General features: G+C 42.3%; 1 protein-coding gene across 1 annotated transcript; it reads left to right on the forward strand.

Annotated features, from left to right (window-relative positions):
* The first annotated feature begins 145326 nt into the window (after window positions 1-145326).
* On the forward strand, window positions 145327-432910 carry LOC126184268 (uncharacterized). The gene is made up of 2 exons (XM_049926642.1): window positions 145327-145399; window positions 430755-432910. The coding sequence occupies exons 1-2, from the start codon at window positions 145382-145384 to the stop codon at window positions 432720-432722; spliced, it is 1986 nt and encodes a 661-aa protein (XP_049782599.1). The 5' UTR covers window positions 145327-145381; the 3' UTR covers window positions 432723-432910.
* Window positions 432911-576716: the final 143806 nt, after the last annotated feature.

A 576716-nucleotide genomic window follows, 5' to 3' on the forward strand; every position in this document is an offset into this window, starting at 1 on the left:
GTCAGTTAGTGTAATTGTTGTACCTCGCTCGGAGCGGTAAGGGCAGCACTTCGTCTCTTTCCGTCCAATAATACGAGGTATTTTACATTGTACAAATTTTAATCGTGTTTCATCTGCATATGTAGATCCTGTGAGCCGTTAACCGTTAACCTCTGCCCGCATCTCGTGGTCGTGCGGTAGCGTTCTCGCTTCCCACGCCCGGGTTCCCGGGTTCGATTCCCGGCGGGGTCAGAGATTTTCTCTGCCTCGTGATGGCTGGGTGTTGTGTGCTGTCCTTAGGTTAGTTAGGTTTAAGTAGTTCTAGGGGACTGATGACCATAGATGTTAAGTCCCATTGTGCTCACAGCCATTTGAGCCATTTCGTTAACCTCTATTTCAGATAAGCCTCCTGCAACAGATTAGAGGAAATTTCAACATTTTCTTCATTAAGTCACACAGCGCATGAAAAACAAGTTCCACAGTGCTTACATGGCGACACAGTCATCTTGTGACGCTGTAAAAATAGATCCATCCAAGCTCTTCCTGTCTCTCTATTCTTAAACGAATGTTGTAGAACATTCCTTGTCGTTAACTGGTAAGCCACTCGACCTAGGCCACCAAGTGTGAAGCCATAAATATCTCTTCTGTGTGAAGTAGATAAGACAGTAGTTCCTTTTCTAATTGAGCCCCTAATACAGATTATCTTCCAATTTTCATTGAAACTGATTTTGAAGATGGAACTTCAGCGTTTCAAAATGCTTATAAAGTTTATCGTGCTACATTAAATATTTTCGCAGACTTCAGTGTCCCCATAGTTTTATCTCAGACTCCACGTATGGCCTTCGTCATACCTGTTTGATTCCAATTCACCCTCTTTCCTTAGGCGCTATATTTTGGCTTTGTTCTCGACGTTCTTGAATGAAAACAGCACAGGTTAGTCATATAGACAAAATTATCCGAAATCTGGCTATATCACAAATTTGGAGCACACATACGAGCTCGAATTTAGACCATTACTACTACGTAAATTTTAGGTTAGTTACAAAACAACGAAAAATAGTATCTATGAAAATTAAAAATATTCTAAAAGTTAGAATCGTTCTAACACAACATATTAGAGAGAAGACAACTAATAAACACAGGATCTTTACGAAAAAATAATGAGTGCATATCTGCAAAACTTTTAAGATCGCCGAAACTGAGTTTATGTCGACTACAATTGAATGTGACAATGAATTGGCGTGGTGGATCTACAGAACAACTGATGGGGCTTGAAGCGATGCTTTACATTGCTTCTGCTAGGCTACAGCATCTCCCAACACGAAACGTCTAGTTAGTCCAAATTTAGATCCTAACCGAAGTTTTGACCACTTCCTGTTCAGAATTTAAGAAATATACTGCCAAGAAAACACACAAAAAGTTAAATACGCAACTTGCGGCTCTACAAGTGTACAACAGGCGACAGATGGTGTCAAACCCTGGATGTGATGAAAAATGAAAAATAAATCCCTTAACAACATACAGGATGGTAACATGGAATACAGAAAATCTTCAATTAAAAAGTTGTAAAACATCTCGTATACATATATTTTTGTCAGTCAATAATTACCTTAATGCCTTGCTGCGGTTTATTTTCTCTCGGTTTCTGAAGATAATTTTACGATGACCTCCAAACGAAAGTTCTCTTTTTTGACGTCCTCCATTCCGATGTAATTCGCATTCTGGTACGAAAATACTGTGTAATGCTGGGATATAATTTATTGGTTTGGTGGTTCTTGCCTCTCCTTTACATACGTATGCGTATTAAAAATTTTGTAACGATTTTCCACTCCAAGCGTCCAGTCCTGCGGAAATATTGGACGACGCTGCGTCTGTAAATCCTGAACAAGCTTCAACGGAGCATGTGATTTATACCGTGGCTCTCTGCATATTTGCCACGTTGTGTATTGGCTCGACGTTAGGAAATACCCTCTCAAGTGCAGAATCCTACAGTATGTAAAGCACCTCCTAACGTTTACACATACATCGCTCTCTTATCACACATAACTGCCAATGTAAGACTGAAACACTAAAATTTTCTTGAAGCTATAAATATTTCGAAAACTATACTCCGAATACAAAAAATAAAAAGTAGAAATGTACGGTCCCGTCAGCGTCCTGGTCACTAACGGTGCAGCATTAACTCGAACTGTGCCAATAAAGTGGAAGAAATCGATTGTGGGCTTACTCGAGAAACTACCTAAGAATTCGGCTACATTTTATGGGTACCAGGGAAAACCTAAATTAGAATAGCTAGACGAGGATCTGAACAACATTGCTCTAAGAATACAAATGTAACGTCTTAATCACTTTACGACATCGCTCGGCACAGATTAACAACAAACAGTACGAGATGTGGAGGAGCCATAACAACCTCATTTCCAGAGTTTTGATGCTCGAGAATGGGTTGCAGTCAGCTTGGTCAAGTCAACGCACACGCCACTGCACGTGAATACACGGCAGACTCCCCGAGGACACAGGCAATCGGGGGAGAGTACAGTACCAAGAGAAATCGTCTTTTGGTTCAAGGAAAGTAGCTTCATACTAAAACAAATTTCCAGTATACAATTATTAGCCTTAAAAGCATTGTATGGAACCTAATGTGGGACAAACCACTCAAAATTCCCAAAATGCTCACGGGAAAGCAATCATAAGTCAATAAACAGAAACTATGACACGAAATACTTCCAATAAATATCAAAAGACAGCTACTAAGTTTTGAGGGGAATTATCATATATCATTAACCCTTTCAGACCCTCTGGCTAAAATTATGTACATTAACTTTTATTGTGTCTCAGCTGTAACGGAAATATTTGTTCCCAATGTGTACCTGAGCTACACACTTCTGAGTGTTCAGCTCTTTCATCATCCGCAAGTGCTGCCAACTATTGGCATCACAATGAAAACATCAATAAGTCAATGTAGCAGTGCGCAGCAACTCGTCACCACCAAAATACACGGTAGTGATTGGTTCGCTATATTCCACTGATAATTGAATATTGTTATTTTACATGGTAATTACTGAATGATGATTTTATTTATTATAATAGAAAATATTTTACAATCAGCTATTTTACTCCAAAAATGAAGCCAAGAGTGCAGAGTATATTTTGAAAACGGGTACATACTATTGTATAAAACTTGCATCTAAAATCATTAAAAAATCACCTAAGAGTTTTACCTCATAAAGAAAAATTTTCCTTCCTCCAGAGAAAATTCACGTCTGAAAGGGTTAAATGAACACCGTAAAGAAACTCCCCAAAAAATGATGAGGTCAAGATTAAAAGAAAAGCAGAAAAATATCGTAAGAGATTGTCACAAAAATGTTATCGCACAGTGAATACTAATATAGCGGCTGCAAAAACTAGTTATGGGTAATTACATTTGAAACCTCAAGACGTTGGTTCGTCACGACCTGGCATATGTCGACAGATATGTTAGCAACCACAGCATATTTAAGAATATAAAAACGAAGATAAGATTAGGATGTGATTTCAGGATTAAATGTTGATTTTACCGATCAATGTTCCCTTTTCCTTTCCCTTGAATAGCCTGTGAAAGGTGGTCTATCAAGAAAATGACGGAAGATTATAAATTAACGTACCATCAACGAAGAGATTATAAAAACGAGGGACAAGTTCAGAATGGACAAATGTATACAAAGAAAGAAGCCGTATTCGTCTCGCAGTTACCCTCCCAGCGTCCGCTTCAAGTAATTTATGGAAATCACAGGAAAAATAAATCCGGATGCCGACCGTGGATTTGTACCCATGAACTCCCTAACGCGAGTACCGTTCCTGAACAACAGTGCCACTTAACTCGTTATTTAATGACAAGACCATGAAACACATCTTAAACTTTCAGAAAAGTAACAGTTTTGTTATAGGAATGGTAACTACGAAGACTAATGAATGACGCAAATGATTTTTTTAGTGGGTTGTGGCATCTTAAGCAGCTCAGTCTCCTGCCTTCTAGAAGCTTTTTATTTCTTAATGTCGCTATCAGTGAGTACTTATCTCGAAATATGAATGTGCCTAAGAGATGAGACGTTTACGCCTTTTGGCCAAGTATCTACGGTCATAAACTTCAATGAAATATTAACCAAATGAGCCGGACTAGGACTTAATTACTGATCTCCACCTTTCGCAGGTATTTTTTTTTTTTACTACCAATGTTGATATGTGGACAAACGTCAGAGAACACGTTCGGTAATAGGCCGCCACTTTTTGTGTCACTAAAACAAAACAGAAGCCTGAGCTTATTTACAGAGGTCTTCTTCAGGGGACGAATCACCAGTAGCGTCCTCCCATTGCGATTAAGATACCTAAAAGTACAAAAATATTAGAAAATTAGAGTTGTTGTCACCGTCAACAACGAGCTGCCTTACCTTTTTATCGAAAAACATGTGAAAATTATCTCAATTTCGGTTCATCTGTACTATTTTTATTGCTGGACATTATATTTGTAGATGTGAGTTGTTACTCAGTTCAGCACATCAGATGTTTCCTCCATTGAATCAAAACATTCCTGACGATGTCCTTTTCCAGGCTATATCGCCAATATGTTCTCTATTTGTGTACAATATCCGGACACCTACCGCGATCCATGAACACTATAATGGATGAAACGTGGCTCGTCGGTCACATCTCGTCTGCTATCCTACTCATTAAGAAAGCGGTATTAAACGTGTCAGACTATAGTATGTACGATTTTATGATCAACCACGTGTTACTGACTTCAGCACATACCAGAGATAAGACAAGCAGAGGAATTCATTAATACACTATTCTGCGGTACACTCTGCACTCAGAAAGTATTTTATACCAGTATCAGTGAATGCTTTCGTACTACAACTTCAGTTAGCTGCAGTAACCCCTTTACTTCCAACGACATTATCGAAATCTTGTTGTTACATCACTTTATGGGACTCGCATTGCGTGCAAGGCTAAAACGTGTAACGAGGCTGTAAATAATGCTTTAGAGTAGGTCTGAACTGTAGCGACGTAACAGCAAGGGTTCTTTCTTCGTTCTACGGCTCCCTCATGTGCGATATAAAACCTTCTTGATATTGCTTTTGTAACTCTATTTTTACTGAAAACCTTTTATTTGTAAGGTAACTACAGATGCGTACCGTTTCGCGCTAGTTCTCAAAATGTAAATGTTATGTATTAACATATGTCACGATGCTATATTCTTTGATGTGTGAAGATGCTTCTGTCATTCGTTACGCATTTTCAGATGAGAATGTGCCATCAGCAACTTTCTACAGGCTGATCGCTGCTGTTACCGCCTCTCTCGTTCGTAAAAGAAGTCCGCGTTGTGTACGTAGCTCGCCGGTTACCAATTAGCAAGTCCGGGTACATGTCGATAACTCTATGTTTAGCGTGATAACATCCCGCCCGTCAGGGGCTTCATTAGCAATATTAAATGCAACCAGGTGCGAAGCGTGTAGTGGCCGCCTCGCTGCCCGCCCATCCTGTTAACGGTGAACTGTGCTAAAAGAGCGTGAAATATCGGAGTGTCGGGAAAAAACTTGCACGCGTTACAATTGTAGCGTGAAATAAAGTTACTTCCATGAATTTAACACTAACACTTCTAATGCCGGTAATGATCACAGAAAAAAGTTGCCCCTGACACTTTTAGTCAAGTTTTAATAACGTATACGTTTCTGTAATACTAGCTCAGCACCCAGCGTTGCCCTGGTATGCATTTCCTCCAGTTTTCTGTTAAGTCATCTCCTCCTTTCCCCTTTCTCTGTCCATCTCATCCTGTCCATCCCTGTGTCCATCTGCTCGTCGCCGGCCACTGTGGCAGAGCGGCTCTAGGCGTTTCTGTCCGGAACCGGGCTGCTGCTACCGTCGCCTCGGGTATGGATGTGTGTGATGTCGTTAGGTTAGGTAGGTTTAAGTAGTTCTAAGTCTAGGGGCCTTATGACCTCAGATGTTAAGTTTCATAGTGCTTAGAGCCATTTGAACCCTCTGATCGCTCCCCTCTCCTCTCCCTCTTTTGCTTCTCTTCCCTTCCTTTGTCCATTTCCTCCTCCTCCTCCTCCCACCTCTCTATGCCTGTCTCTTCCACCCCCTGTCTCTGTCCTTCTTCTCGTCTTTCCGTTCTCTGTCCATCTCTTCCTCTTTCCTCTCCCAGTCCGTCTCACCCACTTACCTCTCTCTGTCCATCTCCTCCTACCTCCTTCTCTCCTCAAGCTCACCCCAATATTAGGCTGGTGGATCTTACACAGTATTGCTTTCAAGATTGTAAGTAATAATTAATTGAACCAATTCCACTGGTTTAGGTTGATCTTTTTGCATGTAGTTCTCATAGCGTATACATATGTCAAATATATTTTACACGTATTTGGGCACATAGCAAATTTCGTCCTGTCCTTTTAATATCACACAGCTCCATGTTTATAGCGTTGTATATCCTAAACTTTGTGTCGTACAGTGACACAAATTTTCTGGCACATTCAGTGTTATATGTGAATACTCTCTGAGAAATGTGTAGTGAATTCAATTAATAATAAAGAAATAATAAATTAAAACGTTCTGCTTCATGCGGCAGTTTTACTGCATGAATAACGAAAATGTAGTAAGCTATAAACTTTCTTTCATCATTTTGTGGGGGTGGTCAAGGAGAAAATGTTTCACAAAGGTTTGAAATATGGGTAAAGTTTGTTGGATGAATGAAGTATGGGTGTTGCCCCGTCGTGAGACATTGCTTGTAGCCCAGGCCCACCACTTTGATAGAATGGTAGTTCTTACACCACAGCAATGATTTATGTACAGTAAGTGATGTGCGTAGCATGTTTAGTAGAAATTGGTCCAGTGGTTTAGGAGGAGATGTGGAACTTATATACATACATATGTACGTACATAGATTTTATATACGTACTTTAATTTTTGTAATACGTATCGATAAATGAATTAGTAATCGAGCTCATAAAGAAGATACCGATTTTTCTTTACGTCCATAGCAACAATGTGTAGTGCTTGGAAAATATGTCAAGGGTCTTAAAGAGACTAACAGAACGTTAACCGAAAAAATTACTGCTTACTCATTCCTGCACCTAAAGAAAACAGTGGAATTACATAGATTGTTATTATAAGAAGAAATGCTCTTATTTTTATTAATTAGAAAATAACAAAAAATAAGCAAATTGCATTAAATTACTGTCTGTGCTACCCAACAGTTACCGTTTGATCTGTTGTTGAATATCGAACTCAGTGCGAAATACGTAATACAACTTTATGTGGCATTGAGTTTATTCGATTCTTCTGAACATTACCTGGTAATGATAATACACTTAGCGTCGGACATATTCTAAGAAGCAATTATCTGGGAGCACGCATTAGGAGTGATTTAAAATGGAATGATCATATAAAGTTGATCGTTGGTAAAGCAGATGCCAGACTGAGATTCATTGGAAGAATCCTAAGGAAATGCAATCCGAAAACAAAGGAAGTAGGTTACAGTACGCTTGTTCGCCCACTGCTTGAATACTGCTCGGCAGTGTGGGATCCCTACCAGATAGGATTGATAGAAGAGATAGAGAAGATCCAACGGAGAGCAGCGCGCTTCGTTACAGGATCATTTAGTAATCGCGAAAGCGTTACGGAGATGATAGATAAACTCCAGTGGAAGACTCTGCAGGAGAGACGCTCAGTAACTCGGTACGGGCTTTTGTTGAAGTTTCGAGAACATACCTTCACCGAAGAGTCAAGCAGCATATTGCTCCCTCCTACGTATATCTCGCGAAGAGACCATGAGGATAAAATCAGAGAGATTACAGCCCACACAGAAGCATACCGACAATCCTTCTTTCCACGAACAATACGAGACTGGAATAGAAGGGAGAACCGATAGAGGTATTCAAAGTACCCTCCTCCACACACCGTCAGTTGGCTTGCGGAGTATGGATGTAGATGCAGATGTAGATCATATGTATTCTGCCGTTCTGGCCTGTTCCAATTTACGCAGTACTGAATATTTTCGATTGCTTTAAGCAAGTACCTTTTACAGAAAGAAGAGAATATCGAAAATATATAAATGAAAAGGAATTATTCGTGACACACTGCATTAGTTCCAACACGAAAATTTGAGGTGAGAGGCTCATAAATTAAATTTTTATAGCTATGTTTCAGGTCGGGTAGACCATAAACGTATCAGATAACATTTACAAATGTTAAAGCTTTGTGCAGTTCTGTTGCAGTGATCCTGTTTCGTATGCACAGACAGGAAATATAATTATTTTAGCAAATGACAGAGGTAACTTCAGTCTATAAAGTACAACGAAGTGACAAAAGGTATGGGATACCTGCTGATATCGTGTCGGTCCACCTTTTGCCCTGCGTAGAGCAACAACTCAACGTGGCTTGGACTCAACAAGTCGTTGGAAGTCCCCTGTAGAATATTGAGCCATGCTACCTCTACAGTCGCCCATAACTGCAAAAGTGTGGTCGCTGCAGGACGTTCTCTGCACGTACTGATTTCTCGATTATGTCCGATAAATGTTAGGTGAGATTCATGTCGGACAATGGGTTTGGCCATATCATTCGCTCGAACTTTCCAGAATGTTCTTCAAACAAATCGCGAACAGTTGTGATCCAGTGACATTACATAGTTGTTTAGGAACATGGAGTCCATGAACGGCTGCAAATGGTCTTCAAGTAACTGAACGTAATCATTTCCAGTCAACGATCGGTTCAGTCTGACCAGAGGATCCAGCACATTCCATGTAAGCACGGATCACACCATTATGAAGCCACCACCAGCGTACTGAGTTCCTTGTTGACAACTTGGATCCATGGTGTCTTACGGTGTGCACCTCTCTCGAACCCTACCATCAGCTCTTACCAACTGAAATCGGGACTCATCTGACCAGGCCACGGTTTTCCAGTCGTCTAGGGTCCAACTGACACCGTCACAAGCCCAGGAGAGGAGCTACGGGCGATGTCATGCTGTTACCAAAAGCCCTCGCGTCGGTCGCCTGCTACCATATCCCATTAGCGATAAATTTCGCCGTACTGACGTAACGGATACCTGCGCCGTAGGCTCCACATTTATTTCTGCAGTTATTTCACGCAGCATTTCTTGTCTGTTAGCACTGACACCTTTATACGAGGGCTGTTCAGAAAGTAAGCTCCGATTGATCGCGAAATGGAAACGACTATGATAATCCGATAAAGCTTTGCACAGATGTGTTGGGCAGTGTCTCTAGTATGACCCTAGATAGCATCACGTCACTCCTCTCATTTCTGAGTTCACAGTGATCGCGTAAAGTTGTCTAGAGAATAGTGTCTCCCGCCAAGTACGAGGACCTGGTGAGAAATTTCGCCTGAAGCTATACAGCCAACATTACATAACTGTCGTGCAGTTTCTTCTACAAGGCAATATTCTCAGCCGCATTCTGAAGGGGCAATGAAGATGCTCCTGCATCGTTTTCAATTGGAAATGTTTGACTACCCACAATACAGCCCGTAATTGACTCCCCCTGCGTTTCATTTCTGCTCACATGAACCGCTGGCTATGAAGACAACATTTTGGCACAGAAAACGAGCTGTAGGCCAGCGTAGAGAATTGGCGGAAAGCACTGGCGGCTGTCTTTTATGATAAGGGTATTGGAAAGTTGGTACAACGCTACGACAAATGTCTTAGTCAGAACGGCAACTACATAGACAAGTAGCTGGATGGTGTAGCTAACTGTTAAAAATAAAACATTTCTAATTTTCACTGTGGTTCCCATTTCGCGATCAATCGGAGCTTACTTTCTGAACAGCCCTCGTATAATCGCCGAGGCTCTCGGTCGTTAAGTGAAGGCCTTCGGCCACGGCGTGGTCTGTGGTGGGAGGTAATGCCTCAGGTTTGGTATTCTCGGCACACTCTTGACACTGTGTATCTCGGAATATTGACTTCCCTAACGATTTTCGAAATGGAATGTATCATGCGTCTAGCTCCTACTACCATTCAGCGTTCAAAAATTGTTAATTCATGTCGTGCGACCTTAATCACGTCGGAAACCTTTTCACATGAATCACCTGAGCACAAATGACGGCTCTGCTAATCCCTGCTCTTTTGTACCTTGTGTACGCGATACCACCGCCATCTTTATATTCGCATAACGCTATCCCATTCCTTTCGTCACCTCAGTGTAAGTTAAACGATTGTAAAACAACAGATGTTGTGCACAGTGTACTTAGTGCACCTCTTAATTACGCTTTTTTCGGGTTCATAATACATTTGTTTGGTAAAAACTCGACGTAGCTAGTCAGGACAGCCACTAATTTTGTTTGATATCGAATTGAAGTTAAGTCTAAGTGCTAGGAAGCGTGCTCTTTTAGTGCTTCCACGTCACTTTAGTTACACTTTACAGCATATCCTAAACGTATTCCTTGCTGATATGTCTGACAGGAAAATGAATGCTCTAAAACTTCGTGCTAACGATCCATTTCATGGGCAGCAGATTGTAAAGTTACGAGCGGTGTGTCCGTTGTGCAAGGTACTAAAAACTGGCTGGTTTGTTTGAGCATCATGTAGCTGGTAAGTTGTCGTGAAGCCTCTGGGTCATATATTTAAGCGAACAGTGGGGAGCGCCCTGAGTGGCTCAAAAATGGTTCAAATGGCTCTGAGCACTATGGGATTAAACATCTGTAGTCATCAGTCCCCTAGAACTTAGAACTACTTAAACCTAACTAACCTAAGGACATTACACACAGCCATGCCCGAGGCAGGATTCGAACCTGCGACCGTAGCAGTCGCGCGGTTCCGGACTGAGCGCCTAGAACCGCTAGACCACCGCGGCCGGCCTGAGTGGCTCAGCAAGCCGTGAAAGGTGGTGGGGGTTGCTCTTCGGTGGGTCGCTGTGTGGTCGCAACATGGAATTGTTGTAAGGTCTAAGTAAGATGTATCGCAGCATGCTTTTGAAAGTTGAGCAATACAGGTTCTGATTGTGCTAAGACAAAAGACTTCAAATATTCAGTAAAAACACCAAACACCTTCCATACACGCTACAGAAAATCTTTTGACAGCGTTGAAATCAGAATAAATGGATAAATTTACTAGATTATCACCATATTTATAAAGTAGGTATTAACAAATTTTTTAACATTCATAATATGTATAACTGTTTATAAAAATAATAACGAAAGCTACAGACACTCTTTATATGGGTACGACATGCAAGTGGTGCCCTGACGCCAGCTGTAAGATGACACTATTTATCTTATTATTGAATAGATACGCAAATTGTTACAAATAAATTAATTAATACCTCCGAAAATAGTTCCGAAACAAATAGTTCTCCGCACATACATTGTAGATTAGCATCAGCATGAATGGTTTCTCCATTATTTTAATTTTTTGCGTTTGTTTAATGACGATTTACTAAGTTAACGTTTTATACGATTTTATTTGAACAACGTAGTACGGCAGTGGCAAGTTGAATAAAGACATGATTTTGCTTAGCGTTTTGCCATTCCGTTTGTGATGTATAAGAAATAAATCAAAGGTGATCATTCTTCAGTGTTTGGGGTTTTATAATGTATTGACAGTCTACAAATTATCTAAAAGTGTAAAAGAAAGGAATGTTTAAAATTTCTAAATGTTGTAAAATATGTAATAGCTAGAATGGTGCTCTAGAAACAAGATGGCCATTTGACTATGCTGTTTGGACACGTGACTGAAGTTGTAAACAGAGCAGGAAACGTTTCGTGATCGTTTGATGTTCGTCTTGGTGAGTAAGCTTGCTTGGCCAGTGAGCCGCGTGAGTGTAAGTGTTAGCCGGATTATAGAATTATTTCGATGTGCACCTATTCAGGACTAGAGAATATTTCAGTGTAACTATTCGGGACTTGCAAAATAGTCTGTTGAAAAAAAAAATAGTACATCTGAAAAGACGGCGTCGATTTTGATCCGATGACGGCATATGACATTTGTGGTATAGTAGATCTACTTATGATGGTTTCAGCGTCGTCTGCCAACAGCTAGCGTTGTGGCGTAGCCACCAGGGTGCCAATTGTGTCTACCCTGTAATAGGGAATACTCACAGGCAGAAGGCTCAGTGTGGTGCAAACGTGTGAAGTAAGCAGTCAACTATGCCACGGAGTCGCACCCGTGCTTCCTACTGCCAACTGAGCGAGTTGGAAAGGGGGTCAAATTGTGGCTACCTGTGCAGGGATGATCCTTTCGGAGAATTACCACCCAAGTTGGACATGCTGCGTGAGTTGTGTAAAAAGCTGCTATCGGCGGTCACATGAACATTCTCACACCCGTAGACGAGATTCTGGACGTCCACGCAGAACAGACACCTACCAGGATCGTCGTATTGTAAGGGCAGCAGTGGTAGATCCTACAGGTACAACAGCTTAGAAGGTTCAAGTGGCTCTAAGCACTATGGAACTTAACATCTGAGGTCATCAGTCCCATAGACTTAGAACTACTTAAATAACCTAAGGACATCACACATCCATGCCTGAGGCATAGCAGCAGCAGGGTTCCGGACTGAAGCGCCTAGAACCACTCGGCCACTTCGGCCTGCCCACCGCATAGAGAAGAGCGATTATGAGCCCAGACGTGTCAACACTAACTGTTGCGAACCAATTATTAACTGTGGAATTACGGACATACACACCTCTAGCCCGTCCCCTACTCACACCACGCACGGTTCGAATGGTGCCATCAGACGATCACTTGAAAGATGGAATGACGCGCCGTAGTCTTTAGCGATGAAAGCAGATTCTGCCTGCTCGCAGGTGACAATAATTTGCGCGTACGACGTAGACCTCGTGAGCGCTGTCTCGTAGAATGCATTCGTCCTCGACATACTAGAACCACCCTAGGCCTTAAGGTCTGGGAAGTGATAAGCTACAACTCTCATTCACCTTTGGTGTTTCTGGAGGGGCGCTAATCAGCGCTAGTTACTTACAGAATGTTGTTAGACCCGTCTTACAACAGAAAGGTGTTGTTCGAACAGCCTAACGCTCACCCACACACTGCCCGTGATACTCAACGTGTACTGCAACAAGTGCAGCGACTTCCCTGGCCAGCACGATCATCGGACTTGTCTCCAGTCGAGCAAGTGAGGGATATGATGAGACGAAAAGTGACTCGTGCGACTCGTCAACCAACAACCACAGCTACGTGAATAGGTCGAGCAGGTGCGGCACAACGTATCCTTGAACGTATTCGCCATCTGTACGATCGACTAGAAGCCAGATTCAGCGCCTGAATACTGATATGGTTGTTTTAGCATGGGTAAATACCTGGTACCTTCTGATATTGTTCTGTAAATGTAATTATTTTATGTGCTTCATGTACACAGCTGCAATAATAAATCTTGAGTGAACTGGGAACCTCTAAAAGTGTGTACTAATTTTTTTCCGACAGTGTATTTTGTATTTGAGTTGTAAGTGGCAGTATAGCTATCAGTAACTGAAAATTTGCGGAGGATCATTGGGTTCTGTACACAGACTTAAATTAACTTATTGAAATTTAGGTATTTAATTCAGATTAAGGGAGTTACTTGCAGTACAGGATGACTTTGGTTGACATTACTTCCTGAGAACTCTCTGCTTACTCTGCTACGTAGTTCAGTTGATCTCTCATTACGTTACTGTGTTTATATATCAGCCTGTCTAAGGCCACCATTCCTGGTAACTCTTTGGCTGGTATGAATAAATTGATAGTGAACTTTATTCCTATGGTTAGGCTACATTATTATCCTATAGGATCATTCCTTTTAATAACACCTTGAATTATCAATATAATCATTTATATAAGTTGTTATATAAAATTTTCGTTAATTATCTTATAACTGTGCCCTGTGTAAGATCGACGCTTCTTAAGGGCTTAAAGCAACAGTGCCTGACCTAACCTTAATTAACAGATGAACTACAGAAAAATTTAAGGTCGTGTACTCGCTCTGTGGTGTTTAGGTGGCAACAGTCTGAACACAACTAGCGATTAATTTCACGTTTTTTATCATCTAACCTTTTTTAGCCTTTTCCTGTTGGGGAAGGAACGGGAAACAGTGATGTGAATGAGTAGAACAAAGTGAATTATGCTTATTCTTTAATTCAAATGTAGTTTTATCGCCTCTTTGGAAGAGTGAAACGCGTGAATTTAAAAGTTGAGGAAAAGTTTATTGTGTTAAATTACAACGGACATTTGCAAATAAAAATTGCACAATATTCAGGGCGTAGACAAGAAACTAAAGAAAAAAAGTCGAAGAAATGTGAGACGAAAGGAGACTTTCGTTAATGCCGTGTCAGATGTCGCTTCTCATTTCACTCACACGTAAGTTGACCTCATACATCAATCAGAGAGATATTTCTGTGGAACTATTGTTTGACATTGACTTCTTTGCTGCTGGCAGTGAAGTTTTGAGGCAGTAGGAAAAGGTTTCAAATTGGTTCGTTCACAAATTAAAACATTTAGCGTAATCACATTACGTAGGTGGTTTTATGATGACTTCTTTTGTTTCTGTTACTGCGCATTCCGCATGCAATATTTCCAACAATCGTCTTAAGAACTCTCTAGCTGATATAGTATCCGTATCTGATAGTTAAAAACTGTTGTGATAATTATGCAGCTCTTTATTTTTCAGTTCAGTGTATAACTTTCTGCTCTTCCAGTAGTGCCTCCTGTGGATTTCCACTGATTCTGAGCCAGGTGGATTCACTTAAGGTGAAAGCTGGGATGGTTCCATTCAAAAGAGATATTTAATACGCTTACCTGACTTCCCCATTCGTGTTAAATGCGAATTAGTGCTATGTGTTTAATAACCTTGTCTTCGATGGAACGTCAATTTCTAATGTCTTCTTTCCTTTATTTATTGACTTCCATAATAGCCACCGAAGATAGCGCTCTCAACATAAAAGTTCTGAACTATACGTTGCATGAGGTGAAATTTTTGGACTATTTCAGGGTGAATGTCAAAAGTAGATGACGCCATAATTATACTACTTGGTGGTATATACTTCAACTAAATACTTTTAATAAGATGACTTTTATTCGCTGACGCTCGGTGATTTATGTAACATGTACACAATAATAATTTAAAATATAGATGTTGCAGAGCCACAATTATTTATCCATTTGAAGCATATGAAAATTGCGATTTAGCCGAAAATACACAGGATGTTTACAAAAACGTACTCAGTTTTTCCATTTACACAAAATATATATCCATATTTAGGGATCGTGGCGGAATATAGCACTTATCTAGTGTGCCGCTAGTTTCAACTTTTGAGCCAGTGCCAAATATTGTGTACTTCGCTTCACTTGTCTTTTTTATGACAGAAATGTATATACAGAGTTTTAATAATATAGAAAATCATCTCGCAGTTCTCTAATAATTGATCGCTTATCAGCAGGTACTCTTTTTCTTTTAATTTCACACTGTCTTGTGAGGAACGGTTCACTTTTCTGACATGGTTAACATCAAACACAAGGAACAGTCAATGAAGACCGTTGCAGACACCTGTTAGACTCAAAGGGCATGTATTTCTCGGAACAAAAGCCGTGTCCCTTCAGAGGGCGGATAGAAGCCGTTTCTAGCCGGCAGTCTTTCACAGCACACCTACGTTAATTTGGAGTGGACTGCCTTTCTTTCCGATACTGGCACGGTCACCGGTGGAGCGAATTAACCTAAAAGAAAAAAAGTGATGAGACCTACACAGTTCCCTTCTGGTGTTGAGGATTATTGCCTTCTGTGCCGAGTGATATGAAAGCCGAAGAGACTAGTTATTACACTGAAGGTCAATTTTTTATTACAACCGGACATTACTTCACTAGGAGTATTTCCTAGATTATCTCAGTCATGAAGGAAATGAATAAATGTAAAAACACGGATAAGTAAATAATTTAAATTTCTACAGTATAGGTCTTCAGATTATTACTGAAATAAAGAAAAGATTGTGGATAAAACGAAGTCTTCATCGCCAATAAGTTTGTAATTCACTGCAAATTTTAGTAGGACACTCCTTCATCTTCACATGTATCACTACGAACACTTCCTTCCATTTCAGGTTAGTGAAGTGAGCAAACAACTTTTCGTAGCTTCTCACTAACCAGAAGTAGCGTTACTTTCTAAGTTTTGCACGTTATGGTGACGGTGTGAGTCAGTGATCCCATAATGCACTAACAAACAAGCCAATGACGCAAAAACATTTTCGTTGGTACGGATTTGAGTGTTAGTGGCAACTCTCTCCAAACTCCAGTATGTATATATAATGTTTCATATTTCCTTGTTAAGCACTCCACCGATTTCAAACGAACTTGGTACACGTATCATTTGCTGTCTGCAAAGAATCGTTATGGGGGCAATAATAACCCACCTATCAAAGGGTGGTGGTGGGAGTGAAAAAGCAGTGGAGGCCACGACGCGAGAATACTCATAATTTAGTCTTACTGTATTTCAGAGTGAGAGCACTTAGAGGATTGCAACAAACCTTACACGTAATTTCGAATCTTTACGAAACTTTCCCTCGCTGACGATCACGACAGAATTATCCAAGGAAAATAGTTTATGGCTTACATTTTCGCAGTTAATGCAGTAAAACTGCCACATGTAGCATGACATTTCAATTTACTAATTTTATTAGTGACACGTTTGACAGACGGTATTCACATATGGCAGTTAATGTACTAGAAACATTACATCATTACACAGGAGATGCGTACATAACTACCGCATCATCATGACGTTTTAATTTAATACTTATTTATTACTAACTCCGTTCAGAACACATTTCGCAGAAAGTAGGGACATACACGAATGGATATATCTGCGCAATTATATCATTGTCCGCCGCCCGGGGTAGCCGCCTGGACTTGGGCGCCTTGCCGTGGTTCACACGGCTTCCCTCGTCGGAGGTTCGAGTCCTCCCTCGGGCATGGGTGTGTGTATCGTCCTTAGCATAAGTTAGTTTAAGTTAGATAAAGTAGTGTGTAAGCTTAGGGACCGATGACCTCAGCAATTTGGTCCCATAAGATCTTACCACAAATTTCGAATATCATTGTCCAGCACATAACTTAAGAGATATGACGTCATAAACTTTGAGCTACGTGAAAATAAAACTGCAGGGTTAAATTCGCTAGACATACAGATGCAATGTGTCTACAAAAACGCGTGAAGGATGTTAAATACGTGTGAAATATATTTGAAACGTGCGTATGTGGGCAAAATCAAGGATAAAAAGCTCATCATAAACCCCTGGAACGATTTCCATCAAATTTGGTAAGAGAATTAATTACAGTTAGCAAAGACATACTGTAGGGGCAAGAACCACTAGCATCCTAAAATGGAGAGTGTGATAATATGGAGAGATAAGGTAGGACAGAGAATGGGGGCGAGGGGTGTCGTGGAGGTGGTGTAGATGGACAGAGAGAAGGGGAAGGAAGGGACGGACTAATAAAGGATTGGAAAACGTGAGGCACTTAGCTAGTTATCCCATATAAGTTGGTTCATACGTCTCCCACTACGAAAATTACTCGCAGAATTCTGTAACTGGCAGTGGCACTGGTTATCACACAGATACTTTTCTTTAAAATCCACCTAAAAGCTCCGTGGATATTTCTATGGTGTAGTGTATAACGAAATCCTACCGTGCCTATGCTTGATCAAACTTAAATAACAATATCTTCCAGTGTACGCTGGTTACTAGAACTACAACAATTTACTATGTGTTTCGTAATTTTTACATCTCCAACCAAGTATTACGGAATCCATATTTAATTTTTACCGCTGTTTTAGAGGTGAAACGGGGTGAGGAACTTCAATTAAAGCAAGAAGACCGAGAATTTAATGTGACATCTGAAAGTTAAACGTTTTGTTTGTTTCTTAGCATTGGTCTTGATAGTACGCTCTTGAATACCCTACAGATATAATAACTACTCAAAAGACGGTAATGTCGATCGTTCAACGATCTAATTTCAATGATTGGGAAGCATTGTTTTAAATGAAACTGAAAGATTTAAGACGTGTATGGGACGACAGCTGTCAGGTGAAAGCTGCGAACCCGCCACGAGTTGTGCTTGGGTAGCTAAGTTAGCAATAATATTGTGCATGAGAAGCAACGATCCCAGTTTTACGCCAGGTGCGGTATACTGTTTTCATCAGTCAGGAAGCTTGTAACAGAGTCCATTCAGCTGCAAAGTAGAAGTATAAGCATGCAAATTTCATATTCGTTCACTCGCCATTATTCACGGATCCTTTATGGAAAAGTCTTCTTCGTAAACACAGCCAAACAGATAGCTGATGTGTGGTGTGTGTGTGTGTGTGTGTGTGTGTGTTTGTGTTTGCGGGAATGTGCGCGGTAGGGGAAGGTATTAGAAGAATGTGTGTGCCCCTTTGAAAGGGGCAGATCTCTAATATTTCTTTTTATCCTAAAGTGTGCTTCACTTTTAAATATGTAATTAGTATAATATGTATTACGGTCCATTGAGGATGCTTGAGAAATATAGGAACCAAACGCGTCTGGAAACCAAACAGCCTTTTAATTGACTGTAGTAATCGAACATATACACCAAGCACATAGTAAAGAGTAACCTCACTTTCTTTTTTTCTGGTCGAATAACACTCGCTATGGCATTAGTATTACTACGAAAATCAATGTATACTTATGTTAAGTGATACGTGTAATCAGATGGGTGATGATACAATATATTAACAAATACCCATGGCAAAAGATAATTACTGTTGCTAAGAATGGTTTACATTGCAGTCATGGATTGTTCAAGAACTGTAAAACTGCATCTTACAGTTGACTCTTGTGGTTCCGTTTGTAGATTATTTACAGAACTCATCTCGTTATATATAATGAAATGATGTATACAAGATGTTCGTGCTCGTGGTAAGAAAGTAGAACTCCAATTTCCATATCAAGAAACGCGAAATCCGTGTTTATACTCGTGACCGATTTGCCATATTGCCGTGTTCCTACATATTATCAACCTGTGTTGGTATTGACTGGAAAGAAAAAGAATTTGACTTATGTATCCAGCCTCATTGTTGCAGAATATATTCTTGTTTTTCGAAAACTCTTTCCAACTGTTGAGATTTCAACTCCAAAATTATATCTCACTTTTGAGTTTTGTTGTGTGTCACTTAGTGCTTTCAGCCTCTAAATCTATATGAACTGTACACAAACAATTCGCCTCCAAATTGAACTATGACTATGAACGTGGGAACACAAAATGCAGATCACTTGTGTGATCCTCATGATTAAAACATTTGTCCTTAGTGCCTAATGTCATGTAAGGTCGACAAACTGTCAATAATTTGTATAGAGTGCTGGATCACTGCATTCGCAGATTACTTTCTTTTTAATGTTTTCCATTCCTCAGATTTGTCTGTTTGTATCCGTACATTAACGGTTATTCGACCTTTAACACTGTAGTTCATTTGTGTGTTAACAGTAGAAATGGAACGCAGTATGATGTCACTAGCAAAAAAAAAAAAAAAAGTTCAAATGGCTCTGAACACTATGGGACTTAACATCTGAGGTCATCAGTCCCCTAGAACTTAGAACTACTAACCTAACTAAACTAAGGACATCACACACATCCATGCCCGAGGCAGGATTCTAACCTGCGACCGTAGCGGTCGCACGGTTCCAGACTTTAGCACCTAGAATCGCTCGGCCACTCTGGCCGGCGATGTCACTAGCACTATGTGACTATTTCTTATGTTTTGTGGTGGGAACAACTGAGTTTAAATAGTATAAACATATAGTAGTTTGGTTAGACGTGGATTAGACATTGATTGTTTGTAGAAGTAGTCGTCTCCACCACTTTGTCAACTACACTCCTGGAAATGGAAAAAAGAACACATTGACACCGGTGTGTCAGACCCACCATACTTGCTCCGGACACTGCGAGAGGGCTGCACAAGCAATGATCACACGCACGGCACAGCGGACACACCAGGAACCGCAGTGTTGGCCGTCGAATGGCGCTAGCTGCGCAGCATTTGTGCACCGCCGCCGTCAGTGTCAGCCAGTTTGCCGTGGCATACGGAGCTCCATCGCAGTCTTTAACACTGGTAGCATGCCGCGACAGCGTGGACGTGAACCGTATGTGCAGTTGACGGACTTTGAGCGAGGGCGTATAGTGGGCATGCGGGAGGCCGGGTGGATGTACCGCCGAATTGCTCAACACGTGGGGCGTGAGGTCTCCACAGTACATCGATGTTGTCGCCAGTGGTCGGCGGAAGGTGCACGTGCCCGTCGACCTCGGACCGGACCGCAGCGACGCACGGATGCACGCCAAGACCGTAGGATCCTACGCAGTGCCGTAGGGGACCGCACCGCCACTTCCCAGCAAATTAGGGACACTGTTGCTCCTGGGGTATCGGCGAGGACCATTCGCAACCGTCTCCATGAAGCTGGGTTACGGTCCCGCACACCGTTAGGCCGTCTTCCGCTCACGCCCCAACATCGTGCAGCCCGCCTCCAGTGGTGTCGCGACAGGCGTGAATGGAGGGACGAATGGAGACGTGTCGTCTTCAGCGATGAGTCGCTTCTGCCTTGGTGCCAATGATGGTCGTATGCGTGTTTGGCGCCGTGCAGGTGAGCGCCACAATCAGGACTGCATACGACTGAGGCACACAGGGCCAACACCCGGCATCATGGTGTGGGGAGCGATCTCCTACACTGGCCGTACACCACTGGTGATCGTCGAGGGGACACTGAATAGTGCACGGTACATCCAAACCGTCATCGAACCCATCGTTCTACCATTCCTAGACCGGCAAGGGAACTTGCTGTTCCAACAGGACAATGCACGTCCGCATGTATCCCGAGCCACCCAACGTGCTCTAGAAGGTGTAAGTCAACTACCCTGGCCAGCAAGATCTCCGGATCTGTCCCCCATTGAGCATGTTTGGGACTGGATGAAGCGTCGTCTCACGCGGTCTGCACGTCCAGCACGAACGCTGGTCCAACTGAGGCGCCAGGTGGAAATGGCATGGCAAGCCGTTCCACAGGACTACATCCAGCATCTCTACGATCGTCTCCATGGGAGAATAGCAGCCTGCATTGCTGCGAAAGGTGGATATACACTGTACTAGTGCCGACATTGTGCATGCTCTGTTGCCTGTGTCTATGTGCCTGTGGTTCTGTCAGTGTGATCATGTGATGTATCTGACCCCAGGAATGTGTCAATAAAGTTTCCCCTTCCTGGGACAATGAATTCACGGTGTTCTTATTTCAATTTCCAGGAGTGTATTATAGTGTACATTAATACTATGTATGATTCAGATTCCGAACATAACCAGCCTGTCAATCACCGCTATGAATGAATAAAATCAGCAAACTATAAACACGCCTCGTATCGCGTACTGGAATATGTTAAACAGCATATTTATGTATGTAGAAAGAGTGCGACTAACATTTCAAAGCTGTGTATAAAAATAATTGTGAAAAGGAAGTAAGAAAAAAAGAATTCGACGAGTAACATGGATATATTACACTGAAAGTTTGATAGCGTTGTCTCAGAGAACGGTCGACTATATTATTGAATAGCTGGCTCACTCAATTACAGATTGTCGTCTGCCGTCAGGGTAACGGAATGATTTTGAATGATTAGTGCTTGTCTGAGCACATTTGAAATGGTATGACACACTACCAGTAACTTCTAAATTACGCCCCAGTGTCGTTTATGAGCTATAGACTCTCCAAAAATTACTTCCGAAGCGACAGCGCAGTGATTTCGATGACCGTTAGTTCATCTGATGGTAACGTATTATTTTTTGACGTTATGCGACGATTGATATTGTTAATATAATTTTACTTACATCTACCTTCTTATTTACACAAACGCTGCGCTACTATGCACATTTCTTCCACAAGAATCCTGTCACATGTAGCCAGATAGCTATTACAATGGATGGAAGTATTCATGTATGTATGTCGTAAACGATCTGACAAAGTAATCAGTGATGAACTACGGTCTTTGTTTGGGAGATTGGTGTGGACCATAAAAACTGTGGGTCTGAGTGAGAGTTGAACTTTTGCGACGCAGCACTATACGAAACAGGTTCCGTTACGTTTGTGTGCTATCATGGAACAACAAGTGAACAGCTCTTCCATTTAAATCCGGTGGCGCAGGAGAAATACGCCACGGCTTGGGATAAACGGGTGGCGGCGGCTACGGCTGCAGCTAGGTTTTACGACTGCCGCTGCCCGCACCCTCGCTGTGCGTCCTAAATCCCTTTCCAGAGTCACTGGCGCAGCTCGCCTTTGGCGTCTCAAAGCAGCTTCCGCTTGTCCGCCCTGTTCCAAAGATCGTCTCGTAAACTGTACGGTTCCGAGCAGTAACGGTTACTTCATCCATCAAGCATCAACAATTTTTATGGTAAACAGTGAATGTGTTCTACATTCGGTGCAATATCAACTCAGAGACAACACGCAAAGGAATATTACTTGCTCAAAAAGCAAGTTAATTCATAAATTAAGAACAATATAACTAATGAGCTATGATCGCTTCGTAAAATTACAACTACGTTTACGGAAACGGCAATACCGAGAAAGATTGACTTTTTTAAAGCCGAACAAGGAAAATGTGTAGAAGTGTGTAGCAGATATGTGTGGTATCGAATGCAAAGAGACTGCATTTACATAGGACCAGCAGCGCTCTGTCTTTTGGATCTTATACAGTGACGAGCCAAAAGATTATGACTACCTGCTTAATAGCTTGTTTGTCCGTCTCTAGAACGAAATATATCACTGATTCTGCGTATCATGGATCAGACAGTTTGTTGGTAGGTTTCTGGAGGTACGTGGCGCTAGATGCCTACGCACACGTCATGTAATTCGCGTAAATAATGGGCCGTTGATTTGCATAGGCTGTGATACCGCCCAATAGCGACCCAGATGGGCTGCATAGGATTTTCATCAGGCGCAGTTGGTCACTGAGATATCAACGGGAATTCACTATAACGCTTCTCAAACCACTATACTAACAATTATACTGCTGACAGATGGCATCGCTCTGGGGGAAGACGTCAAGTGTGAAGGGATGCAGGTGATTCGCAGTAGTTAGCATGCCTTCGATTACTTCCACAGGTACATGGAAGCGCAGGAAATTGTCTCCCATAGCACAATACTGCTCCCACCAGCCTGCGTCTGTGGCGCACTGCACATTTCGAGACGCCATTCACCTCGATGACACCGTTTGTGGAGATGACCATCGATTTAGTGTACAAATACCCAATGAGCCGACACGTTTCCACTGATCTACGATCGAATCTCTGTGGTCCCGCGGCCACTAAAATCGTAATTGACAATGTCGTAGGGTCAACGTGTGATCATGTAGGGGTTGTCTGCTGTGGAGTTCTATGTTCAACAAAGTACAACGAACGGTGTTCTCCGAAACACTTGTGCATCCACCAGCATTGTGCTCTTTCGGCAGATATATCACAGATCATCATCTATCCAGCTTTACATAGCAGGCAGGCCTCCGGACTCCATGTTCTGTGAAGAGCCGTGGACGTCCAACCATTTAGCGCCTAGTGGTAGCTTCACTGTCCTACCTCTGTCCGTAGATGCTCAAGACAATAGCACTTGAACATTCGTCGTTTTCGAGATACTCGTTTACAGGCTCTGCGTAATAATAATCTGTCCTTTGTCAATGTCGCTTATCTCAATGGATTTCCACATTTGCAACCCATATCTTCGCTAGGGTGATCCTCCGTCCATGTCCGCTCCGCTTACACACGTTTGTTACCACGTCACGTGCTCGGAACGCCACCAGGTGGCATCCAACTTCACGGTGGGCATTGGTCATAAACGTTTTGGTTTACCAGTGTATGTCAGTGTTGGGCCAAGGTCGGTTGATGAGGAGCTGGTGAAACTAACTTCTTCCATTCAGTAAGAACTACATGCGGCTCAGACTATAATGGACGATTTAACACAACCAATGGTATATTAAGTAGCAAAATGTGCTGTTGTACATCTAAATTTATGCCAATAAACAGTAAGTGTTTGGGAGGGAACACTTTCTGTTGTATCATGGATTAGGGATTCTCATTCGTATGACCGATGGAGCGTGGGGTGAATAACTGCTCGTAAACCATGCAAGAAATAAATTTTAGCCTAACTTTATCTTGACGTATCATAAGAGTCTGAAACATGGTCGTTTACTGGTGAACTATGAGATTCCGCAAGATGCGATTTTCACTAAGACTGTACGGTCAACGTCAAAGAGGGCCTGACGTACTGCCCCTTTTCTGGTTGTCCACATAAATACTTCAGTAGGACCATGCCCTTCTTAATGTTGATAATAAGGTCTACAAGAAGCCGCAATATCATTGATTACCTGACTTGCACATTCCTCTGAAATGTCGGCCATTTACCTTGTCTAGGAAATGATTTATCGGCAAATATTTATTTATATGTTATGTACTGTAATTTGCGATTGATTTTACACTAGAAACCCTTTATGATATCTGACTTTTAGTTTATATAAGCTCTGTGGCAAAGTGGTGCTTGCCGGCCGGAGTGGCCGAGCGGGTCTAGGCGCTTCAGTCTGGAACCGCGCGACCGCTACGGTCGCAGGTTCGAATCCTGCCTCGGGCATGGATGTGTGTGATGTCCTTAGGTTAGTTTGGTTTAAGTAGTTCTAAGTTCTAGGGGACTGATGACCTCAGACGTTAAGTCCCGTAGTGCTCAGAGCCATTTGAACCAAAGTGGTGCTTCATATCTCTTTGTGTATATTTCTTTAAGTTTTATTATGCATATGGATTTCTTATAGAATTTGAACCTTAATGATAAGAAATTTGAAAGAGTTTGTCATAATTCGAGCGATTAATTTTGTCACCCAGCTCGCGCGACGTGAATCCTATCGAACATGTTCAGGACATAATCGGAAGGTCCCTTCGAGCACAAACAGTGGCGACACTATCGCAATTATGGACGGCTGTAGAGGCAGTAAGGCTGCAGGGGACTTCCAAAGACTTGTTGAGTGCATGCCGCGACGAGTTGCTTCACTATGACTTGCAGAAGGACGTCCGTCACGATATTAGGAGGTATCCCATGACTTTTGTCACGTTAGTGTATTTCTCGCTCACAACGTGTTGTAAAGATCTTGAATCACGTTTGTGGAGGAACAAGCTAATTTCGAGTCGCACTACATGCGCGAAAAAATTGTGAGATATGGCGGCTGACACTTGATTGTGTACTTGACAATAGACATCTATGATATAGTTCTCAACGCGTTTAGACAAGTGAATGATAGTTACTTTAGCATCGAAATTAGTTGCTTAACTTGGTGAAAGATTTAAACATATCCGCCCGGGCATAGTGCTGTGCAGTTTGGTCGGCGAACATAGACAGTGCAAGCCTAATCGAATTAATTTGTGAGACTGAGCTCTAAAACTTTTTGGAGGTACAACTTTTAAGTGACAGTTTTGGATTTAGTGGAATTTGATGAGACAACGTACGTGTATTTAGTCATTTATGTCAGGCTAATTATTTCTTATGATAATGCAAAATGTATCGGCCTTTTCCCTTAAAAAAAAAAGAAATGCTTTCGGTGGCAGCTTTCCATAGATTTTTTGCGATTGTTAACGATATTTATGCCAACGATTGCAAAAATAAATTTTTCTTTTTCTAATCAGACGCATTATCTATCTTCTACCACGTACAAAAATTCCATTTCGGATGACCCGTAGTGGACACTTGTGTTTTTGATTTAATAGATATAGGTTTAGAATGTCTTTCCTTCATTGCTTGTATGTAACCGGTATCATGAAATAATTAAAAAGGGCTTCGTATCTAGGTCAGTGTTCCAAGTTTCAGCATAAGAGAATCATTTCACACAATTATCTCATGTTCTTATTTTGTTCCCGTAGTGTCTCTTCCATCCTAGAAACGAAGGTTCCAGCTTGGATATCCAGACTATGGTGAAAGAGTCCGTACCATCAGATCTAAACGCATGAAAATTCAGGTGCTTGTATGAGGACTGATTATGCACACTTCATCCGCACCTTAATGGAAAAAAAACGTAATCCGTCTCTCATGTAACGCCTCGTTTCGTTTCTAATGTGGCCCGTTTAAGAACATAAGGTTCGTCTCATGGGCTGACGTTTGTCGAGAGCTATTCTCGATCTACTACTGAATCAGCACAGGTGGTGCAACACTACTGTCTCTTAGTAAAATTCGAATGGCACAACTGTAAAGATAGAAATAATCTACTTGAAACTGTTTAAAAAACCTACTATCAACCGTTAATTTTGTATGTGATATAGAATATACACTTCAAATCAAGTCAATGTTTTGATCAGTAAGTCTCTACAGTAGAGGAGTTTCAGCAAGAAGAGCAACACAGAGAACAGTGGTGACAAGAGACTCAAAGGTAGTGAAGGATACTGGCACTGAGAAAACGCTTTAGAAATATCCACTTCGGCACCGTACATGGTGATCAAGTTTAATTAAAGCAACAACGTCTGTATGTGTAGATGCTTATCATAGGCGCCATCTGGTGTAATATGTTGGAATCTTCATTTCCGAATTCTTTCATATGTGTACACATGCCCACAGTCTTACTTTATTACATTTGTGTTGCTATTTCAGTTAATTTATCTGCTTTATATCGTTAACTGAACTCCAGTAAAGATAGTGTATCCCTCTGCTTTGCTGTGTTCACTTCTCATAACATTTAAAAAAGAATCTCATTAGAAGAAGAGAAATAGAGAGAAATAAACAACTGTATAAAATTTTTAGTCGCTTTTTCATCCTCACATTATACGAAAAACGATAGTATATTTTGTAAAGAAAACACAAAAATCAGACGTTAGGTTTCATTAGCTTTCCAAAGGGCGAAAGAATTAAAAAGCGGAAACTGCGGTTGTAATACATGCAGACGGACGTCGACTGTGATCTGAACAAACGCCTTCGTCCCAGTTTGCAAGAGTTTTCCTCTTGAAGTGTATATGCAACGGATTGGAATCACGGATTCTCTGGTTTCTCAGAGACTGTTTGTTTGACGGTCTGATATGTACAAACAATATTATTTTATTTTCGTATATTCGTACGAGTCGACCTAGTCTGGAAGGAATGCTCTGTCATGGGTTTTGACTTGGATTTACTTGAAAACTACAGCGTTGTGACCTGAACCCCTTTATAGCAAATGCTTTCGAGGGACTCCCGAATAGCATAGCGAACATCATCGGGATATGGAAGTTAAATTTTTTGCTCTCTCTTTGGTAGCTCATCAATTGTGTATTAAAATTTGTCATTTTTTGTTGTCGGCTAGGAGATACAATTGTTTACCTCCAGCGCCTTAAATGAGGAGTTTTCTACTCTATGCACACATAGTCATGTCTTCTCCTCAAAGAGTGAAAGAGGAGTCGTGTGTGTTACTGTCTAGTGTAGACAACAGTAATGAGTGCATGTGGTGTAGAGATACTGTAACTGAATTGTTACAATCGATTCATCCCAAATATCCACAGTAGCAGAAATGTTACTTCTTACTACGGATGCAGCCAACAGCAGGTGGTGGCTCACGTCGGTACCGATGATGTGTGTCACTTTGGATCGGAAGAGATTCTCTCTGGTTTCAAGTGGCTAAGAGAAGTGAAAGCAGAGCTGACCCTCTGCAGCATAATCGACAGGACCGATTGCGGACCTCTGGTACAGAGTCGAGTGGAGGGTCTGAATGAGAGGCTCAGACAGTTCTGCGACCGTGTAGGCTGTAGATTCCTCGATTATCGCCATAAGGTGGTTGGGTCTCGGATTCTGCTGCACAGATCAGGAGTCCACTATATGCAGGAGGTGGCTACACGGGTAGCGGAACTGTGTGGCGTGGACTGGGCGTTCTTTTAGCTTAGAGGGCCTCGGGAAAACACAAAAAGGGCTTCAATCACAAAGGATGCAGGTCGAACACTGAAAGAACGTAGATACAGGAACCATCGGTACAACAGTTGTAAACTGTCGTAGCTTGGATGGGAAACCACCAGAGCTCCAAGCGCTAATAGAAAACACTGATACTCAAATCGTTATAGGCACTGAAAGCTGCCTAAAGCCGGAGATAAGCTCGGCTGAATTGTTTGCGAAGAACCTAACGGTGTTTGGAAAGGATAGGTTAAACACGGTTAGCGGTGGCGTGTTTGTTGCTGTTAGAAGTAGTTTATCTTGTCGCAAAATTGAAGCAGACAGTTCCTGTGAGTTATTATGGGTAGAGGTCATTGTTGGCAACAAGAATAAAATAACAACTGGATTCTTTTACCCACCTCTCAATTCAGGTGTTACAGTTGCAGAAAGGTTCAAAGAAAACTTGAGTTTGATTTCAAACACATACCCGATTCATACAATTATAGTTAGCGGTGACTTTAATTTAGCTTCAATATCTTGGCGAAAATACATGTTTAATTCAGAAGGTACGCATGAAACATCATCCGAAATTGTGCTAAATGCATTCTCTGAAAATTATACGTAACAGTTAGTTCATGAGTCCACGCTAATAGTGAACGGTTGTGAAAACGCACTTCATCTTTTAGCAACAAATAATCGTAAGTTGATAACAAGCACCAAAATGTATACAAGGATTAGTGAACACAGGGTTGTCGTAGCGAGACTGCAAATTGTAGCCCCTAAATCCTCCAAAAATAAAGAAAAATATACCTATTAAAAAAAAAAACAGATTAAAATTAACTTGACGCCTTCCTGAGAGGCAATCTCCACTCCTTCCAAATTAACAATATAAGTGTAGATAAAATGTGGCTTGAATTCAAAGAAACCGTATCGGCTGCTATTGAGGGATTTATACCAAATAAATTAACAAACGACGGAGCTGGTCCTCCTAGGTACGCAAAACGGGTCAGAACACTGTTGCAGAAACAACGAAAAAAACATGCCAAATTTAAACTGACGTAAAATCTCCAAGATTGGTGATCTTTTACAGAATCTCGAAATTTAGAACGCACTTCAATGCGAGATGCTAATTGTAGTTGCCCACGACGAAACCTTATCTTGAAACCTGGCAGAAAACCCGACGAGATTCTGATCGTATGCGATGTATTCTAGTGGCAATACACAATCAATGCCTTCTCAGAGCGATATCAATGACGATACTATCGAAGACAGTGGTGCCATAGCAGAGTTACTATACACAGCCCTCCGAAATGCCTTCACATAAGAAGGCGAAGTAAATATCCCAGAAGTAGAACAGGAACAGCTGCCAACATGAGCAACGTAGAAGTAGATATCCTCTGAGTAGTGAAGCAACTAAAATCAGTTAATAAAAGCAAGTCTTCTGGTCCAGACTGTATACCAATTAGGTTCCTTTCAGGGTATGCTTATGCAATAACTCAATACTTAACTATCGTATAAAACTGTTCGCTCAACGAAAGATCCGTACCCAAAAACTGGTAAGCTGCACAGGTCACATCAGTATTCAAGAAAGGTAGCAGGAGTAATCCACTAGATTACAGGTCCATATCACGAACGTCGATATGCAGCAGGACTTTGGAACATAGAATGCGTTCGAACATTATCATTTATCTCGAATAAAACGGTGTATTGACACACAGTCAACACGGATTTAGAAAACATCGTCCTTGTGAAACACAACTAGCTCTTTACTCGAGTGAAGTGTTGCGTGCTATTGACAAGGCATGTCAAATTTATCCCATATTTCTGGATATCCGGAAGACTTTTGACACTGTACCACACAAGCGGCTTGTAGTGACATGGCGTGCTCATGGAATAGTCTCAGTTAAGTATCTGGATACGTGATTTCCTGTCAGAGAGGTCACAGTTCGTAGTAATTTACGGAAAGTCATCAAGTAAAACAGAAGTGACTTCCGGCGTTCCCCAGGGTAGTGTTACATGCTCTTTGCTGTTCCTTATCTATATAAACGATTTGGGAGACAATCTGAGCAGCCGTCTAAGGTTTTTAGCAGATGAAGCTGTCGTTTATCGACTAGTAAAGTCATCACAAGATCAAAACAAATTGCAAAACTATTTAGAAAATATATCTGTATGGTACGAAAATTGGCAATTGACCCTATATAACGAAAAGAGTGAGGTAATCCACATGAGTACTGGAAGGAGTCCGTTAACCTTCGGTTACATAATAAATTAGTCAAATCTGAAGGCCATAAATTCAACTAAATACCTAGGAATTACAATTACGAACAACTTAAATTGGAAGGAACACACAGAAATTGTTGTGGATAAGGCTAATCAAAGATTGCGTTTTATTGGCAGGACACTTAGAAAATGTGACTAAGGAGACTGCCTGCAGTACACTTGTCCGTCCTCTTTTAGAATACTGCAACGCGGTGCGGGATCCTTACCAGATAGGACTGACGAAGTACATCGAAAAAGTTCAAAGAAGGGCAGCACGTTTTGTATTATCACGAAATATGGGAGAGAGAGTCACTGAAACGATACAGGATGTGGGCGGGACATCATTAAAAGAAAGGCGTTTTTCGTTGCGACGGAATCTTCTCACGAAATTTCAATTACCAACTTTCTCCTCCGAATGATAAAATATTTTGTTGACGCCGATCTACATAGGGAGAACAATCACCTTGATAAAATAAGGGAAATCAGAGCTCTTACGGAAAGGTATAGGTGTTCGTTCTTTTCGCGCCCTACACGAGACTGGAATAATAGAGAATAGTGAAAGTGGTTCAATGAATCATCTGCCAGGTACTTAAATGAGATTTGCAGAGTATCCATGTAGATGTAGAATAAAACAGGTGCCAGTTTATACGATGGTGTTACTAACTGAACATTTCCTTGACAGGGCAACACTACAAAAGAAATATGGCAACGTAGTAACAATTGATGATCAATAACATTTATTAAGAGTATGTTACAAAACTCTACTAGATGTCCTACATCTAAAGCAATGAAACCTAAATAACTTGGCTGTCTCTTGGCATTCTGTAATACTGCATCTATGAAAGTAATTACGTAGACACTCGGTTAACTGTAACTATTTTTCCGTAAATAGTGACTGCTAAGTCGACGCTTTAGTCCTCTGAACAAAGCTTATGTAAATTTGCTCTGTAGCATAATGCACAAAATTTTAGTACGTAGTGGAAATGGCTGAGCTATAGGAACGGAACTGTGTGTGAATTTGGCGGCGCCTCAGCTTTTGTGACTATTGGCAGAAGGATTACCACCTCCCTCAGTACGAGACCAAAGCGAAATAGTCCACTGTTGACATCTCCGGTTGGTGGCTAGCAACGCTATTGGTGGACAAATACGATGCACTGATGGAATTGGTGGTGGAAGCAGGAAATGATCCAGATTAGTGAGTGTCATCTGTTGGCTGCTGTCCGGAACTGAGAGGTGCCAGGCGAGTGGTATGCCTGTGTGGTGGCGGTCTCTCGTAGTTTGTTGTGCACCTCTAGAGCAAGGCGCAAAAAGGGGAGGGGCAGGAAGCTGTTAAAGCCAGTCGGTTTCCGTTGTTGGTGGCATGCATATTTGGTGGGTGCATGTATGTTGCTCCCCTGAGTATTGCTAGTAGCATCGTAGGAAAAATCACTCAAAACCACGGTGAGTGAGTGGTCAGTGCTGATCTGAAATGTGAGATGCAATGTCCACTTCCATCCGTTTCTGTTAGCAGGCAGGGTCTGCTGCTAGAGTGCTGGCAGGGGCTGTAATATGCAGCATCTGAATGTCCCTCAGATGACTGGCTATGTACCGGTCTTCTGGTTTCAGGCCCTCAAAGTTCTGCCTATATGCATGTGAGCGCAGTGTGGCCTGACTTGTTTTTTATGGCACGTTGCTATTCCATTTGAACGGTTAACCTTATACATGACAGTGTCAAGCAGCTCCATGGCTATCCCTGGTACCCATTTCCTTTTTCCACGTGCGTACTCTGAAATGGGTACCAGATCCTTCATTTCCAAAATTTTTATTTTCAACCGTTGTAGAATCTCAGCTTGTGGATGCGCGAGTGTTTTTGAAATTGACATTACTGTTCGGTCGGTATTCCATAGAGTTTCTGTGCATGGTGTAGACTGGCAATGTACTGAGAGAGGAAGATAAATAAATTATTGTCTTTATTGTAATACTTGACGAACTTCGTCATATGTAACTTGAATGTTCGTACGAATCTTTCAGCGAATCCATTGGCCATAGGATGAGAAGACGCAGTTCGGAAGTGTGAAATTCCGTTGGTTTCACAATACAGTGTAAACTGCTGTGAAGAAATGCACAAAGTTCTCTAAAATGAAAATCAGTCTTCATTGGTATCAAAATAATTGTACTTCGAAATTCTCTACATCTGAGAAAGTATGACTGGTAAAAAGGTACCAAAAATGATGAGTCGAGTATACACCCCAGTGCAAAGCATTTCAGATTCATCAGTATCCCACTGCCGAGGTACTTGTCATTGCCTCATGAAAGATTACGTTTTCCTTTGTTTTGCAGGCCACTAGACCACATTTTAGTCGAGATCCCAAGTAAAGTTTTATTTTTTTCAAGATATGCAATTACAAGAATCCCTTTTGTACCTCATAAAATAAGCCCCCCCCCCCCCCCCCAGCTTTTGGGCAGACGATACCAACTTCACTGGTTCACTGGTTTTGGCGCTGGTCTCCAGGACTCCAGCCACTACTGTTTCCTTATCCTTTTCAGCAGCATATCGATGGACATACGTATCATACGAGAGTCCTTGTCTTCTGAGACACAATATATATGACGTAATTATCGTAGCTATTATATTATACTATTTGGTAAGAAATGTTAGAGTGACAATTTATGGGCTTTATACAAAATGAATATAACATTGGATGATTTATTCTTAGTTATGGCATTGTAGAAACAAATACACATTAGCTAATTGAGTACTGCTATAATTATATGATGAGTATAATTTTTATTAAGATGTCAGATGGAAGGTCTCTCCTGGTTAACTAATTTAATCTATTTTTATTTTCTTACTACATAGTTATTTTACCTAGAATAGTGATTGTAGAGACTCTATCGACGTAAAAGCGAAAAGTTTCACAGAAATACAAAGACCCGTCTGGTGAGATGAAACATTATAAAGCTATTTACATATCGATTATAGTTAGCCGCCAATTTAAGAATTACTTTCTTTATATTCCAAAAGTGTCACAACCTCTTCTCTGCTCGACATTTTAAGGTAAGCCATTGATCCAGTGCCTAAGTTTCCGTTGACTTCTATGTCGTGTAAAATGATAAGTTCAGTTTTTCATTCTACCGTACGATTTTATACAGTTGCACGTTATTCGGTTATCCTTTAACCAAATCGGAGATATTTGTGAATTTATGTTGTTTTGTCTATACGATTCCTGCATGCGATAAAGGATCCACACGTTCTCCCCTCAGTCTATCCACTAATCTTTTCGATTTTGATTATTCCCTTATTCCTCCCTGTTGTCCAATATACAACTCTCCTCATGCAATAATGTATGTAAAGAGGAGCTGAACACTAGATGCCACGAGAGAAACACCCGCCAATATAAAAAGAAGCGGGGGATATTGTGCTGTCAGTAGGGAATCAATAACAGCAGGAAGTGTGAGTCAGCTGAGCTCAGTGACTTCGAACGTGGACATTTCGTTGGGTGTCACTTGAGTAACAAACCTATCAGGGGGATTTCAAGCCATCTGAAGCTGCCCAAGTTGACTGTTGACGACGTGATTCTGAAATGGAATCGCGGAAGGACAAACACATCTGAACCAGGACCTCACAGACCTCATGTACTAATGGATAGGGACCGTCGAGCTTCGAAATTAGCAGAAGGAATCACTCACGAGTTCCTAATCGTTAACAGGAGCTCTGATAGCACAATGACTGTGCATAGGGTCTTAGAGAGACTGCGGTACAATGATCGAGCAGCTCCTCATAAGCGACTGATTTCTGCATGGAGGCTTGAGGTGATGTACACACCGACGCCAATCAACAGTAGATGGCTGTAGAGGGAGTGATTTGGAGTGATGATTCTCGCCATACCCTGTTCCACTGGAACGGTTTTGGTTTGCTGTATGCCTGGAGAACTTTGCCTGCCACCGAGAGCAGCGGTAACAGTGAACTATGGAGGCGGCGCTGTTATGATATGGGGGTGTTCTTTGTGGTCTTGTTGTGGACGCCTCTTGTGTACTGAATACAGGAAAGGAACTATTCGGAGATGATGATTGTATTACCGTAGCAAGGCTCCATTTCATAAAGCACCATATATGAGGCAATGGTCAGTGAACAATAACATTATTGAAATGAAACTGTTTGACCAGAGTCCTGACGTGACCATAGTCGTAAACATTTGGTCTGAAACCCCGGCATCCAACACCACTATCAGGTCTGGTTTCGGTTCTTGAGGAAGAATAGGTTGCCATTCTTCCACATACATTCATACAAGTCACTAAAAGTGTCCCAGAGAAGTTCAAGCCGTCATAAGGGTGAAGTGTGGGTACATTCCACATTAATGTCCACTAATAGGTGTCCAGATACATTTGGCCAGACAGTATATGAACACGGAGGTTTCCGTTACACACAATCAATGCAAGTAATACTGGTCATACAGAGTATCTCAAGGCGGTCCGTTGGTTAAGGCAGTGTAATATTATTCTCAAACAGTTGGATACAAATCCACGTTCAGCAACCAGTACTTAAATTCTATACAAGATTTTCGTAAATCACTTAACACGACTGCTGGACCGGTTCCTTTGAAAAGACAACGGCCTACTGTCTTCTTAATCTTTATGTATTCAGAGCTAATTCATCGTCTCTAAAACTATCGTCGCCTACAAGGTATTAAACTATAAATATCCATGTCCCTTTCATTACTACTTACAAACAGAGGTAGTATTTGTAATTCTTCGTTGGTGTATCGGGTGGAGCCAATACAAACAACAACAAATTTCTTTCAAGTATCGGCAAAAGACTGAGATTAGTTTTTTATGTTCAGGCCCAGGTGAAGTGCAGGCAGGTTTGCTGGTGCTGAAGCCCATCTCGTTGCCAGAGCCGCGCGGACACTCGTCGCACTCCACTGCTGCCACGGGCCATGTACCCGTCCTGGCGCCAGCGCCTCCGCACATCTTCCCCCCCACCTGGGTCTATTAGAAGGTGAGTTATCTACTTAATCTTTATGTTACTTAAGTAGATTTACACAGATTTCCCACGTAAATGACACATCACGTATTGATTTCATTGCTTTCAGTCATTATACGAGGGGCATTCGGTAAGTAATGAAACACATTTTTTTCTGAAAGCAGGTTGATTTTATTCAGGATTCCAACACGCCATATCATTCCTATCTCTTTTAGCTACAAAATCCTATTTTTCAACACAATCTCCGACCGAAGCGACGGCCTCACGCCACCTTACTGGGAGAGCCCCTATGCCCGCAAGGTACCACTCTACTCGTCGACGCCGTAGCCAACGACCAGCTGCATCAGCAACTTCTCCATTATCCAAGTACTGCTCCCACGGAGTGCATCGTTCATTGGGCCAAACAGATGGAAGTCGAAAAATACGAGATCCGGGCTGTAGGGTTAATGAGTAAGAACAATGCAATGAAGTTTTATGAGCTCCTCAGGTGCGCAGACGTGGATGAGGCGTTGCGTTACGTTGGCATGGAGAAGGAGAATTTCGTATTCATTTTTGTGCAACAAACGTTCTTAAGCCGTTTCCTCAGTTTCCTGAGGGTAGCACAGTGCACTTCAAAGTTGATCGTTTCACCATGAGGGAGGACATCAAACAGAATAACCCTTCAGACTCCCAGAAGACCATCGCTATGATTTTACCGGCTGAGAGCGCAATTTTCAACTTTTTCTTCGTAGGAGAGGTGGAGTGGTGACACTCTATGGTCTGTGTTTTGTTTCTCCTTCGAAGTGATGAACCCATTTTTTATCGCCTGTGGCAATGTTCCACAGCAAATTGACTCGATCAGCCTCATACCGCCCAAGCTATTCCGCATAGATGGTCCTTCACTGCTCTTTAGCCGCGCGGGGTAGCCGTGCGATCTAGGGCGTCTTGTCACGGTTCGTGCGGCTCCCTCCGGTTCGAGTGCTCCCTCGGGCATGGATGTGTGTGTTTTCCTTAGCGTACGTTAGTTTAATTAGTGTGTAAGCCTAGGGACCGATGACCTCAGCAGTTGGGTGACATAGTCCTTACCACAAATTTCCAATTTTCACAGGAACCGAGCGGGGAAACACCTGTGAGCACCCTAAGAGGTGGATGAGAGTGTTAGCACTACCAACAGAGACGTCCAGTTGAGCAACGAAGCGTTTGTGATCCGTTCATTTTTTAGAATGAGAGTGCCCGCACGTTCCAACATTACAGGAGCCACAGCTGTGTACGGCCGGCCGGCACGCGGGAGATTGGACAAGTTTGCACGATGTTGTTGCGATGACGACAGATGCTTCGGCCAACAACTCACCGTGCTTTTCTTCACTGTCAAGTCTCCACAGATATTCTGCAAACACCTATGAATATCTGCTATGCTCTGGTTTTTCGCCTAGAATTCAATGGCAGCTCTCTGCTTGGAACGAACCCCCATTAGAGACGCCATTTAGACGGCTACGTATAGCGTTGCATCCTGTCGGCACATCATGAAGCTATAGAGGCTGAAGCGGGAATATTCCATGGTGTCCAGCAACAAATTCCGCAGTTGACATCAAAAGAATTCGCAGTTGCGAATAAGGACTACCATCAGCTGTCGAATGGAATGACGACAATGAAAATTTGTGCTAGACCGGGACTCGAAGCCGGATTTCCCAACTGCCACGAGCATTCGCCTTACCATTGGGCTATCCGTGCACGACTCACGGCCACACCCAAACTTCCGTATGTCGTCAACTATGCGTCTACGACCTGTACTCGTACATCCATTATGTATATTCCTGTACAGGTCAGACGTTGTACTTGAAAGGCGCTTGCAGCATATCGGCAGATAAATACGATATTTCAGTGAGTGTCATATTCTGATTATAATGCAAAGTTCCCTTGGACATTCATGCATGTCCAAAGGAATTTTGCATCGTAATCAGAATAACACAGGCACTACAATATCGTATACGTAGTATATAATTCCGCAGTTTTCCATCCGGAATTCGCAAAGAAGGAAATGTGTTGTGTTACTTACCGAACGCCTCTTGTAATTCATTTAATGATACATATGTGTAATGTGCTTGTGTTTGTGTGTGTGTGTTTTTGTGTGTGTTTCAGTCAGGGTATAGGTAGACCGTTTCTTTGGCTTGGGTGGAGTTTTTTTAAATGAAAGAAATAATTGAGTTCTGCCACCGTCTTCCCAACCATGAGGTTAGAATGACCTCACCTAATGATCTGCAGCTCTCCGGACCGTCATAGCGTCCGGTTCTTCTTCTGATACTACAGGGGTTACGACTCTGATCGAAATTTATAGGTATACGAAGAGATCATTGGAGACTACGCTAAAAGACTCAGCAGATATATTCTCGTAAACACATTGAAATGAGAGGAAGTCTCGATACAAATAGATGGTAACTAGCCAGTTCACATTTTCGGACTACACATGCGATCCGCAGGCTTGCTGTGGGCCGAGTCGGAAGTACATGGAATGACATAAAATACGAACAAAGATAATAACTATTCCAGTCAACAGAGGGTTTTGATGATAAACTCCATGATTCTGTTAACAAGTTAAGGTAAAGAGCAATGAGCTGCGAACATACGGACGGGGGCACCAAGACAAAGACTATCGAATTAGCAATGATGAAACCGAGAGGCTGGTTTCTCGCGGTGAAAGCAGAATATTTCCATCTTAAACACGGCCAGGTTTACTATGAGCGTTCTACCACGAATGAATTGATAAAAACTGAGCGTAACTGTGCTTGTTTGCTTCTATGGCGGCAGAAAGGAACACATGAAGCGCAAAACGGCGGATACTACTTCGTGCCTGCTGGTCACGAAATAAAGTTTACAATGTACTGCCACGAACTGAACGTATTGAACACTGCAAGACACTGAGATCGAGTGGGCGTCTCTCAGTAGTTTTGTAAACTCGGGTCCTTCCACACTGTATGTTTCCTCCGAGAGTAAATGGTCCCTGCTACCAACATGAGTGGGGGCGGGAATGCCGACGGTCGGTTAGGCTTTCAGCCGAGGAGCAGTTCGGTCCGCCCACCCACTGGCTGGCGTTACTGGGGTAGCGCCAATTGCCTGGCCGCCGTGCAGGCCAGTAGTGTCCTTCCTTAATAACGTTCGCCTTGGCGTGGATTTTTGAAACCAACGACCTTGGGATCTTCTGCAGTTCTACGTCGTTTTGAGGAATTTATCAATTAACTGGTAGTTGAACCTAGAAATTTCTCCGTTCCCACCATTTTATAGTCCTGTACCTAGGAAAGTTCTCTGTGCTAACCATATGGCTTGAGAAAATTACGTTCACTGCATAACTTAGAGAATTAAGTGCACCGTATTTTTAATACGATGTGCCTACCACCTTCGAACTCCTAACTGCGTGAACAACCCGAAAGTGTTGTTGGAACAGCCACTATGGAGACTTCGACACGTGTCCTAAAAGTCTCCTGACAGTCTGTGTTAACAAAGGCATAGCGTCCCGTCCGCAATGAGAAGAGACATGGCTTGCAATTTCTGAATAGGGAAATTTAATAAGATAACACACGACAGTGTCGCATAATAAGGCAGGTATCACCTGGGTGGCGCTTGTCTGCTGAACATGTGTATTGGGGGGGGGGGGGGGGGATTTACTGAGAATATTTCAACAAGAGAGAAAATTGATTTGGAAAATTAAGTGCCAAAACAAGTCATTCACAACGAGAGAGTTAAGGTCCCACATTAATCCTTATAATATTTGACTGTAGTGAGTTATAAGTTGGAAATTAGTAATAAAAAATAACATTTGAATAACACGGTGTAGAAACGGCAGTAACAAACACAGTAAGACTTCTGACTAGTGTATATGGATTCTGGTGACGTAATGGTCTACAAAAAAAGGAAGAAAATTTCTCACTAACGGTGAATCTAATGAATGAACATTTTACTATTTGTGTAAATAATTTTCAGTGAATATAATTCAAATGTCATATGTAAATGACTCCGACCAAATATGGTTGGCCGCAGACGGACTTTTCACTAGTGTAGTTGGACACGTGACTTACTGAGCTGAGAGCATGCAGGTGTTTCGAGGCCTTTTGTCGGTGAACGCCAATCTGGAAAGGTCGTATAGGGGGTAAAGTGCATCTTGTGTATGTGTGCCGAGTAACGCATTATGGGACTCTGTTTTAAAGTTCAGATTGAGAGTATTTCGTTCAGTGGTATCAGTAGTCGGTTTTCTTCTGTCCACACTATAACGTTTTTCTTTTGATTCGCGTTTATAATTTGCCAGCAAACTGCTGTACATGCACTGGTAGATACGTGACCAACTTAATTTGTTCTTGGTATAATGTTGTTGTTGTCTTCAGTCCTGAGACTGGTTTGATGCAGCTCTCAGTAAAGCTGCATGCCCTCGGGAAAAATTACGGCTGTAGTTTCCCCTTGCTTTCAGCCGTTCGCAGTACCAGCACAGCAAGACCGTTTTGGTTAGTGTTACAAGGCCAGATCAGTCAATCATCCAGACTGTTGCCCCTGCAACTACTGAAAAGGCTGCTGCCCCTCTTCAGGAACCACACGTTTGTCTGGCATCTCAACAGATACCCCTCCGTTGTGGTTGCACCTACGGTACGGCCATCTGTATCGCTGAGGCACGCAAGCCTCCCCACCAACGGCAAGGTCCTTGGTTCATGGGGGGGGGGGGGGGGCTTGGTTTAATATCGAACAGATTCCAGCTTCTTGGCATCACCAGATGTCATCCTGCATTTTACATTTGGGTCGATGAATACTGTGTTGAGACAGCTCTCAAAATCTGAACTAATGTGAATAAAGTAAGTACTTCAAAACTGTGGTTTACATTCGTCATAATCACCCTGATTCCATCTGTTATATATGTCGCTTAATGTATTCTGTGTTTTATTCACTGACTAAATTTCACTGGCCACTGGTTGAAAGTTAAAGCGTGCTCATAAGGGCATAAATGCAGCGGAGAATACCGCTCTCCTCAATAGACTAGCCATCTTCTAACATTTAGGTTGTTCACCCGCCCCTTTTGTGGGGAAGTAGCGTTGGTTCTTCTGTCTTATTGCAATCTGGTAGGCACGATAGAAATTAATTAGCGCGCTACTCCCCCGGTACGTAGCAATATGTGTAAGGAAGTCGCACGTAATCATTTTCAATGGAACCACCCCAACGATTAAAGGAAACATCGGAAAAATTATATCTGGATAGCAGGACGGGGACGTGCACGACCGTCTTCTCGAATGCAAGCCAATGTCTAATCGCTTCGCCAACTTGGCCGATAAAGTAGATTCCGTCCCGAAAATCAAATATGGGAAGTCTGCAGAAGATCAATCTACAGATGCGCCACATTTCATTGGACGCAGTAACGTTTCTAGCTTCATAGTTTATGTGAATGGGATAGGTGGAGGTAGGAAAGAGCCAACGCTCGTCAGTAGGTTTCGTGTTATAATGATGTATAATTTTCCCTCTCCAAAGTATATTTGATGACAGGTGCATTCACATCATGATAACGGTTATTTTTCTTCCGTAATATTGACTCTTTTGCTAATTTTTCATCCTTTTCTTCGAGAAGACTAGCGTAGAATTCACTAACTGTTGTTTTAGCCCTTTCTTGGATACCGTTAAACACTGTAACAAATTGTATGAGAAGGTCTCGCGTAGGATCACGGTTTGGAGGAGGTTTTATTCGTGCTCGGTTCCTATATCAGCTAGGAACACGGGAGAAATAGTTTTCGATTTAGCCCGGACGAGAAGCCATTTGTATAGCCATTCCTATACATGTCTTATTGTAGCTATGTCACAGTAGATTAAGCAAGGTTTCAAAGACGAATCAGAGCTGGCGCCAGGCAGATTGTGCGAATCGATTAATTATTTTTGCAAGAGGCATTAGTAGGGCTGAAATTGATGCTCAGCTAATGGCACCATTTGCATATGCAACGTTCGGCCTTTATATGCAAAACCAGTCATTGTTCAAAAACTCCGAACTAGAGCGAGACTGATAGAATTAGTCTATGATATGTTTTAACCGTTTGAAAATTTTTTGAATCATTTGGATTTTACGTGAAAAGAACAAGTTTTTTGGGGGGGATTTTTAAAGCGTGCCACTTTTATACACTTGTAGGAATCGGTTAAACTTCGCACGAAGGTACAGAAGTGGATAAAGTCAATAAGAAATTTTGTATCGAATTTGCCCGTTGTCGAGATACAATGGCTTAAATTAAAGATAAACGTCGCACGTAAAATTCGTTCTTACGTGAACTGAATGCATGGAAACGGTTTAAAGTGCATCAGATAAATAAAAAATCTATTCTTATCATCAAATTGATAAGTAGATTTCAAAAATTTATCTTCATTCGAATTTTACGTGCAAAAAGCACGTTTATTGTGAGTTCTTACGAGCGCCATTTCTGTGTTGAAAACTTGCGTGAATCGCTTCAAATATATGTAATTAATGGTCGTCCTGTTTTGTGAAAGCTTTATCCGTTGCCACGATATAGCAGTCTAAGGTTGCATATAAAATGCGTTTTTACTTGAATCGCACGTACTGGGACGGTTTAAAGTTATGCAGATGAGAATGAAAAGTAGAGTCTTACCACAATAGTAATTAACGTCTTCAGAAATCCTTTATAGTTCGGATTTTACGTGCAATAAATCACGCGTTTGCACATGAAACTGTCTCTCGTAGAACTGCTTTGCATTTTAAACGCTGAATTTGGATATTATTAAAAGAACTGGTTATGACAATTATCGTTTGCTTTTTATACGTAAAAGATTTTGTTCACCAATAGCTTAAAATCAGCGAAAAGTCAGTGGACGTGCAAAACAATTTCCGTACAAGATCGGAACTATGGCCAGTCCTGTGCAAAATTATGTACTGTTTGACAGTGCATTTAAAGCTTTATCGAAGACCACGCAGAAAAATGAATTATCCAGATAATTGTTATAAAATAATGGTCAGAAAAAAGGACGCTTACTTCTAACCAAAATAAAACGTTTTACTGCGTTTATTTCTGAAACTGCTATTTATCTCGTAGAAAATATATTTTCGGACAAAACCAACTTAAGTTCGTCGATTTTCGTACAATATTGAAAAGTTAATCGAATTTTGTAATGCGTACATTGTTTCGCAGTTCTGCTTATTTCAGCCAATCATGCACATACACAGTTCGGAATGGTTTCTGCAACATTTCGCACCAAAATTATTCACATCAGTTTTTCTGTAAGTTGTTTCTTATTTTACGATGTTTATCATTGCATACTTTAAACAAACGATGACAAGAATCTTAGGAGTTAAGAACAAGGTATATGCTTTTGAATAGTTCATTATTTGTTACGCAAATCGTTCATCTTGCAACATAGTAAGCTTTTGAATACGTACATCTATGTAATACGGTCGTTTCGTAACTTTATCTATGTAATATAAACTATTTACGTACATTATCATTAACTTTGAACAGTTCAGTGTCGTATTTATGTTTGCTGTTACTTTGTGCACTATGTTAAGTATTTATGCCTATTTTCATATGTTTGTCTATTTACTCTCATGCATATATGAATAAAACGTAACTATAAAACAAAACAAAAAATTAGACATAAACACGAAAATAATTGAAGAAAATTAGAAAAATAAAAATATAACAAACTTGTAAAAAGTAAATACGGAAAAGTAAAAAATGAAAGAAAAAGCTTCCCATGGGCATGTGACCTTGATGTGGTGGTTAGGCTTGTGTGCTCTGAGGTCTGAGGACACAGTAGGCTGTAATGGACATGTTCAACTATACTAGACAGGTAACCGTAGAGGAACGAGATTCGGGGTGCCCAACTCAACCAACATGGTTCGAAAGACAATAAAAAATCTATACCATGTCTGTCGTCGCCCGAACCAACAAAAACCTAAATGGTTGCAAAGCTGTGATGGTCAAATGTCAAAACTGTGGTAGAGTAAAAGTTGGGAACCAGGGCGAAAACTGATCATATCATTGCACAAGAAAGGTGAATATGTCCTGGGCAGAGTTAGGGATGTAAAAGAAGGGAGCTAGCTTTTCGACTTATTTTGGCAGCTTGAAATATATTTAAATCAAAACATCTTGACATATTCGCGCTTTCTTGTGAGTTAAAAGTACCACGCCAGCGCAATGAGGTTTCTTAACTGCAGGGTGTTGGCACACCTGCATCATCCTGTGCCCAAAAGAGTCAATAGCCAAAGTAGACAATACAGAATTTCACATGGCTCAAGGACATACATGTAACAGCTAAATAGTGTTTTTTGGGGTATTAAAGTTTCTGAAGGAGCATTTGTTTCCAGGGGAAGGGGGGTGATTTTCACCCCGAGGGACTATTTCTCCCCACATCCACCCCCATTTATACGTATGGTGAGGTATGTAAAAACAGACAAATTTTTGTGCCTCTAGAGAGTGAGACGCATCTGCAATAGAAAGTATCAGAGAGTGGTGGTGCATCTACAACAGCAGGTATTCCGGAGTGGGAATACATGCACACTAAACTTTAATGACACGTGTCATATTGTACGGCATAGCAAATGCCATCTTCTATGACATGACGGCAGGTCATGTTAAACAATATGACATCATACATCATGTTACTTTTCATGACACGATGCATTATATTACATGACATGGAAACTAATACTGGCAAGTGGAAAAGCGCGAATACGTCAAGACGTTTTGATTTAAAAGGTTTTGAAGCTACCAGGTAAGTCGAAAAGCTAATTCCCTTCTTTTACATCTCTAACTTTGAATATTTGCCTTTTTTGTGCTATGATAGGAGCATTTTTCATTCTGGTAAATATTAAAAATCACTGTTTCATTCCAGGAAACAGTGACAGTAACTTTTTGCCAGAAAAATCGACACGCGTTTACGCGCACAAAGCCACCAGTTTACACAGATGACTTCTATTACATTTGTTGTAACAAATTATCAGATAAAACATTACCAGCGAATTAACAGCTGGAGAGCTTCCAGCATATGGGCACGAATCTCGTATAAAAGCATTCCCATCACAACTACATACATTAAAATGTACAAAGATTTCCCATTTCAGCAAACTGTGGGGTCAGCTATTTCACACACCTTTAATCACAGACTTACCAACACCACATTGTATACTTTATCAGTTTGTATCAGTGGTTGCTGTATGAGGGTGTCCTTCAAGTTAATAGATTTCAAGAGAGGTACAACTTGAGTCATAATTATTCAAAATGAAGGAATAATTTCAAAAAATAAAATATCTTTAAGAATCTTCATTTGTGATAAACAGTCTCAAATAAATAATTTTACTCCAGCTTAACTATCTGAACGAAATACTCAACTTGACTTCTCCAAAAAGCTGTGTAAACAGTGTTACTCCACAGATAATGTCTACATTGAGTTTTACGGGTACACAACGCATACGTACTTAAATGTACACTGATGAGCCAAAACATTATGACCACCTGCTTAATAGCTTGTTTGTCCGTCTTTGTAACGAAATACATCACTGATTCTGCGTGTCAGGGAGCCTACAGTTTGTGGGTAGGTTTCTGGAAGTATGTGGCATTAGATGCCTACGCACAGTCATACAGTCTCGATCTCCCCACATGTGATTTCCATATTTTTGGAGCCACTCATGGCAGTCGATTTTCTTCAGACGAAGAGATGCACCCCTTGGTACAGTCATGGTTCCGCAGGTAACAGGAACATTTTTCCACAAAGGCACTGACCGTCTTGTCTCACAGTGCGATAAATGTTTTAACGGATATGACTATTACTTTTGAAAGTAACATTAAACAAGTAACAGTAACAGTGAACAAGTATCAGTAACAGTGAAAAGTGTACTTACTTTTTTCCATATTCGTCGTTTTCATTTGATTGCCCCTTGTAAATATCGTCTGGCAGTTCATTTAAGTGTTTATAGTTAAAAGTAATGGTCCTGTTACATTTAGTAGAGGTATGACAGACTGTACATTTGGAATTTTGGTGAGAATTGGGTCCAGAGACCTAGTGTAATCAATGAAACTTAAATAATTTAGATATATGTTTGGTGGGACTTACACGATGTGACGTCGATGATTAATGATTGGCACTTAAAATACTATTGTTGCTGACTAAATCTCCCGGTTTGGTAGAAAGTTTATTCTCCATTCGATATATGTTGTGATATTTCGTCAATGACATAGCCTGAGGGGATGTAGTACTATTAAAACATAACCTCAGAGCATTTCGTACACGAGTAGTAATTCTGTAGATGGGAATAACGTTTCAGAGATAAATATTAAATATAAGTCGTATAAAAATGAAACAGAACAACAAAGACGCTATATCTATCTTAAGTAATTTCGATTCTTGATTGTCGGGCATTTTACGATATGTCGTCGACGGTTTTATGACTGGCATTTAAAACATGACCAAACGATGACACGAATAGAAATTTGTACTTACGAAGGCCTTGCTGAATGCCTGTATTACATCGTATATAGTGTTCCTGATTTGATAAATGGAATGATGTGGAGGCCCGCATGTTCATAATACAGACTCACTTCCAGCAGAAGCACGGTCTCGGCACCGGCACCGGCACCAAACAGGTATTATGTCAGCGCTAGACAACAGAAGCCAGCGCCGCAGTGTAGACTAAGCCCTGACGCCACATAAACGAGAGCCGCTCTCCTTGTTAGGGCAGGACGTGCACCTGGTAACCGCCGACGGCTGGGGGAGTGTTTCACCGCCAATCTGGGAGGCAAGGCTTAGCCACTGAGTAAACAACTTCTGACACACAAGGAAGCTTCAGCTCAGCTGCCTACCGTATTGCCACACCTTTCGAGCGCATCATGTTGTCCTCTGGTTTGGAGTCAGTATAGTGCGATAACCTGTACGTAAGCAACAAGAGACATTATTGTAAGAACATAACTAAACCAATACTTAATTGAATTCAACGCCATCAAGGGACCAAATTGAGAAAATTATTAAAATTTTCATTTTAATTTCTTTGCCATTTCGGATTCCGACCGTAAAGCGCATCTTGCGATTAACTCTGCAGCAGACGCCATAGTCTAGAAAACAAAGACAAAAATATTGTCAGATTGCTATTTTGTAACACATGTTCTTTTGCTGACTATGTATGATAAGAAGTGTCGGCAATAAATTTCGTGATCATGTGAACAACACTTTTGAAATAATAATTGAAAGTTGAATCCATAAGCAACTAAATATTTTCTTCTGTTCTGATGTTGACAATGTGAGGCAAAGACCGTTGAAAATTGCGCAGCATATCGAGAATTCATCTAGAATTAAATTAAAATTCAGCTTCAGTGAAATTCATATTCTGAGTAATAAATTCATCTTCCTGGCAGATTAAAACTGTGTGCCCGACCGAGACTCGAACTCGGGACCTTTGCCTTTCGCGGGCAAGTGCTCTACCATCTTCTTTTTTTTTGCGGATAATACAAATGTAAAAGAAACATGCTCCTGTAGCAATGAAATGAAATTCGTGTCGGGGGCGACACCTGCTCACGACCCGACGTTCGATAGAGCAAGAGAGCCATCTATCGACTCGTTCTCCAGACGTTGGTGTAAGACTGGGTCGTCTTCTCGAAATTAACTAAGGGTCCGTAAGTGTGATCGATGTCTATCTCGGCTTCTGCGTCTATCTCATCTCTCACCCGTCACACCCCATCTGGCCGGCGGGTCGGTAAATGTAAGTCGCAAGTAATTAGCGAAGTCTTGCCCATATTTCTTATGCTGTTGCAGCTTCGTGTGTCCATCCAGGAGAAAATGCCAAAAATCAATTTTGTCCTTTTCCGATTCGTTATACACGTAGTCCACCACCATTCCTCGTACCCATGTCACTGCATTGGTTTTTTGGACCGGAAAATAAGATTCTTGGGGGAACAAAAGTGTGTCTGATGAAATTATGTGAGGGGCGGAGCGTAACAGGAACGCCAATATCTGTTGTGCCAAGTGCCACACTGGAGCCGTCCCACTACATGCTAAACGATGTTCATCAGTGTCCACTGTTGCGCAGCCTAAACATAGTGGAGTGTCTGCCAAATGAATCGCGTGCCGCCGTCGATTCGTTGCGAACTTCCTATTTACCACCACATACCATGTTGAGCGTACCGACGTTGGGAGGTAAACGTTCCGTATAACGCGCCATATCTGTCACCAGTTCTTGTCTGGGTACTTCGTTTCCAGGGTATTCCTGGGACACCGGCGCAGTAAGAGTCGGTATACATCTCGCGTCGTCGGTAGTCGTGTTGTTGGGAAGGAATCTCTGACATAGCTAAGCTCCAAAAAAAAAGACTTGAAATGTGACAGCTTCGGTGAAATATGGCCCACATTGACTGGGGGCAGCACTGAAGTCGGCGCTAGTACATCGGCCAACGCACCCGAGATATTGCGAAATTGACCGCGCCACTGTCGGAAAATTGTACTGACGAATAACGCCCGTGCCTTTTCATGTACGTTCACTAGACCAAGTCCACCCTCTCCAGGTGGTAGCGTAAGCGTTGTGTATTTGATCTTAAATAGGTGTCCCACACTCACGTAGGTTCCGAAAGTTGCTTGTATCCGTGATGCCATTGTGCGCGTTAAGGGCAGGACATGCGCTACGTGAGTGAGTCTCGGTGCTAGGTATACGTTAACATAGTTCACCCTCTGAATCATATCCAACGCTCTTAATTTCTGTAACAGCACCATTGTCCGCATCAGCTTCAATATGCGTCGGTAGTTATCCGCTGCTGTCCGCTGCACATCCGTGTGGAACGTTAGGCATTTTATGGTCTTAACTAACATGAGCGCGCCTTCCTCCCCCGGTTGTAATCCTCGACCGACATTCATGCAGCGTGATTTCTATAGATTAAGCACGCTTCCTGCCGCCATCCCGTATCGCTGTATCCATGCCAACGCCGTACGTACTTCTTCGCCTGTCCGTGCCACCAGCATCACATCGTCAGCATAAGCGCGGCAATGAAAGGTCAGTTGTGGCAACGGCACTCCCTCCAACCGTCTTCGGAGACCATATAGACAGGGTTCCAAAGCCATTGCATACAAAAATATCGAAAGGGGGCAACCTTGACGAACTGACCTTGAAATAACAATGTAGTCAGTGCCCCGTCCATTCACCGAGACCCTTGATCGCACGCCGTGTAACAGTCGCTTGATCACTAGAATGAAGACCTGTGGGATTCCCAATCTGCCCATCACCGCATGCAAAAAGGTATGATCCACTCTGTCGAACGCATGATCGAAGTCAATTGCGACGAGTGCCCCACGCACTCGGCATGCCGCTGCTAATGCGATGATATCTCGGTAGTCACCGAGTGCCTTATGTACGTTACTCTTACCGCCGAGGAAAGTTTGATCTATGAGGAGTCTATCAGAAAGTGAAGACCGCAGGCGAGACCCAAGGATGCGCGCGAAAATCTTATAGTCGCAGTTCAAGAGAGTGAGTGGTCTATAATCTCCTGGCCTTCTGCCACCGCGTGGTTTGGGTATTGGGATGATGATACCCTCCGTGAATTCGGCAGGTATCTCAGTCTGCGGTAACAGGAGTTCGTTGTACATCTTGATCCAGGTCCGTCCCATGAGGGATGCAAAGGCGCGGTAAAATTCAATTGGGAATTCGTCCTGTCCTGGGGAATTGTTCGGAGCCCCCCTGGCAATTGCATCTGTCAGCTCGTCCTCCGTTATCGCTGTGATGAAAGTCTCTGCATCCAGTGGTGGTCCTCTATCTGGCATTTCCGAGATGACATCATGTAGTGTCTCGTGGTTCACTTGTACAGGTCCATATAACTGGCGGAAATAGTCAGTAAACACATGCGCAATATCACGCTGGTTCACAACTTGCTGGCCAGTTTCAGAGATTAGTTCCCTGATCAATGTCCTGCGTCGTCGTTGGCGTTCACGTACTACGTGGTGCATGGAGGGGGTTTCGGCAGCAACTGTGTCCGCCAATCTCGCCCGGACCATTATACCTTCCATTCTTAGTCTCGTCAGCTGTAATAACTTGGCTTTTATCCTGCGCATGGCCGTGTGACTTTCCGGCGATGGTTGTTGGGTCATCAGCTCCCTCAGGGCTGTAAAATAAAAATCAGCCGTCGTACGGTTCCACTGCGATTTGTCCTGCCCGTATCGTATCAACGTTCTCCGTAACGTTGGCTTTGCGCATTTAATCCACCACTGGAGAACCAAGGTGTATGCTCGTTGGCGGCGAACGCAGGTCTCCCAGGCCGCCTCTATCGTCCGGCGACATTCAGTGTCACGTAAAAGCGCACAATTCATTTTCCAGTGACCCTTACTCCGCCATATTTTCTGACGCGTTAGTGAAATCGTACAGACGTACGCCATATGATCCGTAAAAGCCGCTGGCCAGATTTCGGCATCCAGTACCTCCGTCCCTAGAGCTCGTGTCACATACACTCTATCAAGTCTACTCGCCGAATGTCCCGTTACAAACGTATAACCCGGTCTGTCGCCATGCTGCAGGTCCCAGGTATCCAGCAAGTCTACTCGCCGAATGTCCCGTTACAAACGTATAACCCGGTCTGTCGCCATGCTGCAGTTCCCAGGTATCCAGAAGCGCCATTTCGGTAATCAACGCACGCAGTTCCATGCATGGCACATAATGAGGTACTTGGTCCTTTTTGTCGACGACACAATTAAAGTCGCCGCCCACTATATAGTTATCATAGCGTCCAGCGAACAGCGGTGCTATCTCGTCAGTGTAAAAGGCCGCCCTTTCTCTTCGTTTTGTGGAGCCAGATGGCGCGTATAAATTGATGAAACGTACGCCGTTCGACAGTGATCGCTATGCCACGTGCCGAAGGGAGGGACATGACGTCCTCCAGTCCTATTCCTTCCCTGGTGAGGATCGCCACACCGCATCCACTTTCATCGTGCACTGAATAATGTGCCTCGTAGCCGTAGAACTCTGGCGGCGACGTGAAACGCACTTCTTGTAGGAGTACAATATCCACGTCCGCAGCGCGTAACATATCTTTCAGAATTTGAATTTTAAGCGGTGTCCGAATGCCATTAAGGTTTATCGTGGCAATGCGGTACGCCTGGCGTGTGTTCATCAGTTGTAGGGCGGTGTCATTAAGCGTCTATCTGCACTCCCGGCGCCCCTCTCCAAACTAAGTTGTTTAACATTTCCCGACCCCTCCCGGCCTCTGGCCAGGACTATCCTCAATCGGCACGTTCGTATTTTCATTCTGTTCCCGTTGGTCCATTTCTTGCGCCCAGTCCCCCAGCATATTTCCGGAACTGGCCGAAGGATGGGAGGCAACGTCGTCACCGCTCTGATGTTGGACAGTTGTCATCACCACTTCCGCCTTCCGGTCACCAGAAGGAGAGTTCAAGTGATCGTCGCTGTGTAATTCGTGCATCGTCATCTCGGTATCTGTTGAATCCACTGGTCTCAAGTCGATACTGTCGTTGTCGTCCACTGTCCCCTCGGGACTACGGCTATCGTCAGCAGAAGTCAGTCGACGCTTCTTTCTTCTCTTCGGCGAACGCTGTTTCCGTTGCCTTGCTTCCGCATCGGCTGTTTGGGTTTCGTATCCTCCGTCTTGGTCCTGGCCTATCACGCTCTCGGTGGAAGCACTGGCAGCCACCACGGATGAGCCTGGAGCGGTCGTCAGCTGCATCTCTTGTGTGGTGTCCTGTGTCTGCTGTGTTGGAACCGGTGGTCGGAGTTCCAGTCCGTTGGTGTCCATGTTCTCTACAGAGGGCAGCTGCTGGTGCCCATCGGAAATCTCCCTCACATCGCCTCTCAGGGCTTCCACAAAGGTCAACGGTAAGACAGTCATCTGTTGTGGCGCCTGAACGTCATCATGTGGAGTTTGTACTAAACGTCGCTGGAGGCATTCCGAGAGGACGTGACCTTCTTTCCCGCACCCCGAGCAAGTGCGAGGTTGCCCATCATAGATTATAATCGCGCGACAACCTCCTATGTACAAATAAGAGGGACGTGCTTTCGCAGTTCTATCCGTATTTGTCTCGCCCCATTTAAAACAGGGTACGTGGTAAAACTCGTCCATTTTTCGGCCACATGGGATAGAACTGTACCGTATGGTCGAAAGGCGTCGGTAACAAGTTCAGACGGGACCTCAAACGGAAGTTCGAAGACTCGTATAGTGCGGATCCCCATTCCCGCGTGATCGACTGTAACCGCACCAACATTCCCGTCGGCATGACAGAAACGATACCCGTTCGGTGATCGTTGTAGAAGTCTTTCGCAAGCCGCCTCGTCAACAAGCTTGACCTAGACGACGCTAGAAACGATCGATAAATTGATTCCCACGATTTCCTGTGGATCGATTTTTACCTCTTCTCTTAAGAAACGTTCACTCTCGTGTGCCTTTGGTCGTGTGTAGTCGTTCGCAAAACTGAACTTCAAAGCCGTTTTTCTGTACGAGTGTGCCATCTCGTTCTAGACTCACAACACCGCACACGCGAAGCTGCTCCGGCGTAAACAAACCGGCGCGCGCACCACAGCGCGGCCGGCAGGCAACACGGTCCGCACTGTGTCACTGCCGAAGGCAGACTGTGCCATCTGAGCTACAGAAGCACGACTCACGCCCGGTACTCACAGCTCTACATCTGCCAGTATCTCGTCTCCTACCTTCCAAACTTTACAGAAGCTCTCCTGCGAACCTTTCAGAACTAGCACTCCTGAAAGAAAGGATATTGCGGAGACATGGCTTAGCCACAGCCTGGGGGATGTTTCCAGAATGAGATTTTCACTCTGCGGCGGAGTGTGCACTGATATAAAACTTCCTGGCAGATTAAAACTGTGTGCCCGACCGAGACTCGAACTCGGGACCTTTGACTTTCGCGGGCAAGTGCTCTACCATCATTTTTTTTGCTTTTTTTTCGGGTCTCCTTCCTCCCCTTCAACCCGTCCTTAACGCTCGCCAAGTGTTGCCTTCTCGGCCCGGCTTCTCCGCCTTTAAGAATGAATGTAACTTGATAATGTGGAAACACGCTTCTTCTGAACGACTAACGAAGTATGCCCCTTCTGTTGCCTTTGTTTGAAACATGGCTTGAATAAAAATAAATGTAAATTCCATTGAGAAGGCAGTCACATAGTTGTTATGGAAATGTAACTGCATCTGTAAATTTCGTTCTCCGTGCGTGGAAAAACGGAAAGAAGCAAACTCATTATTGCTGATAAGTAAAATTTCATTTTTCAGAAGGGAATGAAATAAAATAGGCTTCTTCTGCTTGATTTCACACTTAATTAACAGAAATGTGTCTTCTTGTGAAAACAAAAGGAAAGAAAGACAGAAACTAAATAAAGGGTGTATACCAGTTTCATCAGTGTGCTTCCCCGAAAACAAAGTAATAGATACACATAGGCTTAACTGATCTATACTGATGATCTTCTCTGATTACTTTCTGTTGGAAATCCTCCTCCTGCTACGTGAAGTACAAACTTTAACCAAAAATCATTCACCTAATATACGAAATGCTTGGATGTGTAATGTAAATTACGCATTTCTATTGTTTACAGGATTGTTTTAGTTAAAAAATTTGCGTAATTTTCTTTGTATTTTTTTAGTACACATCAACTTATGGTGCTCAGTTGTAAGGTATACCCAGAAGTCCTCCCTATTGCTTGATTCTTTTGTTAGGACGTAATGCATCGTTTGGCCTTTCAACCAGTTAATTGCATTTCGTTTTGTTTTAGGGTAAGGTATACCGTCAGGGTTTAAAAATTCAGCAGTCGCAACGGCATTTGGCGTAGTTCTGCTGACGCTCGCTATCTTTTGTCATATGTAGAGCCATATTTCTTTTACCCTGTCACACAGCAATCTATGCTCTTCGGTATCTGGTATTTTACATAATGTACACAGCGGTGACTCGGCCAGTCGAATAGAGTGAAGTTTAGAGTTCGTCGTAATTTTTCTGTTCACAGCAAAGTACCAGGTCGATTTGACATACGTTGGCAGGTTCCGGCAGTGAATATTTTCCCATATTGTTTCCCAGTTATAACAAGGATACTTTAGTTCCACGTCGTTTCTGGGTTTATCTTTCATCAAGTTATTATAAAGTTCTTTTACTTTCATGATGTCTTTTTCAGGAATCCTTGACTGTATGCAGCTGTATTCTACGAAAAAGTATTTCAAGTGGTATAGTCCGTTGGGTATGTGTTGGACATTTATAGGTGCACTGACGTCAGCAGGAGCTATTTCGTTTACCAAATGTGCAGCAAGGGTACCACTTGGCTCTTTCCATTGTTTGTATGTGGTAGCAAGGTATAAGGCTTGGGCTTTTTTGCTGACATCGGTAAGATTTAACCCACCACATTTCGTAGGGATCATCAGAATATCATATTTGACTTTGAAAATACGTCCGCGGCTCACAAAGTGTCCTAGTGCAGATGCGATGCTTTACAACAAAGTCGCAGGTGGTGGCAGAACTTGAGCTACATAATTAATTTTGGATGTGATGTATACATTTGCCACTGTTACTTTTTGAAGTTCATCGAGTTTCCTAATACTATGTGCTTGTACAGAGGCGCGTATGCTGTTAAGTAATTTTCGATAATTAGCAGCAATAGTGTGCTTGATATTTCTTTAAAAATCTATGCCGAGACATTTCATGGTTACAAGCTCGCGTAACAGATCCTGCGTTTGCGTCCCAATTCCACGGCCGATGTTGAAAATCCCCGACTTTGTTCTATTACGTTTTGCACCAGATGCCTGTTCATATTTTGTTACTATTCGTAGTGCGCTCTGTACTTCAGCGCCATTCACGGCTAGGAAGCCAACATCATCAGCGTATGCCTTGCACACGATCTGTTCTCCATGTATTTGTAGCCCTTGTAGATGTTTCATAAGGGAGGCAAGCAGGGGCTCGATGGCGATGGCGAAGAGTGCCATTGACATTGGACACCCTTGCCTAATGGAGCTGGTGACGTCAATCGGGCGGCTAATGTGTCCATTGATGACAAATCTGGCCCATTTGTTTGTTAATGTATTTCTTACTACCGCAATGAATCGAGATGGGAAGCCCATTGCGCCCATGGTGCGAAGGAGAAAACTATGATTAACTCTGTCGAAGGCTTTATCAAAGTCGAGTGAGATGAGTGCACATTTTATTTTGCAGACGTCGGCCGTTGAGATTAGGTCCCTGTAATCACAGAGGGTCTGGAGAATTCTTCTGTCTTTGCCCACACTTGTTTGATAAGGGCCAGTGACGCTGGTCTTTGTGGTTTTCAGCCTGTGAGCGAGGATGCGGCCAAAGATTTTGTAATCGCTGTTTAAAAGCTTAATTGGCCTCAGAGCGCTTACAGATTTCGTGTTGGTAGTTTTTGGCACTAACACTAAGAGTCCCTCACGAAATTGTTTCGGTATGTCATTTTCAGGGTTTAGCAGTTCGTTGCATATGAGAGTAAACTTGCCTTTTACGAGGCCACTGAATCTGCGATAAAATTCTGCCGGAATTCCATCTGCCCCTGGAGCCTTATTTTTCGTGCTTCCATATATAGCTTCTTCGACGTCTTCTTCAGTCACTTCCGAGATGAGAGTTTGTGCTTCCGCGTGGCATACTTTGCCCTGGAGGTTGATCATTAAGTCGTCTTGAAGCTGCTCGTCAACCGGTTGACTAGACATTAAGGATTCAAAATGCTGTACGATTGCCTCGTTAATCTCTCTTTGCTTCGTCAGCTTCATTCCATCATCAGTTGTTATTCCAGATAATATCTTGCGAGACGCCCTCTTGCTTTCACGAATGACATGATAAATGGAAGTGACCTCGTGCTGGGCTATGTTCTGGGCACGCGACCTTATTTGGTAGCCTTCCAGTTGTTTACGCCGTAGTGCTAAAATTTTTGCTTTAATTTTGTTAATTCTTTCGTAGTTGTCCACAACTGTTGCATCGGACTTGTACAAATCCCTTAGACACTGAAAGTGAAATTCTATAGTTGATTTGTACCAAAAGTTTTTGTCTTTGGAGTAGTTTATGAAAAACCTCCGGATTTTAGGTTTGGCATGTTTCAGCCACCAGTCAGTGCCAGAGTTGTACGAGCTAAATTTGCTTTCACACTCTCTCCATAGCTTGTAAAATGCCTCCTGACAAGCATGGTCTTCAAGATGTGACACACTGAGCTTCCATGTGCCTCTACCTCGGAAGGTCCCTTGTTTTATCAGATTGATTGTGCATATGTATGCAGCACCATCTGAGCTATCGAAGCACGACTCACGCCCGGTACTCACAGCTCTACATCTGCCAGTACCTCGTCTCCTACCTTCCAATCTTTACAGAAGCTCTCCTGCGAACCTTGCAGAACTAGCACTCCTGAAAGAAAGGGTATTGCGGAGACATGGCTTAGTCACAGCCTGGGGGATGTTTCCAGAATGAGATTTTCACTCTGCAGCGGAGTGTGCGCTGATATGAAACTTCCTGGCAGATTAAAAGCGGGCGTGAGTCGTGCTTCGGTAGCTCAGATGGTAGAGCACTTGCCCGCGAAAGGCAAAGGTCCCGAGTTCGAGTCTCGGTCGGGCACACAGTTTTAATCTGCCAGGAAGTTTCATATCAGCGCACACTCCGCTGCAGAGTGAAAATCTCACTCTGGAAACATCCCCCAGGCTGTGGCTAAGCCATGTCTCCGCAATATCCTTTCTTTCAGGAGTGCTAGTTCTGCAAGGTTCGCAGGAGAGCTTCTGTAAAGGTTGGAAGGAAGGAGACGAGATACTGGCAGAAGTAGAGCTGAGAGTACCGGGCGTGAGTCGTGCTTCGGTAGCGCAGATGGTAGAGCACTTGCTCGCGAAAGGCAAAGGTCCCGAGTTCGAGTCTCGGTCGGGCACACAGTTTTAATCTGCCAGGAAGTTTCATATCAGCGCACACTCCGCTGCAGAGTGAAAATCTCATTCTGAATAAATTCATCATTTTTAGATGCAAAATAATTTCAAATTCAAACGAATGATTTAACATCCTGACAATAACTATTTTCCTATTTATGTTTCTGAATATTAAACAGTGTTACTGGCCAGTGGGTGAAGTTGACATACACACTGCTCAACCAATTAAAGGATCTTTTTCTCGAAAGCCCGTAATTGTTTCTCATTCTGACGCTTAAGTTTGAAATCTGTCTGAAAGTTGCCTACCACCATAAATGAACTCAGATGCGGGTAAATAACCTTTAGGTTATATGTGTTTTTATCGATAAAAGCATGAATGTTCTTCGATATTCCATTTCCGTGATGTCCATGCTTGCCCCTATTATACATGGGAATCTGGTTTGCCCATAATATTATTTTAAACGAAAGATTTGGCATAAATTTGAAATACAGAAAGATCTTGATTGCACAGTTTTTATTAAGCGTTGTAAAATATCGTTGTCAGACTGAAGCAATGGAAAAAAGTGTACAAGAAAATTTACGATAGCAAAATGTACATAATAACTTAAGTATGCATCTTAGTATTCAATATACAGAAATTTCAATTACTATCGTACTTACATTTAAATCAAACTTTAATACAAAGCTCACGAAAGTGAGCACATAAACTAAATGTAATACAGATCTGCCGGCCGGTGTGGCCGTGCGGTTCTAAGTGCGTCAGTTTGGAACCGCGTGACCGCTACGGTCGCAGGTTCGAATCCTGCCTCGGGCATGGATGTGTGTGATGTCCTTAGGTTAGTTAGGTTTAATTAGTTCTAAGTTCTAGGGGACTGATGACCTCAGTAGTTAAGTCCCATAGTGCTCAGAACCAATACAGATCTCATCTTATGTAGGCATATATGACAGTACCGTTGTCTATTCGAAGGGAATCAGTCCCAAACTGTGGTGCCGATTGAATTATCAAAAACGTAAACGAAGGCCAGTAGGTGGCGCAAACATTAATCATAAAAAAGGAAGTGACAGAGTAACTTGACAAACAACCGTGCATTGCGATTAACTGCATGTCAGAACCTCGTGAACAACTTGACAAACATTTGTGCTACCTATATAGAGGAGAAACTCATATAGTGACAGCGTGAAATGTGCGTCCTTAGGAAGTATTGCAAACAACGTTACAGAAATGGTCGTTAGCCAATAATCAAAACACAGGACATTTGCAACCAGTAACTGGTGTGTTAAAAAATGAAAATAACACCGATGTAGATAAGAAACAAAATCTAAGTTGTGACAGAATAAGTTTACAACAATCACTAAATAAAACATTTCATAAGTATCACCAAATGTGGTCATATCACAAAAGACGGACATGTAATAAATAACATACAACAGAATGATTTAGGTGAGCCTAGATTAGAGGTAACAACTTGAAAAAAATATGAACCATTACACAATTAAGGGATTTCTCTAATTGTTTAAAACTTAATGGTGTAGTCCTGGATTGTATAAAAGTATCCAGTCTAAAACCATTACAAAATATGATTTCAATTCAATAGAAGTACGACAAAAATTTAAATTTTTGTGTATTGAATATTAAGCTGCATACTTTCGTTATTATGAACATATTTGCTATTGTCAGTTTATTTGTACACATTATTTCACAGCTTCACCCTGATGATGAAATTTTGAAGCGGGTAATTCCTAACAAAGAACTATGCGATCAAGACCTTTCTATATTTCAAAGATGTGCAAAATCTGTATGGTCCTTTCCTCTAGATTGGAGGTTTCTCTCCATCAAATGATGGAACCGAAAGATTCCTATATCCTTTATATAGTACACACTACTAAATGCAGTTTTAGACACAATTATGCGTTCATTGACTTTCATTACATGATACACAACAATGATATATTTTTAAAGTGGTGTTTCTCTTTGAGATCGCCTCCGTAATGATGATTTTAGATCAATCAACCCTATTAAGATTGTGTCCTTCTCATTTTTACGAAGTTCATCAGGCAAAGTTTTCAAGAAACGTTACTTGTCATCTACACTTAATCTTTCAGTACATTCATGTTTACAAGAGCAAACATCACTATTATTTGTCTTAGACGGTATATACTCGTATACTCGTCGCCACAAAGCGTTTCCTTTTCTGCACTTCATAACTATGTTTCTGCTTGACGAATACCTTTCTTCATTTTTACTGTCGTAGAGTCAACATCACATTCAGAGGTGGATGAAGACGTAGAAGCAATAACCTGGAGACCAAACAAATGAAATGAATAACTAAATTCAGACGTCATACATTAAACACAAAACAATACTGTGATGCACTACGAACACAAAGTTTTAAGCGATACGAACACCAACCGCTGGCGCGACCAAAATGTTGAGGGTGGACGAACTCGAAACTAACAAATATTTCAGAGTGTGATTAAGCAGACACATGAGTGGTTTTCGTTCCCTTTTTATAGCTTACAATCTGCAACTACATGCTAACACACGTTCGGTGAAAAAATTAAATTTGTTGTTTGTTGCTTATTCCCTTCAGACTACCTATTGCATAACGTTATTGTTATTTGAAATTACTGGTAACTGTAAAAATTATGTCTGTTTTCAAAAAGGGAAGGTAACTATTCAAAGCAATACCATGATGTTAGTTGAACGGTTTGCAGTTGTAAATGCAATGGAATGTACGCGGTTCCTCGTTACTGTGTTTACCTAGCCAATCACGCAGCCTCTCAAATCGCTGGCATTTCAAATTTAACAAATATCATGGATACAACAAAACCACACGCATCACTGCAATGTTAAATATCATACTGAATTGTTTTATGCAATAATATAAGACTTTCTTTTTGTGCATTATTTATTTACTGTGATAGACACGCGAAATAAAGTGATACATGCAGATAAAAGTGGAAGAATATTTTTCTTTCCGCCATTAGCAGTGTCTTGAAAGATTTCGAAGAACGTTAAAAAGTTTATCTGTATTCAGGTTTCAAAAGGACAAACCTCTGTAGTAGCTAAGATAATTTATACGGCGGCTTTTCCACAGAAACATCTACACGTCATTAGTAGATAAGCTCGTTTTCAGTATATAGTTATTTATATACTTATCGAAGGAAACCGGTTTATTCATACTCCGGAATATATGCATACTTCATCATTTGATCTAATCAAAAAGATGTGAATGATTTTCAAACAGTGTAGTGCGTTGTACGAAATATGATTGTTGATGATTGGTTGTGCAGTGTTTGGTTTTCTTTCTTTTATTATGACTGATTATGGGAGAGGAACGGAGCTCTGTATATACGCGTAGCTTTTTCTCTTGAATAGCACTAGGGGCTACTGATTTGCTGATACACTGATGATGATTATATCCTCTACCACCAAGATTCCAACCGTTCACTTCTTGGTCTAATGCCACTACAGTAGCGATCGTTATGTCTTAACCACCGTAGAGCGTTATAATTTCTATCCCGTTCACTGGTTGCTAAGGTAAAACATCGTTTGAATAGTACTTAACTTCCAGTTTTTTTAATATCGATACTCTATGCTTAAAACTCAAACAAAAAATAATCTACAGATTATAAGTGAAAGTGAATCCGTTTCGCAGGGTGTTCAGAAAGTACGAGGGTGAGTCAAATGAAAACCATAAATTTGTAATAACAAATCGAAATTTCGCGCCGTTATCCTGTAAGTTTGTAAGCGTGTTACAAACAGCGTGCAGAATGGCCTGTAGGTGGCAGCATAGTGCAGATGCACACATACTGTCGCAGTATCAGTATGAAGATGGTCGCCCCACTTGCGACTTGCACCAGGGAAGTACAGCGTTCTGTTACTCGGTTTTTGCGTAGTGATGGTGTGAAATCTATTGAAATTCATCGACGAATGAAGGTTCAGTACGGTGATGCATGTTTGTCACAGCAGCATGTCTACGAATGTAGTAGGAAGTTCGCAAATGGTGTGACTTCAGTGGAAGATGCTCCTCGTCCACGTCAGGCACAACGAGTTGTGACTCCACAGAACATTGCAGCAGTTGAAGCCATAGAGACGGAAAACCGCCGAATGACACTGAACGACACTGCAGCATGTTTACAGATAAGTCATGGGTCAGCACACCACATTGGGCATGATGTGCTCCAGTTTCATAAAGTGTCTGCAAGATGGGTGCCACGGCAGCTGACTTCTGAAATGAAAGAACGACGTGTTGATGCTTGTGAAGAACTTCTTCGGCGCTTTGAACGAGAAGGTGATGGCTTCCTTGCATAAATTCCTTTGGAAAAAAATTTCTGGGGACGAAACCTGGGTTCACTTCCGCCAACCTGCATTTTGAGAGTTTTCCTCATCCACCATACTCACCAGACCTTGCCCCAAGTGATTTCCATATGTTTGGACCACTCACAGAAGCAATGGGAGGAAAGAAGTTCCGTTCTGATGAAGAGGTACGCCATGTGGTGCATGAGTGGTTGCGCAGACTACCAAAGGAATATTTTTCGACAGGAATTTATGTACTTTGTAAGCTCTGGAGGACTTGCATTGAGCGTGGGGGAGATTATGTTGAAAAGTGACACATCTTTGTACCTCTTCTGCTCAGTAAATAATATTTAAAAAATATTTGTTTTCATTTGACTCACCCTCGTAGTAACCGTTGAGGTGCGTTTGTATCAGTGCGACTTTCCGTACGCACTAGGCGCATGCCGCCATTGCACGAATAGGCAAGGAGCCGCATGCATCTGTGCAAAGTCACTCATGCCTCTGAATTGTGTGCACGTGGTGCAGGGGCCTCCCCATATCAGTCGAGGTGACACGTACTTCCACTCGCGTGTAGAGCAAGCAAAGCCGCACGGCGCCCAGCCACAAGGGCACAGGTGTGGACGCACCTTTAGAATACTCTTTGGCTACTAAGCAAGTATCGTAATATTTGACCTTAATTTGAGGATAAACGTGAACAGCCGGCCGAAGTGGCCGTGCGGTTAAAGGCGCTGCAGTCTGGAACCGCAAGACCGCTACGGTCGCAGGTTCGAATCCTGCCTCGGGCATGGATGTTTGTGATGTCTTTAGGTTAGTTAGGTTTAACTAGTTCTAAGTTCTAGGGGACTAATGACCTCAGCAGTTGAGTCCCATAGTGCTCAGAGCCATTTGAACCATTTAGCCATAAACGTGAACAATGTGAAAATACTGAACATGCCACTATCACTTGTCTACATTGAACCATGATGTTGGAAAATTGACACTCAAACAACTTATCGAAATACAGTATGCTTAAAATGGCTTTAGTAATAAGAACTGCAATTACAGACATTTAAATGATATCCGAATTGTGGGACTCACTAACAAGCTGCCGCCTTTGAACCTAAACTAGACCTCAGTCAGTGCTACAAATCATTTCATCACAACTAAGGTTTCATTCTTGGAGATGTACGCCATCTTTGCAACAATGAAGAACAGTGGCTTATAATAGATTGTTTTATGTGTATAATAATTACGCTGTATAATTATTACAGTTAAGTTACTATATTATAGTTGTTTGATGGTGTATTATTGTCAGATAGGAAACAAATTACACTGATCAGCCAGAACGTTAGGAAAACCGACCTACTAGCGATATAAACCCGTCCAGGCGATAGTAGCGTCACCTGGTGAGGAATGACTGCCAGTCAGATACACATACAGTATATCAGTGAACGTGATGTCCGTGTGTACACATGGGAACCGCGCAATTTATCTGAGTTTGACCGAGGGCAGGTTTTGATGGCCCGGGGCCTCGGCACGAGCATTTATGAACTTTTCGGGTGTTCGGAGAGTGCAGTGCCGTGATAAGTGTGTTCAAAACGTGGCGAACTCAAGGTGAAACCACATCCAGACGTCTCGGGGTTTGGCGGTCATACGTCGTTACAGACGTCGGACGTCACAGGCTGGGCAGCTTTTACTTGTAGCTCTCCTGGCAAAGCCAATTACAACTTATATTTAGATTTTGAATATCTCTCTTAAGAATGGTTACGTCTGAATAAAGCTCAAGAACGAACTGAGGAATCTTATTACTCCATATGTTCTATTGCTCTGATGCAGCGGATCTAGAACTCATAATCACCACAATAACAACCGGTATCGTAAACTTTCACAACAGCGGTACATCGGATTTGATGCAGGATAAGCTTCTCTTGGATATCATATTAACCATTCAAGTATATTTGGCCGTTAAAGGGTACTGAATGGATATGAAATTAATCTAAATACACTATTTATTGACATTAGACTTCGTAAAGTGGTTCTTAAAATCTTTTTATAGGAGGCGACATGTTTCGTTTGAGGTCAGAACTGTTCTGCCCTAAGAAATACATACTTCGGTCTGCATCTCATCAAACGCTGTCGAAGGAATGCTGTAGATAGCACATCTGCAGTAATGGTCCATAGCCTTTTTTTTCAATGCTCAAGGTTGAGTTCTGTCATGCAGTCATGTCAGTATCGCCCGATTTCACACTGGGCGATGTAATACTAGGTTAACCTCTCATCAATTTTTCGTCAGCCTACGAATTATACACGTGTTTCTTAGGAGACTGGATGCAGATTCACTATAAAATAAACCATAGCCTCAGATGCCCACCATACGGACGACCTCAGCATCTGTAGCTTGATCATGCAGGATATGTGGTATAGTGTTCTCTCAATCTACATTTACCGCTGCCAGACACCAGCTGAGACGGTTCGCCATGGTAGCCGCTCTCGGTCTAAGATAATAGTTGTGCATGTCACGTGTCTTACTTTCACGTGTTCTGTATCTTCCATTTACATTTTCATTTCCCAGTACTGAAAGTTTCACGAATAGTAAAGTATCTTCTGTGTCAGCTTCTACAGCTCGCTCAGCAGTCTCTCACGTATATGTTGGAAACTGAATTATGACAGTTATAGATTCTTTTGTGTTCATACCCTGCACTGAGTCCTCTTCTTTTGTTACACTGTACAGATTTATAAATGTGAAAATATGAAACAAACGAGGCGATGCAATATTTACTATATGTTTCTTCTGTCGTAACTGTAAGAGAGTAGGAACGTATGTCGACTACTGACAGAATTTTCCAATATCTGCTTCCACCATATGAAACGTAGCAGGCGCAACAGCTCTCCAAGCTCTTCCGCGAACAATAACCTATTTTGAGCTCTGTTCCGAGAAGCCATCAAAGGTGACTCCGCTCATGGTATGTCAATAACGGAGGTAGAGTTTCCGCCTCGCAATACGATTATTTCCAGTCAATGTCACTTCCCGCTGATCCCTTTCCACGTGTAACACAGAAGAGCGGTACATGCTGATATTATACAGGTACTAAAGGAACAAGGGAGAAGTAATAACTTCCCTGCAGTCATAAAAATATAAAAAGAATCACTTTGATAAGTAAATATATCCCCTCTTTGCTTGAGTGATAATCGGCTGAATAGCTCCACGATTATTATAATGGTCCTAGATTATGACAAAATTCTAGACTGATTAGCGATTTAGAAAATCACTAATACGCTATTATCACTTGCGATTGTGTGCTTTGGCAACAACTCTAGATGAAAATTCATATGTATTGCATGGGAAAGTTAAAACACTGTATTTGTGCTCACACACTAGTAGATATTTTCGTAACTATACAATATTTTAGTCTTTTCCGCTACACAAGATGAAACAATGAGGATCCAAGTTTTGAGCCCCCTTACGATACGAATTTTTATTTGTAGTTTTCCATATAACTGTTCAGTTTACGATAGCAAAATTTATGGGAGGAAGTTGCTTCGGGGAGTAATATAATACGTCAACGGTAATCTAAATTGCATTCACTAGTGTACTATCAATCCTGCTGTACAACACGCATCACGAATCAACGACTATAAAAGTCTCCTTCGTGACATATGCGTCTGATTACTGTACCCACGTAAAGTGTAGGATGATTTACGCTACCGTTCGATTCAAGATAAGAAGATGGTCTGGCGGTAAGCTGAAATGGGACTACCAGTTCGAATAACAGACAAAACCCGAATAATAAGATTTCGTTCGTGTAGCTTCGGAAGCATAGTACTAAAAGTTATCTACAGGCTTGAATGAACCTAATGATTAATCAGTTTATATTGGGCAGTCAGGCAGAGACATAGCAACTGTACGTGAAATATATTTGCAGTTGCGAATATGGACAACCATCAGCTGTATAATGGATTGACGACAATGAAAATCTGTCTCGGGCAGTGACTTGAACCCGAATTTCCCGTTCTATTTTTGTGATCTCATTTTCTTCGTTTTCGTTCGTTCTATTTGTTCGGGGCAGACGTCCCATGACGCTTGTTCAAATTCATCGTTGAGCGATTAACTCAGTTTTTTTTTTACTACACAGGGCGTCTAATGCTCTGACCGAACGCGCTGACCTAACCGTGCCGGCGTATCATTCGGCTATCCGAGCACGACCCACGGCAAGACCCAAACTTCCATATGACGTGAACCGTGTGTCTACATCTTGTACTCGTATATATTCCCGTACAGGGGAGATATTTTACTTAAATTCGCTTGCCCGGTGTCGGCGGATATACACGATATTGCAGAGCCTCTGTTATTCCGACTTACGTGTAATGTTCCTTCGGACATACATGCATGTCCGAAGGAACTTTGCATCGTAATTGGGAATAACACAGGCACTGCATAACGTAAATAGCAAATGGGTTGGCTGAACATGAATGCAACTTTTTTGCTGAGCATGTACTGAATGACAGCCACAGCTACGGGGCACAGTCCCGTGTTAATCACTTAGTAAACAAAGGCCAAAACCTCACCTGTTGGAGCCATGGAAATCAACAAACATAAAGCCTACAGTTCTGATTTAATCATATGTGATCAATCACAGCTTAATATGTCCCCTTTTCCTAATTTCACATTATCTTCTTGGTTGTCCATCACTTACCACATTGTCTCTAATTTACCACTCCTCCATTTTCTTGATTTTTTTCTTTTTATTTTACTGTGATTGCCTAAATTATCCATACATTCTCTTGTTAAAGCTGGTAATTCTTTCTTTTGGTTCGTTTCAGTACCACTTTCCATGTGTAATACCTTTTGAAGTAGTGTTGTTAAGTACTAATTTTACTTTTTCCTTTGTTTATTTAATGGAAGCTGTTATCTGGACACTGATTTTAGTGTTTAGTGTTAATGTATTTCCTGTTTGCTCTCTTTATATTTACTTATTTTCTAACTTTTTGCATTACAGCATCCTCAAACGTGATATTTACTTTGTATTTGTGCCTTAGTCTAGATAAGTAATATCTTTTCCTGTGTAGCAAACATCGTAACTTCTTTGACGACGCCACTTATAGTCTAATGAAAGCTTTGTAAACAGAAAATCGCTTAACATGAAAAAAAGAACAATCCTGTGAAATATACACAATGTACTTCTTTTCATTTATTAACTGAAATATAATCAGGAAAGTATGCTTTCACGTTTCATGTGGAAGACCTTGAATTTCGAACAAAAGGAAAGAAGATTAGGCTCAACTTCACGTCGACGAGAATATCGTCAGAGGTTGAACCCAAAGACGAATAGGACTAGTATCCGTCTCAGTGGATCTATGAAGACCACGAAAATAAAATAAATTAGGATAGCCGGACAGGGATTTGAAACCCATTTCTCCCGGATAGGGGTCCAGAATCTTATGTAGGTTACTGCACCAAATCGTTTGCTGTTATTTATATAATTTTATTCGACCGTGTGTGTTTGCCATTCACGACCGTGTTATATTTCTGCTCTATCCGATCGAGAATGCAACGAACTCAGATATAGTGTCATGTACTTAATGACTGTATTCTGTTATTCTGTCGAGCCCTTTTTTTTAAAATACGTAACACTGGAAACATTATCGAAGATTCTAAAACAAATCGATTTGTTTTTATGTAGTAGTGGAATGTGGTATGTAGTAGTTTTCAGGGAAAATAGTTTTATACAGGAAATATAGTGTTTAGCATGAACGTGTACTTCTTCAGAGTACGTAAAGAAACATTACTGAATAACTTCGAATGAAACATGATTTAGAAGCCCATAATATCGGAAAATTTTTTATGCAGGTTTTATAGGGAAGTGGTGGATGCATGAAGCTAACCGTCGGAGAATGTCGAATCCTTAAGCAAACTCAAGAAAACAACCGCCCGACACCCTTCTCAACCAGCACAGACAACTTCTTTTGCAGCCGAGATGAGACCGCATTTCATATTTATAACCGTGTTTCTTCCCATATGCCAATGATGCGATCAAATACTTTGTGCACTGGTTAATAAAACTGTCACATTAGAAATTAACTGCCAGCAAGACTCGGTGAATATTCGAGGTCAGCGCATGAACATTAATTAACACAGGTGACTATGAAAATATTTTGACAGCAGCAGACACAGCTGGCAATCGGGCATTCTAGTGTCATCATTACGAGTTTTCTGTTGTTAAAGGAACACTGCAATGTAATTAGAAAAAAAATCTAGTTTATTTTCTATACTGACACAATCAAACAAAATCATGTTGAACGTTTAAGAGATGTAGGGGAGTATATTGTACCATGGTAAGCTATTCAGGCTTCAGTCTCCAGATAGTAGACTGAAATTTGAAAGCACTGGGATCAAGAAAATCATGTCAGTAATGTATTCAATAGTCAATTTTTCTGTTGTTATTCTCCTACACACAAATGACCAGTAAGAGAACTCAAATTAAACAGAAGTCTTGTCAAAAACGAGATAAGAGTTAAATACAGTTTGAAATAGAATCTACTGAAAAGTAACACGAATTTCCTTTCTCAAGACGGGTAAATCGGTTATGGCATTAAAAAAAACTCAGTTCATTTGCAAGTACCACATGTTCCATGGTATAAACGCTTTTTCTGAATCGAGATGTAAGATGATGGAAGGCCGAGAAAGTATGGAGTCCACATGTTATATAAATAGTTCTAAAATGTATAGCGTTTTACTCATATTATTTTCTGAACGAGAATAATTAATAATATATTCCAAATAGCATTACTACATATTGTGCAACAAAACTGAAGGGCTAGTTTTTGAAACCCCATCACTTTCTCCTTTTGCGATGCAGAGGTTCGAAATTTGCGTCGAAGATATCTACAACCTTCCTCTTTCAGGCCCAAGAGCGTGGAGTCCTGTAATGTCTCCATCGGACTCGGCGGCGCTTGAAACAGAAAGGTGTCGAACAAAGGCTAGAACTCAGAAGTCCATGTAAACCATAATTTGGTTTAATGGTATCACATTGGCACCAAATTTCACTAAAAATCGGACCAAACTGTCACACCATGGGAAGATCGTCACAAACTCCTCTTACCCACATCTCATCCCTTCTTTTCACGCTAATGTGCCTACCGTTGCAATTACGCTGTTTTTTTTTTATGGGTGACCGAAGAAAACATTTCGGACACACGACTGCTCATTATCGACACGTAAAACCGTCACGATGTGTCATGAAGGGCGTAAATGAAACAATGCCTTCTCTTGGGGTGTCCATTTTAACACATTTCGAAGTCGAAAACGACCGTTTGCAGTGTGATGTACTACAGGATAGAGCTCTTTACAACCCTTGACACTGTTGACACCTCCTGGACCATTCAACAAATTTCTAAGGACATCATGTGGCTGGAACCCAAATGAACGTGGTCTCAAACATTTGGAGTGCAACGCCACCACAGTTTTCCTCTGATATCCAGTGTGGAACCATTACGGACTTTTCAAACGCCTTGGCGGAATCTGAAAGTGATCTGAAGCAAAGTGTACTTATGATTCTTTATTCCTCCTGTTTTGTATTCTACTGTGACGTGTGGACGACGGAATGCGATATTGAATAAAATGGAAAATAGTCTTTTTAAGACTCCAGTTAGGCAACACCCTCGATGTTTGTTGTTTAATAATGTTTCTGTACAGTGACACCCGTCAACCGAGGCCTAACCGCTAGCAGGATAGTCAACCATTTTGAAACCCGTCAGATTTCGCACGCAGCCAGCAACCGCTAGCGTCCAGAGTGTTGCTGTCCCACTAGCGGGTAGGTATCGGCAGACGGGTTTGTTTACGTTTAGATTTCGCCGAATTGTTTTGAACTATCTCTAATAGCTCCACCCTACATAAAAGATAAAAAAAATTCGGTCGCACAACACTTCAAAGGGGTGGGATTACATTCATTCCTTGATGTAATTAGAGAAGAGCTGAATCGTCTAGGGGTGTCAACAGCGTCAAATATTCCCAACAGCCTGTTGGATACTGTTCAGGAAAAAGTCGCTTCGACCACAAAAATTGTGAATATGAACGCCCCCGGGACATGGGTGCCTTCATACGCCCACTTTTTCGTGTGTGTTCTGAGCAGCGCCGTGTCTGAAATGTATTCCTCGGACACCCGTACGAAAACTGCAATATTTAAACGCTGGGAGTCGCAGTCCTCACCCCTGTCGCAGAGATGTCAAGAGAAGGGTGGAAATTGGGTAAGGGGAGATGCGACGACCATCCGTGTCTCTATCGGAGAAAATGATGGAGTGTATAAAAAAGTCGACCTTTATTTTCGTGGATCAGTGTGTTATACAGCACTTTAATGTGTAGAACGCAAAATATTTACAAATATTGAGTAAAATTCAGCGTCATGTCTAACAACAACAAAACCTGGGAAAATGGCGGAAACTGCTAATGGCGGTCTGCAGCGTGAATTCCTTCGCGTGATTCTAAAATCAAATCATAGGATGAAGTATCTGCTAAAAATCGAGTGTTCCAATGCACAGTATCCTTTAAGCACAACACTCACCCAATTAAAGCTTAGGCTGCGTTACAGATCAGTTTGTCCAAACAGCCGCAAGTTATATTCACCATGCTTGAGGAAGAGTAGAAAAAAATCTATTTAATTTTTTCGAGTCATAGTAAAAGTCTCTCCCGAAAGTTGAATTCTGTGAGAATAGCGAAATTTTGTCCTACACCATATTAGTAATGTATGTCGTATTTGTGGACTGGATAAATCATTTGGTTACATCTGTGGAACAAGTTACTTTAAATCACTTTTTAAATATTTTCTGTCGGGTATTTGCAAAAGTCTCTGAGGACGATCTTCATAACCAGGTAAATTAAAGGTCCGCTGCATACTACTGGACGCCCCTGTCTCCTCAGTTTCGAGGCAGCAGCTTCCGTGATCCGAAGTATTCATTAATGTGTCAGACTGTTTTTGATTTATCCTCTTTTTCTCTAGAATTCTGCGTATGTTTTCAGCTTACATGGGCTTACGTTTTTCCAAGTTGTACACTTAAACTTGGAGGAGGAAATGGGAGAGCGGTATGTATCTCGGAATGAAATGAACTGTTATTTGAGACTTCAAATTCCGACCTTTTGCTGAAACGATGACGACGAGTAACTGTCGAACAAGCTCTCAGATAGCTACACTGGAGGTAAAGCTCCAAGTAACCCCAAGAAATCTAAAGTTGGCTACTTCATTAACTGTTAATCTGTATGCGGCACTCTGTCTGCAGTTGCCTCCTACATGTAGTCCGATGAGAGTATTCTTCATCTTCGCCCTACACAAGAGATCACAGTCATTGACATTTGCTTAGTGTATCGTTAAATATTGATAGATCCAGTTACTTGCTTCCTTTACATCACAACGATGCAATTAAATTGTAGCTGTTGCATCAGAGTGTAGCTGCTTCGCCACCGTGATAGAAGCACTGTGTCCGCGTTAATCACTCAGTGCCACGTAATGAATATTCACTCGCTGCGCATTTGCAGCTTACCAGTGACTGGCAATGACGCTCATTAGACTGTGACACAAGCAAACACACTACATAATTTTGAGAAAACATAATCAACACCGTACGTTCTGAAGTTGTAACCTACCACAGAATGGAATTTTTGGATATAGGACAAGAAAATCCTGAATGTGAAAACACGTGAGACAGTAGACCTCATAGATCTTTCATGTATTTGGTGATGCACATGCACATATCACAGTAAGAAAAAACAGAGCTACCGTACTCGTCTAAATCAGTATAAACAAAAAGTGCACTATTGTTGCAATTATGAAGTTTCAATTGTACCTCTCTGCCACGCTTCATATCGTTTACCACAAGTACAAAAAACGACAGATCGTGCGACCCAATGATTCAGACGAGATTCAGCGTATCTCTCTGGTGAAGGGAACAGGAGGGAGACACGATGTTATTGTGTGCATGGCACATGTCGGAATTAACCAAGGGGAGGAATGAATTCATCAACATGGACAAAAGTTTGCTATACAGAGAATAATGAGCGGGAAGTACATGCGTGGAGTAAAGGGGTTTTCATCTTTTTTGGTTGTTACAGAGGATCCCTCTGCTGTTTATGCATGATGAGTACAATTCGATGCACTATGAATGCGAACCGTGAGAAGATTTGTGTAAGTACGCCCGTGACTCACTCACACACACACACACACCAACCATTGTAGATAGGCACTGGTGTGCAAAACTTAAGAACAAAAGTATCTTTCCAAAAGCTCCTCCACGTGCGCTGTTCGATGCGGTCGCACATTGCCATCCATAAAAATGAGGTGAAATTCAAACACACACCTAAAAAGACGCACAAGGGGATGGAGTAAAGTGTCTAAATAACATTGACGGCTGAGTGTACCGTGTTCAAAGATTTGGAGATCAGTACACACATGCAACGTTATGCCTTCCCATTTCACAACACTTGGACCACCAAAACGATCATACTGTGTGAATTACGTCACGACCGTTATCTCACTGCTGTGCTTCCTTGATGTCTTCTGTTGTCACACCAGACTGGTCGACGAGTGACTCAATAAAAGCTTTCAATTCGCTTAGAGGTTTTACGTAGAGTCAGAATTTTCTTTGCTTCACAGCAAGGTCTTTCGCTAAGGTATGACGGTGGACGTTGTATATATCGATGGAGATATAGCAATGGTGACCTTCCAAGTATAGAATTTGTTGAACAAACACATAAAGTTTGTATTTTGTATGTGTATCAGACAGAAAACAGAACGTCAGTTTAATATTTTGAGAAACATAGTCTCACAGATACTAGCAATGATATCGAGTCACCAAAGCTATCAAGCAACGTCATATTTCAGATCAACTTTACACTGTATACAAAATACAATTTTATTACTTGTCCTACAGGTCACCGAAATAAATTTAATATAATTGAAACTGAACCCTACAACAATGGCTGTCATCCATCAAAAGTTGAAAAATGGCACCCCAGGATAAAAAGACAAACGAAAGAAATAAGAACCCTCACGTCATTCATTCATAGATAGAAGCCAAGCCAATAGATGCTATGAACCCGCACACAGGCCACTTGTAACGAAGTAACTGACATTTTTAAGAGGAATATACGTGAACAAATATAAAAATTTCATTGGTTCCTTGAGTGAATTAGGAACATGTAGGCTTATGTATGATTAATGCCTGAAGTTCTACATCGATCAAGATGCAAGCCTTGAGAGGAAATATAGAAAACCTTTTCCATGTTTTAAGACTTTAAAACATAAAGAAATCCAGATGATTAAAATATCCAGTCAGAAATTCTGTTCATAACGTGAAGACCTCACACATAACCTAAAAGGGGACCATCTGTTATGAGACATAGAGATCCATAGATTGGCACATGCACACACACACACACACACACACATACGCACACACACACACACACACACACACACACACACACACAAACACACACACAGCCTTGCTTGACCGTATCCACAATGAGCAGGGAAAGTTTTCTGATATTTCTTTTCTTAAAAGAAAACTTCCATATGGTTCTCTGCATATTGCAACTAAATATATAATAAGTACTTGTGAAGTACTGTCGACAGTGGTCTTCACATAACCATTGCGTATTTATATAATCTCTTAAAACGCACTAAATTCTGTGCTATTTGAAAACAAATTTTAACTGAGTCATAAATATGTTTATACTTTCAAATGCCCGATGTTTACGCTGAATCATACCTTTAGATGAAATTGAGCAGTGATACACACGTCCATTTCTTGACATGCCACATATTTGTACTGCAGTAATGTATCTCGCCATTTTTGAAGCTCAGATGCAAAGCAATTACTTTGTTCTTATAAGTCTTAGTTAAAGGAGTTTTTATTTTGCGTAGCGCCCTTGCTGCAATCAAACTAAATGAAATAGTTATGGATACAAAGCATTTTGAAGTTGACTGAAATCAGACGTAAACCCGAAGCGTGTCTAGGCATATTTAAAGGGTGCAGTAATTTAATAGTTAACAACTTTATGGGTAACAAAGAAACTCACAAACTGCTGACGTATTCGCACGCCAATATACAGGAATAATTTCTAGAGTGGATGACCCTCCTCCTTTAACGTCATGATAAATGACTAATGTTCTGCACTCTAATACAGTAATGGTGGACATTTGTACATCTAAGTGTCATGTTTTAAACAAATGTTTAATACAGCCGTGGTATGCCACCAAACTAATCTTATAACTATGTTTTGATACTGCATGTTAGTCCTTCTTCTTCCTCATTTTTTCATATTTTGATATATGATAGTACATGAACGCATGTATATTATAAGATCTGATAGTACATAAAACATTGGGCTCTGCTGACTGACGACAAAAAAACGAAATACTTGTATGTTAATACTGTTAATAGCCAATTATACAGAAAATATAAAAATTATTTTAGTGTCTATAAATTAAAGAAAAGTTAATGTGATATCTACTGTTGAAAACTCGATGCTAAATAATTTATATTAGGTGCATACTTTTTAACATTGAGCGGCATGCAAGCCGAAATCGAGTCGTCTGACTAACGGCGTCTAGGCCTATCTTTAATGTTATTCATTTCAGAAGATGACGGACAGGCACAGGTAGACGAAAATATTATCAAGATGGCAAACGCCATCTTCTTTAGACAGATATATGTGTCTGGAATTGAATTACAAGTTTCCTTAATTTTAATGTCGGCATGTCGCAGCTTGTGAAACTTTTGTTTGTATTACGTGATTCTTTTTTAATTACTTCCAATTTTTGAGTCCATATTGAACTGTAATGGAAATCAATCAGCTGCATTTAAATTTCTTCAATGTTCAACCGACCAGGTTTAGACATGTTCAGTTTATCCAGTGAAGTCCCGTCTGGATACATAATAAATTTTAGTGTTTGCTACAACTCTTCGAACTGACAAAATCTCGATGAAAATTCTTTGATACAAATTTGTGTAACCGAAGAAAATGCCTCAGTGACTCTTTCTTGGCCTGGATTTTTGTTTAAATCAAAATCGCTTGTCATTATTTTTTCGTATATGGCAAATACCTGTGGTTTTGGGAAACAATGTCATAATTAAATACTTGCAATTCAGCCTCAAAGCCGCGAACAAGATCTACCAAAGGTAACGGTGCTGTTTGTACCTGGAACCTTTACGTTTAAATCATTGAAATACCGGCACATGTACGTAAGAAACATTAATTTTGTGTGCTGCGTAACGTCTATTAACTGTGCAAATTGCGTAATTTTTCCATCATTTTGTATAGAAAGTCTTATTTCTTCAAAGCGATCAAAAGATCTCTTCAGTATGTTGCCATGGCTCAACCAGTGAACGTTGTTACACATCAATAAGACTTCTACCCCGAGTTCATCAAACAACACTGTGAACTTCCTTTTAATAAAAACTTGTAACGATATAAGGTACACTATTTCTGTGTCTACGCCCATCACATTATCAAGGGAAGCGAAACCACTCTTTTGACGTATGATGCAGTGGAATTGGAGATTAGAAAGTCCATCGTATGCTTGGAGTAAACTAATGAAACCATTTTTGCCCATCTTATTGGTAGCACCGTCAGTCGCTATGTAAATAATTTTGCTTACATCTATTTCTTTTTCAGTAAGCGAATTCTTAACAGCCATACAAAAATCTGTGTCCTTATTAGTTGCTGGCAACGAGATTATCGCAAACAGTTCTTCTTTGATGCCATTTACAACATAGTATTGAGAGAACACACCTAAACGTGCAGATTTAGTTACATCTGTACTCTAGTCATGGTACAGCGAAATATAAGGAGAGGATCTGTTATAATTTTTTTTTTGTTCTCTTACAAGTGCCGCCATTTTTATGATTCTGTCTTTTATTGTGTGTCTAGATAATGAAGTACCTTTGACGCGCTCAGTTATCATAGCCTTATTTTCAAAATCTTCAAAAACTAATGGGGCATATGCTAACCAGGCTTCCTTCGAAAATTTCCTGTCACTAATTGTTTACCACGCAGAGTAATGACATATGCTGCCGAGAAACTTGCTGCACTGATATGACAGTTCTTCCTAATAGTTAATCATAGATGTCGACTTCCGATTCCTGTCTTTAATAGCAGATACAATGAATTATTTATGCTCTGGTTCGCTTTTTTGACAAAGAGATTTGTGATTTGCTTCATAGTGTCGTTTTACACACTGTGTTCTACATACCACCGTTCCGGAACGTAAAGCACACAACTTATTTCATTCATTAATCATGCCATATATCTCAGTCCAAAAAGTTTGAAACACAATATGACTCTTATCTTGAACTTCCTGTTTCTTAGCCGAACAAGCAATGTTGAATAATACAACTTTAAAAATGGTACTAACTTTTTGTAATTGCAGCATACAACATATGCGCGCAACTAATAAAAACAGACAAGTGAACACTGTTTAGCTGCGAAAATTTTGCAGTACATTTACATTTATACTCCGCAAGCCACCCAACTGTTCCAGTCGGGTATGGTTCGCGGGAAGAACGACTGCCGGAAAGTCTCCGTGCGCCCTCGAATCTCTCTAATTTTACATTCGTGATCTCCTCTGGAGGTACAAGTAGGGGAAGCAATATATTCGATATCTCATCCAGAAACGCACCCTCTCGAAACCTGGACAGCAAGCTACACCGCGATGCAGAGCGCCTCTCTTGCAGAATCAGCCGCTTGAGGTTGCTAAACACCTCCGTAACGCTATCAAGCTTACCAAATAACCCTGTGACGAAACTCGTCGCTCTTCTTTGGATCTTCTCTATCTCCTCTGTCAACCCGAGCTGGTACGGATCCCACACTGATGAGCAATCCTCAAGTATAGGTCGAACGAGTGTTTTGTAAGCTACCTCCTTTGTTGATGGACTACATTTTCTAAGGACTTTCCCAACGAATCTCAACCTGGTACCTGCCTTACCATCAATTAATTTTATATGATCATTACACTTGAAATCGTTCCGTACGCATATTCCCAGATATTTTACAGAAGTAACTGCTACCAGTGTTTGTTCCGCTATGGTATAATCATACAATAAAGGAGTCTTCTTTCTATGCATTCGCAATACATTACATTTGTCTATGTTAAGGGTCAGTTGCCACTCCCTGCACCAAGTTCCTATCCGCCGCAGATCGTCCTGCATTTCGCTGCAATTTTCTAATGCTGCAACTTCTCTATATACTACAGCATCATCCGCGACAAGCCACATGGAACTTCCGACACTATCTACTAGGTCATTTACATACATTGTGAAAAGCAATGGTCCCATAACACTCCCCTGTGGCACGTCAGAGGGAACTTTAACGTTTGTAGACGTCTCTCCATTGAGAACAACATGCTGTGTCCTGTTTGCTAAAAATTCTTCAATCCAGCCACACAGTTGGTCTGATATTCCGTAGGCTCTTACTTTGTTTATCAGGCGACAGTGTGAAACTGTATCGAACGCCTTCCGGAAGTCAAGGAAAATGGCATATACCTGGGAGCCTGTATCTAATATTTTCTTGGTCTCATGAGCAAATAAAGCGAGTTTGGTCTCACACGATTGCTGTTTCCGGAATCCATGTTGATTCCTACAGAGTAGATTCTGGGATTCCAGAAATGACACGATACGCGAGCAAAAAACATGTTCTAAAATTCTACAACAGATCGATGTCAGGGATATAGGCCTATAGTTTTGCGCATCTGCTCGACGCCCCTTCTTGAAAACTGGAACTACCTGTGCTCTTTTCCAATCATTCGGAACCTTCAGTTCCTCTAGAGACTTGTGGTACACGGCTTTTAGAAGGGGGCAAGTTCTTTCGCGTACTCTGTGTAGAATTGAACTGGTATCCCGTCAGGTCTAGTGGACTTTCCTCTGTTGATTGATTTCAGTTGCTTTTCTATTCCTCGGACACTTATTTAGGTGTCAGCCATTTTTTCGTTCGTGCGAGGATTTATAGAAGGAACTGCAGTGCGGTCTTCCACTGTGAAACAGCTTTGGAAAAAGGTGTTTAGTATTTCATCTTTGCGCATGTCATCCTCTGTTTCAATGCCGCTATCATTACAGAGTGTCTAGATATGCTGTTTCGATCCACTTACTGATTTAACGTAAGACCAGAGCTTCCTAGGAATTTCTGTCAAGTCGGTACATAGAATTTTACTTTCGAATTCACTGAACGCTTCACGCATAGCCCTCCTTACGCTAACTTTGACATCGTTTAGCTTATGTTTCTCTGAGAGGTTTTGACTGCGTTTAAATTTTCAGTTAAGCTCTCTTTGCTTTCGCAGTAGTTTCCGAACTTTGTTGTTGAACCTAGGTGGGTTTTTCCCGTCCCTCACAGTTTTATTCGCCACGTACCTGTCTAAGACGCATTGCTTGTCAGCAGATGTCGGAAGTCGTCGTTGTTGGAACAGCTGCTATCCTATGCAATCTAATAGTAGATGACAATATATTATAACTAATGCATTTTAGTACACTTTTACTCACAATGAGCATGAGCGATAATCTGTCTAAAACATTTATGTCGTATTGGCGTCGATAGTCCGTTCACGTTGAACTTTGGTGCTATGACCTCAGATGCAGACGAACAAATGAGCTATTTCTACCAGAAAGGCGTACCTAAGTTCTTCATTTAATGCTTGGTCCAAATTATCTGGTCGTGTGCCACTAATGTAACGCATGCCATTAGTTTACCATCCCTGTTCTAGAATGATATAAAACTCCACCTCTTATTACAATTTCTTTGAATCTGTTCGAAAATAAATAAGACGAGAAACGTCTAAGTGTGACTCCTCACATTCTAGTTAAGGAAATGTGTAACATTCAGGTTGTTACCAATTTAGGTTACCCCCCGTAACTATGAGTCATCAGAAAATATGATCAAGTGTTATAGACAACTTTTACTTGATTTCAGTTTTACAATAGGATAGTAGGTTGCATGGCATTTCCCGTTAGAGGTACACTAAATGAAGAATTCCTGAAGTTGTTTTATGGTATACATGCATAGCTGTAATATTTTATTGTAGCTGCTCGATTGTAAACGTGGTAGCATAGCTCTCGCTCCCAAGTGTCACATTTATGCTAGAATTGGTCAGTTTGCAATCCTTTTTGAATATGGCAGTTAAACTGATTTTAAAACAGCATCCGATAGGCTTTGTTTTCCATCACGCTTTTTTTCCGATTTTTGACGATTTAGAGAATGATCAAGCTCTATGCAGGTTTTTCATTGTATTGAGTTGCTACATTATTTATCAATCACTTGTCCCTTTCTCAGTACCTTCTTTCCAAGTTTTGGGCTTAGCAGAATTTTTTATTTCTGTTGTATTATTCTAAATTTCATTCGAGTATTAGTTTCCTTTTGGATGAAATCCTATATGAATATTACTTCTTACGGGAAAGTAAGTATAAGTTCCTAGAAGGTATAGTACAACATCGAACTCTGTCATACTAATTTCCTTACGTTTCTGCTTGTTCTCTCGTAAACTTCTATAACTCTACTCGCATACTGTGTGTGATATGACTCGATGAACAGGTACATCAAATTCAACAGGCCTTCTTAAGAGAAAGTGATAATTGTTTATACATGCAAATAATTTGCAGGCGTATAGTCAGCCAGTTTGCTATTACTTTCATTGAATATGAAATTTAATCCCGATATTCTCGTCTTGATAGTTGGCGAGACTACGATTACAAGTTATTTTGATGTCAGAATAGGAACTTGCTCAATGAAAACAGCCTTTGCGGTAATTGGAGTGGACGGGTAGGGCAGCGCAGGCGGTTGGCATTCCGTGTGAGAAAGTGGACGGCGCAGTCGAAGCAGGTACTCACAAGTGTGTCACCGGGCATTTGCACGCCGCTCGCTCGTCCTGCGTCTGCGTGAAGGACTGCAGCAAACTCTACTGCGCTTATTCGGTGACACCACTCACACGACGGACTAGAATGCATTCGCGGCACATACGGCGAGCTCAAAATTGTGATTAAAATACATATTCGTTCTTCCACGAGGACGAGCTTATTACCTCAGTGGTTAAGAAACATTTGGTTTTTGGCAGGAGCAGTAGGAAATGCCAAACACAGATACCAAAGCTTGGATTTTGTGTGGTTGTAGTAAGTCCCTTCAAGTAAGGGCAGCTATACTAGGCTTAAGGAATAAAGCGCCTCACATTATCTTTTCAACAAATAAAAAGAACTAGAGCAGTCTACCTTGTTACAGTGCCTCGTTGTCAACTAAGTCTCATCCTTGAAAGATGAAACTGAGCCGTGCGGGATTAGCCGAGCGGTCTGAGGCGCTGTAGTCATGGACTGTGCAGCTGGTCTCGGCGGAGGTTCGAGTCCTCCCTCGGGCAAGGGTGTGTGTGTTTGTCCTTAGGATAATTTATGTTCAGCAGTGTGTAAGCTTAGGGGCTGATGACCCTAGCAGCTAAGTCCCTTAAGATTTCACACACATTTGAACATTAAATTCAAATTTTGAATATTTTTTTTTTAAACTGAGTGACATATGGATAGTAGCTCCGCAAATCGCTAGATAGTTTTATCTTTGGCAAGGTGACAATCGATAGTTAAGTTTTATCTCTGACAAGGATTATCTCTGCTCATCACGTGTTACTTTTACCACGTCCTCTTCCCTACAGTATTTATGTCGCTCTCGGAAATCTGACTGGTCAGTCGGCAAGACTCAGTGGAGGAGCGCCTCTGAGGATGTCCAGCGCAGTCCTGGACGAAACGTCAGGAACAGAAGAGTTTCTTGGATCACGACCTCATATCCCGGAAGGTTGACCAGCAGCAATAAACACTTTGTTTGGAATAGTCACCAGCCTCAGTTGATTTTTGTTACTATTTTCATTAACAAATTACCTTGAATTTTGAATAGCAACGCTCAAAAAAATTTTTTTTTTCATTTTACAATATAGCATACTCTTTTGCTATATCTAAACTGAGAGTATAAACAGGCATACAAGTGCGCTGTCTACATCTGTAACAGCTTCCTCACATATTTTTAGTGCACGTTTTTCTACATTATAAATGCACACGATTAATATCATGCCAAGTGAGCTATAGCCTCCGCAGAAACCATAGAAATTTTATAAAATAGGTTCGTAGCCACTTTCGTCCCTCATCCTGTACCAACTGTGTGGGACCACCGTATTCAGTAACGTTAGTACCGACAGAACGTAACAAACTAAAAGTTTTTCGCATCATCTCACTCAGGAAAATGTTTTTCTTCTCACCTGTATACATTTTCAAATCATATTTCCCGTGTAGTGTAGGTCGCTAACTTGCTGAATTCCAATTTAATAATTCAAACACTGTGAAATACTCCAAGTGGAGTGAGATACTGTTGATCACAACGGACTCGCAATCTGGAGTAAAAGTGTTCGAATCCCCGCCCGCCAGTTCAGAGTTAGTTTGGTGCAATAATTAGAGAACATTATTTTCTGTAGCCTCATTTATGTCATTCATTACACGCAATAGTCATTCTCTGTGCCACTCTTTGTCTGCAGCATTCTCTCTTAGTTGTCATTTCTCTTTGAACTTAACCCAGTCTGCCATTCGCATATTCCATCTTAGTGGTACTGTTAGTTGTATTTCCGCTGCGGGTGTACATAAATTAATTAAGATAGATATGTGTCCCGGGCCTAAGTTTAAACAGTTACCTCCCATCAGTCTTGGTGGGCAAGGCGTGCTTGTTACTGCAACTGACAGTGTCTCTACAGCTCTTCGTACTGTTGTAGCAGACCCGTAGTTTAGTATGGTCATAGTTTCTTCTATTAAAAATTCTACGTTGTCTTCCTCTAATCTGTCATTATTCCTGCAATCCCACAGTGTACGCTGTGCGCTTAAATTGCCTAATGGTAATGAAGAGTTTCTCATTCGATGCCATAATTTCTCCAAGTGACTTTTCGCAAATTTTACTGTGAGATGTTGGTACGTTTATAGTGTATCTAACTCTGTTCCTTTATATTTTGCTGAAACTGCCACAGCCTAGACGTTTAAATTCCTAAGGCCTTGTTCAGTGGAAGTATATTCAACGCGGTGGTTTACAAGTGTATCTCCTCTACCGTATTCGTCGTTGAGGAAGTTCTACATTATATAGCAATCTGAATCGGTAAAAGTGTCTGTATGCTTCTGCCATGTTACACAGTAGCGCACAATGAAACTTATTTCAAATAACTAAACTGTATCAATCTCTCGTCCTCGGAATTTATATCTCATGCATCCCATTGTAATATGTTACTGACCATCGTTGTTTGAGCATTGTATCATATATAGTATGTTATATTTTAAAGTGCATATCCTACTAGAAGCCAATGTCGTAGTCCTCTGTGGGTTGTCTGGTGATAAAAAGAAAGATTCGAATGGAATTTTTGACTGGGAGACCTCGCAGGGTAAGTTCAGCCGCCTAATCGTAAAGGATTTTCTTTCTATGTCGACCCTGGAGTCACTGCTCATGGATGATGGGAGTTGTGTCTTGTATAAACCTACTGAGTGTAATAGATGTGTGTATAGTGTGATGTTTGGGTTGTATGATGACGAGGGAAGGAACCGTGTGAAGCCAGGTAGTGACAAACAACGCACTCATCTCGAATACCAACAACGGAACCGCCGAGAATAACGTCCCCACACGACGGGCGTGTCACCATCAAGTCGTTAAATGGTCCCACTGCACGAGACGATGCAGAGATTTGAAATTTAATCCAGGGCACAGGGGCAAAGTGTGTTGATAATGAACATTACGTCAGTGCCTCTCCTGCCCTGACAGCGAAAATTTATTCCAGCGTCAGGATTCGCAACGGCTACCGCAGTGTCGAGCGCTACCGCACTCACGTACATTAGCGATCTCAAATACGATGGTGGGTCGTGCCCTGTAAGTTCTTTCAAAATCATCGCAGCTATACCATACATTCAGAAAAAACAGAACGCCTTGAACGACAAGACATAGATCGTTCATATTCACAGGACATGTACGTTGGTGTTCTGCAGAAGTGATTAGCATTTGAAACATGTCGGCACCCGGGTTCAAGGTCAACATCGGTATCGCGGCGCAACAAAACCTACGGGTAAAATGTGCCTGCGGCTCTCGTTGTCGCCATAAACTGAAAGTAATGGATCAGTGTGACTTGAGCAGACATGCAGGATGCCTCACATACGTATGCGTGAACCGTATCGTCAAATCAGTGTCTCAAAGAGGGCTTATTATTGGCACGATAGAATGTGATGCATACATCCGTGAAGTTGCTTCCCGTGTCGGATGAAGTGTTTCGGCAGTCCATGGTTCACGGAAGGCTGTAGAACACGACGAGATGGGTCAGGTCCCACCAACCAGACCCTCGGCCCCCCCCCCTCCCCTGAAGATCGACACTTTACTGGTCTGCGGCCTTCTCGGTTCTGGTGCAATAATGGAACATTGTAACACATCGTACACTATTAGGGGTGTTAGTCCATCGCCGTTTATTACTGCGTGCGCGTCGTCCACGTCTCCGCCTACCTTTGAAGAATGTGCAGAAACATGCTAGACGCCAGTGGTGTATGGTAAACGACATCACTGGGGACAGGGATAGCATCAGATAGTGTTTTCGGGCGAATCCAGCTTCAGTTGCTCGAAAATGATAGACACATTTTGGTTCGCAGCAGAAAGGGGGAATGACATCACAGTGACTGCATTCGCACAAGACACACAGCGCCAACTCAACGCCGTGTGGTGTGGTTACAACCACAAACCACGGTTGATGCCTGTCCAGGGCATTGTGAGCAGTGTGACCTAAGTAGTGGCGTCCTTCTACCTGTAGCCATTCCCTTTCTGCGCAAGACCCCAGACGCCATTTCTCAGCCAGTCAATGCAGGACCACATGTTGCTGCACGAACACGTGCCTTCTTGGTGTCACAGGGTGTCAGCCTTTTGCCCTTACCCGCTATATCCCCATATTTGCCGCCAATCGAAAATTTGTTTGATATGGTGCGACGACGGGTGCAGCGCTGCGACCAGATGCCAACCATCACAGATGAACTTTGGAACTAGGTGGATGCAATATTGATGGCTATACCACAGGACGCCATTCGCGCCTTATACGCGTCGATGCCATCAGACATGGATCAAGTTATCAGAACCTTCTAGACAACATGGGGCACACTGAACAGAGGTGACTGAAATACTAATCATTTCTGCAGAACATACTAATGTACATGTCCTGTGAATATGAATCTCCTATCTATCGTCGTTCAAGGTGTTCTGTTTTTTTTCTGAACATGCGTATAGTTAGGTATTTATTGGAACTTCGTGTTTGTCAGTGATGACACGTTAGTGGATTAAGACTGCTGCTAACTCCACTGAATGTAAATGTATTATCAGTAGCTCTGATATCGTGATCGAACCCGTGACCAGTAACTGCGATGACAGGCTTATTATCACTGTGTCTTGCTTGATTATTTGAACTTGATTGAGCTGCTGTGATTTGGTAGTTGTCCTGTGATATGCTTTGTTATATTTCTTGTCTGATGTGTAATCACTGGACTGAATTTTTGTGACTTAATTTCATGTTTGGTTGCTGTGTTACTGTTGCCGATTCTGTCAGCGTACGCTAGCGTCGGTTGTTGTAGAAACTCTTCGTCTTTCGTTTAACACAGTGGGTGAGCTACAGACACGATTGCTAACCTCTTAATCTCATATAAATTCTTGCTTTCCGGTATGTCACTCTGTTGTAAATCATCCCGCACGTCGTTTATTTTTGCGTTAAAAATGCCAGTGCGTAGCTGACACACCTCTGTGCGCCTAGTGGGTATTGCGTAGAACTGGTCCGTACCTACACCTTTGGATGAACTCTCCATTATTACACAGTGTATATGTATAGTACGGAGCTATAAGACGTGGGAAGACTATTAGAATTTAATGGCCAATTGGCTACGAAAATATTGACTGTACGAAATCGACCTAATGCACTTCCAGGGGCACAATCTCACCATTTACGATTTAGGGAAACTATAGGATATCTAAATCTGGAAGGCTGTATGGGATTTCAACTGCTGTCGTCATGAATGCGATTTCAGAGTCTTACCATTGTATCATTTCAGCAGTATCACATGACGTATGATATTTCTACGAGAGATATTCCTCCCTAAACAGCTACACTAACTAGTAAAATTTGTTTCTTTTCAATAATGGTACAAACCGGCGGCTCGTAGCATTCACATTTTCTGTTAAATTTTGGTAAATCGTCTTACTTTCGCAACGTGCATTGGATATTCCATTAAGGCTATTATTTTATCTCGTAACAGCGCAACATATGTATTGCACTTCTAGAGTTTTCCCCGTGATATGGGTATTTCATGAGATTTCAGGATTTCAGGGGGATGATGTTTACCTGGTCCTATCTTGTAAATCAGGGTAGTGGCCTTCGACTGGATATGGCGGGGGATCTGGTCGCATCTTAACCTAAGCGTAGAGCCATATCGAACGACTCCTTTTATCTATCCGTTCCTCTTTGGATTCTGAGTATGCTTACAGAAATTAGCCTTGACTGAAATGTTCTCTTATAATATGAAGTTTTGGCCCACTACATATTATGTAACGCTATCTGATTATATTTTTAAGAACAGATTCACAAGAAGAAAATTTTCAAGATCGTTGTGATCGGGATCATAAGAGTATATCGCATAAGTTTCAGCCATTTGATGTGCACATCCATCTTGAAATCTTCGGCTGGGTTTTGGTCAGCTGGTGACGGTGAAAATATAGTAAAAAGAGCCTTTTGGGAGTTTTCTCAGGGACCGCTCATGAACTAATGGCGACTCCATAAGTTCCATCAAGTCTATCGTAGACCACATGAAACACCAAAACAAATAACTGACTGGCTCCATTTGCCTAAGGAGAAGGAATTGTGTAATGTTCATACTTTGACCCTGTACTGTAAGAGAGTGACACTAAGACTATCCCTCTGTTGGGTTTACAAATGGTCCCTGGCCCAAACGCTATCCAAAACACTTGACCCTATCTCTTTATCACCAATAGAAACCGAGGCATCAGCACCGGGAAATATGGTTTTTATGTCCGGTGTTTTGGAACATATTAGGTACACATGTTTCGCACGCATGCCGATAGAAGTAACAACTCTTTACTACGGCTGAAGGTAATTTATCTGTGAACGGTCCGGGACACGATCACTAAGCCTAAAACATATATTTTCTTTCTTAGATGAATGAAATGGCTTCCATTACTCCAACACTTTCCTTATTTAGCAATCAACAATACTTATTTCGCTGTTAAAGCTTACAAATTAAATTATTTTCACCATATGCTCTGTTAACACTCAACACGTCAATGAACATACACTAATTTGTAGTATTGTTTGTTGCAAAGTACTAAATTATCGTTTGTTTCAGGTTCCACGTGCTGTCGCCGCATAACGGATGATTCCTTCATCAATTCACCCATTGTAACTGACGAAAATCCGTTGACTGTTATTGATATCACAGCGTCATTCATTTCTGTGATTAGACTTGTAGTTTCATATACACTGATTATCTTATACAGGAGCATGGACTCCGTGTTCGACTGAAAAAAAGCATAACAAATACATTTCGTACATATTTGGTGTATTTACAATTGTATGATACTATTAACTGTTTGAGGCATTAGAGTTTATTAGGCACGCGTGACTGTAGAAAAAAAAGTATTTAGACGTATCTATGACAGTTTGTTCGATCGAATGCTAAATGTTGTTGACGTTCTATCTTCTCTTTTCGACCTAATCAAGTGTAGTCATTTGTGAAGTTCTTTTCCGGCTCTTTTTCAATTCACGACAAGCAAGTTTCCGAAACGGGTAATAAACAACGCTGAAGTTTTAGTTCAGTAACATGCATATTAATAAATGGAATGACTGAAAGTAAAAGTTCTTGCCAGTTAGGCAAGTATACGCACAGCGGTTAATGCATGCCAGTATTTATTCTCGAACTGATAGGTTATAGACAATAATTTGCATATCTCTGTACTACGTAGAACCACTATCCCAATCAATGTAACACACATTAAGATTTATTGTTGCTATTAAAGTAAATACTAGCGATTTTTGTATATAATGTTATCTAGATACTAAGTATCGTCGTACAATGTACTAATTTGTATTTACATAACTTTTGTAATAAAAATTTTAATAAAATAAACTTGAAATACTTTAATGATTCTTCCAAATATTCAACACTGACGTTCATAATGGGTAAGACGTTTAACATCCGATAATGCAATGGTTTCGTTCGGAGGAGATGAATATTTCTTACTGAAAACATTATTTGAAGTAATTGTAACCTATTTTAAGCACTAATTCACAAAAAAGGAAATGATTAAATGAGTTAATCTTCACAGAAAGTTGATGGAATATTGGACAATTGGGTTATTTACTCTTGAGGAAAGTCTTCCACGTTTCATATTACTTACGTTGATTGTTTAAAGAAAAATATATGCGAACAACTAAGGAAACTATACAGAGTACTGAACCTAATGGGAGCTGGAACCGATCAAATATTTATCTGCAAAAAGATCCCGAATTTAGTAGCTTCCAACGATATAATCAACATCCAAACACTTCAGTTTCTTAACGTGATAACAAATATGCGTTGTAATTGCAAATATAGCTGTAAACACCTACGTGGCAAACGCTGCTGCCTTTGATATCACTGATTTTGCCCACAATCGTTCTGATTACGGGAATCTGACTTACAGTGCTCACTTGGCTTCTTTTGCACACCTGTTTGTTTACTAGTGTCCATTTCCTGTACCCATGCTGTACGTGTGATGCCTCCGTGACACTTTTATCCTTCTCGTGCTTTCATAATGTCCAGAAGCCTCTTTAATTGACTACTTGTTCCTGGATGGAGTTAACACGTATGAAATACAATCATTAAGATGTTTAAAATACTGGTCGTTTATTCTGAAAGCAAGCTATTCTGTTCTTCCAGCAGTGTTAAAAATTCATGAATTTTCACTCGAGACTGTCAGCGAATCTACCGGTCATGATCAGATAAATTTATTTTGTGGTGTGACGTGAACTTTAGGTGATGGTCAAACATGTATTTTATGCAAAATAAATTTATCTGTTTCTATACGACGCTGCGCTCATGCTAATACCGTTTAAGTAGTATATACATTTAAAATAAGCTTTTTCAACTTCATGTCCTTACACGTTGTACACATGCAGCAATGTTCGCCAGATTCCGCCCGATTTCGTGACTGAACTGCAGCTCTCCTCCAAGCAATTTCAGTCCCTGCGCACACTCTCCGCAGCAATAATGCTATCAATATATTGGCGATACTGCGTTTGCTTCGATTGCTAACGAGATAAATCAGCATGAGACAGTAAACAATGCTTCCTTAACTTTGGTGCCTACACCAAAAGTGGAGATATGGCTGAGTTTATGGACTGACTGTATCAAGAGTGAATCTAGAAATGAGAGCAACATTAGCATTCTTCTCAGAAACTCTACATGGAAATTGAGTTTAAAGACTGTTTCACAAGTAAGTTAATTCTTTCTTCATTAGCAAAGAGTTCACGCATATTGAATTCACACACTTAATATATCACTCTCTCTTGTTGTTTAGAATGTATTTTTCCGATTTTCTTCAGACGCTCTCACCACTTTTACTACATTATTTTTTGTTCCGAAAGTCTCAGTTTTTGTTACATCGGTTATAGGTTCAATATACATGATTACCTACTAATTTACTATGCGAGAATCCTTTTAGTCCACAGAACGAGCGAGAATGATCCAGGCTAGTTTTATTGTATCATTTTCTGTTAGGTTAACTTCGATCTGGCTGCTGAAAATGTTGCGGCATACTAGTAGATGAGGACATTTGATTTGGTTGCAGTACTTCTATCTACGGATGAGCCACTTCTTCCTCTATAGTTGTCACCGTGGATTCCCATTCGGAAGGACGACGATTAAAATCCCATTCGGGTCATTAAGATTTAGGTTTTTCTCTATTTCCATAAATTGCTCAAGAAAAATGACGGGATGGTTCCTTTGAAAGGGCAAGGCCGATTTCCTTCCTCCTCCTTCCCTAATCCGAGATTGTACTCCGTCTCTAATGACCTGGAAGTCGAAAGGAAAGTTAAACTCTAATCTTCCTTCCTTCTTTCCCCCTTTCTCTAGGTGCATTATTTGTCTATGTAATTGAGGCTGCAGTCTACTAAACGTCAGTTAGAACAGATGTCGACACCATTTTTTTCTTTATTTCATCCAGAGCCTCCTCAATAAGCGACAGAACATCATCACTCACCGATTGTTCTACAGGTAAATATCGCTTCAGCCTGTTTATGTTGTCACTAGAGGGTTTCAGTCTAGGGTAATTGATTTCATACAAACACAGAGCTTGTGAGATACAGCCGCACCAGCTAAGCAGGGCGCCGCCAGTGGCAAAGGCACGAGCTAATAATGTGGCTGACAGTTCTTGGCCGGCAACCATTGCACTACGATGAGTGGCAGATTAACGACTTTATAATCGAGTCACAGTGATCTCACCCGAACGTAGGGGATTTTTCTAACTTTAAAATAACATAACTGCCTGGCGAAAGGTTACCTTGTGTGTTCGTTCATAACGCTCCTTGGCGTCTGCCATTACGAGCGACTATGAGCTTTAGTTATTCGCTTACATAACTCAGTAATTTTCCCCTGTGCTGTAGTCATATTTCGTACTATTCAGGAATGAAACGCTTCAGTTTTCAACTCACATTGACATCTGCTTATACTGACTACTGTATCCGAAAAGTCAGTGATTTCAAGTTTTTGTAATTTTTGTTATGCTTAAACGACAAAATAAATTAACTCGAAGGAAAACGGTAACGTTTTCATTCACGCAACCCTCGACAACCTTCCTTTGACGATTCCTACCGAAAACTCATAAAAATGGCTATTGAGTATAACAGTAAGACGTAGGAAAATTTCAACTTATAGGTCTATATGGCTCACGCCAGTCGCCTGTAAAATTATGGAACACGTTTTATGTTTCTCTCTAGCTGAATCATCCTTTTAGTCTGGTATTCGGAGCCTTCCTGAAAGCTACATCACACTAATGGCATCTGCCAAACTCACGCACTCTCGACGATGTGCACCGCGAGCGAGATTTGCTGGGAAACGTTTATTGTTGAACCCTGATTACTTCTGAGCACTGCTACACTTACGTATAAAAGCAATCTAAAAAAGAGTCGCCTTCCTCACTATAGACTGCCAGGCAGGTTTAAAATGGCCACTACTAAAATGCCACTAATATACACTCCTGGAAATTGAAATAAGAACACCGTGAATTCATTGTCCCAGGAAGGGGAAACTTTATTGACACATTCCTGGGGTCAGATACATCACATGATCACACTGACAGAACCACAGGCACATAGCCACAGGCAACAGAGCATGCACAATTTCGGCACTAGTACAGTGTATATCCACCTTTCGCAGCAATGCAGGCTGCTATTCTCCCATGGAGACGATCGTAGAGATGCTGGATGTAGTCCTGTGGAACGGCTTGCCATGCCACTTCCACCTGGCGCCTCAGTTGGATCAGCGTTCGTGCTGGACGTGCAGACCGCGTGAGACGACGCTTCATCCAGTCCCAAACATGCTCAATGGGGGACAGATCCGGAGATCTTGCTGGCCAGTGTAGTTGACTTACACCTTCTAGACCACGTTGGGTGGCACGGGATACATGCGGACGTGCATTGTCCTGTTGGAACAGCAAGTTCCCTTGCCGATCTAGGAATGGTAGAACGATGGGTTCGACGACGGTTTGGATGTACCGTGCACTATTCAGTGTCCCCTCGACGATCACCAGTGGTGTACGGCCAAAGTAGGAGATTGCTCCCCACACCATGATGCCGGGTGTTGGCCCTGTGTGCCTCGGTCGTATGCAGTCCTGATTGTGGCGCTCACCTGCACGGCGCCAAACACGCATACGACCATCATTGGCACCAAGGCAGAAGCGACTCTCATCGCTGAAGACGACACGTCTCCATTCGTCCCTCCATTCACGCCTGTCGCGACACCACTGGAGGCGGGCTGCACGATGTTGGGGCGTGAGCGGAAGACGGCCTAACGGTGTGTGGGACCGTAGCCCAGCTTCATGGAGACGGTTGCGAATGGTCCTCGCCGATACCCCAGGAGCAACAGTGTCCCTAATTTGCTGGGAAGTGGCGGTGCGGTCCCCTACGGCACTGCGTAGGATCCTACGGTCTTGGCGTGCATCCGTGCGTCGCAGCGGTCCGGTCCCAGGTCGACGGGCACGTGCACCTTCCGCCGACCACTGGCGACAACATCGATGTACTGTGGAGACCTCACGCCCCACGTGTTGAGCAATTCGGCGGTACGTCCACCCGGCCTCCCGCATGCCCACTATACGCCCTCGCTCAAAGTCCGTCAACTGCACATACGGTTCACGTCCACGCTGTCGCGGCATGCTACCAGTGTTAAAGACTGCGATGGAGCTCCGTATGCCACGGCAAACTGGCTGACACTGACGGCGGCGGTGCACAAATGCTGCGCAGCTAGCGCCATTCGACGGCCAACACCGCGGTTCCTGGTGTGTCCGCTGTGCCGTGCATGTGATCATTGCTTGTACAGCCCTCTCGCAGTGTCCGGAGCAAGTATGGTGGGTCTGACACACCGGTGTCAATGTGTTCTTTTTTCCATTTCCGGGAGTGTAAAAGCCCTGCAGCAGTCTTAACTATTATCAGATAGATTTCGCAATCCGAGCACAGGACAGCATCTCTAATAGTTCATACTCCGCCTCCTTCTGGTTATTGGCAACTTCTGCCGCTAAGCTCCACCAAAAGGAAGAACTGGGATACATTTAAGTCAAATATTCAAAGGACCAAAAAATAGACCGCACTTTAAATTTCTACGAGAGCTAATGCAATTATTGGTTCAATTAGACCACTCCAAGCCTGTTTGTGACATCAAGAAATTAAGAACCTTTCCACGGCGCGCTCGGAAACGTACTTACGAGCTCGTGGAACAAGCGAGAGAAGCACTGCCCATTAGCAGACACGAGTCGGCGACGTGCATGCCAACATTAAAAACTTCGTCACTCTACAGTATCACATCGCATGTCCGAATACTTGAAAACAGAAAAACTATAAAATTAATTTTTAACGTCGAGAAGTATTCTGAAAGTGTCCTTTTATCACTAAAGTTAGTTTTTACCTTATGTTTTAGGTTCGTTTACAGTGGTTACGGCAGCCATCATAACCACAGAATTAAACTGTTTACATGTATGGGATCCATATCAACTAGTACGGTGTGTGCTTACAAAAAATGGTGAAATGATTGATCGGTTGTATTTAACGCAATAAACACGAATTAGCATTCGGTCCAGTACAGTGGTCCAATATGTAGTGAAAGACGGCTTATAAAATATCACACTCGATTTTTTTCATACCAGGTTTACAAACATGCTTCACTCCTACACATATTAATTCCGCAAGGTCGGTATCTATAAAACCATAGCACTTGGCCAACGATACATACACAATCATTCACCTGCCATATATTATTTCACTGATTCAAAATGTGTAGCTGTACATCCACGTATCTCGTTCATATGGTCCTTTTTTAATTCAGGAAACTACCTTTGGTAAAAGTTCATGCCTAATGAAATGTTATGAGAGGAAAATGGGAGGCCTCCAGTACAATTGTGTGTGTGTTCCAGTTTCTCCGAGGACGTGCTGAATATTAATGCCTTCCAATTTTTATGTGAAAAATCTTACAGATTTTTAAATAAAACAACTGTTATTAGCATTCTACATCGTTATTCTCCAGCCGGCCGGGGTGGCCGAGCGGTTCTAAGCGCTTCAGTCTGGAACCGCGCGACCGCTACGGTCGCAGGTTCGAATCCTGCCTCGGGCATGGATGTGTGTGATGTCCTTACGTTAGTTAGGTTTAAGTAGTTCTAAGTTCTAGGGGACTAATGACCTCAGATGTTAAGTCCCATAGTGCTCAGAGCCATTTGAACCATTTTTTATTCTCCATGTCTACACCTTTGCAGCTGTCTGCCGCTAGACGGCCCCGAATTGTAGCATGTAACATGGCGGTGTGTAAAGTAACTGTGTCGGTGCGTGAGAGCGTGCTTTAATAGTGTTTCGAAATCGAGGGTTTCGGCCAGACATGTACCCTCTCCTTCATCATGACAATGCCAGACGAGGCACGGGTGCTGAGACATCTGTTACAATCCGACCCCTTGGGTTCGCTGTCATCGACAATCCTCCATGGATCCCCGACTTCCATCTGTTTCCATAACTTAAAGAACATCTTCGAGGACTTCAGTTTGATAATGATGAAGTTGTGCTAGCTGATGTGAGGTTGTGGCTCCGTCAACAGAGTCAAACATTCTACAATGGTGACATCAACAAACCGGTCTCTCTGTGGGAGAATCGTGTTCGTCGGCAGGGTGACAATGTTGTGAAACAAACACGTAGATATGAAGAATAAAGATGTGGAATGCTAATAACGTTTATTTCATTTAGAAAACTGTAGGAGCTATCACATAAAACATTCGGAAGCATAACTTTCCAGCAGGCTCTCGTACTACGTTGCTGTAGACCCTTCAGCACCACATCTACAGGTTTCCCGTCCTTGCTGTGTTAATGGGAGTATGTCCAAAAATGGCTCTGAGCACCATGGGACTTAACATCTATGGGCATCAGTCCCCTAGAACTTAGAACTACTTAAACCTAACTAACCTAAGGACATCACACAACACCCAGCCATCACGAGGCAGAGAAAATCCCTGACCCCGCCGGGAATCGAACCCGGGAACCCGGGCGCGGGAAGCGAGAACGCTACCGCACGACCACGAACTGCGGGCGGAGTATGTCCGCTGGACCTACGAATAAGTTAAGAACTCCCACCTACTGGCTGAAGAAAAAACAGTAAGAAAAACTTACGATATTATGGAAACAGCAAAAAATTCTTTACTAATAAGGAACTTAATATTTAGAAAATGGCAGCACAGACAGAATTCTCTATTCACTGGACGGAGAACGTTAAAATTTCTTCCTTATGTAGCCAAAAGCTTTAGGTAACTTACCGACAGCCGTTTAGATAAGTGGTCCATTGCATTACCGGACGTGGGCCATATCTTACGTATCTGAATAGAACTGGTAAAATGGTAACGAGCAGGTGTGACTGTGGAGAAATCGGCACGCCAAATCATAACCCATTTCATGAATTTCCCCCTTTTAAAAATATAACAAGGATTGATAAATAGGGCAAAAGAGTTAAAACTGTTTCAACATGATCTGAGTAAAATGATACTTACATACGCTAAACCTTCTAGCTAATGCCGCCTGAGGGAGGGCAGTGAATAACTATAGCCAACAGACACCACAGTACAAAAGAGTAAGGCCCTTAGACGTTCCCAGGGAACGAGAACGAAGCACGACATCTCTTTAGCACCATCACTGTTTCTTGGCACCAGTCAATACAATAACGACACGGCCACAGTTAATGCAAAAGGCGGTGGAAGCAGGTCAGACAGGAGACGACCTAACAGAGTTAGGTTACAGAGTTCCCCTGATGTACAGGAAACTGCCACCACGTCATTAGGCAACTACCACATCCCTGGGATAGCTGAAGGACAAGCGTCGTAATAATGACACAAGAGAAAGACAGAGCAGAGCCTTTGGGGTACTGTGGTCTGTAGGCACTGTTTGGGGCTACGTGGGAATCGGTGTCTTCGCAAAACAAGTATGCACCAAGCTCATAAAAGCACTCCTCATAATTAGATAGAAGCATGCTGACAGACAGGGCTAAGCTTCGAGGAGAATTTCACGCTGATCCAAGAGTCGGCATGATTCTACAAGCTGTCATCACGAGCTTGGCCTCAACTAACCGCTCGCCTACTGTTAACACTGAGTCTGATGTTGTGGACTTAACAATCTTCCAGATGATGGTCCACCTGCGGGCATACACTGATCAACTTCCGGCCTTCTGTCCCGAAGAGTTCTGTTCGAGACGGGGGACAGGCAGCTATTCAGCCATCTTTGGCTGTGCGGGCATACTGTCTACACCTTCGTCTGCGAGTGCAGGTGCCTCTGCTGAGAGCCGTTTTCCTCAGTGGGATACACGGTATGAGTCCGCACCTTGTGCTGCGACCTGCCCTCGGCTGCGAAACTGCGTCCATTCGGCATACTCAGTGACACACTTCTCGCTTCAGCGTTCCTGCTGAGAAGTATGATGTCCCAGAGGCCGCTGGAGGCCGCAGGTCGGATGCTTACCCTACCGCCTCCACATCCGCCGTCTTTAGTGAACGTCCCGGAGGACGTTGGTGCCACAGAGCTTCGTAATGATTGTTGTAGTTTGTTCAAGAATAAAATGTATGTTCAAGCAATGATGTTTTCTTGATGGCATTAACGCCTGTTACCAGAAAGTCATTCATCACCACACTGCTACTACCGGCTCCTGACACTACATGCCCAATTCTACTACCAGCCGTAATGGGCATCCATTCCTGGTCATTAGAGCTCTATGATCGCTTAGATTAGTAGTGAATGGAAGTGGCCATAAGCGTAAGTAGTAAGGACGAATAGAAACACTAAAAGTAAGTGATGCACTCTGCCTTGTCGCTATACTGTCTGGAGGCAGTAAAATATTGCTGGACGTAACAGCTTGGTAGATCCTGTACGAAACGCACCAAAAAGCTAGCTGTAATCCAGCGGTTGTAAACTGTGTCTGTGTGTTTGTGTATGTGTATGTGTATGTGTGTGTGTGTGTGTGTGTGTGTGTGTGTGTGTGTGTGTGCTCGTGTTCATCTAATACTAAAATGGATAGTTAGTACAACTACAGAATGCAATATGCTATTTAACTGTTCTTCGATGTCCAGTCACCTGCCTCGAGATGATGGGTGTTTTTGTTGTCCTCATCATTTCTTCATCATTCATGAAAGTGGCATGATTGGGCCGAACAAATGTTGGGAATTTCTGATAATCGCGCAGTTGAGCGCCCCACAAACCAAACATCATCATCATCATCGATGTTCTGCGACCCTCACATCATCATAAGCGATAGTAGAAGGAATATTAGAATTAGGATTAGTAACACAATTAACAGTAGCTGTAGCCGCTTGTGAAAAATTAAACCAATGGGAGTAGGTTCTTATACTTGCAGTAATTGTATTGTTCATTACTGTTGCAGCAAAATACGCTATTGTAACAGTACTGACAGCAGTGGTTGATAAAGATAACGCCGGCCGGTGCGGCCGAGCGGTTCTAGGCGCTACAGTGTGGAACCGCGCGAGCGGTACGGTCGCAGGTTGGAATCCTGCCTCGGGCATGGATGTTTGTGATGTCCTTAGGTTAGTTAGGTTTAAGTAGTTCTAAGTTCTAGGAGACTGATGACCTCAGAAGTTAAGTCCCATAGTGCTCAGAGCCATTTGAAAAAAAATGGTTCAAATGGCTCTGAGCACTATGGGACTCAACTGCTGTGGTCATAAGTCCCCTAGAACTTAGAACTACTTAAACCTAACTAACCTAAGGACAGCACATAACACCCAGCCATCACGAGGCAGAGAAAATCCCTGACCCCGCCGGGAATCGAACCCGGGAACCCGGGCGTGGGAAGCGAGAACGCTACCGCACGACCACGAGATGCGGGCAGAGCCATTTGATAAAGATAACTGTAAAAGTAGGCAAAATGTCAGAAGCAAGGAAAAGGCTGTGGCTCTCTCCCTGTCACATTAAAGAATCGCCGTAATGAGAATGAAAAGAATGCCATGGGAAAGACATACACTATGTGATCAAAAGTACCAGGACAACCTCAAAAACATTTTCATATTAGGTGCACTGTTCTGCCACCTACTGCCACGTACTCCATATCAGCGACCTCGGTAGGCATTAGACACCGTGAAAGAGCAGAACGGGGCGCTCCGTGGAACTCACGGACTTCGAACGTGGTCAGATGATTGGGTGTCAGTTGTGTTATACGTCTGTTCGCGAGATTTTCACACTCCTAAACATCCCTAGGTCCACTGTTTCCGATGTGATAGTGAAATGGAAATGTGAAATGACATGTCCAACACAAACGCGTACAGCCGACCTCGTCTTTTGACTCACTGCGACCGTCGACATTTGAAAAAGAGTCATAATGTGTAATAGGCAGACATCTATCCAGACTATCACACAGGTATTCCAAACTGCATCAGAATCCACTGCTAGTACTATGACAGTTAGGCGGAAGGTGAGAACACTTGGATTTCATTGTCGAGCGGCTGCTCATAAGCCACATATCACGCCGGTAAATGCCAAACGACGCCTCGCTTGATGTAAGGAGCGTAAACATTGGACGATTGAACAGGGGTAAAACGTTGTGTGGAGTGACGAACCACGGTACACAATGCGGCGATCCGATGGCAGGGTGTGGGTGTGGCGAATGCCCGGTGAACGTCATCTGCCAACGTGTGTAGTGACTACAGTAAAATTCGGAGGCACTGATCTTATGGTGCGGTGATGTTTCTCATGGAGGGGGCTTGCACCCCTTTTTGTTTTGCGTGGCACTGTCACAGCACAGGCCTACATTGATGTTTCAAGCACCTTCTTGCTTCCCACTTTCGAAGAACAATTCGGGGATGGCGACTGCATATTTAAACAAGTTCAAGCACATGTTCATAATGCACGGCCTGTGGCGGAGTGGTTACATGACAGTAACATCCCTGTAATGGACTGGCCTACACAGAGTTCTGACCTGAATCCTACAGAACACCTTTGGGATGCTTGGGAACGCCGACATCGTGCCAGGCCTCACCGAACGACATTTATACCTCTCCTCAGTGCACCACTCCGTGAAGAATGGGCTGCCATTCCACAAGAAAACTTCCAGCACCTGATTGATCGTATGTCCATGGGAGTGGAAGCTTTCATCAAGGCTAAGGGTGTGCCAACTCCATACAGAATTCCAGCATTACCGATGGAGGGCGCCACGAACTTGTAAGTCACTTTCAGCCAGGTTTCCGGATGATTTTGGTCACATAGGGTACGTAGAATAGCGGATAGGTTGTCATCAAAAGCGAGAGCAACAGAAAGTAATAAAGATAAGGGAAATCTGTATGGTACACACTATAAATTTAATTCACGTATGAAATCCACCAAAAATAACTGCAAACTATAAATGTTTAAAAAAGCTAATTAATATTTGCTTGATGCCTACCAAAGATATAGTCCCCATTTCTTCCAAACTATCTATATAAGCATATACCAAATATGGCTTACTTTCAAAGAAGTAGTGCTGACAGCAGTCTAGAATTTCATACCAAATAAATTAATAAGGAACGGAGCTGAGGCAACATGGTACAAAAAAAGCTCACGATACTGTTCCATAAGAAAACGAAACATGTACGCCAGATTTAAACGAACACACAATCTCCAGAATTGGCGATGTTTCACAGACGTTTGAAGTTTAGTGGGAACGTCAGTGACAGAGACCTATTATACTCGTGCAGTAATCAACCAGAACATTATGGCAACATACCCAACAGTTGGTATGACAACCTTTGGCAGGGATGACAGCGAAGACGCCTCGTGGCATGGAAGCAAAGAGTCCTTGGTAAGTCGCTGGAGAGAGTTGACACCACATGTGCACACACAAGTCACCTGATTACCGTAAATTCCGGGGAGGGGCAGGGGGACAATGAGCTCTGACGCCAAGTTCAGTCATATCCTAAATGTGATTGATCGAGTTCAGACATGGTGGGTTGGGAGGCCAGAACATCAACTGGGGCTAGCCACTGTTTCGCGATCCACGCTGTCACACACCTGGCCTTGACACATGGCACACTACCTTCTTGAACAATGCCACTTCCACGGGAAACATGATCGTCATGAAGGAATGTACGCGGTCTGCAACCAGTGTACGATACCCCTTGACTGTCATGGTGCCTTCCACGAGCTCCACTGGATCCATGGATGTCTACTTGAGTGTTTCCCAGAGCATAGAGCACAATGTCTCCGTCAAGCAGTACAGTTGCCAAGGGGCTGTAACTCTGGAAGACGACGGATTTGATCCGTCCCATCGGTATAATGGAGAAGGTATCGAAATACATCAGACCACGCAAGGCTCTGCCACTGTGCCAATGTCCAGTGCCGATGGTCAAGTGCCCATTTCAGTCGTAGTTGCCGATGCCGCGGTATTAACATTACTACACGCAATGGTCGTCGTCAGCGGAGGCCCATCTCTACAAGTGTTCGGTGCACTGTGTGTTCGCACACACATGTACTCTGTCCAGCATTAAAGTCTGATGTTAGTTCTGACACAGTTCGTCACCTCTCTTACCAGTATGTCCAGCCTACGACGTCCGACATCTGTAATGAGGGGTAGCTGCGAGCTTCACGACGTGTGGACGGTGTTTCACCTTGGTTTCGCCACGTTTTGAAGACACTAACCACAGCACTCCTCGAACAGCCGACAAGTCGTGCATTTTCCGAAATGCTCGTGCCGAACCTCTGGGCCTTCACAATCTGCCCTCGGTCAACTTCCTCATTCTACAAAAGGACAGCATTCTGATACTACGCGCACCATGCTGTCATTCCTCGCCAGGTGAGACCGCTATCGCCTGCTCGCGTTTATATCAATAGTAGGTGATAATGTTCTCACTGATCAGTGTGGTTTCAACAACAAACTCAACAAGAAAATCCAAAGATATGCAGATCGTTTGCAATGCGAAAACAGCGGCACTTCGTAATGGGGAAACTGCGGCACGAAAGTACCCCCACTGTGAAGTAGCAATCGTAATGTTGTCAAAGAGACTGCCATTAAACTTCAGTTACTAGACACAGTTTTCCGAAATTCCTTCACAAAAGAAGAAAATACACAGATGCAATAAGTGCTCCATAATTTGAATCAGGTTCAGCAGCCAACATGAATTAGTTAGAAATAGATATCCTTGACGTTGGTTAGCAAGTTAAGTCACTTAATAAATGCAAATTTCTGTTACAATTCTTATAACCATCAAGTTCCTTTCGGTATGCGATGAAACAGCACCATTTTTAGTAGTCACATAAAAAATTAAAGAGACCTTTGCAGAAAAGATGCTGTGTGTATCTCAAAATTTCAGACGGCAAACCAATACCAAGCAAAGAAGGGAAAACTGAAAGCTATAAGGAGTAAGTAGAGGGTATATACAAGGGAGACAAACTTGAATGCGAGGGAAGAGGGTGCAGATGAAGATGAGGTAGATAATATGATACCGCTGGAAGAGTTTGACAGAGCACTGAAATACCTAAGTAGAAACAAGGAGCCTGGAGTAGACGGCATTCCGTCAGCATAACTGATAGCTTTTGAAGAGCCAGCCATGGCAAAACTATTCCATCTGATGTGCGAGAAGTATGAGACAGAAAAAAAGACCAGAAAAAACAAACCTCAGGCTTCATGAAGACTTCAAATGCTGCGATTCCAGAGAAAGCTGTAGCGGACAGGTGGGGATACCAAACTATCCGTTTCATTAATCATACTTTCAAAATACTAACACGAATTCCTCACAGAGGAATGAAAACCTGGTAGAAGCCGACCTCAGGGAAGATCAGTTTGGATTCCGGAGAAATATGAGTTCACGGGAGGCTAGAATGACCTACGGCTTCTCTTAGAAGACTGGTGAAGGAAACTAAAACCTACTTTTATAGCATTTGTAGACTTAGAGAAGGCTTTTGACGATGTTGACTGGAATACACTCTTTGAGATTCTGAAAGTAGCACGGGTAAAAGGCCGCGACCTGAAGGCTATTTACAACTTGTACAGAAACCAGATGGAGTCGAGGGGCATCAAACTGAAGTGATGATTGAAAATTGAGTGAGAAATGTTATAGGCTATCCCACATGCTATTCAATCTGTACAGTCTGTAAGCAGTAAAGGAACGCAAATAAAAATTTAGAGTTAGAAGTAAAATTCAGGAAAGAGAGAGAGGAATTATCAGGTTTACCGATGACGTTGTTATTCCGTCAGACAGTAAACGACTTGGAAGAACAGGTGAACAGAATGGACAGTGTCTTCAAAGGAAGATATAAGATGGAGATCAAGAAAAGCAAAACAAAAATAATGGAATGCAGTCGAATTAAATGAGGTGATACTGAGGGAATTAGATCAGGAAACTACACACTATAAGTAGTAAATGAGTTTTGCTATTTGGGCAGCAAAATACACGGTTCAGCAAGAATATTGTGACAATTGACCTATTATTGATGTAAACCCGTCCAGGCGACAGCATCGTCTCCTGGCGAGGAATGACTGCTACTCAGAAAAACGCACGTTGCATGTAGAGCCAGTGAGCGTGCAGTCCATGTATAGGATGGGAAAGGCGCGCGATCTATCTGCGTTACATCGAGGGCAGATTGTGATGGCCGGGAGGCTCGGCTCGAGAACTTCGGAAACTGCACCACTTGGCGGGTGTTCAAGCAGAACTATGACGAGTGTCTTCAACATGTGGTGCAACCTGGGTGACAGACGTCCACTCATTACAGCTGGTGGACGTAGTAGGTTCAGAGACTGGTAAAACAGGACAGGCGGCGAACTGTGGTGTAACTTGCATCAGAATCTAATGCTGGACAGAGTAAAAGTGAGTCTGAACGCACAGGGCAACGAACACGCCTAAAACTGGGCCTCTGCGGCCGACGACCCATGCGTGTGCCAATGTTAACGACACGACAGCGGTAACTACGACTGAAGCGCATTTGACCATCGGTACTCTACACTGACGAAGTGGCGGAGATCTGCATGTTCTGATGAATCCCAATACCTTCTTCATCATACCAATGGGAGGGTGCGAATCCTTCGTCTTTCAGGGAGATAGCTCCTTGACACCTATACGATGGGACGGAGATAAGCTGGCGGTGGCTCCATTATGCTTTGGGGAGCATTCGCGTCGGTATACATTGGTCCAGACGAACTCGTGCAAGGCACCATGACGGCCAAGGGGTATCGTACAGTGGTTGCAGACCACGGAAACCCTTTCATGACCATCACGTTTCCCGACAGCAGTGGCATTGTTCAACAAGGTAATGCCCAATGTCTCAAAGCCAGGACTATGATCGAATGGGCCGGGTGGTGTGGCCGAGCGGTTCTAGCCACTTCAGTCTGGAACCGCGCTATCGTTACGGTCGCAGGTTCGAATCCTGCCTCGGGCATGGATGTGTGTGATAACCTTAGGTAAGTTAGGTTTAAGTAGTTGTAAGTTCTAGGGGACTGATGACCTCAGATGCTAAGTCGCGTAGTGATCAGAGTGATTTGAACCATTTTTTTATGATTGAATATTTCGAGGAACACATTGTCGTGTTTCAGTTGATGCGCTGGCCCCCCAGCTCACCAGATCTAAACCCTATAGAACACATCTGAGACATGGTTCAAAGTGGTGTCAGAGGTCATTGCCCCCTCCCCAGAATTAACGAAAATGAGTGTGTGCAGGTGTGGTGTGAACTCCCTCCCGCGACCTACCAAGGCCTTATTGCCTCTATGCCACGACGCGTCGCCGCTGTTATCCGTGCCAAAGGTGAACATACCGACTATTAGGTTGGTGGTCAGTGTAACTGATAATGGCCAAAGTAAAAAGGACAGTAGCAAGAAAAGCGTTTCTGAAGAAGAGAAATCTGTTAACATCGGATATAGATATATAGAAGATATTTGTCCGGACTGTAGTCCATTATGCAAGTGAAAATAGACGATAGCCAGTTTACAAAAGAAGAGAACAGAGGCTTTAGAAATGTGTAGCTACAGATGAACGCTGAAGGTTAGATTGGTAGATACCATAACTAATGTGGATGTTCTGAACAGGAACGCAGAGACAAAAATTTTTGGCACAGTCTGACTAAAAGAAGGGGTCGGTTGATAAGACACATTCTGAGACATCGAGGGATCACCAGTTTTGTATTGGAGGAAGCGTGACAGATAAAAATAGTTGACAGAAACCGAAAGATGAATACAGTAATCAGATTCAGACGCATGTAGGTTGCAGTATTTATTCAGAGATGAAGATGCTTGCATAGGTTAGAGTAGCATGGAGAGCACTATCAAACCTAGCAAACCTTGAAGACCACAACAACATGCTACTGCTCGCTCAACAAAAGACACGTACTTCACCTAAGGACTGGAAACTTGCACAGGTCATAGTAACATGCATGATACGAAATTGAAGTAATCCGCTGAAATATAGACCCATACCACCAATATAGATTTGGGTTAGTATCTCGGAACAACTTACAACTTCGTTTGGGGATTATGAAATCCCTCGTTGAAAACAATCTATCGATGCATAGCAAGCACAGATTCAGAAAAAACAGCTCTTGTGAAACACGGCTGGCTCTTTGTTATCACGAAGCAAGAGGGGATTTCAAATTCATTCCACATTTCTAGGCTTCTAGAAGGCTTTTGACATCGTTTCTCACATCCGTCCTCTGAAGCAAATTAGCAACCTATATAATATCGTCCTAGTTGTGGGACTGGATTCGTGATTTCCCCCGTTACAATCGTCACAGGCTGCAGAAACTGATAGAATATCATCTAGTGAGACAGATATGGTACCAATGTTCCTCAAAGACGGGTTATAGACCCTCTCCTGTTGCTAATTGAAACTACGCTACAATAACAAAAGGATCACTTCTTCCAATCACCATCGTGTTCTACCATTGCGCCCCAAATGTTCTAAAAGTGAGTCGTTGGTGCCTCTTCAATCGTCCTCCGCCCTGTGGCAATTTGGGTCGAAGGTGCCCCTTATACCATCCTCCGCACTGTGGCGTCAACCTCGGGCTCATCATCATCTCTAAACTTGACACTTACGCATTAGAGGTCAAAACCGTGACACTCAGGGTTCAAATCATGCAGTTTTGTTTCGCCAACATGGTAGGCGAGCAATATACGGACCGTTTTTATCCATAATGGGGAATAAATCGAGTCAGAGATCGGATGGACAGTGAAGAGGGAGGAGTGTTTATAGCGATAAAAAGTGCAATAGTATCGAAGGAAATTGACGGAGATCCGAAATGTGAAATAATTTGGGTGAAGGTCACGGTTAAAGCAGGCTTAAACATGGTTATTGGATGTCTCTATAGGCCCCCTGGCTCAGCAGCTGTTATGGCAGAGCACCTGAATGAAAATTTGGAAAATATTTCGAATAGATTTCCCGACCATGTTATAGTTCTGGGTGAGGATTTTAATTTGTCGGATATAGACTGGGAGACTCAAACGTTTATAACGGGTGGCAGGGACAAAGAATCCAGTGAATATTTTTAAGTGCATTATCTGAAAACTACCTTTAGCAGTTAAACAGAGAACCGACTCGTAGTGATAACATATTAGTCCTTCTGGTGACAAACAGAACCGAACTATTTGAAACAAATGACGCAGAACAGGGAATCAGCGATCATAGAGCGGTTACTGCATCGATGATTTAATAGAAATATTAAATAGAAATATTAAAAAAGGGAGGAAGATTTTTTCTGTTTATCAGAAGTGACAAAAAGCAGATTACAGAGTACCTGACGGCTCAACACAAAAAAGTTTTGTCTCAAGTACAGATAGTGTTAAGGATCAGTGGACAAAGTTCAAAACCATCGTACACTAGAGATGGGAAAGAGCCACCGTGGTACAACAACCGAGTTAGAAAACTGCTGCGGAAACAAAGGGAACTTCACACCAAACACAAACATAGCCAAAGCCTTGCAGACAAGCAAAAATTTCGCGAAGCGAAATGTAGTGTGATGAGGGCTATGCGAGAGGCGTTCAATGAATTCTATGTACTGACTTGGGAGAAAATCCTAAGAAATCTTGGTATTATGTCAAAGTGGTAGTTGGATCAAAACAAAATGTCCAGACATTCTGTGACCAAAATGGTACTGAACAGAGGATGACAGACTAAAGGCCGAAATACTAAATGTTTTTTTCCAAAGCTGTTTCACAGAGGAAGACTGCACTGTAGTTCCTTCTCTAGATTGTCGCAAAGATGACAGAATGGTAGATATCGAAATAGATGACAGAGGGATAGAAAAACAATTAAAATCGCTCAAAAGAGAAAAGACCGCTGGACCTGATGCGATACCAGTTCGATTTTACACAGAGTGCGCGAAGGAACTTGCCTCCCTTCTTGCAGCGGTATACCGTAGGTCTCTAGAAGAGCGTAGGGTTCTAAAAGACTGGAAAAGGGCACAGGTCTTCCCCGTTTTCAAGAAGGGACGTCGAACAGATGTGCAGAACTATAGACCTATATCTCTAACGACAATCAGTTGTAGAATTTTGGAACACGTATTATGTTCGTAATGACTTTTCTGGCGACTAGAAATCTACTCTGTAGGAATCAGCATGGATTTCGAAAAAGACGGTCGTGTGAAACCCACCTCGAGCTATTCGTCCACGAGACTCAGAGGGCCATAGGCACGGGTTCCCAGGTAGATGCCGTGTTTCTTGACTTCCGCAAGGCGTTCGATACAGTTCCCCGCAGTCGTTTAATGAACAAAGTAAGATCATCTGGACTATCAGACCAATTGTGTGATTGGATTGAAGAATTCCTAGATAACAGAACGCAGCATGTCATTCTCAATGGAGAGAAGTCTTTCGAAGTAAGAGTGATTTCAGGTGTGCCGCAGGGGAGTGTCGTAGGGCCGTTGCTGTTCACAATATACATAAATGACCTTGTGGATAACATCGGAGGTTCACTGAGGCTTTTTGCGGATGATGCTATGGTATATCGAGAGGTTGTAACAATGGAAAATTGTACTGAAAAGCAAGAGGATATGCAACGAATTGACGCATGGTGCATTGAATGGCAATTGAGTCTCAATGTAGACATGTGTAATGTGCTGCGAATACATAGAAAGAAAGATCCCTTATCATTTACCTACAATATAACAAGTCAGCAACTGGAAGCAGTTAATTCCATAAATTATCTGGGAGTAGGCATTAGGAGTGATTTAAAATGGAATGATCATATAAAGTTGATCGTCGGTAAGGCAGATGCCAGACTGAGATTCATTGGAAGAATCCTAAGGACATGCAATCCGAAAACAAAGGAAGTAGGTTACAGTACACTTGTTCTCCCACTGCTTGAATATTGATCACCAGTGTGGGATCCGTACCAGATATGGTTAATAGAAGAGATAGAGAAGATCCAACGGAGAGCAGCGCGCTTCGTTACAGGATCATTTTGTAATCGCGAAAGCGTTACGGAGATGATAGACAAACTCCAGTGGAAGACTCTGCAGGAGAGACGCTCAGTAGCTCGGTACGGGCTTTTGTTGAAGTTTCGAGAACATAGCTTCACCAAGGAGTCAAGCAGTATATTGTTCCCTCCTACGTATATCTCGCGAAGAGATCATGAGGATAAAATCAGACAGATTAGAGCCCACACAGAGGTATACCGACAATCTTTCTTTCCACGAACAATACGAGACTGGAATGGAAGGGAGAACCGATAGAGGTACTCAAAGTACCCTCCGCCACACACCGTCACGTGGCTTGCTGAGTATGGATGTAGATGTAGATGTAGAGATGAGGTACAGTAAAATGGTTTAGAGTTTCAGATAAAAGTTACAGGTGGCGAATAGGATCACGCAATGCTACTAATGGCCGTGACCTTGAACATGGTTTGTAAAGTGATTTGGAGGTTAAAGTGGTTTTCTAAATATCAGTCCTAATATTTGGTTTAAGATTTGAAAAGGGCGGCAAATTTTACCTATAATACGATACACCATTCAAGGTCATGGCAAGGTTCAATGAAGGTCAAATAAGCAAGTATGTTTTTAGTTCTAGCAAGGATTAGCATAGAAAAGAGGAGGTGTACAGCAAAACAAAATGTTAGATACAAATTGGAAGGAGTATCCCGAGGAATGTGAGGCGAGCGGAGTAACTCAGCAACTTGTAAATCAGTGATCAACGTTTTATTTATCATGTATTTGAAACGTTTCTATTTTCTAAAGTAAATTATTCTCGGGAACTGTACTTGCTGCTTTAATAATGTATTGTCGTGTGCGTTACACTGTGGCTAAATTATAACACGATCACAACATTAAGTTTTGAGTTCAGTGATGTCACTGATTTGTCATTCATCTAGGGAATCCAATATAACTCGAGAGAAGTTATATTCAGATATCACAATTGTTGATGTCAAGGGAAGCAACAGGATTCTACTGGTTTAGGTTCCATGGACTTCACTTAATGCTGAGCCAGAACAATACTTGACGTTTTTAAACATATATGCCGCTAGCTGTTACATTCGGTAAATTTTGGCAAGGCCTATACAACATTATTGTACTTAGTGGCAACTCAAAGGTTATAAAATGTTTATTAATCATCTGCTCGTAAGTAAAAAGAACAGTCGCTGCAAAGATGTATTTGTGGCAAGGTGGTCTCCCGTCTGGAGCGCAGACACTCAGGAAATCTATTTATTCGGTGTAACTTCGTTTGAAGAGCTCATCTGCCGACATAAAGAATTTATGAAAAAATCCTTATAGCATTTTCTTCAGTGTTACTGGAGAAGAAGCGTTCGTAATTCTTTCGCAGGGACAGTTTTTACGTTGCTAAAAAGAGTTTTAATCTGTTTCGTGAAAAGGCATCCGACTGACACAGGGATGCTATTACTCCGCTTCTCAGACCAAGTAAAATTTGTAGAAGAGGTTTGAACGCAACTTTGACCGGCTGAGGACAAACCGGTTTTCAAAGACATATTAATGGTTCGTTTCATTCAGACACTTGAAGGAGTGTGAATAGTAGATGATTTATTATTTCTGCCAAGAAATCGGAAAACATTTATTTTACCCCAGGCGACTTTCTTTGTTTCTTTCTTAATGTGATATGCAATGACTAACTTGGGATACATCCACTTTGAATTATAATTTCTTGAGTTCCAGTATCGACTTCGAGCCACCTTCAGAATCACGTACAGTGAATATTACTTACAGTGAGGCGACAAAAAGGCACGGGATAGTGATAAGCACACATACGAAGAGCGGTAGTATCGTGTACCCAACGTACATAAAATCATTGCATTGGCGAGGCTGTCATTTGTACTCAGGTGATTGATGTGAAAAGGTCTCAGATGTGACTATGGACTCACGATGGGAATTAACAGACTTTGAACACGGAATGATAGTTGAAGCTAGACACATGGGACATTCCGTTTCAGAAATTGTTTGAGAATTCAATATTCCGAGATCCACATTGTCAAGAGTGTGCTAAGAATACCAAATTCTAGACGTTAGCTCTCACCATGGATAACGCAGTTGCTGAAGGCCTTCACTTAACGACCGTGAGTAGCGGTGTTTGCCTAGAGTTGCCAGTGCCAACAGTCAAGCAACACTGTGTGAAATAACTACAGGAATCAACGTGGGACGTACGACGCATGTATCCGTTAGGACAGAGCGGCGAAATTTGGGGTTAATGGCAGCAGACCTCCGACGCGAGTGCCTTTGCTAACAGCACAACATTGCCTGCAGCGCCTCTCCCAGACACTTGATCATGTCGGTTGGATCCTATACGACTGGACGACTGCGTCCTTGTCAAATGAGTACCGGTTTCCGTTGGTAAGAGTTGATGGTAGTGTTCGAGTGTGGCACAGACCACAAAAAGCCACTGGCGTAAGTTGTCAAGAAGGCACTGTTCTAGCTACTGATGGCTCCATAATGGTGTGGACTGTGTTTAAATGGAATGGGTTGGGTACTCTGGTCAAGCTGAACCGATAATTGACTGGAACTAGTTTTCGGCTACTTGGAGACCAAACAACGGTGGAATTTGTATCGATGACAACGTGCAAAATTGTTCGCGATTGGTTGGAAGAACATTCTGGACTATTCGCGCTAATGATTTGGCCACCCAGATCACGCGACATGTATCCCATCAAACATTTATGGGACGTAATCGAGAGGTCAGTTCGTGCACAAAATCCTGCACCGGCAACACTTTCGCAGTTACGAACGACTAGAGAGGCAGCATTAAAACTTCCAACGGCATGTTGACTCCATGCCACGTCGAGTTGCTGCACTACGCTGGGAAAAATGAGATCCGAAATTATATTTGGAGGTGCCCCATGACTCTTGTCAGCTCAGTGTATGTACTTTAAGTAGCACAAATCTTGTAAGTCTACAAACTCTCAGCAACTGTGAACATAAGGACATATTATTCGGTTCAGCAGTATTATTCTGCGATGGTTTAATACAGAACAAGACCATCAGTTTAATGATCCAAATCAACCTCAGCCTAAGGTGCATTATTGGAGATATCTGGCCAATCATAGTGCAGTATTAAAAATCCAGTATGATGGACAAAACAAACTGTGCTTTATACCCCCACGTCCCATCCTGCACATCCCAAACCAAAAAGAGTGTAATATTTAAATAATGTGTAGAAATAGTGTCAAATTACATTATTTCTAAAGTAAACATCTTGTCACGTCCATGTCTCCCAGTCACACTCCTTATCTGTAGCTCATCATAGCGCAGTATTAATTAATGCAAGATGGTGGAAAACAACTAACTGTGTGCTTTATATCTTGAGAGGGTATATACACGTACCTGTAATTAGAAATATTATAACAGACACGGCTGTGTGCGCACATTGTTGTGACGTTAGTAGCAGGTACAGCCGGAGTGGCAACTGTTTTGACCTATAGGAGGGTGGGTTTGCCCAAGCCGGGCAGAGCTCAGAAGTCGCACGAGAACCGCGGCTTCGTCAATAGATGGCGGCACCCTTTGAGGTTCAGTGATTGGCGGACACTCTGAGTGTGAGAATTACCCAGACTGCAAGACAACAGAAAGCAGGTAGACCCATGATCTGGCCGTGTGTTCAGGAAAACACTGGCGTCCGGCCGTTGGTATGAAACATGCAGGGGTAGCTGCTATGGTTGAACTGAGTGTCCAGAATAATTGTCAAATGAGACTAAATCCAACAGACACTATACCGTTACAAAGAAAAAATGAAGACGCATGCGTGGCTTAAAAAACGGCCTTCAGAAACCTCTTTTAACGTTACTTTTGTTTAATATTTTATTTATAAAATGCATTTCACAATTGATATCTCAAGAACGCCGTAAGCGATTTTCAAAAACGAAGAGGCTACAGACAGGGCTCACTGAAAACTTAAAAGCTATCATAGCATATTACAGATTATTTATTTATTTATTTATTTACACGTCAAGTTACGTTAGACAAAACTGAGGAGCAAATTTCCAAGGTCACGGAACGTGTCAGTAAATGAAATTACAACATAAAAGTAATAATAGATAAAAATGAAATGTTTATGAACCTGAAAAAAGTCGAGCCGTAAGTTTAAGTAAATGCAATTAACAATACAACAAGAATCAGCTTAATTTTTCAAGGAACTCCTCGACAGAACAGATGAGTAACCCATGAGGAAACTCTTCAGTTTCGATTTGAAAGCACCTGGGTTACTGCTAAGATTTCTGAATTCTAGTGGTAACTTACTGAAAATGGATGCAGTATACTGCACATCTTTCTGAGCAAGAGTTACGGAAGTCCGATCCAAATGCAGGTTTGATTTCTGCCGTGTATTAACTGAGTGAAAGCTCCTTATTTTTGGGAATAAGCTAATATTGTTAACAAGAAATGACAGCAAGGAATATATGTATTGATAGGCCAATGTTAAAATACCCAGACTCGTGAACAGGGGTTAACAAGTGGTTCTTGAAATTACACCACTTATTGCCCGAACTTCCCATTTCTGAGCCAAAAATATCATTGTAGAATGGGAAGAGTTACACCAAAACATAATACCATACGACATAAGCGCATGAAAATAATCAAAGTAAACTAATTTTAGTGTAGAAAGATCATTTACATCAGGTACCGTTCGAATAGTAAAAATGGCAACATTAAGTCTTTCAACAAGATCCTGAGCTTGGACTTTCCACGACAGTTTACTATCCATCTGAACACCTATAGATTTCAACTGCTCAGTTCTACTAATCATAAGCCCATTCTCTGAAACTAAAACGTCAGGTTTTGTTGAATTGTTTGTTAGAAACTTTAAAAACTGAGTCTTACAGTGATTTAGCGTTAGTTTATTTTCTACAAACCATGAACTTATGTCACGAACAGCACTATTTGAAACAGAGCCAATGTTCCACACAACATCCTTTACTACCAAGCTAGTGTCATCAGTAAACAGATATATTTTAGAGTTACCCATAATACTAGAGGGCATATCATTTATATTAACAATGAACAAGAGTGGACCCCAACACAGCCACTCTCAACACTACGAATAATGACCTTTTTGCTGTCTGTTGCTAAAGTAAGAAGTGATACAATTGTGAGCTACTCCTCGTATTCCGCAATGGACCAAATTCTGGAGCAATATTTTGTAATCAACACCAGCAAACGCCTTAGTTAAATAAAAAAAAATATGCCTAGCGTTCAAAACCTTTTGTTTAACCCATCCAGTACCTCACAGAGAAAAGAGAACATAGCATATTCATTTGTTAAACAACTTTTAAAGCCGAACTGTACATTTGATAGCAAGTCGTGTGATATAGAATGATCAACTATCCTTACATACAAAGCCTTTTCAGTATCTTTAGCAAACAGAGATGGCATAGAAATAGGTTTAAAATTCTCTACATTATCCCTTTCTCCCTTTTTCTAAAGCGGCTTTACTAATGAGTACTTTAATCGTTCAGGAAACTGACCATTCTTAAAGGAAATTTATAAATATGGCTAAGTACAAGGCTAACATGTGCAGCACAGTACATTAATATTCTGCTAGGCACTTCACCATATCCATGAGAGTCCTTAGTCTTTATTGATTTAATTATAGACTCAATGTTCCCGTTGTGTGCATCACAGAGGAGTATTGCAGACATCAATCTCGGAAAGGCATTTGCCAAGAGAGTTATATGATTCCCAGTTGAAACAAAATTTTTATTTGATTCACCAGCAATGCTCAGTCACTAATTTTCTCCTCCTATTACGAAAACATTCTGTTGGCACCCACCTACATAGAGGGAAATGATCATCACGATAAAATAAGAGAAATCAGGGCGCGCACAGAAAAATTTTTAGTGCTCGTTTTTCCCGCGCGCCGTTCGAGAGTGGAACTGTAGAGAGACAGCTTGAAGGTGGTTCATTGAACCCTTTTCCAGGCACGTTATTGTGAATAGCAGAGTAATCACGTATGTGTAGATGTTAAATACTGTACATATATCTGCTCTACCATTAACAGAAATATTTTTACTGCGAACTGACTTTACATCGTCGACCTTGTGCTGCTGACCAGACACTTCCTTCACAACTGACCATACCGTTTTAATTTTTTCCTGTGAATAAACTGTTCCGTTTGAATACCACATACTCTTTGAATAACAAATTCAAGCACTTTGCAGTACTGTTTGTAATGGGCTACTGTAGCTTGATTGTGACTACTTCTAACATTTTGATATAATTCCCGCTTTGCTCTAGATGATATCCTTATCCCACTAGACAGCCACTTGGGCTGCCTTTTACTGCTTTGACCTCGTTTAGAACGTTCTAATGGCAAATTACTCTCAAAGAGCATGAGAAATTCTTTAAGGAAAGCATTATTTTTGTCATCTATGTTATCAGCACTATAAACATCCTGCCATTCTTGTTTCTTGACAGGGTTTAAAAAACTCTCTGTTGCCGTTAGATTAACTTTCCTACATAGTTTGTAATTATATGTTACATTTGTTTGAGTACAAAAGCGTTTTAGTGTTGAAATCTGTGCATCATGGTCCGAGGGGCCATTCACACTTTTACTAACAGAATGTCCACCTAGTAACGGAGAATGAATAGAAATATGGCTGTGCTACTGTTCCCCTGCACCCTAGTTGGAAAAAACACAGTCTGCATCAGATCATATGAATTTAGGAGATTTACGAACACCTTTTTTCTTGCACAATCATATACAATATCAATAGTGTAGTCACCACAGACAACAAATTTTTGGTATTTCCTATAAAGTGCATCGAGAACCCTCTCTAGCTTGAGTAGAAATGCTCTGAAGTCAGAGTTAGGGAACCTATAAACAACAACAATTGGAAGTTTAGTTTCACTAAATAAAACTGCCCCTGCACAACATTCAAAAATCTGTTCAATGCAGTGCCGTGATACGTCTATGGACTCAAATGGCATACTGTTTTTTACGTACATGGTCACTCCCCCACCCCGCAAGAAACTCCTTGAAGATCTGAAATGTGCATTCCGTGTGTAAAAACCTGAATTGTCACGTAAATAATAAGCGAAACGTTTAAAATAGCGACAGCATTAGGAAGTAGACGTCGATAAGGACATATGAATTTATCTATCCTTAATTGTTTATATTTGACAGTAACATTAGAACATAAAATTTTGTTCACCTTGACAAAATCATTATTTATAAACAAACTATTTAACGAAGAGGAAATCTAAGAACACCAACAGAAAGATGAAACAATTTACATGCAGTTATATGTTTGATAAATGTGTATAACATTAAACGTATAGTTCTTAAGAATTTTGCTGAGAAGTGTGTGCACCTACTTCACGTCGAGGCAAGAGCTCGAAGAGCGGCAGCCGTCTTGCGCAATGTTCTTTTGGTTTGGATGCATTTCAGTTGGGTTTCAGACCTTGTACAGACAGTACGTGTGTAAGGCGCTGGGTTGCGTTTCCAGTGAGTAAAAATATTTGAGTCATGGACCTGAGATACTCGCATGTGTCGTTAGTGGATATTCTGAAACATTTTTAGCATGTACACTTTGAATAATTTGCATTAGTCTATATAGTCTGAACTCTGTTTAGTTTGCAATTGCGGAACTTTAATGTTAAACTTGCGTTAAATTAACTTTCAGTATTTTCCGGAATTTTTCCAGGAGTTTAACCTGACGTGAGATAGTGTTCCGTATCGTTTAAGCCCTGAGACAGACATTAATCAGTTTTACAGTACACAGATATTAACTAGTGATGAGTGTTAGAGTGATCGAATAAACTCAGCTTCTTTAAAAATTTAAAGTGCTGTGAGCAGCGAACATTGTTTCTTACCGTAAATTCTTGCCATTCCATTTATTCAACTTAGCCACTGAATTTTCTTAAGGGCTAATGCAAAAGAATGCGTTTGTTGGCCCTTAGACTGTAGCACAGGCAACTTTTATAAAACCATTCAGAAACCCTATAAAATGTAACTTTATAAACTTGCAGTTTACAATTTGTGCGTATGTACACGGGGGCTGACAAGATGGAAGTTTACTGAACAACTATTTTGTCGAATGAACAGATTAGCAAACACGTTTTTTCTGTCTCGTCGAGTGTGTGGACTTGGGTCCGGGATACTTCACAGTGAACTGACTCGGTAGGCAGTTTGGACTGCGTGTGAAGCCAGATCACATTCCGCTACAAACGTGTCGGATCGGGCAGCAGTAGTTAGTCAGCCAGGGATGGCAGCAGCTGCCGCCCCTGCGCGAAGTCGTACCCACACCGCATCACACCGCAGTTTGCTGGCACATGACAAACTGCCAATGGTACCAGTCTGCAGCATTTTCATCGAAGAAGTACAGATGAAGGGGCGCACTCACAACAAAACAAATTTAAGTATTTGTCGCCGGTGTGTTATTTTTTGCGATTTTCAGTTCCCTTTTTAGCTACAGTAGCAGAGCATGAAATCAAAGAGTCGCCAAGCGATTACGAATCAACAGCTCGTTGAAGTCAGCCTGAGACTCTACAGAGGGATGAAGAAGTAGCCAAAATCATGGTGAGTGATATACTTTCAGCCGGCCGGTGTGGCCGAGCGGTTCTAGGCGCTTCAGTCTGGAACCGCGCGACCGCTGCGGTCGCAGGTTCGAACCCTTCCTCGGGCATGAACATGTGTGATGTCCTTAAGTTAGTTAGGTTTAAGTAGTTCTAAGTTCTAGGGGACTGATGGCCTCAGACATTAGGTCCCATAGTGATCAGAGCCATTTTGATATACTTTCATTTTTGAACTAATTACGTGTCACATTAAAGAGACGTTATGATAAAATGCTATGCATGGTATAATCAATAAAGTGGAAACGTGTGGGGACAACTGAAGAAGTGGTTTAAGAAATGAAACTGGGAGTACAATTACTAAATCAGGGGATTTAACTGCAGACGAGGCAGCAGTTTATGCAGTCCTGTCTGACTTCATTTCAGATTACTGTAAGTATGAGCAAGCACTGGGTGCTGCATCAAATTTTTTCAGCAGTGGTATTCGATTAGCTAAAGTGGATCAGCTTCAGTGGAAATCAGTAATAACTATATGCACGCACTAGGACCTCAATTTGTTGTTTTTGTGGGTGGAGACATACAACAAGTTGCATGCGACGGCAGTTCGAGTATGGCTAAGATTAATTATGTGCAAGCAGTGGTTCCCGTACCAGGTACTTTTAGTAGTGAAGCAGTGGATTACATATCACATGTTTTTGGGTCTGAGTAGGCTATAGATCCTGTATCAGACGGTTTTGTTGATAGTGGTTATGATGCACACAACAGAGCTGGTGATAATATTTGTGTGAGTGTTTATGAGGGTGGAGATGTACAGCAAGGTATACGCTGCAGTGATGTACGTGAGCAGGCAGTGGTTCTTGCATCACATGGGTTATCTGATGGTGGTCGTAATGAACAGAATTGAACTGCAAATATTGTTTTTGTAGTAGAAGCTGTGAGTGATACAGCAAATATTAATAAGGTAAGTGTTGTTGCTAATAATAGTGAAGTTATGCAAATGAACAGTAGAATAAATAATTCACAATTAAGAAGTACTTCTGAAACGCGGGGTGGACTGCGCTGCAGACATACTATGGGAAATAGTTCACTGATGTAAGCGAATGCCATGCAGTAAAGTTTCATGATGCATGCATGGATTGTTTTGTGCAAGGTATGAAGGAGGAATTTAAACTGAAGTTTATGGAGGGATTGATGGAGGGTTTCTGATCAGATCTGGAAAAATGTAAGTCCATATCACATGTGGGACAATTTTGGGAAATGCTTGCGAACTGATTGGCGACAGTTTAAACAAATCAGATTTCATTATGAAGCTCATAATGAACCGGAGTGAAGGAGAAAAAGATTCACAATCAGGGGTTTTTGACAGGAATGATTGTGAAAACTCGTTTGAAAAGGCCATGTAAGTTAGAAATAAGGAGGAACTGCTAGACAGAACTTAGAAGACAGGAATTTCTTGCACCTGGGATGTTAAATGGGGTATTGATTCAGGAAATAAATAGGACTAAAAGATAGACTAAGTTAGGCAGAGTAATGATAGGAGGGAGGTAACTAAGGGAACATGTTATAAGGAATGAGATAGCGAAGAGAAGAAATTAACACTGCAGTCCAATGAAACAACATGTTTGCCGTTACCAATCACTGTTTATCTCCACGACGTGTTTCAAAGGTTTAAATCACCATTATCAGTTGGATTTATATTTTTTAGTATGACACATGTGTGTGTTATGTTACGATTTTTGTAGGAACTTGTGGGACTGTCTACGAGGTGGAACCATAAAACACCAGAGGCTGGATGGCATCATTATCTATAAAACACTCTGACTTAACTTGCCCTGTGGTAATCAACATTTTTATTGTTACCTCACCTCTCAAAATTCTAAAGTTTAGTTACAATAGCTTAAGAAGTTCAGATACCGAAAAAGCGCATTGCAGGGGCATCTGGACAGTAAACCAGAAATCGCTGTAATTAATTCTGTGTCTTACTGTATATTATTTTAAAAAATCGTTAATCTTCTGACTAGTCTGATTCGGCACGTCACGAATTCCTCTCCTGTGCCAACCTCTTCATCTCAGAGATTCAGTTGCAGCGTTCGTCCTCAATTATTTGCTGGATATATTCCAATCTCTGTCTTCCTCTACAGTTTTTGCCGTTCACAGCTCCCTCTAGTACCATGGAAATCATTCCCCGATATCTTAACGGATGTCCTATCGTCCTGTCCCTTCTCCTAGTCAGTGTTTTCCGCATATTCTTTTCCTCTCGAATTCCGTGCAGAACCTCCTCATGCCTGACCTTTTCTGCCACCTAATTTGCAACATTCGTCTGTAGAACCACATTTCATATCCTTCCATTCTCTACTGTTTATGTTTTCCCACAGCCCATACTCCACTACCATACAATGATGTGCTCCAAACGCACATTCTCATAAATTTCTCCCAAAAATTAAGGCCTATGTTTGATACTAGTGGACTTCTCTTGGCCAGGAATGCCGTTTTTGCCAGTGCTAGTCTGCTTTTGATGTCCTTCTTGCTCCTTCCGTCATTGGTTATTTTGCTGCTTAGGTAGTAGAAGTCCTTAACCTCATCTACTTCATGACCGTCAATCCTTATCTTAAGTTTGTCACTGTTCTCATTTGTTCTATTTCTCATTACTTTCGTCTTTCTGCGATTTACTCTCAATCCATATTCTGTACTTATTAGCCGGTTCATTCCATTCAGCAGTTTATATAATTCTTCTTCACTTTCACTCAGGATAGCAATGCCATCAGCTAATCGTATCATTAATATCCTTGCACCTTGAATTTTAATTCCATTCCTGAACCTTTCTTTTATTTCCGACATTGCTTCTCCGATGTACAGATTGTACAGACTTCGTTCTTGGTCGTCCACTCTTATTACTGCCTCTTAGCTCTTGTACCGGGTGATCAAAAGGTCAGTATAAATCTGAAAACTTAATAAACCACGGAATAATGTAGATAGAGAGGTAAAAATTGACACACATGCTTGGAAAGACATGGGGTTTATTAGAACAAAAACAAAATTCCCTAAATGTACGACAGATGGCGCTGGACAGCAAAACGTCAGTGACGGGTGAGAGGTACGCCGCTATGTTACAGAATCGCATCGTCCCCAACCTAGCTGATAAACACCCGCTGGAACGTACGATGTTTATGCAGGATGGCGCTCCACCCCATATTGCTAGACGCGTGAAAGATCTCTTGCGCTCGTCGTTTGGTGATGAACGTGTTCTCAGCCACCCCTTTCGTCATGCTTGGCCTCCCAGGTCCCCAGACCCCAGTCCGTGCGATTATTGGCTTTGGGGTTACCTGAAGTCGCAAGTGTATCGTGATCGACCGACATCTCTAGGGATGCTGAAAGACAACAACCGACGCCAATGCCTTACCATAGCTCCGGACATGCTTTACACTGCTGCTCACAACATTACTCCTAGACTACAGCTATTGTTGTGGAGTGATGGTGGACATATTGATCATTTCCTGTAAAGAACATCATCTTTGCTTTTCATTCAAAAAGGAAGTACGTTGAAGGTTGTTCGACAGAGAGCGAAAAGGTAAAAAGCTGAGGGTGCAAGATCAGTTGAATAAGGGTGCGAAATGAATTATATATATCACAGAATTTTAAATAAAATAAGGAGATCTGTGTGTGTGTTACACACACACACACACACACACACACACATCTCCTTATTTAATTTCAGATGTTCTGATCCTTTTTTTTTTTCATTTGTTCTCTCCCTGTCTCTCCCTCTCCCGGCCCCCTCACTCTCTCTCGCTCTCTCTCTTTCTCAGCCGGACGGGGTGACCGAGCGGTTCTAGGCGCTACAGTCTGGAACCGCGCGACCGCTACGGTCGCAGGTTCGAATCCTGCCTCGGGCATGGATGTGTGTGATGTCCTCTATCTCTCTCTCCCTCTCTCTCTCTCTCAGACACACACACGCACACACAGATATATCTATATTCCATACATCACATTCTGTAGTCCTTGCAAACATATGATCTTTCTTTACATGTTACATCAGGAATACTGTTCACACCTATGATCTTTCTGTCGAGCAAAGTAGTCATTCTCTCTCACATTGTGTTTCTATTTTTCGCTCTCTGCTTCTCACATAAACTATTGGATGAGGGTAAAGATAGTTATTTTACAGGGCTAGGTGGTCACGATTCCCCTATTGGTGGCCGCCATTCCCCTTTAGGGTGCCCACTATTCCTCCTTTGGGTGGACACCATTCACTCTTTCCGTGGTCACCATTCCCCCTAGTTGACCACCATTCCCCTACTAGGTGGCTGCCATTCGTTTACTACGTGGCTACCATTCGCCTAAAGGACAACTGCCATTGTCCTTTGGGAGGCCACCATTCTCCTTTTGAGTGGCCACCATCCCCCAATGTGACCACCATTCACCTACTGGGTTCTCACCGTTATCCCTTTGGGTTGGCTCCTTTCTCCATTTGCGTGGTCACCGTTCCTCGACTAGGTATCAGATCATTCCCCCAAGGTTTCCAACCAGTAACACCTCATAGCTAACAGCTAATGCCTAATCCCTAACGCCTAATGGCTACTGGCTAATACCTAACAGCTAATGGATAAAGGCACCTAAGGTTGCGCGGAGTGGTATAAATTGAGACGTTTACTTTTAAGCGATTCAGCTGTGATTGACTACTGAAGCTGTCAGCATGTCTCTCAGTTCGATTGGACGGAAGAGTAGTCTTAAGAGAGTCAGATTATTCAGCTCCTAGGTGTCCGCCATTACCCCTAAGTGCTCACCATTCCCCCTATGTTTCCACCCGGTAATGGTTAATTCATTTCGTCTAATGATGAGGTTCTGATACTTAATCACTAGTGCCTAATAACTAATGGCTAAAGGGTAACAGCTAATGGATAACACATAGTGGGCTAATGGACAACACCGAATTCCTGACGGCTAACGCATAACGGTGAACGCTTAACGTATACAGGCAACAACAGTATTATAACATATTACAGGAAGAGTTCAGTTTGTCCCCTCCAGTAGGTCATATATATCTTGTGTCAGCATACTATTTAAGATCCAGTGACACCTAATGCCTAACGCTGTGGGGAGTGGTATAGATTGAGAAGATTGCTTGTAATGGCTTCAGATGTGACTATGCAGTTGTAAACATACAGAGGGGTCCAAAAAAATGTATCCACTGTTTAAAAGTTCATAACTTGCAAACTAATTGACGAAGTTGTCTCACTTTTTGTGAGAGTGTAGCTTAAAGTCCAACTTAAAGATATCACTGTAGGTGTTTGAAATGGTCACCATTAACAGCCACACACAAACGATGACGACGAACTGCAGCACGAACTACTGACTCCAACGTGTTCGTTTGGATATTTGCACATGAATATACGATGGATTCTCGAAGTTCATCCAATGTGCGAGGCTTTTGTCGATAAACGACGTCCTTTAGTGTTCCCCACAGGAAGACCAGAGGAGTTAGGTCTGGGGAACGTTGTGGATACTCCACAGCACCTCTATGGCCTATCCATCTTCCTGGTAGATTTTCGTCGAGATACGCCCTAACACGATTTTGGTAATGGGCTGGGGCACCATCTTGTTGAAAGTAAACTCTTCGGTCTCCATACAAGTCTCGGATGGCAGGTAAAATGGCTGTCTGAAACTCCTGAAGGTACACCTTACCGGTAACTGTACCGTCAAAGAAAAATGGCCCAATCAAGACCCGGTAAGACAACCCACAGCACACATTTACTACTGGCAAATTCACGGCTTTGTCTACATGGACGTTCGGATTTTCGGCGGCCCAGTAGATGCAATTGTGGTGATTTACTGTACCATTGAGTTTGAACTGTGCCTCATCAGACCACAGCCTTGCGCTAGCCATGTTTACTTGAGTAAGTAGGTGCAACTAGGAACAAAACACTGACACTCTGCCGACTGTCAGCTGACAAAACAAAACAAACCAATACAACGCTTGTGTGGCGATTCCCGGAACTACAAACTATTACACTACCAAATATGAGACAACTCCGTCAATTAGTTTGCCAGTTATGGACTTTTAAACAGTGGATACATTTTTTTGGATCCCTCTGTATTTCTGAATTCGATGGGGCGGAAAAGTAGTTTTAAGAGGCAGGCACTGAAATATCGATGAAATACTCTGACGGAAAAAAATCATAACACCAAAATATAATTAATGTGGAGTAATGAAATTTCGAGAATACATTTGTGTAGGTAACACAATTAAGAAATTAATATTATGAGATCACCGATGAATGTAAGAGCGAGATAAGTCATTGCAGTTTTGAAACGTGCAGGCATTGTGTTCTACAGGTGCAAGATGTCAGTTTGTTCGATGGAATTCCATACCTACTGCTCTTGGTCGGTCAATGCAGGGACGATTAATGCAGGTTGTCGATGACGCTCGAGTTATCGTCCGATGATGCCTCACTTATCTTTGTCTCTCGATCCCTGCGACAGATATACGTTGATAGCGAGCATGACTGCCGCACATACACCTGCAAACAAAGGATTGCTGTTATATTTCAACAAAGTTTTACCTTGAATGTTTGGGCTGAAATTGTGAATAATCATCTCTTAGTGTGTCATGTTGTTTTATTGGGGCAGATTACAACTAGTTTCAGCATACGCAACCACAGTTGGACACAGTGCCTGTCGTGGACTGCAGCAACTTAGGATTCCAGTCTAGCGAGGCGCCGCCATGTTCCATTGCAGATGTAAATGTTTGCCGGCCGGTGTGGCCGAGCGGTTCTAGGCGCTTCAGTCTGGAACCGCGCGGCCGCTACGGTCGCAGGTTCGAATCCTGCTTCGGGCATGGATGTGTGTGATCTCCTTAGGTTAGTTAGGTCTAAGTAGTTCTAAGTTCTAGGGGACTGATGAACTCAGCTGCTAAGTCCCATAGTGCTCAGAGCCATTTGAACCATTTGTAAATGTTTAGGTAACTATCCACTTTAGGTAACAATGATTGATCGGGCAGGACCAAATATATTAGCAGTGAGTTCGGCTTATCTAGCATCCCTTTATTATTTTTCTGTATATGCAGAGTGAACGTACAATCACTCTAATCCTCACCAGAGCTGAGCAGATCGTACACATCAGTTAGGCGTTTAACCAGGTGAAATACGCTGACGGAGAAATCGCAAAACCAAGATGGAGTTGTGTGACATAAACGAAAGTTGGTAGCGTGTTTCTACAGCTGAAAGATGATGTCTGGTCATATTTCGAGCCAATCGCACAATAGTGGTGCTAGTAGCTTCGCTATGAGGACTGAAATCGGGTTGGTCTTAGATACATGCTGCTGTAACATTGTGAGCATTAGTTACCTTTGAGATTGTACGTAATGAGCTGACGTTAGTCAGGGCAACAAAAACCCATTATCAGCGCCTCACTGAGCTTGAACGTGGTCCTGCCATAGGGCTGCAAGAAGCCGTATGTTCCTTCTGCGGTATTGCTGAAAAATCTGAGAGGGATGTAGCACCTGCAAATGGTTGTTGGCAGCGGTGGTCATGAGAATGCACGGATGCAAGAAGACGGGGTTCCGGACGGCCACGTGGCACTGTCATAAGCGAAGTCCATCGTGTGCAGCGCATGGATCTGGTGCAACGTAACTGCATCTGCAGCAACAATTTGAGCAACAGTGGGCACCGCAGTGACACAGCGAACTGTTAAAAATCAATTACTTCAAGGACAGCTCCGAGATAGACGCCCTCTAGTGTGCTCTTCACTGACCTCAAACGACCGCTGTTTTCGATTTCAGTAGTGTCAAACGAGAGCTCACTGGAGGGCAGCGTGGAAGCATGTTGTGGTTTCCGATAAAGCCGGTTCAGTCTTGGTGCTAGTGTTGGCTGCGTGTAGGTCAGAAGGAGGCAGTTGAGAGCCTACAGCTAACCTGTCTGCAGCTTAGACACCCTGGAACTACACCGGGAGCTACGGTACGATGTGCGATTTCGTTCGACAGCAGGAGCACTCTTTGGCTATCCCACGCACCTAGACTGAAAAAATGTACGTCAGTGTGGTGATTCGACCTTTTATGCTACCAGTCATGAACAGCATTCAGGGGGAGTTTTCCAACTGGATAACGCTCTGCCACATACCGTTGTTGTAAAGGAACATGCTCTAAAGAGTGTCGACATGACGCCTTGCCCTGGTCGATCATCAGATGTGTCTCCAGTTGAGCACATATGGGACATCAACGGACGGCAACTCCTACGTCATCTACAACCAACATTAACCATCCCTGTAATGACCGACCAAGTGCAACAAGCGTCCGGACTCGATCCCGTAAACTGACACGCGGCACCTGTACAACACAATGCATGCTTGCATTCAGCATTATGGCAAATACTCTGTTTATGAATGTATCAAGGTTTCACATTTTCAGTGGCTTATTTCACGCTTAATTTAACGTGTAATCTTGCAATGTTAATCAGTTAAATGTGTTACCTAGACGGATGTATTCCCGAAGGTTCATTACTCTACATAATATTTTTTTGGTGTTGCGATTTTTTTCTGTCACTGTACATTCCTGCTTACAGAACTGAACAATCGTTGCTGCGAGAACATTAAGCATGTACAGAGTTTCGCGATGGACAGTTTGAAAAACCAGAACTGTGTTCTGGCCCTTAAGTTCTCTTCAGTAAGGACTGGCCATGGTGTCATTTTCTGCGATTGGCGTAATGAGGATGACGTATAGAGGGGATTGGGATCAGAACACCGCTCTTCAACCACTGTCAACTTCCCAGACATTGGAGCCGCTACTTATCACTCACATAGCTCCGTAAGTGGCACTAAGACGCGAATACTGGCTGCAACTTTATTCGAGCGTGGCTTTAATATAACAGAATTTGTGGACGACTATTGTTGCTCATTCTCTCCGTCTTACAAACAATTTGCTTTCATAACACGTGAAAGAAAGGTTTAAAGGAACGTGTCCCGTAAAAAAATGATATGTGACCTATCGGGTTTTATAGTCTGGCACTGAGGTCGTGAAATACACAGTAAGCCTTTTAGCAGGTGGGATTTGTAGTGAGGTAACAAAAAGATTCGCCAGGAATGGCAACTAGACATTTTAGAATTACTTATGCTGAAATATGCCAATACCATCTTCGTCTCCTAGTGTTTTGCATTCTTACTTCCAAGGAGAATAATGTTATCAAAACTGGTTGTAAACGAGCAAAAAAAAAAAAAAACTCTAATTTTTGTTTTTGCTCGAAGGCTCCTCTGTCCGAACACGATCATACCATAATTAATTTCACAACCCAAAAAAGAGGAAGCGAAACAATACTTCTGTATTCAAAAAGCTGATATACCACTACACTAAGGGATTAACATCAGGTCGATGTACTTTGAGGCAAAACCTTTCCGCAGTTTACCACATCACAGGCCAGAATTGTCAATGTGCATTTTTTTTTTTCAAGACAAATTTTTAGACCATACACTCCCAACGACTTTGACAGAATTTAGACTCCCTCATAAGGATTTACGATGATGGAAGGAATATTAGGGTTTAACGTCTCAACGTCGTTGGAAACGGAGCATAATCATGTATTGGTGATGAATGGAGAAGGCAATGTGCCGTGTCCTTTCGAACCAACCATACGGACATTTGCTGTAATAGAGTTAAGAAAACTATGGAAATCCTAAATGTGGATGGTCGGACAGTGAATTGAGCCGCCTCGTTTCCAGTGAGGTTCTACTGCCTCACCACTGCGAAAACTCCCTCGATAAGGCTTTAAGATAATGGAAAAGGCTGCAAGCTGTTCTAGGACTCATGGGCCTCATACAGAGCGTAAAATGTCAGTTCAAAAATTAACAGCTTAACTTTTTGGTTTGGTGGTAAGGTTATGTTTCTATCTTCAGGCCATCAGTAAGTGTAGCTTTAAAAAATCATCCAACAAATTTGTAATTTGTAGTTTAGTTCATTGTGATATAACTGCAAGTAGTTCACGGTATACAATGTAGCACAAATATCATTACAGTGTTCAATAATTCTCTCACTTACTAGCGTTTAATGTCCATGTAATCTCATCAGTACAGTTACACTATTCAGCGCATTAGGTAGAAACGGGTTGCCAAAGCATTGGCTGTTAAGTTTTCCTTGGTGCAGTTCGCAGATCCATTAATTTGTTTTAATCGACTGATGCGGCACTGGAGTGGAGACTCGATTATCTGGACCTCAGTTACAGGGATTCGCGATTATCCGGATTGTCAACTGCGGGCAAATATCTTCGTAGTGCTGTTCGTGCGTGCACGGACATGTCGCACTGGCACCACCAGTCCGCGCCCCAAGCGTTTCATTATAGTTTGATTTAGACAGCGAGTGTTTCATTACAGTTCGAGCTGGAAAGAGAGCGTTTCATTATTGTTTGAGTCAGACAGTTACCAATCGCTGTCTCGTATCATGTCTCCGCTTAAAAGTCTCAAAGCGCAAGAGGGCGGTGTTATCACTCAATGATAAAATAAACATTACCGATTAATTAAAAAAGGCGAAACTCTTCGAAAGTTAGCGGTTAAGTACAACGCAGTACTTCTACGATAAGCGATATAAGGAAGAATATCGATTCAGATTTGAAGTACACCTGCAATCCTGGTAATGAAGATGGGAGTAAACACTGAACTCGAAAACTGAACTTTTGGAATAAGCTTTTTGTTGTTGATTTTTACAAAAACGGTCAAACTCGCAACCAATTTCCGGTCCTTTGCTCTGTGAGAAGGTACTGCAGTAAAAAAATAGATGGCGATGAATGGATTATGGTAAGCAATGGATGGTTGCACATATTTAAATCTCGTCATGGAATCTGGAATTGAAAATACAAGGTGATGTCAGTTAGTGTAGATGCAGCAATTTCTTTTAAAGATGGTTAAAAAATTGGATGAAAATGACTATGACATGAACTTTATTTAAAATGCTAATGATCTCAGGTTACGTTGAAAATCTTTACCGTTAAAATCCTTAGTTTCTCGACAAGAAAGTTCAACTCCGGGATATAAAACTAGTAAAGTGCGAGTAACAATATTACTTTGCGCAAACGCTACTGGGATTGTGGTTTCCTTAATTCATAAAAATAAAAATTGCATGGATGAACACCGAAATATTCATTGACTGGTATGACAACACTGTTATACCTGAAGTTCCGGAACGAAACTGGTGAACAAGTTAAAGTCCCACTTTTACTGGATAAGGCGCCGACCTATCCTTTGGCTCAAGTATTAGAGAGAGAAAATGGAATGCCTGCAGCAAAATGTTTGGCTCCAAATGAGACATCCTTGATACAACCAATGGATCAAAGTGTCAATGAAACATTGAAAATACATTTATGTAGATTGTTATCTGTTGAAAATGTTGTCAATTCTGAAGCAAATGAAATTAAAGGAATGTTGTTATATGGCTGTAGATGAGTGGAATTTTATTGGAAGGAAGAATACGAAAACGGGAGCACGAAAATTCAATAACAGATACGGATGACTCTTGGAGGATACAAATGACTGTCCTATGTGAGTACTGTTAAATATTTCAAGATTAAAACTTCACAGTTTTAAACAGTAACTTTAAGAAGATACGCAAGTAAAAATGAAAATGCCTCTCATCTCTTAATAAACAACGGTTTTAGCTGACTTTAATAAGTTTAAAAGACTGGTTGCAGTAATTTCAAGAAACTTTTAATGTGTTTAATTTGTCTTTGTTGTTTTGAATAAATACCTAGCGTTATATATTAACTCTAGAGAGAGAACAATATGAAAATGTAGCTAGAAGATAATAATACACGTGCGACGTGGGTTACCATTCTAGAGTGAATAATAGAAAAATCGTCTTCCTTCGTATATTCGATTATCCGGATTTTCGATTATCCCAATGATTTATGACAACAATCAGTCCGGTTAATTGAATATTCACTGCACCTCAATATTCACGCTTTCTGAAATCGAAATGTAAAAATAATGCGTGAACCACGGTAGTACAAGACACGGTACTTATCACATACTCTGTCAGCATTATTCACATAATCTCTTCATAAACTGTACACTTACGGCCATCAGATTGTCGTCAGTCGCTTCGACATGTAATGATGTAAGTCGAGACCATATTTGCTTGTTACATGGCCAACGTAGTGGACAGTCATTTGAAGAAGGCTAAATTTGCTTCTTTAGGTTTTGAAACCACTGTTCAAATGTTTATCAAGTTTACTATGTATCATGGGGTTCAAATAAATTTATAATATTGCGAGAGCACTCTTTATCCCCAAACAGCGACTTCTTATCGGGTCTAACCCGACTTGCAATGGAATCGACCTAAGGTTGCATGACTCATACATTCCTCATCAACGTGCCTCAAAACTAGGCGAGACCTCATCAATCACAAGGGCTCTCGGGTGGTGGCGTGCTAGACCCTCAGCTACACATGACCAAATACATTCAGTAGGTGAGAGATTAGAAGAATATGCTGGTTGGGGTAACGGTCCAGTATACTTACAATCTTTGCATGACACTGACAGCAATGGCAGCATGTGGTCTTACGTTACCTTGTTGAAAGACAACATCGTGAAGAATACGAAGGTATGGCAAATCTACCAGCTGTAAACACGCCAGACATTTAACGTCAGCTGTTCAAACTACCGGCTACGGAGCCATAGTAGATAGTGTTCTATCTTATCATTATAGCAGGTGCAGGGTCCGTATGACGATGAAGAATTCAATCTAGCAACGATCTTCTGAACCGCCAAACTCCATACAAAGAATCTTACTCTGATCAGCCAGAACATTATGACCACCTACCTAATAGATGGTATATCCACCTTTGGCACGGATAACAGAGGCGACGCATCGTGGCATGGAAACAATGAGGCCTTGGTCTGTCACTGGAGAGATTTGGCACCACATATGCACAAACAAGCCACCTAATTCTCGTAAATTCCGGGGAGGGGTGCGATGAGCTGTGACGTCACATTCAGTCAGATCCCAGATGTGTTCAATCGGGTTCCGATCCTGTGAGTTGCGGGGTCAGCACGTCAATTGAAGGTCGTCACCGTGTTCGTTAAACCACTCCATCACACTCCTGGCTTTGTGATATGGCGCACTATCTTGTTGAAATATGCCACTGCCGTCGGTAAACATGATCGGCATGAACGTCTTCTGTAACTATTGTACGACGCACCTTGGCAGTCAAAGTGCCCTGCAGGACCTCCAATGGACCAACGGATACCAAAGTGAGTGTTCCCAGAGCATAACGGAGCCACCCACATTGTGTTATCTTCCCACCGCACAGGTGTCAAGGAGCTGTTCCCCCAGAACATACTGCATTCGTGCCCTCCCATCGACATGGTGAAGAAAGCATCGGTTGGTTGTTTGGTTGGTTTGGGGAAGGAGACCAGACAGCGTGGTCATCGGTCTCATCGGATTAGGGAAGGATTGGGAAGGAAGTCGGCCGTGCCCTTTCAGAGGAACCATCCCGGCATTTGCCTGGAGTGATTTAGGGAAATCACGGAAAACCTAAATCAGGATGGCCGGACGCGGGATTGAACCGTCGTCCTCCCGAATGAGAAAGCATCGGGATTCTCAACAGACCATGCAACACTCTACCACTGCGCCAAAGTCCAGTGCCGATAGTCACGTGCCCATTTCAATCGTAGTTGCCGAGTGGCGGGGTTGACATAGGTACATGCATTGGTCGTCGGCTGCAGAGGACTATCTTTAGAAGTGTTCGGTGCACTGTGTTTTCAGACACACTTGTACTGTGCCCGAAATTAATGTCTGATGTTATTTCCCCGCAGTTCGCTGCCTGTCCTGTCTTACCAGTCTGCCCAGCCTACGTCGTCCGACATCAGTAATGAGGGTTGGCCGCCCAACCCCACGACGTCTGGGCGTGGTTTCACCTTGGTTCCGCCTCGTGTTGAAGACACTCACCACAACACTCCACGAACACGTGCCAAGTCGCGGAGTTTCAGAAATGCTCGTGTCGAGCCTCCGAGGCATCACAATTTGTCGTAGGTCAAACTCCGATGGTTCGCGTGCCTTCCCCATTCTACGCGCTCACTGATACTTCATGCACCGTGTGTGTGTGACTAGCAGTCATTCCTCGTCACGTGGCGCTGCTATCGCCTCGACGGACTTACATCGATAGTAGGTCGGCGGCCATATTGTCCAGGCTGATATGGCACGAATAAGCAACCCATGTATATGTCCTCTCGGGTACTCGCTGCGTGGTGTTGGGTATGGTCTAACTGAACTCAGCGAGTCCAGATTTGCATGACATGCGAGGGATACCAAACAACGCGAGCTACAATATCGTGGATTAATAAAGCACAATCTCTATTGACCAAGATCCTGACGATGTCGAATTTTGACATATGCTAATAGACGTTTCGACCTTTTAAACGAGGCATGAGACGATCGTCTTACAAACAACCAACATTCCAATGCGATTTTTGAATTAGAGAAATGATGTATAATCTTTCTTTATTTACAGAATACAGATGGTGTTGTTCTACATATTATGTGCCGTTATACTGCAATCAAATCATTGGCACACCGAAGTGTGTAACGCCAGTTTGACATCTGTTGGATGCCAGCTTCATGCGGTTTTATTTGTATTACCAGCAGAGTACATAAATTTTTGATGGTGATCATATATGTGCAAAGTAATAAAAATTTTTAGCTGAACACAAAAATTTTAAAATGAAATTGTGGAAAGAGGATAACGTTAATTTCTATCAAGGAACTGTATGGTCCGTTTAGCCTTAGTAAATGCAAATTACCCGTAGGTCAAGTGACAAGTGAGCATGATAAGAGCTTAGAAAGAAAGATGAACTTGCTGATGTTGAATATGCGTAACTACTCACCTTTTTTTACACCAGAATGAAACAATTATTAGAAAGAATTAACGAACCGTTGTTAATCAATATTATTGTTTATGGTAAGAGATATTATGTATAAAATGTATCCAACCAAAATTCATCTCAACAAATAAATAGTATTAACATTTGCCAGAACACTGTAGCCAAACCGGATGTTAACTTGTTACAGTAGAGTAATTGTCATCCTCACAATGGAGTAAAGTGAAACATGTACGTATTTATAGAAAACGGTTGAGTAGTGGCCAAAGAAGTCTCCATCATTGGGTACGAACCGCGTTATCCGTCGATATGGGGCCCTGAAGTGTTGTTTCGATTGTATACAGCGAACTAACCTTACTGGAATCTAAGGAAATGGAGAGCATACATTAGAAAATAGAGTACAATTAGAGGAGCCAGGGGCATGGCTAAAACTCGTAAAACATGCATCCGTATCACAATAATTAATGACTTGTATGTGTGTTGGTGATGGTTGTTGATGTAAGTGTTGTAAACCTTTCGTTCCCACATGATGAAAATAAGTATTATCTTATTTCAGGACATACAGCTTTTTATTGTGGGACCCAGTTGACAACAGTATGCCAAGTCTAGTTCCTTGGAAGTATATTTTTCTTTGACGAGCTTTTTAGAAACATATGAAATGGGCGAATACAAAGGTGCATAAATGTCAGTGTTGCTTTTTGTTATACTATAAAGCTAATAACACATACATTTGTGCATTCCACATGTTTTACTCACCACGCATATGTTATGGAAGCCGTGTACTTCAAACAGTTTAGAACTGTACTTGAGAAATGGAAACTACATACTGGATGAATGTTGTCTAAAGTACAGTACGCGGCTCAGAAGAATACCTGCTACGCATGTTGCGGGAGCTGAAAGACTAGCCTTCCGCTGGCAGCCTATGTTATTAGCTGTCCAAAAAATATAGGCTTACTAGTAGATTTCATTGTCGGCCTACTTGTGTTTCGTGGTTCATAGTACATGGAATCCTATTTTCCTCGGTGGCAAAGGGAAAAATTCTAGTAAAATGTGCATGCCAACACCGCATCCCATAGCAGAGTGAAGACACAGACGTGGAAACCCTACCGTTGGTGACTGTATAAGAAACGTGTATTGCGACAAAGAACATGCCTTCCAATAGTTTCGTACAAATTAGGAGAGCTGCTAGCGATACCCTGCACAAGAAAGGTAGGAACTTGACCGATGTTACACAAAAAGTATCAATAGCTGAAGACATAAGACGATAAATCTACTCATGTTGCTCTAACCTCATCAAATAAGTCACGGTTACGATGCTGACATAGTTGTTTTAATAAAAATGATTTTAGAATAGTTAATCGTGAAAGACACGTTTACGATATATGAGGTAATACATGTCTATTCACCACAACGTCAGTCATGTATATCTACTGACAATGAGTCGCTGAGAACACGACATAGCTCAAATTAAGTTTTTGTGGAACTTTTAACCTTGTGACTCTTCAATATAAAAACTATGCCATTCAATAATATCCTAAATATGTAAAAGTCTTGAATGATTGCTAGATACACTGGAAAATAGACGAAAGTGAGAAACAGATACAGTTGATCGATCTTTTGGCTCCTGCATCCTGTAGGTTAACATATAAAACAATTTAGCTTTGTGGTAGTTGTTTCTTACAGTAAGTTCTGGCCAAGAATTCAGTGATATACAAAATAATTTAACTGTATTACATTTCTGTACCTATTAGTTGAAAACGCATGTTTATAGTATCTATTATTTTTTCTCTTGCATTATATAATATGTAGTGCAATATATTGTTTTTGCAAGCTATAATACTTTCCTGCAAAGACTCTGCTTTAGACAAAATCACTATTAATCTGCATACAAGTCTTCGATATTCTCGCTGAAAGTCTTCAAAAAAAAAAAAATGGTTCAAATGGTTCAGAGCACTATGGGACTTAACATCAATGGTCATCAGTCCCCGAGAACTTAGAACTACTTAAACCTAACTAACCTAAGGACATCACACAACACCCAGTCATCACGAGGCAGAGAAAATCCCTAACCCCGCCGGGAATCGAACCCGGGAACCTGGGCGTGGGAAGCGAGAACGCTACCGCACGACCACGAGCTGCGGACGCTGAAAGTCTTCACTAATTATTATCCATTATAGTGTAGCAGAAGTCAACATTTTAACAATAACACGCGATAGTAATTAACATATTATTCTTCTTCTGTCCTCACGGACTCACTGAACTACTTCAAACGTTTGCTGTTCATATTGTTCAGTAAGTTATCTTTCCGAGCTACCCACCAGCTTTTCATCCGTTGTGATCTTTTTTACATTTTCTTATCTGCAAGTATCCTTTTTATTGTACGGAGTCTATCTATTTTTATGTTTAAATCTTATTTTTATGTTTTTCAGTTTCGTTTTGCAACTCGTCCAGGGTTCATTCTAGCATTGTCGTATTCTTCATGATTTTCTTTATTCATCCCACTTGTTGCTTCATGTTCTGAAGTTACCCTATAATTTTTTTGGCATTCTGGTTTCTGGTGTCCTCATAATGTGACCAAGGAAAGATATCAATTTCTCCCGTACAGTGTCTGTAATGGGCTCCAGTTCGCGGTACACCACTTCATTTGGCACTATCCGCCGTTGTCCATCTTTTTTACGTTTCTCGAGTATACATGTTCTAGCTGTTCTGCTCTTTCTGTTTAGGATTTTTTCTATTCTGTTTTCCAGAGCGACAATGAAAAGAGTTTCATTTCCGTATGTCATCTCTGATTGAACCACTTTCTTGTAAGGTTCTAATTTCGTTTTGATTGATAGACTTTGTATTGTCTGTAGACCATATCAAATTTTAAGCTTTTATCATTCTGTTAGTTCTCTCTTGCCATACACGTTTCTCGTTCAAGTTCTATGTTATAAACTCTCCCAGATATTTAAATAGTTTCACTGTTTTTAATTTGCTTTTATTTACTGGTACGTGGTTGATTACTAGTAATCTGCTACCATTATCTCAGTCTTTTAGAATGATATTTGGAGTCTTACTTTTATACTATATTTTGTAGGTTTATTATTTGATTTCCGGGTTCTTGAATGTCCCTGGCAATTTATATTTATTTGTTCTTCCTTGGTCTCAATTATTATGGGTTTTCCTTATACGATTCCCTCAACACTTTATTGCACAGCTGAAAACTAATGGCGAAAATCCATCCCCATGTATTAGCCCTGTTTTTATCGTCAATGGCTCAGATATACCTCCTCCCAACTTTACATTCGGTTTTTGTTATAGCTAATTTTATTATTGTTATTAGTTTGGGATGGGGTCCTAAACTCCGTAATATCTTCGTCATTCTATGTCTTTGGGTACAATCATAAGCCTTTTTGAAGTCTAAAATCGTTATGAATTCTGTTTTTGTCTTCTTTTGTAGCAATCAATTAACAAATTCTAAGTGATTATCTCTTATGGGCAGCTTCTTCAGGGCCTAAATCCTCCTTGGCATTCTCGAATTTCCAGTTCAAGCTGACCTTTTCAACAACCATATAGAGTCTTTGACATTACTTGACAAATGATTTTCTGAAGGGAAAATCCTCTATAGCTTTCGGGAATTGATTTGTCTCCTTTTTTGCGTAATCGATGGATTTTAGCTGTAGTTAATTGTTCACAAAGTTCTTTTTTGTACGTGATTTTCAGTATGCATTCGTGTAATGATATCTTCACAGGTTCTGCTGCATACTTGCAACGCTCCGCTAATATTAGATCTCCTCGACTTACAATATAGTTTTTGACCTCTTTCAAAGCTATGTAGACTTGGTGGATTTCAAGTGTGTTTATAGTTTACGCTGTTGTTTTAATACGGGGATCTACTGTATATTTATCTGAAGTAGTTATGAGGGATATTCGAAATTTAGTATTATGTTAAATGGTTCTGCTATTTTTTGTATTATTTTCTATTTGTTATGGGCCATTTAACTATTTCTATCCTTTAACACTGATGTTGAATGATCATATCTTTGCAGTTGTCTGCTAAATTCATTGCAGTAATCCCCTTAATTGTCTTTCTCGCTATTTGTTTCTATCATTACGAGTATATCATTTTGGTATGTTTAACCCTTCTTATAATTTTTTGGCGTTATCCTCCTTTGTCCTGTGAGATCCTACCGTGATTCCTCTGCTTTATGATCCTGATACCTTAAACAGTCTTGGTGTCTATGTACCACCGTTTTATCGCAATCATAGTTCTGACATTCGTGTGTTTTCCTAGGATTTATGGTGGCTACTTGTTCAATTGTTTCTTTCAGCTGGGGAATTATTTCCTCTGAATCCTCTGTCCTTTTTATATTATTTGTTTGTTCCTGGTATTGATTGGCATTTATCAATTTATGAGGGTCGTAGCCTTTCTTATTTCTGGGGTGGGAGTTTTTGTTTGTTAGTGGGAAGAATTTAATTTTTATTTTTAATATGCACTGATCTGATCCAGTATTCGACCCTCTCAGAACTTTCAGACTGTAGATTTCCCAGTGGTAATTTTTATCCATCCACACATCAAACAGCTGAAAATCTGAATTTTCTAGTCTGCATGTTTCCCAGTTTCGAGTTTCCATGCCCCTCTTGTTTGTTCTTAATTGTGCTGGCTATTTATCACCTATATCTCTAAATCATCTTTCCCTTCCTAACTGGTCATTAAACTCTCCTATTAAGATTTATTGTGACTTTCATGTTTGCTGTCGTATGTCTGATCTAAAAGCTCTCAATATCCATCCACATCTTCTCTTGTTCGTTAACGTATTATTGTAAGATATAAAGTACTAGAAAACTAAATAATTGGTCTGAAGTGAATTTCGTGTTATCAAGAAACTACACGTTGAGCCGCCTAACTGTGCAACGTAGCTATAACAATCAACACTTCTGCTAAAAGAATCGAATGTTCTTTTATTGCTGTTGTATGTATCTATGATTTGGGGATTACAGTTTATTTTTAATATATTCGCTGTTGCCGGTATTTTTGATAGTCAGAACCTCGATAACTTCCTGCAATTATGCAGCGGACGCCGATTGGAACAATTAAAATTTAAATATGCACCCTCTAAGTCTTGCTACTTCCCAAGTGCACAAATACTCGACTTTTCCGAGACATTTGTAGTACTTCACTCTTTAACATTAACGTGAAAACACGAGTAATGATATTTGTGTAAGTCAACTAAATGATTTTCCCTAGTGTGACTGGTGCAACTCAATATTGTGGTCATGAAGAATTTTGCATGATGTTTGCGTTTTTTACAAGAGGAAAGAAAAAACTTTGTCCTTTACAGGATTGTAGGTAGATGTGTTCTGTAACCTGGGTACATGCATTTAAAATGTCTCATCACTTTTCCGTAAGGAACTTCTGGTAACTTTTCGCTTGTATATACTGATTCCAGACAGTATTGATATTTTTGTCCCTCAGTCATGTAAGCTTTCGATGACGTTGCAATTAATGTTCTGAAAGCAGATTCCAGTTTTGTTGCTGTTAATTTAAGAAGCACGTCGATTTGCGGGTAAACGAATTTCCAGCTGATGTTTATGCTCCTCCATCTTTGTCGCACTGAGGTAGGGGCTTGAGCTTCAAAGGCGACTCTGCAGAGTGCTGTAGTACAGCGGAATGCCGGTTGATATTAAAATTCCTTCCTTAGGCGGTACCCACAATCATTAACCACAACACTGCTTAAAGTGAGCTACCACATCGCCTCGCGAAACTACCATGCTGCATACACAAATTTCTGCTCGTTTAGTGTATACTCGTGTACTTCACAAACTGGGCTTTCAACCAAATATTTAGTTTGGTAGATGTATAGTTTCCGCCACAAATCATTATTTTATGGACTACCTATAATTTCTAAAAACATAATTCACTATGTCCAAAGATAGTGGACATGAATCAAATTACGCAATCACACAACGCTCCTTTCTTACTACATAGCGGAATGTAAAGAAATTTTTACTTACAAAAACGTTAGTGTGACAGGGGATGTGATAAGCACGCAAACAACCGTTTAAGAACTGTACGTCGTTATTTTCTGAAAATACTTAAATTTTAAAAGGAACTTCACATTCGAAGGGGAATAAATTGTAGTTTAAGAGAAAATGATTTCTTCAAATTGTTCTTGGCAATTACAGCAGCGTGTCAGTTCTTTTCAAAGTGTAGCACAGGATGACACATTATGCACTGCTTCCCGTTTTGTCACAGATCTCTGCGCTTATGTTCTACATTATTTCGTATACGAGTATTTCCAGCATAAACATCCATGTCTCTTGAACAAAATTTGCCCTGATGAATTTAATTACCAACATCCAACTACAAGTGTGAATAGCTCCATGTAACACCTATGACGGTGACGACGGGTTGTGGCACAATCTCCACAACACAGCTGTTCTGTTGAGGAGTCATTCCGCTCCGTGGCCGTTTCATCGTCCACCACATTTCGTTGACGATGGCCGAATCTGTGTCCACGGAGCGTATACGTCACGCGAAGGCGTCCCAGATGCGCTCAACAGGATTGAGGTCAGGCGATGTGCCGGCACTCACAAGCTCTTTCATGTCTGTGGAGTGTTATCTAAAACATCTGCACACGATTCGTAAGTTATGAAGTTACTGGTCGTCTCCCATTAGTAAGAAAAGCAGATGAATACGTTCGGATTGTGTGTTCCTGCATAGGTTGATCATTACAGATGATAGTGAAGTTTTAAGGGCTCTTTCTACTCCATGTGCATATCCCCCATATTCTATTAACTGCATAAATGTTGTCCGGTTAGCAGGCGGTCTCTGCACCCTTCAGACATGCTTGTGTCTAGCACCGAAGTGTATGACGTTATAAAGTATGAGTATGCTAAGAAACAGTGAACTACGCCCATAAGTACTAGTAATAGTTAAGTCGTCAACCTTTCAGCTGTACGATAAATATAAATCTCATGCTCCAGGAAACAATTTTGAAATGCAATCTAGACCATTATGTTTAATATAAATAGTCACACACAAAAACACACACACACACACCCACACCCAAACCCACACACACACACACACACACACACACACACACACACACACACACACACACACACACACACACACAGAGAGAGAGAGAGAGAGAGAGAGAGAGAGAGAGAGAGAGCGAGAGTTAAATTTTCTAGCTCAGCTGAAAATGGGCTTAGGAAAGCTAACATTTCGAAATGTGTGTGTGAGTTCCTAAGGGACCAAACTGCTGATGTCATCGGTCCTACACTTACACACTACTGAAACTGACTTATGTTATGAACAACACACACACCCATGCCCGAGGGAGGACTCGAACCTCCGGCGGGAGGGGCCGCGCAATCAGTGACATGGCGCCTCTAACCGCGTGGCCACTTCACGCTGCCAGCTAACGGTTGAATATTGTGCAGCAAATAATGATGCACCATGAAAGTGATCCAAACCTGAACATGTCTTAGCTTTCTGCATACAGAGTCTAGTCGTGCGAATGAGAATTTTCCTAAGTTCTGTAATCGAAGATAACGAGTGTACGACAATGTAAGGCAATTTAGGATTTTATTGGTGGATCACTGCCACCTAACTGAAATAGATTGTTAGTGCTCTAGGATTACGCATCATTTAAGGCTGGAGGAACGTAATGTATCGAGAAGATAGGGCGTCTGCTGCCCAGAAACAGAAGATACACTATTTTTGCCCAGCATTTCTGACTGAGACAGACGTGACCAGGCTGTCGTAAAAAGTCAGGAATCTGAAGAAAGACGGAGGTCAAACTGATAAAGTGTCTCTTGTCCCTTGATATGACCAGCTGTAGGGATGCAGATAATTTGCTGAAAAAAAGCCGCTTTTAGAAGACAGAACTGACAGATGGACACGCCCACCTGAGAACCTAGTTGCAGCTGTAGAAGGAAAAATGCACTGCCATTATAGAACAAAATTTCTTCGTAACTGTATGCTGCTCCTTTTAGGATGGCCAAAGAGGTCTACAAATGGGATTGTAAGACAATTTAATTGTCTAACAGAACAACCTGAACTGATAAATGACACGTACATAAACGACAACTGGGAACTTTGCATATCATTAGGAGGGAAACACTGCTAGCGAGTACTTCACTGAGAGGTTTAGGTGTCAGAGTTCATGAGAGATATCGCGTTGCTATAACCACGAGGTGCTAAGTTGATTAGACCTTGACAGATGTTCATTAATATAATGGGCATTACTGTCGTAGTAGTGGAAATACGCTTATCAAAATAGTGAAGAACCCACAAGAGGAAGAAAATAGTATGAAACTTCACTAGTCTGGGGACCTCGCTGGCCACCGTACGATCTCAACATGACACACATAGTTCATAGAGACACGTCCGATGGGCGAGCATCGTTCTGTTGAAAAGTTACCACAATACCATCGCATTGGTGTTAACTCATGAGGACCCAGGATTTCCGTGACATATTGTTATGTCATCATAGTTCCCTTCAGTCAGTACCACGCGAGACTGAAGACATACTCGATGACTCCCCACACTATGACACCGGGAGTAACACTGCTGTGACTCTCCAAATCATTGGAAAACACTGTAAAGATAGACCCTCCACCCAGGTCGCCTCCACACTTGCCTACGATGATTATCTGGTGTACAACCGTAATTCATCGCTGAACACCGTGTAATGTCATTCATAATCAGTCCATGTTTCCAGGTCATGGCACCATTCCAAATGAAACTCTTTGTGTTAACGGCAGACTATGCACAGTGAGGGTAAATCCCAAGTACGGCTGCTGCTAGGCTCAGACCAATAGTGTGGGATCACGCAGTATGTTGTAGGGAGCCCGTTATCTGTTTTCGGATGACAGACACAGATATGAAGGGGTTACGATATGCTCGGCACTCGATACGGCGATCTTAATTTGTGGTGTTTAGACGTTGTCGATATGAGCCATGACAACTTGTATACCTGCCCTCGCTTTCCCAAGCAGTCTGACTTTGAGCCGCTGTAGTATTCGAATGCCACATTAATCTGTATATTGCCCATTTCTACCAGCTGTCCAAATAGAGACCCACAATAAGATCTCTTGTAAAATCTACCAGATGCTGATAATGCTATCTCACATGTACGAGGTATCTCTGTGTTCCTCACAGTGAGCACTCACCATCAAAGACTGTTCATGCCCCTTACATACTTTACCAGGCAAGGTAGCAACACTAAAAGCGAACAACACAAATTGAGTCAGGCCCCAGGTGTCGCCTGTTACTCGCTGATGGCCGTTCTACCTGTCACAGAGAACTGAAGCTCTAATCATTCACATACCCACCGATGCTAGGGTACTTTAAGAAATCAAGCATATTAAGAAATTAAATCAATTATACTGTACTTTATTTGCAGTCATGCAACTGGAGTACATTGTTTCCTCATTTATTATTAATGCGAATGCCGTACTCAAGCAGAAGTATCTTATTATAAATAAATTTAATCGCCTTTAATTAAATCACCAAAGTGAAACCTTAACATAGCGAAAATACATCACTATATAACTGTCACCAAACAAGAAACAGGATTTGTTATTGCATGCCCAGGCCAAGATTTCTTATTAAATGCCCATCTTGGCTCGATTCATTACTATAGGTCCATATTTTGTATGCCATATTCCAACCATTACCGTCTTTATCCACAACCACTTGTTAGCACTGATTCATGTGTCAAAGTTCGTATAGGCCTATGCAAAGGGAAATAACACATTTAGGCTTTGTGGATCGCACGTAGTACTTCAGTTTTGTCATTACAGCTGATCTTCAGTAAACATTAGTAAATATTTGTAAAGAAACTGAAACAGTAAATTAAGGTGATATTATTCTTTTGTTTCGAAACAGAAAAGATGTACACATGAATTAAGATATCCTTCTCCTTTCGAATTACAATGTCAAACTTTGCATTGCCTACATTTATACTTTCCAAAATAGTTAAAGTAAAGGCCGATATTAAAATGTACTTTAAGAAATTCAGCCCTCCTTTTGGAACACCAATGTGTCATTCATTTTCTTCTGGTCGTATATCATCCCTAGTAATTTGCTTATCTTTATCTATCTTTATTCCCTAGTTTACAAAGAACATTATCACTACTTGTGAAGCACAGTGAAGGCTTTAGTGACAGTTTTGGATTATTGACACAACCACCTTGTTTTAAACTTGTGTTCGGTAAAGGGATTGAAGCTTTAAACCGTAAGCACTTGCTCAGAGGATGTTATTGTAAAGAAGATGAACGGGGTTACAGATTCAACAAGAAAACTAAAGCGTCACTGTCAGTGAGAAATGATGTTCCAGAATACTTGAAAGAGGTAGTGGGCAATACATTCTAAAGGTTTAATGTTATAAGGATTGAAATGTAATACTTCAAACCACTTGAACACCAAATACTGCACATGAAAACACAACGGAAGACATCCCGTACACAGTGTCCTCTTGATGCTTTTCAAGAAAGCAGAGTCTATAACGCTGTTTTATGAACAGTCAGTGAGTGCAATACTGGATTCAGGAGGTCTAATCTAAGGTCCCCATTTCTAGGGAAAGACAAGTTGTGCTTCCAATGTAAGTCATTCAAGCCAACTTCTTGTTAAAGAGAAGCACCTGAAATATAAGTAAAATTATTTGCTTCCTGTTCTTCATCTCGTCATCAGCTACTTTTTATATAAATCTGCTTCTTTGAGAGGCAATCTAAGAAGTTTGTCAAAGCCAATAGCAGTGTCCGTAGTTTAATATGATGTTAAATTTCACAAATTTTGAGACATAGTCGCAGACAGGAGGGTAGTTGTTTCAGAGCTGGAAAGTTTTCAATCTTTTGTTCTTTGTGAATATATAAAAACATTACGTACTTAATTCAGTTATATTATCTTACTACAACTTAGACTGCAGCAGTCAAAGGAGTCTTGATCAACATTCTATTAAGACTCCCGTGAGCATGGGAAAAGTGGCATACATTCTAAATACAGGTATTTCAACTTTGAAATATGTAATGAGTGCCTAGGTTATGCGGAAGCCGCATTAAGTATGAGATTAAATATAGCAAAAGAGAGTGCCACGAACTCATGAAGCTTCATTTCTTTTAGAGTATCTGCATAAGCAATTTGTTTCAGTAATAGGATCGTAGACTCTGAGTTTGTTGTTTGATTTAAGGCATTTCCTTTCTTAACAACCATTATCAAACTTCAGTCATAGAATAAATGAAGAGATACTGTAGTCAATTTCAGTATAGTTTCTATGATAAGCCCGGTGTTATTTAACATTCAGTAAAAATCTAAACTAAATGATTATGTTGGCTTGTGCTTTACGTCGTCCGCCTTAATATAGCGATTAGGGTTGCTGGCTGGTGACGTGCCGGTCGTTGCTTGGCTTCCTGCCACTTGTAATTGATTGTCATTTACATTTCTGATTTCTAGAAGATTCTGGTACTTACTTATGGAGTATTGTAAGCTGCTAAGTTTTCCATGTATGTATAATAAAGACCACTGCGTGCAGAGACAGCCGGTTCATCTCTGTATGTACTTTCGTGTGTATCAATAAACGTGCTTCCAGTGTCATTTCTTAGTTCCTTGTTTACGGCTCTACTCGCGTAACAGGCAGTTTATTCTGGATAATACGTGTCAATATACAACTGTTTGTTTAAAATTTTCAGAAACATCTGCTAGTAATTAAAGTTTTTAAATGTAAGTGCATATATTCTTTAAGATTCTATCGCGTATTTTTTCTTGTAATTTTTTTAGTAATTAGTGCCTTTTTTCAGGTATCTAATATCCGTTTATTTCACTGTAAAACATATTACTTTTTCCTCGGTTCGCAAAATTTTACGAATAACTACGCGTAATATCCTGTATGATTCTCATATTTCTACCAAATGATGGATTCTTCGGTCTGAGATAATATTCATCGCAGACTGATGCTATGAAGTTTGTAGTTAAATGGACATTATTTATCAACAAACTTACCTTGGCGACGAAAACGTTTCTCCAAACGAGATACCAGTTTGTTGATTCAATCGTTGTAGAATGACTAACTTTATTAATCGAGCCACAACCTCACCTACGTTTGAACCCATTTCATCATTATCAAACTGAAGTCCTCAAAGCGGTTCTTTAAGTTTTGTAAACTGACAAAAATGGGATGGGGCCAAGTCGGTACTCTATGGAGGAAGATCGATGACAGTGAATCCAAGGCGACAGACTGTTGCAGATGTCGTGTGTGGCCTGACATTGTCATGCTAATGGAGAATGTGCTGGATGCATAGACAGACTCTTGTGATTCGTGCTTGAAGTTACCTGAGGGTCTCGCAGTATCTTGCATAGTTTATAGTGGTGCCGTTAGGTCTGAATTCCAAATGCCCCATTGTGAGCATGACTGTCTCCTGTTGGAGTAATCTTCAGTTTTTCTTACGTCGGTGATCCTTTGTAGTGGGACTCCGTCGATGCTAATATTGTGATATCTTTAGAAAATATCGTAATCTGATCTGGTACTTTATATTTTATTATTTAAAAAAGTAACTATTGTTTTTAGTGATTTCTTATTCCACATTCTGTATCTGCTTCAAATTTTTCAGTAAAAGGTAGACCAAAAATTTAAGTCCTAATAGTGAATGGGATTTTTCGCAACATATGTCGTACTCATATTTTCTGTTCCGGGACCCTCCTTACACATACATAACTTTAAGATAGTATGTTGTGAATGAAAATCAACGACAGTTAACAAATTTTACATACTTTTTTTAAAAAATTTCTCGTACTGTTCATGAAGCATCCTCCACTCGATGTAAACATCATGGAAAACGCGTTGGAGTTGCTAAGATTGTGCTAAAAGATATTTTCAGGTTCTGCACCCTACTTCCACTATGTGATCAACAGTATCCGGACACACTAAAAACATATGTTTTTCATATTAGGTGCATTGTGTTGCCACCTACTGCCTGGTTCTCCATATCAGCGACCTCAGTAGTCATTAGACACCGTGAGAGAGCAGAATGGGGCACTCCGTGGGACTCACGGACTTCGAACATGGTCAGGTGATTGGGTGTCACTTGTGTCATACGTGTCTACGCGAGATTCCCACGCACCTAAACATCCCTAGGTCCACTGTTTCCGATATGATACTGAAGTGGAAACGTGAAGGGACACGTACAGTACAAAAGCGTACAGGCCGACCTCGTCTCCCCCGTCGGAGGTTCGAGTCCTCCTTCGGGCATGGGTGTGTGTGTTGTCTTTAGCATGTTGTTGTTGTGGTCCTCAGTCCTGAGACTGGTTTGATGCAGCTCTCCATGCTACTCTATCCTGTGCAAGCTTCTTCATCTCCCAGTATCTACTGCAACCTACATCCTTCTGAATCTGCTTAGTGTATTCATCTCTTGGTCTCCCTCTACGATTGTTACCCTCCACACTGCCCTCCAATGCTAAATTTGTGATCCCTTGATGCCTCAAAACATGTCCTACCAACCGATCCCTTCTTCTAGTCAAGTTGTGCCACAAACTTCTCTTCTCCCCAATCCTATTCAATACCTCCTCATTAGTTACGTGATCTACCCACCTTATCTTCAGCATTCTTCTGTAGCACCACATTTCGAAAGCTTCTATTCTCTTCTTGTCCAAACTAGTTATCGTCCATGTTTCACTTCCATACATGGCTACACTCCATACAAATACTTTCAGAAACGACTTCCTGACACTTAAATCTATACTCGATGTTAACAAATTCCTCTTCTTGAGAAACGCTTTCCTTGCCATTGCCAGTCTACATTTTATATCCTCTCTACTTCGACCATCATCGGTTATTTTACTCCCTAAATAGCAAAACTCCTTTACTACTTTAAGTGTCTCATTTCCTGATCTAATTCCCTCAGCATCACCCGTCTTAATTTGACTACATTCCATTATCCTCGTTTTGCTTTTGTTGATGTTCATCTTATATCCTCCTTTCAAGACACTGTCCATTCCGTTCAACTGCTCTTCCAAGTCCTTTGCTGTCTCTGACAGAATTACAATGTCATCGGCGAACCTCAAAGTTTTTACTTCTTCTCCATGAATTTTAATACCTACTCCGAATTTTTCTTTTGTTTCCTTTACTGCTTGCTCAATATACAGATTGAATAACATCGGGGAGAGGCTACAACCCTGTCTTACTCCTTTCCCAACCACTGCTTCCCTTTCATGCCCCTCGACTCTTATAACTGCCATCTGGTTTCTGTACAAACTGTAAATAGCCTTTCGTTCCCTGTATTTTACCCCTGCCACCTTCAGAATTTGAAAGAGAGTATTCCAGTTAACATTGTCAAAAGCTTTCTCTAAGTCTACAAATGCTAGAAACGTAGGTTTGCCTTTTCTTAATCTTTCTTCTAAGATAAGTCGTAAGGTCAGTATTGCCTCACGTGTTCCAACATTTCTACGGAATCCAAACTGATCTTCCCCGAGGTCGGCTTCTACCAGTTTTTCCATTCGTCTGTAAATAATTCGCGTTAGTATTTTGCAGCTGTGACTTATTAAACTGATAGTTCGGTAATTTTCACATCTGTCAACACCTGCTTTCTTTGGGATTGGAATTATTATATTCTTCTTGAAGTCTGAGGGTATTTCGCCTGTCTCATACATCGTGCTCACCAGATGGTAGAGTTTTGTCATGACTGGCTCTCCCGAGGCCATCAGTAGTTCAAATGGAATGTTGTCTACTCCCGGGGCCTTGTTTCGACTCAGGTCTTTCAGTGCTCTGTCAAACTCTTCACGCAGTATCTTATCTCCCATTTCGTCTTCATCTACATCCTCTTCCATTTCCATAATATTGTCCTCAAGTACATCGCCCTTGTATAAACCCTCTATATACTCCTTCCACCTTTCTGCCTTCCCTTCTTTGCTTAGAACTGGGTTGCCATCTGAGCTCTTGATATTCATACAAGTGGTTCTCTTCTCTCCAAAGGTCTCTTTAATTTTCCTGTAGGCAGTATCTATCTTACCCCTAGTGAGATAAGCCTCTACATCCTTACATTTGTCCTCTAGCCATCCCTGCTTAGCCATTTTGCACTTCCTGTCGATATCATTTTTGAGACGTCTGTATTCCTTTTTGCCTGCTTCATTTACTGCATTTTTGTATTTTCTCCTTTCATCAATTAAATTCAATATTTCTTCTGTTACCCAAGGATTTCTATTAGCCCTCGTCTTTTTACCTACTTGATCCTCTGCTGCCTTCACAACTTTATCCCTCAGAGCTACCCATTCTTCTTCTACTGTATTTCTTTCCCCCAATCCTGTCAATTGTTCCCTTATGCTCTCCCTGAAACTCTCTACAACCTCTGGTTTTTTCAGTTTATCCAGGTCCCATCTCCTTAAATTCCCACCTTTTTGCAGTTTCTTCAGTTTCAATCTGCAGTTCATAACCAATAGATTGTGGTCAGAATCCACATCTGCCCCAGGAAATGTCTTACAATTTAAAACCTGGTTCCTAAATCTCTGTCTTACCATTATATAATCTATCTGATACCTACTAGTATCTCCAGGATTCTTCCAGGTATACAACCTTCTTTTATGATTCTTGAACCAAGTGTTGGCTATGATTAAGTTATGCTCTGTGCAAAATTCTACAAGGCGGCTTCCTCTTTCATTCCTTCCCCCCAATCCATATTCACCTACTATGTTTCCTTCTCTCCCTTTTCCTACTGACGAATTCTTTAGCATAAGTTAGTTTAAGTTAGATTAAGTACTGCGTAAGCTTAAAGACCGATGACCGCAGCAGTTTGGTCGCATAAGACCTTACCACAGATTTCCAATTTCGACCTCGTCTGTTGACTGACAGAGACGGCCAACAGTTGAAAAGGGTCGTAATGTGTAGTAAGAGTAAGCAGACTTCAATCCAGACCATCACACAAGAAGTCCAAACTGCATTAGGATCCACTGCTAGTTCTATGACAGTTAGTCGGGAGGTGAGAAAAATTGTATTTCATGGTCGAGCGACTGCTCATAAGCCACACATGACGCCGGAAAATGCCAAACGACGCCTCACTTGGTGTAGGGAGCATAAACATTGGACGATGGAACAGTGGAAACACGTTGTGTGGAGTGACGAATCACGGTACACAATGTGGCGATCCGATGCCAGGGTGTGGGTATAGCGAATGCCCAGTGAACATCATCTGGCAGCATGTGTAGTGCCAACAGTAAAATTCTGTGGCGGTGTTGTTATGGTGTGGTCGAGTATTTCATGTTGTTTTGCGTGGCACTGTCACAGCACAGGCCTACAATGATGTTTTAAGCACCTTCCTGCTTCCCACTGTCGAAGAGCAATTCGGGGATGGGAACTGCATCTTTCAACAGGATCGAGCACCTGTTCATAATGCACGGCCTGTGGCTTAGTGGTTACACGACAATAACATCCCTGTAATGGACTGGCCTTCACAGAGTCTTGACGTGAATCCTAAAGAACACCTTTGGGATGTTTTGGAGCGCCGACTTCGCGCCACGCCTCACCGATAGCGATCCATACCTCTCCTCAGTGCAGTACTCCGTGAAGAGTGGTCTGCCATTCCCCAAGAAACCTTCCAGCACCTTATTTAATGTATGCCTGCGAGAGTGGAAGCTGTCATAGCTGTCATCAACGCTAATGGTGGGCCAACACCATACTGAATTCCATCATTACCGATGGAGGGCGCCACGATCATTTTCAGCCAGGTGTCCAGATACCTTTGATCACATAGTGTACATCTTCACGTACTGAAAAACTATATAGTTAATAGAAATCAAACATATTTAACGGAATTTATTTGTTTTTTAGTTTTTATTTTGGTGAGGACGGAGTACCGCTCCCTTCCCCGCTGTTTATACTACACGTTATCGAAAATGCATTGATGTTTGGGGGGGGGGGGGGGGCTCTGAGCACTACAGGATTTATCATCTGAGGTCATCAGTCCGCTATAACTTAGAACTACTTAGACCTAACTAACCTAACGACATCACACACATCCACGCCCGAGGCAGGATTCGAAGCTGCGGCCGTAGCGGTCGCGCGGTTCCAGACTGAAGCGCCTAGAACCGCTCGGCCGCACTGGCCGGCACGACGCTTAGGTTAGACAGATATTAATACTACGGTTGGTTACAGCGTGTTTTAATGTAGATATTATAACAGCTGAAAAATTGGTTGCACTATATATGATTTACGTTACCACATTATAAGGTAAAAAAATCCTATGTTTTATTTGTTAGTCCGAATGTGTGCCGCTCAAAACGAAATATCATTAAAAAAATCATTCAGACTCGCTGTAGGTAAGATCTACTTCAGCGGAATACTTAGACCCGATAGTACAGGCGGAACTGTACTGATTCCTTTCTGGTTGGTCAGACATTTTTACTTGGGACGGAAAGAGGTGACATACGGGCGTAACGACGGCTGGGATCTGGTACGAAGCGTCGTTCACGCCGGGGCCTCGGCCACTGAGAATAAGCAGAGGAGAGCGGAGTTTTTAGGAGGGGCGCTGGCGTTGGGGGGACTTCCGCGAGCTAGCGGATGTCCGTGACCCGGCGCGCCATTGGCCGGATCCGGCGGCGCGCGCGCTATAAGGCGGCGCGGCTGACCTAATTGCGTACAAGTGGCCGCTGCTCTGTCGCAGGCTGCCAGCTCTCGACCGCCGCCGCCGCCACTGCCACTGCCACTGCCATGGACGTCGCGCTCAAGGTAACGCCACCTCAAGGTCGTAGCTGCGCGCTCCGGCAAGCAAAATGCTACGGCGGCATCTAACTTCTTCAGACGGGCGCTCACTGCGGAGGATAGCTAATTTTAGAGAGGAGCAGCAGAGTCGGAAGACAGACCGTCAAAAGTGGAATGAAATGAAGTAATAAAACTATAGTGTAATATGCATCACCGCAGCGTAGTAATACGTTATGGATCTATTGTCATGATTCTTATCACTGTAACACCCACGGAGCATATCTCATACTTTCATTGATTATCACAACTGATTACCTTTCACCGAAGAAAAACGCAGATAAACAAAACTGAGAAGTCAGTTTTTCTTTCAGTATGCAAAACTCTGTAAAACGAAATGCTATCCTTACTAATGTATATTAAGCGTTGTAAAATACGCAGTAATCGTTTACTCACGGTAGGTCCAGGTGAGGATTAATGGAATAACAGTTCATTTTACAGTCCAACAATTAACAGTCATGTAAGTTGTGTCTATTCTATTGAAAATTAGAATATAAATAAAAAAAACGTAAATATATAATGTGCCAGTAAAAACCACTTGTGTCACAGTTACGTGTCTCATATGCTACCTACGTGAATGAAAATGAAATTTAGACAGTTCAGCTTAAATCACGAACTGCTTAAATTTCGAATGCATATCACTCGAAATGCACAGTAAATGTACTAGTGTAAGATCTGTGTGTTGACAGTGACTAAAACTTAAATTGGTAAGAGAATGATGGTTTTACTATCCACTTCGTGGAACGGCTGTTTATTCGACTGTCTTCACTCATACTTTAACTAAGTTAAGTTTCACATTCCTCAAACGCACGATATACATAAATTATGTTTTAATCCATTGTACTGATATAAAAGATTGTTACTCATGAACTAAATCCGAAGACAGAGCTTTTTATCTCGTTGGCAGTATTCACTAATAGATTGTTCTCAGCAATCACAAAAAAAAAACAAATATACTCTCTATAAGGTATTATGCCGTTTGATTCAATTTCTTAAGTTCGCTTCCGTATAATAAGATTTTAGGACCTGAAGTTCGAAGTCTTTTGACGGGACGAGTCTTAAATTACTATATACAATTTCTGATTAATCATGACGATCTTGCTCACAAATTCTTCAAAATTTTTAATTCTAAATTAAATTGAGAGTTTGGTATCGATGAACTGCAGGAAACTGATTATGCATATCCCTGCTTACATCGATGCGTTCTAACTCTCTAAAACAAGAACAGTTTCTCCGTAATGTCACTCTTAGTACTGAGTCCTTCTCGGGGTTGAAGGAGAACTTGCATCTGACAATTTTTGAAATGTATCAAACAGAATTACTATCTTTTTAACTGATAAAAAGCCTAGCGAATACATTCTGACAAAAACTAGTGTCTCCGGTTTGTTAAGACCTAGCCCACTCGACATTAAAACCTAAGACGGCGTTGTAGATTTTTATTCTTGATATTATAAATATTGCATTCCTGTCAGATGTTACGCGAAACCCAATAATCTGCAAAGGCTACATGAGTCAGAGTGCCTACGACGAACTTTGAATGTACTGAAAACATATTTCAATTACGAGTCAACCCAGTACGGCACAAAATCTGTTTTAGTTCTTGTTTTTGCTTCAACGAGAATACTGCCCATAGTCTTTATATTAATGGAACATTGGTTAGAATTCTTCTTTGCCATTCGCTCCTAGACTAACACTTATAGAATCCATAACTATCAGCAGACAGATACAACGTCAGTTTATAAATCAACTAATCTAGTATCTGACTTACAAGTAATATCGTTGACACATTTTCTCCCCTTGAAAATCAGTTTCCATAAGTCTGAAGGCAATAGGGATTATTAGATACTACATCTCACATTTACCCTAAAATTCGATCCTAAATTGATGGAAAACCTGGTTCAAAGAAAGAAAGAAAATCAGGGTTTAACATCCATCAACAAGGTCATTCAAATGTGCCAAAAACTCGTCTGATGCAAGGTTATGAGAGGAAATCGACAGTACTCTTTTCAAAGGTACAGTTGCAGATTTTCTGTTTACAGGTTTAGGATAACCAGGATAAATTTAAATCGCTAAGCCTGGGCTGTGTCTTGACCTCATTCTTTACAAAAGACAGTCTAGTGTCTTTACCACCGCACGACCTCACTCGATTGAGAATGACAGATTCAAAATAAATCTACGTATATTATAGCCTGTAACAACTTTTTAACAGAAAATTAGTAGAATTAAGGTACTACTGCAAGGAACAATGGTGTACGTTATACACAGTGTGGTTATAATTAAACTTTCCCCACTTCATGCAGTGTAGACTCACAGCTATTTACCGTATGGGTACATAACTTGACAGGAATGATGTTCAGACTTCCGCTGCAGGATTTGCGTTGCTAGTACTGTTAGAGTCGTCGCCGGGCGCTGGTATTGGTATGGCGACGTTGGATTGAAAGACAATCATCACTGTGCATTACGTTTGGAGGCAGTTAACATGGATCTGGACAAGGTGAGGAGAGCCATTTTATCAAAACAGCAGCAATAGCGTTGCTCTCTTTACGATTGTCGACGCGTTAAAGGAATACGGAGAGCTCCTCTTTCAGAATCGAGGTAGAAGAACGTGATTCGGAGGTTTGAATCAACTGACGGTTTGTGAAGTGTTCATGGGAGAGGCTGACGGTCAGTTGCACCACAAATATCTGAGGACGTTACTGTAGGCATGGCTGAGAATGCTGGACGCAATGTGTGATCTTTAAACACTGCATGGTCCGTGTCATGCAGTTAAACATTTCATGGTACACAGTCCGAAAAGTGCTGCGAACAACTGCGATATCCTATCCTTAGTGCGGTTGGAGGCTGTCGTTGATGCAGATGGTGGTCACACTGTGTAACATTTTTAATCTGATACAAAACTAATAAATGTGCTTCCCTCTCATGTGAAGGTTAAAAGCTGTTACTTTCAATGGTTTATTCGTTATTTCTCATTGTCGGATTTCCTTTTGCCTGGCCTAGTGCAGGAGCTCGATGTGGCATAGACTCGACGTTGGAAGTCCGCTGCAGAAATATTGAGCTATGCTGCCTCTATACCCATCTATAATTGCGAAATGGTTTCTGGTGCAGCATTTTGTGCACAAAATTACCTCTAGATTATGTTTAATTAATGTTCGATAGGATTCATGTCGAGTCGGAGGATCTGGGCAACCGAATGGTTCACTCCAGTTGTCTAGAATGTTCTTTAACCTAGTCGCGAAGAATTCTGGCCCGGTGACATGGTGCATTGTCATAAAATAAAAATCCATCGTTGTTTGGGAACATGAAGTTCATGAATGGCTGCGAATAGTCTCTAAGTAGCCGAACATAAAACTTTTCAGTCAATGATCGGTTCAATTGGACCAGGGAACCCAATCCATTCCAAGTAATTACAGCCCACAACATTACGGAGTCATCATCAGCTTGAACAGTACCTTGTTGACATCTTGGGTCCATGGTTCTTGGTGTTTAATTCAACCTCGAACCATACCATAAGCTCTTATCGAGTGAAATTGGGACTCATCTGACCAGGCCACAGTTTACTAGTAGTTAAGCGTCCAAGCGACACTGTCACGAGCGTAAGAGAAGCGCAACAGGCAACGTCGTACTATTAGCAAACGCACTCGCGTCGATCGTCTACTGCCATAGCCTGTTAACACCTAATTTCACCACACTGTCCTAACGGATACGTTGTTCGTACGTCCTACGTTGATTTCTGTGGTTATTTCACGCAGTGTTGTCTGTCTGTTAGCACTGAGCGTGAATGCCGTCGTCCACTGCGTTGTCGGTGGTGAGAGGTAATGAATGAAATTTGGTATTATCGTCAAAGTCTTGACACTGTGGATCTCGGAATATAGACTTTCCTAACGATTTCCCAAATGGAATATCCCGTGCGTCTATCTCCAACTGCCATTTGGCGTTCAAAATCAGTTAATTCCCGCCGTGCGGCCATAATCACGTCGTACGCCTTTTCACATGAATCAGCTGAGTGCAAATGACAGCGCCACCAATCCACTACCCTTTTAAACCTTGTATTCCCGATACCACCACCATCAGTATAAGTACATCTCGCTATTACGTGACTTCTTTTGTCTCAATGTGTATTTCAGTAACTATCGGAAGTTCCATGTCATCATGTTTAATTGATAGTAAGGCTCTACCTGAATCTCTGTGCGCCTTTAATTTACGCAGATACTTGTTACTCACAGCATCACTACTACCCCCCTGAAACTGAGTAATTTAGTAATAGCAACAATGCTAGTACACGCAGAAGGTGAGCTATGCTACATTGCTTTCTAACAGTTATTAGTTTTCAGCACACATTTCCTCTGTATTGAATTATCAATCTGGCTGAAATATCGAATGTCAAGAAGAGTTTGTGAATACACTTATAGTACAGCACCTCCCTGAGTGGAACACCCTGTAGACGTCCAACATAAGGAAGAACAATTTAGGGGACAGCGTAGACTGTTTAAAAGAGTAAACAAGACTACTGCGTTGCTGCCTGTCTCTGCAACAGAGACAGCGCTAAAAGCAAAGCTCATAACCAGTGTCTAGCTTCACGTCCTTCCCGTGGCTGTGTGCCTGGCAACGTTCCAACAAGAAACATGGCCTGCACTGTGGCTGCGGCTGTTTTAGGTGACAGCGCTAAACTACTACTACTACAGGATGTCGAGAAGGCCATTTCAGTTACGTGAAAGTCAACATTTATTATTTTATGCCGTGAACCAGCATTCAAGAATGTGAAACGTACAGTTCGATGTGCAACGGTTTTCAAATGTAATCATCTCTCTTTCCCTTGGCGTTGTTCCGTCTTGCACACGGTCTCTTTCTTCAGGTTTTGTCAAACTATATGTTTAAATTTATCTTCGTGGGTGGGCCCCCTTTTTGATCTCACAGTCGTCTAGGTAAAATAAGTGCGGGAAGTCATGTGCACAGTCTGTCTCTGAACCGTTCATACTGCGTTCAGCGTGTTATTGTATTTACACTGTTTGTGTAGTCTATGAGACAGAATTTGGGAATGCCTATGCGACCGTGGGAAACTGCTTAAAAACCACCCTCAATCTGGCCGGTCATTAATCCACCGAGAAGGTTCGATCTGAGTCTGGCTGACATTCCTGTCTCGCAAGCTAGATCACTGCGTGTTACGTTACAGTAGCATGCTATTTTGCATCTGTAGCGTCTCCTGTAAGTAGTTTAAACTTTCAGATTTGATTGGCAATGAATACCATTCCCCTGCGGTGGAAGGATTTTCGTTACAATACAATAGTAATACTAAAAGTACAAAGATCCTTCATGCTTAAGAACTAAACCGTTTTGAATTGGACTCCTTGTAAGGAATTTCGCACGTTGCGCTCACATACTTATTGTCCCTAAGTATATGACACTTGATCATTGATAAACTCTTTTATTTTTGTCAAGAGTAAACTGGTTACTTTATGCATTTATTATCTTTATTCCAAGCAGTCAATGTGAATCTAATAATATAATATTTAAACTGAATTGCCTCTGCATTCTAGATATAAAATTGTCGCATTTGTCCTGAACCATTTCTCGTAAGCCTATATTTAAGGAAGCATTTTCTTTCACTGATCTTATCTTACGGGACACCGCATCATTTTCTACTATTATAGATTTATTCCAGTACAGTTAGAGTCCGTAAATCTAACCTACATGAGTAAACTAATCAAATACTGGGTGATCAAGAAGTCAGTATAAAATTGAAAACTGAATACATCACAAAATATTGTAGACAGAGAGGTACATATTGACACACATGCTTGGAATGACATGGGGTTTTATTAGAACCAAAAAAATACAAACGTTCAAAAAATGTCCGACAGATGGTGCTTCATCTGATCAAAATAGCAATAATTAGCATAACAAAGTAAGACAAAGAAAAGATGATGTTCTTTACAGGAAATTCTCAATATGTCCACCATCATTCCTCAACAATAGCTGTAGTCGAGGAATAATGTTGTGAACAGCACTGTAAAGCATGTCTGGAGTTATGGTGAGGCATTGGCGTCGGATGTTGTCTTTCAGCATCCCTAGAGATGTCGGTCGATCACGATACACTTGCGACTTCAGGTAACCCCAAAGCCAATAATCGCACGGACTGAGGTCTGGGGACCTAGGAGAGACCAAGCATGACGGAAGTGGCGGCTAGGCACACGATCATCACCAAACGACACGCGCAAGTTATCTTTCACGCGTCTGGCGATATGGGTTTTTTTTTTTTTGGTTCTAATAAAACCCCATGTCATTGCAAGCATGTGTGTCAATTCTTACCTCTCTATCTACATTATTCCGTGGTTTATTAAGTTTCCAAATTTATACTGACTTTTTGATACCCCGGTATATTTTTATGAACTATTCATAATGGACATCTACGTGCATATTGATTAATTTTAGGAAGGTGTCATTTACAGGCGGCATTTACGCGGTGGTCTGAGCATTGCAGTAAATCTGCCTAAACACATAAAAGCATAGCCTTCTACCACAAAGCTATTCCTTAAAAATTATGTTATATGATGACTACACAATGTAAGAGCTATACAGTGAGGTATACTTGCGTTCAAGATTATGAGATTATTAATAGTTTCGTAAATATATCCCTTACACTCAAAAAGTTAATCATTCATTATTATTGGCTTTTCATTTATTAGAAGTGTGTTCTTCTCTTGTATTTCCTTTCTTATATGTTCTGGCTATAACCATATTTGCTTGTCTCTACAGCGGCGTTCTGCCAAGTTGATGCCAAGGATTCCTTAACCAGTGTAGTTATAATACAATAAATAGTGACCAAGTAGATCAAATATGGGGAGTGGTATTAGGTGTAAACGAAATTTTATCACACAATGCTGCTTCCTAATTTCTCATTTTACATCACGTGATTTTCTTTTGACTTTTGGTATGGCTTTATTATTCGTCTGTAATGAGTAATTTGCGTTGTAGGGTGAAGTTGTTAGACGTAATAACCATGGTGTTGGTAACAATGGCAAAATCATGTTTCATAAAGGAGATCAAATATGTCTGAACGGTATTTCCATCACTGCTATATGTCAGGTGGTTCTTGAAAACGTGTTAAAGATTATGAGTACATTTACGTTCGTAAAATCAAAGATTCGTAATCTAGCATTAGTGTACTTTCTGTAACTTAGGAATCTGTGACATTGCCGTCCCTCTTACGTGCTAGCCATATACTTATTATGATTCCGCTAATTATTAACAGAGCTTCAGGATAGGCAGATAGTTTCGTGTCAAGCTATCACAGAACCAAGCCTTCGTCTTTTGTCCAAGTCGTATTTGTCAAACGTAGACAAAGGACACTTACTTCAGCTAATGTCGGCATGACCTTAAGTTTCTCCCATGTTCAGTTAATCTGCTAAAGACGTATAGACGTTTGGGGTCATCAGCCAATTTACGTATGGGCCAACTTAGATTTTCAGTGTCGAAATTAGCGATTCCATGTGGCTGTAACTACTTTGCAGTTTTAATGGCTATACAGCCGGCCGCGGTGGCCGTGTGGTTCTGGCGCTGTAGTCCGGAACCGCGAGGTTGCTACGGTCGCAGGTTCGAGTCCTGCCTCAGGCATGGGTGTGTGTGATGTCCTTAGGTTAGTTAGGTTTAAGTAATTCTAAGTTCTAGGGGACTTATGACCAAAGATGTTGAGTCCCATAGTGTTCAGAGCCATTTAATGGCTATAGAGCTGAACCTTTAGTAATAGCCTACTCTCCGCGTGGTTTGAGTGAATCCACCTTGTGTCGCTTACTAGGGATGGCCTAGCATTTGACAGCCCTCATAGATTAGTAATCCCATCCTTTTTGATTGGTACCAATTTCTCGAAACAAAATTACTGATAAAGTTGTTGCCTCTAGTATATCTTCATCATCCTTTGATTTGTGTAACAGAAAATGTTGGTAATCGATCCTAGCGTGGAAAATAGTTATTACTTGATGCGATTCCAGTTATAATTCCACTTCAGAGCAACCATAATCCGCCTAAAGGATCACACCTGCCCACAGTCTTTGTCTCCTCTATCGGTGTAGCTTTATTCCGCCTCCCTACACTCGAAATGACGATAATGGGCGTACAGGTGGTTAATTATTGTGTTTCATACTTTCCTAACGCCCATTCCACGATGATCCAGACTCCGCTTTATCTCGTAGCTAAGCTTTACGTTATTTTTGCGACCGAAACTTTTTACTTGTCGCTACACCATTACTAAACTTAAAGCGGGATAGAAACTTGGGTACACCATCCGCGTGTGATTCGTTTACATTTTAGTCTGTGTATTTTCCAGTTTTGACGGTTTGTCTGTTGTTTCAGAGGTGAGATGGGAAGTAGCCTGCTGTTTACATATGCAGGTGTGGTTCTGATCAGATTCTGCTGCTCTATATACGGGCCTATAACTGTAAATCCCGAGAACGAACTCGTTCTGCTGTGGAAAATTCCTGTGCCTTCTTTGCTAGCCCGTTACGCATTACGTACGCATTGTGAACAGGTAAAGGGCTACGATTTTACACAATGTGAGGAATGCAGTTGGCGTCGGTGATTCTCTTTACAAAGAACCAACGTACGGTGCTAGGGAAAAATCAGACATTCGTAGGACACTATATTGTCTGTTCTTATTGTGTAGCTGAGGACATTACCCCTGAGGATATTTAATGGTTAAATTAGTTGCTGCGACACATTACGTTAGGGCTGCTACATTACGTTTGCCCTAACGCCTATGTTTCAGGGAGAGAGACGATCTTATTCCAAAAGACCCGGATGTTGGTTTTTCTTTTATCATATGAAATAAAGAGACGTGATGGTATAAAGATGCTTTTTTGCTTAAGGAAGTAGCCACGGTAAATAGGTATTGCTTGTGTTAGTAGATACTCGACGACTTCAGCACGTAAGCGACGTTTCCGAAACGATGTGTTGTAATCTCTAAACATGGTTTCGGCTTAAATGGCAGTAGTCAGAAGCTCTCTGTCCGCAGTGTGTCTAGCACTGAAGTGATAAAGTCCCTAATACGAATAATGTCATGATTAACAAAATTTTCTTGCGTCTTCTTCGAAGAACGTGGCTGCACGTCAATTTATCCTGCAGCCCATTTCGTGATCGCCAAGTGTCGACAGGCCACCCAAATACAAGAGGCATCATAAACTACGCAAAATGAAGTATCTGAACGCCTCGTAATATGGAGCGAAAGAGTCCGATCGCACCGGAGATCCTAGTTAAAATTCAAAAGCGCGTTATAATTTGCTTACAGTTAAACAGTACGCTCCTAGTATTTCCTGTATCCTAAGACATTTCTCCTATCATATTCCTTGCGTAACTGTTAAAGCTGTGATTGAGAGTTTAATTATGTGTGGTGGAGTCTCTCACACTCCAACCAAATGTCTTGTATGTCTGTTCTGAATCCTGTTGTAACATTTCAGCATTTTTTGTAAACATCAATCTACGTTCCAAAATCACACACATTTTCAGTACAGAAGCAAATCATAATACACTGATAAGCCCAAAAGTTATTACCATCTATTTAATAGCGTGTTGATCCACTTCTGGAATGCAGAACACCAGCAAGGCCACGCCTTTCCAGAGCTGGCGACCAATAGCGTCCCAGGCGTTGTTCCGTACTGTTCATATCGGACGAATATGGTGGCTATAACATCAGCGTGAATTCTCTATCATATTCCTCATACCACGGTCATTTATCTTGCTGAAAGATGCCGTCGCCATCGGGAAAGGCATCAATCATGAACGCATGCATGTGGTCTGCAGTAATGCTTACGTAGTCCACAGCTGTCATGGTACATTGGATTACTAGCATATCGTAATACGGTCCGCACCCGCTTGATTCCCAGTGCTGGAGCAGGTTGAATGACGGCATGGCCGTACAAGAGCATCGACCTGCCGTTGCCAGAAACGTGATCTATCCGACCACATGACACGTTTCCATTGATCCAATGGTCAAGTTCGATAATCAAGATCCCACTAAAATCGTACCTGATGAAGACGTTGGGTCAACATGGGAACAATCAGAGGCCATCTGCTGCGGAACCTCATGTTCAAAATTTTGCACCAAACGCGGTGCCCCCAGACACTCGTACCTGCACCAGAATTGTGCTGCGTCGGAAGACTTGCTACAGCCAGCCGCCTACTCTATTTTACAGAGCGACGAGGCCTCCGACCTCCATGTTCTGGGATACGGCGTGAACGTCCAGCACATTGTAGCCTACTCGTGGTTTTTCCGTCCCTCAACCACTTTGGCCGGCCGGGGTGACCGTGCGGTTCTAGGCGCTACAGTCTGGAACCGCATGACCGCTACGGTCGCACGTTCGAATCCTGCCTCGAGCATGGATGTGTGTAGTCTTTAGGTTAGTTAGGTTTAAGTAGTTCTAAGTTCTAGTGAATGAGACAGGGTTGTAGCCTCTCCCCGATTTTATTCAATCTGTATATTGAGCAAGCAATAAAGGAAACAAAAGGTAAGTTCGGAGTAGGTATTAAAATCCATGGAGAAGAAATAAAAACTTTGAGGTTCGCCGATGACATTGTAATTCTGTCAGAGACAGCAAAGGACTTGGAAGAGCAGTTGAACGGAATGGACAGTGTCGTCAAAGGAGGGTATAAGATGAACATCAACAAAAGAAAAACGAGGATAATGGAATGTAGTCGAATTAAGTCGGGTGATGCTGAGGGAATTAGATTAGAAATGAGACACTTAAAGTAGTAAAGGAGTTTTGCTATATGGGGAGCAAAATAATTGATAATGGTCGAAGTAGAGAGGATATAAAATGTAGACTGGCAATGGCAAGGAAAGCGTTTCTGAATAAGGAAAATTTCTTAACATCGAGTATAGATTTAAATGTCAGGAAGTCGTTTCTGAAAGTATTTGTATGGAGTGTAGCCGTGTATGGAAGTGAAACGAGGACGATAAATTGCTTAGACAAGAAGAGAATAGAAGCTTTCGAAATGTGGTGCTACAGAAGAATGCTGAAGATTAGATGGGTAGATCACATAACTAATGAGGAGGTATTGAATAGAATTGGGGAGAAGAGGAGGTTGTGCCACAACTTGACTAGAAGAAGGTATCGGTTGGTAGGACATGTTCTGAGACATCGAAGGATCACCAATTTAGTATATGAGGGCCACGAGGATGGTAAAAATCGTAGAGGGAGGCCAAGAGATGAATATACTAAGCAGATTCAGAAGGATGTAGGCTGCAGTAGGTACTGGGAGATGAAGAAGCTTGCACAGGCTAGAGTAGCGTGGAGAACTGCATCAAACCAGTCTCAGGACTGAAGACCACAACAACAACAAGTTCTAGGGGACTGATGACCTTAGAAGTTAATTCCCATAGTGCTCAGAGCCATTTGAACCAAATCATCCACTTTGCAAAGATTCTCCCGACGGTGGAAAATATGCACCTGACCAGTTTCACCATTCGAAAGAAGCTCGTTTCCACACTCTAGGTCATAACTGTCTCCCTTTTGTTAATGTCATTTATGTCAGTGTATACCCCAATTGGCGGACCGTATTGTGGCTTGAATGATTCCCCAGTCGTCTCTAATTCAGTTATGTACTTTTCTGAGTGCATTACGTGCGTGGAACGGCAGCAGGCTGGATTCTGTCTCACGGTGTACGGTGATCATAATTCTTTGAGTCACCAGTGTATATTCTCGTTGTAAAGGTATGTTTATATCTAGGATCTCTATCGGCGTAAGTATGAGCAACATATGTACGAATCTCCAGGACATGTATCGCGTGTTGTAGAATCTTGCAAGTCATACATGTGTGATGGCGCGTTTGCGTCTGGTGATTTGTATCAGTGCGTCCGGTGATGAAAAGCTGTTCGGAATTCGCGATAGCTTCCCAATACTTTACTTTTTTATGTGCTGGTGCGCTTGCCATTTTGGATGAAGAGAGGAAAACCCAATAAACACAACGAATACAACAATGGATTCCATAGAACACTCAAGATCAAGTAGACTTTTTGAAACAAACGTGGTGACACGGCGCCTAGGATTGTACTGCGCATGCGTAACTTCTGTGAATTGTCGAGCATATGGCTCAAACGTTGTATACAAAATTCATGTGCGCCTTGTATACGAGGGAAGCTCAGCATGCAGGTTGGATGAACTTTCGTATGAGATGGGTATCGCGATATGTCAAGCTGACATTTCGCTCATACATGTTGCGATACATGTATCCCAGTGTAAACGTAGCACAACAGTGTGTATCCTGTCCGTTGACTGTATAAGGTAATGCGGAATAGTTGAAAATATCTTTCACTCAGTTATGCCCATGCGCCAAACCTAAGTTACTCTACGTCTGACAAGCTTTCTACAGTCTGATAGTTAAGTTTTGACAGCTAACTGTAAAGTAATCATCAAATTATTGAAACCATTTCTGCTTTTTTTCTCGTAGCTTTTAAGATTCCCTTTACATGACATCCACTTCATCTTCAAATCGACATGTAGTCATAAAGTGCATTGTGTTGAAAATGAAGTGACTGCGAACATTTTTTGTAGAATGTTCATACTGAGTGTTCGTAATAATTTTAAGCAATTAAAGTTCCTTTCCTGGGCATGAGCAGAATCCAACAAAAGCAAAACTTAGTTTGTTGATTTCATACTTGACAACTATATGTTAACAGTACATTTCAGCAATTATCGCTCCAATTCTTGGCGTATTTGGTGTACCAGTAACCAGTTACAGAAGTATTAAGTTTGTATACAGTGCCTGGTTAAGTCGTTTTATTACGTACTTCTGCTCGACAGTGATCAGTAGCTATTTATTTAGTGTCTTTGTTGAGAAGCACTTTATAATTTCTCTAATTGTTAAAGTAGCGTTATCAGGCTTGGTGACGTAGTTTTACGCAGCTAGACCGCCGTAGTCACTTGACCCAATTTGAATTACTGCTATTTCTAATGGTAAAGCTCCAGAACTTGACAAGTGAGTGAAAACAAGGAGTAGCGTCGCAGCAGTATTTAGACTGAATCGAGGGAGTTGTTTGATAGTAACATACTTATCGCTGTGGTGCTGAACGCTGATTAAAGTGGACAGGTAGTGTGCCTGATGCCTACAGATGCAGGGGAATTGGCCACTGTCCAGAAACAGTAGAGAGCGGTGTTAGCCACGGTCGGCAGACTTCAGGCAGCTGTCCCGGGCTGCGGTGGCTTTGAAGCACTTGCAGCGAAAGCTGTGGCACCTTTGATGCTTCTAGCGTCGCCTGGGATCTCTGTTGTCGCAGCGCATTCCACTACGCCTGACCTGGCCCGTTCATAGTCATCCGAGAGTGAATAGTGAACACTGGCGGAGTTGTGAATCCCTTGGATGATAATAATTTAGAATGATTCAGTTGTACTAATTAGCATAACTATTAGTACAACTAAAGCGGATTTCTAAATTAATTATCATGCTTCTTAGTTCAGGGCGTCCTACATACCAAACCTTGTGCTCTTGGATGAAGGTGAAAGTGTCCGCTGGCAGCAAGGCAGTTAACTTACGCCTGAGACTGTTTTGGCTATCGCTGAAAGTACTTGCGAACAAGCATTGGACGCTTCATCTGTTAATACTGGGGACAATCTCTCTGAAATGCACGGACAAATTCAGAGGTTGATTCGCTGGCTGATGGGAGCTTCGAAGATAGGTGGGTGATGAAGCGCCTCAGGGAAACATCAGAGCAGTCAGGAAGGAAGGCAAAAGTCCGCTAGGTACGTTTGTCAGTGGTCGCATAATGTGGAAGACGTTCACCCGGAAAGCGTGAAGTTGTGTGCAGATCGTGGCTACTGCCAGCGCGAATGACGGCTGCCGCCCCATGAGTTCAAATGGCTCTGAGCTCCATGGGACTTAACAGCTGAGGTCATCAGTCCCCTAGAACTTAGATCTACTTAAACCTAATTAACCTAAAGACATCACACACATTCATGCCCGAGGCAGGATTCGAACCTGCGACCGTAGCGATCGCGCGGTTCCAGACTGAAGCGCCTAGAACCCCTCGGCCACTCCGGCCGGCGCCCCATAAGTAGCCGTCTGAACTCATACGCGGGATGGGTCACGAGCTATCAGCATCGCTGCTAGGACCGGTAAGTGGTCTGTTTTTGTTTGGAGCCAAGTGCAGGACTTAAACCAGAGACTTAAACGATTTTGTAAAAATATTAAATGCGGAATTCTCGAATAACGCAATTCTATAGAGAAATGTAGTATCCTCTCAGTAGTCGAGGAACCACCTACACGAAGGAAGCAATTACTAGGGTTGCAGAGCACGTATGGCGTGCTCATGTGAGTTTTTCTTGGACAGAAAAACTCATCTACAGTCCTTGTAATGAAGTGTACAGATTTAGGGGAAAGGAGAATGTCAGCCCACTTTACAGAGTCATTACAAATTGGAGAGAGAAGATGTCAAAATAGTGTTCAAAAACTGGTTCAAATGGCTCTGAGCACTATGGGACTTAACATCTGTGGTCATCAGTCCCCTAGAACTTAGAACTACTTAAACCTAACTAGCCTAAGGACATTATACACATCCATGCCCGAGGCAGGATTCGAACCTGCGACCGGAGCGGTCACGCGGTTCCAGACTGAAGGGCCTTTAACCCTTCGGCCACACCGGCCGTAAAAATAGTGTTCGTTAACTTGAGAAGTGTCCTTGGAAAGCCCAAGACATAATCTCCTTTATAAACGGTATTAATATCCACATGGTACCACGAACAGATAGCTGGCTGAAACCAGAAGTGAAAATCAACGGAACTTTTAATTCCGACTAGAATATACATCGCGATGATAGGCAGAAGACTGCGGACTGTAACGTTTCGGAGGTCCTCGTAACAAATATGCCAGAATATACCGATTCAGTCAACGGAGAACAAAGAATTAATGATCTAACCAGTTGTTTCATCACTGACTGCAGCTGTTAATAAAATATATTAAGAAATGACAGAAGATATTTCTGCTCGGAAAGTGCGGAAAGATATAGATGTAGATTATCTGAACAGTCATCATTCATTTCTTAAGACTGAAATTGTTGAGAATAAATGGACCACATTCAAGAGTATTGCACTATATGCGTTACTCAGGTATGTATCGAGGAAAGTTGTGATGGATGGGAAGCACCAAGTGTGATTGAACAGCCAGATTAAAATAGATGATCAGGAAGCAAACAGAGCTTCACAAATTTTAACGTATGCAAAGTCTTTTGGAAATCAGCTAACTCAAGGAGCTCAAACTGAGGTTAAATCGAAATATGCATGAAGCAACCAACGAATGAGAAAGTGAAATCGTATCTACCGATCTTAAAAAGTTTCCAAAGAAATTTCAGTCTTACCTTATATTAGTAACCGGATTGAAGTCATTTAGTCAGTCATAATGGAACCGAAATGGAAGCTAACAGGAGGAATACCGAACTAAATGTAGTATCCAGAAATTGTTTCGCTGAGGAACGTGGCATTAAGATTCTTCCTGCCAAACTTCACACAAATGTGGAAATGTCACATACTGAGAAAATCAGCTACGTGATGGAAAACCAACTAATAGAAAGATCTTGTTCTTCTTTTATAGGAGCTCTATCGTAGGCCGCTAGAAAATGAAGCGTTCCAATTTATTGTAGAAATACACAGATCATTACCGTTTTCTAGCAGGGTCGCTAAACAGATGCACACTACTATAGGTCTATGCAGCTAACGTTAAAATTTTATAGATTTTGCAACACGTTTTATACTTGCTTACCATGACGTTTGCCGGCCGCGGTGGCCGAACGGTTCAGTCCGGAACCGCGCGACTGCTACGATCGCTGGTTCGAATCCTGCCTCGGGCACGGATGTGTGTGATGTCCTTAGGTTTGTTAGGTTTAAGTAGTTCTAAGTTCTATGGGACTGACGACCTCAGATGTTAAGTCCCATAGTGCTCAGAGCCATTTGAACCATTTTTGAACCATGACGTTTGTGGAGAGAAGATATCAGTAAGAAGCAACAGGGATTCCACAAACAACAGTCTTGTGAAATCCACCAAGATTTGTACTTCCACGATACCCAGTAGGCAGTTGATACCGACACTCATAATAATTCCATGTTACTTGACTTCCACTAAGTGTTAGTGAAAGTTCACCACAATTTCGTACTGAAGAAACAACGAATGTTCGGAATTTCAGGCCAGCACAGTAATACGATTCAGAGATATTACTGAACAGGTTGCAGGTTGTACTTTTTATCAGAGAGAATTCTTCAGACCTTCGTCACTTTGGGCGTACACCTAGGGAGTGTCATAGGACTATTTTTGTTCACGATAAATACAGGGTGAGCATTAATAAAATCGACAAACTGCAGAGACGGATTCTTGACTGGAAATAAAGCAAGAAAGGTCTTGCTAACATGTGCCCGGAAATGCATAGTTCCATGGTAGATGGCGCAGACGAATGAAAGTTACTCTTACCACGTGCTGTGTATTCCCTGTGTGTTGCAGGCTCTGTGGTTGACGTAGCGTACTGTAAGCAGCAGAATGGTCACATATTCACATCGGAAACAAGCCGAGATGGTGTTTGTAAACGACCAAGGAGATGGAAACGGTCGAAAGGCAGCACGGCTACCCTCACAGACCCCAGTCACATCACACAACAATCAAGCCCTTTTAGGGCGTTTGTGTGACCAGAGATCCTTTCAGACAGACGAACGTGGTGGGAGGCGGCGGACTGTGCGTCCACCAGATTTGAAGGACCGGGTTCCACAGGACATTGAGACGAACCATAGTACAAGCTCCAGGCAAGTGGCTTGCCAACATGGTGTAAGCCAGAGTACGATTATGTGTGTCCTGCGTGACAAACGACACTATCCCTACTACCTGCAACGAGTACAACTATTATCAGCAATGGATTTCCCTCTGCGGGAAGGATTTTGTCAATGGGTTTTGCATCAGACGATCACAATTATCTGTTTTCTGTCATCTGTCCTCTTTATCGACAAAGCAACAGTTACCAGAAATGGCACCATCCCACGGCGGCCACTTTGAATATCCGTTGCGATGTGGATGCGATGTAGCTCTGTACTGTGTTCCGGGACGATTTGTTGTCGTTACAACAAACGTCTACAGAAACTTCTTCTTATATTTACGGTCAGGAATCCGTCCCTGTAGTTTGTCGGTTTTATTAATGTTCACCCTGCATAAACAGTCTAACCCAGTGGATAATATGGGATGCTTCATTCATGATTCTGTTCGCGGATGATGCTATTGTATGTGGAGAAGTAGCAACGCTAAGAAATTGTAGCCAAATTCAGGAAGAACTGCAGTGAATCGACCGTTCGTGTAGGTATTGACAGTTGACCCTCAGCATAACCAAATGTAACTCATTTAAAAAATGTAGACGGTGAGACCCGTAATTGCCTGATTACACGATTGTCGAACAATCACTGTAAACAGTAACATTGATTATATACCTGACATTATGTATACCGAGTAATTTAAAGTGTAACGAGCATATAAAACATATCTAACTAAAGATAGACTATAGACTGAGATTCTCTGGAAGAATCCGGGGAAAGTGTAGTCCACGCACGACGGAGGTAGCTTAAAAATCTCCTTCCACCTATATGTGAGTAGCGCCGTTCAATATTGAACCTTCGCGGAAAAAGAAAATCCTAAGCCGAGTAACAGGTATTTTGTTGAGTTCTTCAATTAAGTAGGAAAGCGTCATGGAGACTGTCACCCACCTCTAGTGGCAGACGTTACAATAGAATCGTTGTCCATTACGGGGTGATTTACTATTAAAATTCGGAGAGCGTACTTTCCTGGAAGAGTTAGTCAATATACTGATTCCTGCCACATATATCTCGAGAAAAGACCACGGAGGTAGAATTAGAGAGATTCAAACTCTTACAGAGGCTTACTAAGAATCATTCAATCTTGTGTGTGTTACGACAGGAACAGGAACGATGGGAGTGTTTGTATCCTTGGTCACACATCGTAATATTGTTTGCACAGTATGTACACTGAGGTGGCAAAATTTATGGACTACCACCTAATATCATTTCGGATTTTCTTTTGCCCGTCGCAGTTGAGCAACTCGACGTGGCATGTACTCTCTGCAGAAATATTAAGCCATGCTGCCTCTATAGCCGCCCATAACTGCGAAACTGTTGCCTTGCAGAATTTTTTGCACGAACTGACGTCTTGATTATGTCCCATAAATGTTCGATGGGTAACCAAACCAATCGCTCCAACGGTCCAAAATGTTCTTCAGACGAATTAAGAACAATTGTGGCCCAGTGATATGGTGCAACGTCATCAACGAAAATTCCAACGTTGTTCGGTTCAAATTCATCAAATGGCTCTGAGCACTATGGGACTTAACAGCTGAGGTCATCAGTCCCCTAGAACTGAGAACTACTTAAACCTAACTAACCTAAGGACATCACACACATCCATGCCCGAGGCAGGATTCAAACCTGCGGCCGTAGCAGCAGTGCGGTTCCGGACTGAAGCGCCTAGAGCCGCTCGGCTACAACGGCCGGATCGTGGTTCGGGAGCATGAAGTCTATGAATGACTGCAAGTCGTCTCCATCAGGCCGAACATAACTATTTCCAGTTAATGATCGGTTCAGTGGTTTTCCAGTCACCTAGGGTCCAACCGATATTGTCACTAGCCCAGGAGAGGCGCTGCAGGCGATGTCGTGCTGTTAGGAAATGTACTCGTGTCAGTCGTCTGCTGCCATAGCCCATTAAGGCCAAATTTCTTCGCATTGACCTAGCGAATGTGTTCGTCGTGAGGCTCACATGAGTTCTGTAGTTATTTCACGCCATTTTACATGTCTGTTAACATTGGCAACTGAACACTACTGCTCTTGGTCGTTTCGTGAAGGCCGTCGACCACTGCGTTTTCCGTGGTGAGAGGTAGTGCCTGAAATCTGGTACTCTCGGTACACTCTCGACATTTAGGATCTCAGAAAACTGAATTCCCTTACGGTCTCCGAGATGGAATGTCCTATTCGGCTAGCCTCAACTACCATTTCAAGTTCAAAGTCTGTTAAATCCCGTCATGCAGCCATAATCACGTTTTATGCCTTTTCATATGAATCACCTAGGTACAAATGAATCTCCGCCAATACACTGCCCTTTTATACTCGGAGTACGTGACACCACCGCCATCTGTGTATGTGCATACTGCTATCCTATGACTTCTGTTACTTCAGTTTAGATAGTTTTACAGAAGAATGTTTTAAATTGTTTCGTTACTTACTAACGAGTTTATTATTTTAAAATATCCGCTGGGGCATAACGCTCTCGCTACTCTGGACCTTTTTGCTGCAGTGTTCTTGTGTTGAATTACTCAGTGCAAGATGAAATCCTGAATTAGACATTTATTAACAGAGTTATGAATATACATATAGAAATCGTTGATACTGGATCTTGTAGTTTTCCTTGTGCAGCTTACTATTTCCTCTGTGATCAACTGATCTACGACGATATACTCTGAGATAAAACACTCACCAGTTACTAGTGCTGTCTTCTTTACCGGGACTGATGACCATAGATGTTAAGTCCCATAGTGCTCAGAGCCATTTGTCTTCTTTACTCTTCTAAAATTAGTGTACCATCCTTTTGCCATCAAGAACATCAGTTTTAAGATAGGGTAAATTTCGTGTATCTCTACAAACATAACCTCTAAATCTTCTCCAGTATTCCCAGTTTGGACCTGGAAGCCGTCCACTCTCCCTGAAGCCTTCAAAGCCAGCAAGTCATTTGTTTAACGCTGCGGGCGTCACGTCGCTGCGGAGGACGTATTGACTTAACGCTCTGGCCAGACGAGCCACTCGCCGGAAACCACTCGATATCACCAGCAGCCCCCGTCATTTCCCCAAACCAACACTCAGAATACAAAAAAACACAAGTGGTTAAATTTTCAATGTAACAGGTCAGACTTTAGGATTGTATATAGAGAATGCCTTCAATTTTCAACTGTACGCCGATTCATATTTGTCTGATCATTGCGTTGAAAAATAAATCATTTTGCTACAGCCTTGTGCGTAATTTTAATTTTGAGAAATCAGAATTTTAGATGTTTGTATGGATTGTAGAGGGGAAGGGAGCTTCAAATTCCTATACTGACTCAGTTTTTCCATTGTTTCCTTACAACACCTCAAGAAAGTACGAAAATGAGTAATACTTAACGATTCGACATATTCATTTCATCACTCATGTCCGACTGTGAAGTCTAGAGTACCTTACGATATCGATGCTGACCCAGCAGTAGTAATGGTTTATAGGACAAACCAAGAGAGTTTTCTGTTTCTTCCTTCGATGGCAGAATACTAGAAGATGACAACGATCGTCTTGCGGGCGAATTTCTTCAAGAGTAAACAAGTAACAGTATGCACAGTCAAGCTCTGTCTTGAAACTATAAACTCAAAGGGCATGTTTGAGTTGCTCGTGTATCTTGTTTCACGTCTTTCTACACAGACTCCTTAATGCGCTGAGAGCGCAAGTGCGCGCATCCTATGAATTTTAGGGTACACTCTGGCAGCATTCATCATTACATGCGCTTTATTGCTGCTGACGTTGTATGTGGTATTCAGTATTAGCATGTAGTTCTTTTTACAATTCAAACACCACTATACTCGAAGACTAAGTCTATTTTGGTAATGTACTCCTTCGTTATTACTAATCACATGTTTTTTACTTGTAATGAGTTCTATGAAATTCAGTAGAAATATTTTTGAGATTCCCTTATTTTACCAATTTTTCTTAATTTATGGAAACTAGAATAATAATCGCACGCCATTGTGTATGTACTCCTCACGTTATGTGCAAAATTACTGCAGTTAAAAACAAAAGTACACAGTATTAATATTCTACAGTAATATTTATTTTATATTTTGTTGTGAACCGACTTTTGGCTTTCTCGGCCATCATTAGACAACTAAAACTGAACAAACAATCTAAACAACAGAGTAAGCTTCTCGCTGCACAAAGAAACTTATTTCCAAACATACGTAACATTTAAAGATACCACAAACACAAAAGTGCAATGCTTCGAATTTGTATTTTTCGTATAGATCCATAATACCTAAATGTTACATGTCTTTGGAAATAACAGAGGTAGACGATCTCGCTGATGCTGTGTGGCCGTTTTTCCAGTCTAAATTTGTCCGATGATAGCTTAGAAATCTGAAAGCCGGTTCACAATAAAATATAAAATTAATATTATTGTGGAACATTAATAACGAGTGTTTCGGTTTTTAATGTTTTCCACTAAGTACCGACTGAATATTGAATAAATGTTACGTTATGACAACCGTAAGGAAGCGAGACTAGGATGTAAAGTTCCGTAGACGACAAAGGGATGAGTGAGGAGTAAAACTCTGATTGCACATTAAAGGAAAAGGCTGTTATCTTTTGAAGTCTCAAATACCTAGGTCATGATTACTTGGCGGAGGGTGAAAATTGCAGTTCTCCTATGACATTCCGGTATTCATGTACATTTACGTAATTAGATTTCGTACATTTTTTCTCAATAATCATAAAAAAGAATACCCTGAAAAATACTACAAAGACAGATCTGAAAATTAATATTGATGTCCATTATCAAAGCTGTCGCAGAATATCAGAACGTTATTAAAAAAAAATTGTCAGTCATTTTATGTTTGGACTACCCGAATCAATGTAGAAACTGCTACCCATGATGACAGGACAGTGACGGAGGCGTTAAAGCAATTCTTGTACTTATAACTATGTTTCTCAGTCAGGTATTACTTTCACTGTACACTCTTTAAAGTGACACCCGATGACGTTCTTTATCGTACAAAGACACTACATCTAAAAATACGAATATGGTACGATAAGACGCATGGACAGATGTAAGTTTATAGGATGTGATTTAACTGAGCTACTACTTGCAGCATACATGTTCTTCAGTAAAATAAATTTTATACGAGCACGTGAGTGCTACTCGTGGGTCGGTTAAAAGAATTTTATTTAATGTACGTTTCTTAATCTCCGAATGAAGAAACGAACAAGTAGCAAATAGCTCAAAAGAGCAATTGCAATACTAATCTCACTGAAATGTGCAATTTTCTCAGCAATACATAAGGCTGCATGTGAAACCGCTGTGGATTTGTCCTACATAAAACAAAAGAGCTCAAAATAGTGGAAGACGAGAAGGCATCGTTTCTCTTTTGTGTGCAAAAGTTTGAGAGCTCTGCAGTCCCATAAATTTGTACTTATACTTCAAATAAATCTGTCATTCTCCGTGTGATGTCGTCTGAAGAACGAGGTCCCATGTCAAAGCTGGTACCTCACGACGGAGCCACAAGTAAGGATAGTCGCTGCGTGATTCAATAACGAATGAGAGACGACGGCGAAGACACGTTCTCCAGAGATTCCATACGGCAGCGCTGCCGGGAGATAATTTACGTCAGAACGCAGCGCCACTCAACCCAGTCTGCAATAATCACGTATGACGACAGCATTGTCGTACTTCATATCAAGCAGTGCGATTTGTAGTAGAAGTCAGAACTATATCGAAGTTTATAGTCAACTGTACATTCAGAGATGAGGCTCTCTTTCAGTATTAAATCAAGTCATTAGTTTTAATGTTCAGTGACAGTACAAAGTTATAGTCATTCCTATGAACACAGATTATTTCCAGGTTAAGTATTTTATAATTTTCAAACGTTAATAAAGTAATTTAATATTTTGTGTGTGTTGTAATATCACTCGACTTCCTCCAGAAGTAAACCTAGGATTGCTAGGACACACTAGAGGGCCGATGCGAAAGCCTTCAGTTGAAGGTAATTTGAGTAAGTGCCGTTTCTAAGCACCGGCAAATTGCATACCTCTCGAAAATCCATCGTTAATTGTACGACTTTTTGTAATAATATGACGGGAAACGTCATGTTTGCAGTTAAAGAATTAGTATAACTAGCGTATTATGAAAGTATGCTGTTTCAAGGCAACGTCAGTTTGAGAATTCATCAGAAATGCTATGTTCTTGGTACAATTTCTGATTGTAACTCATTTATGGTTGATGTAGTGTAATGGGCGAAGCCGCAGACTTATAAAATAACATGTCACGTGTGGCTGCTTCGCGTCTCACTGGATCCCAAATTGTTTTATCAACCATCGCGTTTTCTAACAGATTTTGATGCTTTCTTATTAGTTTAGTGTAAGTATATTCTATAATATTCAATGTTACATAAATACAAGTGCGTTCTTTCTAAATAGTGATTGGCTTTATCCACGAGACAGCTTGCATTACTTACAGTATGATATTTCGCACTTCTTGATTCAACTTTTGTATTTGACATGTTGTAAACAATCAGCTACTGAATAGAAACAGCTGTCAAACAAGAATGGCATGAAGATATTACTAAAAAGTGAGAACGATCAAATTTTAGCTTATGTGGACAACTATTATAAATTTGTATTTCACTAATTGTAACGGAACTTTTATAAGCCGATGTCCTCATTGACTGGACATATAACTTCCCGTTTTGCCTTATAACAGGTTCATAGATATGTATATTTTAACAGGCAGAACAACAAGACTACCATATGATTAAGGGAGGAAATGAGCGTTTTAGTACAGCTATCTTTGGGATTTTACTCCCGTCAATTTCGCAAAAGGAGTGATTTGCGAGTGAGATGCAACTGACAACTGCCGCTGGAGCGCGCTGTGGTCACGTGTGCCACGTTGAGGCATACGTAACGTATGCACAAGCCGCATCGTTTCTGAGCATTAAGCAGCTCATTCAACTCAGCTCGCTCAACGCTGAAGTTCTAAAGCACGGTCGGTGTGCCGACGTCTTAACGTCCAAGTTCTGTGACGTGGCGTGAACGTCCAACACCTTGTCATCTACTCGTGGTTTCACCGTCCCTCATTTTCTTGCTATAGATGCTGACGATATTAGCAAGCGAACAGCAGAGCAGCTTCTTTCTACCTTCCTTCTCTGCCTTTGATCAACTCCTACGCCTCACTCATCTTCTCTCCCTCCAGCTTAACTCCCGTCGCTCCGCCATTTTTGTCTCCCTTGATCTCGAAAAGGCCTACGGCCGTGTCTGTAATCTCGGTCTCCTGTTTAGACCTACGCCCTTCCTGTCAACTACGTTCGTCTGATTGCCTCCTTCCTCTCCCAAAGCCCCTCCTACGTTACCATCCATAACGCCGATTCCCGCACCTTATACCTCTCTGTAGGTGTGCCCCAGGGCTCTGTTCTCTCCCCTCTCCTCTACCTCCTGTACAGGGCAGATATGACCCAACACCCCTCCCGCCTCCAGTACACCTCCTGCAGTATGCCGATGACACCGCATTCCTTGCCCTCGCTTCTACCCTCCAACGGTCTCAACGACTTCTTCAGAATCACCTTGACATTTTGCCACATAGTGTAACCAGTGTCTCCTGAAAATCAATCCTTCCAAGACCCAGGCAATCATTGTAGGTCGTACCACTTCCTTCTCTCCCCTGAGTCCTTTTGAATTTCCCTCCTCTGCCTTTCCCCATTCCCTCTCGCCTTTCCACTGACCCCCCCCCCCCCCTTATGACTCCTCTTCCTCTGTCAGTCCCCCACCCCTCCCCAATTCGTTTTTCCTCTCCACCCCCTTTTATTTCCTCTCACCTGTCCAGGAGCCCACCATCTGCCCTTGGCTATGGTGTGTCATCTTCGTGCCAACTTTTTTAGTGCTGCGTTTCCAGTGAGTGTTCAGAGTTGTGCGCCTTTTCCGAAGTGTTGCGAACAGAAATCATACTGTCGCTGGGTGTGATTTTTACACTACTGGCCATTAAAATTGCTACACCAAGAAGAAATGCAGATGATAAACGGGTATTCATTGGGCAGATATATTATACTAGAACTGACATGTGATTACATTTTCACGCAGATTGGGTGCATATATCCTGATAAATCAGTACCCAGAACAACCACCTCTGGGCGTAATAACGGCCTTGATACACCTGGGCATTGAGTCAAACACAGCTTGCATGGCGTGTGCAGGTACAGCTGCCCATGCAGCTTCAACACAATACCACAGTTCATCAAGAGTAGTGACTGGCGTACTGAGACGAGCCAGTTGCTCGGGCAACATTGACCAGACGTTTCCAATTGGTGAGAGATCTGGAGAATGTGCTGGCCAGGGCAGCAGTCGAATATTTTCTGTATCCAAAAAGGCCCGTACAGGACCTGCAACATGCGGTCGTGCATTATACTGCTGAAAAGTAGGGTTCGCAGGGATCGAATAAAGGGTAGATAGCTCATATGCCTCTGAGCACTATGGGACTTAACATGTGTGGTCATCAGTCCCCTGGAACTTAGAACTACTTAAACCTAACTAACCTAAGGACATCACATACACACATCCCCGAGGCAGGATTCGAACCTGCGACCGTAGCGGTCACGCGTTTCCAGACTGAAGCGCCTAGAACCGCACGGTCTGAAAGGTAGAGCCACGGGTCTTAACACATCTGAAATGTAACTTCCACTGTTCAAAGTGCGGTCAATGCGAACAAGAGGTGACCGAGACGTGTAACCAACGGCACCCCATACCATCACGCCGGGTGATACGCCAGTATGGCAATGTCGAATACACGCTTCCAATGTGCGTTCACGGCGACGACGCCAAACACGGATGCGACCATCATGATGCTGTAAACAGAACCTTGGATTCATCAGAAACAATGACGTTTTGTTCATTCGTGCACGCAGGTTCGTCGTTGAGTACACCATCGCAGGCACTCCTGTCTGTGTTGCAGCGTCAAGGGTAACCACAGCCATGGTCTCCGAGCTGATAGTCCATGCTGCTGCAAACGTCGTCGAACTGTTCGTGCAGATGGTGGTTGTCTTGCAAACGTCCCCATCTGTTGAGTCAGTGACCGAGATGTGGCTGCACGATCCGTTACAGCCATGTGGATAAGATGCCTGTCATCTCGACTGCTAGAGATACGAGGCCGTTGGGATCCAGCATGGTGTTCCGTATTACCCTCCTGAACCCACCGATTCCATATTCAGTCATTGGATCTCGACCAACGTGAGCAGCAATGTCGCGATACGATAAACCGCAATCGCGATAGGCTACAATCCGACTTTTATCAAAGTCGGAAGCGTGATGGTACGCATTTCTCCTCCTTACACGAGGCATCACAACAACGTTTCACCAGGCAACACCGGTCAACTGCTGTTTGTGTATGATAAATCGGTTGGAAACTTTCCTCATGTCGGCACGTTGTAGATGTTGCCACCGGCGCCAACCTTGTGTGAATGCTCTGAAAAGCTAATCATTTGCTTATCACAGCCTTTTCTTCCTGTCGGCTAAATTCCGCGTCTGTTGCACGTCATCTTCGTGGTGTAGCAATTTTAATGGCCAGTAGTGTACATCTCTTGCGAACAGAAACCAGACTGTCACCGTGATTTTTAATTGTCTGTCTACTATTTTACCTGTCTGCTTCCTCTGTGTTTTACTAGCATCGACAACCCTTTGTTTGATGTTTCAACTTTCCACAATTTTTCACCATTTTACAATTTAAGTCACCGTCTTATCGTCTGCTTTTATTGTTTCTTACCTTCTTCTTAAGTTTTAAAAATCCTGTAGGCTGAAAAGCAGTGTACTAAGCTGCTGACAGCCCGCCCCCTTCGGCGGGAATCGAAATTCAACAAAGGAAAAAAGATAAAGAGCAGAGCAGCTCCGTTATTTACGAGATAGTCCTACACGTTTTCGGGTGTCTAAACAATATGCCCTTTGTTGATGTTGCCTATGAAGTCAATTTCCCCATTTGCAACCCATGTCGTCACTACAATGATTCCTCATTCCTCCGTAATTCACTTACGAATTTTCGTTAGAAATCTGTGAAACTGTAAAAGATAGAGAAAGAGCCCTAAGGATGAAACTGAATTGGTCGCTAGTCATAGCCTAGACAACACTGGTGAATCTCGTAAGCCGCCACTGATCCACAGCCATGAGTGTCCAACTCTAAAATGTTTGAAGTACGCCCAAGTGATGTTGCATATATATTTCCTAAAACGGAAAAAATTAGTGTCCTCCGGTCATACAGTCAACTTAACAGTGTACTGGAAGTATTGGTTATTTGCAGTACATATTATATATTAATCTAAATTGTTTCAATGTGTTTTCGCTCTAATATCGTGCACCTTTGTCCGACATTCGTTTAATAATTAAAATGAAGAACACGTAAATTTCTTAAATTTAAAATTCATATTTGTGTCCAAAGTAGGTCTCGAATCCACAACCTTTGCTTCGTGAGGCAATGACAATACCTTGAGGCCATCGAAGCCAGAAAAGTAGCTTCTAGTCTTCATGATTTTGCGAATTAAGCCTAAATAATCCTCTAAGTACACTGTAGGGTCTCTGCCAGGTCTGTGAGATACCAGGATGGTAAATCACATTTGTTTTGTAATGTCATTTACGGTACCTAACAGCTAAAATTGGGGATTAGCTCCACCTTCTAGTAATACAGACGATCAGAACGCGTCTCGAGAAAAAATTGCATCTCGCTTGAACGGCACGGAAAAATATAATCTCACTAAATTAGAAGGACAATATTTCACTAACACGACAGAGATTGAGCAATTTTAGCATCTTCCATACGTGTAACAGCTCGTCCAGAATATTTTTCCTTTAACCAACTGACTTTTACACACCAAATGTCCGACCCTATAATTTAAATAAAACAGAGATACAGAGACATGTTTAGGAAACTTGATGGTATGTCTATATTTTTGCTGTTGTTTTGATGCTGTTGTTGATTTTTATTGAAATACCGGGACCCACTCTTCAAGAATAGACAACCGACTCTCGCCTTTATGTTGCCTGGCAGGATCTCAAAGCTCCCTCAATTTCACGGTGCTCCGCTTCCCATTATCTGTCCTAGCCTGGAAGAGATGCTCTAAACTTCTGCGACACATAAAAAAATTTAAGTTCTAATGCATCTAAAGTCATAGTAGATCGATCAGCATTACGTACTTGTACTACAGGACATTTAGTAATGAGCCACAGTTTTTGTTTTAATAAAAAATTAGAATGCTACACGCATTATAGTGTCGAAGCATCTTTAGAAAATTTACCAAGGAAACTCTGTTCTGTACAGCAGCTACAGCCCAAGACGACTTCCAAAAATTTTCAACCGTGGTAAGTTCTCGCCAAAGTAAGGCTGGTGTTGTTTTGTACAAAAATAAATGAAGTCAAAACACCTGCTTTGCGCTGTCCAATATCTGATGTAGCTGAGAATAAACTCTTGAGAGAGAAACAGCGATACACTTGAAACAGAGCAAAGAACCGTAACTCCAAAGCACAAACTCAGGAAAATAATTGAGATTTACATCACAGTTGTCGTTTAACAATTGTTTCAGTTTGTCATAGAATGTTCTTATACGCGAACAATTTGTTGACGAGCCATAGCAGAAGCAGGTCTGAAACCTTACTTCGTTTAGTGTATGGCCAATAACGCTCTGTTAAAACTAGTTACTATTAAAATAATTCTCAGCAGTCATTTGATTTTGTAGGCAGTATAATAATGAAGTGAATCATTTAACAAGTACGATGTATGGCCGGCTATGTACAAGGAAGTTGTAAGTGATCTACGTAATATGATTCTCTTCCAAACTGCAGACCGATTTCTTATCAAGCAACATACTGGCGAGTGATTATGAGGTCTGTACACTTAGAGAAAGTATACATGAAAAAAAGAACACCAGGCTAGTTAGGCTTCTCTGGTAATCGAGAAATGATACATGGAAGCTTTCAGAATGAGTAGTTCTATACGGAAATAATAGCATAACGGAAGCCACTGTTACGCCAGATGCGACTGGAGAAATAAGTGTTTGTCTTCAGTCTAGAAGGAATATTTGTGGCATTTCTACAGTCGCTGATTTGCACATAGGATAACTGGTAATTACAGAGCGAGATGACATTGTCGTTGAGACAGTGTACCCACATATGTCAGCAGCGGGATTCAAATCTCGGCCGGCCATTCAATTTAGTCTCGTACGATCTGTGCCATTATCACGACAAACAACCTGCTCAAGACTGGCAATGTGATTGTTTGTCCGTGCAATACGTATCGTTCTGTCAATGACCCCTTCAGAGGTTTTAGGAGCATAAACGGGTCGCTGTCTCCTTTGTTATATTTTTCGCAAAGGAATTCAGTTTCGTCTTCTGAGCCCATATTCCAGTAAATGTTATACTGATTTCATTGTAATGCTTGATAGACATCTAGCAGCTCTCTTGTATTGAACTGTGTTGCCTCGTTCGATGGTCTGATATGATGTGGCACTACGAAAAATTCTACATGAAATATTTACAGTTACGATTACGGACTGCCATCACCTGTATAATGGAATGTCGACAATGAAAATTTTTGTCGGACCAGGATTCGAAGTCGGATTTCCCGCTTAACGTCAGCTGTCGCCTTACAATTTGGCTGTCGCAGCACGACTAACGGCCACACTCAAACTTAAAAAAAATGGTTCAAATGGCTCTGAGCATTATGGGACTTAACATATGAGGTCATCAGTCCCCTAAAACCTAGAACTTAGAACTACTTAAACCTAACTAACCTAAGGACATCACAAACATCCATGCCCGATGCAGGATTCGAACCTGCGACCGTAGCGGTCGCGCGGTTCCAGACTGAAGCGCCTGGAACCGCTCGGCCACACCTGCCAGCATTCAAACTTCCATACGTCGTGAACCATGGGTCTACAATCTGTACTCGTACATCCATTATGTGTACTCCCGAACAGAGGAGACATTTCACTTGAAAGTTCCTTGCCCGGTGTCGGCGGATAAATAAGATATTGCAGTGCCTGTGTTATTTCGATGTAAGGAGACCGCTCGCGATAAGAGGGAAATCCGGGTTCGATTCCCGGTCCGGTACTAACTTTCATCCCATTATACAACTGATGGTTGTTCATATTCGCAACTTCGAGTACATTTCATGTACTTGTTGACGGCTGTAGTCGCCGCAGTGTCTGTTCTTTGGAATACGAATGTACGTCCGAAGTAACTTTACATCGTAATTTGGAATAACACAGGCACTGCAGTATCGTACGAACAGTTCTTGTTACTCTTTGTCGGTCCATGTTATGAATTATCTGTAATCAACTAACATACTGGCTATGGTGTGTACATCATGCTTTCAGTGCTACGTTAGTACTACGAAAGCTGCCCTGTGTCACAGGGAAGTTCATTACTGGTTCGAGTTCGCAGAAGGTTTGCAGAATCCTTTGTCATGTTTTGTTCAGATCCGTAAAATTCTCGTCATCTATCTTCAACCTGTTAAACAACAGTAACAGGAGTGCGTACTAACAAGTCGTAGTACAACGTGCAGTTGTAGGGACACTATTTCCTCTGCCACAACAGTTTTATTTGCCAGTGCCTGATGGCGGGATTTCAGGAGGGTTGTTCACTGATTGCCAAGACTAAGTTTAACTACACTTTGTTGTTGATCCACTGTTCTGAATGAAAAGAGAAGGATCAACCTCTCGTATATGAGGGGTGGTTATATAGAAATAGTAGCAGTTAAGGAAACGATCATAAAGTGGGTCTGCGACCAATTAATATGGTGATCGTCTACTATTAATTCATTTTCATACATTACAACTTTTAATATTACGTATATATGTTTGTTCTCACTGCGGTTATTTCTGGAAGAAAAATGAATATTCATCTAGTTTAGAATTACATGTGGCAAAAAGAAAATAAAAACCACTAAAGATGGTCATTCGATGCCCGCATCTCGTGGTCGTGCGGTAGCGTTCTCGCTTCCCACGCCCGGGTTCCCGGGTTCGATTCCCGGTGGGGTCAGGGATTTTCTCTGCCTCGTGATGGCTGGGTGTTGTGTGCTGTCCTTAGGTTAGTTAGGTTTAAGTAGTTCTAAGTTCTAGGGGACTGATGACCATAGATGTTAAGTCCCATAGTGCTCAGAGCCATTTGAACCATTTTTGGTCATTCGATCGTGTTGCAGCAGCTTACACGATTGACGCAGACATTTCAAGATGACCGTGAGCCATATCCAAAGATAGTGGCGGAAGACATTTTCGCGTTGTTACAGATCATCGGAGGATACGAATAAATTCACTGTAGTGTTTTAATCTGCACTCTACAGCTTGGCAGAAGGGACAAGCTTTCCTGAAATTAACTCAGGAGTACTTACGTGACGTTCCATGTTCCGTGTGAGTCATTGGAGATGTGCAGTTGTGTGGCGGGGAGGAGGTAGAGCAGCCCCTTACCGTTAGCATACCTTTTTGTCCCTGTAGAGCAGTGGTTCCCAACAAGAGAGTAATTACGTCCAGAGGGGTAAAATGTTATTTTCTGGATTGTAAAAACATGAAAGCTTCGGTTACGGTTCAGTCACGAGACAATTTTTTTTTTTTTAGCCATATCACTGTCACGTTGGAGCTAATAATTTTAAGTAGGCAACTTAGTCTGAAACTGTCGAATATGAGCATTAACGTAAAACGGGACGCAGTGTATGCCACAGTGTATGTATTTGCAACATTACATGAGATTCACCCACAGTCGGGGATGACAACTAGCCGCTGTCGTCCGCTTGCTGTGTGCAACACGTTCGTTATTGGCTCCCCGAGTTATCGGCTCGCTCATGATTTTTGTTTCGTCAATAGTTCGCTCACCAACCGAGTCGACAGGCACATGAAGTAACATCATTTTTGGTACTTCCCATTTCACTAACTTCTCACTGTCTCTCGGATTGTTAGACGAGAAGCAGAAGCAGGTCAGTGAAATTTTTCCTACTTAAGAGCCAATTATTGGGCCACGAATACTAAGTTACAAAGATATGATTAGTGTCTAACATCCCGCGATGTTAATTTACAGTACTGCCTTTCGTTTACTATTGGACACGAGTACTTGTGTTGACAAGAAGTAAGTAGTCTCATTCTTATTTGCAGTTGTGGTGCCACTGAGTAGCAATCATAAAAATATCGCGATAAATTAATTACATAGTTACAAGATAAAAGATTTTTCGCAGTAAGGACAGAAGTGGATTCCGCATTTGCTTCAACCCGGCTTTTTCACTGTAGAATAAAAGTTGCACACAAAAATCTATGCTCCCAAACATGGGCATAACCACTGTTCATGTTTGTAAAGTCGAGGAAATTTAGGGTGAAGAAAATGCTTGCAGTCATAATAGGGGCTCCAGATGACGAAAACTGACAACGATTGGGAGAAGGGTGTGCTGACCACATGCCGTTCCATCTGCGTCCAATGATGCCATTGACAAACAATGACACGGCGGTCTGTCGGTCGTTACCGATATGAATACCACGCCCCGTGGACGGGGTTTGCATCACATGCCTCGAAAGAGAACCCATAGTTTGCGCTACAAATTATTGACTGTCCCCCTTTTATCACAACGGTCGTGCTCACCAACCCGACTTCTGAACATAGCTGATCTAGTCGTGTTGCTTGAGTCATTTGTCTTCTTGAATAGCTTACAACAGTGCGCAGCGATTCATTGTGAATATTCATTGCCGCAATTCTTTTTCGTGGATTGCTCGTGGCAAATTTTGTCGTCTTGCCACGCAAAGAATCGTGTCTGCATCTAGGTTTGATATAAGAAAACCAGAAATCGAAAAGTAGAGTTACTTGCAGAAAAAAATATGTAAACGAAGAAAATCTGCATGCCTTGCTGAAATATTTTGTTCGGAAATTCTTTTAAGTTCCGCATAAAAGATTGAAACCTATAGGTTTTGGATTTGCATGGTTTGTCGCTATGCAGTGGTTCTCAAACGATTACAAGGATACTCTTCTCGAAAATTACGTACTAGATTCTTTCGTATCTGATACTCTCATATCGCGGCTCGATGATGAAATGGCTGTCTTTTCGATATTTGTCATATTCACTACGATGCTTCGAAGTTAAGTAACTCACTATCCGTTGTTCGAAGAATTAACAGTGAATTATGATTGCGAAGTGCGGTTGCTGATCGGAGGGCAACAGAAACTGACAGCCTAAAAATGCCGGACTTCTTCGAAACGCGTCCGCCAGGCACCTCTAGAAGTATTTCGAAATCTTAAGTAGCCACCTAAAAGGAATTTCTGAATCACATTCCATCCTCAGTTTTTAAGATGTCAAGAAGATCGAGCCTAGGCCTCTGCCCTTTTTTAACAGTGTTGATAATATCGTCGTTGAGCGCCCCTAATCCACACACACCTACCAACCCACCCACCCATGCTCACTCAGACACACACACACACACACACACACACACACACACACAAACACACTTCTTATTTAACAAGTCCACGAATCCACCAACGTTTACGAACAAAGCTGTCACTTTTCAGTTGGTGCACTTTAGAGTGTACTGTACGAAATGTACCTAACATTGCGAAAAAAAAAAAATATGATCATAAGAGATCTTTCTCTCTTTCTAGTCAGAGAAGATTCATTAAACACAGTTATAGGTAATTTTAGGGCGTCAAAATAGATTATATCTGAATACATTTATAAGCAACCACGCTGTGGGCACTGCACCGAATACGTTCCTCCTGCTGTCAGTACGTGAAAGGAAATGGAGCTTCCGTGTGCGTTCCATTTGGACGGGACAGCGCAGCGCGGAGCTTTGCTGAGATGCGAAGCGTCGCATTGCCCTGCGCTGCACGTAGCGGTTCCAGCTGGAGAGCATTCGGTGTTGCACCTGGAGCAAGTCAAGACTGGAAGTGCTGCTTTTATTGTGCCGTTACACCACCTAATGAAGAGAAAAAGCCGTCTTCAGTGGATAACACCAGTGTTAAAATGTAGGTCAATGTACGGGGGAAATAATATTTTCAATGAAGTGTTTGCTGTCAAGAATGGACAGTACGAAAATTTCTATCGAATGTCATTCGAAATCTTCGAACACCTGTTTGTTGCATCTGAACAACGAACAATGTGCACAAATTCTGCAGCCGGCCGGTGTGGCCGTGCGGTTCTAGGCGCTCCAATCTGGAACCGCGTGGCCGCTACGGTCGCAGATTCGAATCCTGCCTCGGGCATGGTTGTGTGTGGTGTCCTTAGGTTAGTTTGGTTTAAGTAGTTCTAAGTTCTAGGGGACTGGTGACCTCAGATGTTAAGTCCCATAGTGCTCAGAGCCATATGAACCATTTTTTAACAAATTTTGCAACTGCAGTATATAACAAATAGTGTGGCAAATATTTTGCACTTTCTGGCAACTGGAGATTACTGTAAGAGTTTGATGTATGCATAGTGTTCTTCGCTTCATCGATTTCGCAGCTGACACCACTCGCGACATATCGCCAGTCATCATTTTTTGTTTCTATGTGATATTCATTCTCACTCGAATCCCACAACTCCCGCTTTTGTATACAAAAATCTATAAGTCGTTCAGTTTCATTACGGTTTCAGTACACATGTAATGAGAACACACTGCCACAACGTGAATACAGGCAGCCACTGCGTTACCGCTCCTGCGAACGGAAAGTCATTTATAAAATTTCATTACTCCACGAAGTATTCGTGTAATACATGATTGTATGTTCAAGGATGTATAACGGGTGGAAAACTTCTGGGCTGGAACAAAGCAGGGACAAGGACGTCCTTATTGATCACTGAAAATGAGAATACAATAACTAAACACAGATTGCTGCGTAAATAAACATGCTTAAGCATTCAGAAGTAGAGATAAGTAATGTATAACGCAAAATAAGTATTCGTCTACAGTACTGAAAATAACACTTTGAACATAGAATGTTCCTGATGTTTCTGTCAACTAAATGCCACAAACTCTCGGTAGGATTAGTGTCTGGGGATTGGGTGACGTCTGCATCCAGTGGGGCGTATTACACAACAGCCACATCTTTGTATCTAGAGCCGTATGTTTTTGATCATTACCTTGTCTGAAAATATAATCCCCATGGATTCACCTTACTAGATATTTACGTAGATCTTGTGGTCTATAATGCCATCAATAAAACACAAATCCCCTAAACCATGTGCACTCATGCACCCCCACACAAGTACTGAACCTCCTCCATGTTTAACTAAGAGTGTTATATTTCTCTCTTCAAGTTCATCCCGTTTTCCTTTAGACTTAAACAGCTCAAATCGACTCTCGTCAGTAAATACAACCTTCTTCCAGAAATCAAACCCATCTGATTTATGTTCTCTTGCAAAAGCAAGTCGCTTTCTTATGTTGATTTTACTGATGTACGGTTTTCTGCGGGCTGTTCGGCCTCCATACCCAGCTTCATCAAGCATATTTCTTACAGTCTGTGCTAAAATAGACCTTCCTGTACGAATATGAAAAGCAGCAGCAAGGTGTGGAGCGCTCAGTTTCGGATTTTTGATGACTTCTCGAAGTAGCTGTCGTTTCTCCATCTTGGACAGAGCTGCAGGGCTACCGCTTCGTGATTTGTTTTCGTACTTTTTGCTCTGATTAACCCTGTATATAATACTCTTCACTGTACTGGCACGTCTACCGACGTTGTTCCCGATTTCTTGAAAACATTTTTCTTGTCGAAACAACCTGACGCAGATTTTTCTCTCTTCCTTTGTAGTTTCGCAACGTTTTCGACCCATATTACGTAAATATCAGCCAACGGCTTTCAGACCGGCCCAGTACGACAGATATTGCTTACTAGACGAATACTTGTTTGGCGCCCATTGCGGCGTGATTTTACATAGTGGTTATTTGACCGCAAATTAAACAACGTATGAACCATAAAGAGCGTTTTATTTCCAAGTGCAGAAATCAACCAACGTACGGAAATAGTTATTTTTCATTTCATAGCTATATTTGTATGACTGTGCGTATTACAGTTTGCGCGCCACGGTAGGACGAATACTTCGCGGAGTCACTGTACGTGAGGTGTTATGACTTGTCAGGCTGTATTGTGCACGGTGGCGCAGTGCGACATTCACTTGTTTGTCGCTGACTCACGTCCGCACCGGCAGTGTTCCGCAACATTGCGTCACAGAATCATGTGAAGGGGAGGATTCAAACCGCCTGCGAAATAGTATCCCGCAAGACCCAGTTTCAGGATGCAATGTCATGGACAGAAGGGAGAATGTGGCGGACTCATCTGAGTTGCAGTCCAGACGCAGCTCTGTGACAACGAATCGCAGCTACACGTCCCAGTGTGCACTAGGCTTACGACTACTGCCACGTACAACTTTATAATCTCCGTTTCTCTCTTTCTCGTACGTAAGCACGGTGCTGCTACTTTTGTCCGTTTTCTCTTTCCTTTGAGAGGTAATACATAACGCAGTGTTGATAACCGTGATAGTTGATAAGGTTAACGAAAAGCCCGAGTGTGTTCTGTGTAGCAAAGTGCTAAAAGCAGTGGGTAACAGACCCCAGTAAATTAAAAGATAACTTCGAAAGAAGTCAAGCTGAGTTCGTTGGAAGGTACGATGAATTCTTCAAACATGAATAAGTTCCACTGAAAAGTTCACGCATGGGTACAAAAATGGCTCTGAGCACTATGAGACTCAACTGCTGAGGTCATTAGTCCCCTAGAACTTAGAACTAGTTAAACCTAACTAACCTAAGGACATCACAAACACCCATGCCCGAGGCAGGATTCGAACCTGCGACCGTAGCGGTCTTGCGGTTCCAGACTGCAGCGCCTTTAACCGCACGGCCACTTCGGCCGGCACGCATGGGTACATCAGGCTACTTTTTCTAGTCAACAGAAGTTAATCTAACACAATCAAGGTCTTATCGAGGAGATGTGTCTAAGTATTCCGGACACAGTACTCAACGAAATAATATGCACTCATTTCTCTGCACTGCAATTGGGTGAATCTATTGACATTGCATCTTCTTCCCAGTTAATTGTCTATGCCCAACATAAAAATGACGGTTTGAAACAAGAGTTCTTCTTCTCGGACTCACTGCATACCACACCGCGCGGCGAATATGTTTTCGGATCAGTGAAGAGTTTTATTGAGGGAATTGAGGTGCACTGGTGAATTTTGTAGGTTTATGTATAGACGAAGCAACTTCTATTTTGGGCATTCGCTTTGGGGTTCACACATTAGCTACGGAAGTGGCTCCAAATGCAGTGTTTGGCCACTGCGATATACATCGTTGTGGTTCAAATGGCTCTGAGCACTATGGGACTTAACATCTATGGTCATCAGTCCCCTAGAACTTAGAACTACTTAAACCTAACTAACCTAAGGACATCACACAACACCCAATCATCACGAGGCAGGGAAAATCCCTGACCCCGCCGGGAATCGAACCCGGGAACCCGGGCGTGGGAAGCGAGAACGCTACCGCACGACCACGAGCTGCGGACATACATCGTTATGCTTCGGCAGTGGAAACACTTCTACCTGATAGCCGGCCGAGGTGGCCGAGCGGTTCTAGGCGCTACAGTCTGGAACCGCGCGACCGCTACGGTCGTAGGTTCGAATACTGCCTCGGGCATGGATGTGTGTAATGTCCTTAGGTTAGTTAGGTTTAGGTAGTTCTATGTTCTAGGGGACTGATGACCTCAGCAGTTAAGTCCCACAGTGCTCAGAGCCATTTGAACGATTCTACCTGATATTTTGAATTTACTCACTCAGATAGTGAAAACCATAAATTTAATCCGAGAAAATGCAACATGTGTATGAGTTCGCTAAGATCTGTGCAAAGAATGTGCCAAGAAGTTGAGCCCAGTTTGATGTGTTATTGTTCAAAAAAAAAAATTCAAATGTGTGTAAAATCTTATGGGACTTAAGTGCTAAGGTCATCATCAGTCCCTAATTTTACACACTACTTAAACTAAATTATCCTAAGGACAAACACACACACCCACGGCCGAGGGAGGACTCGAACCTCCGCCGAGACCAGCCGAACAGTCCATGACTGCTGCGCCTTAGACTGCTCGGCTGTTCCAAACAGAAGTACGATGGCTATCAAATGGCAAGATGCTGCATAGATCTTTCGAGATTAGACAAGAAATTGCTTTGTTGCTTTAAAGGCCAAGGACGGAGAAAGAGAACGATTTACATGCCCAAATAACAGATAGTACATTTATTTCCAAAGTGGTATAGCTTGCGGATTTCAATGCAGAAACAAATAAGCTTAATATCGTCTTGAAACGAAATGTGATGAATATTTTTACCAGCGTATGGCTGAAATTCATTTCGATGTTTCCATAACTGATAGTGATGCTCTATGCCAACAGTAAAAAATATTCGTTCTTACATTAAATAAATCAGCACATATCATAACTAATTAATTCCATCAGTAGCTGTTTCCCTGCAATGGAGAATCAACAATAAGATTCCTGCGTTTTAAGACCATTACTGAATTTACTCACTATCTTTCATATAGTGAAGTTGAGACCAAAACAGAATTTATTAGACTACGTGAGTCAACCCACTAATCATAGATTTCCTTAAAATGGATCTAGCAACATTCTGGAGGAAGGTTGGCGACGAGTATCCATTATTATCAAAACTAGCCTTAAGAATACTGATTCCATTCGCCACGGCTTACAGGTGTGATGGTGGAGTGTGGCAATGAAAACGAAACGAAGGAACCAGTTGAAATTGGAACACGAATTACGATGTCCATTGCCCGAGACCAAACCGAATAGGAAAGAGACGGTTAGAAATATGTAACACCAACCGTCTCATTGAGTTTCATTATTTGTTGGTTTAATTTAACGCCTACTAAAAATTTCAGTTTTACTTGTAGAACGATAGTGAAATATTATATATTTTCCTGTAATTTTAAAAATAGGAATGTTCATACATTTATTTCAAACTAAACTTTAGTTATATACTAAACTGTCTTGGTACAATTGGTTTCTGTATTATCTCATTTAGGGGCTATAGTCTCAGAAAGTTTGGGATCTACTACTACAGAGTATTTTTTTTCTCAAAATGATAGAACTATAGAGCGGATAACACTTTTGTAAAATTCACGTCATTTTCGCCAAACTGTGCTTGCTTTTTTGTGGTTCGGGAATATTTTCTCACAAGAGCAAGAATCGGGCGCTGATAACCACGCAGTTGAGCGCCCCACAAACCAAACATCATCATCATCACAAGAGCAAGAAATTAGACCGAAAGACTACAACCACTTCCGATTTGGTCATGTGTATGCTAATATTAGAAAAGAAATGGAACGCCTCATCGTAAATATCTATACACATGTGGAATAGTATGATATTCTAATACGAACATCACCTTGTCCGCCTTTGAAAGCTTTCTGTAGAGAAATGTTAGAGAACAGTGTGGCTGAAGCGGTCAGAATCATAAGAAGGTCGGTGTCCTCCCCAACGACGAAAACAACAGTGTCAGCTAAGCAATGTCAATATCAGTAGCTAGAATGTTAAAGTATCAGCATCATCAGCAACTTTCTTAGAAATAAAATGCTCACCCTCAAGTTGTGCAGCCAGTAAAGAAATGAGGCACTCTTTATTTTATACGTTCGACAGAAAAAATCTTTTAGAATGCTTACTGATGTTTCATTAAATGTCACAGTTGGTGCAGTACGTCTATTGGCTCTGCGTAGGGGCTCAGCTGATTTTGTGCTCTTGTCAGTGGCCACTTCACAGTATCCATCAAATACAGTCGTGCCATTTCTGCCATACCCACACTTGAATATAATCTACATACTTTGAATTATGGATAAAATGGTTCTATGGCCTCCCATGATACACTATGCAATAGAAATGCTCCATCTACCACGTACTCTGCCTTTTCAATGTCAACTGGGTCATTAGAGATATCAAACAACTTGCAAAACACAGCTTTTTGCTTTTTCCGCACACTTACATCGTCAAACATAGACAGAAGTTATGGGGCCAGGTAGTATTTAAAATAATTCTGAAGCTTTTCAATGGATTTTTAGTGAAACGCGATGCTACGAAACATCGTTTCACCATTGACAGGAATGACCTAGTCATGCACTGTGATTTTAGATGTCACACCAGAGATAGGACGCCATTTCTGTTCTTTCAAATATCACACTGTCAATGTTTCTACCAGTAATCCCTGAAATGCTTAAATTGATAAGATCATCGGCTTTGTGGCAACTGATCTTTTCATCGCCTACTGTCCCAGTGCTAATGGGCATTAAACGAGCGTGAACCGGAAGAGGATCGTGTGACGAAGACCAGTCATACAACTTCTTGATATCTGCTTAATTTCTTTGTGACCTTGCATTTCAGGCATGCAAATGTTGCTCTGTAGTTGGGAATGAAACCCCACAAAAATGTTCAACTTGATTCATTATGTCAACTGCTGCAGGCATCGAAGCAGTCCATCTGGCCTGAGTCTATCTACCAATCCTCTACCATTTTTTAAATCACCACTTCTTTGATTATAAGCGTTAAAGCTTTTTCAGTTGTCCTGCCAGAAAGGACTCTAGAGTTGTGAACTATCTCTTAGGTAGGATAAGCTCACATTCTTGCCCACTTAGTGTCGTTTCCAGTTCAGTCACGTCGTGTTGAATTGCATTACTTAAACGTAGTTTTGTATAATCATATGCAGCTCAATTTATTGTTAACTGAATTACATTTCTTCATTCCTAATAAAAAATAATAGACAATTCATATTTCTTTACACTAATTCTCTTGTAACCAATTTTTTGTCCTTCATATAATGTTATAGTGCAAATTTCACACTTTAAAACTATAATATTGATAACGTGTAGCTCAGAGATTATGTGCCAGTAAAAAAATAAAGCAATGAATATTGGAAAAAATTACTGAACAGGAAACAGAGCGCTGATGTTGGTGGTTAACCATGTGATTTACATGTAATTGCTTAATTGCAGTATTTACTTACCCCCTACGTTCTTGCCACATTTTTTGACGGTTTGAAAACACACTTAGATGCTTCAGAACTATTCTCCTTTCTCCTATAAAATTTAGCGACATATTAGCAAGTTATCAGATACTGCAAGTCTTAAAGCGATGAAAAGAGTGTTTTCCGAAAATCGTGAACGGTTACCGTTGTCCGATGTAGCATTTCTGAAGGAAATTTAATCAAACTGAAATATTCTGCTACTCAATAGAAGCAGAATTTAATGGTTCAAATAGCTATGAGCACTATGGACTCAACTGCTGTGGTCATAAGTCCCCTAGAACTTAGAACTATTTAAACCTAACGACAGCACACACAACACCCAGCCATCACGAGGCAGAGAAAATCCCTGACCCCGCCGGGAATCGAACCCGGGAACCCGGGCGTGGGAAGCGAGAACGCTACCGCACGACCACGAGATGCGGGCGCAGAATTTAATGGTCTACATTTTAGTTTCCTTGGCTGTTCCGGTTAAACGCTTAGTTTCAAAGTAATTAAAAAACTGAGAAAGTCCGAAATGATTTTTTTTCTTCTCGGCTAAAATTCTACTCAAAAATAGGGGCATTTATATCAGAGACATATGATTACAACGGTTTCAGGATTTCACTAATCCCACTAGTGATTAAAAGGCAACTCCTTTCTTGGAGCTAATTTCACTTGTCTATTGTGCCTGCACCTGCATAGAACTCTGTCGTCAGAGCTGCTACAGAGCGGGCAAGCCTCCGATGTCCGCGTCCTGCGAAGAGGCGAGGACGTTCTATACCTTGTCGCCTACTCGTGGTTTCACCGTCGTTCAACCACTTTCCACAGACACTCACAACAGTATAACGCTAACAGCCGATTAGTTTTGTCGTTACCGAAATGTAGTTCCGAGTCACAGGGCCGTAGCAATATGCCCTTTTTCCATTCGCTTATGACAGCGGATTTCTCCAATTGCAGTTCGTTCTCGCATTGTGCAGGGTCCATAGTATTTCCATTTATCACTGTACTTCATAGTGGGAAATGGACACTTTAGTGATGGCAGTCCTCTCTTCGTTTCCGGTCTCTCTTTTCGCTGGCGCCTGCTGCGCACCTACTTTGTACACGATTGTGACTTTCAAGATTTGGGATGGCGACCTCTCCTTAAAAGAAATTTGTTTATCATAGCTCCAGTTCAAATGTTGCTTCCCCTTGGAAAAGAACGGTCTAGCCAGGGCTTAGAAAAAAATATGAACTATCTCCTCCTTCGCAACCCTCTCCATATTACGCACACAACGAAAAGCTATTAAAGCGTTAGAACTCGGATATAAAATAACTATAGTAACACTAAAATAATTTTCGCACACTGTTAAGTGCAATGGTGAAATAGCACACGATTACAAAAAAAAAAAAAAAGGTTCAAATGGCTCTGAGCACTATGGGAATTAACTTCTCAGGTCATCAGTCCCTTAGAACTTAGAACTACTTAAACCTAACTAACCTAAGGACATCACACACATCCATGCCCGAGGCAAGATTCGAACCTGCGATCGTAGCGGTCGTGCGGTTCCAGATTGTAGCGCCTAGAACCTCTCGGCCACTACGGCCGGCACAGGATTACCATTAAAAATGCATAAGGCTGTCTTTGTACTTCCTGTTGTAGATATTTAATTCTTCCACCACTGTTCGGTGGAACAACTTCATATTTATAAACGAAAAGCAAAAAAAGAAAGGATGTTTTACGGTTTAAGTTGATTCAATTAAACAATATTGCCTGATGATGACATTCTAACCCGAAAACTAATGAACTAATTAAATTAATACCTAACAACAATTTTCTTTTTACTTTTAATTTATAAATTATAGATGTCTGTTTATTCCCTTTCTACTGAATAATTTTTCTGAAACACGCGATCATCACAAACACCGGTATGAGATTTCGATTGACATACGTTGCCTGTAGTATATGACTGCTCAAAGCAGCTTAATGGTAACAATAACCACATTGATATCTACTTAAAAGTTAATATACTGATGATTTAGTACGGCAACGGCTAATTACGCTCTCAGTTATGACAGAAAAATACTACTGGGGCAGAAACGGATTAAATATGTCCTGAAATAGGGTTCTGAATCTCATTCATGGAAGTATTTTAGTAAAAGGTAAAAGACGATTTAATTCACTTGTATTTATCGGCAAGTGAAGCTAACTAAATTTAGTACTTTGGACCAGTCAGTTGTGTGTGCAACGTGAGCGAGAGAACGCAAGGCAGAGCAGAGCTGATGAGGATTATGTGCTACCGGGGAATTAGCCTACCTCGGCAGGGGTGCCGAGCGAAATATTGTTGGTCTCGCACAGCGGGAGCGGGCAATTTTTTTCTCTATGGCACGGGAGATTGGACGGATAGTTCCGCCAGTTCGTGACTCAGGTGAGAGATTAGAAGCCCGCCATGTCCCCCAATTAGCGTAACTCAGCGACGTTACTGCTGGAAAGGATCTTTCAAGAGCAGCTACCCTTTCCCTGCGCTTGCCTACGGCCTGTACGACATGCGTCTATTTATTCCTTTACCAGATAATATACTAGATGTGTTCCCTGACGTTACAATAAACGATGTTGTTGCTTCTTCTTGACACCACAATACGATTTCCCACATTCCTTTACACACATCCTCTTTCCTTTAACACCTATAAAAAAGTAACTACCGAGGTATAGTGGACAAGACGCTTGATTTGTATTTGGGACGGATAGGTTCTGATCCCACCCTTATTTAGATTTTCTTTAGTTGCCAAAATCATGAAGACGGGCTCGTACACTCCATAAATCGCTAATTATTTTAATACCCTCTACGTGTCCAGCTAAATCTGTGTTCAGTCTCCAACAATTTCGATGGCAGAGGTGTAGTAGCATCATTTGACAGTCCTCAACGTTTATTCGACTGTAACAACAGTACTGAGGAATATGAGTAGGAACTTACGTATGGATCAACAATACACATGTTAATTTTCAATTTCCCTCACCGAATCTCCTTCCTAATACACCTCAACATTTCACACCTTCGCATGATCTATAACATTGTACTAAATGATTTAATTCGTTCTCATTGTGTTCATACGGGCCCTGTGCTACATATTTAACACTGATGTATCAACTTATAAGAAAATTAGCACTTCACGACATTTCAGCTTCTTTTGTTTATAATTGTGCACTTCTAGCGAGTTAATAGCCCGTTAGCAATGCGTAATTACGAGTATACGAGACCATGGGATGGACTCTGTTTGTTGTTAATCCGTTAAGTGTTTTCATAGAAATGTATTAATGGCTAAAGTATATGGACAGTTCACTATAGTAGAGGTCATCGGCTTTATGTGTACCCATAAGCCATAAAATACAAAAATATTTATAAATTTATTTTTAATTCAAATGTTTCCATGTCTTAAATAAAACACACACACACACACACACACACACACACACGCGCGCGCGCGCGCGCGCGCGCGCGTGCGCGCGCACACGCACACACACACACACACAGACGCATGCAAGTATGCCTACGCAAGCACAGACATAACCATACAACTCTACCCTCTACATTGTTTGTCCATTCCTAGCCACTCTTACACGGGATACTCCCCATCGCACCCGCACCAGATTTAGTGGTAAGAGGGCCCAATGGACAGACCGTAAAAAAAAACTGAACACAGATCAAGAATGAAAACAGGAAGAAGGTGAACTGAACTGTGAAAAAAAAAAAGCAAAAGAGAAATAGTGAACTGCCCAAGCTCAGCAACTGTAGCATTGAGCGACGGAAAGAACGAACGGTGTCGTGGTTAAGTGGTCACGGTGTTGTAGTGCAGCGCGGACGAGCCGTGTTCGAAGTTCCCTCATACGTCTAATTTCTTTTTTCGCTGTTTGCTGTATTCAAATTTTTGCCTTTGTCGTGGTGTAACTTCCGCTTGCAACATCGAGGTGTAATGAAGCTATCTATAATGAAAGTTGATTCTGCACAGTCACTCTATTAACAGCCGAAAAGAAGCGGTTTTCGAATGGGAACCGCAAACCTTTGATAAGGCGACAAGTCAAACGAATCCTCCACTGGGAATCACGCCTGGTGTTGCATATATAGCGCTAGTGACAGTAGGTGTGTCATACGACACGAACCTAATTTGTACGCCTGGTGAATGAGTGAGATATGCTTCCATGCCCAGTTTAGGTGTTACTATGAATATGAATGTAATCACTTTTAAGGAAATGATGAAAACATAATAGTTTGTCCCATAAGCTGCAACAAATGAACGCAGTGGTTTCACATTCACACTGTTTCTCTGTGCTCTGTCAAAACATGTGTGTTTCATGTTTTTGAAGTTGCGTTCCGTTTTAGAAGTTTTGACTCTTGAATTCCTTTGTTCTAACATACTTCACATCCGTTTGTTTGTTGTTTTCATTTCTGTGAGGCGTCTATGTGGTATCTCGCCTACTGTCACTATTCATCATATTTACTTGCGACGGTAATGTATTCTTACCCCATGACTCATATTCCATAACCAATGTATAATATGACAACTGACAAGACTACAGAAAGAAAACAAACATTTCAATGAACAGATGGACAGTCATAAAGTTGTGAAAGAAAAGAATAAATAACATGAGTGGGTTTAGAATCCTGCTGGCCCACCATGCAATCCAACATCTTAACAATACAGCCACGACGCCATGACTGTTACACGCTACTCAGTCTTCCACTTGTTGAGCTTGAACCGTTCACTGTTTCTATTTTGCTTTTTATTCACAGTTCAGTACACCTTTCTGTTTTCATGCTTGATCTGTGTTCAGTTTTTGACGAGGTATCCACTGGCCCATATTACCACTAAATCTGAAGGGGGCGCGATGGAGAGGATCCGTTGTTAGGAGGCAAATAATACGTACGCCGTCGCTCAAAAATATGCGAGACAAATTTATTCCTGGCGTATAAGTGATGTCAGTGCAGTGACTACGACGTGAACTGATAACGTAAACAACTGATATGCATTAGACCAATCGGTTGTGGGCAGGCAGTGTTAAGTAATGGCAATGCGGCCGTTGGCCGGCCGGGGTGGTCGAGCGGTTCTAGGCACTACAGTCTGGAAGCGCACGACCGCTACGGTCGCAGGTTCGAATCCTCCCTCGGGCATGGATGTGTGTGATGTCCTTAGGTTAGTTAGGTTTAAGGAGTTCTAAGTTATAGGGGACTGATGACATCCAAAGTTAAGTCCCATAGTGCTCAGAGCCATTTGCGGCCGTTGTGTGTCGACGCTGTAGCGTCAAACAACGCAATGGAGCAACGAACTGAAGACATCTAAATCAAGTGTTCAACATACTATCGCAAACATTTTCATGAAGAGATAAATGTGTGTAACGTATGTCCCGCACATTTCGACTCCCGAACAGAAACATCGGTGCGTGGACGCCTACCGCGACTTAATTGGCATGCGAAAGGTGGAGAAGTTTTACTCAGAAAAGTCATCGCGGTTGTCGACAGACGGTGTTATAAACAGAAACCTACCACGAAAGTACAAAGTGCAGAAATTCACATGAACGCTCAGCGCCTTGACCACATAACCTAAATTCAAGCCAGTGTGACGCTCTAGTTGTACAAAATTGCAAAGAAGGCCTTTTCTGACAGTTTCACATGCTTTTATCTACATCTCCATCTACAGGGATACTCTGCAAATCACATTTAAGTGCCTGGCAGTGGGTTCATCGAACCACCTTCACAATTCTCTATTATTCCAACTTCGTATAGCGCGCGGAAAGAATGAACACCTATATCTTTCCATACGAGCTCTGATTTTCCTTATTTTATCATGGTGATCGTTCCTCCCTACGTAGGTTGGTGTCAACAAAATATTTTGGCATTCGGAGGATAAAGTTGGTGATTGCGTAGCAGTATTCTAAAAGAGGACGGACAAGCGTAGTGTAGGCAGTCTCCTTAGTAGATCTGTTACATTTTCTAAGTGTCCTGGCAATAAAACGTAGTATTTGGTTAGGCTTGCCCAGAACATTTGCCGGCCGAAGTGGCCGAGCGGTTCTAGGCGCTTCAGTCTGGAACCGCGCGACCGCTACGGTCGCAGGTTCGAATCCTGCCTCGGGCTTGGATGTGTGTTATGTCCCTCGGTTAGTTAGGTTTAAGTAGTTCTAAGTTCTAGGGGACTGATGACCTCAGATGTTGAGTCCCATAGTGCTCAGAGCCATTTGAACCAGAACATTTTCTATGTGTTCCTTCCAATTTAAGTTGTTCGTAATTGTAATACCTAGGTATTTACTTGAATTTACGGTTTTTAGATTAGACTGATTTATCGTGAAACCTAAGTTTAACGAGGTCCTTTTAGCACTCATGTGGATGACCTCACACTTTTCGTTATTTAGGGTCAACTGCCCCTTTTCGGACCATTCCGATAATTCTTCTAAATCGTTCTGTAGTTTGTTTTGATCTTCTGATGACTTTATTATGTGATAAATGACAGCATCATCTGAAAACTACCGAAGACGGTTGTTAAGGTTGTCTCCCAAATCGTTTATATAGATAAGGAACAGCAAAAGGCCTATAACACTGCCTTCGGGAACGCAAGAAATCACTTTTGTTTTACTCGATTACTTTCCGTCAATGACCTTTGTTGCGTTGTACTGATGTTGTGCACTGTATTTCTTTGTATATTAACCAGAAGCCTAGAAACGACGGAGAGGCTCTGTACCCGCCGCAGCCACAGTGTCTCACAACCCCACGACGACTACCGCAGTCCACTTCAGCCCTCCACCGCCCCACACCGAACCATTCTTTCATAGTTAATGTGCGAGTGGAGCACTAGTTTGCGCAGCAACCGCCGACATAGTGTACCTGAGGCGGAATAAGGGGAAGCAGCCCGCGTTAGGCGAGGCAGATGGAAAACTGTCTAAAAACCATTCACAGACTAGCCGGCTCACCGGACCTTTACCCAAGTCCGCCGGGAGGATTCGGGCCGGGGACGAGGCGCTCCCTCCCAGTCCGGGAAGCCGTGCGTTGGATCGCACTACTAACCGGGCGGGCTATGTTGTGCACACTATGTGCAACACCTGAATCATTAAAACTATCATCTCCACTTCCCTCTATTTTTTATAAATCCAATATCGAACCTTTTTAGACTGACAAGGTACACTCTTTGACATAAAACTTGACCGGCGGCCGGCCGCTTCAGAGGCTAAGTCCGCGCCGATCGCGACATGGGACAAAGAAACTGGCCAACTCGCTAATTCTCTAAGTCCGGTTATCTGCAAAATCTGGCAACACTGTAGACTGCGGCACTTCCTGGAGGAAAACTTGTCCCAAGATAGAGAAACTCCAGGCTGATTACGCCTGTGGTCTAGCGGTAGTGTGCGTTGTTTCTGTTCATAATGTCAGTGGATCGAGAGCAGCTGGCATAAAATATTTTTATAGCCTCTTCTGTCTGAATGCTGAAGACGTGAATGTAATGGTAGCGCAGATTCAATCTATTTCGCTTTGTGACACACCGATATCAAAATTTGATCTAGTAACGATTTTGCGGCAGATTTCCTGCAGACTGTCCTCCTCTGGACGCCGTATGCGGCAAAGCTCCGGGATCCATTTGCTGGCTACTGGCAGCGGCCGTGGCGACAGCAGCGGCGCTGCACTCCCCCGTTCTTTATCGAAAGCGCCTGCTACCGCTCATCGCTTTTGATGATTTGAAACGCTTTATTATTAAATGTTGCTCCACAGAAAATTTCTACAATTTCCATTCACGCTCAAAAGCATAGGAGACAGACGCCCTGATTAGTAGGCGGGTAATCGGCAAGAGCTGAGTATGGCCCGAAATTAATTTTATAGACTGGGACGAAATTAAACCACCTCACTACATTCGATGAATTTATAAATGCTTCATACCTCGTTTCTTTTCCTTTCAAACTTAATTATTTGTGCAACTTTTGGTCAATGATTGGATGTTTTCGTCAAGCCAGAGTGAGCGTCTGTGGTGTAAAATGTATTACAGTTCTTGTTTCATTCCTTATGGTAAGTCTATGCGATAAACTGTGTGAATACCTTGCAATGCATGCTCTGTAGCAGTGCAGGCACACTGCACATTTGGAGTTCCATGTATGGGTTCATGAAGTATTTATTGTTGATCGGAAGTGATAGTTAAGGTCATCAGATTTAATCCAGATAAATTTGTCGTTTTGAAGGTTTCAGAGAACGGAAAGGAATTGCTAACGCCGGTGTTAGAAAACGTCTACAGTTAAACGCTATTGCAAAAATTTAGAAGATGTGAACTATATTAATGAACATGTGCACTTCATAAACAACCTTCTGACATGTTAGACCTATATGACGAACAAAGCTCAAATTTATATCGTTGACAGTCGGTTTGAGTCTTTTCAGGACCTATTTTACAGTGAAGAACCTTGGAATTTGCAAAACAGAAATCCATGATATTAACTTAATTTACTAAGTCGAAATCGGACGAAGATTGATGTTTAAAGGCATTCTTCAGATTTCGCATAAGAAATGTTTACTAGCAGTTTGCAACTCCATTAATTAAAATGGAAAATAAAATGTTTTAGTCAGCGGCTTCTACCGTGATTCGAACTTATAGTACAAGCACTGCAACGCACAAGGGAACCTCTGAGCTAACGACACACTGGCGGCCAGAGGCGGACTATAGTCACTGCGATGTTGCCTGAGCCTCAAAACGCAACCTTAAACACAGAAACAGAGGAGGTGGAGATTACTGTTTTAACGTCCCGTCGACAACGATGTCATTACAGACGGATCACAAGCTCGGATTAGGGAAGGATGGGGAAGGAAATCGGCCGTGCCCTTCCTAAGGAACCATCCCGGCATTTGCCTGAAGCGATTTAGGGAAATCATTGAAAACCTAAATCAGGATGGCCGGGCGCGGGATTGCACCATCGTCCTCCCGAATGCACACAAACAGGTGTTACTTATGTGAAGAACGCCGTTCTTGGAGTCCAGAAATTAAATATACTTTCTAATTGTGTCATCTTGCAGCGGATTATATCGTACGAGTCTTCGATGTGGAAAACGAATGTTAAGTGAATTTAGCGAGGTAACGCCGACCTACACCCGGAAGTAAATGCACTATCAGAGTGTTGACAAATACTTGCTACGACGCTGCCATTTCTCGGCTCTCTGACGAGGCAGCTCTTCAGCGAAATGCTTGCCGTGATTCTCCGATACGGTTCTTCAGAGTGGAGACGCGCGCGCACGTTTGGTTTTTATGCGGCGTTCTCCCCTGGTGGTTTCTGACGTCGCCTTGTGGGCTATGTATACATATGAGACATTCAATTATCATTAATCCAGAATGATACAAGTTTCAGCTTCCGGCGTGGAAGAAGGCTGTTGACGCCGACATTATATCATTTCAACGTAGGGAAAGCAAAACTGATCATTCAATGTTTCTCATTCAACATAAAGCATGTGAGATAAATTTCCGTAACGTTCATAATCATCTAAAAATACAAACGAAGTAAAAATACACCGGAATCTTATTCGAATTGAATATAATGTAAGATACCAAACGCTTTGCACCTCGATGTCGAATTTGTCCACTTGCAATCGTTTGCAGCATGCACATAGATTGTCATGATTACCACGAGAATGAAGAAATATGTTGGTAAGGATGGAAGCAAGAAGAGACGCAGTCAACAAATATTCTATTCCTCATGGCATTCATTTCATTTGACACGTAAGATGAGGTAAAGCGGGAATTTACTTTCGTTAACACGAAAGATATGCCGCACATATTGATAACGAGGAAGTCTGCGTCTTCATACGTTTCCTCCTTGAAATCTGTATGCTCTATTATATACTAAGTAGCCCGATCATTGTTTCAGTAATGTGACCCTCTTGTTTGACCCCGTAACGATGAACAGATTCCAAATGCATGTCTCTGCGTGAAAGTAGCTGTTCGAACCCTTCCTGGGTTGTTTTTTGTGTTTTATTGCTTGGAATTCCTGAAGCAGACCACTGTGCCTTCCCCCCTCGTGGGTTAGGTCTCAAAACTAAACCGCTTTGTGTCCAATGGCATAATTTATTCATACAGCAACAGCATAAGACTCTTGCGAGTGAGAGAATGACAATAACAATCGTAACAAGAACAAGCAAATAATGAATGATGTTTATTCCAACGCAGAACAAGAATGGCTTTAAATATAAAAATCTATATCTATATCCATATCTATTGATCTTTGAGTTGGCACAATGAAAATATATTCTTAGCATTTAGTTACTGAATTTAGTTCTGGATGTTTGCAGAGAAAAGGAAAAGTCGGTACTTCTCGCTAGTGTAATATAATGTGAACCAGCAACTACCCTTTCCTTAGAACACGACTCAAGCAGGTCCTCAAGTAGGCACTGCTGCACTCTGTTCCCTGACATTGCTCTGGTGACGGTTAATGCAGATAGTTCCGATTATGAAATACAAAACGTATTGCAGGTTAGTTCCTAGGATAGTAACATTAAATTTGCGTTGTAGACGGCACATGAACGTGACGACTATCCATATTACTCATCAATATAAAAAGACAATATTTTGGGAATTTAACAGGATTACTCAAAATGAATTCTGAAATTGGGTGACTGACCGCACAGGTGCTAAACGTCGTCAAGAGTATACGATGTCCTAATCGCATTAGGAATATGAAGATCGTCTTCGACAGCTCGCAACTTTCACATTGCTATCCCCACCCTACTCCAGACAGCTCTCGGTGGAGTTGCACTACGTTGCCGATGTTATGGAAGGCCTTCAAACCGACAACAGACCACATATTGAAAAATACAAGCGAATTCTCTTGCAGCGTAAGCTCATTGTAACTAATCTAAAAATTATTGGAGAGGAACATTGTCCTATTCAAAAAAGTAAAATGTTACACACTGTTGACGTCAAACGGACATTATCTATGTCCTGTCTTGTGTCCTACTCATCTATAATATCAAGTGTACTATGAAAATGATTATATATAATGGATTATAAGGTAATGCATTGATACCTGATGGTGGGGGCCGGCCGATGTGGCCGTGCGGTTCTAGGCGCTTCAGTCTGGAACCACGTGACCGCTACGGTCGCAGGTTCGAATCCTGCCTCGGGCATGGATGTGTGTGATGTCCTTAGGTTAGTTAGGTTTAAGTAGTTCTAAGTTCTAGGGGACTGATGACCTTAGAAGTTAAGTCCCATGGTGCTCAGAGCCATTTGATCTATTTACCACAAAATGACATTAAAAATTTAAGTTATTCACGAGCAGCTAGTTGAGAATATGTATGAACATTAAATGACACGACGAACCGTCATGTTCTGCATATGGATTCAAACCCAGCTCATGCAGACTAAGCAAAGATTTCGTGACTGACGGAAACTAACAGTCATTCCTGATTAGGCATACAGAGAGTGATATACCTCGATTTTAGACAGTATCAGTTAGCAAATATCAACTTTAAATTGCATAACGCAAACATTTTTAACAGACGCGAATTCCTACCCAGCATCTATTGTCCCTGTTAACGAACTACGAGAGATGTTAAATATTGCTTCTTCACAAGTAACTTACTTGAAATGCCGTGAGGTAAAGCTGTGTGTTGGACACGGATTCGAACCCGGAACCTAATCGGATTGCTATCGAAGCACAGTCAAATGTGACATATCGGAATTTCGCGGCAGTAACTAGATGTTATAACTGAAATGACGAGACGAAAAATTAATTTTTTCCTTCCCAGGACTCCAACCCGGCACCTATCGCTGTTATATTCTAGAGAAAACTAACGTTAAATATGGGTTTGTTGCACCAGCAGTGACATGTGAGCATGTTTGAACTGAAATAATATGACGAAGAGTTCAGCGCTCACTGGGAATAGAGCCCCACACATATCGTTGTTGACTACACACAAAGAGACGTCAGCTACCGAATTTTTCTCCACCAGCTGCTCAGAATAGCATCTTGAACTTACAGTCATCTCGCAAATAGTTCTGTGTCTCACTGGGAGTTAAAAACGTCAGATATCGTTAGTGTGACAGCGAATGAAAATACATTAAAAATCAAAATTATTATCCACCAGCAGACAGGTGTTCTCATGCTAGAGCTTGATAATACATAATTAAATCTTTAGTGCCGGGCCAGGATTCGATCCCATTCACGCATAATATGTGAAGGTGTTGAGGAATCTGCAGTTTTGGACAAACAACAAATTGTAGCCGAGCTGTATTGCCACGAAGGGACCAAATTCCGCGTTAAGGGCGGTCTGAGTTGCATTCCCAGTTCAGAACCAATTTTATCGACATACAGAAGCTCAAATAAAAGATGGAATAAGTGTCCTGTGACCATACATAGCGTTTGTGTCGTCACTTGAAATAAATAACTAGTATAAGAAAGGTTACTGGTGGTAGAGTTTCTACATGTCGCCACTCCAGACTTTATTGTGGTTCAACCTACCGTCTACTTGGTAAAGAAGGAATATCATCTTTAATGTGAATTTTCTGACCACGCAGCCATTATATCTCCTTCACTTGGTGTAGCCAGGAGAGAATGGAATCTGTCTCTCCCTATCTAAAATCATTGACAGAAGTGGGAATCGAACCCAGACCATAGGTATAACAACCTACCATCCGTCCAACAGACCACGAAATCCTCTTCTCTGCGAGTCATTTTTCTATCGTAACGCAGTTGTGCCACACTGGATGAGAATTCTGACACACAGGCTCCCTGTAGTAATTTGCAGCATGTTCAGTAAATTCATTTACTTGGTTGACCGAATCACCATGAACTAGCTGCCTCGGCTACCCAGTGCATACATTCGACTATTTTGTAATCACAGAAATAAAATCACGTTACTGCCACCTACACACAACTGCCAACATTGTAGGATGCAGAAGTTTAAATAAGAAGTGTTCCTTTTCACTTGAGCTATTCTATTGCGCTATCTGTTACTAGAAAACGTCGTTCAGTCCAAAAGAAAAGCTGTAACTGTTTGTCTCTCAGAAGTCAAGACATGGCCATATGCATAATCTCACAGTGCTGTGGAATCCAAAAGTTCTGAAGGAATAGTTGCCGAGCTCTGGAGCTGTTGTAGTTCCGTGTCAGCTTGTAGCATAGATAAGATGTCGCGAGTTCGAATACATTCAGTGCTACATTTTTTAAAACGCAATTCTGCTCTCTGCTGAAGTTATCAATCTAATGGAACTTTGAACAAATTCCCTTCACTTCTCAACCCAAAGTAGTCGCATGTGGAAAAAGGACTAACTACTGTGACATTTTGTCCTATTCAGGTTTAATAGACAGCAGGCAGCAGATGCATCTCGAAGATGAGCAGGGAGAGCGCATCGTGCCATAATATGTCAGAAAAGTATTTTCTACATTAGCCGTCGTGTGGTAGTGATATTTTATTCTTCTTCAAACTTTGATTGACAGCTTTAACTCAGAACAAATTTTCTACATGCATGTAATCAATAAACTGCATGTGCATTGTCAGACTGTCATAGGTAACATCAGAGAATTCGCATATATCGTTGATGATTAATTTCTCTCTCATGTTTACTATTGTTTTAACAACACTAAAGGAAACCTTACGAAAATTGTGCACTGTATTATAAGAAATGAAATAAAACTAACGATGATAACCTTACGACGAAAGTATCTGTACACAAGCATGCCTCTATCGACACGAATTAGTAAAATACTACTCACTTAGATGTTGATAGGGTCTGTGTTTAATTGGTATGCTGTGTCATACTCAAGAGGTATGCAAATGTGGCATTTCATAAATATAGTTACGTATTCCTAGAAACCCAAAATTCGCTTGTCAGCAGCGGAAAGAGGCGTTACCTGTTGTGTAGCATTGTAAGTTTTTCAACATTGCACTATGAGCTGAAAGCATTTTCTTGCGATTTCCGTATTGATGTTTGATCTGACTGCTTGTAGCTCTTTCACAGAAGGGATAAAAACGTTTCAGTCAGTGAGACTGGAACTGCGAACCGTAACAGACGCTGTTTCACAGGTCAGCACGTTACCACAGAGCTGGCGAGGGGGTATGGGTCTCAGCTTCCTATTACGACGGCAATAGTAACTAGAACTCGTAAACCGCTATTTAAAGGTCGAGATTAGTTGCGATTTCCACCTGCAACGACTTTGTTGGGCTGAAAACCGTAAATTTTCAATCTTTTGTTACCCTTCAAGCTATAATAACTCAGATTATTCAATGGAAATGACAGGTAAAATCAAGTGAACTTTGAGGCTTAATTCCGTGCACACCAGGAAGTAACTCGTCGATCACAGAGTTGCCAAACATACGTTGCCTTGTTGCCAAATCTCAGTTACAGTACCAGCAGGAAGAAGACGAACCGATGTGATCCTACAGCGGTCTGGGAAGTGACCATAGCTGGTGTCTCCAAGTCGCGGCTGCTACGGCCTGGAATACGTAATGCGTCTGATTCGCTTTCTGTAACTAGGTTTAGGGACTGGAGCGTAGTTACTAATAATACTCAGAACTGACTGCAAACTGAGCATCATAAATCAGTAACTCTCATTGTTGTTTTTATATTTCTTTCGTAAGTGCACTCAAAACTAAGAAAGTCATTCACAGGCGTTTTCCTGCCTCGCCGATAGTCGAGCAGAACATACAAATAAAAATAAAAAAGAATGTGTGTGTGTGTGTGTGTGTGTGTGTGTGTGTGTGTGTGTGTGTGTGAGAGAGAGAGAGAGAGAGAGAGAGAGAGAGAGAGAGAGAGAGAGAGAGAGAGAGAGAAATAAAAAGCAATGAGAGAGTGTGTAAAAAATTGTTGTAAAGAAATTGAATCATGGTATTTAAAGAAATCTTTCATTAAAATGACACGTTCCACATCATTACGAAATGTCGTATTCATGATCTATGGAACAAGAGTTAATCTAATGTAATGTAATCTAATCTAATCACATCATATTGATTATTAGCCATGAAGAGTCATGAACTACCGAAAGTTTTGCCAATACCAGTAACCAAATCTAAACTTGAAAATAAAAGACGACAATTTTTGTAATAAACCGTGACTCCTATCAAGACCCTTTCATCCCTGTTATCTAACCACGAAAGATGTCTGATATACCTCCATTCTGAAGTAACAAAGTGTGCATGCTTTTAAAGATGAAGTGCATGATGTGAAGTTCTGTGACGGAGATACGAACCCAACACGTAATCCGATTGTTAACTAAGAAAAATCAAATGTTACGTATCGGTTTTTCTTACGAGCCGCTAGGTGTCTGAATCTAAAATAAGGATACAAACTTTTGTGCCTAAGCGACAATCGAACTGCACACCTACCGCGCATCCACGAATATAGCTTAAGTATCAGTTGCTTACTCATGAACAGTAAGATGTGTGCGTGTTTGACCAGAAATAACGACACCTGTTGCGATTGTTGGCAACACATGAACAGACATTGAAATTGCGCGTTAATTTTCACTAGCAGGTGGGTGTGCACTTGATAACTTCACACTTCACAGTGGATTTTCTCGAACTAAGAAATTTGCTGGATTTGTGAAAAATCAAAATGGCTTCACATCCAGCCTATGATGCCTAGAAGAGTCTTTACATCCTGCTGACATGAGAATAGCATAATCTCTGCGTCTGAAGCTTGCTTCTACTTGACCATTTAATAGACTCGCATTTTTTCCACCGTGACTAATTTTGTAAGCTAAGCACATCATCCGTTACAGCACACTCCTGGGGCTGGGTAATGTGGCCACAATGGTCTGGTGGAACGAGCTATCACAGATGCAATGCGTGGGTTCAGGCATTTACTTTTAAGAGGCACAAACAGATTTATTTTACCTCTGGTAACCTCAAGAGAAAGACGTTATAATCCAGAATCCGCATTAAACATCACGTTCCTTCATAACCAACTGAGCAGAGCCAGTTTTCGTTGGGAAATGACAAAGCGGAAGTCATGGTAAACAGAAATAAAGTCGCCAGTAAACTTACTTTCATTAGAAAATTTTATTTTATTTGATGAACCGATAGCCATTTAAAGGGACAGGGCTCTTATTTTACTTGTATTTGATTGAACTAGAGACGTTTAAAAATTTGGTGCTGGACTGTGATTCGAATTCGTATCTCCTCTTTCGAGGATCTGAATCTCTCGGAACAGTATAGTTCAGTCATTTCGTTCCTTTTCCCAAGACTGCAATCTTCTCTAGCTCTCTTCCAAAGGTAAGTATGTGGGTCTGAAACCTGATCCAGTACAAAAATATTCATAATTTCATTTCTAGCTTTATCAAGTGCACACCCACCTGCTAGTGAAAATTAACGCGCAATTTCAATGTCTGTTCATGTGTTGCCAACAATCGCAACAGGTGTCGTTGTTTCTGGTCAAACACGCACACATCTTACTGTTCATGAGTAAGCAACTGATACTTAAGCTATATTCGTGGATGCGCGGTAGGTGTGCAGTTCGATTGTCGCTTAGGCACAAAAGTTTGTATCCTTATTTTAGATTCAGACACCTAGCGGCTCGTAAGAAAAACCGATACGTAACATTTGATTTTTCTTAGTTAACAATCGGATTACGTGTTGGGTTCGTATCTCCGTCACAGAACTTCACATCATGCACTTCATCTTTAAAAGCATGCACACTTTGTTACTTCAGAATGGAGGTATATCAGACATCTTTCGTGGTTAGATAACAGGGATGAAAGGGTCTTGATAGGAGTCACGGTTTATTACAAAAATTGTCGTCTTTTATTTTCAAGTTTAGATTTGGTTACTGGTATTGGCAAAACTTTCGGTAGTTCATGACTCTTCATGGCTAATAATCAATATGATGTGATTAGATTAGATTACATTACATTAGATTAACTCTTGTTCCATAGATCATGAATACGACATTTCGTAATGATGTGGAACGTGTCATTTTAATGAAAGATTTCTTTAAATACCATGATTCAATTTCTTTACAACAATTTTTTACACACTCTCTCATTGCTTTTTATTTCTCTCTCTCTCTCTCTCTCTCTCTCTCTCTCTCTCTCTCTCACACACACACACACACACACACACACACACATTCTTTTTTATTTTTATTTGTATGTTCTGCTCGACTATCGGCGAGGCAGGAAAACGCCTGTGAATGACTTTCTTAGTTTTGAGTGCACTTACGAAAGAAATATAAAAACAACAATGAGAGTTACTGATTTATGATGCTCAGTTTGCAGTCAGTTCTGAGTATTATTAGTAACTACGCTCCAGTCCCTAAACCTAGTTACAGAAAGCGAATCAGACGCATTACGTATTCCAGGCCGTAGCAGCCGCGACTTGGAGACACCAGCTATGGTCACTTCCCAGACCGCTGTAGGATCACATCGGTTCGTCTTCTTCCTGCTGGTACTGTAACTGAGATTTGGCAACAAGGCAACGTATGTTTGGCAACTCTGTGATCGACGAGTTACTTCCTGGTGTGCACGGAATTAAGCCTCAAAGTTCACTTGATTTTACCTGTCATTTCCATTGAATAATCTGAGTTATTATAGCTTGAAGGGTAACAAAAGATTGAAAATTTACGGTTTTCAGCCCAACAAAGTCGTTGCAGGTGGAAATCGCAACTAATCTCGACCTTTAAATAGCGGTTTACGAGTTCTAGTTACTATTGCCGTCGTAATAGGAAGCTGAGACCCATACCCCCTCGCCAGCTCTGTGGTAACGTGCTGACCTGTGAAACAGCGTCTGTTACGGTTCGCAGTTCCAGTCTCACTGACTGAAACGTTTTTATCCCTTCTGTGAAAGAGCTACAAGCAGTCAGATCAAACATCAATACGGAAATCGCAAGAAAATGCTTTCAGCTCATAGTGCAATGTTGAAAAACTTACAATGCTACACAACAGGTAACGCCTCTTTCCGCTGCTGACAAGCGAATTTTGGGTTTCTAGGAATACGTAACTATATTTATGAAATGCCACATTTGCATACCTCTTGAGTATGACACAGCATACCAATTAAACACAGACCCTATCAACATCTAAGTGAGTAGTATTTTACTAATTCGTGTCGATAGAGGCATGCTTGTGTACAGATACTTTCGTCGTAAGGTTATCATCGTTAGTTTTATTTCATTTCTTATAATACAGTGCACAATTTTCGTAAGGTTTCCTTTAGTGTTGTTAAAACAATAGTAAACATGAGAGAGAAATTAATCATCAACGATATATGCGAATTCTCTGATGTTACCTATGACAGTCTGACAATGCACATGCAGTTTATTGATTACATGCATGTAGAAAATTTGTTCTGAGTTAAAGCTGTCAATCAAAGTTTGAAGAAGAATAAAATATCACTACCACACGACGGCTAATGTAGAAAATACTTTTCTGACATATTATGGCACGATGCGCTCTCCCTGCTCATCTTCGAGATGCATCTGCTGCCTGCTGTCTATTAAACCTGAATAGGACAAAATGTCACAGTAGTTAGTCCTTTTTCCACATGCGACTACTTTGGGTTGAGAAGTGAAGGGAATTTGTTCAAAGTTCCATTAGATTGATAACTTCAGCAGAGAGCAGAATTGCGTTTTAAAAAATGTAGCACTGAATGTATTCGAACTCGCGACATCTTATCTATGCTACAAGCTGACACGGAACTACAACAGCTCCAGAGCTCGGCAACTATTCCTTCAGAACTTTTGGATTCCACAGCACTGTGAGATTATGCATATGGCCATGTCTTGACTTCTGAGAGACAAACAGTTACAGCTTTTCTTTTGGACTGAACGACGTTTTCTAGTAACAGATAGCGCAATAGAATAGCTCAAGTGAAAAGGAACACTTCTTATTTAAACTTCTGCATCCTACAATGTTGGCAGTTGTGTGTAGGTGGCAGTAACGTGATTTTATTTCTGTGATTACAAAATAGTCGAATGTATGCACTGGGTAGCCGAGGCAGCTAGTTCATGGTGATTCGGTCAACCAAGTAAATGAATTTACTGAACATGCTGCAAATTACTACAGGGAGCCTGTGTGTCAGAATTCTCATCCAGTGTGGCACAACTGCGTTACGATAGAAAAATGACTCGCAGAGAAGAGGATTTCGTGGTCTGTTGGACGGATGGTAGGTTGTTATACCTATGGTCTGGGTTCGATTCCCACTTCTGTCAATGATTTTAGATAGGGAGAGACAGATTCCATTCTCTCCTGGCTACACCAAGTGAAGGAGATATAATGGCTGCGTGGTCAGAAAATTCACATTAAAGATGATATTCCTTCTTTACCAAGTAGACGGTAGGTTGAACCACAATAAAGTCTGGAGTGGCGACATGTAGAAACTCTACCACCAGTAACCTTTCTTATACTAGTTATTTATTTCAAGTGACGACACAAACGCTATGTATGGTCACAGGACACTTATTCCATCTTTTATTTGAGCTTCTGTATGTCGATAAAATTGGTTCTGAACTGGGAATGCAACTCAGACCGCCCTTAACGCGGAATTTGGTCCCTTCGTGGCAATACAGCTCGGCTACAATTTGTTGTTTGTCCAAAACTGCAGATTCCTCAACACCTTCACATATTATGCGTGAATGGGATCGAATCCTGGCCCGGCACTAAAGATTTAATTATGTATTATCAAGCTCTAGCATGAGAACACCTGTCTGCTGGTGGATAATAATTTTGATTTTTAATGTATTTTCATTCGCTGTCACACTAACGATATCTGACGTTTTTAACTCCCAGTGAGACACAGAACTATTTGCGAGATGACTGTAAGTTCAAGATGCTATTCTGAGCAGCTGGTGGAGAAAAATTCGGTAGCTGACGTCTCTTTGTGTGTAGTCAACAACGATATGTGTGGGGCTCTATTCCCAGTGAGCGCTGAACTCTTCGTCATATTATTTCAGTTCAAACATGCTCACATGTCACTGCTGGTGCAACAAACCCATATTTAACGTTAGTTTTCTCTAGAATATAACAGCGATAGGTGCCGGGTTGGAGTCCTGGGAAGGAAAAAATTAATTTTTCGTCTCGTCATTTCAGTTATAACATCTAGTTACTGCCGCGAAATTCCGATATGTCACATTTGACTGTGCTTCGATAGCAATCCGATTAGGTTCCGGGTTCGAATCCGTGTCCAACACACAGCTTTACCTCACGGCATTTCAAGTAAGTTACTTGTGAAGAAGCAATATTTAACATCTCTCGTAGTTCGTTAACAGGGACAATAGATGCTGGGTAGGAATTCGCGTCTGTTAAAAATGTTTGCGTTATGCAATTTAAAGTTGATATTTGCTAACTGATACTGTCTAAAATCGAGGTATATCACTCTCTGTATGCCTAATCAGGAATGACTGTTAGTTTCCGTCAGTCACGAAATCTTTGCTTAGTCTGCATGAGCTGGGTTTGAATCCATATGCAGAACATGACGGTTCGTCGTGTCATTTAATGTTCATACATATTCTCAACTAGCTGCTCGTGAATAACTTAAATTTTTAATGTCATTTTGTGGTAAATAGATCAAATGGCTCTGAGCACCATGGGACTTAACTTCTAAGGTCATCAGTCCCCTAGAACTTAGAACTACTTAAACCTAACTAACCTAAGGACATCACACACATCCATGCCCGAGGCAGGATTCGAACCTGCGACCGTAGCGGTCACGTGGTTCCAGACTGAAGCGCCTAGAACCGCACGGCCACATCGGCCGGCCCCCACCATCACGTATCAATGCATTACCTTATAATCCATTATATATAATCATTTTCATAGTACACTTGATATTATAGATGAGTAGGACACAAGACAGGACATAGATAATGTCCGTTTGACGTCAACAGTGTGTAACATTTTACTTTTTTGAATAGGACAATGTTCCTCTCCAATAATTTTTAGATTAGTTACAATGAGCTTACGCTGCAAGAGAATTCGCTTGTATTTTTCAATATGTGGTCTGTTGTCGGTTTGAAGGCCTTCCATAACATCGGCAACGTAGTGCAACTCCACCGAGAGCTGTCTGGAGTAGGGTGGGGATAGCAATGTGAAAGTTGCGAGCTGTCGAAGACGATCTTCATATTCCTAATGCGATTAGGACATCGTATACTCTTGACGACGTTTAGCACCTGTGCGGTCAGTCACCCAATTTCAGAATTCATTTTGAGTAATCCTGTTAAATTCCCAAAATATTGTCTTTTTATATTGATGAGTAATATGGATAGTCGTCACGTTCATGTGCCGTCTACAACGCAAATTTAATGTTACTATCCTAGGAACTAACCTGCAATACGTTTTGTATTTCATAATCGGAACTATCTGCATTAACCGTCATCAGAGCAATGTCAGGGAACAGAGTGCAGCAGTGCCTACTTGAGGACCTGCTTGAGTCGTGTTCTAAGGAAAGGGTAGTTGCTGGTTCACATTATATTACACTAGCGAGAAGTACCGACTTTTCCTTTTCTCTGCAAACATCCAGAACTAAATTCAGTAACTAAATGCTAAGAATATATTTTCATTGTGCCAACTCAAAGATCAATAGATATGGATATAGATATAGATTTTTATATTTAAAGCCATTCTCGTTCTGCGTTGGAATAAACATCATTCATTATTTGCTTGTTCTTGTTACGATTGTTATTGTCATTCTCTCACTCGCAAGAGTCTTATGCTGTTGCTGTATGAATAAATTATGCCATTGGACACAAAGCGGTTTAGTTTTGAGACCTAACCCACGAGGGGGGAAGGCACAGTGGTCTGCTTCAGGAATTCCAAGCAATAAAACACAAAAAACAACCCAGGAAGGGTTCGAACAGCTACTTTCACGCAGAGACATGCATTTGGAATCTGTTCATCGTTACGGGGTCAAACAAGAGGGTCACATTTCTGAAACAATGATCGGGCTACTTAGTATATAATAGAGCATACAGATTTCAAGGAGGAAACGTATGAAGACGCAGACTTCCTCGTTATCAATATGTGCGGCATATCTTTCGTGTTAACGAAAGTAAATTCCCGCTTTACCTCATCTTACGTGTCAAATGAAATGAATGCCATGAGGAATAGAATATTTGTTGACTGCGTCTCTTCTTGCTTCCATCCTTACCAACATATTTCTTCATTCTCGTGGTAATCATGACAATCTATGTGCATGCTGCAAACGATTGCAAGTGGACAAATTCGACATCGAGGTGCAAAGCGTTTGGTATCTTACATTATATTCAATTCGAATAAGATTCCGGTGTATTTTTACTTCGTTTGTATTTTTAGATGATTATGAACGTTACGGAAATTTATCTCACATGCTTTATGTTGAATGAGAAACATTGAATGATCAGTTTTGCTTTCCCTACGTTGAAATGATATAATGTCGGCGTCAACAGCCTTCTTCCACGCCGGAAGCTGAAACTTGTATCATTCTGGATTAATGATAATTGAATGTCTCATATGTATACATAGCCCACAAGGCGACGTCAGAAACCACCAGGGGAGAACGCCGCATAAAAACCAAACGTGCGCGCGCGTCTCCACTCTGAAGAACCGTATCGGAGAATCACGGCAAGCATTTCGCTGAAGAGCTGCCTCGTCAGAGAGCCGAGAAATGGCAGCGTCGTAGCAAGTATTTGTCAACACTCTGATAGTGCATTTACTTCCGGGTGTAGGTCGGCGTTACCTCGCTAAATTCACTTAACATTCGTTTTCCACATCGAAGACTCGTACGATATAATCCGCTGCAAGATGACACAATTAGAAAGTATATTTAATTTCTGGACTCCAAGAACGGCGTTCTTCACATAAGTAACACCTGTTTGTGTGTGCATTCGGGAGGACGATGGTGCAATCCCGCGCCCGGCCATCCTGATTTAGGTTTTCAATGATTTCCCTAAATCGCTTCAGGCAAATGCCGGGATGGTTCCTTAGGAAGGGCACGGCCGATTTCCTTCCCCATCCTTCCCTAATCCGAGCTTGTGATCCGTCTGTAATGACATCGTTGTCGACGGGACGTTAAAACAGTAATCTCCACCTCCTCTGTTTCTGTGTTTAAGGTTGCGTTTTGAGGCTTAGGCAACATCGCAGTGACTATAGTCCGCCTCTGGCCGCCAGTGTGTCGTTAGCTCAGAGGTTCCCTTGTGGGTTGCAGTGCGTGTACTATAAGTTCGAATCACGGTAGAAGCCGCTGACTAAAACATTTTATTTTCCATTTTAATTAATGGAGTTGCAAACTGCTAGTAAACATTTCTTATGCGAAATCTGAAGAATGCCTTTAAACATCAATCTTCGTCCGATTTCGACTTAGTAAATTAAGTTAATATCATGGATTTCTGCTTTGCAAATTCCAAGGTGCTTCACTGTAAAATTGGTCCTGAAAAGATTCAAACCGACTGTCAACGATATAAATTTGAGCTTTGTTCGTCAATAGGTCTAACATGTCAGAAGGTTGTTTATGAAGTGCACATGTTCATTAATATAGTTCACATCTTCTAAATTTTTGCAATAGCATTTAACTGTAGACGTTTTCTAACACCGGCGTTAGCAATTCCTTTCCGTTCTCTGAAACCTTCAAAACGACAAATTTATCTGGATTAAATCTGATGACCTTAACTATCACTTCCGATCAACAATAAATACTTCATGAACCCATACATGGAACTCCAAATGTGCAGTGTGCCTGCACTGCTACAGAGCATGCATTGCAAGGTATTCACACAGTTTATCGCATAGACTTACCATAAGGAATGAAACAAGAACTGTAATACATTTTACACCACAGACGCTCACTCTGGCTTGACGAAAACATCCAATCATTGACCAAAAGTTGCACAAATAATTAAGTTTGAAAGGAAAAGAAACGAGGTATGAAGCATTTATAAATTCATCGAATGTAGTGAGGTGGTTTAATTTCGTCCCAGTCTATAAAATTAATTTCGGGCCATACTCAGCTCTTGCCGATTACCCGCCTACTAATCAGGGCGTCTGTCTCCTATGCTTTTGAGCGTGAATGGAAATTGTAGAAATTTTCTGTGGAGCAACATTTAATAATAAAGCGTTTCAAATCATCAAAAGCGATGAGCGGTAGCAGGCGCTTTCGATAAAGAACGGGGGAGTGCAGCGCCGCTGCTGTCGCCACGGCCGCTGCCAGTAGCCAGCAAATGGATCCCGGAGCTTTGCCGCATACGGCGTCCAGAGGAGGACAGTCTGCAGGAAATCTGCCGCAAAATCGTTACTAGATCAAATTTTGATATCGGTGTGTCACAAAGCGAAATAGATTGAATCTGCGCTACCATTACATTCACGTCTTCAGCATTCAGACAGAAGAGGCTATAAAAATATTTTATGCCAGCTGCTCTCGATCCACTGACATTATGAACAGAAACAACGCACGCTACCGCTAGACCACAGGCGTAATCAGCCTGGAGTCTCTCTATCTTGGGACAAGTTTTCCTCCAGGAAGTGCCGCAGTCTACAGTGTTGCCAGATTGTGCAGATAACCGGACTTAGAGAATTAGCGAGTTGGCCAGTTTCTTTGTCCAATGTCGCGATCGGCGCGGATTTAGCCTCTGAAGCGGCCGGCCGCCGGTCAAGTTTTATGTCAAAGAGTGTACATTATTCATCACTAATAGCTATGTCTGCCCCGCTAGCTGAGTGGTCAGCGCGACGGACTGTCATGCCAAGGGGCTCAGGTTCGATTCGCTGCTGGGTCGGACGTTTTCTCCACTCAAGGACGGGGTGTTGTATTGCCATCATGATCATCTCATCCCCATCGACACGCAAGTCGCCAAAGTGGCATCAACTCAAAAGACTTGCACCAGGCGAACGGTCTACCCCATGGGAGGCCTTAGCAACACGACATTTCATTTCATTTCATTTCACTAAGAGGTATGGGTAACACATTTAAATTGCGCAGAATTGTTATGCATTACAACCTGCTCCATGTCACAGAGAATAAAAAAACTCGCTTGCAAGATGTTTTATTTCTTCACATAAATATGAAAAGCCATTTATTTGTGTAAGGAAAGTGAGGAGTGTACTGCTTTGGTGTTTCAGAAAGCTTGGTAGAACCACGGGCTAGCATTCAAAAATAAAATGTCGTATTCACTTAATAATACCCTTAGAATTCACTAGGGAGAATTGTTGGAAGGAACTTATAGGCCGTTCTGATGGGGATCCCTAGGAGAATATTATACCAGACATTCAGTATTGCTACGCTGACACATTCAGTAAGTGATATTTTTTGCCTATGGGTTAATTTAGCTGTAAGAAGACGAACCTGTTTGACGTTGCATCTCATGTGCACTCGCAAGGTCAAGGAAAAGAACGTCACAATGCAAATTAATACACACACAAAGGACTCCCGTGGTCGCACGTTGCTAATATTTCATTTTAAGCACTGGCTGTAGAGTTAAATGTGTGTAGTTCCGCAAGTTCATCTGTTTGTTGCATCTGATTTCCGAACACAACAATTACAAGAGATTTTGGGTCACTTCCATAGGTTGTTCATTTTGTTTCATTACTAAACGTTGGAGGTACGAGTGTGACTTTTCAATACTTTTCACTTATAAGACAGTGAATGGTAACTTAAAATTCAGGAAAGTACTCACAAATTTTTAGCTGGATATTCGGTAGCGAGTAACGATCCCTGTGCGGTTCCAAACGCTCGCACACGTTGTAGCGCCAGATTTGTGAGCAGCTGAAGTGAAGTGGACAATTTTAGGACTGACGTTACTGGGATGTTGGCTGAGCTTGCACTGGCCGTCAACATGACAGGCGATTGCTGGAAGCCGACCGGAGTGGCCGTGCGGTTCTAGGCGCCACAGTCTCGAGCCGAGCGACCGCTACGATCGCAGGTTAGAATCCTGCCTCTGGCGTAGATGTGTGTGATGTCCTTAGGTTAGTTAGGTTTAATAAGTTCTAAGTTCTAGGCGACTGATGACCTCAGAAGTTAAGTCGCATAGTGCTCAGAGCCATTTTTAATTGCTGGAATCACGGGGGTGAGATTCATATAGGGACTTATGATCCCACACCCTTGGTTTACTGCCGCGTTACTTGGAGCGTAGTGTATAAATCCATCATCTCGCTTTCTTATTGCCTGAATTTCTGTCTTCCACCTTTGTTTTCGTTTCGTAGTTGACGTAAGTTGATTTCATCATAGCGTGCATCCGATTACGAGTTCTCGTGTGTATTGCACTCTTTTAATCGAGTTGAAAATGTTACTCGTCTTCTAAACGGTTCAAATGGCTCTAAGCATTATGGGAGTTAACATCTGAGCTCATCAGTCCCCTGGACTTAGAACTACTTAAACCTAACCTAACATAAGGACATCACACACATCCATGCCCAAGGCAGGATTCGAACCTGTGACCGTAGCAGCAGCGCGGTTCCGGACAGAAGCGCCTAAGACCGCTCGGCCACAGCGGGTGGCACTTGTGTTCTAATTGCTTTCTTCTGGCATCCGTAATACCGGGTGGGGTAAATGATTCCAGGCTTGTTTTTGTTTCATGCGGTTTCATTCATGGTGTTCTTCGGACTTCATGTGTATCTGTCATTTCTTACGAATCTGATTATGAACCGCTTGTATTCTATTTTATTTTGTTTGCATTCGTTTTCCGTACTTCCTCGCATTTAATGAAAAACTCCATGATAGCAGGTTTACACAGTGTTAGTATTCAACTTTATTATATCTTGTCACGGAATGAGTATGTTGTGGTTGTTTCTTACCACTGAGTGCCATACATTTCTCAGTGTGTTGCAAAGTATGATCGTAGATGTAGATGAGCAGGCCCTATAGTTAGTAGTCTCGGTGACTAGAGCATTGTTCCTTGCAAATGCTAAAACCAGTAGCCACGCAAATGTTTTCACACCTTATTAACAGATACTACATACAGTACATTTTAGCAGAGGTCAATGAAAATTTCGGTGGCAACCATTAAATACGAGAGTACGAGAAACGGATGGTAAGCCGGGCGGGATTAGCCCAACGGTCTAGGGCGCTGCAGTCATGGAGTCTGCAGCTGGTCCCGGCGGAGGTTCGAGTCCTCCCTCGGGCATGGGTGTGTGTGTGTTTGTCCTTAGGATAATTTAGGTTAAGTAGTGTGTAAGCTCAGCAGTTAAGTCCCATAAGATTTCACACACATTTGAACATTTTTTGAACGGATGGTAACAAAAATAACTTAGAATACATGTAATATACTTATACTGCACTTCAATCGAGCAGTTCACACACGGATTGTAAGCAGTAACAAATAGGCATGAGTCCACAGAATACCATGTCACGAAACCAGTTTCTATTTCATATGAATCAAAAACAAATATGGAATCATGTGCTCCATTCAATATTACGGATGAGCTCAAAAATGTATCAGAATACGAACAACATATTTACGTTGCAATTCACGGAGTGCATTACACACAAGAAAATCATTATCAGGAACGTCATTTCCACTTGGTAATTGCCACACGGTCGAAAGTTCAATATTGTGTTTAACAAATAAATACACTTTACCATTGGACTACCAGACCCACCCACACAATATACATGAAAATATTGTCATCTAATACTCGTATATCGTAAAGCAATAATACGGATTTCTGCGCCTTATTTCTTGCACTCAAAAATCACTGCCACGCCCCTTGGAGCGTTGCTGTCGTTCTGTTTCCGTATCTTAAGACGGGCCTTTCACTTCTGATACTTTGATGTTCAGGGGCGGGAAGGGCAAGAAGTGCAAAACGAGCGCATTCCACATCGGGAAATTTATGGGCTGATGCCGCAAAAGCGTCCCATCCAAAAGGTCGTGAAGGCAACTGGCTATTGGCCTGCAGTTGTGTCATGGATGTACAGTAAGTACCTCGGTTCGAAAAAAGCCGGCATCACCGAATTCGGGAGAGGAGAAACATGTCGATAAGAGACATCGCTGACGATCAACTCGAATTGCAACATCAGAAAGGTGGACCATAGTGTACCAAGCTCATTGTTGGACAACCAAGACCAGTGTATTTCAGTATAGTACGGAACTACTTTCTCGCTGTTTGATACAGATGCCACCACTCCCTACATGTCCCTCTCCTCATACCATCTCACAGGGCACAGAATTAAGCGTGGACGCTGGAACATCGCCACCAGACACTCAAGGCATGTAACAGAGATCACGTGGAGTAATGAGTCACGGTACGCGTTGACACAGGATTATAGGATGGTATCAGTGCGTCGAAAACCACTTGAAACGACGCATTCCTACTGACACAAAGCACCGTTAAGGCTGGTGTTATTCTCATGGAGGGATGTCTGGAAGCTTACATTGGTTGAAATGAATCACCCGATAGGTCTATCGCCGTCTCTGGCCAGTGTACGATACAGAAACAAACTTCCCCATCATATGAATCCTTTTATTCGTCTGCACCATCCCGTCAGAAAAGCTGTACTCTGAACGAAGCAATGTGTAACCGCACGGCCGCAGTGGCCGTGCGGTTCTAGGTTCTACAGTCTGGAGCCGAGCGACCGCTACGGTCGCAGGTTCGAATCCTGCCTCGGGCATGGATGTGTGTGATGTCCTTAGGTTAGTTAGGTTTAATTAGTTCTAAGTTCTAGGCGACTGATGACCTTAGAAGTTAAGTCGCACAGTGCTCAGAGCCATTTGAACCATTTTGTAACCGCACGGATCCAGAGTAGAACCAAAGTGATTTGAGGAACACTGTACGGACATGATTCGCGTGTGGCCGCCAAGGTCACCTGCCCTCAATCCTTTGCAGCATATTCGAGTGAAACGAGCGTGCATTGCACTAAACTTTAATTAATCTGCGTGGGCTACGGGCGGTGTCTGAGTACTCATGGATCAAGATGGCTTTCCAACACGAAAGTGGTGCAAGATGCCGCTACGTATGGGTCTAATTCAGTCGTTAATGAGTATACGAATTCCTGGGGCACTAAGCAGCGGTAGGCGTTCTACGCTCTACCACTCGATCGGCAAGATATGTTCACAAACATTAAGTCACAGTTAAATAACTGGCTCAGAAGACTTTCACTATAGACACTAATACCCTATGAAATTTAAAGGGACAGTTAATGTTCTCAAAATTAAAAAAAACTGTCTATCAAATAGAGTAAGTTATATTAATTACAAGAATGTATGCCAGTAAATATGGACTTAGTATTCTGATTTCGTGTCCCGACCGACTGCTCTATCAATGAGAATAAACACAAGATAATGCAGTACACAACAGAAAAATCATAGTATCAGCTACAAGCATAGTGGTAATCTGTAGCACACTATCTGTAAGCATCTTCGGTCTTTCACACTGAGTAAGTATCTAGTAGTAATATTACGATTACTTGAATTAAATAACTGTGTAGGTTTATGAATAGCTTCAATTCGTTTGGAGGATTCTGCGAAAGTGCAGGGCATCCATTGAGGAAATTAGACACATAATAATAGAAGGATCTATTCTAGAGTATATTTCCAGAATTTTCTAGTTTTTATCCACTGTGCCTTACAGCATGTGTACAATAAATTGAAAGACGTGTAGTCATGATCGTAATAGGCGAGTATGGTGCACTCTTAAGTGTAATAGAGATGGTAACGGAAAAAAGGGCACAGCCATGTCGAAAGTGCTACTTGATAAATTTAGAGAGTTAACATTCAAGGGTGTGCAATAATTCTACTGCCTCCATCGTGCATCTCACGAAGGAATCAAACGAAAACTGTAGGTGTTGAGTACATAAGTGACTGTAGACACAGACTGTAGCCCAAAGTTTATAGATAGCGATTGTACGAAATGTTCTGCGACCAAACTATGAAATGCTTGAACATATTATTTGTTGAAGTTGTGGGATGAATATAAATGAAATTTGTTATGCAAAGTGTTTAAAGAAATTTTACTGAAGCTGACGCATAAATTCACAGAAAGATAATTATGAACGGTGCATTCGGGTATGGGCTGGTGAATCATTTGATCTTCGCCTTAAGAAACATTCACCTCACGCTGTTTAAGGAAGTATATAAAAAATCCAGCTCGAATGATATGCTATTCACCTGCCTTTCGTACTGTGCTAGTTACTGATATGTGTACTCAATTTTTTTGTCTGTGCTCTTCTAATCATATAATATTTCTTTGGCATACCTAAGTTTAATTAATATTGTACTTCACTAATTTGCACTTCGCCGACGCTCTAAGTGTCTCATGTGGAGCATGTGAGAATTTTTGTATCTATAAGAAAGTGGCTTGCTTCAAAGATTTCGGCAAACTCGTACCGAATATGATACTTTTCGTAGATTCCTATGATACCAACTGGTTTAGTTACAGATGGAGAATCGGTAATATTTTCGATAATAATTCGCTTAAATTGCAGTTTTATATGTAAACGGGGAACAATTTTTCTAATCTAAGGTGTTATTATGGCTTTTTCAAATTGTGCATAGCCTATGTCGCTATAATAGTTAAGTCGTAGAACTTGTTCATACGTTCGTGATTCATTGAGTGATGAACATAACAATCATCATAGACCTCAGCTATGAATCATCTCCACATCACCTACGGTTTCCTTCAGCTACGTCACTGGATATGGAGTTTGAGCAAGTTGTTAAGGCTTCGGAGACCCAAGTGGAGGAAGTTCGATTGGCACTCCCAATGAAATCCAAGTGTGACGTTATATGTCCTGTGGGATAACAGCCATACTGCTGCAAGTTTCCTCACGGGAGGACCGTTGGTCTGAGTCGCTGCTGCCATCTCGCTTGAGAAACGTATTTCGCGAAGTTTTTGGCACAGTTCCGCGTGTCCTTAGTCCTGTATTTTATTGTATTCCGTAACGGCACCTTGCACATCACCAATACGTGTCACGCAGCCACATTCAGGAACTTCCCGCAGAAAACTCTTAAGAACTCGATGCTTCCAAACTTAGATCAATGGAATAAAATTTCACACTTTATAGCATCAGAACTGCCTTAGATCTACAAACAGAATATATTTCACGATGTAGATCGTTTTCGACATGAAATAACACGATTTATAAGCTGACTAAGGTACAAGATACCGACGCTACCATGTGTTAGTCCTGATCTAACGCGTTTCACATTCACAAAACTATTTCATAACATCAGTTTAAGCACGCTATTGTTCTTAGACGAAACCATCACTAAACCTATTTGTCGAAGTTGACTTTAACATGTTGACAAACATGATATTCCTTTTATATCTTAATCTGTAACTTGATGTTACCGAAAGAGAAAAATAATGATTAATCTTTATATGACATTCCTTTCCTTTCGCTGTCACGGATGGAGCATGTGAAGAATTATTGCTTACATGTATTTGTGAGAACATTATTAGTTTAGTCTTGTTTTCGTAATTTCTACAGGAATGGTTTGAACCAGGCTGCAAGAATTTCCTAAAATGCTCTCAGAAACCGGATACCTGAAATTATAAAAACATTTTTTCTTTCTGTGCTACGTGTATGTAGCTAATGTTTCTGTTGACGTTTTCCTAAAAAGAAGCCACGTGGAATCTAAAGCAGCATTTCTCAACCGGGAGCTGAACTCCAAATAGACGTGTCATATGATGCATCACCAGAGTACAAAGCGCGATAAAATTTGTTGGAACTACTGCCTTCTTCGCGTTAAAACGAAGCATCCTGATGATAAGTGATGTGTTAGAAAGAGTAACGATGAAAATGTCAAGAAATGCTGTTGTACTGTATATTCCTGTATTACGCAGGATTGATCTGTAAGGAGTCAGAAACATAACATTTTGGGGCAACATTTTTTCTAGAAAAACGATGCTTAATACACAAAACACTTGCAGATACACTCCGTGAAAAACGTTTGTGCTAGAAAACGATAGCGTACAGTCCTGAATCTGTTTGGGTCTCGACGAAAATGTGAAGACGTTCCCAACGAGTTTGTCATCACTGGTTAGTAAACATTTGACGGCAACTGAATAATGTACAGACTACGAAAGGGGTGGATTCGAAATCGATACAAGCCGAGGATGAAGTTATTTCCATCCTGTTTTCAACAGATAGTTTCTACACGACATCGAGACGAACTCTTTGATTGTTCTCTTACAAAGTGTGCGGCTGATTACATTCACATACTTCGAATAAAAGCTTGTCCCAAAAACTGATGATCTAGCTTCAGATGCGACATTTAATTCGAAAAATAAACAACATAAGAGATCCAGGAGTTTTACCTTTAAACTAAAATGACAATATCGTACTTTGCTAATTGAAGTACACCTACCTCCCAGGTCCCTATGAATTTCATACAACTATTTTTCTGTTTCGTTTCGGATTGAAGTCCAGTCTGCGACCTGATCCTTAGAGGGAACAGCAGAAAACCGAGATTAAGACACGCAAACCATTGTTTGAAAATAGTTCCACGTGAATTCATTTGGCATTTTCTGTCGATACATCGAGTTTCTCTGTAGTGACTGCTATGTTCGATCAAGAGGATAACGATGAACATCTTTAAATGTAAGCTAAAACGGTAAATTAGAATAATCTGTATCGACTGACGAATAAAGCCTAGAGGTACTATAGAGAAATGCTACTGCTGATAGTGTACACTACATGACACAAATCCGTATATGCTTATACTCGAGATCATTTTATACGACCGGTGAAGTGGTGACCTTAGCCTGGAGTCTTGTGTAGGAACAGTTTATTACACTGATAATTTCTTATCCATTTGTCCATACAGTACAGTGTTACTGGAATTCCCGCGAATCTGTCAGTTCGGTCAATCGTTTACCGCTCAATGACGAAAAGTAATCATTTAATCTGAGCACGCAAAAAACTGAGAATTAATAGGTAAAATGTTTAGAGTTTAAACATCTCGTCAACAACGATTTGATTAGAAACAGAAACCAAGTATGAAGACGAGTAGGTAGAAAAAATCGGGCATGGACTTGCTGAAGAATAAATCCCAACATTCACTTGTAGTTATTTAGGTGGAATGTGAAACCTAACTGAGAGGAAACACACCGTGATATCTGTAACTATAGTATCTCACCTATTGCTTCCTTAGACAATGAACAATTCATCTCATGAGCACCGAAACACTGTGTTAAATGCATTCCGTCATCATGAATACTGGAATGTGTGGCGCGCAGACTCAGTTAAACTGATAGAAAGACTCGAGAAAATGTTGAAGATACTTCTCAGAAATATAAAGGACTCATGCTTACTCATGACAGAAGGTGGTAGTAAATTGTGACCGAAATATGATATAATAGGCCTCAAAGTATGTTCTTTTCTCGTCACCGTATCCACTTAGGAAATTTCTGCAAAATTAAAATTCATGTACGCCAGAGTCTGTAAAATTACAAAAAATAAAAAGAAACAGCTAAGATTATCTTTTTATTACAATTCATATAACTGACAGAATAAAATAAATTAGGATTACTGATCTCTGAAGCTGACAAAATTGGCATGACGTGAAGCCCCCAAGTGCTACAGTGTAGGTCCATAAACGTTACGTCACAGAATCAAAGAGCAATCTCTCAACACGAGAATTAATACGTGTTCTCGAAGTATCAATTGTAGTATACAAAATGGTAACAGATCAGTTTCCGACCCACACTATCTCTAACGCGTTGCAGTAGTGACATGAGAGGAAAGACGTAGTAGCCGCGGATTTCGAACAACGGTTGTAACTTTGTCGTCATATGTGGCCACTCATTGTCCTGCTGAAGCACAGGATCTAGAGTTACATTCTCTTTAAATCTCTCCGTATTAGTGGATACAGCTCAAACTGCCTTTAATACGTAGGTGTTGAGGCTGTATACTGCGTCCAATGGAAATCCTAACTACCGCTGCAGATGCCAATGAGCTTAGTCTGTCAATAATGAGCATTGTGCTCAATGCGGAAGGATGTAATATGTCTTCGTCCAGCACTGTGTGACAGGTTGAGGTTGGGCTCATTTGAAATCACTAGTCAGCCACTCAGGGCATCAGTAACGTAGAACGCTTATCCATTGTAGTTTTGAGGTGTTTATGGTTTCTGGATAATGGAAGCCAATACAATAGCGTGCAGGCCACTGGTTTATCTCTCAGCAAATGGCGTCGAACCGTCAACAGGGACAAATGCAATTCAGCTGCAGTGTACCGACGTCGAACTAACACTGATCGAATCGTAACACTCTGTTATGGCCCTTTGGCCAAGTAGGATGTATCTCTCACATTGTTCACTCTTCGTGTTGCAGTACCCACTCGTCGCTACGTGCAATCATTTCCTATCCACTGGATTCAGCCACATATTTCTTTAGTTATACCTAAAACACTAAAAAGAGGAAAATGTTACACTGATATTAAACCACCGTAAAGTTTACTACTCCACATTCTATCCAAAGCATGACATAATTTATGAGTAAAGCATTAGTTAATTAAAATTATTAGATCTGAAGTGGTATGTTACATACCAAATGAAGTAAAAAATGTCCTGTTTTACATCCTACGGCAATCGTAAGTTTTACGGGGTTCAGTAATCTACGGTACGAGTCGAAAATTCATGCTATGAGAAAACTCGTTTACCCGAGACCGACAATTCTAACTTATCAGAAGTTCATCTAATTCTGACGTATGATATATTTATTATTATTATTATTATTATTGTTATTACTATTATTGTTATTACTATTATCGTTATTATTGTTATCGTTTTCAGAATTATTTAGGATGTAACACTTCATAATTCTATGTTTCCATATTCTGTTTTCAATTCTGGTAATCATTCCCGTATATGTTACGTATTCTGCAACATGTGATGCCAACACATGTTCGACTGAATAATCTGCAACTAAATAAATTAAATGAAGAAATGTAATGTCTTCAAGTACACTAGTGCATGCATTCATGATTTTTCTCCCTTTGATGGGTCCATCCAGCGTAGAACTGGGGGGACGACACGGGAGCGGGGGGGGGGGGGGCTGAAGACACCCGATATAGGGGATGGGGGAAGGTCATCTGAGCTAATGAGCAGCTGATATCAATGTTGTCTTATCGTGTTATTATTTATGGCATTCTGTTGCACTGCCTTCGCGTTTCAATTCACTGGGGCCACTCATTTTTTAACTACACAAAAAATGAAGGGACTTGACGCAAAGATCGATCAGTCACGTCCACTAAGACTACACATGGATAGCATTGCAGCCCATTCATTTCCCCTTATTTTTCTACAGGCAAAGAAAGTCTTTACTTCGTATTACACTTAGTGCTATGACTGGTTAAGAAGGTGTATAACATAACCTCCTGTATTTAACCTTTCTCTAATTCCATATTTTGCGTTGAAATTAATGCGAAGAAATGGCGATTAGTTTTTGTGAAAGATATGTTATCTTAAATGTGGATATTTCACTGGACTCTGCTGGAGTTATTCAATTCCGTGATTTCCTTTTTAATTCGAGATACTACTATAGAAAGCAACCCTTTGTCTTTATATGATTGTGGAAAAAAAAAGCGGATTCGCGATGAATCTTCATAAATGACCGTTATTCGCATAGCATGCAGCCGGTTCTTATGCCCGATTTGCTTGTCGTTGACATACGCTTTGCAGCATCATGGTTGTGAGGTACAGCTGAGGCAGGGCGTATACTTCTCTCTAGACGAAATTTCTGGGCAGTTGGTGCAGTGGAAGCGAGGTGCATCAATCAAGACGTGACGGCTGTGAGGCGACGGGGAAGGGAGGGAGACAAATGAGGAGCTCACGCACGAAACAGAGGAAAAGAGATAGATGCCAGATTCGTGCTTTGCGAGTATCGCCTTTTGCTCTACCGCAGGATTTTTCTCTAAGTAACAGTGTTTTCAGTTTACTTTATTCAAAGTGTCTAATCGACTCATATTCATGAGGTAGGATTGTGCCCTACAGTGAAATCTTCTATCTAGAAGGTACTAAATCACTCACAGAAAGATTCAACCTTAATGTTCCAGTTATGTGCCATACTTCTATATTTGAATATAAAAATCCGTTAGTAAACCTTACCGGAGCAACACATTCACATCAAAGGAAGGTACACTATCCTATGTTCCTATGCCTACATGTACCCTCACAACCGAAGTAGATGCATACTCGAGGAATCAGGTTGTATTACCATTTCGCAGCCTTCCTCCTTCATACCGGAAACGTCACCTCGAAGCACAAAGACTTGCACAAAAACTTTTTCACGAACATCTTGTCAATTACACATGGTGATCCAGCCGCAGTTTATAATCTCTCACATATTCGAGTTTTTATTACTCATACTGTCGCATATTCCTCCGAGTTATCAATATTTCGAAAGTTAAGCTCTGTAGACTGCCGTGAAAAAGAGCTGATAAATTTTGATCTTACGTAAAGTCAGTAAATGGATAAACTCTATCTATCAGGTCATACAGTAAGTACAGTGGCACCTAAACAGAGATTAAAAGAGAGAAGGCCGCAATAATAAATTCCGTTTTCCGAAGTTGTTTGTCTTCCTCATCGCACAAATACCAGAATTATAGATACTGATATAGGGATAGGAAACCATGTAAATTTGCTGAACGGAAGGAAGGTGACTTATCTGACGAGATTCTAACACAGTTCCACATTGAGTACGCAAAAGAACATGCTCGTCTTCTAGAAGCTGTCTATACTAGCACGCAGGGTTGCTAAAGCACTCCAAGAGATTGGAAAATTCTACAAATCATTCTCGTTTTAAAGATGGTTCTCCAAACATATGCACACAATTATAGACGAGTATTACGTCGTCCAACTGTTGCAGAATTTTGGAACACATTTTACGCTTGTGTGTCAATATCTTTCTGGAGTCCGGAAAACTTCAGTTTCGAGAGTGATTCCGCAAGTAACAATTCCACGAGAAGGAGAAGGCAATAAACACAGCCTTCTAGTCCTGTGACGTATTCCTTAACTTCAGGAATGCGTGCTACTCTGTTTCACTCTGTCACTTAATGAGCAGTCAGACCAGTTTTATGATTGTACTGAATATTTCGTAGCTTTTGAATTCGTTCTTAATGGAAAGAAATCTTGTTATGTAAAAGTATCTTGGGGTGTATCTCGTCAACGTGTTGTACGACCAGTAAGTACTGTTCACAGCACACATGGTAGATGAAGAAAATTTACAACGTTAGACAACTTTATCGAAATTTAGGAATATCTGCACAGGATCTGCGCTCAGTGCCGCAACTGGATGTTTCCGTCTATTTATGCACAAAACTTTGTATTTTTGCCTGATGAGTGAAAAGTGCTGTTATTATTTGATCACACATTTGACGAAACATTACTGGAAAGAGTCACGTCCATTAAATATCTGCTGGTATGCGTGCGGAGCTATTTATTCAAAATCAGAGGAACATCCAAATAAATCTAACCATATAAATATCGATGACAAATTAAATTTCATTGGGGAAATCGTCACGATGTGTAGATCAAGTACGAAGGAAGTCGCTTGCTAAACCCTTGTTCGACCAATATATAAGTACTATCTCTCCGTTTGCGACCCTTAGCAGGTAATGTTGAGAGAAGAAATACAAGAGATACGAAGAAGAGGAGTGGGTTACATAAAGGCTTCATTTACTAAATGCGGAAGCACCACGGAGATACTCATCCAAATTCAAGTTGCAGACGTTTCAGCAGAGGCCTTGTGCAGCACAAAGGGCATTGCGTTGATATTTCTAAGCGCACATGCTCGTAGAAAAGACAACTAATATTTCGCTTCCTCCTGCACAGACTTCGTGGAAAGACCATGGTGGTAAATTTAAAGACATCGAGTTAATACAGAGGCTTACCAACTTCCTGCCCTTCATTCGCCACTGGAACAAGAAATGAGAGAAATGACAGAGGTATATGGAGAACCCTTCGACCCACACTGTTAGGTGATTGTTGAACTGTAGGTGTAGATGCTGCACGAGCGCACCGTCCCAAATACACGAACAACTTCCCCCACGAGACAAGAATTAACCGACTCGAATAGCCCGAGCTATTTGCTTGCTAGAATAATTTGAGAATCCATGGGAGAAGTAGAAATTCTCCCTGCAACGCCGCAGATATCTTCCTCATACACTGGAAACTCCAGGAGGGCAGCTGTCACGTCATAGGCAGCTTTCCGAGGAGCATGCAAGGACGTTATAACACACAGGGTGGGGTAATGCGGATTAGCATGGTACTCAGGGAGGAGTTTGATTTTAAAGATTTGCAAGAAGGTGCACTGTTGAATAGCTTTCCGTTTATTTTTTTAGTTGTTCTGTTTTTATTTCACAGTAAATTAACAGTTCTTGGTTTAGTGATGTTCATTCTTTCAACCCATAATCCGTTTCACGCTAATGCAACTCACATTCACGGTTATGCAATTGGTGTAAAACAGTCTTTGACCACAATAGTCGCTGTTGAGGGTTCGGTCTTTGTCTGATCTCTTCCAGTTCATCTGTGATTGCTGCGAGATTATATACACATCAAAAAAAGTTTTGCATCACCCCAGTTTCCAGAAATCCTGGAGATAGACGTTGACTGTGGGTACTGTATCACAGACACAGTCCCTTTGACTGTTCAGAGAAGTCACCAAACCCGCCCAAATATGTAAACAACCACGCATGAGCAGCGCCTACTAGACGGAGGGGGTCCGACAGACGATCAGTTCCAGTCATTCCACCAGGAAGGAGGTACACGGCTAGTGTTGTCTGTAGTTCAACCATGCCTAAGTAGTCAATACCGCGGTTCGATCTCCTCCGCATTGTTACTTTGTGCCAGGAACGTCTGTCAACAAAAGAAGTGTTGAGGCGTCTCGGAGTGAACCAAAGCGATGTTGTTAGGGCATGGAGGAGATACTGAGAGACAGGAACTGTCGATGACATGCCTCGCTAAGGCCGCCCAAGGGCTATTACTGCAGTGGATGACATCTACCTACGGATTATGGCCAGGAGGGACCCTGACAGCAACGCCACCATGCTGAATAATGCTTTTCGTGCAGCCACAGGACTTCGTGTTACGACTCAAACTGTGCGCAATAGGCTGCATGATGCGCAACTTCACTCCCGACGTCCATGGCGAGGTCCACCTTTGCTACCACGATACCATGCAACGCGTTACAGATGGGCCCAACAACATGCCGAATGGACCGCTCAGGATTGGCATTACTTTCTCTTCACCGGTAAGTGTAGCATATGCCTCTAACCAGACAATCGTCGGAGCCGTTTTTGGAGGCAACCCGGTGAGGCTGAACGCCTTAGACACACTATCCTGCGAGTGCAGCAAGGTGGAGGTTGGTTCAAATGGCTCTGAGCACTATGGGACTTAACATCTGCGGTCATCAGTCCCCTAGAACTTAGAACTACTTAAACCTAACTAACCTAAGGACATCACACACATCCATGCCCGAGGCAGGATTCGAACCTGCGACCGTAGCGGTCGCGCGGTTGCAGACTGAAGCGCCTAGAACCGCTCGGCCAGCAGAAGCCGGCCAAGGAGGAGGTTCCCTGCTGTTTTGGGGAGGTGTTATATGAGGCGACGTACGCCGCTGGTGGTTATTGAAGGCACCAAAATGGCTGTACGATACGTGAATGCCATCCTCCGACCGATAAAGCAACCATATCGGCAGCATACTGGCGAGGCATTCGTCTTCATTGACGACAATTCGCGCCCCCATCGTGCACATCTTGTGAATGACTTCCTTCAGGATAACGACATCGCTCGACTAGAGTGGCCAGCATATTCTCCGGATAAGAACCCTATCGAACACGCCTGACATTGATTGAAAAGGGCTGTTTATGGACGACGTGATCCACCAGCCATTCTGAAGCATCTACGCCGAATCGCCGATGAGGAGTGGGATAATCTGGACCGACAGTGCCTTGATGAACTTGTGGGTAGTATGCCACGACGAATACAGGTATGCATCAATGCAACAGGACGTGCTACTGGGTATTAGAGATACCGGTGTGTACAGCAATCTTGACCACCACCTCCGATTGTCTCGCTGTATAGTGGTACAACCTGCAATGTGTGGTTTTTATGAGCAATAAGAAGGGCGGAAATGTTTTTGTTGATCTGTATCCCAATTTTCTGTACAGTTACCGGAACTCTCGGAACCGAGGTGATGCCAAACTTTTTTCGATGTGTGTATTTTCTTTGCACTATACATTTCAGTAATGGCCAAGTCATGGATGTAAAGTATTGGTTATCATTGTATCATTGCAGCAGAAGCACTATAATAACGACGAAGATCGCGTCCATTCCGATGTAATGGTAGTAGAGCAGTCTTGCATTGCTATGATAATATTCCTGGCCGAGCGGTTCTAGGCGCTTCAGTCTGGAACCGCGCGACCGCTACGGTTGCAGGTTCGAATCCTGCCTCGGGTATGGATGTGTGTGGTGTGTGATGTGTGATGTCCTTAGGTTACTTAGGTTTAATTAGTTCTAAGTCTAGGGAACTGATGACCTCAGATGTTAAGTCCTATAGTGCTTAGAGGCATTTGAACCATTTTTATGATGATATTCCACAAGTAAACTACTTGAATTGCCAAAGAGTTTCTAGGTTGATACAATGAAAGTAGCTGGGCCAGATCGATGAGGTATTTGAGGAAGATGGGTGCTACGCACAGTAGCGACTCGGAAGCAGTACTTTCGTAGTCAATAGGAGGCGGAACAGACAGCACCCTTTAACGACGTGAGACTGTACAATAGTAAGCGTGCATTTGTGGACTGTGAATATAATCGGTATTCATATCGTCGTTATTTCTAGAACTTACACCGTAGAGGCCTGATCGTCTCCTATGCAGATAAGAATGTTAATGAGTCGTGTATCGATGCAAAATGAATGTCACTTCTACACTGAATAACCTTGCCTGCTTCTGTGAGATTGCCGCAAGCTGTTTTATGATATGCTTTGATTCAGTAAATTGTTATACGTCTTTTGGTGACGCTTAGCTACTTAACCTTTATCCCTGGATTGGGTGTAACCAAGTATAGTATGGTTCTGACAATCATGGACACAAAGAAGGGCAGATCTGTAAAAATAAAATGAATCTGCCTCGCAAGACTTCAAAGGAATTTCCCTACTTTATTAGTGTTTAGGTGAGATTGCTTTCAATTTAATAACGTGGATTCACTGTCTGATACGATAACTGACGAGGTGAAAACAGAGATTTTCTTACAATACATGTCTTCCTTAGTTACAAAATGCTGTTCAGTAGACCTGGGTGTGAACATGTAGCATTCTTATTCCATACCTTTACAGTGCGTTGCTCTTCATCTTTAACACTTCGTCTATAACACAATCTTACGATGTTGCGGTTTTGTGCCAACATGGGATGACATTAGGTAGAACAATATTATAAATTTTATTTACTTATCTGTGAAAGTTTAATTACTACGGCAATTACTTTACGACATGATTTTTGAGTGTGCGTTTAGATTTGTGTACCACAGTTTGGGCCATTTTTTTTATTTCCCCATTTGTTTCCTTTTGGATGACTCATTGACATCCGACTTAGTAATAGTATCAGAACCAGTTGTCCACAGCAGGTTCCACGTATTTTCAATAGTTAATACTGTCACTACTTTTCAACTGAGCGAGGCTTATCTCAAAATGCACAGAATTGTGTAATACCACACATCTTACAGTTTGGAGTGCATTGATTTCATTGTTGATGGTAATTCTTAAGAAAATAATGATTACAGGAAACAAATTTCTGTTGTTTCCTTAGATATGCTGCATACTGACAGCAGCCATGTACAGTGAGAGTTACATTACACACATGATGCCCCAGATAATGGCACCGAAACCTAAACATACATTCAAAATTCATCTTGTAGACAAATATCTTCAGTAATTAAACATCTATAGATAAATAAATACAATACTGCCTTACCTAATGTGATTCAGTGTTGATATAAAACCGCAACTGCAAAATATTAAGTATTACAGATCAAGAGTAACGCAATCTGAAAGTATGGGAGGAAAATGTTACCTGTCCACGTTCAGGTCTCCTTACACTTTTTACTGACTGGTACGAGCAAGACACGACATGACGTGGAATTTCTAGGCGGTTGCTTTTCTAGAACGTCACAGTATCCAGAAGTGGAGTTCAAAGAAGTAAGAAGAAAGTTTGGGATTTAACGTCCGATCGGAGGCGATGTCCTTAGAGATGAATCAGAAGCTGTAATTAACAAAAGACGTGGTAAGACAATGCCCTTTTCAATTTAAAACGAGAATTTCCGTCATTTGTCTTTAGATATGAACGAAAACCATAGACAATCCTTACCAGGATGACCAGACGACGACGGGAACCCAATTGTGCTCGAATGAGTGCCCACCTCTATGGTGTGAGGTTCTAATGTCCGAATGGCTGTCCAGAATCAGATTTTTGCGTGTTCCCTGAGTAATTCTACGTAAATGTTTATCAATTATGGATACTATAGAACACAGAGACTGTATATTAAATTAAATATTAGAAGATGATCCTGAAATGCCTAGTTTATGGCAATAAAGTAATATTTCATATGTGACTGTTCGAAGGTACCTATTGCTGAGTTTTACCTGATACTCTTTACTTCCATTCTTCCATTGGGTTGAAAATTTCCGTTATAATGTGAGAGTTAATTTATACATAGCCGCAGTATTATTGTTATTTCGAAAGGCTTCTGTAATTTCGTACTGGGTTATCACTTAGGTAAAACTTAAGGAAGCTGTAACTAAATTACTTTGTGTAGTGCAGAGGCATTCAGCGAACCACAAGCAGTAGCGATGTTTATTTGACGTAACCTGATATACGTTATCGACGAACACGAATGCTTTCTTCAGAAGTATAAACAGTACGTGACCTCATTCCGTAGTAGAAAGCGTCTTCATTCCCTCGGAAAAGGTATAAGCACCATCAGCGACCGATTAGTATTCTTTTCCGAAGTGTGCTGCTGCGCTTTGCCAAGTGTGTCAAAGTCAGCCGATAGCGGGATTGGTAGCAATGTATCCGGATATTACTGTACACTTCTGTATTTTGAGACAACGCTTCGAACCCATACTGCAGTGTCCAACTATTCACTTCACGTATGGAAAAAATATTTGTTTCAGCAGTCAAAGTACAATCACATATTAAAAGTGAGATAGTAGTGGAAATTCAGTTAGCGTTCAGTAACTCAATTAGAATCGTAGTTTCCATTCCGTTTTTAAACACGAGGCAGTTACCCTACCGTACAATCTTACGTTATATCGAAGGTTGTATGTCGAAAGATAATAAAGATGGTAGGGGTAACCACAGAACCGAGATTATGCATTGTTTTCTATGGTTACTGTATGTGGCAAACAAAGCGTACAAACGTGTTGCGTCTTCCTCAATTGTAGGAATGTCGCTCAGGGTGTTTATCGGGTGACTGTATAATTATAACTCAAAGACACAAAATTAAAACGAGCTCCTTGTGTAGTTCACTTGCCAGGAGCAAGGAGATGTGTCAAAGCTGTACCATTTTTTTTATTTGTTTAGTTTTGGATGACTCATTGACATCCTACTTAGTAATAGTATCAGAACCAGTTGTCCACAGCAGGTTCCATGTATCTTCAATAGTTAATACTGTCACTATTTTTCAAAACAAAGCCACTCATGAATAATCTACTACAATAGACTACGGTAAAGACAAGTAGAGATTCAATTATATTTATTAAAATACTACTTAGATTCTATTGGAACTGTCGTGTATGCACGTTATAGCCGGATATTTCCCGATCCAACTAAAATAGAATTCAGAAATTTTTCTTTGCTTGATAATTTTTTATTTGTTTTACTCACCAGTCTTATATTTATTTTTTAACTATGACCGTATATTTATTCGCATTAAATTACTTACAAATCCTAAAACATAATCTAAGGACACACTTTTTTTATTATTTCCGTCATAGTTAGTGAGGTGTCACCGCCAGACACCACACTTGCTAGGTGGTAGCCTTTAAATCGGCCGCGGTCTGTTAGTATACGTCGGACCCGCGTGTCGCCACTATCAGTGATTGCAGACCGAGCGCCGCCACACGGCAGGTCTAGAGAGACTTCCTAGCACTCGCCCCAGTTGTACAACCGACTTGGCTAGCGATGGTTCACTGACAAAATACGCTCTCATTTGCCGAGACGATAGTTAGCATAGTCTTCAGCTACGTCAATTGCTACAACCTAGCAAGGCGCCATTACCAGTTACTATTGATGCTGTAAAACATGTACCGTCAAGAGCGATGTTCACAATTTATGGATTAAAGTTAAGTATTCCACAGCTACGTCCTCTTTTGCTAGTCTAAATTCCTTGACTTGTTCCAGACCTCACGCCAACCTGCGTGAGCTAAAACGCGTGCCTTTCGGCTTCCTCTCATAGTGGGTTGGCTGTCTTGCCAATCCACAACAGTTGGAACGTTTGTAAGAACAGGCAGGTTGTTTAACTGAAATAACACCTTAGAATGTACTAAACACTCAGTTTAGAATGCAAATAGTTACTGTGCAATTATTATCTCCTCATTGTATTTCAAAAGTGTAAAAATTAACTCTTGCGGGAAATTTTTCGAAACGAGGGAAGGGATATTAGAGTTCGATGTCCCACAGACACCCAAATGATTATAGGTGGAGCACAATCTGGAAGAAACCGAAAGGAAATCGGCCATGTGTTTTTTCTCTTTTAGCTCTCTTGTCTCTTATTTTCTCTTCGAATTTCTGTAAAAAAATACGCTTGTGTTTTAAATTGGATGTGTCTTGTTTTCTGTTGGCGGCGATCTTTGGTGGGGGCACTTCAATGAAACTACGACCAATTGCTGCCGAAAATACGGTACATTTTTTTTTCATTGAGTTTCATCCCTATCTTTATTCCCAATTGATTTACAAGTTTACAGATCATCAGCTGCAAATGCAGACATTTTGACTTATTTACATGAATGTTTTCATTCATTCATTTCTCCTCTGCTGGTTTCTTCTTGAGTAATCTGGTAACTCATCAAACTTTGTTCCAATAGTGTGTCGAGGTTAGAATTCGTGTACGGGAGTATCATAATTAATAGTAACAACAGATACGAAAAACAGATATGAATAACGATTACTTTCGTACTCCACTCACTTATCCTCAGTGTCGCGCCGTCGTTGTCCTTAACCGGCCTGTCTGTTTCCCTCCGGTTGACAGGAGAAAATATTGTTTGCGGGTGGTTATTGTGACGTAGAATCCCGTTTCGTAAATGCCTCACACATCCTGACCAGCTACTTTTTCACTGTTTCGTACTTTCTTTATTGAAAACAACGTAGAAACTCCTCGAGAAATTCAAGGAATTTACTTATGGAATATTCACAGTAATTAAAGGCAGCTCTACTACTACTGCATCACAAACGATTCAATACAGAGTTAAGTATGAAATAATGGGTACTTAACCGAAAAGTTTACATACAAAAAACAATTGTATTAATTATGACAATTCTTCATAATGAAGAGAGTTATCTCGTTACAGACTCGTTTCCAGACCCATGCTGACCAGAATTTTTATGCTTCCATTACCTAACACTTCCACCCGTGCCAATTTTCACCATTAATAAAAATATATCATGTGCTTTGTTTGCACTTGAGGCCGCTGCTATAAGTTGAGAATTGTTGCTCGACTCTGGCTTTAATACGTCACAAACAATAGCAGGTGATTTTAATTCTACAGCTACATCTACAGTTACAAATTGCAGTCTGTAATCCACTGTGTAGCGCCCGGGGGGTGGGGTAACTCCAGGTTATACCATTCCATTCATGTATATTTTGCAGGAAGAATGATGTCTTAAATGCCTCTGTACACATCGTAACTAGCTGAAACTTGTCTGCGTGACCCATACGAGTGTGATACGTAGGAGCTATGGTATATTACTAAATTACTTGCATAATGCTGGTTCTTATAGTATGTTTCTAGATTAAGCGCATAATACCGGTTCTTCAAACTTCGTAAGCAGATTTTCAGGGTATTGTTTGTGTCTGCAAGTTCAGTTTTTCCAAAAGCTCTGAGACGCTCCACAATGGGTCACACAACCCTTGGACTACTCGAGTTGGCCTTTTTTCACTACATTCAATATCGCTTGCTAGTTGTATTAGGTTCGGGTCACAGAAACGTCTCCAATATTCTACAATGTGTATCGACACGTACCTATGCCACTATCCAGTGTCGTAGACAAGGCGCAGAGTTCCGGGCACTGCCCACACGCCATTCTAGCAGCAGCAGGTGCCCCTGCGCCCCAACTTCCTTCCAAGACACAACGACCTCTCAGGACGGTGAGAATCTCTTCAGGAATCTTCCAAATTAACAAGAGAGTTAGTGCGACGGTGTAATGAGGCAGTGGTATCCGTTCCACATAGTCAGCCACCAAACAGCCATCCTTATACTTCCCCATTCCCACCTCCCTCATGCCAGCCAGTCATCATCGGGACAGCTGGACTTGGCTATGGCGTCCACCCTATATCAGTCGCTCCCATGAAGACAACGTCTTCAACAACCTCAGTGGGCTTGTAACCACAGACTGCTGCCTGAATGACGTTGGCCGGCCGGAATGGCCGTGCGGTTCTCGGCGCTACAGTCTGGAACCGAGCGACCGCTACGGTCGCTGGTTCGAATCCTGCCTCGGGCATGGATGTGTGTGATGTCCTTAGGTTACTTAGGTTTAATTAGTTCTAAGTTCTAGGCGACTGATGACCTCAGAAGTTAAGTCGCATAGTGCTCAGAGCCATTTGAACCATTTTGAACTGACGTTCGCAGCTCTGGACTCTGACGGCACAGCGAGTCAGTGTCGCCGGGGTCCAGGACCTTACACAGTCTTCTATGGCAATCTATCCCCTGGTATAGTACCAATGATCATAATAACTGCATTTAGACGCCTAACATTCTGTACACCGACGAAACTCCATCGAAAAAGTATGCTGCGTCTTGCCTTCCAAGACGATAACGAACTTATGTTTGATCCCCATACAGGATTTTTTCATATGTAGCAAAAGAATACGGACACCTGGCTGAAAATGACGTACAAGTTAGTGGCAGCCCTCCTTCGGTAATGCTGGATTCAATATGGTGATAGACCACCCTTAGGCTTGATGATAGCTTCCACTCTCGGAGGCATACGTTCAGTCAGGTGCGGGAGGGTTCCTTGTGGAATGGCAGACCATTAGTCACGGAGTGCTGCACTGAAGAGAGGTATCGATGTCGATCGGTGAGGCCCGGCACGAAGTCGGCGTTCCAAAACATCCCAAATGTGTTCTATACCATTCAGGTGAGGACTCTGTCCAGGCCAGTCCGTTACAGGAATGTCATAGTCGTGTAAACACTCCGCCACAGGCCGTGCATTACGATCGTGTTGAAAGATGCAGTCGCCATTTCCGAATTTCTCTTCAACAGTGGGAACAAAGAAAGGGCTTATAACATCAATGTAGGCCTGCGTTGTGATAGTGCCACTCAAAACAACCAAGGGTGCAAGCCCTCCGCATAAAAAACACGACAATACCGTAACAGCACCGCCTCCGAATTTTACTGTTGGCACTACACACGCAGGCAAATGACGTTCACCGGGCATTAGCCATACCCACACCTTGCCATTGGATCGCCACGTTTTTTACCGTGATTCATCACTCCACAGAACGTTTTTCCACTGTTCAATCGTCCAGTGTTTACGATCCTTACACTAAGCGAGGCATCGTTTGGCATTTATCGGCGTGATGTGTGGCTTACGAGCAGCCGCTCGACCATGAAATTCAAGTTTTCTCACCTCCCGCCTAACTGTCATTGTACATGCAGTGGATCCTGATGCAGTTTGGAATTCCTGTGTGATGGTCTGGATAGATGTCTGCCTATTACACATTGTGGCCCTCTTCAATTGTCGGCGGTCTCTGTCAGGCAGCAGACGAGGTCGGCCTGTATGCTTTTGTGCTGTACGTGTCCTTTCACGTTTCCACTTCACTAACAAATCGGAAACAGTGGACCGAGAGATGTATACATACAGACGTATGACACAAGTGACACCAAATCACATGACCGCGTTCGAAGTCCGTGAGTTCCGCGGAGCGCCCTATTCTGGTCTCTTCCGATGTCTAATGACTACTGAGATAGCTGATAGGAGAAGCTGGCAGTAGGTGGCAGCACTGATGCACCTGATACGAAAAACGTATATTTTTGGGCGTGTACGGACACTTTTGATCACATAGTGTATTTGCTGCCTTGATCAACGGCTTTAAGGATGTCGTGTGAGAAAAGTGTTAATTGGGTTTCGCAAGACCAATGTTTTAGGAATCTAAACTGGTTGGCACGGAGGAGGTCATTCTGTTCGAGATACCCCATTACGTTTGAGCTTGGAATATGTTCTAAGACTACAACAGATGGGAGTCAAAGATATTAGGCAGCAGTTTTGTGAATCTCTTCTGCTAATATAAACACTTGCTGTTAAACGGTCAAACAATATGACTATTAGTCGCCATAATGGTCAGAATATAGACAGACTCACCCATTAGAAAATAAATTGTCGAAATACACTTGCTGTGGCCGAGCGGTTCTAGGCGCTTCAGTCCGGAACCGCGCTGCTGCTACGGTCGCCGATTCGAATCCTGCCTTGGGCATGGATGTGTGTGATGTCCTTAGATTAGTTAGGTTTAAGTAGTTTTTAATCTAGAGGACTGATGACCTCAGATGTTAAGTCCCATAGTGCTTATAGCCATTTGAACTATCAAAATGCACTTATTGCCTTTATGCTACAATAGTTCACTTGACTACCTTATTTTATGTGTTTATTTCTATTCTACTGTGAGGATTACTTTCCTGGAAGCTTCCTGAAAGATGGCACTGTCATCTCTTCCTTAGATGCAGCATGGTTCTTCGATGGCGTTTCGTCGATATACAGAATATTAGGTGTCTAAGTGCAGATATTATGATCATTGTTACCTCAATACGTACCTGCTTCATTATGATAGTTGTGTTTTCTCTACATCTAACAGTCTTCCCACCAACATGTCACATAACTTACTATCTGAAATTTCTGCGTGATCATTTATTAGTCCCCCGGTAAACATCGTTAGATGGATCCATACGATAAGACATCACAATCACTATAAAAAAGCTAACTAATTTTAAACAACACACCAAACACAGATGCAGTTCACGTGACTTTGAGCGGTAAACAAAATACTGGCGTGGATGTCTAGCAACAATCCTCTGCTATTCTCCAACCAAAAATACTGCAATCATGACCGCCAAACACCTCATTTTTAACTATGAACGAAGTACACATGTGTAACTCCGACCTACATATATTGGAAAAAAATGCGTTCCTAGTTTGGAGTGTTAAACGAAAATCAACGTGAACAAGGTATTTCATAACTAAAAGCGAAGAGTGACACGGACGACAGTATACGATAACAGACACAAAAACTTTTCACTAAGCACATTTTGCAGCTCATGCAAGACGAAATATAACGCACCAGTACAGTCCAAGGTGATAGGACGAGCGAGGCGTATACCTTGACCTAGATCACGTGACCTCGCGCAAATTGTTTCTGTTTCGGATCATCTGTAACATCAATTGCAAAACATTCCAATTGTTACGGCTGAAGGACTGGACTAGCCAGTTTCACAAGCATATGAAGCTTCATGAGATGACACGTGGGTGTTTCACGAGTGGGGCATTACATCGAATTTCACGACAATACAGTAAAATGTTACAAGTAATGTGATGAAATACTATTGTATATGTTTTTAAAGTAGGCTAGTGATGGAATTTGAGCCCAGTTAAATTGGAGACCAAAATTTCAAACAGATTAGTGCTAAATGAATATGTGATACTGAGGTCAATGGCTGCTCGTGAACACACATTTGCACTTTTTCCGCAAACTCCTCGTTTGTTGACCCATGTTTACCGGAACGTCTTTGCTTGAATTATCTTGTATGTTCACCCGCGTCAGTTTTTGGTACTAGTTGTGAGACACCCTTATATTAGTAGGTGCACGGGCTCAGATGTGTCACAGAGAAGTACAACTCCTAATTTTGTATTTACAATTCCAGTTTCAATTGTAGCTAATGATAATCAGAAAATTGTGTTTTTGTTTGTTTGCAACATGTTCCATTACAAATTTGTGTAATTCTACATGTATGTACTTTTTGCGCGTGTATAGTGTTTGTATTGTATGATGATGCTGATGATGATGATGAAAGAATGGAGAGGGTGAAACCCGAGGCATCTAGCCTACTCCTTGCAAATAGCACCAGGGGGGCCTCAGAGCATAACGTTCCCATCCGACGGACGGATCACCATCGACATTGTCACATACCCTGACTTCATTAGACACTGCGGAGAGGTTTGGTTTAAAAACAGGGGCACTTGCGCAAAGTCTGGTAATCGTGAAATTCACGCCACCACCTCTCCTCCCCTTTTCGTTCAAACGCTGGTAGTGAAAATTTTTCTGTCACCAAGATTTGGAACCGGCTTACTCGCGGGTCGAGCACCACCGCACGAATGTGCGTTAAGCGACCTGGAACACAGGCGGGTGAGAAAATCGTGTGTGGCGCCTTCTAAATATTGGCCTGCAGCAAACTGCCTTTGTCATCGATTCGAATAATTCTCATTTTTATTCTCAGTCTGATTAATTTAGTTTCCTGATTAAAACGTACAAAATAATGCAGTAAAAAATTGAAATAGTGGATGAAAGAGGATACGAGAGAATTCAAGCACATTAAGTACTAAAATTTTATTGTAGTATACCTGATTTGTTACTGGTTTTATTTTAAATTAGAATTCGTAAGCAAATTCATTTAGTTATGAACCAGATAACAGGTTATAACAGTAGTTTACCAATGTAGTGAAACTAACGTAAATATGAAATAATAATAAAAACTCTTTGACATTAAAGTATCAATGTTTCCAAAAAATATCGATGTTGCTAACGAAATGGTAAGTTATTTTATCACGTTGCTTTCCTTTAACTGTTCAATTGTAACAATAAAACAGTAATTGTTTATTATTACATATTTGGTAGTCATTCAACCTGGCACGTTTTTGAATTACACCAAGCCAAAAAATGAGTGATACAGTACATAGACCTTATCGAAAGTAAACACAATAGATTAATAATATGTAGGTCAATGAAACTGCCGAATTAATATTACACTGTAAACTATATAAGTAACGGTATCAGACATTAGTGTAATAATTTATTTGATGTTAGAAACATTAATAATGAGGAACGATTGGCGAAGATATGAGTCTATGAGTAGTTAAAACCTCTATCAATTTTTTAGAAGTTTGTAAGAACCGAATATGGTCGACTGTATTAGGAAAAACTGTGGAGGTGCACCTAACCTCCATGTTCGTTAAACACTAATAAATCCTCTTTTTCTTTCAAACTCCCCCATGCATCTAAGTGACTTACAATCATAATTGACATGATCAATATAGTCTATATTTCCATATAGTCCAATAAACTGATATCTCTATTACACACTTCAGTGTACCTGATATAGCAGTACAAACGGGAAAGCCTTCACCTGGGCTTGAATTCTTGTTGAATATCACGGCCACCAGAGTTTCTGGATGCCAGTTAAGAAATGTATTCCTGAGTTGGTTACACACTTTTTTTAAACTATAGCTAAGGCTGAGCTCACAAAACTAAGATCTATTCTGAGTTTTGTGTTCACTGAAATTTCACGTGTAGGTAATTGGTAAGTGCGCGTTTAATAGAGTGTCGTGTTTGCGTTATCACTGAAGATGAAAGGGAAAGACGAAGGGGAAACTCAATGCTGACCAATCGCACAAATGTGGCCATTAAGTGTAATGTGCCATCTGATAAACAGATCACCTTCAACAGAGGTATATATTCTGACTCTGTGAGACACTGCAGAAAGCTTTGAATGTTACCCAAGGCTTCTGGAATTTTGTGGCACAACCTCTCGCCCCACAGCCGGCCAAATACTAGTGATCTGGTTTCTTATACGACTAACAGGATTCGAAAGTGTCATTTGCAAGTCGAGTATCAAAACAGAAGGTTAAGTCACAGATCTAGATCAAAGACGTAAATATAAGAGAACCGATCTACCCTGACATCAACGTAACTGTGTATTCAGCACATATATCGCTTTCAGGACAGAAGAGTCCTTCTTCCTGCGATGGGTTACCCATAACAGTACTCCATACAAAATCGAGCAACGAATGTATACAAAACAAAAAAATCATTGTATGATTGGTGCTGATTGTGGAAAACAACCTAGTGATACAAGTATCTCCACTGAGCGTCTCCAGGAGGTCGTGAGTACGTGCCTTCTACCAGTAGTTCCAGAAAATTGGTGTCCTGTGCTTCATAAATCGATACACCAGAGTAAAACAGTACAATGTCAGCGAGTACAGAGTCGCATGACGGAAAAGGGATACACTGCACTTTACCGCAGCACACTGCTAATCAATATTTGTATGATATTCATTTATTATGTGTGTATCCCAAAAGCGTTGAAATTTGTTCTTTGTTATTTTATTTTTCCTCGATTTTTATTGAACGTTAAATTAAGGGTGCTTTTCGTTCTGGATCATCTAGGCACTGACAAGAATGCTACCAAAGTTTTCAATATACTTTTTATATCGGAACTCACTTTTTGTATTTAAAATATTACCTGTATATCGCGAGATATGTTGTTATAGCTCCCCTTTCCTGCTCTGCGAAGAATGGAAAGATTACTGCATAGGCCTGCTGCAGACTGTATTTTTTCTGTAAGATGTATACTAAATGTGGAGAGTTATTTTTCGCTTTTGTTTGTCCTTTGTTTGCATGGCTCAAATGGTTCAAATGGCTCTGAGCACTTTGGGACTTAACTACTGAGGTCATCAGTCCCCTAGAACTTAGAACTACTTAAACCTAACTAACCTAAGGACATCACACACATCCATGCCCCAGGCAGGATTCGAACCTGCGACCGTAGCGGTCACGCAGTTCCAGACTGAAGCGCCTAGAACCGCACGGCCAGGCCGGCCGGCTTTGTTTGCATCTTCTAATAGATTTCCGTGCAGTTCATCCGCTTAGAAACATGTCACAGGCATTTGATTTAATATATTCCTGACATGTCGTATTTTTGAGTTATGTCTATTCTGTGTATTATATTCATTCGTAGTTTGTTTTCAGTTCAAAAGGTAATTATGAGATCTGCATTGTGAAATGTACATCTTATATTTTGGAAATATTCCCCAGGGATAGTTATGTAACAAGAATTTCGGCTTGAAAATGAGTCACGCTCTAAAATAGTAGCGGAAAAATAAAATAACATATAAAAAATATCCCATATCTAGCTGATATACATAAAAATGCATTTTACAAAATTTATTGAAAGTGTGAAAATGCACAAAAAGAAATTTAAAACACGTTCAACCAGCATCTACTTCTCTTTCGAATTCGATTTACAGTAATATCATTGTGACAGCTCAGGTTGTATCAATTCCAAAGTAAACAGCGTTCGAGTCATATGTTACGTTACAAGTCGTAAATTTATATCAATAAAAGGAGCAGCATTAATAATTAACGTCAGAAGGAGAAGTTTCCTTCCGTAATATCTTCTTTAACATTACGAAAGCTCATATACCATTAGTGCACCACGGATTTGCGAAGTTCGGCGACGAGGCTGTAGTGTTCCGAAAGGGCAGCGGTGTCAAGACGGGTGGCGGCCACGTTCATTACTGGAGCTAATGAACGGTCGGCAAATGGCGAGAATCTGAGAGGCCGGCTTCCGCGACCGCCATTACCGGTGGCAAATATTTGCGGAGGTGCGCTGAGGCGTGTGGCCGCCTCGCAACAGGTGGCGCCTACCTGCGGCCTGCGGCTGCGGTTCACCGGGCTCACCTTCCCAACTCCCGGCTTCTGCTGCACCTGGTACAGCCCAGCCGATATACCAGTCCGCAATGCCAAAGGTATTCCAGTTTTCTCCGCACTTTTCAGCGCCTTTCCTTTAGACCAATAGTTATTTCAAAAAGAGGAAGCATTTCATGACATACCGAAAGATTTACATATTGTAAACATTATAGTTTCACAGCATTTTAAATATCACATTTCATTGTAGCGAAGACAGTGAACGTTGATTATATTTGGTAACATATTATTAATGTACACGGAAGGGCATTGCAACCATATTGCGGTGAAACAAACGTTAGGGGGAAAACATTTTTAAGGAATTTCCACCATGATGAATAGAAAATGTACACACCCTTTACTCTAAATTGATGCAGAAGGATGGACTCATGTAACTGAATAGAATGTTATGTCGTTGGTTAGACAAATCACATGGCACTGGTGGGGAATTCAATAATGAAATATGGTACTGGCAGGAAATTAACAAGTGCAAGATTACACAGGTGGGAATCTTAAAAATACGAGATGGTGGAGGTGGGATATTCAAAAATGAAAGTGTGCTGGCGAGACAGAAATTAAAAAGGGTTTAAAGGAACTAAAAAGTCATAATCTTATACAAAATATGAGATGGTTGAACAACAGAACAATCTCACTTTTCATGCGACCACTATGGTGTAATATTCTAAAGTATCCGAACGATTTGAACATTGTCCCATGACCAAAATAACCAAGCAATGCGAATTTTTTGCACCATCGTCAAAAGTATCCCAAAGATCGGAAATTTGCACCATTTTCAGAAGTATCCGAATGAGCTGAATTACGTTCAAAAGAGTATCGATCTCAATTTTTTACGCAGTAATCAAAATTATTCATCAAAAAATATGTTAAGGGTGCTGCATGCGGCATTTCCACATCTGAAATACTTAAGTTTTATTGACAGCAAACACACATACACACACAAACACACACACACACATAGCTTTAATGCCATGAACACAGAGTTTAAGTGACAGTTGTGAAAGCCATATATTGAGCTCTGTACCACACTTAAATTGTTGTACAAAACACATGATACTTGTCAAGTGTCACAATGTTAATTCACTGTCTATAATTTTAAAATGTAAAAATACGTCCGAAACACAAAAATTCAATGCTTTAAGTCTAGTACCATAATGTCATTTCTAAAGACACACCCATATGTCAAAATGTAGGTCTAAAACGTGACTGTGAACTCCCAAAGAAAGTGCCCTCGTGGTATTTAGACATGTAAGTTGTTACAGAATATACGTGGCTATAAAACAAAATCCTACTCAAGTAGTGATTATTCCACTTTTTGGCTTAAATGCGGCAATGTAGCAAAACGAACCTGACCAATCTTACAACTACATGAAGCACATGCTCGCAAAAGCACTATGCTACGCAGGCTTGTATACAAACAGGCAGTCTGAATTACTGTCAGTTTCTGGAAAAACGCAGTGTATGGCATCTAAAGCGTGACTGTGAATTCTCAAATTGACTGCCGCATTGCTAATTCCACATGAAAACTAGTCTATGATGTACAAAATATATGTAGCATGTACACAGGCAGTTTTATCTTAGACCTAAAAGATAGTATGATAGGTAACGTTGTAGGGGAGAAGAAAATAACTGATGTTAGGAGTGCAGTGCCTTGATAAAATAGTGGCAAAGCAAGAAAAGAGTATTTGTGTGTTAGAATATGCGAGATATTTATCTGTTACAGAAGTGGAGAGTGCACTGAGAAAGACGTATCGAAAAGAACCGCAATGTAAACAGAGCATAGTGCGTTGGTAACTACAATTTAAGGACACTGGATATGTGTGTAAACAGAAAAGTACTGGTTGCCCAAGTGCGCTAGATTTGAACGGTCCGTGCAAGTCTCGAACTTTGTGTACCGCAGCATACTTTGTGGAAGATTTTGTGACAGTGGTTACATTTCGTACAGTTCTGTGTGCAACTCTTCACAAATTAAAACTGACCGGTTGTGGTTTGCCCCTTCAATTTCGCATTACAATTTAGAAAGCTACTATGTCATTGATTGTCACTGCTGCAATCTCTTCTCACTGTCGCAACCTCTCTTGCTTGCTGTCATTGTCATCGGCTCTGTCTCTCATTATCACTGGCTGTCACTCTTCCAGTTTCTTCATCTCTTTATTCATCTCCAACTAGCACGGTCCCCTTCACTCTCAACATAAAAAAGAGCGAATGTGTTCGCATGTCAAAAACTTCTGGAAAAACTGTAAAATTGCTAAGGAAGGTATAATGAGGCAGCTTGTACTCTACTTTACAGTCAGAGTCTTTTCAAAAACAGGAGCATATTCGCCTTTTATGGGCTGGTTCCCTTCTCTTCCCAGCTACTGCAAGGCATGCCACTCATCAGAAAAGGACTTTATGGGTCAGTATAGTTTTAATAGTTTAATTAGATGAAATTGGATTTACGCAAAACTATATAATTTTACATCTCAGGCCGGATTTTATGCGCATGAAAATTTTGCACTTGCTTCATTACCATAAAAACATGGGGTTCCCAGAAATCTTCTGATGATAAATGAGACACCTTATAGCATATTACTCCATGCTACGCCACTTTAAAAAAAACTAGATTTTCGTCTCATACCGGATTTTAAGTGCGTATTTACATATACAAGTAGGGTAAGTCTGAATCTCTGAATTTTATATGAAAGTAGTTCCACAACTTAGGAATATGTAGTAAAAGTTTCAACCACTTTCTGTCAATAACCGTCTTGGAATCCGTGGCTCGGTTTCGCTGCCAAAGAACTGAATTTTTAGAGTTTTCTTGGGAGCCACCCATGAACTAAATAGTGACTGCATAAGTTAATTAAGGCGTACGGAGAGCCAACCGATTTGCTCCATTTGTCTAAGATGAAGAATTTCTGTAATATTCAAACTTTGACCCTGTAATGTAGGAGAGTTACAGTAAGACGATCCTTGTTCGGTATAGAAATGGCCCCTAGCCTAAGAGTTATCCAAAAGCACTTGACCCTATGTTTCTATCACCAATAGAACACTACGTATAAACCGCGGAAAAAAACACTTTTTATGGGCGGAGTGTTGGAACATATTAGGTAGCGCATTCTGTCGCGTGCATACCGACATCATTAAGATCTTCGTCTCCGATGCGATGGTATGCATTGATACACTATGTGATCAAAAGTAACCGGACACTCCCAAAAACATACGTTTTTCACATCAGGTGCATTGTGCTGCCACCTACCGCCAGGTACTCCATATCAGCTACCTCAGTAGTCATTAGACACGTGAGAGACCAGAATGGGGCGCCCCGCGGAACTCAAGGACATCGAACATCTACATCTACATCTACATCCATACTCCGCAAGCCACCTGACGGTGTGTGGCGGAGGGTACCTTGAGTACCTCTATCGGTTCTCACTTCTATTCCAGTCTCGTATTGTTCGTGGAAAGAAGGATTGTCGGTATGCCTCTGTGTGGGCTCTAATCTCTCTGATTTTATCCTCATGGTCTCTTCGCGAGATATACATAGGAGGGAGCAATATACTGCTTGACTATTCGGTGAAGGTGTTCTCGAAACTTTGACAAAAGCCCGTACCGAGCTACTGAGCGTCTCTCCTGCAGAGTCTACCACTGGAGTTTATCAATCATCTCCGTAACGCTTTCGCAATTACTAAATGCTCCTGTAACGAAGCGCGCTGCTCTCCGTTGGATCTTCTCTATATCTTCTATCAATCCTATCTGGTACGGATCCCACACTGCTGAGCAGTATTCAAGCAGTGGGCGAACAAGCGTACTGTAACCTACTTCCTTTGTTTTCGGATTGCATTTCCTTAGGATTCTTCCAATGAATCTCAGTCTGGCATCTGCTTTACCGACGATCAACATTATATGATCATTCCATTTTAAATCACTCCTAATGCGTACTGCCAGATAATTTATCGTATTAACTGCTTCCAGTTGCTGACCTGCTATTTTGTAGCTAAATGATAAAGGATCTATCTTTCTGTGTATTCGCAGCACATTACACTTGTCTACATTAAGATTCAATTGCCATTCCCTGCACCATGCGTTAATTCGCTGCAGATCCTCCTGCATTTCAGTACAATTTTCCATTGTTACAACCTCTCGATACACCACAGCATCATCTGCAAAAAGCCTCAGTGAACTTCCGATGTCATCCACCAGGTCATTTATGTATATTGTGAATAGCAACGGTCCTATGACACTCCCCTGCGGCACACCTGAAATCACTCTTACTTCGGAAGACTTCTCTCCATTGAGAATGACATGCTGCGTCCTGTTATCTAGGAACTCCTCAACCCAATCACACAATAGGTCTAATAGTCCATATGCTCTTACTTCGTTCATTAAACGACTGTGGGGAACTGTATTGAACGCCTTGCGGAAGTCAAGAAACACGGCATCTACTGTGAACCCTTGTCTATGGCCCTCTGAGTCTCGTGGACGAATAGCGCGAGCTGGGTTTCACATGACCGTCTTTTTCGAAACCCATGCTGATTCCTACAGAGTAGATTTCTAGTCTCCAGAAAAGTCATTATACTCGAACACAATACGTGTTCCAAAATTCTACAACTGATCGACGTTAGAGATATAGGTCTATAGTTCTGCACATCTGTTCGACGTCCGTTCTTGAAAACGGGGATGACCTGTGCCCTTTTCCAATCCTTTGGAACGCTACGCTCTTCTAGAGAGCTACGATACACCGCTGCAACAAGGGGGGGCAAGTTCATTCGCGTACTCTGTGTAAAATTAAACTGGTATACCAACAGGTCCAGAGGCCTTTCCTCTTTAGAGCGATTTTAATTGTTTCTCTATCCCTCTGTCGTCTATTTCGATATCTACCAATCTGTCATCTGTGCGACAATCTAGAGAAGGAACTACAGTGCAATCTTCCTCTGTGAAACAACTTTCGAAAAAGACATTTAGTATTTCGGCCTTTAGTCTGTCATCCTCTGTTTCAGTACCATTTTGGTCACTGCCAAGTCAGTACATAGAACTTTACTTTCGAATTCATTGAACGCCTCTCGCATAGCCCTCCTCACTCTAAATTTCGATTCGCGTAATTTTTGTTTGTCTACAAGGCTTTGGCTATGTTTATGTTTGCTGTGAAGTTCCCTTTGCTTCCGCAGCAGTATTCTAACTCGGTTGTTGTACCACGGTGGCTCTTTTCCATCTCTTACGATCTTGCTTGGCACATACTCATCTAACGCATAATGTACGACGGTTTTGAACTTTGTCCACTGATCCTCAACACTATCTGTACTTGAGACAAAACTTTTGTGTTGAGCCAACAGGTACTCTGAAATCTGCTTTTTGTCACTTTTACTAAACAGAAAAATCTTCCTACCCTTTTTAATATTCCTATTACGGCTGAAATCATCGATGCCGTAACCGCTTTATGATCGCTGATTCCCTGTTCTGCGTTAACTTTTTCAAATAGTTCGGGTCTGTTTGTCACCAGAAGGTCTAATATGTTATCGCCACGAGTTGGTTCTCTGTTTAACTGCTCAAGGTAGTTTTCATATAAAGCACTTAACAAAATTTCACTGGATTCTTTGTCCCTGCCACCCGTTATGAACGTTTGAGTCTCCCAGTCTATATCCGGAAAATTAAAATCTCCACCCAGAACTATAACATGGTGGGGAAATCTACTCGAAATATTTTCCAAATTATCCTTCAGGTGCTCAGCCACAACAGCTGCTGAGCCAGGAGGCCTATAGAGACATCCAATTACCATGTCTGAGCCTGCTTTAACCGTGACCTTCACCCAAATCATTTCACATTTCGGATCTCCGTCAATTTCCTTCGATACTATTGCACTTCTTATCGCTATAAACACGGCTCCCCCTTCACTGTCCAGCCTGTCTCTGCGGTATACATTCCAATCTGAGTTTAGGATTTCATTACTGTTTACGTCTGGTTTCAGCCAACATTCTGTCGCTATTACTATATGGGCGTTGTGACCGTTTATTAATGAGAGCAGTTCTGGGACCTTTCTATAGACGCTCCTGCAGTTTACTATTAACACATTAATATTGTTATTCCCTGTTGCATTTTGCCTACTCCTACCTTGGCGCGTCTCAGGAGGCGTCTTGTCGGGCCTAGGGAGGGGATTCTCTAACCTAAAAAACCCCCATGTGCACTCCACACGTACTCCGCTACCCTTTAGCCGCTTCCGGCGTGTAGTGCACGCCTGACCTATTCAGGGGGCCCTACATTTCTCCACCCGATAGCGGAGGTCGAGAAATTTGCACCCCAGATCTCCGCAGAATCGTCTGAGCCTCTGGTTTAAGCCTTCCACTCGGCTCCAAACCAGAGGACCGCGATCGGTTCTGGGAACGATACTACAAATAGTTAGCTCTGATTCTACCCCGCGAGCGAGGCTTTCCGCCTTCACCAATTCCGTCAACCGCGTGTACGAACTGAGGATGACCTCTGAACCCAGACGGCAGGAGTCATTGGTGCCGACATGAGCAACAATTTGCAGTCGGGTGCACCCAGTGCTCTCTATCGCTGCCGTTAGGGCCTCCTCCACATCTCGGATGAGACCCCCCGGCAAGCAGACAGAGTGAACACTGGTCTTCTTCCCCGACCTTCCCGCTATATCCCTAAGGGGCTCCATCACCCGCCTAACGTTGGAGCTCCCAACAACTAATAAACCCCTCCCCCCGTGTGCCTGCTCGGACCTTGCTGAAGGAGCAGCCACATGTCCACTCAAAGGCAGAGCGGGCGATGCCACACGGCCAGCCTCCACATTGACCCTCCGCCTCGTGCGCCGCGAACGCCGCTGAACCCGCCACTCCCCTTGGGGAGAGGGTGGCCCAATCGCGCCCGGTACCCGCGAAGATGTTTCGACAGCAGGGACAGTGGGTGAAGCATGTAACACCTGGGGTGTACCTTGCGACGCACCAGACTCCCCACTGCCGCTACACTCCGAGGCAGCAGCCTGAAGACGGCTGACCGCGGCCATCAACACGCTCAGCTGTTCGCGAACAGTGGCCAGCTCCTCCTGCCTCCGTACACAGCAGTCACACATCCTATCCATCCTAAGGAATCAATTTACTGAAGAGAGTTAATCAACCTTTAACTAGACTGCTAATTCACTAAAGGCGGCTGTTTATTCACTAAACTGTGGTTGCTAGCCACTTCTTGTAGAAAACAATGAAAATAGCACTACCTGTCTCTGGACTGTATTGAAAACAAACACTAGCACTACTGCACTATGGTTGACTAAAGGGACTCTCTCTGACTGTATTCAAAACAAACACGAAATCTATGGAACACTATTAATAGCACCCGACATTTAAAGCTTCCTAAAAGCAAATACACACGGAAGAAGAAGTGACAAGTAAGAAAAATACAGTTAATACTTAAATTATGGTAGCTCGCTGCACAGCAGACGTGAAGCAGACGGCAGTTACGACGACACTGAACGTGGTCAGGTGATCGGGTATCACTTGTGTCGTACGTCTGTACGCGAGAGTTCTACACTCCTAAACGTCTCTAGATCCATTGTTTCCGATTTGATAGTGAAGTGGAAACGTGAAGGGAGACGTGCAGCACAAAAGCACACAGGCCGACCTCGTCTGTCGATTGACAGAGACCGCCGACAGTTGAAGAGGGTCGTAATGTGTAATAGGCAGACATCTATCCAGACCATCACACAGGAATTCCAGACAGCATCAGGCTTCTCTGCAATTCCTATGACAGTTAGGAGGGACATGATTAAACTTGGATTCAATGGTCGAGCGGCTGCTCATAAGCCACACATTATGCTGGTAAATGCCAAACGAAGCCTCGCTTAGTGCAAGGAGAGTAAACACTGGACGATTAAACAGTGGAAAAACATTGTTTGGAGTGACGAATCACGGTACACAAAGTGGCGATCCGATGGCAAGGTGTGGTTATGGTGAATGCCTGGTGAATGCCCGGTGAACTTTATCTGTCGACATGTGGAGTGCCAACAGTAAAATTCGGAGTCGGTGGTGTTATGGTGTGGTCGTGTTTTTCAGGAGGGGGCTTGTACCCCTTTTTGTTTTGCGTGGCACTATCACAGCACAGCCCCACATAGATGTTTTAAGCACCTTCTTGCTTCCCACTGTTGAAGAGCAATTCGGCGATGGCGGTTGCATCTTTCAACACGATCGAGCACTTGTTAATAATGCACGGCCTGTGACGGAGTGCTTACACGACAATAGCATCCCTGTAATGGACTGGCCTGCACAGAGTCATGACATGGATGGTATAGAACACCTTTGGGATGTTTTTGAACGCCGACTTCGTGCCAGGCCTCACCGACCGACATCCATACCTCTCCTCAGTGCAGCACTCCGTGAATAATGGGCTGCCATTCCCCAACGAACCTACAAGCACCTGACTGAACGTATGCCAGCGAGAGTGGAAGCTATCACCAAGACCAATGGTGCTACAACACCACATTGAATTCCAGCATTACTGATGGATGGCGCCACGAACTCTTAAGTCATTTGTAGCCACTTTTGATCACAGTGTATCTACATACAAGGAGCAATAAAAAGTTTCCTTTCCAAGGCCTTTAAGTCCAGAATAGGTATGGCAATCAGCCGAAATCCCCGATACCATTGAGGAAATCAACTCACCGTCGCAAAAGGTTGAAGATATCAGTTTCGTAAGAGAGCGTGTCCTACTGCTTGAAGAAGTCTGACACTGCTTGCTGTACATTCTCGTCCGACAGGAACTGTCCACCCTCCATGACATTTTTAAGGTACCGAAGGTACGATAATCTCATGGAGTGAGATCAGGACTATAGGACAGGTCCTCGTGTGTCTCAAACTTTATTGTGCGTAACTTCTGCGTAATTCCCAGATCCACCGTAGCCTTGTGTCGCGTCGCGAGCAGCATGTAAATGGCGTACTATTTCACAACGGAGGTTTTCTACAGGTATGCTGCCTCATGTACATTCTTCATTCTGCGATAGATGTTTACGGCTGTTGGTTCTTGGGCAGTCCAGAAAAATACAACTGATAGTTGGCCATGTTTGGACAATTTTGTTAATAACGTCACAGCTCACGATTTACCATTTACCGCACCCACTTCGGAAAGACACAAATGCAACACTAAACACTTGCCTACTTGTCGATGCTTATATACCCGCATCGGAGTCGTGCTACCTTGCATATACGTTGCAGCAACGCCCTCGAACGGAAACTTTTGACTGCTCCTTGCAGTAACATCAGACGTAAAGTGGCATAGAACCAGTACTGGATGGGGATAAGGCTGATCTAATGCCCGCCAGTTTGGATATCCTTTACTCATACGCGAACTTTTGATAGTGACAGGGAGTTTTCACTACTCGTAAAAGGCAACTGACTATGATTTTCCTGCCGGCCGCGGTGGTCTAGCGGTTCTAGGCGCTCAGTCCGGAGCCGCGCGACTGCTACGGTCGCAGGTTCGAATCCTGCCTCGGGCATGGATGTGTGTGATGTCCTTAGGTTAGTTAGGTTTAAGTAGTTCTAGGTTCTAGGGGACTGATGACCATAGATGTTAAGTCCCATAGTCCTCAGAACCATTTGAACCATTTTTTTTGATGATTTTCTTGCTCTGCAAGCATCTCTGTTTGCAAACAGCAAAGAGTCAGACATCCGCAATCCGCTTTAACATGGTAGTTTAAGTGTTAAACGTCTCGTCGAAAACGAGGTGATTACAGCCGGAGTACAAGCTCGGATGAGGATTGGAATTGGCGGCGTAATTTTCAAACGAAAAAATGGCTCTGAGCACTATGCGACTTAACTTCTGAGGTCATCAGTCACCTAGAACATAGAACTAATTAAACCTAACTAACCTAAGGACATCACACACATCCATGCCCGAGGCAGAATTCGAACCTGCGACCGTAGCGGTCGCTCTGCTCCAGACTGTAGCGCCTAGAACCGCACGGCCACTCCGGCCGACTTTGAAACGAAAACTTCCATCATTTCCCTTAAATGATTTAGGGTAATTAAGGTAGGTCTAAATCTCGATGACCTAGTGAGATTTTGAAACATTGTCTTTCGAAATACGAGTTCAATGTCTTACAATTGTCTCACACCACTCAGTCCGGTTTCCGACGAAGAGGCGACATCGGCACTGTGGTGTATGCAGAGCTAAACCCTGCAAAATTCGGCCACTAGATTAAAGTGTATGCTCCGCGGGCCAAGGACGGCCCCTGCCTCATCATGGGCGCTGTTTGTAAATGGAAAGTCGTGGCACTGTACACAGTCGAGCCGCAAGCAGTGGCCTGATCGTCCGGGGTCGGCATCCTCGCCGACAGGTAGCGGGCCTGTCACGGTAGATAGCGCTGTAAACAGGGCAATACTTCCCTGCGCTACATCACGTGCCCTTGCAGCGCCACGAGTGTATCTTCTGTTTGGAGACTACGCCGCCGCTGGCGGAGCATGTCGGAGCAGTTACGTTCCAGGCTTTCACGCCGGCCGCACCCATACGGGGTCATCGCCCTCGTCACGAGCACTTGTGGGTGACCCTACACACGACCACCATCTGTCACTCCCAGGTGCCACGCGACGCTGCACGTCGTTCAACCGGCAGCTATCGTCGTTAGGGGCATCGCCTCAGATAGCCGACGCCCGACTTCTCGGAAGTACCGGCGTCACCATGACATACTCCGAGAACCAGGTTGGATCTTAACGCCGATCATCCTCGACTGCCCCCGCTCCGCCGCCTCCCACGGCTCGTGGGCTTCGTAGTGTAGGCACATCCCAGGCAACGCCTAGGACACATCTTTCTAGAATGAGATTTTCACTCTGCAGCGGAGGTGCGCTGATATGAAACTTCCTGGCAAATTAAAACTGTGCGCCGGACCGAGACTCAAACTCGGGACTTTGCCTTTCGCTGGCAAGTGCTCTACCAACTGGGAACAAGCACAACTCACGCCCCGTCCTGACAGCTTTACTTCTCCCAGTAGGAGACGAGGGAGATAGGAGACAAGGTACTGACAGAAGTACAGCTGTGAGGACGGCGCCTGAGTTGTGCTTGGGTAGTCAGTTGGTAGAGCACTTGCCCGCTAAGGAAAAGTCCCGAGTTCGAGTCTCAGTCTGGCAAACAGTTTTAATTTGCCAGGAAGTTTCACAGATATTTCTGTTAATACGTGAGTTGTGTGGAGATTCATCCACAGGTATTTATTTGAGTTCTGTTTCCTATATCGATAGTAAATATTGTTATTACAAAGTGTCTTTCATCACTCTTCTATATGGGGATACTTCAAGTGTCACCAAGCGCTGAAGACTACTATCATGAGTGCCCAAATATCCAATCATATATTACCAGATTTACTTGCTATAGTATGAAGACACATTGGGAATATTTAAATAATGGTGGCCGTGGTGTTATCTTTCGTACACGTGTTATTACTGATAGAAAAACAGTAGTTTATGTCTGCGTTTAGTGGTAGCCGCTAATATGCAAGACAAATGCAGACGCAAGTATGCATTCCGTGGCCAGTGTAGAAAATCAGATTCATTCAGATTACTTGCATCCTATATCAGGTGATGAGCAGCATGATTATTTTTAGTGCTCCTTGTTGCAAATACTGCGAAACATAACACTTCCAAGGGAACACAATGTTACGTAAGTGCAGACCACATGTTATTAATTAACGGTTGCAATACAAACACGAAGTATTGGTCCGCGGTAACCATGCTTCAAAACGCTTAACGCATCAGTACATCCGACTGTTTGGTGAGCTATTTCTGTATTAATATACACCTTCTGTTATTTGAGTGACGTTAGTTTGCTTAGTAGTAAATGAACGAGTTCCTGAATAAATACCGACTTAATTCAATTACTATATAGTGGACATCGCAGTCCATCGGAGGAAACTTGATGAACAATCCTTTTAATCTCCTAGGTGAAGTCCCCCGTACCAGGCGTATTTTGAAAGTAAGGTTCGATCGGTCGCGAAATGGAAACCACAGTGAAAATCCGATAAAGCTTTGCATAGGTGAGTTGGACAGTGTTTCTATTATGCCCGCTGGTCGCGTCATGTCTCCCTTTTCAGTTATGAGCGCACAGTCAGCACGTAAGGATGCCTATAAAATAGTGTCTCCCACCAAGTATGAGTGCCCATGAGAGATTTCACGTGATGTGATGCAGCACACACAACATAACTGTCATGCATATCCTTCTTCATAACAGTTCTCGGCTGCACTCTGCAGGGACAATGAGAACACACCTGCAGCGCTGTCGATAGGAAGTGTTTGATCGCCCTCCATACAGACTGTACTTTGCTCCCTCCGATTTTCATCTCTGTTGACCTGAACCGCTGTCTATGAAGTGAATGTTTCGTCACAGTCAACGCACTGCAGATCAGCGTAGAGAGTCGGCGAAAAGTGCAGGTGGCTGCCTTCTATGACGAGGATATTGGAAAGTTGGTAGAATGCTACGGCAAATGTCTCAGACGGAGCGACAACTATGTACAGACGTTGCGGAAGGTGTGGCTAACTACTGCAAATAAGATACTTTTGACTTTCACTGTGGTTTCCATTTCGCGACCGATCAGACCTAAATTTCGGAATACGCCTCGTATATAGAGACTCCAAATAAAAAGAAAATATTGACGTAGCAAAGGCTTTCATTCTTCTCCTCATAGGCGGAAAGTTTCGGAATATTACGCAGGTAGCTTGGTCTCACATTCTAACGGACTATATACAATGATTCACATAACAAAACTACTTCGTACACAAAATACAGTTCATATTACCATACTTTGGCTACTGGAGGCGTTGGTTTCATAAAAGAGCCAGTTTCATTTATTGCAATACTGAATTCGCATAAGGACCCAAGCAACTAAAACAAATATCCAGACGCTATACGTGCTGTGGTTGAGTGTGGTTGAATTTATATCTGCATAAATATTGCAGAAAGTAGCGTGTTACTCGAAAAATACGAATGTGGAGCCGACCGTAGCAGGAATTTAGCTTGACTGCATGACAAGGAGACTGATGACAAACTGCTCTTCGACTATAAAACCAAATGACGAAGTACCAAAAGCTACTGGTTTATTACACAAAAGTGCATTTACTCAAAACAAGGTGAAAAAGTCCTGGCAATGAGAAAATAAGACGCGGTGTCTCCGACCAACAGTTCCACTCAACGCTTAATTATTGTTTCTTCTCCAACTTTAAAAATAATTATATTTCGCAATAAGATGTATAAAATCAAATATCAGCAGCATAATCAAAACTGAAATGCGGAAGAACTTATCAGAAGCGATCAAGAAGTTTTCGTTTGAGGGTGTTGCTGCAGCATATTTGCAACGTAGCGCGTCCTCGCGCGGGTATACATGCCTCGACCTGTAGGCAAGCGATTAGTGAGGCATTCGGGTCTTTTTCACGTGTGTGCGGTAAATGCGGGAACGTGTACTTGGTCGATATTATTACCAAATGCGCTCAAACAGGACAATCGTGTTATTCTTTTGTCGGCTGCCGAAGGACGAACTGCGTTAGACATCAAACGGTGAATGAAGAATGTGTATGGAGCACTAAGTCTGTCAAAAACCACAGATGTAGAATAGTGCGCCGAGTTCCGTGCTGGTCACGATTCGACAGAGAATGCGTTCTGGGAGTTGCGCAGAAGTTACGGACCTCGGCGCGCGAGTAACGGCCTGATTACGACGAGTGGTTTCCAGCGGATTCTGTAGTGGTCCGGTGGCATGGCTGTTTACGGTCGCTGATTCAAGCATCTGCCTGGGGCTCCAACGATGCGTTATAAATAATGCCCCGGTGACTGGCTGTCTCGCGGCGAATGAATGCAGTGCTGGCTGGCACACTACTGCGTCGACGACTAGTTACGAGTCAAACAAAATGTGCGACCTTCTGAGGAGAAGAGTTAGCCGTACCAATCAAGGCTAAAGACAGCTATATGGTTACAGCCTAACAGAGAAATCTTTTGAGCAGCAGAAAAAACACTTCTGTTTCTCTCCATTTGGTGATTATTTGTCGTCAATAGTGAGACTGTGCATCACTTAAAGTAATTTCATGGCGAAAGTGGTTTGTACACTTAGACTGGTGAAATAAATCAAACAAGTCGAAACTCTGAGGGTGTGTAGAACAGTGTACCAGAAATAAGTGATTAATAATGCAGGAAACCCGCGTATATATTGTCACGTAGAAGAAGATGTAATTAAATTAATGACGAAAACTAACTTCACTTAACGAAGGTATATTCAGCACTTGCACATACAAGAGTGCGAAGCGAACTGTCTCCGGCCAGAACACATACGGTGTATATACAATTACAGAACATTCCAGTACAATGATTCTTAACATTTGTGGATACTTGTAGAATGTACTCGAACCGAATATATAAATTGAAAATTTACAGTTCAGGTGAGTTTAGGGCTCACGACCCTCCATGCAACAGTCTAGTATCATAACCACTACACCACGGTGACTATGTTACTCAGCTTCTTCTGCAACACTGCTCCCTCCTTAAGAGACTAGCGTCTCGGTGCTACGTCCTCCTAGTCCGGGAACGAGTCATAGGTCCTGCATATTCCGACACCCGATGACTGATGTTCGCCCTGGCGGTGGTCGTCTTAGAACTTCCTTTGCCGCTACGCTTTTCGTCACCTTTCCGCTTCTTGCCTGTCACTTGAGCTCCGAATTTACCATGGGTTGCAGGATCCTTACAGGGATTCGTTGGAAGGATGTGGACCGTATCTCTGATCTTTCGTCGTCTTGGGTCGGGGTCGAAATCTTCAACTTCATAAGTAACGTCAGACAACTGTCTTATAACCTTATAAGATCCAAAGTAGGGCCTGAGGAGCTTCTCAGACTGACCAACCTTCCGAACAGGAGTGAAGATCCAGATGAGGTCACTAGGCTGGTAGCTAACAGGGCGGTGGCTCGCGTCATACCTTCGGCGATCGTTTTCTTGAGCCTGCAGCGTGCGGAGTCGAGCTAACTGCCGAGCTTACTCAGCTCTGGTTATCACCTGGCCGATGTAGTCGTCGTCCATGTCATCAGGATGTAATGGAAACACTGTGTCCATCGTCGTAGTCGCCTCACCACCATGCACCAGGAAAAACGGCGTATATCCTGTGGTGTCTTGTTTAGCGGTGTTGTAGGCAAACGTCACGAAAGTTAGCATCTCATCTCAGTTGATCTGTTCAACATTGACGAACATTGATAGCATGTCGGCCAAGGTCTTATTAAGGCGTTCAATAAGCCCATTAGGCTCTGTCACAAGATTCGACTGAAAAACTTTCTCTCGATCCGTAATTAACGACCTTGGGGCACCGTGTTTTAATACAATGTCTTCCACGACGAATTCGGCTATCTGGAATGCTTCAGCTGTTTTCATGACCTTTGTAATGGCATAGCGTGTCAAATAATCAGTTCAAACTATAATCCATCTATTGCCACTAGTAGACGTTGTAAATTGTCCGAGGAGGTGAATCCGATCACGCTAAAAAGGCGTTTCGGCTGGTGGAATTGGTGTGAGTCGGCCAGGTGGTTTCTGAGGAACTGCCTTTCTCCTCTGGCACTCTCGACAGTGCGGCGCATAGTAACGGACACTCCTAAATAAACCTGGCCAGAAAAACCTCTTTCCGATCCTATCGTATGTCTTAATAGATCCTCGATGTCCGGCCTCAGGTGTGTCACGGAATTTGTTTAGAACATCTAAGCTCATGTGTTTAGGAATCACTGGTAGTCACCTCTTTCGAAACGGATCAAAGTTTTTCTTGCAAAGAAATTCATTAACTACCTTAAATTGTCCTTCCACACACTCTGACCGATTTAAGGCAAGGATAATTTGAGATATCTTGGCGTCCCTCTTCTGCTCAGCCGAGAGATCCTGGAGTGCAGCGAGACAGTCACTATCTTCATGAAAGCCTTGATGGTCTTGCACAGGGTTTCTTGAGAGACAGTCTGTATCTTGATGATTTCTTCCATTTTTGTACACTATGGTAATGTCATACTCTTGAAGACGTAGTACCCACCTGTCGAGTCATCCTGTTGGATCCTTAAGACTGGTCAACCAAGAGAGTGAATGATGGTCTGTAACAACTGTGAATGGCCTTCCATTGAGACACTGTCAAAATCTGAACATGGCTCAGATCACAGCAAGATATTCTCTTTCTGTGGTTGAGTAGTTTCTCTCGGCTTTTGTAAGTGTCCTAGAAGCACAGGCTATAACCTCATTTCCATCCTAAGTTTGCACCAGAACATCACCGATCCCATTCGCACTGGCATCTGTGTGTAGTTCTGTAGATGCTCTCTCATCATACAGACCAAGTAGACGGTCAGTCGTCAGAGCTTTTCGCAGAACATTGAAAGAATCGTGTTGAGTACCACCCCACATAAATTTAGCATCGACTTTTAATAACGCTTGGAGTGGCCTGGCTTTGATACAAAAGACTTTGATTAAACGACGAGGAAGCTTCTCACATAGCTAATACTTTTAGGAATAGGAAATTCCGTTGGTCTGGCCATACATCTTCGTTTGACACGAGGTGTTCAAGTATTTTGATTTCTTTTGCTCCAAAGAGACACTTTCTTGGATTAAGTTTCAGTTCGCCTTGTTGGAGACACTTAAGAACGGCACCCAGTGTTCATAAAATGTCTCTCAGAACACTATAATGTCATCTAAATAACAAAGATACATCGCCCACGTCAGGTGAGTTAGAAGATTATCCATCATCCATTCAAAAGTTGCTGGTGAATTACACAAACTAAACGGCATTACTGAAAGTCATACAGACCCTCAGAGGTGATGAATGCAGTTTTCTCGATGAGCCTCATCTACTTCAATTTGCCAGTATCCCGAGTACATGTCCATGCTTGAGAAAAACTTAGCCCCCTTCAGACAATCTAGTGTATCGTCAATTCGTGGGAGAGGGTAAACGTTCTTTTTAGTTATCTTATTAAGCTTTCTGTAATGAACAAAAAAGAGCCAACTGCCATCCTCCTTCCTGAAGAGAACCACTGGTGACGACCATGGTCTCTGCAAAGGCCGAATGATGTCATTCTTCATGATTATCTCTACCTCGTCGCGAATTATTAGACGTTCCATTGCTGACACACGGGTTGCTCTCTGGCTTATTGGCTGATGGTCTCCAGTGCTAATCCGGTGCTTCACCATCGATTTGTCTAACTTGCTCTTCACCTGTGGATTGAAGCGTTCAGAGAACTCTTCAAGAATGGCACGTAGCTTCATCTGTTGCTGCTTATTGAGATCTGGTGATAGTCGAGCTAGAAGATCTTGTCTCGTAGTGGTAGCGCTAATTTCGCGCACAGACTCCGCATGGCTGGTTTCAATGATGCTCAGCTGTTCTGCAATTAACAGCTCAGCGTCTGCTACGCACATGCGTCATGGAAAGATCTGCGGTTCTCGGCGACAGTTAACTATCAACAATTCACCGAATCCGTTATTAAACGAGACGACAGAGCCTGGGATGACCAAGTTATTCTTAAGTGGTATGCTTCTCTTACATTCCACTACAAGATCCATGGGTTGATGCATGGCATGACGAATGACAGCTATCTTTCTACCGCTGACGGCAGGAATGATCACTTCATCCAGCACACATAGTCTCCACACACTCGGATGCGCGTCTTCCTGTCCACAGTATCTCATCTCGTCTAGCATAATCTTCGAGCGACCACTGCCTGAGAGCTTTCAAAAAGTCCCATCCGAGAATGACGTCATGACTACACTCGTGTAATCGATGAATTCTAAGGGCTGTGTATGGCCACTTAAACCCACATGAATGACATATTCCTGTAGGTTTTACACATTTCCCATTAGCCACCTTCAACAGAGACATTTTGCTGTCGACGAATACGGTTTTTTTGCGACTGGCCACGGTTCCTCTCCGAAATGACTGAATATGATGCTCCAGAGTCCACAGGAGCTTGGGCTGGTCTGCCATCCATCAGGATATCGATGTAGTTTCTGATCATTTTTGTAGTGATCGACGGCGGAGGAGTTTTCTCTTCGGTGGCCCTACCTCCAAGGAAGTTTTCCAGGTTGCGCCGGCTAGGTGATCGGCAGGAGCTTCTAAACGGCTATGGAGACCTTCATCGGTGTTTTGGGGAGCGTCCTCTCCAGCGGCTAGCTTGCGGCGATGCTGACCTACGTTGTCCTGCATCCACATCTTTTTGTTCATCTTCGTCGTCCCTGAGTTGGCGTCTGCTGAGATCAGTCTGTTGTCTTATGGCACGGGAGTCATCAAACATCCGCCGCCTCTCTCGACAATAGCGCAGCACATGTCCCGGTCGTCCGCAGTGGAAACGTACTGGTTGGTTATCCTGGGTCCTCCAGACGTCAGTCTTCCTTGGTGCCAAAACAGGTTTCGCGTGCGGCATTGTAGGAACGTAACTCCGCCTGGGTCTAGACTTTTTCACCGTTTTAAAGGGAACCCAGAGATTGGGTTCAATGTCTGTTCCACTTCCTCACTTATGATCTCTTGAAGCGTCTCGGTTTTATGCTCGCCGTGCAATCCAAGTGCCTTCTGAACTTTCTCTCTCACTATCTGACGAGGAACACTTGTGAAGTCAGTTTCTTTCTCCATCACAGACATCGATAGGACGTTTGGAAGCCATTCAAATGTCTTGCGTGTAATTCTGCTTTGATGCATTGGCTCGATATACTGGCCCCATTTTATGAAGTCATCTACTGTCGAAACCTCCTTCAGGAGTAGGGCTTGATACATGGCCTCAGCAACGCCCTTCATGAGATGTACAACCTTATTTTCCTCCTTCATTCTAGGATCCACTATTTTACACAGTTCCAAGACGTCTTGAATGTAAGATGCTGTAGTTTCTCCTGGACGCTGTGCCCTGCACTTTAATTTATCTTCAGCCTTGCACTTCTGTCGTTGTGTATCGCCGAAATACTTGAGCAGTTCCACCTGAAATACTTCCCGGGTTGTGAACTTCTCCTCATTGTTCTCAAACCATTGCTTGGTAGTGGCCCCCCGCCCCCCCCCCCCTCCCAAGTAGAAAAATACGTTAGCCAAACACTCATACACCTTCAGCCACTTGTTTGGATCTTGGCCATCGTCACCAGAGAATCCGGAAGGATGTCTGATGTGGTGGCACACAGTTGCTGTCATCGTAACGTCCTCTTCTTCTTCTGTCTCCGATTGATTACGACCTGTTGAATATGGCTCGAACTCGTGTTTCTATCCACGTAAACGGCGGTTCTGTCGTGGCCTGATGGGAGCCACTGTGTCGTCGATAATGTGCGCTGTCACAAGTTACAATTCGTCCCCACCAGAATTATTTCACGTAGAAGAAGGTGTAATTAGATGAATGACGAACACTAACTTCACTTAACGAAGGTTTATTCAGCACTTGCACATATAAGAGCGCTGAGCGAACTGTCTCATGCCAGAACACATACGGTATATATACAGTTACAGAAGATTCCAGTACAATGATTCTTGACATTTGTGGATGCTTCCAGAATGTACTCGAATTGAATTTAGAAATTAAAATTTTCCGTTTCGGTTTAGTTTTGAATTCAGGACCCTCCAAGCAACAGTCTAGTATCATAACCACTACACTATGGTCACTATGCTATTCAGCTTCTTATGCGACAATATAAGCTCAGTAGGGAGCTCATTTGTGCGTCCAGAAGTCTTGCAATACCTTTGCCAGAGACTTGAGTGAACCACAAGCTCCTTGGAGTCATAGATGAAAAACGTGAGGGAGGCAACATGCAGGATCCATTGGGACCCCAAAGCATCATTATATAATCTGGCTGAATGGATGGCCACTCAGAATATACTGTAGCCCGCTAGTATCACCAGTGCTGAGAAAAAGCAACCCTGAGCGTTTCAGTAACATATTGGACAACTGACTGGTTTTCTTTTTGTAATCATGGTGTGTGATGGTATTATACAGTCTCATAATGGTTTCTTGCAATGTGAAACTGTAACTAAGTAGTCATAGTCCAAAGACAGATACAGTGTGTGAAAATAAAAGTAATTGCAATGTGCACTGTTTACATTGTTGTAGCTGGCACACTTTCTCTTTTTATTTGTTATAAAATTTACTTGAAACACTCAAATGCAATTATTTCTTGCTTAATAAACGCGAACAACAATAATAACTACAGATGTGTTGTCATATCAAATTTATCATTGAATGGTTAATGTTACATTCTTTAAGTGAAGAATCATCTTATAAAAATGGCAAGTTACCAACTATTATCAGCATGTCTCCTCGTTATCAAAGTGTGCAGTATCGGTACATGCGTAAGTTAGAATGGCGCAGATAAATCCGTCTCTACGGACGGAATTTCATCGCATGCAGTGAAGAGCTAGTACTTGACCATACAATGCACCCACAGCTTCTGATAAATAACTGATGGTCCATCTTTCAGTGTCAGGCAGCTAGGTCCACAGATTTTATGGAGCTCTAGAATAGACGAGGACTTTTAGCGTTTACAGCTGGACGCCGTCTGCTGGGAGGCTCTAATCGTTGGACACCTAAACCAATACCGCATTTCAGTACATGGGCTCATGCACGCCGCAGTGAATGGTGAATCTTCTACCTACCCTGCTGTGTTGGCCGCATGCATGACAGACGCTACAGTGGTGTGCGCAATCTGACAGCATACGTTAAGGGGGGCAAAGCCAATAAATGCCAAATGTGTTGGCTTCAGTCGTCATTAAATTCAATGAATCGTACGTACTGAGTGCACACAGAACACTGGATTCTACATCCGGCAAATTTTGGAGTCTTAGACAGTGTCCCTGTAAACAGGACTTACCGATATGCGACGACAAAAGTAGAGCCCTTCTTTCTCAAACAACAGGCGTAGCACCTACATTAGCCTGCACGTCTGCCTCGCCAGTTTCCCATAGAAAGTGTCTGGGTTATAATCGATCGCCAAGGCGGTCGAACACTTCTACAGCAACCACTGATGATGGTTTGTGGGCTCACATACATACTGCATGGGTAGACTGTGTACAGATAATGAAAGAGAAATATAGAAAATATAGCTCTTAGCCAAATACAGTGAATATCACACCTGTATAACACAAATACTCAACCACGAAATCATAACACATCTAAAGAAAAATAGAAATAAGCAGAGGATACAAACATCACAAAACTCCAAAACAATACGCACTACAGTACACAAAAATACATAGAACACGAAAGGCTATGACATAACTAACAAAAAGTAATGCTGCATTTTAACACACGAACACAAATTAGCACCCAAATAGCCGGTACACTGAAAAAACAGAATTGCACGTATTCTACTGCACAAGAATCACGCTCCACTGACATTTACAAACTTTCTTTTAATTAATGAGGCAAAGAACATGGGCCAACAAAGTACGAAACATGATATTTGCAACGACTGGTGCAGCCTTATGATACAATACCATTTTCGAACGAAGTTCAAATTTACATCCACATGTATTTCTGGACTATTTTAATCACGCGTTGAACGTAGAAACAGCAAAGTTCAATGAATATTGCATATGTTGCTTTTCCCTAAAGCATTAATGTCCAATATTACTTTCTGAGGACTACTAATGTGAAGATCAGTTGCTACATTGAAACCTGTAAGTAGGCTTGTGTGGGCAGATTTCGTTCTCCTCATTGCGGAAAAAAAGTTTCTCGCACATACGTATATGTAGGTCGAAAGTTCGACATAACTGTAGCTTCAAACTTCTGCAGTTGTGGAAATTTATGTCAAAGAAAATTTTTATATGAGTCTAAAGACTTATTTTGTTACGAAACTTATCACTCAGCTGCCTGTCAGATTTCAGGTCTAAAAGTTTGAAAGTAGCAAGACATCTTGCACTGACCTCTTACAAATTGATATTGTTGCATCCAACCTCTTCTTTAAAGATCATAAGCCTGCCACAATGCTGATTTTCGTCGATTTTGAAAGAGCTAATGTCCATTTAAAGCACTGCTTCAACAATAATATAGGCATGAGTTTAAAACTATGACGAACGTATTGTCATTGCTCTGCCGTAGATGAAAGCACAGGAGACTGCTCAGCCTTTATTTCGGGTTCGTTCCTTACCACCGTCCCATATCAAGTTTTTGTATCGCTCCTTGGTGCTGTTTTAGGAGACCAAACGAAACACACATTTGGCGACACTGTTTCTGGCAGGCCGTTTGAATTTACGCTCGCAACGTCCTGATTGTCGCACTTCGCCGGCCGCGGTGGTCTCGCGGTTCTAGGCGCTCAGTCCGGAACCGCGCGACTGCTACGGTCGCAGGTTCGAATCCTGCCTCGGGCATGGATGTGTGTGATGTCCTTAGGTTAGTTAGGTTTAAGTAGTTCTAAGTTCTAGGGGACTGATGACCTAAGATGTTAAGTCCCATAGTGCTCAGAGCCATTTTGTCACACTTCAATGCTGATTAGCTCGACAATGGCTCAATGTATCGAATTTATTTCTTAACAATTATTTCTGAGCACAGCCTACCCTGCAACACCCTCAAAAGCTTTTAAGACTGTTTCTGACCACCCTGTATACGCATTTAACACACACAACCGACACATTGAGAATGTGAGGTGTCCTACTGAAATGTGTTCGAAAACGTCGGAAATCGTAAATCCAGGCATACGCAGCTGAAGTATGTACAACTTCCGGACGATACATATGGCGTAATAAGATCACAATACCGTAAGTAGAACCTAACAATGATTTAACCTTACGGAATTTGTGCTCCAAGAAGTTGTTTCTTACCTAAGCGTAAGCGTATAAATAAAATGTTATATAGTAACTTATCTGCAATCATTATACAACAAAAATGTTGTATACATAAAAGAAACGTGTTATAGGCCACTGAAGATGCTTTATAAATAAAAAGATACGAAAAAATATGTCACGTAACAAACAGCTTTTCATTTAGTTGCATAGACGGACCTTATCTGCAAGAAAATTAATCACATAGCTCAATTATACTCTTTGGTCTCTGTAACTTTGGTAGCATCTGTTAAGTGTTTGATGTTTGTGAACTTGTCTCGTCGCAATAATCCTCCAGTCATTTCAATAACGATGTTCAACTTTTTTTCAGGAAGTTCTTAGATATGTCTATTTAGCAACTGTGTTGCTGTCCACATATATTTACTCATGAATGCGGCTCCTCTGAAAACCGAATAAACCAGAAAAAAAATATTTTCTGAAGATTCCTCGCTCACAATGGAGTTTAGTTGAGAGCAGCAAAATCCCTGAAGTCGTTGCAGAATTAATATGTGCTTGCGTAGTTCAAAATCTCGCATAAATTGGTGTTTAAACATATAGCTAATGGAGTGCTTATTGAGAGGGCGGTGATTCTTCGCTGGTAATTAAATCCCCTCGCCCACACCCCCTACCCCCAACGCGTAAGTCATGTTTCTCTTTCCATAGCCTGCGCTGTGTAATGGAACTATGTTAATATTTTGCAGTTATATTCTGCCAAATTTTCCGCTAGCACGGCTGCAGTCCTTCTCCGTGCACATGAAGAAATATTACCTATTACAGTTTCCATTTTGTACTACGAAATAGCAACGTTCACTGATTTCAGTTGAAATAAAAGGTTTTACATCTATCACTCACCAACCTGTACCACAAAGTAAAAATCTTCTCAGTTTTCGGTTGAAACGCAATCCAGCTATACTACGCGGTGAACTACAATTGTCTTTGGTGGAGTAACGTGAGTATGTACTCTGTTCATCGTCCTGACAAACCTATGAAATATGAATTTTTACAGCAATATACACTGCAAACGTTATCCACAAGGCGTCACTGTAATTACCTTATTGAATTATGTAACAGATTACGGAGTCTAAATCACCAGTTTAAGATGTGTTTCTTTTTTAAATATTATCTTATCTAACGGAGAGATCATATACAGTAGCAGCACAACGAACACCGAAATGTAATGTAAATGTAATGTAATTTGCCACTTAGGATGTTATCCAAATCAGATAACGGCAGCCTGCCCTTAGCTGTTATCTTACCAGCATTACTTAGTCTGTTACCCATGAGACGGCAATCGTAGTTGAAAGAAACAATGTTTTGTAGGATATAATATTTAGGGAATGAGAGATTAGTTTTAGAAAATTTGTTGTAGTCAGATAGACTTCATTTCTGAGTACCCAAGAGATTTCTGCAACGTATCTAAGAATAGCCTGTTTTATTGCCTCAATGGTCAGTGTTGTAGTAGAGGTATTTCTCGAGATACTGCGTAGGACAACTTAATGTGTTCCAAGTCGAGTGTTTTTGAATAGTTGGCGGAAAGAAAAACAGTATCACTCCTGTAAATCCAAATAACAACTGAGGTTACGCGGCTAAGCGTTTATCGAACAGCTTGTGACGTAAGTCACTTATTATGTTTACATTCGAGTTACAATTTGAATTTCTATGTTCACTTTGATATCAGTAACGTCACAATAGCATCAATTATTCGTGTTTCCTTGCACGAAATGTTCGTTCAGCAAGCTGCAACGGCGTTACATTCATAGGATTATCGAGAATTTGAATAATTCCAGAGTACCCTGAAAAAAAATGTCATAATGAATAATTCGTGGTAGGTTTCGCCGGAAATGCGTATGAATTATGCAACACTTGCCATCACAGCGTGTTGATCTAGCGGAAGGCATACTTGACATTTGCTGTAACTGGCCCTCCACTAGGCACATTCTGTGGCGGAAAAATGACGCCCGTATCACCTTTCCTTCGGTTAGTTGAGATATTATTACTGTAACTATATGAAACAACAGAAATCTTGATCGAAGCGGGCATATTACTGTCTGTTTCAGCGGATAATATAGTTTCGATGCTGCCAAAATATTACAGAGCCTATCAGATGCTGTAAATACAAATACCTATCACGTGTATTATTCGCATTATGTTTGTAAACGCTTTTACATGTACAGCACATAAAACGATAATAAACAATATACAACAGATAAAGAGTCATCTCCACGTTTAAACATCAAATGAACAAAATTTACGTGTTGTACGCCAACAAAATTTTGTTCTCAATAAGTCCCTTAATCTGCTTAGTGCCCTGTACAATTTACATTTATCTGTAATTTTAGGAATTATAGTGAACAAAAAGAGTTTTACAAAAACTGTGGATGGAAGTCATAATTTTCTCAGTGTAATAACCCTTGTTTTTCGGAGCCAGTACTGAGTTACTGAGAGGATGGAATGCAGTGACAAGGCATGCAACAAATTAATTCCACCGTCACGCTCTCGACAAATGGCTCTGAGCACTATGGGACTTCACATCTGAGGTCATCAGTCCCCTAGAACTTAGAACTACTTAAACCTGACTAACCTAAGGACATCACACACATCCATGCCCGAGGCAGGATTCCAACCTGGACCGTAGCAGTCGTGCGGTTCCGGACTGAAGCGCCTAGAGCCGCTCGGCCACCGCGGCCGGTCACTCTCTCGAGAAATTTGTCTACTAATCTTCTGTATTATGAGGAACAAGCGGTACGCATTTATGCAGACGTCTGAAAAAGTTGAAAATGAGTCGGTGAACAGTATTAATAAAGCGGTCTTGTGTAGCAAAAGCTCAATCTGTTGTTATGATTTGCTTTCTGTTATCTATGAATGAAACAGGAGAAGGATCATAACGTGCATGCTATTGTCTCTGAACCAAAATAACATGAATTAAGCAAATAAAGATAATCTACAGCGGCTAAGAAAAACAACATACAAGTAATTGTTGGAAAAAGTAGAAAGGAGTTAGAGTGACGAGACCAATGACGGTACGTAGCTCAGTCCCTCATAGCCTTCGTCCTATTATTCTAATGGCACAGAAAGTCGAAAGCTGAATATTATTAATGAGCTTCCATATCATTATTCACATTAGTTATCTCCATACATAGTGAACTTGGAAAGACGTTTCAGCACCCACACACTACTCTACTTTTAGGCATGAGATCGACCACTGGGTAACTTATCGAAGGTTATTGCAGCAGACTGTATCAAAGACAGATCGTATTTCCTTGTGAAATTGATGTCCTTTGACAAAATAGTACAATCAAATAGTACAATCAAGTATCAGTGTTCGTTAATAAGCGAGCAACAACATTACGCCCAATTTTGTAATTTCATATTCTAATGCTCTTAAAACTCTTGCAACGGACGAAAGGCTGATATAAAGTTATTGAGAATTTGTGACTTTAAAGAAAGATAAATAGGATGCATACATACAACATTTAACTAAATTACGAATTCATCGCATTTTCTATAAATTTTGTTTTTAGATCAGGTTTACAATTAATGTTATCAGTATATGTCCATAGCAGTTTAGAGAAATAGAAAATGGCAGAAAAAGGATCCTGGAACACTCATGAACTCCAAACAACTACGACTCTAACGGCTTAACCACGGCAATAAGTTTGGTTTGTAGGGTATATTCAGTACCTTCTTCTTCGTCTTTTGTTTTATGCTTGACACCAGAGAGCAACCACTTACAGTTCGACCATAACAGACGCTGTCACGCAATGTACTGGCGAGCATCAGTTGCTGTGAGTGGTGCGGGAGAAGATGTTGCCGAATGTGTCGCAGTCCTTTTTCATGAAGCAACTATTACAGTCAAGTTGCCTGCGGTAGTTGCCCTCGTGTGAAAGCAGCCACTGTTCACTGCAGTAAATATATTTTCATTCATTGTGTATAGAGGGTGACTCACGTACAAGAAAGCGTTTGCCCGCATCTCGTGGTCGTGCGGTAGCGTTCTCGCTTCCCACGCCCGGGTTCCCGGGTTCGATTCCCGGCGGGGTCAGGGATTTTCTCTGCCTCGTGATGGCTGGGTGTTGTGTGCTGTCCTTAGGTTAGTTAGGTTTAAGTAGTTCTAAGTTCTAGGGGACTTATGACCACAGCCGTTGAGTCCCATAGTGCTCAGAGCCACAAGAAAGCGTTGTGCCAGACGTTGCGCTATCAGTATAGAAAGGCAGAATCCTAACGCTGCGTACGCTACGGCCCGTGTCTCGAACTCTGGCGACAGGGGCACTGGGTTTAGCCGAGCTAGCCGACTTAAGAGCGGGCTTAGAAAGAATTCCGAGAGAATCGTTGCGACATTCAATACTTTCGACTGGTGTGTCAGTAGTTTCTGCACGAAGCGCTGTACGCAAAACAATTGCAGTGAAACTGCTGCACCAGGTTGTTACAGTCTGTGTGTGATGGGGAGCTGATACTGAATTGTTCTGTTTCCCGTTGAAACACGGTTACATTTATCAGGGAAAGCGGACAAGAAAACAATCCACTTTGCAGTTCTTAAAATCTTGCCTGTATCAAGAGCCTCTGCAACATGTGGAAATACTATACGATTGCAGCGTAAAATTGATGCAACACGAATTATTGAAACGACTTCCATCCACCAAACCCGTAACTTCTCATTGGTACGAGAACTATATCAAGCATCCTTTTTTCCAGATAATGAATAGTCAACGAAAATATCTCTGTGTATTCCATGCTGGACAATGGCAGAATGCACACAGCTGGTGCGTCTATGTCTGTATTACAGAGAGTTTTTATGGCAGGAACTATCCTCATAACAGCTTCACCCAGAAGGGGAAGAAGAAACATATTCACACTTCACAGGCCTATGAATGATATGAAATGCTACTTTAGGTGCTACAAAATTAAGTCAGTTTTACAAAGAACTTGGCAGTATGAGCCCACGACGTTGCACATGTTAGCGGCTAGATACATGCACCGACTCGATTGCGAAGGGTGTCATAAAACTGTTGCCCTCTCTCCTGAGGCAATCTGGCCCACAACTCTCGTAACTAGTCCTTGATATCCGAGATACTGGCATTGGGACGGATTTGACGTTCGTGCTGGTTCCACACATATTCTATACGTAGCAGATCTGGGGTTCAAAAAATGGTCCAAATTGCTCTGAGCACTATGGGACCTAACTGCTGTGGTCATCAGTCCCCTTGAACTTAGAACTAATTGAACCCAACTAACCTAAGGACATCACACACATAAATGCCCGAGGCAGGATTCGAACCTGCGGCCGTAGCGATCGCGAGGTTCCAGACAGTAGCGCCTAGAACCGCTCGGCCAATTCTGCCGGCGCAGATCTGGGGATTTTGCTGGCCACAGGAGTGTCTCAACATCACACAGACTGTTCACAGTCACGTGCCATGTGTCGATGAGCATTGTCCTGTTGAAAAATGGCACTACGATACTGCGGCAATACACATATGGGGGAAGCAGAATGTTTGCGACGATACAGTTCTGCCGTCCGAGTGGTCTCAATCTCTACTAGCCAAGGCCTGAAGTCATACCCGATGGGTCCGCACACTATGACGCCAAGATTAACACATCTGCTCCCTTCCAAAACATAGGACGACTGTGACCTTCCCAGGTCGCCGCCATCTTTGCTGATAATGGTCATCCGAGGTAGTGTCATGGCTGAACACAATGCAGTGCCATTCATTAGCAGTCCATGCTTCCCGGTCGCGCCACTACTAAATGGTTCAAATGGCTTTGAGCACTATGGGACTCAATTACTCAGGTCATCAGTCCCCTAGAACTTAGAACTACTTAAACCTAACTAACCTAAGGACATCACACACATCCATGCCCGAGGCAGGATTCGAACCTGCGACCGTAGCGGTCACGCGGTTCCAAACTGAAGCGCTTAGAACCGCACGGCCACACCGGCCGGCGTGCCACTACTAACTTAGCCGTTTGTGTTGTAGTGTTAACAGCAGTCTCCGTATGAAACGGCAATTCCCTAGTCCATCTGCTGCTAGCCTCCGACCAGTGTTGTGGAATTACAGAGAATATTCCAGAGAGTCTTAATCTCCAATGGCAGACGACGTGTAAAGGGGTTACGATGTTACCTTCTCGTGATCAGATGTGGTCAAACGGAAACTTACCTATTAGTACGTCTGCCCTCACTTCCTCATACAGCCCAACAACGTGCTATTGTCATTTCAGAATGCCCCACAAAGAGGCAACTTTCAAACTCTGTCACCTGCTGATAACGCTTTCTCACAGGAATACACTACATTGCCGTGTGAGTCGTAGTGATCACTCTACATCCGACGCTGTTCGCGCCCCTTATATTCACTACCAGGCCTGGTAACAACACTAAATACAAACAACTCTTATGCAGTCTATGGCCGTTCTACCTGTCACAGATAACTGCAGCTGTAATCATTACCTATCACAGGTAACTGCAGCTCCAAACATCAACATACCCGCTGATAGTGTGTACGATGTTACGTTGATATCAAATCGTGTCTTCTGGGTGGTTCAATTTTTTTGTCAGGCAGTGCTCCATTGTAAATGAATTGGTGGTCTATGCTTCCGCAACATTCAGCACAATATGACTGTTGGTTTTCGGGTTAGTTGTTAGTTCTGATAAAAGTGGAAATAAATTCTTCTCATACTCTTCCGAAGAAATAGCTATGTGACTGATAAGGATTTAAACAACTCCAACGTCAATTGCGCTGTGAGTACAGATTCACTGATAAACGCTGCCATGTTTCATCAGAAAAAACAGCATTTCACGTTCAAACTCTCCGTAAAGCAACTTTTGCTGTGACTGAATATGAAGGAAAGGGACAGAAACTAAACTTATCTAATTTTAAAAGACATGAATCTGAAAAACAACGTTAAAATCTGCACTCTTCTGGGCCTGCTACGTAATAAATTACTTTCAAGGACTTAAAACATTTACATAACCAGTTACACCTCTATGAATAATATTTTTACTTGATTTATGTGCTATTTCGGCTATACAGCCATCATCAGGCTATCTGTAATATAACATCTTATAATTTTTTTTATTACATATAAGTTACATACGAATATTTTACATAGATTTTCGAATCCTATTACTCATACGTAATTTCCGTGTAATGCCACAAACGTATCAAAATTTGTATGATGGTCCTTTAAACATTACCTGATAATTGGCGCATAGCCGAAATAAGCCTATAATTCAAATAAAAATTATACTCATAGCTGCGTAACTAGTTATATAAATATATGTCCTTCTACGTCAAAATTATCACGACGAAAGCCTTAATTTTTGTATAGGACACTTTTTTAGATTCGAAGCAAATTGATAATGATCCAAAAAATTCAGTAACGCTTTCAGTTAAGTTGATAACGATTCTTCTAATTATTTTACTGTTAGTGAGGAATAAGGAACTAAGTTTTCTAACGTGAAATTCGTTTACTTAGTTGCATTTGAACAGTTGGTCATGGGTAAATAGTCTTATTCCGTGTCATACAGCACCTCTGCAACTGTTAAATTATCTGGAATCAAAGATCTGGAAGTTCCGTCTCCGATATATGAGTCAGTGCTAAGTATTTCTTATGAGTCTTATCTTGTAGTGTGATCTTTAATCTAAATTTATATTCGGGTGTCTGATGTTTATCGAGTGTGTATTACCCAACATAAGAACTAAAACATTTCACAATAAAGCAGGTGATTCCGATATACTGGTAAATATACTTACATACTGTCTTTTATGATACAAGTCGTATCCATGAAAATCTAAACCTAGTATCATAATAGTTCCGAGACACTTTACGCGAATCGGAGATAGATTTATTTTTGATTTTTCTGTTCGCTCAAAACTGATGAAACGTTATTGATGGTACCCCAAGTATTTTTCTTAAATTTTTCGTGATAAGTTAGTGATATGTATGGGCCAATAGTAGTGACCACTTTAGGTGCTATTCACCTGCAATATCTAGTTACTGTGAACATGTTAAACACAATTCGAAAAATTCATGGTAATCATGGATTTCTGAACAATTTTAACCACTTGTTTCTTACTCTGAAGCATATTATCAGGCAAGAGCTTAGATCATGAAAGCTGTAAATTACACTAAAAACGTGTAACCAGACTATTTTCATTCGTCAGCATACAACAGCAATTGTGCTTATTTCGGTGTCTATACCCCGTCAGTCCAAAAATTTTCATGACAATTGAATCTGCCGTCAGTTTTGGGTACAACAACATCATAATAAATGAAAAGCGGAATTTGCTGTTGCTCTGCAGTATTACTTTTATTGTGTTAACCAGTTTGCGGCTACAAGACTATCTTCATACATTTACTTACTATTGTAGCCAAAGAAATTATAATGTTTGTGAACGACATTGGAAAAGAAGTTATACATCTAGATTGAAGCAGAAAGGTACAGAAAATAACATCTTTGACATCAAGATATGTAACTTCTTTTCCAATGTATTTTACAAACATTGTAACTTCTTAGGCGACAATAGTCAGTAAACGTCTGAAGATGGCGTTGTCAGCCGAAAACCGATTACAATAATAGAAGTAATACTGTAGAACGAAACCAAAAATATTCGTGACTTCGTTACTAAAAACTAGAGAAAAGTTAAGATAGAGGTGTCAGTGCCTGAGGTGTTTTACATAACATACCCTCTTTTGAGTACAACGCACAGAACTTTCATACAACCATCTGAAAGTAGCACAAATTTCCTTCTTTAGGGCTGTTCAACTCGGGCGTCACATTGGCTTGAATGTCAGATATATCTTCAAAGTATTGTCCCTTCATACGAATTGCTGCACTTTGTCGTTTTATGGTAGAAACGTATTGGTAACACCAAATTTCATCACCCGTGACGATTTTTTTCCACACAAGAATTTCCCGTGTTTTGAATTTCAATCAAGTTGTGGCATGCAATCTCGCGTTGTTGGATTTGTTCGAGAGTCAAAGTATCCAGCATAAACCTTGCACGCACTTTTCTCATCTTCAAACCATTCCGGAGAATGCTATGAAAACTTGATTGAGATATGTAGCCTCATTGCGATTTGTTACAACAACGCTGACACACTGCTGTAGCACGTCCACTACTTTACGCTGCCCTCATCTCGTGGTCGTGCGGTAGCGTTCTCGCTTCCCACGCCCGGGTTCCCGGGTTCGATTCCCGGCGGGGTCAGGGATTTTCTCTGCCTCGTGATGGCTGGGTGTTGTGTGCTGTCCTTAGGTTAGTTAGGTTTAGGTAGTTCTAAGTTATGACCACAGCAGTTGAGTCCCATAGTGCTCAGAGCCATTTGAACTTAACGCTGCCTACTCACAATTGACTAGTTGAATGCACATTGGCTGGTTATAGTTGTTAGCTCGAGTTGCCACCGTAGTTATTGTACGTACGTCGGTTATTCGCCAGGAATAAAATGAGTCTCTGAACTTTCGGGATGGATGGTGTATGCACCGGAAATTTTGCTTATTTCCTTTCCATAGTAATTCATACTTATTACCAATGCTCGCATTCAGAGAAATGCGAAAAAAATACCATTTGGATTTATTGTGAATAGAGTATCCTGTATACGTTCTTAGGTCTGTTACATATCTCACCACCCGCCCTGTGTGCGTACGGAACTAGTTCGTTGGCATTAGTTTGTTCGTCATTAGATAGTTTTCCCGGGACGTAAACAAATATTTAAGAAACGAATCCCGAGGTCACAGGGAGGTTTTGACTTTGTGTGACACGAGAGAGTGAGCCACCATGGCGCCCCTGTCGCCTGATATTTATCGCTTTGGTAGGAGAATAACAGAATCAGAAAATTCCTATACTGTTGTCGCAAGGTTGAAGATGAAAGAAATTCGAGATACCAAAGCAGTTAGTTGCACACCTCATGGAAAACAAATCATATACTGCACGTGCAAAATACCGCATAGTGCTACGCAGATATGCCCTCTCTATCCTGTCTGCCACAAACCGCTTGCGTTACAATAAAGCCATTGTCAACTTGTAATGGCGTTACTGCTTCCAACACAAAGAACAACGCCTATTCCAAATTGCAAGCCACTGTAGCTTGCATTTGCTATTGTGATCTACCAAACTCGACTAGTTCATGTCTCTGTTGTAATGCAGTTGTTCCATTCTTCTAACGTAGCGCTGTATTCTCTGTATGCACCACTTACAAAACACTTTCACAGAAACTTTTCGTTAACTGTGCCGTGTGGTTTCTCCATACGCTTTCAATCATCGCATATTTTAAAATATGAACAGTGTGCTAGGTGATGCTTTTCCTTGCACTGTGGCTCACTTTACAAGATTATAAAGCGTGGTTACTTCACGCGACCACTTCTGCTCCACATAATGTTAAGGTCTGTAATTTCGCTGAAAACTAACTCATTAAAGCGTCAAAACGGTGGTGAAAAAAATTCAGCCATGGCAAAAACTTTAGTTTCAGAATATGAAGGGATTCGCGAGAAAATAAGTACGGATAATAGATAGACATGTTGAAGGTAGTTCTTTCTGGGTAACAGGTAAATGGGTCTCTGAATCTTCAAATATCATATTAGAAGGTCACACAGTTTTCTTGTTAACACTATTTTAATATTACAGAATTAATGAATAACCTCCCAGATGTTCTTTTTTTAAATCATGTTAACAGTTTACTTACACTGTGGACAAAGGTATTCCGAGACCACATTGAAATAAATGTTGTATTAGAAATGACAGCCGTCACATGTTTTGCAAGAGCCTGTTTATTTGAATCATGATGGTTCAAATGGTTCTGAGCACTACAGGACTTAACACATTAGGTCATCAGTCTCCTAGAACTTAGAGCTACTTAAACCTAACTAACCTAAGGACACCACACACATCCATGCCCGAGGCAGGATTCGAACCTGCGACCGTAGCCGTCGCGTTTAAGTCATGAATAGTTCCTGGAATTTCCTACCTATATTCTGGCAGTTTCATTTCACGCCGATAACGCAAAGTTGAGTTGTTACACGCTCGATTAACTTTGTACACTGTTCTCTTTCTACACTGAAGGCACATCTGAGTAGGAACTATATTCCATTAGAAAACAGTTATAACTGAGAAAGGTGCACTTCTCATCTACCACGCTCCACTTCCTGTTTCGACACCTCTTATGGCGAATTTGCCTTTAGTAGTATTAGTAGCACATCCACGCGTGCATTAAATGTGTATAAACACCTACATCTACACAGATACTCCGCAAACTACAATACGGTGCGTGGCGGAACGTACCCTGTACCTTACTAGTCATTTCCTTTCTTGTTCCACTTGCAAATAGAGCGATGGAAAAACGACTATTTATATGCCTCCGTATGAGCGCTGACTTCTCGTATCTTGTCTTCGTGGTCCTCGCGCACAATGTATGTTGGCGGCAGTAGAAGTGTGGTAGTCAGCTTAAAATGCTGGTTCTCTAAATTGGCTGAATAGTGTTTCTCGAAAAGAGCGTCGCCTTCCCTCCAGGGATACCCATCTGAGTTCCCGAAGCACCTCCGTTATACTTACGTGTTGTTACAACCTACCGGTAACAGACCTAGCAACGCGCCTCTGAATTACTTCGATTTCTTTCTTCAATCTGACCTGGTACGAATTCCAAACACTCGAGCAGTACGCAAGAATAGGTCGCACCAGCGTCCTTATATGCAGCCTCCTCTACAGGTGAAATACTCTTTCCTCCTCCCAATAAACCGAAGTCGACTATTCGCCTTCCCCACTACAGTCCTTATAAGCTTTTTCTATTTCATGTCGCCTTACAACATGACTCCCACATATTTAAACGACTTGACGCGAAAAAAAAAGAAAGAAAGAAAAGTTCAAATGGCTCTGAGCACTATGGGACTTAACATCTGAGGTCATGAGTCCCCTAGAATTTAGAACTACTTAAACTTAACTAACCTAAGGACATCACACACATCCATGCCCGAGGTAGGATTTGAACCTGCGACCGTAGCAGTGGCGCGGTTCTGGACTGAAGCGTCTATAACAGCTCGGTCACCACGGCCGGCTTGTCACTGTCAATCAGGACACTAGTAGTACTATATACGAACATTAAAGGTTTGTACCTCCTACTCATTCCCATTATCTTACGTTTTTCCACATTTAGAGCCAGCTGCCACTCACCATACCAACTAGAAATTTTTTCTATGTCTTCTCGCTTCGTCTTACAGCCAGTCAACTTCGACACCATGTCGTACACCACAGCATCATCAGCAAACTACCGAAGTTAGCTGCCCACCCGGTCCGCCAAATCATTTATGTATACAGAGAACAACAGCTGTCCTATCACACTTCCCTGGGGCACTCCTGGCGAAACCCTAGTCTCAGATGAATACCCGCTGTCGAGGACAACATACTGGGTTTTATTACTTAAGAAGTCTTCGAGCCTTTCACAAATTAGTGAACCTATTCCATATGCTCATATCTTCGTTAACAGCCTACAATGGGGTACAGTGTCAAATGATTTCCGGAAATCTAGAATTATGGAAATGCCTGTTACCCTTCATATTTAATACCAACGGCGTAGTCTAAAGTAGAATGTATATGATGGCGGCATGTGGTACGGATAATGACCTTGACGCTCTCGCGTTATGTGAGCCGACGTCCGTCCGCCGAGCTTCGTCGCACCGCCGCGGCTGTCTCGTCCGGTTGGACTTTCTCCCGGCGTCCCGGTAGCCCAGTTGTCCGCTCCACTGACCTCTTCCCGCACATTTACCGGCCCACAGTTCATTGCACCGTACAGAAGGAGCTCACCATTATTGTGTATTCAGCTGCCTACTCCCAACGCCACTGAAGCAGCTCGAATTGTTCGCTAGCCGGAAGGAAAGCGCTGCCGCGCTCTCCATTAACAAAAACCTATACGAAGCTATACAGTTGGCAAGCGGTAGCAGTGGATTGGAACTTTCATTCTTGTTAATGGAATGTTCTATCGCTTCGTGGTAGAAACATTTAAAATTTAAGAATGAAAAGCACAGAAGTTGAGTTTCGATGTACCGGTATTTCAATGTTAGGTCTTATCCCCGTCAGTAGGTTAAAACCATTCTGTTTAGCGTATAGGTAATCATTTTCTCTCTTATGCTGAAAATTGATCTCCGTATGCAGATTCAGATCTAGATTACAGGAAATCTGATGTGTGTACAAAAATTTAGTGTCCAGACATCCGATATCATTATTTACGTTTGCTGGTAGCTTGTCTATATTCTCTGAACACTGAAGTAGGTATACACCACTAAATACTAATTACATATAAAACTAATTAAAGATAGCAAAATATATGTATATACAGGGGTTCAAAAAGAAGTGTACAAAATTTGAGAGGTGATACTACGCATCGAAACTAAAAAATAAGTACAATAAACATGGGTCCGGGAATGTTACTTTCTCAGATAAACACGTGTTTACAGGAAGGGCCGCGAGACGCTTGGTTGTAGTTATTAGCACAATCGTTGCATTGTGGCTGCGTTAAATGTGTCGGCATGGTATTATGATGTCTTACAGTACTCTACCTACCATTAGGTGGTAGGTGGTCTGCAGCCGCCGGCCGGAGTGGCCGAGCGGTTCTAGGCGCTACAGTCTGGAAACACGCGACCGCTACGGTCACAGGCTCGAATCCTGCTTCGGGCATGGATGTGTGTGATGTCCTTAGGTTAGTTAGGTTTAAGTAGTTCTAAGTTGTAGGGGACTGATGACCTCAGCAGGTAAGTCCCATAGTGCTCAGAGCCATTTGAACCATTTGGTCTGCAGCCAGTTGTGTGGTTCGAGTCGTGTTGTATGCTATGTTAGTTTTCGTCGTGTTTGTGTGCCTTATTGTACAGTACTGTCAACTCTGTATGTATCATAGTGTTCTATCTTCTTCCAAGCGCGGATTCACTGACGTGTTTACTGTTATTGCGCGGTTTGCAAGTACAAATGGTTTAGTGCATTTACATTTTCTCTCTCCCATCACTTGTTAACAATGGAAACCTACTACTCGACAAATTAAATGGCGAATATAATTTTCTGCTATAGTTTAGTAAACGGAGCCAGTGTCCTATACGCAGACTAATATACACAGCGCGGAGTGCCCTCTGACACGCTGTTTGGCTTTCTAGCGTCTGAGAGACTAAGGTACCCTTGCACCTCGGAAAACTGACTGTGGAAAGCCCTACACAGACCGCACGCCTGACATGGAGGAGCGTGTGCTACGTTCTTTGGAAGAAAGCCCTGGGGCCAGTGGTCGACGATTAGCTGCAGCAGAAGGCGTGTCTGCCTCTCTTATCTAGGGAGTATTTCATGAGCAACTGCAACAGCGCGTTCAGGTCCTAAGGCAACTAAATCATCATGGCAGACGGCGGTTCTGCCAATGATTGTTGCAGAAGTGTGCCACCGATCCATTGTTCACATCCAAGATTTCATTTACCAATGAGGCGGGGTTCACAAGAGGTGGTGTTGTGAATTTCCTTAACCAGCATGTATGGGCAAATGTACATCCCCAAGCAATTCAGGAAAGAGGGCATCAACGCCGATTCTCGATCAACGTATAGGCAAGTGTACTTGGGAATAGATTAATAGAGTCGTACGTCCTACCACAAAGGTTAACTGAGGCACATTATCTGAATTAGTCTATTGCCTACATTTATGGAGACTGTGCCATTGCAACAACGAATACAAATGTGGTTCATGCATGATCGAGCACCAGCACACTTTCTTCACAATTTTCGCGAACACCTGACGCAGACATATCAGGACCACTGTATTTGTCGCAGGGGGAAGGGGGGACGGGGGTTCACACCTCGGCCTACACGTTCCCGGGTCCTCAGTCCCCTAAGCTTTTGGTTATGACACTTGAAGGAATTGGTCTACGCCAAGCCAATCAACGAATTGAGGACACTACAGGGTCGCGTCTTTAATGCGCGCCAGCAGGCACAACAGTAATCGGGTACACTTCAGGGAGTGCGTAATTTCTTAGGCCGGAGAGCAGAGGGATGCATTGTCATGAATGGTCGCCAAGTTGAGCACCTCCTGTAAACACTTTTTTATCGCAGAAAGTATGTATTTCCGCATCCATGTTTACTGTACTTATCCCAAAAAGTATGAATTTCCGGACCCATGTTTATTGGACTTCTTTTTAGTTTCGATGAGTTGAGTACAACATCCTCTCAAAGTATTCAACACTTTTTTAGACACCTTGTATAATGACCAAGATATTTTTAGCTTTCAGAGTTTGATTTCCTACTCAGTGGCATCTTGAAGAAATACCAGTGAAAAAAGAAACACATTTTATAGGTCTTAAAATAGAGATGAAATTTAACAGAGAAATCCTCCGTGATATATGTCACGCTAAATGCTCTACAGGATAACATGCTCTAAGTTGTGACTATTTAGAAACGCGTGAGGTTGATGTTCTCCAGAATACCACAACGAGATATGGATTCATTATTATGCCGTTTCTTGACAAGAGCGATTTAAGTTCCAACAGTCAGATGCGCCATGTTGTTAACACGTTCTTCTGAATAACGTGGTACTATGTTCCTTAAGCACTGTTACGAAGATCGCGTAGAGGCTGGCTTCTAGAATGTCATATGGGAAGTGAATGTGACGTCAGTGAAGTCCTACGTTGTTGACTGGAAAAGTAATTTCACATTTCGAAATGAAATTGGGGAACTGCTGCGTAGAGTGTGTGTTAAACGTAAATGTTTACTTATAATTATTGGATTTGCAGATTGTGATGTGATGAATGACTTTGTTAAAAAGAACATAATGTTGGTTATTCGGATACTTAACTTCCGCTTAGCATAAGCAATTAATAAAGCTAAATAACTTGCATGAAATAAATGATTGTGACAAAGATTTGTCTGACAGCGTGGGGCGAAAAGCATTCAAACATATGGAAACTCTAATCCGGAAAGTTGGGTTATTATTGATGTGTGTTCTGCTTTGGAGTCATTAAACTAACGCGAAGAAACTGTTTAGGAGCACCTGCAAAATATGTTCTGATATTAACACTTTTAGGATTTGAAAATCATTTGAGACTAAGATAGATGAACACATCTAACTGCATAAAGTTAATTTATTGTAAGCATGTGTAACTTTGAATAAAGAAAACAATAAAGACTGCTTGCAGTATGTGAAAATCTGAAAAAGGACTATTTGGATAAGAGTATACCTTTCCGTTGCCACCAAAGTAATTAAGGAAGAAGACCACATACTCCAGATATAAAATGAATGGTCTTCTGGGAGAAACTATCCTCAAATAATATCCAGTTATCATGGAACATAGGCAGTTTTGGTTGGCGTAATTTGCTGTTATTCAATGGTTCTAAGGGCTTCTGTCACTCCGTTAGCGGTTTTTATGACACTATAAAAACTGAGGAGCTGTAGTCAGCGATTTAAATAATTATTTATTTGAATTTCAGTGTCTCCACTGTCATCCCTTTGTGATAATCCGTCATAGATGCGTATCTCAAATCTCGTTTATCTGAACTGTTGTGTCGTCTAGCATGAGAGTCTTAGGATGACAATTAACTTCTGAGTTGAATTTGAATTGCTAGACTAAGCAATTGAGTTTTTCGGAGCTTCTTTCTACAACCTCAATATTGCTGCAGTGGCTGTGTGTTTCCCAAATAAAGAATCTTTAGAATCTTTTTTCTGCTACTGTGCGTAGGCGTGAGTTTAGTACGCGAACGTACTTAACACTGCGTGCACTTTTCTTTTTTATGATAGCAAAATTCGTTCATAACCGAACGACTGTTTCTTTATATTAGTAAGATGCCAAGATGCTAGATTACGTTTCGTAAGGTTAAATTATTGTTATATTGTAGTTTAGATATGCCTTATAGTAGTGCATAGTATTTGTGAGAAGCCTGATTCGTTTCACTTCAGTTACATATTCTGCCCTCCTAGTTAAATGAACTTAATCTTCTGGTCTGCAAGCATTCCGTACTATGCATGACCCATAAAGAAAATAATGAAGGCTGAAGAATGAAGGCTTTTATTTGATGTTAACGTCGGCAATATAATATACTTTAGCATTATATTTGTTTCTAGACTTCAGCTTAACAATTTATTTTGGAAAAATGCCAAAAGAGACAAAACAAATGTGATGAATACACAGATATCATAGAGTATTTATCTGCTTTGTTATACATTGCGTTTTTATTATGTTTGTTTTCATAAGCAATGAACACCGCAGCATATAAAACGTCTAGTTCCTCTATTTGTTAAAGCAACGGTTAGTCGCTTGAGAATTATCCCTTTGCATGTTATACTATATGCCTTTTTGGTATCCGTAGCTCCGCAGTGACCGATATGAAACAGTCACAATAAAATTCATAGATTCCACTCTGGCAAGTGGTTAAATGCACTTTACACTCTGATCAGCTAGAACACTACGACCACAGACCCTCTTGAAACCGAATACCACATTCATGCGTTGCGGCCACGTGACACGATAAGGAAAGTGCATAAGAGGAGTAAAGACGAATGGGGATTCATTCCAGCGACGATACCGTAAATACGGAATGTACTGAGGACAGTGACATTGGAAAATGGCAAAATGTTATAGCTCTCCACCGCAGAACGCGCATCTCGGTAACGAAAAATCTGGTTGGCAGTCCGCGTGCAACTGTCATCAGCATATACTCAAAATCACATACGAAATGTTTTCGCAGATGAGAATGACGACAATGAAAATTCGAGCAGGACCGGAACTCGAAGTCAGTTTTCCCGCTTTACGCGAGCAGTCGCTTTAAACGCTTATTTTTTCTTTGTTAGAATGGTTTTCTAGCATAACAAAACGCAGTATGTCTGTTAGGAATGCTGATAATAAAACATTTATTTTGAACATAATAAACATATTTCTTACATGAAACAACACTTAGTCTAAAATTTTCCATTTATACATTGACTAAAAATTACGGAATATGGATCCTCAAGGAAACAATTTTATATGGGTCTTTCTTAGTTAAACAGTATAAAAATAATAACAGGAAACACCTTTATTTAACACAAGAGACAAGAAAGAAATAACCCAAAGCTGCTCCTGGTGTGCGAAAACGAATCGGCAACCGCTCGTTTTGAAGAGATGGTTGGGGATATTCCTTCGGAAAGCGAACGCAGAGCCCTTGATGATCGCGAGAGCATGGCTTCCCCCTTCAGTCCCGCTCACCGGGGAGGCTCCAACTGCGCGTCAGGTTGGAAAAAGTGTTCCCTAGATAGGTTTTTGACATGTCGTCCCATTACGTGGTGTCGTGCTAGCAAAAGCTTCCAAAAATCGATCATGTTCTTGAGTCAATTGCCAAAGAGATAAAGGACAGCCACACCCTCTATCCAGAGGACTCCATGCCTATTTAGTTGTGGCAAACACTTCTCGTCCTGACGAAAGAGCATACTCGAGATAATCATGAGCGTTTGCACCCAGAGATGAAGGACTAGGGCCAGAAGGAACCATACGCGAGACTCCGCACCACAGGTGAGATGGTGTCTGTACGTATCGTTCAAAAAAATGTTCAAATGACTCTGAGCACTATGGGACTTACCTTCTCAGGTCATCAGTCCCCTAGAACTTAGAACTACTTAAACCTAACTAACCTAAGGACATCACATACATCCATGCCCGAGGCAGGATTCGAACCTGCGACCGTAGCGGTCGCGCGGTTCCAGGCTGAAGCGCCTAGAACCGCTCGGCCACCGCGGCCGGCCGCCGTGGTAATACCTACAACTAATCATGGCCTTGTCGTTCCACAAATCGACGCTGAAATTTATTTTTCGTTAACGAATCTGCTCGACCGAAGGCTTACGAGATAGAACGTTATTTACGGGACGAGGAAAAAATCGAAGCTGACGTTCTAGTGGGAATACACCTATCTACAGTCAGCAGTGTAGTCTATGTCAAGCTCATTAATGAAGCGGCATGTGACGAGCTACTACTCCGACACCGACAAGGACTTCGTGTGACCAGTACTGATAAAATAACCGAAGGCCGCTTGGATGCGATGCGCCATCACTGTAGAGAGAGGTAAAATTTGTGCGATTTGTATTATGCTGGAAGCCATATAAATGTTACTAACCTGCACCTTTTTTAACATGTCCATTGCTCGCAGTAACTGACTTCAAACGCCCGTTCAGATGTTCTGAAGAAGACGGTGGAAATTGGTCGCCGTGGTGCGACGGATATCTAGAGTAAAAACTATTACTAGAGAGCATAGTGTCTCCATTGTCCTGAAGGGAGCCACACTTTCATCAGGGAGTCCCCTTCCAATTGGTCATCGCGCAGGGTTTGGCTACGTTCAAATGGCTGCTGTATTGGTCGATCCATCATGTTGTCTCTTGAACCTCCTCGTTAGTATGTACGATGAAGACGAGGTCGTTTGCATAAGCGAATGTGTGTCCTCGCAGGGAAATCCCTGATAAACGACGTTGCAGGCCTCAGAGAAGCGGCTCTAGAGCGATGGCGTACATGACGTTGAAAGAAGACAGCCCTGCGATCGATATTGGTGTCGTCATCCGTCCATTGACCATCACCCTCGACGAAGCGTCACGAGGCAACCGCATGATTACGAGTACAACGCAGGTGGAAAAGCCATCTGCTCCAATACCTTCGGGAGGAAGTTATGGTTCACGTTATCGAATGCCTGATCTACATCGACGGAAATCACGACTCCCTGCAGTCGACAGACTGTTTCAATGGTGGTGACGTCTCTTTAATCACATTATATTGTAGTATCTCTGCCTAATGTCATCTATGCAGGCGACAGGACTTGTTGCAGGACTAGACTGAGACGCATCGCGAGGGGGCGCTTAAAAATCTTAACAACGGCATTGAGTGAGGCGATTGGCGGATAGCTGTCACGTCTGTTGCCTTCAGAAAGTTTGGATATCGGAATAATTAGACCGTCCAGGAGTTCGGGTGGTGGCGTGACTGTAGGGGACATTAGTGGCTGGTACATTTCCCTTCATTGCTGCAACATTAAATCCTTGAAGGTCCTATGAAATTCTAACAGCAGGCCGGTTTGTCTTTGCGATCGATTGAGTGTCCCCTACGCGAGCGCATCAGTGATGTCTTCCATAGAGATGTTTGGTACAATTGACCGTCTGTAGTATTTCTGTAAGTACCTCATAGTTAAGTCTTCTTCACGATAGAAGTGACAATTGTGAGCTTCGAAAGCTGTTGCCAAGTCCGCCTGTGATACCAAGCGTCGGTCGTCAGGCAATTCTAAAGAACGTATCAGGATTTTTCGACGGCGTCTGAGATGTAAGACGGCATGAAGCACTGAGGGAGTTCCTCCATCGCGCTTGGACAACTACGCCTTCCAAAAGGTGCCGAATACGTGCCAATACCTTAACCTTGATGCGTTGAACCTCGACCTCCATTCCGGGAACGGCGGGTGCTCCGTAAAGTCCTGCAGGATCATGTAGTAAAATTCTGTCGTGTCTCAGTGCCACTGCATTGGTTGCTTGCCATACTGAACCAGCGAGCGTCGTAGAGCTGGCCTTACACATTGTAATCACAGCAGAAGTAGGGACAAGTACTGTGTGAAGCGTCTTTCGCTGGATTCCCATGTGGTCGTGACCATTCATCGACATTCCGGTTCCTGTAAGCAGGCAACGTTAAATTTCTCACGTCTCACAGCATAATAAAACGATATGATATTGACGAGATAGTCATAATTTAGTGGCCAAAACGGAACTGCCACTGGTCTCGTGCATCTCCGACTAGCTCTAGTAATGACAGTGTTTCCGTTCCATTCATTTCTCGTAGTTTACTCAGTTGTATATCATTCTCATCGTGAAGTTTTTACTAACGATCTAAGTATAGTATTAATTAGAATAAGACCAGTAAGAGGAATATATTAAAAAATGAAACTTCTTCCCAGATATTAAGTAGCATAATTAGCCAATATAGTTTGTGATCGGCACTTACATTCACAGAAGAATATTTTCTCTAAGGGGCATCATAGTGACGTATCACATAAGAACAGCACAATAGGTTCATCATGATAAGAAAGTTTCATTTTTAGAACTGAATACATTTGTTAACATGGAATCTTCACTCGTTTTTAATCCATAATTTTTTCTGTAATATGTTCGTTTGTCCCTTGGAAGGAAACACTTGTCGAAAGAAAAACTTCTTTTGTTTCGCCCTTGACTGTGCTACACACTTGCCCCAACGCAGTTATATGCTCTTACAAAAGTTAAAGTGCGCCTGTATTCTGTGATCACCTTTGCTGCTGGTGAATAGTTTCAGTTTAAGAGCACTGTTATGTCATTTCACAGAAAACTGTGCAGTTATATTCAGTATTTCGTATTTGCGTCCGCATCTCGTGGTCTCGCGGTCGCGTTCTCGCTTCCCGAGCGGGCTCCCGGGTTCGATTCCCGGCGGGGTCAGGGATTTTCACCTGCCTCGAGATGACTGAGTGTTTGTGTTGTCCTCATCATTCATCAAAGGGGCGAGTTTGGACTGAGAAAAGGGTGGGAATTTTTACGGGTGCTGATAACCGCGCGGTTGAGCGCCCCACGAACCAAACATCACCATCATCATCTACATCATCATTCAAATTTGCAATGGCTGACGTCGCGCTTAGATACTCCTGTGATATTGCAGTGTTAATGACCTACATATGTTATATAGACAAATATTTTCCCGAAATTTCATTACTCTATATTAATTATTTTTTGCCTTTGTCTTCTTGGCACGAACCGTTACCTAAGGGAAAAATGTGCTTAAACAAAATAGAACCGAGGTGCGCTGCTGTTCAAATCGATCTCACGGATGACAAAAGCTCACATGCTTCGCTGTCTTGCTCACTGCTTCCGATAACAAACAGAGTGTAATGTTATCCTACTTGCAGAAATGAGTCAAGAAGCAACTTTAAATATTTATTAATCGAAGATGATCGTGGTAATGAAGGTGAACAGGAAGGGCAGTATCACAGTCATAAAAATGGTAAGAGCCCATATTCGACGCCTTAATTGCTATATATTCTGCATTCAAGATTTACAAAGCGACAGAAGACGACTATGAAGCACTTAAATCTAGAGGGAAGAGTGCTCAGATGTTACCAAGTATCAAATCAAATAAAAGTTAGAAAAATATAATTAATGAAGCACTCATAAGGCTGAAACGAGGGAGAGAGGAAAATATTGTCAGTGAATAGCAACAGTGGAGCATGACAGTGCGTTACTTATCCTGTAGTCAGTAGGACCTCGCCAGTTGTACTAGCGGCAGGTGACTGTTGTCTATGAGGTCCTCTTTTATGAATGCAGACCTTTGACTTCTCCAGAATAACTATGAAAGTGAGGCTAACTGACGCTGCTGAGTCCTATTTAAAAACCCTGTCCCAGCACGAAAACATTAGACTATCAGGGTAAGCATTACTTTCAATCGGCACACCAAGAAGCCATTCCTGCAAAATGCTATCTGTGTCTGTGCTACCAGCAAGTTATGAGTCAGCTCTCGCGATCTGTTAAGTTATCATTACCTGACTGGTCCTAACCGCCAACTACTTCCCAGGAATTTGTCCTTGCACTCCTAGCGTCCATCTGCAAACCAAGGAGCTCCTTTTAACGGTGACCACCATCTTGGTGATTTATAATAATCAGACTTTGATAGGCATTTCCATAAAACGGACTTGGCCAGAATTACTCCTGTACACAGGAAATTATGTTAAGTAATTTCCGTCTCATTCTGCACTCGGGAACAAGCAGAATTTCATGAAACAGTGTTTCCTTGTTTTAATCAATAATTTATTATGTCTATAAGGGCATGGCAAACCCAACCCAGATATAGGGAACACCAGCTGACTGAAAAGTAATGTGCCAGAAAATTCGTACAGTATTCGTACACGGTGACAGTTGCACTGGCTCTCTAAGGCTTCTCTGAAGTTGAAATGCATTTTTGTCCATTTACTAAAATAAACCTATAAAACGATGGATTAACTTTCGTTGATAACTAGAGCGTAATTTCTTGAAAGTGATAAATTTTTTTATTTCTTATTTTAAGTATTTGCGTATCTATATCGTTTCTGATCAAATCTATATAAGTCTTAGATCATAAAATCAATTCTATAAGCAAATAGCCTTCCTTTCCGCCTTTATTTTTTAACGTTCCATCGACAGCGCACCATTAGAGACGGAGCACAAGCTCGGATAGATAAAAATAGAGAAGGAAATCAGCAGTGCAATTTCAAAGGAAACATCCCGGCATTTGCATTAAGCGATACACGGAAATCACTAGAAACCTGTATCAGTATGGCTGGGCGCAGGTTTGAACAGTCGTCCTCCAGAATACGAGTCCAGTGTGCTACCACGGAGCTCGCTCGGTTTCCCACGTGGAGACACTGCGATGCGACACACTTACATAGTGCAGACGGTTTTCTTTGAAACTAATAACCCTCTTAAAAGTACTAACAAACTCGACACATAAAGGTGGCAGCGGCCTACGTTTGCCCGCTGGCATTCTTCGGAGACCAGCGGCACATCTGTCGTTTAGCGCGAAGCACCCACTAACGGTCCGCATCGTCTCTTTAGGAGAACTTTCTCTCCCTTTCATATTTCTTTTGTCCATAGCTGCACCTGTGCACTAACCGCCGCCGACCCAGATAGTATCATGGCCGAAAGCCCGCCCTAAGCTGAAAGTTGGCATACTCCTGCTTCAGTAACACTCTCGCGAAAATCGATCACTGGAGGCGCGCTCACTCACTTGTTTGTTTCAAAAGTATGACGTCGCAGCTTCGTATAATGTTACGCAAACTCTTGCCTTCTATATCGTTTGCAATATATAGTCTCATAAAAAACTCTATACTTCAAAAACAAGTAACAGGGCCATGTGACAAATTTTCCAACTGGCAGTGGAATCCTGTATTTACAGGTCAAACATGTCAATTTTCTACGTAGTCCATTTTTACGCCAACGCATTTTGTACAATGATAAGCCGGTAGGCAGGTTATGAGTTATCTGCTGTTCAGTAAGATTACAGACGAACTATTTACATTACATTTTCATTATGTGGGGGAATAAATTGACCTCGGAGAGTGGCAATGTGATACATGGAGTATGAGTTCTATAAACTCTTCGTACATAATTTCGGTGGTCCATATCTTAAACAGTATTTGTGAGTCAGATCGTTTTCCTGATTAAAGATGATAATTTTTTATTAGTTATACTCTTTGCAAAGTAAGCAATAAGAACAATACATTTGCACCCCAACAACACACGTCATATACTATGCGGAAGGTAACTTAATCCTCAGCAAATAAGGAGGATCATGCGGATACAGGTTTTAGTGACTACAAAGTTGTTGTAGAGGGACTGAATTTGATAACATGCAAACGCACCAAAAATAAGCATATAAAAATTGGCTTGACACCTTCCTAAGGGATACTCTTCACTCCTTTCATTCTGGACATTTAAGTATAGACCAGACATGGTTTGAATTCGAAATATAAAGAGATATACACCAAATATACTAATATGAGATGGTACTAATCCCCCCATTGTACACAAAACTGTTACAGAAGCATAGAAAAATGCATCCTGAATCTGAAAGAGCACCAAATCTCCAAGAGCGGCGAAGTTTTACAAAAGCTCGAAATTCAGCGTGAACTTTAATGCGAGATGCTTTTAACAGTTTCCACAACGAAACTCTGTCTAGATATCTGGTAGAAACCCCAAAGATTTTCTGATCGTATGTCAACTGCACCAGTGGCAAAGCGCAAGGAACACTTTCACCGCGCTATAAGAATGATGATGTTACTGGAGACAGTGTCACTAAAACAGACTTACTAAAGAAGGGCTTCCGATATTCCTTCACCAACAAGGAGGAAGTAAATATTCCAGAACGAAAGCAACAGCAAACATAAGTAACTTAAAAACAGATATCGTCTATCTAGCGAAGCACCTTAAATCACTAAATAAAGCCAAGGCCTACAGTCCAGATAGTAATCCAGATAGGTTCCTTACAGAGTACGCTGATGCAGTAGCTCCCTACTTCGCAATCATATACAATCGAGGGATCGGTACCCGAAGACTTGAAAGCTGACAAGCCACACAAATACCCAAGAAAGAAAACGTAAGTAATCCACTGAATTACAGACACATGTAACTAACATCAATTTCCGGTAGGATTTTGGACATATACTGTGTTCGAACATGACGTATTACCTCTAGGAAAACGATTTGAAATAAGATTGTCAACACGGATTCAGAAAATATCGTTCTCTAACTTTTTATTCGCACGAAGTAATGAGTTCTATCGACAGGGGATTTCGAATTGATTCTATATTATTAGATTTCCAGATTACTTTTGACACCGTTCCTCGCAAGCGACTCCTAATCTGATACCGTGGGTATGGAGTGTAGTCAAGGTTGTGTGACTGCATTAAAGACTTCCTGCCAGAAAGGTCTCAGTACGTAGTAACTGACGGAAACACATCGATTAAAACGGAAGTAATATCTGGCGTTCCCGAAGTGTTATAGGCCCTCTGCTGTTCCTAACCTACATAAATGATTTAGAAGGCAACCTTAGCAGTCCTCTTAAATTGTTTGCTGATCATGCTGTCATTTACATTCTTGTAAAGTCATAAGATGATGGAAACAGATTGCAAAATGATATTTGTATGGTGCGAAAAGTGGCAGTTTACTGTAAATAATGAGAAGTGTGAAGCCATCCACATGAGAACTAAAAGTAATCCGTTAAATTTCGTTTACACGATAAATCAGTCAACTCTGATGGCTGTAAATTCAATTAATTACAAAGGGATCGCAATTACGAATAACAAACTGGAACGATCACATGCAAATCAAAGACTGGGAATTACTGGCAGAATACTTAGGAATTAAACGGGTATACTAAAGAGACTGCTTACACTATACTTGTGCGCCATCTTCTGGAGTATTGCTGTGCGGTGTGGTATCCGCATCACATAGGATTCACGGAGGACATCGAAAAAGCTCAAAGAAGAGCAGCTCGTTTTACATTATCGTGAAATAGGGGAAAGAGTGCCATGGATGTGATATGCGAATTAGGGTGGAAATCATTAAGACAAATGCGTTTTTCGTCGCGGTAGTATAACACCATCCTACCGTGACATAAGATAAATGTTTGAGTTTTGACTGTGCGTGTCTCTACTGGATGAAGGTATCGGACTATAATTTTGAATAGAGTGGAATTAAACTAAACAGGCTTTAACTTTGGCGTTAATGAAAGTAGTAAAATTCATATACGAATGAGAAATCGAACGGTCGCCAGCCCAATTTGGAAATACATGTTTAAGGAATTTGAGTATTAGTTACTGAAGTGACCTTCATTAAAATTTCCCTTTGAATAGCACATAGAATACAAACTGACACAGGGCACTGTGGCCGTCTGTAGCAGTGGTCACCAATAATGTACATACGAGTAATCATAGAAAGCAAAATCCTACCAAACTCACACTAATAAGAGCTACACTCAATATTGTTGCTTGGATCAGTACTGAAAAGTTCCTGCAAGAAGTGAAAACTAAAATTGGCCAGGATGGGCTTCTTACTTAACTTACATGTAAAAACCATAATTAAAATAAATACCACAATCACACAGTTTATACTCCAATTTGTAGAAATATATCAGATTTCCTTAGTAGTAATAATAGTCCATTTATCTTTTTAATACGTGAAGAATATGATGGGGACCCATAAACTAGTATGGTGTCATTAGTCAAGCTCTAAGATTACTTTAGTAGCAAAGACTAATTCAAATAAAATTAACTCTTAACTTCACTTGGAATAGTATATATTTTTACTTTTCATGGCAAATTATTCAACGCTGACTGCAATTAATTTCAAAAATTCGTTCATGATAGTAGTCAAAGCTAAATTAAGTTTCAGATGAGTATAACTTATTTGCCTTATTTCATCACCTATGAAGCAGGTATTTTAGATAGTAACATTTACACAATCTGCCACTAAATTTTTGCAAAACGATACTTTTCAATAAGCTGAGAGTACTTTACTAAAATTCTAACTAGCTTCACTTTTACTAATTCTTGCGCATCTGACAAGCATACATAAACAATAATAGTGGATTTGAAACAGAATACTCGGTTTAATATACACTTAGGAGGGGATCCTGCATAGGTTCATCATCAGGATGGAAGATAAGGTTCCCAAAACTGATTTATAGCATTTGGATTATTATTAAAATCACTCACACAAATTAACTGGTCCATGCTCTGATACATATCTGTGTGCATGAAGTTGGTGGAGCAGTGGGGAAGTTACGGTGGCAAGCGACGTGGCGACTAACCGTAATCACGGCTCTTGTTGTTTGGATATTCTATAAAATTTCTTCTTGGCGACGGATTTTTAACGTGTTAGAGCCATTCCTAATTGCTGAGAGTACCAAGCAACAGCCACATCCACATCCGAGGCAAATTTCCTTGCAAAACGGCTTCCAATTGCCTCCCTCAGCACCGTCGATGTGTACCGTGCAACGACCAGCCACTGACTGCCTATCGTTCCCATCAAGCAACCGCCCAGTTCGACCGCCAAAACCAACTTTTACATAGCACCGAGCCACTTTCGTTGCGGAGGGACTTCCCTACGTCTTTTACATATTACAAACTTAAATGCCCTAAGCATGAACCAGTTTCCAATAACATTATTTTCTTTATAAATATACTCATATTATAAAATTTCATAATTCAAACAATCATTTATCTTTTTCCGTATATACATTAAAATACGTAAAATTTCCTGTCACAAATCAATTACCTTGACTAACTAAGAATAAACACTCTATAATTGTAGATACACAGATACATAAAATAAATCTACTTCTAATCGATATAAGTGTTACAGTAGGATCTTTTCATGTAATTTCGATCACGAACTTTCTTCTCAGAGTGTGAAAACATTTTATTGGCGCCCACATACATAGCGAGAAATGATTACTATAACAATGTAAGAGAAGTCGAAGCTCGTTTCTCCCGCTCCCTGTTCGAGAATGGAAAGTAGAGAAATACCTTGAAGGTGGTTCGATGAAACCTCTCCCAGGCACTTAATTGTGATTTGCAGAGAAATCATGTAGATGAAAGATGACATTGGTTGCGCTCTTTTTCTGGCATAGTCAGCGACTTCCATGCACTTCTTTGATGTGTATTACTTTTTTCTGCAGTGAATCCATATCTCATCCACAGTGTCAGAAATTGCACTTAATCAGTTAGATTATGTTTTAAATTGGATCCTACATCGGTGAGAAACGGGTTTTCACATTTGTTTTTGACTGGACTAAACAACCATTCTCCGTAGCTTAGGCCGAGTGTACACTGAAGTGTGTTGCCATTCGATCTAGGAATCAAGTCTCTTCAAATTTTACTGGAAGATATTTTTATCATCTGTATCAGTTCAGAAATGATAAAACCTGTGGAAATGTAATGCTTTGGATCAGCGAACTATCCGTCGGTTCCCAGGACTTAAATTTCTCACTATTTATATTAAAGTTAAGGGAGGTAGCTGATCGTAATCCGTCTGTTGAATAGAAACTATAAGGTAGTAAGCTCCATTCGAGCTATTTGAGACGAGTAAACTTTGTGTTATCATCGATTAACGCTCCACTACACATGGGTTTGTAAATAATTTTTATGTTGTCTAGAGAAATTATTGTTCGTTTTTAATGCAATTAACAAATAAATTTATATGAAAATAAGAATATTGGAGTACTTCGATTACTTTCATTTCAGAATGGCAAATAAGACACTTTTTGGGGTAACTGATCACCCAAAGTTGAAATTTTCCCTGTCCGGAAGCATGTAACACGATTTATATGTGGTGTGAACGTCTCGCACAGGCCTGTTCAAGGAACTTAGGATACTACCTCCTGCTTTTCAGTATATTTATTCCTTCGTAAAATTTGTGTTAAGCGTGTGTCTCTTGGTTAGTTGGTTGGTTTGGAGGAGGGGAAAAACAGCAAGGTCGTCGGTCCCATCGGATCAGGGAAGGATGGCGAAGGAAGTCGGACATGTCCTTTGAAAGGAACTATACCGCCGTTTTCCTGAAGAGTTTCCAATGGTTCCAATGGCTCTGAGCACTATGGGATTCAACTTCTGAGGTCATTAGTCCCCTAGAACTTAGAACTAGTTAAACCTAACTAACCTAAGGACATCACAAACATCCATGCCCGAGGCAGGATTCGAACCTGCGACCGTAGCGGTCTTGCGGTTCCAGACTGCAGCGCCTTTAACCGCACGGCCACTTCGGCCGGCTTTTCCTGAAGAGATTTCGGGAAATCGTAGAAAACCTAAATCAAGATGAACGGTCGCGAGTTTGAACTGTCGTCCTCCCGAATGCGAGTAAAGTGTGCTAATAACTGCGCCACCTCGCTCGGTAATACATCTCTTAACATTAAATGAATTTTCGGTCCGTGCTTCGTAGAAACTTATAATAAATTTGAACATGAAAATACTTCCTAATGTTGCTTCAGTAAATCCATTCAGGATGATGAAATGAAACTGTAATCTATATTGGCAATTTATTTGGGAATAAACATGCAACTAGTCGTTTTTTATTTTTCATGCGATTTATTGTAAGCCAACCATAAACATGTGTTCGAGCCACTGGCGCCTCGTCGTCAGATGACAGCGTTACAGGAACATTATATCATGGACCAAAAGTATCTAGAGTTGCTGTAACACCTCTAGCGTCTAGCCACACTCAACCCACGGTATAATGTTCCTCTAAGATCTTCATTTGATGGTGCGCTTGCAGTGCCCCGGAACATATTAATGGCGCAATAAGCCGTATAAAAATTTTTAAAAAAAGTGCTCCTGTTCCGTGTTTATTCCCAGAAAAATCGCCAACTTCCTAAAGTTCAAAGAAAAGTTTTGCACGAATTTCCAGAAAATTTTCTTTTTATGAGAATAACATCCTCCATGACTACCATGTTTCTGTCCCCTCATGGAATTTTTGCATGGCAATTACTATACGACTATGTTATGAAGAAAGCCTTAGCCCTCTCCTTCTATATACGCACGAATGAATTTTGCAAAAAACATCGTCCTAAACCGTTATCAAGAGCTGTATCACATTAAAATTCATTTGAATAACTCTGGAAATCCTTTATAAAGCAGCTATGAAGAACACATACAAAACCAGAGGCGCTAAAATATCCTGGCCGATGAAAAAATTAAGCATATTAATCATCTAGAAAAACAAATATATCGGAAAACGATCTGTAATTGGAAACAGAATTAATACGAATCACGTTGAGCTCAGAATGCTAGAACGTTACCTGCTTCTCTTTATATGCGCGTTCGCTGCGGCATTACTGCTACATCGTCGACAGTCTGTTTTGCCGCTCCAGTAGACGTGAGCAGTAAATCGGTTTACACCGCGCCGCTGCTGCCATGAGGAATCAAACACGACATAGAGCAGTAAACATGAGGCTGCACGCTATCGGTAACTGCATCGATGCAGTTATTCCTGGCACGCAGGATATTAGCTACTTCCGCCAACATTGGCTAGTGACTGCGCAACCGAGGGGCGACCGGTAATCAGGATTACTTGGGAAGCCCTGTCCTTTGAGGTGGTACTTAAACAACGGATCCGTTTAGGCTATGCAAAGTGGACACGTAGTCTGTATCAACGCTCCAACAAAGCGTCAAGGAGGTACATTTCAGATAGTTACACATGACATATCAGGTTTTGCAGCGACGTACATTGGATACTCCCAAACGTTACATGGCGGTATCATTATTACGGTAAGTGATGAGTACATATTTCTTTGGGTAAATATGAATCTAGAGCCACCATACCGTGTGGCATAAAAACGCGTTATCTAAGGATATCAGATACACGTCGAACACTCATCGCAGTGCAGTGGTTCAATTCTGAGGTTGCCTGAAACATGTTACGAAAGCTACAGTGTCACATATCAATAGAAACTTTCCAGTTCTGCCAATATTCCATGGCACATTTAAGAAATGACAAGGAATCGAAAGTAAATAATGGTCATAAAGACAAAACATTTCCAAATAAATATATTAACTGTTTGAAAATTTCCTAAATGATAGTGATAGGTGGAGTTGCACTCTACCAAAACAACTATTCTGTAGTTTTGGTATACCACATAAATAGTGGTACTGGTAGCATCGATGAGAAAGAAACACAAATAAGTGCGTGAGTGAAAGAGGGAGCCGACTACTTCTTTACGTTTTTGGTTTGTTTGTTTGTTTGTCTTGCACTAATTCAAAACTCATATAGTTCAGTGATAGTCTATAGTGTATTTGATATCCCTACAAAATATAAATTGTATATTACAGACAATAAAAATTAGTTGATCGCGTAACTTGGGAAGAATTTCCTGTTTTTATTGGTAAGTGCATCAGTTATTTGCAAATAACGGATCGAGCAATGAAGCGATTTCTGATAAGTTTTTGTTTTGCTGTGTGTGTTTTTTTGTTTGGTTTTTTTTAGAGCACTGCATTTTCTAGAGCTATATGATAAATGGGTGTTTTTTATTTTTACTACAACATCCCTCTGTTTGACGTAATAGATCAGCAGTTTTCGAATAAAACCCTAACTAAACGTTGGTAGTTTCAATTTTACTATAAATACTGAATATTTTTAATTAACAGACAGGAAGATAATTACGTAGAACAAAAATGTTACGTAAGTTACATGGACCTTTGCACATCCTAACTCAGTCCTAGGCGGTACGCTGCTTCCGGTTTCTAGGAGAAATCGCACAGGCAAACAGAGAGATCGAAAAGAGGTAACGTCCGAAAGGTATGCAAAATACATCACTCACAGATAATGCTGTTAAAATATTACTGACCGAGACTACTAGGAAAACTACCGAAGTCTACCCTTACTTACGGTAGTCTACGGAAGTCTACGGTAATTTAGGTTATAGGTAACATTTGCTTATCGTCGCTTATAATGCGTAAATCAATATTAGGGTTTAACATTTCGTTGACGACGAGGCTGTTAGGTTTTTACAGGAACCATTACTAGTTGACGTTAAGCAGTAAGGGAAATGAAGGAAATCCTAAATATTAATGGCGTGCCGGAATTTGAACCCATCTGGTCCATCACTGGAAGTCATACAAAAATTGTCACGTTAACTCAGAGTATTACACAGGTACCTAGAGCGAATTTTAAGAGACGTCGCATGCGAATCTCGTTACGTCTTCTGTATAAAACTGGTTATCATTCATCGCTACGGCAGTGCTACACATGCTTTGGGGTGAAAGAACTCCTAAATGTTCCTTGAGTAGCGCCAGCAACTCATCTATCGTTATGATCTATCCTTATGATCTATTATCACGATGTATAGTCACGATTCTATGAAGGAAATGTCACGCTGGGTAGCCGCGCGGTATGAGGCGTCTTGTTCAAATGGCTCTGAGCACTATGGGACATAACATCTCAGGCCATCAGTCCCCTAGAACTTAGAACTACTTAAACCTAACTAACTTAAGGACATCACACACATCCCTGACCGAGGCAGGATCGAACCTGCGACCGTAGCGGTCGCGCAGTTCCAGACTGTAGCGCCTAGAACCACCCGGGCACTGCGGCCGGCTGAGGCGTCTTGTCACGGTTCGCGCGGCTCCTCTCGTCGGAGATCCGAGTCCTCCCTCGGGCATGGGTGTGTGTTTCGTCCTTAGCGTAAGTTAGTTTAAATTAGATTAAATTTGATTAAGTAGTGCGTTAGCTTCGGGACCGATGACCAGAGCAGTTTGGTCCCATAAGACCTTACCACAAATTTCCAATTTCCCTTTTGTGTTATAAACAGGCTGACTAATTAAATGAATTAGACTGTTCACTTTGCAAGTCAGAACTGGTGTTGATGAACAAATACGCCTTACTGGCTTTGATATCACATGAGAAAAGATGCGTAAATGTCAATTCGACCATTGGAGCAGTAGTCAATGCCTGTGAGCTGTTAATTGAGAGACTGTTTGTCAACGAATATAAAATGAAACAAGGAAAATGTTTTTTTTTTTATTCTACAGAACGACAGACTAAAGCTCGCATTGCAGCTCCTGACAGCTTTACAAAGAAACTGTTAATAAAAGTAACGAGAAAAGCTTAGGAATTCACGTTCCATCGACAATCAGGACAGTGAAGACGGAGAGAAAATTAGGATTGTATTATGATCCGGAAGGATATCAGCTGTGGTCATTCCAAAGAAACCTTTCGCTATTTGCCCCATCAGTTTAGGAGAGTCCCGGTAAAGATTAGAGCACTGCTATATCCGAATACGAATCCAATGCAAGTCGAATGCGTCATATTGTTCGCTAAATGCTTTAGTGTCATTTACAGTAAGGCGTTTGTAAAAGGTGAAGTCGTCTATTTATATCCTAATAAAGGCACAGTTCCTATAAGGGACAGTCAAATGAAACCGAGACAGATAGAAAACATGGACTGAACTATTAATTATTTCGAAAGTGAACGCCATAACTCTTAAAACATCTATCCTACTATGACACAAGGCGGTATTTGCCTTCATGGAAAAAGGCTTGCGTGTCCGCTTATATGTTGCCGAGCTTGTTTCGAGTACGCTCCAGAAGTTTCTGGGAAGCCCTTACACATCCTCAATACAGGTTCGGTCTCTCCCCATACGATTTCCATGTTTTTGGAAGCATGAAGAAAAACATTCGTGCCCGTCGATTTGCTTCGGATGAAGAGACACACGTCTCGGCACCATCATGGTTTCGTAGGAATCCTCAAATATTTTCCCTGAAGGCATTGACCGTCATGTCCTACAGTGAGATAAATGTGTGAACATTTATGGCGATTGAAATTTTCACTCTGTAGTGGCATGTGCCCTGATACGAAACTTTCTGGCCGATTAAAACTGTGTGCCGGACGGAGACTCAAAGTCGGGACCTTTGATTTTCGTGGGCAACTGCTCTAACAACATTTTTTCTTAAACCGGGATCTCCTGCTTACATGGCAGACGCTCTATTTTTTCTTTTTTAAAGGAAGCTAGGAGAAACACAAACATTTATTATTCACAAAACCATAATACGTCTTTATACTTATAACTGTCCTGGAAGCAACTTCGCTGCCGCCCTACCACGCAGCATGAAATGACAACAAAGTCAAAGTGGGGCCATCTGATCACTTTACTTTTTCGGTTTCACAACGACAGCACCGCCGCTTATCTATGCGTACTCGGCACACCCCAAGTATATGGCGGGTCCACAAAAACAGTTCATAGGAAATTGGCATACCAGTCCTTGGACTTTCATAGGCGTAACAGTTTTGTGTATCCATCTTGCAATTATTGACAGTAATCCAGTACGTTAAGACGTGTGTCTCTATATATGTAATGGACCGTCATACCTGTGATCCACGCCACTGCGTTCGTCTTATAACGCGGAAAATCCCTTTCCTCTTGGAAAGTACTATGTCGGAAGATATTGTAGCATGTAGCGCGCCGCATGAACGCTATTATCGTCCTCGCTAGAGTCCAGACAGCCAACGCATCACCGCAGACCAGCCCGTGGTCGTCGGTATCCACCATGACGCATTGCTGACACATGGGCGAATCCGCCAAATGTATTTGGTAGCTTTTGTCATTCATTGAGTATTTCTGGTTCACTACAATGTACCATGTTGACCTGACTGTTGTAGGTAGGAGGGGGTGGTATACCTTGCGCCACACCACGTGCCAATTAACGGCTGGATGTTTCCGTTCCAACCTGTTTCGGGCGATCTGTCAAAGAAGAGATCGTACACGTCCTTCCATGTCGACTGTCGAGGCGTCGGTAAACGCTCTCGAACGAAACTGTGTTCAACGGTGAACGAGCATACATACGTTAACAGGGGTGATATATGCCCGACTGCCCGACACTAACCGGGGAAGATGCGATTTTGGTACTGTTCTTCGATTGTCGTCCCCGTAAGCGAGTGATTCCAGTTGCTCCACGGTTTCAGCTTAGTACTAATATATATGGCAAGCGCCTCCTCGTGCACGTTCACTAAACCAACGCCTTTTCTCGCGGACGCTGAGCAAAAAAAAAAAAAAAAAAAAAAAGGTTCAAATGGCTCTCAGCACTATGGGACTTCACTTCTGAGATCATCAGTCCCCTATAACTTAGAACTACTTAAACCTAACTAACCTAAGGACATCACACACATCCATGCCCTAGGCAGGATTCGAACCTGCGACCGGAGCGGTCGCGTGATTCCAGACTGTAGCCCCTAGAACCGTTCGGCCACCCCGGCCAGCTCTGAGCAACAGCCGACGGTAGTTGTCCGCAGTCCTTCCCGCTGACTACTTACGAAACGTGATACCCAAACATCGAAGAGTTTGCACCACAGATAAGGGTCCTTTCGTTCCTGCTTCTAGTCCACGCCCCACATGCATGAATTGTGATTTTCGGAAGTTGACCTCGCTGCCAGCAACCATCCCATATGTCTGTAGCCAATACAGTGCTGATTGAGTCATCACCTCATACCGGACGAGGAACACAATATCATCCGCATATGCTCTACATTAAAATCATACATGCCGCAGGGAGATCCCGATAAGACGGATGCGGAGGCCTGCGAGGCACGGTTCTAAGGCGATCGCATACAGGAGGATCTACAAGGGACAACCCTGTCAGACTGATCTTAAGCTCTTAAAAAACTCTGTTCATCCTCCGTTGATCACCATCGCTGATGTGGCGCCGTGCAATAGCCGCATTACTGCAGTGGTCAATAATGGCGAGACACGCATCCTATTCACCACCGCCGCGAGGTACACATTATCCACTTGATCAAAAGCATTATCGAAATCTACAGCAACGAGTGCCCCCCTGGAGGTGGTATGCAGCCGCGAGAGAGACGACTTAACGATAGTCTCCCAAGGCTGTGTGGATATTACTGATGCCGCCAAGACAAGTCTGATCGGCATGTATTCGATGCGCCATCGACGTTTTGATACGGCTGCCCAGTATGGGTGTAAAGATCTTGTAGTCACTATTAAGAAGGGTCAAGGGGCGATAATCACAACGCCGTTTGCCACCACGGGGCTTGGGTATCGGGATCATGTGCCCTTCCGTGAATTTAATGGGAGCCGGTAATTCTTGTCACAGAAGCTCATTAAACATGCATAACCACATCGGTATCATAATGGTCACAAAAGCACGGTATAATTCCAACGGGAATCCGTCTGGTCCTGGGGACTTGTTAGAGGCACCTCGTGTAATCGCTTCCTCCGGTTCCACACACGTAATTTCAAATAACACGTTGGCTTTCCCGTTCACACGCGTCGTGTGTGGGATCTCTTCCAGGACGTTCCCCAGCTCCCCCTCTGGCCTGCCCGTCGCTAGCGTTGAATCTGTTAAAATGATCCGTGGACGCCTGTGCTATGTCCCTTTGTGCTGAAAAACGACGGCCATCGCCGAGATCGATCTCATGAATTAACGTCGTTCGTCTTCTTATTTCCTTTATCACATAATGTATCAAGGGAACATCTTTGGGCAGGCAATCCTGCGACCTCGCGCGTATCATCGTACCTGTCATCCTTAGCGCCGCAAGTTGTGCCAGCTTCGCCTTGACTCGCTGGACGGCCGTCTGGCGTTCTGGTGTAGGTGGCTGAGCGCAAAGTTCCCGAGCGCCGTAAAGTAAAAGTCAGTTGTCGTGCGCTGCCATTGAGAAACCTCCTTCACATAACCTATTAACGTTCTCCGTAAAACTGGCTTCGCGCACTCGATCCACCGCTGTAGTACGTAACCGTAAGAATTCCGTCGACGGATTCAGCCATGCCACGCGTCCTCCACTATGCGGCAGCATTCTGCTTGACGCATGTAGGAGACGTTCATCTTCCAATTACCCCTTCGTCTCCATACCTGCTGTCTATCGAGGTTAACCGTACAAACATATGCCTCATGGTCTGTATACGCGGTAGGCCAGATTTCTGCGTCCACCGTCGACATCGCTAACGCCCTCGAAACGTAGATCAGATCCAAAAAGCTCGCGGAGGGGCTCGGATACCAAGTATCGACTAATTCCATCCCGTTCACCAGCTCCCGAAGTTCTAGGCTAGGAGTATAGTTAGGATGTTGGTCTCTTCTGTCGAGCACACAATTAAAATCTCTGCCGTGTATGCAAGCATCATATCGTCCCTGGAACAACGGTGTAGCCTCATGGGCGTAAAAATCAGCTCTGTCCCTTCTCTTATCCAAGCCTGACGGTGCGTGTATATTGAACAAACTTATTCCACCTATGGTCACGGACGTACCTCGGCCAGAAGGCAAATACTCTACTTCGTCTGCACGTATCCCTTCCTTCAATAGTATCGCAGTGGCAACGCCTCTCTCGTCACAGGGGGAGCAGTAAATATCGTAACCGTAAAGGTCTGAGGGGAGAAGCATCCGAACGACCTGTAATAGCGCTATGTCTAAATCTGCAGCCTTTATCATGTCACTGAGCATCTTGATTTTTACCGGCGTCCCAGTGATATTGATGTGAACAGACCCAATCTGATAAGCTTGTTGCATGGCTTTCAACGTAGATAGGGCACCTTAAGGTCGCTAATTCTTCGGTACAAAGCCTGCTTTCTTTCTAACGCCCCCCCCCCCCCCCCGCCGTCCTCTCATATGGTCTGCCGTTGTTCCGTGCACTCTTCTGGTCTTACACCGGGAGAGTATGTGGGAACAGCTCCTCCAGCATCATCTGCTCCCCACGGGGGAGGGACTTCTGATCAGTCCCCTAGCATCGCATCGTTGTGCGTTGTAGGCGCCGTAGCCTTCTCACTAGACTGTTGCCGTCGATCGAATTCCTCCGCTGTTTCTGGGGCATCGTCATCGGAAGGTCGTGTTGCCGTCCCGCTGGCCGCCCTTGCATCCACGCTAGGCAGTTCTTCTGTATCCATGGTCGTCTGCTCTGTACCCGAAAACGCCTCAGAAGAGCCTGCTGGATCAGATTGGTCGTTCTCCACCGTGAGGCGGTACTTCTTCCGGCGTCTTGGTGATCGCTATTTACGTTGCTGAGCCTCGAAATCAGAGGTCAACATGGCCTCTGGTTCTTCGTGGGGGACGTCACAAACGTGCGCCGTCGAATTATCGATGTCTGTAAGTGCCTTATTTGAAGGGGCTGCAAGCGGCACCGAAGAGGGGGCGTCCTGTGATTGCTGCAGGCGGTCTAGCGCAACGTCGTCCTTCCGTAGCTCGCCACCATCTGCCTCTGTCTGTACGTTTCTGTCTCGCGGCCTACGTCACCGCGTAATGCGGCGACATAGGTCATTGGGAGCACAGTTGGGTGCGGTGTGAGTGGTGGATCATGCCGTGGCAGCTGTAACAATCTTCGGTGAGTACACTCAGAACATACGTGTCCCCCCTTCCCACACTCAGAGCACGTCCTCGGTTGTCCGTCGTAGATAAGAATCGACATACAACGTGCGATTCTGGCGCTGCAGTCCAGACCCGCGGGACTGCTACGGTCGCAGGTTCGAATCCTGCCACGGGCATGGGTGTGTGTGATGTCCTTAGGTTAGTTAGGTTTAAGTAGTTCTAAGTTCTAGGGGACTTATGACCTAAGATGCTGAGTCCCATAGTGCTCAGAGCCATTTGAACCATTTTTTACAACGTGCGATGTACAAGTATGACGGAACATGTTTTCGGAGTTCGATACGTAATTGTCTGACGCCATTGAGGGCAGGATCCGTTTTGAAACTCGCCCATTTTTTAGCCACATGGGATAGGACCGCTCCGTAAGGACGCAGGGCGTCTATCACAAATTCTTCTGGCACTTCGAATGGAAGCTCAAAGACGCGGGTCATTCGTAGTCCCATGGCAGCGTGTTCAACTGTAACCGCTCCAACGATCCGGTCCGAATGACGGAAACGAAGTCCTTGTCGGTGTCGGAGTAGTAGCTCGTCACATGCCGCTTCATTAATGAGCTTGACATAGACTACACTGCTGACTGTATATAGGTGTATTCCCACTAGAACGTCAGCTTCGATTTTTTCCTCGTCCCGTAAATAACGTTCTATCTCGTAAGCCTTCGGTCGAGCAGATTCGTTAACGAAAAATAAATTTCAGCGTCGATTTGTGGAACGACAAGGCCATGATTAGTTGTAGGTACTACCACGGTGGCCGGCCGCGGTGGCCGTGCGGTTCTAGGCGCTTCAGCCTGGAACCGCGCGACCGCTACGGTCGCAGGTTCGAATCCTGCCTCGGGCATGGATGTGTGTGATGTCCTTAGGTTAGTTAGGTTTAAGTAGTTCTAAGTTCTAGGGGACTCATGACCTCAGATGTTAAGTCCCTTAGTGCTCAGAGCCATTTGAACCATTTTTTTTATTACCACGGCACACCGCTACACGCTTACCGTAAACACCTCTCGCGCACACGTTCGGCAGGGACGTTAACACCGTCCGAGCCGCTGCGCCGCTGAAGGCTAACTGCTACCCAAGCACGACTCACGACTCGTCCTCACAGTTTTACTTCCGCCAGTACCTCGTCTCCCACCTTCCGAACTTCACGGAAGCTCTCCTGCGAAACTTGCGCGTCTAGCACTTCTGGAGGAAACAGTAGCGCTTTCGTACTTGGGTAGCTCAGTTGGTAGAGCACTTGGCTGCGAAACACAAAGGTCACGAGTTCGAGTTTCAGTCCGGCACACAGTTTTAATCTGCTACGAAGTTTCATTTTTGGCGATTACTTTTGAAATAATAAACAGTTTACTCACATTTTTCCATCTGTCTACTTTTCATTTGACTGCCCCTTATAAATGTAATCCATTTCTACAACTTCCAGCAAATTGCTGTTATTTCTTTCCGGAAGTAGAGGAATAATTTAGAGACATGATACTTTTTTTTCTATAAATGCCAAACACGTTGTCTAAGTGATAAATCTAATAACCTGCAAATAATTTACAGTTGCAGTTTTTACAATAGCTCGTTTTAGCGACTTTCCTCTTTTTTCAGTTCCGCTGGATATATGGGAGGTATTATGTGACATAAGCATGAAAAAGGAACGATTTCATCACATGTGCAACGTCCCTATAATGTGCGCTGTGTTAAATGAGACGTCGGTACGCAGTTAAAGTTATCAAATTTCCAAATGTACGTGCTAACAACGGCACTTACGTCGCAAAAGACCAACACGGTGGGACCAGTGTAATTTATAGCGGCCAATGCCAGGGTCATTAGTTTAACGACGCAGCGGCATCCGCTGTAATCTGGCTCCCGGGCTGTATGTCCGATGCGCGCCTTCCCGGAACGCACCGCTCCCTGAAACATCTGCGGTCGCCGATTTGTGGAGGCGTCTCTGCTTCGGTGTCACTCGCGGCTGGCTGCCGAGAGTGAGGAACTTTCAAAGCAGTTATCCTTGCGGTACGCCATTTACTTCTACAAAGTTCTGCGATCTCTAAAATGATTTATCTCTGCATCACTTACCTCAACTGGCATTAATTGCTTGATATTTCTGTAATGCTTCATAAATTAACTATTTTTCTTCTTCTCCTTAGTCTTCTGTTAAAAAGTTAACCTTTTTGTCTGTTTTGGCTTCCTTGATTACAGTTACCGCTATTTCCGTCCTTTCAATACGTCTCCTTTGTAACACGGAACAACTGCTCCCAGTGTGCTGAACACTGCGCAACCTACGCCACCTCACATTTCATATTAGAGATAGACTAGTTCTGCGTGTGCAAAAGCCCGCAAGTGTGGCCGACCGGTTCTAGGCGCTTCAGTCTGGAACAGCGCGACCGCTACGGTCGCAGGTTCAAATCCTGCCTCGGGCATGGATGTGTGTGATGTCGTTAGGTCCTAGGGGACTGATGATCTCAGATGTTAAGTCCCATAGTGCTCAGAGCTATTTGAACCATTTCGTGCTCGAAAGATGAACTGTCGTGATATCATTTGACCACTCACTCGACAAACAGCAACAGGAATCATCGACAGCCGGCAGGTATCACGAAGTGTCCATATGTATTGATTTACAGTACACTGCCTGATGAAGAAAAGTGAAGTACAGAGACGAAGAGGAGGAAAGGAAACGAAACTTCAAGGTTTGAGATGCCGTATGATGTCAATATTTTTATTAAAATTCGAGTCAAATTTACGTAGACGATGGCAGGATAACACCACTTATCGGTGTGAAGTTGTGCACTCTTTGACCTTGAAGTGCACTGATTCTCTTGATAAGGGTGTCATAAAGACGTCGTATCATCATCTGAGGCAAGATGGTGCCCAACTGTTGTAACCACCCTTGATATTCCGAATACTGCCTGTGGGAAGACATCATGTCCGAGCAGGTCCCAAACATTTTCTATCGGGGATAGATTTGAGACTATTGACGGCCACAAGAGAACCTCAAAATCACGCAGACATTTCACAGAGTCCTGTACCATTTGTGAATGATCGTTGCCATGTTGAGGAAAGGCACCACGGAACTGTCACATGAGAAGCAACACGTGAGGACGAAGGATGTCTGTGACATACAGTAGTGCCGCCAGATTTCCCTCAATCATTACTAACTATAACCTGAATTCACACCAGATAACCTGCTACACCATGAAGCCATAAGTACGAGCGGACTTTTCCCATCCGATTTTCATCTGTTTGCATAACTTAAATAACATCTTCGACGACTGACGGCATCGATAAACAAGTCTTTCGTTAGGAGAAATGTCTTCGTCGTCAGGATGACTATGTTGAGAAATGAAGAAGAAAGATGTAGAATATTATTAAACTTGTTTTATTTAAAAATCTGTAAGAGTTTGCATATTAAAAATTCGGAGGCATTTCTTTTCAGCGCAGCCGGTAATATCCCCGTGCTTTTCAAAAGCGTTGGAATATGGGACCTCTCCCATGATCACCGCCATCCTCGCCGACGACGGTCAGCCGAGATTGTGCAGTGCCGCAATTCATCGTTGACATAATGTGACATCATTCATCAGAACTCTATACTTACCGGTGACGGAGAAACTCAAAACGCAGCCCTTTGTGTTGCTCATGTTAAAGTGAGCTTACTCATGTGACGGTAATTCTCTAGCGCAGTCTCTGTTACTCTTCAACCAACGGTGCAGGATCACAGAATGCTGCAGGGATTCTATTACTTGTCTTCGGATGGCAGGCGGAGATGTGATGTCCTTGGTGCTCCATACGGCGGTCCTCCTTTGTAACATGGTAAAGCATGGTCGACTGGAGCCTTGCTAACGAGTGTGTCTGCCCTCACGTTCCGATACAGTCCAAAATTGGACCACTGTTACATCCAAATGCTCCACAAATCTGGATATTGAGTTATTCGACCAGCCGGCCAAATGGAGGTCCACAATGAGACAACTTTGAAATTCTGTCAGGTGCTGAGAACACTATGTCACATAAACACACGGAATCTCCGTGCTATTCGTAGTAGTTACTCGACATCTGCCGGTGTGCTCACCTGTTACATAACCTAATAGGCCTGGTAAAAGCAATAAACGCAAACAATACTAATGCTGTCCTGTCACAGAGGATTGCAACTCTAATTACATACATATCTGCTGATGCTGTGTACCAGCACGTAATTATACTGACATTCTACCAAGTTTTCTGGGTGATACACTTTTTTTGGCAGCCGCTGTAGAATAACCAGAAAAATAGGCCTGTCGAAGTCAGATACCAGACTGTGATTTAGTGTAAGAATTCCAAAGAAGCGGAATGGTACTTGAGAATGAGACTGTGTGGTGGTATTACTACACACGTCTAATTTATACCGCTTTCGTAAATTTTAATATTTTCGGTCACATTCTTCAGGTGCGACACACTTACTGTTTTCGTGTTATGTGATACTTTTACATCAACAACTACATTCATAATCTGTCTGTCACTGTACGGCGCGTGGAGTGTGGTACTTTGTGCCATAGTTAATAATTTCTTTCCTGTTCCATTTGCAAATGAAGGTAGAGTAAAGCCATATCTGTACACCTCTATGATCCTTAATCTCCCTTCGATCTCGCTTCCCGCGCCCGGGTTCCCGGGTTCAATTCCCAGCGGGGTCAAGGATTTTCTCTGCCTCGTGATGACTGGGTGTTGTGTGATGTCCTTATGTTAGTTAGGTTTAAGTAGTTCTAAGTTCTAGGGGACTGATGACCATAGATGTTAAGTCCCATAGTGCTCAGAGCTTTAATCTCCCTTACTGCCGCTCGGGATAAGCCGAGCGATCTGAAGCGCTTCAGTCATGGACTGTGCGGCTGGTCCCGGCGGAGGTTCGAGTCCTCCCTCGAGCATGGTGTGTGTGTTTGTCCTTAGGATAATTTAGGTTAATTAGTGTGTAAGCTTAGGGACCGATGACCTTAGCAGTTAAGTCCCATAATATTTCACACACATCTGAACATTTTTTTAAATCTCCCTTACTCTGTCCTTACACGAACTGATGGCAGTGGCTTCGTTCTTTAGTCAGTCGCTAATGTTTGGTCTATAAATTTTATCGACAGAGTTTCAAGAAATGCTAGTCTTCTTCACTCGAAAGATTCTCATCTAAGCTCGCCGACATTTCAGTAACACTCTCGTACTGATCGAACCCATTAGTCGAGCAGCAGCTACCTTGTGTGCTTCGATCTGTTCCATTAATCTGACCAAGTGAAAATCCCAACAGTTTAGCAGTACTCAAGAATGAATCTCACAAGTTTTCTACACGCGGTCTCTTTCATAGATGTGCTACCCTAGTATAGAGCTCAGTCAGTAGATAGTGCTCAGCAATTCGCCGTCCCGACAAGTTATCTTAGGTGCTCGTTCCACTTAATGTCGTTTCGTAGCGTTATGTCCTAGATATTTAATCGATACCATTAATAATACGTTCGAATATTGAAGGAATGTTTCTCTTAGCCATTTTCATTGGCTCACATTTATTCACATTTAAAACAAGCTGCCATTCATCACGCCAAATAGGAATTCTATACTTGATCCTCCTACAATCGTTCAAAGACGACACTGTCCAACACACAACAGCGCACCAGCGAGCTGTCAGTCCTGATGTTCCCTTGGGCCCTAATGAGAACTTGCCGTTCTATTAACCAAAATCTTTTCGAGGCACTGACACATTTGAGAACCTATTCTGTGTGCTCGGACTTGTTAACAATTTGCGATGTTAAACGCTTTCGAGAAAACTGCAGTATAGAATCTATCTGTACGTTATCATCCGCGATGCGTCACGATTTAGCATTTGAAAGGGACGCCTTTCTGTCTCCAGGATATTCATTAGATACGAGCTTGTAATATGTCCATACTTTCTGCTGCAGACTGACATCCTTTGGTCTCCGTTACATACGGAAGTGACCCACTCTTTTTTCCAGTAGCCTGGGGCTGTTCACTGCACGAAAGTTTGACGATAAATGTGACCTGCGAAAGAATGTTGCACGTAAAATCGAACAGAAATTGAAACAGGGCATTATGCCTTATTCGTTGTCAGTTGGTTCCGTTGACCTTTAACACCAGACCTCCTTCTATGACCTCCATTAGAGAATTTTTGTGGCTGTCAAACGATGGTAATTCTGTACGATTTTCCTGCGTGAGCTATTTTTTAAATTGTGACACTCGAGAAACATCCAGGAACTATTAAATCGGTTCGTGAAGAATGGCTACTGTACTGGGTTCCAGAGGTGATCATAAATAATTTGGCTCATCCGTGTAGTCTGACTGTCTGCCACATAGTGGGGTCGACGTTATTTACTCATGAACTATTTCACTTGCTAACGTAACGCGTTTCTTGGCTTGGCTTCCACTGAAGCTGTCAATACATTACAGAAACGCAAGTTTTTCTCTTAAATTACTGTAGCTCTTAATATGGTAATGCAAACTTAATAAAATATCTGCTCTCCTAACTTTAGGACTGTGTGAGTAAAAATACTGACACATTCCACTCCCCCAATGGTTGTTGGTAACAAACACAAAAGGTAGTTACTTTGCAGCTGTTGCTGAGGTCAGGTGTTATGCATCGCAGGCTCTGTAAGTAGTGTCACCTAAACCACGCTCTTTTCCCTTTATTCAATAATGCTTTCAGAACGACTTTCTTGTAGAACAGTACGTACATAAAATCAAGCACATACATAGACATAGCAGTTCAAAATTTGTTGTTACTATTTATGTCAAGCGGATTTGATTTCCTTAACCAGGAATTAACAATTTTTTTTAACTGAATGCACTGCCTGAAAGTAAAAACAAGATACACATTTATCAGTTAAGCTTTGAATGAACTTACTTTCATGTTGGCTGCCATCCTGTTACAGGACTTGAGAAACACGTTAAATTGTATCTCAAGAGTTTTCAACTGGATACAGATTCTTGAAAAATCTACATGTTTTAAATACTATACGAACTTGTTGTTTTATTACATGAAGTTGGCACTAATGTGTTAAATGATACTGTTGCTCATAGTTCGAAATCATTGCTCATAGGCATCAAAGGCAGCAATTTATTTTATCTGTAGGGCATGCTACAGTGGTGAACGTGCTTTGAAACTCATTCTGATCCAGAATCTGGGTGTGTTTAGTTAGGAGAAACTAGTATACTTAGGGCTTTACTATCATGTTATATAAGGGACACGAGGTTGCAAGTACTTTGGATAAAAGCAACCATTCAAAGAAAACAGTTTGATATATTATTTCACTTTATGAATGAAGCAAGGGATAGCTTTACTTAGCTTTCAGTTTCTGTTGTCGGTGCAAGCTTTTCATTGTCAGAAGTGGACTAATGTACAAGTTCACTCAGAGACGGTTTAAAACCAGAGCGACACAAGCTGTCGCATGGGGCACCAAGCTGAGAGGGACACCAGTGCTGACCAAATGCAAAATTTTCGTACAGGGTGTACCAGAATTAATAGGGAAAACTAACATTGGTGAAAGTGTACGAGACAGAAGAAGGGGGGGGGGGGGGCGGAGGCCAAGTGAAGTGTCACTTATGTGGAAAAATGGCCTGAAACCGTCACTGGGTACAGTCCTTATGTTGGCTGCAACAATCAGTGGACTGGTACTTGCAATGACGGTTTTTTCTGCCGTCCGCATCGTCTCCAATTGTAACAGCAATAAGCACATGATAGGCTAGTCGTGTCATTGACTCTTACGCAGCTTAATGACTATTTAAATGTATTTCGAAGATAATTTAGGACATTATAGTGATTGTAATTTATTTTTCTTTGGTAGTCTTACGTATAAAGGTCAATCAAATGAAAACGAGACCCATGCAAACAAATAAGTAAATTGTTTATTATTCCAAAAATAATCGCCAGAAATTTTAATACATTAATCCCACTGGGAGCTCATACGGTCAATGCCTTCACTGAAAAATAGCTACAGCTGTCTACCGAACCGTAACTGAACCAATAATCACACGGAAAGAGATCGGGAGTGTGTGGAGGATGTGTAAGGGTATCCCACCGAAAATTTGCAGCGTAGTTCATGAACAGTTACGCCAGTTCCCGGAAAGTAATGAAGACATTTTTCCTTAACCGCAAGGGTCCACTGCTCATAGATGTTTTGAAACACGGCTCCCCTATTAACGCAAAGCGGATACTTTGCAAAAACTGAAGCGCGTCATCAAATCGAAACGCCCACTAACGTTGACAAACGGCATCATTCTGCTGCAGGATAATGCAGGCCTACATGTTGCCAAGGTAGTTTCACCTAGGCTGCAGAAGTTAAGCTGGGAAACCCTTACACATTCTCCATACAATCCAGAACACTACCAGTGGATCACCATATTTTTTGTGCCCTGAAGAAAGGTATTCGTGGCCATCGATTTGCTTCTAACGAATCGATGCACTCCTGGCTAGAATTATGGTTCCCTAGGATACCGCAAACATTTTTCCATGAAGGCAGTGACCGTCTTGTCTCAAAGTGGGATAGATGTATTAAAAGTTTATTACTGTTGAAACAATAAACAGTTTATTTATTTCCTTCCGTCTGTCCAGTATATATTTCACTGAGCGCTATAAGTTCATTCCCCTTTTAAATTAATGAAAAAAGCTGAATCAATCTTTATTATGTCATTCTAAAACAAAGCCTTTCTGGTTTCAGGTAATCATTGTTCTTCATGGTACTTGCGTCTCCCCGTGTGTTGCTGCTGATTTAAACAAACAACTAAAGGTAAAAACGTCTACAACTAAATATATACTCTGCAAGCAATTGTACTGGTTCTAGCGGACGTTTCTTCGTACTAATATTAACAACTTTCTGTTCTCTTCTGTATGCGCCCGCATCACGTGGTCGTGCGGTAGCGTTCTCGCTTCCCACGCCCGGGTTCCCGGGTTCGATTCCCGGTGGGGTCAGGGATTTTCTCTGCCTCGTGCTGGCTGGGTGTTGTGTGCTGTCCTTAGGTTAGTTAGGTTTAAGTAGTTCTAAGTTCTAGGGGACTAATGACCATAGATGTTAAGTCCCATAGTGCTCAGAGCCATTTGAACCATTTTTTTCTTCTGTATGCGTACACGTCTCTGAAAGTGCTCGAGTGTCTCTTATCGTGTTCTCATAATCTCTACGCTAAATATATGATGGTATCAGCATAATGGTCAGTCTTCCTCGAACATAGCGTCTCTAAATTTACCCATCTGGGTTTCGCGAACACTATACCGTATTTCCTCCAAACATTCCAAGTGAAGTTCCCAAACGTCTGTAATATTCTGCTAGAGGCTCACACATGGTCTAGCAGTCGACACTGTGATAGTGTCCAATGCCTTTTGGACATTTAGTATGACGCTATCCTCCTTCTTATCTGTGTGATATGTTTGGAAGTTACCTTGTACGAATAAAGCTAACTGTAGCCGACACGAAACGTTTTTCGTTTTTCCCGAAATCATACTGATTCTTAGGATAAACTTGTTTTGATCCAGCAAAGTCATAATGTTTGAGCTTAGAATATCCTTTGGTATCCTGTTGGAATGATATGACAAGGGTTAAAACGTCAAGGAATAACTGCCATGGTACTTGAGGGAGCTGTACCAAAGCAGTGAGAGGAATGATGTCATAAGGAAAGCGTCCTGCAACAGACAGACAGCGATACGGTCTTTAATTCTGTGCATCCGTTCTTTTAGCCTTCTTGTAATCAGGGGTGACCTACGCTGTTTTCCAGTGCTATGGAACTATTCGCTGAACAAGAGATTATATCGATAAGCAGGAGTAGGCGAAGGACTAAATCGACTACTTATTTAGAGTAGAGTAATATTTGAGGGATTCTTTCAGGGCCTGATGTCTTGTTCGCTTTGAACCGATTCCTTTTTTTTTTTTTTTGTGACGGCTGCACATTTATAAAACTAATTTGAGAGTCTATACGGCGGTCCAAAACTGTTGCCGGCCGCGGTGGTCTAGCGGTTCTAGGCGCGCAGTCCGGAACCGCGCGACTGCTACGGTCGCAGGTTCGAATCCTGCCTCGGGCATGGATGTGTGTGATGTCCTTAGGTTAGTTAGGTTTAAGTAGTTCTACGTTCTAGGGGACTGATGACCACAGATGTTAAGTCCCATAGTGCTCAGAGCTATTTGAACCATTTGAACCCAAAAGCTACGAAACAGTTTACGAAGCTCTCGTTCGCTAAATTCTTGAGGGATTTATTGTCGATTTGGGACTCTAAGATGGATTAGTGAAATAAATAAGGAACATTCAATGGAATCCGTCGCAGATTTGTTTAGTTAGTGCGAAAGTGTCTTATAATTTCTTAAAAAACAGCAATGCTCACATTCCAGTACGAGTGCGAAAGTGTCTCATAATTTCTTTAAAATGTCATCAACTTGACATAAGAAAGGCAATAGGCATCCTGGAAATTCTCAAAATTCAGAATGCTCACATTCCAGTACAAGTAAAAATTTGTTTTAATGGAAAAATGAAAAACTCGCGTAAAGACTACGAGAGGAAAGATAGAAACAATGGAGTTTATAAGAAGGTTACACTCTAACTTTCGTGTAGTAGCTGGGAATGGAATCGGTACAGAGAGGGGCTGGGGAGGTGATGCAGTTGTTGTTGAAACAATTCGAGGTTACGATGGAGAGCACTAGAAATAGAATCAAGTTAAATGAACAGGCTGCAAGCGATGAAAATAAATTTAAAAATTTGTGCACCTGTCCAGTATAACTGCAATGTTTTCAGATACTTTAACTGACAGTTTTATTAGGACAGTGTGTAATACCTATAGTACCTACATCAACACTTGTCCTGTGGCCGACCTGCAACCTTTGAGACTAAATGTCCGTTTGTTCTTTCCCGAGACCCTCTAACCCAAAATCCCGCCCAACCTACTCTACATAGCCCCACTACACGCATTGCCGGTTCCTTTGTGTAGTGGAGCCCTGACCTATTAATTGGGAGTCAATACCCCACCACCCTATCGTGCAAATCAAGGAATCTACAGACTACAGCGTCACAGAACCACATGAGCCTCTGATTCAGACTCTCTTCTCGGCTGTGTATCAAATGACTGTAATCGGTCCTGCCAACGATGCTACTGATGGTGAACTCTATCTTCATCTCGTAAGCAAGACTGACTATTTTTGCCAATTCAGCTAGCAGATGGAAACCACAGAGAATATCTTCTGACCCAAAACGGCACACATAATTAGTCGCGACATGAACCACCAGGTGCAGTAGGCTGTATCCTGTATTCTTCACGGCATCCGGAAGGACAAGTCCCACATCTTGGATGACGCCGCCTGTTATTCATACATAGTGCCCACAGAATTTCTTCCTCTCCATGGCAGCTATATGCCACAGGGGCCCCGTTACATGCTTAACACTGGAGCTCCCAACTGCCAATAATCCCACCCTCTGTGACTGATGGATCTTGCAGGCTGAGAGGCTTCCTCTAAAACAGGAAAAAAGACTACGTCTCTTTCAGCCACACGTGGCTTCTTAAACTGGTATGACATATGAATCAGAAAGGCCTTTCGATGAGCCCCCCAGAAAGTCTTTCGCTGCCTGCCAGACCTTGGAATGACTTTGCACTTCAGCATTGTTGCTGGCTATTTTTGGCTATTTTTGCGTGAACGAATTCAGTACCGCATTTAGCGGTGAGCGAAGGGTCACCAATATCACACTGAACACCGCTATCGCTGGCCCTGTCCATACTAAAGACTGCAAAACTCTACACAACAGAGTTATTAAAATACTAGACTGTGCCTCATAAGCACAAAAACATGCAATAAATTAAAAAAAATTAAACGAGTAATCAGTCAGGTAACTGAAAAAATGTCGTTTCTATGGGAGCTTGTGAAAATAGTTCACAGACGACCGTTGTACTCGTCTGTGGTGTTGCAGAAACGGAAGGAGATGCCTCACTGACGGTGCGACAGACGACGAACTCTTCTAAGCAAGACAAACGAACAAAGGCCTTTAGCGATACATGTGTCGATACAGTTGGAGGTACTTAACACTACTTTGCTATTAAAACGCAAGCCTGTGAGTAGTAAGCACTTAAACACCCAAGTGATTTAAAATGTCTAGTTGTCATTTAGATAACTGGAAATAAGTCTCTCCTGACTGGAGCTCATAAACCTGTTCTGCTGCAGAAAAAGGAAGGAACTGCCTCATTGGCGCTCTTACTGACACGGTTTCCAAGAAACGCAGATAACTCTGCTATGATAATTCTGACAATCAAGGCATCTACCTTCTGGCAGGGTAAAAACGAATCCTATACGGTGTGGTTAGTTGAGCATATACAGTATTTCAACTTTCATATTTATCACAACCATGCTCTCATATACTTAAGTGATAAAATCGAAGTACACTTTTCACCTTTTGACACACATATTTGCGCTTTACGTATTCCTTTGTTTCCCAGTAGGACTAAAGTACTATACATGAATGGTTGAATGGGAAGAACACAACCGAATTACCGAAAATTTTTATTCATTGAAAGGTTGTGTTCCTTACAGTAAAGTGATCCCGAAACAAACCATGTTTCTCATTTCTATCTCTAGATTTGGCTCTCTTGGTGTGTATATATTGTGCTAAACATGGAGCAGGAATTAAAGAATGAATGTGTCAATAACAATAATAAAGTTTGATCATAATTTCATTGGCATATCTGCAAATCTCCTTATGCATCAACTTCTTCCTATAACTGGAATAAATTTACATCCTGGACAAGGGTAATGACTGACCATAAACTTTGTTATACGTTCAGTAAACATATTCTAGTCAAACATCAGCTGACAAATTTTACATTATGTATCAAATGGGTCGAAATTGGTACGCAGTAATCAAACGGTCATCCACACGTGACGGGAACATAAATGAGAAAGCAATTTTGAAAACTGAATTTGAAATGCATACATTTGAGAACTGTGATTAGTTACATGTAGCAAATAAAAACTGACGATATCCCAAAAATACTGATACACTGGGAACATTTCCCAAGAACCTGACAAATTCTGTTTCTGCACTTACCGAAAAATCACAGCGTCAAAATAATTAACGTAGAGTAATGAAATTTCCAGAGTACATTTGTCTAAGTAGCACATTTAAATGATAAACACTGAAAGATCACAGAATAATAAAAGCGCGAAATAAGCTATTGTCAATGTGAAATGCTGGTATATTAATAACCACTGTAACCGCCAGGATGTTGAATGAAAACATGCAAAAGTTCATGCATTGTATTGTACAGTTGTCGGATGTCAGTTTTTGGGACGGAATTCCAGGCCTGTTGGACTCGGTAGGTTGATACAGGGATGGTTAATGCTGTTTGTGGATGACGAAAAAAAAAAAAATTCGTCATCGGCGATCACGATGGTCTTCCCTCTCGGTAGTGCCACATGGCTGTCCGGAGCCCTGTCTTCTTGGGACCGTAGAAACTCGTGACCACCGCTGCCAGCAATCATATACATTGCTTACATTCCTATCAAGTCTTTCTGCAATATATCAGAAAGAACATTCAGCTTCTCGTAGCCCTATTACAAAGCCGCGTTCAAACTCAGTGACGTGTTGATAATGGTGAATTTGTCGCCTTGAAGGCATTGTTGACTAACATCAATTCCCCACGTCCAATGTCAAACGCAAGTAACGCTCACGAGCGTTACAGCGTAATGTAAACCTGATTTGCGTCTGTAGCGGCAATACTGGTGCCACTCTAATGCGACAGGCGAGAAATTTGAATAGACATCATCATTTATATGCAGAAATACGCCTACGAACTTTCGTTTATGCCGCACAACTCCTTTTTGGTGTTGAGACTTTCCGTCAATGTATAGTTAAAATTTGTGAGGCACACGCTGAAATTGTAAACCACATGAAGTGAATCTTCATTTATTCGTCAACAAACTTAGAATGTAGATGATTTGTTGGATTGGCGATTATATTACAACAGTTAGTACTAACAACAAAAATAATGATTATAATGATTACAATAATAATAGCAATCATTAAATTATTGTGTTTGAATTATAACATTGTTTCGTTTCCATAACCAATCGTAAGACAGTAAACTCTTTCATCAGTTCTCTGTAGTAACCATGGACACACGCTCTGCCTATATCAGTTCTTGTCAACTGAACCTACTTTATGCTGTAAAAAACATCGATATCACAAAACTGTTATCTTGAGATGTGTATCTTCATTAGTAAGGTTGTTGGAAATGAAATTGATTTTCAAATTGGCTTTTCGTAATATTTGCAATTACTTGTGATTATTACAAATACGAGTTACAGCCTTCGAAAGATTCATCAGTACAGCAGCTTTACATGATTTGTCATTTCATTTGTTTAACCCATTTGTGTAAACTATCGCATTTTGAAGTACAAAAGCTTTAACAATAGATTATCGCTATGTCCTATTCTGTCTGAACTATCGAACTTATCTCTATGAAAACTCATATAGGGTAGTGACAATTTATGACCGAGAAAAGTATTAAGTGCCGTTGTTTATTAATTACTGGGCTGAAGTTGTTACGGATCGGTAAGTACCTAATTCTTTGCGCTGTTTTCTTTCCTTTGAAGAACCAGTCTCACGAGAACAGGCAGTGTTACCAAAATTACGGTAATGATTTTTTTAGCTCGTGTTGAAAACATTAAGCATTATGATATTTACTTACTTATACGGATTTTCAAGATGACGCAAAAGAACTGTCGTAAAAGAAAATAATTTCATCATTACTGTTTAACCGCAAGCAGGATGATAAATGGTGACGTAACCATCAGACTGTGCCCCAAAGTATTTGTTTAAGTGAAACATTCTAAGGTCTCTTAGGGAATGAGATCCATTGGTGGCATACAGGATGAGTCCCTATTTCCTATCGCACAGTTTCATCCTCTCCCACCTTCCATTTATAATTAAAGGGAAAAACAAAACAGTACTTCATTCATCATTACTACTCATAGCTGCCTACGTGATACACTTACCTATATGGCACCTCATATACAGAGAGAGAGAGAAAAAATAAAGAAACAGTGATTAACGTATTCTACTGGATCTTTTCATCAAACGAATACGAGATCCCATGTTTTCGCCACGCTCAGTAATGAATACAAAGATTTATCCAGTCTTCTGTTATCTAATGGTATTGCGCTCCATTATCACCCTGGTCCGTATCATACGTTTTATTCGATCCCATGAACTTCAGTGCGTATTCTGTCCCTACAGATAATTTTATTTGCTGATAAATCTTCGAGGTAAAATGTAAAGGATTCTTTTTCGTGAGAAAAATCATTCAAAGTGGCACAACTGGTCGCTAGAACTACACTACTGGACATTAAAATTGCTACACCACGAAGATGACTTGCTACAGACGTGAAATTTAACAGACAGGAAGCTGCTGTGATATGCAAATCATTAGCTTTTCAGAACATTCACACAACGATGGCGCCGGTGACGACACCTACAACGTGCTGACATGAGGAAAGTTTCCAACCGATTTCTCATACAAAAACAGCAGTTGACACGCGTTTACTGGTGAAACGTTGTTGTGATGCCTCGTGTAAGGAGGAGAAATGCGTGCCATCACGTTTCCGACTTTGATAAAGGTCGGATTGTAGCCTATCGCGAATGCGGTTTATCGTATCGCGACATTGCTGCTCGCGTTGGTCGAGATCCAATGACTGTTTGCAGAATATGGAATCGGTGGGTTCAGGAGGGTAATACGGAACACCGCGCTGGATCCCAACGGCATCGTATCACTAGCAGTCGAGATGAGAGGCATCTTATCCGCATGTCTGTAACGGATCGTGCAGCCACGTCTCGATCCCTGAGTCAACAGATGGGGACGTTGGCAAGACAACAACCATCTGAACGAACAGTTCGACGACGTTTGTAGCAGCATGGACTATCAGCTTGGAAACGGTGGCTGAGGTTACCCTTGACGCTGTATCACAGACAGGAGCGCCAGCGATGGTGTACTCAACGACGAACATGGGTGCACGAATGGCAAAACGTCATTGTTTCTGATGAATCCAGGTTCTGTTTACAGCATCATGATTGTCGCATCCGTGTTTGGTGACATCGCGGTGAACGCACAGTGGAAGCGTGTATTCGTCATCGCCATACTGGCGTATCACTCGGCATGATGTTATGGGGTGCCATTGGTTACACGTCTCAGTCACCTGTTCGCATTGACGGCACTTTGAACAATGGACGTTACATTGCAGATGTATTACTACCCGTGGCTCTACCCTTCATTCGATCCCTGCGATACCCTACCTTTCAGCATGATAATGCACGACCGCGTGTTGCAGGTCCTGTACGGGCCTTTCTCGATACAGAAAATGTTCGGCTGCTGCCCTGGAAAGCACATTCTCCAGATCTCTCACCAATTGCAAACGTCTGGTCAATGGTGGCCGAGCAACTGGCTCGTCACAATACGCCAGTCACTACTCTTGATGAACTGTGGTAACGTGTTGAAGCTGCATGGGCAGCTGTGCCTGTACACGCCATCCAAGCTCTGTTTGACTCAATGCCAAGGCGTATCAGGGCCGTTATTACGGCCAGAGGTGGTTGTTCTGGGTACTGATTTCTCAGGATCTCTGCACGCAAATTGCGTGAAAATGTAATCACATGTCAGTTCTAGAATAATATAGTTGTACAATGAATACCCGTTTATCATCAGCATTTCTTCTTGGTTCTAGGCGCTACAGTCTGGAACCGAGCGACCGCTACGGTCGCAGGTTCGAATCCTGCCTCGGGCATGGTTGTGTGTGATGTTAGGTTAGTTAGGTTTAATTAGTTCTAAGTTCTAGGCTACTGATGACCTCAGAAGTTAAGTAGGATAGTGCTCAGAGCCATTTGAACCATTCTTCTTGGTGTAGCAATTTTAATGGCCAATGGTGTAAGTTCGACTTCGTTGTTGACTCGACAGAAGGTCGTTTCGAGAATATATTTTGGTGTGTTGTTTACCGTTAGGATTCTTCCAGAACGCCCAAGAACCCAAACGCGTTGGAACAGGGCGTCCAGCACAATTCTACAGGAGTACGCTCCATGGAATTCAGTATGAACGGCATTATGTAGTTCCCGATTTCCTCCAAGTATTGGCCTTTTAAGATTTCTACACGTGAGCACCCATTATCGCCTTAAAGAGTGATTTCTTGCCGTCGATTTTTGTGAATTCTCTAATATGAAAGTCCAAGATTTCATCTCCACACTTATGAGCTGTCTTGGTGACTTGCGTAGCACAGGCGTACACCTGTAAGGTACTTTTAACGGTATTGGAACTGTTGTCAGAGTTTTCCCTGTTTTTTTCGGGTTAGAGCTAATTCTTTGTCATTTTGAGGACCACAGCTAAACTGACATTAATTTAAATGATTAATGAATCAGTCATTAGAAACGGAGGGAAGGGAACACTTCCGTTGTGATTGTCCATTACAATTGTTCCGATGGTATGTGGAAGATTCAGATAAGCAAATGAGACGATATAAGTTCAAATGGTTCAAATGGCTCTGAGCACTATGGGACTCAACTGCTGTGGTCATAAGTCTTAGAACTACTTAAACCTAACTAACCTAAGGACAGCACACAACACCCAGCCATCACGATATAAGTATAATGACTATAATGGTGAGTGTTTATTTAATTTCTTTCGTAGGTATTCATGCCCAAATATCGGTTATCGCCGTTCGGAATTAATCATAGTCTATTCCAACCTTAAATGTATTACGCTCTCTCTGTTAACTACAAAGTCTTCTGTAAGTTAGAGACCACATTTCGCAAATTCCTGTGAAAATCCACCGTTCTTTACTCTTTTTCCATCCACCCAATTGCACATTACCGTAGTTCATGGGGCGAACATGTCCTACTAACCACAGCGAATTTTTGAATCACTATCACTACATACATGCATGTAGGCATAACTCTCATGTTGCTCTGAATATCCTGGCATGCCGTGTCACGTAGGGCTCCTACAAATACCGTGTGATAGTTCTTAGAAATATATTCATAATTTTATAGTATTTTTAAACTTTATTACTATTTTTCACACATTTTTATTTCCTTAAAAATCCTATTGCTCCATCATTTATGGCGACTCTCAGTGTAAAAACTAGGTTCAAGTGAACCGTCCGCCTGCTTAGCTGAGTGGTAACGTGTTTGTCTACCCTGCAGCGGGCTCGGGTTGGATTCCCGATCGGGTTGGATATTTCTCCGCTAATGGCCTGGGTGTTGTATTATCCTCATCATCACAGACGTGCAGGTCACCTAATGTGTCGCCACCTGCAATAAGACTTGCAACCCGGAGACAAAACTTCCCCAGAAGGGGCCTTCCGGTCATCAATGCCACAAGATAATTTCATTTTTAAACTGAACCATCACATGCTGACTTTCTATTGTGACTATCATTGTTACTCGATATTTGTTGAACCAGTAGCTATTCCAGAAAAAGAAACTGCTACAAAGCTAGGCAACCGTTGTCAGTATATCTCTTTCCACGATCTTATACTTGGGAGTGTGTCCAGTAGGAAATTAATATACGTACCCTTCACGTAAGTGACAAAGACCTTTTGGGAACACAGTTCATAAGCAGTCGAGTAACAAAATTTTTGCAAGAGATACCCTCCAAGATCTTTAGCAACATAGAATTGAAACGCAGACAAAGTGCGTGTTGTGGTGGAAAACGACGGAGGTCCGAGAGACGCCAGAAATTGCATTTGTTAGCAGCGAGAGGCGAGGAATTGCGTAAAGTGCTCCCGAGGGCCTCGCTTGCCATTTCCACGTACTGGCGGTATCTATTCACGTCTAGCGTCCCGGTGCATTGAATAGTGCAAATGGGCTCCGTAATGAGGCACCAGCTACAGCCAGCTGGTGGACAGTTTGCCGATGCCGAATAGTGAAGCAATTCTCCTTTCCTCGTTAGGAGGCATGCGCTTTCAATATAGAACAGAAGGCTTGTTTTTAATGTATGAAGTTAGTAAAAATACTTCGTGTTCTGTCCATTGCTGTCAGACGAGCTTACCATCCGATCGTTTTACGAAACACAAATATTCGTTTTAGTATTGCATAAATTTTTTTCCTGTGTTAATTGTGCATATTTTAACAGAGCTCTTCGTACTGTCGTTTACCTAGTTTGCGAAAAATGTATTGTTGAAAGAGAAATAAAATAATTTAAATTCACCTTCGGATGTGGCATCTCTTGCAGCACACATTTGTTACTGCTGCAGAAACTCTGAAAGGTAACGGTAACTTAGCAAAGCACCTCCTCACTTTACTTGTATTCCGAATGGATGAAGTCAGAAAAATAGACTGCGAATTACATAAAATCTTAAAAGAAGGAATCTGTTTTATCATTTACATCCGGATAACAAAGAGTGATCGTCAGACAGAAACACTGGATTTGCTGGAAAGAAGTATTATAACTGTAATAACTTCTGCATTAACGTTACACTACACACGAAAAATTATGCTAAAGCTATTCTAGCATTATATACACAATTAAATGCGTCTGAAAGTATTGGATATTATTTAGTCTAATAACGTCATTATTTTTAATGCTTGCAGTAATTTAGGTGTGTTGAAGTTTAATACGATGCTCTGCGACACTGTATCTCTAACAGACTAAGCATCAGAATACATCTCCTACAGGCAGGAGTAGTTTTTTCAGGATACAAACTGAACACAGATCAAGCATGAATACTGGAAGAAGGTGTAATGATCTGTGAAAAACGAAGGAAAATATAAACAAGGAACGTTCCAAGCATAAGATTCACAACTTCGAGAACGTTGCAGGAACAATGGCGTTGTGGTTACTTGGTCATGCTGCTGGTATACGAAGCAAGATATCCGTGTTCAAATCATCTTCATGTCCTCCTTTTTTTTTTTTTACAAATTTATGAACTGTTCTTCCGGTCATTGACGTATCTGTTCTCCTTCTGTAGTCCTGGCAATGTCATACTATACACTGGTTGTAGAATGTGGTGAGAATATATTACCGTTGCACGTAAATATAATGAATATTGAGAGCAGGCGAGATGCCGCTTTGCCCTCTTACATAAATGAAAACAACAAATAAACGGGTGTGAACTATGTTACAACAAAGGATTAACGAATCAAAACTTCCGAAACGGAACGAAAGGCATAACATGTGGTATATGTGTGGAACAAATACGAGATACGTATGTGTGGAGGTCCCATCCTTACACTTCGCTGTTGTAAATGTTACATCACGACACATACACAAATTTGAATACGCGAAGAGGCCCGTCAGTCACCACACGGACAGTTCATACGATTGTGGAAAAAAAGAGAGAGGAAGAGAAAGATTTAAACACGGATCTCGCGCTTCTCAGTCCAACATGGCTACCACGTAACCACGGCGCCATGATTATTCAAATTTGCTCGATGTTACACATCTTCAGCTTGGACTGTTCACTGTTCATATTTTGCTTCATTTTTCACAGTTTAGTAGGACTTCTTCCTATTTTCATGATTGATCCGTGTTCAGTTGTTGACGGAAGATCCTTTGGGACATCTTACCACTAAATCTGAGGATGGGTGCGATGAGGAGTATCTCATGTTAGAATCCATACTGGTTTCTCTAGCAAGACACACACACACACAATTTTGCTCATCGTGAGAAACGTAACAACTTGCCAAGCACCGGATATCAGATTGGCAGACTAAGAGACTAAGGTACAAATATAAACGTATGTAAGTCATCTAAGATTTTGCAACTGCCAAAATCTGGTATCGTAACCATCATTAAAATCACCTGGAAGTATGTCTGCCTTGTAATGGTTAGGTTACGAAAAGAAACAAACTAGAACTGTAAATAACTTGGGACTTGGGTCCAGTTAGGGGCACAAGACTTCATATGAGAACCACCAAAGGTCACTTGTCCAAGTGGAGAGAAATACTCGTGGATCAGACATTACTAGGACTGTTGGCTGTGTCACGATTCGCTGCAGTGCATCTGGCTCCATCAGATTGGTATCTTGCGACAGTCAGTAGTATTAGACGCGCACAGTCGTCTGTAAGACTATAAACTGTGTTTATCATGTGTTCCGCGATGATTCAAAGTAGACTATACTGGGATTCGATGGACCGATAGGAAGAGCGCACTCTTTGTTGAGTTTCTCGACTCTTCCATAGTCCCAGCGCTAAAATAACAACCAGGAATGTTTTTGTCGACGAATGTCGTAGAAAAACGTTGTTTGGAGCCATGCCGAGTAAAAGAGTTTTAATTTATTTGCGGATTGCTATTCGACTGAAGTTAAAAAAAATGGTTCAAATGGATCTGAGCACTATGGGACTTAACATCTTAGGTCATCAGTCCCCTAGTACTTAGAACTACTTAAACCTAACTAACCTAAGGACATCACACACATCCATGTCCGAGGCAGGATTCGAACCTGCGACCGTAGCGGTCGCGCGGTTCCAGACTGTAGCGCCTAGAACCGCTCGGCCACCACAGCCGGCTAAGTGACTTCGGCAAAGAGCGGATTATAATTACGCAGAGCTTCTGAACGACTATCTCGAAAACGGCGGAGCGGGTCAAGTGTTCACGTGCTACTCTCATTAACATCTACGGAAAGAGCTAGATGGACTGTGAAACTACCACTAGGCGGAAAATGGTTGGCCGTTCACAACTCTTTACAGAACGTGTATTTAGAAGGTTGTCTGTTCTGTAAAGCAGGGTAGATGGTCATCTGTGGCATCTCTGCCGAAAGAGCGCAATACTGTTGCACGCACAAGTGTTTCGTAGTACACCGTTCACTGCACATTGTTGACCATGGAGCTGCGTAGCGGACCATCACTATATATTCACATGTTGACACAACTACGTAGTCAATTACGGCTGCAGTGAGCACGGGACTGTCGGGATTCGACCGTCGATCAATGGAAATGTGTCTGCTCTTCGGGTGAATCACATTTTAGCTAAACTAGGTCGATGGTCGTCTCCACAAACGCCGTTATCGAGGTGACGTACCAGATAGGGTTGATAGAAGAGATAGAGAAGATCCAAAGGAGTACAGGATCATTTAGTAATCGTGAAAGCGTTATGGAAATGATAGATAATCTCCAGTGGAAGACTCTGCAGGAGAGACGCTCAGTAGCTCGGTACGGGCTTTTGTTGAAGTTTCGAGAACATACCTTCACCGAAGAGTCAAGCACTATATTGCTCCCTCCTACGTATATCTCGCGAAGAGACCATGAGGATAAAATCAGAGAGATTAGAGTCCATACAGAAGCATACCGACAATCTTTCTTTTCACAAACAGCACGAGACTGGAATTGAAGGGAGCACCGTTAGAGGTACTCAAAGTACCCTCCGCTACACACCGTCAGGTGGCTTGCGGAGTATGGATGTAGATGTAGATGTAGAAAGGGGGGCTTGAAACGTGCAGCACGCGAAAGACGCACGCTAATGGGTTTACTATTATGTTATTGTCCCTGCACCTGCACAGGACCTGTGGTAGTGATCGAAGACACGCTGATAGCTGCGAACCACCTGCATCCCTTCATGCTTGATGTCAACGACGTCATCTTTCATCAGTGTAACTGTCCGTGTCTCGGAGCCAAAACCGTGCTACAGTGGTTTGAGGAGAATTACAAGGAACTCACGTTGAGTCTTGGTTACCGAATTCGCCTTATTTAAACCCTATGAAACCCAATGGGGTCAGTATCAGGTGCCATCACCGCTTGCACAAATCGGTGGCACATTATTTACGCGTATTACGTGACCTGTGCGTAGACATCTAATGCCACATACCTCTACAAACCTACTAACAAATTGTCGGATCCTTGACACGCAGAATCAGTTATGTGTTTCTTTCCAAAGACGGACAAACAAGCTATTAAGTAGGTGATCATAATATTTTGGCTCGTCATTGTACAGTTATCAATATTGTAAGCAGAAACAGAACGCACTGACTAGAGAGAGTTAAACTCTGTGGACTGGAGGTGCGTTTGTACAAAAACTGAAAATAATTGTGTCAGGGATAGAAAATACATCTTCGAACACTCATGTTAGAATGTAACTCTCATTTTAACTACTTTCCCGGCAAAGGGAGCATATATATGCTCGAAATCATTTACTACGAAGATCTGGAGGACTTGATTGAAATATCCAAGGGGTTACTGCGGCATGCAAGACAAAACACAGCAGTGGGATGCAAATACCTCCAGCCTTATTTGGGAATAATGTAGTTAAAAAAAAGAAAAACTGAAACTACTTGATCAAAAGTATCCAAAGATCAACTAATCGACGATTATATAAAGTGTGTCCATCCTATACCTTTATGACGGCTTGAGGTCTGCTGGTGACACTTTCAATGAGGTTTCTGAATGTCTGTGGAGAAATGACAGCCCATTCATCCTTAACAGGCGAAAGCAAGAAACTTAGTGGTGGTGGACGCTGGTACTGAAGCTCAGTCGACGTCCTGTCTCATCCCAAAAGTGTTCCTCCGCGCAGGCCAGTCCATTGCAGGAATAATAGTGTATACAAACCATTACATCACAGACGCTGCTCTATGACAGGGTTCATTGTGAGCTGGTACAAATAATCATCGTCTCCGAACTGTTCCTATAGTGTACGCAGTACACAAAGCTATCAAAAGTGTTCATATCCTTACGCATTAAGTGTTTTCTTAGGAACAATAAGGGGACCTGCGATAACCACAGAACACCAGTACACGGTAATACCTCCACCTCCGTACTTCACTGTGGGCACTATACCTTATGGCAGAGAACGTTCTCACGATATGCATTAAACCCAAATCCTTCTACTGAATTGCCACAGGGTATAGCGTGATTCATCCCTCCAAATCACTCATTTCGAGGCATCCACTATCCAATAGCTCCTCTGATTAAACCGTCTCAGTCGTCGTCTAGTACTTGACTACAGGAATACGTGGCTTATGACGATCTGCTCGACCTTTGCACGTTAAAATTTTTAACGCTCTAAGCACAATCATAACGATAGTTGCACTGCTGTTAACACTTTGTACGTCACGAGTGATTCCTTCCGCTGAATTCACGCTAACCTTTGCAGATACCTTCCGCAATGCTCAGTGGTCCCTGTGTGTACGATAGGTCTGCCCGTTAGATGTAGTTGCTCCTTCACGTTTCCACTTCAGTCACATCACTAACGGTCGACTTGAACAGCATTTCAAGGGTTGAAATGAGCCTGATGGATCTGTTACTCAGGTTACATCCAATGACTATTCCACTTCCGAAGTCACTGATCTCTCCTGACCGACCCATTCTGCTGCTAGTTCTTCTCGACTAGCAACACAATACTCCCCGCATCTTTTATATTGACGGGTCCGCCCTTCACGACATCTAGTGGTCAGCTCTGTATTACATAGGGGTTTCTAGCTACTTTTTATCAGACAGCAGTTGTTACTGGAGACAGAAATCTTACAACGAAGGAAGTGAAACCTTTTGTGAGGCACATTGAATGTTATTACAGCAGCATTATGAATTTATCAGAATTACGCAGAAAAACAGGAAAGGCGTTTTTACCGGTTTCTACACTCAATTCACATGAAAAAAATTGCGTTTTGAGATGCAAAATCTATGGGAAAATATAAGGAACAAATTCTGAGGATGAAAGAAATAAAACTTGGCTTCACTGCAGATTAGAATGTTGCTAACGTAAGTGAGAAGGAAGCTTCATGTGAAAGTTGACTCGATTTCGAGAATACTTGAGAAAACAATGTCACGTCTGTGTTCACAGCGGTTATTATGTCGTGTGACTACGGCGTCCCGTCGGGTAGACCGTTCGCCGTTTACAAGTGTTTCTATTTGATGCCACTTCGGCGACTTGCGCGTCGATTGGTATGACATGATGATGATTAGGACAACACAACACCCAGTGCCTGAGCAGAGAAAATCTCCGTGCCAGCCGGGTATCGAATGCGGGTCCTTATGATTGACATGCTGTCGCGCTGACCACTCAGCTATTGGAGGCGGGCCGGTTTTTAATATCACAGTACATTATTTCGTAGGGCTTCAACCTACATACGTTCATCGGCTGTTGGCCTGGATGAGGTGAATAAGAGATCGAGCAACTGGATGTGAGTGATGGAGTCTGCGCTAGTGTCAGAGCGCTGCCTTCCTGTGCATATTGACGCCGGTGCACACCAGATATCTACATATTTTGTACAACAGACCAACTTCATTAATAATTACAATTTTCTCATTAAATGTAAACTGCGTGTAATCCATTCGACTCTGAAGTCCCTTGCCTGTATTACATTTTGACTGTCACATTTTCTAGTATATTTATAGTTTCAAATAAAAATAAAAAACAATTAAAAATAAGTGTGCATCAAGAACATCGAGCTCGTCTAATCTGTCCTATAAGAATACAGATGACAGAGTATATTCCAGAGGTCAATGATAGACACATTTTCTAGTATGTTTTTATTTTAGAGTATTGTATTTTATTTATGCGGTTAGTGAACAATGGTAAAACAGCTCACGACTATCCCTAAGAATGAACAGAGATGTAGCTCCGTGAATGCGAAGAGTGTGTCGAACATTAAAATACAAATTATGCCCAAAACAAAAAGGAGACTACAGTTATATGTAAAGTAATTTTAATAACAACGTTACAATTACTGTTCATGTGGAACTGTAGAACTACACATAACTGGCATTGATGTTCATACACACATCCCAGCGCGTAGGACGAGACTGGATGGCTTAAATGTAGAAACTCCTACATCGCTGGCGGAACCAGTTTTTCACAGTGTCTTACAATTCCATGTCACGGCTGAACCTCTGACATTTCAGAGATTGTTAAGATATGCGCGTCACACGGAAAGATATCGGGACTGTAAGGAGGGTGTTGCCGGAGCTCTAGCGTCTTCTTGGTCACACGTTCCGCATCATAACGCAGAGACCACCGGAATACTGTGCACTGAGCGAGACGCTGCTCTTCGTACACTTCTTTCACATTGCGATGAATTTGTGAAGCGTGCTCCCCTCCTGCGCAACGAAACTGGATAGCCGCTCTTTGTACTGACCGGTAGGAATCTTTCATGCATCTCTTCCGAGATCAGGAAATTGCTAGAATGGTCAGCGCGACAGAATGTCAATCCTTAGGTCCCGGGTTCGATTCCCTACTGGGTCGGAGATTTTCTGGGACTGGGTGTTGTGTTATCCTAATCATCATCATTTCATCCCCATCGATGGGCAAGTCGCCGAAGTGGCGTCAAATCGAAAGACTTGCACCCGGTGAACGGTCTACCTGTCGTAAGGCCGTAGTCAGACGACATTTACATTTAGGAAATCACACTCCGCAAGCCACCTAATGGTGTGTGGCGGAGGGTACTTCCAATACCACTATCTGATCCCTCCAACCCTGTTACACTCGCGAATACTGCGTAGGAAGAATGATTGCCAGTAAGCCTCTATACTGGCTCTAATTTCTCGAATTTTCTCTTCGTGGTCAATACGGGAGATGTATGTGGGGGGAAGTAATATTTTGCCCGACTCCTCCTGAAGAGTGCTGCCCCGAAATTTCAATAGCAAATCTCTCCGTGATGCACAACGGCTCTCTTGTAACGTCTGCGAGTGAAGCTTGCTTAGAATCTCCGTAACGCTCTCTCGACAGCTAAATGATCCCGTGACGAAACGCGACATTCTTCGTTTGATCTTCCTTGTCTCCTCCATCAGTCCTACCTGATAGGGATCCAAGATAAATGAATAATACACAAGAATCGGGCGAACAAGCGCCTCATAAGCCACTTCTTTCGTGGATGAGTTACATTTCCTTAAGATTCTTCCGATGAATCTGTGTGTGGTATCCGTCTCTCGGTAAAAACATTCACCCACTGGGATTACAGACAACGCCATTACCGCCAAGGTCTTCTTTTGAATCGGGCATACCTTATACATAAAGAAAAATTCTTTTGTAGGCATTCAGATAAAATTATTAAGTAGGCAACTGTAGTCCACTACTCTAAAAAAAGGTGTGGAGCACCCAGGAGAAATGGTCAGATGTCATTGTAACTTCATGATTAGAACTGCAGTTCTCTTTCAGAGTTTGAACGACCACCAGAGTGCACAACTGATGTTAGTGTTTGGTATAATTAGCAGACATGGTAGGGTTTTTGAGATACGTGAACAGATTCAGATGGAGAGTGATCAGTGTCAATGACACGGTGACACCACGTGCGCCTATGATACAGTGTTATCAGCACCCGACGAAATTTGTAACGGACCTCATTGTGGGGGTCTATTTAGCCACCTGATATTCTTGTTTGAGGGACGTTCGTATGTGATAGTGCCCTGATGTCGGACTGCATAAAAAAGTGAATGAATCATCGTCATCAAGGTTCCGGTCGACTATGTCTGATCATCAGAAGAGATGATCGCCGTATTGTGCACCAATAACCTATTAGCCTTTTACATCTGGTTGTGCCATCTGAGAAGAAGTAATAGATTTCCTGTAACTTTCTGTGATAGCTAATGCCATTTGTTGGAAATGAGCAATCGCCGGACTAGGGAATTACCATCCTACGCCTTGATTGCCATTAACACCACAGCACAAACGGCCTCGTTTTGAAAGGTAACGTGACCGTGAAGCATCGAATACCGATGAATGGCGTCGCACTATTTTCAGTGGTGACTTGCGGTTCTGCATTATCCGATGAGCGTCGTCGGTGGGTATATAGGTGACGTGAGAGCAGGTTCCCTACTTTCAATGTCTTGAAGCGGCACATCCATGTTACTTTTGGCGTCATAGTTTTGGGAGCTATCGGGTATAACTTCAGGTCACGGTTGGTCGCGACAGAGGTAATTCTGACGGTGAGCGTTACGTCACGGACGTCCTGCGCCCTCGCGTGTTACCACCTCCCATGCCACTGAATGGTAGAGCCATTTTTCAGTAGGGCAATGTTGGTCTACATGTAGCACGTGTCTCTATGAAATGTCTGCGTGGGGGTCGTCAGATCTGTTCCTGTTAGGACATGTGTGGGACCAGTTCGAATGTCAACTCGGTCCCTGTTCCAGTGTATCAAGGGTAGGATAGAAGGGCTTTATGGCACCCTTCCCAACGGAATCATTCCAGGCATCCAGGCGATAGGGGAGGCAAACGTGAAATTGATATGCGGGCTCATAGTGCTAAGTGATTTGTAAATTTGACTAGGTTTTTATGATCTTCGAAATAACATCAAATATCCTCTCAACAGGTAAATTAGTTTCGTTTTGTTTCCTCCTCCCCTTCTGCACGCTTCACTTTGTCAAGCAGTGTAAATTCCAATAAATAATTAAGTTATTATCTCCTAATGAAAATTTTAGGCCTATTTGTCACTTCGTTGGAGATGCAGCACAGTTTATTCACAGATTGAAGTAGAGTTTTTGATAATTAGTTTACGATAATCCTCGTATTGTACTTCTCAGTTTGAAATGGCTGTAAACAACTCGTATTGCGACGTATCGGTAAAACTTCAGGGTTAACGGATAATAATTTTTATGATTAACAAGAACACGGCTAGTTACATTCGCATTTCTTCTCGAGATTAGGTGCTCACATGTGATTTTCGGGAACTATAAGGACGTTTCAATATCTAGCGGTAGTCTTACCTAACGATATGAAATAGAACGAACAGGTGATATCAGTAGCTGCGAAGACGTATAGAGGATACAGGTCTGGTCAGAGAAGCCCTGGAAAATGTCTTGCACCTGTTACCATAAACGTAGACAAGACGCTTGTATGCCTGCTTTAAGGTACTGCTTCAGTAGTTGCAATCCTTATGAAGTTGGAATATAGTGGAGGAATATGGATGTCTCTACGGTCGTCACGTGTATCCCATACGAAGTGGAGTAAGGACGCTCGTGAAATGTAAATAACAATATTTGGTACAAGATTTAGATACAGGTGTAAACGTAAATGGTGTTACAGAAGTACTAGAATGACTTCACTGATACAAACGTTTTAAGGCCCTAAATACTCTGCGGAAGGACTTTTTAGAAAACCCTAGCAGCACAACTTGAATTAGCAAAATTATATTCATTTCATCCAAACCAGGTATAGCATACCCGTATTAACTAACGTCTACTAAGGCAACAAAGTACGAAACAGAGTCTTGACGGCTTTAAATAAACTCCGCATTGCTAATCCTATACGAAGAAGACTTCATAAAAAGCAACAGCCGTGTAGACGGAAATGTGGAGCTTTCACGCTCTAAAAAGAACTGAGGCACGGTGGACAAGTCACTCTTTTGTAACGAAGGGCGGCGGAAAATAGTACGAAGCTCGGCTGCTTCTCGGAAGTTCGCGTCAGCTGGTCGATGTAGTGGCAGCGGCAGCGGCAGTGGCAGTGGCTACTTTCTCTGCAGGCACGCATCGCGTCCCTCCCGTCACGTCCCACTTCTTGCCTGTTGGCTTTTTAGAGCCCTTACGTCCCAGCGGGCAATCGCCGGTAGCCACTGCCCTGGGGATAGGCATTCCCATACGCACGCAGCTACCGGGAAATGAATTGAAACCACGTATCTGTAGATTATTCTTCGAAAGGCCCTGTGGGAAATTTCTTTCTCTGCTAGGCTGGTTCACATACAGGTGAGGAATGCTTGAATTATGTCACACATATAACACAATGTATAGTACGTGACGTACTTACCGTGATATTGCGATTGCTCAAAGCCATTTCTTTGACATACAGTGGATCGGATTTTCGCTAAATATTTAAGTACTTTGCAGACATTTTTTTGGGAACAGATGAACGTAGATTATGACGAAAATCACCCGCTTTATTATGTCGTTGCACTTACGGCTATCATACCATTTAGCAATAGCAATTCGTATGGTTTCTATTTCAACCGTTTCCATTACATGTTCCTATAGAGAGGTTATGCAATTTTCAAGTCTCTAATTGCTTCTTCTTCTTTAAGCTACGTAGTGGACACACTCGCACACACTCGTGCAGATTTCGTGTCGCTAGTGGCCTAACCGTTGCTTTAGTCTTGCGATGACATTCTGCTGCTATGTACTATGACTGACACCTTCGAAACAAATTGGCTGAGGGTACGTCTTTGTAAAACGTCATGCTGAAGTCCTGTCACTGTTGTAACAGACTAATTAGATTGAAATTCAATAATGACCTAACATTTCACATTGCTTGCTCCAAAATTTTTATCAACTACAACTATTTCTACACCATACATATATGCTCCGGAAGCCACTGTGCGGTGCATGGCGGAGGGTACCCAGTATCAAATATGGTTCAAATGGCTCTGGGCACTATGGGACTTAACATCTGAGGTCATCAGTCCCCTAGAACTTCGAGCTACTTAAACCTAACTAACCTAAGGACATCACATACATCCATGCCCGAGGCAGGATTCGAACCTGCGACCGTAGCGGTCACGCGGTTCTAGACTGAAGCGCCTAGAACCCCTCGGCTACCACGGCCGGCTTACCCAGTATCACTGCTACTCATTTCCTTTCCTGTTCTGATCGAAAATAGAGAAAGGGGAAAACGACTATCTATACAGGGTGGTCCATTGATAGTGACCGGGCCAAATATCTCACGAAATAAGTATCAAACGAAAAAACTACGAAGAACGAAACTCGTCCAGCTTGAAGGGGGAAACTAGATGGCGCTATGGTTGGCCCGCTAGATGGCGCTGCCATAGGTCAAACGGATATCAACTGCGTTTTTTTAAATAGGAACCCCATTTTTATTACATATTCGTGCAGTGCGTAAAGAAATATGAATGTTTTATTTGGACCATTTTTTAGGCTTCGTTATATATGGCGCTGTAATAGTCACAAACCTGTAAGTACGTGGTATCACGTAACATTCTGCCAGTGTGGGCGGTATTTGCTTCGGAATGCATTACCTGTGTTGATGATGATGAGCGTTTGGCGTCATTGGCCGGGAGGCCCCTCGCGGGGCAGGTCCGGCCGCCTTGGCGCAGGTCTTATTACATTCGGCGCCACATTGGGCGACCTGCACGCCGGATGGGGATGAAATGATGATGAACACAACACAACACCCAGTCCCTGAGCGGAGAAAATCTCCGACCCAGCCGGGAATCGAACCCGGGCCCGGAGGACGGCAATCCGTCACGCTGACCACTCAGCTACTGGGGCGGACATTACCTGTGTTAAAATGGGCCGTTTACCAATTGCGGATGTATGGCTATTGTGATCAAAATGCCCAAGGGGCGTTTGGTATGTAGTTACGTTATTTAAGGAAACAGGAAGTGTACAGCCACATGTGAAACGTCAACCAAGGCCTGCAACAAATGACGATGCCCAAGTAGGTGTTTTAGCTGCTGTCACGGCTAATCCGCACATCAGTAGCAGACAAACTGCGCAAGAATCGGGAATCTCAAAAACGTCGGTGTTGAGAATGCTACATCAACATCGATTCCACCCGTATCATATTTCTATGCACCAGGAATTGCATGGCGACGACTTTGAATGTCGTGTACAGTTCTGCCACTGGGCACAATAGAAATTACGGGACGATGACAGATATTTTGCATGCGTTCTATTTAGCGACGAAGCGTCATTCACCAACAGCGGTAACGTAAACCGGCATAATATGCACTATTGGGCAACGGAAATTCCACGATGGCTGCGACAAGTGGAACATCAGCGACCTTGGCGGGTTAATGTACCGTGCGGCATTATGGTAGGAAGGATAATTGGCCCCCATTTTATCGATGGCAATCGAAATGGTGCAATGTATGCTTATTTCCTACGTAATGTTCTACCGATGTTGCTGTAAGATGTTTCTTTGCATGACAGACTGGCGATGTACTTCCAACAAGATGGATGTCCGGCACATAGCTCGCGTACGGTTGAAGCGGTATTGGATAGCATATTTCATGTCATGTGAATTCGTCGTCGAAGCACCATACCATGGCCCGCACGTTCACCGGATCTGACGTCCCCGGATTTCTTTCTATGGGGAAAGTTGAAGGATATTTGCTATCGTGATCCATCGAAAACGCCTGACAACATGCGTCAACGCATTGTCAGTGCATGTGCGAACATTACGGAAGGCGAACTACTCGCTGTTGAGAGGAATGTCGTTACACTTATTGCCAAATGCATTGAGGTTGACGGACATCATTTTCAGCATTTATTGCATTAATGTAGTATTTACAGGTAATCACGCTGTAACAGCATGCGTTCTCAGAAATGATAAGTTCACAAAGGTACATGTATCACATTGGATCAACCGAAATAAAATGTTCAAACGTATCTACATTCTGTATTTTAATTTAAAAAACCTACCTGTTACCAACTGTTCGTCTAAAATTGTGAGCCATATGTTTGTGACTATTACAGCGCCATCTATCACAAAGCGAAAAAAGTGGTCCAAATAAAACATTCATATTTCTTTACGTAGTATATGTAATAAAATGGGGGTTCCCATTTTAAAAAAAAATCTGTTGATATTCGTTTGACTTTTAGCAGCGCCATCTAGCGGGCCAACCATAGCGCCATCTCGTTTCCCCCTTCAAGCTAGAAAAGTTTCGTTCTTTGAAGTTTTCTCGTTTGACGCTTATTACGTGAGATATTTGGCCCGGTCACGATCAATGGACCACCCTGTATGGCTCCGTATGCGCGCCAGTTCCTCGTACCTTATCTTCGTTGTCCTTACGTGAAATGTACGTTGTCGGCAGTGGAGTCTTTCTGCACTCAGCGTCAAATGCCTTTTCTGTAAATTTACTCAACAGTCACTTTCCCTACAGGTATTATCGTTTGAGTTCCCGAAGCACCTGCGTAATACTTGTGTGTTACTCGAACCTTGCGGTAACAAATGTAGCATCCCGCCTCCCCATTGTTTCGATATCGTTCTTTAATCCGACGTCGTATGGATCCTAAACACTCGAGCAATACTTAAGAAAAGGTCGAAATAGCGTCCTATATGCGGTCTGCTTTACAGGTTAACCACACTTACAAGCTGGCCGGTGTGGCCGAGCGGTTCTAGGCGCTTCAGTCTGGAACCGCGCGACCCCAACGGTCGCAGGTTCGAATCCTGCCTCGGGCATGGATGTGTGTGATGTCCTTAGGTTAGTTAGGTTTAAGTAGTCCTACGTTCCAGGGAACTGATGACCTCAGAAGTTAAGTCCCATAGTGCTCAGAGCCATTTGAACACTTACAAGAAATTCTCCCAACAAACCGAAGTCGACCATTCGCCTTACCTATCGCAATCCTCATATGCGCGCTCCATTTCATATCGATTTGCAAGGTTACGCCCAGATATTTAAACGACGACAGTGTGCCAAGTAGTCCACTACCAATGCTGTATTCGAACATCACGGATTTGGTTTTCATTCTCATCTGCAATAACTTATATTTTTCCACATTTAGAGCTAGCTGCCATTCATCACACCAATTAGAAATTTTGCGTAAGTCATCTTTTATCCTCATAATGTCACTCAACGACGACACCTTCACGTACACCACAGCATCATCACCCGCAGATTGCTGCCTACTCTGCCAAATCATGTATAAATGTAGAAAATAGTAGCGGTACTATCACATCTCCCAGGGGCACTCCTGACGATACCCTCGTCTCTATTGAAGACTCGAAGTCGAGGACAACGGGCTGTGTTCTGTTACTTAAGAAGTCTTCTAGCCGCTCACATATCTGCGAACCTATTCCATATGCTCATAACTTTGTTAGCTATCTGCCGCGTGCCACCGTGTCAAATGCTTTTCGGAAATCCAAAAACGTCAAATCTGCCTGTTGCACTTCATCCAAAGTTCGCAGTACATCAAGTGCGAAAAGGGCAAGCTGAGTTTCGTACTAGCGATGGTTTCTAAAACCGTACTGATTTGTCGACATAAGCTTCTGTATATCAGAGGAGATAATTATATTCGTACTCTACATACGTTCAAGAATCCTGCAGCAAACCAATGCTAATGATATCCCACTGTGAGGCAAGACGATCAATGCCTTCATGTAAAAATGTTTGCGGATGCCTACGAAAGCATGATTGCCTGGAGTGCACCTCTTCTTCCGAACATCGGGGGTATATGGAGGATGTGTAAGGCCTTCCAGCGAAGCTTCTGCAAAATAATCGAAAGATGTGAGCTGGCCCACGTGTTGCCAAGGACGTTTCGACTACGCTGCAGAAGTTTCGCTGGGAATCCCCTGCACATCCTCCATTAAGTCCCGATCTCTCCCCATGTGATATCCATATTTTTGAAGCCTTGAGGGAAGATATTCGTAGGCGTCGATTTGCTTCGGACGAACAAGTGCACGTCTGGGTACAATCGTGGTTTCATAGAGATACGTAAAGATTTTTTCATGACGGCACTGACTGAGTGGGGAAAACTTATTAACAGCTATGGCGATTACTTTAGAAAAAATAAACAGCCTATTTACTTTTTTTCTAGCTGTGTCGTTTTCATTTGAGTACTGCTTGTATTAGGACTCCAGGGCACTTTTAAGAATTCAGACAGCTGCTTCAGGCACATAGAATTGCAATACATTTTTGAGTTTACAAATTGGAGTATTTTTCCACGGTTCGCGAAGAGGTGTGTCTGGAAAACTTTTGACGCAAGCGTTTACTCTCTTAAATACCACAAACTTCGGAAACTACCATTCATTTCAGCTCGTTTTGTATTATCACGTAGTAGTGGAGAGAGTGTGGCAGATATGATACGCGAATTGGGATGGAAGTCATTACAGCAAAGACGTTTTTCGTCGCGGCGAGATCTATTTGCGAAATTTCAGTCACCAACTTTCTCTTCCGAATGCGAAAATATTTTGTTGAAACCCAACCTACATAGGTAGGAATGATCATCAAAATAAAATAAGAGAAATCAGAGATCGAACAGAAAGGTTTAGGTGTTCGTTTTTCCCGCGCGCTATTCGGGAGTTGAATGGTAGGGAGATAGTATGATTGTGATCCGATGAACCCTCTGCCAAGCACTTAAATGTGAATTGCAGAGTAATCATGTAGATGTAGATGTCATTATAGGGCACACATATGGTCTCTTATTCAACAGTTATTTAGTCACATATTCCATAGGTTATTTCTACGGTATTTATATATAATATGAAAGATTCCAAGTAGCTCCAAGGTTTTCAGTCCACATTAAAGTGAGGGTTTCATCATAAATACCTGGGACAATGCGCTCAAAGAAAGGTGCAACGAAAGGTAAGCCGCATGCAATAAGAGACGATTAGTAAGGTACTGTGATGTTCGTACAAACCTTCCGATTGAACATAGCTTTCCCTTTCTTCATCCTAGAAAATTGAAGAACAAGTCATTTTCAGGCATTTCAACGAAATTAATTTTAAGTTCTCTGTGCATAACGCTCATTAACGGATCGGCTTATTTAATAGTTAAATTGAATATAGTATTGTTCTTCTACATAATAAATTGAAGGTATTTTGAATGTCCACTTAAGAAACAAATGTTTTTATTACAGTACTGTTCACTTCATTTGATCCGTCGTCAGCAAAACGGTATATATTGTTCACTTTTGGTGACTATTAACGTTATTGTCACTTTAGAGGTGTGATGAATTATTTGCAGCAAATATCGTTGGTGAATAGTGATATACCCTGAGGCTGTAGTTAATTTACTACATCCGAAATAAAACGCAGTGGGGGTGATGCGTAAGCAGCGAAAATCACTGTTAGTGAATACTGTATTGCAACGTAACGTTGGTTCCAGAACAAGAGGTATCTCATTATATTAAGTTTCAAGGGCTAGACAAACTAACAAACAAAATATGTTAGCTTATTCATTTTTCCCCTAGTTTTCCTATTTACTGTTATTATATTATTTGTTCTATCGATTACTTTTTTATAAATAAGAAGGGATTTTAGAATATATTGCATTATTCTTCCTTTTGAGAGTTCCCTTTGCTGTCGAATCTGAGAGAGCATTATAATATGAATGAGGTCGTAAACTGCGATGCCTCGATTTCAGACTTATGGCAAGTTGCCTCTGACGTAAGGCCTTAGAACTACTGTATGACTCATTGGAATTGGGAAGCGCTATAACCTCAGGTTATGGTTTTACAGCTCCATTAAGTGCTCGTTTGATTCTCAGTAAAGTGCAGTAAAGCGAAATGAACAGTTCTGGAGTCAAAATGTTGTCTCCCGAGACTCAGGTTCTATAACTCATTGTTTATAGCTCTAGTTCACATTTCTTACACATTATCACATCTTCCCTTCAAGTGCACACTTTACGCTGAATGGAGTAGGTTATTACCATTCGACTTGCTTACATGTGACCATCTGTTCATCCACGCAGTTCATTGCTAGCTGTAAATCAGTTGCTTTAGAATTAGAATTACGATCATTTTACCATCATTATCTGATGGAGGAATTTCGAGGGTCAAATATAGCTCTTTAAGAAAACTAACTCTGTCTCTCTCTCTCTCTCTCTCTCTCTCTCTCTCTCTCTCTCTCTCTCTCACACACACACACACACACACACACACACTCACACACACAGACACTTTTTCTCTTTTTTCTTTTACAGCGTTTGTTCTTTCGTACGTGATCCACTCCTTTCATGACGTGAAAATTTTTTTTTAAATTTCATTTCTTGTCGTATGCCCTTCTCGTCGGAACACTATTACCCTAACGGAGGGAACGAGTGTGGCATTTATCTGTGATTCATAATAACTTTATTCTATGTAATAGCGTTTTAAGCTAAGCTACACGAACAGTGTTCATGATAGGAGTAAAACAGACTTGTAAATTAAAACGATAAGGTATGTTGCTAAGCCCTTCACGAAATATGAACTTGTTATTTCAGAATTTCACTTAATCTGTCAAAATATTTTAGAATACGTATTGATCCGTTAGCATCAAAGTCAACAAGCACCTTCGGACATGGAAAGACAGAACCAAAATTGAAAACATAAAATCTTTAGAATTTGTGTCCTAAGTGAGACCAAGTTCGTCACCACCTCCAAGAAAAGAGGGCAAACAGCTGCAAATAAACTGCATAAAAAATCTGCGAAGAGAGAGGCACTTACTGTGTTCTAGGACACGCAGGATTACGATTTAAATGATTCAGCACTTGAAGTACTGACGAGTGAACCACTTGGTACCATAAATGTTACATCCTGCATGCTGCATTTCCCTCTGAGATGAACTGATAAAAGAAAGTGAACTAAAGATCTCGCAGGTAACCGTCTTCCATTTCACCAAGAGATATAAATCAATAAGCTAATTCGTTATAACCATGAGCTAAATAGCGTGTTTATCCACTTTTGGAACAAAATATAGCAGCGATTCTGCGTGGTATGGATTTGATAAGTGCTTGTTAGGTTTCTAGAGGTATGTGGCAGCATGTGTCTACGTACAAGTCGCGCAGTTCCTGTAGACTACATCCCTGTTGTTTGTGACCGTGGAAGTAGCACTTGTGAAGGAAGTGGAGGAGGAGATTGGTGTTTAACGTCCCGTCGACAACGAGGCCATTAGAGACGGAGCATAAGCTCGGATTACGGAAGGGTGGAGAAGGAAGTCGACCGTGCACTTTCACAGGAACTATCCTGGTATTTGCCGGAAGCGATTTAAGGAAATCTCGAAAAACCTAAATCTGGATGGCCTGACACAGGTTAGAACCTACGTCCTCCAGAATGCCAGTCCGATGTTAACCACTGCGTCACTGGCACCTGATAGCATCCCAGATGTATATAGTGATTATAAAAGAACTTTAAAACCTCACTTGAGTACAGAATTTTATTGAGACGACTTAGACACGTCGTTAAGGTGCCATTTTGTAGCAAAAAGTTTCATTGGATTATTGTAGTAGTACAGAATTCCGCCCCTAGGAGCGACAGAAAATTGAAAATCATCTGATTAAGCCGTCATCTTGTAGCAACATTTGCATTCACTTACTGTTGCAGTTCCGAATTCCTGCCACTAGGAACGACAAAGAGTTGAAAATCAAAGTGACAGGAGTGACGGCACATATGCTGAATAAAGTGTGCCAAGAAACAATCAGATGGGGCGTTAGATGTATGACCAACAGCAGTCACATTTGGCCAAAGTGAAAGGCAAAAGGAATGTATAAACTGACACTCGCAATATTTTGCTACATTATGACACCACTACTACCTGTATAAGCCCTCTCAATAAAATTCTGAAAGTAAGTAAAGTTCTAAGGTCCTTTTAAAATCACCCTGTTTATTATCAAAGTGAGATGAGGCGAATTAGATAGCTAAGACTTCAATATGATTTCACTATCAACTACCGAAGCCATAGTAGCATCATTTAGGCAATATGACCCGAACAGTTATCCTGATGCCATCGCCGTTGGGGAAGAAATCAAGTAGAAAGGAATGCAGGTGGTCCGCAGTGATGTTAATATAATCCACAGCTGTCAGGGTGCCTTCGATTATACCATAGGACCTATGGAAGCCCATTTGAATTTCCCCAATCACATTAAAGTCCCATCAGCCGCGTCCTTAGCCTGGATGGCGGAGTATCCGGACACGACAACGTTCTTATAGATACACGGTCCAATCTTGATGAATACGTGCCCACTGCAGTTATAACTGACAATATCGTTTCTTTAACTTTAGAACACGTGCAACGCATCTCCTGCGGAGCCCCATGTTAAACACTTGTGCCTGTACCACCACTGCAGTCTCTCGTCAGATTCGCCTCGGATCGCCGCGTATGCTGCTTCGCAGAACGGGTAAGTGTCCAACCTCCACGTTCTGTGTAGACACTTGGACGTCCAACACCTCGTCGCGTACTCGTCCTTTTACCGTCCTTTAAACACTTTCCATAGATGCTCACAACATTAGCACGAAAACAACCGTCCATCTTCGCCGTTTCCAAGAGGCTCGTTCTCAGGCGCCCTGCCGTAAGACTCGACCCTTATGTAAGAGTCGCTTACGTCAGTAGATTTCTTCATTTGCGACCCTTATCGTAACTAATACGATTTCACATTGTCATTGTGTGTGTGTGTGTGTGTGTGTGTGTGTGTGTGTGTGTTGTGTTCATCGTCTCCTAATCACCTCCACTTCATTGTAGCGTGTAAGAAAACTTTAGGATCTTTCTTTATGTCACTGTAGTGAAGGCCGAATTGACGCTTCTAATCCTATTACTTGCATTGTTGTGCTAGAATTCAGGCTTTATTCATAAGTGTCCTCGGAACTTTATATCTGTGCCGGGGTCGAGATTCGCTGATATCGATATGTTCTAGTCACCTAACCGTCCCGTGGGCCTGTTAGATCTTGTGATGAAGAGTTGTAGAACGTCCTTGGATTGCGTCTTCCAGGTTCTCTATGTGGATTTTCTCCTGGGAAACCTTTATTCGGGAGTATCGCTCCACCGTAGACATTTGTTTTGGTAACGTCAATGTCGTGTAGGCGAGTTTCGCAGGCTAAGCCCCAGGGAGTTGTTCTGTAGGTGATTTTTAAACCACGGTACTCTTATAAAAGTCTTAATTTCGTGACCGTATTTAATTTATTTAATTCGCTCGTAGTAAAGAATGGGTAAGTTTCTTTACCATTCCTAGGATTTGAACTGTAAATACTATACATGCTTGTGAAATAATATTTCTCTGTCGAGAGTCACTACCAAACACCGGACCGCTGTACTCCAATGTATGTTTCTGCCGTTTAATTTAAGTTTCTGGCAGAAATCTTGCATTTTTATGATAAAATAGATTTCCATCGTCGAGTAGTGGTTTACTTTGACCTCATTTTTCCTACAACAGTTTATCGTGATGTATAACTGACTTTGGAGTCGTTGAACATTGGTGAAATAATTTCTTTCTATCGTAAATAACGCTGTGTCGTCAGCAAACTGAGCTATCTGGACATGCGACGAATTGAGGATAACACCGTTGTACATCGTAAACAGGGCAGGCAAAATACCACCCTTGCGGCAGTCCACCTGTTGGTATCTTGATATTTGAACATTTACTTTTGACGTGCAATGTTATTCGTCTATTATGGAGAAAGTTGGTGATAAGACGGTTTAAACAATGCGGGTAGCTTCTATGGTCTTAAATTTTTCAGATGAGATTCACCCACCAAACTCCGTAGTACACAAGTCATATGTCTAAAAAGACATGAGCCATCAGTGTGTAATAATGAAGTTGCTCGTCACATGTTCAGTATGCCTAAGAAGTTGAAGTTCCGATGACGCATTTGGTTGAAACCCTAAATATGTGGCACGGCTCATTTCATGCAGACTAACTGGCTCTTCAATCCGCTTCTTAATCAGACGTTCAAAAAGTTTGTACAAACTGCTAAGTGAGCTGACGGGGAACGTTGCTTACTTGCTTTTTGAGCTGCCTGGCTTTGTTCGGGACTGATATCGCATTAATCTCTTCTCAGATGTCCGGGAAGTAGTTGTATACAAAGAAGGCATTGCATATCTGGGTTAGTTATACTAGTGGTTTCCTATGGAGGTTCTTTAATTGTACATTTGTGATACTGTACTGGTCAGGCGCCTTTGGATTATTCAACCTGCGAAGGCTAACTCTCACCTCCGATAGCACTGTGAATTTCAGCTATGCCCGAATTTCATTGATCCCAATGCGCTCTTCGAATTAGTTGGTAGTGAACTTGTATTCTTGTTCCGTTAAATTCAGAAGTTCTTGAAGTAAGGGTGGTTGTGCATCAGAAGTCACGGCGAAGGTTTGCGCTTAGTACAAGGAATGCGTAGAGATGCCTTTAGGTGTAATCAAAGTATTCTTATTAGTCTTCTTTGCTCCTGACTTTGTTAATAGCCTCAATTTGTCCTTGTATGCATTGAAAACATCCCCATTTGGTCTTCCGATGAGTCAGTCTTTTATTGAAGGAGGCGTATTCGTAGATTCCTTTGTAGGTGGTGCCTTCTCCGACGGCTTCTTGGATTTCTCGTTTCGTGCAACTTCCTCCTATATCCCCGTACCAGTCCATTCGGATTTTTAGCTCTTCAAGCAATGGCGTCAAGAGATCTTGGTAGACTGCATTGAGAACGATAATCATGAACTCTAGTTTTTCTGCGGTCTTGATTCCGGTTGTAAGGTAATTAACGGTCTCTTCTGTAGTGCTGACGGGGAGTGTGAGCCTCGTGTTGTTGTTGAAATATCACCGAAATTGATCCCAGTTAGTTTTCTTGCATGTCCATCGCCTTGGTACCATAGCAACTCGAAGGAGTTTGTCCAAGACCGGGTTGTGGTCCTGTGTAATTTCAGAAATCGATCACGATTCCGGGTCTCTTCCCATGTTCTTCGTTACAGCAATATTCGAAACGTCGGGACGCTGGTCGCCCACTGTTGGTATATGCGTCGGTTCCTCAAAACCCCAAATCTATATCTGGTGTTCGAAAGCTGTCCCTGGTAGTTTAGTCTTACGCATGCACATGGATAGTGATTGGCATTGATATCTCCGTCCAACAAGGTTTCGTGGAAGCTATTTGGAATTTGACGAAAATCCCTTATTCCAATTGGGCATTAGGTCGCAATAGCAGTAATATGACCCATTCTGGTTCAAATTGTCATCGCTGTAGCTTCCAACTGTCGCAAACGAGAAAGCTGTTCGACTCGGTAGAAGCAAGCGGTGCATCGGAAGAAAGTGTTTCTTCTTTTTCTTGTCGTCAGTACCCTACCATACTGCGTGGGTAAAACTCTTCATTGGGCCTGCAGTGAGTCTCCGTGAGCAGCAGACTATCAGTTTGTTGCTGCAGTATGAAATGTTGAACTTCTTCCTTCATATTTCGCACTCGTTTCGCATTTCATATACAGAGTCATAAGTCTCCCATGTATAGGTTTGCAAGCGTACCTTAATCTGCTAAAAATTCGAGTGCTTCTATCAGCCTGATGAGTTTTGTGAATGTGTTTCCGGCTTATTTAATTATCTTGTCAGTAGGTATGAGAGTGCCTAGTATGTTACCATTTTTATTGTGCGGATGAGTGAAGTTATTTTACCAAAGTTATGACTGACGCTAAGAACCGTCGCATAACGCGTTTGCTCTCTGTGAGTCCTAGTTGCTGCCACATCTGCAGCAGATGCTTTGTATTGCTGTAATTGGTCTGTCCTCCTGTGATGGGACTTCTTGGAGAGGACCGGAAGTCGAAGCAGGTCTCCTGTCGTTTGGGCAAAGTCCTTCGACGTCGGTAAGGTACCCTGTCTGAGGAAATTTTTGGGAATATTTTTTGGAATTGCTCATGAGCCCGGTATGAAGCCGGGTGAGTTTGTGCGCAGTTTATGCTTTTAGGAGCTTCTCGTGGTGCTGGACAGTCTCTGCGGTTATGGCCCTATTCACATTTCACTTATTTAATTGAAAACCAACAAATATTTACGGTATGCGCCTATCGTTGGCAACGTTTCCACTGAACTGACTCGGTGCGTGGGATGTAGTAGCACCAGTCGCACTTTATAATACCGTACGTAATGAAAATGTCGCGTGACTAGGGCCTGTCGTCGGGTAGACCGTTCGCCGGGTGCAAGTCTTTCGATTTGACGCCACTTCGGCGACTTGCGCGTCGATGGGGATGAAATGATGATGATTAGGACAACACAACACTCAGTCCCTGAGCGGAGAAAATCTCCGACTCAGCCGGGAATCGAACCCGGGCCTTTAGGATTAACATTCTGTCCCGCTGACCACTCAGCTACCGTGGGCGGACACCGTATGTAATTAACGTCATAAATAGCGACAGAAGCTGTGGTATTTGACAAGATGATAGCAAAGACAGTTTCAGATCTGAATAGCCCTGTCACCGTATTCTTCTGCTTAAGGTAGTGGACGTATAGCACTCTACCACGTTCGTATGTTGTCCCTATAAATATTTCTTAACTTCTTGTTCCGTTGCCTCAGATGATAGATCTTTCACGAAAAACTTTTCGACCTCCTTATGTCAGTTTTGACACCTGCGAGTTTTTTTCAGTATTTAAACGTCTTGTCAAGATCTTACACGGCATCCACATGGAATTTGATACAGACTCTGTGAGAAATAGCACGTAGGCTTTCGCTGATTACATTTTTAATGTCTCTAGTCGTCTTCATTGGATTCACAACATGGTATAGAATAAGAGGAGCTACAGTGGAAGGTACAGGCTGAGCTTTTACTTAATACCGCGCTGTGTTGTCCGCTTCTTCACCCGACTGTCTTACTTATTTTGGGTTTCGATTTGATTCGACACTCTTGTATTCATAGTCGCTCTGCTGGCTTCTTGGGAAAGATCTTCTTGTTCTAACTTTTGGAAACGTTGCTCATTGCCATCTGTTATTTTATTCTGGTAATCTATCTTCGTGTGCAGTGTCTTGAATGGTCAAATTTCAAAATGCTTTAGACAGGAAATCTGTATGGCACAGAATCGACTCTACATAATAAAAAGTGTGAGGTAATCCATACGAATACTGAAGGGAATCCGTTAAATTTCGAGTCCATCAGAAACCACACAAATCAAAATGCTTCCTATTCAATGCAATATGAGGTGGTTTCAATTAAAGTGCAGCTATTCACGGAGGTCCAGCGTGCACTGTAATTATCGCACGGCAGCGAAACTTGGTAGATATGCTAATGCGTTAATGAGGAACCGGTATACGATGGAAAACAAATTAATTCCAATTGTGGCCACCCGGTGCAAATCTGGCGGTGTGTACTGTTTGTGTGGCATCCACACTGTGGTCTGGCAGGTGATAACGTGAGTGAACAGTATGGCTATCTCGAAGAGAGTCCGCGCATTGTTAGCGAAACCGTTTTATGTGAACGGCAGCAATTACAGTACTGCATTGAGGGAGTATCGCCGAGTGAAACGTCTGAACAGGGGCCCGTTGTCATTAAATGGTTTAAAGAGGATGATACCGAAATTCCATAACACGGGTGAGCTTGGTCTGGTACCTTGAAGAGGAAGGCGCCCTATACCGATGGAAGTTATTGATGAGCTTACTGTTGCTGTGACTGACAATGCAGCACGTGCCCCAGGTAGTGCTAGTGCTCGTGCAGTGCTACTAGAGCAGTCCATCCCATGGTTAACAGTACGGAAAGTTATGCGGTCCGTTTTGCACTGATGCCTGTACAAGATCCAGACGCTGCAGCAACTGAAACGTCATGATCCACAGCAGCGTAATGAATTTTCTCTCCAGTTTCTGCCTCGGATCGAAGTTGATGAAATGTGACTGTGCAATATTCTATGGAGTGACGACGCATATTTTACACTGCAGGGTGTGGTGAATAAACAGAAGTGCCGAATTTGTGGTACTGTTAAACTGCGTGTTGGTCACGAAGAGTCATTGCACTCTCTGTATGTGACTGTGTGGTGTGGTTCACAAGCATCTTTATTCTCAATCCGTTCTTCTTTGAAAAGAATACACCCAGAGGGCCTGTCAGGTGTAGCGTGATGTCTTCACGTTATCGAGACCTCCTTGTATATCATGTCATCCCTGATTTGGAATAGCGCAACTGTGTAGAATTCACGGTTTTCATGTAAAAGGGGGTAACACCTCGTGTCACCTTCGCAGTGAAGCATGTGTTTAATACAGCCACCCACGTACGTGTTATGTCCAGAGGTTTTCCAGACTCAGGGCCTGCAAGATCACTTGATCTGAATCCGTGTGACTTATGGCTCTGGGGATATCTAAAAGAACGCGTTTACCAGGGACAATTTCTGTGTCTACCTGATCTGAAGGCAAGTATACAGGAACATGTTGCTCAGATTCCACTCGAAATGCTGCGAGCAACCGTTCATCGCGTTATTTTACAGATGCAGCATCTTGTCGACGTCTCCGGTGCTCATATGGAATAAATTGTGTAAGCGACGGATAATAATAAAATCAACATTCGGCGTTTCTCACTTGTTTGACCTTTTTTGACCAAGTCCCGTTCCTAATCCATTACATATGGAAACATTTCTATAATCTTTCTTGCATTCACAGTGCCAGATTTGCACTGGCGGCCAACTTCGGAAATATTTTTTTTCCGACGTGAATCGCTTCCACATTAATACATTAGAATATCTACCACGTTTCATTGCCTTATGGTAATTACAGCCCACACTGGACTTCTGTGAGTAGTTGAACCAGTTTAAACTCGATCATAGAGTTAATTATGTGGGAAAGGCGAACCAAAGACTGAGTGTTATTGGTAGAACCTTTAGAAGGTGCAGGGAATCTACTAGAGAGACGGCCTACACTACGCTTGTCCGTCTTATACTAGAGTATTGCTGTGCGGTATGGGATCCTTAGCAGAGAGAGTCGACGAAGGACATCGAGGACGGGCAACTCGCTTTGTACTATCGCGAAATAGCGGAGAGAGTGCCACGGATATTATATGGGTGGGAAATCATGGAAACAAAGACGTTTCTCGTCGCAGCAAGATCTTTTCGAGAAATCTTAATCTTCATCTTTCTCCTCTGAATGCGAAAATATTTTATTGACGACTACGAACTCACGGAAAATTAATCATCGTAATAAGAGAAATCAGAGCTCGCATGGAGAGATTTAAGTGTTGTCCAAGAGTGGAACGGTAGAGAAATAGTGTGAAAGTGGTTCGATGAACCGTCGGCCAGGAACTCAAGTGTGGATTGCAGAGTAGTTATGTAGATGTAGATGTAGAAGTAGATATAGACTGCATTCCGATCCGCCTGTTTAGTTGACGTTGACGCTCTCTGAATCGGAAGATGAGTTGGAATCATGGCGCCCCGTATAGTAATGTAGGACTGGTCTTTGTTTTAATTCCGTGCTTCCTGGGGCGTTCTCGTTCATTTCGGGATTGCGCTCGTCTTTTGGGCTTTCTATCTTCGTTAGGCGTAGGCTAGCTCTACTAAAAGTATAGTTCGTGGTCCTGTGTAGTCCTTTGACTAGATTCCACATCGTCATCCATGTTTGCAACTGGATGCACGTGACCCGTTCGCGATGGAAAGGCACTCTAGACCTGAAGTTAAGTGTGAATGAGGTCCCTGCATCCAGCTAGTCTGGATATGTCATCCGTTTTCAATCTAATATCCTAGTGTGTTTAGCGCTCAAACTGATGCAGGCTGATCATGGAGGAGCTGAAACAGATTCAGGTGTAAAAATTCGTCATCTGATCTGATTCAATAAGATCTTTGCAGACCATTCAGCAGTTGTGTTTAGTTGTAGTAGCTGATAGAGCAGCCAATGGGGAGTGCGGTGTTCATAATATATATCAATGTATCATCCTTTTGAAGCTATAGTCTCAGTATCGGATATCGTTTTTATGTCAGTGGAAAACTATGTAGCCTTATATAATAATCGCAATTGTTGTAACATATTGCTCTAGCTTCCTGGTCAAACACGAAATTGTTATATGCTCTAATAAACCACCGGATCAATCAGTCGCGTGTAGCACAGACATACAATGGTGGAAATAAGTATAAAGGCACGTGATTATTTGTGAAAAGAAGTTTTATTTACGTACTGTTACAGTACGCATTTTCCGTACAGTTTACATCAAAGCAAATGAAAATACATTTTCATCTCAACATTAAAATTAGGCCAAGTACTTAGAAACCGAAAAAAGTTTGTCTTTCGGCTAGGAATGGATGAATGTTGGTATAAAGGCAGGTCCGGTAGATGAAATGCACAATAGTGAATGTCAACAATTCGTTACAGTTGCAGTATGGACGTGTGTCTGCTATCGTCGTACGGCAGTTATAATGGTAATGCCGCGTGGAAAGCCCCTATCGGGTGAAGAGCAAGCAAGTCTTCATGAGTACAAAGAAATGGGTCTGTCTAGTCACCAGACTGCCAAGAAATTATGGTGTTCCAGTTGTGTTATTGATAATTTAGTCAAACTTGGTGCACAGTATAGCAAATATGGCAAATATGGCCGGACGCGTAAACTATCATCATCATCATATACGCATTTGATTCTGTAATAAAGCAAAAGTCAACGGCTTGTGTTCCTCTCAAATCGTGGCTAATTTGCGGTTATCAGTCACTTCCAGACGCGTTAGACAAATTGTGGCCCAAGAAGCGAATCTGGCAGTCAAAACCGGCTCCATAAGCCACATTTAAACAACGAGCATAAGGACGCTCGACTGAAGTTTGCCGAAGAGCTTACGTCGTGGACCGTAGAATGTAACAAACTAACTTTCAGTGATGAGAATAAGTCTAATTTGGATAGGCCAGATGGTTTTCAGTATTACTGGCATGATCTCCATAAAGAAGAGCACGTTTGGATGAGTAGAAATTCTGGCAGTGGCAGTGTTATGAACTGGGCAGCATTTTGTGCTAAAGGCAAGTCCAACACAGCATGACAGGAAGTCCGATGATTCTACAGGAATGATGGGAATATAAATGGTTCCTATGTATGAGCAATTTGACGATGATAGTTTACTATTACAAAACCATATCGCCGGGATTAAATGGTCTGCAAGGCAAAGACGTGGTTCCAAGATAAAGGAATTAGAGTTCTGAACTGGCCATAGAGAAGTCGTGGAGAATCGATGTCTTTATCACAATCCACGGCGTTTGAGACTGTGGAAAAGTTAAAAACTGAAATTAGAATAGAGTGGACTCCAATCTCCTAAGAAGAAATCACTGCCCTTATAAAATCATTGCCTATGAGGATTTTCGTAGTTATTAAGAACAATGGAGGTTTTACCAAATACTTGGGCATAGTTATGATCTATTTACTGTATGCGGTATGTTATTCTGACAAAAATTCATAAGTGCCTATATATCAATTTCCGCCCCTAAGTTTGCCTTGTTCCCTTAAATTTCTTCAGTACCGATGTTAATAGTAAAAAGGGAGTGCATGTTTTTCTGCTTCGTTGTAAACTGTACGGGAAAAACGGGTGAATACTAAATATGTAAATAAACATGTTTTTCCCACAAATAACCACATGCGTTTATACTAATTTCCACCAGGGCAGAGATGTAAATATAACTATTGGACTACAGGTTAAGAGTGATATATGAATGTGAAATTTCCTGTTGTTGAAACGAAGGATACTATAGCAAGCCGAATTTTAGGTTTAAATAAATTGACGCCATTTCAAACAAGAGAACGGATGCTATTTTATGTTATTATAGCGCACGAATTTTGAAGTAAAGAAATTATTTGTATTCATATTTATTTCATACAGTTATATATTTGCCGTGTAGAGGTTTTCTTCTGAATTATGCTAAAGATATTTAGAGAGAATAAACTGGTCGAATATTGCTGCGAGTAACTGCTCTATTTGTTTCACGATCGCGATGTGTGCTACATAGAGAACGTTTAGAAAGAAGAAGTTCTGATTGTAGACATCCATTTCCTCTTTATTGAGGTTGTCTGCACATATATGGCAAGAAGACGCTAGATAGCACGACTCGCGGGGACCCGCTGTGCGTTGCGTTGCGTCGCATCGGGCAGAGTCAGGCAGGCCAGATAGCCTCTGTGGCGACATCGATCCGAACTACTGGCTGCAAGCCGACGGCTGCCGCTGCTTCGTCTCCCACAAAAATTCTTCTTCGCCAGTCGTGTCGTCATTTAGGCTGCTGTGGATGTGCGTAACATCTCCTCACTGACGACCGTACGGAAACAGGAATTGAGCCTTGTAATTAAAAGATATTTCTCCGCCGCTGGTTTGCAGTTCTACGAAATATTTTTAACATCATGTCGCAACTGTGGAAAAATTGGTATATAACAAGACAACGGGAACACACTGTCATAATCTTATCAGGGTCTAGGGTACACATTGGTCTACAGTTTCCCAGATCTCGAGAAAATATTAATGTTCGCTCAACAAGGTTTCGACAGTAATGAACTGGACCACACAATATTAAAATTTATATCGTATAAATCCTAATTAATGAATTGAATCTACGAAAAAGTAGCTAAAATAAGCCTTTGAAAAATCTTTATATGCAATTTTTCCTCAGTTTCGATCTAATTGCTTATGAATATATGTAACTACATCTTCTGGCTGGAGTATGGGACTACGACTGGTCAGTATCCAATAAAACAATACCAATCGCCGTTATTACGATACCAGTTAAAAGTGCTGTTATATTTTGTAACACGAAGGTTACTCGATTGAAGCAGGCCTGAAGATGACGTAGTGTATCGTCGAAATTTGTAGCCTAGAAATAAACCTAAATAACGGCGATTGGTATTGTTTCATTGGATAATTGCTTATCGATCGCTGGTGCGGAAATTTTTATTATTATTTCATTTGCAACCGAAATATGTTGTTTTCATTATACGAACAAGTTTCATCGTGTTCCGTCAAGCATCTTCACGGATGTCCCACAACTACCTGAACAAAGTATCCGAACTGTAAATAACAGTAAATTAATATCTTACAACACTGGTGCAGTAGTAACATTTTCTATCAAACAACACGGTAGGTATGTGATCGTTAAACCCTAACTAGCAATGGGGGAGGTTACTTTGCCCCACCTTTTAAAAATATCGTAATTTAGTCCGTACTTTATATTATTAAATTTTGAAAAATTTATCGCTTTTAATGATTTCTTGTATCAGATTCCATAAGTGTTTCAAATTTCTCAGTGAAACTTAACCAAAAATTTAAGTGTTATTAGTGAATGTGACTTTTCGCTGTAAATGTCACTTTCATATTTTCATATTTACACATCTATATAACTATAAAAGGTATGGCGTGAATGAAAAATCAACAACAACTTACCAAACTTGTAGTTTTTAAAATTGTTTGTAGTGGTCATAAAGTACTCCTCCACTCGGTGCATAGATTACATAAAATGTATCGGTGTCCTAAGATTATGCTAAAAGATATTAATACATCAACACCTATACAAAACACATGTTTTTAATAAAGGTCAAACACATTCAACGAAAGTTTTAGTGGTGGGCACAAGAGTACTCACCTCCCCCCCCCCTCCCCCCCAAACCCCCACCCCTTTCGTTGGGGAAAATGCGCTAGCTGTTTATGCCACATTGTTATTATTGTGATTACTATTGTTATAGATTCATTGCATCAACTGTGTTCGTGTGTTGGAGTTTCTGTGCAATACGTTCTGAGACAAACAGCTTAACACTTTTAAGCCTAACATAGCTGCTAATTCTACTTCCGCAATACGTTTCGTATCCATTGTTAAAATTTTGTAAACTGATTATCTAAATGTGCTTATCTCAGGTTCATTAAATTTATGCAAACACATTAGCTGCTCGTGACACATTTATTTCCCTGTCTTGGAGTAGTTCGTAATTTTAGTGGTCCCACCTTTTCTGTACAACTACACCTAAGTTGTTTTAGTCCGTAAAAGGAAGTGAGATTAAGAGTAGAAGTAATAGACCTATTACCTCATATTACAAGACAAATATTTTACAATATCAACCGCTTGGGTCACAACAGGTTTGTGATTCTACGAACCCTTCGTTAATTCAAACACTGATCTGATGTTTCTGGTGGCTCAAGAGCGAAGAAGAACGGTTGATTTCTAAAACTTCACTCCTCTAACTCCTTACAAGCCGTGGTGGCAATGTAGAAATTAACTTACAACTACGTTGCTGCAATACAGTTTCCCTTACTGGAAGTTGAAAGGAAGAACATTCTGTAGGTACAGGAGAAAATGTACTTGGTTCTCGAAACACTGAAGGTTCATACTCACACGTTGCTCGGATAAGTGACTGTATAAACCTATGCAACAGTATTAAACTTTTTGACGGCGGTGAAAGCAAAGAATTCAAGTTAATGTGCGTCATACTTTTATTTTTAAAATCTGATACCAACAACAGTAGCACATACGTTACGTGAGACATACCCAATATCATGTGTATTACTCTCTGCGTCGTCAACATGCTGTTTCACGTCAGTAGGTTCCGAAAGAGAAATAAAGATCACAGGAGGAATATTAACTAATATCCATTCCATAGCCATAATAACTATTTGGCATTTCTTGGTGGAGGTTTTTGGTCAGAGCACATCTGTCTGGCACTTTTGTTTCACCCGCCTTACAGTATCTTCACTGAGCTATCATTTTAAAAGCGTATGAATATTACTGACACATAAACTGCACTTTTCAGATTTTTGTTTATATATGACAGTGGCCATTACTCGTAGAAATGCGGCTATGACCATTATACTGAATATGAGCGAACTACGTAAATTCGGAGTGGGAACGAGGAATTCTTAGCAGTGAAGTAATACACAGGTCTGAGATGTAAGATTGAATCATTTAGAGAGCACTAAGAACATTATGAAGTGTTTCCAGTTTTTGATCTAAAGACGGACATGTAATTATAGGCAGTGTGAAGACGGATTGTGGGATCCAAGATTACAATACAGGGAGGAAGGACTGCATTTATGTAATGAACAAGAATGAACCAAGATTACTCAGTGCGATAAGTATCTAAAGTTAGTTTATCAGTTATGTGCTTATTTCGAAAAATAATATTGTAGCCGAGTTTCATGACCTGAAATACACTTATGTGACAAAGAATGTGGGATACCTCGTAACATCTTGTCGGACCTCCTTCTGCCCGGCATAGTGCAGCAACTCGACTTGGCATGGACAACAACTCGTTGCAAGGCCCCTGGAAAAATACTGAGACATGTTGCCTCTATAGCCGTCCATAGTTGCAAAACTGTTGCTGGTGCAAGAACACACCTCTCGATTGTTGTTGTTGCTGTGGTCTTCAGTCCTGAGACTGGTTTGATGCAGCTCTCCATGCTACTCTATCCTGTGCAAGCTTCTTCATCTCCCAGTACCTACTGCAACCTACATCCTTCAGAATCTGCTTAGTGTATTCATCTCTTGGTCTCTCCCTACGATTTTTACCCTCCACGCTGCCCTCCAATACTAAATTGGTGATCCCTTGATGCCTCAGAACATGTCCTACCAACCGATCCCTTCTTCTGGTCAAGGTGTGCCACAAACTTCTCTTCTCCCCAACCCTATTCAATACTTCCTCATTAGTTATGTGATCTACCCGTCTAATCTTCAGCATTCTTCTGTAGCACCACATTTCGAAAGCTTCTATTCTCTTCTTGTCCAGACTATTTACCGTCCATGTTTCACTTCCATACATGGCTACACTCCATACAAATACTTTCAGAAATGACTTCCTGATACTTAAATCCATACTCGATGTTAACAAATTTTTCTTCTTCAGAAACGCTTTCCTTGCCATTGCCAGTCTACATTTTATATCCTCTCTACTTCGACCATCATCAGTTATTTTGCTCCCCAAATAGCAAAACTCCTTTACTACTTCAAGTGTCTCATTTCCTAATCTAATTCCCTCAGCATCACCCGACTTAATTTGACTACATTCCATTATCCTCGTTTTGCTTTTGTTGATGTTCATCTTATATCCCCCCTTCAAGATACCATCCATTCCGTTCAACTGCTCTTCTAAGTCCTTTGCTGTCTCTGACAGAATTACAATGTCATCGGCGAACCTCAAAGTTTTTATTTCTTCTCCATAGATTTTAATACCTACTCCGAATTTTTCTTTTGTTTCCTTTACTGCTTGCTCAATATACAGATTGAATAACATCGGGGAGAGGCTACAACCCTGCCTTACTCCCTTCCCAACCACTGCTTCCCTTTCATGTCCCTCGACTCTTGTAACTGCCATCTGGTTTCTGTACAAATTGTAAATAGCTTTTCGCTCCCTGTATTTTACCCCTGCCACCTTTAGAATTTGAAAGAGAGTATTCCAGTCAACATTGTCAAAAGCTTTCTCTAAGTCTACAAATGCTAGAAACGTAGGTTTGCCTTTCCTTAATCTTTCTTCTAAGATAAGTCGTAAGGTCAGTATTGCCTCACGTGTTCCAGTTCGTCTGTAAAGAATTCGTGTTAGTATTTTGCAACTGTGGCTTATTAAACTGATTGTTCGGTAATTTTCACATCTGTCAACACCTGCTTTCTTTGGGATTGGAATTATTATATTCTTCTTGAAGTCTGAGGGTATTTCACCTGTCTCATACATCTTGCTCACCAGATGGTAGAGTTTTGTCAGAACTGGCTCTCCCACGGCCGTCAGAAGTTCCAGTGGAATGTTGTCTACTCCGGAGGCCTTGTTTCGACTCAGGTCTTTCAGTGCTCTGTCAGACTCTTCACGCAGTATCGTATCTCCCATTTCATCTTCATCTACATCCTGTTCCATTTCCATAATATTGTCCTCAAGTACATCGCCCTTGTATAGACCCTCTATATACTCCTTCCACCTTTCTGCTTTCCCTTCTTTGCTTAGAACTGGGTTTCCATCTGAGCTCTTGATGTTCATACAAGTGGTTCTCTTATCTCCAAAGGTCTCTCTAATTTTCCTGTAGGCAGTATCTATCTTACCCATAGTGAGATAAGCCTCTACATCCTTGCATTTGTCCTCTAGCCATGCCTGCTTAGCCATTTTGCACTTCCTGTCGATCTCATTTTTGAGACGTTTGTATTCCTTTTTGCCTGCTTCATTTACTGCGTTTTTATATTTTCTCCTTTCATCAATTAAATTCAATATTTCTTCTGTTACCCAAGGATTTCTACTAGCCCTCGTCTTTTTACCTACTTGATCCTCTGCTGCCTTCACTACTTCATCCCTCAAAGCTACCCATTCTTCTTCTACTGTATTTTTTACCCCATTCCTGTCAATTGTTCCCTTATGCTCTCCCTGAAACTCTGTACAACCTCTGGTTCTTTCAGTTTATCCATTTACTTAAATTGCCACCTTTTTGCAGTTTCTTCAGTTTTAATCTACAGGTCATAACCAATAGATTGTGGTCAGAGTCCACATCTGCCCCTGGAAATGTCTTACAATTTAAAACCTGGTTCCTAAATCTCTGTCTTACCATTATATAATCTATCTGATACCTTTTAGTATCTCCAGGGTTCTTCCATGTATACAACCTTCTGTCATGATTCTTAAACCAAGTGTTAGCTATGATTAAGTTGTGCTCTGTGCAAAATTCTACCAGGCGGCTTCCTCTTTCATTTCGTAGCCCCAATCCATATTCACCTACTACACTTCCTTCTCTCCCTTTTCCTACACTCGAATTCCAGTCACCCATGACTATTAAATTTTCGTCTCCCTTCACTATCTGAATAATTTCTTTTATCTCATCATACATTTCATCAATTTCTTCGTCATCTGCAGAGCTAGTTGGCATATAAACTTGTACTACTGTAGTAGGTGTGGGCTTCGTATCTATCTTGGCCACAATAATGCGTTCACTATGCTGTTTGTAGTAGCTTACCCGCATTCCTATTTTCCTATTCATTATTGAACCTACTCCTGCATTACCCCTATTTGACTTTGTGTTTATAACCCTGTAGTCACCTGACCAGAAGTCTTGTTCCTCCTGCCACCGAACTTCACTAATTCCCACTATATCTAACTTTAACCTATCCATTTCCCTTTTTAAATTTTCTAACCTACCTGCCCGATTAAGGGATCTGACATTCCACGCTCCGATCCGTAGAACGCCAGTTTTCTTTCTCCTGATAACGACATCCTCTTGAGTAGTCCCCGCCCGGAGATCCGAATGGGGGACTATTTTACCTCCGGAATATTTTACCCAAGAGGACGCCATCATCGTTTAATCATACAGTAAAGCTGCATGTCCTCGGGAAAAATTACGGCCGTAGTTTCCCCTTGCTTTCAGCCGTTCGCAGTACCAGCACAGCAAGGCCGTTTTGGTTATTATTACAAGGCCAGATCAGTCAATCATCCAGACTGTTGCCCTTGCAACTACGGAAAAGGCTGCTGCCCCTCTTCAGGAACCACACGTTTGTCTGGCCTCTCAACAGATATCCCTCCGTTGTGGTTGCACCTACGGTACGGCTATCTGTATCGCTGAGGCACGCAAGCCTCCCCACCAACGGTAAGGTCCATGGTTCATGGGGAGGGGGACCTCTCGATTATGTCCCATAAATGTTCGATGGGATTTATGTCGGGCGATGCGTTGGCCAGATGCGTCTCTGGAATTCTCCCAAATGTTCTTCAAACCAATAGCGAATACTTGTGGCCCGATGACATGTTTGGTAACATGAAGTCCATGAATGACTGCAGATGGTCTCCTAGTACCCAAACAATCATTTCCATTCAATGATCGGTTTAGTTGGACCAGAGGTCCCAGTTCATTTCGTGTAAACCCCACTGTGTAGGCAACTAAAGCTCGCACAGTGTCTTGTTGACAAATTATGTCCATGTCTTGGTGGGTCTGAACCACCCGAACCCTACCATCATCTCTTACCAGCTGAATTGTGACTCAGCTGACCAGGCTTCAATTTTTCAGTCGTCTAGGATCCAACCGATGTTGTCCCGATACCAGGACAAACGCTGCAGGTGATGTGCTGCTAGCAAAGGCATTCGCGTCAGTAGTCTGCTGCCATAACTCATTAACGCCGAATTTCACCGCTCTGTGCTAACTGATACGTTCGTCGTACGTTCCACATTGATTTCTGTTATTTCACGTAATTTTGCTTGTTTGCTATCACGGACAACTCTACATAAAAAACCGCTTCTCTCTGTCGTTAAGTGGAGGCCGTTGGCCACTGTGTTGTACGTGGAGAGAGGTAATACCTGAAACCTGGTATTCTCAGCACACTTTTAACACTGTCGATCTCGGAATATGAATTCTCTATAGTTATCCGAAACGGAATGTCCCATGCGTCAAGATTCAACTACCATTCTGCGTTCGTAGTCCGTTAATTCCCGTCGTGCGGCCATAATCACGTCGGAAACCCTTTCTCGTGGACCACCTAAGTACAAATGACAGCTCTGCTACTGCACCTCCCTTTTATACTTTGTGTTCACGATACTACCACCATCTGTATGTGTTCATGTCGCTATGATATGAGTTATGTCACCTCATCGTATTGTATATATTTAGTGGTTCTGGTCATTTTACTATTAATGGTGTTATTGTACATAGATCTACGGACAATTATTTTCCAATATAATATCATGCTCGAAAGTACCCAAACTACCTGAATCGCGTACCGCCTGATATGTATGCAACCCACATAACGTAGCTTCCTTGCACGTCCTCTAACCCCTTCCCGGTAGAGGATTTTGACTGTAGAAAATTTTTACTACAAGAGACCATTTGAGAACACTGCTCTGCAGGGCAATTAGTCTAGAAACATATTAATACCTCGATTGTGGAAATACCAGGAAACGCGATACAGAAGTGAAACATGCATTATCGTTTGAAAACTCACATTTATTACAATAAATGACATTTGAAAAACGAAGTCTCAGCTTGAAATTACCTGACGAAAATATTTGCCCCGGAGCAACACTCGGAGTTTCTATCCAGCAACTAATATCGCTGCTAACTAATCACGAAGATCGTAAATATGGTTTCATTCAGAAATATCAAAAGGCGTGCATGTTTAAACTTGAAGTAATGTGGCGTACATTTGTGCGTTGGACGGTGATTCTAACCCAGCACCTAATCAATTGTTAACCAAGCATAATTAAATATCAGGTACAGAAATTTTTCATCAGTATCGAGTAGACTGAAACTGAAATTATGAGACGAAATAGTGTACCTCTTCCGGGATTCGAACGCAGTGCATATAGCCGTCGTCTTTTAACCACATATAGACGTTAAATATATGTTTATTTCATCAGTAGCGAGATATGTGTATATTTGAAATTGGAATACCGGAAGAAACGTTCTGTGCAATCTAACACAACGCATATCATCGTGGCTGAGCCCACACGAAGAGAAATTAACTATCGTATTGTTTTCACAAGTAGCAAGGAGTGGCATGTTTGAACTTGAAATGGTGTGATGGAAAATTCAAAGTCTGAGTAGGGATCGACACAGGCGCTTATCGCTATTGTTGACAACGCATGAAGAGACGATAAAAACAATAAGATTTTCCACCCATAGTTTGGAGTTCGTATGCTACTGCTGGAAATAACATCTGAAAATTGTTATGCTGCAGCATGATTTGAACCCAGACATGCACCTTATGTGGGGACCTTAAAGGGATTGGAATTGTGAAACAAAGAAACTTTGAACCTGTGTCATACTGAAGAGGTCCAATCTAGCCGAAATGGCAAAACTGAAAGCACAGATATTTTCAACATCTCAAGCTCATATACAATGAGAAGTAAGTTTACTTTTACTTTCCATTCTGATAGGATCATTAAAAATTAAAATTAATAAATTAATAAAAATTTCTGCTCTAAGAAAAGCAACTGTTCACAGAATTTCTAACTGTCGCGACTTCTGTCTCTATCGTGGCCCACACCGAATTTCTTCGAGGTGGTAGCTAAGGGATATCACGTTTAATGTTGATGTGTAAATATAGTACAACCCTACGTCGTTCAGCTGGCGTTACCAGAGATGAATAGGGCCTGTTCGCGTGTCTGAAGAGTGGTTGTCTAAAGTGTGAATGTAGCTCGAACCCTAAACATACAAAACTAGAATCGTTCCAACGGCTCACAAAATCACACGTATGGCCGGGTCACGACTTCATCGCAACGAAGAATGCCCGCACTGGGTGAGAATTCTGACTGCCTGGAAGTGAATTACAGTCTGTGCGAAACATTCATTTCTTTGTGTGCCCACATCGCCATTGACTAGCTGCCTTGGATACCCATTGATATCTTTCGACTTGCATTTGTTATCACTAAAATACAGTCACATAACGGGCATCTGCTCAAATTGGCAGCACGGTAGGCTGCAGAAATCTATACAGGAATTACTGCTTTCCGTTTGATCTGGTATGTTGTTGTATGTATTAGTTGTCTAGAGCCACAAGAGGTGCAAGGTTAACGCAAAACCGAAATATGGAGCCCATTCATATCTTTACACCTCATTTCGTTTGATATAACCGTGTAGGAAACAGCGCTGTGACCATTGCTCATGCAGTATATGACATGGAGAGTATTAAAGTACGTAAATTCCATCTACGTACATACTCTGAAAATCACCATATGGCGTTTGGCAGAGGGATACCATTTATACAAATGGCTCAAATGGCTCTGAGTACTATGGGACTCAACTTCTAAGGTCATCAGTCCCCTAGAACTTAGAACTACTTAAACCTAACTAACCTAAGGACATCACACACATCCATGCCCGAGGCAGGATTCCAACCTGCGACCGTAGCGGTCACGCGGTTCCAGACTGTAGCGCCTTTGACCGCTTGGCCACACCGGCCGGCCGATACCATTTATTCCAAACGTCATTTCCTGTATGCCTTCGTACGAGCTTAATGTCTCATATCTTCATGGTCATTATGGGAAATGTACTTTTGCGGGGCAGAAATGCGGTCAGCTGCAAATGCCTTCCTCAACAATGTATCGCGGGAAGAACGTCGTCTCCCTCCAAGGATTCCTCGTCGAGTTGACGAAGCATCTCCGTAACACTCGTGCATTGATCGTACGTACTGGTAACAGATCTAGCAGAAAGTTTTTGAATTGCGTGGAAGTCTTCCTTTAATCTGAATTGCTAGGGATCCCAAGCACTCCACCAGTATTCCAGAATAGGTGGCACTTGTGTTTTATACGCTGTCTCCTACGTAGAAAACCAGCACTTCCTACAATATTCCCAATAAACTGAAGTCACTCACCTTCGATGCAACGTTCTATACATTCTAGTCCCATTTCACATCGTTTTATAACGTTACATCCGATAATTAATCGGCATGACTGTGTCAAGCGGAGCATCACTATTATTACATTCGAACATTATTGTACAGTTTTTCCCAATTACTTGAATTAATTTACATTGTTCAATATTTAGAGAAAGCTGTCGTTCATCAGACCAATCAGAAACTCTGTCTTTCATTCTATATATTTCTACAGTCACTCAACGACGGTACTTTACCGTATACTACAGCGTCATCAGCAAACAGTCACACATTGCTGTTCACCCTATCCGTCCGATCATTTATGTTGATACAGAACAAAAGCAGTCCTATCACACTTCCATGCGACACTCCTGTGATGAACACTCTCCATCGACGACAACGTATTGCTTTCTATTACTAAAGAAGTTTTCGAGCCACTCCCATATCTGGGAACCCCTTCCGTATCTCGGATCTTCGTTCACATCTGCAGTGGGACAACTTGTCAGGCGCTACCATTGCTGTAAAAAATTTTCCGTTGCTGCATTTCTTAGTGGCGATTTAGTCTAGTGTGTTGACGAACAGGCTGCCATGAGCATATTGATCCATCGTCATTTTTTTTGTTGAAGGTTCTGTAATTCTTTTTACGATGACTTATTAAATGTGTCATGATAGAAGATTTTGAGAAACGTTAGTGTTAGCAAAAGGAGCGTGAAATGCACAAAAATCTAACGTTAGTGACATTTTGATATTTTTCGATTTAAAAGAGGGTCTCATGCAGTGGAGGCACCTGGAAACATGTGCATCGAAAGAATCACGTCTGAAGGTATTGTCGATTTAAGTATGCTGTTTTCGACGTGAATGATTCGCCACTTTCACAAGACCAACGAGATTTGATGGAGTATATCTTTATAGTTTACCACTGTGGTATACCAAATTATTGGCAGTGTAACATTCTTGAAACACAGGCATTCAGGGGACAATGTTGGGGAAAATGCAAGAAAGGTCATGACGTCATTAGAGCCGATCTAGAAGTTAGGATTGGGAAAGCTGGGAAAGACAATCGACTGTGACCTTTAAAATGGGAAGATCCCAGCATTTGCCTTAATCTGTTTAGGGAAATAACGGGAAACCTCTATATTACACCCTACAGGGCTAAAGGAGTGCACAAGTGCTAAAACTTGCATTTTTCTGCTTATATCGACATAACATACGGGTTTCGTGATGATGAAGTGATTGATTTATGTGTGACATTGATAATTTAAACTGGGTTTCATTTTGGGTCTCCTCTCATTGCCAGATTTACATATTTCCGTGATAGCCGCTAAATGCTTCTTATTTAGGACACAGGACTTCACGTACACCAGACATATCGAGATCAAAAGTGCGTAATATTTTAGTAATGCGTGAGGTTTTTGGCAGAATTATTAAGAATACTTTTTGTTTCGCTATCTAGAGTTTCGCCGTAAGGTTATCATTTCAAAATAAAATTGATTTTCATTCAAGCAGTGCATATTTTATACCGATTTCGTTGGTTGTTGATAACAACGGAAGAAGGTAAGAGAGAAATTAATCATCAGCAATATATTCACTCACATTATCTGAAACAGCATGATATTGCTCATGCAGATTTTGGTTTCCACTCCTGTAGAAAACTACTGGTTCGGACATAGAGATATCGTAGTCCCATTTTAAAGTTCGTTTTTGTGCACAAAAAACATTCGTGGTAGTTTTCCTGTAAGGAGCAATAAAGGTGCACGTTTGAGGGCATAATATGAGAAGGATAAGTACGGTACCGTTTAAGTTCCAATCACGGTCCTGGATAGGTTCTCAGCAGAGTGGAAACGAGCGTTGTCCTACAGTAGCAACACCTGATGCAGTTTTGTTGGTCGCTTTTACTATATGGCGACCGCAAGGCGTCACAGTTGTTGGCGCTAGATGCAGCGACGGACATAACACTGGGATGCAGTTTGTAACACCTTCTTTTTGGTAACAGCTTCCTCAAACTACTTTTTCGTGTTTCCCACTAGCCTCTGCTTCAGATAGTGTTTGATAGGGCCGATCATTAATTTCTTTTTATGTAGTTAACACACCCCGGTTCAAATGCCCGTCTGACCATACTGATTGACGTTTTCCTCTAATTCATGAAATCGATTAAGGCAACTGCTGGGACATTTCAATAAAAGGCGACAGCCGATTTCCTTACCCATCGTTCCCAATGATATCTTCTACTTCGTCTCTAATGACCTCATCGTCGCTGTGATTTTTAACCCCAGTCTTCTTTTCTTTCTTTTTTCCCCAACATTGTCCGTTGAATACAACTGTCTCACGACGGTTACATGGTCGCATTTCTTCATGTTTGCCAGTAATCTGATGGACTATTGTGGTAAAACACAAAAATGTTCTCCTTCAAAGTCCGTTGGTATTCTTGAAAGTAGCAAATAACTCACGTCGAATAGATCATACCAGAAACGAGAATATTTTATGACGTGATTTTTTCGGTCCACTTACTCCATACACGGCACGAACTTTTCAGCTGCCTTTGCTGTGAACACCCCTTTATAAAATGCAAAGAGGAAAAAATGTCACAAACGTTGGACTTTTGACCGTTTCACACTCTGTTTGTTAAAGTTCAAACAACGTTCCTTATCACTTTCAACTATGCCACGTTAATTAAGTCAGCAGAAGAATAAGTCTAGAACCTCAAATAAAAAAAATTATGATTAGTGCATACTCATAACGACCTGTGTGATAACACACCAAACAAGATCTCCATAAAAGTATTCACCAATCCACTTGGTTGAAGATAATTTGCCTGTGGTTGTAGGTTACCTACTTCAGTGTTCTTAACATCATAAGTTGCATGAGCAATGGCCACGACGCTGTTGTCTATGCTATGATATCAGACGAAATGAGGTTTACAACGTATTTAATGAATGCTCTCCTATTAAGGCTTTGTGTTTAACCTGCGCCACGCTGTCCATCCACTAAGATACACAGCACCACGGCATCTCAAGTGGGAAGCAATAGTTCCTGTAGAACTTTCCATATCCTACTGTGCTGCCAGTTCATGCAGCCGGTCGTTATGTGATTTTATTTCAGTGATTAAAAAGTTAATTCTAATGTTCACATTGGGAATGAAATCCTTCTCCAAGCAGACAGATATTCATCCAGTGTGGCTCACCCTTCGTTACGACAAAACCATTACCCAGACATGTGTATAGTATTGTTGGGATGCTTCTAGAATTGTATACTTAGCGTGGGCTTCCGATTCACATTTCAGGCAACCATTTATGAGAAGGATGAACAAATCTCCTTCATTTCTGGTAGCATCAGACGAACAACGTAGGGTTGCACAGTGGGTAATCCACATAGAACTCTATGAACATCAACTACCAACTAGAGGAATGAGGTATAGACTGGGCAATGACAGAAACTCTGTCATTATTAGGTTTCCTTTCATTGGGAAGTCTTATACTGTTAATTAACCAATCGTACTTCAAATTCGCAATATGCTTATGTCTCATTGTACATTGACTTGTGTTGTTGAAATTATTGGAGCTGGATTGCGATTCCCTCACAGATCTCCACTTTCGTAGATTTACCTAATTTATGACGATATAGTTCCATAGTTTCGTTGTTTCCAGAGAGTCCAAACTGCTCAAGGTCTCCGTGAAATGCGTGTGCTTGGGTTATAAAGCTGTTCAAGCACAAAAGTTTTCTTCATGCCATTTCAAGCTGTAGCATGTGCACACAAAACAATAGGTTGAAAATAATTATGACAATAAAAACGATAAGTGTTTGTTTCGACTCTCACTCAGACATAGAACATTTTGTCACATCGTATCAGGTTCAGACATGCCACACCTATCTACTGGTGAATCAGAATTCGATAGTTAACGTCTCTTTGCGTGTAATCAACTACGATGATATGTGCAGGATACGGCTCCTAGTCAGTACAAAATTTTTCGTCGCGTAATTACCATTTCAGACAATCGCAAATTCGGCTACTCGTGAAATAAACCGATATTTAGCACCTATTCGCAGCTTGAAAACGACTGCGCTAGGCTTTGGTTTCGAATTACGATAAGGTATGATTTCTTTGTTCTAATCCCAGTCCAACACAAAATTTTATGCCACGTTATTTAAAGTTTAAACATTTCCAGAGCTTGTTATTTGTGAATGGAGCCATATTTTAGATCTTTTGTGGGCCGTTATAAAGGATAGTAGTTGCTGACTTGGAGACACAGGTTCAGGTCCAGAACAAAAAAACTTTTTAATATAATTTCAAGCTAAAACTGTCTTATTGCAATGCATTTATTGTAATAATTTTGAGTTTACAAACGTTGAAGAGTGCGCCATCCCTAATAACGTGTTCCCTGATATTTGCTTTATCGTGGTATTAATATGCATCTGGACTGTGTGCCCTGCTGAAGAGCGTTCTCTAGTGGTCTGTTGAAGTAACCGTTTTGTATAATGGAACGTTTGTACCGAAAAGAGAGCAGGGGACTTGCAAGACAGTTACCTTATGTATGTTGCATACAGATCAGGCGAAACGCCATCCAAGTCGTTCACATACTTCTGAGCACGATAATAAGTAAAGGAACCAGGAAAATTACATGCATAACTATTTTGTGTTTATGCGAAGTTCCACGATGAGTACTGAAACATATTCACGGGAATTTAGGGAAGCTGACCTCATTATCCAAATAGTTATGCACAGCTGTTTGTGAATAAGGTTCTCAATTAAAAAATTATGACAAGTTAACGCGCCGACAGTATGCTTGACATGATTTTGATAACCAAATCCTTGTTACTAGTGCTACAAGCACTTTAATTAATAGTGTATTACTTGGTAGTGTAAATACAGCTTCAAAGAGTGGCTTTGGCTGTCATTTTTACCTGAGTCGTTGAATGTGGGGTCATCGAGGATCAAACGTCACTATGAAGTGTCATTAATCCATCATGCTGAGTAAGTGTTGTTGGAGGAAGAGTTCTGGACGCGGTTTCTCCTTTCGACGCTATGAAAAGTCCATCACGTTAACTTTATGCAGAAGAGCCATAGAAATGGACTTTCCTTATGACACCCTGAAGTCGATATTCAGTGACATTCACAGTTGATGGACCGTTATAAGTAAATCGTTTATCAACATTTAAAGAGGACTGTTTCAACCTTCTTTCATGTAATTGCCATTTGTACTTCCTAGCGTACTATATGAGGTGTCTGCTACTTTTATTATTATATGTCTACGCTGGGAGAGGAATTGCGAACGAACCCATTTTTATTGATTTTCTTATGTTTCACATCAGCAATTTTTTATCCTTCTTCCGTAATGTCCACGATGAATAAGCCCAGTGTACGGGTACTAAACGTGCACATGTACCATTAATGATCAAGATATATTTCTTACTTCTTTGTGCAGAGTCTAGGGAACTTTCCGTTACAACATGGCTTGTGAACTGATATGGTCGAGGAGGAGAGAGGTCCTGCCTTGTTTTTTTTTTTTTTTTTTTTTTTTTTTAAGTTTGCTATTGACTAAACAAGCCAGTGCGTGAAGTCAAGGGAATATTCCACTAATCTCCGTTAAAAATTTTGTCATGTAAACTGGTGTGGGAGCAGAACAACGACCTCCTGCCTTTTTTAGCGTCCTTCCGATTGGGCAGCCGCCTGGGGCCACGTTGCCGGTTTTTGCTATTGGTCCGCTGTCTCGTAATGTGTAAAGATCCGCCCGACAACCGCAGCTAACGACAGTATGTAGAAAGTTTACACAAGCTGTTCCTGGAGGCGGCGTGGTGAGTGGATCGTTTCCTCCAAAACACACTTCGTATAAGCTCCAATTTTTTTGGGAATCCGTTAAACGTTCGCTGTTTGCTGCATGAAGTCCTCGCATTTACGTGAATTATCAACCAAGAGAATTAATGCTCTGTGGTGTTATGTGAAGCGAATATTCATATAGATTCGTTATTACCTTTTTTTCGAACCGTGAGTACGACCTCTGCAGCAAATTATCATTCTGATAATCAACAGATGCTTTCCTTGCTGAGCGGAAAGAATAACTGGATATAAATTCAAATCTGCGTGTGCGGAATTCTTGCAGTTGTAACCTATTTTTGATGACCGGACTTCGAAGTTAACGCCTACTGATAATAGGCCCATACAATCTTATCCTACTCAATTTTCTGATTGCAGCGAATACTCACGAGTCAATGAAGTGTTAGTAGGTTGGGATTTATTGGAATTATTGTACCTTTTGTCAGTATGGTGGACATAGCCTCTTGTTTCCATTGATATCCGTCGTTAATGATAGTTTATGCTGGTACGAATATCCTGCAAACTACCTTCCCTAATTTTTGATATATACGAGTGCTTTATGTTGTGATGTTCAGAGATTGTTGCGTTCCCATGAGTACCCATATTCTATCATCTTTGAGAAGAGATCTAATATGAAATGCAAAGAATGTTCAAGGGAAATTCCCTCCCCTCTTGAGGAACCATACTAACAACATTGTTCTTGCCATACGATATGTGAGTTGAGAGTGAAGGTCTACTTAATAAATGTTAGCTTCATGGAATATACTCGTAATTCACTCTTCGCTCTCACACTACTTAGATTCCGCCCTTTTACTAAATCCTCTGTGAAGTCGCCGATACAAGATGCACTGCTTCAGAAATGAATAACGTATATTTCCTAAAAAGCATAGCCCAGATCGTCATTCTGAATTCTCAGTATTACTTTCCGTGTCGCTTCCCAAATAAGTCATTGACTCAAATATAAGTATCCTTTCACAGTAACTTCACATGACATTGAACATGTTTCAAATGGGATATTCAGGTAATAACTTTTTCCGTGGTTTTGAAAGGACTCATAATTTTCAAAATTTCGTAGCTTGTATCAGAAAGTGTTATCAGATAAACAAGAAATGAGACATGAATAAGAATCAGGAACCGAAGCAGGAGGATTTTGGAAGACATACAGAAACCTATTAACATATGGGTGTCAAGTCAACTTTCTTGAAAGTCCATCAACTTGAAGGTCCAGTCGTGTGGTGAACTGATAAAGATAAGAAGATTGAAAAGTGACAAGCATTACACAAATCTTAGTTATCTCTCCAAGACATGTCAGAATGGAGACTAGACCTGCAGACCGAAAGGCCTGTAACAATGTGTGTTCCATAAGCCGGGATATCATGTGTGGGAGCGCCATTTTACACAACATATACGGCAGTAGCTGAAATCAGTTGCTATACTAGATTGCCTCAACCTATTTGGTTCCACCCCATAAAAGACAGTGTGCATTAAAATAACCCAACGAAACTGTTGCTGCGGTGACTGGGTGATCAGGAAAGATACTATGCAATTTGTTACTTCTCGATGAAGTTGAAGGTAAATGCTACTAATATTAACATTTATAAACGTTCATAATCACACAGCTATAACGACCAATGTGGTGTTCATAAACTTTTATTCGCTAAACATTTTGTCAAGTACAAACATGCTCATTCTTCTTGATGCTCATTGAGAGCCAGTTCAGTAATTAAAATATGGTCAACGTTTACGTAAAGTTGGTGTGAAGGTTTTAGGAACACGCCTTTCCTGTAGCGCTACGCAAATCACTGGACAAACGGGTACTAGCCTTTGAAGTTCCGCTAATCTGTGGAAGTAACCTTTACACTGGCACTGGAGAATTTCTGTTGACGACACTAAGGTGACGTAGGGTGAGCTCACCTTATAAGGGAAGTAGCGTCATTTTGCATAGTTCCAGCAGCAATGATGAGAGGAAGACTAGGGGGATTTTGGCATGGGGAAAGGAGGAATTTCACAATGGTTTTGAGGCTCCGTGTTTCCTACCAATGCGCTCCAGAAGTTTCGCGAGTGCCCTGGGGGAATGTCTAACGTGAAAAGTGGCGGAGAATACTTTAAGTCTTAAGCAAGCGTAATGGGGTGTTTTATAGAGGTAACTGGGCTGACTGTAACAATTCCGTTACAAATCTACGTATTTCTTTCAGCTGTTCCAGAATATACCAACTACTGTTTTAAAGCTCCAAAACGCATATCAAGCAATGTATGGCTATTTTTTGCATTCAGCTGTGAAACTGGGAGAGTCTTCCACTTGCTCATCTCGTGGACGCTAATAAATCCCACCCTGCCTTATTTGACATATGTCAGATAGATGTTGTAATAAACAACAATATCTTACTAGTGTGACCTGACAACAGCTTTAAACCCTAACAGTGGTTATCTCTCGGGGTAGTGATGCCTCACTTCGCTGTTGTATTACGGATGTACAAGCGACACTGTGGATGAGATGATACTCTTTTGAATACTGGTTTGGAGTCTCATCCTTTTTGCACAATTTAAAATGCCCCACTATAGTTGATATTGTCCTGCAATAAGTAGTACAATACACTTTCGCAAGATACCTATAAACAACTAGATCTGTATATGAATGCACAAGCCGTTAAATGATGACTGCATTAGTAAAACCACTTTACGCAAACGGTCCATAAAATTTACTGTTTCGCTGTATTTTCATATAAAAAAAGGAGCAACTTCTAAGATCTTTTCCCGTAGTAATACAGTTTCACCAAAAGTAACATGTATCGAGCATATTTAAAATGGGTGGATAATGGTGAAGAGATTATAAACTGTCTTCTATTAACATAGCCACCAAACAGTCAAAAAACAACATTTTAGCGAAAATGATGTGACACGTTGGTTTAGAATTTACAATATCGCAGAGATGCAACTAGATGGGAATCTGATGACCTATAAAGTGTACTGATGGCTCCCAGTGAGATCAAGTGTAATGAGAAAGCAAAGTCACGTGACGGATAACTAAATGCGATCTGAATTAAACAGGGAAGGTCTAGTTGAATGTGATATTTGTATACTAAAACTCTCATAGAAATACTGATAAAAGTTTCCATCAAGCCACTAAATGAAACTAAAAGTCAGTATAAAAACCCGATTAGCTGTTGGATACATTTATATTCTTCTAATCACTGGATGAACAATACAAATAACTGCAAAAGGGCACAAGAAATTAAAGACATGCACGAAAGAACTTGGCACAAGGTGGGTGGGTTTCAGACAGAATGATACAAAAATGTTGTCCACGAAGATGCAGAAAGGTATGAACATGTACATGTTCTCCTGCATAAATACGTGTTGAGTGCAGATTTTGGAAGAACTGCCCGTAACAATGAGTAACATTAACTTAGAATCTACCGTTCATTTTGAAACTCTGATCACGAACTAACTTAAAGACGGGTAGAATTCGACCTTGAAGTATTAATATCTTTCCTGAATGACGGCCGGGAAAACATCTGCCAAATTTAACAGAGGTTATGCATCATCCAGAACGATCCCTGAGGACCTCGAAATACCTGAGCGAACGACGAAATTGTTTGGTTCCAGACGAAAAGTTGTTCTAAAGTGATACTACTCTTCACTAACCGAAGAACTGAAGAATGCTACTCGGTCTAAAGGTCCATAATTTCAAGAGAGAAATGTTCTTTCCCGTCGTGACAACACACCATTGCTATTTTCTCAACTATTTAGTTCCAAACTGTGTTACTTCTTCTCGAACTGATGGTACGCAAATTTTATTTGCCGGAGTCGGCTCTCAGTGATTACTTATTTCATCTCTGAACTTGAACTAGTAGCTAGGCGGATGTAGCTGCATATGAAAGGAGTGGTTTGTGCAGACAGGAACATTTAATGTGCTCAGCCGGGCATTGCTAATTTTACCGACCATGTGAAAGCGTTAGAAAATCAATGTCATAAACGTATGATATGACGAGCTTACTAAGTTAAAAAACAATATTTGATAAAGTACATGAATCATTGTCTTGTTAGCTGGTGTAATAGAGATTTGATCAGTATAGTACATCGTGAGCGAACAACAGATTCCCGTTCTTGTTGGATGAGCAGACCGCACTTCTGCCACGGCGACGGTATTGGAGAGAGGAATGGTGACCTCCTCAGGGAAGGGCTGGAGTTGCTAATCGCTTCTCCGTGACTTATTGGCCGGTCGTGGGATCACCTGGGAACAGTGAGGACGCCTGTTCGTGGAGAAGACAATCGAACCCGCACTGTTCCTTCTCCACAATACGGTCGGCTCTCTTTTCACACGCACAACATTTTTATTTGTATTGGAATGCATAGTGTAGGCCTGTTCTTAAATTAGAAAGATATTTTTTTATTGTTTTGCATCTTTTCTGTCTTCTTGTTAACTTTCACTCAAGCTTTGTGAGCCATTTACGGCGTTTAAAAGGCATTTTTCACGGTGTACACGGGATAAGTGGTTTAGTATGTTTTGCAATGATTTCTCGCAACTTTGTGTTCATTGTAAGTATTTTGCTTCAAAACAAGTCTTATATTCTTTATTTCTCTAGAATTCGCGAAAGAAAATATACAGCAGATAAGTTTACGAAACTCTTTCGGTACGTTATTTCTCTTTCATAAACTTTGTTCGAAATTGACTGTTATGCTCAATACATCACTATGCAGCTGTTGAAGATAAGATACTCATGTACTTTTTCAGTGTGTATACGTGTGTATGAGTTCACAGTGATAACAAACAGCTGGCAACCTCCATCTCCGTGGATAACACTTATTCTGTGGGTGATCCACATAGCATCTTAAGTATGTTTCAGCTGCACCATGTAATATCTGATACGAATAATCTACAACAGGCATGTTGCTATCAATAATTTCTTCGCCTCCTTTTAAGTATTATAGTTATACATTTAACTATGTTCTGATCACTTTGGAGAGTTTTTTTCGAAAGATGTCAGCACTGACTCCTAAATTGTGAAAATCTTAATATTTTTACTTTCAGTAAAGGAAAAGTTGTTCCATAGCACTTATAATTTGCGTATTAAGTAATTACACAGTAACAGTTACATATCAGGTACCACATCGTTCGGCCACATTCTGACTCTGTACATTCCCAAAAAAAATGATTGTGTTTGGAAGACTCTTTTAGATAACTATATCTTGCTATTTCACTAATGAAGTACTTTACTTTGGTTTCTTTCCTTTACGTATAGTTAGGTAATGAGTAAGAATACTGTCTGCACGCAAAATGTTAATTTCTCACGCTAAAAGAAACATCTAAGAATTTAGGAAAGTAATACTACCTGAGCGTCCTGTTGCGCTTAATTGGTACGAGGCAGTACTTAGTTTGGATGACGATGCTACCAATGCCGATTCTAGGAAGGATGGCATCATTACTCTAAACTGATGGACTAAACTAACGAAAACCTAAAACAGAATACCCAGACGGTGTTCTGAGCCACTTCACTCGAAGCAACGTCTGTATATGTATCTAGTAGTTCGTTAAATTTAATAATGCCATTCCTGTTACTTTATCACCCCCAAAGAGATGCACAAAACCATTTAATGTAGTTGGATATTTTCTCGTTCCCTAATTTTATCACAATCGCATTGGGAGGAATAGATATTTCGTGACTTAGATACACCGAACCAGCATTTGCTTTGAAACCTTCTGCGTTGAGCCAGTGACATTTAATTAAACGTGACGTGTGATACGACGCGCTTCTGCACCCCACGTGTTTTTAATTTCTCGTGGCGCTGTGTCGGTCCATAAAATGATCTGTCAGAAATAACTCTTTTAACTACACGTGAGCGACCTGCGTTTATTTTCAGTTTATCTGGGGACACAGAAATTCTGCCATGTGAACAGTAGAGATATACCAAAGTACTTGAGTTTTATTCGCCTGATTCCTAAATGTTACTCAAGCCCGGTTTAAATTCAATAGTTAGATATTGTATTTGTCAAACAAAGAGGTACAGGTCTTAACTTCGAAACAGTCTGTTCAGCTTCCTAAACAATATTTTTACACTGGTGTGCCAAACGTAAGGACGGAAATAAGTTTGACATCGTGTGTCACTGCCAAGTAACATAACTCGAAGAAACTTGGACGACAAACAATAAAAATGGATATCGTATAGCACAGAAGATAACTGAGAAAAATATGCAATGAAAAGAACACAAATGATACTTTTATTTTGAGATATTAATTATACTGAAGTGACCGCGACTTATGATTGGTAAAGAGGTTGGTAACGAGTTCTTGTTATAAGTATTTTCATTCCTCCACCAGAGCTATTGACAACTGCGGCATGGTCGTTGGTGCATGTGGACGTGCTACAAAACATCTCCTCCACGCATCTCACACGTGCTTGATGGGATTTAAGTCGGGAGATCGGGCAGGCCAGTCCCTTCTCGCAATATGCTCTCGTTGCAAGATCCCTTCCACCCGTGCTGATCTTTGCGGTTGCGCACTGTCATCTGTAAAAACGAAGTCCGGTCCTAACGTAAGCATGTAAAGATGCACTTGGGGAAGGAGGACAGCATCACAATAATATCGACCGATGAGTGGAGCTCAGTAGGCCCATGAAACTTCGTGCCTCCCCACACAATAAGTCCAGAATCACTATTCTGACTGAATCTGCTCTCATCCGAGAAGAGCACTCGTCGCCATTCCTGGTTGGTGCAGCCCCTATGCTGTTGACACCACGGTAAAACGTGCCGCCGATGTTTGGGTGTCAACGGAACACAACGTAATGATCACGGGGAAAAGAAACCAACCCCATTCAGTCGCCGTGCCACTGTGGAGCGTGAGGTTGCATCTTTTGCTGCCTCGTTAAATATAGTTGCAATTGCACCCGCTGCTTGACATGGGTCCTTTCTTGCCTTTTGCACAATTCAGCGGTCATCTGCCGCTGTCGGTAATCGTGGTCGACCACCGCCTCTCCTTCGTGCAGCAGTGGCTGAGGTTCGGAACGCTTCCCATGAACGTGGAAACAATACTGTGAGTAGTACCATACTCCTAGGCTACAATCGTTACGTTTCTTCTTTCTTCCAATTCTTAATGATCCTGTCCCGTGTTAAGTCATCCTGATGTAGCTTCCGGGCCATGTTGTAGTGAAGAACACCACAAAGGCTCACGGTAACTGCTAGCTGATTAACATACACAGTCTTATCCCGTTCGTTCAACTACCTCGTGTTACGGATCCAGTCCAGTTTAGCACTGTTTTCACGGTTACCTCAAGTCATGTGCCGTCCAGCTTTCTGTGCACGACTGAGTGACCTCTGGCAACATGCTCGTGCTCTTTGATTGATTTCCAGCGAGCAGTTAATATTTTATTTTACTTCAGTTGTCTCTTCCTTATCTTTTCCAGAACAGTGTATATTTATATGCAGCAAGAGGAGGCCGCGTGCAAGGAAGATCACGACATTCACCGTTTCTACTGATGTGAAAAGACTGAGTCCGTTCATAGAGTTTCAGCAGTGCTAGGGGAGTGTTACATCCAAAACCTCATTATGTATGAGGGGCGTTCAATATGCAAGGCAACACTGTTTTTATCGCTCAGTTTAAAAAATCCAGAATTGATTGTGGGACATCGTGGGATATTCCCACTGCAGCCCCAAAAGTTTCGTGAAATTCCGATAGGTGGCGGCGCTATACGTATACTTCAGAATGGCATCTGTAATAGAGGTACATTCCAAGCAGAGAGTTGTCATTTACATTCTTCTAGCGAAAAGCCAGAAAATCGCAGATATTCATAGGCGCTTGCAGAATGTCTATGGAGACGTAGCAGTGAACAAAAGCGCGGAGAGTCGTTGGTCGAGGCATGTGTCATCATCGCAACAAGGTCTCCCAAACCTGTATGATCTGCCGCATGCCGGCCGACCGTTCACAACTGTGACTCCTGCAATGTAGGAATGTGCGTACACTCTGGTTAGAGGTGATCGAGGGATAATACTCAAACACCTCGCTACACAAGTGGACGTCTCTGCTGGTAGCTGACACGCTCGCCCGCCATTTGCGATCCTCAAAGGTGTGCGACCGCTAGGTTCCTCGTCGCCTAACAGAAGACCATAAAGAGCAACGAAGGATTATCTATGCAGAGCTGCTGGCACAGCACGAGACTGATCGTGGCAATTTTTGTCGAACAACGTCACATGTGATGAAACATGGGATCATCACTTCGAACCGTAAATAGAACGGCAAACCATGGAGTGGAGCCACGCCACATCTCCTCCGAAGATAAAGTTCAAAGCTACATCCCCAACTGATAAAGTCATGGTGACGTTTTTTGAAAGCAGCCGAGCTCCAACTCACCACGAGGCAACTTTACTAGCAGCCAAATTCTTCCTTTCGTTCTCACTTATTCGATGAAAGGATGAAAGTAATACATCAGAAGCCCATTACCGCAAAGCACTTCAATACCAGAAATTTCACTAGTTACACATAAAGTGATGAGTGTATGATACCCCTAAATTTTATCAAGTGTTCTTCAAATTTGGTGTATATATATTGATACACGGGGTGGAAATAAAATCATAAGAAAATCACACCTTTGGAATAATGAAACATGCTAATTCTCCGTCATAAATTTCGACCCCCATTTTTTCGGAACGGAAGTTAATTTCTAATGTCCCCAGGCTAGTATACCGTAGGTCATAGAACTCGGTGTTCGTCGATGAGTGGAATAGACAAGGTTCTCACCTCGAATATAAGAGCTACATGTAAAAAGAAGGAAAAAAGTCATAAAAATAAATATTACAGAGCAATCGCTGAAATCAATAACACAAGTATACTGGAAGATTCATCTCGATTGTCACTAGTGACACAAAGGCCGAGTTTTTGCCTCTAGCAACGAAAAGATTCGTTCATGTGCTAGATTAAAACCTCTAAATCAGACACTCTTGTCTCCTTGGCATCAAGGACAGCTCTCTATTCGACGCGCGGGCGGTTCATTTATAGCTACTGCAAATAGCTACCAAGCGGGTGTGCTTGGCCGTGATGTTTCAAAACTTTACGAATGTCCGGATATGGTTTACTGGATTTGGCTTGTTCTCATCACAGCCGGCCGCGGTGGTCTTGCGGTTCTAGGCGCTCAGTCCGGAGCCGCGCGACTGCTTCGGTCGCAGGTTCGAATCCTGCCTCGGGCATGGATGTGTGTGATGTCCTTAGGTTAGTTAGGTTTAAGTAGTTCTAAGTTCAAGGGACTGATGACCACAGATGTTATGTCCCATAGTGCTCAGAGCCATTTGAACCATTTGTTCTCATTACACCCAGAAACTAATACTGATGTGAGTGCTTGAAGAGTGGTGTGGCATACCATCAAATGATCCTGACATCGATATTTTTCGGACTTTCCAAAGTCGGGGGGCTTCACTTAACAAGAAGTCACACATGACAGTGCTGCGTGAAGGAAGTCCGGTTCAAGTCTTTATAGAAGAACAACGAGTGAAAACGGTTAACTACATCTGAAATGTCCTGAAATATGGAAGTCATCCAAGACGATATTACGAAGAGTTTCTAGAATTCTCACTCCTGTACCTATGAGTCATCCAAGACGATATTACGAAGTGATTCTACAGTTCTCACTCCTGTACCTAGGAGACTGGTCTAAAAACGACTCCAATTTCATTATCCTAGGGGTTCTACATCAGGGTAGGTGGATGACAAAGGCATTATAGGCACTTAAAATTCTCCTCTTCAGTAAACAGCTGATTATTCCTCAACGAGAGTTGAAAGGAATGAAACAGTTTGCACCTTCCTTCAGCCTGATGTATGTTTGCTTTTGTCACGAAGCAGCTGTAAGTCGAAGAATTCCAAGAATGATTTGGTTAAGCTACAGCTTCTGGGCGCATACCCAAAAGCATACGTCAAAGAAACTGCAACCACAGTTGCTAAGAGATGCCTTTGTTTTTTTTGTGGTTTTAGGGCGCACAACTTCAATGGTCATTAGCGCCCTGACTACTCTAAGAATGCACCGCGAGGCACAAGTGGACAACAACAACTAAAAGGGAAAACACGATAAAAGACAGACTGACAGGCATAGGATTAAAAAACAGCATCATCAAATGTCCTGAGAGAGGTTTGTCAAATTGATAAAACGAAGAACACGAGCAACTGCTCGTGGGTCATCCGCTAAAATGGCATCGAAAGTACTTGGCAGGTTAAGATCTAGACGCAGTGTGTTAAAATATGGACAGGACATTAAAATGTGTCGAACCGTCAGCAAGTGCCCACATGGGCAGAACGGCGCTGGCGCAGCCGTCAGCAGATGGCGATGGCTGAACCGGCAGTGTCCAATTCTTAACCGGGCCAAAACTACCTCCTCCCGCCGAGAAGGGCGTGAGGAGGACGTCCAAGCCACGGGAAGAGGTTTTAAGGCCCGAAGCTTGTTGTCTGTAAGTGCAGCCCAATCGGCATGCCACAGCGACACAATGCGCCGACAAATGACCCTGCTAAAATCGGACGAAGGGACACAACAAGAAGCTGTCCGAGGCTGGAGGACCGCAGCCTTGGCCGCGGCATCTGCAGCTTCGTTCCCAGGGATACCGACATGGCCAGGAACCCACATAAAGCTAACCGGAGAACCGACGTCCACCAGCTGCTGAAGAGAGCGTTGGATCCGGTGTACGAAAGGGTGAACCGGGTACGGATCACTGAGGCTCTGGATGGCGCTCAGGGAGTCGGAGCAGATGACATAAGCAGAATGTCGGTGGCGGCAGATGTAAAGAACAGCCTGGTAGAGGGCAAAGAGCTCAGCTGTGAAGACCGAACAATGGCCATGGAGCCGGTATTTGAAACTTTGTACCCCGACAATAAAGGAACACCCGACCCCGTCATTGGTCTTAGAGCCATCTGTATAAATGAAAGTCATGTTGATGAACTTCGAACGAAGTTCCGAAAAACGGGAGTGGTAGACCGAACCGGGGGTAACCTCTTTTGGGAGCGAGCTGAGGTCAAGGTGAACGCGGACCTGAGCCTGGAGCCAAGGTGGCGTGTGGCTCTCGCCCACTCGAAAGGTTGCAGGGAGTGAAAAATTAAGGTGTTGAAGGAGGCGACGAAAGCGAACTCCAGGGGGTAGCAGGGCAGAGACATACAACCCGTATTGACGGTCGAGAGAGTCGTCAAAAAAGGAACGATAAGACGGATGGTCGGGCATTGACAGTAGCCGACAGGCATACCGACAAAGCAGTATATCGCGCCGGTAGGTGAGTGGCAATTCGCCAGCGTCAGCATGAAGACTCTCTACGGGACTAGTATAAAATGCTCCGATCGCAAGTCGTAAACCCCGATGTTGTATGGAGTTGAGGCGGCGTAAGATGGATGGCCGTGCAGAGGAGTATACGAAGCTCCCATAATCCAGCTTGGAGCGGACGATCGACCGATATAGACGAAGTAGGACAGTTCGATCCGCTCCCCACGACATACCACTGAGAACACGGAGGACATTTAAAGAACGGGTACAACGGGCGGCCAAATATGACACATGTGGAGGCCAGCTAAGTTTCCTGTCAAATGTAAGGCCTAAAAATTTGGTTGTCTCCACGATTGGGAGAGCAACGGGACCGAGTCGTAAGGACGGTGGGAGAAACTCTTTGTAGCGCCAGAAGTTAATACAGACCGTCTTCTCGGCAGAAAAACGGAAGCCATTGGCGACACTCCAGGAGTAAAGACGGTCAGAAGTTAATACAGACCGTCTTCTCGGCAGAAAAACGGAAGCCATTGGCGACACTCCAGGAGTAAAGACGGTCAAGAGAACGCTGAAGACAGCGCTCCAGGACACGTGTACAATGCGCGCTGCAATAGATGGTAAAATCGTCCACAAAAAGGGAGCCTGACACATCAGCTGGGAGGCAATCCATTATTGGATTGATCGCGATGGCGAAGAGAGCGACGCTCAAAACTGAGCCCTGTGGCACCCCATTCTCCTGGCGAAAGGTGTCGGACAGGACAGAACCCACACGTACCCTGAACTGTCGATCCATTAAAAAGGAACGAATAAAAAGAGGGAGGCGAACGCGATGGCCCCATGTATGCATGGTGCGGAGAATGCCCGCCCTCCAACAGGTGTCGTAAGCCTTCTCCAAATCAAAGAACACAGCCGCGGTCGGGCGCTTCCGCAAGAAGTTATTCATAATGAAGGTCGACAAGGTAACCAGATGGTCAACAGCCGAGCGGCGCCTACGAAATACACATTGTACATTGGTAAGTAGGCGTCGAGACTCGAGCAGCCAAACCAATCGAGAGTTAACCATTCGCTCCATCACTTTACAGACACAGCTGGTAAGTGAGATAGGTCGATAACTGGAAGGCAAGTGCTTGTCCTTCCCCGGCTTAGGAATCGGGACAACAATAGACTCGCGCCAGCATGCGGGAACATGTCCCTCAATCCAGATGCGATTGTATGTACGAAGAAGAAAAACTTTACCCGCAGGAGAAAGGTTCTTCAGCATCTGAATATGAATAGAATCAGGCCCTGGAGCGGAGGACCGTGATCGGCCAAGTGCGTTTTCGAGTTCCCGCATGGTGAATGGGGCATTATAACTTTCACAATTCGAGGAGCGGAAGTCAGGTGGCCTAGCCTCCTCTGCCTGTTTGCGGGGGAGGAAGGCAGGGTGGTAATGAGCGGAGCTCGAAACCACTGCGAAAAAGCGGCCGAAGGCATTGGAGACAGCCTCAGGGGCCACAAGGACGTCATTCGCGACCTTCAAGCCAGAAACTGGGGAGTGGACCTTAGTGCCAGATAGCCGGCGCAGGCTACCCCAGACAACAGAAGAAGGAGTAAAACTGTTGAAGGTGCTTGTGAAAGCAGCCCAGCTGGCTTTCTTGCTTTCTTCAATAATACGACGACACTGAGCACGTAATCGTTTATAATTAATACAATTCGCCACTGTAGGGTGGCGTTTAAAGGTGCGTAAAGCACGTCGACGAGCACGTAAAGCGTCTCTACATGCTGCGGTCCACCAGGCGACCGGTACGCGACGTGGAGAAGAAGTAGGGTGAGGGATGGAATATTCAGCAGCAGCGAGAATGACTTCCGTGAGGTGTGCGACCTGACGATCGCAGCTTGTGAAGGTTTGATCCTGAAAGGTCGCCCTGGAAGAGAAGAGCCCCCAGTCTGCCTTGGAGATGGTCCAACTAGAGGAGCACGGAGAGGGAGTATGCTGCAGGAGATGGATAACACACGGGAAGTGGTCGCTCGAATATGTATCAGCAAGTGCATACCACTCAAACCGGCGTGCAAGTTGGGGAGTACATATAGAGAGGTCTAAATGGGAATAGGTGTGAGATGTGTCCGAAAGAAAAGTAGGGGCGCCAGTATTGAGGCAGACAAGATTGAGCTGGTTGAAAAGGTCTGCTAACAAGGAGCCCCTTGGGCAGGATGCTGGAGAGCCCCAAAGGGGATGGTTGTCATTGAAGTCTCCAGTTAACAAAAATGGTGCAGGTAGCTGAGCAATAAGTTGCATCATGTCTGCCCTGGTAACGGCAGATGACGATGGAGTGTAAACGGTACAAAACGAAAACGTAAAAGTGGGGAGAGTAATGCGGATGGCAGCTGCCTGCAGGCCGGTGTGCAACGTGATGGGATCGTAGTAAATATCATCCCGGACCAGCAACATAACCCATCCATGAGCTGGGACACCTACCACAGGGGGTAGGTCAAAACGCACAGAGGTGTAGTGTGCCAAGGCAATTTGATCGCATGAGCGTAGCTTCGTTTCCTGGAGGGCTACGACGAGCGGACGGTGCAAGCGGAGCAGCAACTTCAAGTCCTCTTGGTTGGAGCGAATGCTGCGAATATTCCAGTGAATAAGTGCCATCGTAAGAAAAGGAAGATGAAAAAAGGGGTCACCTCGAAGGCCGCTGAGGGCATGGGTTCGAGCGAGCACCGCCGCCGCTATCAGTAGGCGGACAGTCATCGTCCATTGGGTCCATAGGTTCATCGGCCATCTCGGGAGGATGGCCGGGAGGGGGAGCTTCCTCCGCCGGTGAACGGCCAGATGTACGGCTACCAGCGGTGCGGCCAGGCGAAACGGATGACGGCCTGGGGCGGCAACCGCTGGGTGGCGCAGGAGAAGAAATGCGCCGTGGCGGAGAAGGAGAACTGTGCTTCCCATGAGTCTTTTTGGAAGGACGTTTGGTGGAAGTACCGGTCAAAGGCTGGGAGGTCGAGGAACGTAGGAAGTCTGCACGGGATGGTTCCTTCTTGAAGGCCCGTGCATCTGACTTCGGGGTCTTCGTCTTAGCAGAAGCTGATGAAGGGGCTGGTGTCTGTGGGGTGATGGGAGGAAGAGGAGACGTCGACCGCGCGAACTTAGCACTGGCCGAACGGACGACCATGGTGCTGAAGGTCAGATCGCATGTCTGGGTTGCTACCTCCCTGGTAGTCCGAGGAGAGGCGAGGACAGTACTGTATTTCCCCGCTGGGAGCAGCGCGGGCTTCCTACTAGCCAATAGCTTGCGAGCAGCCGAGGTGGACACTTTCTCTTTAACCCGAATTTCTTGGATACAGCGTTCTTCCTTATAGACAGGACAGTCGCGGGAGGATGCGGCATGGTCACCCTGACAGTTCACACAACGAGGAGACGGAGGTGGACAGTCACCCTCATGGGCATCCCTGCCACAAGTGACACATTTAGCCGCATTGGAACAAGACTGTCGAGTGTGATTGAAACGCTGACACTGGTAGCAGCGCGTAGGTGTCGGGACATAGGGGCGAACAGAAATAACCTCGTAGCCCGCCTTGATGCGCGATGGCAGCTTAACACTATCGAAGGTCAAGAAAAGTGTCCGGGTCGGTACAAGGTCATTGTTGACCTTTTTCATGACCCTATGGACAGCCGTCACGCCCTGCTCAGCGAGGAAAGATTGAATCTCCTCGTCAGTCAATCCGTCGAGGGAGCTAGTATAGACTACACCACGAGACGAATTCAAAGTTCGGTGGGCCTCCACCCGGACAGGGAACGTGTACAGGAGTGTGGCCCGAAGCAGTTTTTGTGCCTGAAAGGCACTCTCAGTTTCTAGTAATAAGGTACCGTTACGCAACCTGGTACAAGATTTGAGAGATCCGGCTATGGCATCTACGCCCTTCTGGATAACGAAAGGGTTGACAGAGGAAAAATCCTTTCCGTCCTCAGATCGAGAAACGACGAGGAACTGTGGGGCAGGCGGTAGTACTTTTGTCACTGGTGGCTGGTCACGTTTCCGTTTTTGGGCAGAAGTCGAAAGCGATGGAGTAGAATCCATTGCGGAGGAATCTCCCATGATTGCCAGCGTCTCCGATGGCGCGCTCCTTCCTTGTGGGGACCCTCTCAGAGGGCACTCCCGCCTTAGGTGAATGTTTACACCTCAGGTCACACCTCCCGAGAAACAGACGGAGGGACCAATCGGCATGGTCAGAAGGTATCAGCTCAGGCAATCACCCCTCCCCGGGCCTGGCCTTTACCAGGGGGTACGCGCGTGCCTTACATGTCTACCCAGGGCGGGGACTTACGCGTTACCCCGTCACCGGCTACGCGTGCGAACGCGTGGGTCGGCCTTCAGGCACGCACAGGGAGGAAGGAAGAAGAGGAAAAAGAAGAGAGAGAGGGAGAAAGAGGACAGACTGTCTCAAACGCTGAGGCGGAGACCAGAGAAGGCAAGGAGAAGAAGGCAATGAGAAGGCAAGGAGAAGAAGGCAATGAGAAGGCAAGGAGAAAAAGGCAATGAGAAGGCAAGGAGAAAAAGGCAATGAGAAGGCAAGGAGAATTCAAGGGAAAGAGTAAGGAAGACAGTGAGGTGGAGAAGAGCAAAGAAAGGAACCAACAAAAGGAAGGAAGAAACGAGAAGTGAAAAACCAGAAAGACCACAATTATAGGTCGTGGAACCGTCCGTCTCCGGACGCAGGCGCTAACTACCCCCGTGAGGAGGATGGACTCCTTTTAGTCGCCTCTTACGACAGGCAGGAATACCTCGGGCCTATTCTAATCCCCGGACCCGCAGGGGGGAGATGCCTTTGGTATCTGTCAGAAAAAAAACTTATAATTGACTTTTATGGACGAAAGTGTTACTCTGGTTGTTAAGGAAAATGTGAATAAAAATTTAGAATACAAATCCACAAAGAAAACGAATATGAAGCAGTTACACAATGAAAACCAAGTTTTTGAAGAACATGACCTGAACCACTTCGTTACCAATAAACCAAAGACATTCCTTGAACTGTATGGGATCCTCGATGTGACTGTTTGTGGCAGTGATTCACTTATAACACATGTCAATGCTCTTAAAGTAGTCAGTGATACTGCAGAAGGAGGAATAACTCTGATAATAAAGCTTCACGAATAGATCAGGGACGAACCACAAAAATAATTCTGGTTGAGGGTTGTCCAGAAACACAAAAAGGTTTTTACCAAGTGAAGCGAACGAAAGAAGGGATTGCATCGTTCGAAGTTGATTAATACAACGAGTATTTGCCTATCATACTACCTGTAATTAATCCTAGTAATAATCACCGAAAGCCCGTGTTTTCTGCCTACTTTAACAAAACGTATCAAAGTGAGCAATCTCCATTACCCAAGCTTCTTGAAATTTCAGTTATATGTATTCTACATCATTGAGACACTGCCTTACAAAATGAAACACATTTCTGAGAATTCTTTCGGACGAGGTATAATAGTTACAACTCTGAAAAATCGAATAATTACCGCTTTCAATCTGTTTTAGATGTTCCAGTACGTGAGATGCACAGTTCATGTTAAATCAGAGAGTGCTCTAGTGGTGTACGGCTTCCTTTCAGATCACAATCAACGTTTGTGTACTGCAGCAGAAATGTGTCTGCAGGAAACGCGGAACATGTACTCTCTTCTGACAATGCGACACTCTTGTTGCTCAGTGGTCCTATCGTGGAAGGACATGTGTAACTTACATCCCCAAGTCCCTACGTATATACAGCTTGCAGGAAAATAGCTTCCATCCAATATGTTTCGAGCATAGAGATTTTCTGCTTCACTCCTACGATAAAAGCCATCCGACGCACAGTAAAGGTTTACCAGTTCAAGAGCAAGTTAATCAGTCTTAGTGAAACAGAAAGAGAGAGGGATATTCCAGCAATAATTGCATAGTGCTTGCGGACATATTTTCATCTTCGAGTTCTCTATAAACGAATAGTGTATTTTTGTATTTTATTTTTTAGGGAAAAAAAAGCCACAGAAAAATGTAGACTTTATAGAGGAACAAAATGGAGCATACTTCTTCCATATGTTCACAACAAATACATTTTATTTTGAGTAATGATATATAAGCTCCGGGAAAGCTTTCATTCTATTTAAGAAGAGTACATAATACTATAACAAGATTTTCCTCAGAGCCAGCGGTACGGCAGTTGATTCAATATACACCAATGTCTTTCTTAGGCACTTGCTCCCTGATCGGCAGCCTTTCCCTCCACGCAATACACATTGTCTTGTACCGTCTCGTTTCTGCTTCGTTTGCTATGCACTTGGTAATGAAGGACTATTGGGACCAAAGTTTTCTAACGAAAACCGACTTCTCGTTTCTTCATGTTCTACGAATAATGTTCTTCCTGTCAAATTATGAAAAAGTAATTCTTATATTGCCCGCCTGGCTAGCCGGGTGATCTAACACGCTGCTTCCCGAGCGGGAAGGCGTGCCGTTCCCCTGCACTAGTCTGCCCGGCGGATGTGTGTCGAGGTAATGTACGCCGGACAGCCTGTGGATGGTTTTTAAGGCGGTTTTCCATCTGCTTGCCGAATGCGGGCTGGTTCTCCTTATTCCGCCTCAGTTACACTATGTCGGTGGTTGCTGCTGTCTCCACGTACGCGTACATCATAATTACTCAACTACGTAAACATTGGGATTACACTTGTGTGGTATTAGACATTCCCCAGGGGAGTGCACTGATGGCCGAACCGCACAATGACCCTGGGTTCGGTGTGGGGCGGCGGTGAGGTGGGTGGACTGCTGTGGCCTGTTGTGGAGTTGTGAACCACTGAGGGCTACGGCGGGACGAAGCCTCTCCGTCGTTTCTAGGTTCCCTATTCAATACACAATACAAATTCTTATATTTGATAAGCGAAACCCATTTATCATGAAAACTGAAACAAAGAAACACAACAGGGCGACTCCACCTAGCAAAACAAACAGGAAACGATATCATGGAACTGACGGGATGAAAATAATGCTTCTAGGAAAGTCGTTCATCTTTACGGAGGATGAGAGCTCGTGGTCCGTACATAGATCATCCTTACCGTCACCGATGGCAGTTCACATCGATAGAAGTGGCGTTTAAGAGGGATAACAGAATCTTCTGAACTAAGACAAGGAACTAAAAGTGTGGTAATTGGCTAACTACAAGAATACGTGACGAAGGCGCGGTCAGTGAATAAAAGGCAAGGGTAAGAATATGGTAGGGATGGGGCTGGATCTATTCAGGGTAGGTATCAAGTGACACAGAGGAGGACGCGGCACAGATGCGAATAATTCACCCGCAGACCACAGGCGCGTCGTCTCTATTTGTTTCGAGGCGTGATAGGTATTTTGTCCAGTCTAGAAATAACTAAAATTTAGAATACTTTGAGAATTATTCTGCCAGAAGCACTGAAGCATAACGCATTACAGGTAGAAAATAAGTCCAGTGCGATCGGAAAAGAAAAGAATCGACAGTATTTAAAATCATGTTCACCCGAGACTAGCAACACTGTAATTCAGTGTCCAGTCACATTAATGTGATCACCTGTCGAAAGCCTCAATAAGCACCTTCTCGAGCACGGACCGCTGCGAGACATGCAGGAAGAGAGTCAACGAGGTTCTGGAAGGTACCGGCATGGATGTGAAGCCAAGCCAACTACAGTGCCTTGGAGAGCTGCGCTACGTGTCTCGGTGAGGGTCCATGGTGCGAACAGGCCAGTCGAGGTGATCCAACAGATTCTCGATTAGGTTTAAATCCGGAGATCTTGGTGACTAGGGGAGTACAATAAACTCGTCCTGGTGCTCTTAGAGCAACACACTTACAGTGTGCGAGCTACATGACAGTTTGAGTTGTCCTGCTGGTGGGTGACATTGTGCCAAGAAAAAAACAAACTGCATGTAGGGGCGCACGTGTTCACCAAGATTACAAACATACTTGTTTTGATCCACTGTGCCTTCCAGAATGACGAGGTTACGAAGGGAATGCCATGAAAACATGCCCCAGACCGTGAAGCTCACTCCTCCGGCCTGGACCTTTCCGACAATTATAGCAGGATGTTTGCTTTCGATGCGATGAAGAATAAAACGTGATTCATCTGGAAAGGCTACCTGTCGCAACTCCGTGGACATCCAGTTGCGGTATTAGCGTGCAAAATCCAGCTTTCGTCGCCGATGAACAGCAGTCAGAATGGGTGCGAGATCCAGGAGGCTGTTATGGAGGCCCTTGCGCAGCAACGATGAATCAATGGTCGTCGAGTAGAAACGGTTGGTAGCCACTTGGTCGTTCTGAACTGACAGTTACTCACCAATGGCATGTCTGTTAGCCCGTACATATTTTTGCAACTGTCTTTCACCCCTGTCAGCTATGGTCTGCGGTGCACCATAGTTGTTTTGGGGGAGGGAACCAAACACCTAGATCATCGGTCCCGTTTGATTAGGGAAGGATGGGGAAGAAATACGACCGTGTCCTTTTGCAGGCATCACCCCAGCATTTGCCTGATGCGATTTAGGGAAATCACGGGAAATCTAAATCAGGTTGACCGGACGTGAGTTCGAACCGTCGTCCTCCCGAGTGCGAGTCCAGTGTGCTGATCACTGCGCCACCTCGCTCGGTACGGTGAACCATAGTTTCCTCGGCGCCGATTTTGGATAGTGCCATTTTTCCATAGACGGTGTAGATTAACCACAGCAGCATGCGACCAGTTTACAGACTTCGCCGTTTCGGAAATGCTTCCACCCTTGGCCCGATAGTCAATGATCATGCCCTTATGGACGTCAGACAAATTGTTGCGTGTCCACATTACAACTTCTGAACCGTTTCCCCCGTTCCTTCGACATGCTTTGTGTACCTCCAACTCGTAGTGCTGCCACCGGACGTCTGTGAGTGATTATTTTACATTTCCATCGAGCATAGACGCTGGTCACTGGTCCCATTGATAAGACTGGACCGTGTAGGTACACTGCACAGAAGTAGAAAGAATACTGTGAAACGTGTTAATCGATATCAGAAAAAAATATGTAGTTTGTGTTGCGTAAAATGACGGGGTGCAGTGGTGATTACCGCAACATAGTGGTATGTATAAGGGTCATGGGATGGCGGAGCTTCGCTTTTCCGCAATAATTAAAATCGCAAAAAAAACATGGCGATGTATCTCAAAGTAAGTGACTCATCATTAAGACTGATGGGCAGTGTGTGAGAACCAGACAAAATTTTGTAACAGAGGTTTTTAAAGCTACCAGCCTGATCAACGGCACAGAGTTCGTGCGCCTAAGGTAGAAAATACATTGAAAATAGTAAAGTAGTACTTCTTATGGCTTACTCTGCCTATAATGCAATGGTTAGCTGAGGAGGAGAAGAGCACATGAAAAATAATGTGATGTCATGTGTAGCAATATATCTCCTAAGCGATTCTTAGTGTGACATTGTGGGATACCAAGCGGAAAGCTGTTAGGAGGTGTAGTCTCATAAATATGCAAATATTGACGAAGACACTCCTGAAAGCGGTACAGGCGTCTCACGAGATGATTTCGAATTGCAAAATTTTTGTGTGATGTTATCTAGTCTCAATATAAAGTTTAGAAATTGTTGAGTTTTGCACACGCCTAGGTGTTCGTGTGTCTGTACGATAGGCAGCCAGACCTACTGAAAACCGTGTGGTGTTTTTCTAGTCGGTAGGCTATGCCCGACTTTGAGAATGGAGGACATACCACTTCTACGCTACAGAAAGGGGGAGGCGGGGGGGGGGGGGGGGGAATAAGAAGATTTTCTAGTCTCCCCACCCCCACCACTCCAAAATCTGGAACACAGAATTTTTTATTTATTCATTACAGAATTCTCATACACTTCAGTTCTCTGAAATATTAATAAGTTTTTGTGTCACCTATAATTTTATAATTTCTATGGCATGACGCGTCTCGCAGTTTACCAACTTATTTATATAATAAATGTCACTTTAGAGTTTTAAACCGCACCTCCTCCTGCTCCGTCGATAAATTTACGGGAAGCTATGGCCATAGTGGTGTTGGCTTGCCGCGCTAAATCAAGGAAATTTCTGTGATGAGCGAACACGTTCGTTATCGGTCTACCTCGGATGGCGTTAAAATGATAAACACCCAAAACGTCGGACAAAATTGTCTTCAATTTATTTTTGAAAATTTGTACATGCAACTTATTATCTGGGTTAAGCAGCGAGACTGGACATAGGTTTTTTTTCGTGCTAGCTGCCATAATTATGAAAATACAACTTCTGACATCTTGGGAGACTCGTATAGGATTTTTTCCATCCGGAGAAAGCCTTTGAGAATCATTGTGAGTTGCTCGCAGAAAATAGGCGTCCGTCGATATAAAATTCCATATGGAATTCATCTGCAATCTGTGACTGGTTTCACGGAGTCAGTTTCATACTGAAGTGTATTCATCTCATGTGAACGAGGGCTATTAAAGGAAGACTGTATTTATCGCGAATGGAACTGAAGAAATTAGAACTTGGAACCTTGGTAGGATACGATTTTTATCCACAGTTCCTTCAGCATACAAAGAACGTATAATTGTCGACGACTTGATGATTGATATAAGATTGCGTCTGTAGATGGCGCCCGAATAGTCATTGAAGGTGTCAGTCAGGCGCTTCAGGTATTATATCTTCTGATACATTGTATGTTGAGTAAGGTCATGACCGCCATAGAATGACTAATGGATTCAGGCAGATGCGGTTAGTACTGACACAAATTTTCACTGATTTGTAGATGTGTTAGGTGATGCATATTCTTGGCGCAGGCAAAGCAATACTCCTTTATTCACTTTGTCCAAAGTGCCTGATTGACAGCGTAAGATTATAGAAAACTCGTCAATTTGAATTTCGCAGCGTATGTTCCCTAATGAATGTATTAAGGAAATCTCCATAACGATGCGAGACATAAGAACCACAACTGATATATTTGAGCACTGACAGCGGTCATATCCAAAATTCGGCTTTTACCAATCTACAGCCCGCATTTTGCCCTCGACATTTCAAGGCAATGTGAAATGCAAGACGATCATGGATGTGTGCTGAAAATTAGTCACGGATGGGCAAAGGGAGAGCTGAATATAGAAACGGTCCAGACTGCTGACCGGGGCCGTTGCGACTTCAGTATATAAATCTGTATTAGGATACCTAGTTCCCATACATGCATGAGATGTAATTTCTGAACGAGGTTCTGCAGGTGCTCAGAAAAATTTATCCCAGTGCTTAGTTCATGGGCGAGTGCGTATTTAGAAACTCGTCTTAAAAGTGCCGACATGCGAAGTCTAATGTACAAGTTTTTGGTACAGGACGGGCGTTGAGAGACAGACAGTGCACATATTAACAAGAAAAAGGAGGTAAAATTTTGTGACGACGTCTTCCTCCAATGGGATGATAGCATGGGGAAAGCAGGGTTTTCCCTATTTAAACATAATTTAACTCCACACATCGGATAAAAAATTGAAAAATGTATCATATACATACAATTTAGTAGAACTGTGTGAAAACACTTCCTCACGAAAAGTAATGTCTACGACGGCTGCATGGAAGTAGTGATCAAAATGTAGCCTCCTGTCATCGGAAGACACTAGGTTGTGGTTGAACGTGACGATAAACTAATTTAGAATGACGTAGTCTGTACGTTAATCCTCCTCATCAGCCAACACTGTGTGTGTGGATTGGAAAATATCGGCTACATGCCCTAGGGGGGAAAGACATTCGTTGTGTATGTTGTATGAAGTATTGATGCAGCACTAAAAAAGTTGATCCCGGCGAGAAAACATTCGATTCGGTGTACCCTTGCTCACGCATCGCATCGGTCGTTACCTTTGGGGTAGTTTGCGTTGAGAATTTGGTGCTATGTGGGAGTATCTTTCAAAGTTCCAGTGACTGATAACTGACACTGAATGGCCTTAGAGAGTGCTCGTAAAATTGTACGGATGCTGTTGGCACGGATAATGCGTCTTTGGAAATGCGTAGTGCTATTTCCATCGGTAAGAATAATTCTTGCATGTACGTAGCTAGTAGTTGCGGACAATTAGTTCGTGACTGAGACGCCCCATTAAAATTCTGAGTATGGGTAACTGTGGACGTAAGGGAGGAGGGGGGGGGTTGAGCATCCTTTGAGCATTAGGCCTGTCATTGAGTTCGAGGAGAAATATTTGGGAGCGCTGGTGGTCTGAGACACGACAGTTTGTTCTAGTTTATGGGTGTCCCTCGTGCGTTGATGATGACTTAAGGCTGTCCACGTTGGCATATAGCGGTATACACAAGGTCCAGTCACATTAATGTGGCCACTGGCTGTGTTCGATGTCAACGTTCAATAACGACCCATAGACGGCCAATGACAGCAACAGCAGTGGATGGTACACACATCCTGTCGGGGGGAGGCGAGAAAACAGTGCAGTGGTCGTTGTAATGCGAATACGAAGCGATTTACCTGACGTCCAATAGGGTATGATCTTTGGATTTTGTGACGAAAATTGAAGGATTTCAGAAACGCCTAATTTGGGAACAGTTCGCATGCTGACGTTGTTAAAGTATCCGTGCATGGGAAAATGGCACTGTCCAAAACCGGGACTGACGCAGATGTTGTACACCACTGTCCATTGATGACAAGGGTGAAAGACGGCTCCGGGGACGTGTACGGCAACTAGATGTGCAACTGTTGAGAAACTGGCCACCCAGATGGACCAAAGGTCTACCAACATTGGCTCCTCAATGACCGTTTAGCGAACGTTGCTGGGTATGAGCCTCCGCAGCAGTCTCCTCGATTATGCACCCATGCTGACTGCTATTCATCGTCGACGGAAGCTGGAATTTGCACGCCAAACCAAAAATCGACGTCTACTGATTGGAAGCAGGTGCCCTTTCCAAATGAATCACATTTTATTCTATAACAGACAGAAATCAAACATCCTGCAACCATCGTCGGAAGGATCCAGGTCGGAGGAGGGAGCGTAATGGTCTGTTGAATGTCGTCGTGGCATTCGCTTGGTGATCTCGTCATTCTGGTAGGCACAATAGATCAATATAAGTATGTATCTATCCTTGGGGACCATGTTCATCCCCAAATGCAGCTTGCTTTTCCCTGACACGATGACATCTACCAGCACGACAACGCAACACGTCACACAGCTCGAACTGTACGTGCTTGGATCGAACAGCGCCACGATGAGTCTACCGTACTCCACTGGTCATCAAACCCTCCGGAATTTAAGCCAGTCGAGAATCTGTGGGACAACTTAGACTGCGCTGCTCGCGCCATGGATCCTCAACGGAGAAATCTAGCGCACTTACCCACGGCAACGGTGTCGGCAGGGCACCACAGCCCTGTCGGTACGTTTCAGAACCTCACTTATTCTCTTCCTGTACGTATCACAGCGGCGGTCGCGCTGAAAAAACTGGTTATTCAGGTTTTTGACAGGTGACTGGATAGTATACCTCTCCAAGTAGATGTACGAGGGCAATTCGGAAATTAAGGAACGACAGGTCGCGAAGTGGAAACCACATTCAAAAACAAAACTGTTTTGTTTGCAACAGTTAGCTACTTATCTCCATAGTCACCAATCCGACTCAGATGTTTGTCGTAGCGTTGTACCAACTTTCGAATACCCTCTTTATAGAAGGCAGCCGCCAGTGCTTTCAGCCAATTTTCTGCGCTGGCCTACAGCTCGTTGTCTGTGCCAAAATGTTGTCTTCACAGCCAGCGATTCATGTGAGCAGAGATGAAACACCGAGAGAGACAATTACGGGCTGTATTGTGGGTAATCGAACATTTCCAATTGAAAACGATGCAGGAGCATCTTCTTTGCCCTTGCAGAATGTGGCTGAGAATTTTCTTGAAGAAAAAAACGTACAACAGTTATGTAATGTTTGCTGCATAGCTTCGGGCGGAATTTCTCACCAGGCCCTCGTACTTGGCAGGAGACACTATTGTTCTAGGTATCTTTATGTGCTCTTTGTGTGCTCAGAACTAAAAATCGACGTAACGCGATCGACAGGCATACTAGAGACACTGCCCAACACACCTGTACAAAGCTTTATCGGATTTTCACTGTGGTTTCCATTTCGTGACCGATCGTTCCTTGCTTTCCGGGTAACCCCCGTATAAGATACAAATGCTCTTACCGACAATGAATTTAACGCTGAAATGCCACTTTTTCTGATTTATCTGACCTGCTGAATCATAGACATGGAACACAGAGCGTTTTTACTATGGCGTTGGGGATCTCAAAGGCCATAATATACACTCCTGGAAATTGAAATAAGAACACCGTGAATTCATTGTCCCAGGAAGGTGAAACTTTATTGACACATTCCTGGGGTCAGATACATCACATGATCACACTGACAGAACCACAGGCACATAGACACAGGCAACAGAGCATGCACAATGTCGGCACTAGTACAGTGTATATCCACATTTCGCAGCAATGCAGGCTGCTATTCTCCCATGGAGACGATCGTAGAGATGCTGGATGTAGTCCTGTGGAACGGTTTGCCATGCCATTTCCACCTGGCGCCTCAGTTGGACCAGCGTTCGTGCTGGACATGCAGACCGCGTGAGACGACGCTTCATCCAGTCCCAAACATGCTCAATGGGGGACAGATCCGGAGATCTTGCTGGCCAGGGTAGTTGACTTACACCTTCTAGAGCACGTTGGGTGGCACGGGATACATGCGGACATGCATTGTCCTGTTGGAACAGCGAGTTCCCTTGCCGGTCTAGGAATGGTAGAACGATGGGTTCGATGATGGTTTGGATGTACCGTGCACTATTCAGTGTCCCCTCGACGATCACCAGTGGTGTACGGCCAGTGTAGGAGATCGCTCCCCACACCATGATGCCGGGTGTTGGCCCTGTGTGCCTCGGTCGTATGCAGTCCTGATTGTGGCGCTCACCTGCACGGCGCCAAACACGCATGCGACCATCATTGGCACCAAGGCAGAAGCGACTCTCATCGCTGAAGACGACACGTCTCCATTCGTCCCTCCATTCACGCCTGTCGCGACACCACTGGAGGCGGGCTGCACGATGTTGGGGCGTGAGCGGAAGACGGCCTAACGGTGTGCGGGACCGTAGCCCAGCTTCATGGAGACGGTTGCGAATGGTCCGCGCCGATACCCCAGGAGCAACAGTGTCCCTAATTTGCTGGGAAGTGGCGGTGCGGTCCCCTACGGCACTGCGCAGGATCCTATGGTCTTGGCGTGCATCCGTGCGTCGCTGCGGTCCGGTCCCAGGTCGACGGGCACGTGCACCTTCCGCCGACCACTGGCGACAACATCGATGTACTGTGGAGACCTCACGCCCCACGTGTTGAGCAATTCGGCGGTACGTCCACCCGGCCTCCCGCATGCCCACTATACGCCCTCGCTCAAAGTCCGTCAACTGCACATACGGTTCACGTCCACGCTGTCGCGGCATGCTACCAGTGTTAAAGACTGCGATGGAGCTCCGTATGCCACGGCAAACTGGCTGACACTGACGGCGGCGGTGCACAAATGCTGCGCAGCTAGCGCCATTCGACGGCCAACACCGCGGTTCCTGGTGTGTCCGCTGTGCCGTGCGTGTGATCATTGCTTGTACAGCCCTCTCGCAGTGTCCGGAGCAAGTATGGTGGGTCTGACACACCGGTTTCAATGTGTTCTTTTTTCCATTTCTAGGAGTGTATATTCACACTTTGCGTGACCGAAACTCTGTAAAAATCATCAGTGGGGGTGGTACCATCCAATTAACCGTGAACCTGTAAAACTACACAAGTAAGTGCTTCGTCAATAAGTAGCAGAATGAAACTCTTATTCTCAAGGTATTCGTGTTGACGTACTACTACTTAGTGTACTTCAGGAACAATGACGTTTTCTAGCAAGTGATGAAACGTTGGAACACTTACATATCCTATGTGCTGAGGGAAAAGCAAAGCGGAGGCTATTTATTCTAGCTGACGAATCTTAAATAGGGGGTACACTGTACTTACAGTTCTAAACGCCGCTCCCACCCGTTCCTCAGGAAACACAGAGAAAAGCTTGTGATGACGGAGCCCTTAGGGCTGTGACTGTAAGCGGAATGTCACCAGCTGGCCATCGATCCTTTTGGCAAGGCTCTTTGCTCGTGCAGTGTTGTTGTTGTTGTGGTCTTCAGTCCTGAGACTGGTTTGATGCAGCTCTCCATGCTACTCTATCCTGTGCAAGCTTCTTCATCTCCCAGTATCTACTGCAACCTACATCCTTCTGAATCTGCTTAGTGTATTCATCTCTTGGTCTTCCTCTACGATTTTTACCCTCCACGCTGCCCTCCAATGCTAAATTTGTGATCCCTTGATGCCTCAAAACATGTCCTACCAACCGATCCCTTCTTCTAGTCAAGTTGTGCCACAAACTTCTCTTCTCCCCAATCCTATTCAATACCTCCTCATTAGTTACGTGATCTACCCACCTTATCTTCAGCATTCTTCTGTAGCACCACATTTCGAAAGCTTCTATTCTCTTCTTGTCCAAACTAGTTATCGTCCATGTTTCACTTCCATACATGGCTACACTCCATACAAATACTTTCAGAAACGACTTCCTGACACTTAAATCTATACTCGATGTTAACAAATTCCTCTTCTTGAGAAACGCTTTCCTTGCCATTGCCAGTCTACATTTTATATCCCCTCTACTTCGACCATCATCGGTTATTTTACTCCCTAAATAGCAAAACTCCTTTACTACTTTAAGTGTCTCATTTCCTAATCTAATTCCCTCAGCATCACCCGACTTAATTTGACTACATTCCATTATCCTCGTTTTGCTTTTGTTGATGTTCATCTTATATCCTCCTTTCAAGACACTGTCCATTCCGTTCAACTGCTCTTCCAAGTCCTTTGCTGTCTCTAACAGAATTACAATGTCATCGGCGAACCTCAAAGTTTTTACTTCTTCTCCATGAATTTTAATACCTACTCCGAATTTTTCTTTTGTTTCCTTTACTGCTTGCTCAATATACAGATTGAATAACATCGGGGAGAGGCTACAACCCTGTCTTACTCCTTTCCCAACCACTGCTTCTCTTTCATGCCCCTCGACTCTTATAACTGCCATCTGGTTTCTGTACAAACTGTAAATAGCCTTTCGCTCCCTGTATTTTATCCCTGCCACCTTCAGAATTTGAAAGAGAGTATTCCAGTTAACATTGTCAAAAGCTTTCTCTAAGTCTACAAATGCCAGAAACGTAGGTTTGCCTTTTCTTAATCTTTCTTCTAAGATAAGTCGTAAGGTCAGTATTGCCTCACGTGTTCCAACATTTCTACGGAATCCAAACTGATCTTCCCCGAGGTCAGCTTCTACCAGTTTTTCCATTCGTCTGTATAGAATTCGCGTTAGTATTTTGCAGCTGTGACTTATTAAACTGATAGCTCGGTAATTTTCACATCTGTCAACACCTGCTTTCTTTGGGATTGGAATTATTATATTCTTCTTGAAGTCTGAGGGTATTTCGCCTGTCTCATACATCGTGCTCACCAGATGGTAGAGTTTTGTCATGACTGGCTCTCCCGAGGCCATCAGTAGTTCAAATGGAATGTTGTCTACTCCCGGGGCCTTGTTTCGACTCAGGTCTTTCAGTGCTCTGTCAAACTCTTCACGCAGTATCTTATCTCCCATTTCGTCTTCATCTACATCCTCTTCCATTTCCATAATATTATCCTCAAGTACATCGCCCTTGTATAAACCCTCTATATACTCATTCCACCTTTCTGCCTTCCCTTCTTTGCTTAGAACTGGGTTGCCATCTGAGCTCTTGATATTCATACAAGTGGTTCTCCTCTCTCCAAAGGTCTCTTTAATTTTCCTGTAAGTTGTATCTATCTTACCCCTAGCGAGACAAGCCTCTACATCCTTACATTTGTCCTCTAGCCATCCCTGCTTAGCCATTTTGCACTTCCTGTCGATATCATTTTTGAGACGTCTGTATTCCTTTTTGCCTGCTTCATTTACTGCATTTTTGTATTTTCTCCTTTCATCAATTAAATTCAATATTTCTTCTGTTACCCAAGGATTTCTATTAGCCCTCGTCTTTTTACCTACTTGATCCTCTGCTGCCTTCACTACTTCATCCCTCAGAGCTACCCATTCTTCTTCTACTGTGTTTCTTTCCCCCATTCCTGTCAATTGTTCCCTTATGCTCTCCCTGAAACTCTCTACAACCTCTGGTTCTTTCAGTTTATCCAGGTCCCATCTCCTTAAATTCCCACCTTTTTGCAGTTTCTTCAGTTTCAATCTGCAGTTCATAACCAATAGATTGTGGTCAGAATCCACATCTGCCCCAGGAAATGTCTTACAATTTAAAACCTGGTTCCTAAATCTCTGTCTTACCATTATATAATCTATCTGATACCAACTAGTATCTCCAGGATTCTTCCAGGTATACAACCTTCTTTTATGATTCTTGAACCAAGTGTTGTCTATGATTAAGTTATGCTCTGTGCAAAATTCTACAAGGCGGCTTCCTCTTTCATTCCTTCCCCCCAATCCATATTCACCTACTATGTTTCCTTCTCTCCCTTTTCCTACTGACGAATTCCAGTCACCCATGACTATTAAATTTTCGTCTCCTTTCACTACCTGAATAATTTCTTTTATCTCGTCATACATTTCATCTATTTCTTCATCATCTGCAGAGGTAGTTGGCATATAAACTTGTACTACTGTAGTAGGCATGGGCTTTGTGTCTATCTTGGCCACAATAATGCGTTCACTATGCTGTTTGTAGTAGCTAACCCGCACTCCTATTTTTTTATTCATTATTAAACCTACTCCTGCATTACCCCTATTTGATTTTGTATTTATAACCCTGTAATCACCTGACCAAAAGTCTTGTTCCTCCTGCCACCGAACTTCACTAATTCCCACTATATCTAACTTTAACCTATCCATTTCCCTTTTTAAATTTTCTAACCTACCTGCCCGATTAAGGGATCTGACATTCCACGCTCCGATCCGTAGAACGCCAGTTTTCTGTCTCCTGATAACGACGTCCTCCTGAGCAGTCCCCGCCCGGAGATCCGAATGGGGGACTATTTTACCTCCGGAATATTTTACCCAAGAGGACGCCATCATCATTTAATCATACAGTAGAGCTGCATGTCCTCGGGAAAAATTACGGCTGTAGATTCCCCTTGCTTTCAGCCGTTCGCAGTACCAGCACAGCAAGGCCGTTTTAGTTAATGTTACAAGGCCAGATCAGTCAATCATCCAGACTGTTGCCCCTGCAACTACTGAAAAGGCTGCTGCCCCTCTTCAGGAACCACATGTTTGTCTGGCCTCTCAACAGATACCCCTCCGTTGTGGTTGCACCTACGGTACGGCCATCTGTATCGCTGAGGCACGCAAGCCTCCCCACCAGCGGCAAGGTCCATGGTTCATGGGGGGTCGTGCAGTGTATACGCAACAATTTCGGGCATGAAGATTGTGAACAAATGAAGTTCTCTTATTTATGTTTGTGGCGATTCCACATGTTTCAAAACGAATATTATGCCGTGACTGTCGACACCAACGGTTTCGAAAACTCCTTCTAAAGGTCTTGCTTTCGAGTGGTCCCCGATTAGTATGCCGAATCGCAACGAAATCGGTGGGCAGCTGAGTGTAGTCGCTCTTGGATTTCTTTTTCTGTTTCACTAAACACGAACAACTACACCTTTACCTTGTGATCTTCTTTCTTTGTTCACGTCCTTATTGAATGTAATTTGAAGAACAATTTGACTGACATTCCTTCTTCACAGGAACTCAAAGTTTTAAATGTGGTAACTAAAATCTGCAGGTAACAAATTAGCCATGGACATCACTACTAATACTCTTCTGATAGACGAATGTTCAAAATGATACTAGCCTTTAAGTTGTTTTTGAAGATAACACTTACCAATATGCAACGTTCTCCTATGGATAATTAATATGAGGAAGCACATATCTATGCCACAGAACTACTGCCAACAGTTTTGAACTGAACACTATGTATGTCAGTGGTGCAACAAATAACACCCTCCATGCAACGTACGTTGACTTGCAGAGTATAGAGGTAAAGTGAGAGTTTTATGATGCATAACTAAGTACCTAACAAAGTATATGAAGTGATAGATTTGAGCTTCTGTGACAGTGCTAGGAAAGTAATTGTCTTGTATACTCAGGTCGCGGAAGCTATACCATACAATTTGGGCATACATCTTTCTAGTGGCAATCTCTATTGATCTAAATCTTCATTTTCGCCGGTGAATAACGCCACAGTAATTATTGTGTTATCCATGCTAGCTACCTTTACGTAGTTGCGACAAACAGATCGTGTTGCTATACGGCACTGCTCATATGGTTAAATAATAAAATATTTGATGACATAAGCCAAGCAGATCCTGTTGTTAAGTACTAACGGCAAAACGTTTTTAATTAGTTAGGTAACTGAACACAATACCTTGCCCAGCTGTTTTTCGTGCCTAAGTCAGATCAACGTATTTTTATGTAGGACATCGAATGTTCTTCCAGGTCAGCGTGCAATACAGTGACTATGTTTAAGTGTGTGATACGAAGAGGCGGATAACGTATGACAGATTTGTCACTTACTTACAGTGCATCCTAATAAGCATTTACTTTAGTTATTTTAGTCTGCGACAATACAGTCGTTGGGTCAAGTACTGGTGTAAATGAATACTTGTTGCAGATGCTTTCTTACGAAATCGCGTTTTTCACTTTCTTTGGTTCCAATAGTATGTTCTTCTGCAGAGGGCAGAGTCTGCCTTACTGCACTTACAACATCAGGTACTGCTGAACTATTCCGTCTGAATCACTCATTTTTCTTCATTAGCCTCCAAACAAGTAAGTTCATTGCCTCTACTTGTCCCTAAGAGAACGTGGTGAACTTTCAGTAATAAACGTGCTAAATTAATAGAATACACATAATTTATCTCAGCACAATGTTAGACTGAAATTACGTGTAACACACTGGTGTGCAAAATTTAAGGACGACAGTAACTTTAGAATTATGTGTCTCTACGAAGTAACATAGTTCGGTGAAACTTGTACCACACATAGAAAGAACCTTACAGTGTAGTACATAAGGGGACTTAAAAAGAAATTCGCAATGGGATGAAGGGAGGTGACACTTTTTTTTCAAAGACAACAATTGCACTGATGTCACTGCGATTCATGGTGGTCCATCGAACACTAAAAAAGGCAGGTCATGGTTTTTAATAGCGTGTGTGATCACCACGGACGACAACGTATGCTGTGCAACGTGCTACTATGCTGGCCATAAGGTTGATAAGGAATTTTTGGGGTAGAGCGTACCATTCCTCCGTCAGGTCGGTTGGCAGCTGCTGCATGGACGTTGGTACGTGTGGACGTGCTGCAATATGTCTCTTCATTGCATCTCACATGAGCTCGATGGGATTTACGTAAGTCCCAAGAGCTCCTCAACATGCACTGCTCGATGCGGTCGCGCATTGTCATCCATAAAAATGATGTCAGGGCCGAATGCAGCACAGAAAATGCGCACATTGGGGAGGCGTACAGTGTCACAATAACATTGACCAACGAGTGTACCGTGTTCGCAGATTTGGAGGGCTGTAAGCCCATAAAACATAATTTTTCCCCACATCACAGCCCATGGACCACAGGAACTATCAAGTTCGACACTGTTCGTGGGTGCATTACAAGCTCCCTCCTCTCGCCAGGTCAGGTTACGTCCAACATTGTCAAACAGTATTGTTTTATTCATCCACTAGTTATCTTGTGGGGAGGCACAAAGTTGTATGTTCGTGCTGATATCCAAAACTTTGCACACAATACACTCGCTAGTCAACATTGAATGTGCTTGAATACAGGGGTGCATTGGGCACTGACTTCATTTCCAAGGATTACAATGCGCGACCGTACCTAACAGCGAGCGTGGAGGAGGAGCTTTAGGAACGAGAGAATATTCGGCGAATGGACTCACCTACACGTTCCTCCGACTTAAATTCCGTCGAGCACGTGTTCCATACATTAGAGAAATATATTGCAGCACGTCCACATGCACCAACGACTATCCAGCAGTTGTCATCTTCGCTGATGGGGAAATGGTACGCCCTACCTCAAGTACGCCTTACCAACTCCGTGGCCAGCAAGGGAGCAGTTGGCAGAGCATATGCTGCCGTCCGTGGAGCCCACTCTCTATTAAGAACGATGTTCCACCTTATGTAATGTCTAGAGGATCACCATGAAATGCCGTGGTTTCAGTGTAATTACAGTGGAACGTGGCTTAACGAGCATCTCCCACAAAAAAACTGTAAATAAGTGACTGGCTTAACGAGTGATGTTTCGCATAACGAGTGACGACTATTTAGTGTGACATCACCAGCCGTTCACACGCTGCGCAGGAAACGTTTAACAATATGAACGCCTTTCATTGTCGGCTGCGGCATATGAACAATGTCTTTAGTACGCACTGCAGTCTGGGTTTAGCGCTCTTTCTGCTACCATATTCGTACAGCTCGTGATCACACACTTTTCTAAATTTGTGTTCACACAGTGGTTTTTGTGTGCAAATTTTAATAACCTTCGTAGAAATGTCGCCGGAGATAAAGCCGCAAGAAGACGACCATGAGAGTAAGAATATGATCTTAGAAATGAAATGTAAAACCACTGAAAAACGTCAGGGTGGTGTGAGCGTTGCTGATTTATCGTGCACATACAATCGGTCAACATGAAGTCTTTGCAGTATCCTGAAGAACAAGGACAAGATTAAGGAGACAGATGTTTCACAGGGAGTGCAAGAGTATCTAAACAACGGTGTTGTATGCTGAACGACATCGAGAGGTTCCTCTTTATATGACCAAATGGAAAGTAATTTCAAGGCAACAATATTAAAGAGAATAACATTTTCGAGAAGGCGAGAATGATTTTCGGCAACCTCGTTAAGAATACACGAGGATCATCAGCGGCTGAAGATGTGTTTAAGGGAAGTCGTGGGTGGTTCGAGAAGTTTAAGAGAAGAACCGGCATCCACAGTGTTATGAGGCACGGCGAAGCAGCCAGCTCCGACAAAAAGGCAGCAGAAAACGTCATCAACAACTTCAAGATGCTCGTAGATGCTGACGGTTATCTACCACAACAGGTTTTTGATTGAGACGAAACTGGTGTATTCTGGAGAAAGATGCCGAAGCGTACCGTTATGAAATCAGAGGAGAATGCATTTCCCGGTCACAAGCCAATGGAAGACCGTCTCACACTGCTTTCCTGTGCCAATGCAAGAGCCGATTTGAAAATTAAACCGCTGCTTGTTTACCATTCAGAAACTCCACAAGCCTTCAAGTCAAGAAGTCTGAAGTCCAGGAGAGGCGGTTAAATGTGATGTGGGGATCCGACACCAAGGTTTGGGTGACACGTGATCTTTTTTGTGATTGGTCGATGGAGTGTTTGGTCTTTCGGTGCAAAAAATACTTGCTTGAGATGAATCTGTTACGGACAACACTACTGCCTATTCTCCAGGTCTGCAAGACAACCTTCTTGAAGAATTTCAATTCATCAAGGTCCAGTTTCTGACTCCCAACACCACTCAGTTACTTCAGCCTATGGACCAGCAAATTATATTTAACTTTAAGAAGCTCTGCGCCAAAGCACTTTTCAAGCACTGCTTTGAGTTGACTGAAGTTACCAATTTCATTCTCAGAAAGTTTTGAAAATATCACTTCAATATCGTTGCCTGCGACAAGATGATTGAAAAGGCGTGGGAAGGGATTACCATGAGAACTCTCACTTCTGCTTCGAAGCTTTGGTAGGAATGCGTTGTTGAATGTGACTCTGAGGCATTTGAGTCAGTACCTGTGGAGCCTGCTGTCAACGAGATTGCGTCTTTGGCTAAGAGCATGGGACTAGAAGTGGATAACAATGATTTCAATGAGCTTGGGGAAGAACACTGCCAAGAAATGACCACTGAAGAGCTTAGGGAGTTGCATTGTGTTTCACAGCAGGAAATTGTGGAGAGGAGTTCCTCAGAGGCGGAGGAGGTGGCGGTAACAGCAAAACAGCAATCTTCTGTCGTAATAAGAGATATGCTGAAAGCATGGAAATTGGGTGAATCGTACATTGAAAATCATCACCCTAATAAAGCAGTGGCTATGCGCGCTACACATTTATTTGACGCTAATGGTTCGTCGCATTTTCGCCAAGAGTTGTGTCAGCTGAAACAAATGACAATACGTAAAGTCCTAGTGAAAAGAATTAGTTATTTATGGTGAATAGTAAAGTGCGTAATACTGTATGTATACTTTTCTTTGAATAAATGGCATCAATAACATAAAACTTTTAGCACTTTTTTGTGCATAGAACGCATTATCGTATTTTACATTAATTTATTATAGGATAAATTGTTTCACTTAACGATTGTTTCGCGCTACGAGTAAGATTCTGGAAAGATTTATGCCCGCTATGTGGGGTTCCACTGTATTGTCCTTGAATAAGAGTTTCATTTCTATTCGTCTCAATCCTTATTTGTTTCAGGTTAATTCTACGTACGATCCAAGTTTCATCGAGCTATGTACGAGGAACTCGGCAGTGACATCATGCTAAAGCTACTTTAGTCCTTACGTTTTGCACACCAGTGTAAACGTTTAAATTACCAGTGTTAACTGTAGTCTGAAAACGGATACTCTGAGATGTAGAACGATTAAGTTTTACAACTGCAGTACATCATCTAGGCCGTAAAGATGGCAACATGCTGACCAGTTATATGGTTACTTAGTGTTTCCTATTTTACGTGCATATAGTGATTTCTTCCTGACTATGTTTAATTGTTTATTTTCTTTCGCTCCCTCTCTTAAGAGCACACGCACACACACACACACACACACACACACACACACACACACACACACACACACACAAAGTCATATTATTCCACAGTCAGAAATTCTTATCTGGACTGTATACATTTGTTGAGTTTGTGTTTGAACTTAGTTTGACCACCCTGTAAATGTTTTACATCGTTGGGTAAATAGTCAAACGTTTTTGTAGCTGCACTGGTGTCTGTGCTCTGTGCCAGTTTAGGACTGGCTGAGTGACAGTATAAATCATTTCTCCTTCTAGTAGAACATTTATACTAATGTTGACATAGAATAAGATCACCCTCGAAAGAAAATAATGTGATATAGCTCTCAAAAAAAGAGGATAGTTGTCAATCGCTATACAAAAAGTCCCACAAACAAAGACAGATTGCTTCAGCGAAATTATTACTGTTTTTTTTTTATTTCGCTTCATATGCTACTGAGAAGCTATCATTTTATTGAGATTCGATCTAAGCTCTACACTATACTAAAGAAGAAAATGTAGCCCAGTAAATAATTCATCGTTGCTGTACAATTACTCCAAAAATAAACTATTTAAAAAATGGCGCACCCATGGCAAAGTCACTGCAGATTTCATACCTATTTCACTTCCGAGCAAGGTCTACTATTTCTTCGATATTAGCTAGCCGTACATCAACTGAGGCGAAGTAACTCCGTGTCAACTGTGACGTTCATCAAGTTATGGAAAGTTTCAGAGATTAATTCCTGTTGGAAAAAATCCCTTAACGACATCTCAGCGCTGCTGTGTGGCCTATAGAACAAAGTCAGTCAGCGTGAAGCCTGTTGTAGGGAACACACCACTGTCCAACAATGACTTACACAGAGTTCAACAGTTTCTGTAACAAACATTGTTCTCCTCGCTATTTCTGTACTGTGTCTTCTCATTAAATTTATGTTTGACACCACCATGTATCACAATGAAGATAATCGTAAGAACCCAATACGATAATTAATTTGTGAATAGAAGAAGTGTGAAGAACTAATGTTAAACAACGTAACCAAAAAGTATTCACGAAGAAGATATCTTAACAGTTAAGCCTTTAAAGGAAGAAAAAACAGACTGAAAAAAAGCAAACGTGTGAAGATAAATAATAAGTGACTACAGACGTTTTGTTAAGTCATAGTCTTAAAAAAATCATTATGTTGCTATTTACAACATGCACACAGTTATGTAGAAATTAAAACTGCATGTCAAGAAAGTGAAAAAGTCAGACTGATTCACGGAAGAGAAGAGACAGGAATTCTGCATTCTAGTAGTGAAATGGAGTCTAAAAGCACTGACATGCTAGAAACATTAAATAAATCAAAGTGATGACTTTTGGGATGACAATTCTTAGTTCGAATGCCTGTAACGAAGTTAACACACCAGTTCTAATTGCAAAAACGGTTATTAGTATTGAGCAACTGTTATCACAAATTAGAGAAAATGCTGATAAATTTGGCAGTCTAGGACGTCTTTGTTTACTGCTAAGAGATTAATTGCTTAGCAAAAGTTAATTTGGGGTCTGATTGCATTATTGAATTTTTATGTGCTCGACAGTGAATGACAGATGGGTTACTAATATTTTCATGTCAGAAGTTTTTTTTTCCATCACCGTACCTGACATTACATTTCACAGACAGAGGTACGTCTATTTCTACACTCCATAAGTCCCTTAAAGTGTGCAGCAAAGGTCACGTCATGGAACAGCTATCAATCCCTCCCATCCCTGTTCAGTTCAGGTACAATGCGATGTGAACGGCTATCTGAAAGCCTCCGTACGAGTTCTAACTTTCCTGATTTTCTCGTCATCGTGTTTTGTCAAGGCGTATGTCGGATAAAGTATTGAATTGCTGCATATCTCTTGCAACGCACACACTCGGAATTTCAAAGGTAAACCTCTCCGTGAATCATAACGCTTCCCTTATATTTTTGGCCTCTGGAGTTTGTTGAGCATCTCTGCAACATTCTGACGCTTACTAAACGATGCTGAAGCCGGCCGGTGTGGCCGAGCGGTTCTAGGTGCTTCAGTGTGGAACCGAGCGACCGCTACGGTCGCAGATTCGAATCCGGCCTCGGGCATGGATGTGTGTGATGTCCTTAGGTTAGTTAGGTTTAAGTAGTTCTAAGTTCTAGGGGACTGATGATCTCAGATATTGACTCCCATAGTGCTCAGAGCCTTTTGAGCCATTTTTGATGCTGAAGAATCAGTTGAACAAATGTTTTGCAAGGTGCTTCTTTCGTGAATGAGTTTCATTTGCCTAAGATTCTTCCTGTGAGTATCAGCTTGGAGTGTCCTTGCCTACAGCTAGATTTATGCGGTCATTCTGCTTTAAGTTGTTGTCGTTCTGGGATAATTACTTACTGCTATTTTATCGTTGTCATTGGTTCCAATGATAAATCACATATATTGTAGTCGGACATTAACAGACCACTTCGCCTGTTTGTGCACAGTACATCACGTTTATTCATGATCAGGGTCAAATGACACTTCCTCCACCAATCCTCAATCCTGTGAAGGTACACCTGCATTTAGCTTCACTCTCCTGGCCTCTCTACTAGATCATTTAATTTATACTGATGAAATGGAAATGAGCGTTTGGCGTCATTGGCCGAGAAGCCTCTTACGGGGCAGGTCCGGCCGCCTTGGTGCAGGTCTTATTACATTCGACGCCACATTGCGTGACCTGTGCGCCGGATGGGGATGAAATGATGATGAAGACAACACAACACCCAGTCCCTGAGCGGAGAAAATCCGCGACCCAGCCGGGAATCGAACCCGGGCCCGTAGGACGGCTATCCGTCACGCTGACAACTCAGCTATCGGGGCGTACATTTATACTGATTATAATCACTAATGACTCCATTTGTGTATCCTCAAAGATAAATTTACATTTTTGGATTAGGACCCGTTAAGAGCGACTGGTTGTGTTCCGTCTGCAAACAATTCCTGAATTTAATACAAAATCTGTTCCGATACCCGACAGACTAGCATATTTTTTCACTGAACGACAAAGAAATACTGTCTATTTCCTTCTGAAATCGTCAGACTCACGGCATCAACCTCCCGTTGGCTACGGAGCTCTCAACCTCTAGGACGAACAGAGCGAGCTGAATTTTGGAATGTTTCCACATTGCATTACGTTAGTCGTATTCTATGGATCCTGAGAAGAGTGGCCTCTGTGATATGAAAAGAAGTCGAGGGTGTGTATTTAATTTAAATTAAGTGCCATTACAGTGAAATGGCGTTACGTTACTCAATTACAGTGCTAATTCTAACTATGCAGGGTGTCCATCGAAGGAGTCATTCATTTCCAAAATTAAATATTTCGATACCTAAGATCGGTAGACGAGTGCTACACAAGGCATATTTGTTGAGAAATTTTGTACAGAAGTTTCAATATAGTTCGAAAAGCCGCTAACAGATGGCGCTGTAATCGCAATAAGTAGTCCCTTTAAATGGTGCTCCGCAGCTCAGAGCAATTCGTTACATCGTTGAAACGTGAAAGAAAGTCAGCGTATGGAACGAAAAGGCTGAGATCATGTATTCAATTGAGCAACATGTTATACCACAGGTTACAACCCAGTCCTCCGACTGCAAAACACATTTTTAAACATTATTTAATGTAAAGGACCAGAGGCGAAAACTAGGCAACATCTTCGCCAAATTTCAACGGACAGACAGCGTAGGGGTGAACGCTAGCCCCAGACTAACTGTAGTTACTGCTGAACATATCGCCACGGTTTCTGGAACTATTCAGCCAAATACCAGGAGATACGTCCGAGAAATTGCAGCAGAGACTGGTTAGAAGCATTCCAGTATGCCGGAAATACTGAGGCGAAGCCTATTCATGTATCCGTTCAAAATCCAATGACACCAGGCCATTCCTGTACGACATGTGAGACAGAAGTATGACTCTTGTAACCAGATTCTCTCAATGACTGTTAATGGAGGATTTGATGTTGGCTACATCTGGTTCCAACTAAATGGAGTCGTGAATAAACTAAACTGGTGATTTTGAGATTCCGGAAATCTCCATTAGTGTGAAGCGAAACCACAGTATTCTCCCAAAGTTAGTATTTGGCCTACGGTATGCAGCAGAGGCATTATTGTCCCTTTCTTCATGCGAGAAGCTTTGCAGTTTTGGAAAACTTTTTCACCATACAAATAACATTGGGGGATCGACCAGACACCGAATGGTTCAAGCAAGATGGGGTCAGATCATAGCGTACCGAACAGGTGTGTCGCTTTCCTTGTGAATACTTTGAGAATAGAGTCCCTGCATTGCATCATTGCAAATTTACTGGCGTAGTGATGGACTGGTTTCCACATTCGCACGATCTGACTCCTTGCGACTACTTTTTGTCAGGTGCATTAAAAGACACTGTCTACTGAACCATACCACCACGATGGACGAGTTGAATTGGCGATCTGTATGGCATCTGAATCCATTTATGTTGAGACACTACAGTATCTGATGGCACATATGATTGTTCGTTTGCACTGCCTCCACGCAGCGAGTGTTGGACATTTCGAACAGATTGTGATGTGACTGGAAGGAATGCATGTTGACCATTTAATTAAGCACGGTAATACTGTACGAGCGGCACAGCGCACAGCGCCATTTTCGAACAATTTCGAAACTTCTATATAACTTCTGTATAAAATCATTACAGCTTTCACAATGAACATACCTTTTGTTGCAGTCGTGGATCTTAGTTTTCGAGATAATTAATTTTGAAAACAGAGTCTCCTTCCCTAGACATCGTTTACATTAACCTGAAACATTAAGCTTAAGATTTTCTGTGAAGATCCTCTTCCATGGCATGGGAGGGGTTACCAAATAGATAATTCTTTGATTCATTTTCGATCTCCACTAAATTATCTAAATGACATTTGATGTACTCTGGCAAGCAATTGAATACATTTGTATCCACGTATATGATGAATTTTTGTACTAATTTTAGCCCTTTGAGGACTTTATGAGAGTTGCTTTTGGTCCTAATGTTGTATTCACGGACGTCAATATTTTGTGTACAGAATAACGTTACAGTGACAAAGGATATCAATGAATGTATGTATGTATTACGAAGTAGTTGTCAAAATACCCAGTGTCTGAAGAAGTCTCTGTGCTGTGTACGTGTATGAACACCAGTCTGGAACACGAATTTACCCACCAAATGATACAGTAACTCGTTAGTGAATGTAAAAACGCAGAATAAACTATTTTCTTCAGTTTATGTCGACTATAGCAGTAATCAAGAGCGCTGGAAATATAGTTGAACGGAGGCGCTTCATTGATTCAAGACTGTGGCGTTTCCAACTGAGGCAATGATCTATCTATAGTCGCAAAACTTAACACTTCCTACTTATTGCATTTAATTGCTTGAGAAACTTATTTTTATAGCTTTGGGAGTTATATGAGAAGTACTGAACTGTGTTTATTGAATCTTCTCAAAAGATCAAAATTTGCATTTCCTAAATCTGCAAGTAGAAGTATTTACACATATCAGAAACAAAAGAGTATCCAATGTTTGACTTTGTAGTACACTGTTTTCAATGGCTTTAAATCATAGCTGCCTATCGTTATGTAACTGACACGGAACTGATGCACATTACTCTCTGTCATTTTCATAAGACAAAAATCATGAGACTGCCGAGCCATTTATCCGTAAAATCTTAACTTTAGCGTTAGGATATTACGACTCACACACTCAAGAGCCTTAGCCAAGCCACAAATTTTCCCAGTGGTAGTTATGTCTGATCTACTGATTCTAGTATATCATCTGTCAAGGTAAATATAGTCGGTTCAATTGACACGCAATTTTGAAATCCAAGCTCTTTTCCACTGAGTGTGTTTTCTTGTAGTAAGTGTGTTTAACATCTATTGTACACTATCATCCCGAACATTTTTGAAAACATTGGCAGTATCGAGGAGGGTCGTTAATTCTTTACTGAAGTTTCGCATCCTTTTTGTGCAATGGCTTGACGACAACATGTTTCAGCCTCCGTTGGTATCTCACTATGACATTCCAGTCCCGATGCATCTATAAAAGTAGTAAATGACGCAACCAGCTACAATACATTTTAATATCTTCTATTTTAGTGCCATAACTACTTTCGGGCTACGATGCCTATCTTGAGATGGCTAATGTTTCCTGTTACATAGATGTTCCGATCAACAACATGTCGTCATCTCCTGGACTGCACAAGAATGTTTGAATATTATGTGGCACTTAGTAAGTTGCCTTATTAATATGATGATGATGATGATGTTTAGTTTGTGGGGCGCTCAACTGCGTGGTTATAAGCGCCCGTACAATTTCCCAACCTTTGCTCAGTCAAATTTCGCCACTTTCCTGGATGATGATGAAATGATGAGGACAACACAAAACACCCAGTCATCTCGAGGCAGGTGAAAATCCCTGACCCCGCCGGGAATCGAACCCGGGACCCCGTGCTCGGGAAGCGAGAACGGTACCGCGAGACCACGAGCGGCGGACTGCCTTATTAATAAAAATCCGGGTAAGTACGAGTAAGATTCGTGCAACAAGCGTTCCATACAAACTTTGTAATGTGTAGAGACAGTTCATTCATACCGACAATAGAAAATTTCGACGATTTATGACTGTTTTTGACATCCATATAGGCAAGATATTAAAATATGTTACATAAATGGCCGCATCTTACGACAGCATTTACTTGGAAGCTTAAAATTTTTATACCACCAAGGGACCGTAGGCTTGTATGTGACATAATTTCAACTTGATACGTCTACCCGTTCCTAAGAGGAAGTTGTCTGAACAGACGAAGAGACTATCGGATGGCATAAAAAAATTTTGGAGCTTTTCCTTTATTTGTACTGTAAAATCATGATACTTGCCAAATTTCGTGATTCTAGGTCAACAAGAAGTACGCTATAGGTTTTGATGAGAGAGCTTGCCAGTATCAAAATGTATAGCATAAATGGCTGTACTTTTCTATTTCATTGATACAGAAGCTTGTATTTTTTGCATCGCCAAGGGACCATAGACGTTAGTATACAGTCGGAATGAGCGACAGACAGACGGAAGGAAAGGAAAGTGATTCTATTAGGGTTCCGTTTTTACCGACTGAGGTACGGAACACTGAAAACACGCTAAAGTGCTTGCGTTTATTTAGCTGCAACGTGAAATAGTTGTATTCACTTACAAAAAAATGGTTAAAATGGCTCTGAGCACTATGGGACTTAACATCTGTCGTCATCAGTCCCCTCGAACTTAGAACTACTCAAACCTAACTAACCTAAGGACATCACACACATCCATGCCCGAGGAAGGATTCGAACCTGTGACCGATTCACTTACATTTCAAGCAGAAGGTGATTTGTTTTGTTATGATATATATGGTTTCCCAATTTGATGTATATTTTGTTGAATTGAAAACAGCACACATATTGTAGATAAATTACTGTGGCACAGTTTATACTATTGTTGATGTCAGCACTGAGAGTCACACATGTGCTATACACTAAATGTTTTTGTTTACAATGCAAAGATTACCCTCTTCGCAAAATACCGCGAAATCATTAACTTCTTGTTGAGCAAGGGTGTAAATAGAGCTAAGATGATGTGTGAATGTGCAAAATACAACATGCTTTTAAGAGAAAAATTTTATAACTCTAAGAGTGGATTATTATTAAAGGACTATAGATACGTTGTTCTCAGACTTTACGTACGTAACTGACAGCGGAAATTTTGAGGATATATTTGAAAACTAATACAATGCATATTATAAATAATTATACACATATGTTCATACATTTACATATATACAGACATTTAATCATCATTACAACTTATAAATGAAAATGAATCTCTTAGTGGGAATAGAAATATTTATTCACACCCTCAGTTCACCTCAATACATTCTAAATGAGCAGCTGGAGCTAACCAATAAAAGATTTCAAAATGAGTGCATTGGGCTGTCCACAGAAATTAAACATTAACTTACTCCTGACAGTCAAAACTCTGCACAAAAAACAAAATTATTTCATGTACTTATATAAATTGGTATAAGTATGAACTGTGGCGGTGAACAAATATGTTGCTCTCATCCAGCATTCCACCTTTGTAATTTTATATCTCCCTCAACTCACTTATAAATTCCAATCATAATTAAAAATCTGTATGTATAAATCTGTGAACATGTATGTCTAATTTATAGTATGCAATCAGCTGCCTTTTAAATATTTCATCAAAACTTCCGCTGGCAGTTACAATAATAAAATTGCTGAAAATCATTTTCCTTTCAGTCCTTTAATAATAAGACAATTGTTAGAATGCAAACATTTTTCTATTATTATCATGTTGCATTTTGCACATTCCACATACCATCCTTGCTCTGTTTACGTCCGTGCTCAATACTAAATGAATGATATCTTTCTATTTTTAGTTAATGGATGAACCTTGCATTGTAATGAAAACGCCAGTTATATAGCACATACGTGACGCTCAGCTCTGAAATTAAGAATATTGTGAAGTGTGCCACAGTAATTTATTTACAATATGTGTGCTGCTTGCAATATAACATCATAAACATCTTGGGAAAATTTGATGAATTTTCTTCAGTATTATATAGTTGCAGACCTACCATTCCAATGTAGCATTCCTCGTTTGAGCAAATACATCGACCTGGGAAATCATATAACACAACAAAACAAGTCATCATCTCATGGAACTTATGTAAGGGAATTCTAATATTTCACATTAAATGTTAATAAATGCAAGCAATTTAGCGTTTTTTTAATTAATGAAACAACTTATAAAGTGCGACGAAATATTCAAATGTTCTTGTGCAATGCAGCAGCAGACGACATGCTGTTTACCAAAACACCTTCATAACTGGAAATATTACTTGTCTGAAGATGAGCGTGGTAGCCCGAAACCCATTATGGCAGTAGATTAAAATATTTTAAAAAGTTTTGTGGCTTGTTGCATCATTAACCAACTGTCACTAATTACTGCAGAGTTCACAAGATCCCACATGTAGGAACTAACATCTATACAACTGTTGTCAACAGCACTGATTATGGTCCTCACAACTCTTGCTGCAAATTGTACGAAGGGAGGCTGTAACTCCAGAATTGGTATGCTCAAAAATTTTTAAATTAAAATGGCCACTTAATATCATCTGAATTTGCTTCTGAGTTCAATACTACACCTAGTTCATTCAAAGATAATTCAAAATTATGAAATAGAGCCCTGTGAATGTAATTAATGTTATTGACTTTTCCGTATTTCGACAACGACTGCACTGCTTTCCACGTAGCTCCGACACGCTTTTTGTACCTTCCACTGCTAGTGGTGCTACCAGCCATCTGCGAGTGGTTATTTGCACGTTGATGTCAAACATAAATGGATGACAAGAAGGACAGGAATCCTGTCCAGGTCAGTACAGGGTTATCAACACAAAGCCCAATAATGGTAATGCAGATAGGTCCCAAAAGTAAATAGTAGGAAATGGAAAAAAAGGAAAACATGCAGGAAAACATGGATAGGGATTCTTTTTTTTGGGGGGGGGGGGGGGAAGGGGAGCCTTCTGGTTGAATTTTGTAAAGACCATAATTTAATCGTCGTTAACGCGTCATTTCTGAAAAATGTAAAAAAATGTTGTATATGTGGAAGCGACCTGTAGTCACCGGAAAGTTTCAGATTGATTACATAGCGGTACGGTAATTATAGGGGCAGATGTGGAGTCTCATTCAGTCGATGATTGCTTACGTGAAGACCATGGATAGGCAAGTGGCGGCTCGCGGGCCCAATCCGGCTCGCTATTGGTATCAATACGTCCCACGGAAGACATTCATCAGAGACCGAGCGCGTGAAGGTCTTCTTCCACTCTCAATATTATTGTCAATACGTTTATATAATGACCGTCTGAGGGCGAGTATTGTCGTATTGTCGAGAATAAAAATGTTGACGGCGAGTATTGGTGGTGACCAAAATATTCTCAGTATTGAGATAAAAGTTTGCAGCTCCGTTATAAGTTGCATTGGCAATTTTTTTTGTTTTTTTTTTGTTGGTGACTAGTTTCGGATACTTGTGCCCATTTTCAAACCATCTTTATCGTAAATTACAGTACAGGCGATAACCTATCCACAACAACTGCCCCTGCTGTGATGATCAAAGCGACACTACGGACGACTCAACAGAAGTAGACAGACCACACAGGACGGAGATTATGAGTTATCTAATGTCTCGTAATGCTCATCCTATGTGGTCTATTTTCTGTTGTTGAGTCGGCCATTGTGCCCCTTTGATCCGTCCTATGTGGTCTATTTGTTGTTGTTGAATCGGCCATAGTGCCACTTTGATCCATCCTATGTGGTCTATTTTCTGTTGGTGAGTCGGCCATTGTGCCCCTTTGATCCGTCCTATGTGGTCTATTTGTTGTTGTTGAATCGGCCATAGTGCCACTTTGATCCATCCTATGTGGTCTATTTTCTGTTGGTGAGTCGGCCATAGTGCCACTTTGTTCAACACTGCAGGTGAAGTTTTAGTACATAGGCTATCGCCTGCACGTAGGCTATCGTCTGTACGGATGGTTTGAAAATGCCCAGAGCTCTCCGAAACTAGTCACAATCAAGAAATAAAGAAATAAGGTAAAGAGACTTCTCAATGTTACTTATTTCAATTACAAAACAAGTTTTGGACCTATTTTGCTTTCATAGGCGTTTATTTTTCCATGATAACACTTCAAGGTGTCTGACATCCAATCTTCAAACGTTTATCGTTATTTACGTGTCGTGCACACTGCTTCTTTGCTTCTTTAAGAGGGCTATTGTAAAACGTCGTTAAGTAAGGAGACTTTTCACGACGCTAAATACATGTAAACATCTGAAAATGGGTTAAACATAAAACGGATATGCTCTAAAAACTTGTGTTTTGAGGCATAATTTTATGACGAGGTGTATAGAGAAAGGGATGCTATTCATATCTGTACGTTATCCCATTAACATTAACGTCACGGACGTTAAGATTTGACTCTTTGCTATAGGAGCACTGCTGTCGTGTCACGCGACCGGCCAGCTCGCGGTATTAAGTATGTGAATTATGCCCGCGGCTCACGAGAGGTTGGCGATGTATAATCTAGACTGTTTGTACTTCATGGACTTAATTATGAATGAATGTGTCAAGTGTTGTCACAGATGTTCTTACAGTATTTCTTGATGTAACGGTATCAACTTTTACATTATACTGACCTCACGTCCCCCAATAACTACAGTTACTAATAAATTGTTGCCAAATTGATATAATACGCTCACCACACATAATATAAGGTACCCCCTTAAAAGCGAACACTGGGTGTGTGTGTGTGGGCGATGTGGATGCTACGTTACTGATATAAGGTGACCACGTGACCCTCCATCTTTAACGTAATCCTGGCAATGAAATGATGTGTACGTTCCAGACGGTTGCATGGGTGCGCAACGAGGAGACGTAACACAAATCCAGAGAAAACTACCGTGTTTGGATGTGCCCATGACGTCACCGTGAATAAAAGTGCCAGATTTTTAAATACTTCAAAGCTGACTAACCAAGGAGTCTACGAAGATCGGTAGACTATCCACTGCCATGTATCTAATAGAAGAACTGTCATCGTAAAGGGAACTTAACCGAGAGGGATTGGAAGTGCGTTACTCTACGTCAATGACAATCGGTTTCAAACCCTCTTCGATTGCTTGCTTGCTCCTTGTGAATGCAAATCCCTTTCAGCCAGTCTCAGAGCAAGCATTTCGAAGAGAAGTGCATGCAGTGGACATTTGGTGTGGGATATCTCACCAAAGCGGCTCAAGAAGTAGCAAGTCCTCAGGTCAACGTATAAACTGGTCGACACCTGAATGGAGTGTAGTAGACAAGTCGCAGTTTTACTGCCCCTTTTCAAATGCTGGAAGGCGTCGAGTGTACCGACGTTTTGGGGGTGCATACCTGTAGTATGTGGAGGGTGTAGAAAAGAGTGGAGACGGTGACACGTTATTTTAGTGGTATTTTTCGCCCACTCAATTGGGACCACTCATTTATTTATCGAGAATATGAACTGTGATGTTTATTTCAACAATCTTCGTGCCCCTTGTTGCCCTCTTTTCTACATCATGATGAGTATGCTGTGAACATTCCCGTCCTTCAAAATAACAACAGCCAAGTTCTCAGGCCTGCAGGTGTATGTTCCTCGTTTCACGAACATTCGAGCACATTATAACACTTCACCTGGCCCGCAAATTCACTTAATTTTATTTCTGTGTCTGTGACTGTATTGAGTAGCTGGTGCTGCAATTTGGTTGCTCGGCGAGATCTAATCATCAATGGGTCGCCTCAAGTGGCTGTGGTGTACCTGAAGAAAATGGTAGTCTCAGTTCTTTGCCGAATGGAGGCGACTATTAAGGCTAGAGGCGGTGTTACATAGCGTTAGTGCAGCGATGGGATTCGTGATAACCTGTCAGGGGCAATCATCAGGTGAAACACATTATTTCCCGAAGCAAGTTTTATGGTCTTTCTGCTGTTATTAATGTATATAAACGGTTAAGGAGACCATCTGAGCAGCTGTATTAGACTGTTTGCTTATGGTGGTGTTGCTTATCATCTACTGAGTACCTGGCGTTGCCCAGGTAAGTATTTATCCCTGTCTTCCATTATTTAGTCTCTTCCTTCCCCCCTTTTCTATCTCCTCCTCCTCACTCTCCCACTCTGTTCACCTCTCCCAACCCCCACTCTCTATCTCCCTCTGACCCTCTCTTTGTCTGTCTGCTATTCCCCTCCTTATCTCTGTCCATCTGCTCCTTCTCCCCCCTCCCCCCTCCGTGTATATCTGCTCCTTCCCACCTGTTTCCATCTGTTCCTCTTCTCTAAGTCCATCTCCATCGCTCCTCCTTCCCCCTCCTCCTCCTTCTGCCCACTTCTAAGTCCATCTCTTCCGCAACCCCCGGCCCAATCTCTCTATCCATTTCTTTCTGCACATGTCTCTGTCCATCTGCTTCTCCTCCATTCTCTCTCCATCTTCTCCTCCATCTCTCATCCCATCTGCTCCTCACTCCTCTGCCCATCTGCTCCTTTCCCTTCTGTTCTCCTCTACCTCCACCTCTACCTCACCTCCTCTAAGAGCATCTCCTCATCCCCACCTTTCTGTCCGTCTTCTCCTCCCGCTCTCCCTGTCCACCTCCCTCTCTCCTTATCTCTGTCAGTTTCCTCCTCCTCCCCGCCATGTGCATCTCCTCATCCCCTTCCCTCAGCCTATATTCTAATCTGTCCTTTCTGCATTCAACTCCTGTTCTCCCTTCTCTCTGTGCGTCTCCTCCTCTCCGATTTTTTGTCAATTTTTTCCTCCCCTGTTTCAGTCCATCATCTCATTCCCCTATCTGCGACCTTCCCCCTCTCTGTCTGTCCGTTTCCTCCTCTCTCTCTCTCTCTCTCTTACGCCACATTATCACCCCAAAGGTGGCTGGTTCTTAACCCCAAAGTATTTATTTACACATAGTAAGATAAATCACAAAATTTAAAGGTTGTCGATTCGTCTAAGTATTTAGGGGTTACAATTCCGAACATCTGAAATTTGGACAATCATATAGAAAATGACTTGGGAAGACGAACAAAACACTGTGTTTTATTCATAGAACGATGAAAAGATGCAACTAATCTACTAAAGAGATTGTCTACACCACACTTGTCCGTCGTCTTCAGTAGTAATGCCACGTGATGTCGAACCTTTATCAGTTAGGATTAAAGTTCAAAGAGCGGCAGCTTGAATTGTATTACCACTAAATAAGGAGGAGAGTGTCACGAGTATGATAGGCGAGTTTATTAACACAAAGGCATCTTTCATTGCGATGAGATCCTTTTAGTAAATAACAAACACCATATTTTTCCTTAGGATACCAAATCAGTTTTTTGACTCCTGCCTACTTACGAAAATTGACAGTCGCGATAAAATAAGAGAAACTAGAGCTCGCGTGGACAGATATAGATATTCATTTTCCCCGTTTACTTTTCTAAAGAGAAGTCGGTGTAGGAAAGGACCTGAAGCATCCAAATATGGCCACATTGATTGCTGAATAAATGTTAAATAACCGTGGTTCATCATAACCGAACATTTGATAATCTTGCTACACCAAGAAAAACATGTTCTTATGTGGACCCAAGACAGATGGGAATGGCCGATGAAATACGTAAAGTGTTTGGCTCATAATAATGAATGACATTTCGTAGAGATCAATATCTGTTGGTACTTATCCGTAGGGAACATTGCTCTTGACCTCAAAAACAACTTGTCTCGGCCTCTGATTGGATAATGACAGTATACAGTAGTGGTTTGTAAAGTTCCACATATCATTTTGTCTGTTGAAAATTATTAGTATGGAAGGTGCTTTTGACTTCAAAATCACCCTTTCACTTCCTCCCGTTCGAAATTGGTAATCTACATATCGTATCCGTGCGAGCACTTCGTTCCCATCATCGCCAGGGGAAGACGCTTGTAATGGCCTAGGAGCCGATGGGAAGGGCATCCACTCAGTCGTAAAGAAAACATCGCGATCGTAGGAGACGACATGCAATATCATGTGTGAGAGTGTGGCGCCGTAATAGAAGTAAACAAATGTATCCAACTACAACAGTGTGTTGGATGCAGGAATATGTCAGTACACTGCCCGACTTGGTGACGTGAAATCGAATGACGCTCAACTTCATAACTGGTTAGCAGTTGAAATCGGTCTACAAAGTGTTGAGGTACTGCATCACGCAAATGATGTTCTAGTTCTGAGAATAGAGTTGAGGAGGCATGTGCCCGTTTACGTTGATGGAAAGAAATGCAAGACCGTCAAGGACTGTGTTCAGTTGCACCACGATATACTACGTGCTTACTGTGGGATTATGGTGTAAGTTATTCATTTGTCATGCTCATCTGCGATCCGAAGCCTCTGTATTCACTGTCTGTGTTGACTCTGCAGTCAGTAAATGTGCTGAGTTTAGAGCTGAACAGTGTTTGCAAATTATTCTAGGGTACAACCACGCCAGACGGAGGAGTGCATACTCCTCTTCAACAGCTTCTTTCATTTTAGCGTGGTCGCATTGTGGGTATGGGGGATGCCGGGTGTACTTAACGACGGACTGCTGCACATGTTGGGCACAATTTATTGATGGTGTATAGCTGTTTTCAACAGTGATCGGTGGTACATTCCCAAGCCTGTATTACAGGATCTGGATGTCTGTTTATAACAGACACACTTCAAGATTGACGCACCGTGGGAGTAGCGGTGGCCGACCGAACATCATCCAGGGACATAACTGCGGCACATGGTGCACCTGCTGTGGAAGCGTCTGCATACAGCAAGATTAAGATGACTTGTGGCTCTGCCTGAGATGCCACTGACACAACGACACCGCCAAGCACGGATATTCTGATATCGTGAAATACGTGACTGGAGAGTGAAAGGGTGCTCTGTTTTCATCAATGACGAAAGTAGGTTTCGTCTGTACGTGACTGACTGACTTGAAGTTGCACGACGTAGACATGGTGAGCGGCCTATTCCGCAGTCTATTTGCCCATGACACGCAGGTCCCATCCCAGGCTTCATAGAGTGGAGCCATAAGTTACAACTGACTTTCAAATTTTGAGTTTCTGGAGCGTAAATTTACCAGTTCCCGCAACTTTGCACAGGTTTTTATCCCGGTGTTAGTGTCATTTCTTCGGCAGGAAGCTTTTTCATCAAGACAATGCACGTCTAAATGGCTGGTTCAAATGGCTCTGAGCACTATGCGACTTAACTTCTGAGGTCATCAGTCGCCTAGAACTTAGAACTAATTAAACCTAACTAACCTAAGGACATCACACACATCCATGCCCGAGGCAGGATTCGAACCTGCGACCGTAGCGGTCGCTCGGCTCCAGACTGTACTGCCTAGAACCGCACGGCCACTCCGGCCGGCTAATGCACGTCTACAACGGCCCAACGTGCTCTTCGAGGTGTACGGCAATTTCTCATGCCAGCAAGATCACCAGATCTATTGTTCATCAAATACGTATGGGAAATGGTGAAGGGTGAAATCACTCGCTCTCCAGGTCCTTTAAGAACCACTGTCGGATTGCAACAAAGGCGCAATGTACTTGAGATAATCTCCCGCAGGTTGCCACTCTGCAATTTTGTTAATCGTTTGCGTGCTAGAATACACACCTGCGTTGACGCTTGAGGGGGCACGCAATATATTGATGCGAGTGTCTAGACACAATTTATTGTGTTTCATTTGGTCTGAATGTGTTATCGTACGCTCCTACAAAGATGAACTATCTGTCACCTCACTTGCCAATAAAATAATCTTCTCCTTGAGAGTGTTTCATTTTTTTTATCAGTGTATGCTGTATTGATACAGACTGGTCAATGACTCTGGCCCTATACGACGGAAAGCCCAAGGCGTATGGTGTACGGTGGCACGAATCATTTACGGGAACAGTTCCTGAGAGCCTGACAAGTGAAGTGGGAACAATGAGATGAAATTCTTAAAGTGGGCAAGAGGAGCGATTCAACCCTCAGTTACACCAAAGAAATATCTATGTTTGATCACGTATTTCAATATTTGTGAAACGTTAGTAGTAACACTATTGTTGACACCAATTTGGAGTCTTGAGTAAGCCAATAATGCCTTCTAACACAACAGCAGCCGAGAAGCTCCCTATCGGCCTCATATTCTCTGTCAGGAGACAAAGTCGATAACACAATACCCAACGAATCACAACCGTGCATAGTACTGAGAAGGTAAATACAGGAAGTGCGTTGAAAATTCATTGGCACGTAACTAATGTTAAAAAAACGGTTATAGAAGTCGACTAATTGTTAGAAACTCGTCTGTCCATCAAAATTAACAACAACGCTAGATACAAAAAGGAACTGTCCTTAGTGCGAATAATTCTACACCGGGGTGCGTCGTAGACGGTATTTATCCTCCCAATTAGAGCAGGATGAGCAACTTAATTAAATAACATGAACAATATAAATGAAGAAACGAAATCGGAAGGACAATAAAATCTTAATAGCACAGAACAAGCAGTGGACACCAGTGCGCGAGCAACAGGTGTCTTCATTGGCTCACCGCTCAATAAACTGATTCTGCCTCCTCATGGCTGTCAAGATACTGGCCGACGATAGCTGCTCAGTTGAATACGTTAAAAATAGACAAATATCCAAAAATTCATACCACATACCATATCTTCAATAAATATTCACAGAGTAATAGCAGAGTTATAGACTTGAAACTCTGATCTTTATGAATGTGAAATAGATATTACAATATTGGTGGTGATAATCATCCCAAACCATATAAAGATTAACTGTTTTGACTGCACGAAGGAACGACAGTCTTTTAGAATATGGAATTAGGACGGGCCTGGTGAGATGTCATGCCTTCCAGGCGTGTAATCTGCCATGTAGAATAATATACTTTAGTTAAACATTTACACCAACGTCGGTAACCTATAGAAACGTAGGACACAAATATTTTTCCTAAAGTTGCTTATTAGCCTTGGCATCCACGACATAGTAGCAGGAGATCTATTTTGTGTATTGTCCCTAAAGATTCAAACTTAGGATTTTTATCCAGAACTAAAAGTAATAGACAGAAATGTTCACTTTCTTGGTTTTTCAGGATTCAGACCCTCACGATGTGTCTTTCACCTAGGTGTCCAACAACGTAGCTTGAAGTTTGGATCACATTTCCTGACGAGTTGTTTTAGCTTCCATAATCTTGGCAAGGAAACACCACCACAAGACCTCCTCCAGCCTTGCTTCTGTCCAGATTTTTCTGAAACAGGAGGAAGATCCTTTATACTACAGACGGGGTCTTTAGCGTTTTAATGAAACATACCTACAGCACTAGAAATGACAACAGAATGTAGTCTAGTTACAGTTTAATTCACGGGTCGACACTAGATGTTAAATAATATTGGTTACATTTGTGAACTGTAAGGAAATTCCACTTAATTGCAGCACTCGTATTTGTTAATAAAGAAAGGGGACAGCTGTGTCAACTACAGGATACCACGCGGAGGGCATTACAATCGTTTTATTTCTACAAAATATTCTTTTTCGATGTCGGCTAATAACGTTCAGTTACCTTTTGCAAAACGAAATTAAAAAACAATTTGTTGCGTGTCACCGCACACTTATTCAGTTTGGGCGAGGAAGGACTGGGCGAGCGGAGATTTAACATTATTCGTTACGAGAACAACTCTAAAGTTAGTTTACTTAAAAATGTAAATTCTCTTCAAACATACAAACACGCGATGATTCAGGACAATAAATTTTTGGCTAAAGAGGACAGCAGCTACACTCCTGGAAATGGAAAAAAAGAACACATTGACACCGGTGTGTCAGACCCACCATACTTGCTCCGGACACTGCGAGAGGGCTGTACAAGCAATGATCACACGCACGGCACAGCGGACACACCAGGAACCGCGGTGTTGGCCGTCGAATGGCGCTAGCTGCGCAGCATTTGTGCACCGCCGCCGTCAGTGTCAGCCAGTTTGCCGTGGCATACGGAGCTCCATCGCAGTCTTTAACACTGGTAGCATGCCGCGACAGCGTGGACGTGAACCGTATGTGCAGTTGACGGACTTTGAGCGAGGGCGTATAGTGGGCATGCGGGAGGCCGGGTGGACGTACCGCCGAATTGCTCAACACGTGGGGCGTGAGGTCTCCACAGTACATCGACGACGTCGCCAGTGGTCGGCGGAAGGTGCACGTGCCCGTCGACCTGGGACCGGACCGCAGCGACGCACGGATGCACGCCAAGACCGTAGGATCCTACGCAGTGCCGTAGGGGACCGCACCGCCACTTCCCAGCAAATTAGGGACACTGTTGCTCCTGGGGTATCGGCGAGGACCATTCGCAACCGTCTCCATGAAGCTGGGCTACGGTCCCGCACACCGTTAGGCCGTCTTCCGCTCACGCCCCAACATCGTGCAGCCCGCCTCCAGTGGTGTCGCGACAGGCGTGAATGGAGGGACGAATGGAGACGTGTCGTCTTCAGCGATGAGAGTCGCTTCTGCCTTGGTGCCAATGATGGTCGTATGCGTGTTTGGCGCCGTGCACGTGAGCGCCACAATCAGGACTGCATACGACCGAGGCACACAGAGCCAACACCCGGCATCATGGTGTGGGAAGCGATCTCCTACACTGGCCGTACACCACTGGTGATCGTCGAGGGGACACTGAATAGTGCACGGTACATCCAAACCGTCATCGAACCCATCGTTCTACCATTCCTAGACCGGCAAGGGAACTTGCTGTTACAACAGGACAATACAAGTCCGCATGTATCCCGTGCCACCAAACGTGCTCTAGAAGGTGTAAGTCAACTACCCTGGCCAGCAAGATCTCCGGATCTGTCCCCCATTGAGCATGTTTCGGACTGGATGAAGCGTCGTCTCACGCGGTCTGCACGTCCAGCACGAACGCTGGTCCAACTGAGGCGCCAGGTGGAAATGGCATGGCAAGCCGTTCCACAGGACTACATCCAGCATCTCTACGATCGTCTCCATGGGAGAATAGCAGCCTGCATTGCTGCGAAAGGTGGATATACACTGTACTAGTGCCGACACTGTGCATGCTCTGTTGCCTGTGTCTATGTGCCTGTGGTTCTGTCAGTGTGATCATGTGATGTATCTGACCCCAGGAATGTGTCAATAAAGTTTCCCCTTCCTGGGACAATGAATTCACGGTGTTCTTATTTCAATTTCCAGGAGTGTATTTTAATTAAAACAGTAAGATTGTAGTAGCAGCAAGTTCGTTTAAACTGAACAGAAAATCTCAAGAGGAGCAAAGCCTTAATAATAAATTAGTTAATCTCGGCAAGACGCTAAGTAAATTAAACAAGACTTAATAGTAAATACTTAGAATGAAGCATCAAATCTCGAGGGTAGTAGATGTAAGATGAGCATTAAATTCCTACAGCAGCTCCGCAAGCGGACGAGCCTAAACAACATAGACTCTGACGTCTCCGCGAACTGGGACGCCTCATAATATACTGCTCGAGCAACTCACAAGGGGAGGCCATGACGTAGGGATCACAGATTTAGTTCAAACGGTAACTCAGCGTAGTCGGTCAGAGAGCTGGCTGCTCTCTGTAACCAAAAAACTAAGTGAAGGGATCAACAACGAACTACAACGAACTACAACGCATATCACGCGGCGTCCGCTACGACCAGACACGATGAACGGTTAGGAATAAAATAAAAAAAAAGCATTTTCGATCAGGCGGTTGGCTGCCCCTTAATAAAAAAAAACTGAGTGAATGGATCAACGATGACGTTGAACGGGTGTCATGGAACGTCTGCTCCGAACAAATGTAACGAGTGATAAGGAACAAAAGTAGATTAAAAAAAAGAGTGCATAACCCTCGAGCTACGTAAGACGAACGAGTATGAGGCGATGGGTCGACTCCCACTGAACCTTGATTTTTAATGTACATTTTTTCATCTCTGCTTCTATTATTTTATTTATATGACGTTTAAGTGGTAATGTAATTGAAAAAAGCACGTGTATTTGCACGAAGTTTTAGTGAATCTGGTGTTATTTGACTACTTAACTATTTTTAATTAAATTTAATTATTAGAAGAGTCATATTTATAACTATCTACAAGTAAATGAAGAAACGCGTGGAGTTCTCCTGAAAACGTATGTCTGTCATGATTTGCGAAGTCCTTTATACATGCAGCCGGCCTAAGTGGCCGAGCGGTTCTAGGCGCTTCAGTCTGGAACCGCGCTATTGCTACGGTCGCAGGTTCGAATCCTGCCTCGGGAATGGATGTGTGTGATGTCCTTAGGTTAGTTAGGTTTAAGTAGTTCTAAGTTCAAGGGGACTGATGAACCTCAGATGTTAAGTCACATAGTGCTCAGAGCCATTTGAACCTTATACATGTAATCTGGTAAGGTACCCTGAACTACACTCCTGGAAATTGAAATAAGATCACCGTGAATTCATTGTCCCAGGAAGGGGAAACTTTATTGACACATTCCTGGGGTCAGATACATCACATGATCACACTGACAGAACCACAGGCACATAGACACTGGCAACAGAGCATGCACAATGTCGGCACTAGTACAGTGTATATCCACCTTTCGCAGCAATGCAGGCTGCTATTCTCCCATGGAGACGATCGTAGAGATGCTGGATGTAGTCCTGTGGAACGGCTTGCCATGCCATTTCCACCTGGCGCCTCAGTTGGACCAGCGTTCGTGCAGGACGTGCAGACCGCGTGAGACGACGCTTCATCCAGTCCCAAACATGCTCAATGGGGGACAGATCCGGAGATCTTGCTGGCCAGGGTAGTTGACTTACACCTTCTAGAGCACGTTGGGTGGCACGGGATACATGCGGACGTGCATTGTCCTGTTGGAACAGCAAGTTCCCTTGCCGGTCTAGGAATGGTAGAACGATGGGTTCGATGACGGTTTGGATGTACCGTGCACTATTCAGTGTCCCCTCGACGATCACCAGTGGTGTACGGCCAGTGTAGGAGATCGCTCCCCACACCATGATGCCGGGTGTTGGCCCTGTGTGCCTCGGTCGTATGCAGTCCTGATTGTGGCGCTCACGTGCACGGCGCCAAACACGCATACGACCATCATTGGCACCAAGGCAGAAGCGACTCTCATCGCTGAAGACGACACGTCTCCATTCGTCCCTCCATTCACGCCTGTCGCGACACCACTGGAGGCGAGCTGCACGATGTTGGGGCGTGAGCGGAAGACGGCCTAACGGTGTGCGGGACCGTAGCCCAGCTTCATGGAGACGGTTGCGAATGGTCCTCGCCGATACCCCAGGAGCAACAGTGCCCCTAATTTGCTGGGAAGTGGCGGTGCGGTCCCCTACGGCACTGCGTAGGATCCTACGGTCTTGGCGTGCATCCGTGCGTCGCTGCGATCCGGTCCAAGGTCGACGGGCACGTGCACCTTCCGCCGACCACTGGCGACAACATCGATGTACTGTGGAGACCTCACGCCCCACGTGTTGAGCAATTCGGCGGTACGTCCACCCGGCCTCCCGCATGCCCACTATACGCCCTCGCTCAAAGTCCGTCAACTGCACATACGGTTCACGTCCACGCTGTCGCGGCATGCTACCAGTGTTAAAGACTGCGATGGAGCTCCGTATGCCACGGCAAACTGGCTGACACTGACGGCGGCGGTGCACAAATGCTGCGCAGCTAGCGCCATTCGACGGCCAACACCGCGGTTCCTGGTGTGTCCGCTGTGCCGTGCGTGTGATCATTGCTTGTACAGCCCTCTCGCAGTGTCCGGAGCAAGTATGGTGGGTCTGACACACCGGTGTCAATGTGTTCTTTTTTCCATTTCCAGGAGTGTACATTGCATCTCGACGCTTTGAGCTGCAGATACTACGGCAGGCCCCATTTGGTAGTTAACTTGTGTAGCTGTTTGACGTTGCAAGTGTAACAAGAACGGATAGTGCAGATGCAATATTTTGGAATACCACAGAATTTACACTTGTACAACAAAAATGAAAGTTTAAGTGGGAGTCGAAGCGTCGCGTTATACACGTACGTCTTACAAGTTCGAAAGCTAACCACTTTCTTTATCTATTGTTGTTGGTTGCATTTGTTCAGGGTGGACGTCCCATAACTTTCGGTCAAGTTCATCGTTGATCCATTCACTCAGTGCTTTTTATTTTATTTTATTTATTTCAGGGGGTAACTAACCCTCTGGCCGAACACGCTGAGCTACCGTGCCGGCACCACTTGACCATCATGAACTGTAACGTCCAGCACCTACGGATAGATACATTACTACTCGCACATAATGTTGTTTTAATCGCCTGCTATAGGTGTACGAAGTTTCAAGTAAATCCGTGATTCGAACGTCGTGGCCTCCCCTTGTCAGTGTATCTGTCTTTAAAACAGATATAAAATACAATTTTAAAACAAGATTAAAGATACCCATAATCATCCAGAGACAATACGCCAACTCCAGTTTCCCCAGGTTAGGTAAAGGAATCTATCTCTCCCAATGATAATTCAAGAAAGGGGAACCAGTTTGTATACTAAATAACATTCACAAGCAGAAACACTACACGGATATTGCTAATTACTTAGTAAACAGTTCGTGCACGAAGGCCGACAATAATACACAAATTTATAAAGCACGAAGAACGTTAATATACATATCAAGATGAAGACATTAAATAAACAACAAGTAGTTACACCAGAAGGACGTTCCACATGGCAGACTGAATACATCCGAAACGGGGCTACAGGCTACAATCGGAACAGTGACAGTTTGGCGGCAGAAACTTTCACTCGCCAAACGCGATGACCTAGCAAGAACGTTCTTGGCAAACGCACAGGCGAAACTGCACGACATGAAAGCATCGACTGCAAGATGTCAACCGCTGTAAGCCATGGAACTGGAGCTCCACTGCAGAATGCACCCCTAAGGCCGCAGGTGTCCGCCTACTGTCAACGGTCGTTTCCCGGCTGCACACAGTCTAGCCAGACTTAGCCTTTAACTCGCTCTCCTCCAGCTTCCGCCAAAGAAAACGCCCCGCGTACCCATCGGACCAGCACAATGTCAGGACTCCGAAAGCGGCCAACATCATCCCGTATCACAAATCAGTCCCGGGGCTCACGGAGCCGCTTGCTTCCTGCTACCACCACCTTACTTCTTACCGGTTCGAGTCCAAGAAAGGCCCTGGAGCCTCATTTCACCACGTGCGCGCCCCCTCTAGCCAAAGATGTCCCGACTCGGAAGCCGCACGCCACCTAGCGACTCGCACCACGGCTCACAATTGACATATCTCATTATTGTAATTGAGGAAAGTGATCGTGCAGCATGCACCAGTTCGGATAGCCGTGTGTTTTAAAGATCCACTTTCAGGAGAGAGGTGTCCTTGCCCCGGATCGAATTTTCGCGGTAGATTAACAACCACGGTCGGAACGTCGGCAAGCCCGAACGTGGTTTCAGACAATCCCCCTCATCTTGTCAGGTTAATACCGGGCTGGTACCCAAGTTCCGCCTCAGTCACACGATTCATAAAATTTTAGAAAAACTTTAACTCACTCTCACATGAGTACCACGACACGCAGGCAGTTAGGGCAGACATGTTCCGCCCCAGAGTGTAACGGGGTGGCGGCAGGAAGGATATCCGGCCGCATCGTCAAACTTATTATATCAAATCCGCTAATCACCATGCCGACACTACGCCGATGCGGGAGAAAAGCACAAGGAAATGAAGATACTATAATATGCCTATTATGCCCATTAAAATCTCTTAGACGTTATTACAGGTCATAATTGCTATTATTCTGCGATAAAATAGAGCATTGACAGGTAGATAAAAATAGCAGCGCTTAATTACATGTGGGTGCCAGGTAATGTTCATTTCACCCGCATCGTCAGGTGACAGTGTGTGGGAGTTGGTCGACATGCCGGCCAGCTGTGTGAAGGGTACAGACGGTAAATGTCTTGCGGCTGCGGCCAGAGGTGGATGGCAACAGTCGTCTGCTGGCTGTTACCTGCTGATGATCCCTGTAAATGGAACCAAGCTAGAGAGCTGTCTCTGAGCTCCCGCGGACAAAATGCGTTACTACTATAAAAATGTTGTACTTTGTTCTTACACCTCATTGCTGCTCTTCATCATACGTAAGATAGGGTTATCCCAATATTGAACTCTAGAAACGGACAGAGGTTAGATAGGATCGTTCTAGGTCCACTGTTCTTATGCTGCGACACATTCCTGCGAGTGGTACACTTCCCCTTGTAGACAGACAGATCGCGTTAATAAACCAGCAGATCGAGCTACTTAATTCACAGTGTGGACGTGGGCACGTCAAAACTCGATAGCTCCTTTATTCCATTCTGTGACGTCTTCACTTCGACCTAACTTACTGCTCTGATTTCATATAACCAACTAGCCCATACACACCGCTTCACTGCTATGAATTATTCATCGATAGGTTGCATGACTGCCTGCTTCCATTTCACTCACTCTCTGCAGCCCTCCAAAGGAACCGGTGCGCTCTTTTAAAGGGGATAACTAATATTTTGTCAGGTGAGCTTGAATTAAACCTTTATGACATCAGTCTGGGAATACAGCGCTCCGTCAACTTCGAACACTGAGATAAAACTAACAGGTAATTGTGACAGTAAAAACTATCGGTTCCTCTTGAAAGTGCATCCAAGGATGCGGAGAGAGACTTCCCACAGCTACAACGACATGTTTCCCAGGATGAAAGCTGTCAACAATAGCCGCTAATATGCTCTCAGTAGCTCAGACGAGAACACAAAAAGAAAGTATTTATTCACGACAAAATTGACAACACTGGAATAGCCGAGAAGCATTTAGATTCACCCACCGACAACTACAGTAAAAACAATACAAAGACTATATCTAGACAAAACTGACGGTATCACAGAACAACTACTTTGAAGTAACAAAACTTATCAAAGATTTATTCAAGTCACAAATGTTTTTATTGGCTTTTCTGCAGTTTTAAGAAAAATACGATTTCACCGGAAGGTGTTACGAGTGAATCTCTTCGAAGTGCCATGCCATTTGTACGACGTTACCCTGGGGAAACTCTAGGAATTTACATTATTCTATTATCCATTTCTTTATTTTATTTATTTTCACGCGTTATGACGTTTCTTCAAGCTACTGTTTACTGCGTCCAGCTGATCGCCCTAACCCACTTTTTGTCTGCAAGAATTTCAACGTCATATTCAGATCTTAAGGACTATATTTTATTCCTTGGACTTTGTTCCTTCTCCAAAGATTCCACCGTTTCACTTTAACGCTCCCTGTGTGCACTGACTGAATAACTATAGGGACAGGCTGATAACCTGTCTCACTTTCTTTCCGATTACAGTTTGTCTGTTATATCCACCATCTCTTATAATCTGGAAAAGTTTTATGTAGCCTTTCGCCACATTTAGTTTTGTCTGATAACTTCAGAATTTCAAAGAACGCATAATAATCAACACTTCCAAATGTTTGTATTTAATTTAGTCACAATTACATAATATAGTAATATTTATAACTAATTTCGCCAACGACGTTGCTGCAGTAGTAAGACCGGTTCCCGTCAGATCAACGAAGGTAAGCGCTGTTGGATTTGGATGGGTCACCGTCCGGATCTGCCGAGTGCTGTTGACAAGCAGGGAGCACTCAGTCCTTGTGAGTTCAATTGAGGAGCTACCTGATGGAGAAGTAGTGTCTTCGGTGACCAAAAATTGATAAGCACCGGAAGAGTAATGCACTGATCACATGCACCCCAAATCCACATCCAGTGACACCTATAGACTGAGGATGACTCGGCGGCCAGTCAGTAGAGTTGGACCTTACGAGGCGTGTTCGGACTGAGTTTCATAACTAGTTTCGGCTGTGTATAGGTACAACGTTGTTTTTTAATTAAAATTTTCAAAACATTTACATAAACCTACAGATGCTATAAATATAGAGTAGCCACTATTCAGCCTATATTCTCAGATAAGCTTTAGGGTCAACATTGCCTTTCGTGTTTCTACATTCCTCCGAATAGCAATCATATATTCCCCAGGTCGGCTTCAGTCATCCCAGCCTTATGCAGATAAGTCGTGTTGTTATTTTTGAACCATGATTATTGAGCTGTAATTCCGTAATTCTCTGTTTAGTACATATCTTGTTTGGTAAAGTGATTATTACGTATTCCGAGAAGTCTGAGATCATTTCGCTTGTTCCACACCTTCCACACACAGAGTGAAACTATTTTCTTATGGTTAGGTGTCGAACGATATTAATAATTCTGCCAAGGAAACATCACCAACTTCGCCACATATTTTAAGGAGAAAAGAGCACACTTGCGAGACATCAGGCCTTGCAATCGATTCCGCCTTGAAAAGTTGGATCTTAGTTCCGACAGCAAGCAATTATGACCTTCTCAGACATCAGTTTTTTAACTTTCACATCCACTGGTTGTTTGTCACCCGCTCAACCGCAGTGTAGCCGCCTAATGCCCCAGGGCAAAATAGCATACAGTGGGACGAATAACAGGTTGTGACCTACTGTTTTGAAATTGGTAACATACTGGTACTGTTTAAGTGAGTATATTTGCAAGAGATGCATTAATCTTCAACGAAAATCGTAGAATTTAAATATAATTCTGAAGTAATTAATCTTATTTCATAATAATTCCTCAGCTGCTTAGGTTAAATAATTTTGATTTTGAGGTTTTGAACATAGCTGCAAAATATCAATGCAAAGATATGGTTAAAGTAATATTCAACGTGTAGATGTGTGAGGTTGACATATTACGTACTCATAGCCGGCCGCGGTGGCCGAACGGTTTTAGGAGCTTCAGTCCGGAACCGTGCGTCTGCTACGGTAGCAGGTTCGAATCCTGCCTAGGGCATGGATGTGTGTGATATCCTTAGGTTAGCTAGGTTTAAGTAGTTCTAAGTTCTAGGGGACAGATGACCTCAGAAGTTAACTCCCATAGTGCTCAGATCCATATGAACGTACTGATATTACTTACTATTTTTCGCGAAGAATTACCTGTTCTCGAACAAGATTTCAAAACATAATAGGCAAAGGTGTCCATCTCCTACCTCATCTTCCCTTTCCATCAACTTCACACGAATGACAGTGCTTTGGTTGTCATTCTGCTGTACACTACTTCGCGATCGCTCGTGAAGGGGCTGCGGTGGGGCGAAACGAAAAAAAAAAAAAAAAAAAAGGTGCGCCCGAAAGTTTGAAGTCTGTACATTCAGATGTTCATAACTGCGTACTATCATACTTTTTAACATAATTTTCACACAGGATCGATTGTTTGGACTAATATCCCGCATGTGTGCTTCTTCGCATGAATTTGTGACGTCTGGCTGTTGAATTAAATATTTGCCAAGACTGAGACAATGTAAGTTCAAACAAACAAAAAATTAATTACCAAACTTTATGTTTTCGAAATTATAATTAAAACTTAGTGATTACTCATAGGTACAAAGTGGCACGCATAAAGCCCAGTGCTAGCACGACTTGATGGAGTGTCTCTTGCGTAAGATGTTCACGATTGGCTGCCATCAAATGTGCTGTAATTCCTCTTCCTGTCCACCCTGGCCTCGTCACACAAAACCCAATATTAAGTCTGACGTGACATGCTAAACTGTTTCATTTGTGCAGCATCAGCGGCTTTCTGCTTCCAACACAGCAGCTATCGCTAATTCAGTTTATCATTAGTTTATACGCTATGGCTACCGTAATATGAGTCGATATTGGCAAGTCGAACACAAAAACCCATGAAGACACACACAAAAGAACTCATTCTGCTAGTTCGGATGCACGGACGAGTAATCAAAATTCACAGCTAGTATTATTACTGTCAGAAACGAAATTTGTAGAAATCCTAGTCACAGAAAAAGGGGAAAATAGAAAACCGTGCATTTGCGAATCGTTTTCCGATTTCGTTTCAGTTGATAATATACCACTCAATACATTCTCATGAAAGAATTTGTGAAGAAGATTGTCAGTTATTTTCATCAGTGCTAGGAACCGCCCACTTCACCACAACAGCAGGTTGGTCAGACAAAATCATCCGCGTCCATACGGAGAAGAAATTTCCACATGCTCGGCACTGGTTAGCCGCGGATTTATTGCATTAGCTCGACATCAGTCTATTTTCGAATACTGCATATCTGACCGCTTATGTTGTATTCGACAGCATCTTTCTTTCTCTCATAGCAATATCATTATCTATACATGTGTGTGTGGTGTCTGTTCTTTCGGACATGTCCGAATGAACATTAACCGTTTTGATACAGCAACCATTATGAATTCAGACACAAAGGAATTACAGACACTGGCTGTGAGCAGGTATTGATTGAAATCAATGGAGAAAGCTGAAAGTTTGTGCCGAACTGGGATTCGAACCCGAGTCTCCTGCTTACTAGGGAGATGCGCTGACCACTGCGCCATCCGGGCACAGAGATGATCGCAACTGCACCTAGTACCGTAGCATGCCTACTGTCAGATCCTAATTCTCAAATTATTCAGACACTAGTAATGTAGGGCCCCTTGCACATTACCCTCATTAATCGCGGCATTTCGCCGATTCTTGTAAGAGTTCCAGTTAGGTGTGTATCAACATAGAGGAGGTGACTGGCAGTCCTCACCTTAATTATATATACGTGTTTGGGACATGTCCGAAAGAACAGACACCATATATATACTTAAGGCGAGGACGAGCGATTGATCACTTGACTGCGGACTCGAACGCTTATGATGAGGGTGGATAAACTGAGACTCTACCTCGTACGCAGGAGACCAGATTTTGAATTCCAGTACGGCACAAATTTTCATCGATCCTCATTGATATCAATCAATATCCGCTTGCAACCAGTGTCTATGATTTCTTTGTGTCATTGTCTTTTTAATGCATAAACTAGTTGACAAACATGACTGAATCGTTATTGTTCTAACGAAATGGTGTATATGTTTGTTTGTGCAGACGGTTTTACTTTTGGTGACGGCAACGGTGACATTCGGGAAGGCGGAATACCGGCTGGCAGTGCGTCCACACTACAAGTGGAGCGGAGCCGGCACGGCCACGGCCAGCGCCGCAGGTCCGCGCATCGCGCTGCTTCGCGGGCCGCCGCTGTCTGCCCGCCCGCCCCCGCATCAGCACGTGCACGCGCCGCTGCCGCTGTCTCTGCCGCACCACCACCACCACCAACACCACCACCACCAACTGCAGCACCAGCACCACGTGCATGCCCCCGCCGCGCTGCCCCCAGCCAGGCTGCGGCGCCCCGTCGCGGCGTCAGACGTCGCCCACGGCTCGCCGCCTCGGCTGGCGCTACGCCCCCCACCCCACGTCGAACTCTCCGCCTCCACGTGGGACGACACCGCCTTCCGTGCTCCGCTGCATATGGAGCCCTTCAACCCGTCGCCACCTCCTGCGCCGCAACGCCCACCCGTCGTCACAACCAGCTCCGACGACGACAAAGGTCCAATACACACGATACCTGCCCCAAATCTGAGCCTCGACAAGCCGCACAGGCTGCCGGCGGCTACCGTCTACGGTAAAGCGCCGGAGCACAGCTTACCACCATTGAAGCCGACTTTCCCTTCAGTGTTCCACAGCGGGTTGCATCTTCCGACGTCACACTCCCACTTCGGAGCGACTACTGTTAGTGTCCAGCCCAGTCACGGCTACGAAGTCCACGAACCTACAAACGATCAGGCGGGATACAATGTGGAAGGCTTGCCCACATACTTTGCTCCGGATCCCGACCCGAGCCTGCCGAGTCCCAAAGTTCCGGCGGCTCTCGAGCCGCACAATGTTCCGACAAATAACGTTCCTCTGCCGGAGCTTTTAGGTACTGCCTATAACAATCACGAACCGGATGTACAGAATGCTCTAACATCGCAAGACTTATTCCAGCTGCTCAATGGAATCGCACCACAGGGACAGCAGCAGCCTTTGGTCGACAGCTACGGCGTGCCCATCGGTCAGCAACCGCAACTCGTTTACCAAACAGCTTTGCCTCAGCAACAGGGAGTGGATGCACTGTCTAGTTTCCATACCACTCCCGATAACGGCCTTCTCCTTCAGGGTGATTTACAGTCACCTTTCCATACCTACAACTATCCACATCAGTTTCACACGGTGGATTCTAACGCAGACCATTTCGCAAACTCTCAGTCGTACTACAGTGAGCAAGAAGCTTCAGATAGTATCCCCAGGGTGACAGTGCTTCGCAAGACACCTGAGTCACATGGAAAGCCCTTAGATGAGCACTCTTCAAACGGGGCTCAAGACGACTCGCTATCAGAGCAAGACAGCGCGGAGACGAGTTATTACAGTGGAAAAGTGGAGTCAGTTCCGGCTAGGACAGATGACTCGGAGACAAGGACTGGCAATGGAACTCCCTCCTTCTACTCGCAAATCGGTAGCGGTGGAAGCGGTGTAGTATCCACCTCCTTTTACACAACACTACCGAGCAAAGAAGTAGCCGACAGTTTGGCTAGTCTTCAAGCGGCAGGCAGCTTAAATACCAACACCGTCAACAACAAAAAGAGCACCCCGGCACCTAACAGGAACAGCATCCACACCGCTGATCAGATAGTGCACGTTGGGGACAAGGTTCCAGAAGGTCAGGAGACGAAGGACGCAAACCCTCCCGCTGACAACGAAACCAAAGCTGAAAACTCTCAGGATTATGAAGAGCATGTCGAGTATGTGGAATATGAGGACGACCCTCCCACAACCGATAACAAGGACGAAAATGATGATTCATATAGCAATCATCACACACAGGATACGTCTGGTCATCTTCATAGCAACAAACAGCAGTATTCTGATTATTATCAGCCCAGCTACGACGACAACAGTCCAGACGAAAGTGAAGACGCCGCAGAACCATCATTGGAATTCGGCGCCAGGATACGACCGAAACGGAGTTCGATGATTTGATGTCCGTACTGAAATGAAACACGTTTGCGCAGATGCAACCAACAAAACCACGTTCGCTGCCAGCAGAGTGTTTACAGGGCGTCAGAACTATGGAACTCGTTTGGAAATATGGACTCCTGACAGCCTCTATTTAAAAGACTGTTCAATCCAAGTTTATTTATTTTAAAAGACTGTCCTTTATGGTTTATATTTATGTGTTATTTAATTTGTTTGTATTTACAATAAATTGTTAAAAAAGATTACGGTAACGAGTAACCACACTTAATACGTGAATTAACAGATTTCGCACATCCATGTGGTATGTTATTTTTTAAGTGTGATTTATTTGTGTAGGGACCTTATAAAACTAATATCTCCTCCTGTTGAATTTTCTAATTGAGACATAAACTGAAAGGTGGATCTTCCCATTTCTGTAAGGAATTATTATCTACACCGAATATGTGTTAGTGATATCAAAGACGAGTTTCATAAAGTTAACAGCTGATGTTTGCTAACTGTCGCATAGTGGTAGCAAGAGTAAACGTTAAAATAAAAATTAAAGACCTAAGGTAGGTGGCCGGTACACCGTCAACCTTGGGTTATGGCATTAAACGTATCATTACTTAAGGAAGTGCTTCGGGTGTAAGGTAAGGGCGAAGTTGCATCGTAGATGGATATCCTCATAAACAGACAAATATCCTCATACCTGTGAGGTGAACAGATTCACAAATCGTAAGAAGGCAAGTGCATGCTATTTCTAATAAGACCATGCGTAGTGAAGCACGTTTTCTTCAATCAGCCATTGGGATGGTGACTTCTTAATATGTTTCTTGAAAGGTAGTCGCATAGCTTAAGGAACTGCTTCAGTAGTGATGACAGAGTGATATATCTAATAAAAATAGATGCCATTTCGGAAAATGAAGTAGTCTTGTACAATCTCGAATGTACGGTATAATATAGAAAAAGCTTATTAGGAAATGTACAGTAGCTTGCCTGAAGTCAGTGGAAAAGTTTGAGAGGGATGAAATTACATAAATACAGCGGGAGTAAGAACAGCAAAATACATTCGTAGCAGTCCGTTACTGACTGCACTTTATATATTTTCGTGAGCATGCATGGAACTACATTAACGACTGGAAAAAGGATCAACCTTTGAATATAGGAAAAGTGGTAAGTATGGTCACAAATGCAGTCATGTAACATGCGTTAGCCGTGTAGGAAAGATAGAATTGCTATAAGTTTGATGAAAGGAATTCTCAAATTTAGGCATCAAAAATTATCTCCTGAAAGCGTCTGAGCAACAGTGTTTCGGATAGCAGCAACGTGAGATCATGACTAAAACGTGAGTGGGTATTTCTTCTCTTACGATACTTAGCAATTGTGCACAGGAATGTTCGATTACGCCCGAGTGTAGTTGCTGCTCTTTTTTCCTCAATCACCGACTGTACAAGATATGGAATACGGTACGGCTTCTAAGTTGTGTCCGTGTGTCACCCATCAGCATTTCGTATGTTTCAGGTTTCTGGTAAGTAAGTACTGCCTACCCTCAAACAACTAAGAGCGCTTCCGCACCAAAAAATGGAACAGATTCTCACATAAAGGTGTCTTCGTAGGTGGCGTAACTGCGTTTGGTACAAAAAATGTCCTATATTACAGAAAGAGAAGAAAATCCCGTATATAAAAGTTACACAACGATTGCATATTCTGAGGCGAAGAAGATGTTTAAGGCTACGCAGCCAAATTCTTTCGTGATTTCACTCTCATCTTCATTGAAACAGAGTTTGCAAAAGACTACTATTAGCAGCCGGATATAAACAGCTGAACAGAGCACAACAACGTACAACTGCTAATGTCCCGCTAACCCCGCGTCATCGCTGAAACAATCAGGTTTTCCTACAACTGAAATGATGATGGCAGCGGATGGCGCCATCGCGAAGAATTACACAGGCTGCCGGCAGAAAGAAAAATTGCATAAATAAATTTTCTATTAAAATATTATTACCACCGCCCCCAACATTCCTATGTGGCACCGGAAAATAACAGCCAAATGATCAGGTCCTAATGAATTAGAGCATGCGACATTGGTGCCGTCTGGTGGAGCAGACGATGACCATACTATCTATGTTATGGATGTCAAGGGAAAGGCAGAGAAAAATCTCATCAATAAGATTGCTCCCAAGTGGAACAACGTCTGCCACCCCTGAGAACACTAATCTCTATGTGTATCTAGGAGACTCACTTTAAACTACATGACGCCACTTACCTACGTCACTACATACTCCACAAAATGGACAACCGAAGTAAGAAGAGACTAAAGGAGGAAGAAGGAAACAATTTAAAAAATAACTAATGTTTGCGGTAATATTACCTTATGCATAAATACTGCAACACTGTTCACTTTTATTACATCTCTCGTCACTATACTTCTGATACTTTAGTGAACTCTTCGTGTTGTCCTCGTGGGCCGTTGAACTGATGAAAGAACTGAATCAGCATCTTACTCTATCTTCTTTTCTATTGTAGTTCTGCGTTTGTATCGCTTCAGGTGACAATCAATATTAACTTCTCAAAATTTTCTGTTTTCTGTTCATCCACACTTAATTTCACAGACCTGTTTATCGCTGTAGGCAGGAATTCTGGCTATTTGTATTCAATACGTTCAGCATGTTTATTGTGTGATGACCAACTATAAGTATCCTATAGGGTTTCATTTGCTTTCGGTACCAGGAGCTCTGAAGTTTTTTTCACAATTACTATGTTGCTGTCATTAGCAGAAAAAAAAAGAAATTATCCCCCCCCCCCCCCATGCTTAACATTGTCTGGACAGCCACTGATGCAATCAAAAAATTTTACTTGTAAGAAGTTGCCCTCACCTCAGGGACGCTACGTTAATGTACTTGGGGTCTGATAAATGTTTTGGCAAAATGTTTGCGGTATTTATAGCCTCTCATACGTTTACCCTTTGTACTTTTCTTTGAAGAAATGGGCCGAGTGGTCTAAGGCACTGCAGTCTTGGACTGTGCGGCTGGTCCCGCCGGAGGTTCGAGTCCTCCCTCGGACATGGGTGGGTGTGTTTGTCCTTGGGATAATTTAGGTTAAGTAGTGTGTAAGCTTAGGGACTGATAACCTTAGCAGTTAAGTCCCATAAGATTTCACACACATTTGAACCTTATTGAAGAAATGGTCGCCGTAATCAGTCATTTGCAGTTCCTCTTATTCTGAATGATTCTAGCGTTTCCAGTAGAGTTTTAAAGTGAACAGTATCAAAAGACTTTGACAGATCACAAAACTTACGTGTGGTACACTTTTCCTTGTTTAGTGTATGTACTTCTACTACTCCAAAAACTAAGCTGTGCTTCACTGAAGTTGTTGGACGTATTCTAGTAAGTCATTAGTCTGTCTTCCATAATGGATTCTATTTGTTTTAGGATGATGACGGCAGAAAAGTGGCCTGTAATTTCCTATATCTCCTACATCACTTTTGTCTGGCAGTGGGACAATGCATGCCTGTTTCAAATACTCCAGAAAGTTACCTGAGCCAAAATAATGATTTATTTTGTCAGCTGATGGGGCCGGTATTGTGCCTACACACTGTTTAAGAATGCGGACTGGCACATTCATCTAAGCATTCTGACATCTCTTTATTAAATGTTTGTCGTGTTTCCCTGAATTCCTACTCTGTGACAGGTAACGACATCATTGTACTTGCCGCATAATTTTTTACTTGGACAACATTTGACTTTTGGAATATTTATTTCATCATCTGTGATGACTTTCTTATACTTACTGTAGTCCACTTGTTTAGGTTGGACATTGCTTTGAATTTGGATGATTTTAGAAATGAATGCTCAGAGTTTAATTTAATATTCTACAGAAAATACAGAATTAGAAATCTACATTGTTTTGTGTAGTCATTTCATGCCTTCAAGATCTCTTTACATCTCATAGTCACGAAAGAGTCCATTGCAACACGTTACGCTACTCCCCAGGGCGAAGCAAATATCCACCCCGCCTATTTTAATAACTTCCTTTTGGCGTCAGGACACTTGCCTGATTCCCAGACAGAAGCCTTTTTTGTTCTGGTCTTAAAACTAGGAAGGACCGTAACTGCTTGAGTAGTTGCTGCAGAGTCGTCCTCACTAGCTGAGTGGGGAAGACTTTGGCACAAATGGTCTACTGGCGGCTTGTAGTGGATTCAGGATGTTTCCCTCCGCTTTCGATAACCTGGTCAAAAATGTTTCCGGCATCGTTTAATTCGTATCTTTTTTGTCAATGAGACGGCCTACGATACTACTTGAAGGCCCTGTATTCCAGCGATGTTCCATTCATGGGGTTTCGAAGGTGTCTCCCGTCGGTCGGAAAACAGATGTTTCAATTTCTCAACTAAGAGGTCTGGATGTATACTTTTTAGCCCTTGACGTTCTCAATTTAACTCTAGTGAGTTATGTATGGGGAGGCCCTGTTCTCAAGTTAAATGAAACGGGGGGAGTAGTATAGTCCGCCGCTCGTGGTCTCGCGGTAGCGTTCTCGCTTCCCGAGCACGGGGTCCCGGGTTCGATTCCCGGCGGGGTCAGGGATTTTCACCTGCCTCGAGATGACTGGGTGTTTGTGTTGACCTCATCATTTCATCATCATCCAGGAAAGTGGCGCAATTGGACTGAGTAAAGATTGGGTAATTGTACGGGCGCTGATAACCACGCTGTTGAGCGCCCCACAAACCAAACATCATCATCATCATCATCGGGAGTAGTATATCCATGGGCCTACACCGCATAGCTGCACTTTCTCCCGCTAGTCGGCACCACAGTCAAGGCGCTGCAGTCGCTTTTGGGTAGAAATTCAGAACTCCGAGATACCAGACAGCGTCATATTCAAACAGAACAGTTTCTCTATGTATAAAATGACGGGAAATTTTAAAAAATGTGGGAAATTAAAAAAGTCGAAGATGGTGTTTGTGGGAAATTTAAAAACTCGCTGGAAAAAGAAACAACTACACCAGTGGCGCTTTCTACCCCTTCATTCTCCACTCTCCCAGTCCACCTTTCTTCCTTCCCCTCCCCTTCACTCCCTCTTATTGCTAAGCAATCACAGCGAAGTAATGAAACTGAAAGCGACAGTCAAACAATCCGAAGTTGTGGAACTTGTCAATTTTTTAGCTGGAAATTTAAAATATCCTTGTTCTCCAACCAATCAGAGCATACAGTTTAAATGGTGTGTGAAAAATGTGTCAGATTACATTATTTCTGAAATTACATATCGAGCCACAGCCCTTCAACCCTCCTCCCCTACTCTAGTCTCTGTTGAAACCAATCATAACTTACCACTAACATGAGGCTTAGAAACGGCGCCAGATGTGGAGCAAAAAATTACGAAACCCCTATTTGAAAGTCATAGACGTGACTTAGTTACGTGAAAGTCAAAGGTATCCATTATTTCCGAAAAATATCTTACATTAGTCCGTATTTAATCAGCGTGATATTATTATTATTATTATTATTATTATTATGCATAAACATCGTATCAAGTTACGTTATTTTCTGTGAAATTCAAAGATGATAGTGTACATAAACACACCTCTTTCATTGTATTGAAATGAATCCAAAGTCAATTATCTGCATTGTACAGATTAAATGACGCACACACTTGATGTTTCTATATTTCATACATGAAATTCTGTACTGCATAGACACACATGTGACCGCTCTCATTCAAAGCAATCGTTTCACTGTCTATTTCCTACGTCCAATTTTTTACTCTTTATTAACAAATGATCTCTCTGCATTTCATATGGCAAATACTACATTCCCTACACGCACATGTTGTCTCTCAGTCTCTCTCTCTCTCTCTCTCTTTCGCCCTCTCTCTCTCTCTCTCTCTCTCTCTCTCGCTCTCTCGCTCTCTCTCTTTCTCTCTCACAGACACACACACGCACACCCACACCCACACCCACACACACACACACACACACACACATTGCATAATGTACAATTGACCATTACTGTCCATTGACCATCATTGATCACTGACCATCACTGTCCATTGACCATTACTGATCACTGACCACCACTGTTCACTGAATGTATCAAATTCCATAAAAGGACTTGATGTTTCTATATTTCATAGATGAAATGCTGTACTGTTTAGACACACATGTGACCTCTCTCATTCAGAGCAATCATTTAACTGTGTATTTCATACGTCAAAAGTATTACCCTTCCTTAAACACACATGTGATCTCTCTCATGCAAAGTAACCATTTATTTTCCGTATTTCATTAATCAGTCACCGTACTCCTTAAACACAGTTATAATCTATCATACAAAATAATCAATTCTTGTCATTTCTTCCATAAATTGCGTCAAACTGCTGTGAAACTGTAACAAATTAACTGAAATGGACCACTGTACTACCTGGTCATTTACATTAAAATATTTTCTCATTAAATCTCATCTCAAATATGTGTCTCTCTACTTCTTTCCATCTACTCGTGTATCTCGCCATTAAATGTCACCTCCTGCAACTTTTTGCGGAAGGGTATAAATACTCTGCTATACACATATTATGGAGCGTCAGTGCATGTATTCACTTGCTGCTGTGAGGCTTAGAGAGAGAGATCCACTGCAGAAAGAGGGAGATACATCTATCTGATAAGATATAGCCAACCTGAGAAACGGAGACACTCAATATCGTTATGTGTTATGAAGGTTTCAAACTACACAGGTATACAGGAGGCGCAAATTTCATTGTACACTGGGCACTGATTTAAACAAAAGATGAAATTTGTGCTTCAGTACAAATACAAACAATACTTACAATTATTGTCCGCAGCTCGTGGTCGTGCGGTAGCGTTCTCGCTTCCCACGCCCGGGTTCACGGGTTCGATTCCCGGCGGGGTCAGGGATTTTCTCTGCCTCGTGATGACTGGGTGTTGTGTGATGTCCTTAGGTTAGTTAGGTTTAAGTAGTTCTAAGTTCTAGGGGACTGATGACCATAGCTGTTAAGTCCCATAGTGTTCAGAGCCATTTGAACCTTACAATTATTGTTTATATTCCAACTCTTTACTGTATTCATTAACCCATCGTTGAAGTCTTTTTGGAAAACTGTTGCATACTCTATGGCATATTGTGGCATCACTGTCCAAGTCATGAAATGCGTCGCGTAAGTAGTCTTTTAGTTCAGCAATGATTTGAGGCATTTGGGCATGAACAGAGTCCTGGACAACACTCCATAGGAAAAAATACACGGCCATGATATCTCGTGAACGTGGATGCGTTTCAGTATCTGCCCTTCGACCAATGGCTTTTCTTTGGTTGGTTGGTTAGTTGAGTTGAGGGAGGGGACCAAACAGCGAACTTATCGGTGCCATAAGATGAGGGAAGGATGGGGAAAGAATTCCGTCGTTAGTGGCATAACATGGTAGAGCGCCCATCGTGTTGAAAGAAATTTCTTGAAACATTTCAGCACACGCCGTAAGTCCTGGTACAACGTGATTCTGAGGTATATCCAAATAGTTATCTCCTGTCAATATTCCTTCAAAAAAATATGGTCCAAGTACGCTATATGACGATATTTTCCCCCCAAACTCTCACACCAGGTTGATTTAGTGGTTGCCCCAACAAAATATTTTGATTGACGGTGTACCGGTTAGTTCAGTAATGTCACTTAACTTTTCCGCTTAACTTAAAATTGGCCTCACGGGACAAAACAGTTTTATTGAATAGGTTAGGATCATGTTTCTCTTGGGCAAGTATCAATTCACAAAACTGGAGACGTTGATCAGGATCAACTTCAAGTAACCCATGCCGTAAATACGAAATGTAAAATTTAAACTTCTGTTTGTGTAACATTCTTTGCGCTGACCTTCGTGATGAACCCAGCTAAGTTGTTAATCATCTGGTTGATTTTCGTGGACTTTGGGTCACATCTAAACATATCCGCAATTCATTTTTCTCAGTCATGACTGTTGTTGGGCCGCCAAAACACGGTGCATCCTTAACAAATCCATGTTATTCAAATCTGTCTCGTATGTTGTACACTGTTATTTAGACGATGCTTTTGATCTAAAGTGACTTCCCCATTTATTAAAAGCTGCAGTAGGACCAGTTTTATGAAATGTTTTTAAAGTGAAAACCCTCTCTCCTTACGTTAACAACGCGACAATTCGGAAAACTACAGCTGTAAACATGACTCACAGGTCAAGCTTCCCATAATTCACTAGTTTGATTATTGTGTTTGTTTTGTTTGTCATTGCATTGTATACCAACCTGACAAGGCGTAATTATCACCATTTGGTAATGACAACATAACGGGTTAAACTTCCACCTGTGCTTTGTCTTCCTGCTACTTTCTTTTTTTTTAAAAGAACTGTTCAGGGACGTTTGCGCCACCCTGTATAGAGGAAGTAAGAATAAGGAAAAACACTACATATAAAGTTTATTTAAGAAAATTGTTTTTATACAATTTCTTTGCCTACAATGTATTTCACTTCCCCATATTATTCACATTTTATATGATTATACACTAGTCACGATACATTTGTTACACCTTCATTCTACTATTTACATTTTTCTCTTTTGTCTTACAGTAAAAATCAGTTAGGTATATATATTATATACAATCATAATTTTTTAGATATTTATTTTATTTATTTTTGACAAAAGTGAATCAAGTACATACATTACTTAAAAATCATCATTTTTGAAGCGGTAATGTCCCCAAGCAAGTGTATTTAGTTATTGGGAAGTATATGTCATTTGTCATCCTGTGCAGATAACGAAAATTAGTGTTGTTTAATAGTTGAACTAACATGCTTCTTTGACTGTATGATAAACTGCTATGTGGTTCTTTTTTTTGAGAACACGTGAAAAACAGTACCACATGGCGAAACATTAGATGTTGCTAGATCCGATATGTGTCCCATTGATGTAGAGATCGGTGGACTTAGATTAATAATCGGATGCTTTCACTGACAATAAGATTCAGATGCAACAGTGGCAGAGTAATTCGAAACACATCATCATGGAAACACCAGGAGTGTACGTTAGTAGCAGATACTGATGGTAACTTACGTAGTACTGACCAGGAGAACTGTTCAAGGTTATATTATTTAATTAGAATACACTCCATTGACCATATATTTCTGTTTTTCATGGTAATCTCATAAAATCGTTTGAAGATACCATTCATTCCGTCCAACTGATCTCCAAGTTCTTTGTATTTTCTCATAGAATTACATTGTCAGACGAGAACTTGAACTTTCAATTTCTTCTTCGTGAACTTTAATTTCCTTTCAAAATGCCTCATTGGTTTCATTCACTATTTGCTCAATGTACAGACTGAATAACTTCATGGAAAGGCTATAACCGTATCTCACTCATTTCTCAAATACTGCCTTCGTCTCACGCCCTTAGTCCCACACAGTTGCTGTAAGCTTCCTACTCAAGTTTAGATTGCCTTCAGTCCCCTTATTTTATGTTCGGTTACTTATTGTTTTCGAACAGCGTATTCCAGATGACATTATCAAAGTCGTTTCCTGTATTTACGAATGCTATAAATGTGAGTTAGCCATACTTCAATCAATCTTCTAAGATAAATTTCGTCTTCATACACTTCCGCTAACCTTTTTGTAATATAGTCTTCAAGTCTCAATCATACATATACCAGTTACTGAGAGAAAGATTTAAACTGAGCCTTGTCATTCCTCTGTAGGCACCCCGATGGTCCCGGTCGCCTACGGTGGAATGGAAGCCGAGCGGTGACCTCTCCAGTTGCCAGGATGCTAGGAAATGACTGTGGACACGTCAGAAACGCCAAAGAAACATTATTAATTCATGACACCTTTATTCCTGCCGAGTACAATGTGGCCCGCGTAACACAGGCTGGCTCAGCTTGGTGATATCAACTACCTTCCCCGAGTCCTCGCTCAGAACGATGACACCATCTCCGGGCCGCACCAGTCTTGCTAGCGCAGCGCCACGTGTTGTGAGGTAGCGATGGAATGCCCTTACTTCGGCCGCGCGTGGCTGGCGGCACCCGGCTGGCCGGCCGGCGGCGGACAGCAAGTCGATGCGCGTAGGAGGCTCCGGGTTGGAGTCCCGGCGCTGTCGGCACGAAAAGCGTTCTCGTAGTGCGCAGTGTACTCTATCCCACCCCGTCTTCTTCCTTGCACCTCCTGGTGGCTCGTCCGCGGTGGACGGGCGGAACCGGCTGCAGTCCCCCAGGGTCGTCGGCTCACCCGGTTGTGACGGCGGATGCACAGGGCCTAGGCCGCGCAACATTTCTACGACGGCGCACTGATGTGGTCAGCATTGGCGGCGAGCGAGTCTGCCGCGATATGTGCTGCCGGATGGGCCACCCTTACTGCAACATCTACTTAATAAAGATTAACATGTCGATCACCAAGCTGAGCGCTACACAGCGACCCAGTACACATCTAACTGCAAGTATAACTGCGAGTGCCTTGTTGCTATCAAAGCTGGCATATTTAAAGGAAGCACGAGCGACGTCCTGACCTCATGCTCGTTTGTAATGAACGCATTCGTTCCACTTATACTGCTGATTTATCTGTCGTACTCGCCTCTTAGGTGTTATAGTGACAGAGTTACGTGTTGTTGCGGCAGACTTACGCGAAGTTATGAAATGCAGTACAGCTGACGCTATACCTCTGTCTTACACTCTACAGAAGTCTCCGTCTAACACAAACCCGCATGCTAAGCAATTTTCTCTCGCCTGTTGTGTGTAACCAGGCCACTGCCCCCTGCGGGACGACACATTCCAATACATGTGCAATCCTCTTACCTCTTGGCTAACCTACTGCCTCTGGCTCTCGACATAGGCAACGAAACTTTGACAATATTCCACGTTTCCAACACTTTACTACTCTGCTACACTACACCTCTACCGCCTTTGCCATTTCATCCATAAAACCCACTGATCCAATACATCCTTTGTATTTCTTTCACCTATTTCAAGCCATTTCCTAATGATACCATAGAAATTCTCAACTACCGTTAGTTGTTTGGACGCAACTTCTTCCCCAGTTGACATGTCATAACAAATGAAGGGTTGGCGGATCCACATTCACATTTTCTCCTGAAAATGTTTCGCAATTTAATATGTATTTTCCTAACCTGGAGTGAATCATTATACAATCTATTTGAAACCTTCCGGTTTCACTAGTTCTCTTTCACACATATACAGCCTTCTTTCCTGATTCATAAAAAAAGTATAAGTAGTAAGATTAAATCGTCCTGTGTGCAAAATTCTACAAGACTGCTTCCCCTTTCAATTTCTTCCCCCGTCCACGCTCTCTTACAATTATTCTTTCTCTTAATTTTCCTGCTACCGATTGCTAGTCCACAGTATCAATTAAATTATCGCATTCCTTAACGTGGTGAATAATTTAATTTATCTCATCATTACTTTATCAATCTGCTCATCTGCTGCGATAATACGGATGTCTCGTAATTCTACTGCTTTCTTGAGTTATTATTTTATATCTGTAGTAGTATATATATTATTTTTTTATTTCAGTTAAGCATTTTCTTCATCTGGCAAAACGAGGGCTTGCGGTCGTCTCTTACAGCTAACTAGACGCTATGAACCAGACAACAACAGCAGATGAACATTGCATAACAATATTAATAAAAATATATTAAATAATGATTATATACAGCAATAATTGTGATAGTTATCGTCCATCACTACGATAAGTGCCTTAATTTAAATGGCAACTATGTAGAAAAGTAGTATTTGAGTGTGCCTTTCATATGTATATAATGAAAAAAATTTCCAATACTTTCTTTATTTTTAATTCCAAAACGTAATGTACTTTGTGGATAGCCCTCGTATTGTCGCACATGCGATGTGAAATTTCACAGTTCATTATTTGCCACCCACCGGATGTACCACATGCCCTTAACGACGTCACTCTGTTTTATTGATTCTGTAGCAAGGGCCACCACCTTCCGATTCTTATTTTGACATTTACTAATGATATGAGCCAATTTTACTGTTGAAGATGCCAGGTTAAAGTGTCGAAACCGAGACAGTGAACCAAATAAAGGTTTTCTTGTGCATCTGACGACTGAGATTTTATCATTATTGAAACAGCGTGCAGCTAATGAACTACAGCTATGAGCAAAATCATAATTTCAGACTTATTATTTTTCCATTACATACTTGTCGAATATGTGTACTGGCATCTAACGGAAATACGGGGTGTGTATAATCACATTTTCGCTACTTTAGAGGGCTCCCACGAAAAAGGAGTGATCACAGAACAATGAAACTTTGTGGAAATATTTGTAAGGACATGCGGAAGGAAAGTGAGAAGTAAACCATTACAACAAACACATTTTAATGTCCACATGAGAGGGTTCGGATCTGGTGACTCTGGTGGATACGCATTTTGGAACTATCGGCCAATGATTAGGTTCTCCGAATGTGTTACGTAGTAACCGAGTGGCCTCGCAAGCAACATGAAGTTTAGATCTATCGTGCATAAAAACAGCTGATTTCAAAACACATCTCTGCCGCAGAGCAGTGATCACATGTTAGCGAAACAGATCACGCTAACGTGTGCCGTTCACGCTGCTTGTCCTTGGTCCTTGGCATCCGATTTCCTCAAAGAAAAATAGACAAATCATGAACCGTGCCTTTACGCCACATACAGTAACGCGTTCACAAGGAAGGGAAATTAATGAACGCTCTTTGGAGGTGACGATCCCCGAATGTGATAACTGTGTCACTGTTCCAGTGAGCGTGAAATATGTTTGACCACTCCACGTAATGTGTCAGGGTCACATGTTCTCAACTTCAACCCTTGCAATAAAAGCAGAAAAGCAGAATCTACTCGAATGTATACGTCACGTGGCAAAATTTGGTGAATAATGAGAAGTTTCTACGGATACCATTTCAAAATCGTTCGCAGCACATTTTCGAGAGGTGGGTCATGGAATGTTCAGCTGTCGTGACAAAGCTCTTTCACGGTTTGAAGATCGCGCTTTGCGCCCAGCAACAGTGACTTCTTCTGCATTTGGTGGGGCAACTGGCCGTCTGCATTTCCCAGGAGCGAAGCGAGTCATTGGTCGATCGTTTCTAAACCAACAAGATCGCCACATTTGAACCCATTAATGTGGATATGAAATTGTATTTGTTTCAATGATTTTTCATTCCTTATCTTCCATATGGCCTTACAAATGTCTCAACGAAGTTTCAGTTACCTGCGATCACTCGTTTCCCGTTGGGGCTTTCTCATGCAGCGAAAGTTTAATTATAACTACCCTGTATATGACAGCTGTACAGAATGAATTAAATGACGAGAACAATGGTGGGAGGAATAGAGAGAAACAACAGGATAAAGTTACCAGATATAATTAAAGTAAGATACCAAAAATAGATTTTTCTAGGAAAACATGGGCGAGTGTTGATAATGCGACGAGGATGTAGGTTCACTGTTGGGCAGAAGTAAAATCTCTGGGAAATGGCGAGAAGGAAGCTATGTGGACGGTAACACATAAAACATTTATCTCATCTAGAACGCACAGCGGTTCAGGGTAAGGCGTAAGTTGCCTAAAAGATTTTTGCCGAGTCGTTTGGTTGTAATGGACGAGGAAGTGAATTATAATTTAGTGTTGCGTGTAGGTACACCTAAGGTGCTGTACGTTTCTGATTTTATACTGCAGTTTTGTAATGATAATACTTATTGAGGAGAGGTATTAAGGACACCAGTGAGCCGGCCGGTGTGGCCGTGCGGTCTAGGCGCTTCAGTCTGGAACCGCGTGACCGCTCCGGTCACAGGTTCGAATCCTGCCTCGGGCATGGATGTGTGTGATGTCCTTAGGTTAGTTAGGTTTAAGTAGTTCTAAGTTCTAGGGGACTGATGACCACAGATGTTAAGTCCCATAGTGCTCAGAGCCATTTGAACCATTTTTTGACACCAGTGACTAAAGATAGCAAAAGAAAGCAAGTGTAGACCATTCGTCACCGGTCTGGTCGCATCCGCCCTAACTCAGCGTAGGAAGGACAAACAATCAAGTGTCACACACATAACTTACGCAAGCTTCCACGGCTTCCTCGAGTGGTCAAGATTTTTTACTATTTACCCCGTGTTGAACTACGTCACATTAGTAAATAATTCAAATGCTTCAAATGGCTCTAATCACTATGGGACTTAACATCTGAGGTCTTAAACTTAGAACTACTTAAACCTAACTAACCTAAGGACGTCACACACATTCATGCCCGAGGCAGGATTCGAACCTGCGACCGTAGCAGCAGCGCGATTCCGGACTGAAGCGCCTAGAACAGCTTGGCCACAGCGGCCGGCAGTACATAATTGACAAGAAGATAGAGGATACTACTATTTAGTATTAGTACACAACAGACTCCAGCAGGGGAGAAGGAAATTCAGAACTGATAGAGAAGGCAGCAGAAGAGGTTCCATATTCGTAACTCGTCTCAGCAACTTGTGAGGTAACGGGCGAGTTGTGCCGCCCTGAAAATATTCTACGTTCGGCGTTGGCGTTGTCAAAATGGCTCTGAGCACTATGGGACTTAACTTCTGAGGTCACCAGTCCCCTAGACCTTAGAACTACTTAAACCTAAGGACATCACACACATCCATGCCCGAGGCAGGATTCGAACCTGCGACCGTAGCGGTCGCGCGGTTCCAGAATGTAGCGCCTAGAACCGCTCGGCCACTCTGGTCGGTCGTTGGCGTTGTCGCACGGGGTGCTCGGTAAGCCGGGGCTCGTCAGCAACCACGTGGTGCCGAATATTAGCCGGAGCAAGAAGCGTAGTCCCAGTGCGTGGTCCAGGCGTGGCTGGGAATTCCACGTTGACGCTGCTTTGTGTCGATGAAGGAGATTTGTATGCTGGGAGTGCCAAACATGGCGTACTTTGTGAAACTATAATGGCAGGCATTTCACAGTTCATGTAGAAAGTAATAATAGCCAGAGGAATCATGATACCTTTAAAATAAACATTTACGTTGCCATTATTTGCACGACGATTCTGATGGAGTAATCAGATTTGCAATATCTTTATCTTAAGTTTAGTATCTGACTGTAAGTTATACAAGTGATAGCCAGCAACGAATTTCCAAAATCTAAACAGTTTATCCAATTTCGTCGATCGACATGTCTTTAGAAATCTATCAGTGTAAACCTAAACTGGTATGAATTACTGCCATTTAACTTGCCAGGTAAAATAAATGCATAAATAAATAATTAAACAGTACATGAGTTACTGGAGGTCAAAGTGGCTAATTACTATTGATCGCATCCGGCCATAAGTACTCCACTGTTACACGAAAAAACCGTAGCAGCATGCTTATAAATATATTTATTCGTCTATGTCTTTGTTTCTATCCGATGTATAATATTCATGACGAAATTGGTCAAATATTTACTGTGTTTTAGAAAGCACAGAGACATAAGGCTACTGGCCTATTTTTGTTTCCATTCCTTTGATATACGTTTATTTGATTTGTTTATGTCTTTAATAATGTGTGTTAGAGCGTGTTTATGGTCCAGCTGTAGGAATATTTATTTAATTCCAAGTTATTTAAATGTAAATCCAGTATTTCGTATGTGTTTCAAAATGTTTGTGAGTGTGCGTTGGCGTGGAGACATGGCGGGAGCGCTCTAGCCAATCACAGCGCTCGTTACTACAGTAAGCGACTACCGAAGTCTATGTAGAGACCCGATGGAAGTGGGGGAGGAGCATAGGGTCGCACGGGAGAGAGGAGTGCTGGACGGGAAGGTGCGACGGACAGTCGCAGAAATACTTGGAGAGCATTGCGCGTGTTTGCGGGAGATAGACATATTTCGTAGTGCCGACTTGTGCACTCGTGAGATTTCCGTGTCTTCTGCAGTGAAGACGTGGTATGCATTTAGAAGTGAATATCTCACGAGCTATGTTGTTGTTCATAACTAATTAGATGAAGTAAGAATATATTGTTTCCCTGTTATTCAACTTATATTTTATTTAATTGCTGGACCATCGATACCAATAAGGGTTTTGCAGTAATAAACGGAATTCTTAAAGGTACTTCTGCTATCATACTCATTATTTAAATTCGTTAAAAATAGTACCTGCACATTTTATTTAATTGCAATCTCTTGTAACCTCCCCGCAATAATGTTATAATGTCAATGATATTAAAAATGTACCAGAATGTTAGTTCCCCACAAAATTAACGCTAAAATGAACCTGATAAATTTTATAAGGGCAGCTGCGCTGACCTACGGCCCTGTGCAATAATTAAACCTGAATAGAGAAACCGAAATTCTTACCTCAGTAAATCTGTATCACTATCTGCTCTTGTTTTTCGGCACAGCTCCGTGCAATGCTGGCCCATGTTTAATTTTGATTCTTGGAGGGAATGCATGGGAAATATTATTTAACTTGAAATGAATCTTTTTGTTTAAAACAGTTACTTTAAAAAAATTATTATTGGGGCAATTCTTGAACAAATTAATTACAATTAAAAGTTGTTATTAGCTGAGCGCAATGCTGCTTCATTACCTTCGGTAACAATATACCTCGTCCAGAACCGTGACCAGTGACCCATGTAGACGCCCGCCGACTCCTCACACACAACTACTGTTCCTGCCGGCTCGCTACACGCAACTCTGTCGTCTCGCGCGCGCTACTACTACCGTCTCGCGCGGTCAAGCGCAGACTAGCAACGATAAATAACTCTCTGGTCAGAGATTCTGTCATGCCTCGCCATCGCTGGTAATGAATACATATGAAACGTACGCATTTCACTCTCATTTATAAATTTCTATGTTACATTCATAATTCACAATTGCTGTGTGATGGGAACTTTCGACCGTTCGATTCAAGTGTATATTTATATTGTATACTGTAGACTCAGCAGTATTTGGCTTGTAATGTGGCAACTACGTATCCCAGCCCCTAGACAACGAAACCAGACAAAACTTTTAATATTTCAACTCTGAGTCTGACGGTACGAGGTTGAGGGCCACCATATTTTTTTAAAAGCTCGCAAGCTGCAGAAGAAATATACTGATCCTTGAACTGGGAAACGGAAGAAGGATTACTTATTAAGGCAGCGTACGAGATCAACACTTATTCTGCTGATAACGCCGTCCTGTGCCCTCTGGCGCACATAAACCTCAACAAAAATCGATGACTGAGTGAGAGTAAATTAAAAAACAGGTGTGAAAATCGATAATGAAAGTTGTGTTGAAAATTACCAACAAATAAAAAAGAACAATTTGTACAATTTAACAACGTACTGCATGTGTTCAGTCCATTTGACAGCGAGAGATTGGTTATCAAACAAATAATCATAAAATTAATAATAATTTGGTGTGTGTTTGATAATCTAAATAAAGTTTTCAGTGCAACCGCTGCGGGTTCTAATAAACCTCGATATTACTAACGTTCGACATCCGGCATGGATTGATATGAAAACGACTGAAAAAGTGAAAGTTGCGTAGCAAAGAATGGAGATATGCATGATAGTAGTTACTGAAACTGACAGGAAAACAACAAATGGGAATCAAATGGAAGTGTGAGGCACAAGCAACCAAACGGACTGATAGTGGATGAACCAAGGACGCTCCTTCCCGCATTCGAGGAGGCAGGAACAGCCAAGACCACGATATCGTGGAAGATGTTTTGGGGGAATAAGAAACATGTGGGAGTGACAAAGATTCTTATCACGGAAGTCAATGTAGTATAGAAAATTTTGGAGGAAGAAGAGAGGGAAGAATTGGATTTAATGTCCCTCATGCCAGGACATCAATAGAGACAGAGCACATGCTCCAGTTTGACAAGGATATGAAAACAAACTGGCCATGTTTTTTTTACCGGGGATATATCCAAAATCTGCCTCAAGTGACTCGGGGAAAACACGGAAATTCTGAATCAGGATGGACACATAGAGATTTGAGGCTCTCTATACGTGAAGGGGAGTCTACTGTGCTGTCCAACGTGTGACCGCGCTCGATAAGTGTGGAGCTGTCCTAAAATTCAATACAAATTTTTTTCAAGATACGTTTCTTGTATTCGAGAATGGTCGTTCAGTACGTATTCTTGTAATGTTAGTCTGATATATTGACACAGATGCGAGAAATAATGTGCTTTCACAGCCCTTATAGGACACCAAAGATAAGGAATTATGAGAAAAATAATCATACTAGCCACAGTAGTTTCTATTTAGAGACGCATGAAATAAGAGTGAATACACATCAGATGCTCTCGTAGCACAAATAAGTACTGTCGTAACTATTTACTTGTACGCACTAGTCTACTCAAATCGAACCAAGCGCCATCATATGTGAAATGTGTACTTCCTGTGTAGTAATTAATTTTAGTCTAATATTCTGATACTTTAGCCAAATGATGTGCAGCATTTACTTATGGCGCGTAGTATTGCTAACCAGAAGAAAAGATTTGTTTTGTGTATGGTATCCACATTTAACCGGGCAGGAACTGGTCTAAAATGTTATTATCTTATGTGGCGAAACGTTGCAATGCATACCTCCATCCATCTTCCGTTCTTTCGTGAGATACATCTGCTTTTTGGCAGCCGGAGAAAAGTTTGAGCAAGTCGCTTCTCCGAAAGGAAACCGAAGTTATAATTGGAAAAGTCTGTTATCATTTTCGCGAATACTCTGTTTCCGGAAGTGAACTTCCGAACACAACAGTGAGTATAAATTCGTACCTTATGATACATAATCTGTCACAAGAACTACCTATGTAAACTGTGTTGTGTTATGCATTTGGAAAAGAAACATGAAAATCTCAGCAGAGGTTGGTACAATTTAAGAGAATATCGTGTGTGAAGTGGTTGCAGTAAAACCAGAAGGAATGGAAGTACCAGGAATCGATTTAGTGAGAGCTTCCATGGTGAATGGACAGATTTACAAGGTCGATGGAGTGACACAAAAGTTACTTAATCTCCTTTCGAAAATATACATACAAATTTCACAGGCAATGTGTTTTCAGATAACCGGCGAGATGCAGTGGCCTCTCTCTAGCAGATGAGTAGACTTCTCTACGGGTATCTGACGCCGTATTACGAATGGCTTTTAGAGGCTTAAGTATCTTAGAAATACGCTGTCAGTAGGGACACTGTGAGTCTCATTAACCTCTAATCACTGAAGTCTCTAAAAGTAACATTATCTACGAGATCCCGTGGATTTTGTCTGCTTAGGAGCGATATAACTGCCAAGACACGTGACCACTCCGTAAAAAAATAGAAAATAATTAAAAAAATGCGTTTCACACTAAGGAATTGCGGAAAATTCTGAATATGAGGAAACCGTTTGTACAAGTACGCAATCGTCTGAAATATACACAAATATTACAAAGAATAGTAAGGTACTGGAAAATCGTAACATGTAAATGTAAAGTAGTTTCTTGTTGTGTAGTATTTAGAAGATTAACATCAGCGAGTAAAGGTATACTAGAGTCAATGAAATCTAGATGAGTACATTTCAGATTGACGAATATCTTACTTTCGTTGAGCAACTATAGTATTTTCTAGTGCCTCTTAGAGACACGTTAGCAACACTTCTTTCTATGTTGCATGTTTTCTAAGGCAGCTGACTTCAATTTTTCGCCTTTGTAGTCAACAAGTTGAAACTCTTAGTAAAAATGTTATGGGTCGGTCATACGTTCTTCTTGCATCCTATAAATTCGCCTGGGAAGGACGGAAATGTAGCAGTTGAGTGGTAGCATTTTCCCCAAGTAAAATGCCAGTAACGACGTCGATCGGGTAATGTATTTCATATGTCCACTAAGCAGTTGTCAACATCATTCCCTGAGGCAGCCTTCAAGACCATAAACCATACTATTTACGGGCAAAAATTCAAGCCGTCTATAATATTTATCATCGAAAGTAATTTTCAGGGTTATCTGGTGACATATTCATTGCATTACAAAAGTGCGTTAAGAAGACGTTAACTATTTGGATCATGGGGTGGTAGGGTCATATCTTTGTACAAAAGGGACCCTGATGTCTTGACACAATAGGGTTTCGACGACGAGTGTGTCGATGCAATCTCTCACCGGTTTCACGAAATATTATCCAAACACCCTACCCTCCATTGCAGACAATGGGGTTCAACGTTTCGTGCTGGACTCTGGAATTAAATAACAGGTAGTCATATTCATACCAAAGGGCTGGACGTTATTATTGAAGCGCATTGCAAAATAGCTATAAACATTGTTTCTCATTAATGATTGCAACTGAGAATTTAGGTATAAATACATGATATAGACTGGGATCTACAGGTCACGGACCGTTAGGTAGCAACAGTATCGTTCACATTGCGGTTTTCTTTCAGACGTGTGTAAAGTGACAAAAAACTGAAACAGAGCTTTATAGTTGTTGAATCTGAACTACTACATAGAAAGCGGTTTCTAACTAGTATTTTACTGGCTCTCTAAGTGAGGAATTGAAGCAGGCAATTCGCTGCTTCTTCAGCTACAAAGCCATGACTATGATCGACTGCAGCTATTCTTGCTGTCACTCGAGCTTGTACGAAGTCATATGACAATTCCTTCTGTCAGGGAGCTTGTGATGCGATGTGCGCGGTGATAAAGTAAGAGCATTTCACTATGTGCCAGGTTCTACAGTGTGTGATATTAGTGAAACCTTTTTTATGCTTTTGGCTTTAAACAGAGTATATCCAAGCAGCGTTAGTATAACATGTTGCTTTATTTTCTGATGACGTTCCGAGGACAGAGGTACAGTACAGTAGTATATTTCCATAAGCACTAAATAGCCACTTTCCATAAAGTCAAATGAGGCATTAAATAACGATTTTATGAGATCAGAATAACTAAGTGATGTTATATGAGAGAATAAACACCTAATTTTCTACTGGGTGTTCAAAAATAGTGTTGAATACTTTGAGAGGTGATAGTATTCATCAAAACAAGAAAAACAAGTCTAATAAACATGGGACCGGAAGTGCATACTTTCTGAGACAAATCCAATAAACACAGGCCCAGAAACGAATACTACCTGCGATAAACACATGTTTACAAGAGGCGTTCCACGTAGGGTCCATTCCTGACTATGCATCCCTCTCCATCCGACTAAGGAATGGCGCACCATTTGAAATTCATTCGGTTGTTGTACCTGCTGGCACGCACTGAAGATTCAACCCTGTGGTGTCCGCAAATCGTTGATTGGCGTGGCGTAGACCAATTCCTTCAAGTGTCCCCATAACCAAAAGTCTAGAGGATTGGGGGTCAGGGGAACGAGCAGGAAAACCGACCCGATGGTTAAGCGGGTCAGTGTCAGACTAGAAACATAAAGTTCCGGATTTCGATCTTGGCAATGTCTTAGAATATTTTCAAACTACTTACCGCTTCTTTCACGCCTGTAAAATGTGTGTATATGTGAAAAACACCAGTTTGCACTTCGGTCTGGAACCTTTCTAGGTTCTCCTGTACGGCAGTTGCCCCAGATACGCCAGTTCAAATACAAGGATGTACAGGTTCTAATAGTACCACACCTAATTCAGAATTTTAGAGATCTATCTAATCTTAGGATTACGAACAGTCTATCTTTCATTCTAATTGGAGATTTAGTTGCTTTTATGACTTCTATAAATTTATTTATGTCACATAGTATCCCTGTCTAGTAAATGATGCCATAATGGCTGTTGTTGCCTTCACTCTGAAGACTGGTCTGACGCACCTTGCCGCATTAGTCTACTCTGTGCAAGTCTGTTCATCTCTGCCTAGCTACACTCCTGGAAATTGAAATAAGAACACCGTGAATTCATTGTCCCAGGAAGGGGAAACTTTATTGACACATTCCTGGGGTCAGATACATCACATGATCACACTTACAGAACCACAGGCACATAGACACAGGCAACAGAGCATGCACAATGTCGGCACTAGTACAGTGTATATCCATCTTTCGCAGCAATGCAGGCTGCTATTCTCCCATGGAGACGATCGTAGAGATGCTGGATGTAGTCCTGTGGAACGGCTTGCCATGCCATTTCCACCTGGCGCCTAAGTTGGACCAGCGTTCGTGCTGGACGTGCAGACCGCGTGAGACGACGCTTCATCCAGTCCCAAACATGCTCAATGGGGGATAGATCCGGAGATCTTGCTGGCCAGGGTAGTTGACTTACACCTTCTAGAGCACGTTGGGTGGCACGGGATACATGCGGACGTGCATTGTCCTGTTGGAACAGCAAGTTCCCTTGCCGGTCTAGGAATGGTAGAACGATGGGTTCGATGACGGTTTGGATGTACCGTGCACTATTCAGTGTCCCCTCGACGATCACCAGTGGTGTACGGCCAGTGTAGGTGACCGCTCCCCACACCATGATGCCGGGTGTTGGCCCTGTGTGCCTCGGTCGTATGCAGTCCTGATTGTGGCGCTCACCTGCACGGCGCCAAACACGCATACGACCATCATGGGCACCAAGGCAGAAGCGACTCTCATCGCTGAAGACGACACGTCTCCATTCGTCCCTCCATTCACGCCTGTCGCGATACCACTGGAGGCGGGCTGCACGATGTTGGGGCGTGAGCGGAAGACGGCCTAACGGTGTGCAGGACCGTAGCCCAGCTTCATGGAGACGGTTGCGAATGGTCCTCGCCGATAACGCAGGAGCAACAGTGTCCCTAATTTGCTGGGAAGTGGCGGCGCGGTCCCCTACGGCACTGCGTAGGCTCCTACGGTCTTGGCGTGCATCCGTGCGTCGCTGCGGTCCGGTCCCAGGTCGACGGGCACGTGCACCTTCCGCCGACCACTGGCGACAACATCGATGTACTGTGGAGACACGCCCCACGTGTTGAGCAATTCGGCGGTACGTCCACCCGGCCTCCCGCATGCCCACTATACGCCCTCGCTCAAAGTCCGTCAACTGCACATAAGGTTCACGTCCACGCTGTCGCGGCATGCTACCAGTGTTAAAGACTGCGATGGAGCTCCGTATGCCACGGTAAACTGGCTGACACTGACGGCGGCGGTGCACAAATGCTGCGCAGCTAGCGCCATTCGACGGCCAACACCGCGGTTCCTGGTGTGTCCGCTGTGCCGTGCGTGTGATCATTGCTTGTACAGCCCTCTCGCAGTGTCCGGAGCAAATATGGTGGGTCTGACACACCGGTGTCAATGTGTTCTTTTTTCCATTTCCAGGAGTGTACTACAATCTACATTCATTTTATCCCTCTTACTGTAGTCATGCCTTGTTCTTACGCTATATTTTTACCACTGCTTCCTCTGACCACACATACACATCCCCCCATTACAACCTGCTTGATGCTTCAGACTGTGTCCTTTCGATAGGTCCCTTGTTTTAGGCAAGTCGTGGCATGAACGTTTTTCTCCGGAATTCGATTCAGTATCGTTTAATTTTTTATCCAATTTACTCGTCTAATCTTCAGCATTCTCCTGTAGTTTCACGCTTCAAAAGGTTCTGTTCTCTTTGTGACTGAACTGTTTATCGTCCATGATTGAGTTCCATTAAAGGCTACGCTCAAATAGTTTCTTTTATCTCATCTTACATTGTTATTTTCTTTATGATTTGCAGGACAGTGGGCTTTTGTTCAATTGAGGTGGGTCTTCGCATGTGTCTATCTTGTCTTCGACAGTATGTGCATTATACTACTCATATTATTTCTCCCACATCCCTGTCTTTTTTAAATTTTGGTTTGACATGCTTCTACACTACCTCTACATACTTTCGTGGTAGTAATACAGTACTCGTATTTCCAAACATCTTTTTCTTTCCTGCAATGCACTTCACTTACTCCCACAATATCTGATTTCCATTCTCTCTCCTAATCCTCTAACGTACCTACAAAATCAAGGATTCTAACATTCCACGGTGTGACCCATAGGTAGGCAAATCTGTTTTTCTTTTTTGTCTCGTGACATTGTCCTCCTGAGTAGTCTCCACCCGGGATTATTGTACTTCTGGGGTATATCTCCAAGCAGACGTCATCATCATTAAGCCATACATTAGGTCTGTATATCTTCGGGAAAGTTTCACCCTGCTTTCAGTTGTTCGCAACACCAACATAACAAGTCCACAATAACTAATACTAGAATAACTGTTGATCAGCCTATCATCCAAGCTATTACCCCTGTAACTACAGAAATAGTTTCTGCCCATCTGCCCCAATGTTACGGCGATAGAATGCCACTGGACTTCTGCTTTCGTTGTTTCTCAGATTGAAACCAAATGAAATATTACATTGAGGAAATATTAAAAACACAAAGCGGTCATGAACAGGCGGATCATATGCTCCTTTGTGGCTTCAAGTAAACTTATAATTCAGTTGATCTCGAATTCATTTTTTCGTCCTAGAAAATCAAGGACTCGATACAAAAAACCTAAATCATATCAAATGCACTCCAACACGAAGTCCAAAGTAAAATTCATAGGTAGGTGTCAGAACCATTTCTGGTCAATACCGACGTTCGGAAGGGCAGCGATCTGTCTGCTGTTCTCCTTAGTATGGTTTTGGATCAAGTCATCCAAGAGTGGTAAAAAGAACTTAAAACCACAGCTACTGGTAATCCACACGACTTGAAAAACCAAAAAAATACATCCAAAGTTCTTTCCTAGTTTTCGGAAGTGTTCTGATAACACTAGCGGACGACTAGATGACAGCAATTAAACGAATAGAAGTACTCAAGAAATGTGCTGAAAGAGTTGGTCTCCAAAAACCCTACCAAAAAACGAAGTACGGATGCCCAAAACATCCTACTGAAAACCTGATCACAAAATAAGGACAAATAGTTCAGATGCCTAGACGAAAGACTTGAAACTACAGGAGGAAGGGGGAAAGGGAAAAATGGCACAGAAAATTCGGATGCATAAACTTAGGAGAGCTAACGCCAAAATTTACATCTACAGCAAAAAATGTATGTCAATGCACACGAGAATAAGGCATATTAACAAATTTATTAAGCCTGAAGTCTTGAGCGCAGATGAAACGCCTACATTCGAAAGAATAGGGAATTTGGAAAATATCCTAAAAAAAGAAAGCAAGAAGCTAAGAAAGACACGCTGCACAAAAAAATAAATAAATAAAAACAAAAGAAGAAAGAAAACCGAACGACACAGACTACAACCCTGAAAAACAACCGAAAATGAGTATTATAATTTTATGGGAAAATCAACAGTCTCACAACAACAAGATAAACGCACAAGATTACTACGTCCATTGTACAAATCGAAGTCATACCCTGAACTGAGCTGGCCAATAACGATTTAGAAAAGATTCATAGAAGTCCATTAGAGAAATGCAACAGAAACGTACACCAACAAAAAATCTGGAAATGGGAAGAATTGACAGAGAATGAAGTCACCATTAGATCACTGACAAAGCGGACAGAAGAAAGAAAAAATTCCACGGGGGATAAATGGGAGCTGCCTGCTCGAAAGCCGACTCAGTGGCCACACGGTTTAGGCGCTGCAGTCCGGAACCGCGCGACTACTACGGTCGCAGGTTCGAATCCTGCCTCGGGCATGGATGTGTGTGATGTCCTTAGGTTAGTTAGGTTTAAGTAGTTCGAAGTTCTAGGGGACTGATAACCTCAGATGTTAAGTCCCATAGTGGTCAGAGCCATTTCAACCATTTGAACCTGCTCGAAACACAAACAGCTTTGTGTAATCCGATAGGGCCAATCAAACCTAATAATAACAGCACAGAGTGTTGCACAAAATGTAAATACGTAAGTAATTTCCTGGTGGTGCGTCATTGCCAACTATTACAGTTGGGTGAACGTTGGATATACATAGAGCAGTCACAGTACCGTACCGACAGTAACTGAAAGAAATGCGCAGAGAGACGAACAGAAATGATACTTCTATTCAAGAACAACGATTACACTGAAAACAACCCGATTCATAATGGTCACCTGGACGTTAAGAACTGCTGTGCATGGTTCTTAACATTACCAGGGTCCAGACCAAGACCCCTATGGTAGACAGGACTGAACTGAGAAAGATCTGTTCATACTCAAGAGCGTCAGGAAAATACCATTCGTAAAAAGCCCTTGTTAATCAGAAGTACAGGACTGTTCTCCTCAGGCACTGTCAGATCCTGCAGAGTGCGCACTTCGTCGTCAAACGAAAGCGCGTCGCCAGCGGTCCTGTGGCGTCGCGGGAGGCTCGTGTGGCGGCCGTTACGTCATGGCTCTGTTAGTGGCCTCCAGGCTCCAGCAAGCACGGTCCTCACTGGACAGCAGTAGACAGCAGAGTCTGCGGGCCCGTCTCCGTAGTGCTTTTGTTGAGGACGTGTGGCCAGAAGACTCGACCTCCAGCCCAGCCTGAAGTATTCGTTATCGTTTAGCGTCCGACTGCGGCTTCCAGTTAGGAGACAGAGACCGGCAGCTTCAGTGTCAGCTGCAGAAGCGGGCGAGCAGCAACTTCTGAAGCCTCCAGTAGGCCAGCAGACTCATGGCGATCTCTGCACCCCACCTGTCATGACCCGGAACGGGGCGCTGCAGCCTATAGTGGCAAAGTCTTTCCAACGGGACTTCTAACTCCACAGATAATCGTAGACGATCAGGCGCGCACAGAATCGACTGACATAGCATCCCTCTACCACGAAACTGCTGCCACTCAGAGTGAGATCAAGAAATTGTTGTATTTATAACTGGTGCTTTCCGTGCGCTATCCAACGGTGGGGATAGCAGTGATATCATGTGTATACACTATGTGTTCAAAAGCATCCGGACACCTGCCTGAAAATGAGTTACAAGTTCGTGGCACCCTCCATCGGTACGGTGTTGTCCCACCCTTAGCCTTGATGACAGTTTCCACTCTCGCATTCAAACGTTCAATCGGGTCGTGGAAGCTTTCTTGGGGAATGACAGCCCATTCTTCACGCAGTGCTGCACTGAGGAGAGGTATTGATGTCGGTCGGTGAGGCCTGGCATGAAGTCGGAGTTCCAAAACAGCCCAAAGGTGTTCTATAGGATTCTGATCAGGACTCTGTGCAGGCCAGTCCATTATAGAGATGTTATTGTCGTGTAACCACTCCGCCACAGGCTGTGCATTATGAACAGGTGCTCGATCGTGTTGAAAGATGCAACAGCTATCCCCGAACTTTTCTTCAACAGTGGAAGCAAGAAAGTGCTTCAAATATCAATGTAGACGTGTGATGTGATAGGGCCACGCAGAACAACAAGGCGTGCAAACACGCTCCATGAAAAACACAACCACACCAGAACACCACCGCCTCCGAATCTTACTGTTGGCGCTACGCACGCTGGCAACTGATGTTTACCGGGCATTCGCCATATCCGTACCCTGCCATCGGATCGCCACATTGTGTACTGTGATTCGTCACTCCACACAACGTCTGTCCACTGTTCAATCGTCCAATGTTTACGCTCCTTATACCAGGCGAGGCGTGATTTGTGGCTTATAAGCAGCCGCTCGACCATGAAATTCAAGTTTTCTCACCTCCCGCCTAACTGTCATAGTTGTTGCGTTACAACTGGGCTTTCTTGTATGACTGCTACGTCAGCAGTATGACAATATCTGTGCATTGTCATGATGTCACTGTGCTTCACTTAAGGACTGGGACTCTCAGCAAGTCCCGAGTGTCGCAACTGCTTCCTTGTTCACCTCGGCCTGTGAAGCATTTCCTCTTAGTTCGCAGTTGGCCTTTCTTTGACTCAAGCGGATTTACTTCTGGTGTCGCCAGTGATGGATTTTTAAGAAAGTCTTAGTGTTAGCCTGCTATACTATTCCGGGTTGGAGCAATATGGTATGTGATCGCGACAGACGGCAATGAATGCTCTTCAACGTGCTCCCATGTCGACGCCAAGGTTGGTAAGGGATTATTTTGTTAGGATGTTCCGCTCTTCTAATTGCGCGGTCAACAACTACTAGATTGAAGTTGGTGCATCTACACGTGCTTCAAATCGTGTCTACAGCGCATACCACACGTGTCCGATGTGATTTAATTTGGGGAAGGGACAGGCCTATTCAGTTCGCCGAATATCCTCTAGTTGCAAGAGCTCCTCTATCTGCGCTGATCCATGCGGTCGTGCACTGCCGTCTATAAAAATGTCGAGGGCGAATTCCCCACTGAAAGTCGCACAAGGGGTGGAGTATAGTGTGCCAATAACGTTGACCAGAGAATGACCGTATTGAATGATTTGGAGGTCACTACGGACATAAAGAACTGTGCGACCCCTCACAATATCACCTGGACCTTTGAAATGTTCATGTTCGATAGTGAAGGACGTACCAACACAAGGTGAGAAGTGGGAAGACGTGATTCACCCAGGAACATTGAGCAACATAATCGTCTTGATGGTCCAGATTTTTTCAGCAAAAAAGTGAACACTGACCAAACTGTACCTTGCCACAAAATATTGTTCAGCAACGTAAAACAGCTATCAAATAACACTGGAATCACTCTCTCTCTCTCTCTCTCACACACACACACCCACACGCACACACACATAAGTACCACACAAAAAGAATGAAAACAAATGGCTCTGAGCACTATGGGACTTAACAGCTGAGGTCATCAGTCCCCTAGAACTTAGAACTACTTAAACCTAACTAACCTAAGGACATCACAAACATCCATGCCCGAGGCAGGATTCGAACCTGCGACAGTAGTGGTCGCGCGGTTCCAGACTGAAGAGAATGAAAACAGACGGAAAAAATTCAGATTTGGAGCCCATTACTCCAAAGTAGATCAGTGAAACAAGCGACTGTCAAAAGCGCATCAAACAATGTAAATTGTGCAGTGACATTTGTCCAAGACATAGCAACATAACAAGACCCAGGATTCACAAATGACCAGGAGTAACCGTGAGGAAACGCTATTTAAATCCGAACATTATCCATAAATAACAAACCACACCAAATATATCTCAATACCAAAGCCTCACAGTTTTTATCGGCGTCCACATAAACACACAAACGACAGAAAAAAACTGGTTTCGCAGACAAGTAAAAACCAGCCGCAAGGCAGTAAAATCCAAGCACAGCATTGGTACGCCTTAAAAAAGAGGCATGGGTCCTATTTTATTTGAGTGTTTTTTTTGAAGGTTGTAGCCCAAATGAAAATTCAATTCAGACGATGTCCTCACATTCCTATGTAGTAATTTAGATTTGATGTTGATTTTGGTTGGCAGGCACAGAACACACACAGAGCAAATGAAAGGTAAGTACTTTGGCAATTTAAAGAACAACAACATCGGATGTAACATATTTTGTAATGTAATTGAAGTCTGTATGCATTTGTATCAGTAAAAATAAAAGGAAAGAAAAACCAGTGGAACTATCAAAATTGTGGTGATACATAATTGGGTAGAAAAGCAAAACAGTGTCTGTGTACTTGCAAGAAGTGGGATCCCCTTTAATTCATTTTTCCACTAGCACGTGAACAAGGCTTAAAGACCGAGCGAGGTGGCGCAGTGGTTAGACACTGGACTCGCATTCGGGAGGACGACGGTTCAATCCCGCGTCCGGCCATCATGGTTTAGGTTTTCTGTGATTTCCCTAAATCACTCCAGGCAAATGCCGGGATGGTTCCTCTGAAAGGGAACGGCCGACTTCCTTCCCCATCCGTCCCTATTTCGGAGAGACCGATGACCATGCTGTCTGGTCTCCTTCCCCAAACAACCAAACCAAGGCTTAAAATCCCAGAATTATAGCTTTCTATAAGTCTACAAATGCTATAATCATAGGTTTGCCTTTCCATTACCTACCTTGCAAGAGAGGTTATAGGGTCAGTATTGCCTTTTATGTTCTTATGTTGCAGAGGATCCAACTTGATCTTGCCTGAGGTGAACGTCTACCAGTGTTCTTATTCTTCTGTAAATAATTCATAACAGTATTTTGCAGTTATCAGTCATTCAAATGATAATACGTTAATAATGACATCTCAGATCCTGCTTTCCTTCTAATTCTAAAACTTACATTCATCTTGAAGTCTGAAAGTATTTCGTCTGTCTCATATACGTTGAAGAGGCAAAGAAACAGGTGCACCAGCCTAATACGAGGTGCATTCAAGTTCTAAGGCCTCCGATTTTATTTCTCCGGACTTTAAAGAGATAGAAACATGCGCATTGTTTTAAAATGAGGCCTCGTTCATTGTCAATACGTCCCAGAGATGGCAGCACCGTACGGCATATGCAATTTTACCGCCAGCGGCGAGAATGAGAACTGTTTGAACTACTTAAAATTGCGACGTTTTCCTTACTTGAACAGCGTGCAATCATTCGTTTTCTGAATTTCCGTGGTGTGAAACCAATTGAAATTCATCGACAGTTGAAGGAGACATGTGGTGATGGAGTTATGGATGTGTCGAAAGTGCGTTCGTGGGTGCGACAGTTTAATGAAGGCAGAACATCGTGTGACAACAAACCGAAACAACCTCGCGCTCGCACAAGCCGGTCTGACGACATGATCAAGAAAGTGCAGAGAATTGTTTTGAGGGATCGCCGAATGACTGTTGAACAGATCGCCTCCAGAGTTGGCATTTCTGTGGGTTCTGTGCACACAATCCTGCGTCACGACCTGAAAATGCGAAAAGTGTCATCCAGGTGGGTGCCACGAATGCTGCCGGCCGGGGTGGCCGTGCGGTTCTTGGCGCTACAGTCTGGAGCCGAGCGACCGCTACGGTCGCAGGTTCGAATCTTGCCTCGGGCATGGATGTGTGTGATGTCCTTAGGTTAGTTAGGTTTAATTAGTTGTAAGTTCTAGGCGACTGATGACCTCAGAAGTTTAGTCGCATAGTGCTCAGAGCCATTTGAACCATTTGAACCACGAATGCTGACAGACGACCACATGGCTGCCCGTGTGGCATGTGGCCAAGCAATGTTGACGCGCAACGACAGCATGAATGGGACTTCCTTTTCGTCAGTTGTGACAATGGATGAGACGTGGTTGCCATTTTTCAATCCAGAAACAAAGCGCCAGTCAGCTCCATGGAAGCACACAGATTAACCGCCACCCAAAAAATTTCGGGTAACCGCCAGTGCTGAAAAAATGATGGTGTCCATGTTCCGGGACAGCGAGGGCGTAATCCTTACCCATTGCGTTCCAAAGGGCACTACGGTAACAGGTGCATCCTCCGAAAATGTTTTGAAGAACAAATTCCTTCCTGCACTGCAACAAAAACGTCCGGGAAGGGCTGCGCGTGTGCTGTTTCACCAAGACAACGCACCCACACATCGAGCTAACGTTACGCAACAGTTTCTTCGTGATAACTTTGAAGTGATTCCTCATGCTCCCTACTCACATGACCTGGCTCCTAGTCACTTTTGGCTTTTTCCAACAATGAAAGACACTCTCCGTGGCCGCACATTCACCAGCTGTGCTGCTATTGCCTCAGCGATTTTCCAGTGGTCAAAACAGACCCCTAAAGAAGCCTTCGTCGCTGCCATGGAATCATGGCGTCAGCGTTGTGAAAAATTTGTACGTCTGCAGGGCGATTACGTCGAGAAGTAACGCCAGTTTCATCGATTTCGGGTGAGTAGTTAATTACAAAAAAAAAAAAAAAAATCGTTGGCCTTAGAACTTGAATGCACCTCGTACAGTGTAGGGCACCCACTAGCACGCAAGAAGTGCCGCAACCCGACCTGGTATGAACTCGAGTAATGGAGGGAACTGACACCATGAATCTTGCAGGACTGACCATAAATCCGTAAAAATCCGATGAGGGGGAGATCGCTTCTGAACAGCACTTTGGAAGGCATCCCAGATATGCTCAGTAATGTTCATATCTGGGGAGTTTGGTGGCCAACGGAAGTGTTTAAACTCAGAGGGGCGTTCCTGGAGCCACTCTGTAATAATTCTGGACGTGTGGGGCATCTCATTGTCCCGCTGGGATTGCAGTAGACATGAATGGATTCAGTTGATTAATCAGGATGCTTACCTACGTGTCATCTGTGAGAGCCGTATCTAGACGTATCGGAGATCCTATATCACTCCAAATACACACGCCCCACACCATTACAGAGTATCCACCAGCTTGAACAGTCCCCCGCTAACATGCAGGTTCCACTGATTCGTGAGGTTTGTTTGCATACCCGTACACGCCCATTCGCTCGATACAATTTGATACGAGACTCCTCCGATCAGGCAACATGTTTCCAATTAGCAGCAGTACAATGTCGGTGTTGACGGGCCCAGGCGAGGCGTAAAGTTTTGTGTTGTGCGGTCATCAAGGGTACACGAGTGGGCCTTCGGCACCGAAACCACAGATCGATGATATTTCATTGATTGGTTCACACGCTGTCACTCGTTAATGGCCGAGCACTGAAATCTGCAGCAATTTCCGGAAGGGTTGCACTTCTGCCTCGTTGAGCCATTCTCTTCAGTCGTCGTTGGTCGTTGGTCCGTTCTTGCCGGATCTTTTTCCGGCCGCAGCGATGTCGGATATTTGTTGTTTCACCGGATTCCTGATATTCACGGTGCATTCGTGAAATGGTCGTACGGGAAAATCTTCACTTCTTCGCTACCTCAGAGCTGCTGTGTCCCATCACTCGTGCGTCGACTAAAACAACACGTTAAAACTCACATAAATCTTGATAACCCGGCAGTATAGCAGCTGTAACCGATCTAACAACTGTGCCAGACGCTGCCGACCGCAGCGCCGTATGCTCCTTGTTTACATATCTTTGTATTTGAATCTGCATGCCTATGCCAGTTTCTTTGGCCTTTTAACGTATCTCGAACACCAGATGCAACAGTTTTGTCATAGCTAATTGTACCAGGTATGAGGTATCAGTAGTTCATGGGGGAAGTCGTCTATTCTCCAGACTGCTCTGACTCAGGGTTTTCAGCGCTCTGTCAAATTCTTCTCGCAGTATGATATCTCCCATCTCATCTTCATTCACTTCCTCTTTCCTGTTTAACGCTGCATTTAAGGTCATCTCCCTTGTATAGTTCAATTATATATACCCTTCAACTTTCACTTCTTTTCATAGTACGGGTTTCCATCCGAGCTCTTAATAATTCTACAGAAGCTTCTCTTTTCTCGATAGGCCTCTTTAATTTAGCTATAGTCGATATCTATTTTTCCTCGTGTTGCTGAAGCCTTGCGTTTGTCCCTAGCCATTCTTGTCTCGCCATTTTGCTGTTTTTGTCTGTCACACTAATTAGAAACACGTATTTCTTTTTGCCTGTTCATTTTATGCATTTTTATATCTAACCCTTTCATCAGTTAAATTAAGTACCTTCTGTGACATCCAAGTATTTCTTCTAGGCCTTGCCTTGTCTTCTCTGCGCCTTCATTACCCCATCTATTAAATCTAACCAGTCGTCTTCTACTGTATTCCCTTCTACTGCTTCAGTCAATCGCTGCATAATGCTCTGTTTGAAACTCTTAACAACCCTTGTATCTTTCAACTTGTCCAGGTCCCAGCTACTTATTTTGCTAGCTTTTTGCAGTTTCTTTATATTTAATCTACAGCTCATAATAAATAAATTACAGAAAGAGTCCACATCCTCGCATGGAATTGTCTTAGAGATTAAAATCTGGATTCGAGGTCTCTTTTATCATTATATAATCAATATGAAATAATCGTGTGTCCAGGGCTCATCCACGCATACAAATTTCTTTTATGATTCTTAAACAAAGTGATAGCAATCATTAAAATACGCTCTGTGCAAAATTCTATCAGGCGGATTACTCTTTCATTACTTTTCCCCAGTTCATATTCTCCTACCATATTTACATCTCAACGTTTTCCTACTATCGAATTCCCGTCCCCCAAAACATTTAAATTATACGGTAGTTACATACGGACATCAATAACGCCCACCCAAAAATGCACATCATCCTTAAAACTGGAACAACCAAAGAGATACATTTACTAGACACAAAAAGTGCAAACTCCAGTTCCCATTATACGTAAAATCTCCACTACACAGTACAACAATTCTGAACAGTTCATATCATCTGACAGCCGCGAAACAGGGCAGCCTCAGACACATCCCACACAGACTGACCAGAATTCCAATAGAGACAGACGTCTGAACACAACGACTAAACTTGATCAGACAGAGAGCCATAGGAAGCGGTTACAAAGTAAACACGGTAGATGCATTGTACCATAAAATAAAATAACACGGACAACAGCAGTACAGCACAACACATCACATGGCTCACAGAGCACATAAGAGAAACTACAACCAAACCGAAACAGTGGCACACAATGATACCTGATAACAAAATGACGCATAAGATAATAAGCATTATGAGAAAAAGAGGAATACATGTGGCGAATAGAACAAGTAATACACTGCAGAAATAATTTAAAATTCCGAAAACCATACCAGATAAATTCAACAAAGCTGGTATGTAACAGCTAACCTGTAAAGAGTGTGATTCAGTATACACTGAGGTGGCTAAACTCATGGAATTACGATATGCACATACAAAGGTGGCGTTAGTATCGCGCACCCAAATTATAAAAGCGCAGTACACTGTCAGAGCTGTCATTTGTACTTAGGTGAGCCTTGTGAAAAGGTTCCGACGTGATTATGGACGTACTAAGAGAATTAACAGACTTCGAACGCAGAATGGTAGTTTGAACTAGACGCATGGGACATCCAATGTCGAAAATCGTTAGGGAATTTAGTATTCCATGACCCGCAGTGTCAAGAGTGTGCCGAGAATACCGAATTTCATCACGGACACAGCAGTGGCCGGTGGCCCTCAGGTAACAACTGAAAGTATTGGAGTTTGCGTAGAGTTGTCAGTGCTGACAGACAAGCAACAATGCGTGATGTAACTGCAAAAATCAATGTGGACCGTTCAATTAACTTATCCGTTAGGACAGTGGGGTGAAATTTGGCGTTAGTGGGGTATGGCAACAGACGATCAACGCCAGTGTCTCTGCTAACAGCACACAGCGCCTCAGCTGTCGTTGGACCCTAGACGACTGGAAACAGTGGCCTGTTGAGGCAAGTCACGCTTTCAGTGAGTAAAAGCTGACGGTAGAGTTCATGTGTGACACGGACGCCAGGAAGCCATTGACCCAAGTTGTCAACATGGGACTGTGCAAGCTGGTGGTGGCTCCATAATGGTGTGGGCTGTGTTTTCATGCAATGGACTGGGTCCCGCGGTCCAACTGAACCGATCATTGAATGGAGATCGTTATGTTAGGCTACTTGGTGTTCGTAAGACGTCATTCATGGGCTTGATGTTCCAAAACAAAGACGGCATTTTTGTGGATAATAATGCATCATGTCACCAGACCACAATTGTTCGTGATTGGTTTGAAGAACATTCTGGACACGTCGAATAGGTTGGCCACCCAGATCGCTCGACATGAATCCCATCGAAAATTTATGGGACATAATCGAGACGTCAGTTCGTACACAAACTTCTGCATCGGCTACCGTTTCTCAATTATGGGCGGATATGACGTAGCTTGGCTCAATATTTCTGCAGGGGCTTCCAACGACTCGTTGAGTCCATGCGATAAGTCAGCACAGACCAAAGTACTCTGCAACCAAACCTTATGCACCACTCTAAGCGAACAATCAACCAAAAAGCAATAAAACGCAAACACACATACATACACGCACCACACAAATCGAATTAAAATAGACGGATCAAATTCAAACTTCGCGGTCGTCAGTCCAAGGTAGAACAATGAAACAAGTGACTGTCAAAAGCTCATAAAAAACGTAAGCTGTAGAGTTGTACAGCAGCGTAATGAGGCCCAGAATTCACCAGCGAGCAGGAAAAACCGTGAGTAAGCGCTATTGAAAAGATGAAACATAATCCATAGACACCAAACCACGTCAAATAGTTTCCGATACCAAAGCCTCACAATTTTTTGTCGCTGTTTACACGTCATTATAAACACACAGGTAGACGGAGTTAAACACAGAGAGCAATAGGTTATTGACAGCTTGTACAGAAAGAAGACGGTGGTTATAAAAGTTCTAGGGGACGGAATAAATACTTTCAAGCGATAGGTTATTGACAGCTTGTACACAAAGAAGACGGTGGTTATAAAAGTTCTAGGGGACGGAATAAATACTTTCAAGTTTGCCGATGGCATTGTGCTTCTGTAAGAGACAGAAATGGACTAGGAACAGCTGTTGAACATGATGGACGGGGTTTTGAAAGGAAGAAATAAGATGAACATTAACAATAGCAAACCAAGTGTGACGGAATGTAGTCAAATTACGTCAGGTGACGCAGGGTAAATTAGATTAGGAAATGTAACACTAAAAGTAATAGAAGAGTTTTGCTATTTGGGCAGCAAAACAACAGATGATGGCCGAATTAGAGACGTTTTTAATTTAGACTGGCAATGGCACGAAAAAAGTTTATAAAGGTGAGAAGTCTGTTAATGTCGAATATAAATGTATGTGCTAGAATGTCTATTTTGAAGATCTGGTGCGTAGACTTCCCTGGAAGCGAAACGTGGACGATAAGCTGTTCAGATAAGAAGAGAATAATAGAAGAATTAAAAATGTGGTGCTACAGAAGAACGCAGGAAATCTGATAGGTAGGGGGCTTATTTAATGAAAAGGTACGGAATAAAACTGGGAAAAAGATGTTCATGGTAAAAGTTAACTAAGACAAGGGATCGGTTGATAGGGTACATTCTGAGACATCAAAGATCATCAACTTAGTATTGGAGAGGCGTGCGAGGGTAAAAATTCTAGAGGAAAACCAATAGATAAATACAGCTAGTAAGTTAAAATGGATGTAGAATGCACTAGTTACTCTGAGATGAAGAGGCTTATACAGGATAGAATGGCAAGGAGAGCTGCTTCAAACAAGTCTTCGGACTGAATACAATAACAAAGACCACAACAACAATAATATCTTTCTGAATCATTAATCGATTTTACTGTAGCCTCTCTCTCTATCACCTTTTAATCGTAGCTTAAGACAGTTACGAGTACTTAATGGGGCATCTATTAATCTGCCTTGCTGAGTATTACTCCTTGCGATGGATGAAACCGCTTTTTGTGGTACGCTCTTTTAGCCAACCCTTCATTCGCCGAACCCTGTAGACGACCCTACGGTACGCCTAAACGGGAGTAATTTTAGTTACATCTGAAGAATGTCTGTTGTTTCGAAAGCAGGCTAATGTATTTCTTTCTGAAAGTAGGTTGCAGCACATGTCAACCTGCAGGAAGCCATTACGGTACGTTCCCCTCCACTCTTGGTTACGTCTATGTCCAATCATTAACAGCTGGATATGCCGGACATCCATCATGTTGGGAGTACATCGCCATTCTGTCATGCAGTGAAACATCTTGTAGTAACATCAGTAGAACATTACGTAGGAAATCAGCACACATTGCACCATATAGATTGCCATCAATAAAATGGGGGCCAATTATCCAATGACGCACCATACATTAACCCGCATAGGTCGCTGATATTCCACTTGTCGCAGCCATCGCGGATTTTCCGTTGCCCAATAGTGAATATTATGCCCGTTTACGTTACCGCTGTTGGTCAATGACGCTTCGTCACTAAATAGAACGCGTGCAAAAAATCTATCATCGTCCCATAATTTCTAAATGGTTCAAATGGCTCTGAGTACTATGCGAGTTAACTTCTGAGGTCATCAGTCGCCTGGAACTTAGAACTAATTAAACCTAACTAACCAATGGACATCAGACACATCCATGCCTGAGGCAGGATTCGAACCTGCGACCGTAGAGGTCGCTCGGTTCCAGATTGTAGCGCCAAGAACCGCACGGCCACTCCGGCCGGCCCGTAATTTCTCTTGTGCCCAGTGACAGAACTGTACACGACGTTCAAAGTCATCGCCATTCAATTCCTGGTGCATAGAAATATGGCACGGGTGGAATCGATGTTGATGTAGCATTCTCAACACCGACGTTTTTGAGATTCCCGATTCTCGCGCAGTTTGTCTGCTACTAATGCGCGGATTATCTGCGACAGCAGCTGAAACACCTACTTGGGCATCATCATTTGTTGCAGGTCGTGGTTGACGTTTCACATGTGGCTGAACACTTCCTGTTTCCTTAAATGACGTAACTATCCCGCGAACGTTCCGGACTTGGATGATGTCGTCCAGGATACCGAGCAGCATACATAGTACACTCCCGTTGGGCATTTTAATCACAATGGCCATACATACACACGATGTCGACCTTTTCCGCAATTGGTAAACAGTCCATTTTAAGACGGGTATTGTATCACGAAGCAAATACCGTCCGCACTGGTGGAATGTTACGTGATACCACGTACTTATACGTTTGTGACTCTTACAGCGCCATCTGTCACAAAGCGAAAAAAGTGGTCCAACTAAAAGCTTCATATTCCGTTAGGTACTGCACGAATATCTATTTAAAAATGGGGGTTCCTATTTAAAAAAAAAACGCAGTTAATATCCGTTTGACCTGTGGCAGCGCCATCTAGCGGGCTTAACAGAGCGCCATCTGGTTTCCCCCTTCAAGCTAGACGAGTTTCGTTCTTTGTAGTTTTTTGTTTGATGCTTATTTCGTGAGATATTTGGCCCGGTCACTGTCAATGGACCAACCTGTATACATTTTTAACTGTTATATTTGTTTTACTGTGTTAATTTTTTAACATGTACTTCTTGATGAGAAGATGTCACCGCTTTAAATTTTTAAGTTCAGACAATAATTGTGTAAAGTTTTGAAAATAAGACTTGGTTGCCGGTGTAAACCATTAGGTAGGAGGAGGTGTTAAACGTTTAACATCCCGTCGACAACGAGGTTGTTAGAGACGGAGCACACGCTCGCGTTAGGGAAGGAAAGCGGCAGTGCACTTTCGAAGGAATCATCACGGCATTTGCCTTAATCGATGCAGGGAATTCACTGAAAACCTAAATCAGGATGAGCGGACGAGGGTTTAAACCGTCGTTGTTTCGTAATATAAATTAACACACAGATACCACTTATGCATCAATGTAAACAACTGACCTTTTGAGCAACAATAGCCATCACACTGCACTTTGAATACCGTCTCGGGACGTCATTAGCGTCAACCACATTTTGGATCAGTAGCAGGAAAACGGTGCACCAGTGACAGATTTGTCACAAAAGAAAAGCGTTTCATTGCATCTCCTATGAACAATCTAAACTTTTGTGTAGGTAATTTTTTCAAAAATGGTTCCAATGGCTCTGAGCACTATGGGACTTAACATCTATGGTCATCAGTCCCCTAGAACTTACAACTACTTAAACCTAACTAACCTCAGGACATCACACAACACCCAGTCTTCACGAGGCCGAGAAAATCCCTTACCCCGCCGGGAATCGAACCCGGGAACCCGGGCGCGGGAAGCGAGAACGCTACCGCAGGACCACGAGCTGCGGACAGGTAATTTTTTACACCCCGTATAGAAACATAAAACATACATGTGAGAACTTGAGAAATCGGTAGTTGCTGAACACAGTCTTACAAGTAAACACAGAATAATGTCTAATGTGGCCAGAATCTTGTCCCTCGATTCTACATACTACGATTCTGTTTTTAAGGAAGCAGTAGAGACGGAAAGGCGCGATAGCAAATTCACACGGGACACTGCTATTATCTTAGTAGGTCGTAGAAGCTCCTGAAGCTGATCAGGTAAAGATAAATGCGCTGAATAATTTACGTTCCTGTGAGAGCGCAGTCACAGCCATTGCCGAGATGGACGCAATCTTGGCAGCATGACATTATGATAACGCACGTTGATTAATCCAAAGCCATCCGTTGGCTACAAATCGTCTCGACAACAGCATCCATGATAGTCAATTGTTCATGACGAAGACGATGGAGGATTTCGTCGAAAACTGGAGATTTAGGCGACAAGTTTTTTTCCTTTATTGTATTTCAATTCCCCATCGGGGCGTGCTGGCAGCAGCATATGCGCTACTCTTCAGCCGAAAGACATAGAACCAACAATAGAAGAAATTTAAAAATATACAAAGGAGAAAACATGGTGAACATAGATATAAAAAAGGGGGAACATCATGGAAGGCAATAGACAAAAAACGGGGCGACTGTAAAATGGAGATAAAAACCGTAAGAAAGTAGCGCACACAAAAAAACCACACACTGGGACAATTAAAAGAACGCAAGGCACAGTATGACCGGAGCATAAAAGTATCGACTGAAGGCATAGCACATAACAAAACACTGACAGAGACACTAAGTACAAGGCCAGCACACAATTAAAATCACACCTCTTAACGCACAGGAGAAACAGCACTAAACACAACACTGACGTGTCACACTGACGATGATCAAAATGGAGGCTCTGCCAGGCGCAAGGAGATGAGGGAGTCTGGAAGAAGGAAGGGAGGGATGGAGGGAGGGGAAGAGAGGAGGAGATGGGCGAGGGGCGCGCTGAAGAGGGCCAGGTAGGGAGGGATGTGGGAAGGAAAGAGGCAAGGACGGGGTGCAGGGTCTCGGGGGGAGGGGAAGGAGGAAAATCCGCTCTGAAAGAAGGAGGGGAGAGGAAAAAGGGGGCCCTGGGGAGGGGGGAACAAGGCCAGGTTATAGTTGGAAGGAGGGGAGGTGACATGGTGAAGTTCATCATCCGGGATGGGGAGACGCTGGAAATTGCCCTGATGAGGGAGATGGAGGGTGTGGACGTGGAGAGAGGGAGGGATACTGCGATAGAGGTGCGGAAACGGGCGGGGTGTGGAGAGGAAGGAGGAAACCAGAGGGTGGGGGGGATCAAGCCTGCAGACAATGTAAAGGATGCGGAGATGTTGGAGGAACAGGAGGAGGTGGGGGAAGGGGATGAGTTCATACTGGAGCCATGTGGGGGAAGGGAGGCGGATACGGAAGGCAAGGAGTTCGAGGATTTGGAGGGACTTCTAAAAGTGGGTGGGTGAGGAGATCCAGGCAACGCTGGCATAACAGAGGATAGGACAGATGAGGGACTTGTAGGTGTGGAGGATGGTAGAAGGATGCAATCCCCATGTCCGGCCAGACAGGGGTTTCAGAAAGCGGAGACGGGAATGGACTTTTTGCTGGATGGTCTGGAGGTGAGGGGTTCGGGTGACGTGTTGGTCGAGGGTGAGGCCAAGGTATCTCAGGGTGGGGGTGAGTTGGATGGGACGACTATAAATGGTGGGGTAGAAGTCATGGACTCGAAAGGAGCGTGTGGCCTATGATGATTGCCTAGGTTTTGGAGGGGTTGGAACCACTGGTTACACCAAGTGGGGAACTGGTTAAGGTGGGTTTGGAGAGTACATTGGGACCGTTGAAGGGTAGGATAGAGAGCCAGGAAGGCGGTGTCATCAGCATACTGGAGAAGGTGGACAGGTGGGGGTGGCTTGGGCATATCACAGGTCAGTGTAGAAGCCGGTAGAGAGGATGACATTATAGAGATGGGCGAGGACAGTTAGGAAGGAATAGGGTGGTGGTAGGTGACACAGTCGTGACCAGGGGTCGTGTTGCGTTTGGACCGGAGGATAAGGTTAATGTCTTGTGCTGTGGTGGGAGTGTTTATGTCGGAGGGGGGCAACTGCCCCAAGTACAGGAGACTAGGTAAAAGTGGAGCGACCGAGGTATCGGCACGTTCCATGACGGTGGGGAAAAGAAAATAATCAAAGTGGGGATCTTCTGGGATGGAGAAGACCTCAGAAACGTGGGAAGTGAAGTGGTTGGCCTCACTGAGGTTCTCAGGAAGGGGGCGATCGTTACGGAGAATGGTGTAGTGGGGAGTGGAAAGGGAACCAGTAAGGCGATGTAAGGCGGACCAGTACTTGGAAGAGTTGATAGGGAAGGTGGCGTTGAGTCGTGTGCAGGTCTGGCGCCAGTCTCGGCGTTTAGTTGCTGTAATAAGGTTCCGTATGTGTCGCAGTATTTGCCGGTGGCGTTGGAGTGTATCCCTGTCACGAGTGCGCAGGAAGGAGCGATAGAGGCGGCGAGATTCACGGAGGAGGAGGACAACCTGTGAAGGGAGAGTGGGACAGGAGGGGGGGTGGATGGTTTTAGTAGGAACATGGGCCTCCACGGCGTCAGTAATTACCTTCTGAAGGAAGGACGAGGCGTGGATGATGTCGTCAGGATGGCGATAGGTAAGAGGGTGGCTTTCGACCTGGGTGGTGATGGACTCCCGGTAGGCATCCCAGTTGGCATTTTGGTAATCATGGACGATCTTGGGAGGGGGTGCAGAGTGGGGAGCCGGAGGGGGGCGGTGAGCAGACGTTATGGTGTGAAGGACGGGGAGGTGATCGCTACCTGTGGGGTCAAGGATGGCGACGTCGACACGCCCAAGGAGATTGGCAGAGGCAATGACAATATCTGTGGTGGTGTCACTTTTGGGTCGGGTGTTCTGGGGAAGGGGAACAAGGTCACCTTGGATCGTGGAGAGAAACTGATGCCACCGCCGAAGGGCGGCAGGAGTGTGGCTATGTACGTTGAGGTGGAGAAGGTGCGGTTAATGTGCGAGATGAAGTCACAAGGAAGAGGAGCAGTGGAGCGGACATAGATGGTGGCACAGGTAATGGCGAGGGAGGGGAAGAAGACGCTGAGGATAAGGTGTTCAGTGGGGTCATTGAGGAGAGGTTGTGGCCGGACAGGGATATATTGAAGGTGGCCCAATCGCTACTCCACCCTGCGCACGAGGACCAGGAGCGTAAGTGCGTTGGAGGATATAGGGAGAGGTGCGGATAGAATGCTGGGGCTGGAGAAAGGTTTCGTTCACGAGGAAAGTGTCGACCTGGTGGTGGGAGAGTGTGTGCATGAGTAGGTATTTGTTGGAGCGGAAGGAGCGAATGTTCTGGAAAAGAGGCAACAAGTAATCCGCGAGTGTTTTATACATCTCCTTACGTGCAAGTTTGTGTGGGATGGGATATACTGGCAACTAACCTGACAAGTACTGTGACATTTATTTATAGGGGAATCGCAAAGGAGAAGGTTTGTCCTTAAATGGGAGTGTGTGTGTGTGTGTGTGTGTGTGTGTGTGTGTGTGTGTGCGTGTGGGTGTGAGAGAGATAGAGAGAGATCATCTTGATTTTGTGTGCCGTGGGTTTATTGGCTGCCAGTGGCTTGCCACATAATTGTGATGTCTGTACTGAGGAATGTGAAGTTATGTTTAAAGGTATCTTCTCCTAACAAAAATGTACAATTACCCTGGACCTCCATGGATTCATGAACTTAAATGTTCGCAAGTTTTCTAACCGATATTATGTGCTTAAGTTGTTAATGCAAGACTGCACAGTTCTTTCAGATGTTATGGACATATAGCTTACATAAATTTCTGAAGTGGTAAGATGCTATACTTATATGCTCTGTCATTCTACCATCTTTTACGCTCCCATTAATCCCCCGCCCGTGTTGCTTGTGTAGTAGGTTAGCAATGCTTTACTTACAGAACTTCATCGACTCACGTTGCACGTTGCCATCTCTCATCACGAAAGCAACGTTTCAGTCTTATATGGTCATGTCTAACAACGTATTTGCCAGCCATTCTTTATTTAACAATCCTACTTTAAGAAGAATTCTGTAACTACTGTAGGTATTTTAATGTATGTGTTTAGTTTTGTTTTCTTACGGTCAGTAAATAATTTGCATTCAAATTCTTTTATTTATGGCTCATTTGGTCTTAGGCCCTATCTTGGGTTAGGTAGTAATAAGTACTTCTGCACAAACCAGTGGTCTAATCATCTAAAACTTCCACCGCAAATATTGTTGAACTGGAAAGTGCTATTGATGCGCGGTCTTCACGTAATTGATTGGTAGTCAGGGGCTCCAACCCTTAACCAATAAGCAGACAGTAATAATACTTACAAAGTGAATTTTTTGTGCAAACACACACTTTTCTAAAAGTAAAACGTCTATTGATGTTAACAAACTAAAGGCAGGATGAATTTGTGTTTGCTGCAGGAGACTATTGAGAGTCTATACGAGATATCGTATTTTGAAAAGTTTCTACATCGACACTTGTTTGTGCGATTCAGCCTGTTCTTTTGTTTGCTTAATATGCTTGTGTGTTCGTTAAGTGCATTGCGACTTGCCAGTCGATCAGTGTGTGACCGTCCAAGCAATATGTCCTGAGTGGACGACGGGATTTGCCAGTGCAGAAAAATCCGACAAGCTCATAGTGTACGGAGAGTGTAGGTATAATACAGTTATTTTTTGTACGATGTATGTGGAAAGATATCCCAATAAACGTCAACAATCTCGCCAATTATTTACCGACCTCTTCAACCAGTTACATGAAACTGATAATGTAACTCCTAGACAACGTAACAGGAGGAACGAAGTGACGACAGTAGAGGGAAAAATCAATGTTCTTCCTGTTGTTGCAGTTGGCCCGCACATTAAATCCCTTGCAACCGCACGAGAAAGCGGCATGAGTCAAGAAAGCGTCCTACGCATTCTGCTTGGACACAGGTTCCACCCCTATCACATCCTCCTCCATAAGGAGCTACATGGAAACGATTATGAGAATCGTATTCACTTCTGTACACGGGCATTAAGACAGATACTCAAGATTTATCATGTACCTTGTTTAGTGATGAAGCCACATTTACCAGTCATGGACAGGTAAACGGTCCAGACATGCACTATTGATCTGCTGACAATTCCTGGTGGGTTCGTCAGGTGGAACATAAGCCTCTACGGAGTATAATGGCGCGTTTACACCTGTGCGCCTCGTGGCTAGTTGTCTTGCGGTAATGCTTGCCCCACACACAAGTAGAGGCACGTATCTCGCCGTCTAGTATGAGAAGGCTACTGCGCCCCCGTGCGCAGAATTCAGAGGCATGGGCGACTTTGCACCGGTGTATGCGTCTCCTTGCCTCTTCGTGCAATAGCTGCATGCACCTAGTGCGTACGAAAAGTCTCACAGGTGTAAACGCATCTTAAACATGTGATGTGGGTAGTGAACGATCAGCTCATAGGCTCGTTTTCCATAGACGGAACACTGTACGCGCACAAGTATCGCAGCGTCCTAACAGACCATCTTCAAAGAAGGTAGAGGACGTTCCTCTGCCGACTAAGAGGAACCTGTGTTTCCAACATGATGGCTGTGTAGCCATAATGCACAAAGTACTAAAGCATGTCTTCACAAATTGTTCCCAAATCGTTGGGTGGGACGCAGCGGACATGTAACTTGGGTGGCCTGTTTTCCGGGTTTGGCGTCTGTAGCCTTTTGCCAGTGGGGAAAGATGAAAGACGCTGTCTACAGGGACATAACAAGTACACCCGATGATATGCAACGACGTATTACTGCAGCCTGCTCGGAATTCTCTGCTGAAATACTATCACGTGTGCAGAAGTCGTTCCATGCCAGGTTGGAAGCGTGCACTGCCGCTGACGGTGGTCATTTCGAACACAACTTGTGATGGTCAGTTATCTCGTTACTGATCAGAATCCAGATAAATAGTGTATGCACTTGTGTTGGTCTTTAGTGCGTGCTATCACAAGTATTGTAGAAGTGTGGGAACTTCTCAAAATAAGACGTCTCGTAAACGAGTCGCACTTGAATCCTGCAACAAACACAACTGACATTCTAATTTACCCTATTTTTAGTTTTTCAGTGTCAATAGGCAATGTCCCATTCAAAAAGTATCTGTTTGCACAAAAAATAAACTTTATAACTAATATTACAATCTGTTGATTGGCAAACAATACTACCCCATGACCAACAATCAATTACGTGAATGCCGCACGTCAACAGCACTTGCCATTTCCGCAATATCTGCGGTGCAAGTTTTAGGTGATTATATATACTTCGGCTTATAAGTCCTTCATGTACCCATTGCAAGTTTTTAGTTGCTCACTACGTATTTGTGTTTACTATTGGGTCTCTCCAGATATTTGGAGCTGTACATAGTGAGGTGTGTCTAATCAAACCCAGATGAAATGTTGAAATTGTCATCGTATTAATACTCAGTTACTTTACAAATGCCCTACATCTGGCGACCCTGTCTGCCAGGATTCTACTGAGCATTGGTTTAAGGAAATTTTTTGTTCCGATTACAATAATGTTTGATTTTTCAAAGTTCCTCAAATTTTTCATCATAACTAAAAGAAGTGTCGATGTAAACTTTACTGTTATAGCCAGAATATCCTTACAAGCGCTTGTGTGGTTATTAGGTGAAACATATGAAAATTACCAGATGAAGAGTAAAACAAATAATAAGACGAAATCAGTTATTGACTTATTAATCACAAGTCGAGTTTATAGTAATTGTGGTAAGGATATTATTAGTGTTCTAGGGCTAAAGGTTTTGAGCACTAGTAACAAATTCGCCTACTAGCGATAAAGACTTGGCAAATGGCTTGACCGATGCCAGCTCTGAGTACCCCTAGCTGATAAGTCGGGCAAAAGAAAGATACTATAAATAGCAGTGAGAAGAGAGAACCATTAGGAAGTACTTGCAAGGAGAAAGCATATGAAGAATACCTTCACCAATGTTTTTCACAGCGAGACTCATTAACATATAGACCCATCGAACCACGTGCTTCCACAAGCTGCATGTCAACTACCCTTAGATTCGACTTGGAAACACAGCGTCAGGTGATAACAAATTGTCGAATGTACATACTTTTCCCACGTTAACCCTCGAGCAGTAGTGCCTGTTCATAAAGTGCACCAACCACAAATAACATTGCCTTGTCAGTTTTGCTGTTGTTTGGTATCTATTCCTTCATTATGTTAACACAGTGGTAAGTTGCGTTGTCTTACGTCCAAGCGAGCAGCAGTAATACAAAACAAACAGTGAGCCAGCTGAGAAAGCATTTACGATCCGCGCAAGAAAATGACCCAGATTCCGAACTAGCCGCACAGCCCCACAATGAGACGATTGTCTACTACATAACAAGTAATCAGACGATCGTTTTGTTGGGACCTGACGCAAATGCCCTATTTATTGTTTCGCTTCGGTCATTACTGTGGGATAACGCTTGTAAGCGCCAAGAGAGTGATTCTATTATTGTTCAATTAAACATATCATATATCAGAAATTGATTTTATCGTCGTTTTATTAAACTGAAACTACACTGTGATTTTGCTCATAGATATTTACCCTGGGAGCGTAAGGTCAATAATTCTTTGAAGGTGTATAAAATACGCCACGCGCCCGGTCGTGTTAAGAAAATCGTCTATCCTGCTTGAGGGTTAAGGGAAGATTAATGGGGATTTCTAAAATTAATTAGTTACTGGAAATTATTTTCACAAACTGATTATGGAAGAGAAATTGGAATTACACAACTTAGATAAAATAATATGTAGAAATAGTGATTTACTGCTACATTGGCCGGCCGGGGTTGCCGAACGGTTCTAGGCGCTACAGTCTGGAAACACGCGACCGCTACGGTCACAGTTTCAAATCCTGCCTCGGGCATGGATGTGTGTGATGTCCTTAGGTTAGTTATGTTTAAGTATTTCTAAGTTCTAGGTGACTGACGACCTCAGAAGTTAAGTCTCATAGTGCTCAGAGCCATTTGAACCATTTTTGAACTGCTACTATAATTCGAAAAGACTGACCTAGAGATAAAGAAAAATCTCAGGCCAACATTAGTGCTTAAAAGGAAGGATGAGGAGTAACAAAGAGAAGGTCAAGTCATTACAACCAAAGACAATTTGACTTGACTCCGAATCTTAGGCAGTAATGAGGGAAGTGTTGTATATGTAATCAAATGTTGAGTTTCTCATTTTAGACGACAATGTTGGCTTAATGGAAAAATCCTTGAGACAACTGTGCTTACAACTTATAGGATAAGTCGAAAGTTTGCTTGGAAGTACTCAAGAACAAGTAATAGACTTCTAACTAATGCAGGCTGAACTATAGAAATCTAAAGAAGATATTAAAGCATTAGCTAGAGTTGAATACGAAACGAGCAGATAGGAATGATGAGCAATACTGACTTTACAAGAGAACCACGTGGGGTACTGCCAAGAACAGAAAAGGAATCAAACCATAAAGCCATGAGCCGTTAGAGGTCCAATACCTATTGACGTTCAGGATGTAGGCCATCAGATGATGACTGATTCTGTGGGTAACTGTGGAATGAACAATTTTCGTCTTGGAAACACAAGTAGAAGTGAGGCACGTATCGAGGAAACATGTTGTGTGGACAATAATGAATGTCCAACAGTAAAAAAATTTCAACCATTTAGGAATACACCAAAATAACATGGACCGAACTCTTTATTATCACCCTCCGACTTGGCCATCTTGCTTAAAAGTTATCAGTTATGTGCGTACTAAAAGGTGAAAAGCATTAATTCGAACCTGGGTAACCTTTGAAGAGTACAAACAGTTATTCCTGTAAGCATGTTAGTCTGAAACTGCACATGATAGTGTCACATACGGAATATTAATGATGAGACATTTCAATAGTTCTGGGTTTGACAGCTGACTCCATTTTTTTGAATCTATGTTGCAGAGGAATCAATTTCTATACTGCCCTATCTGTCCTGGTAAGTTACTCCTCATCCACTCGATGAAACTACCCAGACCATTATGGCAGATCATTCTTGCCGGTAGAGAGAAAAATTACATAGAAGCTTTTGAATACATTTTCCAAGAGTTACTGTCTGACATATGGGAACAAGAACAATATAATTTGGTGTGTATGATAATAATAATAATACAAGTTTATGGTCCTACGAAAGGAAGAGTAGAGACAAAAGGAAAAGCAGTACACAGGATCATACACTAATGGCCATTAAAATTGCTTAACCAATAAGATGACGTGTTACAGACACGAAATTTAACCGACAGGAAGAATATTCTGTGATAAGCAAATGATTAGCTTTTCAGAGCAGTCACACAAGGCTGGCGCCAGTGGCGACACCTACAACGTGCTGACATGAAGAAAGTTTCCAACCGATTTCTCATACACAAACAGCAGTTGACCTGCGTCGCCTGGTGAAACGTTGTGATGCCTCGTGTACGGAGGAGAAATGCGTACCATCGCGTTTCCGACTTTGACAAAGGTCGGATTGTAGCCCATCGCGATTGCGGTTTATCGTATCGTGACATTGCTGCTCGCGTTTGTCGAGATCCAATGACTTTTAGCAGAATATGGAATCGGTGGGATCAGGAGGGTAATACGGAAAGCCGTGCTGGATCCCAACGGCCTCGTGTCACTAGCAGTCGAGATGACAGACATCGTATACGCATGGCTGTAACGGATCGTGCAGCCACGTCTCGATCCCTGAGTCAACAGATAGGGACGTTTGCAAGACAAAAACCATCTGCACGAACAGTTCGACGACGTTTGCAGCATCATCGACTATCAGCTCGGAGACCATGGCTGCGGTTACCCTTGACGCTGCGTCACAGACAGGAGCGCCTGCGATGGTGTACTCAACGACGAACCTGGGTGCACGAATGGCAAAACGTAATTTTTTCGGATGAATCCACGTTCTGTTTACAGCATCATGATGGTCGCATCCGTCCTTGGTGGCATCGCGGTGAACGCTCATTGGAAGCGTGTATTCGTCATCGCGATACTGGCGTATCACCCGGCGTGAGGGTATGGGGTACCATTGGTTACACGTCTCGGTCACCTCTTGTTCGCATTGACGGCACTTTGAACAGTGGACTTTACATTTCAGATGTGTTACGACCCGTGGCTCTACCCTTCATTCGATCCCGGCGAAAACCTACATTTCAGCAGGATACTGCACGACCGCGTGTTGCAGGTCCTGTACGGGCCTTTCTGGATACAGAACATGTTCGACTGCTGCCGTGGCCAGCACATTCTCCAGATCTATCACCAACCGAAAACGTGTGGTCAATGGTAGCCGAGCAACTGGCTCGTCACAATATGCCAGTCACTACTCTTGATGAACTGTGGTATCGTGTTGAAGCCGCATGGGCAGCTGTGCCTCTAGACGCCATCCATTCTCTGTTTGACTGAATGCTCAGGCGTGTCAAGGCCGTTATTATGGCCAGAGGTGGTTGTTGTAGGTACTGATTTCTCAGGATCTATGCACCCAAATTGCGTGAAAATGTAATCACATGTCAGTTCAAGTATAATATATTTATCCAATGAATACCAGTTTATCATCTGCATTCCTTCTTGATATAGCATATCTAATGTCCATTAGTGTATTTCTGCAAAAGAGCAGGACGTCGATGGATAATAAATATACGAGGTGCATTCAAGTTCTAGGGCCTCCGCTTTTTTTTCTAATTAACTACTCACCCGAAATCGATGAAACTGGCGTTACTTCTCGACGTAATCGCCCTGCAGACGTACACATTTTTCACAACGCTGACGCCATTATTCCATGGCAGCGGCGAAGGCTTCTTTAGGAGTCTGTTTTGACCACTGGAAAATCGCTGAGGCAATAGCAGCACAGCTGGTGAATGTGCGGCCACGGAGAGTGTCTTCCATAGTTGGCAAAAGCCAAAAGTGACTAGGAGACAGGTCATGTGAGTAGGGAGCATGAGGAATCACTTCAAAGTTGTTGTCACGAAGAAACTGTTGCGTAACGTTAGCTCGATGTGCGGGTACGTTGTCTTGGTGAAACAGCACACGCGCAGCCCTTCCCGGACGTTTTTGTTGCAGTGCAGGAAGGAATTTGTTCTGCAAAACATTTTCGTAGGATGCACCTGTTACCGTAGTGCCATTTGGAACGCAATGATGGACACCATCATTTTTTCAGCACTGGCGGTTACCCGAAATTTTTTGGGTGGCTGTGAATCTGTGTGCTTCCATTGAGCTGTCTGGCGCTTTGCTTCTGGATTGAAAAATGGCATCCACGTCTCATCCATTGTCACAACCGACGAAAAGAAAGTCCCATTCATGCTGTCGTTGCGCGTCAACATTGCTTGGCAACATGCCACACGGGCAGCCACGTGGTCGTCTGTCAGCATTCGTGGTTCAAATGGTTCAAATGGCTCTGAGCACTATGCGACTAAACTTCTGAGGTCATCAGTAGCCTAGAACTTACAACTAATTAAACCTAACTAACCTAAGGACATCACACACATCCATGCCCGAGGCAGGATTCGAACCTGCGACCGTAGCGGTCGCTCGGCTCCAGACTGTAGCGCCAAGAACCGCACGGCCACCCCGGCCGGCAGCATTCGTGGCACCCACCTGGATGACACTTTTCGCATTTTCAGGTCGTCATGCAGGATTGTGTGCACCGAACCCACAGAAATGCCAACTCTGGAGGCGATCTGTTCAACAGTCATTCGGCGATCCCCCTAAACAATACTCTCCACTTTCTCGATCATGTCGTCAGACCGGCTTGTGCGAGCCCGAGGTTGTTTCGGTTTGTTGTCACACGATGTTCTGCCTTCATTAAACTGTCGCACCCACGAACGCACTTTCGACACATCCATAACTCCATCACCACATGTCTCCTTCAACTGTCGATGAATTTCAATTGGTTTCACACCACGCAAGTTCAGAAAACGAATGATTGCACGCTGTTCAAGTGGGGAAAACGTCGCCATTTTAAGTATTTGAAACAGTTCTCATTCTCGCCGCTGGCGGTAAAATTGCATATGCCGTACGGTTCTGCCATCTCTGGGACGTATTGACAATGAGCGCGGCCTCATTTTAAAACAATGCGCATGTTTCTATCTCTTTCCAGTCCGGAGAAAAAAAAAATCGGAGTCCTAAGAACTTAAATGCACCTCATAGTATTAATAAAGACGATAAAGATAGAAGTAGGAATGACTTGAATAGGAAACCAAATTTTAAATGTAATGCAGTAAATGGTGCTGGGAACCTTATTCGTGAAATGCCAATTACAGAAATGATTCTTGGGAACTGAATAAAGGTCAACACATAAGGTACCAGGCTGATGAAGGTTTAAGGGAGAGGAATTACTGGGACAGGAGGCGTTTAATAAACTGGGTTCAGACACTGAAAATTCATCAGGACCCTGGAGAACTCCAACCAAAGGTCCGGAAGTTGTAAAAGTTAGAGCTACTGACACCAGGAATAATAATGAGAAAAGGACTTACGAATTCAAATGTGTACCCTGTGATTCACTTAGACTTTAATTGTGTTATTACACAGTCAAGTCACACTAATGTGATCATAACCTATGATCAATGTCAATGTGAATTACCCACTCACAGCACTAGGAGTGGAGGGTATGTAAAGTGTGTTGGGGGAAGCAAAGCAGTACAGTCAGTGTCATAATGTGGAAATTGAGTGATGTACCCGACATTCAAAAGGGCATGATTACTGGCGTTTAGGTCAAAGATGGAAGCGTTTCCGAAGTGGTTAAGTTTGTAAAGAGTTCGCTTGCCGCATTTAGAGTATACTGTGCATGGCGGAATGTCGCTATCGAAAAGTGGCACTGTAGAACACCACAGGTCACAGAACACAGGGATGAAGGACGGCTGCAGAGATGTGTACAGACGAAAAGACGTGCAACTCTTGAGCAACCACTGCTTAGATGAATATCGACCATTCAATAGCATTGCTGCGTATGGCTCTGAAGTAGGTGCCTGGTTCATGCACACATGCTGACTGCGGTTCATAGCTGACAAAGGCTGGAATTTGTACGCTAATACTGCAACTACACGTCCACTTAGATGACAGAGGGCTGCATGTACAGAGTGGAACCTATAAAAGTAAACACTTTGACACAGCCATCGGATGCGCACAGGCTGGAGGATGGAGCGTAATGGCATAAGAAATGTTTTCATGGCAGTCCCTAAGTGATCCAAGCTATAATCCGTGGGACAAACTCGATTGCGTTGTTCATGCTATAGATGCTCAACCTGGAAGCCTAGCACACCTGGCTATGGTAGTGAAGTCGTAATGGCATCATATCCTTGTCAACACCTTCCAGAATGTCGGTGACACTCTTCCTTCATGTCCTGCAGCAATCTATGTTGAAATATTTGATATTGACAAATGGTCACAGAAATGTGTGTAATATCTATACAGGTACTCAAGTGTTGCTGAAGAGAGAATCAGCGCTTGGTAAGTGTAGTAGAGGAGGGTCATGGCCAACTCTTCCTTTGCAAAGAACGAAAATCGAGGGAGCTTTTCCAGGAACAGTGTCGAAGTAAGAAAATATGAGTATACAGAATTCTGATGTCAGGGTAGGCAGTTCTTAGGAAGCTCTGCAATTATTCTGAATTTGGTGCAGGATTCCATCTTGGGAACAGATTTTTTGTCTCATCATAAAGCACTGATGGACTTTGGTAATGGGAAAGTAATTCTGGAGGATCATGGGTCAATTGTCAAGTTTTCATTTCATGAATAAGCTATTACAGAACAGAAAATATCTGATGGTCTTAAATGTCTAGCTATATTAAAAACATTATTCGAATATACAGAAAAGAGCCAAAGAAAATGTTAACACGCAGAGGTGGAGTAACACGACGTGCAATGGAGTCGACTAGTGTTTGAAGTAGTGTTGGAGGGAACTGACACCATGAATCCAACAGGGCTATCCATAAATCCGTAAGAGTACGAGAGGTTGGATATACCTTCTGAACAGTACGTCGCAAGGCATCCATATGGTTCAAATGGCTCTGAGCACTGTGGGACTTAACATCTGTGGTCATCAGTCCCCTAGAACTTAGAACTACTTAAACCTAACTAACCTAAGGACATCACACACATCCATGCCCGAGGCATGATACGAACCTGCGACCGTAGCAGTCGCGCGGTTCCGAACTGAGCGCGTAGAACCGCGAGACCACCGCGGCCGGCACAAGGCATCCCAGAGATGCTCAATAACATTCATGTTTGGGGAGTTTGTGGCCAGCGGAAGTGTTTAAACTCTGAAAAGTGCTCCTGTAGGCACTCTGTAGCAATTCTGGATGTTTGGGGCGTCACACTGTCCTGCTGGAACTGAGCAAATTCCGTCGGAATGCACAATGGACATGAATCGATACATGTGATCAGACAGGATGCTTACGTACGTGCCATCGGTCAGAGTCGTATCTAGACGTATCAGGGGTCCTATATAACTCCAGCTGAACACGCCCACACAATTACAGAGCTTCCACCAGCTTTAAAAGTCCCCTGCTGACATGCAGGGTTCATGGATTCATGAGTTTGTCTCCATACCCGTACACGCCCATCCACTCGATACAATTGGAAACGAGACTCGTCCGACCAGGCAACATGTTTCCAATCATCAACAATCCAATGTCGGTGTTGACGGGCCCAGGCGGGGTGTAAAGCTTTGTGTCGTGCAGTCATCAAGGGTACACGAGTCGCCTTCGGCTCCTAAAGCCCATGTCGATGATATTTCGTTGAATGGTTCGCATTCTGACACTTGTTGATGGCCTAGCATTGAAATTGGCAACCATTTGCGTAAGGGTTGCACATCTGTTACGTTGAATGATTATCTTCAGTCGTCGTTGGTTCCGTTCTTGTAGGATCTTTCTCCGGTCGCAGCGATGTCGCAGTTTCGTGTTTTACCGTATTCTTGTTATTCACGGTACATTCGTGAGCATCCCCACTTCATCGCTACCTCTGAAATGCTGTGTCCCTGCGCTCGTGCGCCGACTATAACACCACGTACAAACTCACTTAAATCCTGATGACCTGGCGTTGTACAGCAGTAACCGATGTAACAACTGCGCGAGACACTTGTACTATACAAGATCTGCCGACCGCTGCGCCGTATTCTGTGTATCTACATCCCTGTACCAGTTCCTTGGCGCTTCAGTGTGGGTAGATGGGAGCTATGATATGTGGAGTTACATTCTGTTATTGCACAGCAGTAAGAATTATGGCACTGAACAATAAATTTGGAATAAAGTCGACTCCATAGAAAAGACTGATGTTATGAAAACAGATTTATGTGAAATTCTGTGTCATCAATCCATAGTATATTCTGGCTGTCTTGGAACTATTAAAGGATTTTTATATAAAATCACGGTAAAGGAACACAAATACCGTTGTTAAACATATATATATATATATATATATATATATATATATATATGTATATATATATATATATATATGTTTAACAACTAACCTAACTACTGGTTTTATCATGTTTTGTTGTATCTTTTTCTTATGTCAGCTTCCATTTTATATATATATATATATATATATATATATATATATATATATAAAATGGAAGCTGACATTGTTGTATCTTTTTCTTATGTCAGCTTCCATTTTATATATATATATATATATATATATTATATATATATATATATATAAAATGGAAGCTGACATAAGAAAAAGATACAACAAAACATGATAAAACCAGTAGTTACTTCTTACAAAAATCGATTACTGACTGTACTAAAAAGTATGGTGATATTCTCTTAGTACTGCACTCGAGACAGATCAGTTTAATAATTATCCCTCAGGCTAACAAATTGCTAGGACTGGATTAATTTTTAAATATTTCGGTGGTGTGAGATATCGACGGCGATAGATTTAAGAGTCAGTTAACAGCAAATAAAATTACATCCATTTTCTACGTCTACTTCTACATCTACGTGGATACTCTGCAAATCACATTTAAGTACCTGCCAGAGGGTTCATCGAGCCAACTTCACAATTCTCTATCATTCCAATCTCGTTCAGCGCGCGGAAAAAAGGAACACCTATATCTCTCCGTACGAGCTCTGATTTCCCTTATTTTATTATGCCGATCGTTTCTCCCTATGTAGGTAGGAGAAAGTTGGTGACTGGATTTTCGTGAGAAGATTCCACCTCAACGAAAAACGTCTTTCTTTTAAGATGCCTACCCCAAATCCTGTATCATTTCAGTGAAACTCTCTCCCATATTTCGCGATAATACAAAATGTGCAGTCCTTCTTTGAACTTTTACGATGTACTCCGTCAGTCCTACCTGGTAAGGATCGCACAAAGTGCAGCAGTATTCTAAAAGAGGACGGACAAGCGTAGTGTAGGCAGTCTCCTTAGTACATCTGTTACATTTTCTAAGTGTCCTGCCAATAAAATGCAGTCTTTGGTTAGCATTTCCACAACATTTTCTAGGTGTTTCTTCCAATTTAAGTTCTCCGTAATTGTAACTCCTAGATATTTAGTTGAATATACAGCCTTTAGGTTTCACTGATTTATCCTGTAACCGAAGTTCAACGGATTCCTTTTAGCACTCATGTGGAGCACCTCACAATTTTCGTTATTTAGGGTCAACTGCCAATTTTCGTACCATACAGATATTCTTTCTAAACCGTTTACCAACTTATTTTGATCTTCTGATGACTTTATTAGTCGATAAACGACAGCGTCATCTGCTAACAACCTACGAAGGCTGTTCAGATTGTCTCCGAAGTCGTTTATATAGATAAGGGACAGCAAAGGACCGAGCCAGGTGGCGCAGTGGCTAGCACACTGGACTCGCATTAGGCAGGCGACGGTTCAATCCCACGTCCGGCCATCCTGATTTACGTTTTCCGTAATTTCCGTAAATCGCTTCAGGCAAATGCTGGGATGGTTCCTTTGAAAGGACACGGCCGACTTTCTTCTCCATCCTTCCCTAACCCGATGGGACCGACGACTTAGCTGTTTGGTCCTCTTCCCCAAGCACAAGCAACCAACCAACAGCAAATTTCCTGTAACACTATTTTTGGAAACCCCAGAAATCAATTCTGTTTTACTCGATGACTTTCCGTCAATTGCTACGAACTTTCACCTCTCTGACAGGAAATCACGAATCTAGTCACATAACTGAGACGACATTCCATAAGGACGCAATTTCACTACAAGCTGCTTGTGTGGTAAAGTGTCAAAAGCCTTCCGGAAATCAAGAGGTACGGAGTCAATCTGATATCCCTTGTCAGTAGCACTCAACAATTCATGACGGTAAATAGTTAGTTGTGTTTCACAGGAACGATGTGTGTCAATAGGCCGTTATCTTGGAAATAATTCATAATGTTCGAACACAATATATGTTCCAAAATCATGCGGCATATCGACTTTAGTGATATGAGCCTGTAATTTAGTAAATTACTCCTACTACCTTTCTTGAGTATTGGTGTGACCTGAGCAACTTTCCAGCCTTTGGGCAGGATGATAGGTTGTATATGATTGTTGAATAAGAAGCTATTGCATCAGCTTCCTCTGAAAGGAACCTAATTGGTGTACAGTCTGAACCAGAAGACTTGCGTTTATTAAGTGATTTAAGTTGCTTCACTACACCGAGGATACTTACTTCTACCTTAATCATGTTGGCAGCTGTTCTTGATTCGAATTCTGGGATATTTACTTCGTCTTCTTATGTGTAGGCATTTCGGATGGATGTGTTTAGTAACTCTGCTTTGGCACCACTGTCTTCGATAGTATCTCCACTGCTATCGCGCAGAGAAGGCATTGATTGTGTCTTGCCGCTAGCATACTACGAATACGACCAGAATCTCTTTGGATTTTCTGCCAGGTTTCGAGACAAAGGTTAGATGTGGGAAATATAACAAGCATGTCGCATTGAAGTCTGCCCTAAATTTTCTACCTTCTGTAAAAGATGGGCATTTTGCATCTTTTTAAATGTGGCCGGTTTGTTTCGTTGTTTCTGCAACAGCGTTCTGACCTGTTTTGTTTACCAATGAGGCTCAGCTCCGTCATTTGTTTATCTACTTGTTACAGATCTCTCAATTCCTGCCGACCGATACTATTTCTCTGAATTCAAGTCACATCTGGTCTACACTTATGTTGTTAATTTGGAAGGAGTGGAGATGGTCTCTCACGAAGGCGCCAAGTGAATTTTTATGTGCTTTTTTGAATAGGTGAATTTTTCGTTTACTTTCGGAGGATTTGGGCGTTACAATATTCAGTCTCATTGGGACAACCCTATGTTCACTAATCCCTGTGTCCGTTTTGATGCTCGTTGTTAACTCAGGATTATTTGTTGCTAAGATGTCAAGTGTGTTTTCACTACCGTTTACCATTCGTGTGGGCTCATGAAGTGACTGCTCGAAATAGTTTTTAGAGAATGCGTTTAGTACTATTCTTTGATGATGTTTTATGCGTACCTATGGAATTAAACATCCGTTTTCGCCAACATATCGAGGGTAAATTAATGTTTCCACCAACAATAATCGTATGAGCCCGGTTACGTTGAAAGGAGTCTACTGGGGCGCAGTTGTACGTGGCACGAGAATAAGATAAGAATATTAATAAATTAGGTACTATACTATAAACGATGAGTTTCTCTGATGGGCTTGATAATGCGGATCGCTGACTGTGCGCGACCGCAGAACCAAAGATACTGCTTCTGGTCTGAGACTGTAGTGTTGGAGTAAGAGAGCGCTGGGCTCACAGTTGTAGGTTGCTGTCTGTGAGGGAAAGACGATGGAGTAGGCAGTTTATGTGGTGTGCTGTGTGAAGTCACCAAGTTTGGATTAATTTAGATACGTGAATATTGTTGAACTTGGAAGCAGAAGTCTTCATGCAAGCTAGGTAGAGATTTAAATAATTATGATTTCTGTTTTTGCCAGCGCGTTAGTATAGACGAGTTTCTGATAATTTGTAACTGTTGAGTAATCCCAGAATGTACGTAACCGTTTTCACAAAAAGGCTAGTTAGGTATTTCGCTTTTGTAATGTTTTTTTTTTAAGATTTGTTAACAGAGCTATGCGTAACTTGATCATTAGCATTATTTTGGATTAGTGAACTTAGATAACATATGCTGTTTAAATCTCATAGTTTGTGAATAATTTGTGAGTAATGTAACTTCAACTGTCAGATGTTTTTGATAAGACAAACTTAACTTGCAATATAATTTCGCTAAACAAACTCAGTGTTAGTAATTCACCACAGTCAGTACCGCCTCCCTGTCCTGTTTTTCAGAGAAGTTGCATTTTTCATAAATGTTTTCATTTACCAGCCAAAACAATTTCATGTACATTTCAAAGTATTACAGCCAGCATTGAACACCGCTGAGACTGTAGGTAGCATTTATATTTTTTTATGAGAGACCATAGTATGTTGTGTTCCACCGTTGCTGCTCTAGAGGTAAGACAATTTAATTTATAGGTTATGTGCAAAGGGACCAAAGTTATCAGTTTTGAACAGGGCCAGATGATTCAGTGCCTAATGGGCTGAGTGTATTTTGCAGTGACTATTTCTTTTTTGGTATTGGGAGCTGAATAGCTCTATCAATTCGCGTAAAGTTTTGCTAACAATAACACAGAGTAAGCACACCACTTGCCCTTACAACACGCAACACGACAATTAAAGTTCAAAACTCATTCCACAGATCAGACATTCATTCAACGTAGTCGTAAAGCTTATTATTTCATTTTTTAAAAGAACTTCACGTGTTTGAAATCAGACCCAAGTTTTCTTTAAACCTTTCAGCAATTGTAACATCTGAATTGGCAGGTCGGTAAAAGTATCCAATTATTATCTTATTCCGGTTGCCAACAATGACCTCTGCCCACATTAACTCACAGAGACTATGTACTTGAATTGGTAATCTACTCCTAAAAGCGCCATCGCCAACTGTTTTTAGCCTATCCTTTCGGAACACCATTAGGTTCTTAACTAAAATTTCGGCTGATCTTATCTCCGGACTTAGCTAGCTTTCAGTGCATATAACGATTTGAGCATCAGTGCTTTCTATTAGCGCTTGGAGCTCTGATACTTTCCCAATACAGCCACGACAGCTTAAAACTGTTATACCGATGGTTCCTGTATCTGCATTCTTCCTGTGTTCGGCCTGCACCCTTTGTGACTGAAGCCCTTTTTGAGTTTTTCTGAGACACTCTAACCTAAGATAACTCCCAGTCCACGCCACATCCCCCCTGCTACCCGCGTAGCCGTCTCCTGCGTATAGTTGACTCCTGACCTATTCAGCGGAACCCGATATCCAACCACCCTTTGGCGCAAGTTGAGGAATCTGTAGCCTACACGGTCGCAGAACCGTCTGAGTCTCTGATTCAGACCCTCCACTCTGTACGAGAGGTCCGCAGTCGGTCCTGTCGACTACGCTGCAAATGGTCAGCTCTTCTTTCATCTCGCAATCAAGACTGGCAGTCTTTACCACTTCAGTTAGCCACTCGAAGCCAGAGAGAATCTCTTCTGATCCAAAGCGACGCACATCATTAATACCGACCTGAGCCCCCACCTGCAGCTGGCTGCACGCTGTGCTCTTCATGGCATCTGGAAGGACCACTTCCACGTCTGGAATGACTCCTCCCGGTACGCACACGGAGTGCACATTGACTTTCTTCCCCTTCTTGGCAGCCATGTCTCTAAGGGGCCCCAAAACGCGCCTAACATTGGAGCTCCCAACTATCTACAATCTCACCCTCTGTGATTGTCTGGATCTCGCACGCTGAGAGGTTTCGTCTGAAACAGGATATGCGATGGCATCTGGCTCAGCTACAGTGTCAGACACAGACAGCACCTGGAACCTGTTTGTCAGACAAAGCGGGGAAGCCTAGCTTGGGGCCACCTCGGAAGTCTTTCGCCACCTGCTTCGCCCTGGGCCGACCTCCGACTCGGCCGTAGGTAAGGGGTCAAACTCAGTGCGAGCGGTAACTGGGCTCACCACCAGTGAAGACCAATCGGCGGAGTTGGACGTGCTGGATGTCCATTGGGTATACACGGCTGGCCCCCAACAGTGGTGCCCATCCACTGTAGCCTCAAGCTGTGTAACCAAAGCCATCACAACCTGGAGCTGAGAGCGAAGTGTCACCAACTCGGCTCTCATCCGCACACATCAGTCACAGTTCCTATCCATACTAAAGTCCATGGAAAACTGAACTACCCATATAAACGGAGTATCAGCACGTACTGAGGAACTCTTCTGTAGGCACTGACGAGAACACGGGATCTGTGTCTAATAAATTAGATTAATACGCAAAGATTCAAAAACCTAATTACCGAAGAACTCTGGTGAAACTAAATAATTTGGCTTGATTAGGAGCATACAATATGTCACATTATCGGTTTACTTTCCGACGCAAAAGAAAACGCGAGAACTGTGTCTACTAGATATTAAATAAACACACAGAAACTCAAGAAAAATTAAAGCACACAGATGATATTATAAAATTCGCTCCTGGCTAGGAACTCGTAAAAGTCACAAAATCGGTAAGTTCCTGTTGCTCCGTCTGTCTCAGCCGGCTGCTGTTGCCATTTTGAAGGAAGTATAAAGCATTCATGTGTTTCAGCTGTTGTTATCAGTTCTGTAATAAATATAAGAATTTGGGAAAAAGTGTGAAATATTTTGCTATTAAATTACAACAACATGGATTTGACCCCATCCAGAAATGATTGACACTAATAAAAGATTCTCAATACCCAAAACAATAAAAGGATTCTGTGGGTTCCTGGAATTAGTCAGTTTCAGAAAATGTTGGTAAATAAAATTATTTTCGCTACCCCTTGCTTGTGTGCACTCAAAGGTACAAGCACCAGGTAGATCTGGAATGAATAAGTACAAGCCGAATTTGAAACAATAAAAAAGGCTCTACCAACGTAGCTCAAATGGCTGTGAGCACTATGGGACTTAACTTCTGAGGTCATCAGTCCACTAGAACTTAGAACTATTTAAATCTAACTAACCTAAGGACATCACACACATCCATGCCCAAGGTAGGATTCGAACCTATGACCATAGCGGTCACGTGGTTCCAGACTATAGCGCCTAGAAGCACTCATCCACCCCTGCCAGCCCCTGGCTCACAACTTCTGCTTGTGTTCAGACAGTTCTGAAGTAGCATTAGTGCTCTTTCAGGACTTTGGAAAAAATGAAATAAAGAAAAACTATATGATAGACCAACAATTTTAGTGCTGTGTAACTGAATAAAAGTTAAACATCGCAATTTTATCATACCACACCAGAAAATATAACAAAGTAACAGGAGGAAGACCCAATATGAAAGAAGTCAAGGAGAAATGGACTGACCCAAATATCGTCACTGTTCATTAATATTACTTGCTAAAGATAATAGTGTGTTCAGAACCAAAAATGGAGATCGTATTCTTCCAGTGGTATGCATTTCAGATGAATTAATTAACAAGTAAATTATGTATACCCATTTAAATTACGGACATTATGGCCCAAGGAAGTGTTTCCACGAACTAGGTGACACATCCTGTCTCTTCAATGCAAGAAAACTTATTCGTAAGATTTTGGAGACATGTGTAGTGTGTCAGAAATCCAAACCATCAGCAGTTTCGCATTTTGCACCTCTCATTCCCATTAAACCCTCTCAACCAGAAGAATTTACAGCAGTTGATTTATGTGGTCTGTTATTAAAAACTAATAGGAACTTTTATTGCCTTTTTATTGCAGTAGAGTTAACATCTAAAATCGTTTTAGGAGAAATGCACTAACAGGCCATAGTACAGGCTTTATTTGATCACTTTATAGCTTAGCTTAGACACGTATGCAAGGTCTTGTCAGATAATGGTCCTCAGATTTGTGGAAACATGCCCTGTCAAGATATAAAATTCAACCGGTCTTCATTTCACATTACTACCCAGCATTTAATCCTTCAGAATGAGTAACGAAAAGCTATGAAGTTATGTAGACTCTACTGTTGAAAATCCCACAAATCATGGTACATCTACATCAAGAAATTAAAAGATAATTTGAATGAGTTTTCTAATCATCCAACTCCCTCAACCATCAATACTAGTAATAAAACCTCAACATCCAAGACATTTGGTTAGGGAAACGATACCATTTCCTCCCATTAATAAATTGTGACACAGTGGAGAGATACAATTGGCACCTAACAATAGTAGGAAGCCACAGAATGGCGAATGTAGTGTGTTAATAATTGGTAGGCCGACAAGGCAGAAGGTACCAATAAAGTCCCACAAGATATCCAGTAAAAGACGTTCTTTGATCTATAAATCACTTTACAGTGTACCTTGGTTCATATGGAGTAAGGCATCAACTATACTAAAATTCGTTAGAAGTTGAGACCTTAAATAGAGAAAAGCGTCATGTGATTCACTATATGTGTAAAATAGCTTTGTTTAAGAACTAGACAATACTTCCTATCGGGAAATTGATAACTGGATAATAATATCTCACTGACACAAGAGGATGATGATATGACACGGTGTTGACCTGATGTGATATGTTAGTAATGTGTAATTATCATCTGAAATAGTGGAATTATGGGAAGATGCAATAATGAAATCATAATGATATCCTGATAGTATTACTATATCTACCATGATTAATTAGAAATAAGACATGATAGTTATTGATTTTTTAATTACAGAATACTTTCAAATTAATAGTTGTTTGCTTAAGCTCTAAATCTGCGTTCTGTAGACATTCTTGATATATGTCTCGGAACAACAAGAAGAGAAAACCACAAAAAACGACAAAATCAGAAGTGCTCTAAGTAAATGGAGTAACAAAGATTACATGTGACATCTGTGTAAGGACTATATATTTTTAGGAGTTGGGAGTGATGTTATAATATTAAATGACGTTTTCTGAATTATGTATGTAATCTCTTTTACAAGTTACCTAAATTACTTATGAACTGGGGAATAAACCCTGCATGAAGAGTTTGAGAAATTACAACTGCTATAATAAAACTTCATTGTTATAGCGTTTTCTTGTGTCTATTAACAGTAAACCTTAAGGTGGCACACACACAGCAGACTAGATATTCAGATACCTTAAATAATACGTTGTTTGACTAATGAAATCTGATATGTGTAATATAATTAATCTATAAATCAGTACTCAATCTTGTACAGATAATACAAGGAGATAGAGTTATATGTTTGTAACGATATTGGAGAAGGTAGGCGCTAAGAATAACGGTCTCGTTGGTGGCCAAAAGAATAACTCGTATACAGAAATACCAGAATGCATTCAACGCAAACAAATTGCTTCGTAGAGTCTATTAAGTATATCCCTTAAAAATGTGTCAGACTTTGTACTCATTGGTGCTACAACACGGCTATAATCAGTTTTTGATTTACAATTTTTATTGTTCTTAAGTAATTTTTGAGGAAAAACTTTCTAAATAACATTAACGAAATGATGAAAGGCTATGGCTAATTAACCTAGTAACAGATTGTGTTATCATAATGGAAAATATTGCAGTTCCTTTCCATGTTAGATCCAATAGGATTATGTTGTGTCTAAAGTATTTATGCAGTGATTTATTGTTTCTCAACAGCATGAATCTTATTAATCAGTGATGAAGTTATAACAGGATGAATTTTATGGAACTTATTATTTTCGTGTTAGTTATTCCTTTGGTGATTTGTGAGGGTATGTACTTAATAATAGATGTCTTTCCAATAAATACGTATGCTTAAAGGATATTTCACATATGAATAGAGACATATTTAATTACCTTGATGTATATATTTTTTATCTGAAGGTGTATGTAATGCTACGTTCTTTTCATTAACTATGTGGCCCATGTGGGTAACTTTACACATGAGGATATTTACTGAATTTATTTGTTGGTGAGTGAATGCTAACTGAGATCTTCTGGGAGTGTCTCCTGTTGTATAAATAAACATAAAACTTTCCAAACGTGATCTTTCATTTCAGAGGACGGTATGAAAAATACCTGCTGGGGTGAGACACCCACCTTTCCATGTCCTAGGAATAAGTCTTATATAGGGAATGTGCCAAAATCCTTCCTCTGTGAGCATCAGGTTCTATATATTCTCGTTTATAAGGTTTTTTCCTATATGACAGACGATGTCTTGGTTGTCTTCTTCTAACCAGTCACTGTGCGAGTCGGGGGGGGGGGGGGGGGTGAGAGGGTGGGGGGAAGGGCATGGCGTACCCATGAAGATAACAAGTTGTTTGGGACATGCAATGGTATGGGTGGGGCCATAGTTAGAAAGAACGATGGAACGGCCAGTACCGTGTATGCCCAGAGGCATATGGTCTGTATATTGATGTAAGTTGCTGTCTGGAAGGAGCAACAATGACGCTATTTGGTAACGCCCACGTAATAGCCTGTTAATTCTGTTGCCACCATATAAAAAAAAAAACAGCTACTGATGTTTCTGTAGCTGGTGTTTTGAGCGCCCATTTAAAAATTCTAAGAAGCATTTCTGATTTACGGAATGTTTATTCAGGTGACTGCTTCAGTCTTGTCCCGTATGTACATCTGCCCCAGTATTATATTAAGTCTAATCACGGAGTAAGCGAATTGTTAAGTTGTGCCTTTGTGTCTGAACTTAATGATATTTTATTTTGAGTTTCGTTCATTTACCAACTAATGTAAGGTAATCTTCGTAAGTAATACTAGTATCTAATGACATTTTTCAGCTGTGTCAAGAGGTTGTCACCTTATCTGAGGGGATCCCTCTATGACCAGAAATCTCTGTTCTAAATCAGTTACACTCCTGGAAATGGAAAAAAGAACACATTGACACCGGTGTGTCAGACCCACCATACTTGCTCCGGACATTGCGAGAGGGCTGTACAAGCAATGATCACACGCACGGCACAGCGGACACACCAGGAACCGCGGTGTTGGCCGTCGAATGGCGCTAGCTGCGCAGCATTTGTGCACCGCCGCCGTCAGTGTCAGCCAGTTTGCCGTGGCATACGGAGCTCCATCGCAGTCTTTAACACTGGTAGCATGCCGCGACAGCGTGGACGTGAACCGTATGTGCAGTAGACGGACTTTGAGCGAGGGCGTATAGTGGACATGCGGGAGGCCGGGTGGACGTACCGCCGAATTGCTCAACACGTGGGGCGTGAGGTCTCCACAGTACATCGATGTTGTCGCCAGTGGTCGGCGGAAGGTGCACGTGCCCGTCGACCTGGGACCGGACCGCAGCGACGCACGGATGCACGCCAAGACCGTAGGATCCTACGCAGTGCCGTAGGGGACCGCACCGCCACTTCCCAGCAAATTAGGGACACTGTTGCTCCTGGGGTATCAGCGAGGACCATTCGCAACCGTCTCCATGAAGATGGGCTACGGTCCCGCACACCGTTAGGCCGTCTTCCGCTCACGCCCCAACATCGTGCAGCCCGCCTCCAGTGGTGTGGCGATAGGCGTGAATGGAGGGACGAATGGAGACGTGTCGTCTTCAGCGATGAGAGTCGCTTCTGCCTTGGTGCCAATGGTGGTCGTATGCGTGTTTGGCGCCTTGCACGTGAGCGCCATAATCAGGACTGCATACGACCGAGGCACACAGGGCCAACACCCGGCATCATGGTGTGGGGAGCGATCTCTTACACTGGCCGTACACCACTGGTGATCGTCGAGGGGACACTGAATAGTGCACGGTACATCCAAACCGTCATCGAACCCATCGAACTACCATTCCTAGACCCGCAAGGGAACTTGCTGTTCCAACAGGACAATGCACGTCCGCATGTATCCTGTGCCACCCAACGTGCTCTAGAAGGTGTAAGTCAACTACCCTGGCCAGCAAGATCTCCGGATCTGTCCCCCATTGAGCATGTTTGGGACTGGATGAAGCGTCGTCTCACGCGGTCTGCACGTCCGGCACGAACGCTGGTCCAACTGAGGCGCCAGGTGGAAATGGCATGGCAAGCCGTTCCACAGGACTACATCCAGCATCTCTACGATCGTCTCCATGGGAGAATAGCAGCCTGCATTGCTGCGAAAGGTGGATATACACTGTACTAGTGCCGACATTGTGCATGCTCTGTTGCCTGTGTCTATGTGCCTGTGGTTCTGTCAGTGTGATCATGTGATGTATCTGACCCCAGGAATGTATCAATAAAGTTTCCCCTTCCTGGGACAATGAATTCACGGTGTTCTTATTTCAATTTCCAGGAGTGTATATAGGGAGTGGAGAGCAGTGCTTGGTTCAAATGTGATTGAAGCTTGATTTCAGTCATGTGAGATACTTTGCAACGTTTTCTCACGGTCAAGAAATAGTCTGCATTCGAATTCTATATATAAACATTGGTGGGTTATAATTCATTTATCTATCACATGTCTTTGAGTTCCAGACTATATTTTGGCACATTGCCCAAAGTGGATACTTTGTTAGGTATAATATTTGATCACTCTGGAAGTTTCGAGTTGTATTTAGTGAGGTCTGGCTAACTGATCCAGGAATAAATGTTGAAACTGTCATCATATTAATAGTCAATAACGATACAGACGACCTGTAACCGTATCAGACAGGTATGAACAAGGAACAAAACTGAGCGTGGTATCTCAATTGCTGTGTACAGATATCACAGAGCTTATTGAAAAAGTAATTCTTACCGCACAACTATCGGGTTAGTACGTCATCGAAGTACGTTAGAGCTGAGTTCTCAGTTTCCGAAGAGAAGTAAAGTGATCCTTACAAGAACACTACTCCGTCTTGAAATCCTGGTCATTTTTAATAATTACACTTTTCCAACTTCAACGCAGAACGCCATACTTAAAGGTAGAAGCACGTGTGGATAGGGTTATTTTAATTAATAATAGCTTTGCTCCTAAAAGACAACTACATAAATCGGATGTTGGTTGTAAGGATAGCTGAGAACATATCCTTGTGGTAGACTAATGTGTTTGTAAACCTGGGAATTTCCACTATGAGGCCTTAGCAGCTGTGTCGTCCATCCCTTACATTGGAAAGAGTACTTAATTTTTCGATTATTAATATTTCCAGACGCAGAATTATACAGGAGGCAAAATAACAAGTCCAATGATAGCAATCACAACCGATTGCGTGACAGTTTAACAGGTCGGAAAATTTAATATGTGAATTTATATTAAAACATTAATTTTTATCGGTTTCCTGGAACGCCAATGTTTAAGCTGGGTACAGGGCCATCGGGCGCCGCGGGAAAAGTAATTTTAGTATTCACTGATCGTATTACTTAGGGAAGTCACATAATAACGTATATCACCAAGGAATGTAGCAGCTGTTTTCAAATTGGAGATGCACACTACTGCGGGGAGAGACCCTCCTGTTGCCACCGCGTAATGACAAACGTGGGCAAATCTGTTATCCTTACTATTGTCAGCGCTGCCCCACTCTCCCCCCCTCCCCCCCCTCTATCCCCCCCTCCCGCCCCCCTCGCCAACAGGAACTACTATTTTCCGGAGTAAGGAGTTCATTCTATCTCCTTAGAGACAACAGGGACACAGAAATCTGCTTTGTGAGGCTACTCTTACACAGATTTTAACGCACCCTATGCAGATGCCGCTACGTGACGGTGCTGTTAATTCGTTCTAAAGAATTAACGCAGTAGTTGCCACCATCTTTATTTAACGTATACTGGTCTCCAGTACCTTGGAGTGAGTCGTGTGTAGAGTCTCATCGATTAGAAGGGTCGTGCAGCGAGAGTATGCACGCACCTACCTCGACCGCTGTTTACATGTGTGCACGCAGTTTGCTCTGCGGGCTGACTGCACAACACTCACCGATGCTGATGGCACAATATGTGCCATGCTTGCCCTCCTGTTTACTCGCATCTCGTACCTTTTTCGGTCAACGTTTTCTATGACACTTTTCTTAATATAATTTGCCACGTTTTACTAGTTAGGATATTCTAATGGCTGGATGAACATTTATTTCTTGTCGATTGTTGTTCTCCTGTAACTTTCAATTCACGTTAAAATTGGCTATGCGATGAGTGATCACAACTGTGGACTGGTATCTTTCCAAGCTGTAAAATGTTGCCACTTGCTCTGTTACGAACAGACCGTATATAATTACTCCATTGGTTTACTGCTTTCCTTTTATGTGTTTGTAGCCTTGCCGTCCCTTTCTCACTAACTTTATATGGCTGAATCACATATTGTACTTCGATCTCTGCTGCTGCTATGATCAGGAGATAGCAGATCTTTAGTTAAGATAGCTTTTATCTGAAGTTAGGGAAGAGGTAACAGATAGGGCAGCTATTTCAATTAATTGTTATCTTTGATATGTTTGAAACCCCACTATGCTTAACACCTTAATATTTTCTTTTTCAGCTCTATTACATGCAACCACATACTGCTTCCTGTGAGCACGGAAAGCAGTTATGAGGATAAATGGCACTAAGTGCGTAATATGTAACTGTCATTCTGTGACTCGTAGTATCTGAGCTTAGAATAGCTTAATGTGATGCATAAATGCGTGAAAAAATTTAATTTTATCGACTTTTTCTGGACTGTTATAAACTATTCTTGATGATACTGGTCTATTATATACAGATATCCTAGAATTCGACTACTGCTTTTGCAAGTAGAGCTGAATTGTCCATTTATTACCTTTGCGGGACTGGCAAGCTTGGAATCATTTAAATACTTTGTATTAGGCATTTCTTTTCTGTTTAGTGATCTGCCGGTCCTCCTTGCAGGGTTACCGAGTTACACGAAAAGCTGCATTACCGTTAATATAGCGAATAATTATAAGTAGACTCAAACATAACTCTGTTAGACTACGAAAGTTTTTCACTAGAAAAGGCGGATCTTTTTAGTTTGATACTGTCAAGATCACAAACATTGTTTAGAGAAGTATCACCACTTCAAAAACATGGCCGTTTGCTCGTGGGGATGTATAATCCAGTAGCATGTGACTAAGTGCTAAATCATGGTAGAATCAGAAGAATATTTTGTAATGCCGTACAATAACGCTAGTAATTGTCACTATCTCAGGTGCGCAGTTTATTTACACAATCAACGGTAAATAACTTCACTAATGGTCATAGCCATTCTTTTAGTATATGTCATGTCAGCTTCCTCACTGAAGAACAGGGCGGTGACAAACGTTGATAAAATCCAGCACTATCTCATATTGTGTGTATACCCGTACGCAAATATTACTATGTATAATTTCATACCTTCTGAAACTACAGAAGTGACCACAATATTTCAAGCTCTGGCAGTTATTTAGTACACAGATGTTAACACTACGTAGTCTGCTGCCCAATGAAATTTTATATTTGGTTCATTCCTGCAGGCTTCGTATTTCGTATTAATAATTACGAAAGTTATCTCAGACTTCGTGGAAAGGTAAAAGTTCAAAGCTATAAACTCCTACTTACATTGGTGTCGGATCAAAATAATTCAACTCTAAGCTCACTAGAGGCCAATATTTCTCCACTGAAATTTGCGAAACGACGCATTTGTCTCCCTGAACAGTTTTTCCAGATGTGTTTCAAGAAATGCTTAGTATGCAATCTGAGCTTTCTACAACAAGCTGGGCAAGCATCTTAGTAAAATTGGGATACACTTAAATCGTTAAATCCAGCTAATAATAAATTCAATCATAGCTACCAACTATAGGAATCCATCTGTCGTTTCTTGAATATCGATTACGCATATTAATTAAATTCCGTTATTAATAGTAAATTAGGGTGAAATTATGTATGCGCATTGTAACATTACTGTCACATACCACTAAACGATAATAATTTCGTTTTACCGATATTTACTGGTGGATTTTATTTGGAATGTACTGGACACATTTGCCAGGAGGAAAGCTTTGCATTTTTCTCACTGGGAAGGTGCCTACCAGTGCAGGCTCTGAGACCCGTTTGTTGTCAGGAGGAGGTCAGTGAGCCTCATTAGGAAGGGCAAAGTTTTCCTGGGACCAGAGTGGTTTTCGTGGAAGTAAGGCTGTCGCCTTCTTCGTGCTTTCATCTATATCTACTAGACTATGCTGTAGTTTACAGGTAAATGGCTGGCAGAGGGTTCATCGAGCCACTTTCAAGCTATTTCTCTGCCGTTTCACTCTCGAACAGAGCATAGGAAAAACGAACATGTTCATCTTTCCGTGAAAGCTATAATTTTTCTTATGTTTTCTACAATTATCAGCTCTCCCTATGTAGATGGGCATCAAAAATTTTTTTCGCATTCGGAGTGAAGGGTTTGCGAGCAAAGACATGGCCTAACAGAAAACGTGCTACCTTTCTTTGAACTTTCTTGATGTCCCCCTTGAATCCTATCTGATGCAAATCCCACAGTGCGTAGCAGTACCCCATAAGAGGAAAGACAAGAACAGTGTAGGCACTCTCTTTAATACACCTGTTGCATTTTCTAAGTGCTAATATATCGCGGTCTTTTGTTCACTTTCCCCACAATATTGTGTATGTGAATGTTCCCATTTGAGTTATTCGCAATTCTAGTCCCTAAGTATTTAGCTGAATTCACATCCTTTACATCTGTGTAAACTACCGTGTAACTGGGAGAGTGCATGTCTGTCCTAACCCTGAGCGGAGGACATTCTGTCACCACCGCCATCCCCACAAAATTATAGAGCGTCACATTTTTGCCTGCTCTGTTCGGACATAAATGGACGTGAGTGACGCCGCCCCACAAGGGTGGCAAGATTCGTTGCCGTAACTCCAATATTTGGCGTACGCAATCCAATTGAATTGCAACACGAACGAGGCTTGAAGAAGCCGACCAATCAGTCGGACACTGGTAGACCCTAGTACCAAATTCTCATTTGTTAAGGTGCGTTTTGTATGTGAAGTTCTTGCTACGTTGCTCCATTTTTTCATGAAATAAATGACATTTTATTACGTTACATTGGCAAACAGCACTGAGTCGTCCCCTCCATAATTTTTTGAGAGAAGGAGTTGTGGAGGTACATCTGTGTTTTGTTTTCATTCGATCGCCGACAGCCATGAGGGTCACTCATCTTTTGGAAAAATGTATCACAACTGTCGTAGCACAACCCATATTCTGAGCAGCTCGTTAGTTGCTTGGCACGCACTTGTGTAGCTTAATTTGTTTAAAATTTGTGGCTGTTTGTTGAATCATTAACTATGATATCATGAGCTTCCCAGAGGATTAGACCTTCTTAGGCTTCCTCCATACACAGTTTCACACTTTTTGGTACCTGTAATTCGATCCGAGTTTTAGAGAACTTTGTTCTCTGCTAATTTTTCTTACGATATTTTCCAGCATTACAGCAAATAAATATCTGTTAATCTGTCTCGATTTACATTCCAAGATCCTTTACATTGTCCTATAACTTTTCCGTTATTTGGCGACTGAGTAATAAGAAACATAGCCTCGTGCACGCGTAATATTGTTGTTTTCACTGCGGCGGCTTTATCGTTGTACACAGGGGCACTCATCGAGCAGTTATATTAAGAATTCAGAGAAAGGAACGAGCATTGCAATCATTCATCTTGTACGATTCAAGATTTGCTTTATAGCTAGCATAGCACTCGCGGTCTTCAGCGCAGAACCAGAACTGTGACTGAAATTTCAACAGCGTTTTGACTTTTGTATCGAGTTTTATATTATACAGCAAATTTTAATACTTTATACATCCATAGAAGGAAGCAAACATTTTTTACATTTATTCTTTGGCATATGCATAGAAAACAATACAGAGATTACGCGTTACTATCTTATAATTAACATTTGCTAGCTGGTAACACGAGAGTTCACAAGCCAACAATGTGGTAGAGTGCGTTATGCTGTAAATGTTAGGCTCAGCTCAAGATATCCAATACTTGAAACTTCTCTTCCCAGTTGAAGTAACGCTTTTAGATGTTCGTGAATGTTCAGTGTCAGACTATGTTTTCCTCGGATGCCAAGTTTTACATTTCAGTTAGTGTACGAACAATTACAGATTGGGAATTAATTAGAACTCAGGACCACTTTCTTTTATAAGCTGCTGACAAGCTGCTGGCAGAAAAGTTTAAAGCCTTTAAGCAGAAATTTATGTCGAAGCTAAAATGTTGTTGAAATCCATATACATGCAACTACTGAAGGATTCTCCCTGAGAAATCTTGTATGCTGTGACACGATTACCATGTTTTAGGCAGATATTTCCTGCAAGACTTGCAGTGCTGATGAATACTATTGTTAATATTACAGCATGTAACGAGCAGTTTTATAAAATAAGTAGCAGTTACTCAGCTTTCTAACAATTATGTTAATAAGTTATGTGCATGAATGTCTATCTCTGAATGTACCACAAAAATTAAGTAGAATCTAACACCAAGATATAGTTATCTCACTGATGTGAAGAGCAGCGTTTTCGCACGCAGCATTTGGAGGCTACTGTCGAGTGTATGATCGTGTTCGATAATACCTTTACTTCCTTCCTTTCGTTCACCTGGCGTTTATCCCGTATAGTAAGTTCTCTGAATTTTCAGGATTGGGTAAATTTGGTTTCATTTTTTTCCAGATGCCCTTCTTGAGACTGCACTTGTCAAGGCAGCCTGAGGGAGGGGGGTCGTATGCGTCCTTTGTCTGTGAATCGTAAATTGTATTTGTACTGCGTACGTATCGTACACTGGGGGAGGCAGAAGTTGGGGACCAGGCCACTGTTTTCAAAAATGAGTGTGGAAAACCGCCTAAAAACCACACTCAAGCTTACCGATGTACCAGACCACCGACTTTAACACGCCATCTTGATTAAATTCGTGTCTGGCTCATCTCGTGAACAGAGCGCTGCCTATTGTGATATACGTGAAGATGATGCTGATGTCCGAAAATGAATGAAAAATCTAGACATATACATTATTTTTTGTGCAAAATTCTCACAAGACAAAACAATGCATTATTATTTAGGAAACTGTTCTGTTACAGATTTTCCGAAAATAAAATGGGTTTGTGAAATATGGACGTTGTGTGGAACGTGATTTTCATGGTAGACTAAAACGGTCACTAAAAGGCTGCTAAATCCTGCTTAGTGTACAAGAGTGGAGTTTATACTACAGTTGGTAATGGTGAACGAAATATTTTAGTGATTTGTATGAAATATTACACAATTTTAACAACAATCGACCTGAATAAAGAACTGCTTTGTTGTATCTGTAAGTTACTAGTAATATCAAGGCACTCTGAAACGGAGGCACTATTACGCAGTCAGGAATTTTAGATATTCTCCCACCAGAGCAGCTTTCATATATTCCCTTTACAGGAGCTTGCAGCAATACTGAGTTGGCTTACTATCGCTAGTGACGCTGAGGATAAAAAACTAAAACTTTACTCACACTCACTCACTCACACACTCACACACACACACACACACACACACACACACACACACACACACACACTCACACACACAACCATACGTTTACGTGCCACAGAAACCTGAGCTGAATAGGTCGAGTAGAAAATTCCGTAGTAGTGTACATAAAAACAAAGGAAAAAATGGTTCAAATGGCTCTGAGCAGTATGGGACTTAACATCTGTGGTCATCAGTCCCCTAGAACTTCGAACTACTTAAACCTATCTAACCTAAGGACATCACACACATCCATGCCCGAGGCAGGATTCGAACCTGCGACCGTAGCGGTCACGCGGTTCCAGTAGTGTACAAGTGCGAATATTAGTATATCCTCCAACAGACATTATGTTAAGCTCTCTTAGTTGAAATACTCTTCCCAACGAAAAAGTGAGAAAATATTATCCCTCATATATCACCGTTGCCCGTGTATCAGACAGGAGTGAGCGTTTTTCTACGTAGCGGATTCTCGCAAGAGGCTACATTCATCATTCACTAACTCGAGGTACTCTTTATCCGTTTTGTAATATTGAAATTAGATGGTAAAGCAACGAAAAAGTTTGTTACCTACTACACATAATATAACGATATTATAGCGCTTTGTTTGTGTTAGTGAAACCCTTTTGCGTGGTTTTCTTTTTCATGTGTGAATCAAAAAGTGTGTTAAACTCTTTAAGAAATAGGGGTAAACGATTTACCGAAATATTTAGAAACGGTAGTATGCTATCACAGGCCGAAGTTATGTACTTGGAATTGTATCACTACGGACTCGCATTGATTTTCCCTGGAGAGCCGCATTAAAGTACTTTAACCCAAACGAAATTCTTTTTCATGGTACATAGTACTCCCTAGCTACCAATAGTTGATATTCGCCATAACGTAGAGTGTGATGTTTTTGCGGGTGGCCAGGATCGTCTGTAGATTTAATGGCATTACTGCCCCGACCCACCAAAACGGCCACGTTCATTAGCTCTCTACTTTCGGGATACGTAGAAGTGTGCCAGCCTTGGCTCGAATCCGTACGGCGCACAGTGGGCCAACTCGCTTCAAAACCTGGATACAACAGAAGAAAAGGTGCCCATTAGTCCTGTGAAACCGTGTGTAGGTTGCACTGGTGCATACTTGCCCAATGCTGCGTTGTCATGACAGTCTATGGTATGTGTCGTGGCAGTTGACGATAAACAGTGAATCGCAAAACGACACATTTTTCAGATATTATTTATGTTGCTTGTTTAACATATGACAGAGATTCTGCCCAGTTGTAAGGTAAAATAAAATATGTAGCTCTCCTGAAGATACTCGTATGATGTCTTCAACCGGTGTAGGCTGCGCGGGGTAGCCGCGCGGTCCGAGTTGCCATGCAACGGTTCGCGCGGCTCCCTCCGTCGGACAATCGAGTTCTCCCTCGGGCATTGGTGTGTGTGTTGTCCTTATCGTAACTTAGTTTAAGTTAGATTAAGTAATAGGGACCGATGCCAAATTTCCAACCGGTGTATGGTCTCATATTGACTTAAAACTAAACTAATAGAGATATGATCCGAAATAGTTGGCTACAACATTTGCTCTGCATGGTTCCACTTTCGTAGAGGGCTCTCTTACTACCTTAATTGTATAGTTAAATATTTCAGATTTATTTGCGTGCACATTATTGCATGTTTTTAGTGAACAGTCATTTTTCTACTGTCCGGCAGTGCAAGATGGGCAGGTAGCTCGGAAGAATGATACCCAGCGTTACCAACATGATTTTACACGCAAATACTCCTATTAGAATGGATATATTTCATTTTCCATCGGCTTCTGATATCTTTGGATCCATTTATCTGAGTGTCCAAAAAATAACAACGCAATAAGATAAATATATGCCATCTAAGGTAAAATATCTGCTTTTCGAATCATCTCCTAGTGGACAACACGAAAGCGACTCCTCTTAAAGAAATGTTGACAAAAGCGACGCAAGTGACTACAATTTGACTGAAGAATATCAAATATCGAATAAAACATTTCAGTATGGCAGTTTCGACTCATAATTCACTCTTCACCTCAAAATGGTTTATACCCGAAGTTTTACTCAAGTTCACTAAATTTATAGTTTTTGATCCGCCAAATTGGATTTACTATTTTGGCTTTTGTAATTTCGAAGTTGGATTTCGGATCAGTGACACAAAGAATATAAAAATAACGAAGTTTTGTAGGGTTTTATATCTATTTTCTATTATGTCCAGGTACTGGAGCGAGTTGATTCACTGTGTGGTGGTTTAAAGACGAGGTCCAATGCGCCTGCCAGTCCGGACGTGGGGTATAGGCGGTCTGGGTGAGTACTGGGCTGATACACCTATCACGCAGGAGTTGCACAATTCATAAACATTCTGGAAAATGTACTTAATCTTTCCAACTGATAACACTAGGAGTTGACAGATGGGATACGCAGATTCTGTCCCAGGGTAACTAGTGGCGGCAGGAATGACATCTGGCCACCCTTTACCACTAACAATGTCGAATCAATTGTGTGGCTGTAGGGATATGGCTCACTTTCACCTTCATCCGTCTGATGAATGCCACGTGTCGCCCACGCATGACGTCACATTCCATGTCCTGTTTATCACTGGCAACAACATCACCAAGTGACACGCCAACACTCCCTTTAATGACATCATTATGCACCTGCACTGTCTGCTCCCCACCCCTCTTCTCCAGCAGCCAGTCGCAACATAGTGTTGTAGTAGTCATAAAAATGAAACAGCAAATCATCACCTAGTACTTTAGTATCCATTAACGTCAAACACCTAACAACAACGTGGCTGTCAAATTGTGTAACCTTCACTTGAATTGCCGTCACGTTAAAAAAAAAAATACATCAGCATCTTCACCTCAATTTGCGTAAGTTTGCGCCGTTCGGCGCACATACATATCTGTATTTCATCATTTAAAAATTTTTGTCCAGTGCTGTGCTCCTTACACATCTCATCTCCCTCTTTCAGAGTTATCCAGTAACTTAACGTTTGTGTGTTCTGTCCATAGCCGAAAGAAGTATTGCCAGCATTACAGTATTTTCAGAAAACGAATTACGTAACTTTCTCCTGAACAGTGTAATCTGATGCTATTCATCAAGCAGACTCATAGACGCACACACACACACACACACACACACACACACACACACACACTGAGAAACACATTGTGCACTCGATTGCAGTTGGAATGCTAGAGTGAGAGACAGAGAGAGAGAGAGAGAGAGAGAGAGAGATAGAGAGAGAGAAATAGGTAGAGAGAGAGAGAGCGATAGGTAGGTAGAGAGAGAGAGAGAGAGAGAGAGACCGTGGGCTACTGCGAAAGTGACTTCCTCATGCCAGCTGTGGAGGTGATTGATAACATGTTCAGCCATCTGCAGAAGCAACACATGTAATGACTCTTATCTGTTACTAGACGCTGTTGATGCTGCTTACACCCAGCTTAGAGAGAGAGAGAGAGAGAGTGGGAGAGAGACAGAAGTTAGAACACATATGCTCTCTCCCTCTGCCCGCATCTCGTGGTCGTGCGGTAGCGTTCTCGCTTCCCACGCCCGGGTTCCCGGGTTCGATTCCCGGCGGGGTCAGGGATTTTCTCTGCCTCGTGATGGCTGGGTGTTGTGTGCTGTCTTTAGGTTAGTTAGGTTTAAGTAGTTCTAAGTTCTAGGGGACTGATGATCATAGATGTTAAGTCCCATAGTGCTCAGAGCCATTTGAACCATCTCTCTCTCTCTCTCTTTCTTTCTCCTACGAAGTAATAATGGCAATGTGGGATTTATCAAAATAAAGCCACTTTATGAAAGCTTTGTTTCCTTTTCCTAGTACGATTTGGTCAACCAGATATGTGGATAGATACCTTGGTAGGAACCTCCTGCTACAGGCCGTGGCATGTAATCCTTCAGTAGATATGTTCTGGGGTTGTCTCCTCAACTGCTCGGATTTTAAATATTTCAGTAGACCAGACTGTGGTGAAATATCTCTTGAAAACTAACTTGGGTTTGCTACTTCGAACAAAATCTCCGACTATACAATCAGCTTTTCGTGGATCCATCGTCTTGATCTTACTATACTCACTAGACAAATAGCTGTTATCTTTCACATCAACAGGTCTCACATTGTTTTGTGTGATTGCACTGACTTACTGCATCTCTTACAATATTAACCCACCTGAAGGAACCCCGAGTAATAAAACGTTTAAATGTCTTGGCTTTAAGAGTTCTACTGAATTCCTCCACAACTGAAGATGCCAAGACTGAAAGTTATGAGTAGGGATTAATTTATGTATTTGCTTTAGCTTCGTAAAATGAGCATTGTAAATTTTCTTACCTAATGTTTGTAAATTATTTGCAACCCTATTAGATGTTCTGTATGTTTTTCTAACAGCATCTGCAACCTCAGTAGCGGTTTTAGCTTTTAAAGCAGTGACCTATGCACACTTGGAGTACACGTCAATTACTGTTAATAAATATTTATAGCGTTTGTTGTATTTAGAATGCGAACTGAAGTCAACTAACTCGATGAATGTCATTAATTCCTCTCATAATAACCACTCTCCCTAGATAGATTTTCTGTACCGTGCAACGCAGTTCTTCTGCTATTTCAGCTTTTATGCTAATTTCGCTGAAGTCAGTAACACGAGTAAGAGTACTGCGCTCACTGGCACCATGTTCTATTAGGTACATATTCACGAATTGTACTGCTAGTGATTCATTTGCCATGCTAATCTTCGATCAGATGGCGCTCTGGAGGCCCTTCTGTTTTTACTCTGCCGGCAGCACTATGCTGAGTTTAAAAGTGAACAGTGCGTGCAATATTCGTTCTAGGGTGCAACCATGCCCTGCCCATGAGTACACAGTCCTGTTGAGTAACTTCAGCCATTTGAACATGGTCGCCTTGTTGGCCTGCAGGAAGCTGGAAGAACATATCGACGTTATGCTTCATAGGTTGTGCACAATTTTTCGGTCGTGTGTCTGTATTTCCAGCTATGGTTTGTGGAGTATTACCACACACTTAGACTAGATTCTGGAAATCCGTTTAATACAGACCACAAAACCACTGACACTTTGTGAGAGCAGCAACGTCCGAGCGAACATTATCCAGTAAAGGAATATGGGTATATGTTTCACTTGACGTGTCACCCAGGATCACTGGGAACCGTCTGCTTGCAACAAGACTACGATCACTTGTGTCTCTATCTAGGCTACCGCTGACGCCACGGCACACCAAATGTGTCAACTCTGGTGTCATGAAAGAGTTGATTGAAAAGTAGAATGGTGCTCAGTTGTCATTCATTAGACTACGTTATTTCTGTATGCGATTGATGGACATTCAAGTCTATGGCGCAGATATAGTAAGCTGCCTATTCCAGAGTACGTGCGCTCATGACACACAGGTCTCACCTTAGGTGCTTGGTGTGGGGGCCATCAGTGATAACTCGCGGTTACATTTTCTGCTTCAGCAGCGTAAAGTAACAAACGCCCGCTACATTGCATGAGTTAGTGTCATTTCTTCTACAGGAAGGTGCCTGCTTTTTCAGCTCGACAGTGCACTTCCTCATACGGCTACTGCGATCCAACGTATTCTTCATGATAGACATCAACTGACCTGGCCAGCACGATCTAACCATATCTCTCGCTAACAGAACACGTAAGGGATCTGGTGAAGTGGGATCTTACTCGTTCTTCAGAGCCAGCAAAAACCATTGCGGAATTGTAGCAATACGTGCAAGGCTCTAGGGCCAGTATATCACAGGATGCGATCTTGCATCTTTAAAATCATTTGTATGTGCAAATACAGGCCTGTGTTGCCACCAGAGGGCCCACACTCTGTAGTCAAGCGATCGTTTCGGTACCCTTTACTGTGATATATGTATTTAATTCCGTATGAAATTGATATCACTCACTTCTGTAATGATGAAATACCTTGTACATCATTTATCAATAAATGGCCTTGTCTTTGGAAGTGTTTCATTTCTTCCCGACAGTGTATGTTACGGAGTGATGTAAAAACAAAAACCAAAAATATTTTTAACATTCCTCTGAGAGCCGTGTCAGTAAATTTTTCCATGGAGTCTAAAGAGGAAGAGGTTGCATTAGCCCATATAACTTGTGAAGGATCCTTCCCTTCAAGTTCTGCATTACTACTGAAAGCTGGAGAAGCTGTGTCAGTTTACATCGATGTGATAGTAGTAAGACCTGAGTCCTCAACCACTGAACTATTCCTGTGACAAGTCACAACCTATAGAATTATTTTCAAGAATGGAATCTGTGACTGCATTCCCATATTCGTCTTTAAATACTGAAAGATGGCTACTATGATCATATCCATCTATCAATGTCACACCTACATCACTTGAATCACAAATATAAGAATGCCTCTGTTCACTCATCTTTTCTGCATTAATAGTCCGATGGAAGTAGCTTCCCCTATATGTCTAACAACTGATGTGGATCTAGTATTTCTTGACATCTTACTACAAATATATGCCAGAACGAATGAAAATCACAAATATCCTACACTCTCAGTGAATAATTACTATTCAAAAATAACTACTAAAGCCGGAAGTAACTCCACAACAGATCTGAGAGTCAACAGAAGTATGTAAAAATGCTAGGACTGTCCTTATTTCGAAACAGTAACATCGAAGAAATGTGATAATGTTTTCTACTAAATGGCAATAACACAAGAATGAGCATTCACTGTAAGATCCACTGTAAGTTGCCGCCTAACTATGTATTACTACAGGCCAACAGTAATGTCCAGTGGAAACAGAGGAAACTCAAAAGACAATACCTTCTCAAGAAGATGAGGTAAGCTAAAAACTTTTATAATGTGCTGTCACGTAAAATTATCTTTCTCAGCCACATTTCTACACAGCGCGCAGACACTTACGTTATCAGTAATATACATGAAATACAAGTACAAAAAAATCAAGGAGCAAATATAGCCTTTCGTTTTAAATGAAGCTACAGAGTAATGCTTTTCATCTAACTGCTGAGTCAGAAGCTGTTAATAAGGCCTATTGTAACCAGAAAGGTCGAAACATGAAACTAATCGATAAAGGATGAAACTAATCATCCTGAAACTTGTTAACTAAAAAGCTTTTAATTCAAACCTGTGTGACTTTTAAATTCCGATAAGTGTCGCCCACGTATTATATACCTGCAATCGCCTTTGCTACCCTGCTTTTGAATACGAACTACTTTCAATTTGTGTGGCGCCAATTACTCTAATTCGAATGTGACTATCTGTAAATGAAATTAAATACAAAGAATAGCTACCAATAGAAAACGGAATGAATTACTTATCAAAAAATCACAACACAATGGCTAACAGTTACCTATTGAAACTGTGCCCCGTTACAAAAAGCATCTCCAGAATTACGTGACAATTTTACAAATGAATACACTGCCTAACTGAATCTCACGAAGTTCGTTTAAGCTCTACAACTGTATGTTACCTGCGCAACAGACGACTCAGCACTGCTCTGTCTTGTTTACATGTAATAATATGGAGTACTGAACTGCATGACCTGAAATACTTTTACTTTAGTATTTTTAAGCTGCTTTCGACAACAGAGAATTTTGTTATCTTTCCAAAAATGCAGGTATCTGTCCCCACCACAGTGCAAGGCATGACCGTACAGTAATTTGGTTATTTTGATTCAAATTGTGAGGATAAGCTTCAGTGAAATGTTCGCAAATGAATGAAATATAGCATTACTTGACATTATGTTCAGCGTCTGCGAATGACACAGAAGTGAATCGTATTAACATGAAACTATGATCTTCCTTTGCATTATCGTAAGCAATGAACACTGATTCAGACAAACAGTAATTAACTCACAAGTTTTCATTTTTACTGTAACATGCTTTTAACTAAAATTTGAGGCTGACGAACAGTAAATAAGATTTTGAACACATTACAGATAATTCTCTCTGGATACCAAAACATGGAGATTGTTGAACAAAATTGAATCTGTACCACCACAATTCCTCGGCTAGTGCTTGTAGCAACTAAGTACTCTTTTCATATTACCTTTTTACAAAGGTGCCGTCACTCTATGAAACCATCTCAAAAGTCATCCTCTGTCCTCAGTTATACCAGGGAGCCTCTGAAATAAAATTAATCCTATTCTACACGTCCATCATGAGTCCTCCTCACTCAACGACGACTCAACACACACTTTCACAGCAGACTCCTTCTCTCCGTCTGCCTACTAGTAATACAACCTCTGACAGATAAAGAGTAACACTTTACTCATGTGTTCAGGTATCCAAAGACGCTCATAATAGCCATCTTTCAAAACAAAGTTGCCACATCTCATGATACATGAAACTTTCAAGATCTGCATATGTGATATATGAATATTTCGTGTAAACTGGTTGAACTATGACGAATTAAAGTCAAAGACTACTGATAAAACGATTCCACTACCATCAAGTGGTGAATGACAGACCTTGAAGCTCAAGCTGTTGCTGTGGGAGTGAAAGTTTCCATTTCATTTTCACTGCTCCTAGTAGTGGCGACGTTGCCCCACTTGCTCTGAGACACCATTGTGACAGTTGTGTGATTTGTAGTCGTTTTCCATTATAGGATTTGTACAGGTTATGCTGCCCATTATCTTAGCGTATCAGGTCTATGTCGGACACCATGGAAATGAAGTGGCGTCTAATCGGAAGACTTTGACCAATGGACTGAGCCACGAAAAGGACCAGAAACTGTACATCTATACACATCTTCATCTTCTATTCATTTTATAAATTATAGCTCCCGCCGCAGTTTTCTCCCTGTAATTCAACACTAGTCTCAAATTTACTGTAGGGAATTCAATATTGTTTCCACTAATATATAAAGTTACCCCAGAACAAGTCGAACGTCTGGGGTGCGCGATCCTTGGGTATAAAAGATGACCTCTTACATGCTTCTCGAAAAAAGAAAACATAGCAATGAGCAATGGTCCTAAAAGTCAGAAAAGGTTTCTCTTTCCTTGAATAAGATGTTTGTCTCCTGCACTGTGCACAATACGATGAACTTCGACGCAACTTGTATACAACTTTCAGCTGCGTCCACAATCGATGGTTGCATTATTAGCGTACTTCTCGGCAATGAAAGAAGATGGTGTGTATGTTTCTGAAAAATAAATGCACAGCAAAGAGCCATCTGACGCAAATTAAAACTCCATTTGTAAGCATGACAGAAGTTTTATCCCCTTACCTTCGTAAGACGTCTGACGAGTGTTACAGGTTACTGATCAGTAGGGGTTATCAAGGCATGTTATATCCTCTAAAGATCCAAGATAATTGCACTTCCGATCAAATGATCATGACGTTAGCTGCAGTCCTGAAATTGCGAGACTTTATTCATGCGCACAGCATGAAATCTTTGATATATGGGTACCCAGTCGGTTGAAGCTGTTATTTCTATAACAGAATCGTGAATAACCAAACAGTACGTCATCGTATATTTTGGAAAATGTGTATTAGTTTGCATTTCAGTTCTCAGACGATATGTGTTTCTTCATCTTGACGTGAACACCTCTGTATGACTTAAAATAGTATTTCATGTTAAACGACACTGTCCGTAATACGGCGACTAAAAATTGCAATGCATTTCATACGCTTCCGCTTCTTTGTACTAAAACCGACTAAACGGGTCTCTTCAGGATGTTTAGCTGAATTCAGATACACCTAAATCTCTGCTGTGTCCATTGCACCGAATATACTGCAGTGACTGAAAATCGTACCCCTGCTTGTCTGAAAAGCTGAAACTATGTGTCATGCTTCTTAGAGCGCTACATTCCATTTCGCTTGCCGCGTTCATGTCCTAATTTCTTGGCCAATATACTCAGCTAAATTCCTATGGCGGAATGGCATAGTCTTTCTTAGATCATTTCTTAAGTTGTTCTATAGGCTTATTGGTTCTTTCTCGGAATCTCATATTTCTGGCATTTCCCAGTACATTTTATCAATCTTAGTGTCTGCAGTAACTGAAATAATGCATTTGGTGCCTTGTCTGCTGAGAATCAGTACAAGGTCATGGCGAGCTTTTATAATATTCTTCCTGTAACACTTTGCGAACACCAGTACCGTACTGAAGGGGATACAGAAAACGGAACGTCCATCATCACCATCAACAAATTCTTCAAGTTCATTTGTCGTTCATCAAACAGCCTTCTGCAGTTTGACTGCGTTATTTGGAGTCAAGGATTTCATATCGTCTGATTAGCGTTACAATGCCCGGATTCGGCACTGGACCAATAACTTCGGCATCTTCGTGCACCTCTGCATCTACATCTACATATACTCGGCAAGCCATCTTATGGTGCTTGGCGGATGGTTCCATTTACCATTACCATTCATCTCAATTCCTGTTCCGCTCGCAAACAGAGAAGGGAAAAGCTATTGTCAATATGCCTGAACAAGCAGGCTCAGATAGGAGATCAGTGAGGATGTCGCACCAAGTCCCAAGAAGGACTTAGTGCTGGTGACAGGTGCACCGTCTTCAGCCCATGGCTGCTGCTGGTGGTGACTAGTCGTCTTACCATCCGGAGTAGGTCTGGCATCATTGTGGTGCAGCTGGTATCTGGTGACGAGAGGTGACACTCTGCCTAAATATCCATACTTATTTATATGCCTCTGGTATGCATTTGTTCCGTCTCCGACGATTGTCTGGTTTCAGGCATATACGAAACTCATTGGTAAAGAGAACTTGATGCCAATCCTGAGCGGTCCATTCGGTATGTTGTTGGGCCCATCTGTACCGCACTGCATGGTGTCGCCGTTGCCAAGATGGACCTCGCCATGGGCGTCGGGAGTTCCTTTGCGTATCATGTAGCCTATAGCGCACAGCTTAAGTCGTAACACGACGTGCTGCGGCTGCATGAAAAGCATTTTCAGCGCGGTGGCGTTGCTGTCAGGGTTCCTGATAGCCATAATCCGTAGGTAGCGGTCATCTACTGAAGTAGTAGCCCTTGGCCGGCCTGAGCGAGGCATGTCCTCGACAGTTCCTGTCTCTCTGTATCTTCTCCATGTCCGAACAACATTGCTTTGGTTCACTCCGAGACGCCTGGACACTTCTCTTGTTGAAAGCCGTTCCGGGCACACCGCGGACGTGATCGAGCCGCGGTATTGACTGCTTAGGCATGGTTGAACAACAGACAACACTAGCTGTGTACCTCCTTCCTAGTGGAACGACTGGAAGTGATCGGCTGTCGGACCCTCTCCGACTAATAGTCGCTGCTCATGCATGGTTATTTGCATCTTTTGGCGGGTTTAGTAACATCTCTGAACAGTCCAAGGGGCTGTGTCTGTGATACAGTACCCACAGTCAACTTCTATCTTCAGGAGTTCTGGGAACCAGGGTGATTAAAAACTTTTTTTGCTATATTATGCACATTGCAGTAATCACTACGTAAATACGAATTGCCTGGAGCACTTTGCAATGCATCCGCCATCTTCACTCTTTTCAGACTCCACAATTATACTGGAAATAGGAGCTGTATTTCTACACTAATCACCTGAACTTCAGCAACGTCATTACTTGATGCCTCACATAAATCCTAGGAAACTATTAATACGACACCTTCCGCCACTAATTTGTTCCTTCATCTAAAAATAACGAAGCTGGGTATTTCCTCCTGCTCTTCACAGGATCGGCAGATTTAACTACATCAGTGGTAGTCGGGCATTCAGCAGGAATATGTAAACTGTCTACAGACCTGCTCCCCTATCTTTCACCTTCCTCCTCCTGCCTTCTCTCTGCTTCTCCTTTTCCCTTCTTTTGATACTTCCCGTGATCAACCTATTCCTCACACCCTGAGGCTCATTTACCATCATCCATATCTCATGGTCTCTCTGCTACTTTTCGCTGTACTCCGGAGTTCTGTGCTGACGTATGAGCGGAGATTCAGTCTTGGCTGCTAGGCTGGTACCCTGCGATACTGACAGAAGGCCCGTGGTAGGTCAGCACCCTTTAGAGGCCATGGCGATTGATGTAAGTGGTGTGCTGCTTTCCTTGGCACCATGGGGCACTCGCGGGCATCACGGCAGTACTTGAAGACAGTTGTGCATGTGCTATGACCCACTGTCCTCTGGCAGGAGTCAGATGGCGGCTGGCACTGTGACGACAAGTCCAAATAGAAACCCAGCGTCGGCGACAGCAGGTACTGACGGCATGTCAGGTAAGCTGTGGCACTAAGTTCAAAAATGGCTCTGAACACTATGGGACATAACATCTATGGTCAGCAGTCCCCGTGGCACTACGTCCTGTGAAGGACTTAGAGCTGGCAGCAGTGACAGCCCAGTCGTCCATTTGTTTGCTAAAACCCAGCACCTAGTCATATCGCTTATAACGTGAGACTTGTCATGGAGTGGTGACATTGTCTCTCATGCGACACGGTTATGGGTATGGCGCACTTTATCTTTGCGAGCAGGTATCCTTGCCTCACAATCCTCAGCGTGTCTGTTTTTGTGATCCATGTGGGTACCAGCTTGCGGCTGCTAATGTGATGCTCTAGGGAGACTTTCTCATTGCTTCTTATTACTTTTGTTAAAGAGTTATAACTTTTGCTCCAAGACTGGGTAGCAGCACTGAAGTTTATTAATTTTAAGAGCGGTTCAGTCACACTTCCCTAGAGCAGTTTTCCGTGATTTCCCTAAATCGCTCCAGGGCAAGGCCGACTTCCTTCCCCATTCTTCCCTAATCCGATGAGACCGATGACCATGCTGTCTGGTCTCCTTCCCCAAACAACCCCCCCACTCCTGTCTCTCTGAAGAACATTCACTATCGAGGTCATCGCTCTGGGTTCAATTAATCAACGGTTTTTTGGACCACTCAAGTATCTGGGAACCTATTCTCTATGCTCGTGCCTTCGATGACCCGCTATAGTGGGGGCCATGTCAAATGCTTTCCAGGAATCTAGGAATGTGGAATTTACCTGTTGCCCTGCTTTCATACACTCCTGGAAATGGAAAAAAGAACACATTGACACCGGTGTGTCAGACCCACCATACTTGCTCCGGACACTGCGAGAGGGCTGTACAAGCAATGATCACACGCACGGCACAGCGGACACACCAGGAACCGCGGTGTTGGCCGTCGAATGGCGCTAGCTGCGCAGCATTTGTGCACCGCCGCCGTCAGTGTCAGCCAGTTTGCCGTGGCATACGGAGCTCCATCGCAGTCTTTAACACTGGTAGCATGCCGCGACAGCGTCGACGTGAACCGTATGTGCAGTTGACGGACTTTGAGAGAGGGCGTATAGTGGGCATGCGGGAGGCCGGGTGGACGTACCGCCGAATTGCTCAACACGTGGGGCGTGAGGTCTCCACAGTACATCGATGTTGTCGCCAGTGGTCGGCGGAAGGTGCACGTGCCCGTCGACCTGGGACCGGACCGCAGCGACGCACGGATGCACGCCAAGACCGTAGGATCCTACGCAGTGCCGTAGGGGACCGCACCGCCACTTCCCAGCAAATTAGGGACACTGTTGCTCCTGGGGTATCGGCGAGGACCATTCGCAACCGTCTCCATGAAGCTGGGCTATGGTCCCGCACACCGTTAGGCCGTCTTCCGCTCACGCCCCAACATCGTGCAGCCCGCCTCCAGTGGTGTCGCGACAGGCGTGAATGGAGGGACGAATGGAGGCGTGTCGTCTTCAGCGATGAGAGTCGCTTCTGCCTTGGTGCCAATGATGGTCGTATGCGTGTTTGGCGCCGTGCAGGTGAGCGCCACAATCAGGACTGCATACGACCGAGGCACACAGGGCCAACACCCGGCATCATGGTGTGGGGAGCGATCTCCTACACTGGCCGTACACCACTGGTGATCGTTGAGGGGACACTGAATAGTGCACGGTACATCCAAACCGTCATCGAACCCATCGTTCTACCATTCCTAGACCGGCAAGGGAACTTGCTGTTCCAACAGGACAATGCACGTCCGCATGTATCCCGTGCCACCCAACGTGCTCTAGAAGGTGTAAGTCAACTACCCTGGCCAGCAAGATCTCCGGATCTGTCCCCCATTGAGAATGTTTGGGACTGGATGAAGCGTCGTCTCACGCGGTCTGCACGTCCAGCACGAACGCTGGTCCAACTGAGGCGCCAGGTGGAAATGGCATGGCAAGCCATTCCACAGGACTACATCCAGCATCTCTACGATCGTCTCCATGGGAGAATAGCAGCCTGCATTGCTGCGAAAGGTGGATATACACTGTACTAGTGCCGACATTGTGCATGCTCTGTTGCCTGTGTCTATGTGCCTGTGGTTCTGTCAGTGTGATCATGTGATGTATCTGACCCCAGGAATGTGTCAATAAAGTTTCCCCTTCCTGGGACAATGAATTCACGGTGTTCTTATTTCAATTTCCAGGAGTGTATTTTATAAGATATCATGAGAGAAGAGGGTCAGCTCAGTTATACACGAGTGATGAAGTAATGGAGCAACTAATTTCCCTGTTAGGTTCAAAGCGATTGGCAGTAGTATTTTAGAGGGGCTTCAGAAAGTCTTACTTCTTAAGGTTTAACGTGGCTGTCAAAGTCCGCAGCTCGTGGTCTAGTGGCTAGCGTTGTTGCCTCTGGATCACGAGGTAACGGGTTCCATTCCCGTCCGGGTTGGTGATTTTCTCTGCCTGGGTACTGGGTGTTTGTGTTGTCCTCATCCTTTCATCATTATCATTTGTGTCAGTAGGTAGACTGGACTGTGACAAAAATTGGACTGTGTCAAATTTCGGACTTTCTATGGGCGCTAATGACTGCGCAGTTGAGCGCCCTACAAACCAAACATCATTATCATGGCTGTCAAAATCAATAAAGTGTACGACTATATCGCAGCATGGGATGTCGCATATGAAAATATTCCATTAGTTGACTGACGGTGTCAAAAAGTGTGTTTCGCAAATTTGGAAACAGCACACTTAATTAGTACATTGCATTTTACGCACCGAACAGCACACTGTGGCTCTTGGAAGCGGATGGTGAATGGTCATGTTATATTTCGCAGAAAAAATGAAAATATAGTGCAAATTATAGCGCCAACATTACGAGCTCACCTTGACAGTGCTGAGTGCTTAAACTGTGCTACGCTGAGCCCAGTGGGAGAAAATGTCTAATCTCCCGTCTCGCAGAGGCCAGCAGCCCGCTCAGAACTGATACCTGAGATGTGGCAACCCAGCTTATTATGGTGCATATGAGATAGTGATGGGCAGTTAATTATTAGTGCAAAACTGAAGCTATTGCCAGCCAGTATAACTATGAAGCATGGAGGCAACACCAGTATTTGAGATGTGTTAGTAGTTCCTTGAATCTGTATACCTGTTTCCTAATCCTTGAAGAATGGAGTTCAATAATATGACAGCAGAGAGGTGAAAAGACAAGGCCTCCATTTGGCACTGTGTTAAATTTTCTTTAAATGTGAATATCCTGAGACACGTATACCTTATTTCAAAGTCGTGTAACTTCTTTCTTGAAATGTGGAAGCGAAATATGATCCAATTGCCAACAAGCCAAGACCTGTTACAACTTGCTGACTAGTCGCTTTATTACCTGTCGGAACAAGTCAGAACAAATTTGAACTTGTTGACTCAGTATACTGTTGTGTTATAATGGCAGATCACCCACTTCGACTAACATTTTATTGTTGCTGGACCATCATAGACCGTGTCGTTGTAGTAATAATCATCACTGTCATCATTCTATGCTGTCTTACTTTCGGACAAACTGGTTCTAATAGTACTACTTCTAACAATAGAATTAGGGTTTTGTTTATCAGTTACTTGTTCCAATTCAAGAAAAGAGCGACTCTTCTGCTTCCACGCTGCAGAAATTGAAGCCTATGGGCGACGACCGAAGTTCAGTATGCACGTTCAGATTATTAGCATTGTATTTTGGGAGGGAGACAACCAATCTTGAACGTAGGATAAGTCAATAGACTAATTTGGAGCGGCAGTGCTGGTTTATACGAAAAACTGAAAAATAAGTCTTCCATCAAGTTTCTCAGTTATCAGTGTGTGTGAAATCTTATGGGACTTAACTGCTAACGTCATCAGTCCCTAAGCTTACACACTACTTAACCTAAATTATCCTAAGGACAAACACACACACCCATGCCCGAGGGAGGACTCGAATCTCCGCCGGGACCAGCCGCACAGTCCATGACAGCAGCGCCCAAGACCGCTCGGATAATCCCGCGCGGCTCAGTTATCAGTGATTTGACTTTCTCAAGTGTCGCCATGTGCATGATAAATCGTGGCAAAGTGAACAATACGGACGCAGTTGATTTCGAAAATAGCCATACGAACAAACGTAATTTCTTTTATGTCTGCCTAGCGGAAAATTATTTATATAAAAAATTTCAAGTTCTATTCATAAGGTAACGTGCAAAGGAACAATAAGACATATTAATATTCATCCTCTAGATGGCTCCATGTAAAATACTAGGCTGTGATTGTCTGTTTCATTTTCGCGAGTACTAAAACCCTGCGCTGTGATTGGCTATTAGAGGATAAAGTGGTGGACGGGGAGGGGAGGGGCATGGTGGTGTCGTTAAAAGGGGCATGTCCTGTCATGTGATGTGGTGATGCCTCTGAAAATGGGGCATGGCTTATGACATCTTACGTAGTGGTACGTGACAGGCATGTCATTATTTTCAGCAGACAGTTGAAAATCAAAGTGAGCCAAACCTTCATAGCTATAATATGAAAATCCACAATAACATGCTAATCCTGTGAAGACACGGGACAAAGCAAGAAAAAGAAAGAAGCCGATGAAATTATTGTTTTCAATTCTCTCCAGAGAAAAGCGACTAAGGTGAGGGTAGCCGCTATCTGCCTCCACAGGCATAGTTTGTCACATACAAAGAATATATTAATATTCCTGGATTTACTATATTATACTATAAAACATATTTAAATCTTTTGAAAGGTACGTAAAAAGCTGTTTCACAATACATTTGATAGACGCATGATCCGCAGCGTATGCCTCGTTGCCATAAGCCGCTTCCTAAGTAACCTACAACAAAGCAGCCGTAAATTCATCGCCCTCAAGCGTACCTTCCCCAAATCTGTCCACTCCCAACAGTTTCCCGCGTCAGTAGGATTGGATTGAATTGTTTGGGGGAAGAGACCAAACAAAAATGGTTCAAATGGCTCTGAGCACTATGGGACTCAACTGCTGAGGTCATTAGTCCCCTAGAACATAGAACTAGTTAAACCTAACTAACCTAAGGACATCACAAACATCCATGCCCGAGGCAGGATTCGAACCTGCGACCGTAGCGGTCTTGCGGTTCCAGACTGCAGCGCCTTTAACCGCACGGCCACTTCGGCCGGCAGAGACCAAACAGCGAGGTCATCGTTCTCATCGGATTAGGGAAGGACGGGGAAGGAAGTCGGCCGAGCCCTTTCAAAGGAACCATCCCAGCATTTGCCTGGAGTGATTTAGGGAAATCACGGAAAACCTGTATCAGGATGGCTGGACGCGGGATTGAACCGTCGTCCTCCCGAATGCGAGTCCAGTGTGCTACCACTGCGCCACCTCGCTCGGTCCCGGAGTCAAGAATAATCTGCTGCACTACTTTTCCCGTTAAAATTCTTTTCGCTGAGCAGATATCAGGATCCAGAATGAGATATTCACTCTTCAGCGGAGTGTGCGCTGATATGAAACTTCCTGGCGGATTAAAACTGTGTGCCGGACCGAGACTCGAACTCGTGACCTTTGCCTTCCGCGGGCAAGTGCTCTACCAACTTTTTTTTTTAAATCTGATTTCGTTCGTTTTCGTTCGTCACATCTGCTCGGTGCGGACGTCGCAAGACACCCATTTCAGTTCGTCGTTGATCCATTAACTCAGTTTTTTTTTATTACAGAGGGCAGCTAACCCTCTGACGAACACGCTGAGTTACCGTGCCGGCTACCAACTGAGCTACCCAAGCACGACTCACGACCCGTCCTCACAGCTTTACTTCTGTCAGTATCTCGTCTCCAACCTTCCAAACTTCACACAAGCTTGAAGAACTAGCACTCCTGGAAGAAAGGATATTTCGGAGACATGGAAGTTTCATATCAGCGCACACTCCACTGCAGAGTGAATGTCCCATTCTGGAAACATCCCCCAGGCTGTGGCTAAGCCATGTCTCCGCAATATCTTTTCTGCCAGGAGTGCTAGTTCTGCGAGGTTCGCAGAAGAGCTTCTGTGAAGTTTGGAAGGTAGGAGACGAGATACTGGCAAAATTAAAGCTATGAGGACAGGTACTGAATCGTGCTTGGGTAGCTCAGTTGGCAGAGCACTTGCCCGAGAAAGGCAAAGGTCCCAAGTTCGAGTCTCGGTCCGGCACACAGTTTTAATCTGCCAGGAAGTTTCAGATATTAGGATATTAAACGCTTTGTCTTCCGATTATACATTTGCCCTGGTCACAGTCGACGTACGTTCCTGATCAAGAACTTACTAAGAACTGAAGGTAACCACTTAGCGTGTTCTGTTTCATACGTCCTCGCAATTGTTTTCGAAAAATGGGCAGCGAAGAGAATCGCCAGCAACTTGGGACGAAGTAAGACCTTTGAATGACCAGTAACAGGTAGCATCTTCTCTTTTTTTGGCTATATGTATACAAGATCGGATTAGTCATTATGTGATTTGGTGTCGTTATTGTCAGGGGGTGGACTGTTGCCCTTCTTGTCGCTAAGGTAACAGCTTCCATCATTGGTGGAATTACATGTTTCTTCTTACCAATGGCCAAGGAACTGTAAGCGTGTGATGCCGAGAAGGTACAGATGACGGAAAGCTGAAGAATTAAAATAGGCTAATCAGAAAAGGAGCTGTCTTGTAGTCTGTGTGGTATTGCTTCATCGCTGGTAGGTGGAAGGTTTCGCCGACTATTCGTTAAAGATGCTGGGTGTCTTTTCTCCAGCTGATAGTCATTAGCTGATTACATCTCACTCTGGGGCATCGTGTGGCTGTCGATTCTCTGCCTCATGGCTTATCGATGGCTGACCCCACTGTGGTGGACAATGTGAGCTACATGCTGACACACCAACGCGGAAGGGGTGTTGTTTCACAAAGACTGACAGTGCACATGCCAGTCAAACGAACTTTTCTAATGTATCACGCAACAGCAGACAGAGGCCTAAGTGGAATAACTAATGTACAATTTGTCTCCTACCTAGGTACTATGATACGTTAGAGGCAATTGTTTACTTTCCTACATCACTGTAAATAATTCCCCACTGTTCTGTCTGGTGAAGCTGATTACTAATGACCGACTCCGCATAACAAGGACGTAACGAGGGCGTCACAAGATACCTCCGTAAATGGGTGTACTGGTGCAAGAACATGTATTCAGCATGCTGACACTGCGGAAATCGGTGCCGTGGAGAAGTTACGACAACGTTACAGTATTACAAGGACTATGAAGTAGCTGATATAGTAGGAAATGAACCAATGATGTCATAGCTGCTCAACAGCGGGGCCTTGCATTGTGGCTTGGAGGAGCAAACCACTAACATTTCAGAAACGATAGGGGACCATGTTAGCACATATTTAGACACTCATTCTGTCATCATCAGTCGTTAGCCACGAGGGAAGGTCAACGCCACTGTTTGAGACGAGGTGAGTCTGCAAGCCGTCACCAACAGAACGACTCTTCACCTGCCGTAGGCTGATACCTGTGCTAGGTCTGAATACTACTGTCGCCGGCCGCTGTGACCAAGCGATTCTAGGCGCTTCAGTCGGCAACCACGCTGCTGCTACGGTTGCAGGTTCGAACTCTGCCTCGGGTATGGATGTGTGTGATGTCCTTAGGTTAGTTAGGTTTAAGTAGTTCTAAGTCTAGGCGACTGGTGACTTCAGATCCCATAGTGATTAGAGCCATTCTTTTGAACTACTGCCTTTGCGCCTTCTCACGAGCGGTCCACCTGCATGGTGACTGTCTGCAGCTAGTCACCTTCCTGGTGGACTGGGTATCGACCTTGGGCCATCTAGCTTTTGTGTACTATCATCCTGTGTGAGCACACGCCACCGTCATGATACGTTCTGGCTCCACAGTTTGTTCGCGCCTTGGCCAGTACGCTCTGTACAGAGTGATGAGGACAGGCCAGCTTACGTGGGAGCCGTGCTCTGTCCAACACACGCCACTCCCCTCCATTCCTGATATAGCGCTGCAACGTCTGACGGCATTACCCTGCCAGCTGCCGCCATCAACTAAGAGAAGGGGCTACATGGTTTCCATCCAGTGGGTCGCTGTTGACACCAGCACATTACAGCTAGGCCAGTCTGCATAACGGAGGGCATTGGTCACCTTCTCCGTACCGTCCTGGCCGCTATAGTCTGTTGTGAAAGGATATTTGCAACCACTATTGTTTCCATGACGTATCACACTTTTCCACCCGCTACCACACAACTGTAGGCACACTCAGGGTGGTGAATTGCAGATATCCTCACCTGTCACAGCTAACCCCACCACCAATTGTAGCGGTAACCCACAGCAGCTGCTACAGGTGGGCAGAACTCCAATTCGCATCTCCACCGGCTTAGTGTCGGTGAGGACTTACTAACTTTTCTCTCGTGTTCGCGTGCAAGGTGAATGGTTGAGAAAATGGACTATCATAGCAACTTAAATGTCGAATTTGTTAGGCTTGAAGAACCAACCGATATTTTCCAGTTCCCAGTAAACAATAGGGAAAAATATGCTGGCATGTGACCAATGAAGTGTCTGCAGTGCAAACTATTGGGTCACAGTTTGCTGTGCGCATGCTCAGCACCATTGGGCCCTCTGGTCATTTTGCTGAACATTGTACAGTATCATAGTGGCTTACGATCAGACGGAAAAACTGGAAGCAATGTGCTACTATAAAAATTTTATGATTACCTGACATCGTCAGTGGGATAAAGAGGTGATCATCTGTATTTGAGACAGGTGTTTTAGAAATACATTCATATGTTCGTAATACATCTCATGCACCCGTTCTGTTCATTAATCGTAGTGAAGTAATAGTCAAAGGTTCGTATCCATTTTATTACTGGATGTCAGGCCGTTTACATGAACTTACTGCACTGATACTGTTCTGTTCCACAGCGTTTTCATGTAACAAATTTAATAAAACGAGCTTGAATCTCGTAACTCAAATATCTGTGCAGCTTATACATTTTAAGTATTTTAACATGTTAATGGAAACAGGTTGTTCATATACAGCTTTTACACCGGTGGTACTCTGTCCCACGGCGTTTTCACACAACAAATTTTTATAACGAGCTTGAATCTCATCCCTTAAAGGTCTTTGCGGCTTATATTTTAAGTATTTAAGCGTATGTAAGAATTTCCATTGTGTTCTACTGTATACCACTATGTATGACATACAGTCTAATGGCTACCAATAGATTTTATGAAACTGGTGTATTTTATTTAATTTATAACAGAATACGGAGTTGTGTAACTCCAAGTGTTACATGTATCATACTATACTGCCACCTGATGACAATAAGTAGTCTAAATGATCTACGGCAGTTAATTTGTAATTGTAATGTGCATATAGACAATAGAGTAATGTTAATAATTTATGGAACTAATTCGAAGTCATGATTATGTTTTTACATGTTGTACACAGACAGTTACCGTATAGGTTATGAACTCTTCATAGCTATGTTACAACAGTTTTTGTTTGGGTAAGATTTATTGACCTATATTTCGTCGTAAACATTTACAGATCTGAAAAGTCCACTGAACTGGCTGAAACTGGTTATCTATGCAACAAAGTTTGCAATCTACGCAATGAAGTGTTCTAAAAGGATACTCCACTTTCAGTTATTGCGATTGCATGTGTTGGTAATGTCTACGTGTTTCCTCTGTTGTTGTTTTTATGTGTAGTGGCTATGTAATGCTGGGTTCAAAAACACGCACGAGGATCAGTCATGTGTTAATTCAGTTACTGGTGAATGAAGCAGCCCAGTTGAGGGCAGAAAACACGCAGACATAGAAGCAATTACCTGAAATGGAAGAGGATATAGCTTTTTCCAGGTTAATTATTCCTTTTCTAGACTCAAATACACCAACTCTGCTAAGTTCTTTAGAGCAACATGTTCATGGTAAACAAATCCACCACAGTTCTAAAATACTTTTATTGACTCAAATGTTACATGACAGGAGTCTTTGTACACCACTACGACTTCGAAATTATATCTGAAAAGACAACACAGGATGTATTGCAGTTTACTGGTATCGTAAATGCAGCCGTAAGATTGGGTTTCTGAAAGGACGAACAGTTATTACAGACGACTACACTGCATTTAACAGGTGAAGCAAACATGATCTATCATGTGCTTACATTCCAGCAGCTTATGGAAAGACTGATGCAGCACTATAAGATACAGAATATTACAATTATGTGTGCAGTGTCCACTCCTTCAGACATGTCCGAAAGAACAGATACCACACAGTCACGATTTTACCGCCTTATATTTGCATGATGAAAGAGAAATAATCCAACGAGGGCAAGTGAAAATTTGTGCCAGTCGCGGGCTCAAACCTGGATTTTCCGCTTTACGCGGGTTGTCTTAAACAAATGGGCAAAGTGAGCATTATTCATGTCCAACCCAAATTACCAACATGTCGCACACCACTTCCAAAGTGCTCCCTGTGTATGTTCCTCATTGCTCACTGTATCTCCCATGATTCTGACAAGATTACGGACCAAGGGCGTATTCCCTTTGAAGATACAGTGAACGGCTATGAATGCCTCGGTCATGCAATTATGTGTGTGGTGTTTGTTCTTTCGGTCTGGTACAAAAGAACGTAGAGTCGTACAGATGTACGTGCATGGGCCACATTCAACAGCAGTGTCGCCCACCACAATGTGCCGAGTGTGAAGTGCTTGGGCACCAGGAATGTAATGTAAGTAAACAGCGAAAGTTAAGGATGAACTAATTGGTTGTTAAGCAACAAGGGAGAGTCCAAATCCACCCACTGGTATTCCTAATAACTTTCAATGCTACGAATGTGTATGCAGACATGAACAGTTGTTCAACCGGCTTAATAGACGGTAGAGAGCAATAGTTATTATTTGACACAGGGGCTCAAGTGTCTATGACGAGTCTGAACATCTTGGGTAAGAGGTAGCTGCAGCCTCTGAACAGTAGGTTAAGTGAGGTAGGAAGTAATGATGCGGTATCACTAGGTTCCGCAATACTGGTTTTCCTGTTGGATCAAAACAATTCGCAGAGTGTATGGAAGTTTTCCCCATGTAGGTGAAGGGCAATCCCATGTTTGATTTCTTAAATAAAAATCATGCAAGTGGCTACCTTTTACAGCATGCCATGGAACTCAGGGCGAGACTGTTTCAAATGAATGAGACAGGTGAAAATGACACCAATTCACAGGGTCCTCAGTCATGATGGTTGAACAGTGAAACTGTGTGCCTATTCATTAAGATTTAATCAGCACAATTAAGTTCCGCAGCGCACAGGGAAATAACTTTTGGTGGCTATAGGTTCAGAACTATCGACCAGTGTCTTTTGTTTGGTGGGGACAATGACGAATTAGATTATCAAATTGTTTTATATTCAGAAGTGTTGCACACATACGAAAAGTTGACAGTGGACACATGTGCATAAAAGTGGTGCTTATAAAGTGACTTTGACACAAGGATTATTAGTTGCTATTTTGTATGTTAATGATGAGAACAATTTAGATAGGTCAAATGTTGTCATCAGCCGGAAGCAATACACCTGCGGTACGTGAAAAACTTGAGCTGCTTTGAAGGAGGAGATGTGACAGGCATGGAGATGTTATCAGTAGAGTTCAAGATCTTGGTCAGAATGGCAGACGGTGCAAGTCACTGATGCAGACTACGAGCTGTTCAAAACACATCTGCAGTTCGCAATTCGCGATGGATTGTTATGTAGGACATCTGGGGGTGGTACCACACATCGTAGTGTTTGCTGCACTATGAGAGGAAGAAGCACATGACGTTGTGTTATCTGGACATGAAGGATACAGGATAACGAATCGCAGAGTAGCTGACAAGGAACCCCTTGAGTGCAAGGTCGCTTAAGTCCAAGACGTTTACGGCACTCAACACCCCACATAATGTCTGCCATGCAATCACAATATTCACTGCTAGTGGCAAAAAGAGTGCGGGACTGGAAGCATCCAATAGTGAGCACAGAGTGAGGGTACAGAGCGTAGTTGAAGTGCTTAATTAACGAGCAACTCGCAGTAATGTTACAGTGCTAGTGGTGTTAACACAACACGGAGCAGTCGCAAAGGTAAATAAAGCAAACATTGCATTACATCTATAACAACGGTTGCTGAAGTCCACGTTTCATAAGAAAGGGACCCAAGGACTTTCGCAGACTGAGGAAAAAGTGGCAGATGAAATGTTAGCGTCTCTGCAAGATGCGTCAGTGGAGTGTGTGATGTCGTATACGCTTGACTGTGCGGATAATGTACATGAGGAGTACAGTGATGACGATACTTGCTTACCAACTGAAAGTGGTATTGAAACCGGTGGCTAGTCATGTAGTTCATAATCCATGTCGTATAGGGAGCCACAAATCCCGTCTCCAGCGAAATGTAGTAAAGGACAATTCTTGTCGAAGGAGTGGGTACTAAACGTACACTGATGAGCCAAAACATTGTGACCACCTGCTTAAAGGTATGTTTGTCATTCTTTGGAATTTAATACATCACTGATTCAGCGGGTCCGACAGTTTGTTGGTAGGTCTGTGAATGTGAGTGGCATTAGTAGCGCTAGATATCTACGCACAGTTCATGTAGTTCGCGTAAATAATGGGCTGCTGATTTGCGTACGCTGTGATGGCGTCCTATACTGACCCAGATGGGTTCCATAAGATATACATCAGGCGAGACATAAACGCGAGTACACCATAATGCTCCTCCGATCACTGTAGCGCCATTCAGGTTCAAATGGCTCTAAGCACTATGGGACTTAACATCTGAGATCATCAGTCCCCTAGACTTAGAACTACTTAAACCTAACTAATCTAAGGACATCACACACATCAATGTCCGAGGCCAGATTCGAATCTGTGACAGTACCAACAGTGCGGTTCCGGACTGAAGCCCCTAGAACCGCTCTGCCACAGCGGCCGGCTCACGATTCAGGATGTGCATCATAGTGACCTACTATGTTACGAACATCAAGTTTCGCGTGACATAGAATACAGTGATTTCAAGGGAAGCAGAGTATGGCTGCATAACTGCATAAATTTGTAGATGAGATGAACAAGCTTAACCCGTCGTACAGTAAGGAATTTGTTTTCAGCTCTGACCAGTCGAGATTTGAAGAGGAAATACATATTAAAGAAACCCAGGAAATGTCCGAGACATGGACAGTTATACTGCTGAAAGATGACATCGTCGTCGGGGAAGACATCAAGCATGGAGGGACGCAGGTTGCTCACAGCTGTCAGCATGTCTTCGATTACTACCCCAGGCCTCTACAAGCGCAGGAGAATCTCTACCACAGTAAGATAATGCTACCACCAGCCTGTGTCCGTGTCGTGCTGCCCGTATCTAGCTGTCGTTCACCTCCACGACGACGTTTGTGGAAACGACCGTCGACCTACTGTAGCAAAAATGTCATTCACCTGAAAAGCCGAAATGTTTCGATAGATCGATGTTCGAATACCATTGGTCTCGTGTCCACTGCAATCGTAATTGGCGATGTCGTTGGGTCAACATGTAAACACGCAGGGGCGATCTGCAGCAGAGCTCCATGTCAACAATGTGCTATGAACGGTGTGCTCTGAAACACTTGTGTGTGCACCAGCACTGTGCTCTTACGGCGGAGACGCCATAGATCACCATCCATCCTACTTTACAGAGAAGACAAGTTTTCGAACCCCACGTTCGGTGAAGAGTCGTGGACGTCCAACTATTTAGCGCCTAGTGGTAGTTTCACTGTTCTTCTACCTCTTTCCGTAGGTGCTCACGACAGTAGCACATGAACATTTGACCAGTTTCGCCGTTTTCGATGTACTCTTCCACAGACTGCATAATGATAATCTTCCCTGTGTCAAAGTGTTTTATCTCAATGAATTTCTACACTTGTAGCCGATGTCTTTGCTAGGGCGATCTTCTGTCACTAGGAGCAATGCAATCTCGCGGTGGGCAGTGGTCATTATGTTTTGGTTTATTAGTGTAATTACGTACATGGAAGATCATTCAGAGCATAGTAAAAAATTAATTATGAACAGATTTCTAATGCGTCCGCAGCAATATGACTGAGTAGTGCACAAGAAAAACTATGGATATTTAAGGGAGGGCAAGGCGCTCTTATTAACAAAATCTGGTGTTTGTGCATTTCAATGATGCTCAGTACAATTTGTAGGATGTTCATGATAGTGATCTACTACGTTATGCACATCAGATTGCACTTGATATAGAGTACAGCGGTATCAAGGGATGCAGAGGATGGTTGCGTAACTGTGTAAATTTGCAGGTGAGATAAATAAACTTATCGCATCGTTTAGTAAGGAATATGTTTTCAAGTCTGCGCAGCAGGGATTTGAGGAGGAAATGCATGTGAAAGGAACCCAGGAAATTAGAGGTACCAAGAGAGTTTTATCAGGATCAAATAACATCAATGCCTTAACGCATTCCTATATGAATATGCCGACTCTTAATCTGGATGTTAATTTGACTGGGACGTTATTTATTGTGCTGCGAGAAGCAGGAGGATCTCTGCTCCTAAGGTTATTTCTCGTGCGCGTGATCTTGCAAGGACAGTGCGAAATATTTACGTCACAGCATGCAAGAGTGGGGAATGAGAGCAGGAGAACTACAACTATGAAATGAGTACTGCTTTAGCCCAGCAGCTGGTCACCATAATTTGCTTTTGCTTGGTTCCCGGTGTGTGTGTATAAATCATACACCTTTAGAGCGAACTGTCCCTCCTAAAAAGATTTTGACATTGCATCTCATACCACCTGGAACCACTGGACAAATTCAACCTCTGTATGTTTGCTTTCACCGTGTCTATAAAACGTGTTATCACACTATCTGCAGCTACGGCTTAAAGGATAATCAGCTTCATGATAATCTCCATAACAGATTGTTTCGCGTTCAGTTGCATGCCATCATATTTTATCAATTCTCGTCACTCCGCTCCATCAATATGATTCTATAAGCATCCTATAAGATTGGATACCTAGCTGAACGTTCTGTACTGTTTGTAACTTCCAAGGTGTTCGCCTTCAATATTGATGGTGTGAACCACTTTGATCACTGTGGCGCGCCATTTTTAAATCGGTGATCATGGTGTAAGTTAATGGTTTGTTTTGTACATTTCTTGAATGTCGAAGGCGTCCATTTTGTGAAGAGTAATACACATGTCTTACAGATGGTAGATCTCTGCAGCTCCCGGACACACGCTTTATGGCGCCCTTCTGATGCACTGATGAGTCATTAACAGCTAATATATTTCCTGTTATAATTGTTAACACAACACTTTCAAATGAGCCTTACTAAAGACTGAACTTACGACCTCTCTCTCTCTCAAGGGGTTCCTTGTGAGACTTATTGGTGGTGGACACGGAAATAATAGATGTTGGTAGTGAAGACTCAAGAAGTGGCTCCTTGTTGTTTATCTGGGGGTGATGCAGACTCTTCGCCTAATTACTGAACGCTTTCAAGACACTGTATCAAATTTAAACAATCAATGCCTGTGATAGAAATAAGCTGCTTAAACGATGAAAATGAATTTACAAAAAAGTGTCAAACGCAGTCTCTTGCGGGGCTTCGCAATTTGTTTTCAGTACTCAATTCGAATAACATTGGAAGCACAATTCTAATTTCACACTCATCTCACGTAGCACTGGAATTGGCGTTCGTAGTTGTCGTCGTGCCGTGACAACAAATTCAGTGCAGACAGCATCGCTGTGATATCGTTTCTACTTGTCAGCCAGACCGTTTTCTAATAAAAAAACAAACCTAACCAAAGAACGATCTGATCCTCTCAGATAAACAGGTCCCTCGTTGGTGGGGCTATATAAACCCACCCTTGTCAGACAAAACTTATACAACAGTTTATTAACTAGATCAAATAGACGCACAGCTGCAGTGACGACAACAAAACATGCCGGAAAAACACCGTTCACAACAATGCACGCGTCAGAGAACGGCATCTTACTTCAGTCAGACCCTTCTCAAATCAAGCACTCTAAAACATGGTTTGAAATATGAGTTGTTATCACATATAAGACAAATGCGACAAATAATCCTAACTAATACTTCAAAGTAACACAAACTAATAGATGCACAAAATTCAGTGCCATCTCCACACACTACAAATTAATCCACAAGAATAATAGCATGTAAAATAATACATATAATAAATATACATATAAAAAATAAAAGAAGTCTAGCATCTGTTGATCTGAAACATTTGCAGTTTGTGTCGGTTTTTAATTTTGTGAGCCGATGCTTATGGCTGATGTCAGACGCAGGCTTTAATAGGCAGTCATCACGTCTCAGAATACTTGTATATAAATTAGGCATTTCACAAGATTTGCATAAAAAATGTCATTAATAGTCGGACACAATAAATATATGTACAATAATAACAACACAGTTCTTACAGTTTTAAATCCGACAGTAAATTTCTCTCCTACTTTTACACCGACACATGTCTCAACTCTATCACGGCTCTTACTAGCACACATACCATTTCCCCGCCAATCATATCCCAGTATATCACATACCATATCAGCAAAGCAACTCTCTCTAGCAACCTACCGTATAGATATCATTTCTACCAGTACAAGCAAATTCCACTGAATGTCAGACATCTGCGTCTGTAACTACAGGTCCCATCTCCAGTTTGGTATCATACAGTGCTTGCGAAGCGGAGCAGTTTTCCTCCTGGCCACCACATCCAGAAACACTCATTTTACTATTTTGGCAGATACCAGTGATCCACCTTCACTAATATCCTCTGTAGCAACTTTCTATACCTTGATATCTCATTAGCACCGGTGGATTTCATAGCGTACGCAACGTCAGCATTTGCGGCCATGAGTTCCACGTCCTTTCCGCTACTGACTACAGTTTGCAACTCCGAAAAAGTACACCTCGCTGGAATTAACTATGCTTTTCCCCATCACTATTAATTTTGACATATCTGCCTGGCACTGTACTATCTTGCCTACAATTCCTGATCACTTGCTGAATGCGGGTCCTGTCTCCTACGCCTCTTTTCTATATTTCAACTGCAAAACGTGCCCCCTCTCTCTCTCTTTCTCTGTGTCTTTCTCTGTCTCTCTCTCTCTCTCTCTCTCTCTCCCCCCCCCCCTCCTTCCCAAATTTTCCTCCACTATCGTTACTTTACCTTTCTCTTCTCTCTTATCTGTAGAAGTTTGAGTAATACTACCCCATAGTAAAATTAGAGTTTTCTATAGTGAATTTGTAGGATGGCTATAATTTCGCACCTTAAAAGCACTCATCTACATACTTTGCCGTGATTTACAACTGGAATTAGGTATCATTTGATAGACTGTACATCATATATTTGAATGTTTAAAGAAGACTGACATTGTCACGTTCACCTTGTAAATAGTTGTTAACGCTTATTGCTTGAAAGGTGATGGATCGTCTTTATTATCAAAACGGCGTAATGAATGATTGCCTATACTAGTAGAGTTATAAATGCCAGTGGAAATGAAACGGCAGGCATAACTCAAGCCCTGGGTGGAAAAGTCCGCACAGGTATGTTGGTCCTGCTTAACACAGGAAGTAACCAAGACAGACGGTTGGGGCACTTGAGCGCTGAAGTACAATACATCGGCGGGCGGTCGGTGTTGTAGCTGGACCGGAAGGAAACCGGATAGTACATTGGAAACTCTGAACATCTTGGCCGCAGAAGAGAGTGATGAGGAAGCGTCTCGGAAATCACGCAGGTTGGATTATTTCCGAGGTTTTATACTTCGAGAAGCGTACCATTGTATGTATTCCTAATTAACGAGGATAGGTATTGCCTCGCAAACTTTTCGCGCTGGACAACAAAAGACTAAAATAAGGTTGGTCGGCGTTCGGAAGAATCTGTAGAGAGGGAGAATATTTTGTAGTTTCTCGAATATGATTCGCCTTCTGCAGTTAAGAGGGAGGGGATCCGAGCTTTGCTGGGAAGCCAGCGGTGGAGAAAAGGTGGTCTTCCGTTCTGAGTGCCCGTGTTTGACGGTGGCCTAGTATCAACTTTTGTTGGTACAGACGGACTTGCTGTCTTTGCTCTCAGGAGATTTTATATTTAGAACGGTTAGGCACTGTACTGTTGCGAATTTATAGGCTTCTGAGCTTCGCTTCCGGGTAGGGAGTCGTCGTTGAGTACACAATGTTCAGTGATTGAGAGCACTTCCTCTATCTGTTCTCATGTAGATACGTTATCTGAATCCCGTCCTTGTGGCTGGAAGCTGTAGGACACAGAGAGGAGAAGACAGTATTAGATCGTACCAGTCAGAGGACCGCTTTCTGATGTCCTAGTGTTTGAAGAAGTTTTTTATTTTGTGGCTGGAGTTCATCCATCGTCGCAGACTTGTAGGAGAACCATCACTCCGACGCACCGGACGCAGTACATACGGTGATATTGCTAATTGCCTCGACTTATTAGGGCTATAAAGCTAAACAGCTGTGATCACGTAAGTTTGACATCGCCTGTCTACCGAGCAACAGGCGTCTCCGGATTTCATGGCTGCAATCGCCGTCAGCAGAGATCTGGGAACCGAGATAACTGAATGTGGTCACTACCTCCATGGTTTCTCCTGCTATATCCCACGAATTGGTAGGTGTAGTTGCCATAATTTTCGTTTTCTTCACATTCAGCGTAAGACCGGCCTTTGCAACGATTGCCATTCGAAATCAGCAAGCAAGCACAGTAGCATGTGTGATGGTTGTAGCCCCTCGTTACATATATGGTCTTTTTTGAAACTAAAGTTTATTCGAACTGGCCATAAACTATTCTCATATTTCATATAAAATCAAGAGTTCTCATTTTAAAACAGAAAAATTAAATAAAAGATTAATAAGAGCCAATAGGGTGTTATGTACAAAGTAGCAGGAGGCTTTATTCAAAGAGTTTCTAACGAACGTCCCTTTTGTTTCATATCTGTTATATAAACCCAACGCACGTATTATAAACGTCTCTAGCGTCTGTGCTTCTTTAAGGTCTGGGAGTCTATGTGTTGGAATTTTAGTGTCCGAGCTTTTACTGTTGGAGTCCTGAATATTCGCATCTCTTAAGTTCATGCGACACTGTGTGAAATAGCTAACTTCATTGGAATCCGGGCTGATTAAGGGTAAATTTCAGTTCGTTTAATGTATTGTCAAAAAGATAAAAACTGACAGAACTGAGATAAAACTAACATCCAGCGAATATCTCAGTCGATAAAAATTGATATCATTAATCCCAATTTCAGAACTTCAATTATTGCGGAAGTTACTATTCAATGACCGTGTTGCGCTTGATTTTGGATTATAGGCCCTATTTGGCATTTATTATCGAGTACCCCCACTCATGCTAGTGAATCATATTGAAGAAACTGTGTTAATAAAAACCTGGTTAAGAAAAGACTATAGTCTTCTACAATTTCGAACAGAGTATCACATAGGTGAACCATGTATGGAATTCTCTGTGGACAATAATAATAGTAGTAGTTCATTCCATATTAATATTAATTTTCAAAGGACAAAACATCGTGCAGTGTTAAATGAACCCTGTGACTTCTGAAAGAATTAATTCGGTGCCCTACATGGGCTATATCACTTCATTCCGAACGCGAATCCGCCGCCTACTAACAGTTAATGAGCATATCTAGCGGCAATCGCTAAACAACGCAGATAATCAATGGTAATATTTTGAATTTAGACTTATTGGGCAACAAACGCTAATGCAATGACAGATAGCGTTGTGGCACCTTGCTTTCGCGTATCACCACGAGGTGAAGAATACTGGCTAGGCATAGAAAAAGGACATTACAATTTCACTGCTCGTGGAAGTGCCAGCAGACAGCAACATGAGGCGTTACATGGTAAATAACTATTTGTTGAAGTTCAGCATCTATGAGATGGTAATTACAAACCACAAAATAAACTACATGTTAGATCTAAGGAGAGTGCTTCGTCAAGTTTCATGTATCTGTAAGCTAAGAGCGACACCATTGCACCGACAGGCTGATAGAAGAACTGAATGTATTCACCAAACAAATAATGAGATGCTGAGCTGTTATGTCAATAATCATCACAATAACTGGAATATTTACTTATCGTATGTTGTGGTGGCATATAGTTCCAAGGCGTGCAATGACATTTGTTTCTTTCTAAATGAGGTGGTGTCTCACACAGGCCATGCACAACATGCTGCATGCATTAAGCTCAAAAAGATGGACAGATGCAGTAACTATGTATATACGATTAATTACGTAGGAAATAAGTGATGTGTAGGAAATGTTGTCGAGGTTTGTCGTGTTTGTGTGATTTTTTTTGTTTTATTTGGTATCTTGGTTGTTAATAATGGGGGATTTACTTTATTTTAATTTTTTTAGCATCAGGTGTGACATATGGTTTATTTTGTAACGAAGAGAACGACAAAGGGCGTCAACCTTGCAGAAAGGTTTATGCAGATCATAATGTTTGTGTAGATTGATCAACAACATCCACTCGTTTCGGAACGGGGAGGGAGGGAAATAGTGGCTTTATTTCCCCTAGTGGTATTACTGTCAAAGACAGCCATAATGCATCTCATGTTTCTGATAGTGCTACATCTCTTCAGTGGGGTAGGGATAGGCAAGTTGAAGAATCAGCAACTGGAGGGAGAGGCATCATTCTCCAGTCAGGAGAAGACTCTCAATCAAGGGGTGGAAGAGGGTCACATGAAGGCCATGTGCAAATGCTAACTGTGGAGCACAGTGCCCCTCTTGCTAGCCACCTTTCAACCTGTGCAGAATTACCCCTTCTATTCTCTTTGACACCATATACATTCAGTTTGTCGGTTGCATCCCAAGGCACTGATCTATCCATTAGTAATGACCAGTGGAGCTGGAGAATCAACCAGTTTTGCAACCTAACCAGCTTTTCTTATTCCAACCACCTCTCAACCAGATTCCCACTGGACCATGACCATCTTCCAATGGCTAACCTCTGTAACTGTTATCAGATGGGGGTACCAATTGATCTTACATCCAGACTATCCATCCTTTGCGAATGGTTGACACATGGAAAATCCTTGGCTAGCGCTGTGGTTTGCGCGTTGTTTTAACCTGTAGCTACACCTGGTTGTTGTAGTCAAAGCGGCCAACTAGGGCCTCACTTCTTCGTGATGCATTTTCACCTTTTGTTTTGGCTTTAAATGCACCTATGTGTAGCGCACTGCTTGAATACACACATGGGCTGCAACGCTGCTGATACGGAGATGCATTCAACTGCACTCAGCCCTCCCCTGCCATACAGGCAGATTATTTACAGCCAGTCAGTCCGTGCCAGTATGGTGGTCATTACATGACATGTCACCGTGCTATGCAGTACAGTGTAGCCTGAGCCATCACTTCCGTCACTGAGTGTCGACACAACATGCTATACTTTCAATTTCAATGAGGGTCCTGAGCATTACATCTGCTGCCGACACGTCCCATTGCTGCCAATGCCACTACCAAGTCGCGCCGTCAACGGCTCCAGGCGCTGAAATTAATGTAAGTGTCGCTGACAGTGGGCACACGCCCTGTGTCATCGTTTCACCGCGAGCACCCTTTGAGCATCACTCTGAATAGGAATCAGTTTCGTTTCCTTGACTGAGTCTCGTTTTTAACAGAGGAGAAGTTATTTCTATCTGATCGTTTGATTATTATCTTTCCCTGATTTGTAAGAGTGCCTTAATTATCTTGTCGATAACAGGGAAGAGAAGAATTCACTTCTGAAAGTGGTAGTGTGGGCTCTGTTGCTGCTTAAAATCAGATCAGTAGGTTCACTTGAGAAATTTTGCATTGATAACCATGGACAAATAGAAATAGATGTACCATGTGATACGATACTTTCTAGTGGACAGGAAGTTGAGGAAAAAGAATTACAGATGGGTGTCAGTTGAGATGTGAAAATTTCTTCAACATGCCAGTGAGGGAAGTTAGTAAAATTTTGAGACAGTCATTAGGAATCAGTTGTGTGAGATGTTGGTGCACTTAAATGAGTCAGAGCGAAATGTATTATATTCTGTTTTAGAGGAATTTCCTTAGTAGTTTGATGAGGGGCAACATTTGCCAGCAGCAGACCTTGTGCACTACAAAATTACAACTGCAGATGCTCGGCCAATAGTGCCAAAAGGAAAAGTTCCACATTTTGGTCCTTGATGGGGCAATTAGACCCAACCAGCTGCGATGTCATCCTCCAGCAATGGTGACAATATGGACGGCTTGGAACGGCGTGTGGTCAGCATACCACTTTCCCTAATGTTGTCAGGTTGCTTGACCTTGGAACAGCTACTTATTGGTCAAGTAACTGCTCAGTCGGCCTAAAAAAGCTGATTGCATTCCATACCAGTCCTCCCACCAACAGAAAATCTCTGACAGTACTGGGAATCAAACGTGGGACCTCCACATGGCAGTCAGCTATATTGACCACTGAGCTACAGAGGTGCACCAATGGTGCAATAATCATACCACACTTCTTATAGTTTACGATCTCCTGTGGAGAATATTACCCAACAACGGTTAAAAGCAGGAATAAAACAGCCTTCAGCTAGTCAGTGGGTCTTGCCAATTTGGGTTGCGCCAAAGAAATCAGTCATTGAGGAAAAGACCTATTGCCCATGCATAGATATGTGACCTGTAGACAAAGTGACCACAACTGACACTTAACCTCTGCCTTGTATTGACAAAATACTGGACAGATTATGAAGCTGCAGTTATTTTACCACCCTCAATAGGCATTTTGGCTACCATCAAATCCTGGTTCCTTCTAAAGATTGGTAATGATCTACTTTTTGGTATTCTCAACAAAGTATGAATTTTTCTCGTACGCCTTTTAGCTTTCGAAATTTGGCTGCCACTTCCCCAAGAATCGTTGACTTGACGCTACAAGAACTGAAGCTTTCAGTTTACTTAGATGACGTCCTTCACAACTGCTGAGGAACATGTAGAGAGATTGAAAAATGTATTGTCAAAATTACAAGGTGCACATTTGAGTTTGAAGAAAGAGAAGTGTTCTTTTGTATAGTCATAGGCACTGTACCTGATACATATCATTAGTTCAGCTGGGGTGAAGACAGATGCTCACTTAACACGATCAGTTGAGGTTTTCATGGTATCTACTAATATTACAGAACTGCAACGTTTCCTCAGACTCATAAATTACCACTGAGGATTCGTAAAGGATTATGCCATGTTAACTAAATCATTGACAAAGTTATTGATAAAGACTGTGGTTTTTGAGTGGGCAGAAGAGGATGAGTAAGCTATGACACAGATCAAAGATGTATTGACAAGTTCTCCACTATTAATGTACATTAATTTTAAGTAGCCCTTTATCAACTGGTGCCTCAGATTTTGTTGTTAGAGCTGTTCACAGGAAAGAACATGACGGCAAGGAAAGGCCTATTGGTTATGCTTCTCTCAAAATTAATCTGGTAGATTTAATACTATACAACACAGAAAGTGTTACAATCTGTTATGTGTAGAGAGAACTATTTCTGATATTATTTGTATGGGGCTAAAGCCACTGTGGTCAATATCCACCCCAGACACTTGTGGTTGTTAAGCCTGAAAGACCCTAGTAGTCACCTAACACACTGGGCCTTAAAATTACGTGAATAAGATTATGAAGTGCATCACAAACACGGTAAGTCTCACCGAAATGGAGGCACATCACCGACAAGCTCTGTTGCGTCCTGTTGTAAATGCTTTACCATCTCGGGATGTGGATCGTGTCCTAAGGAAACGAAAGAAAAAGACAGCTAAGCTGTTGTCTGCACGTCCAAAATACGCTATAAGGTCCATACTCCCATATGTGTTAAGGTCAAGAAATTATACGTATCCCTTATTTCCATGTATAGTTGTGCTGCTTATTGTTCGATGTGTATTATGTGTCTATTTGTGATTGCTCGTGTTTTGGCAGCATTTTAAAGTGACAAAGTGTAACGTGTTTCGTTTGTTCTATTGGCAAATATCCTTCTGTTGAATCCTTTGTTTGCTAGAATTAGTTTCCTGCTTTGCTCTGCTGAAAGGCTAGTTTAGTAGGATAAGGGGATTTTATGAGTTGTTCTGTAACTAGGTTGTTATATGCTGTTCTCTAAAATACACTTTGGTATAAGGGTTGGAAAAACGACAAGAACACAGACCCGCCTCTTGGTTCTGATGTTTAAAGTGTGATCCTTTGTGTTCTTTGACTACAGCAGCAGATTTTCAGCTACAGTACTGCATAGTTTCTAGAATTAATTCCATGTTTTTCTGTGCTGAAAGGCAAGTTTATTAGGGTAAAGGGATTTTATAAGTTGTTCTGTAAGGAAGTTGTAATATGCTGTACTTTAAAATACAGTGTGGTATAAAGATTGGAAAAAGACAAAAACACAGACTCACCAGTTGGTTATGATGTTTGAAGTGTGATAGTGAAGTGAATATATATGCCAGGTCTGGCAAAGCGTGGCTCTTCAACCATTACACCCCAGCGATTGCTTCCCCTTCCAACTATACTCGTGCAATGATGCGACGGCCTCGCAGCAGCCTACGTGTCGCGTGTTTGTCAACACTTCAGTGGGGAAGCCCGACTGACTCCTGAAAGCATAAGCTCTCGCATGTTCAGTAGCTGTCCGACTTCGAAGAGGCACCGCTCTTTCGTTAGTCCGCTTACTCACTTGGTTTTGTTCGGATTTACTCTCAATAATATTGCGCTATCGTTGAGCATGTCATTTTGGTATTTGATGTGGCTATTATTCTAATTTTGACTGTGATTATTACTGTGGCTATTACAGTTCTCAAGAATATCGAAACGAAAAATACGGAAAGCCGTGTCTTCAGTGAAGAGTGGGGGTCTAAGAACTTATTTGTACGCAATTCCTATGAATTGCGCCAGAACAGTCTTAGATATTCACCTCACTATCGGTGTTTAATATGTAAAAAATTCTCAAAACCCAAATCTTGCTCGACATTGCTCTTCAGTCTGAGAGCAACATAAAGACGTTACTCTCATGAAGAACGGCGTGCTTTAGTGCATAAGTTAAAGAAAAATGCAACAGTTGCCTGAACGTTCAAGTCTTGAGAAAAAGACTTTAACTGCTTTGTATGTGGTGTATATAATATTAGGAAAACGTCAAAAATGCTTCAATGATGGCACACTTGTGAAAGAATGAATGAATTTGATTACGATGATGCTGTTGACTACTCGAAACAGTTACTTTGTCACATAACATAGTGAAAAGTCGAGTTCTTAATGTGAAACAGAGTGTAAAAAAGACACTAAACAATTTAGTTGCAAACTGTTGGTATTATTCCTTGTACGTCGATGAGAGCACTGATCAAACGAATCTTAGTCAACTACTAATTTCTGTTCGTCTAGTACTGGATGACTTTTCTGTATATGAAAACTTACTCGCTTTAGTTCCGTTACTCACAAGGGAATGGTCAGACTTGTCATGTCGAAACCTGTGTTGCTTTTTTTACCACTGTGAGTTAACATTGCAAGAAGTCTGTATGCAGAATTTTAGCTGCTGACATGACGTGGAAGTCTGTAAACAATTTTATGAAGTAAGACATTATTGTCGCATGGTTCCCGCGCTTATAACTGCCCTTGTACATCCCTTACCTCTCTCGCTACGTTATACCAACGCCATCTAGGGACAAGGTGGCGTTAGCTACGCGCCGCTCTCTTGCCACAGCAGTGAGAGAGCAGATTCCCCCAGTGAAAGCAATCGTATGATAATTAAACATTCATTGACAAATATGGCTGATATGTTAGCTCCAACATTCTTTTCAAATAGCTACGAAATAGATACAAATAAATATACGGTTTACAACACTTCCAAATTTTATTTCTTGTAATTACCGCAAAAACGCGAAATATTGATACAATGTTCAAAACACGGTTTTTTTTTGCACCAAGAACATACAAGCATAGACGACATATGACAGCCATACGAATCACAGACGTTATTAGATGTCCGTAGACAAAACTGGGCTGGTGTTAGGAATGAATCAGGCCTAGTATCAGTATACACTCCTGGAAATGGAAAAAAGAACACATTGACACCGGTGTGTCAGACCCACCATACTTGCTCCGGACACTGCGAGAGGGCTGTACAAGCAATGATCACACGCACGGCACAGCGGACACACCAGGAACTGCGGTGTTGGCCGTCGAATGGCGCTAGCTGCGCAGCATTTGTGCACCGCCGCCGCCAGTGTCAGCCAGTTTGCCGTGGCATACGGAGCTCCATCGCAGTCTTTAACACTGGTAGCATGCCGCGACAGCGTGGACGTGAACCGTATGTGCAGTTGACGGACTTTGAGCGAGGGCGTATAGTGGGCATGCGGGAGGCCGGGTGGACGTACCGCCGAATTGCTCAACACGTGGGGCGTGAGGTCTCCACAGTACATCGATGTTGTCGCCAGTGGTCGGCGGAAGGTGCACGTGCCCGTCGACCTGGGACCGGACCGCAGCGACGCACGGATGCACGCCAAGACCGTAGGATCCTACGCAGTGCCGTAGGGGACCGCACCGCCACTTCCCAGCAAGTTAGGGACACTGTTGCTCCTGGGGTATCGGCGAGGACCATTCGCAACCGTCTCCATGAAGCTGGGCTACGGTCCCGCACACCGTTAGGCCGTCTTCCGCTCACGCCCCAACACCGTGCAGCCCGCCTCCAGTAGTGTCGCGACAGGCGTGAATGGAGGGACGAATGGAGACGTGTCGTCTTCAGCGATGAGAGTCGCTTCTGCCTTGGTGCCAATGATGGTCGTATGCGTGTTTGGCGCCGTGCAGGTGAGCGAAACAATCAGGACTGCATACGACCGAGTCACACAAGGCCAACACCCGGCATCATGGTGTGGGGAGCGATCTCCTACACTGGCCGTACACCACTGGTGATCGTCGAGGGGACACTGAATAGTGCACGGTACATCCAAACCGTCATCGAACCCATCGTTCTACCATTCCTAGACCGGCAAGGGAACTTGCTGTTCCAACAGGACAATGCACGTCCGCATGTATCCCGTGCCACCCAACATGCTCTAGAAGGTGTAAGTCAACCACCCTGGCCAGCAAGATCTCCGGATCTGTCCCCCATTGAGCATGTTTGGGACTGGATGAAGCGTCGTCTCACGCGGTCTGCACGTCCAGCACGAACGCTGGTCCAACTGAGGCGCCAGGTGGAAATGGCATGGCAATCCGTTCCACAGGACTACATCCAGCATCGCTACGATCGTCTCCATGGGAGAATAGCAGCCTGCATTGCTGCGAAAGGTGGATGTACACTGTACTAGTGCCGACATTGTGCATGCTCTGTTGCCTGTGTCTATGTGCCTGTGGTTCTGTCAGTGTGATCATGTGATGTATCTGACCCCAGGAATGTGTCAATAAAGTTTCCCCTTCCTGGGACAATGAATTCATGGTGTTCTTATTTCAATTTCCAGGAGTGTATTTCGAGGAGTGCCACGCATATTTAATCAAATTCTGAAACCCCAGGGGGGGGGGGGAAATGATAATGTAATACTGATTGCAGCTTGAGAATATTGTCACGGTGATAGACAGGAAATTGCAGTGATCTGCACACAATAATTTTCTCTGTTAGTTTTCTGTAAAATGCCTTCCACTGACGGAAAAATTCTCTGTCTAAAGGTTGGATTACGTTCGTCGTGCCTGGTGGAATCAGAAGTATCTCTACTTCTTTGTCAGGGTGGAATCGAAATACAGCTTTTAATGAATCAGACCTCTTATGACCTGACCTCGATTCTAGAAGGAGAAGAGATTTGTTTCCGCAGAACGGAAGAAAAGCATGACACATGAAAAGTGTAACGTTTTCATTTCCCATTTTTCCAGACTTCGATGTGTCTACCACAAGATTGTTTGCATAGAACATTGTTCTTTTGACACGTGATCCAAAACGTCCAGTTGGTTCTTGAAGACACACATATAGTTTAGGCAGCAATGAACCATCCAGACTAATCATGGGCATTATAGTGTATGAATGGGTGAGTGCAGTCGTGGACTGCGTAATCGCCTCAATATGTTTTTCCCCTTTGAATGATAGTGTTCTTTTCGCACGCATTTCTTTTTGAAAACCTGACTGATCTGCATTGTGCACGTACGATTGACTAAAACTAGCGATCTTATTTTTTGCATTCGTAAGAAAAGCTTCTATCATTTCGATTTGTGTCACTTCATTTTCCGACCTGTTTCTCGATACAAATTTTGTTATTTTTCTTGCCACAATTTTATGTGATCTTTTGAAGCGACTACTCCAACTTTGAGAAGCTGTAAATTCTTTAGCGCCTATCGCGTTGGCAATCTCTAACGCCCAATCACGCAAAGTTGGATCGCTGACACTAAATGACTGTTGTCTGGCATCGGTAAATAGCTCAAAAAGTCGCGCATTTATCTCCGTCGCAATTTCCAGTCGACTCTTACGTCGTCCAGCGACTTCCTTTTTCCATCTATACAATTCACGTTCAGAACGCACAAAGCGATACTTATTTGGAACAGTACTGACACGTAGGCGTTTCTTACCACTTTCGTTCAACCAATACGTCACCGCTTTTTCTTTGTCTGGTAAGATAATTGTGGTTGCTGGTGTTACTTTCGGAAATAATTGATGATGGTACGTGACACTATCACTCGAAGAGTCTTCATGAGTGCAACTTTTGTAGGTGTTTTCGCCGTCTGTAGATTCACAGTCTGCAATATCGAGTGTTTCAGTTGTTTCTAGCCACATGTCTGCGCCATTTACATGCTCGTCTAGAAGTTTAACATCCATGTCGCACAACACATAGTATTCACGCGTGTTTTCTGTTTATTGCTTCATTTGGCATCTGTGGTATATTTCCATGGCAAGCAGCAAAACATTTACAGGGTTCACCATCACCTGTGAGGGGAGATTGAATGTTCACCGTAAAGTGGCTTGCGGTGTATAGATGAACATGTACAGAAAGTCTTTCACATCTCTAACCAGTTTCAGGACGGTATGTTTCGAAATACGTACCAGAAATTAAAAGGACGTGCATGCCACAGAAACGAATATTCTTTCCCCTTTCCACCAAAACCGTGCAGCGATATTCCTCTTTAGTGAACGCCGCGATAAGACGGTCGCACTTGCCGACCATGCGCACAACGCTCACGACTCGCCATTTCCAGGGATGGCCAGCCGTCACTGCAAGCGCCTAGCAGAAAAAACAGCCATGTTTGTGATTTTTTTTAGGTGACTTCCAGTTCATGTCAGCAGCTACAATTTTGCATACGGACTTTTTGCACAGTTAGATAACAGTGCTAAAAAAAGCAATACATGTTTCGGCATGACAAGTCTGACCATTCCCTTGTCAGAACAACGGGTTTGGATATTTTTAACACAGTTAAATAGTGTGTTGACAAAACTGGCTGTTTTAAAAAGTGCTCTCCAATTTGCACGGATCGACATCAGCTACGGTCGGTCACGAAGATGGCTTCGTTGGTCACTGGAGAAACAATAGAAAAATTGTTTAACTTCTCATTGCATTCGTCGTCAGGAAGCACTATGTGGGAATAGGGAAATATGTAGCGAAAATTACTAATATAATACGAGGAGGAAATCGATCACTGTCCTACCGAAAATTTAAACGATGTTTAGTAGAAGTTGACACAAAATACGGAGATATTCTCCTACATTCCGAAATTCGTTGGTTCAATACATGAAACTGCTTAGCTCGTTTTCTTGCACTCATATAAAAACTTTTCAATTTCTTAAAAGAAGAAATAAAATCGGATTCTACAGAATTTGTAAATAAGCTGCCGGATTCTCTTTTTATCGCGATTAGCATTTGTAAATGATTTTACTAATCATTTAAATCATTTGAATTTGCGTTTGCAAGGAAAGGAACGGACTATTTGTGATATGAATATGGATTTTAATGGATTCCTGTGGAAACTTACGTTGTTTATATTGCAACTGAAGAAAGAAAATTTGTTTCATTTTCCGAGTTGCTGTGAAATAAAATAGAAACATGGGGAAATAAAATTTTCAAGATTTACATCCATTATTGACGAAGTCTCCAATGAGTTTCAGAGTCGCTCTCAAGACATTGAATCTGTAAATCCGAATATAATTTTATTCAACAGTCCAATGAAAACTAGTCTTGAAAGTGTTAGAAGTGACCTTCAAGAAAAAGTCCGCTGTTTTCAAAATGATCCGCTCATGGTATCCAGATGCAAGAAATTTTGAAGTCATGCCTCAAGATCGGTACCAAAGACTAGCAGACTGCTCTTAAAATAAAATATTTTTTTCGGAACAGCAAACAGTTGTGAAAGTACATTTTCTTGATTGAAGAACATTAAATCTACTCTGTTTAATGCAATGACCAAAGAGACAATGGAATATCAGCTCCGTTTCGCTACAAGGCGAACTGAAATCGGCATTGCAGAACTTGTCGACATCAAGTTAATCTAATCTAAATATTTGAATATCTCATTAATGTAAGCACAGGAGTGAGGGACAAATAGGTAAAAATGGAAGTTTTGGTAGTCTACGTCTTATGATGTTTTCGTACAGGGACTAGGTAGGTCTCATGAATAACACCGGCTGTCAGTCGCTCTTGCAATTGGCCGGCGTGGCTGTGGTGGAACCGATGATGGCACAGCATGAGTATAGTTGGAGGAGGAATCACTCGCTGAGGGAGAATGTGTCGCTAGCCATGCTTTGCCAGGCCTGATCAATGCAGTAAATGTGTCTGTAGAATTAAGCTATTTTTAACTTTCCTCATGACAAATATTAATATATCAGCGATATGAAATGTGAGTATGCTGCTGATAAAATAAAAATACATATTGCTCGTTTTACAAAGTCCTAGAATTTCATCTACAGTTGTAGAGAAGAGAGACATAGTAGTGATTCAAAGTTCACAGAGTAGATTAACATTGCAATCGTTAATATATTTTACACCCTACTATTTGAACCTTCTGTGCACGTTAAGGTTTCACTATCAAAACTTCTCTATGGACAGTAATCAATCAGTATAACGAGATAAATGGAAGCAAAAGTTTGAAGAGATATGTTACAGTGTCATAGATAATCTCCTACAAATAAAACAAGATTTAGGTCTGCACTTGAAGATGATTACGTAATAAACTTTTCCCACTGGATCAGGTTTTGCAAAACCAACTAGGAAATTAGCATCCTAACAGATTAAAACAGCTCTCATGAAATTTTGCTGCTAGGAATTACTATCTTCACTTCTCTGTGCAACGGACAAATGACGTGATTTATGTGATCGTATGAAATCCAAGTTAAAACAACAGGTTAGTCGTTTAGGTATATGTTAATACTAGCGACAAACTTATTCAGTGAAATTTACAAAAAGGCTACAAATAAAGGAGGATTAAGAGAGGGACGTCAGAGCGTTTCTTGTTAGTACTTACTAGTTGACAGCAACAATTCATGAGACAAGAGTGATATGATAACCTTCTGTAGACACTGGACAACTTACATTCACAGTGCAATAACAACCAAGTCCCCACACAAAAAAGGTACAAAGACTCATTATTTTTTTAGCAGCAATCCTATTCGTTAGTCAATGATAGCCTTCGGTATATAAAAGGGATTATACACGAAAAAGGTAAATCTCTGTCTTCACCATCTGTGGTTACTACTGGAGTATTTTCTATAATCTAATTGATTGTGGTGCAACGGTGCTTGTTACACACTTTGCTGTATTATTAACCCTCTGCCCACAAAGTGGATTATCAACAATGTCGGATGGAATCCAACCTGGATAGTAAGTACCAAGGAGCAGGCTGCCCCTCCAAAGCAGTGACCATGATGGAGTAGAAGGATACACTAGCTAGAGGTTAGACCCGAGCTTATCGCGCATCTACACTAAGGCAAATAAGGCGGGCGGGTGATTTTCCACCCCACCATCTGGGCAGAGGGTAAACAGGAATTTTACTTTGCTCTATGGCAGGCATGGAAAAACGTGTCTAGCGACACATTCCCCTCCAGGGAGCGCTTTCCCCTCCAGCTCTGTGCGCTGTGTCGTCACGGCACTGCCGTAACCTTAGGTTCGTTTGTTTAGCAACAATCGAGCAGGGAAGCGTCTCTTCCGAGAGGCATCACTGTTTCACTAGCCCGCTTGCTATCGCCGTCTTGTTCAGATTTGCTCTCCGTAAAATTGTGATAACGTTCAGGATATCATTTTGCTGATTACTGTGGCTATCATTCTAGATTTGGTTCTGGTTATTACTCTAGCTATTGTGTCAGATTACTAAGAAAGTCAAACGAAAGATTACTAAAAGCCGTGTTTTTCATGAGGAATGGGAGATTAGATCTTTGAAGAAATTTACGATGAAAACCCCAAAGTTTAATATGCAAAAAATACTTATGTCAAAACAATGGAAATAATCTTGCTTGAGCCGGCCGGTGTGGCCGAGCAGTTCTAGGGGCTCCAGCCTGAAACCGTGCGACCGCTACGTTCGCAGGTTCGAATCCTGCCTCGGGCATGGATGTGTGTGCTGTCTTTAGGTTAGGTTTAAGTAGTTCTATGTTATAGGGGACTGATTACCTCAGATGTTAAGTCCCATAGTGCTCAGAGCCGTTTGAATCTTACTTGACGTTCCTCTTCACTCTTCGCTCTCCTCGTCACTCGCATGACGAAAGACGCTGTTGTGCAATTAACTTAAAGGGAATACAATGAGAAGAGTTTTTTGAGCCATATACTCTTGAACAAAGGAGATTTAACCTGTGTTGTGTGTCGTGTGCTTGAAGTTGGCAGAAGATCAGAACTTACTGGCGAAAGAATGTGCAGTACAAATGGCAGAAGTATTTGCTGAGGATGAGCCCACTGCACGCTTTAAAACAGATGCTATGTCAAGCAATAATGGGAATTTTTAATATGGGATATAACATAAAAACTAAACTGTTAAATTGTAAACCATTTTTAGTGTGTGAAGGAGAGTAGACCTACTGATCGAACAGACCTTAGTCAACTACTAATCCTTTTTTCGCATAATATGGGACGAATTTTATATTCATGAAGTATCAGTCCTAAGAACTACAGGTTTTGATATTTTCAATGAAGCTAAAAAGTGTGCTGACTAAATTGGGTGTTTTAAAAACTGGTCTGCAACTTGTATTCATGGAGCACCAACTGAGGTAGGTAGCGAAAATAATTTCGTGGTTCACTTACGAAGAAACGGGATAAATTATTTAATTTTTCATTGCATTATTCATCTGGAAGCCCTCCATGATTAAAGTGTCAGAATGCTGTCCGCAATGAAGGACGGAAGGGAATCACGAATAGATATCACTGAGGATATCGATAATTATCTTCTCGAATATTTCAGTAATTTTTGGTAGATGTTGACAACGAACACGAAAACATACTTCTTCATACGGAAATTCGTGGGCTGAGAACAGGAGAAAGTTTAAGTAGTTTCTTTAGCGCTTGGAGTATAACTTATCAACTTAATGAATAGAGAAGTAAAATCGATTAGTACGAAGTATGCAGGTAACTGAAGGATTCATTATTTTATCCTATTCAGCTTTTCTAACAGACATTAAAAATCATGTCAATAATCTGAATTCGCGTTAGCGTGGAAAGGAATGCACTATATTATATATGTTTAGGGACATTAATGGATTCCAGTGTAATCTTACAACTAAACAAGGAAAATTACTTCCAGAACTGCTACGAACTTACAAGGGAACGGTGCAGTCCGACGTCTCGAAACCTGCCCTGAAATTTTTTATACAGGAGGAATACACCGAAATAAACACTACGTCACAATTTTAGAATGTAAGACACACTAAAAGTATTTTTTTAAAAGGTTGAAAATCTCCAAATTCGTAGATTGCCAGGAAGATGACGATATGTATAAACCTGCCGTTAGCTGTGGCACACAGCGTATGCACAACATTCGGGCACATAACCTTGGTTGGTGACACATCGGTACACAGGTAACACGGCACAACGCTAACGTAACGTTTGACACAATTTTCAGTCTCAGTTGGTAGTTTCTGTGATACAGTTGTTCACAGATACTACTCACTCGAAGTTGCAACTCATTTAATATCCATAATAACTAGCAGTGTTGCTAATAACATCTGTCTTTATGCTGTTTCCAGAATTTCACAGTAATATGGAATCCATTAATGTTTTCAATCTTGCAAAGGTGATCTATGAGGAACTTGGTAGGGAATCGAAATCCCCCACTTCGTCTGAACACCTACATATGTGTTACAATAGTTAATTTCTTAGACATTCACTCGAATTAAGTCCACATTTCGTTAGTAATTGTGGAAATACGAGTGTGTGTGAAGTAAAAGGAAATAACTTGGGCGATTCTGTGAATGGTACATGGAACGATGGTTGTTGTGATAATTAAAGTTCAGAACAAAATAGGCTACCTTCCAAACTGAAAGAAAGCTTGTGCAATAACAGCATTCACAGTCAAGGAAAAGGATGTAATACTTTGATTAAATGAATGGGGGAGAAAATGCATAAACTAGAGTTCTGTAAAATATGAACGTGAATTGTATAAATGGAAGACAGTTCTACACAAAGCACGTATTACGCGTGGAAATGAAGCGCGCAAAATTGCGAAAGAAAAGATGCGAAAGATGTAGAATTCCAAGTGGCAGTCAGTGCACTGTTACCGAGGGAGATCCTCAAGACTGGGCGCTCTGAATTGCAAGTGAGATGAACATAACTAATTTCCAGGCTTCTTCGACCTTGTTAAACAGACTCAGGAAATTAACCGAAAATAAAGTTGAAAAATTATGAAGTTTATCTCAATTAAATGTGTAGAGAAGGTGTCAGTAATAGGTAATACTGCAGAGAAATTCGTAGCAGGCGTGAAAACGAAAGTTCTTGTGTTCCACTAAAATTCTGTTTGTAAAGCCAATCAGTCAGATTTCGTGAAAGAACTACGTGCAAACCGCAATTTATCATTTCGAGAGAAAAAAAAAAGGAAAGCAGAATCGCCTGTGCAGTAGATGAATGGCCTGCCACATTTTTATACAACTATGCCAGTGATATGCATCAGTCGATTACTGTTTCCGCAGCTTTATACCTGTCTTGAGGAACATCAAGGAACATTAGGAGCGCCGGCAGAAGTGGCCGAGCGGTTCTAGGCGCTACAGTCCGGAACTGCGCGACCGCTACGGTCGCAGGTTCGGATACTGCCTTAGGCGTGGATGTGTGTGATGTCCTTAGGTTTGTTAGGTTTACGTAGTTCTATGTTCTAGGGGACTGATGACCACAGAAGTTAAGACCCATAGTGCTCAGAGCCATTTGAACCATTTGAACATTGGGACAGGCTGGCCGGAGTGGCCGAGCGGTTCTAGGCGCTTCAGTCTGGAACCGCGTGACAGTTACGGTCGCAGGTTCAAATCCTGCCTCAGGCATGGATGTGTGTGATGTCCATAGGTTAGTTAGGTTTAAGTAGTTCTATGTTCTAGGGGACTGATGACCACAGATGTTAAGTCCCATAGTGCTCAGCGCCATTTGAACCATTTTTGAACCATTAGGGCAAAAATTAAAACAAAAAAGGCAGTCCCTTTGCGACAGTCTTGTAACGGCACAATTTGGCAGAAATAAGAGAGCATAATTGCCAATGTTACATCAGAAACGTCTTCTTACCATATGCGGAAAATAATTCATTCGTTTTTTTTGGAATCTTGGCCTGGACATAACGACACCTCTGTCCTTAGGAGGACGAGGAAAAGACTTAATATGATTCAGATTTCACAAGGTACAAATACTGTCATTCAGCCTCACTAGAAAACTATTTTTCCACAGACGAAAACATTTTTCAGAAAATTGTCGGACAATATAATTCCCGAAACCTCTTTGTCATTTCAGGTTTATCAGTGGAACAGTGTGGTTAACTTAAGTCATTTCTGCATTGACAGTTTGCATCACCACATTTTAAGAATTTGATCAAGTATGCCTGGTAGGCAGTGCACTTTGCAAAACAGCGGACACGACCATTTCTTACTCCATTCCAGCTCTGTATTACTAAATCTAGTAATTATTGTGATGTGCCTGAATACGTTGTTTTTTGTCAGATGTGGCTGGTGTAAGGAAAATGTTTGTTTTCATCATCCTACATACACTTCGCATTTTTGTGACGATTAGAGGGATTAAAGAGGGAACTGTTTCATTGCTAGCAAAATATACATTATTCAAAAATTATCATAAGAACTGTACTACAGACATTATTGTAAAATACTTAACGTCAACAAATTAAAATCCCGATTGATGGAAGTCGTCTGTCATGTATCGTTATACACTGCCTTGATTGTCTTTCCTCAGCTAGTCACCAGTGTCAGGGGAACTTTCGAACTGCGAGAGAATGCTAAATACGAATAATTACAGTGAGCTATAAAATGGACAGCCGTGATGCCACCTGTGAAACGTTGCTACACATGCCCAGCACCATCGGCCAGATTGGTGAGGCGTGGCTTTAGCCCGCCCCGACAATTTGTGAAGCATTAAATAAGATTTTGTTTCTCTAGACGCAGTCTACAGCTCGGCACAAGGTAGTGGAACAAATTTTCTCGTAAGACTGCAAACCGCACCACCTTTCGTTGTATTTGATATTAATCTGCTACCCAGCCTCTGAGTATATAAGATGAGATATGCTGGGAACGGATGAGCTTTACCTGAAACTGATCCGAAAGCGAAACCCCAGTATGCGACTACGGGTATAATTAATTACACGCTCCCACATTGTGGCCAATCCATTGACAGAATATCTACCACTAATGAATCAATCTAACTAATAACTTTTCCAAAATTATAGGTGTTCTCCACAACAGCAACCATTATTTGCTATCTAAACTGCCTTACTTTTTCCCCATCAAGTTTCCACGTATAGAACATGACAGTCACTAGCACTTTTGACTAGTACTGTATAATCCTCGGTTCTGGCAAAATTTTCATCTTATCAACATAATTTCCTTTTTGGTTTGGTACCTCTTCTGATGTCTCTAATGAGTGAGATAAAAAACAAGAGTGGATATTTTTCAGTAAAACATTGTTGAACATGTCTTGTCTGTAGTTTACTCTGGACAAACGACATAAATGTTTAGGCAAAACATTGTGTAGTAGTTTTCAACCACTTTCCTGTTAATACGATAATGTTGTCAACCAAATTAGGTGAAAGAGAATTTTCGATAGCTCACATTTTCTGTTTGATTTTGATCGCTACCACCACCTTTCTAAAGTGCATGTTTGGCGGAGGTACCTGGTCTTAACAGAAACTGCCGTTATGGCATGTACTTTTGCACAAAAACTGTTTACATTTGTGGGGAAGCTAATCCAGAGACCCTACCTTGAAATGTAGATATCAGTTCACTAGTAGCTCTTCAAAATCGTAGTCGCTCGTGACATCTAAAATCTATCAATATCATTATCGATCGCATTTCATTACTAGGCTATTGCTTTCTCTGGTTCAATGCTCCTTTTACGCAGGTCAGTTTGTGGAAATTTTTGTGGTTGATTCATATTCCTTAACTAAGCCGTAGAGTAATACCTATCAATTATGTTTCTGTTTTCTAACTTTCCTTTCTGGTTAATTACGAAATCCTCATTCTCCAAAAGTGGATTGTAGTTTGCTAGTGAGATAGGTCCAGCTGAGCGCAGCCAGACATTCGTTCACATTGTATATTTCTTTTTCGATAATGCCCACCTTATGCCTCTCCATGCAGCGCTGCTCGCTGTGCATCTTACTGCACGTCATAGGTCCTACCACCGTCAGAACATTGTGCACTAATTTTTTTCGATATTTTACGCACATTACTTCTTTCAATCTTGTATTACCGGTTGAAGACTGCATTTTCTTTGTTAGTTAATGGTAGTAAGAAGGAAACTCAACAAAATATAGTTCGACAACGCGTCAATTCCTATTCCAGTTCCATACCGTTCCTCCAGTCCGGCAGACGCTTTCGCAACAGTCCCCCATCAGAAGGACTGGAATGTTTGCTTAGGACACCCGTGTGCCAGAGCTAATAGCTCGCACGTGGACGCCCTATGAATGAAACAAGACAGACCGCCACAGCCTCATTAAGAAGGTCGACTGTTGCACCAACCACGTGTCCCACAGTTCACGTCCGTTTCTTGAAACGGTCGGAGATACGACCGGAACCGCTACGTTTAAATTTAACCTCGACGCCTATAATGGCCACTGCACGAGGTGCTGTATTAACTTTAAACTCTTGGCAATAATACAGCATTGTTACTAATACTACGAGTATCTACTAATTTCAGTGGTGGTCGGTTAGAAGAAGGCAAATAAATTAAACAGTATGACTTATAAGTGTTCTGTCTCTGTTGGTGACTATTATGTCGAAGACAGCTTTTCTCTCATCATACTCCTGTTCCTTAAGGGATACCATACTTGACGCTTAGTGGTCCTGAAATAAACTAGAATTTAAATTGTTTTGTTTTGTGATACTCTGCCTTGCCGAAACATTTCTCCATTGCTATTGACACTGTCGTCCTCCTGCACACTTACGGAAACACCTAGCGAAAATAAATCGAACTCTGAGCTTAAACATGCTTAGAGTCATTATTGGCCTACATATCTGCAGATACATTTAGATATTCAATATATAAGACTTGTAACTAACCCCAAATGTCCCTTCTCTGTTTCACATTGCAGTCTAAGAAAATGGCTCTAAGCACTACGGCACTTAACAACTGAGGTCACCAGTCCCCTAGACTTAGAACTACATAAACCTAAATAACCTAAGAACATCACACACATCCATGCCCGAAGCAGGATTCGAACCTGCGACCGTAGCAGCAGCGTATTTTTGGACTGAAGCGCCTAGAACCGCTCGGACACAGCGGCCGGCACATTGCAATCTAATTAGAACAACGTCACTCACGCCGTAACGAGATTTGATGCCATGTAACAGATACTCATTCCGTGCACGACGCAGTGTGCTCTTGGCAACGCTGAACGGTGGACTTTGCTCGACTGAGTCGGTGAAAAGCTGCTTGCGTCTCAGCTAAAGACACACCACCAGACATAGCCTGTTACAATTTGAGCACCCATGACTATATGATGAATTTTTCGTTTTAATTACCCAATCGTGACATGTATGCCTGGATACAAAACAGGTTGTGACTACACTTTTGGCACAGTCGCCACCTGATTGATCATGTTAACACTATTACAGAAATATATTATGTACTCAAGGACCACTTACACCTAGTTGCCTCCTTAAATATAGTAATCGCTACTAAAAGGATGTCACAAATACTAATGGTCAATAACAGGGGATGCAGAGGCAATACACATAAAAAAATCCATCACACCTTTTGATTTTCCTCCCGTTTCCTAGGGAGGTATTATGTAGAATATCATTATCACTGCAGGTAAGTCAGTCACCAAATGTGGCCACAGGACGGTGAGATCTTCAACTCAAACCCTCGAGGATCAACGTTTCACTGCAGGCGAATTAAATGGGATGATTCGGAAGAACATATTATTGGATTTCTTTGCAATGTCGTCTGATTTCTGTTTTCACTCGGCGATCAGATAACATGTATTTGAGAAAAGAAAAAGCAACACACCTTAAGAAAGCTCGCAACAGGTGAACACTAACTGAAATATTGCTGAGGTATCAGCAGCCCATTCTCTTAAAACAAGCTGTAAAGAAAAATTGTGTCAAGTTAAGATCAAAATATATAAAGGATACGTGAAGTGATTATTATGATCAAACGGTAGAGACTATACTGATCATGTCACTTTGAAAAGGATGTTTTTATGATGTGCCTGAACTGCATTTATTATGATGACCAGAAAGGAAGTTCCGATCGGTCGCGAAATGAGAACCACAGTGAAAATCTGATGAAGCTTTACACCGATGTGTTGGGTGGTGACACTAGTATGACCGTCGATCGTGTGACGTTGCACTTTGCGATTATGAACTCTAAGTGAGGAAGTAAAGGTGTCTACAAAAAGTCTCTTCCGCCAAGTCAGGGTGCCCGCCGAGAGATTTCGCTGATTTCATGCACCGCCACATAATGTAACTGCCATGCCTTTCTTCCTTCATAGCAACTCTCGGCAGTTCGCTGCAGGGACAAAGAAGACACTCCTACAGCGTATTCAATGGGAACTGTTTGATCACCCACCGGTGTAGTTGACTGTTGCAAATAAGACATTTCTGATTCTCACTGTGGCTACAATTTCGCGACCCATCACAATTTACTTCCTGAACAACCCTCGCGTTTTTGTGTGTAACTTATGAACCAGTGTTTAAAATCATGACAGTCCTTCCTTGAAGTTAGCTGCAGCTGAACCATTTACCTCGTGTGACGTGTAGGCAGTTGTGCACCATTTTTTTTTTTTTTGTATATTTTATTTATAACGTTGTAGGACCCTTTTAAGAAGTACTGATGTACCTGAAGAAGTTAATATTAGTCAACGGTCTACCAGTGGTTTTTCCCCTTTTTATAGCCAGTTCAGACAGTTCATTTGGATTAATTTCTTATTGTGCTACGATTCAAATAGTTTTGGAAACATTTACTGGACACGTTCCAGAGCCCCTGTGCCGCATGTACATTAGCAAATTACATGAGTGTTGTTTTCTTTACTACATTTCTACTGTGTTAACCTCCATTCAGACGTCTCTAGGCATAGTTGGATGCACAAACGGTCGTTTCGTTCCCACCAAGACCTGGCAGAGGTTACATGTTTCATAAGACTTTTTGCCAAAAGTGGCTGCCTTTACTAAAGTTACTTAGCGGACTTCGTGCGTAAATAAGATAGAGACCTACTGTCTTACTGCCAGTCTATCGTTCGTGATGATTCCAGAGAAAAGAACCTACAGTATCCCTCCTAACATTAAGGTCTGCAGTTAGCCTGTGTAGTGAGATTTTTTCTTATCCACGGTAGGGACGACTCTTCAGTGACACGGTTTCATATACACTCCTGGAAATTGAAATAAGAACACCGTGAATTCATTGTCCCAGGAAGGGGAAACTTTATTGACACATTCCTGGGGTCAGATACATCACATGATCACACTGACAGAACCACAGGCACATAAACACAGGCAACAGAGCATGCACAAAATTGGCACTAATACAGTGTATATCCACCTTTCGCAGCAATGCAGGCTGCTATTCTCCCATGGAGACGATCGTAGAGATGCTGGATGTAGTCCTGTAGAACGGCTTGCCATGCCATTTCCACCTGGCGCCTCAGTTGGACCAGCGTTCGTGCTGGACGTGCAGACCGCGTGAGACGACGCTTCATCCAGTTCCAAACATGCTCAATGGGGGACAGATCCGGAGATCTTGCTGGCCAGGGTAGTTGACTTACACCTTCTAGAGCATGTTGGGTGGCACGGGATACATGCGGACGTGCATTGTCCTGTTGGAACAGCAAGTTCCCTTGCCGATCTAGGAATGGTAGAACGATGGGTTCGATGACGGTTTGGATGTACCGTGCACTATTCAGTGTCCCCTCGACGATCACCAGTGGTGTACGGGCAGTGTAGGAGATCGCTCCCCACACCATGATGCCGGGTGTTGGCCCTGTGTGCCTCGGTCGTATGCAGTCCTGATTGTGGCGCTCACCTGCACGGCGCCAAACACGCATACGACCATCATTGGCACCAAGGCAGAAGCGACTCTCATCGCTGAAGACGACACGTCCCCATTCGTCCCTCCATTCACGCCTGTCGCGACACCACTGGAGGCGGGCTGCACGATGTTGGGGCGTGAGCGGAAGACGGCCTAACGGTGTGCGGGTCCGTAGCCCAGCTTCATGGAGACGGTTGCGAATGGTCCTCGCCGATACCCCAGGAGCAACAGTGTCCCTAATTTGCTGGGAAGTGGCGGTGCGGTCCCCTACGGCACTGCGTAGGATCCTACGGTCTTGGCGTGCATCCGTGCGTCGCTGCGGTCCGGTCCCAGGTCGACGGGCACGTGCACCTTCCGCCGACCACTGGCGACAACATCGATGTACTGTGGAGACCTCACGCCCCACGTGTTGAGCAATTCGGCGGTACGTCCACCCGGCCTCCCGCATGCCCACTATACGCCCTCGCTCAAAGTCCGTCAACTGCACATACGGTTCACGTCCACGCTGTCGCGGCATGCTGCCAGTGTTAAAGACTGCGATGGAGCTCCGTATGCCACGGCAAACTGGCTGACACTGACGGCGGCGGTGCACAAATGCTGCGCAGCTAGCGCCATTCGACGGCCAACACCGCGGTTCCTGGTGTGTCCGCTGTGCCGTGCGTGTGATCATTGCTTGTACAGCCCTCTCGCAGTGTCCGGAGCAAGTATGGTGGGTCTGACACACCGGTGTCAATGTGTACTTTTTTCCATTTCCAGGAGTGTACATCCGAAGTCGACCACTGTACCAGTGAGAAGACGGTGGCCAGCAGCTGTTGCATAATATTGCAGTGTATTTTTGCATAATTCCCTGTCACTCTTTATTGGAATGCCGTGTCACAGAATCTATTCTGTTTTCTTCTTTTGTTGAGGACAGAATAGTCTTGACCATGTTACTCCATGAGTAAAAGTTCTATCTTACATTCCAGCCTTTGTTATCTAGCCATCGCTCCTCTCTTGTTGCAATATCCATTTCATCTATTCTCTGAGTATTCGACACTGAGTATGAAGAGAGCTAGGCTACCGTAGACTATCAGAATCAAGCATGAACTACGGTAGTTTCTGTAGTAGCCTTGGTGAGTTAAGATCTAGACTGCGTTACCTTTACGTTAGATGTTTTGCATAAATGTTGCTTTGCTTGTGTATGCGATCAGTGTCTTACTAGATTCCCATAAAACCCGGAAACGGTGAACCGTCTTGAAATGGAGTGGGGTAATGTAGAGGGCCGAATAACCTAGGGAACATTTTTGGTCTACATAGTTATCTTTCGGCTTGTTACTTAAAAATAGGCAGTGTCTGAAGCAAAATTGAAATTGTCAGTGTTTAATTCAATTTTCAGTTGGAACTTGTTGATCTGTAATGTTAAACAGATGGACGCTACAATAACAATAATTAAAAAACGGATTAATATACAGTGCTAGATAATGCAATTTCCTCAAGAAATGGTTACATAAAAGAACTCAAAACACGAACATGTCAAACATCCCTTCAATATTTCATTGAGCTTATACAAAAAAGGTTTCTGATATTCCTAAACAGCTTTCGCATTAATTAGTAATAATAGGAAACGCTTGCCTTTGATCATGATGAAGAAGGTTCTACTGAGTACAAAATAAAAACAGTAATTATAAACACTCATCAGCCAGAACAATATGACCACCTACCTAATAGCCGGTATGTCCAGCTTTGGCACAGATAACCGCGGCGACGTGTCGTGGCAAGGAAACAGTGAGACCTCGGTCGGTTGCTGGAGGGAGTTGGCACCACATCTGCACACACAACTCAAGTAATTCCCGTACATTTCGGGGTGGAGGGGTGATGAGCTATGACACCACATTCGATCGCGTTCAGATCAGGAGAGCTGGAGGACAGAACATCAATTGGAACTCGCCACTGTGTTCTTCAAACTACTGCATCACTCTCGTGGCCTTGTGACATGGCGCATTTCCTTGCTGAAAAATTTCACTGAGGTCGGGAAACATGGTCGTCATGAATAGGTTTGGCCGACATTGTGCCTTCCACGAGCTGGGCTATGTCCATGGATGCCAACGTGAATGTTCCCCAGAGCATAAGGAGCCGCAGCCAGCTTGTCTCCGTCCCGCAGGGCAGTGTCAAGCTGCTATTCCCCTGAAAAACGAAGGAATTGCACCCTCCCATTATCATGATGACGAAGGTATGAGGATTCATCATATCATGGAACACTGCCACTGCGCCAATGTCCAGTGCCGCAGGTCACATGCCCATTTCAGTTGTATTTGCCGATGTCGTATTGTTAACATAAGCACACGCAAAGATCGTCGGCTGCGGAGGTCCATCGTTAGGAGTGTTCGGTGCACTGTGCGTTCAGACAACACTTGTACTCTACCCAGCGTTAAAGTCAAATTTTAGTGTCGCCACAGTTCGCCACCAGCCCTGTTTTACCAATCTGCCCAGCCTACGATATCCGACACGTGTAATGAGTAGCGGCCGCCCAACCTCACGACTTTTGGACATCGTTCCACCTTGGTTTCGCCACGAGTTGAAGAAACTCAGCACAGCACTTTTGGATCATCCGTGAAGTCGTGCAGTTTCCGAGATGGTCGTGCTGAGCCTACGGGCCATCACAGTTTGCCCTGGGTCAATCTCCGATAGATCTCACAGATTCGCCATTCTACACACGGACAGCACAGTCACTGATACTACATGCATCGTGCGTGTGTCTGACTAGCACGCATTCCTCGCCAGGTAAAGGTACTATCGCCTGGACGGTTTTATATCGATAAAAGGTCGATGGCCATTATGCTATGACTGATCAGTGTACATCTTTCGTGTTTGTGAATGTGAACTGTACTTGCACAAAAAGTAATTGCTTTGGTTACGTAAAAGTGCAGAAGTTACATTAGCAGATAAATCCACTTACTTATGGAATAAGATTTATGTTTTATAAGGATGTAAAATACACATTGGACTAACACTGAACGAAGTATGGTTCTAATTTTGTGCAACACAATCAAATAGAGAAAAAACGGAAGCTGTCGGCTCCTAATTCCTCTTTCACACATTGATTATTCTCTCTTTCCCTATGCCGGCCGCGGTGGTCTAGCGGTTCTGGCGCTGCAGTCCGGAACCGCGGGACTGCTACGGTCGCAGGTTCGAATCCTGCCTCGGGCATGGGTGTGTGTGATGTCCATAGGTTAGTTAGGTTTAAGTAGTTCTAAGTTCTAGGGGACTTATGACCTAAGATGTTGAGTCCCATAGTGCTCAGAGACATTTGAACATCTCTTTCCCTACCAATGCTAGTATGCCTGTAAACCTACCATTTACTACCTCATTTATGTAGTGTACCGAAACTAACGAACCGTATTTTTGGGAGAGTGCAACATTAGGTATGAAATACATTGTAAATAGGTAACTAAGTAAGTAGTCAGCGTTAGTTTCTGGTGAGTCGTTACAGTTATCGATGGACAATCATTACATTTCCAGGCAATTCCATCGGCCTACTACCTACCACAGCACGTTAATCGTAAAACATTACACCTTAAGGGACGAACTAACTTCCTGTAACCTAAAAATGTCGAAATGAGGAGGCCCCAATTATACACCTACACTATCCTCTCAAATGATTACTTCTTTCGTGCTTTCGCTCCTTCCACTTCTACTGTGAGTTTACTGAATCAGATTTATATAGCTCTAATTCGTCGTACCTCATGGCTGATAGATGTTTATGATGGATCGTACTTCCTTGTACTCAACTACTTGGACAAGCGATCCAACCTATTAACTTCGACTTCATGAAACAATAAATATTCATGTTTTTACCTCAACTACCTAAGTTTCTCACAGTAATTTAGTACATATTGCTATCCTACATATTCTCTTTTATGGGACTGATATTACTATTCACTGTAAGATGTGGTACAATCAATGTTAAAGTTGTTTAATTAGGATCATGGTTAAATTCTAGACCAGACCGATTTCCAGAATAAACAATGACTAGTGCACCTCAATTACGTTACACATCTCTTCTCTGTTCTGGACAACTGTTTCTGGGTCATCATGGAGCGAGCTATCTGGCGTGGTGTGCAACGTTCCAGATTCCCAAAGACTTTACGAACTTGGACAACTGATCACCAACGTTTCTCTAGTGTAAGCCGAAGTGCCGTTATTCCATTCTTCCTACTTGAACGAGAATTCTCAATCTGCTCTTTATTCTTATGAGTCCATGTATTAATTCTCCTAAGCTGTCCCACCCCCTCAAAGAAAGAATGGTTTAAGCAATCTACTCTATGCAAACTCTTTGAGCTCTAGTTAAACACAAGTTCTGTAAGTCCATGTGCACATCTTGCATCAGTGTGCATTTATAATTAACTCTGAAATGTCAGATGTATTGCTGACCCGTTGTTTTGGCCTGAGAACCAATCGGACCCCATGTATCATGATACAACTGCTACTACTCGGGCGTGTTGACAGAATTGTAAGCATAATCAGTATGTCGATAACCCGTCCCCCTTTTATGGTGACTTGTTTCCGTTCGCTGTGTTACGTATGATGTTCGATTGGTGATTCTTCGGTTGATTGTTTGAGTGCGACGTCACACAAGCACACAATTGTCGTTCCACCTTTACTCGCTCTCTATAACATTCTAATGGAAACCACTAGTAACCTTATTTACCGCTAGATTCCTTGTGCAGAACATACTACTGAAAATCTAATTTAGCCCTTGGAGTCTCCTCTCAAATTCTATCACCGTGTGATGGTGCCTTTTTAGGCAGTCAGGTTTTTGGTAGTGCAATTAGCAAAGTGTAGGGAACTGGTCACAGCCTCGCTCGTCGATTCCACTACCTGAGCTGTTGAGTTTTCACATAACGTCACCAATAAACTGAAATAAGGTACTCTATTCTTTTTACTTTGTTTATCAATGGTGTTGGAACTCCACCATTACAGAATCATAATTCAACTTCTGACATCACGTTTAAAGCGGCAGGACAATCTACTCTATACTCGTCACCGGATTGTGATAGCAGCTGACCTTGACCATATGTTAGTGAAGAAAGAGGAAATAGTGCTGCAAAAAGTTAAGACACGCTTGTCAACTTGTGTGTCCTTGCTGGAACGGTGTGGGCAGAGCGGAAACCTTTAAACACTAAGCGATGTAAGACAAGTAATTACTAACGCTCAAGAGCAGTTGCGAAGTGTTTCTAAACCTATATCACCGCTTCTTACTAAACGAGCTTGGTCCAGTCCTGGCGGAGAAGTGCTGAAGTGAATATTCTGTACTACGTATCAGTCGGACGCTGATAACTAGAATAGGGCCATCCATCAAGCTATGTCTTTCGCTGTTGAAAATCATGACAATCTTTTTCGTCAACATGTATGGCTTATCCATATCGAGCACAACCTTCTAACTACCACTTGATCCGGAATGTAGCCACTGAGATCGTAGAGCTTTACAAAGAGGTCAAGAATTCGATCCACCATCCAGCATTCTGTCCAACTTAAAGGCTATGATGGAGCTGACAGAGACGTTCCCAGTTCTGTTGTATAGCACCCATGCAACACAGTTACATGTCAGCACCTGGCACTCTATTATTCAACTAGTAATGCCAGAAAAACGTATTCCTTTGTCTACTGCCCACCGATTCTTTCCTACGAGTCTTTACAAATACTTCCTCTAATTTGCTCTACCTTACTACTACACTGTTACTAGAGTAATTTGTCTCGACTTTCTGGCACGTTTGTGCAAAGATATTTTACCTGACATGTGTGCTAATTGGAGGATAAGAGTTACTGCCCAAATAATTTTCCTGTATCATAGATTTCTGTGTGAAAACTGTGCCTGGCAGACAAATGATATCTTTATTGTTAACAAAGATCACCATACTCACTCTGCTACACCATACACTGAATTTCAGCTTTGTATTCACGTAAATTATCACATATATTCCATATTATCATTAGACGTTGTTGACAACGACTGTAAAATCGCTCTTTTCCTCGTGGAAACAAAGACAACCCCTTGCTCTCGTACAGCTGTACAATTCCACCATCTGCTCTTCGTGAATGTCGTTATTAGCTTATTGCACACTGTGCCACAACCAACTGTGGTAGCACACCTCTGCTGAGATCATGCCTTTATGTCTCAGACCTCTAAGGCGACCTTAAGTGCCAGTGTACCCTTACTTAATAATTACAGTTACGAGTTGATTGCACCCTCTGTCAAACCATCAGCTAATTTAACATATAACACCCCAGCAAGAAAAATGACACAAGACAAGAAACAAAACTGTTAGGGATTTTTATTGAAAAAAAAAAAAACAAAAACGTGTGAAGTGGCCGTAACGTGCACGAAAAACGTCACATCTGTATCTCAAAGTTTGCCCACCTCAGGGAAATTCTGATAATAACAAATCCAAGGAACATCAACATGATCACAAGTATCTAAATTAACAATTGCGCATTCTATTTTTGTCTATCTCACATTATTCATCAATCAAATAACCACCATGAAAACATTGAAATTTTAACTGTTTAACTAATTGTCTATGTCATAATTAGACAAAGGAATGTTGTATTGTAATTAGTTTTCTATTTTTTTTGCTTTTTTCAAACACTTTCCTTTATTTCCATCTGCTTGATTATGCGTTTCTTGTTTTTCAATTCTTTATCAGCATTTCTCTTGTTTGTTACTGCAATAGACGCAGCTGCTTAAGTAACACCAAATAAAAATCGTAAAGCTGACAATAGTAATGCTAACACTTACATTGTTTTTTGTTGTTGTTATTGGGTTCATGAATACATGATAATTTTTACTCAAATAGCAATACCAAATATAATAAGCAACTTTCCACCAGTTCTTTGCGTTTTCTTCCTTTCATGCATCAGTTAAAATAGTTGTACATTATTTAATTGTCCATCATTCAAATGAACTTCAATTGATTTTTTCACCATATGGAAGTTTATTACAAATAACACTTCAATAGTTTAACAGTTAATAAAGTATATTTTTCTAATCTCCATCTGATTTCATTAACATTTAATCATGTCCTGAATTTCGTTTTCCACACAATTGCTCCAACCGGGGCTAAAGCTAATTTTTCACAAATTGGAACTTTTTCTAGCAGTCATTCTCTCTTTTGCAGCTAATTAAAGTTCTTTGTTTGCTTCATATCTTTTTTTCTAAATATTTATTACCTCTGTAAGTAATATCATGTTCTTACAAGCTATATCTAGTGCATTAATTCCTTTTCACTGTGAGCTAACAATGTAATTTTGTTCAAGGACCACATTAATTACATCCTGGAATATATAATTCAAATGGCGATTTACTAAATAATTTATTAACTGACTCATTTCAAAATGTGTGTGCTAAAATACAAAATAAAATTACATAAGTAATTCCTTTTGGATCATTAATAATTAAATCACTGTACTCATTTTCAACATTTGGTTTAAACCAACTTTTTTATTATGATACTTATTCTTTCCAGGTAATTCTACACCATGATTTACTACTAATCTATGAATTAATTACTAAACATTATCCAACCAAATATTTTCAGTTGCTTTTCTGAGTATTTTTTGTACTAAACTGTCACCAATATTTTGATATGAGTCATTAAGATTTCTTTCTGAAACGCTAGGAAAGAAAACTTCAGCAGTGGTTTTAAGTAAATTATTATATTTATTTCCTTTAGTTGATTTTATTTTCTTTGGAATATTGTCAGAATATACAGTACTTGTATCTAATAGAGTTCTACTATAAATTTTTAAATCACCAGACTCCAATTCATTGACTAAATTATGCACAGTAATTTTTTTTGTTAAAATATTCAGTAACAAGATGAAGCTTTGTATTATTTATTACCAATATTTATTTTGTCACAACTGAATTTGTCTGGTAAAACAAAAACCTATTTAAATTGACCAATGGGCCTCAGTCCAAAATCTCTATCTTCCATTTCATTGATAAATTCTGATATTCTTTAATTTATATTTATAAATTAAAATCTTCATTTTTTATTTTTTATATCTTTAACTTCTTCAAATTTATTCAAAATATGTTAATTTCCAAGTGACTTAATGCATAATCTCTTTTATCATAATTTCCTTTAACACAGTAATACTAATACTTCGATTCTGTGTTTACGTTGGTCAATTCCATTACTAACTGGATGATATTTTTAAATTTTTCATGTTCTGTTCTAGGATCTTTTCCCATTTTTTAAACTTCTCAATTATTTGTTCTTTTACTTTGCTATTTCATCTAGCTTTTTATTAACCTCTGCATTGTATATTTATAGCATGTATTAAGAATAAAAATATAACAATCATTTGTATTTCAAATTTTAAGTTACTTTTGTTGAAAGCTTCTGTGTTCAGTGTTTAATGTTTATCGTTTTTATTTTCAACATTTTTATGATACACTATTTCATGTTCAAGGTTTTTTATGTACAAGCTCGTTTTATGTTGAACATTTTTTCAACATTACGTTTAACTTTTACATTTAATGTTTAATGTTTAGAAAATTCTAAATATTTGTGGACAATTAACATCTTTTTTGAAACTCAGATTTAAAACCAACATTTTAGCTTTGTGTTTTCCTCCATTTAAGAATTTATCTATATCTATGGACGAAATTTACATAATTAAGAAATGTAATAAATTTTTTCTTTATAAATAACTTCTCCAAAATCGTTTTTACCTAAACCAACAAATGACATTTCCACATTTAATTTGAAAAATAAATACATAATAATTTCTTTCTTCATAAATTAAGCTCTTCAAGATCATGTTTATCTATACCCACAAACGAAATTCTCATTTTATTTAAAAATAGACAATATAAAAAATCTTTCTCTTTATCAAATGGCTCTGAGCACTATGCAACTTAACTTCTGAGGTGATCAGTCACCTAGAACTTAGAACTAATTAAACCAAACTAGCCTAAGGACATCACACACATCCATAACTGAGGCAGGATTCGAACCTGTGACCGTAGCGGTCACACGGTTCCAGACTGAAGCGCCTTTAACCGCACGGCCACACCGGCCGGCTTTTCTCTTTATCAATAAGATCTGTCAGATCTGATCTATCTATACCATTGACTGAAATTTGTATTAAAGAACTGAAAGGTACATATCAAAGATCAAAGCCAAGCATTTTCATTTTTTATCGTTTTGATTTTCAATATTTTTATGTTTCGCAATTTCATGTTCAAGGTTCTTATGTACTAGCTCGTTTTATGTTCAACATTATTTTCAACATTACGTTTAACTTTTACATTTAATGTTTAGAAAATTCTAAATATTTTCTCTGTATTTATCATTAAAAAATATTTTGTAATAAAATCAAATTATACCAAAAATTTATTGATAAATTTTATTTAAATATGTGTAAAAATTCTGGAAGTACTTAAAAAATTACATTGTGTCTAACTTAAAGTTTCAGTACTCCAGAATAAGTTTGAGCTAAGTAAAAAATATTTCTTCTATAGAATGAAATATTCTGTAACCATATCATATATTTCAAGAATGAAATCATCAAGAACAACAACTGTATTATTTTCACATTTTGATAATGGAATAATTATATCATTAAATTCTGTACAAGCATTAATTTTCTGTAAGTTTTAACTTCAATTTTTTCACGTCTTTCAATAGGTTCTTTTTTTTAATGAAATAAATATCTAGAATAAAGGGAGAGAAGATTAATATTCTCCCAAATATAGAGATCCTCGAAATAGAATTTACTAATCAATCATTAATTTTGTTTATCCTCAAACACATAGTCCAATTGAACATTGAAAAGAAATTGCTGTTTAACATGTTTATTTTTATTTCTTTTATGTTATTAATTTTTTTTCCAAATTTGGCATTTATTTACAAATATTTACAATTATTTCAAGTGAGGGATAATTCATAAGAGTGTCTGTTCTTGATGGAGTACTAATAATGATAATAAAAGAAGGTAAAATTGTCATAAAAAGTATGGAAATTCGTGTTGCTGTTGTTAAATGAGAAACAGACTATTCTCTTGAACTAGAAAACGAAGATTGAAAAATCCAAAAATTCCCAAATTCCTCCTTAGATGTAGAAGAATTTGAATTTACTGGATTAACTGGAAAAAGAAATTTTCAACAAGATATTTTTATTATTATAATTCTGTTGAGGTTTATATGCCTCTCTTTGAACTGTTGCTTTCCAGACTAATCCAAAAAATAATCAGTTAAATGAATTAAAACATATCTATGAAAAAATCTAAAAATTGAAAGTATTCCTCTAGAATTATGGAATCTTCATCCGTTGAATAACATTTTCATACCTTACGATGCTTTTAGAGATTTTAAAAGACTAACGAATTAAATGACAATATAAATGGTAATTCATTGAATTTTGATCAAATTTATTTATCTGTGTAATAAATATTTATAGAAGAATGAATGTTTTAACTGCTCAAGTAACAACAATGAAATGATGTGCATTTTTTAATGAAAATATACCTAATGATACAATTGCATATATAATTATATATAGTAAAAGGAATTTTGCTAATGATTCACAACATACAATTCTAACACAAAATTTTCAATTACATAAATGTATAAAAATTAACAAAATTTATAGAAGTGTTAACTATATGTTTACAGTTCCATTTGAAATATATTCAGAATGACAAACAAAATAAAATCTGAAAAAATTTAAATTTGAAAAAAATTAAAATGTTTGGTAAAAGATTTAATCTTTAGAAAATCAAAAGTTTCAAATTTCTTTCTTTTTCAATTTTATATTTAAAACAATTAAAATGGTTGATTAAACTTTTAATTTTTGAAAACAAAATTTTACTATGTATTCAAAATTAAAACAGAATTAACATGAATGGTACCATTGAAAATCTAGTAAGTGAACAAACCACTTATAGGAATATTTTGACAGAAGTATTCACTAATTTATCAGAGCTGATAAAAGTAAATCTTACAATATTTCAAAAGCCGAAATTTTTGTGACTAAATGTGGCGAAAAAGTTTTATTACTCTTAAATGATAAATATTGAATTACTCTTCCAAATCGTTATACCATTATCTTTTCAGAAGAAGATGATAAATTAGAGAAAATTGTTAGAAAATTTTATTTATTGGGGTGAAAAAGTAAATACTGATTGCTACATAATTGAATTTGAAGCCATTTTACAATTTCTGTATTTTCTTAAATTCAGTTCATTTAATAGTAGATTAAAATTGATTAGATTTATTTCTTTAACTAATGAAAACTTCTTTAGAGATACAGAGAAATTTTTTAATGGGGCAAACAATTTTGTTTTTAAATCTGAGGATTTTAGATAATTTGGTCTTTGTTCCTGAAATGGCAGATAGGTACTATTAACAGACAATATTTGGAAGACTATGTTCATTGTAAATATTATGTAATGCCATGCATTGCAGTGTACAAGAAAAAATGGAAGTTACTGGTACAAAGAAAGGGGTTGCAAACCAAAGTATTACATGAAGCGTCATAACAATAGTAAAAACATTTTTAGAAAATCAAGGAAACTGACACAATTCGAAGATTTAATTAATTGTTACCTGACAACTCCTCACATTCGATGAGAACTGTACTACATGTCCATATTACTGTTGTATAGACGGTAACGGAATTTACACCCAAAATTACTTACTTGGAATTTAGTGGACTCTTATACTATTTCAGTGTATGTTTTATAGTATAAGTATCTTCTGCTGTGTTAACCCGAATTACCTTTTGTACTGCCACAAGCTGCCAACTGACTAATAGTTCAAATGACTGTCAATTTGGCTCAGTCGATAAGCTTATAGCCCATGTACAGGTCAGATTACTGTTGATAGTGCCTCTGTGCACTTCGCTGAGTGACATTTGAAAGAATTCACAAATGGAGTGACCACAACAGGATCTGTATCGATTCCCCTCCTTTGTCGTCCTAACACTGGCTTCAAAGTTCATGTATAAGAATAGGGGTTGCAAACGAATAAGACAGCGAAAACCTGTAGTCGCCGAACTGCAAGTGTTGGATAACAACCACATTGAAATATTTAACGATGGAAAGGAAAGTGCACCGATCTCTTGACAAATTCCCTCCATTAATTTTAAGCCTTAGCACTAAGGTGCTGAATATTAGTCTTGCTTCCATTGTGTACATGCATACTATAAATCGGAGTATGGTTTTTGGCTATAACTGAAACCTAGTGTGTTAATGGCCTAAGGACTGGTTTCAGTAGTAAGGTGATGTACTGCCAACTAGTATCATAATATGTAACTGGGATGAGGTACTATTTGGAGATTAATTACTGTAATATTTAAGTGTGAACATGCTAAAGAAGTGTGCCATTTGTCGATTTCATTGCATTTTATATTTCATTAAACCTATTAATCTTTATTGTCAAATGTAAAGTAAAGGTGGCTGCCAAAGGGTCTATCGGGCTTTTGACTTACTGTCCAACTGGTTCACCCACTGTCTTCTGACGTCTATCTGCTGAACCTCACCTGGTGCGCCTCTTTAATGGAATGTCACAGCTCTGCCTGCTGTAACACGTGATGCCTGACCACAACACCTGCTACCACTACTCAGGAACCCCTGCACTGTCGTTTCTAGCGTCTGTACTCTTTCTTCATAGCACATCGCCATGCCGCCACTCCACCACACCAACACGCCACCTCGCCGGCTTTGTAGCTATTATTTTCATGTTCAATAATGGGCTAAAGCCGTGTCAGTAACTGACAGTATAAATTATACAACATTATTACAGCATTTAATATATTGTATAATGAACCAGTTTTATTTACTAAAATAAAACTTAAGTCTGACTCACCTTTCCTTACTGAAGAGTGTTCAAGATAAATGCCGCCTTTCGAATGGAGCTTCTCTCTAAAAAATAATTAGTTTATATCCTCGTGTGGGGAACTCCCTCTGCCGGGATGGAAACACATGCTAATTCGTCAGAATGCAGACCCACGCATCGTTAGCGGCAACAAAACTATACTATAAATTATTTCACTTTTTACTGACAATACAAGTCGTTGCTGCTTCTTCTGCTATGGTTGGAAGATACATAATATGGAGAAGAATCCGCTGAACCCAATACCGGACTCACAGCACTGTATCAGCTTGGAGTGGAAGTCGATGACCGCCCGATGTGGGGTTTCTACCGCCCGCTGACTAGATAGGTACACCACGTTGCTAGCGCTACTTTCGGAGATGGCAGCGATCACGAAGCGTTTGTTTTGATTCACACGCTATTTCTGGGAGTTCTCGATCCGTCCCACATCACTGCCCGTGTTGTCTCCTCAGGTGGATTATGTTGTCAGATGCCGTGTAATCTTGCTGAGTGGTCAACCTGGTCCGTCGGTTTCGTGTTCCTTCAGACCCATGAAACGCGTGAACAGAGCTGAGTTGTGCTGGTAAACCCTCGGTCTACCCATTGGCGTTGTCTGCTGTGTTGACATCGGTACTGGATGCTTGACAGTCGTGGCTTTGGATCGGTGACAATCTCATAGGGCAGAAAGTCCAAGACAAACAATAGAAAAATCTCACACACAAGATGTTACCATACTATATTCAGAGAATAGAGTATGAACGACATGAACGCCATCGATTCGACTCATCGAGTGCCAGAAACTAGAGGGGTGGAGTATTTATGTTGCCTGGGAGAGCCTCTACACTATGCTGTCATTCGTAATTTCCGAATTGATCCTGCTCTTCCGAAGTCGTCAGCAGTCTTCAGTTCCGCAACATTTGCTTAAGGAATTTGTTATAGGGTCTTCACTGCTTCATCTCTCTCCAGTCGTTGTTGGGTCCTACCGAGTGTCTCTTTTGTAACGTAATGGGAGTAATGAAGCAGTGCTCTAGCCATTTTCTGATGAGTTGCTCGCAGTCTCTCTTGAGAGTGGTAAGGTGGCAGATTTGCCTTACCCAGTAATGGTGTTGAAACGTATACGCTTCCTGGCTGGTGGCTGGCAGCTGGTTGAGAAACACTGGCTTTAGAAAAAAATCTACTCCCACGTTCCCTTAGTAGTTTTGTCGCATAACACTTGTTTGGATTGGATGCTCTGCTCCTGCACAAATGGCTCTGAGCACTATGGGACTTAACATCTGTGGTCATCAGTCCCCTAGAACTTAGAACTACTTAAACCTAACTAACCTAAGGACATCACACACATCCATGCCCGAGGCAGGATTCGAACCTGCGACCGTAGCAGTCACACGGTTCCGGACTGAGCGCCTAGAACCGCTAGACCACCGCAGCCGGCTCTTGCACAAGAGGGAGGGGTATACAGGGTCGTCTCGTATACTGTGTGGAAGATTTTTACAGCAAGTTTTCATTCATCATTCGAAGGAACTAAATTTATCTTGCGAGATGTGCCTCGATCTGTGATAGCTAGCACCGTATATCAACTGGATGCCAACACCAACCCAGACTCTGTTCACAAGCTGACGGGCAAACTCCGCTCTCACTGTCAGCAATGCTGACGAGGTGACACTTTGGTCTGCTTATCTGACGAGGTAAGGCTTTCAGAAATAAATCGCTGGAAGCAGCCCGCCTATCAAGATGTTAGAGAGGGTAACGTTAGGGCCGGGAGCACACTGAGCGACTGAGGGTCGCGGTGGAGCAGAGAGCAGCACCTCTCTTGCCAGCCAGCTCTAGATCCGTACAGACGTACCTATCCTACCCTCCTGGACACCATGTCCACTCAGTCTGGTGGTGGCCTTCCCAGCAACTGTTGTATCCATTTGTCTTTAGCAATAAAGCTGGAGAATCATACACATTCACGGCCTATTTTTGTAATTCCAACCATCCTCTCAACCGGATGCCCACTTGTGCTGACCGCCTTCCAACGGCCAAAATGTAAATTTTGAAATTTAAGAACCTGCATTTTAAGAGGCGCAGCGCTGTCCTCAGAAGTGACGCCACCTCGCGGCTGGTGTTGCAACCTGAAGCCTCCTGCAAGAGACGGTGTCATTTCGTCTCGTGACGTACGAGAGTGCGGAACTCGCCGGAAGTATTGGCAGCGTTCGGTAGTTGGGTAACGGTTTGTTTTGGCCTAGTGCCCGCGAGTCATGAGGTTATCTAGAGAGATGTTGAGCAGCAGCATTTCGACCTCGCCAGTTGTTGCAGCAGAATGATGTCATATACCATCAGGAACTTTCGTAATAGATGGATGTGCTTATAGTCATTTGGCTTAGAGGTTTGATACTGGCCATTGAAGCATGGTTTCCCGTAATATCACCTGGAATACCAAAATTGCGTATATTTTCTTGTGGTTTACAATGAACTCCAGAGCAATCGATATCACGGACTTGTGAGTGTTTCCACATTAACGTATTCCTGCTAACTGATAGACGTTAATGTCCGATGTGTGTGCAAAATTGTTGTGCAGTCCACGAGCTATAGTTGTTGGTCTAATGCCCTGATATGTCAGTGGTATTCTTAGAGTTTAGTGTTGTGAAATTGTGGCGACACTTGTACTGACTTTGATATAGGAGGAGTCTACTATTGGCAGTGGCAGTCGAAGTCTCTACGCCATCGGGGAGACGTGTTTCGTTAGTCTGCTGCGTCTTATTGGTTATAGGCGGTGCTTCACCGCTGTTTTGAGAGGTTGGTTGACGAGGGTACCCCATCTGCTTGTCATCAACGGTTTCTTTCAAGTTACGGCTTATGCAGGGATTGGCGAGAAATGAAAGTGACATGGTGGGGGCTCCAAATGGTCAAACATTTAGCGAAAGTAGCATTTTTGTCACGGGTCAGGTGAGATACGAGCCATTTATGTTAGAATATGTTTCAAGCAGCAGTTGGCGCTGCGGTAATAGAATAGAATTTCAAACCAAGGGTCATGGAATTGAGTCCCTATATGGTAAGTTTTCTTTTATTGCAGTTTTTACGTTATTTACGCTGCAATTAAAATAAAATATGAACAGAGTAACCCATTTACATTTAGCGCAGTATGCTGTAATCAATCCCGAAAAATTGTTGCCAACAGTCTACGTATGCCTGTAAGAGACCACAGGCTGTTTTGGACCGAGCATTCAAGAAACGGTGGATAAGGGCTTGACCTGTTAACGGAATCATGAAAGGACAAATAAATCTATATGTATACGACGAGAAATTTTTAGATGAAGATGTTTTGCTATAGTATAACATAACATTACAGTGATTTCCCCCCCCCCCCCCAGCCAACCTTTCCCAAATGCTCTCCTTTAGTGCAAACCTGCGATGTATGTTTTTATCGTTAGGTCAAAAATTTGATTAAAAAGCTTCAAAATTTCTCTTAACTGATCGAGAAAGAACAAGAAATCATATCCGTAAAATACCACATCTAAATACATTCCAGTGTACATCACCGCACCACACAGCGAACAACAGCGCACCACGTGTAATTCATTATCTGTAGAAAAGTATCTAATTTTATATACGATGTTCTTGTGTACATCTCCCAACCATTTCTTGGAAATCAGTTTCCTGTTCCAAATTTACCTTTGCCTTCTCTTCTGATGTCTTTTATGGAAG

Source organism: Schistocerca cancellata, chromosome 4 (genome assembly GCF_023864275.1).
Source record: "Schistocerca cancellata isolate TAMUIC-IGC-003103 chromosome 4, iqSchCanc2.1, whole genome shotgun sequence".
Lineage (NCBI taxonomy): Eukaryota > Metazoa > Arthropoda > Insecta > Orthoptera > Acrididae > Schistocerca > Schistocerca cancellata.